The 576,716-nt window shown below is 39.7% G+C and overlaps 1 protein-coding gene and 1 pseudogene across 1 annotated transcript; both read left to right on the top strand.

Annotated features, from left to right (window-relative positions):
- Window positions 1-129,405: 129,405 nt before the first annotated feature.
- Tox (thymocyte selection associated high mobility group box) lies at window positions 129,406-438,315 on the top strand. Its single transcript, XM_051159967.1, has 9 exons — window positions 129,406-129,702; window positions 276,139-276,204; window positions 294,428-294,670; window positions 381,679-381,960; window positions 399,384-399,614; window positions 412,526-412,606; window positions 429,063-429,449; window positions 436,879-437,030; window positions 437,332-438,315. The coding sequence occupies exons 1-9, from the start codon at window positions 129,601-129,603 to the stop codon at window positions 437,366-437,368; spliced, it is 1,581 nt and encodes a 526-aa protein (XP_051015924.1). The 5' UTR covers window positions 129,406-129,600; the 3' UTR covers window positions 437,369-438,315.
- A 52,239-nt stretch (window positions 438,316-490,554) lies between these two features.
- On the top strand, window positions 490,555-490,678 carry LOC127207978 (uncharacterized; annotated as a pseudogene).
- The last annotated feature ends 86,038 nt before the right edge of the window (window positions 490,679-576,716 follow it).

The following is a 576,716-nucleotide window of genomic DNA, read 5'->3' as shown; positions in this document are numbered from 1 at the left end:
GCCACTTGCTTAGCTGGATCCACTTGTGCTAGAAGGGTATGAGTGCAGATTGTATGCTTACAAGTGGGGCCTGCTTTCCTATTGTATAAAGCACCCATTACTGAAGAAGCACAGGAGATACACTCACCAGACATGGCCTTAGCAGCGCAGCAGTCATAAAGCCATCACTGAGACACTGAAACATGATCAACCATAGATATATATTTAGAACATAAGATAGTAGGACGATATGCCAGGCTTTGAACTGTAGAATCAATGAATTGTAGGATTCTCATAAGTCTCAGGAAACTGAACGTATGGGGGTCTATACACTGCAGTTGATTCTTGCTGTGGGGTGTGTGTGTGTGTGTGTGTGTGTGTGTGTGTGTGTAAATTCAGGCAAACATTTGCTATTTGTTAACTCATATAGATCAAAGGACAACCTTTTTACCTTTCTTCATGCTTGATACAGGATCTCTGCTGTTTCTGTGCGATATATGCCAAGCTAGCTGCACCTAAGCTTCTGTCCATCATCTTTTATCCCCTTCCCATATCCAGTAGATGAGCTATGATAACATAACTCATGTTACATACATGTCAGGTTTTTACATGGGCACTGCACATTCAAACTCAGGTCTTTGTGCTTGCACAGCAAGCACTTTTGCCTTTAGAATTATCTCCTCAGTGCTGCCTTTTTAAAAATTCCTTTAAAACTCTTAAGAGAATAAGACAAATGTCAAAGCCTTGCGGATCATACTTTCTCTATTAAAAACAAGGAATTCCCGAAATTTGTGGATAAATGGATTGAGCTAGAAATGATCATAATGAGTGAGTTAACCCAGAAGCAGAAAGAATCAAATGGTATATACTCACTGATATCTGCATACTAGCCCAAGGGGCATGTCCCACGAAAGCCTTCACTTACCAGGAAACTGGGACAGAGGGGAAGGCATCCTATTGGGACTCTAAATGAGAGACGCATGGGAGAATAGCAAAATAAAAGGATACAGATGGTCCTAGAAATCTACAAGTAGAACAATATGATAGGCAGATTTGGGCCCAGGGGTCCCGCTCAAACTAAGGCACCAGCCAAGGACAATACAGGAGGTAAACTTTAAACCCCTTCCCAGATCTAGCCAATGGTCAGAATATTCTCCACAGTTGAGTGGAGAGTGTGATACGACTTTCTCACGTACTCTGGTGCCTCACATTTGACCATGTCCCCTGGAGGGGGAGACCTGGTGGCACTCAGAGGAAGGACAGCAAGTAGCCAAGAAGAGACTTGATACCCTATGAGAATATATAGGGGGAGGTAATCCCTCTCAGGAACAGTCATAGGGGAGGGAAATAATGGGAAAATGGCGGGGGGGGGGAGGAATGGGAGGATACAAGGGATGGGATAAACATTGAGATGTAACAAGAATAAATTAATAATAAATAAATAAATAAATAAACTGTCATCATCACCAAAAAAAAAAAAAAAAAAAAAAAAAGACTTTGGCGGGCAAGAAGGAAGTAGAAGCAGAAAGCCATTGCTTCCCAACACTCAAGGTGGAAAGAGGAAGCCTTTGCCGGGTGTTGTCATCTCTTTCAGTGTACCGAGCTAAGCCATACAATCTATCCTGTGGCTCTACTCTTCTTCTTTGGCCTAATGCTTCTAAGAACTCAGTTGGGAACTCATGATTCACCTTTTCTAACACCCTTGTTCAAGATGCCATATTTGTAGAAGTTACTTGCCTGGTTATTCATGTCAAACAGTTTAGAGCAGGTTGCTGCCCTCCTGTTTCTGTCCTCCATGCCTCTCCCTCTTCTTCGGGAAAGGGGGACCAAGATGATTAGACATGCTTGGACAAAGGGGAAGCAGAAATAAAAATTTCACCGTGTGTAGGATGTGATTCATTCCCTGCCATGCCCAGAGGATTCAGTAAGTTTCTGCCAAAGTTGAACCTCCTTCAAAAGTGAGCTCCAAACTCACCTTTTCCATGAAACCTTTCCAGGATAAAGGAGCCCTGACCTGTTCCAATGGATGTAATGGCTTTCCATAGATATATACCTGGTTTTCACTCTCCAAGAGGTCAGTTCTCAGTTTCTCATGCTAATTCTTAGCCATGTGTCCCAGGATGATGCCACTGCTGGGGTGCTTCTTTCAAAAGGTCTGTCCAATGTGGTGCTCAGGAGCCATCCTTATGGAAAAAAAAAAAAAAAGAACAAAACATCCCCTGGTATGATCTGTTGCAATAAATTCAAATAGGGACACTGTAAAGTATTTCCCCTGCTCGCCTGTTAAAGGCTTAGGAAATCCCCGCTGCTTCTTTAGGTTAAAGCAGCAAGATGCACAGTGTCCTGTACAGAGTCCCAGTCCCATTAAAGGCTTTATTAAATGAACAAAAATAGCTAGGTTTACCCAGGTGTCTCAGGGTATCCCAAGTCCTAACTTTCTCCTTTGCAAAAGGAATAAAGATTAACACATTGAAGATTCCAGCCTTGTTAAAGGGCATTTGGCTGCTTTCATGCTTCCTTCACGACGAAGGTTTTTTTTTTTTCTAACACAAACTAGTTCCTCAGAGCAATGTGATGAGCAGTAGATGAGTCAGGTGTTGCCCACAGTTCAGCTGGCCTGCCTCAGCAGGCTTATGGGAGAAATTATTCAATACTAGATGTGACTTGTCTGCAGCAACTACATGTCAGATTAGTTCCTTAACAACAACAACAACAACAACAACAACAACAAAGACAACTTTGGATTGGAAATGGAGAGGAAACGTAAGGAGTCCTTTCTTAGGAAGAACCAACAGGTAAGGATAATTTGGAAAAGCTTGTGCAGTCAACAGTCTGGAGTCTGTAACCCATTGTCCACATGAGGACATGTCTTGTTCCTTAGTGTTCCTAGACTGCCACCAGGCTCTGCATCACAATGACAGGATGATCTCATATCACATTCTGTGTCTTGGAGTGGGAGTCCAATGGACCTTTATCTCAGGCAGGTTGGCTTGAGATATCCCAACATTCTGGCCTCTTTCCTAAATCTGTCAACTGTCTTGTATGCTCTCTTTTTTTCAGCTATGAAATATGGCTGATACCAATATGTGTTAAAGGTAGAAACTAATAAGGGCTGCAGAGAGGGTTTAGTAATTAAGAGCACACACTACTCTTCCAGAAGACTCCAATTTAGTTTCTGCCTCACTATTTCTTTCCTCCATTCCCAACACCAAGTTGTCTTTGTGTGTGTGTGTGTGTGTGTGTGTGTGTGTGTGTGTGTGTGTGCAAAGAGCTAATTTGATATGGAGTTGAATGCCCCTGGTATACAAGTTTGGCAGCTCACAACTGCCTAGAACTACAGCTCTAGGGGACCTGATGCCCATTTTGTCTCTACATATACCTGCACTCACCTCTCTGTTCCTTCTTCTGTCTCTGTCTCTGCTTCTCTCTCTCTCTCTCTCTCTCTCTCTCTCTCTCTCTCTCTCTCTCTCTCTCTCTCTCTCTCTCTGTGTGTGTGTGTGTGTGTGTGTGTGTGTATGTGTGTGTGTGTATCTGTCTGTATCTCTATCACTCTGTCTCTCTGACACACAAAAATAATAGATAGATAGATAGATAGATGATAGATAGATGTAAAAATAAGTACAAAATGATCTGATTTTCTTTAAGTAACTAATGACAGTAGCAAATAAGCCTGTGTAAATGGACTATATAAAGAACTTAGAAAGTATTTTCCAAACCCAGCCTTAAATTTATGCTATCATCCCTTTTTATATCAGAGTCACATCTTCATTTATGGAAATTTGTTTTTATTATTACTGTTGTTTTTATCATTTGAAATGCAGACATAGAATTTGGAACTTTGTGAATACTACATAAGCATTTTACTACAGAGCTGCACCCCACCCTCATGCAAATTTACATCAAGTATCAGCCTTCCTCAATTTATCTTAAGACATATTTTTCTTGTTACGTCCTATTTTCCTGACAACAGAACAATACTGTCAAATAATTCTTTAGAGTTAATGACAATTTCTGTTGCAATTAAAGAAGACAAACTCTATCCAAACAGTGTGTAGATGAGTACTGATTTATTTTTAACTTCAAAATAATCAATGCACTTCCTCAACACAAAGTGTACAGGTTTGAATAGGAAATCTCCCTGACAGGCCCACATTTGAAGTCTTAGTCTCTGTATTGTGACTTTACTTTGAGAGGCTCTTAAAGACTTATCTGGAGATAAGCCTTGCTGCAGGAAGATGGTCAGTTCAGGAATATATTTGAAGTTATACCCAGTAGTTGAATCCCTCCTAGTTCTGTCCACTATTTGATCCTGCCCCATGATTTTCTGCTCAAATATAAAGAGCCAGGTACTTCTCCACCATTGAGTGGAGAGGGAGGTCTGACTTTCATACAAACTCTGGTGCCCCATTTTTGACCATGTCCCCTTGATGGGGAGGCCTGGTGGCACTCAGAGGAAGGATAACAGGTCACCAAGAAGAGACTTGATACCCTATGAGCATATACAGGGGGAGGAGGTCCCCCTCAGTCACAGACATAATGGAGGAGAGTAGAGGGGCAGCGGGAGGGAGGAAGGAATGGGAGGATACAAGGGATGGGCTAACACTTGAGATGTAATATGAATAAATTAATAAAATATTAAAAAAAAAAATAAAGAGCCAGGAGTCCATGACAAATGCCTCTGGAACTGTCAGCAAAGGGAAATCCTTTCTTCCCTTATGACTTCATGCCAAGCCCTAGGTCACAACACTTTTCCTTTACAGATACCTTCTGTTTACTTTTGTTTTTGTCTTGTGTGCTTATTGCATACAATAAGAGACTTTTAGATTGGAAAATTGTTCTTCTGTTTGTTTGTTTGTTTGTTTGTTTGTTATCAAGTTATTCAGGAAAGAAATTCAGCCAATTTGTGCAAGGAAGGGAGGCCGTGCCTGATGGACAGTCATCAGAACTGTTCAGCGTCCCAAAGCACGCTAAAGAGTCAGCTGTGCTTACACTCTTTAACTCTGATGGTGAAATGTTTTGGCCCAGATAACACAGTATTTGCTACACCAAGGCAAATCAAAATGCATCTACCCATGTAAGTGCCACTAAAAGAAGCAAATCATGTGGAGGTGTTTTGTTCATCTGTCTAACTCTAGGCAGCCTACACTGAAAAGAATCTCATTATCTTAGACTACCATATGTGTATGTGCATATAAGTAGAAGGAAAAGGAAAACAAACTCAAAATACAGCCGTGGCTAGCAGGACTGTAAGAGCCAGTCACTCTGCACCTTAATTGAAATATTACAAACCATCTAGAGTGCTAATAATATGCCTACATAAGACTTGCATGCCACTAAAAGAGCACACCACTTATGTTTTATGTCCACAGTTTATATTTGTTAAAAGTTAAACATGATTAGTGGAATGTACCTATGCTCTTTGCAGGTGGGAACCTAGACTGAGGTGGGATGAAGCTATCTGAGAAAGAATATTCAAAATAAGGGTGCCACAGTTATTATACAGATTAATTATTTCTTGTTACTTTATTGGCTAACTATAGACACATGAGGTAACCACAGATACCAATAATTCAGAGAGTAGGCTTTAAAGCTTGTAAAGATTTTATGGTTTTGTCACAAAGAAATATAAAGAGGCAAATGGTTTAAAAAAAGATAGCTGATTGCCATTCATTTAACATTTCCAGACATGGAAACATTTTGTACTAATACATCCAAGTAAATAAGTATGTAATTTTTGTTTATCAATTTTCAAAATTCAAAGGAAGCTAAAAAATCAATATTGTCGTATCTAAACATAAAAAGCACGCAATATACATGGGCTTCCCCAATGATAGCTGCAAATAGGTTTACTACAAAGAGTGTGGCCCAGCAAGAGGACCCAAGCATGCAATTGTATGACTCACATTTTCTTTGACTTGAGACAGAGCTTCTCTTCCGTCATACTGCAGCATCACTTGTAGACAACACCAAGCAAGGACGTATAAACCTGTGGTGAGTGTGAGAGTCAAGCAAACATCGCGTCATCACATAGTAGCAATGAGTCAGGATTCCTGCTGAACCTTTCTGTATATGTATGAAAAAGGCCTTTAGGCATGCGTAACTCATTTCATAGTTGGAATTTATATTTGATATGATCTATGCAATATTATTTAATGGCACATAAGAAAACCAAGACTTAAATGATGCCACATTTCCCTTAAGGGTGTTAGGTAGGTTTTTGGTTGCTTTCTTGGGCTATAGATGATTATTTTCATTGGGAGTTGGTTATAAGTTATTATTGGTCTTATTTGTAGAGAAAACAAGGATGGACCCAGGGATGTCTCTCTTTTCCTTTACCTTTCTTAGATTTGTAGATAATGGTTGAAAAGAAAAAAGGGAGAATATAGAAATATGTAGGGATGATAGGACAAAAAGTATAGTATTGAATCTACTCCTCAACCTAATGCCTTAATTGTTACTCACAAGGTTATTTTCAATTCATTGGTATAGAATTTTGTATATTGATGCAAAGAAAATTTAACTTTGATACATTGGTAAAGAATTCAAATGTAAGATTTTTATTCACACATATTATATATATATATATATTATATATAATATATATTTCTATTTTAATATTAAATATTGCACCTATACAACTGAACTATAATACAAGGTTTACTTCCAATACTGTGAAAGTGATATTGCAGGCTGCTTAGGACAACTGAGTAATACAAATTAATTGTTAGTTGATCAAATCATTGTCATGTCAATTACTGATCTATTTTTATCACAAGAATATAAATCCTAGGTTTAACAGATAAATCTATAGATAGATAAGGTAAAATAGTTAGATAATGTCTTCAAAAACCTCAGAGACATTCAGAATATGGCATTTAAAGATGGTTTTGTTATTTTAAAGATTCTTTGACAATAAGACAGGTTAACTCCTGGCAGCACCCAGCCTACCCCAAAGAAGATAATGAGCATCAAAGAACCTCCTTATGGAGATGCCTTCAAACATGGCAAACTAGCCACTGGGCAAAATGTCCTCATTTCTGCCATAGACAGAATTCTCATTAAAATCGGCAAGCTTGGATGTAGACAGCATTGATGGCCCAACTCTGCCAAGACAGGATAGGCAAGTCCTCAATAGTTCCTGCCTCACAAATATGTCAGTCAGATATATTGAACCAGAAGGCTGAAGATGATGCTCCAACATTATAGAGAGTTTTGGGTGACTGCTCAGGCAGCACACTGTCTCTGTCATTTTTTCATTTTGGAAGCTGCTAACCTGCACTCTGGTTTACTCAGATAATTAATTTTATTCCTTCTCAAGCCTCTGATGGGGTTGAAGACCAGATAGTTTAGTTTTACCATTAAGCTTAGTTGTTTAGGAGTTAAGATGTTTTTAGGTCTAGATAGATGTTTTAAATTGAGAAAGATGACATATAATAGATACTGATTTGCATTCAGAATTTTAGACACACCAAGATATGAAAGATGTTTTCTCCAAGGTTGCCAAATACAAATAGCCCAAAAGCTATGAATGTACCATTTATATAATTCCTGATGTCTTATAGTTCTCCTTCCTGTAGGCAGTTTTTGTATATATGTATAATAATATAAATATATATGTAAAAATATTTGAAAAACTACCAAGAAGAGACTTGATACCCTATGAGCATATAAAGGGGGAGGAAGTCCCCCTCTGTCACAGTCATAGGGGAGGAGTAAGGGAAAAATGGGAGGGAGGGAGGAATGGGAGGATACCAGGGATGGGCTAACCATTGAGATGTAATATGAATAAATTAATAAAAAAAGATTAATAAAACTGAAAAAAAGAAAAAATTTTTTGAAAAAAAAAAAGAAAACCAATACTCAAAAAGGCTTAACTGACTTGCACATAAATATGTCATTTATTCAGAGTTTAAAAACAAGTTTCACAATGTTTGAACTATTTCTAAAATATCTTAGTACACCTTATTTTAAACATAAACATAAGATTAGACCTATTTTTTTTTTAATCATGGAAACAATGAGAAAAACTTAATTGTGGCTAACAAAAATCCGTGCAGAATTTAGTTGGTGACTAAAATTAAACAGAGAATATGCTACATGTAAGTCCAGATAGTATATCTACCTATAAAGGACTGCTAATGTGTTACTTCAGTCAAAAGAAGCTAGATAAAAATAAATACAGCACAACTGAGAAAAGAGGCATGCAGTTTGAAGCAAATATCTAAGAAACATATGTAAATAAAATAATAATATTTAACTTTGGAAAAGAATTAAAATAATGGAAAAGCACTTTTTTTCCTTACTTCATTGCTAGTTTTTTGTTAGTTCATTTTGTTTTGTTTTTCTGAATTAAAGTTTTTCTGGATTTCACATCACGGAAAAGATAACGATCTCTTTGTTCTTACTAACAAGCCTATAACCACACTGCAGATGAGTGACATGCTTCCTTGTAAGCAGTCACAGGCATTTCGCAGAAATTAAACAGACACTTGCCAGGGCAAGAGGGAAATCTCAAGCCTTATATAAAGTTTAATTCATTAGGATTTTCTCATTCTAACAACAAATAAACTTGTATTCTCCACTGTTCTCCTCTGCCTCTCTGTTGCTGTGATAAAACACTAATGAATGGCAACCTAGGAAGAAAGAGCTTGTTTCACCTTACAGTCTTCATGAAGTTAGCTCAAGGCAGGAATCTAGACATAGGAACCAAAGCAGAGGCCACTGACTTACATACTGTCTTGCCCCCCTGACTTGCTCAATATGCTTTCTTATACAACTCAGGACCACCAGTGCAGGTATGGAACTACCTACAGTGGGCTGCACCCTGCCACTGAAATTTTTAAAATGCCCTCACAGATATGCTCACAGGCCAATCTGATGAAGGAAGTGCCTCTGTTTAGGCTCCCTCCTGTCAAGTGACTCTGTTGTGTCAAGTTGATAATGTAACCAACACAACAGATAGAAAAAAAAAATGGCTTCTGCTCAAATCACGGTTTGGGGGAATGCAGTGAATCCTGTGGTGCAGCACGTTGAAGAAACAGAACTCCAGGTGGCAAATACGGAGCCAGGAGAGACTGGGAAAAAAATGAGGACTGCCTAATGGCTGCCTGCAGTGGGTGTTTTCAGTCAACAGCCCTGGAAAGCAGGGTCCAGATGACAACCTGGGAATCCACAGTAGGAGGAAATAGAACTGAAGCCAGGGAGCACACCACTTGAGTTATCAGAATAAAACCACAGCAAAGGGGAGAGATCCCAAGAGAAATCTCCAGGAGGTCCCCCTGAGCTCACGCTCTGCCATTTCCTCCTGAGTCCTGATCAGAGCATACATGGGATAAAGTACAGGAGGCAGGGGTACAGCGGAAGGAAACTGTACCTACCAACACTCAACTGACACAGAAGAAGAACACGTCTTTACCAACCATACCACTTCAGTCATAAGTCCTGGAGTGCCTACAAAGTAAAAAATGTAGTAAAAACTAATCCTGTAAAAAATCATCTTACTTAGTTTTAGGCCTGCACTGTACCTACCTAGTGCTAAAGGCAAGGCCAAAAGGTCCATGTACCACATTGTGTCTGTCATTCAGTGATGTCAATGAAGGAACAGAGGAATATATAGGTTGGTCCATAAGATCATATTGCTTAGTGATGCATCCTTTTCAGTTTGTGTTCATACAACATTCATATAGTAAGCATCTAAAGATGCACTTTAGGAAAAAAAATCCCAATGGCTAAGTAATTAGCAGTCATATGGCCAAAAGTATAATATTGGCTAAAAACCTAAGTATAGAATGCTTATAAAAGTTTAAAATTTTCAATGCCACAAAATTTAAAGTTCATAATGTATAATATCTCTAATGAAAAGCTGCCACTTGTGTAAACAAAAAGAAAAATAGAGCCTGTAAATAAAGAGAAAAACTAATAGCAAACAATCCAAAGTGGCATACTCGTTAGAATTGGGAAATGAACACACTAAATAATATAACTGAATCCCATCTGTGCAGAACAATAGGCAGAAATGGAAAAGACCTAAAAAGCATGAATTTATTAAGTATAAATTACAAGAAGCAAAGACTATATTTGAAAAGATTGAAGTCAAGCAAATTATTTTCCTTTACCTTAGACACAGTGGAATTAAATTAAAACTAACCAGCAGAAAAGTCTTAGGAAAATCTCAAACTTATTCGGAATCAACATTTATAAATAGATCTTGCAGCAGAAAACAAACAAACATGAAAAAGAAAGTGTTGTAAGCTAAATGAAAATAAAAGTACAGTGTGCATAGATCTAGGAAATACTGTTAAGCAATACTTACAGAAATTTATAATATCAAATACAAAGGTAAAGGATCCATGTCTGAAACTGATCATTTCAATGTACACCTTAAAAAATTGAAGCGGAAGCTTACCAAAGCAAACAAGAAAGGAAAATGAGGTGAAGATAAAAAAAAAAAAAAAAAAAAAAAAAAAATCAATACAATAAAGAAAATTTAAGTAACTACATTATGTCAACAAAACCTAACCCTATGTTTTGAGAGCCATTATCAGCAGGGGCCATGTGGTTAGTGGGGAATGCTAAGGACTGTTTCCTGTTGCCTTGCGCAGCAATATAGATGAAGTGGGCCACCCTAAGAGGAGAGGGTCATCAAGCCTGCCTGGAAGGGAAGGCTTCTCTAACCTTCATTTTCTACTGGAGTAATTACATTTCCTCTCAGAAACCACTGGACACCAAAGACTGTAGGTCCAAATGGAATAACTGGCAAACTCTACTAAAACTTTAAGGAAGAGCTAATACCAATTTTATATAAATCATTCCATAGTGTTGAATAAGGAACATGAGCAAAGAAAACAGGCCCAAATCCTTCACTAGCAGAAATGTAAACATTTTCAAAGTTTTTTTTTTTTTTAACACAATGACACCAAAAGTAAATAAGAAATGCTACATGAATGTAACTAATCCTAAAAGTGCAGGGATTCCTCGCATTCTCTGTTGACGCTTACTGTAAAAGCAGTTTATTGTCAATGTCAGTGCTTGTCTTTAGCAGTCAGCAGCAGTTTCTGCAGTTTTCAAAAAAGATTTATTTATTTATTATGTATACAGTGCTCTGCCTGCATGTACACCTGCAGTCCCGAAGAGGTCATCAGATCTCATTATAGATGGTGTGAGCCACCTGGTGGTTGCTGGGAATTGAACTCAGGACCTCTGGAGGAGCAGTCAGTGCCTCTAACTGCTTTAACCATATCTGTCTGATACATTTTTTTAAAAGAAATGGAACTGATATTTGTACACTTTTTTTACCCTTCAAGCTTGCTTACTCCATTGGTTAGTTTAACAGGTTGCTTTGTTGTTGCTGCTGTTGAGTGTGTATGAGACTGTATAAGAGTGTGTGTGTGTGTGTGCATGTGTGTGCATGTGTGTGTATGTGTGTGTGTACATGAGAATGTGTGTGAGCAAGTGAACATGTATATGAGTATATGTGACAAAGAAAGAGTGTGTGTATGTGTGTGAGACAGAGTATATGTGAGTATGTTCACATGTGTGTGAGAGTGTGTATATGTGTCTACATATGTGTATGAGGTTGTGTGTGCGAGTGTATGTGTACATTTGTGTGAGTGGGTATGTATATGTGTGTGTAGATATGGAGACTGTGTGTGTGTGTGTGTGTGTGTGTGTGTGTGTGTTGTTTTGTTTTGTGGTTCACAATGGATTCCTCATGCAAACCTTCATGTCTTCAGAACAGGCAGTAAAGTTTCTTCCTTTTCAGTCTGGATACATCTCATCTTTCCGCCTTAGTTTACTGTAACCCATGACTCCCACCCCATAATGTGGTCTAATTTCATTCCTGATATGAGGAACTTCTCTCCATCCTCAGCCTCTAGGTGCCCTGCTGGTTTAGAGGTGCCGCCAATATTATTCATTAGGTTGAGAAATGTTTCTCTATCCCTGTGATGCTGAGAACCTTTATAAGGAAGGGGTGGATTTTTTTCAAAGGCTTTTTCTATACCAACTGTCATTACTTTCAATAGACAGAAGAAGACTATGTGATAGTGCATTGAAAGTAGTTCATTTACATGGGCAAAAGATGTGTAAGACCTGTACAGTCAAAGCATTGATGATGAATTAATGAAGACATCAATAAAGGGAAAACTCATTATTTTGCTTGATTAAAACTCCTCTGAGCACCTGGGAATGGTGCTGAATACCAGTAACCCTGGAACCTGGGAATTAAGAACCAAATCACAAACTCAAGGCTAGACTAGGCTGCATCATGAGTCCCTGTCTCAAAAAAAAAAAAAAAAAAAACAAAAAACCTAGACCTGTGATACAGGTCAATGGTAGAGCACTTGCCTAATATACACACAGCCTGGAGCTCCCATCTCAGTACCACAAAAGAAGAAGTGACACAACAAAGTATTCCTTGACACAGATGGAAAGAAAAGGAGAAAAAAACCTGAATGTTCCGATGTCCCAGCAAGAAGAATGATGGGAAAGCAAATGCCAGCAAGAAGAAATAAACTTTGTGTTTAAAGAAAAAAGCAGCTGGACATTTCAGATGAGGTACCAAAAGCAAAGGAAGGAATTATGAAAATGAGACTACAGATTTAGCCAAGGGCCCCAGAAGAAAGGGCTACCGGCAGAGAGGCTGGAGCCTATTGGGGCCATAAATAAGTAAGGTTACAATCTCTTTTTTTTTTTCTTTCTGGTTACTGGATCAATGTCAGGCAAGGCAGAAATGTGAGACTTTCAGAAAGCCATTGCAATAAGACAGAGAAAGAAGGCAGTGAGGACCAGACTGGTAGAAGAAGAAGTTGTGAGAAATGGCTGGAATCAGAGTGAGGCCAATGTGATTTTCTGATAGGTTGGTTGTAACTGATAGACATGAGGAAAATTAGAAAGACAGAATCTACAGTTACTCATCTAGGTCCTGGAAGAATAGATTGCTGTTTACTGAAATCAGAACCATTATGGGAAGAGTAGGATAGGGGAACCTAGCAGTGGTATTGCTGACGTTAATATGCCTAATTAGACATCCAACTGGAGAACAGATGCTGACACTCAGAAAAGCAGCCCTTTGTAGCCGTGAAGAAGAGAACTTGGCCAAAGGAACGAGTGAGCCCTGGGATACCATGATGACTAGATGTGTGAGAGACAAACAACTATAACATGATGTAGATGAGGTGGCCACATAAGTGGGAGAAGCAGAGGGTGGTGGCATCTTGCGAGCCAGAGAATCCTCATTTGAGGACTAGTCAATCGTTTCAGAGTCAGTGTTTATCTCTGACTTGAACCCTAACAGATTCTAGTGTGGGTGACCCTACAAGGAAATGGGACTGTCACACAGAAGAGACAAGTTTTGTTGTTGTTGTTGTTTGTTTGTTTGCTTGCTTGTTTTTGGTTTTTGTTTTGTTTGTTTGTTTGTTTTGTAGAGAAGAGTAGGAAATGGATGAATAACTAAAGAGGTATATCAGTTAAAAAGTAATATAAATCAAAGTTTTTTTTAGATGTTAAAATTATAGGAAAGTGGAGACTATGTATTCACTTTATTTTGTTTTCCTTGTTTGTTATTTGTCTGTATTTTCAAAATTCCTAAAATGATTATATTTATTTTTAACTTCAAAAACAATATAGTAGAAGAAAAATGTGTGATTAAACTCTCCCTTTCAATTATCAATCTCCCCAAAACATATGGATAGTATTTATTAGGGAGATGGTTATTTGAAAACATGTGCCCTCTTGTTTATCTCATAGTTATTGCATTATTTTGCAGGGCTGGGGACTCTAAGCTACAAGAGACTAGCACTAAAGCCTCCACAACGTGGGTGAAAATCCAGGTACCTGGCTCAGACTCCCCATGCCCTAGGCACAGGAGGTGTGCCTGCCATCCATGAGGCAACTTCAAAGTCTGGAAGCCTTTCAGTTCAGTGGCCATCTGCTGTGATGATTCAGATCACCAGCAATTATGTTTGAATGGAAAATGACTTTAATACCTAGTAATTTCAACTTTGTTCTACATATTGAGGAGATATAACCTTGAACTCTTTATTTTCTGATTAACTCTGCAGTTTTTCTTACCCATACAAATTCAAGGAATCTAGGGTCCAAGGGTCCAGGTACCTACTAATAGAAGAATAACACAGAGTGTTTGTGATGGACTCTGAAGGGAGTGAAATCCTTCAGCCATGATAGCATTTCCTGCATCAGGGCAGTTGTGCACACTGTGTTGTCATATTTTATAGTGAAACAAATGAATTTTACAAAAAGCATTTTAAAGGTTGACTCTGTGCTCTTTATGCACATAGAGTTGGCCAAATGGAACATGAGTGAGTGTACTGCTGCCACTGGTTCTAGAGTCTTTTAAAATCGCAAAATGCATGTTTGGTGTTTGCCTCCTTTCCTAGAACACAAGTCCTAAAGCCTTTGGAGTCTCCAATAATGAGTATCTTTTGATATCAGCTGAAAGCCCTGAGAAAGCATCAGATATAGGCTGGTCAACAGAAAGCATTATGAAGGATTTAAGAGTTGGAATTTTTAGCTCATCTTCCACTTCTACAGAGGGTCAAGAAAGTAAAGGTTAAGATTATCTGCAATGACCCATGAATTTAATCAGTGCAGTTAGAATGTCACCACAAAGCGTCAGAGTAATGGGGTTTGGAGAGGTTTTGTATAGACCAACAAATAGAGGTTTCCAGAAGATGATACATACCCTCCTCCAAACTTCATCCTGTATGTTTCTTCATCTTTGTCCCTGAATCAGTGGGTGGCATCTTCAATCACTGTCTACTTTATTCTTTGAGACAAGATGTCTTTGCTGGGCCTAGGGCCCATCATTAATTTCATCAGACTATCTGGTCAATGAGTTACAGGGCTCTGCCGGTCTCCACTTGTCCTCCACCATGCCCACCAGAGCTGGGGTTATGGACATGGATTTATACAAAGGGACTAGGGAATCTGCCCTCAGATAGTCACACTTGCACAGCCAATGCTTCACCAACTGAGCCATCCCTTCTTCCCTAAGTATGTTGTGATAGTGAGAAGTCTGTAAGAAAGATGTCTCATACTGGACTTACATGTTATATATATAGGTTCCTTTAAGAGATATAGACATTAATCTAGGTATTTTATATGAAGTAACTGATACACATGAAGGAAAATAAAACAGAAGTAAATGTGTTTGTCATTGACATGACAGAGCCTTTGATACACAGCCAGTTTGTAAAGGCTGCAGATTTCATTCCACAGTGTAAGCTATTTTGAGTTTCATTTTGTTTCTTGTATTGAAATGAACCATGGCCAGACACTTGTCCCAATGGCAGGCAAATCTAACAGCTCTGGCCAGGCATACTGTATCCAAATTTATGAGGAGAGACTGAGATGATGGTTATCTGTTTGCTACTTAGACTAAATTGGCCAAAAATACCTCAGATTGTTCATGATCTATAAAATTCAGAACATCATGAAGTGTGGTTCCTGGGACATCAACAGAAATAAACCGTTTGAACCAAAACAATAAAATTTAATAAATGAAATGAACTGTAAAGACATGGCTGTGAACGCCTCCCAATCCAGCATGTGCACAGCTTCTATAAGACTCTTGTTTATCTCCCCAGGAGGTGACATTCCCTTTCTCTCTCCTTTCTTTGAATTCAGAATAATATTGTGAATTGTTTTGACCAATATGATGAAAAATGCAAGGGTCTATGACACTCTGAGGTCCTACCTTCAGACTTCATTGCCTCTGATTATTTTCTTTCAGATATTTTCTCAAGAGAAGCCCTTGAAACTGGGCATGGTGGTACCCATTTGGGCAGTCAGGATGAGTTCCAGGTCAACCTGGGCAACAAGCGAAAACTTGATTTAAGAAAACAAAGAAGAGATTAGGGGGAAGGGAGGAGGAAAGAGAAAGGAAGGATGAGGCTGAGAATCTTCTACCCAACTAGATCATGAGAGACTGTGTGAAGGAGAATCAAGATGCCTAGCCAAGGTGAGTACCCACTGCCCCAGATGAACATGAAGTACCCTCACCTCTTCCTGCTCATCCAACCTTACAACTAGATTCTGCCATGTGCAGGGCTCGAGGTTAACCAGAAGAGGATCCACTGGAGAACACCACAGGCTCCTGGTAAATGATGAGGCATTGTTGTATCGGTCTGCAAAATGCTGCTCTGACTTAATCATAGTGAAATATGGCTGATGCAGAGAAGTTTAAAGAAAAATATATTGAGGATCACTTGACGAATTCTCCAGGCTGTCTTACTTCCTGAAATTTTCCATGAGCTGAGAAAGGTTCTGTATTTAGGGGAAAGGTAAAGAAATCTGAGCTTGAAGCAGGAAAGATCCTGTCAGAAAACCCCCAGCAATTGGTAGAACATGAAAACAGACAGAATCTTGCATTATCCACTCAAGGACCTATGCACACATTTTTAAAAATAGGATGGAATATGATGAATTCTGCATGGAATGACAGTTGCATCAGTCTCAGGGATTTCGTTTCCATTTGTTGCATATGTTTGAGGTGCAAATCATGGGCTCATATGTGCTTCCACACAGGGGAATTGGGGCATTAGTCAGAGATAGTAATCTACCATCACATGGTTGCCTGCACTATTTTCCTGGCAAGATGCACTGTCCCAGGAAACTAGGTTCCATAACACAGTATTGTAAACTCCAGCTAACACTGTACCTCAACTCTTTGACTCACTTGTGTGTATATCTTCAGCTCTGCACCCGTTTCATGTACCTCCATTTCTATACATGCCACCAACCCTTGTTCCCATGGTTTCACGTCCTATTTGTCTGTAGTTAACTCTGCTTTTCCCCATCTCCTATGCTAGTCTAATATCATTTTCATGTATTTATTTTTGCTTCTGCAACCCAAGAGTCAGTATGAGTATCTAAAACATCCCTCCTTAAGCCAACAGCAAGGGCTTTCTTCTACTCATGAAGAATGTTGCGATTTGTGTTTTACCCATGAAATCCTTTATCTAGTGTGAGTTGAATGTTTGTGAATGACTTAAGAAAAAGGAGCAATATATTTCTTTTGCCTGGTGTTGTTTTCTCAGAGTTATTTATCAAAGAAAATATTCTTAAGATTAGAAAGATGATTCAGCAGTTAAGAGCACTTGCTGCTCTTGTAGAGGACCCAGGTTTGGCTCTCAGCACCCACATGGTGGTTCACAACCATCTATAACTATAGTTTTAGAAGATCAGACTCCCTCTTCTAGTCTGCATGAACCAGGCACACACATGATATACATACATACATACGTACATACATACATACATGCAGGCAAACACTCATACACATAAAATAAAATTTAAAAAAATGAAATAGTAAAATGAAAATAGTTTTTCCTTGTTAGGTCTTTATAGATCTTGTGTTGAAAATAAGCTACCTATATATGTTTAGGTTTGTTGCTATGGCCTTTGTTTTATTCCATTGTTCTAGATTGTAGGAAGTCATGCTAAATTCAGTAATGTTAGAAATCCCCATGGTTAGGCTGCATGCTGTGACTTTTGAGTTGTTGACCCTTGCCTTGCCAAAAGAGGTCTTGTATACTAGACTATCTTTGGTTATTTACCTTTGAAAGAAATAGTGAAGTCCTTACTGGGAGCTACCCAGAGGATTAAGGAAGTTCTTACAGGGAGATATTCAGGCAATTCTATTCTTGCCTGGGGGCTAGGAAAAGTCATATTGGAATAGATCCTGTTGATCTTGCTATATAAAGTCTTACTCATCCTAATTAAAAGAAGTCTTGATCAGGAATTTCCAGACTTGACTCATTATTTCTCAAGTCTCTGTCTCCCACTTTCAATCCCCACTCCCTCTTTTAGGTGAACCCTGGTTTGATTGGTCCTGCCCTTGGGCAGGGGCACTACATCACTGGTCTTATCTTCCTTTTATTGAAAATAAATATTTTCTCACATAATAGTTCCTGATTACAATTCCCTCTCCCTCTACTTCTGCTCCTTCCTACCCATCCACCTCCCATTGTGATCCATTCCCTTTCTATCCTTCATTAGAAAATAAACAGGCTTCCAAGAAATAATAATATAATATAATTAAAATAATATAATGTAATATAATAATATGACTAAACAAAAACTAATACATAGGAATAGGACATAACAAGCAAGCAGAAGGAAAAGACAGAGACTCACTAGTTTGTAACTCAGGAATCTCATAAAATCACTAAATTATACACAAAGTATAAATACACAGAGAATCTAGCACAGACCTATGCGGGTCCTGAGCATATCGCTTAAGTCTCTGTGAGTTCATATGTGCATCAATTCTGTTTATTTAGAGAGCCTTACTTTGTTGTTGTCCTCCATCTCCTACTGCTCTTACAATCTTTTTTTTTCCTCAGGATTCCCTGAGCACTGAGGGGAGTTTCCTGACTTTAATTTAGTGACATTGTTTTGATCATTGAGGCTTTGAAGCATAATTTGAAATAAAGGTGCATAATGTTAGTTTTTCTTTATCAAAATAAATAAATAAAATGATCTTACTTTATTGGAGATCCATCCCAATGCTTGGTGCATGAGTTATAAACCTCAAGTTCGGATCTTCTTCTTCTTCTTCTTCTTCTTCTTCTTCTTCTTCTTCTTCTTCTTCTTCTTCTTCTTCTTCTTCTTCTTCTTCTTCTTCTTCTTCTTCTTCCTCTGTTCCAACCGGCATTTCATTCAATTTCTGTATTTCTTGGGGTAATAAATACATTTTAAAGGTTTAGAGACTATGTTCATGTAAGCAAAACAAAATACATTTATGTTAAATAGTTACACCATGCAGAAAGATCCACTAGATCAGTAGGAAAAGAAAAACACATTTCTGATGTGAATAAGTTAGCACAGTAAGACCAATCCATTCTCTTCAGCAAATTCTGATAGTTCAGTGGTTCCACACATAAGTAATGTCCAACCTGATAAAAGGTTTCTTCTCAAAGAAATATTGGTGCTTCAGTTTGCAAAGTGGTTAGTTCAGAAGCTGAAAAAGAAAAGCCAATTGGACAAATTCTCTAGCATCAGCATCAAGATGCCTGGGCATGGAATGATGGTGAGAGTAGAAACATAGATTGGTCAGGACATATTTTCTGGATCTCCTGGAAGCAGGAGAAAACACCTGAGACTCTGTTCTGGAAAATGACCAGAGGCTTCTGTTGGCTCAGTGGAGCTGGACTCTCATAAGAACAGTCATTGCAAAAGATGACCCACATGATGAGTAAGACTTTCCTATTTCCATCCACAGTTTGTAGTCAGAATGGCCCACCTGTCTATTGTCTATTTTAACAGAACTGTGAAACATATTCTGTTAGATGATGAAGGATATTAGCCAGCAGCCATGTGAGTAGCTCTGCTCTGAGACATTTGAACCGTAATATCAGAACTCTACAATGCTGATAATGACCAAATCTTGTGAGATATTTTTTTCTCAAAGTCACAGCAACAAATGCATGAAATTTTATTCTATGTGAAATGAGAAGCCACCATCTGATTGTTAGCAAGGGAATTAAAGAACCATGTTTCCATTTTAAAGAAATATTCTGACGTCTGTGGGGAGAATGAAATGTTGGCCATCATGAGTAGGCATAGAGGCTAGGTAGGGGGTTGTGGGAGTTAACTCACTATGACAAAAATGCCTGAAATTATCAACGTATAAGAAGGAAAGATTTCTTCTGGCCCAAGGCTTCAGAGCTTTCAGAAAAGTTTGCATTGTGGCACTGTTTTGGTTTTGGTTTTGGTTTTGGTTTTGGTTTTGGTTTTGGTTTTGGTTTTGCACCCCTACAGATGACCTAATTTCCTTCCTCCAAGCTTCAGCCTTTAAAGGTCTACAACCTCAACAGGGTACATGCCTGGTGATAATGTCTTTGTCACATGAGACATGGAGAGAGACTTCATATATGAACTATAGCAGAGGCTAAGTCAGTGCTCTGTGGTATGAGAAATGTAATGAAGCTCGTGAAAGATCTGCGGAATCATGGACAAGGTATGTGGCCTGCAGCAAATCACTCTATCAGCCTGTATTGTTCTTCCCTTGCTCGTAAGGTGACAATAGTGAGAGTGCTTATTTTGTAGAGTTGCATGGAGGACACGGACATTTAACAGCACTTGAGGCATGTTTGGTTTTACAGTGTTGCAGGCCTCAGGTGGAGATCTACTCCTGATATGAACAGAGAGACAGAATCCACATAGCTGAGGTGAGAAAGCCATTAGGCACGCTATCATGCTATCATTCTGATTAATCTGCTGTAAGTGCCTAACGACACACTTACAACTTGTTGGCATTCTTTTTGGATGAGAGATGAGTCATGGAACAGTAGCATTGATTGGCCATTTGATCACAACTTAAAACTATAACAGTAACTCAAAATGAACCCAGTCCATCATTTTCTGAAAGGGCTTCACAGGCCCTTGTTGGGGGTGTTTGCCACTGGACGTGCCTTCTCATTGCCAACCCATCTGACAATGCCTTGTTCTGATTAGATGGTTCTGGCATTCTTTGAAATATGAAAAAAAAATGTTTAAGAAAGAACATAAACAATACTGTGTCAGCTTGCACATCTTCTGACTAAGCTTTCTCACTTTGAATTGCTCCTTTAGGTCCAATATTTTAAAATAATATTAACAAACATGAAATGAAATGGTAGGTATCTCTGTTATTCATATCTGCTGTCCAGTCCTTGCTGTCACAGAAATTGTTGAATATGCTTTTTGTTAAGTTCCACTCTTCGGCAACGGTCCACAACTATCTTCTCTTAAATTTCTCCCAAAATCTTTACTAAACTCTTCTTATGAAAAAAGAGTGCAGCTCTTTGTTTTCTATTGGCCTTTCTTCTAGACTCTGATCTCTTCCTTTCTATGTCTAAAACTGTACATCAAAAATGTGTAGAGATAGACATTGCTTTTTAAAGAGAAAATGAGGTTACCAACACACACAGAGACACACCCAGAGACACAGAGACACAGATACACACACATACACAGACACACACACAGAGACACACACACACACACACACACACACACATACACTCAAGAAGCATTCACATGTGGAGGCGAGTGGGAAGAATCTGAATCTCTTCTCTATTGGGGAGTGGATGAGAACAAGTCTAACCAGAATCTAGGGTTAGCTTCCCCAATGGAGGACACATAGTGAAGCCACACAATCCATCACGCTGTGATGAGCTCAGGTACTGCCTAAGTGAACATGAAATCTGAAGTTTCTCTGGCAGATCATGCTGACATTTGACTGTGATTGTCAGGCAACAGAGATGGTCCTTGTGTTGGGTGACAAGCAGCAAGACAGGCAGAGTTGAGCTGCATCCTGCTCTTGCTCAAGGAGTTAAGAGAACCATCTGTGAGTCAGCAGAGGGGGTCCATCCCCTGTGCCCTGCCACAGGGATGGAGGGAGAAGGACTGGACTTGTACTCCAACATGGGGATACAGAGCCAGAGGCCTTTGTACTCTAAACAGATTGCCAGACTTTGAGCAGCAAAATTTCTAACTCCAGGCCATGGAGAAACATCTTTGTCAAGAACTATGCCAAGAACTATTCATCTGTAAATATGAATAGAATCGATCTGACATGTTGAGCTTGTCAGTTACTGGCAGAATTGCTGAGCAATTATTTTGCTTTAAAGAATCTATTTACATAGGAAAGGTGAGAAGGCAGATGTTTCATGGCAGCTTTGGAGTTAGCAAAAATACATGAAATGGTCATATGGACTGGCCAGGTTCTTCATGCCCACAAAACATCTGCTATTCCTTAAAATGATCTGCTATGATGCCCTCGTATTTCAGTTTTAAATCCCAATGGATAAATTGTCCACACCTGAAGAAGCTTGCCTAGGCCTCCCCATGTTTGCCACAAGTGCACGGTGTGTTCTGCAGGTGGCCTAGGAAAAGTGCCATGGTGGCAATGCTGTGTCTCATCTTCTGTCTGCCACTGTTATTATGGCTCTTAATATCTAAGAACCTATGAGTTTATGTTTTGAAATTTTCTATTGATATGTATATTAATCCACAGAGGTAAAGAAAACATGTAAACTGTACATCTCTGTTCATAATACAATAATAAAGGAAAGGCACCACAATGTCAGGCTGCAGCCCCTGTAAGCCGAGGCTGTGTTCTGCCTCCATGTGGCAAAATCTTCCCTTAGACCACTCCAGTGGTGAGCATAAAGCTAAAGAACGGCAAACAATAGCCTAGCATTGTAGTGCATAACTGTAATCCCAGCACTTTGGAAGTAGAGTCAAGATCTAAAATTAAATTAAATTTAATTTAATTTAATTTAATTTTAAAATGAGGAAGAGAAATGAACAGAAGTGAAGGGAAGTAGAAGAAAACAAAAAGGGACAGACAGGAAGAAAAATATATGATCAGGTAAGAGAATGGATGTGTAGAGGTCCAGAGAAAGCCTTAATCAGAACACAGTACCACAGACAATGCAGCATTCAGGTAGAGGTGAGTCAATAGACAGTATTTATATAAAATATAGACCAACTTTAATGAACAAAGGAAAAAAACACAAAAGAAACAAAATAATACACCATATTATTTCTAGCCTAATAGTAACGAGAATGAGTAGAGCATGCATGTCTCATTCTTAGTCAGTAATTGAATTATTTCATTTTATTTATATCTATCTAAACTTCTCTCATTCGATTTAATGACAACTATGAGCTGTCCTATTCTTTGCCCAGCAATGGTAAAACCACCTAGCATGATAACATTTTCTGTTTTTCCATTTGGTCGCAGAAATGTATAACTTAGCCTACAAAGGTGTCTCAGAGCATAAAGGCATTTGTCTCCAAGCCTGATGACTTGAGGTGCATGTGCACACACACACACACACACACACACACACACACACACAAATATATATATGGCCCTGTCTGTTTAGGCCAAGCTATCTTCTACTACAGTGGGTGACATGAGCCAAAGTACTTCATGTTGTTCACCTAGAACTGCTCTCAGCCTAGTCTTTCTTTTCGTGGAAGAGGCTTCCCTCACAGTGAAATGTCTAAGGAACTATTGGATTAATTAATATAAAAATTCACTATTGATACAAATGTTTTCCTCACGTACTTGCATACTTCCTGAATTCCCTTTCACTGATATTATTTTATAATGGCTATGATGTGATATGTAGTGATTTTAGCTGAATATTTTCTAAGAAAGGAAACCGACGCTAACACATTATCTCCGTGGGTCTCTTCACGTAGCACACTACTAATTAGCATGTCCTACAAATTGAAGCCAGGGGTGGATAACTTTTGCTGGGGAGGTTCAAGATTCTCTGTGTGCAGCACACAGCCAGCACACATCCTCACCTCCTATGGACATGTCACTTTTGGGCTATTGGGAGAGAGTGATGGAAACAGGGCCAGAGAAAACTAATTGGGTTGGCACTAATAGATATTGGGAAATAAAGGAAACCAACTCCTCTTCTCTTCTAATACGTTTTATGAAAAACTCTTATGAGTAATCCCAGAACATAGGCTCTTCCTGATCTGTTAAGTACTCACCAGAAATTTCCATCAAAATCAATTGTCTAATAATAATACAGGCTCCCTTGTATGCAGAACAATATCTTTCCCACCAAAGCCCTATATTCATTAATGTACAACTTGTATTGATACAATAATATACACTAATGTACCTTGTAGAAAGAACAAAACTCGATGTTATCTACTTGGAAAAAAAAAGAGATGCCATTCCATTGATTGTGCCTGGAAAGAATCAAGTGCTGGATGATCTAAATGGCTTTGAGCTTATATAGTAATTTACAGGAAGCTAATGCTGTGTACTCAGGTTGGAGATGAGAGCTAATCCTGTAACACTAGAGTGTTTTTAAGATATCAGGGAGGTTGACTCATTTGAAGATAAACCACAAGTCAAAAGTAGCCCATGTAGCAAATGTTTCTTAAAAGGAACCATATTCCCAGCATCACATTAGAGCTGCTGCTGCTGCTGAGGCCAATTTAGAAAAAAAAAATGAATAGACAAGTAGTGCTTTCCAGTTCTTCAGCTCACTTTCCTGAGTTTTAAAACCTGACCGAGTACTAGAGAAAAGGGACCCAGAGACTGGAGGTCATGGAGTCTGGGGCTCTAGTGCTACTGAGAATATCTCCCCTCTTTTCCCTTTTTCATCATCTTCTTTGTGATGGCTGATCAAAATCTGCAGCTGGCAGAGGTCACAGAGGACCACCTGCCACTGCATATGAGAAGCTTTTTTTTTTTTTTTTTTTTTTTTTTGGTCTAAAGTCATTCTGATTATAAGCAAAGGAGGGAAGGAAGCAAGAAGCAGGAAAGAAAGGATGCTTTGTGGCAAATAAGGGCATCAAAACAACCAAGCCCTGACCAAATGAGGGAAGCCAAAGCCATTTATACTTATGGATGAAGTTCATGCTTACTCACTTATGGGACTAAGAAAAGGGAGGTATGATTATTAAAAGTATTTTCAAATTATGTGTCAAATCTTCAAGTTTAAAATCTTCTATTCCCTTAAGAGCCTAGCTTTATACCACAAAACACTTTGTAACTGGTTTTCTTTTAACAATTAAATAATTCCTAACAATGAAGTGATAGTGCTAGCCAGGTCCCCTGTTACGATTGGAATTAGGATCACATGTTTACAGACCCAGCCCCTACTATCTACATTCTTGGCCAGCACTCCCTTAGTCATCTGGCACCTAGGTCTGTTACCACATCGTCTCCAGAATAAGTACTTGAGTCTTAATTCTGGCACTGTTTCTGTGTGTGCCGACGTGTATTGCCAGCTATCCCAACATCTCATCAAGGACAAGTGCTTGAATACCCTTCAGATTGCCCATAATCCTTACTACAACTCTAGCATATGACTCAATGTCATAATGAAATAAATGCAAGTTTTATAGACAATTCCAAACTCAGCTATACCTCAAGGAAAGTGGCTTAAATACTGGTATATAACGTTCATCCTACACACTTATTCAACTAGAACTCAGAAAACAGGGTTTCCCCACATCACAACAGACATAGAAAATATTCTTAGATGGCACAGGGGAATCACAGGCTTCCGCTATCTGGAGATAACTGCCTTGGACTAGAGAAATCCATTTCTCAGCACACCTGTGACCAGTGCATGGGAGGAAAGCAAATCATGGAGAGTTTTGGACATGGCACCCAACTATAATCTTATCTCTCAGGAGGCTGAAGCCAGCTTGGCTATACAGGAAAACCAATCTCAAGAAAACAAAAACAACAACTATGGTGAACTTGTGGTTATTTTCTCCTGTAATGACTATGATTATATGAGGTGGTACTGTGACTTGTGTACAGAAGGAGGGACACGAACAAAGAGGCCTGATACTTGCCATGGAAAAGTAAGCACTGGAAAGTATAATGTAATGCATAATTAGTTATATTCTATGGTCAGAAAGGTGCGATAGCCCAACAAGGAACCAGAGAAAATGTATTGAAATGATGCATTAAAGTCTTAGAGTTACTGAGAAAGCCTCACCAGTCGGTGCACTGAGTAACACACAAGGCACTAGGAATATGGTCTCAGTTCTGAAATAATTAACTTGCAGGCCAGGAAAACCCTTCAATAAAGACTCTGTATCAGACAAGGAAGTGGCCACAAGACAAGACAGGAGTGTGTACAAAACTGGTGTGGCATAGTTGAGTTAATCATTAAAGAAAAAAGTTGAATTTTAACCAGTAGAAATCCAGCATATAAGCAAAGACTTTGATCTACAGAAATGCAGTAATCAAGAGGAGGGTGTGTTGTCATTGGATAAAGCCTGAGAGAAACGGGAGAATGACGACAGGAAGCAGAGAGGCAAGCCAGCGCCATCCCTAGCATGAGCATAGCAGAGTCCAGGACTCACTTTCGGGGCAGATGGGAAGAAGGTGTGCATTAACACTGGAGAAGAAGAATCATCAGAATGGTAAAGAAGAACCATAACTGAAGTGAGAGGCTGGGCTCCGAGTTTACAAGCAGAACTATAGGCTGGCCACTACATTTGAATTTCAGAATAAGTATTACTTATTAGTGTAAATCGACCTCTTACAACACTTAGGGCATTTTGGTACTTAAAAAATATTTACTGTTCACATAAAATTCCAGTTTTGTATGGTACCTTATCTTGCATCAACGACTCAGTGGCTGAAATGAGACTCAGAGGCCATGGGAAAGTGAGCCTCGGTCCTTAGATGGCTTCTCATTGAGTCTACAGCAGCAGAACGTGGTGCACTACTCACATGAGTGTGGACCCTTGAGTTCAAACCGGGGTAATCATTGTCCTCAAGGTCAGCACAAGCTCCCTCCATCTGGAAGCTCTTCTCCTTATTCTGTGGCCTGGGAGCTCTAGCAATGAGCCCTTTTTCAAATACAGGAAAGGAAGAAGCAAGCATGAGCCGGTCTTAGAGCAGAATAGCAACAACATTCACAACAGATGAGCCAAAAGAGCCTGAGCAATCCAGCAGACACAGGAAGCAGAGTCAAGCTAGTAACTTGAAAAGAAAAACAGCAGGGAATCACTGCATTTGCTGTCATACTGAGGACAACAGAACTGAAGAAAAAGGCTCTTAGCACTGGGTGATATGCAAGGCACTAGGAATAGGGTCCCAGTTCTGAAATAATTAACTTGCAGACCAGAACAAGCCTTCGATAAAGTCACTATATCAGACAGGGAAGTGGCCACAAGACAAGACAGGATTGTGTACAAAACTGGCAAGAGATTTGCTCATCAATATAACCTTATCCACGCTTAATGGAATAACAAGAGTAGCAGTGGAAATCAGAATATGAAAGTATTTTGTAAATAAATGAATTAGTAGGGAAGAGAAATAACAGGTAGTCAAAGAGATGAAAACACTCAACTAGCCCAGACTAAAGAAAGAGCCCATGTGTCTTAGTCAGCCTTCTTGTTGCCTTGATGATGTACTTCAAATGAGGAAAGGTAAAAGCTGTGTTTAGCTAATAGGCTCAGAGGTTTCACTCCATGGCTATTGACTATGTGGGGTCTCTTATGGCCACTCATGCATGTGACCAGTGGCTTCTCAGAATGTCAGAAAGAAAGCAAAGAGACAGAGGAACAGTGAGAGGCTACAAGAAGATAAAGCCAGCCTCCAATGACCTCAGTGACCGTCCTTCAGCTGGGCTCTACCTCCTAAATTTTCTAGAACTTCCTAAAAGACCAGCATCTTCTAGATATGAAACCCTTAGTGCTTATGCCATTTTAGAAGACATCTCACCTCAGCAGACCACCCAGGAAAAAGACAATGATCATGAAAATTCAGAGACTCCAAGTTAGATGATATAGTGGACATAAACATGAGTTTCTTATCAACCTGTCAAGCATGATGTGCTCATTGACACAACAGTGACATGGCTTTGTGTCATCACCCTCTTTCTGATTAGATCTGAGTCCCATGCTGTATGACTGGCCCTATAAATTTGGTCAAGAACTTATGGTTGATGAGGTCAGAGGCTCTATGGGCAAATTTGCTCCTGATATTTGGCTAAGTGGACGTGCAATCCAAGCACCTTCTAAACATGTATGTTTTTGTCCATAAACCAGTGCTGCTTTCACTCTCAATCAGAGCAGTTTCTTTTTTCAGAAGGTGACAAATAATTCAGAGACTGATAACTGTGCAAAGTGGTGAGAGCAAGTGACTACACAGGGCATCTATAGCAGCCCCTTCCAAGGGCCAGGAAGTGCTCTGGAAGAGGGTAGGGAACAACTGTAGGAGTTTGAGACTTGGGGTGGGATGGGGTGAGAAATGTTGTCTTCTGAATATATGACAGTTGCAATCACAAACACACAGTAGCAATGACTACCTGAATATGAGCTGCACACCAGAAAGACATGAACATGAGAGGAAAAGGAGGAATTCAACAGGAGCGAAAGGTGAGGAACCAAGGTCATGGGAGTGATTATCACTATAACTTCTGTACATGTATGACAGTGACAAAAATAACCTCTTTTATAAGAAGAGTGATTTCTCTAGAAGGAAATAAAATATAATTGCTAGTGGAAAATGTATAAATCCTTATTTGGAGAGTCACAGTAAGTCACAGATGAATACATCATAGGGAAAGCCAGTATTGACTGGGCTATGCAGATAAGGAGTTCCAGAAATGCTGAGGTACCAGCTAGAGTTATTAATGGGCCATCAGGACACACCACGATGAACTTGCCTAGAAGACCTGAAGTCACTGAAATTTTGATATTTTTTAAATGGGAAGTAAATCATAGATTCTAATGAATGAATAATTAGATTCTCACCTTTTGTGTAAAAATATTCTCCAAATGTCCCTGAAGGTTATGACAGCTCAGTCTGCATAATAGCAACCCAATGTTAACCTTCTATTTACAGCTTCCTTATTCCCTTATGATGCAAATGTGCTTGTTTCCTATTGAAGAAAAGCAGTATTTTCTTTCCAGTGATAAAGAGTCCTAGGTTATGGCAGTCTATGAAATACATTAAGTGAAATGAGATTTTTTTTTTTAGCTTTTTCTCATCTTTTATGAAAAATTTCAATAGCTTCACATTATATGTGAACATTTTCTCACAACTTTCCTATTTAGAAGCTATTATAAAATAGTCAAATGGGAAGTAAATTTTCTCTGTATTTCACAAACCACTTACAGAATAGCACAAATATTCTGATAACAAATTCAAGAAAGCATAAGATGAAATTCCATGGATGGGGAGGACCAACATATCAGTAATGAGCTGCCGCATGGAGCTTTATAAGCACAGCACTTAATCTCTTCTCAAATGTGTTCTGCAAATCTACCTGACGGTGGAGATCATTATCTAGAGAGAACAAGCTAGCTCTCATGTCCCTTAAGTTGCCTACTAGACTAATTAAAGAATGTAAGTTCTATGGAGTAGAAGCCTTAAATATCTCTGGAGAAAAAAAATTCCTGATAAAAATCCCATCTAACATGGAATATACCATGCACAGTAACACTGCCAGTGAAAGCACCCAAAATCTGATGCGTATTATATAGTTATTAGTGAGCTATTTGGTGCAAAGTCATACTGCGTTATGAAATGTTACTAATTTTTCCTTTCGTTAGACTGTAAGTTAAATTTAAAATATATACCAATATCTCTTATTTGCCTTGTATGAACATTATAGATAATTAAAGTTTTCAGCTAACAGTATGGAGTTGGCCCACTATAATACATGTACAGAAAACAGTACAATGAGGCTGATGAAAAAAAGCAAGTTCTTGAATTATATTTAATAACACGGACATGGTCACATATTATATTGCTAAGAAAAAGATACTCAAGCCAAAATAATAAAACTGCTAAGATATGTGTGTAAGCATATATAGCAAAGAAATTCAATGAAACCAAATAGAAAAGTAGTGCTGCTTCTATCAACTTATAACACTAAATATAATTTTATTACATATTTCATTGTTTTCTAAGCACTCTTCAGAAAACACCTATTAATTACTCTTAACAATCAAGACAATGTGAAATAAATATCTCATCTAAGTTTTTAAAGATGTACTTGTGAGTCTTAGAAAGACGCATCAATCCCAAGTTCCCCCAAACAAAAAGTAAAAATCCATATTTGTGAAGCTCAAGTCAGTGGCTAAAAGAAGGAAAGACTGTAAAAGCCAGAAGGTCAGGGAGTTTGTTGGGAGAGTGTCTCCTTGGAATGTCAGAAGCTACACCCATAAAGTCTCTGACATGACAGGAGCAGAACAAAGACAACAATAGACATGCTGTGTAAACAGGGGAAAACTAGGAGGCCTCAGTCCTACACAAAGAACTACAGGCAGCTAAGGAATGTTTGGAGGAGGAGATGTCATCTTCCCCAGGGAAAATCACACCAGTTGGTTATTCAGTAATCAATGGTCAGTCCTAGACACATACATACAAATAACATACAGACTGAGTGTGTTGTACTTTGTGTTTAGGAATGTGAGTGTGTTTGTGTGTGTGTGTGTGTGTGTGTGTGAGAGAGAGAGAGACAACAATTAATGAAAAAGAGGCCATGAATTTGAAGGAGAGCAAGAAGAGGGGCATATGGGAGGATTAGGAAGAAAGAGAGTGAAGGGAAAATGATACAATCTCAAAGAAGAAAATATATACATCGTTTTAAATGTTCAGCATATCACAGGCAGGGGAGTTCATGGCTAAAGCAACTAACTGCAATATCAGATTGAATGCCCAGGGGCTACACATTTCTGAAAACCCACTATTATATTACAGCATCCACTTATCCAGCTAAACCCCCATTAAAATTGAATACAGAGAGCAAAGAAATGAATAATACCGTAAACAATTACATACACATCACACCCATGACAGAAACACCATCTCCTGAAAAGACACAATAATTCAGTCAAAGGGCAGTTGGCTTTGGCATCACACATAATTTGAGTTCCAACACCCCCACAGTAAAAATATCTGATATATCATTGACTTTATATATATTTAGGGTAGGTTGAAGCTTTTGTTCTGGGCTATTATAGCATGAGATAAAGATTGAAAACTTTTCCTCTTGCAGGTGTTTACAAATCACTCTTCCCATACCATCCAAGTTTCCAAGCATTACTGAAAATACACAGGAGGCTCAAAAATGAAAAAATGGACTTGATACACCCAAACTGTGATGCTCATTCTTTCAAGATCAAACACAATAAGACGAAGATCTCAGCATGTCATAAAACATAAACTCACAAGCCCATTCCGCGCACCGTAGCACTTACGTCAGATCGTGTTGGGGAATATTGAGAAATTCATACAAGCACATGAGATAAAGGTGGAATACATAATTTCAACATATATGTCTATGGCTACTTACCCCATACTCAAACAAAGCAACCATAATTAAACTTATGGGGACCCAAAACAAAGAGAAGAGGACAGGGAGAGGGAAAGGAAGGGAGGGAATCGAAGGGGAGGGGGATGGAGGGGAGGAGAGGGAAGAGGAGGGGAGGGGGGAAGGGAACGGAGGGGAAGAGAGGAGAGAGGACCAAAGTAAGAAGATGGCTGAGATGGTAAATATGGTAAATGACAAAAATTCATTATATATTCGTGTGATACTCAAAGGGTATTTAAAAACCAGTATTTCAGCATTGTATGTTAGAATCCAGTAACTATTTTTCTAGGGGAAAAAAACTCCAGAGTTGTTGCTTGCACGCTACTTCCTCTTCGGATGTCAGATGTGCCTATGAAGCTGGTACAGGGAGGACTGATTAAAACGGAGAGATTTGAGTTCAGAGGAATGTTTTGCACTTGAGATCCTGATTCTCAGGAGGCAGAAGTAGAAAGATTATTGTATATTCCAGGCTAATCTGGGTCACAGTGAAAACATGCATTTCCTCAAATAAAACAACAGCAACAAGTTTAAAATGTGACTTAAGCACTGACAAGTTTTGAAATAGTTCAACAATGTGAAATGGGTCAAAACTATTATTTCTACAAATGATCCTTATATGAGAATAAAATCATATAGGAGACTGGAAAGAATAGATGAAAGGCAAACCTAAAAGAGGATTTTCCTGGTAAACAAACAAACATATGTAAAATTCTTAACAAAGGTAACAAAAGAAAAAGTCACAAGTCAAACTTAAAGTGTTAAAGAAATTAGACATTTTATATACAAAATATTTTTGGTGTTTTTATTTTCAGGTAGGTGAATTTCAAGAAGAAATTATAAAATGTAAAAGATTATATAAATTTATAAACACACACAGGCCAGTGTAGACATTTTAATACATTATTAATATCAATACCAAACTGTGAGAGATACATTATTTCATTATTTTATTTTTAATATATTTTATTAATTTATTCATATTACATCTCAATTGTTATCCCATCCCTTGTATCCTCCCATTCCTCCCTCGCTCCCATTTTCCCCTAACTCCCTTCCCCTATGACTGTGACTGAGGGGGCCTCCTCCCCCTGCATATGCTCATAGGGTATCAAGTCTCTTCTTGGTAGCCTGCTATCCTTCCTCTGAGTGCCACCAGGCCTTCCCATGCAGGGGACATGGTCAAATATGGGGCACCAGAGCTCGTGTGAAAGTCAGACCCCACTCTCCACTCAACTGTAGAGAATGTCCTGTCCATTGGCTAGATATGGGTAGGGGTTTGAAGTTTACTGCACTTATTGTCCTTGGCTGGTGCCATAGTTTGAACAGGACCCTTGGGCTATTTTAAATATCATAGACTTACATTATGTCAATAATACCTACTTTACTTCAAACCACTGACAAATTATTGCTTAAGCTTTCTTATTTATTCAATGGACAAAATATGGCATGTATCTTAAACATAATGATATCACACTAATATATGTCTATGTAAGTATTCTAAAATTATCAAAACAACAAAAATAACTGAAATATTAAAATCATTCAGTTTTTTCTATTTTTATTTCTTTATTTTTCTTCTTTTAAGTACTAGGGATGAACACCCAGGACCTTAAATGCAAGCACTCTACAGCTGAGCCCATATTCAAGTTTAAAAGGTACAAGTTAATAGTGGGTATAATTACAGTGCTTTTCATATTTACAGCATAAATAATTTAGATCAAATTTGCTTTCTTAGTACATTAATATTTTGTGATAGTGACTGAAGGTTTATCTGATAAAATTCAACGTTGGTCATTTATTCCAATTTAAAACACAGATAACAATATGTGTAATTAATTCACTAATAGAATTCCTCATATACTTTCATTAAATTTCTTTCATTATTTTTCTTTGTCATTTCATGTATTCTAAGAAGAATATAACATAAACAATGTAACAACATCAATGAAAAATATAATTTTTGTAAAATTATTAATGAAAACGTTTTAAGGACCAGCATAAACATCATGTATAGTAGCCCTTTATTCATGCGATGTTACTAAAACCTTACTGTTTTGCAGTTCTCATAGGAATTGTCACAGACTTGGAGTGTCATGGATGAATGTGATGTTAATTTTCTCCATCATGAATAGAACGTCTGGTTTAAGCAGTACTCTACTAAGGACATGCCATCTTAATAAAAGTGGAGTTCATCATGAGGCCTGACCATCTGTGATAGTGAAAGTTAGGAACTGTGATTATATTTTAATGACCTGTGTTCCTTGTTTTTAAGTCACAGAAGGTAAAAACTCATTTACATGATAAACAACAAATTTGATATGTTAAAAATATAACCCAATTCAAATATAACCAACAATTGAAATAATTTCAGTTATAAAAATTAACTCAAACACATGGATACCCAAATGACGTAATCAAAAGAGAAAAAAAGCATGTATTTGCTGTTGCTGAATGCAGACATTGAAGAGGTGGTGTGGATGGTAGGAAGAGAAAATTGGGATGAAGGCCCATTTGTCCAACCAAAGACTTTAACACATGAAACCTATCCATATGATGTCTACACGCCCATGAAGATAGCCATTACCACTGTGCAGACATGGTCACCTGAAGAGAGAAACTAACCCTGAAATAGGATATCTTTTAGGAACAGCTTTGTCAGAAAACATGGAGCACTTGCAAGGAGCTCTAGAATGGGTCAACAGAAAAGGCACACAATTTTTGCTAATTATCTGGGGCATGCTATTTGGTAAGCTCCTTTTTTTAAAGTTTTCAAGAACGGCAGCTTGTCACTCCGGGGTACAAGTGCACTCCTTGCAGGAAAGTGTCTATGCCCTCTTCTATTTTTCTACCCGGAACTGGACATGCCAGAGAGCTTCAAACACTTGTCCAACTCATTTCCTCAGCCTGCTGTTCTTTTCATTAAAGTGATTTGCTCCTGCATTTTGATCTCCTAGAGAGCCTTGTCTTTCTCATCCATTCCCTGTAGGAGAAAATGATCAAGAGAACTTGAATGGGTTTTATGACTCGCCCTTAAAGAGAAAAGCTTAGAGGAAAGTTTGGAACTTTGTCCTCTGCCAGAAATATGTTTGTTTCTGTTCATCTTTCATCACCTGCATATAGGAGAAGTAATGGGAGCAACTTGATTGCCTGCCCTGACCACAGGAAAGCAGGCCTCGCCCAACTGTTTTTTTTTTTTTTTTTTTTTTTGGGTTTTTTTTTTTTTTTTTTTTTCCGGAACAGGAGTGGGCCCTTTATAATCCGGCCTCTGAATGACCCTTAAAGCAAGGACAAGGCTTCACTGCATTTTCTGAGAAGATTAAAAATGAAATCTAATATCAGTAAGAGCAGCCTATGCTACATAGAGTTGATGTCTCATCAAATGCTTAATGGTTGGGATTTAGTGTTGATAGAATTAAGACCACCTGCTTCTCTACCTAGTGCTATTTAGTGCAATAATAGCTTGGGGTATGGAAGTGGGAGTCATTTTAAAGCTCCCCTTGTTGAGAATAAACAGTTTGTCACCTCAAATTTTAAAATCTAGTATTTAAAAAATACTTCGCCTTAAATCCTCCATTACATGACACTGGAAACACCTTTTAAATGTATGTTTCTTCTGTATTCCTGTTGCTACAGTTGACACTGTAAATGCAATGCTGCCAATCCATTTGAGTTTCATCTACCTAAGTATGCAGAGTTTCAATTAATTATATATCTAATAAATATTTACTATTAATCTCAACATGGTCACCATTCTTCAAGGTGGTAGGAGTAGAAATTGGACAATGTAGGCTGGGGTCACCTCATGTCACCTGCATGAGTGAGCAAACAAAGTATATCATGGATATAATATAATGTGATCATTGTTAGGAAAAGATGAATGATGTTAGTACTATTGCTGACCACGGGGCCTGCTGTCAATTAAATGATTCAAAAAGCTCATGATAAAGACTTGAATCTTATGCAGGTCATCCATGAGGAGGCTTCGTGAGAAAGTGCTAGCATTGAAGCTCTGCACCAGGAGTAGACTTGGTTGAATCCATGAATAAAATGGTTGTTCATAAAGGTTGCTGGAGGGTGTGAAGCTAGAACCTAAAGCTCCTGGCATCTTCATGTACTTGCATGTTGTGTGTGCTGGTGAGTTGACCTAACGACATAGCTTGCTTCAGAATGAAGGCTGGCCACAGGAAGGACCAGAAAGGAGTTAGAGTGCTGGACATTCAGTCCCACCCTTGCCTTTAAGCATAGCAAAAGGAACTGAGGATTAAAATGATCACCAATGGGCAACAAGTTGATCAATCATGCTTATGAACTGAAGCTTTCTTAAAGATGTAAAATGACAGTGTTTGGAGAGTGGCCAACTGGTCACCCTACTGCACAATAGAGCAGAACCCATTTTGCCTACTGTCACCTATTGTCTGTTATCCAAGCTCTCCTCCTTCTTTCTCCCTCTTAGTCTCGCCTCACCTTCTGTGACATTAGTCTTTCAAAACTCACCATAATTAATGAATTTGTGTGGTATTGCTCTCTATGGCTTATTTCACTTGACATAATAACCCCTAGTTTCATTCATATTGTTGCAATGAAAGATTTCCAACCTTTTTATGACTGAACGGTGTTTCATCCATCAGTCTGGTTTCTTTGTTGTGTTTTTTTGTTTGTTTTGAGAATGGCTGTTGTTATGTAGCTCAGGATGACCAAGAACTCATACCGGCTCCTGCATTTTGCTACCATGATTTGGATTACAAGTGGATGCCACCAAACCCAGGTTCTATTTCTTGACTATTGTTTATAGTCCTGAAGTCAAAATTGGATTTGTCATTGGTAATACATATAGTAACAGGGTTACTGGTCTACGTGATACTCTTATTTTTGTTTGTTTATTGTTGTCCACAATAGCTGTAAGAATTTACAATCCTAAAAGTTTGCAAAGGTAACTCTTTTTTCTGTATACTTTTCCACAAAATTTACCTCCCATAGTTTTAATAACAGCCATTCCATGAGAATAATGATATCTCATGAGCTTTTGATTTTCACTTCACTGATGTTGAGTAATGGAGAGAATTTTCACATATATCCAAGGACCATTTTTATTCTTTCTTTGTGAGATATGAAACACTCATTTTTCAATCTGATTGCTTGGCATTTTTTCTAACTGTTGAAATGTTTGAACTTTTTGTTGTAGTCTGAAAATTAGAGTCCTTGTTAGCTGTATAGTTTGCAAATATTTTCACCAACTCTGTTATTTGTCTCTTCGATCTGTTTATTGTTTCTCTGGCTGTGCTTGAGGCACTTTTTCTTCTTTTCTCTTTTGTTTCTTGTTTTTTTTTTTTTTTTTCAGATTGTGTACAAAATATTTTTGCCCATTCCAATTTCCTGAAGACTTTTCATGCTTTATTCTAGTAGTCTTATTATAGTTTTGTGTCTTACTTTAAACTTGTTAACTTGGTGTGTGCTGCAGTATTTATGTGTGTATAGATGCAGAAGCGTGTGGGTGTGTGCATAGATGTGGAGGCCAGAGGTTGAACTTGGACAACCTTTCTCAGGAATGCCCCATCTTGTTTCATGAGACAGAGTCTCTCACTAGTACTCTCTAATTATGATAGGCTGGCTGGCTGGCAAGCCCCAGGAATCTTCCTGTCTCACTTCCCCAATACAAGGGATGGGATAAACATTGAGATGTAACAAGAATAAATTAATAATAATAAAAAAAGAAAAAAAATAAAGACAAAAGCCTCCAGGTACAGGTTTGTACACAGGGTCTGGGTACCAACCTCAGAGCCTTATGCACCTGTGTCAAGTACTTTAATGACTGAACTGTTTTTCCTGACCTCTTCAAACTTTTATTTATTTTGTATCTGTGTGTAGTGTATGCCTGTGGACGTTAGAGAACAACTTATGGCATTCAGGTCTCTCCTTTCAACATGTGACTCCCAGAAATGGAACTCATTTCATCTGGCTTGAAGGAAAGTGCCCTTACCCAATAAAGCACCTGTCTAAGTACTCAGTAATTTCTGTGGTAAGCTTTTTAATATGGAGAGAGAGAGAGAGAGAGAGAGAGAGAGAGAGAGAGAGAGAGAGAGAGAGAGAGAGAGAGAGATTACTGCCCTCCTGAATATAGGTGTGCAATTTCCCCAGCAGCATGTGTTGAGAAGATTGTCTTTATACGCCTGAATCATCAGTAACTTGGCAGCAGGTTGCTTAGGTGTAGAGGCCACTCTTTCCTTCTGGGTTATGCATTCCATTAGTTTGTGTATCTATTATGATTGGAATACCATACTGCTTTGATTACTACACCTTTGTAATACCATATCCTGTAGTGCAATCCTTTCCATTTTTCTTTCTAGTAAAGAATCATGAAGTGGTGTGTGTGTGTGTGTGTGTGTGTGTGTGTGCGTGTGTGTGTGTGTATGTGTGTGTGTGTGTGCGCGTGCATGCTTCCATATGCATTTTTATGGTTTTAAGTGATAAGTATCTTAACAACTGTACTATGAGACATAAAGTCGATGCTAGGAAACTTCATCCTCTCTGTTCCTGATGCTGTGGGATAGGCTGAGTATAACAAAGAGTTCAAAGAGAAACAAGCCCTTGGGTAACTGCTGGGTTAGTTAGGCCTGATTAGGGCAGATCTCCGGTAGATGAGGAGCAAGGCCAGAACATCTATTAATTGACCTAAGGAAAAATATCATCTTTTGTCAAACGGTTTTGTTAATTTTAACCTTGGCTGAAATGATTGGTAGATATTTTGGAAGCTGTGCAAGAAAGAAAGTGCTCTAGATTAGAATTCAGCATTCAAGTCCCAGCTCCAAGGAGAAATTGTTGGTATTTTCAAACAGATGAGCCCAAGACTAGACTGGCTTTCTCACAGCAATTATAGCTATCATTACAAGGTAAATAAGTAATTATAGAAATGACTTAGTTGCTTCTTTATGCAATGCTGTTCAAGGTGAAACAAATGATTTGTTTAGAAAGGTTGAAAAAAAAAAAGCACTTGTTTACCATGCTTGGAAGTCCAAGATGCGCTGCATATCTATAAAATAAAATATGCAATGTCTGGAACGAATGTGTCTGAATTGTAGAATGATGGCACAGATATTCCTGACCTGAAGAAATGTGTCATCTCATATTCCTGTGCAGGCCTCTAGAAGCCTCAGTGGAAAATATGCAAAGAATGCCATTTGTCTCATTATCCTAGAAAGTACAAAAGAGTAAAGAAAAAAATGTGTGTCTTGTACATGCAAGTAATTATTTACAGCTGTTCAATTGATGATAGGGTCTAGAGGAGTTCTTCAATGCAGCAAATGAGATGAAAGCCAAACATCAGATGTCTTTCACACTGTACAGGAAGGAGTAAACAATAGGAAGACAGGCTGGAGTGAGGTTGGGAAGCTGCCACTGTGTACAGCTCAGAGATACCTACCAAGTCATTTCCCATGAGTTTGTGTGACAGTGACAGGAAGGGCCATTTGCAGAAACAAACAAGTAAGGGTTACATAAAATGTCTAAGAGAGTTTGTAAAGAGTTCTTGATTATCTCTCAGGTATCATGACATCATTTGCCCGGTCACCTTAGGTACAAGCAGCTAGATGAAAACAATGATGGTCTTTCTTTGTTGAGATGGCTACAGAGAGAGATAGTGAGACAAAGAGGCATGGGTACCATGCACTGGTGAGCCAATTGCATGAGCATCCCTAAAGCACCACAGTATGCACTGGTGCACAAAAATGCCACCTGAAACCTGGTGTGCCAGTGAACATTTTTTGTCACAGTGCTAGGGATACAGAGGCAGGTGGAGACCTCTGTTTAGAGGCAGAAATATAAGTTCTCAGGCCAGCCTAGTCTCTAGAGTGAGTGTCAGGCCAGCCAGCACTACATAATGAGACTATATTTAAAAGGGGGTAGGGCAACAGTACCTGATGACAATGTAAGTAGTCTTCACCAAATGAATTTGGCAGAAATTACCAACACTTTATAGTATAGAAGAAAAATGTAAAAGCACAACAAAATTAACCAGGAAAAAAAATCTTAAATTAGCTAGGTACCATGCTTGAAATATCTATAAAATAAGATATGCTATTGTCTGAAATGAATGTGAAGTATATTGAAGATGTGATGACAGATGTTTCTGACCTGAAGAAATGTGTCAATTTATATTCCTGTGTAGGCTTCTAGAAGCCTCAATGGGAACATATGCAAAGAATATGATTTGCCTTATTATCCTAAAAGTGATGAGAAATAAAGGTGAGTATGAGGAAAAGCAGAGGTAGGCAGGCAGCAGAGAAGGAAAAGAATTGTTGCTGTCAGAGAAAAATATAAGACTCGATGCTGAGTTCTCCATAGACTAGAAGTGGGAAGCAGTGAAGTAAAGTGTGGCTACCAGGTCTAATGTGCTGAGAACAATGATGGTTGATAGCTCAGCAGACTGGAGAGGTGGCTTGGTGGTTAAAGGGACCAGAGGTCAGTCTCCAGTACCCACCTCAAGCAACTAAAACTGTAACTCCAACTCCATGGTATCTAATACCTCACTTCCACTCACATAGACATATCCTCTCGTAATAAATACGTTAAAATTAAACATTTTTAAAAGAACTGGTTAGGATGCTTAAATCTCACTCTGAATGGGAAATAGAATAAACAGAGGTAGTGTTTGAAAAGGGGCAACAAGGTAGGAGAAGGAGCACAGAGGAAAAAAAGGGTGGAGATCAGACTTAGGGAGAGTGGGGTGAGAGGAGAAAAGGCCTGTAGAGAAAAAAGAAACTGTGGGTGGGGCCATCTCTACGACAAGCTGGAGATCTAAGTAAGAATAGGCCTCTAGGAGGATATGAGTGGTACTATAGCCGAGACTCCTAGTAGCAGGAGTGATGGAGACCTCGAAGAGGGCACCCTCTAACTGGACAAGACTCCTCGTGGATGGAGGAGAACACCAACTCATACACACAAAACTTTAATACAAAACTCACCCTGCCTACAAGACACAGGGGTATAAAGATAAAACAGATAGTGGAGAGCAGAGACTGAGGGAATGCCCAACAATGCTGGCCCAACCCAACACCCACCTCTTGGAAGAGAGCCAACCCCTGACAGTATTAAAGATGCTCTGCTGTGCTTGCAGACAGGCACCTAACTGAGTTGTGCTCTGAGAGGCTCTACCTTGCATCAGTTCGAAACAGATGCTGAGAGTCACAACCAAACTTTGGGTGAAGCATAGGAAGTCCAGTGGGAAAGTGGGAGGGAAGGATAAAAGGACCAAGAGGTGACAAGAGTTCCACAAGAAGACCAACAAAGCCAACTAAACCAGGGCCCAGAGGGACTTGTGGAGACTGAAGCACCAACCAAGGACCATGCATGGACTGGACCTAGGTCCTCTGCGTAGAAATAGCCAATGGGCAGCTCAGGCTTCATGTTGGTCCACTGGTAAGGGCAGCAGAGGCTATCTCTGACATGGATGCTGTTGCCTGCTTTTTGATTACTTCCTCCTGAAGGGCCTGCCTCGCCAGCACACTGGGAAAGAAGATAAACACAATCCTGATGCAACTTGATGAGCTGGGGTAAGGGGTAGGGGGGCTCCCCTTTTATGAGAAATAGGGAAGGGAGTGTGGGGGAGGGAGGGTGGGATTGGGAGGAGAGGAGGAAAGGAACTATGACCAGCATGTAAAGTGAATAAATAAATTAATTAATAATGAAAAAGAACTGGTTACCTAGAATGTTATAACCAACAAAGATATTTACCAGAAGTAAAGGTGAAATAAAACATTTTATAGAAAAATAAATGAAAAACATTTTATTTAAGAAAACTAATAAAAATATATTTCATATAAGTATTTAAGCATAATTTAATGCAGAAAATTTAGCAATAAAAATAAGAACCTTATAATGGTAAAAGCATGAATCCCTGTGAAAATTATGACTCTACATAAATATACGCTCAAGAAAAAGTGCTTATACATGAAAAGGAAATGGATAAATTCATAATCTTAGTGACAATCTTTGCCATGCACAGTCAGTAGCTAAAAAAGCAGGAAGAAGAGAATATATAAATTGACCAAAGTTAATTAACATTAATTAATTGACATACAGAGAGCATTTCTTTCACCGCCAGTGAAACACATATTTTTCATGTACTTGTGGAACATTTACCAAAATTAACCATATGCTTCTTTCTACAGAAGCTTAGAATTTCTGAAGAATTGCTTTCCCTCAGAACACACTCTGCCAGAAGTCAAATTAAAGCAAAAAATTAATGAGGGAAAATAGCTAGAAAAATCACCAACTGTTCACAATTAAGCAGCTAATTCCTGAATAACACACTACTCAAAAAGTGCAAGAAAGTAACTTTTAACTGAATCATAATAAATAAATTACATACTAACTTATAGACTATAGCTGGAGTTCCAGAGTTAAGACTCGTCACCTTTAATCAAGAAAAAGTGGAATCTTTTTGGAGATAAAAAAAAAAAAAAAAAAGAAATATCATCTAAAATTCTAAGTTAACAAAAAAGAAAGCCAAAACAAAAAACAAAAACAAACAAACAAAAAACAAAACCTGAAAGAAGAAAATCACTTTTTAAAGATAAAGAAAAATATCAATGCACATAGTAACATATTTATAAAGGCTATAAATTGGTTCTTTGAAAAGGTTGATTAATAATATCAATAAATTGTTAGAAGACAGTCCAAGAATGGATTCTCATGAGAATTCTGAGGGCTTGTAGAAAAACATTCGAGAAAATGTGACAAGAGTCCAGTGATCTTATTTTCTTGTTCTTGGAGAGTTTTTGTGCTCATCCCAGGTATTGTGGACAGGAGTGAGTTTCCTTCAGCTGTTGTTATGTATCTCTACGGCAATGGCCCTCAGCTATCCTAATGCTGCAACACTTCAAGCTGTAGTGCTCACTAAACATAAATTTATTTTTGTTGCTACTTCATGATTGTAATTTGCTACCATTATGAACTGTAATGTAAATATATGTGTTTTCTGATGGTATTAGGTCACCCCTGTGAAAAGGTCATTCGACCCCCAAAGCTATAACAACCCACAAGTTAAGAACTGCTGCTGTGCTAAAGCAGACAACAGAGTCCTTGTCATAGACAGCACCACTTAACTTACTAGGGCACCCATAAGAATGATCAAACTGCCCATCGATTACATATGTATAGGGGGGCTAAGTCCATAAATGTTCTTTGCTGGTGCCTCCATGGATCTAGATTAATTGACTCTGTTGGTCTTCTTGCAGCATTCTTGTCCCCTCTGGGTCCTCCTGTTCTGTCCACACCACCCACTCTTCCATAGGCCTCTCTGAGCTCTACCAATGATTGGCTGTGAGTCTCAGCATCTGATTCAATCAGCTGTTGGGTGGGGCCTCTCATAAATGGTTAAGTTAGGCTCCTGTCTGTAAACATAGCAGTATATCATGAATGTGTCAGGCGTTGGCTCTCTCGCATGTGGCAGCTCTCAGGTTGAGCCAGGCATTGGTCCATCATTCCCTCAGTCCCTATCTTTATTTCTGCATGACTTGTAGACAGGATAAATTTGGGTTCAAAGGTTTTGTAGGTGGATTGGTGTTCCCCCTCTCACCACTATAGGTCCTGCCTGGCTAGAAAGTGACCTCCTCAGTCTCCTGTCCCCAGCTGTTAGGAGGTTCAGATAGAGACACACCCATATCTTCCCTGTAGCCTACCCTGTTGTAGGTCTCCAGCTTGTTTCAGTAATGCTTCTGCCTGTGGTTTCCTTTTCTTTCTCTCCAGGCCCTGAGATCTCCCCTCTCTACTTTTTCAAAGATGGTGCATATTATATTATGTTAATGGTCAGTTCATTTTGCCCTAACCAGACTGCCTTGCCTGGCCTCAATGGAGAAAGAGGAGATCAGTCCTAATATGAGTTGATGTGCTGGGTGGGTTGGGTGGAGGATACCTTTTTCTGAGGATAGACGGAAGGGCATGGCAGTAAGAGAGTAACAGGAGGAGAGGAGAGAATGGGCTATGATCAGGATGTAAAGTGAATATATAAACTTAAAATACATTTTAAAAATTAGGACAGAAAACTTTAAAAAGTTGAAACACTAAAAAAATAAATAAAATACAAGAACCTTGCTGTTCAGCTGGGAGAGGTTTTGTACATGTGAAATCCCAGCACTCAGGGATGCATAGGCAGCTGGATGTCTGAGTTCCAAGCCAGTATGGTCTACAAAACAAATCAATGAAAGCCAAAGCTACACAGAGAAACCCTGTCTATGAGAACAAACAAACAAAAAGCAATACTGCTGCTCTATGGAAAAAACATGTTTTTACCATGTATGGCTTCTTGTGACTGCACACTTTACCCAGATGATTCTTCTTAACCCTCAGAGTACAAATTGTCTGATTCTCTGAATAACGTTAGCTCTTGTGTGAGACGTCAGTCCACCTTATCATTAGGCCCTGCTCTCCCAGGTTCCTGCGCCAACTAGGGAAGTAAACAACAAATAGCAGTTTCTCTCTCTCTCTCTCTCTCTCTCTCTCTCTCTCTCTCTCTCTCTCTCTCTCTCTCCATTTATTATCAAGGTCTGAAGTTAAAAGTATAAATTTTAAAGTATTTTTTCTTATACAAGTAAAGTATACATATTTGTAATATTAAAAATAACATGAAATTTGTATTCTGAATGTTTTTCAGATTAGGGCATCATATTCGTAGTACTAGGGAACTTTATGGAAGCTTCTCTTCTTAGTACTTATTCAAGGAAATAGGTGAGTATTCAAGGAAAATTATGCATTGTACTATTGGATTCTTTGAAAAATGCAGCAACTAGAATTCAGCTGTGTCAAATGTTACTTGATAAATGATAAATGTGCTTCCCATTCACAGTAAGTTGTGTTGAGGCAAACTGAAACCAACCAAGGGTATTATGTCCACATCCATCCACATCCATGAAACCACCTTCATCCTAACCTCACAACCACCTGATACTGGTGTTTGAAGTTTTTGTACTCTCTCTATAAACTGCCATGCAAGGAAAAAATGAAAATGTATTTTAAAAAGCAATAGCCAAGGAGAACCAAGATGATGGTACCAAGAGTCCATGATATCCAAAGAGCAGGACAGCAGTGATAGCATAGTGACTTACCAGCCATGCTGTGGACCCCAAAACCTCAACTTCTGTTTCCCAGGTGAGGCAAGAGCCTATAGTGTGTGAAACTCTCAGGTCCCGCCTCCCTGGCTCCCTCAGACATGACCTCAGTCTCAGGCCACAATTTCAGGTACTGAGGCCTGCACATCTCCAAGGGGGTGCTCACTCTCACTGTCATGCATTGGATACTTTCTAGGTACCAAAGCCCCCAAACTCGGACCTTCATGTGAAGTGAATACCGTCTGATACCAGGGCAGGCAGGTCCAACCTCAGGCTTCCGGACTCAGTGAGCACAGTATCTGAGCATGGTGTGTGGGCAGCAGGACCTCTTAAAACTTGGATCAAGAAAATGGGGCAGCCCACTTCATGACTTCCATTGGCTAGAGGAGGGAAGCCCACTTGTTCCCTAGGATCATACCCTGAGGAGAGCCTCCAGCAAGTCCTGGAAAATCACCTGCCAGTCCAAGACAATGCCCAAAAATCTGAAGGGGACACTTACAGGAATATCCAGCTTCCTGTCCTGCACCCTGAGAACTCCAGCTGAAAACAGAATCTACCAGTCAACACCATACATAAACATATGGCTAAAGACCAGTGTAAAAACACAATCAACGAAACCCAGAGCAATATGACATCTTCAGAACCAAGTTATCCTACAGCAGTCAGGCCTGGATCCCTTAACATGATGGGAAAAAAATTAAGAAAATGACATTAAATCTATGCTTATGGAAAGTGATAGTGGAGGAAACAAAGGACATCCTTACAGAACTACAAGAAGGTACAGGCAAACAGTTTGATGCCTTTAGAGAGGAAATGAATTAATCACTGAAAGAATTTCAGGAAACTACAAACAAGTGAATGAATTGAACAAATCATTTGAAGAAATGGATGAAAACAGAAAAAAGCAAGAGAAGGAAATGGAGGAAAACTGCAAACAAACAATTAAATAAAACTGCTCAATATTTGAAGATAGAAATAGAAACGATAAAGAAAGCATAAACTGAGGAAAGCTTGGAGAGGGTCTCAGAACTTAGAGAAGCATTGTCAGGAGAATACAAGAGATAGAGGAAAGAATACGAGGTATAGAAAACACAAGGGAAGACATCAATGCATCTGTCCAAAAATGTTATAACTAAACAATTCTTGACACAAAACATCCAATAAACCAAAGACACCATGAAAAGATGAAACCTAAGAATATCAGGAGTACAAATGAAGATTCCTAGCTCCAAGGCCGAGAAAAGATTTTCAACAAAAATCATAGAAGGAAAGCTCCCCAATCTTAAGAAAGAGATAGATATAAGCATACAAGAGGCCTACAGAACACCAAATAGAATATACAAGAAAAGAAAATCCTCCTACCACATAATAATCAAAACACTAAATATACAGGAAAAAAAGAAAAATATTAAGAGTTGCAAGGGAAGAAGGCCAAGTAACATATAATGGCAAACCTTTCAGAATTACACCTGACTTCTCAGCAGAGACGATAAAAGGCAGAAGAGCCTGGATATCTTGCAAACCCTAAGAGACCACAGATGTCAAGCCAGACTACTATACCCAACAAAATTCTCATCACCATTGATGGAGAAAACAAGATATTCCACAACAGAAACAGATTTAATCGATATACATGCTCAAACACAGCACTATAGAAGATACCAGAAGGAAAACTCCCACATGAGAAGGGTTATGTATACAAACAACAACAACAGCATAAAAAACAAAAACAAAAAACCCACAGGATATAAAAAGTGTCACTACAGCAAAACCAAAAGCAGAGCATACAAACACACTGCCACAACCATAAACAACACCAAATAAAAGATTCTAAGAGTCACTGATCATTAATATCTCTCAACATCATTGGACACAACACTCCAATAAGAAGATACAGATTAAAATAATGGATGATTATACAGGACCACACCATTATGCTTTGTACAAGAAATACACCTCAGCCACAAAGATAGACATTACCTGAGAATAAAGGACTGGAAAAAAGTTTTCCAAGCAAAGGGATCCAAGAAGCAGGCTGGAATAGCCATTCTAATATCTAATAAAATAGACTTTCAACTCAAAGTAATCAAAAGAGATGAGGAAAGGACACTTCATACTCACCAAAGAAACATTCCAATGAGGTGACTTCTTAACTCTGAACATCTATGCTCCAAACACAAGGGCACCCACATTCATAAAAGAAACATTATTAAAGCTTAAATCACATGTCAAACCCCACGCATTAACCATGGGAAACTTCAACACCCCACTCTCACCAATGGACATATCATCTAGACAGAAACTAAACACAGAAATAATGAAACTAACAGATGTCACGAATCAAATTGACCTAACAGACATCTACACAAAATATTATACATTCTTCTCAGTACCTCATGGAAACTTCTCCAAAATTGACCATAATGTTGGACACAAAGCAATCCTTAACAGATACAAGAAAATTGAAATAATCCCATTGTCTTATTAGGCCACCATAAAGTAAAGCTGAACTTCAACTTGAAATAACAAAAAGCCGACACATACACATACAAACTGGATTATTCTCTACACAATGCCAACTGGGTAAGGGAAGAAATAAAGAAATTAAAAATGTCCTGGAATTCAATCAAAATGAAGGCACAACATACCCAAATCTAATGGGACACAATGAAAACAGCGCTAAAAAGGGAAGTTTATAGCACTACATGCCTTCAGAAAAAAATTGGAGACATCTCATATAAACAACTGAATGAAACATCTGAAAGCCCTAGGGAAAAAAAGAAACAGACACACCAAAGAGACATACTAGGGCAGAAATCAATAAATTAGAAACAAAGAAAACAATTCAAAGAATCAAGGAAATGAAGAGCTGGTTCTTTGAGAAAATCAACAAGCTAGAGAAACCCTTAGCCAAACTAACTAAAAGGCAGAAGGAGAATATCCAAGTCAACAAAATCAGTGATGAAACAGAGACATGATGACAGACACTGAGGAAATCCGAAGAATCATTAGGTCTTACTTCAAAAGTCTATATGCCACAAAACTTGAGAATCTAGATGATATGGACAACTTTTTGATAAATTCTACTTAACAAAGTTGAATCAAGATAAGGTAAACAAATAAAATAGTCCTATATACCTTATGGAAATAGAAGCAGTCAGCAAAATTCTCCCAAATGAAAAAAGCATAGGGCCAGATGGATTCAGTTCAGAATTCTACCAGACCTTCAAAGAAGAGCTAATACAAATACTCCTCAAACTATTACACAAAATAGAAACAGAAGGAATATTACCAAACTCATTCTATGAAGCCAGAGTCACCTTGATACCTAAACCACACAAAGAACCAACAAGAAAGATTTTCACACCAATTTCCCTTATGAAAATTGACATAAAAATACTCAATAATATACTTGCAAACCAAACCAAAGAATACATCAAAAAAATATCATCCACCATGACCAAGTAGCCTTCATCCCAGGCATGCAGGGGTGGTTTGATATATGACAATTCATCAATGTAATCCACCACATAAACAAACTAAAATAAAAAACACATGATCATCTCCTTAGACGCTGAAAAAGCATTTGACAAAATCCAACACCTATTCATGTTAAAAGTCCTGAAGAGGTCAAGAATAAAAGGCATATACCTAAACACAGTAAAGGCAATATACATCAAGCGTATAGCCAAAATCAAACTAAATGGAGATAAACTTAAAAATACCATTGAAATCAGGGACAACACAAAGCTATCTACTCTCTTTTTCTCTCCAATATAGTACTGAAGTCCTAGCTAGAGCATTAACACAACTAAAGGAGATCAAGGGGATATAAATTGGAAAGGAAGAAGTCAAAAAATTACTATCCTTCCAAGATAAACTGTTTCCATTCACGGCAGTGTGATGCACATTTTTCTGTTAGGATATCTGCTGCTTTGCTCACGGTTTGGTAAGCATTCTGATTTTGAAGAGAAATATCGCAAAGATGAAAGACCACTGGTTACCTTCTTATATCTATCACAGGTATTATGAGTGTCAACTTAACAGAAAACATCAGCACCGTTGAGGCTATTAGCCTTCAGAAAGTGCTTCCCAGGCTTTTCTACTGTAAAGTACTTCTTTTTCCACCCATTGTTCCAGCTTCTGAGAAGGAAATGACTGTATAGAACCCAAACTCCTTTTTCTGAGGGTGAAAAACTTAAATTACACGGACTACCTGTGCATAGTGTTTAGCTCTACTCTCTCTTTTTATTTATTTACTTTCTGAATTGTTCTTTGAAAATATAATGTTTTATTTGTTAATAATTTCATATAAGTGTAATATATCTTTATAGTATCCATCCTAATCTCACTCTAATACATTATACATGCTCTGGGGTGTAACCCAGTAGTACTTTATTCCATAAACTATTTCAGATTTAGCAATTGATGCCCCTTCCATTGATTGGTGTTATTGTTTTGACATTTTACTATTAACCGATTATATACACATGTGCATGTGTGCATTGTGCCTTGATTATTTGGAATTCTTCCTTACTTTCTGACACATGATACTCTGAGATTATGTCACATTTTTCTCCATCATCCCTAGAATACTTTATTTTCTACATGGAGTCATTTGGTTAGAAACATGTATAAAAATCCAAGATTTGAGACTTAGATGTGCCTGGTGTCAGTGTGGTACCATTGTGTCTATGGCCTCAAATAACAAAGTAACGGAATATAGAACATACTAATGCATGGGTATATGGTATTCAGAAACCCCATCCGTACACATGTTACCCTAAACATGAATTCATATGTTTTCAACTCTATGTCATTGACATTTGAATATATAGTACCCAATCCCTTTGCTTATCTGTGATTCTCTCTCCAATACCAAAAACACTTGCTTCAACGTATTTACCTAATTGTTTAAATCAAGTACAAAGAAAGTCTTGGCACAAAATTCTGTTATGATGCCTAGAGAGTGATATAACCAATACATATAATACAAGTATAGGTTTTGCTTGTTCTTATAAATGGAGTTTTATTGACATGGCTTACATTGCAGGAGCTAGGTATCTGCACAATAGAAAAGGAGAGACCAATATGTGTTCAGTCCAAGAAGCTAGAGGCCTCATAATGAGGTGGTAGAGGGCAGCAGTACAGAATCAGTTGAAAGATGAAAGCATGAAACTGAAATTGTGAGTTTCCTTTGAAAGGCTGAAGAACCCAGAGCTTCAGGTGATGACAACAGCAATAGACACACTTGTCCAAGGGCGGGACTTGACATCTCTGGCTTGCATCCTATTTCCCCTCCATCTGAGTCCTTCATCCCCACTCTAGTCAAAGATGCTTCCCACATAAAGAGTCTTACACCACAGTTGCACTCCTTAACTTAAATTTCCAAATGGCATATGTTCCTGAGTTTTATTTGATATGCCTTGTATATGAAGGTGTGTCTTCCTTTTTGTCTAATTTAATTGTATTGTTAATTTTCTTCTTGATTTTAAAAGTTCTTTGACTATGTCACATGTAGGTCAATTATCATACATTTGCTTTATAAGTGTTTTTCCCAACTATGAGTTATTTCGGAACGATCATAACCACATCCTCACTTGCACATTTTTAATTTAGTAAGAACAAGTGAGCCAATTTCACATTGATATGTCATGCTTTCCATAGACATCTATGCCTCATCATCAAGCCAAGGGTCACTTCAGGTTTTTCCATTTTCTAGAGGTATTATTGTTTTACACTTTACATTTTTGTTCTGTGATCCACGTGAAGTTGGTGGAGCTGACTTTTGTGACAGGGATAAGATCTGGTTGTAGACTCAATGTTTTCATGGGTTCGCATATAATGCTCCAATGCTACTTGGGAAGAAATTAAATATTTAACACTGTTGAATCTTTTAAGAAATATAATTAAATTCCTAGAAAGAGACAACAGGGTAAGTACAGTAGGAATGTAAGAAAACATTAAAGCAATCATTTTAGAAGTGTAAGATGAGAACTTTCAAAACAGAGACATAAAGCACTAATTAAGACATTATGACAATAAACTTACTTTGACAGAAATGATGACTGAATTAATGGATATGTGTTGGTAGTAGGTGATAGTGGAGAATGTGCCTGACTGTATGGCCATGTGTGTGGTGCTGAGATTTATGTGTCTTTTTGTTTAGTGGTATAAACATTTGCATATATGCATGTATATGTGAACAGGTCTCGGGTGTGTGTGTGTGTGTGTGTGTGTGTGTGTGTGTATAAAAGCAATAGGTCAATCTTGAGTGTCTTCCTTAATTTTTCCACCTTATTTTTGAGACATGCTTTCTTCCTGGCCAGGAGCTCACTCACTTGGCTAATGTGGCTGACCAGAGTGTCCAAGAGATATTCCTATCTCTACCTCCCCAACTCTGAAATTCTAGACACACACACACACACACAAACACACACACACACACACACACACACACACCACAGCCACCCCTGGTTTGCTGTAAGAGTGTGAGGATTACAAACTGGATCCTCACTAATGAAGCCATCTCCCAGACACTTATGCGAAGATTTTATACAGAGCTTGTACATGTTAAGTACACAGTCTAATTTTTCCACATTCTATTTTATCTCTATCCATGATATTGGTAACAGCATCAGAAAACTCCACACATGAATAATCAAATTTTCCATGAAAAAAAAAACAAAAGAATGCTAGACTCAGTAATGCTATTTTCAAGAATAAATGTGAGATAAATATGTCCTTTCATGAAATGCATGAAGTGCTCTATCAGGAAACTTACATATCTTTCCATAGTGACTATCTAGCCCACAGAGTTATTTAGTATCTTCATTTCTCCTGAGGTGAGGGAATATACATCTGAGGTGAGGGGATCCACATCCGAAGTGAGGGAATGCACATTGGAAGAAGCAAGGGGAGGCTTCAGTTCCCTTGTTGTTAAACTTAAGAGTATCCAGCACATTTTCTATACAACTTTTAAATAATAACATCACATATTCTTAGTAAAATTTGCCTAGTCACAAGAATGAAAAATTCTATATTCTGATTATATATGGATATATATTCAGATTATTTATTATATATATCAGCAATTGCTATTTAGCAAACATTTATTAAATACACATTTGTTGTAGACTTTTAAATTATTGTGTTATTTTTTTAAGGGAGGAAGTGTCTATTTTAGCTCACTATGCAGTTACAGGCCATGACAGTGGTGAAGTCACAGTGGTGGATGTCATATCCACATACGGAACAGAGAGAAATGAACTAGTATATGCCTGCTACTTTTCAACTCCTTTACCATCTCAAGTCCAAACCTAGGGAATAGTGCTGCCTATTTCTGGCTGAGTCTCACTCTGTAAACCTACCCACAAGCCAACCTGATCTAGACAATGTCTCACTGAGACTCTAATGGGGGAATTCCAGATTGGGTCACGTTGGCAATTAGAATTAAACACCACTATTTCACCCCTCGTCAACATGACCCACAAACATTAACCTATAGCCCTCCATTCCGTGTCATCACAGTCTCATTTTTAATCTCATGATGTAAAGTGTAATGTAACTTTGAAAGTCACTAAATTATTTTTTAAAATCCCAAAACTTTAATATTTTTAATTCTTTTAACTGTTAGTTTTTGAAAATTAAAATCAAGTTATGTAGATCCAGCATATAATGGCACGGAAGAGGCAATTCTTTGCAGTACCGAAGGATTAAACACAGAGCCTCTTGCAAGCTCCTCACAGCCGCAGCTCCACTTTACACTGTTCACCCCTGAAAGGACTTTATGTCACGTGGAAGTGCTTAAGTGTTACTTCCTCTACAAGCAGAAAACGACGTTAGTCAGAGGATGCAGATTTTGTCACTTACTGAAAGTTCTTCTAAGCATGTAATGACAAAATTTCAACCAGTGCCCATTGCTGTTTTCTATATATAATCTTATGTAGGTGTGTAGTTTATATAATCTTAAATCCCTCCTTGTGACTTTCGTGTTCTCTGTGTATATACATATGTAGTCTTTCATAGAGCTACATTCCCACCCTGCCCTGTGTCTTAACTTCACAGAATCTGTGAGACAGAGCCATTAAACCTATAGTGCAGACCAGTGCCCAAGGTAGACAGGATGTTGACCATCCCCTCCTGGAAGCTAGTTACATAGAGCGCTGCTCACTCTTAAAAGAGGGAAACCATTCCTTTGCGTTCGTGGAAGACCTAAAGCAGAAGCCTCACATTGCTGCTGAGCATCATTTAGCCTGTACCCAACAGCAGACTGAAATTTTAAAGGAGAATTCTGGAAATAAAAAAAAAAACAAAACAAAACAAAAAAAACTCAACTGTTTGTAATAAATAACTTCCAGTAAAGCATATTGTTGAATTGTTCTAATTTATTGTAGCTATTGTAATTAACTTCATGGAATGTCTAAATTTATATATTAAAGTCTGTCATGGGTATGTTAATATAAGATAGAGTCATATATAAGTTGGTGTCATTTTAGACATCTGAAGAAAATTATTGGCCGATCATCTGGGAATGGTCAGGGGTCAAAAGAAAAAAAAAAAAAAAAAAAAAAACAGCCAAGATGGGGAGGAGCTAGGTTTGGATTTGGAGTTTGAGTTTTTCCCCTTATTTAGGGCAATATATATACCACTATGCTATACCATTTATAGGAAAATCTTAAGTATTAGAAACAAAACCTCTTCCTATCCAGTCAATTGCTTTCTAAATTACATGAATTATTACTTAAAATAGACTTAATCTTTTATCATCCGTTTGCGATATTACCATTCATTTGAGACGGCAGGAGTTATCACATATCTAGAGTGACATTTTTATCTTCAATAAATTCTAATTCAGTTCATACATTAACTGGAGAAACACAATTTTAGAGTGGTTAATCAAAATGCTTTATGGATTCTTCATTCCATAGCAGTACTTATATAGTACTGTAAGAAAAATAGTAATTAAGAGGTTCTATTAACACACAGAGGCTGGTCTCTTTCTTCCCTTTAAGGCAAACCTGTGAAAAGGAACAACCTTGTTTGGCAATTCATAATCCCCAAAGGTGCCACCATTTTCAATGTTTTAATTATTTCCCTAATTTCTTCTGTATTTAAGGATTTCTCTATAGGGATGATTTGACAGTTTAACACCAAATAGCTCAGAAATTAACAAATCTTAGAGCTCATAAATATACTCTTGTTGTCAATTCTAAGAAATGATCATTTTTCATAACCCAGCTTTCAGCCAGTTTTAAATTGACTGATAAGCTTAGATAAACTTAGATAAGCTGATAAACTTAGATAAACTTAGATAGCAAATCTGCTATCTAACCATGAACTGTTATGAAGTGCACTTTCCAACAACCATAATGCCGTCCACACAGTGCCATTCTCCATATGAAACAAAATCGTGTTTTCTATATTCATGTAACTTTTCTATGTAACACTGATGCATAAGATTTATTTCTAATCCTCAGTGTATTGGGGACACAAATTCTTTGCAGCTGATATTCCACAATCCAAGATTTATAAATGTCTGAATAGCACTGACTGTGAACTTAATGAACTTTCATTACTGTGTATTGTTTTTAATCTAATCTTCTGCTTAATTTTTTCAATATCTTTAACTCAGTGACCATACACTCATTAACAATGCCCTTCAGATCAAATTTTAAAGAATGATTACTATGGATATTTTTATTTACCAATGCATGCCTACACAGCTCATACAATTCTTTACACACAGAGTTTCTCTATGCTGCCTAAAAAGCCTCTCATTATTTCTAATTTTGTTTTAAATATTTGACTCAGTGAGTGGGACCACTCTTTCATTCTTATTGTACTGACAAACCAAAGATAATCACTACTCATTCTCTTTCCATCAGCAAAGCAAATCCTTTAAGTAATCACTCAGCCATCTGTTGTTGATCTGAGTAAATCATACCAGTAACATGGTAAAGAAAAGGAATTATTCTCAAGGTGAAGTTTTGGACATAAACAAAATAAAGTTACTTTTTATGTTAATACAGGAATGTTTATATACGTATATAAATAATTTATATATGTTTTAATTATAATTACATAGGATAATGATAGTTTTCCAAAAATCTGGTTAATTACATACTTTCATCTTTAACTTTGAATATTATCTTTCAATTAATATCACTTAGGAATACAAATTAAACTTAACAGGAAATAAGTCTTAAATAATTTAGTCGTACCTTAAGGGAATTCTTTCTAGCATTTTCAAAGGGGATTTCAGGTTACATTAATGAAATATTTACATTTAAAACATGTTTTGAATGTCCCTGTCCAGAGCCATAAGCTTGAATTTGGCAAATAATAGTTCCTAAGTAAAGTAGTTTCAGTGTTCATGTCTAGTACTTTTCTTCAATTTATTAATAATCTCATGGCATCTGGGCACAATCACTCCTTAAACTTTAAATACAAATTTTAGCTACTGTCTGCTACATTCATAGCTTATTTGAGGTATCTTTTTAACAAGTAAGGAACTAAGTCAACATAGAGTAAGATAAGCAAAACTCTTGTATAGAAGTAAGAGAAATTTTAATGCAATTTGAGGAAATCTACAGATATTCAAATTTGTTAATTACAAGAGAAACTTGCAACATGCTGAGTCAGGTACATTGGTTAGGGAGTGGAAGGACATTAAAGTAAAACACTGTTCCCATTGCTTTTCATCTTTGTTTTATAACATTTCATAAAGCCCCAGTTAGAAGAAACTATGAGATTCTAACCCAAATAATGCTGTACCTCAACTGCCTCACAATGACCATTAATTCTAAATAGCATATGACATTTACCAATATGGAGTTATAGTGGCAACCCTCTACCTATTCTATCTGAGTTGGATCACAATCACCATGACAACTGCCCTGCCATTGATTCTTCTATCATGCTGTGATTTTGGCAGGGACTAGAAAGAAACTTACGTTCATAAAAACCCTCTTAATACTTTAAATATATTGAATCTACTTTTTTTTTTTCAGAATAAGCAACCTCTTCCTCAGTCCACCGCAATACAATCATAAATGCTACTGGCATTGCATAAACTAAAAAGGTTAAAAGATAAAATTCAGAATTTTGTATTATGGGAAATCATGATAAAATGGGAACTTACTTAACTCTAAATCTGCATCTGATTCGCAGTTCTCGTTTGCAACCTTAATTTCTTCTGTGCACAGGGAAAATAGAATTCTAGCCAATGACAAAATTTGAAATCAGAGAATGAGAAGAAACAAGAAATGCTGTGTTTGATTAGTTACCTACTTGGGGATTCCTGCGAGAACACATTTAAGGAGTTACTGTAATGAGCAAGTCTGCCCCCTCTTCCAAAAGCATCAGCTTGCCTAATTAGGTTTTTGGACAATTTGCCATGAACAAGTTACAGGAAAAGTTTCTGGGTTTTATGAGCAATATATTTTCCTAATCATTCCATTTCACTAAATCTGGCTTGTTCTCAAATCCCTCATTTATTCTGGAGCATTCATAACTGGTGGTTACTCGTTTGTTGATGATAAAATCATCTTTATTTCCAAATAAATTGCCCGTTGACTGCCACTTTCAGAGGAACAAACTCCTCCAAATGGTTCTAGTTCCACATGGATTTTTCCTTTGTGGCTTCCTAGTACCCAGTAAAATTTAATTATGTTGGTCATTTAATGACTCAAACCCAAAGAACCTGTGTTTTCATTAATGGCTAAAAAATTAATCAAAACTGTAGCAGTAAATGAGTGAATGCTGTGTAATTTAACCTTGCACCTTATTTAACTCAGCTTACAATGTTCTTACAGCTTAATTTTACACTCTATAGCTTCAATATGCTTCCCAAATGGCCAAGAAGTTCCAAGCATATGGCGAGCTATAAACCCAAATTTGTCACTTTATTTTGACATTAAAGGTGTAAAATATAAGCTTTGGTGGAAATGAGCACTTGTGCATTCGTGCTGAGTAGCCTTAGTAGAGATCTGATTTTCAAAGCCCTATGTCTTTTCTGCTCCTAGGTCATTTCCTATGCACCCACCTGAGAAAAGGGACCCCACTGAAACTCAGTCTAGGCTCTCTTTTGATGTACTATAGTTTACGCTATATGTCATGTTCTTAGATGCTATCCCTCTCTGATGGAATAGAAATATGTCACTTGAGAGCATTGTAAGTGGCAATCACAACTGGCCACAACCCTTTTGTAGCTGCCAGGACACACAGCATACTGGGTGCAGGGAAGGGATCTTGAAATGCCTACCCGAAAGAAGCCATGAAGAATGCAATCCCGATGGCTCCAGGAGGCTTGGAGCTCCCCAGAAGCTTGTGAAGGAAATTGGGAAGCATGAATTCATATTTTCACGCATTGTTTTAGGAAACAATTTAATGTACAGGCTATGCAGATTATAACCAGTGAAGGGTGCATCCAACTTGACTGCTGGCCATCAGCAGAGCAGAGAGATAGCTCTTACTACACAGGCCCAGCCTGTGACCATCACTTGGCATTCTATTTTTGTGCTTTTTCTGGAACTGTGGAAGACAGGGGTAACATGAGCAAATGTGAATGCCTTTCTCTCCCCCTTCCCCCTCCCTGACTGCCACCTCCCTTCCTCCCCCATCTCTCTTGCTTTCACTGATCTAGGTTTCTTACAATAAATGTAAGTAGACAATGTAATTACTCATGGAGAAAACTGCAGAATAGGGTTGCTTAGCTGAAACTTAAAACCCTGTGTTCTCCATGTCTCTCCTGAAGGCCCTTTTCTTGTGTGCTTCCATTGTCTTCTCTGGGTTGTTAAATGATACAAGTCAATGGTGTGCGTCAATCCCCCCCCCTCCCCGCACACACACACAGGCCTTTGCTTCGCCCCCTTCTTCTACAAGCCTCTGCTTTATTCTCCTGCCACATTAATACTTGCCCTGAAATCCTATCACTTTGCTGGAGGATTGATGTAAGTCTCCAGCAATTAACATAATTACAAGCCTGATTATCTTCTAATTGCGTTATGAGTATTTGGTTATTCACTCCACAAATTAGTGAGAATTAAAGAGGAGCAAGATCCTGGGGTGTGGGCGCTGAGCTTTCTAGCACAGTTGTGAGGCTCTGAAGGCCAAGTCTTAGCCAAGGTGAGGACTGTTGTCGATTTCTATGGGCTAACAGTTGAGGCAATGGAGAGAATGCTTTCCTTTCCCTTTCATTTTCCTTGTTAATGACACAACATCCCCTCTGAATTATTTATACATTTTCTGAAAAATGCCAATGAGCATAAGATAAGCTGCAGCATGTCCATTCTGGTTTATGTTGGGGTTTGTAATGAATTTGTGATCAGAAAACATGAGTAAATAATAAATAATGGGAAATTACTGAACAAATAATAAGTAGAAAATACTCCAAGTCACACAGGGAACTTGCAAATGAGAGCATCAGTAATGTATAAAAACTATGCTAACGAGAACTCCAGGATGGAAATTTACTATTGTAAAGAAAGTGAGTCGTTCAGGTCTCAGATGTACAATCTTTTGATTGCGCTGCAGAATCAGACTCAGATCAAATTTCTTTCTAAGTAGAGGGCAGAACCATCCACACTGCAGAGCTTATGGGACAAACAACTTTGCTTTCCCTTCTCCGTTCCACAGTGCTGCATTCCCTCACTCGAATCTTATGCTTGTAGCTACCAGCTTCCCCAAAATTCAGAAAATGGCTGCATAGATGGGTTTGGGTCACACAGAAATCTCAAATTTTTGGTAATCAAGATAAAGACTGATAGGCTGAGAGACTCTGAAGTAATAGGTCTGAGGACACACACCAAAACAAAACAAAGCTCCCAAGGACACAACCTGCTAGCATTCACCAAGCAAAACAAAACACCACACCTACACCATTTTTCTCAACTCCTCTTCTGACATTTGAAGTCAGTTGACATTTAAAAAGGAAATTTTATTAAATGATCAGGGAGAACAAAATGAAAAAATTTGACCCCAAACAAACAACATATAAATAGCTGAAAGACAGACCCCCAAGTTGACAGGAATTCCCCGAGCATTGTGGAGGCTTCCTCCATCTTGGCTTGCGGCCAACTCTCTGCAAGGTGTAGGCTGTACTTTGGGCCCTAGGAATGTATGACTAAGTATTTCAAACATTTTTTCATATTAAGAATTGGATTTTGGCTTCCAAAACTTGCCAGAACTCTACCGGTGAGAAAGATAAGCTATCTCCATAAAGGAGGCAAGACTCAGGGTTAAAGTAAAAGTACCTACCATTCCTACTGGGAGACACCGTGCTTTCTCTGATCTAAAGGATGTGAACTCATGTGGCACAAACAAGAACCACCCAAAATAGTGTTCCCAAGTAGTTTTTAATTGTTGACACAGCTCTACTTCCTGTATATGTGTTTAAGAAATATTAATTGTATAGGACTTAACTGAGGTGAAGTTGAGGACTACAGAGGAGACAGCAGGAGGTAAATTATAGCCACATGGGAAACTTGAATGTTATATGAAATATAATAAGCTTATTTGAAGATTGTAAACATGAAAAGAGCACGGTACCACTGGAGTTTGAGAACCATTTTTGTATTCATTTAATGAAAATAGTGGTAGAGTTCCAGGCAAAAAAACCAGCATCAGCTTTTATACGACCTAGAATCTACTAGGGGTGCAAATGTACCTGTTAGGACATCAAGAACAGCTCCTCCTCTCAGATCACAGAGCAAAGGAGACTGAGTTAGATTTTTGCATCAAGAATGTTTTCTTTCTTTCCCATACTGAGGATACAGGAGGATGGGACAAAAGAATTGCTTAACCTCAGGATTTCTAGGAAGCCTGGGCAGCTGAGACCTCCACCAATTATGAAACATAAAAGGTTTTCCTGATGAAGAGACAGACAATGGGATTGTAGAATTCTGGAACATATTCATGGACAAAGGAGCTGGAGGACATATGTGGGAAATATTCCAGAATAAAGAGGAAATATGGATGGAAGGAACAGCCAGAGTATGAGGACACTGGGGTATTGACTGTGACAAGACAGGGGAAGTCACATTTGAAGGAAGAAGACAAAATATTTCATGGCCTTGAATCCAGGATTAGGAATACCATTTGTCAGCATATAGCATTGGAATAGTGAGATCAAAACTTCCAAACAGTGGGAGCCACAGTGTACATGACAAGCTTGGAGCAGAGGGCAGGAAGAGATGTGGAGCAGCTGTAAGAGGTTCTTGGAGCTTCCGAGGAAATGGTTGATTGAAACTAGTTAACATTGGTGGCGATGAAGACCAAAACGTGTGGACAAATGCAAAAGACATGAAGCAAGTTGCACCCACAGCACTGAACAGGAGGTGAGGCACAGCACTGAACAGGAGGTGAGGCACAGCACTGAACAGGAGGTGAAGCAAGGCAGTGAACAGGAGGTAAGGCACAGCACTGAACAGGAGGTGAGGCAAGGCAGTGAACAGGAGGTGAGGCAAGGCAGTGAACAGGAGGTGAGGCACAGCACTGAACAGGAGGTGAAGCACAGCACTGAACAGGAGGTGAGGCAAGGCGGTGAACAGGAGGTGAGGCACGGCAGTGAACAGGAGGTGAGGCAAGGCAGTGAACAGGAGGTGAGGCACGGCAGTGAACAGGAGGTGAGGCAAGGCAGTGAACAGGAGGTGAGGCAAGGCAGTGAACAGGAGGTGAGGCACGGCAGTGAACAGGAGGTGAGGCAAGGCAGTGAACAGGAGGTGAGGCACGGCAGTGAACAGGAGGTGAGGCACGGCAGTGAACAGGAGGTGAGGCAAGGCAGTGAACAGGAGGTGAGGCACGGCAGTGAACAGGAGGTGAGGCAAGGCAGTGAACAGGAGGTGAGGCAAGGCAGTGAACAGGAGGTGAGGCACGGCAGTGAACAGGAGGTGAGGCAAGGCAGTGAACAGGAGGTGAGGCACGGCAGTGAACAGGAGGTGAGGCAAGGCAGTGAACAGGAGGTGAGGCACAGCACTGAACAGGAGGTGAGGCAAGGCAGTGAACAGGAGGTGAGGCACAGCACTGAACAGGAGGTGAGGCAAGGCAGTGAACAGGAGGTGAGGCACAGCACTGAACAGGAGGTGAGGCACAGCACTGAACAGGAGGTGAGGCATGGCAGTGAACAGGAGGTGAGGCACGGCAGTGAACAGGAGGTGAGGCAAGGCAGTGAACAGGAGGTGAGGCACGGCAGTGAACAGGAGGTGAGGCACTGAGATATGAGGTAGTACAGTATAACAGGACAAGCCTAAGGCTGCTGGGGTCTAATGTAAAATAAGAACCTGGAAACTCGGGGTTAAGCTTCCTGTTTGTTAACTTTATGAGGCTTTCAGACAGTGAAACTCAGGCAGAAAAAGTCAGGAAGTGCTTGAATAAATAGGTTTGGATTACATGGAAATCTTAGTTATCATTAATTTGAAAAAAATAAGAATGAGAGTTGCAGACCCTGAAGTAAAGAAATGTCTAAGAGCATGCACTACCCAGGGGAGAGAGCAGACAGCAAGGGCAGCATTAAAGAGATCCAGCATCAGACAACTCAATGGGAGGAGATGAGCATAAAAAAGAGAAAGGAGACCCATGGATTAGAGAGCAGGGGCTTCTAAGAACCGACTGGGAGGAAAGAAATAGCAAAGAACAAGTGAGAGCTCAGCTTAGTAGAGCAGGTGAAAGAGATCCAAGGTTGACGTGACCTCAGGTTGTCCATGGAGACAGGAAGAAAAAGGAGAGCTGTATAGAGCTTCACTCTACGGAACTGTCAAGGCACAGAAATGGAGTTAGGTAGAGTGAATAAGACCCGAGTCTGTTCTTTGCTGAATTCATTGAAACAGCAAGAGCAGGGAAAGTGATATTAATTCTACTTTAAATGTTAGTAAAAAAAAAAAAAGAGAGAGAGAGAGACTGAGAATCTGGCTCTGTTGGTAAAGATGGTTGCTGCCAAGCCTGCTGACCTGAGTTTGAGTCCTTGGACTCAAAAGAGAGGAGAAGCACCTAATGCTAGCTGTTCTCTGGCCTCTATAAATTTGTGCCATACACACAGGTACATGCATGTACACACACACACACACACACACAGACACGAGAGAGAGAGAGAGAGAGAGAGAGAGAGAGAGAGAGAGAGAGAGAGAGAGAGAGAGAGGGAGAGAGAGAGAGATTTACAAATGTAGTGATGCAAAAAGAAATTAAAAAAAAAAAAAACTTGCTTTGAAGCCTGTCAAGAGTAGCTTCAGTGAGACGGCAGAAGCGTTCTTCTGACTGAGGAGGGCTGGCGTTCTGACGTGTAGCACAATGGCTTGAATGAGTTCCCTCATTGTTTCTGTCAGGGATTAAGCTCTACAAACAGGAAACATATGGAGCACGATAACAGAATAGAAGGAGGAAGGAAAGTTCATGAGCTAGTAATTCACACCCAAGGGGAAATAATTAATAATAATTAAAATGAAATCTAACAACAGGCATGTAGGTTAAGCCAGTGATTACTTATTCATCGCCGAAATTTTTAAGAAAACAAAGATACACGTCTTTGCGCTCTACTCCACATTAAAGTGCATTTCCAAGTCCCATTCTACTACACAGAATACCTATGTTCACAATGGAGAACCATAAATTGTAAGTATGAAATGTAAGTTGTAAAATATAAATTGTATCTCTCCTAAACACCCAGCAATATTAGTGCACAGCATCTTCTATACTGGGACCCCGTCATTTGAATATTAACATCTAAATCATTCACAATTTTAAGTCTCATTACTATCTGAAGTGGAGCAAAAGAAAAAAAAACAAATGAAGCCTAGGCAGGGCTGGAGAGATGGCTCAATATTTTCTTTTATTAATTTATTCAGGTTTCATCTCAATTTTTATCCCCTTGCTTGTTGCCTCCTATTCCTCCTTCCCTCCCTCTTTCACCCTATTCCCCTCCCCTGCGTCTGTGACATAGGGGACCTCCTCCCCTACCATATTGTCATAGCGTATCAAGGCTCATCTTGGTAGCCTGCTTACTCTTCCTCTGAGTGCCACCAGGCCTCCCCACCATGGGGAAGTGGTCAAATATGGGGCACCAGAGTTCAAGTCTGAGTCAGTCCCTGTTCTCCACATAACTGTGGAGAATGCTCTGTCCATTGGCTAGATTTATGTAGGGGTTCAATATTGACTACATGTATTGTACTTGGTTGGTGCAGTAGTTTAAGCAGACACACCTGGATCCAGATCTTCAAAATCATGATGTTTTCTTGTAGGTTTCTAGGACCCTCTGGGGCCTTCTATTTCCCCATTATCCCATACTTCTCTCACCTAGAGTCCCAATAGGAGGTCCCCAGGCTCAGTATTAAGAACATCTACTGTGCTGCTCCGGGAGAGGGTCTGAGTCTCATTCCCAGCACCCACCTGGGAAGGTTCACAGCCACCTTTAAGTCCAGGAGATCAGAATCCTTGGCATGTGCGTTCTCAAGTGTACATAGTACCAACCCCTGTCTATACACACATGCACATAATTCTAAAAATAAAACAGCCCTTTAAATTACTTGTATTAAGTGGTTTAAAAATTGTACTTCACAAGGTCGAGTGGCCAGTGTGTGAGTTTCTGTTTCAGTCATTCTGGGCCTAACTTCCCCCAGCTGACTTTTAAGGCAAGAAGACTCATTCAATGGATGAGCTTGGCTTTTCCCTCAGACTGCACCCTGGCAGAACTGAGAGTGTATGCAGCTATGCAGTGAAACAGAGGCAGCAGATGCTGGCCTGGGTGAAGAGAGAAACAGCAGCTTTCTGCCTCAAATTGAGATAAATTCTTCAGGCAACAACCCCAGCTGTAGCACCATCCTTGCTCCAAGTCTTTCCTTGCCTTTTCTAAAACATACAACTACCAAGCCTTGCCAACGAGCTTTCCAGGAAGGTCACAGATAGCCGCGACAATCTATTCACTAAGAGAAAAGTGTTGTTTTCATCAGTTAGGGATATTTCAGTCAATGGTAGGTGGACCACATTGTTTTGTATCTGTGCAGGGCAGCGTAGGTGGGCAGTGCTGCTCAAGCCAGAACAAACAGTCCACCCTAGGTACTCCCACAGAGCCGTACTCAGTGCCATTTCTTACTCATCCTATCACCTCCCAGTGGTGCCTAGTTGGGGACTGACAGTTTACAGACAGAGCCTTTGGGGAAGATTCCAGATCTAAACTAATCTGGAAGTTACTCCTCCCCTTAATCTTTTTTTAACTTTTTATTCTTTTTGAATTTCACATCATACACCCCAATCACAGTTATCTACCCATCCCTCCATATCTCCCCTCTGCCCTTGCCAACCCCTCCCCAAAAGAAAACAAAAAATGATAGATAAATAAATAAGTAAGTAACAAAGAAACGGCATCTCACTGGTGGAAGCTATGGTGGGTCACATAGTATATCCTTTTGCCCAGACAGCTTTACTTGCAGATGTTCGTTGCATTTTTTTTTTTTTTTTTTAAAGAAGACATCAGTTCTAATGCAGGCAGGGACTTCTCTGTGAGGTCATTACAACTAAGCATTCAGAGTTGAACTTTTCAAAAGACTTTAACAGTACTTGGTCATTTTAAAAAGCCTGCCCACAATTTCCCTCTTTCTGCTCCTAAAATACATCACCCAGAGCCTCAAGGTCCATGTGAAGTGCTCTCAGTGTTACTTAGAAAGAACTTAATTATCCCTACTTTCTCCTCAATGTATTAATATTATCATTTACTTTGACCACCAAGTTTTAATAACCTGCCTTAATTCTATAAATAATTTCTCTGGATATCCCTTCTGTCTTAATAGGGAAGACTCTTCAGTTGTAAATAATCTAAAAGTTGCATTTTAATTTTAGAATTCTGGGAGTGGGGAGAAAGTTCAAATAAGTGGGAGCACTTGCTGCCCAGGCATGAGAGAATCCAAATTCTGGTCAGCCACACACAGGTGGTGCTCACATGTTCCTGGAATCACAGTGCTGAAGGGGATGGAAACGGAAGATTCACTAGGACTTGAGACTCATCAGTTTAGCTTCTGCCATGAAAAATTCAGGCAGATAGAGAGGGTGCCTAATGCCCTTCTTTGTCCTCACATAAGTACATACACACATATATAGCCCACTCATAGGCTTATACACACATTAAAGAATAAATTAAACTTACTAAACTTACTAAGAAGATATTAGGTAAAAGGCCTTTACATCCTACTTTGCTTTACCTTTATTGTTGTGCAAAATATGAAGTTAAAAATTACTAAAAGATGTCATGAGTGGGAGTATTGAGGCTATCCTTGCTAACTCTCAGAGTTGTGAAGGATAAATGAAATATGTAGATAGAAAGATAGATAGATAGATAGATAGATAGATAGATAGATAGATGGATAGATAGATAGATAGATAGATAGATAGATAGATAGATAGATAGATAGATAGAGACAGAAAATGAAATGTCAAGCTGCACCATAAAACAAATAACAAATTAGAGTTTTTAAATGCTCTGCTTGTGTTAGCACAGGACCTAGATGATCTGGACAGTGAGTCATTGCTTACAGAACAGACCTACTGTTTAGTTAATACCCTCAAAAGCCCCTTGCTGACATATACCTTTTAAAGCCACTTATTATAAAATGAAACATGTAATTTCTGGGAAAATAAAAGTCACATATTTTTCCATTGTATGTAAGATGAGTATGTTCCGATACTAAGGATGTCAAGCAAAAATGCTCATTCATTAATTTTCCAGAGGAAGTGGTTTTATTTTATATTGCTTACAGGAAGGCATATTATAAGATTACCCTGTAGCTTAACTTTCTGTGTATAGAACTGAGGACTGAACTCAGACTCTTGGACATTTGAGACAAGACATCTGTCACTCAGTGATATCCAAGCCCAGTGCAACATTTTAAAAGAGTATGCTTTAGAATTTTTACATCATGATAAAAATTGTCATAAGGGAGGGGAATAATGGGAAAATGGGGGGGGGGAGGAATGGGAGGATACAAGGGATGGGATAAACATTGAGATGTAACAAGAATAAATTAATAATAATAAAAAAAGATAAAAAACAAAAAACAAAAAAACAAACAAAAAAAATTGAATACACAGAGAGAGGATCTCCAATAGTCACAAGTTTCCTACCTTTTTCATCACTGTAACAAAATTAAGAAAACTTTTAAACAAAGTAAAGTTTCTATTAATTTGTGTGTGTGCTTTTTTTTTTTTTTTTAGATTAGTCCATTACCCTGCCTCCATTGCTTTCTGGCCTCTGGTGAAGATGTACATGGATTTAGCAGATTGAAACTGGTCCCTAGTGGTTGCCAGGAGGAGCCCCTGCCCAGAGAGTGGTTCTACCCACAGTTATGATGGGTCTTGCCAAAGCAGTTAGCCTAAGACAATCCCTCACAGACATCTTCAGAAGTGAACCTTATTCTACACAAACCACTCACAGCAGTGTTCAGGAGTTTGTCTAGATGCTTCTAGATTGTCATACTGATAATCAGTAGAAACCATCACATCTATGTCCCTGGGTTTTGTGCCTATCTCTTAAGAAAACAACAAGTCAGAGTAATAATGGAGGGTTTCAAAAGCTAACCTCAAAACAAGTGTCCCAAGGATATTAAGGTTTGTAGGATTTTGGTATTTCTTGGATTATTTATCTATAGGTCATAAGTAGAAATATTAAAGTCAAGTGAGTAGAAAAGCAGGGATGGAGATAATTTTTCCCCAGATGATAAAAAAAATGGCACACATTCAGAGCTCTAATATCTGTCCCATCTAGGAACTACTATAGCACATGAGAGCACAACTCCTGCAGGTCCAAAGCGGCAGGATCTCCATGACACAGGGACACACAGGGTGTCTGAGAAGAGTCCGACAGTTATAGTGTGGCAGAAGCCAGAGGCCTTGTACCAGACTGACAAGCCATTGCAATAAACATTTGTAAGTGAAGCTATTTGGGCAAAATGATATACTGTGACAATCTGAAGCTTTCATAGCAAGATGTTTTTGCTATTCTTGTGTTTTCATTTTCTTTTGGGAGGGAAGTTAAGGGGTAGGGTGATGACTGGGATTGGGATGCATGATGCGAAATTCACAAAGAATCAATAAAAAGTTAAAAATATATGTAACCATATAAATTTACATATTTATGTACTATGTATGTATAATACTGTAAAATATATATTACTACAGCTTCCACTCCACCATGATGCCATGTTCAAAATACATAGTGAGGGTCAATATTGGCCAGAATATTAGAAATATGATAAGATTCTTAAGAAATATCAAAATTATTATTGTTTACAAATATAAAAATGTTAACTATAGTTAAGAGTGGTGATAGTGTCTTTAATCTCAGCACTTGGGAAGAAGAGAGAGGTGAGTTTGAGTCTAGCCTGGTCTACACAGCCAGTTTTAAGACAGCCAGGGCTATATGTTGGCCTATTGTTGTTCATTTTACAGCTATACAGGAACATCCTGTCTTCACAACAAGAGCAATGAAGTTGAACACATTAACAGGGGACAAACACAAGTAGAGGAAAATGTGCTCCTCCCTGTTCTCTCTGCTCTATGCTTCAACCGGAGAATATCAACTGTCAGTCATGTGCCATGCCCACTGCTAGCTTCAAAACATCTCATGCTTAATTAGACAAAACCCTTGTGCCTTCCACGTGTGCAGCTTAGAGCTCAAAGGCAGCAAACAGGCAGATGACTGATGTGAGGCTTACTAGGTGTGATGCTTACTAACTGCGAAGCTATTTATTCCTGTTGGCCAGGAAGAGCATCACATATCCGATAGGCATTTTCTGTGTGATCTCATCCGGTCTCACACAAATTCTGAATCCCACCATGTTTCTTTAAACCCATCATTAGAAATCTTTATGATAATCTGATAGGAACCTTAATTGTTCTGTTAGGCTGGTGGTCTCTAAAGCAAGTCCACATTACCAAAGTGACTCCAAGTCTCAAGATGGAGGACGCCTTAGAGAACATGGGACAGGAGCTGTGGGTGGAGAATGAACTTGAACACTTGCTGCATGTAGTTCGCATTCCCAGGAACTCTGTCAACCTGCTGGGTATTTCCAGGGAAAATATATATCAAATACCTAAGTTTGAAATATATATTGTTTCCATGAATCTCTGGTGCTGTGTGGGAAGCTGCTATGCTCCACCTGCACCTAGGTGACCAAGGTGCTCTCACCAGTGGCACCTGCGTCTGACAGAGAGCACTCCATGCACACACATTTCATCATGCAGGAGATTCGCAGACAGAGATTCAATAAAAAGAGTGATTTACAGGGGGAGGAAGTCCCCCTCTGTCACAGTGATAGGGGAGGAGAGTAAGGGGAAAATAGGAGAGAAGGAGGAATGGGAGGATACAAGGGATGGGATAACCATTGAGATGTAATATGAATAAATTAATAAAATTTTTTACAAAGTTTTAAAAAACATCGATTTGTACTGCTTACTGAGAACATTTGTAAGGGGAACTGGCTTTTTCACTTGAGGGTGCATAGAGGAAAGAACACAATGAACTCTAGACTAACTCAGTGCTACTGCCTGGGTTCAAGCCCCAGCAACACCCACAACTGTGTTCCACTACTGAGGTTCAAACCTCAGCAAATCACAAAGACAGGATGCCTGAGAACCCTCCCCCTACAAGCTCCTGCACATGAGCATCTCACCTAGTTTCTTTTTCTCCTTTGTGTGGTCCCTCAGATTCTCCTCCCTTATCTGTGTCAAAGCCCGACAACATGCAGTATTTCTTGCACATTCTTCTGTAGTGTATAACTAAAGAGGGAAAAGTATCACAAAAATTAGAGACTAGCTTTTTATATATTTTTTATTAATGTATTCATATTACATCTCAATTGTTATCCCATCCCTTGTATCCTCCCATTCCTCCCTCCCTCCCGCTTCCCCCCTTCTCCCTTCCCCTTTCACTGTGACTGAGGGGGACCTTCTCCCCCTGTACATGCTCATAGGGTATCAAGTCTCTTCTTGGTAGCCTGCTATCCTTCCTCTGACTGTCACCAGGCCTCCCCATCCAGGGGACATGGTCAAATATGGAGCACCAGAGTTCATGTGAAAGTCAGACCCGACGCTCCACTCTACTGTGGAGAATGTCCTGCCCATTGGCTAGATCTGGGTAGGGGTTCAAAGTTTACTGCACTGATAGTCCTTGGCTGGTGCCATAGTTTGAGCAGGACCCCTGGGCCCAGATCTACCCATCATAATGTTATTCTTGTAGGTTTCTAGGAAGATGTGGAGAAAGAGGAACACTCCTTCATTGATGGTGGGAATGCAAACTAGTATAGCCACTTTGGAAATCTATCTGGCACTGTATCGGAAAACTGGGAATAAGGCTTCCTCAAGACCCAGCTATTCCACTCCTTGGAATATACCCAGAAAATGCTCCACCACACAACAAGGACATATGCTCAACCATGTTCATAGTGGCCTTATTCATAATAGCCAGAACATGGAAACAGCCTAAGTGTACCCCAGTGGAAGAATGGATAAAGAAACTGTGGAACATTTACACTATGGAATACTACTCAGCTATTAAAAACAAAGAATTCCCAAAAATTGTGGACAAATGGATGGAACTAAAAATGATCATAATGAGTGAGTTAACCCAGAAGCAGAAAGAGTAAAATGGTATACACTCACTTATATATGGATGCTAGCTCAAGGGGCATGTCCCATGAAAGTCATCACTTACCAGGAAAGTGGGACAGAGGGGAGGACATCCTATTGGGACTCTAGGTGAGAGAAGCATGGGAGAAAGGAGGAAATAGAAGAATCCAGAGACTAGCTTTTCAAAGCCAACAGGATGGAGATTCCAGGAGAAGAGGCCTCCAGCACAAAGTATAAATAGATCTAGGAGTTTCCCTCTGGCCTCATTTCGTTCTTTCAGCTAGGCTGCCTCGGGTGCCCAATAGGCACAACACCTAATGCCAACTGTGGAGCTCTGGTTCATTACCTTCATCAAACAAGCAGCAAACGTGATCCTCTGAAGTACCCTGTGTAAAGAAAGGAAGATGAGCTGCAGACTGGGGAGAAGATATTTACAAACTATGGACATATCAAAGGCATAGCATCTACAATATGTAAGGACTTTGCCAAGCTCAACGGTTACAAAAAAATAAAAATACAGAATGAGTCAAAACCACAAATAGTTACTTCCCTGAGACGTATGAAACAGTAAGTTATGAGTAATAAAACACTGTTCAGGTTCTAGACTTAGTGCTTATGGCACAGCTTCCATATGAGAAGATAATAGGGGTCTGTAAAATGATCATTTTGATGGTCACAGTGTGTAAAGGTACCGAATACAACTAAACTGTGCACTTAAAATGATTTATTTTAATCATGTTTCTCCTCCTGCAACTCCTCATGGGTTTTTCCCACCCTCCTACCCGCCCAACTGTATGTTCTTTCTCTTTTTAAAAAATAATAATAAGCTACAAAATGAAAATCAAAACAAACAAAAGACTAAGACAAAAAATGTCAAAATTAAATAACCCCCCCAACACACACATAAACATGGAAGTCATTTTGGGTCAGTTAGCTATTCTTGGGCATGGGGTCTGGAGTGTGGTTGATTTACCAAAGTAACTCTTCATTGAAGAACAGTGATTTTCTTCCTCTTTGTAAGCAGCTATATTACAAATAAATTATTGGTGAAGAACATTTTTTTAATTTAAAAGATAAAGGAAATTTGGTTTAGTTGGAAATTTAACATTTTATCTTAATACAAATTGTATATATTAAATATTTGTTTAATCGTCTTATGGGGAGTATGATGCTGCCACTGTGCCCACATGGAGGTCAGAAAACAACTGTTCTGATCAGGTTCTCTCCTTTTACCATGAGCCCTGGAGACTAAGCTCAGGTGAGTAGGCTTCACCTCAAGTGCCTCAACCTTCTGAGCCTTCTCGTCTGGTGGCTTTAGAACAGATTCCTTTTAGAGGCTTACAGTAGGAGATGAGGTCTAGGAATTTGTCCCTAAAGCATGTTAGCACACAGGATACTGTGGAGGAATTTAAGGAAGTGCGTACTTCAAGAGAAAGCCCAAGCCTCAGGTCAGCTGCCAGTCTAGGTTGAAGCTGACTTCCCTTGAGTCCTGATCCTCCCCTACTACACGTAAACGGCAAATGCAGCATGCTCCTAGCCTCACTGCTTTACTGAAGGAGCTTGGTTCTGTGCTTAGCTGCCAAGAGAAGGAATTTATTTCTCTGTCACTTTCTTTAGTCACCTGAAGCGAGGTGAATATAAAGTGTTACTTGCTATTTATTTAGCTTTTATAAGACAGCACAAGAAACATGTCCTGATAGGACAACATCCCTATTCTTTAGGTACTAGATACATCATGCTTATTTTTAACAAAAGTTTTAATTAATAAATTGTTAATATACATTTTCTAAGAAAACATACTTTCCAAACTTTAAAGAAAGCTATTAAATTTGCAACGGGCCCCCTGTCTCATCCAATGATTACAATAAACTCAAACTGAACATCTTAGTATTTATGATAATATCTAAAGCATATATCCTATTTTCAAATATATACATATGTGTGTGGTGTGAACTCAGTTGTATTTATAAACAAAAGAGAATGACATTTAAAAACCTGCAGTATCTTTTAAACTCATGTGTTCTGTGTAAACTCAGGAAACCTGATCTCCATGTACATAGCCTAAAAGAACCCTGTGAAGAGATTTTCAAGCCTAGTTACCTCTGTCCTCCATAGAAGAGAAGGCTAGGGTGCACACCTTCAGAAATGTGTATTGGTCCTATTTAATTAGAAGAGAAAATGACTTCATAGAACTTTTATCAGGCCTTCGTTGAACATTTTCTGAGAACTTCCCATTGTCTGATTGATTGTTCTCTAAGATACATTGGAAACAAGATCATATTGAACCCTTTAGGGGGATTTATCTCTCCCCATAAATGTGTTCTCTGAGTTGGGTTGGGATTAGTTACAAACAATAAAGGCCAAAATATCAAAGTGTTTGTTTCTTCGTACAAGGATGGAAATATCCATACACTGGACTTCTGGTGGCCTTGGGAAGTGGAGGAATGGTTTTCTCTATGGTGATTATGAACTGAATGACATATGAAATCTTTTTTTTAATGTGTTCACATTAAATACTGATTGTTATCCCCTCGCTTATATATTTCCATTCCCAACCTCCCTCCTTCATCTGCCCTATTCCTCCCCTAGACCTCTGACATGGGTGTGCCTCCTCCCCCACCATCTGGCCACAGCCTATCAGGCTTCATCAGGATAGCCTAGCCTGCATCCCTTTCCTTTGTGTGCCTGCAAGGCTGCCCCTCCAAAGGACATTGATTAAATCATGGATACCAGAGTGCATGTGAGAGGTTCAGAGGCAGTCCCTTTTCTCATCCTCATCATCCTTTGTGTCCCATCCCCCTCCTGCTCCCAACCTCTCATGTGGAGAATTAACTATCATGGGGTACTACTAAGTTCTCTTCATGCACTGTCCTTTGTTGGTGCATCAGTTTGAGCAGGCTCCCCTGTGTCCAGATCCACCAGGCTTGATGTCTTCCTGGGGAGCTCCTGACCCCTTCTGGTCCTTCCATTCCCCTGTTCTGCCATACATCACACTGCCCAGAGTCTGGCTTCTAGTCTCAGTATCTGTCCTGATATCCCGCTGGATGTAGACACTCAGATGACATCTATGTTGTGCTAATAGCCACTTATACATGAGTATATGCCACACATGTCTCTCTCTGTCTGTGTTACCTCACTCAGGGTGATTTCATTTAGTTCCATCCACTCACCTGCAAATTTCAATATTCCCTTGTTTTTAATAGCAGAATAGTAATCCACTGTATAAATGTGCCTCAGTTTCTTTATCCATTCTTGGGTTGAGGGACACCCAGGTTTTTTCCAGATTCTGGCTATCATGAATAAAGCTGCTATGAAGAGAGACGAGTAAATGTCATTGTGGTATGGTGGAGCATCTTTTGGGTATATGGCCAGGAGTGGTACAGCTGGATCTTGAAACAGAACTATTTCCAATTTTCAGAGAAGTTCCACATTGATTTCCAAAGTGGTTGTATTGCACTCCCACCAAAACTGGAGGAGTGTTCCCCCTTTCTCCACATCCTTGCCAGCATGTGCAGTCACTTGAGTTTTTGATATTAGCCATTCTGATAGGTGTAAGATGGAATCTCAGAGTCATTTTTATTTGCATTTCCCTGATAACTAAGGACATTGTGCATTTCTTTAAGTGTTTCTCTGCCATTCAATGTTCCTCTGTTGAGAATTCTGTTTAGCTCTGAACCTCATTTCTTAATTGGATTATTTGTTTCATTGGTGTTTAATTTCTTGAGTTCTTTATATACTTTGGATATTAGCCCTTTGTCAGATATAAGGTTGGTGAAGATCTTTCCCCAATCTATAGGCTGCCACTTTATTCCATTGACAATGTCCTTTGCCTTACAGAAGCTTTTCCTCTTCATGACATCCCACTTATTAATTGCTGATCTTAGAGCCTGAGCTATTGGTGTTCTCTTCAGTTAATTTTCTCCTGTGCCAATTATTTCAAGGCTCTTCCCCACTTTTTTTCTAATGGCTTTACTGTGTCTGGTTATATGTTGAGGTCTTTAATCCACTTGGACTTTAATTTTGTACAGGGTGATAAATTAGGGTCTATTCACATTTTTCTACATTAAGACATCCAGTTAGACCAGCACTATTTGTTGAAGATCATATCTTTTTTTCCATTGCATGCGTTTGGCTTCTTTGTCAAAAATTGAGTGTCCATACGTGTGTGGATTTATTTCTAGGACTTAGATTCCATTCCTTTGATCAACCAGCCTATTTCTGTCACTACCGTGCTGTTTTTATTACTGTTGCTCTATAGTACAGCTTGAGATCAGGGATGGAGATTCCTCTGGAAGATCTTTTATTACACGGGATTGTTTTAGCTATTCTGGGTTTTTTGAAAAGGTTTATTTTTAAAAATAAAAATAAAAATTGTCTCAAAACTATGTAAGACTATATATAGATCTAGAGAAAAGAGAGTGATAAGTAAAGGAGATAAAATCTTGAACTCAGGTGTTCAATTGGTCAAATAAATTAACCATCACTGAAATTTTAATGGCCAAAAGAGCTTGACTGTACTCCAGTTCCTTTGTAACACTCACAGGTTATGTAGGCCTGGGTTCCACACACAAACAGATTCAAACAACTGAGGGTCAGAAACAGTGTTTGTATGGAACATGTACATTTTCCTTGACATTATTCCTTCTGTAATTCAGGGTAGCAACTCTTCCTGAGGTATTTACAGTATTTTAATAAGTAATTGATATAAGTGTATAAGGCGCCATATCAGACTCTGTGTCATTTTAGGAAAAGCACTTGAACATTTATGGATTTTGGAGTTCTTGTACTTAACCTTCCCTATAGAGGACTACATCCGCTTACAATAGGGTAGGTTCAGATCAATGAATGTCAACTGTTAAAGTACTGCTTCCACTTCAAAGGATGTTGGTACAACCTGACAACTCAGACTAGGTGGGACAATGATGACTGTCATATCTCAAGGACAAGTTTAAGCATGTGACGGAGCCATAGCCAAGCAGAGAAGGATGCAATACCAGAGACAAGTGAGGTCAGTAATCGGCAGAAACATCTCAAGAACTGGAGTGAAATGCCAGTCGCAGAGACTGAGCACAGCATATTGCTATATATGATATTCTCCCTCGACAACACACAGCCTCCTGGTCCCAGCACAAGACACAGATTAAATGAATGCTGTTTGCTTCACAGAAATAATTAGCACTTTGCACAGATACAAGCCAAAGCCTAAGGAGCGGGATCCGGACCTACCCTTGAAGAGAGAAAATACAATAGCTCTCAGTTAAATCAATTATCCTTTCATTAAGATGCTTATGTCTGATTTTAATTATGCTTTTTGCACAAGTGGAGTTAATAGTTAAATAATATAGTTTTTTTCCTTAAATCCAGGGGCTACAAATGAGAAAAATCATGATTATATTGTTAGTTGTATAAAAACATGATTAAGTTCCACACATGTTCACTTAATAAAGTATTTTAGCCAGAAAGAGATTGTAACTCTAGCCTGGCAGAGAAAATTTTAAAAACAACAAACTATACCAAGCAGTGTATGAAATGATGAGATCTTTAAAACTTTCTTGTGACTGTGAAATACATAGTGGCCACGATAGCCACTTCAGTTCAACAAATGGCCAGACATGTATTAATGTAACAAGTTAAGAAAAATACCTGAAAACACAGCCACTATTTTAAAAAGATGTAATACGTATGTGCAAACATCTACAGGCGTTATTAGCATTGGTAAGTAAATTTAACAGAATTCCCATATTTAAATTCAATTGAAAAAGAGGATATGACCCCGGGAGTGGTGGCACATGCCTTCAATTCTAGCACTTCTGAGGCAGAGGCAGGTGGAGTTTAAGGCCAGCCTGGATTACAAAAAGCAAGTCCAGGTTACCCAGGACTGCTACACAGAGAAACCCTGTCTCGTGGGGGGTGGGGGGGGAAGAAAAGAGGAAATGGCATCCTGAGACATTGCCATTCATAATGTCATCAATCACTTAGGGGACACACTTAAATAAAGGTGTGTGAGGTGCCCCCATTAACATGTATAAAATATTGCTAATTGGTATTAAAAACCTTTTTTTAAAACTCTACATAATTTTCATAGATTAGAAAATTCAGTGTTACTAAGATGACATTTCAACCCTAAATAATCTGTAGATTCAATGAAATCTCCTTTAAATGTGCATCCTGGGGAACTGTGGCAAAATGATTGAAATTTGCATGGAAACGTGGAGAGTAAAGATATCCAAAGTAATTCTGAAGAGGGTGGATAAACCTTGTAGACTGAACTACAAGGTATTGAGAGGTATTATAAGTCTGTGTTAATGTAGACAGTACAGTATTTGCTCAGGACTAAACAACTGCACAGGCGTGCTGGGCAGAACGGCCTGGAGAGCTCCCTGGTTTACGGCAGGGCAGGGCAGCTTCAGAGCAAGGCCAAGTGTTGGATGGATTAGTTACATATAAGGACACATAACATATGGTGACAGATGGCGGGCAAGTAGATATACAGGTGAGTAGTCAGATAGGATATGAACCTCTGTAGAATTATACAAATAATGCATAGATACAGTAAAGCTATACATAGCCTGCTGACTGAGTCACGCCTCTATTCAAATTCCTCTCCAAACAGATTGAAGACAAATGCTAATGAAACAAAATTAACAACATATAAGCTTCTGAGAAATAAATTGAAATAGAGAATGACCATATCACATTTTGGGTGACTACTATCGTCTTGAAGAGATATGTCCAGGGCTGCCTATGTCCCTAATAGTTGCTCATAGTTCTTCCACTTATTACTCTCTTCTTTATAATAAAAAGACTTAAAGAAAATGCTTTTCTGCTACATAACTATAGCATTTCCACTCTAAGCAAATATGAGGTGTGGTTCCATGGGGCAGATAGTTGTAGCTTTTTTAGTTCATACAGTGTGTCTGAATCTGTCTAGAACTGGAAGAAAGGAGTTGGAACATGCCCACTCCTTACTGCAAGAGACTTTGGTCAAGACACTGAGCTTCTCTTTATCCCAGTCACTATGCTAGCCAGAAGTCAAAACCTTAAACTGGCATGTTTCCTTTTTTTATTTTTAGGACTGCCTATAAAGAAAAGGGAGTAAAGAACTCAAGACAATTATGCATTTCAGAAGGTTAGAGAATACCAACAGGATATAGAAATATTGGAATTCTAGAAATCACAAAGATATATTTTCCATAAATGCTCTCCAAAACATGAATATAGAATACGGGGAATCAGGCACATCTTGTACACGTGTAGCAAGTTATTTGCAATTATACTCAATAAAGAAAAGAAATGCAGCCAGGCGTAGTGGCACATGCCTGTAATCCCAGAACTCTGGGAGGCAGAAGCAGGCAGATCTCTGTGAGTTTGAGGCCATCCTGGTCTATGAAGTGAGTCCAGGACAGCCAAGACTACACAGAGAAACCTTTTCTCATATAATAAAAACAAACAAAACAATCAAAAAAGAAAAAGAAAGAAAGAAAGAAAAAGAAATGTAAAAGTCACATAAATAAGACAAGAATGCCACTTGTCCATGAGAAACATTGGCTTTTGTGTCCCCCACATACTTTGCTTATACAGATTTCTACATCTCAGCATCATGATCAAGAATACAACGTTCTGTGGAATGCCACCATTGCGAGGTACTGTGTTTTTGTCCATTCATGGACCTTCCACATTCTCTAATGAATCCTTTTCATTTTATACTTTGTGTTTCCAGTGTCATGAACCCAACAATAAAGATCCTGCATATGAATCCAGCCACCTTTACAAGGCATGCGTTACCAATTGATTCAAGCAGTCTGGGGATCTTGTTTTTTTTTTTTTTTTTTTTTTTTAAATTCAGACAAACTGAAAAGGTCCTCTTGATTATTTAATTTTCAGAATTCATTAACTTTAATGAGATTTAGAAATGCTGGATGATCACAGGATTGGGCCATTAATTCCTCTGAAACATGAATTGTCAAAATTAACATTTGAGGAAGGCACAATCGATATGACACTGAAACCCGTGTTTTGAGCTCTTAGTTTGCTGAAGCAAAACCTGACTTACTTTCACAATATTATGAAGAGGGACAGAAAGGTTATCCCTAAGATTCATGGCTAATTAAAAAATTTTAAATTGTATAATCTGAAAATTGGTCTTTGAAACAAAATCACCCACTCAACCTTGAGCCTGGCATTCTGTGTGTTCAGCTGTAATGAGCTGTTCTGTGTGGGACGCAATCCTTGACATTTGTCATAATCCTCAGACCACCCAAATATAGCGATCTTCTATTTTGAAAAGACACCCTACAAGCCCTCTCCCTTTCTCTTCTTAAGGCCATATTTTTAAAAGAGCTATCAGTCATCTGCTGAACTCCCTCATCATGCTAATGGCTTCTATAAATTCCCTGACACATCATCCTTCTCCACGTTGCCTAGCAAAAAAGGAGAGGAATGGATCCTCAGAGGCTGTGACCAGGACCATGAGCTTCTCCGACTCAGGTGAGCATGACAAGCAATGCATGGCAGGCCCCAAGCTGAGGGATCTGTACAGCATTGCACATGTCTTGAATGGGGGAAGCATTTTAAGATAGGAGACCATAGCAAGTCTCCAGAAGATCTTTAGATTGTTGCATCATAGTGTTTAATGGTCGCCTGTATTTGATTTATCTTGGGTTCTTTAAGAACACTTTTTTTGGGGGGAAAGATTTCTATTTTAAACTCCTGTCTTAGTTCAGGCTGCTGTAGAAAATACTATGGAGGTTTACAGGCACTTAATTCTCAGCCCCTGCATCCAAAGCACTAGAGAGGCACATGATTGAAGTGCCAACATGGTTAGCTCTTGGTTTCTGACAGTTCTTTTATAACAGTGTTCTCACATGATCTTCCCCCAATCCCTCTCCTCATAAAGGCACTAATTGTGTGATGATAACAACAGTCTCCAGCAATTATTCAAAGCCAATTCCTTCCTAGCCCCATCACCAAATACTATTGGAGATTGTGTTTTACTACATAGTTATGGGTGGGCCACAAACATTCACTCTAACATGTAATTTGAATAACATCAAGTCCCAGAACAAGATCATCAGTTTGTACTCTCTTCACTAGACATATTTCAACGTGTGTGCTTTTCAGATTCACTATAAAATGAGGAGCTACAGTTACCAGTTAAAACCCACATCATCAGACAGAAGTGGCATGACTCTTCAACTTGACGTAATGATAATCTTCCCAACCATCAACAAGAAGTGGGAGGGGGTGAGCCAGCATTTGGTGATGATTATTAAAAGCAACATATAATTTGTCATCCAAATCTCTGACACTGAAGGAAACTACAATTAATAATTACTACAGTCATTAATATAGGTTTAAGTACTAATTAATCTAATTATGGATAATTATTTTGAGCACAAATGGGATTGTGTGCCTGATGTCCATACAGGCAGCATGCAGACACTGTGGCAGACTTCTTATTACTGAAATATTTTATACTCAGAGTAGGCATCATTGGCCCTGTTTGACAGATGAGAAAACTAAGGCCCTGGAAAGTAAGTAATTAAATAAGTCAAGGACCTGATTTGAACAGAGAATCTCATGTGGCCAAAAGCCTATGGTGTTGCTGCCACATTGTTCTATTATAAATAAGAAAGACCAAAGAAAGAGTTTACTTATGCATAGCCACCTCTCCCCTCCCCTGCCCTGCCCAGAATATACATTATAAAAGACAAACTACTGGTCAGAGATCAAAGAAAAGGTTTTTTAAAAAAAATTTGAAATTCCACAAATGCATGGAAACTGTGACACTATTGATTTCTAGCTCAGCATAACTATACTGCATCCTGGTGATAACATTCTTCCTTCTAGAGCCAAGACCCTTAGGCAAAAAAAGTCCTAAGAAAGAGCAACAGGAAGCCAAGCTTCTTTATTAGATACTAAGTGAATGAAGTCACCTCAATTTCTTGATTCTCAAACCCATGAATCTTGTGTGTGGAAGGTATAGATACTGGTTCATAATATTCACAATATTCACACACCCTGGAAAACCTTGCTATAGGCAAAGCATGATTATGTAACAATCTGGGATGCATTTTGATATCACTGGTATATCAAAAGTCAGTGTGGGTATCTGCATATATGTATGTGTGTGTGTGTGTGTGTGTGTGCGTGTGTGTGTGTGTGTGTGTTTGTGTGGAGAGAGAGAGAGAGAAAGAGATGATGATGATGATGATGGTGATGATGATGATGACTGGTCTAAAAAGATATTGTCAATAATGTAATAGTGGCATAGTGGCCTTTGATCATAGAAGTAACTAACAACTTAAGGCCTGTTCAATATGGATGAGCTTCCTCTTAGAATATCCATTGTAGTCAGCCCAAAATTCATGTACATATGAGCAAAACTAAATGGATTCATGAAGTTGGATATGTATATACTCCTATAAATAAAGTTTGAAAAGAAGTTATGAATGTGAAATGGGTTGGGGGTGCACAGAGGAGTTTTTGGGTGAGAGAAAAGAAGCAGAAATACTGCAAATAATGTGATCAATTCTCAAAAAATATTTTAAATGAAAATTGATAGTTTTCCAATGCTATCAAATCATCGATTCAGTATTGTGAGGAACCTAATCAGACCAGTGAATACTAAAAGCACAGAATCATTTATATTTCTTCTTCTGAACATTTATAAGAGATATTCATAGCACAGAACAGACACAGAGGTCAGACAACAAATAGTGGGCATTGATTCTTCCCTTTCACCATGTGGGTCTTGTGATAGAAATCAGATCATCAGCTTGGATGCAAGTGTCTTCATATTATTAACCATCCTGCTGTCCAAAAGGAAAGTTTTTGCTAAGCATTACAGTCATGAAATCAACTCCACATCTAGTAAGACTCTATTCCAGAAAGAACAAAGTACTTCCGGTGGGATCCATCTGCCATTGGATTTTTCGTTGATTACCCCCCATGAAACGATGCTACATCAAGGACTCGATGTTTGCTTCTGCTGCTATCAAGATCAGCTTTGATAAATGGAAGGCCTTGTTGCTGCACCTATGCACAACCTCCATTTCTGGGTCAAAGCCACTTTGTTTATAAGCCAAAAGGATAATGAAGTAACCACAGAAATGGGCTGGTTGATAAAGTCATGTTTCCTACTTCACTGTTAAACTTGTTATGGTAGTCCACTGGTCTGTGGTCACTCTTACGGCACTCTACTATCACATATGTTGACAATTGACAAAATCTATCCATATACCTCTTGCCCAAACCTTCATGTCACCAATTTTCTAATCATATTCCTTCTAAGTCCCTAGCTCTGAGCTAGTGTAAAGGGACCAGGCCCTTGTGCACCACGAATGACCTTTGGTGATGCAACTGTAGTTTTGGAAGACAACAACAACAAGAAAAAAAGAAACCACTGCAGCATCACTTTCCAGCCTTGCTCCAAGAAGCCCAGGGAAAGAACTTATTATAGATAAAGAAGCTCCAGCTAGCGCCTACCTGGACATCCCAGCATCAATTGCATTAGCATCCTCCTCTCTCTATTCTTTCTTTATTCACTAAGTATTGTAATACCAAAATCTGTCTCAAAGTAAAGAATTTTAACACAAACTTTAATATTAGGTCACTTGTAACAGCAAGTGGCTTTTGTTTTCAAATGTTTCATCTGACAAATTGTTCTGCCATTTTTATGCTGTACATGTGTGGTAGTGTGGCTTATAATGTCATTTTTCTCTTGAAGTTATATAACATTTAGAAGGTGCCATATCAATTAAATCCAATCTTAGTATAAAAATGGTCATTTCTGGGCTCCTCTAATAGGTTGGTCATGGTACCCAGAGCCCTAGTCCAATTGCTTCCCTCACTGCTCTCAGCTCATCACTACAAAGGAATAGAAGCTCCCAGTATAGAACACAATGCAGCATCCATCTGTTTGTGTCTGCTTATTTTAAATGTGTATAGGTGTTTTGTTGCGCATGTATGTCTGTGTATTATGTACAACTCTGGAGACGATGGAGACCAGAAAAGTAAGATAAGACATCCCCGTCCCCCACCAGAACTGGAATTACAGAAAACTGTGAGCTCCCATGTATGTCCTAGGAAACTAACCTGGGACAGCAACTGTCATTTCTCATACTGCCAAGCCCCCTCTACAGCCATATGCCTATTTTTTTGATGTTCACTTTTCATGATTTGAGATGCTATCAGTTGAGCCCAATAATGCTAAATTAAATGTATATTAAGAAACAATTTTGGTAATTAATTAGGCTTAAAATGCTTTTTTTTTTTAACAAATGAATGTCCAAAACAGTGTTCAAAACAGAATCAATTATTTACTTAAGTGATCACTATTTATATAATTAACCTTACACAAACCAACTGAAATGTATCACTGTGAAAGTATTTTTCTTACCCTAAATTTATTTATCGATGCTGTACAAATCAACAAAGCACGAATGTCCTCAGTATTTGAGGAATTACACTTGTAATTTATTTGGATATATGTTCTAGTTTGCTTTGTGTTGCTATAATAAAACACTGGCTGAAGTCCTCTTGGGAAAAAAGAGGATTTTACAACTTACATCTTACAAACTGCTGGATCCCACTCAGTAACTGAGGAAGTCGTCAGTGCAGAAACTCAGTCAGGAACCTGAAGGCAGGAACTGAAGCAAAGGTCATGAAGACATGAAGAAATGCTGCATGCTGTCTTGTTTTCCACGGCTACTCAGTCTGCTTGCTTGCAATGACCCAGGAACTTCCACTCCCAAACCTAGGGGTATGGGGGCTTAACCACATGGGCTGGGACTTCCCAAATCAATTATTAAATCAATTGAACGTCCCACAAACATGCTGCCCAGCCAATGTGATGGAGGCAGTTCTTCAACTGAGGTTCCTGCTTCACAGGTGACTCTACTTTGTGTCAAGTTGACAAACACCATTGACTACAGCATGTAAAACATAATTTTCCTTAGTTTTACTTTCTAATCCAGAAAGGAGGTGTGGTTATGTTGAGAAAAGAATACAACTGTTAGGCGGCTGCAAAAACCCAGGTTGCTGTCTTGGTTCCAGCATCTTCTCCATAGAAGTATATTTTCTATAGGGTCACTACGTCTTTACAAACCACGTGCTTTCCACCAAGCAGTGCATGATGTACAGTGAACAGTATCATTTTTTTTCATCCCTTCACACTTAGTAGCATGTTTCTTGCTTCCAACATTAAGGCAGAAGTTAGGAGGCAGACGTAATAAACTAAGATGTTTTTGTTATGTGATGGACCATGCTCTGGTCCTGAAATTCGAGCCGCTAAGAAACAATGGAAACCATCAGGCTAAAAAACAAATACTTTATCACTTTGTGAGTATGAATGCTGCAGAAACATCTACAAAGACTAAAGCCTAAAGATGAAAAGGCACCAATTGACAATAAGCTTCAGCAACAGAGAAAAAAATCCACTCAGTAACACATGTCTTGCTAAGTAAGCATCTGGAAAAGCTATAAACTAACTGCTAGATGATAGAATACAAAATGCCACAGTTCTCATTCAAGATGTATGCCCCACTACTAAATATTCTTTCTGTACAAATTTCAGTCAAGTCTGTTTAAAAGTTATTGCATAAAAAAGATTAAATGTCAACTATATATAATTGTTATATATAATCATATCAATATAACTACTTGCAGGCTGGTAATGGCATATTCAAAGGCAAATGAGCATTTTCTATGCATAGCAATATCTCAGTATGGTATACTTTTATAACTCAAAAATAAACATGTTTAATATTGGGACAAAACCAAACTAATAAAAATCTGTCTACCAATACCCCCACTAAATATAACTGATATTTGTTGAGAATTTGTGTCCATCTCTCTCTGACATCACACTCTTTTTCCTACCACTGCCATTAAGCAACATTTATGATACAGACAGTATGTATTTTCAACAGTGTCACACATACATAATTAATCAGATGGCCTTTGGGATCTGAAACTGACTAGTAATGACAGAGCAACAAAGGCCACAAGTGTCTGATTTTGAGAGGAAAACTTGGTCTTTTGTTAGGAAAATTCATATTGTATGAATCTTGCTAACACTTGAGAAATCTAATACAAACATAGTTTGAAGAAAGGAGGAGGAAGCCCTAGTCTGGATCATCTCCTTTGGGTCATGACTTCCCAAGCTTCTCTACCTCTGCCTGAATCTAGATTTCACCAGTAGAAGCATTCCTCTATCCTTTGTATTAAAACTTCTATTTTCTCCCTGTGTACTATCTTTCTTTCAAAGTCCAGCTGGTGTTCTATCTGGAATCCTCTACCTAAATTTGTGCATCACATCTAGGCAACTGAAAATTCATAGGTCCCGGGCCCAAAAAATACTGTTGCTAAGTAATCATTTGTGAAGATGTGAACTTCACAAACACAAGTGTGATCAGGAATATGACACTGGAGCACGCTTTTAGTTGCACCAACATTTCCCAGAACTCAAGACAGTCTTTGATTATTAGCTTCAAGGATCAAATTTATTTAGGGAATGCTCTACCAAATATCTTTCAAGACAAATTTAAACCCACATGCAGTTGCTTAGTAAGAAATACTGCTCAATGTGTTTCCTTAACGTTCTTGAGCCTGGAGCCCACTTCTTATGAAATGCTTGTTAACATTTCTTTGAATACATCTGAAGGGATATTAGCTAAGACGCTACAAGGATAAGCAATTTTTAGATAATAATTTAAAAGCAATCAATAGTCATATTAATGAAACCATGGGGCTAATAAAGCAAATCAAAATCACATTCCAAGTATTATTTATGATATTAATATGAATGGTGTACTTTAATGAGTGCTGAAAACAGTCTCAGGGACTTGAGTTGTTCATATTCTGCATTGGAGAATCTAATTAGACTGGCGTTCTGGCTTCTGTTTATGCCTCAGCACTAAGGGCCTTCTGTTGTTGGGAAAGTCCCTCCGATTGATTGGAAAAATGATGCTGGCAGTTTACATGTTTATGGTTCATATACATATTTATGTGTTTTTATAACTTTTCCCATCATCTGTTGAATTATTTCTTTTCAAATTAAAAAATAGATGATTCCTAACAATTAAAAATGATTCTTTGTGCTGAGAAATATAAATAGTAGAAGAAAGGCAGAAGGAAGGCCAGAGGATGCAGACAAGAACTGAGGCAGCAGATTCAACAAAAACAAAATATGTTTGAAAATACTTTAATGAGGGGATGAAGAGATGTCTCAGCAGTTAAGAGCACATTCTGCTCTTGCAAGAGGATCCAAGTTCAGTTCCCAATGCATGAAAAGCAAATCATAGTATTCTATAACTCCAGTTCAGGAGAGGTAGAGTACCTCTGTCTTCCTTGAGCTCCTGCAACTACTTACACATATTCTCTGTCTCTTTCTCTGTTTGACTCTGTCTCTCTGTCTCTCTATTTCTGTCTCTCTGTCTCTGTCTGTCTGTCTGTCTGTCTGTCTCTCTCTCTCTTTCTCTCTCACATGCATGCACACACACAGACAGACACACACAAAACCTTTAGATGGCCTAACAAAACATAATACTTTGTGTGCTCATTAAAGAATAAATAGTTTTTAAAAGAAAAATATTCTTTCTGGCACCTTTGCTTGGTTTTCTTATTTAATAATTATATGTTTAGAATGTGTGCTGTGCCAGATATTTCCCTTCTCGAATGCATCAATGAACAAAAAAATCAAGATTCCCTCCATTGTGGAATGTCTGTTCTAGCAGGAAGAAGGAAGAGAAGTGGTAGGTGTTGGTCAATAATAAACACACTAAATAGGTTGATTAAACGTACAAAGCACAGGTACTAGGCAAACAGAGGCACACAAAGGAATCAGTCAAAGAACTAGAGAGAAAGCTGAGCGTTTTCTAGTGGAGTGTTAAGTGAGGTGATCCAACATAGATCTCTTGGCAAGCTAACATTTGACTTAAAACTTGAGATAATGAAAGATGTGTTCTCAAAGGAGCCTTTGGGTGAAAGAAAACCTACTGTGCCACAAGAGACACAAAGAAGAAATGGCTAGAACAGAGAAAGCAGGAAACACGGCAGGATATGTAATCGGAATCTGAAAATGGAAGATGAGCTGGCCCATTTGGCGTAAGGATTTTGGTCTCAACTCATAGGTGACAACTTAAAGGATATTCAGAAAGATAATATCATTACATCATAGGTAATGTGAAGCATAGACCACAGAAACACAAGACTGAGTGAAAAGAGACAGTTAAGTGACACAGCAGGAAGACCTAAAACTCTACCAAAATTAGTTGAAGCTGTATCACAAATCTAGATCAAAGTGAAAAACTGAAGATCCTGGAAAGTAACAAAGAAAATCCGTGAAACAGTCCTGACACCAAAGGTGAGATCCAGGACAGAAATGATATATTGGATGTCAATAAAATAAGTTTTCAACTTTGCTAAAAACATTGCCAAAAGAGAATTAAAACAACAAAACCCCATAGAATCTGACAATATATATGTGAAGGCGTTTCTGAAAAAAGGTTTTCCCCTTCAGAATATGTAGTGAATGAACTGCCAACCAAGAAAAAGCTTGGTAAAAAGAAAGCAAAAACCTGTTCTAGCAATGGAGCTGACCTGAAGGAAACTCACCAGAGAAGATGTACAGAGAAATAATTAGCATAACAACATGCTCTTTGTATCCTGTCAGAGAATGAGATTTTACCACACACTTACTAGAATAGCCCAAATCTAGAATGTGCTGGTGAGGATGAGGAAGGAGGAAATTCTCACCCTTGCTGATAATCAGGCAAAATGTTACAGTCACTTTGGAAGATGGTGTCCTAGTTTCTTCCTGTGGCTTTGATAAGTAGCATGGTTTAAAGCATCGTTAAAGGGAGTTGGGACATACATGCAAGAGAGGACTGTTTGCTATTCCATGGAGCTTTAACTCAGATGAAGCAACTCACTGAGTCAAGAAGTGCATCAAAACTATGAATGAATGCTGCTTGGCAGGTAGCTGGTAGGCTCTTGCTTAGATAGCTACGTTGTACAGGCCAGGGTCAAATGTTTAGGGATGGTGGCCACAACAACAGGTCCTTCTGTACTAATCAAGAAAATTTCCCCATAGGCATGCCCACTGGCCACTCTTGTCTAAGCAAGTTCTCCACTGAGGCTTTGCTTTGAGATGATCTAGACTGTGCCAAGTTGACAATTAGCCAGCACAAGTGGTTTGGCGATTTCTTACAAAATCAAGCATTTAAAAATAAAATTCAGCAAGCATGCATATCGGTATTATTTATTCAAAGTGGTTAAGAATGTATGGTCCCAGCAAAACTTTATATTGTTGTTTATCAGCAACTTCATTCATAATTGCCCAAACAAGAAGCCAACTAAAACATCTTTCAGTGGGTAGATGGGTAAACTGTGATCTATCTAAACAATGGAGTGCTGCACAGCATTAGGCAGAAGTGAGCTAGAATGTTACACAAAAGTGCTGAAAATATACATGGACATCACTAAATGGAAGAAGCTGATATAAGAAGGCTACTATCCATGTAATTACAACTATATGATATTCTGAAAAAGAACAAGACTAAGTGTTTTGGGGGTTTCTGAGCTTGGGGGAGAACAGGCAAAGCACTAAGGGTGCTCAGTGCAAAGAAAATGTTCTCTGTGATGCTATCATGGCAGATATATGTCAATGTGTATTGTCCAAATCCATAGAAGGCACAGCATGAGACCAGAACTCTGGTGTAAACTGTGGCCTTTAGATAAAAAGAAATCACTGTAGACTCTCCAGGCCCATTTGTGCCATTTGGTGCCAACTGGATGAAATTTTGTTAATGGGGAAGTCATCCATCCATGTGACATGCAAGTGGGACATATGGGAAAATGTTGCACCTTCTACTCAATTTTGCTATGAACCTAAAAGTACTAAAGAATGATATCTTAATTAAGAAACAAAAATATGTCTTGGGCACATGTACCACTATTTTCTAAAAGATATGAGAAGCTGTGTGAATATTGGTTTCTAAGCATCTTTTGGCATTTACATAGAGGTCAAGATAAAATTAATGACTATAAATAGATATTAATAACAAATTTTGAGCTATTTTAGAAGCAGGAATACCAGTAGCATTCCCTTTGCCTGGATTTGGTGTATTAATCCTCCATAAAATTATAAATAAATATTTATAAGCTCATCTCATGTAGAACTTATAAAAATTTTGAGGGGACAGAAAGCTAGTGAACACACTTCAAAATTATATATTGTATGTACAGAACGATGACGCCTATGAGAATATTCAGATAAGTAATAAAATGTGTCAGTCATAATTGCTTAAATGCTCATGAAAATTTGTCCCATGAAGATCAGAAGACAGGTGGTGCAGTATGTGCTCATTTGTGACATCTGTTTTTCCAGCATCTTTACTGCAAAGCCAAAAGGTCAGAGGCAGCTGGAAGGATGCTGGTGAGAACACGGTCGGAGGGCATGTGGGATGAGGACATGGCATGGTTTCTTTCTCTGCCTCAGTCTAGACATGACACTTACAGTTATGCTCAAACTACACTGGCCAAAGATATTCACATGCCCCATCTGAATGCTAGAGTGCTAAGAAATACAGTTAAATGGCTTAATCATTTGCTTGAAAAATAGCGCCTGTCATTTTCCACAAAACATACATAATTTCATGTCTTCATATGAATTATTAGACCTAAATTTCTCATTTGGTTCATATACTAGAATACATAGAACTCATCAACATTGACTATTATTCCAATTTTTAAGTCATCTGTAGCCACTCTACAGCCTGTTATGAAAACCCTGCTGTTAGTAAAATTAGAGATTTAGATTCTTTTGGGGGGGCTTATTTAGCCTGATTTATTTTTATTAAATATTTTACATACGCATTTGTATTATTACACATATGTACAATAAACAACTTACAGCAAGAACCATGAAACAATCAGGGATTATATATATATATATATATGTGTGTGTGTGTGTGTGTGTGTGTGTGTGTGTGTGTGTGTGTGTGTGTGTTATATATTACATTCACAGTGTTTTGGCTAGTGTGTGTGTGTGTGTGTGTGTGTTATATATTACATTCACAGTGTTTTGGCTATTTGTATTTGGCAGCCTTAAAGAAAATATCTTTCCTATCTTGGTGAGTCTAAAATTCTGATTGTAAACCAATATCTTTCAAATCTCATCATTATCAGCTTAAAACATCTATCTAGACCTAAAAACATCTTAACCCCTAAACAATTAAGCTTAATTGCAAAACTAAACTATCTACTCTTCAACTCCATCAGAGACTTGAGAAGGAATAAAACTTGATTACCTGAGTATAGAGGGGGTGCAGGTTAGCAGCTTCCCAAATGAGAAGACTACAGAGACCGTTTGCTACCTGAATAAGTAACCCACAGCTCTCTATAACTTTGGAGCATCATCTTCAGCCTTCTGGCCCAATATATCCGATTTTCTTGGATGGGTGAAAAGCTTCAGAAAAGCTACTCCGGAATGTTACAGTCACATTCAGGTTATTGGAAAAATTAAGCATAACAAACAGAAAAGCTGAGATGTTCTTTTCAAAGATGAATAAATGTGTGCAGATAGATAAAGAAATAGGATATAAGGAAACTTTTACCAATTAAGAGTAGAAGTACATATGATGGGGTGGAAACAGTCTGAGATGCAGGCTTGAGCTGCATCACAAAGGGCTTTGTATGAGACCCTAGCCTCTAAATATCTTACCCTGCGTTGGAATGTCATTCCCAAACAAAGCAGCCGACCAATGTAGTACAGAAGGTCTACTTTGAATCAGGACTCATTTGCAGACAACACAAACAAAGACCATATGCAGACTTTCTATGCAGACCATCTCATCTCTTCCTTCTCACACAAAGAATAATCAGCAGCATTATAAGATTCAGCAAGGCAAACAAAGAAGTAAGAGCCTGGCAGAATTTCAGCTAGTGAATTCTGTGCCTGGCCTCCCTTCTTGGAATCAATGGACTGACTGGGGAAGTTGGAGATCCCAGCCACTGTGGCAAGGCTGTCTGAGAAGAGCCACGACAGTTGGCACACCATAACCCTCCCTCTGAAGCACCCATCACTCTTTTCGTTCTCGCTGACCTAACAAAGCAATGATTGATTGCACTTCTCTTTGTAAAAAAAAAAAAAAAAGTAGATGGAATAGAAATGAGAGATGAGCAGCTCCCTGACAGCAGCTCACAGCCCCCTTCATGACCTGAGATAAAGTCCCTTAAACAGAAGGTACCTGGATAGGATGAGCCCCAGTAGATGATACCAAGAAAGCAGAGAGACACACTGAAATTGATGCTACTGAGTGCTTCCAGTCGGGACAAAGTGGCATCAAGCAGTCTGTCACTGTTCTTCCTGCTATGGGCAACTATAGATTCTTGGCGTGGTGACAGGAGACAGAAAACGGAGTCCAAGTAGCAGGAAGAAGCATTGAACTGAGCCCATAGTCACCAGACTGATTTTGCTTTCTTCCGAGAGTTTCCTAGCATCGGGTCCTTAATACGGTTTGTGTAAATGTCAGGCACAATGTCAGGTATCATGTCCAAGTTCACATTTTCACATGTGAATATCTGTTTGTCCCAGCACTAAAAATGCAAATAACAAAGAAGAAATGTATAACTTGGACTTCTTCCAAACAAAACGAGAGCAATGGCAACAACAATTCAGTTACCATTTTGAGGAACACTGTCAAGAAAGGTAAGATAACTCACCAATGGAAACAAACATGAATCTCTAGAGATGATTCTTTATAGACGGCACATCCAATACTTACAGCTTGATTGTAAACAGAAAGATGGTCTATCACTTAAATTAGAAAACAGCTGGCATAAAAAATTCTCCAAAGATATGGAAAAGACCAATAAATACATGGAATACACTCTAAGATATTCATCATTAGGGAAATGAGAGTCAAATCCACAGCAAAATAGTTCTATGTACTCACTAGTTTTTCCCAGAATTTAAAAAGCAGACAACACATGTTGGTGAAAATGAAGACTATCATAGGAGCTAGTGCAACTGTCAATGTTGCTGCTGCAATTACACACAGTGTTCAACATGGCCTGGGCCTTCATCTCAGGCATTTCTGTGTAGAAAGATACCAAAGAGAGACAGAAACATACACTGCACAAATTTTATATGTGAAATGACAGAAATAATTCAAAATCCTACTAGATGAGGAATGGATAAATAAAAATGATAGGTTCATAGAGTGGGAAATTATTTAGCTATAAAAATGACTGAAGTACTGGTAACATTCTACAGCATGGAATAACTTTTAAAACATGTCACTCATTAAAGGAAACCAGCTGCAGAAGACTAAATTTTACATTAGTCCCTTTTCACTAAGTTTCTACAAGGTAAATCTACAGAGACAGTTCAGTTAAACCTCTTGAACCAGAGAAAGGAGTGGAGGGCATGGGGTTTCTTTTGTGAGTTTTGAAATGTACCGTAAGGATGGCTGCCCAACACTGGGAATCTATAAAACCTTCCAGATTAGTGAGTGAACCAGATGGCACATGACTTAAATATCACAAAGTGTCACACACACACACACACACACACACACACACACACACACACACAACACACACACAAAAACAGGAGTAACTCTATCAATGTCCAGAAAAAGTAGATTTCAGAACAAAGAACATTACCAGAGATAGGGATGATATACATTGAAGAAAGATCAACATAAAAACCATAATAGTTCTGAATATACACATGCCTAACCATGTGCTGTTTAACAGGTGAAAAGAAGAAATGCTGGAGTTCCACCTGGAGACTTCTTATTGCTTCTCATAACATAGAGCTGTTAATAAAACTACTAAGACTAAGACAGAGCCCTACAGGAACACTCCGGTAGGACCCATCTCCACTGACATTCTTGAACTGAAAACTCCAATGTCAGAAGACACATTTTTCCCTGCGAGAGTCCAGGAGTATTCACCAAGATAGGTTATAGCTTGAACCTTAGGAAACACAAGCAATTTTGAAGTCACATAGACAATATATATGCTCCAACCACAATTGAAATAAATTAAAAATCAATAGCCAGATAGACAACAGGAAAATGATTAAACATTTGGGACTTAAATACACTTCCAAGTGCTTCATGCCAAATGAAGAAAATGTAAAATAAATTGAAAAATATAATGGAGGTATAGTGCAAAGTGTTCACCAAAACATGGAAGGTACAACATAAATGTGCTGAGAGGCAACTTTAGAGTAATAATGTTCACATTAGGAAACAATAAATGTATCAGATTAATAATTCATCTTTCCACTAAGATCCTAGAAAAAGACTAGAAATTAGCCCAAAACAAATATAGGAAAAACATATAGATAAAAGATATCAGTGGTATTGAAACTAGGGAGAAATTAGGGAACATTAATGAAACAATGGGGGTTCTTTAAAAAGAAAAGTCAATCAAAGTCAAAATCTCTACCAGAAGTGAAGAGGCTAAAAATGGAAAGATGCAAATCCTAGCATCAGGAATGAAATCCGGGATGCTTCTGCGCACTGAGATATGATACATCTGTCCATCATGGCAACCCACACCCTGTGTGCATATCCCAGTAAACATGTCCACAGGATAAGAACTGTAAGAAGGCAGCAGTGTGGCCATGATAGATGTGTCCCTGGGAAATATGGCCATGGCCACATGACCATGTGGTGACTTATGTGGAGACATTAAATGAAACTGTAGCAGCATTGTTCTCAATTTGGGGAGCAAGAAAGGAGCTACCCTGAGAAGATTTGTGTGGGCTAAGGTGGCAGCTAGAGCAAAGTCCCTGTGGCATGGAAGAAACTGGTGTACTTAAGAATTCAGAGACTAGTATGTGAGCAAGAGAGACAGTGGTGGAGGGGAAAGTCAGGAAGAGCCACAGTAGGTAAGAATGCCTAACTGGGGAAGGCATGTCTCTTATGAAGAGAGTGCACATGGGGAGATTTAACAAAGAAAATGACTTTATTCTAGACAGAGTTTTGACAGATTCCTGCAAGTGCTATTCATAAGTGAATGGTAGAGAGCTGGAGAGAGAGTCCAGGGCTTAAGACTAGCTGCTCTTACAGAGGACCTGGATTCTGCTCCCATCATCCACAGAGTAGCTCACAACAGCCAGTAACTCTAGTTCCAAAGGATACAACTCTCTCTTCTGGCCTCCACAAGCACCTGTATGCATGTGTGCACAGACTTAAATGCAAGCGCTCAAACATACACATAAATAAAAAATAATTCTAAAAGAAGGAGTGGCAAAGGTAGAGAGACAAGAATGGAGAAGAGCTGGGCTAGAAGGCAGTTCTGATTAGATTTTACATCAACTTGAAATAAGTTAGAGTCAAGGCCCGGCTGAGAACCTAACTGAGAAAATGCCTCCATCAAGTTGGCCTGTAGGCAAGCCTGTGGGGGAGGGAGGGCAATTGATTAATGCTCGATATGGATGGGGCCATACCACAGAGAGGCAGTGCTGTACTTGGGTGAGTGGTCCTGGGTGGTATAAGAAAGCAGGCTGTGGAGTTCCAAGATGGCAGCGCCTATCACACACTGTATCTGATCTACTGCACAGAGACCAGGGACCAGACTGGGAGCCACAGACTGCAAGAACTGGAGAACACTAGGTCTCAAAATGTGTAGACCACAGACAGGCCTGGCCCCACATCAAACAACAGCTTACGGAGGACCTGAACCCACTCCCCAGACTTTGGAAAGGAACCTATCTGCGGACTGCAGCCGGCCTTAATAGTCCAAAGGCAGTGTGTGGGATGGTGGAACACTGGAGCTCCTGGCTTGGAGAAGTCTCAGGGAAACAGGTGAATCTGTCCTCAGACAGCCCCACCCGCCCCACACCAGTCCACAGAGAGCCCGGAGGCCGCAGGGAAGCACAGGCAGCCGTGAACACGGTGCCCAGCCACAGAGCATGCACTGTCTGAAGGGGTCCAGGCTGGAGCCAGGCAGCTGGCCTCAGCAGACCGCGCCTGCAAGATTGGACTGACAGAACCCAACCCGACAAGTCAACAAGGCCCGGCATGGACTCCCATGCATGTGGGAGAAGCTGGACAGCCCTCAAGGGTCTGGAAGGGGGTTTGAATTGCGGCCACAACTCAGTGGGACTGAACCACCAAAGGTATACTATCTAGACTGGTCTATGCAGGAACCAGACTGCAGGTCACAGCGGTCCGGGCCTGGACAATCTGGCAGATAAAGCCTGGCCCAGCCAGTACCCTAGGCCCAGCGGGGTCCCCCATGCTCTTGGGAGAGGCTGGACAACCCTGAGGGGTCTGGACTGTGGCCACAACTGTGGCGCCTGCACCACCACACACGAGTCAAGTGCGAGGGACTGCGGATTTAACACACAATAAAACAGAGGGTCCTTCATGCTAAGAGAGCAACGGCCTTTCTTCAGCATCCAAAGAGCCTTTTTATAGGCAGCAAAGCAGGAATGCCACTCACAGGTGAAATCCCTCAAGAGGTGATTGCACACATGAGGGAAAGTCCCAAGGAAGGGAGGGGTGTGTTCTCAGAGCAGTAACCATGACTAGCTAACCAACATAAGCACAGACATGGAAGCTGCTAAAAACAGGACATGTAACAGCAAGACAGGCAGGCCGCCCAGTCGGGCCTGGTTCCCACAGGTCCCCCCTTTATATAAAATACAAATGAACTGCTGTCTTAGGTTGCCAGGACATTAGTTTCCTATCTTACCGGTCATTGGAAAGGCTTTGTGCATCAAAATCCTCTTGTCGTAGGTGGATAGGTACCTCCATGGTCTTACCCATCACTGGATACTCATTTATCAAGGCTCAGCCAAGTCAGGACAGTGAGGTTATGCCCTGCCAAAGGCATGAGGACCTGTTTGGTATGGAACTGTTGGAATGCTATTGCTTTCACATGCGGCAGAGGCTGCAGAACAGAAAATCTCCTAAGCCACATAGCAGGGAGCCTAGCGCTACAGCATTGCTTCAGCTTTTCAGCAAGCTTCCCAACATCTGTAGGCCCTTTATAAAGGTATTCCCCATAATGGGTGGAACTCTAGTCTCCTGTAATAAGGCTGTTCACTGATTAAGATTTTGGATAGCCAATTGTGTCATAGAATTTAGGGAAGTCTGAGTAACCAATGCACTGGCCACCTCGCCTGAGTGTTTATCCATCGTGTGTGCAGTAGTAACAGACTGGGAAATGGCAATGCCCACAGCTATGGCAGCAGTAGCTGCCACAACAATGGCAACAATAACAACAGCAGTAATTCCGAAATCTCTCCTTTCAGGATAGATCACCAGGCCTTGCCCACCATCATGCACCACAGGAAAGGGAACCACTCCAGGTGTCCGTGCCACCACAGCAGTCATCTCATCACTCCAGCAACTTCTTAAATGGCAAACGTTCAGGGAACAATTTAAAGTCTCCCCCTCAAGGGAGTCATTAGTAACAACAAAAAGGAAAAGTTGTGGGATAAAATGCACAGGTGGAATCACTTGAAGGGCAGGTGTCTGCAAGGCTCCACACACCTGTCTTGACCACAAGGCCCGTTTCCCTGCAATGGCGTCCCTTGCCTATCTGTCTTAGAGCGGCACTCATTTCTCCAATAATACCCTCGTTGGCAACAAGGACATAAGCCTGACTTGGTATGATCAACTCTGTCTCAAGCTTGTCCAGTCTCCCTTTGAGTACATTCTCCCTTGAAGTGTCCTGTCTGGCCACATCTGAAACATGTTTTCGGCCGGACTCCCCCAGAAGGTGACCGTCGCTGAACAGCAGAAGCTATTACTTTAAACTAGAGGGCTTCATGCTGTCTCTGCATTTGCTCTGGGTTAGTTGGGTGAGGCACTTCAACTACTGGAAAGACTACTCCCTGAGAGGGAGCAGAAGGCTCTGCCAAAGATAATTGCCTTCGATAATCTGGGTTATACGCCAGGAGCCACTCTCCTCTAGTTTCTTTTTCTTTGATCTTAAACTCCCTCAATTTCTTCTTGAGGCCCCATCTTTCAGAGGTTAAAGCTGCCTCTTCCTCCTCAGAATTAGAAAAAGATATATCATTCACCATGACCAGGTAGGCTTCATTCCAGGCATGCAGGGATGGTTTAATATACAGAAATTCATCAATGTAACCCACCATATAAACAAACTGAAAGAAAAAAAAAAGACATGATCATTTCCTTAGATACAGAAAAAGCATTTGAAAAAATCCAACATGTATTCATATTTAAAATTTTGGAGAGATCGGGGATACAAGGCACATACCTAAACATAATAAAGGCTATATATAGAAAGTCAATAGCCAATATCAAATTAAATGGAGAGATACTCAAGGAAATTCCTCTAAAATCAGGAACCAGACAAGGATGCCCACTTTCTCCATATTTCTTCAATACAGTTCTTGAAGTTCTAGCCAGAACAATAAGACAACAAAAGGAGATCAAGGGGATCCAAATGGGAAAGGAGGAAGTCAAATTATCCCTACTTTCAGATGATATGATAGTGTACATAAGTGACTCCCAAAATTCCACCAGAGAACTCTTACAGCTGATAAACACCTTCAGCAAATTGGCTGGATACAAAATAACTGAAAAAAGTAGCCTTCCTATATACAAATGACAATCATGCAGAGGAAGAAATTAGGAAAACTACACCTTTCTCGATTGCCACAAGTAATATAAAATATCTAGGAGTAACTCTAACCAAGCAAGTGAAGGACTTGTTTGAAAAACACTTTAAACCTTTGAAGAAAGATATTGAAGATGACATCAGAAGATGGAAGTATCTCCCTTGTTTGTGGATTGGGAGAATTAACATAGTAAAAACGGCCATTTTACCAAAAGCAATTTACAGATTCAATGCAATCCCTATCAAAACATCTACACAAATTTTGAAAGATATTGAAAGATCAATTCTCAACTTCATGTGGAAAAAAAAAAAAAAGAATAGATAAAACAATTCTAAACAATAAAAGACCCACTGGAGGAATCTCCATACCTATTCTCAAGCTGGACTATAGAGCAACAGTAACTAAATTAGCGTGGTACTGGCACAGCAACAGGCTGGTTGATCAATGGAATCGAATGGAAGACCCAGAAATGAATCCACACACATATGGTCACTTGATTTTTGACAAAGAGGCTAAATCCATTCAATGGAAAAAGGATAGTATCTTCCAAAAATGGTGTTGGTCTAACTGGATGTCTACATGTAGAAAAATGGAATTGGTCCCATATTTGTGACCATGCACATAATTGAAGTCCAAGTGGATTTAGAGACCTCAACATAAAACCAGAGACACTAAATCGGTTAGAAGAAAAAATGAGGAAGAGCCTGGAACACATTGGCACAGAAGACAACACCTGAACAGAACACCAACATCCCAGGCCTTAAGGTCAACAATCAATAAATGGGACCTCATGAGACTGAGAAACTTCTGTAAGGCAGAAGACACTGTCAACAGAACAAAATGACAGCTTATAGACTGGGAAAAGATCTAAACAGCCCTACATATGACAAAGGTGTAATATCCAAAATATACAAAGAACTCAAGAAATTAAATACTACCAAACCCAATAACCCAATTAAGAAATGGGGCTCAGAACTAAACAAATAATTCTCAACAGAGGAATATTGAATGGCTGAGAAACACTTAAAGAAATGCTCAACATCTTTAGTCATCAGAGAAATGAAAATGAAAACAACTCTGAAATTCCATCTTACACCCATCAGAATGGCTAAGATCAAAAATGTAAGTGACACCATATTCTGGCAAGGATGTGGTGAAAGAGGAACACTCCTTCATTACTGGTGGGAATGCAAACTTGTACAACCACTTTGGAACCCTATCTGGCACTTTCTCAGAATAGGGCTTTCTCAAGACTCAACTATTCATTCCAGTCCTTGGAATATACCCATAAAATGCTCCACCACACAACAAGAATATATGCTCAACCATGTTCATAGCAGCCTTATTTACAATAGCCAGAACCTAGAAACAGCCTAAATGTCACTCAGTTGAAGAATGGATAAAGAAGTTGTGGTACATTTACACTATGGAATACTACTCAGCTACTAAAAACAAGAAAATCCCAAAATTTGTGGACATATGGATGGAACTAGAAATGATCATACTGAGTGCATTAACCCAGAAGCAGAAAAGCTCGCATGATGTATACTCACTTATAATTGGGCACTAGCCCAAAAGACATGTCCCATGAAAGTCTTCATTTACCAGGAGGTTGGGATAGATGTGAGGACAGCCTAGTGAGACTCTAGGTAAGAGAAATATAGGAGATGGGGAACTAGAAGGATCCAGATGGTCCTAGAAACCTACAAGAAGAACATTGTGACTGAGGATGGCTTGGGGCCCAAGGGGGTCTGCTCAAACTATTGCACTAACCAAGGACAATACAAGTAGTAAACATTGAACCCATGGTCAGGACATTCTCCACAGTTATGTGGAGAGTAGAGACTGACTCTGACATAAACTCTGGTGCCCCATATTTGACCACCTCCCCTAGGTAGGAGTCCTGGTGACACTCAAAGAACAATAAGCAGGCTACCAAGATGAGACTTGATAGCCTATGACCATATAGTGGGGAAGGAGGTCCCCCTTGGTCAAAGACCTAGGGGAGGGGAATAGAGTGAATGCAGGAGGGAAGGAGGAACGGGAGGATAAAAGTGATGGGATAACAACTGAGTTGTGATCTGAATAAATTAATTAAATAAAAAAATAAAATAGAAAGAAAGCAGGCTGTTCAATAAGCCATTAAGTAGCCATCCTCTGTAGTCTCTGTTTCAACTCCTACCTCTGTGTCCTGCCATAAGTTCCTTCCCTGACTTCCCTCAGTGATAGTTGATAACATGGAATTAATCTTAATTCCCCAAGTTTCTTTTTGTCATGATGCTTATCACAGCAATTGAAAGCAAACTAAAACAGAGCCTTGCATGGTAAGGCTTTAGATTCAAAAGAACACAGATGCACAGTGACAGGTGGAAGTCTCTCATCTCACCACTAAACGTTTGCATGAGCAGTGCCAGCACAGAGACTGATTACTAGCATGGACTGGCCCACAGTGAAGAACAGCTTGCCTTTTGTCCTCAGGGGCACTTACTGTGTATTTTCTTGACTTGCTTGTAATTCACCTTGACAGAGTGCAGAAGAGATGCAAACGCAGCCAGGTGGTGGTGGCACACGCCTCTAATCCCAAGCACTAGGGAGGCAGAGGCAGGCAGATCACTTTAGCCTGGTATAAGAATAAGTTCCAGGATAGCCAAGGCTACACATAGAAACCTTGTGTAGAAAAACAAACAAAACAAAAATAAAAAACAACATGTGATTCTTCAAGTGATCTGGTTAAGAGAGTCAGAATTGGGGGCTAGAAAGAAACTTTGCTGCTTGAGAATACATGCTGCTCTTCCAAGGACTCTTCTAGATCCGGCACCCATGTAGGGGTGGTACGCAACCACCTGCAAATGCTGCTCTAGCTGATTTGGTGCTCTCTTCTGGGTTCATCATGAAAAACACACACATACACATACACACACACCACACACTAAAGTTTTTTTTTTTTTTTAATCTTTAAAATGTGCATGTGATTTCTTAGTGACTGATAATATGATTTAGTTGTAGCTCAGAAACATGACTTTTCTGCCACTACCTGGAGTGGAAATCCTACTTCTGTCTCTGCCTCATTCCCTGTCACATGGAGGTGTCTTCTTAAGTCGGTGGAGTTGAGCACTTGGAGCTAGTGCTTAAAAACATCAGCTTCTACCTTCTTAAAGCCCACAGAATTTGGACAAGGCCACTCATCTTCCACAAGGCATGGCACAGCTTATTCATGCATCATGTATGCTGTCACTTTCTGTCCCTGAACCCATGAAGATAGGGGGTGACTTTTATAACTGTGGATCAGAGCCCAAAATACAACATACCGCCAAATGACATTATTAGTGTGTTTAAGCACTGCCCTTACATCCCCTTATTCAATCAGGACAGAATCAGAAAAAAAAGTTACTTTTCTGTTGCAGGTCTTAATTAATAACTATACTGAAACCAAATGTGGATTTTGATACATTTTATTGCAAAACAGACTTGAGGCTGATTTTTCATTTTTCAGATTTTCACTACTTCTGAAGGAAGGTTCTGTTAAAAAAAAAAATTCTCAACAACAAGGCTTTGTCTTCAACTGACAATGATAAGATATGACTGGGAAGGAAGGAACATTTGGCTGTGTTTTATACACATATTGGCAATCTGGATCCATCTAGTTAAATTAAGGAAAGAATTACATTTCAAAAATCATATTAACTCTTGTATCCCCAGTGTACTTTAGTAATAAGAATAGCTAAGAGATCTTTTCTATTATTCTTTTATTCATTAATTTGGTGTACATTTATCTGTATTTATTTGTCACAATATTGTGTCAGTAGTATTCCAGGCACAGAAGCGTGCAGCTATGTATGAATGTTGTAAAGTGTCACTTTCGAGAGCCTATTCTGTGGTGGAATTTGACACCGACTAGTGATTCATGTTATGTGAGAAAGCTCACATAGGTCTGAGACTCCAGTCTGCTCTGCTAAGATCTCCTGAATGCCTGCCCAGAATTCTTTCCTGGCTGTCATGTACATGGGACGGTAGAAGCTGCAGGATACCTCTCTTCACCATGGCTACCTGCATCCTCGTAACTGCCACCCCTCATCTCAGCTGCCATAGCAGCTCTCCTGTAAAGCTGCTTCAGACTTGTCAGTCTGAGCCACTGGAGGTGCCTGCTCTACTCCCTGTGGCTACAGCTGGGCAAGACCTTTCCTGCTGCTGCACCAGATCTGCTCTTGACCATGGGCTATAGGGTTTGAGAAGTTCAAGGCCTGCCCATTCAAGAAGCTTTCTTGCTTCTGAATGTAGCAGTCCCTATACTTGTTTATTATTATTATCATCATCATCATTAACATTTTTTACATGTACATCTATATTATTACACCTACATAAAACAAACTATATATAGCAAAAGAACCACAGAACATTCAGGAATTACATTCATGTTACATTTATAGCACTTTGGCTGTTTGTATTTGGCAACCCTGAAGAAAACATTTTTCTATCTTGATGAGTCTAAAATTCTGCATGTAACTCAATATCTATCATATCTCATCTCTATCAACTTAAAACATCTATCTAGACCTAAAGACGTCTCAATCCCCAAACAACTAGGCTCAATTGTGACACTCAACTATTTGGTCTTTAACCCCATCAGAGACTTGAGAAGAAGTAAAATGAATTACCTAGCAAACAGGAAGTACGGGTTAGCAGCTTCCTAATTTAATGATAAGAGAAAAAAAGGAAAGAGACAGTTTGCTACCTGAACAGTCACATAGGCATGCTGTGATTTATATATAGTAAAAGAAAGAAAATTTTATAACAACATGTTACATTAAAAGTTCCATGTATATCACCGCTGCCTCAGTCCCACAAAGTGGGTAGCATAGAAAGAGTGGATGCACTATGATGTGGGATGACTCACAATTGCTCCAGACAGAATAGAATGATGCAACATGAAATTTCTTTCTTCTGTAGAGAATTAAGTGAGACAAAAACTATGACTTCTTTATTTTAAAATTTTAAATTTTTTCCATTTTTTTTACACTATATTGACCTTAGGTAACTACTCCATAGAAAAGAAAACTTTAAGTCAGGCTTGCTAGTGTTTGTGTAAATCCTCCCAGGAAGATAAGCAGGACAATTGGAAGTTCACGTCCAATTGGAACTACCATATGAAACAAGTTCAGAAGTATAGAAGGCAGGGAAGGAGGAAGGAAGGAAGGGAGGGAGGGAGGGAGGGAGGGAGGGAGGGAGGGAACTAAGAACAGTTAGAACTATAAGGAATCATATTCTCACAGCCAAACTCATTGCACACAGCTTTTTCATTTGGTTAAGCTTCCTTAGCTTAGGAGAAGCCAGCAGTACTAAGCCCTGACTTCTGCCCAGCTCACCCACAAGATGTTCCACTCCAAAACCTGACCATGGCTGCCGTTTTTTGTGGTCACATATGCATGAAGGAGGTGGATGAACAGCTGCTAAACGTTCAGAAAAAGAGCAGTAACGACTTCATGGAGCGGATCCCCAACAACATGAAGACAAATATCCTGTGTGACATCCATAGAGGAAGCATATAGATTGTTGGTTGTCCTGATGTAGTAAGAAGGAAAATATGAAACTGTTAATAGGTAAATGGTCACACTTTGGAGTAACAGAAACTTCCGGGGACTGGAGGGAGGTGGTAACAGAATGTTTTGAATGACACTGAAGTGTTTGTGTTAAAATAATGCATTAAACGATTTTTAAATGACGCAAGAATTCACATATTCACTGAATATATGATGAGACGAAGGAGAAATTAGGTGACCTAAGTTGGTTGTGTAAGAGATATGCCTTGAAGTCCAAAAGAAAGCATGATTCCCCTGTAGCCAAATCAAATACCAAAACTTACAGTGATTCCTCTTCTTTTTTTTTTTTTTTAAATTATACTAATCCAATTCATCAATAATTCTTTTCTCTTCCTGGTTGAGTGCTACATTTATCAAATGTCACCATGGGAACTGTATAAACAAATATTTATGGCACACACTTAAGCATGTAGTTCCATATACATGCTTGTGGGTGCATATGAGTATGTGCAGGGAAGCATACTGCATGAAGGCAAACTAACTCCCAGCTCCCAAATATTATTTTTTAATTATAATTTATTCATATTACACCGTGACTGTTACTTCCTGACTTATATCTTCCTGTTCCCCGCTCTGTCCCTTTTCAGCCCTATTCCATTCCCCTAGGCCACTCACAGAAGGGGACCTCTTCCCCTACAATATGACCACAGCCTATCAAGTCTCATATGGATAGCCTGCTTCGCCTTGTTCTGTGTTACTCCTTGCCTCTCCACCAAGGCAGTCCATGCTCTCCCCACAACTGTGGAGAATTAGCTGTCCATTGGGTAGATCTGAACAGGGAGGTTTAGGTTAATGCAGTAGTTGTGCAGGACCCCCTGGGCCCAGATGCAGCAGCCTTAATTGTCTTCTCATGGGGTTTCTGGACTCTCTGGGTCCTTCTGTTGCCCCATTCTTCCATACCACACTCACCTGGAGCCAGCAATGATTTCCAGCATCTGTCCTGATCCCCTGCTAAGTGGAGACTCTCAAAGGACATCCATGTTGGGTTAATATCCACTTATAAGTGAGAATATACCATGTGTGTCTCTCTGGCTTGGGGTTAGCTCAATCAGGATGATCATTTCTAGTTCCATCCATTTGCTTGAAAATTCCAAGATTTCTTTGTTTTTAATAGCTGAGTAGTATTCCATTGTGTAAATGTACCATAGTTTCTTTATCCATTCTTCGATTGAGGGACATCTAGGTTGTTGCCAGATTCTGGCAATTATGAACAAGACTGCTATGAACATAGTTGAGAAAATGTCCTTGTGTCATGGAACATCTTTTGGGTATATGTCCAGGAGTGGTATAGCTGGGTCTTGAGGTAGCACTATTCCCAATTTTCTGAGAAAGCTCCAGATTGATTTCCAAAGTTTGCATTCCCACCAACAATAGAGTAGTATTCTTTTTTTCCACATTTTTGCCAACCTGTGCTGTCACTTTATTTTTTTTAAATCTTAGACATTCTAGCACTTTACTTCAAACCCCTACTCAGATCTAACCAATGGACAGGACATTCTCCACAGTTGAGTGGAAAGTGGGGTCTGACTTTCACACGAACTCTGGTGCCCCATATTTGACCAATTCCCCTGGATGGGGAGGCCTGGTGGCACTCAGAGGAAGGATAGCAGGCTACCAAGAAGAGATCTGATACCCTATGAGCATATACAGGGGGAGGAGGTCCCCCTCAGTCACAGTCATAGGGGAGGGGAGTAAGGGGAAAATGGGAGGGAGGGAGGAGTGGGAGGACAAGGGATGGGATAACAATTGAGATGTAATATGAATAAATTAATAAAATATGTTTTTTTAAATAAAAAAGATAGACTCTCAGAGTGGTTTTGATTTGCATTTCCCTGATGACTAAGGATTTTGAGCATTTCTTTGTGTTTCTCTGCCATTTAATTTTCCTCTGTTAAGAATTCTCTGTTTAGCTCTGAACCCTATTTATTAACTGGGTTATTTGGATTGGTGAAATTTAGTTTCTTCAGTTCTTTGTATATTTTGGATATTTGCCTTTTGTCAACTCTTCTTTGGAGGCCTGGTAGAATTCTGCACTGAAATCATCTGGCCCTGGACTTTTTTTAGTTGAGAGAATTTTGATGACGATTTCTATTTCTGTAGGAGAAATAGGACTATCTAATTTGTTTACCTGATCTTGATTCAACTTTGGCAAGTAGAATCTATTAAGAAAATTGTCCATTTCCTTTAGATTTTTCAAATTTTGTAGCATACAAGCTATTGAAGAAAGACTTAATGATACTTTGGATTTCTTCAGTGTCTGTTTTTATGTCTCACTTTTCATTTCTGAATTTGTTGATTTGGGCAGTGTCTCTCTGCCTTTTGACTAAGGTTTTGTCTCTCTTGTTGAGTTTCTCAAAGAACCAACTCTTCATTTCATTGATTCTTTGAATTGTTTTCTTTCTTTAATTTATTTTTAGCCCTTGAGTTGATTATTTCCACCATCTAATCCTCTTGGGTTTTTCTGCTTCTTTTTTTTTTTTTTTTTTTTTTCCTAAGACTTTCAGATGTCCTGTTAAGTTGCCTGTATAAGATGCTCTCAATCTCTTTATGAAGATACTTAATGCTATGAACTTTCCTCTTAGCACTGCTCTCTATGTGTCCTATAAATTTGGGTATGTTGTGCCTTCATTTTCATTAAAATTTAGTAAGTTCCTAATTTCTTTATTTCTTCTCTAATCCAGTTATCATTGAGTTGAGAGTTGTTCACTTTCCAGGTGTGTGTAGGCATTTAGTGATTTCGGTTGTTGTTGAGGTCCAGCTTTAGTCCCTGGTGGTCTGAGAGGATACAAGGTGTTGTATTAAGCTTTTTGTATCTGTTGAGGCCTGCTTTGTGAGTAGCTATAGATTGAGACCCCTCACCTGCGGGGATTAGGGAACACATCAGCTAGGTGACCTTGGTTCAGATCCAGGGTCTTTCCTTGGATTGGCTGGGTGGCCTGACATCAGATCCACTTGTGCTCTACACCAAGGGGGTCTTCTCTAGGCTCTAAGACACAAACACTATCACCTTTTGGCCCCCAGTTCCATCTGAAACACAAAGAACTGGTGTTGCCTCCATCGTGTGCAATTAGCTAGGCTTTAGAGCCTGTGCCAGTGGCTGCTTGGACCTGGGAACTCTGCCTGGACTGGAAGGGTAAGCTGGGGTCATATCCACCTATGCAGCTGCAGACCCTGGTGCTCTGCAGCTCACACTTCAGCCTGAGACAGAGTGTGGGTGCAGCTCGCTGGCAGGTGTGTGGCAAGGCTTTGGTGACCATGCCCATGCCCTCCTGGGCCCTGGCGCCTTCCATGGATTGGCTTGGGGACCAGAGGTCAGATCCACTCGAGCTCCAAACCCTAGGCTTCAGCCCACAGTTCAGTCGGAGACACAGAGTCTGAGAAGTAGGGTTTAAACTCAGGTCGCAGACAGGTATGGATCCAGACTCAGAGGACTGGGCACCCATCTGCAGGGAATCACGGACTCCCCCACGAACTAGCTGGATGTCCAGAAGCCAGATCCACCTCTGCTCTACACAGTGTGGGCCCCTCTCACTAGTACACTCCTTATCTTGTGGTCTGTAGCTCCCAGCCCTCTTCCTTGGCTCAGTCCTGCTAATCAGACACAGTGCCTGGTCAGCGCCACCATCTTGGAACTTCTGCATGCTTCCCCATATCTCCCTATAGTGTGTTCTCCCAGGCTGTTGGGGATGCAGGGTGCTCAGCAGCTAGCTACTGGGATACTCATAAGTGACAGTTTACCACTGAACATCCTCAGAGTATGTTTTCTACCCTCAGCACACAGGACTCATTAAACAAGTTGAGATATTTTCCCAAATGAGAGACTCGTTTTAGTGGTTTCCTCTCTTCTTGCCCTCTCTACCCACCAAGAAATTACTTTCCTTTTTCAGAAACTTCATCACTCATTACAACACTTTTGTAAGTATATTTTAGGAAGTTGCTTTTCAAACATTCTGTGTTCTCACTGGGCATGGTGGCACATATTTGTAATCCTAGCACTCGGGAAGCAGAGGTAGGCAGGTCTCTGGGTTCAAAGCCAGCCTGGTCTACAAAATGGGTTCCAGGAAAAACAGGCCTGTTACACAGAGAAACTTTATCTTAAGTCAAAACACAAAATTTTTGTGTTCTCTTTTTCTGTCCCTTTTCTCTTTGTGTATGTCTGTGTGTGTGTTACTTTCTGCTTTTCTTTGTGAAGCACACACACACATACACACACACACACACACACACCAGTTGAGTATAAAACTTACCTTGAGGATATTTTATCATTACATGTCCTTCAATTATGTGACTATTATTGGCTTTGCAACATTTAACCATAGAAATGATGTATAATTTAGCTAACAATCCTATTGTCAAACTACTTCAAAAATACTAGTATTTTCACTAATAAATTTTCACTATAAAAAGTGTACCAAGACAATTATATAATATATATTTTTCACTGTGAAAAGTGTGGAAAAACATTTACATCTCTGATTATTTCCTTCACATGCTCTTTGTCTCTTGGATGCCAAATGTATAAACTCTTTTGAACTCTCCATACATGTTGCCAAATTGCCTTTTTAGAAAGGTAATAGCAGTTTAGAATCCACTGCAGCCTGTGGTGGGTGAAATGTAATGTACTATCTGGGATTTGACCCACATCTCCTGCCTGCTCGGGAGGATGAACGCTAACACGGTATGTGCTATTTGGCCCATTGCCATGTAAGAGTAGTGAGCAGATTTATTCATCCAGATTTGGACTGTGTTCACCTCTTCATTCATGACATTTTGAATCTTTATCTATGTTTAGTACTGCATTAAAGAGGAAGATTAGCTCAGAGCCCACCATTCTTTTTTTTTTTTTTTTCAATACCTGTGGACTAACTGTATACAAGGGGACCATTATATAAGGATGCTAGGAAATTTAGTGGCAAATGATCACTTCTGATGAGCAAACACAATGCTATACCAAGAAAAAGACCCCATCTTACCATTCTGAAAAATCACAATGAGCGTCAGTGTAATTTCATGTTTTCTATGAAAGATTGTTTTTCCTTTCTTTCTTTTTTTTCCCGTTGTTGATATTGTTCTTCCGCTGCAGGGCTGTTTGGAAACATTCAGCTCTTTTTTCCTGTACCAAGACAGTGCTCGACATATTGTACATTTCCGTTGTCTTTGGAAAAGGATCTGCTAATCATTGTTTGATGAAATGCTGAGCAACTGTGTGTTGATGGCCTCAATTTAATACAACTGACAAGCCTACCAGCTTCCTTTGGTTTCACTCATTCACTGCATTCATATGAATTCAGCCTTTTTTCTTCTGGAAAACATTTTTCCATGTGCTGCACCCATGGCACAGTCATTCATTCATTTCCCTCTCTTCTCATCACTGTCATAACTCTTCATAATACTTCTTCTTGTGTGAGGACTACTCAAGTGGAAATGTGGCTATCCCAATGAAACTGTACACTACTCCAAAAGAGCTGTATGCTTTCCCATTTCTTTATAGCAAGGAAGAGAGGGTCAGTTGAGCACATATGCCATAGGCAAGGATGAAAATACATACACATAACTCATTTGTCTCAGAGAGCAGCAGCAAGGACAAAAGAAAATATATACATATATAAATTATAATGTAAATGCATGAACATATATTTTACATAGAATATATTAATAGCATATTTAACATGTACTATGCATATACCTATACTTCTACTCCAAAATTATATTTATATACATATATACTCTTGAACTTAAAATATGAAAACTTAAGAAATTTAGTTCTAAGCCTACTGCTAAGAACATTTTTATAGAAGTAATCATTTTCGTCTTATCGTGATAATTTTTGCATTACTTTTGCCAATACACTCACTTCATGAAGGGGCCATTCACCCTTTCAATTCATGGTAGATAAGAAATATTTTTCCTACTCTCAACCACTATAGGGCAATATGATGGTTTATTGAATTACTCAATCTCATTTATGAAGACCTTTAAAAAAAACTCGGGTATTTACTGGAAGAGAAGGGGTTGAGCATGAGGGCAGTGGGAGAGAGCTTGCCACACACACAGGTGAAGCCTTGAGATTAAGCATGCTTCATGCAAGTGAAGCCCTGAGCATACTGCTGCAGAGGGAGTGAGAGGGAAGAGAATGAGGACGACAAGGAAAAGATCAGCTAATCATTGCTTGAAGAAATACTAAAAAGAGGAGGATAGCAGGGAGAGGGGGGAGAAGAATGAGGAAAGAAGAGAGGAGGGGAGAGAGGAATGGAGGGAAGAAGGAAGGGGAGAGGGGAGGAGAGGGAAGGAGTATAAATGGAAGAGAGAGGAGGAAGGGGGAAAGAGGGGGAGGGGAGAGGGAGTAGGGAGAGAGGACAGGAGAAGAGAAGAGAAAGGAGTAGAGGGGTAAGTTCTACAGATGGCTGGTTTCGGGTAGGGTTGCCTCAGAGGCTTGTGTGTGTGTTATCAACTTTCTGACCTTGACTGGTCTCACCCACCATGACATCCTAAGCTTGCCCCTACTGCAACTCACATAGCTCAGAAAGAGAATGAGCCTGTGTTAGAACTTGTGCATCATGTTTCTGTTGTTCTGTGGGTTCCGATTCTAATTCAGACATAAGAGAAATAAATTCTACTTCCTGGGGCAAAAAAAACCAAAGTCATAGTGCAAGGTATTTGTGTACGAAAGTGAAGTACAAGTTGGGCTACTTTAAAAATCTACTTGCTTAAAGTAGTTATTTTGAATAAAGATGCATGTTTTTTCTTCTTAATTTTGTCTTAAATTCATTAACGTTTGCACATGTGACCTTAATAAAAAAGAATTAATTGTGCTATAAATGTTTGCCTGCCCTCAGGTCTCCTGAACAAATTACTGTCAATATCTAGGTCAGTGCACAGAGCTTTTCCTGTTTTTTCATAGCTCTGTAGGCGTAATAAACCAATGTGCCATAATTTACTTAAATGGTTTATTATGGTTGAGAATACGCTTCACTTTTCTTCCTACTGCAATTGTCCACTTCCAGCCCAGTTTGAATTAAGTTTGTTTCCTAGAAGAACAGCTTCCATTTGAAAGGATGCACACGTTTTTCATTTTGATGACTCAACTTACTTTCTAGATTGGAGCTAATCGTGGTGATATATTTGTCATAAGAATTAATTATAATTGTTGGAACACTAACCCTAGAGCCTAGTAGCTTAGTGCATAGAAGTCAGATGCAGGCTAGGTAACTGTGGTTAGCCCCTGCTCCACTCAGTGACTCTACAAAGGCAATTTCTGACACCATGTTTTTCCATCATCTTGGGAGTGGCCTTGGGGTCTCTTCACAAATGTCCTGAATTTTGATAAACTGCCGAGAAAAGAGAGATATGTGGAATTAAAATGGAAAGCCATGCATAGTGGTGCACACCTATAATCCCAGCACTCAGGGAGACAGAGGCAGGCAGATCTCTGTGAGTTTGAGGCCACCCTGATCTACAAAGTGAGTTCAAGACAGCCACGGCTACACAGAGAAACCCTGTCTTGAAAAAGCAAAGACAAAACAAACAAAAGATTCTAGTCAACTTCTACTTCTGATGATTCTATGTTTTCTGCATGTAACACTTCAATTATCTTTGTTATGACTTGAAAAATCCTGAATAACACTAAACAGGACAAACTGTAATTCTCAAACTTTCAAGACTACTTAAAGAAATATATGTGCATGCATTTAATCCCAGAACTCCTGGAGGCAGAGACTTGCTTGTCTACAAAGCAAGTACAGGACAGCCAGGGCTACACAGAGAAACCCTGTCATGTAAAAACGATAATAATAACAATAGTAATAATGATGATGATGATGAATGATGGTGATGAAGGAAAATACATGTTCCCTATTTAACCCATATAAAACTTAAAGATTACTAGTAATAATTTTTATTTAATTGGTTTGTTCATAAAACAGGCTGATTTATTTTTATTTGGTTACTTATCTATAGCCATTATGAGTCTGTACTGAACTGTAGTTTCCAAACCTTCACATATTAAAGTCCAAACCTGGTACTCAGAATGGCACATATATCAATGAATAATTCTGATAAATGAGGTTTTTAGTGTGTGTCATCATCCAAAATAAAGAAATATTATGACATGTTCTCACACAAATGGGAGATCTTGTCAGGTTCAACATCAAGACAAGAAGTTTTCAGGAAAACCAAGCTGGCAGGAACATCAGTATTGAACTTGTAATGTCCAAAAGTGTGGAGGGTAATTGTAATCCATCAGGCCAGGGATATTGGGTTATGAAAGCGCTCTCTGGCTCAACAATAACATGCTTATACAAAAAAGATGCTTTCTTAATTGTTCTTAACTATTCATGAGCCCATTGTATATAAATCTTTCCTTTCTGTTTCACTCTTTCTATTTATGGAAGGGGATGTCAGGGAGTAATTTTTTAAAGTTTACCTTATATATTTAAGATAATGTGAGTACTTTTATTTATTTTTTGGTAAATTGACAGTGTTTTTTCTCCTATTATTCATTAGAAATTATTTGTAAATTATGGATCAGAATACATTGCTGTTTAGGGCACACAAAAAAAAGTTTTTCTCTTGCATCTGTTTATTTTGAGTTGGCTCCTGGATTGATTGGCTTTGGAGATGGCTTAGGATTTTCTATTTCATAGTGAGAATCCACAGGAGATGCTCTGAGACGCAAGTCAGAATCACTGTCCTGGAAGTCAGTCTCTGCGTTGGTTGGGAATTGCTCCACGTGTGGCTAACAATTCATGGTATCCTATGGAAGACATCATGACAGGAAAATATTTCTTTCCCAGCTGGGAGAATGTACAGAGAGAAAGCCTTGGCAAATTGAGTAGGGTGTACGGAGAACCTTGAAGTACAAGTCAATGGTAGAGTGCTGGTATGACATGTTACAACCTCTGGGTTAAATCACAGAAAGCAAAAACACTCCCTTACCTTTGCCTGAAATTATCATGATGCACTTGTTTTTAATAGCTGAACAGTATTCCATTGTTTAGATGTACCACAATTTCTTTATCTATTCTTTTGTTGAAGGACATCTGTGTTGTTTGCAGTTTCTATCTATTACAAATAAAACCACCATGAAGAGCAAATGTCTTTTTTGTATGGTAGAATATCTTCTGGTTATATTTCCAGGAGTGGTATAGCTGAGTCTTGAGGTAGCACTACTCCCAATTTTCTGAGAAAGCTCAAGATTGATTTCCAAAGTGGTTATACAAGTTTTCACTCCCACCAGCAATGGAGGAGTGTTCCCCTTTCTCCACATCCTTGCCAGCATGTGCTCAGACATGAACTCTGGTGCCCCATATTTGACCACTTTCCCTTGGTGGGGAAGCCTGGTAGCACTCAGAGAAAGGATAAGTAGGCTACCAGGATGAGACCTGATAGGCTGTGATCATATGGTGGGGGAGGATGTCCCCTGCTGTGCTGTCACAGACCTAGGGGAGGGAAATAGGGTGAAAGAGGGAGGGAGAGAGGAACAGGAGTATACAAGTGAAGGGATAACAATTGAGATATAATCTGAATAAATAATAAAAAGCTTATGAAAGATGTTTTATTAAAGAGTCACCAAGTGTACAATTCAATGTGAAGATGAACACCTTAGCTTGCCTTGGACAGTCCAAGGGAGATTTCCAGGAGACAGTAGCACAGAAGAGGGAGGCCAGTGATGGGATGTAGAAGGGAAAACACGCAAAACATCACAAACAAAATCCAGGCAAAACTCAGAGCATGGGAAGAGAATGGGAATTGTCTTCTTTTGTGAAAACACACAAGTTGAGAGCAATAAAATGGGAAACATAAATCAGAATCTGGATTCCCAAGGAAAGGACCTTTAATTGAACTCCAAACATGGACAGCGTTCCGTCCCTCTGGTGTGTATCAAGAACCTTTGGAAGTTTCCAGAAAGTAATTAAATATTAACTTAAACTCTCATGTAGAGATACTAAGTCAATAGACAGTAGCTTTATAATTTTTCCTATTTGAAAATAGCAAGCTCAACTTTGAATGGAAATTTATAAATTAATTTACAATTTTTAAGAATGCATTTGAACTTTATCACATTTGCCAAGCAGCAGCCTCTGTGAAAGACCTTTGTGCAAGAATTGAAATAATTAAATTGGAGATTCAGTGTACCTTTTCAATCATTTTATTAAAAAAAAAAAAAAACCTCATTCTAGGTTCTCTAAGGAAAAGATAAACCATAGTAAAGGAAATAGCTGAGTCTTTGTAGAGCACTGTTTTCACTATAAAGTTCAATGTTCCCAAATGACACTAACACAAAGCTGGACAAGTCAACACCTGACACTATTTGTCTTTTCAAGATGAGTTTTTTGCACTTTATTTTTATTTCAGATGTTGGATGGGACAAAGACGATAGAGAGGTAATCATGAATGAAGAAGAGTCTATGAAAAAAATCATTACATCAGAAGAAGAAACTCACTGTATGGAGGGCAGTGGACAAGGCTTACTTAAATCTGTCTGAATTGATCTTGAACATGTTTGTTTGGAGTAGTCATGCAAATATGTAATGAAGAAATTCCTTGACAGAGCAGTAGCTGCAAAGTCTTTTGAGCATCCAAGCATTTGCAGGCTGACAAACTACCGAGTGGGGAGTGGGGTCAGTAGGCTGTCCTCTAGAGAGTCTGTTTAGTTTACACTATTGAGGAGATATATCTGAATGCAGGCAAGGATATCCATGAATTCTGGACCATAGCAGTGGCCCAGATAAAACCTGATAAATTTTGAGGGCTGTAATTAGTTCTCAGAGTTGGATACCAAGCACTTACTGTTGAATTAGATGTACATTTTAGATGGAAATAATTCACACATACATTGTGTCTATCAAATTTAGGGCCAGCAGAAATACAACTAAATAGAGCTATAGGTGGTTGGAAGAAGGAGCTTAGGATCCAAAACATAGAAAAGGGACATGGGTTTGAGAAGATTCCTAAAACGAATGGTACTTGAACTTTGGGGAAAGATGGCCACCAAAGGAGTTGTGTAGAGGAATGTTTGTGAACTTGGATCCTAGCACTGTGTCTAGAATAGAGTGAAGGACTGTTGAAAGATAACCAACTGTGTAAAGAACATATGAAGAACTAGTATCCTCTTATTAATGTTATTTTCATAAAACAGTATTTGTTTCTTTCTCTCTTAACCCAGCTATCACACATAAAATTGAGATTATTTTGTATTATTTTAAACAAGATTCATAGCACAAGAACTGAGCAGTTATTACTCTATTATTAACCCTCTAAGCTACTTACACTTTGCAGCTTTTCCTGTTCCAGTTCTCTCTCTCTCTCTCTCTCTCTCTCTCTCTCTCTCTCTCTCTCTCTCTCTCTCTCTCTCTCTCTCTTTCTCTCTCTCTCTCTCTCTCTCTCCTATGCTTCATCACCTGGCTGAATCCTTTTCTACTTCCTTTTCTAACTTCTCCTCCCCTGGCTGAGAGGAAGTCCAGCCCTATTGTCTTCCTGCTCAAAAATTGGCTTTAAGCTGCTTTATTGGCATATTAGGGGACAATCAGAGAAGCAGAGTTTACACAATATTGAGACAGGAGATTCTCAGAACAAGGATTACAACCAGATATGGGGCTACAGAAATCAGCATTTGTATTACACAATAGCCTTGTACCTTGTCCTGGAAAATTCTCATTTGGACTGTTGAGTGCCATGCCCTATCCTCTCTTGATATTCTCTGTGTCTTACTGGGCAAATAGCTTCCGCATCTCCTGGTTCTTTTCATCTGAGTGTTCCCCACTATTTATTTACTCTGAGAAGTAAAGCTGTGTCCATTGCTTAGCAGGCTTCATAATTTCATGCAGAATCTACTTCTAATGCTCTAGGAAAGTCAGATAATGGAATAAATAAGGAAAAATCAAGAATGCCCAAAAGGAACAGTTATAGGTTCACTAGAATGGTTGTGATGGATAATAACTCAGGAGCAGAATACCAGATTGCTTAGCTTTAGAGAATAATTGTGTGGGGTGAAGAAGAAGAAATATGGCATTATTTCAAAAGGTTTAAAAGCAGTGTGGTGGAAAGGTGTAGAGTGATAGTGGAGATGAAGGAATATTAAAATCCCTTTGTAGAGACAGAGGATTTTGGGGCTACTTGGAAAGGTGAGTGTTCTTCAGGTGAAGTGCTCAATACAGCATAGAGCCTTTTTAAAAAACAGATTGTGCATTTATTTATCATCAAAGAATTACAGAAAAATTTTACAATGAGGCTGCCACACTGGGAGTATATCTTGAGCATTTAATTATCCAGTTCCACCCTAGCCTCTGCATCTGTTTTTCTCTCTCATATTTACAGCAGAGAGCTTTGTCCTTGCCTCAGCATGCTGTTTGTCATGGGAAAATAGATGTGCAAAGTGACCTGCTATAAGCCGCCCATATGTGCGAACTGGGAGAGTCCGTAAAGCCTACTGAAGAAAACGATGCCAAGGCTGAGTGGACAAGAGGAATGGCTCTTGGGATAACTGAGATGAAGCAGGAGGACATAGCGAATGGCTTGGAATCTGAGGGTCCACTTGGCTTGGACTATATGCACACTCTTCTCCAAGCAATGCTTTCAGTAACCAGTTAGCAACTAAGACCCTTTCCTGAATAGAGCAACACTATCTTGTTTTAAATTATGGAAATAAGTTATTCTGCTTAGCAATACTCCTTCTTTCTTTCAATTGAATACAACTTGGGGTACAGTCTAGAAACTATTAAGGCAATGAGCTTATCAAGTCAAGGCTAGCTTTAGGCTACTATCCTGTAAAGCAAATGTCTCCTAAAGGAATGTGAGGATGAAACCCCTATTTTCCACCTAAAAAGGCAGTGCATAATTAATTGGGCATGCATATATTTGAAATAATATGCATTATGAAAGGGGGCAGGGGAAGTGAGCAAGGCCATACATAATCCAAGTAAGCTTATCAGTCATGATACAGAACTATCCAAACTGTTTCCTTAGTAACCAAAACACTCTCCTTAATTCCATAGGAGGCACCAAATAGTAATGAGAGCCCTTGAGTACTCTTTTACTCGTGTGACCCCTTATCATTTTTGACAACATAATTTCTGACTTGTATTATTGTTTCAACTTTGAATAAAATTTCATAGCAGCTTTACAATCTATGTGAGCTTTGATTTCATTCTTAAATAACAAGCCAAGAACCTGGAAAATCCCAGCACAGACCTCAACCACTGGTGTCAAAGGGACAGGTCAACCTGGACAGAGCAAACATCGGAATGAATCAGAGACTGTTTAAAATAATGAAAGTTATGGATTGTGTCAGTTTTGTTCTATCACAAACCATCACATGGATTTTCATTTTATGAAGTATCTACTAAAAAGTACATTTTCAATTGTTATAAAATTTCAATGGACTAATTTAAATCTTAAATCCCTTTAAATTTTGTTATCTTCCCATGCTGGGGACTGAATCCAGAGCATCTTGTCATATGTGTTCTATTAATAAGCTAAATTCCTAAGTCCTTAATTTGTTTCATGGAAGTCATCAGGAAGTTTTTTCAAACCCATCACAACGATGCGATCATGTATTTTCTTATTATAATTTTAGTTCATATGTATGTCTATGCTTCTCTAATTTTAGTTTAGTGTAAAGCAGCTTTATTTTTTTTTTTTTTTTACATATGGATATCCAAATTTTGTAGCAGAATCACCTGAAGATACATTAATTTTCTCAACAGCATTACTGAAGTAACTATGTTGATAATTCAATTGTCTATGTGGGTCTATCTGCAAACTTCTCATGCCAATGTGCTGTGTGTATTTATCCACAGGCCAGTGTCATTAGGTTTTCATTATGGTACCTCTAGAAAAGCATTACAAGTCAGATAATTTATTGTTTTCAATTCCTTACAAGTTACCTTAAGTGTTTGTTTCTCATAAATAAATGTAAGATAAACTTATTTCAACAAAATATATAGTACTTTGTTTGCAATTTTATTTACTTTATTAGTTTCATATACTCTATATGTGACAAAATTACATCTTGATTATATTGGCATCCCCAAACTATAAACAGATTTTTTCCATTTTTTCCTGGTCTTCTTTCATTTCTCATAGTGTAGATATCTTCAATACTTGGTGTCACTCACTTCAAAGTTTTTTACTAATGTTATAGACATTTTTGAGATTCACTTGTTACTAATATATACAAATTCAACTGCTTTTGCCAACTCCTTGCATCCTACAGCTTTTCTAGATTACTTCATTAGTTTTAGTGATTTGTTCCTTTGTAGATTTTGATAACAATCTTTCATCCAAAAATATATAAATATCTCTCATAACTAAGTAATAAATAGACTATCTTATTTTTAGTCTTTTAAAATAAGTCTTTTTCCCCTGCCCAGCTATTGAATGTGTAGCTCTTTATTCATCCATCAGAGATGATGGAAAACAATTCTTACATAACATTGAAACAAGAAATTCTTCATAGATATGAAAAATGTCTATGTCCAAACTGTACTCAGATTTCTTTGAGCAGAGAAATCAGCATCTGAATACACATTGCACAAAATCATCCCTGAACATCTCCCTCTTTTAGTCCAATAAAAGAGTCTTTTTTACAATAATAAGCTATATTATTCAATAAGAATAATTATGAAAACAGATAAGAATTACATTCACAATGTATACACCATCTATATTTGGCAATCTTGGAGATTTCCAAATCTCCTCCAAGATAGAATATTATTTATCTTATCTTGGTGAGTTCAAAGTTCTGTACTTAAATCAATTTTTCTTGCATTTATCAACTTAAAAAAATGAGAAAATTGAAATAACACCCTGTATCTTATCAGACCACCAAGGATTAAAGCTGGACATCAGCAACAATAGAAACAGCAGAAAACCTACACACATATGGAAACTGAACAGCTCTCTACTCAATGATCACTAGACCAAGGAAAAAAAGAAAATTAAGGACATTTTAGAATTCAATACAAATGTTAGCACAACATACTCAAACTTATGGGACACAATGAAAGTAATTCTGAGATAGAAGTTCATAGCATTAAGTACGTTCATAAAGAACCTGGAGAAATCTTCTACTAGCAACTTAACAACACACCTGAATGAACTACATCAAAAAGAGGCAAACACACACAAAAGAAGTAGACTGTAAGAAATAAGCTCAGGGCTGAAATCAATAAATTAGAAACAAGGAAAACAATACAAGAAAACCATGAAGCCAAGAGTTGGTTCTTTGAGAGAATCAACAAGGTAGACAAACCCTTAGCCAAACTAAAAGTCAGAGAGACAGTATCCAAATTAATAAAATCAGAAATAAAAAAAAGGGATATAACATCAGACACTGGGGAAATCCAAAGAATCATTAGATCTTACATCAAAAACTTATATGCCAAATTATTGGAAAAATCTAAAGAAAATAGTTTTCTGGATAGATATCACTTATCAAAGTTAAATCAAGACCCCTCAAAAAAATACCAATTTAAGTAGACCTATAAACATCAAGGATGTAAAAGCAGTCATTAAAAGTCTGTCAACCAAAAAAATCCCAGAACCAGATGGTTTTAGCACAGAATCCTATCAGACCTTCAAAGAAGAGCTAATACCAATACTCCTCAAACTATTATACAAAATAGAAATAAAAGGATCATTCCCAAACTCATTCTATGAGACCACAGTCACCCTGATATCTAAACTTCACAAAGGCTCAACAAAGAAATAGAATATCAGACTAATTTTCCTCCTGAACATTGATGTAAAAGTGTTCAATAAAATACTTGGAAATTGAGTCAAAGAACATATCAAAAACATAATCTACCATGATCAAGTAGGCTTCATCCTAGGGATGCAAGGATGGCTCAAAACATGAAAATCTGTCAATGTAATCTACCATATGAACAAACTAAAAGGAAAAAGCATGGGCATCTCATTAGATGCTGAAAAAGCCTTTGACAAAATCCAAAGGCCATTCATGATAAAAGTATTAGAGAAATCAGGGATACAAAGGAGCATGCTTAAACACAATAAAGGAAATATACAGTAAGCCAATAGCCAACATCAAATTAAATGAAGAGAAACTTAAAGCAATTCCACCAAAATCATGGAACAAACAAAGCTGATGACTCTCTCCATAACTATTCAATATAGTACTTGAAGTTTTATCCAGAGCAATAAGACAGCTAAAAGGGATACACATTGGAAAGGAAGAAGTTAAAATATTGTTATTTGCAGATGATATGACAGTATAGATAAGTGACAGCCAAAATTCCACCAGAGAACTCCTACAACTGAAAAACACCTTCAGCAAAGTGGCTCAATACAAGATTAGCTAAAAATAAAAAAATAGAAGCCCTCCTTTATACAACTGATAAATGGGCTGGAAAAGAATTTAATGACACTATATTTTTCACAATAGCCACAAATAATATAAAATATCTTGGTATAAGTCTAACCAAGCAAGTGAAAGACCTTTATTACAATAGCTTCAACCCTGCAGAAAACTCAAGTCCAAGTGGATCAAAGACCTCAACATAAAGCCAGATACCTGAACTCTAGTGCCTTCAATTCAATCACTTCCCCTTGGAGGGCTGGCCTTGGATGCACACAGAGGAAGGGGGTATAGGCAACCCTGATGAGATCCGATGTGATTAAACAGTGGGGAAGAAGCTCCTCCCATCAGAGGTCTAGGGGAAGGGAATAGGATGGAAGAGGGAGGGAGGGTGAGAACTGGAAGATAAGCTTGAGGGGATAACAATTGGGATGTAATATGACTAAGTTACAAAAATGCAAACAAACAAAAACCTGATTTACTGAACCTAATAGAAGAGAAAGTGAGCCACTTTGCTGAAGGTGTTTATCAGTTGTAGGAGTTCTCTGGTAGAATTTTGGCTGTCACTTATCTATACTGTCATATCATCTGCAAAAAAAAAAAAAAAATAGCCTTGGACACATTGACATAAGAACCAACTTCCTAAACAGAAAACTGATAGTACAGGCACTCTGATAAACAACCAATAAATGATGCTTCATGGAACTAAAAAGCTTCTTTAAGTCACAGGACATCATCAAACGGACAAAATGGCACCCTACAGAGTGGGAAAAGATTTTCACCAACACCACATCTGACAGAGGACTAATATCTAAAATATATAAGGAACCCAAGAAACTAGACATTAAAAGCCAAATAGTCCAATTAAAATATGGTGTACAGATCTAAACACAGAATTCTCAGTAGAGGAAACTCAAATGACTGAGAAACACTAAAAGAAATGTTCAGCCTCATTAGTCTTCATGGAAAAGTAAACCAAACCACTTTGAGATTCCATCTTACACCTATCAGAATGGCTAAGATTAAAAACACAAGTGACACCTCATGCTGGTGAGGAGTGGAGCAAGGGGAACAGTCATCCATTGCTGGCAGTTCCTCAGGAAGTTGAGAGCCTATCTATACCAAGACTCAGCTGTACCACTCCTGGGCATGTGCCCAAAGGACACTCCATCCTACCACAAGTACACTTGCACAACTCTGTTCATAGAAGCTTATTTCATAATAGCCAGAATCTGGAAACAACCTTTATGTCCTTCAACAGAAGAATGCATAAAACTTGTGGTATATTTACACAATTGAGTTATTACTCAGCTATTAGAAACAATTACATCATGAAATTTTCAGGCAAATGCATGGAACTAAAAAAGAAACCACCCTGAATGAAGAAATGGAGACCTAGAAAAGCAAACGTGGCGTGTACTCACTTACAATGGGATATTAGCTGTAAACAAAGCATAATCATGCTAAAATCCACTGACCAGAGAGGCAAAGTAACAAGAAGATTCTGGGGATGGAGGCAGGAGAACAGATGTATCACCCTGGGATGGGTAAATAGAATAGATTTTGCAGATTGACTAGAGGCAGGTGAGGATGAGAACAGGAGGGATCAAGCAGAGGACCTAGGGATGGAGGGAGAAAGTAGTGGAAGAGACAACTGGAATTTGGGGCATTTGGGGGCCTGAAGTAGAAATCTAGTGCAGTCAGAAACTCCCTGGAATCTATGAGAGTGGCCCTATTAAAGTCTTCTAGTAGCAGGGAAAATAGAGCATGACTTGGCCTTCTTCTATAACCAGGCAAGGCTCCCAGCAGTGGGATTGCAGCATCAACCTAGGCACAAAAAGAAAAAAAAAATACCTCAGGCCTAAAATCTGTGCTACCTTCCAGATGTGGCAGGGCAATCGTGCCACAGAATTTATCGAGGTGGCTGATATCAAGGCTCACATATGAGAGGGAGCCTGTGCCTGATACTTCCTAGATGCCCATGAACCAGAGGCTAGATAATCCAAGACCTAGGATAGAAGCAAACATGCAAACACTACTGATCAAAGCAAGTCAAAGAAGCGATTTCTAATAATATTCTGTTATATTAATATATCAGTGTGCAGCCCAAATGTCATTAGAGAGGTATCACCCAGCAACTGATAGAAGCAGATGAAGAGACCCACAGCCAAGCACTAGGCAGAGCAAGAGAAACCCCAGAGAAGAAAGAAAGATTATAGGACCCAGAAGGGTTTAGGACACCATGAGAACAGGGCCTTCAGAATCAACTTAGAAGGCTTATGGGAGCTTCCAGGGACTGAAATGGAAAACACAGACCTTGTATGGACATAAGCTAGGTCCTCTGTGTATATCTTACGGTTGTGTAGCTTGGTGCTCTTGTAGGACTCCTAACCTTTTTTTTTTTTTTTACTGTGCTTAGGATATTTTTTTCCTGGATAGGGTTTCTATTGCTGTAGAGAGACACCATGACCACTGCAGCTCTTTTTAAAAATACATTTAGTTGGGGTTGGCTTATAATTTCAGATGTTTAGTCCATTATTGTTATGGTCAGGAAGGATAGTGGGGCACAGACAGACATAGCACTAGAGAATGAACACAAGTTCTACTTCTGGTTCAGTAGGCAGTGGGAAGAAAGACCGAGATGCACTTCCTCCACATCTACTTCAACAAGGTCATGGCTCCTAATAGTGTCACTGCCTATGAGCCTACGGGGGGCCGTTTTCTATTCAAACCACCACATCCTCCTAATGGGTGGCCTCATCCAGCCTTGATATCAGAGTTGTACTCCTCTTATTGCGACTTGCTAATCCGTGTTTGCTTGAAATCCTTGGGAGGCCTGCCTTTTTTCTTAAAGGGAAATGGAGGAGGAGTGGGTCTGGGAGAAAGGGGAGGTGGAGGGAGAAGCTGGGAGGAATAGAGGGAGCAGAAACTGTAGTTGGGGTGTAATATATAGGAGAAAAAAATTTAAGTAATTTTATTATTAGAAGAAATTAACCCTTTTAAAAAGCCAACATTCAAAGGAATAAATGGACATTTTGTAAAAGGAACATTTTTAACAGAATTTTCACCAAAAACACATGAATGACTATTAATAACTAAGTACAAAATGATATCTTAGTTGTTAGGGAAATGTAACAAATGTGAAGACATCGCAGGGGTGTATAGATCTTTTTTTTTTTCTTTTTTTTTTTCTTTTTTTTTTATTAATTTATTCTTGTTACATCTCAATGTTTATCCCATCCCTTGTATCCTCCCATTCCTCCCCCCCACCCCATTTTCCCATTATTCCCCTCCCCTATGACTGTTCCTGAGGGGGATTACGTCCCCCTATATATTCTCATAGGGTATCAAGTCTCTTCTTGGCTACCTGCTGTCCTTCCTCTGAGTGCCACCAGGTCTCCCCCTCCAGGGGACATGGTCAAATGTGAGGCACCAGAGTACGTGAGAAAGTCGTATCACACTCTCCACTCAACTGTGGAGAATATTCTGACCATTGGCTAGATCTGGGAAGGGGTTTAAAGTTTACCTCCTGTATTGTCCTTGGCTGGTGCCTTAGTTTGAGTGGGACCCCTGGGCCAAAATCTGCCTATCATATTGTTCTACTTGTAGATTTCTAGGACCCTCTGGATCCTTTTATTTTGCTGTTCTCCCATGCGTCTCTCATTTAGAGTCCCAATAGGATGCCTTCCCCTCTGTCCCAGTTTCCTGGTAAGTGAAGGCTTTTGTGGGACATGCCCCTTGGGCTAGTATGCAGATATCAGTGAGTATATACCATTTGATTCTTTCTGCTTCTGGGTTAACTCACTCATTATGATCATTTCTAGCTCAATCCATTTATCCACAAATTTAATGAGTCATCACTACAGACACATTAGCATGGCTAACTTAAACACTCCTATAGCACCAAATGTTGGCAAGGATTTCTCATATTTTACTCATTGGAGGGACTCTGGCCAGCTCATGTGAGGCCAGCTCATGGTTGTGGCAGGCTTTACCCTTCTCCCCAATTCCCTCTGCCTAGTTAAAAACAGATTACATCCCTAAAGCTAGCCCACAAGGTCTATTCCCTTACATATCCAATCTCTTCTCCTGAGGCTGACAACCAAGGTCCAGCTATCAAAGTGTTGAAGTCCAGCAACCAAAAGCCCCCTTCAGATCATTTAATTAACATGCCCAATTAAAGTTAAACACATCATCCTAGCACAGTTTCTCCTTGTACATTTATAAGCTGACACTTTCCTGTGTGCCATGTCTGCTTCCCCTCTATTTGGAGGGAGTCCTTTGTTTACTACCGGACAAATGCTCTTCGCTCTTTTCCATTTCCCCTTTTCTCCCTCCTCTTTGTCCCTGTTCCCTCTCCCTCTTTGTCTACTCTCTTTGTTCCTCATTCTGGCCCTCTATCCCTCTGGGGCAAATAAATCACCTTTATGCTGAAAACTTGATCTGAGAACTTGGTCTTGGGGGTCGTGAGCAGACTTGACTTTTTCTTTCACTTGTTAGGGTGAAAAACAGCATGTCCACTTCTGAAATCAGTTTAGTGTTTTCTTGAAATTTTAAAAATGTGTAACCTGTAAATTCTAAAGTAATTTTTAGATATTTTCTCAAAATAAATGAAAATATATATTCATGTATAGAATCTTCATAGGAACTTTATTCATAATAGTTAAAATAGAAATGATCCAAATAGCTATCAACCAGTGAATAGAAAAAAAATCTTGATTTATATTCACAATAGAATACTATTCCATTATAGAAACGAACAAATTGCCAGGCATAGTGGCACAGGCCTTTAATCCCAGCATTTGAGAGGCAGAGGCAGGCAGACCACTGTGAGTTCAAGGCCAGCCTGGTCTATAAAGTGAGTTCAAGATTATACAGAGAAACCTTGTCTCGAAAAAAAAAAAAAAAAAAAAAAAAACCAACCAAACAAACAAAAAACAAAAAAACCAAAGGAACAAATTACTGACCTACATAACAACTCAAGTAAATGGCAATGCATTATGAAAATAGGCATAGAAGTTCCATACTGAATGGTAGAATTATAGGATGCTTTGGAGTGGGGAACTAGAGGGACAAAAATAAGGTGAATAGTTTCTCAGGACTGAGGTCTGGGAGAAAGGATTGACAACAAAGGGGCTTAGGGAACTTGAACGGACGGGACTTCTGGGTTCTTATTATGGCAAGGCTTCCTGAATGCACACATTTATCAAAACTTCAAAGACATACACATACATTTAATTATAGGTAAATTAATCTCAATGGATCTTCTTTCAAAACTCACAGTGAGTTTACTTCAAATATGGATCTTATGGTCTATTATCTAATACCTTGTTCAGCAGTTATATCTTAAAAGGTGTTTTTGAGAAGTTATATGGTATATCATCAGATAAACTTTATTTAATGCAATATTTGAGACAAAATCACACAGGAAGTTCTTGGAGATGTTGCTCCTTACTGCTGCTGATCAACCCCTTGATATTCAGATTAAAGGTCAGGACATTGTCTCTCTGCAGTGGCCTCTCTAGATGGCCCCTTTCATATCCCCTAAAGATTCATCTTAACGGCCTTATTTTGCAATCCTTCAATCATCTTGGTGGAAGAAAACAGCAAGTTCCCACCCCCTTCATCTCCTTCTGAATGTTGACACTGACTTCTTCCCATTCTGGAGCTTCTGTGTCTCTACCCAGGTATCGCCTTTCCTCTTGAAAGTGAAGTATTGCAGTTGACACATACCTTTTTGAAAACCAACAATATCAAAACATAGCTATGAAGACATTTGAAAATATGATATGGAATGAACAAATAAACTAAAATTATGTTGCTTCTGTATTCTCCTTGTTTCACTTGGGGCCCCGTGTCATGGGAAAATATGAGTCTTGATTATCCATTTTCACCAAAATAGCATTTACTCAGGCAGGAGTACTAATTCAGGTAAGCAAAATGATTCTTGCTTTCATCTCAGCAATTCCATAGCTACTCACCTTTCAGTTGACTTTTAACAGAATATTAGTTTGCATTTTTTTTTTAAAAAAAAATCTATTTAATTGCATTGGAAAAACACTTCCCTGGCACACTCTGAGCCCATACTATGTTGCAGCTGCTCCTATTTAAAGCGTAATTGGAGTCGCACTCTTCTACAAGGAACTCAATCTGATTTTGAAAGGATTTGTCCTCACGGTTTATCCTGATGAGAGAGAACTGGATCACTGCAGTGTAAAAGGCCTGAATAGTTCCATTACCGTTATTATGCCTCAAATGTTGTATATTGTTGAAGATCAAAGTACTGTACCACGCTCAATGTTGAGAGGTACATGCATGGCACACTTTCCATGTTATGTAAGAAATACTGCGTTTTATGAGTCATTTAGTGCCATGTGAGGTATCTGTGCACCCAGTAGCATTTCCTTCAAACTTCCCTCATCATTCTGAAATCCTTTATTTTCTGGTTGAAAGACTTACAATCTAGTCATTTCTCACTCGTCTCCCCAGGAAATAAACTTCAGTGCTTTCTGTTCCTCCACTGTAAGGAATTACTTATTGCACATCATTCTAGTTTACATTTAAATTACTTTAGAAAAAAATGTTAAATAACCCTGGACAGCAGTGAGTTCTAACCAGTAAATTGAGAAAATGTAAAGGTTTCTATCAAAACCATTAATGATGTTTTTGAAATCTTTAGAATGAGAAGGACTGAGTGTCAATTATGATTCTAATGAAACAAACACAGGACTGCTCCCATAATGCCTTTGGGAAGGTAAATCTGAGCACACCTGCATTAACACCATGCTTTACAACACAGGGAGTCATACAAGGGGCCAAATACAGAGCCTTTAAAGAGCAAAGGCTGTCGCTGGCATCTACAGAAAGGATGCTGAATCAGCAGGTCCTGAATCTCCATCTTTGTAGCCAGAAGTCAGTAAAGGACTGAGTTCTAATTTAGTTATGCAATCCAGCTCAGTGGAAATTGAGTTTTAATGCCTATCTTTATACAGACAGCCCCTCTACATGACTGATGGCTTATTCTGATAGTTTATCTACAGAAGATGTCTACCCTTGTAGAGAAACTAGCAGCAAACTCTAATAAAAAATGCTAGGCAGGAAGTACCATTTTCCATCGAATGATTTTTATAAAACTTTCATAATTCACAGGTAGGATTGGCTGTCTAGAAGATATTTCCCTTCTTTGTATGTGATTAGGAGAAATTCCTACAAGATTTAGGGTTTGTGTATATGATAGAAAGGATCAGTAAACACAAAACGTGGTCAATGCAAACATCTGTAAATTTGAAGACACAAAAAATTTATGAAACCATAATTAAAATTAGCAGAGGTGACCTTGAGACAGCAAAATAAAATGCTTTCTGTGTTTTGGTTAGGCTCTCCAGTGTAATTTATAAAATTATAAAATTAAATGAGGCTGTAATGGAAGTTTCAGTTCCTCTGTAAACTCAGTTATGTTATGTAAATATGTTTTTCTTTTAATCCAAAGAGTGGGATTTTAGTTTGGGCTTTAGTTTGTTCACAGGTGATAATTGTCTCATGCAGGGCATGGTCTTTGCCACCTGGTAAGGGCCTGCCTCCTGGTACACAAAGAGGGGTGTGGTCTATGACTTTGAGGAAGATAAATAGGAGAGCCTGGAGAAAGCGTGGCATGCTGTGGTGGTGGGTGGCATGTAGCAGTTTGGAGAGACCATAGAAAAGTATGGTGGATGGAGAGAAACATTTCAAAGCAATGCCTCAGAGGAGATTGCGTGCTGTGCTTGCTGTTGACAGAGATTGGTATTGCCCTAAACAGCTGAGGTATGTAAAAGAGTCTGTGCCCACTCTCTCCACTATCATTTTTTTTCTCATATCAAAGGTTAAAGGGTTGTGGAATGGAGGCATCAATACCCCAAATAAAATCGAGTTTAAAAACTAGCATCAATATGAGATTGTGAAACTAAATGTAGAAATACTTAGATGAAGTCTAAGACACAGTAGGTGTGTTACAAGCCAAAGTATTGGTCTTATGATATGAAATTATCAAGGAGAGGTTTGTTCATGGACACCGATATTCTCTTAGAGTATATGAAGTTCCTAGTCTCAGAGGAGGAGTTGTAACCTAAACATGTAGATTACAGTTCATGAGTGTTCACTTAGAGAGCCTGAGTAAACAAGGTGAAACTTCATCTCTGAATGGGCAGGGCAGATGAAGAGGTCTTGTAGGGGTATTCCTTGGTGGCATCCTACACAAGACCACCTTGCGTATCTCATAACAATTTTTTTGCTCTTACAATTTTCTGAGTCCTCATCTTAGCAATATATCCTTGGTTTCCCATCTTTCCTGGAGATTAAAGGCAGGGGAGAACTGTTAACCATTCCTTAGGCTAGGCCCATCCTTAAATAAATGGACCCACAATGCTTGGGGCTGGTGGCCAGGCATGAGCACTTTTCTGTGGTTTCTTTGTTTGATTTTTTTTTTTTTTTAAGACAGGGTTTCTTTGTGTAGCCTTGGCTATCCTGGTCTCACTTTGTAGACCAGGCTGGCCTTGAACTCACTGAGATCTTCCTGCTTCTGCCTCCCTGAGTTCTGGGATTACAGGTGTGTGCCACTCACCCAGGAGGCATGAGCACCTTTGAATGTTGTTAAGATGACTTCACAGACCCAACAAGTTTGAGAAAAGATGATTCTAAAAAACTGTAGCTCATCTAGACAAGGAACCATTTTCAGCAGTGCACTTCATTTTTTATTATAATTTTATTTACTTACTGCATTTTTATTTGACAGGGACTCTTGTATCCCAGACTAGCCTCCAACTTTCTGTATAGCTGAAAATGACCTTGAACTTTCTGATCCCTCTGCCACCATCTTTTTTTTTAACTTATTTTTTTAACTAGCATATATACAGTATTAAGCTTTCTTGTAGCATTTTCAAACTAAATTTGTTTTTGTCAATTCTTCTTTCCGTCTCTCTGACTCTCCCTCCTTGTAACCTTCCACTGTACTCCTCTCCCCTGTTTTCCATTTTCCTGTCTCCCGTGTTCTATTGCCTTCCCAGTTTCCTCAACACTTCCTAAGTTCCATCTCACGTCTTCCTTTCTAGTTTTATAGCCTGTGTACGTACTCACTCCAACTTTTATACATATGACTATTAACCTAGGCTCTACATCTAACCAAAATTATGTGATTTTTCTCTTTTTGAGTTAAGTCAATATAATACTTTCCAATTCCATCCATTTTCCTAAAAAATTTCTTGATTTCATTTTTCCTTTGCAGCTTCATAAAACTTCAGTGTGCATAAGGATCACGTTTTCGTTATCCACCCTCTTTTTGATAGGTGTCTAAGTTTCCATTTCCTCGCTATGCCCAGTTTTAACTATTGCTTTTTGTTCCAAAGCCATGTACAGCTTTGTGTACCTCCCTATCTTTGCTTAGTCCTATATACATAAATGACTGGAGAAATAAATGAATAACCTAACATGCTGCAAGAGAAGTGTTTTATTTTTAAAGCAATATCTACTCTAATGTATAGCAATTTAAATTTCCCTTTCATGGAATGGAATATTACATTCAGTATATTGTAGACCTTGGGCAGGATGATAGGCAGTTGTGGGTATTTTTAACTATATTGAGATGACCATGCTCTAGTGTTAAAATCTCTAGCGATTAAAGTACTTTCTTAGCCAGGCATGGTGGCACACACTAGTAATCCCAGCATTCTTGAGGCAGAATTGGGGAGATCTCTATGAGTTCAAGGCCAGCCTGGTATACAAAGGGAGTCCAGCACAGCCAAGGCTACACAGGAGACACCCTGTCTTGATAAAAGATTAAAAATAAATAAATAAATAAAATAAAAAACTTACTTTCTTCCTAGTAGCTCAAATTCCTCACCATGCAAAACTCAAACACGCCATGTTGACTCCATATACTTCTTGTGAGAGAAATCAGGCTGTGGACTGGTGCCAGATCCCTAGAATTTGGGGTTTTCATAACGGAAATGTGTAGAGGTGGTATGAGACATCCAGTATGTCCAAGGTATCAAGACACTGACAGTAATGCCATTCCTGCTGTAAACCAGTTTAGTTTTCTGGTGTTCACAGAGCCAAACAGAAGTTGATTGTGAATCCTAAGAAACTTTATGAAGCTCAAACTTTATGTAACGTGACTTGCTGGTAATAAATATCTGTTGATGACAGAAACTTAAGCTTGGTTATGTTCCATTTAATACTAAAAACTTTGCTTATCCTGGGAGGATGCACTTAGACATTTTTAACATCTACACATGAATTTTTAAATGATATAATTATGATTGTGTGCATTGGTATTTTGCTGGCATGTTTGTCTATGTGAGGGTGTCAGATCCCTCAGAACAGTTACAGACAGTTGTGAACTGCTATGTTGGTTCTGGGACTTGATCTGGGGTCTTCTGGAAGAGCTGCCAGTGCTCTTAACTGCTGAGCCATCTCCCCAGCCTCTATAAATGAATTTTAAAATCAATGTTTTGAACCACAGAACTTCATGTAAATGTTATTATAAGGACCATTATTAGAGGAAAGATCACACTTTTGCTTATTTTGTAACTCAAAGGGCTTAAATGCAGAGGGCAAATTCTTCCTGACTTTTTTTTTTTTCTCACCCCAACATCCATCATATTAGTCTTGAGGTAAGAAGCTATGTTCTTGTTACCTATAAAAGGAAGACCCGAGGACAAAGGCTTAAGAGAAAGAGGCTGCAAAGAGGTGGAGAGCAATGTCTAAGAAAAAGTTCCCAAAGGCCTTTGCTTAGAGAAGAGGCCCCAGGATGCTAATTTGCCTTCTTTACAGGGCATCTGCAGTTTCTCCAGGTCTTTGTATTTGACTTGTGCTCCTAATTACAGGGGAAGAGAAACCTGGAGAAAGCCGCAGAGAGCAAGAGAGTAGCTGGCTACCACCCAGCACGGACTAAAAGGGTATGGGGAGAGCAAGATGGTTTCTATATATTGTTTGACACCAGTAACTTGTGGAAATCAGTTTTTGACTTCTTTGCAATGCCCTCTCTGGAACCTAAGGGGTGCGGCAGTGAGGAACTTACTCTTGAAAGGTAAACAAGGGCCACTCTCACTTAGACTTCCTTTGAGGCCTTTCTCAGGAGAGTGGAGGGTGTCCTTGGACAGTGACCAAGGTCCCCAAAATTCTCCTAGATGCCAGGGGACACGATATTGCAAGATTGGGGGTGTTGACCACGTAAAGCAAAAGAGTGGTGATATTCTTATCTGACTGACCTAGAGAGAATCCGAGAAGCAGACTGCATGGAGGGTCAGGCAGTCAAAGAATAATTTCATGAGGCAACTAACAAACCCAGATGAATTCTCTGTAGCTTATGGTGTGCTGATAACTTCTTTTCTTATTTACCCTTCCAAGCACTCCTAGGGTCTTTTTGTGAGCCCCCAAAGGCAGGCTCAGCTCTACAAACTCTGCTGTAGGGTACTGAAGCAGGATGCTGAGACTCTCTAAGCACCAATCCCAGGAGCACTGCTCTTCGCTCTGGGATTAACTGGGGTCCCTTGGACAGCTGCCCACTAGCCTCACGCAGAGGTCACGCTCTCTGCAGGCCCCGGAGCTGCACCAAGAGGCACACTCTTCTTCCCCTCTGGGGAGCAGAGGTTGGCTGGTGCAGCCACTCCAGGGCGGGAATAGGTAGTAGGGGGGGCTCAGAGAAAGGGGTGGGGCAGGGGGCGGGGCTGTGGGGTGCTGGGCGGGTGCGCCACAGCGCCCCCTTGCTGTGAGAGCCCCGCGGTGCCCCAGTCAGCCGGTGCTCAGTCTCTACAGCCCCTTTGTGTGATTTTGTATCCACCTCCACCGCATCCACCCGGAGGTGCTGACTCGGGCACAGCAGAGGCTGCCCAGGGTCCCGCCACTGCTGCTCGGGCCGCGCTCTCTTTCACCGCCCCCTACGCTCCTCCTGTTCCCCGGCCCTCAACAGTAGCCTTTGGGCCGTGTCTCGCTGCTGTCCGCACCCCTCCCGCCCCGGGGCGCTAGTCTCCTCGGGTCCTGATCTTCTCCCGGGTCCCATCACTCCCCAACTTCCCCATCCCAGGCCTCTAACGTGGAGAAAAACTAAAAGCAGAGCAAGGCTGACTCTCCAATAAAACGCCCAGTACCGCGAGCCCCGGCGCGAGTGCCGGGCGGCGAGGGGCGCGGGAGGCGGGGATGGGGCGGCGGGCGGGGGGGACAATGAGCGCGTGAAGTTACCTGCCCGGCGGCAGCGGGCCCGAGAGCGCCGAGGCCGAGCGGACCAGGCAGGCTGCGCGCTCGGCGTGTACGGGTGCGCGCCGTGGCTTGAGGGGGGAGAGTTGAGCGCTTTTCCACCCTCTTTTTTTTTTTTTTTTTTTTTTTTTTTTTCTTCTCTCTCTCTCTCTTTTTTTTTCTCCTCTTCTTAAACAAACCACAAACGGATGTGAGGGAAGGAAGGTGTTTCTTTTACTCCTGAGCCCAGACGCCTCTCTCTGTTCCGTCTAAGCTTGTTTTTTGCTGAGCACTTTTTTTTTCAAAAAGGAAAAGAAAAGGAGTTGCTTGATGTGAGAGTGAAATGGACGTAAGATTTTATCCACCTCCAGCCCAGCCCGCTGCTGCGCCCGCCGCTCCCTGTCTGGGACCTTCTCCTTGCCTGGACCCCTACTATTGCAACAAGGTGAACGCTCTGCTTTTGTCTGCACCAATTCTGGCGGCTCGATCCCGGGAGGGGGGCGGCGGTGGATGGATCGTGTTGGGGCCGGCCGGGTGGACTGGGCCGGCTCGCAGAGGCCCGTCCCGGGCGCGCTTGGTCGCAGCCCGCGGCGGCGCTGCGTGCGCTCGGGTAGTAAATATTGTGGAGCAGCTCCAGGGGTTTGCCAAACAACGCGATTGTGCGGAAAGTGACACGATTTGCTCGGATTCTTTCCTTCCTGCTGTTCGCCACTAAGGAGCCCTGCTTAGGTTTGCCGGGAGACGTTTAAAAGAGAGAGAGAGAGAGAGAGAGAGAGAGAGAGAGAGAGAGAGAGAGAGAGAGAGAGAGAGAGAGAGAGAGAGAGAGAGGAGAGAGAGAGAGAGAGAGAGAGAGAGAGAGAGAGAGAGAGAGAGAGAGAGAAAATCCACGGAATACTTTGGGGGTGTGTCTGGGGTCTGGGAACTGAGGCAGAGTAGAATTCACTTTATTTTTCTAGTTTCTTCTCCCTTTCTTGGACAGCGGGGGCTCGTGGCATCACTTCCTTGCTCCGGAACACTTGCCAGAGGGACAGCCAGGAGTTGGGGTACCAGGACCCCAGAGTCTCCGGCGTTCCAGCACCGTGAAAATTATTCTGTAACTCTTTTGTTTTCTGTTCCGGCAGCAGATCCGGAGTTCCGACGCTGGCCCTTGTGACCCAGGGCGCAGTGTACTAGTCCTATTATGATTTTGGAGAACAGATCTGCTTTAGGGTGCGCGGAAATAGCAAGTTTACTGGAAGCCAAGCTAGGGCTTCGCGTTCAAATGTACAGCTCCAATGCTGGTCCCCTGCTGAAGCAGGGTTCCTGGCTGGGCTACACCATAGTTGGCTGACCACTAGTACAAGGGCCACCCGGGACAGGAGAAAGGCACTGCGTGCTGGTGACCCAAAACAAGGACACTGGCGAAGCTGCTCCAGAGCTCGGCTTGGCCCAAAGATAGGACAATCAGAGGTTTCTAGGGAAATCATAACTCTCCTGTCTTCAGGCACGCAGAACCCGAGGGACACAGAGGGATAGGCTCCCAAGAGCAGCCACAGGCCATATCTCTCCTCGCCTGGGGTTTGTTGGACGTGTCTAAGCAATCCTGGCTGATAGAGGTTGGTGTAGAGAGTCCTGTGCAATGCGTAGCATGCTTTTTAGACCCCCCCCCCCCCAGTTCTGCCTTGATGATAAAATCACCAGATTTTCCCAGTCCCTTCAGGCACTTCTCATTGACCTGTAGGTGAATTCCAAGCAAAGAAGTTATTGGGACTCCTAACATTTGGGTCCTAAGGAGCCATCACTTTTAAATGTGAAATAGAGGTGTTTAGAGGGCTGCTCCCCTGGACCCTGGGCTCCCCTACCAAGAGACAGGCTAGTAGTTCTCATTTCTCAATCTAGGACACACACACACACACACACACACACACACACACACAGCTGTGAGTTACAAAAGCTGCAGACATCACGCTGTGGAGAAGCAACTGGGTGCCGTGTCCACTGTAATACCCAAAGAGCTGTGTGCTAAGGAGGTTAGGAGTTAGGCAAGAGAGTAAAATAGAAAGAATCATACACATAGCGAGGTCTTGTGCCAGGGGCTAGTTGATAGGTACTGGGAACTTCAGCAAGCACAGAGGAGTTGGTGAAATGAAGTTTTACTTTTCACTGGTAACACCAGTTTTGCAGCCTAACTTTAAAACCCAGTGTTTCTGCTTGTTATTTGTCATTGTTATAACAAGAATACTATTATGTGTTCTTTTTTTTTCTTTAAAGTGACAGGTCTGTCTTAGATATTAAAGGCTTGTTCTGTAGTTGTTACCAGAATCAAAATATCGACACCACATTTTGGCAATAAAACTATACAAGTCCCATTACATTTATCAGTGAACTTAGGCTCCAAAAAAGAAGGTAATGACTTGAATACACATTTCACTTGTCATTCTTGTGATAGTAGGGTCAGATTTAATTTAAAAGTTAAATGCTTTGGAAAATCAGGAATTACCTCAATATATTAAATCATTTTCCAATTAAGTGCCTTAAATAATTTTAGAGGGTTGTGCTGTGAATTGAATAAATTAATTTTGAAAGTCTTCACCATTTCTTTACTAGCTCATTGAAGTTCCTTTTAAGTCATCCTGTGTGTAAGAAGCAAACTGTTCTTTTTAAATGCAAATGAGCCATCCTTTCTATAGACTAGTTGCAAGTCTTCTATTTAACTTACAGAGGGAATAATGGATTTTTAAAAATGCAAAGTCATAAGACTTGTTTCTTCTAGTAGAAAAAGACCTCATGAAACGGTTTCTCTAGGGACTCTTCCCCTGACCGTCTCTGTGTCACAGTCTATCAAATATATTTGTCACTGATCCTTGATTGTATTACACATACTGAGAACCTTTCAAGGTCCTACAAAGACCAGGCAGTTGCTCCCTACTCCGTGGTGATTTGCATTGGTATAAAATTCCTGCCTAGATCCACTGTTTGAATTGCTTAGGATTCAGTCAATTAGTGCTCATTTTGCAGTGATGTGTAGAGATGTGGGAGGAGGGGAGAAGTTTGGAAAGGTGAAAAAAAGAATTCTGTATCTATATTTAGCAAAATCCAAGTTGGATCAGACTCTCCTATAGAGACGGATTGCAAAGTAAACCCGCTCTCCCTGTGAGATTTAATGACTGTGCAGCTTATTGAAAATAACAGTCACTTTGTTGGGTTATTAGTTTTTAACAGGTTGATAAGATCATAAATTACTAATTATCTTTATTTTATACCTGTCAACAGTGTACAGTTTAACATTGGTGTGCTATGTCCTAGGGGAACCATAACTTTCTGTGCTTTGGTGTCTTACAACTGTAAATATAGTTTTCCGGTGGCTTTTTCTTTTATGACAGAAGAGACCCTAATTGAGAAAATGAATATCCTCTTTCTGTACTTTTCTGAATTGAAATGTGGTTGTTTTACTCCACTGACACTTCCCAGCCCCACTACTCTGTTCATTGCCAAAATGCTGTTTAGTTTTTCAGTTAATAAACTCTGTAGGAGGCACATTTCGGAGCAGTTTAACCCAGAGCTTTTTTGTGAAAGCCCTGTGCATGACGAGCACACCACAGTGCACACTGGCCTTTGCTTCCACGTAGTCCAATAAGGGGACAAGGCAAATCATGTCCGTTACAGCAAGTGCATGAGGCATCCCCTCCCTTAATACAAACTGCCAGAACTGCTGCCGTGGTGCATGCTGTATGTAGGTCAGCTTTTGAAAGAGTGGTGGAGCTCAGAGACTGGCCAGAAACATGTAGGCTGGAAGAAACAGCCTTCAGTTCTTGCAACTGAAAGCATAGTTCTTCTGTTGTAGACCTTGAAAGATGGGTACCAGAGCAGAGTGTCATCCAATTAGACTATTTTAAGTAACAATGTATCCCTTAATTGAACTTAATGTTACCAAAAGAAATTGGATTAAACTAGTTCCCAATTGGAGCTCAGTAGCAAAATATAGTCCTTGTCTTTTGTTGTTCTAGTTGAAGATGTCAAATCATCAGTTTGAAAATATACCTTCAGGAGTAATGACAGCTTTCAGTTTCTTGGTGCAGTGTCATATCTAAAGAAGGTTTTCACTGAATTTATGCTAAAATGGGACAAAGAGCTTTTTCATTTTTGCAATGATGCATTTGGTTATTGCTCAGTATCTGCCCACGTAAGGAGTACTAATACAATCATGTTATGGCTTGGCTAATGACAGAAATACTGACCTGGCCATCAGTGGGAGGGGTATCATAGTGTTTACTGTGCACAGGGGCTTTTCATATGGGCTTATATGCTGGCTGAGTCTTCCATGGGTGGATTTAAAAACTAGGAGCCCTACACATAAACTCAGGCTGAATACTGGCTATGTATGATGTAAAGGATGGCAAGCCTCTGGAAATCTATGCTTTTGTGTTGCAATGAAAATGGAAAGTGATTCAGCTCTCTTTCCATGTGAGGAAGGACCACTTGTGGACAGATGTTACATCTGTGATAACTTTTGAGTAAAACGTTATTAATCATCTTTCGGTTTATTTTCCCTCTTTGATTGTGTTAACAATGTACTTTGATGTGACAGAACACATCATGACTAAAATGCAGGACTTGCAAGCACACTGAGATAGAGCCATCATTCCTATTTTGATGAATAAATGTAAGAAGAAAGAGGAGGATAGAAGGAGGGGGAACAGGAAGACAGAGAATGGAAGAGGGCAAGGAGGAGGATTGTAGGCAATTCAGAACATCATACGTGATTAGTCTTGTCCACAAGTACTAGAACTTGTGCCAATATGTTTCTGTATATATTGATATCCTATACATTATTTGTACAACCAAAGCTTTGTTGGAGTTATATGGGCTAGAACCTTCTACAAGCTGACAAGTTTATAGACAAGAAAGATCATAAACCAAGAAACCATGTAGTTTGAGACTCTAAGTCTTATAGCACACAAAATCTTTAAATGTAGCCATCTTGACTTTGTGAGATACTTCAGTGTCACCAATCCCAGTTTTTAAATGTGCCAAAAAAATGATAGTTATGAGGTCTGCAGAGATCTTATGTTATTTTTAACATAGTATATGTGGGTGGCTTAGTATTCTGAAATTTTATTGTATATTTTAAATTTTACTGGATGATAATGCTAAGCAGATTTGATAGTTTGCTTAGGTATAAAATCTAAAGTAACATTTTATAGCTACTTGAATATGTAGTATAGAGTTGAAATTAATTTTGTGATATGCTTGCTAAGAGATTAAGAACAAGACAGTGATAAAAATAAATCTGAAAGCTGAGGCAGTAGGGGAAGTCGTGCTGGTTTGGGGTGTGGGCTGTTGTTTGTAGTGGTCTTTTCATGCTGCTTTGTATATGGGATGGGCTGAGCTCAGGAGGGGATAACCTAGGACACTGGAAGAAAGAGATATCTGTTCGGGTATCTAGGCTTCTCATATCCTAGCCCACAGCCCCACTCTACTGTCTTACTCCTTGAACAACCCTGGCCTGGGTACTGTCCTGCCCAGCCTTCATATGAGCCCATGGGACCTGGGTTCCCTACTTTCAGGCTCCTTTGCAGGCCCTTGACTTGATGTTTTTGGCTGCTTTGCTCCCCTTGCTGTTAACATCATCATTACCTTCATCATGTTAACCTACCTGTTCTTCCTGAAGATCCTGGTTGTATTTTGTGGTTAATTAGAATTGGCTCTTACTTTTGAAAGCCCCAACACTCTCCCTCATAGTTACCGTCTAGCCTCACACTATAGTCATACTGCAATAGGCCAAGAAACCCAAATATGGTACAGGAGAGGAAGAGTAATTATGGCTACTTTTGCTAGACCATCATCTTCCTCCTACAACCCAATAAGCTTAGAGATATTCTCCATGAAGCTCAGCTTAAGAATGAAAGCTTCTGTTGGACTCCAGAAAAGTACAGAGATGAATCAGACTGTGACCCTTAGTGGGCATGTACATTAGGTCAGGTATGTTACACTTCCGGAGGGAAAATATTTATCTTTTGCATATATTCCTATAAGAACACCCCAAAACATTAAAATGGGAAGAGTTAGCCCTGCTGAATTTATTGAACTAAGTTTAGATGTGGGACCACCCTGAATTTTAACTGTCTGAATGCTAATCTTGAGTTTTTCCAGGAATTCTTATGTAGGAGTTGTGTTCATGTCTCAATAAATATGATCTATGATCATCATGAGTTTGTTAAACCCTTTTAATGATTGTACCCTTAAAAATATCTGTAAGGCCAAGAATGGTGGCACACACCTTTAGTCCCAACACTTGGGAGGCAGAGACAGGCAGATTGCTGTGAGTTAGAGGACTCTGGTCTACAAAGTGAGTCTAGGACAAACAGCCAAAGCTACACAGGGAAACCCTGTCTTGAAAAACAAACATATACGTGTGTGTGTGTGTGTGTGTGTGTGTGTGTGTGTGTGCGCGCGCGCGCGTGCATATGCATATGTGTGTGTGCGCGCGCGCATATGCATATGTGTGTGTGTGTGCGCATATGCATATGTGTGTGTGTGTGCGCATATGTGTATGTGTGTGTGTGTGTGCGCATATGCGTATGTGTGTGTGTGTGTGTGTGTGTGTGTGTGTGTGTATTGCTTAGAACAAACTCATGCAACCAAATCCTAGAGTTTATGCTTGTAGAAAAAGGAAGTAGCCATAGATACCATGACCCCCACTCATATTCCTTGGCTTCAACAAGCTTTCATTTGAAGTGTTTAGTCGTAACATTTATTTAAATTGAATGTTCACTTTTACCAATTTTAAACATACCATGTTTTCCTTGCATTTGCCTTTCTTTGAGTTGTTGACACCTTTTTACTGAGTCCTCTCTGAATGTGTGCTTTCAGAATCAGTGGTTCATGGTCTGCTTTGGTTGATAGTGATTTGCTTTCATGGAACCTGCTATGCCAAGATGATCAGCTTATATCTGCTCTCATGAATTTGAGAATTTCTGTTTTAATCCATCTATACCAAGTTTTATTCTGAAGAGCAATTTCTCATTAAAAACAGGCAAGTTATAGGCTGCTTAGAAATGTGGTTTATAATGGAAGTGCCAACAGATTGCTAATTATAGCAGGACTTCCATCACACTTGGCGATGTGCAGTCAGCATTAACCTCCATGAACTGGTCTTTGTTCTAGCATGCAGCTCCCTAGCACCTCCCTATAGGGAATGGGCCATTACACTACTGTGTGCTTGGGCAATCACAGTAGCAGAATAGGCAGGAGCAAGGTCCTTCAACGAAGAACCCGTATTTTCTCAGCCCTCTTCAGCTTGGACTCTGAAAAGTTGGCCTCGCTTGATCAAAAATTTTGCAGATAATTTTTGAGACCAGTCTTCAGTTTCCATTTTACTCAGGAAAAAAATTACCACTGGTGTGTATTTACCATCCCAAATGTCACAACACCAGTGGAACTATGGGTTATTTTCTCTTGTCCACTTTTTTTTTTTTTTTTTTTTTTACTTAAAAGCCTTAAGAGGTTCTGATTTAGCCAACTATCTATTGCTTTGCATGCTTAAGTTGTGGCCTTTAACAAAATCTATACTGAAATGAGTCCTAATGAAATGAGGAAGAGGTTGGCTAATGAGAGCCTTTGCCAGGGGCCAGGAAAACACGATATGTTTTGAGAAACCACGTGGATTTACAGGTAACACGTGCCTGATCCATAAGCGTGACAACATAAACTTCTTCCAGTGCCCTTCAACTGAGGCTATGGATGCCGCTGTCAGTGTTCTCTGTAGAGAAATCGTGAATGCACAGTATTTGGGTAATAATATATGTCTGGGTTTGTGAGTGTGTGGCTTTGCTTCTTGTGGACTTCTGTCTATTTCTGGCCATCAATGCACAGGAGACTTTATCCTCACTGGCAGACTCCATCAATCAATGTGTACAAGAACAGCAATTAAGGAAATCATCACAGCTACTAGGAATCCCTGGTGATTACTCCCTTTTAAGAAACTTAGCCATATTTCAGAGGGGAGGATGGTTTTGAATGCCAGGGCTTTAATTGGACATATGTTATAACCTAATAGGCGAGAGAACTGGATATTTTTAAGGAAAACTCCAGTCCTCATAAGCCTGTTTTCATTTAGTTCTAGGTGAAACAAACCAAACCATGAAAGGGTGTGATTCTTCCCTGCTTTGCTTATCGTTGTTTGAAAAAGCCTGACTCTCTTCTGGTGCTGCCCAAAAGTTCTAAGACTAAAATCCCATGTCCCAATCTTTCATATACCCAAGGTAGAAAATAACTTACATTGCAATCTACTGAGCCTTGTGAGAATTAAGAAGCCAGTAGAAATAGAATGTTTTTGCAATCTTTTGGTAAAGGAGATTCAGTGGTTCAAAGAATGCCAGGCTGTAGCAAAGCCATGCTCAGCCCGTTTCTGTTTCTCCTACCTTGATGGAAGTGTTCTTAAAAGTTTCAAACCAGTGAATCTTTTGAACGTTAGTGCAGAGATGAAAATCATTGGAGGGCAGAAGAGAAAACCAGAGAGAAGGGATCTGAATAGGTGCAATCTGTGATGGCCCTGTCCTCAAAAATTGCCAAACTTCTCAGGGAAAGTATTTTTCTCTTCTTTTTTCTCAGTCAGAGGCCTTGTATCTAATGAGAAAGATGCTATAGATGGGAACAGTTGCCTGATCTGCATTGTCAGAAGATAGGATAAAAATCTAGAACCAGAGGGACGTTCCTGACTTCAGAGAATCAAGGTTACCTCTCTGCCCTTTCCTTTGATATACGAGTCAGATATGTACAATATTATATGAATAATGAATTAGCAAACGGATCAACTGGGCTTACAGAACTTACAGCTGCATTAGAAGAACATCTGTGTACTGCCTGGTTTCCTTAAGTCTTTAACTCAACGAAATGGTTAATTTAAAGAATAATGGGTATAGTTTTTTGCATTCATTGGTGTCATTTCAGCATGGTAAATACCAGTTCTTTCTGAAGCCAGTACTCCTTAGCCTAAAATGCCAGGAACAGTTGTATAAAGAGAAATGTTAATAATAAAGAGGCAAGATAACCTTTCAACAAAAGTATATTTTATCATTTGGCAGATGCAGTCATGAACATTAATCATAGAAACCTGCAGATAGTAGAAGCTTAATATCAAAGCTAATGATTTATTTTATGTTAATGACTTTCGGCTCGGGCATAAAAGACTGCTCATAATGGACTCTCAGAGCTATGTTCAGTTACTAAGGCTAATGGGATAATCTTTCCTCTCCCAAATTTAAGCTTTTGAAATAAATTATGCTGTTATTTTTCAAGGTAACTCTAAAAAATTTACTGCAAAGCTAATCTTTTAAGAACTGCTTAAAGTAATAAAAAGAAATGTGTGTGGGGGGTGCAGGGGGTCCGGGGGGGGTAGAGATCCCGGTGTAGCTTTTCCAATTTGTGAAGTCTTTCTTAATTGGGGAAAAGAAAGTTCTCATGCATGCTACTATCACTGACCCTGTAGTACTGGAGAATTTTGAAGTCAGACTTGTGTAGCACACTCTATCAATTGTGGAGTGCATCTAATACCACAATAGAACGTGTTGTTCTCGCCCATTACCAGCCAGTAATGAGCCAAATGGTACTACGACATTGGACTATTTCACTGAGACATTTTGAAAATCATGTTTACAATTAGTTATAACCAACATTATATTTCAATAAGAGATAATTTGCCTGTTAAAGTTTACATAATGTGCTAATCATGTCTGGTGGTTAATAAAGGCCTCCTACTCGCTCCCCTGATGGCTATAAAAGGCTATTATATTCGTGGTAGCAGCTCAGGTACAGCTGCTGCGTGTTAATAATGCATCATTGTCCCGCTAATCAACACAGCAAAGGTCATCACCCCTAAGCACCTAAACTACCTACCCTCTTTCCAAAATATTTATTAAGACCTTCACAGCGAATCCGTTCATTTTCCTTAGCCTCTAGTCAGTTAATTCCACTCCAAGCTACTTGTGTGATAAAGGTTTTGTAACCTAAGCTACGTCGTAGAAGAGATTAATATACAGTCATACTAATCTTCTCCCACAAACATGTTTCCATTTCCATAGTCATTGAGTGAATTAGTTTCCAATTGTAGCTGCCACGAGCCTCTTTGTAATTAAGAAGGTGCATACTAAAGTGAGGAGAGTCAAACTTTACATATCATTTAAAGAATTATTTAAGAGTAAAACAGCTTTTCTGTAACCATAAAAGTACTCATGTACTCAGAGTAAATCATGTAAAGGGAAAAGATACATACAAAGAAGAATTAATTAATGTTAGTCTATACCGAGGCAGTAGTGAAATATTGTTTTCTTAATTGTTCTTTTGCCTAGGAAAACAATACTAGTAAAATTTTCATAACCCATATTTTCTGGATGAAAAGATTATATCCCCATGGGATTTTCATTTTGTAGGGAAATTGTATAAATTAGGAAGCCAGCATTTATCTGCATTAAAATTAGGCAGACAACAATCCATAGGCATAGTGATAGCCTAGCTGTCTCCCTGCTCTTTGTACTGATCCTGTAACATAATTCTTGTTTTTGTGTCCTTCGAGAGAAGACAAAGTGTTAAGCGAATAAGACCTCACTTTCTCATGGTGTATTATTGTTTTCTGGCTTTTGTTATTTATTTTGGTAACCTTGAGTGTGAGTGCATATGTGTATGGGAGCAAGAAAGAGAGAGGGGGAGAGAGAGGGGGGGCGGGGGGCGGGCGAGAGACCTTAAATATTTTCAGAGGAGAAAAACAAAACTGTGTTCCCATCATCAGGACTGCTAGTGGGAGGAGCTTCCATGATGCATTTGTCATGCTTTAAATATATAATGCCTACAATCAAATATGTACAGGCACAGTTGTGATCTATGAAGTCCCTGGCTCAGTGCCATTGTTTGTAGTCTCTACGGTTGTCATACATTGTTCTTTGCCCATCATTCCCTTACAGCCGAATTTGACACAATTTCTAGCTTTCAGCCCTGCACCATTTTCTTTGCACAGTATACATGAGTTTGACAGGGTGTGTTGAGGACAACCCTGGCAAGCAATTGATATTTTGAAGTGGCAAGCGTTTCAGCAGCTGCCTGCTTGTGAAAAGGGAATGATAAGATACACTGTATTGTTAGTTTCAGGGAAAGCATTAAGGTTTAAGCTCTGTAAAAATGTACACATTATTGGTCAGCGGCAGAGCAAGTCTTTTATGTTTTCAGAGCTTACCTCTGTGGCTGATGTGAACTACAATGACATTGGTCAGTAAATGAATAGGAGTACTTTGAATTTGAACTGCTGCCAATTTTGCACCAACAAAGGAACTGACAAAGGAAAGATTTTATGTGAAATGCAAAGCACACGCAATGTTGGGGGGGGGAGGCTGGATTGTGGGGGGAAAGAAAGCAAAGCAAGGGAAAAGAAAACCCACACTAAAAATATTCTTTAATATATATTTGCAAAGAGACCAAATAGTTAAGACACATCTATTTTTCATGGCTCATCAGCTCAGACCTAAGCTGTTTAAAAACCTGTTGTGTACACATAGGCTTTCAGAATGCAGTCATATGGAATGGAGAATGCTTTTCTAAACATCTCACGGAGCCCTGGAGGCCTGTTGGCAGAGTATCAGAGTCACCCACTGTTGGAGCCCCCAATTCTCTGTCTCTCTCTAGTAGTGGGAAATTGTAGTGCAATCAGTGATGACACTTTCAGTGTGTAACGTTCATTAGCAAGGCAATTTGTCATGACTGTTAATGGTCAGGGTGCAGGCGCTCTCACTTTACAGAGCCTGATAAATACCGAGAAAAAAACATCTCAGCATCTGATAGTATTAACTTGTTTCAAATTTGTAATCCAAGGTTAGTTGCTCAAAACAGGCACAGCGGCAGACTAACAAGCGTTCTGCATCCATCTATCTCCTTGCCCTGCTTTAAGGGCTTAGGGTTTTAAAACCACACTAAAGCACTCTAAGGAAGGGCACGCGCGGTCCTGAGTTCAATGTTCAACAGAAGTTTATGTGCAGAGTTCCTCTAGGTTCATATGGAAAGAATTTGTCTGCATAACATTTCCTATAGAGCGCCATAAGTTGGGAGTTTTGATGAGCACGGTATTTCTCGCCTGCTGCATGGTTCTTCTACTGATGAAAAAAGACACTTCCCCATTGGCTAATAAGCTGGACGGCCACTCTTCATGTGGCTTTAGAGTACTGATCTATTTTGAAAGTTTTAAAAATCAACTGGAAGCCCTTCATAATGAAGTAGAAATAGGCCAGTATGTGTTTCCTTTAACATTCTGCTCTGTAAGATCATGGCTGTGGTTCTAACCATGAGGAAAGGGTTTTAGAAGTCCCCTCCCCCGTCCCCCGCCCCCACCAGCTGCAAAGGCTAGGATTTTTTTTTAAACACAGTTTCTATTTTCTAGATATGACATCACAGAGCTTTCCAAATGCAGTCTTGTTGACAATTTCATTTTTAATGAAAGAGTCCAGTCTTCAGAGCCTAATGATTTCTTAGAACGGAGCTCGTTCTTGCTAGTAAGAAAAGCTGCTCCTGTTTTAAGTTCCTGTGGAGCAGTGCGCTGGTACGCTTCGCTGAATGTTGTCAAAAAGGTTTTCCTCATGATTGACAGCCGGCAGGAATGTGAATGGAGATTTTAATTGCGTATCATGTGTGCATATCAGCGTGAGTGAATTCATGACCGTGCTTAGCTCCGTATCTCTACAGGTCAGCCATGCCAAAACAGGGATCTTTTATGTGCAATTTCCAAACGAGAAAGGTGTGTGTGTGTGTGTGTGTGTGTGTGTGTGTGTGTGTGTGTGTGTGTGTGTGTGTGTGTGTACTGAAATCATGTGTTATTCATTTCTGAAGTGAAACACTTGTGATCGCTTAGCTTCAGAGTTTGAAGGTAGAACAAAAACTATTTAGAGATGTCTTTCTTTTACTTATAATATGCTTGGATGATGTAAAAATGTCTAAGCTACAAGTTGGGAAAAGTCTGCCAGGACATATTTTTCTTATGGCACTTGCTATACAAAGTGTTTATCTTGCTCCACTCTCACTAGGCCTCCTTAACAGTACTGTGAAAAGGAAAAAAAAAAAATCCTAAGTTAGTAGAAAAATGTACTGAGGTCAGTTACATGCCTAAAGGGAGTAAAGGCATAGACAAGACAATGTATTTCTGAGATATGGAAATTTCATACTCTATCTGAATTTGTAATGACATTAATAAACATATTCATGTTAATTTAGAAAAATTCCTCTTTGGTTGATGACATAAAAGGTAAGGATTTATTTGTGCAATCGCTTCTTTGCCACGATGCCCTTATGGGCATATTCTACTTCCTTGAACTGTGTACAATATGATAAATATGTTTAAAGTGGAGTAAAAGTTTCTTTATAAGGTACCTTTAGCTACAATAACCCCAGGCGACTCAAGGGCTTATTACTATAAAAACAGAAAAGACGTTTTTAAATGTATTTATTGAGACAGGATCTCACTCTGTAGATCAGGCTGGCCTTGAACTCACAGGGATCTACCTGCTTCTTCCTGTCATGTGCTGGCATTCTTAATGAGTCAACAAAGTCTTCAGTTTTTAATTTGGTGAGATGTCGAAGTCCAGTACTGACATAGTATATTTAGAACAAAGCTACATTTCTCTGTCTTTTTGATTAGTCAAGAAAAAGGCCATGTTTCATAGAATGGTAGTAATGAAAAGGAGATGCTGACAGGATGGTGACCTCATAGCCTTAGTATGTCCCACGGGGATTTTCTCTTCTTCTGGGCTCTGAAATCTTATCTCAACATATTCTAGAACATACAAAAATGGCCACCGATTATTCATCCTTACTCTGCTGTGTGTGTGGTGGCTAAATGAAACCACTTCTGTGCTTTTAAAATGTCAAAAGAGAAATTATCTGTTGTGTTTTAGATGTTGCTTTTTTTTTTTTTTTTTTTTTTTTTTTTTTTTTTTTTTCCCTGTATGGGGTGACATTTATCTAGTGCTCTGGAAGACTATTTCATACTTTTTCCTGAGAGATCAGGCAAGGGAGAAAATACATACAATAACAAAACAAAAAGTGTTCAGCCAAATGTGTTTCAGCTGATACTCTGGTGATGAACTCCATCAAGCAGAGACTGCAGCAGTAACAGCATCAGCGTCATTCCCATGTTGGCTGCTGCACTTGCACCCTGGTCGCATTTCCTCTATAAGCTCCAGTGTTCTGGTTGGTCAGGTGCAGAACCCACATAAATACTTACACACCGGTCAAACGGAATGTTTCAGCATAAGTAAACTTCTTATTTGGAGTGTGCCCACTATACAGCTTTGGTCATATTGAGGAGCTATTCTCAGTCATTGTGAAGAATGGAAAAGTATTTACCGATTGCCATTGGAGGTAGAGCCTTGCTTTTAATGTGCAGGGTACAAGACAGAGGCTGAGGGATGAGTAAGTTCGGGCTGAACACGTGTAACCATGACACAGTCACAGCATAACTGGTGTGACAGTAAACCTGAGATTATGAATGCGAGAGGCAAGGAATAAATGCTGGAGGACCCCGTGTGGCTTCCTGGAGGAGGAAGCCTTTCAGCTGGCCTTAAAATTTGCTTGGCAAAGAAGAAAAATTCTACTGTTGACTCTTGGAATTGCGCTTTAGACTTTTATTTTACCAAATGACATTAGGCAACTTAAAAAAGAAAGAGCGGAGACTGACGTGCAGCTCAGTTACTAAATGTGTGCTTAGCCTGCCTGAGGTCACGTGTTTGCAGCTAAACAAAGCCAATCAAACCAAAGAATCAGGAACTCTAAAGAAACCAAACAGAGCAAGCTTTTGGGGATAGATACACATGGCGTCACAGCTAGGGAACAGGAAATCCTACCTCTTGTCTTATGTATTAAATAAACTGTACATAAATACCAAGATCCAGCCTTTGTTCCCTCCTGGTAGGAAGAAAGTGGAAGAACTTAGGGAGTGACAGAAACCTGAGTTTCTGAGGCATGCATCAGTGCTAATTACCCACACAGCAAATGTCTTTCTCTAGTAAAAAGGTGTTAACAACTCTAGCCAGAAGATGCCAAACACTGAAAATGAAGAAAGGCACGGAGGTACAGCCCTTGGCTAAGGAAGGTAGGGCGTATGATGAGGTAGGCTCAACTGCTGGTATGAGGCTATGGATTGAGAGCTCTCAAATGAGACCTGGGTCTAGCTAAGGGGAAGGGCTCCCTGGAACGAGACACACTCACACAAGTGGGAGCAGTTGTAGGCATATTACCCCAAACAGAATGAGTCAGGGGAAGTTAGGGTGAACGGCAGAAAATGCGTACTGTACGTGAGCTGATGTCAGTCCCTGTTGAGAATGCACACACCAAGAAGAGATGTGCATACATGCAATCCCAGCATTGGGGATCTTAAGGCAAGTGCCTTATATGTTCAAGGCCAACATGGGAGGGGGGGAATGGAGGCCCAGGGAGAGACTCAATTCTTACTTCTACAGAGGAGTCACATGCTGGATGAATGATTGTGCCTTGATCTAAGTATTGACTACTTTTCTAGCTATAGAAAGCTAACTTTAGAAGTTCTTAACTTTAGTTATAAAGTAGTTATTTAATGCACACTACACCACTGCCTTCCTTCTGAGAGCACTTTGGATGGAAAAATCCAGATATTGGTGACAATAGGTGTGCCTTATGTAGTCTTAATAGTATTCCCAGTGAATAGATTAATTAATAACCATTCTAATTATAGTGTGATGTTTACTGATATTCTTAGTGCTCCCTCGAAAGCTTTTGCTCTTTGATAACTATTAGTAATATTAGTTAAAGTAGGCAACATATTAAAGCATCCAGGCCTGCTCAGAACTCTCAACATTTTTCTAACTCAGCTTTCTGGTATCTCCTTGCCAGTCTCACACTTTCCTACTGAAATAGATTAACAGTGGGAGAGAATTTATATGTACAGGGGCCGGAGGAGGAAAGACAAAGCTGCTGCCTTTCATCAGGCTAGCTTTGCATTTTGTGAGAAATGCATGGATTTGGTGCAGTGATTGCATACCGCTCTGTGGTAGAGCACTTGCCTAGCATTCCTGAGACACCCCTCTGCGCCCTCCCCCCACCCCACACACACACTGAAGAAAAAGTCAGTGCCGTGTTATACTGTGCAATACACATATGTTTATTTCAGCAAATTTATACTCACTGTCACTCAAAATTTAGCTAACTACTCTATATTCTAGGAAGTTGGCCCATTCCTCAGCATATTGTTTCCTTTGATGAATGAGTTTGAGAAGCATAGAATGGCATGATGATCTTTTGTGGTTGTTATTGAAACAATTGGGTTGAAGACTTCTGCTAGGTTATCTCTCCCCCCCAAAAATGGATGATTTCACTCATCCTAGCTCCTTTCCTTACCACCAGGTACTATGGGAAGAGAAGCAATGCAGAGGAAGGAAGTCAGACAACTTAAATGTAGTTGAGAGAATATAATGCCATTGACATAGAATGAACTGATAATGGTTGGTGATGAAGGAAAGTCTTCAAGTGTGCTTTTGTACAGTTAGGTATCACTATAGGTCCTAGCATGTTGGGACTTAGAAAGTTCAAAGCACGGGGAATGTGAAGAAATTGAAGAGGAAGTAATAGCGGGGGTTTTGGAGACAAAGGACAAAGTGTGGCCTAACAGATGACAGAGCCTTTGAACACACACACACACACACACACACACACACACACACACACACACACACACACACACACACGTGCCCTAAGCCTGGCTTCTTTTCAGGTCTTGTTGGTGTCATTTGTAACAGGACTGTTATTACCTTCAAGAGTCCTTTAAGTCACTGCTTCAGATGCCTTTCCCTAGACTCTGTCCCACCTACTACAGGGGCTCTGCTCTCTCTCCTCCTCTTCATCATAAGGATATACCTACGTAGACCTTGCAGTTTTGGGAAGATGGAGCTTTGGCTAGATGGATAGCATAGTAGATTTTGGGTGTGTGCATGGAGGATTTCCCAGGTGCTATTCCTATGTCTGGAACTTAATGTTAAGTCCAAGTCCTTTCTTTTGGTCTTATAAGTCTCTTTATCTCAATAGGCCTTCATCTATTTCTTTGTAGAGTTTGTCCATAGATAAGCAGACATATACGAGTGTGGAAATTCCCTCCTGGAGTCTTGAATGTTGTGTCTCCAAGAAACTCACAATAGACCAATGATCATTTTAGATTTTTGCCTATATCCAAGTCAAGATAACTGTTCTCAACTTAAAATATTCTAAACTTTCATCTAAAATGGCAAGATGGAAGAGAGCGCATTGTATATAGCTACTGGTTATGGAACTGATTTCCAAGTTCCCATTGAAATAGGACAAAACTGGGTGACAGTGAAAAATCAGATTCCATTTACCTGATTCTAGGATGTATTTGTGGTGCTGGGAGCTTGAGACACAGGTCTGATATGGCCTCACTTCTGGAGAATGGGATGATATTTGTAAACACAACCAAGCATCACCTAGAGATGGGGTGTATTCTGAAAGACATGTCAGATTTCATCTGTAATCACTGAAGAGTGTACTTACCATAGTACCATCACCCAGTGATCATATCTTATGGGGCCATTATGTTTGCGGCCTGTCATTGCAGAAATGTGGCTTTGTGTACATGCCTGTATTAGTTGTTTACTCACTAAATATTGTATAATAAGTTGTGATGTGCCCAAAACTGTGATGAAATTGTGAGAAGAAAAAAACTAGTGTGCACTTGTAGAAATGATAAGCTTAGAATAGGTTCAAGGTAACTCAACTGGACGATGAGAGTGAATCAAAAATGACACTGACAATTTTGATATTCCCTTGAATGCTGTTACCACTGAATATGGTGTCTACCCATGTTCATCCACTGAAATCTTTCTTGGCTCTGTTAGTTCCCGTAGGCTAGATGAGAGGACTGAAGTAGAAGCAACATTTCTTTTGTTTTTTAAATTTATTAATTTTATTAATTTATTCAGATTACAACTCAATTGTTATCCCATCATTTGTATTCTCCCATTCCTCTCTCCCGCTTTTACCCTATTCCCCTCCCCTAGGTCTAAGACCAAGGGGGACCTCCTCCCCCACTATATGGTCATAGGCTGTCAAGTCTCATCTTGGTAGCCTGCTTATTCTTTCTTTGAGTGTCATCAGGCCTCCCCACCAAGGGGAGGTGGTCAAATACCGGGCACCAGAGTTCATGTCAGAGTCACTCCCCACTCGCCACATAACTGTGGAGAATGTCCTGTCCATCTGGTAGATCAGAGTAGGGATTCAATGTTTACTACTTGTATTGTCCTTGGTTAGTGCAATAGTTTGAGCAGAGCCCCCTGGGTACCGATCCACCCATCACGATATTCTTCTTATAGGTTTCTAGGACCCTCTGGGTACTTCTATTTTCCCCATCTCCTATATTTCTCTTACCTAGAGTCTCAGTAGAATGTCCTCACATCTATCCCAATCTCCTGGTAAGTGAAGACTTTCGTGGGCCATGCCTTTTGGGCTAGTGCCCAAGTATAAGTGAGTATATACTATGTGAGTAGAAGCAACATTTCTTGTCCTGTCTAAAGTCCTGCCTGGAAAGAATTGATACCTGTAGGATACTGTGACTTGGTGACATACAGCAATAGTGATTGTTTATGAAGTAGCTGTAGGAAAACATTTTTAAAAATTGAAATTCTAGTCACTCAACTATTTAAGTCTTTGGAAGCTTGAACTAGGTATCCTTTAAAAATAAACAACAGGGTTGGTTTATACTCTGTTTTTCTTTTGATGCTTCCATGGGCTGAACTCAGTTGCTCAACATTTTCCAATGCCATTTTTATATTAGAAGCCATTCATAAATTCAGGATGTGTGTCAAATGGTAACATAATCACTGTTCATTTTGTTCAGGTTTATTATAATAGATTTCAAAAGGTAAACTCCACTGCCCAGTTTAAAATTATTATTTTTTCTTTGATAAAGTCTCTGAATTCTGTGAGACAGGCATTGCAGGCTTATAAAATAATTCTGTGGATCTCATGTTTTCTTACCATCTCATTCCTTACCCTAATATGGTATGGAAGCAGACTGCAATTACACTTTCACAATTACTTTATTATACGGCTGAAATATACTCCCGAAGCTCTTATTACCTTTTCCAAATACCATTTGCACAGACCTGCTGATGGCTGTCAGCGGTGCTTCCTCAGGACAATCAGCCATTCTTAGTGGGTTGTGTTGAAATTCAGAACACCACAAATAGAAAGCACCTCTCTCTCTCTCCTTGCTGATGAATTTTTAATGCTCAAGCATTTATAATAATTCAAAGGACTTCATTACAACAGCATGTGGAATCAGGCCCGTGTGTTTTAGCATGTTGGATCTTTATTTGTGATCTTTGTCAAAGAGGGAAAAAAAGAAAATAACATAATATTAACAGAGCGCTTTTGTGTCTGTAGCAACCTAAGAATCACCATGTCACTAGGTTTGAGCATTTTTTTTCCCCAGAAAAAAGGTTGTTTTAAGATTTCCTACCTCACATAATTTGCTCAAGAGCTCCTCCATTCTTCATAATTGCATTTTACAGGGGGAAAAACAAATTTCCACCCCAGGTCTTTAAATGAAACCTGAAATGCCATAGATTCTAATATGAAATACACTTACAATTAATAGTAAAAGTGCTAACCTTTCTTTTATAATACAAAGTGATGTGTTTGCATGTTTTGTTGTTATTGTTGTTTAAATCTAAATTTAACACCTAACAACTGTAAAGACCCAGTTCTTAAGGTCTTTCAGAATCTTCCAGAAGGAGGTTTGTCTAGCTTTAGAACCAGGTGGCATAATAGGTTTTTTTTTTTCTCTTTAATGAAGTTTTTTCTTCACCATTTTATTTATTTGAAACTCTACTCATATTACAGAGCCTACATGTTAAATCATCCTCCAAAAAGTATGGCACTTAATGTAAATAATGGGAAACTGCATATGGTTTCTCACTATCTAATATCAACATTGAGTTATTGAAAAATGAGAAAACATTGACCCAAATGTGAACACTCTAGTTGTATGTAGTCTTGTAAGTCTAGAATGTCAAATGTCCAGAAATATGCAGACAATTAATTGAGACCATCAGGTTTTTTTCAGAGAGCTTAATTATATGAATTTCATTTTTAAAACAGCATAATTGTGAATTTATTTGATTTCAGGCCATTTGCTGTCTTTCTGGCATATTCCTGTATCTTTCTGACTGGTGTCGACACTACAGCAGATCACCAAACTATCCCATTTGTATCTTCATGTGGTAGAATGATGGTGATGCAATTATAAGACCCGATTACCAATATTGAGCTTTTAAAAATTACAGCAAGTTACTAATTCTCACCTTTCTTTCTAAAACACCAAGCCTGAACACCTCAGGATGATTTTATTTAAAGGGTAAGGGAACCTACTGCTTTGTTAAAGAGTAAATTCCATGGTGCCAAGAGGTCCTGACATAAAAGCATCCAGTGTTGTTATTACAACAGATGCCACATTTAAAGCCATAACTTGGTTATTTAATTTGTATTATAAGGAGATAGCCCATGGCTTCCACTGTCCTCGAGGCAATGACAACAAGCATAGCCAGGCAGGTTTCTAGGACACAGCACTTTCTTTGCTCCTGCTGACAGTGATCTCAACTGGCTTCATCAAAGCGTCACTAGAAGAAACTGCACTTCTTGGGATTGGATGTACCCAAACCATGTGTGGCTAAAGGCAACTTGAGTTTATTGGAGTAGCCAATAAGAAGGCATTTTCTGGATGTATCACTGTAGTGAGAGGCCAAATTATGAGTTGCACGTTGGAAAAGGAGTTTGGGAATCCAAATGCCAGCCATGCTGCTGGAAGTCAGAGAGTTGGGAAGGAGTCGGCTTCTACAAGTCTGGAGAACAAGCCAAGAAATGGATTCCAGCTCCACGGGTCGATTTACAGACATCATTACTAGGGTTCTTATGCTGCGTCCCGAATCCTAGCATTCTGAGTCTATGTTAAGTGGGGTACACACGTTTTTTAACTCAGCCTATCACTTATCAACTCGCACTGGTCCTTTAATAAACAATAGCATTAGGATTCAAAGAGGAAGAGTTCCTGACTTCAACACGTTCTTCACTTGGGAAAAAAATGTTAGGGGAAAAAAAAAAAAACCACAGAAAGAACAACATCAGAGAAAAATAGATTGTACTCTAGATGTCCAGTAAGTTCTTCAGCATTTTGAGCCACACATTCGAGAGACTATCCTAGAACTTGTGATGAAATTAATTTTAGTACATTTTTTCTTAAGTGTCAGTAAATACAGAAAGGAACCTTGCATAGCTTCCTTGGTCTTTACTGTTCATGTTGGTGGGGCCACATTTTTGGATGTTTCAACTCAGCTGTCCATGTCACTCTGGTTCATTGTGACTCTCATACTTTTAACCTTAGCAGCATCGAGGTCCCATCTCTCTCTTCTGACTAGGTAATGCCAACTCTCGTTTATCTGTTAAAGCAAAGATAAGTGATTTATTTCGGTCCACATTTAGAAACATCTTCATGAAAGAGGGTGGATATGCTTTGGCAAACTTGTTCAGCAGCTACTCATTTAGACATTACTGAAAAAAATGTTTGTGTATAATACCCAAGGAAATATGATATTATTGTCACATATTCACAAACTGCCATGCTTGCACAATCTACAACTTTGAAAGTAACTGATTTTCTTCTTTTTAATTAATTTATTCATAGTACACCTCAATTGTTATCCCATCACTTGTATCCTCCAATTCCTCCCTCCCTCCTGCTTTCACTCTATTCCCCTAAGTAACTGATTTTCAATCTCCCAAGAAAACATTAGAGATTTCTTTACCATCCTATATAAACTTTTCGATCCTAAATGCTGGGATTTGTTACATCAACATAAGCATGGCTACAAATTACTTATGTGTCACCTTTTGAGTTGAGATGATACACTGATTTTCTAACAAATCTGTTATAGCCAGTGACATAGATGAAAAATAGCAAGCATAAGGGAGTCTGATGCATCAGGGGGACTTCTGAGCTAACTTATGGAGGACAGCCAGCTTGGATACAAGGATGGAAAGATTGGAGGGATAATGGCTTCACCTGGCATTGGCTATGCTCCTTTAGCAGCAGCTACCCTGAGGTATTCTAAGGTCTGGAAGGTGACAGAAGAGCTTTCCTCCTCTGCACCTCTGTGTCTCTAACAACCTTTCATTTTCTCCAAGATTGCATGAAATGATCTTTTAACCATTGTCTGTAAAGCAGGACTCACATAAGCTTTGCTGTGGATTTCTAGGGTGAGTCTCAAGCTCTTAACTAAATTATAGACTCGTAATTGATGTGTGTCCCAAGGTTCTAAGAGCCGCTCCTAAGATACTACAGTGCAGTTGTTGATAAAGGGAGAGGACCTGCCTTTCACCTTGGAGGTGATGTAGACTCTGTCTGGACAGTCCCTTTCAGCTTTCGTTTGAGGTTTGTCAAAAGTAAACTTCTACAGTCGAGATGAGCAGGTAGCTTCTAGTGTGTCAGAAAGGGTGTCTGTGCTGTTCAAATGGCCACTGATGTTATCAGAAATGCGAAGGGGTGTTTAAAAATAAAGGTATTATAATTATGTCTATATTAGTCTATTTTACTAGATGATAAGAAGAGTGTGAAAGAGGCATCACCGTTAGACTTATAATTTGATATGAATAATATTCTTACAGTATTCAGTGCAAGTATTTGAAATATAATTTCCTGCCATGGAGCAGGGTGTGGAAAGAGATTTCCATTTACAACAGAAGAAACCAAGGCTAGGAGTAGTTCAGTGACTTGTTTAAAATTATGCGGCCAGTCCTTGAGGAACGAGGATGTGTTGAGTGAACTCTTAAGGAACCTTCTCTGCAGCAACCAGCTCTGTGCATTTCTGTAATTGAGGTGAGGGGCCCTCCTGCCAACACATCCAAGACACAGGCCAGCGAAGATTCCAAGAAGAGCCTCAATTATTTCATCTAATAAGATTCCCTGTTCTCAAAGAGTGTGTTTAATTTTTATTATAATCAATACAATTTTTCTTGCCGGATAGGTGTCTTAGTCAGGGAAACTCTGGCTGTGATGAAACACCATTATGGAAAGCAAACCAAGGAAGAAAGGGTTTGTTTGCCTTAATCTTCCATGTCACAGTTCATCATCAAAGGTAGTTAGGAAAGGAACTAAAGCAGGGCAGCAGCTGACACAGATGCTATGGAAGGAATGCTGCTTACTAGCTTGCTCCTAATGACCTGTTCAGCCTGCCTTATTCTAGAACACAGGGCCACCAGCCTAGGGAGGTGCCACAATGGACTGGGACCTCTCGCATCAATCACTAATTAATAAAATGCTCTATAGGCTTGCTTACAGCCCAATCTTATGAAGACATTTTCTCAGTTAAGGATCTCTCTACTCTCATGACTCTCGCGTGTGTCAAGTTGACATAAAATTATTCACCTCATATTCTTGGAAGAATTGAATGCCTATATAATTAACATTGACAATGTTTTATAGGTGATTTCTTTAATGTTCTGGAATGTGATGAAATTATGTTGATCTGAAATTATCTATCTATCTACCTACCTTCTATCAATCTATCTATCTATCCATCCATGGGAAGCAACAACACACAACTTTATAAGAAAGTATGTCCTCATGTGTGAAGTTTGAGGGTCAACTTATACCCTAAAATTATCACCTCTATCTTTTAATTCAACACAAAACAAGCAACCATGGAAGGTGATTCAATGCGGTCCCTGTCCTCAGTTGACAAAAGTAATTTGTATAATGATGCAATGATGGTTAAATTTGGTAGTAGGAGTATCAAAGAAATGCAAATACTAGTAAAATTTGAATAACAGTAGCTAGCCTTCTACTTCATCTGTGTCATTATCTTGCAGTACAGACTAGCTGTGGCCTTTGTGTGCCTCCAGTAAATACTGTGGCATCTGCAACACAAAAGGCTGGTGAGGTGTCTTTTCTGTAGGAACCAGAATGGAAAGTGACTAGAATGAGTGTTTCCTTTATGGAGCTGTCTGTGGAAATGTAAAGCTGCTGGGGGCTTAGATGACTTTAAGGAACTGGGTTTATTCTTCAGAAATCTCAAGTCTGAATACTCAGCTTCTAAAGTCCTTCTGCAGTGACTCAGCCCAATATTGGTTTGCATTTTTTAAATAACTTGAGGCTGGGGATGTCAGTCCCAGGCACAGTGCTTGCTTAACCTGCCTCAAGAACCTGAGTTTGGTTTCCAGCATGGCAAATGATAAATGAATGAATCAATGAATGAATGAATAAACAATAAGCAAACAAATAAATGTTGTTTTTTTCTAAGTTAAATATTAGTAGTCATAACAATATAACAAATGTAATAATAAAACTAGCACTATAAAACTTTCAAAGCCAATGATTAAGAGATATGTGATATTCTACTATAATAGCACATTATTATAATATTAATATGTAATATGTTATATAATATAAACAATATATTACTATTACTATAAACAATTAAAACATCATAAAACTGTCCATCTGTCATCTTTCAGGTTTATAGTATAACTTTCATGTTGGACTATTGTACAATTGTACTAATAAACTATTGGACTATTATACTGTTCTAAAGCTTGTAATACTTAGTACATTTAATAATGTTTAATAACTTTATAAATAACCGAAGTAAAACATTGTAGCATTCCTACTCTTCTCTTTAATTCTACCTAGAGAAAGAACATCTACTAATAATATTGTCCAGTCTACTATTTTTATTTAAACATAAATATGTGTTATTAAGATATGCTTAATACCCATTTAACTTTGCAAAGTATATAAAACGGGCGGTCTTAACAAAATTAGAGCAATGTAGATTATGTTCTTTTCATTTTTTTTTTGAGTAAATAATAATTGAAAATTTAGTTTGTTTGCCGGATTATAGTAATGTTACCATTACTCTTTTGATATTTTGATGCTCTGTTTGTCTTGTTCAATGTGACAAGTCAATAGGTACAGCAAATAATGAGGTGTTGTCTTTTGAAAACCTTTTTATTGGTGTTTACCAGTATGTATATGGAAGTTGATCAATCTATCTTTGACCCTACTAGGTTATTTTGAAAGATTTCAGTTATAGTTGTTCGTGGTTGTACTTTCTTCTAATCTCATCAATTGAATAGAGCTGCTGAGGCAGATGGAATGCTACACGCTCAAACTCAGTTTGGGCTGCTTAGATAAAATGAGTCTTGCCAGAACTTCGAAGCAACATCCTATCTCAAATATAAAGCTGAATTATTCGGGGGAAAGTTAGGACTCATAGCTGCATACTCCATTCACCAATAACTTCAGAATTTGCATGTGGCTATGTACACAGAAGCAAGTCCTTGTATGAAAGGCAACATGTGCTGGTAGCAAACAAATCACAGCAGGAAAGTCTGCACAGGAAACAAAAAGACTTAAGGCCAAATTTCTAAACAGGTTTCTCCATAATAAAACTCGAAATAATTAAATATTCAATTATTTGTTCTGACTTAAGGAAATTGTGTGTTGAACTAAGTATCATCATTATTCACCAGCCTTGGACAAAGGCTTTCCTGGCAACTGAAATAATTCAAGTAAAAGTAACAAACTACCATGTATTCTAGCTTTCCCACTCATCATCCGGTAGTATACTTGTTCTTCCATATTTATATCTTAGCATGAAGAGTACAAAGTAAGTAGGATGCAGTCTACTTAGGTCATTGCTCTGTGTCATGGAGAAATTGGGGCACCAGGCACATGGAAGGAGGCCATGACCCAGCCTAGACTTTAAAGAGCACCTTTTGTGGTAGAGAAGGGATTATATATGCCTGTGTTGGTTGGTTTTCATCAGCCTGACACAGATTAGAGTCACCAGAGAAGAAGTACCCTAGACCAAGGAATTGTCACCATGCCTGGGGGCATTTGTGGGAGAACATTTTCTTAATTGCTAATAGACATAGAAGGGTCTATCCTACTGTGGACTCTGTTGCCATCTGAGGAGTCAGTTGGGACTGGGCCGTGTAAGACAAGAAATTGGCCAGGCCAGAGGCACTGAGCTCAGACCAGCATTCTTCCTTGGTCTCTGTTTCAGTTCCTGCCACCAGTTCCTGCCCTAGCTTTCCTTGATGATGGACTGTTTGACAGAGAATTATGAGCTGAGTCAACTGTCTATCCTCCCCGACTCTGCCCCAAGTTTCTTTTGGTCTACCATAGCAACATACCATAGCAACAGAAACCAAACAAGGACAGCACTGAAGAATCTGAAGTATTAACCAGGTCAAGGCATACTTATAAGTCAGTCTCCCTAAATCCTCTAAAGTCGGATAGGTGGGGCTAGGCTTTTTCCTCATGGGTCTTTTGAAGATTGGCATTTGTTGATGATGCCTATAATTAACTGTTTAAAAGTGTTAGTGAGGAAGTGAGCTATCAGATAACACACTGGGAAGAGTGCTCTGACTCCAGGGCTGTGAGAAGGAAGGAATATCACTCGGGAATTTAACTGTTGATTTACCAGCATCAGTGTTCTTGTACATATATGTGTATGTAGTGGTGCATAGAAACCACAATAATAGAGGCTTTCAGGAAACAGGTCATCACCAATGACTATTAAACTAAGATAAAGATGCAGAAATGGCCATAGACCTTCTCATAGAATTCATTGTCATCTGTATAATATACAAACTTTAACGTTAGATGAAGGAAAGAGAAGAGGCTGTGTAGAGCAGTGACTTGGACACTCTTCTAACATACTTACTTGAAAAGGTAAGGAGAGGAATGGAACAGTTCTTAGAGGATTTGGAGCCTGACGTGCTGATATGTGTCAGATAGGAAAGAATTGCAGTAAAGGGACCAGAACCTCTAGAGAGGGGTGGAAAAGCACTTATGGAGCCAAAGCTGGAGAGACAATCTAAGGCAGTTCAGAACCTCCGGCCTGACTATAGTCCCATTGAAAATATAATTTTTATGACACACTCTCCCTCGTGTTTCTGGGTATCATCTCCTGGGTATATGATAATGCAATTGATTAAGGTATCGAGCTTTCATGGACTTCTGAGAGAGAGAGAGAAAGCTCCTTTAAAAATAATTTCGCATCTCGAACCGACTATTGATGATTGCCAGAACTAAGATAGAGCTGCAGGCTGTGACTGCGTAACATCTTATTCATTTTTGTGACCTTCTGAAAAGTGATAAAACACACACTAAAATAATTTATATTAGATGTCAAGAATGTGTTTTTTTACATATAATAAAGGTTTCCATCCCTTTGATTAAATTTATGTTTATATTTGACACATTCTTGACTACATAAATTCACGTGACAGTGAAAGTCCACACGCTTCCAGTACCCTGGGCCAGGCTGAGCTGAATTTGGACACATGACATAAATAAAAGTGGTTTTATGTTTCACCTTCATCTGGTAGGTGAGTGCTCCACCTTTTCTTGTGAAACATAATCGGTTGTGACATGGCAAAATTAGATCCTGGCTATTTATTATCTTCTGAAATCAAACCCCATAACTGGGGAAACATGTGGTAGGTCTGCTGGGGCAGCTTGCATGCTGAGAGAGAAGGAGGGCCCTTCAGTCATCTAAGCTCAAGGTGATTTTCCTCAACATCTCCAGCATTTTAATTAATTACCCTGAAAGATTTAGTAAATTATTATTTGAATACTTTATGGCATTGCATGTTAACATCTCAAGGACAGAGTGCTGTACTTTGCTCTTCAACAATGCTTCCTCTGTCAGAGTATATCTTGGAAATTTATGTACTTTGCAATAGAGTAAAGGAGGGCCAGAGTTCTGTTCGTGAATTATCAGGAGGCACCAGCATTATACATGGCCTGGCCCACAATTAAAAGAATATTTATCAGTGTCTCATCTTGAGTGAGAAATTAACAAAAATCAAGAATATAATTGATTCGCTGGGATGTCTATGAACTTATCAAGCCTGTCTGGGCCTCTTTGATGATATCTTTCCTTCAGATGAATGTATTTTAAACCTGGACGAAACTAAGGGGCTACACAAAGGCCTTCAAGTCAAAACCAAATGCTATTCACTGAAACAGCCTGGGCACTGTGCTTCCTGTGTGCATGGGAGAAATGTGCTGTTCTCTTTACACTCGTAGGTAAAAGGTGCCCGCTTACCTATCACCGTCCTTAAAAACATGTATTTCATTTTCAAAGCATTCTTCCATCTGTGGGAAGTGTTGCGTGCTGGGTGTGAGGATGCCTACTTAAATGTAAGCATGCCGGATAAGTGGAAGGCTGTTTAGTTGATCTTTGTAACTGCTAACAAGCATCTTACTGCAGGAATAATCTTTCCCTCCCTGTTGGGGCGCTCAACCCTTTACTGACTTCATCCTCGCGTCAGTAGATTAGATTAAATCCTCTTTTACTGCTTCATATTAATATTTTCAATGGCACACTAATCCAAGAAATAAATGTGTCAGTTTCTATGGCTACACTGTAATGGACATGGCCATCAGATAGTGCCTTAAGGCCACATAAAAGACTTAATGTACAGATTGAGTAGAAACACATTATTTATTACGAAGCTATCAGGCCGAGAAATTTAGCAATCTCATTTTTTTTTTTTTTCTAGATTTGCCCATTTGACCCAGGCCAATTTGCCTGACTGATAATATTGAATATTTAGTATCACAATGTTTTTGCAGTCTTAAGGATAGTATTTCAGGCTAATTTGATTCAGTGAGGTTTGATGGATTGAGTACTCTTATGTCCCTGAAGCCATTATCGATAACTTCTTTCTAGGTCTTAGTTAAAAGTTAAGTGAGGCCAAGGAATAGGTTTTCTAATATAGACCTTTATCACGGTGAGGATGGGAGTCTGTTAAAGAAATCTTAGACAGAGAAATAGCAAGTTAGCTCTCTGCCAACTGGCTGTGGACCTTTGGGTAGAGGATGAGAATGAGGGAAGAGCAGGGACTGGGCAAATGTTCCACACCAACACACAGCCCCTACCCCTCAAGAAACAAACAAGGCTTTGTACTCTATGGCTTTTGTAGGATGGTTGGATTAACCTCTGTAGGAGTAGACTTAGAGGAAGAAAAAGCCTCTCTTCTCATTTGTCCCAAGCCTCATAACCCCAACCCGCCTTTCTTCCTTTAATAGTAAGGAAACCAGGGACCATTTAATTGGGTTTGTAAAGAGCTTAACTTTCATCACAAAATTTGCCACTGCCCTTCACTGTGTTTACATTTGCAGCAAGATGAAATTAGAAACAAATCTCAAATTGGCGATTTGGCATCTTACAGCAAACTCCAAATCTACCAAATATGTCTGACTAGATTCCGTGTTTCTTAAGAGTGAATGTGGAGGGAACTGTATATTGAACATTAGTGGCTGGTAGCTGAACATCGTAGTGTTGAGATATGACTAATATTGCAAGTCAAATAAAAATGCTTTCATTAACATTTTCTAACAGACTATTTCTTTTTTTAAATTTTCTTTTATTAATTTATTCATATTACATTTCAATGGTTATCCCATCCCTTGTGTCCTCCCATTCCTCCCTCCCTCCCATTTTCCCCTTACTCCCCTCCCCTATGACTGTGACTGAGGGGGACTTCCTCCCTGTGTATATGCTCATAGGGTATCAGGTCTCTTCTTTTTTTTTCAAGTATTCATTTATTTATTTATTTTGTTTTTTAAATTTTTTATTAATTTATTCTTGTTACATCTCAATGGTTATCCCATCCCTTGTATCCTCCCATTCTTCCCTCCCTCCCATTTTCCCCTTATTCCCCTCCTCTATGACTGTTCCTGAGGGGGATTTCCTCCCCCTGTATATGCTCATGGGTCAAGTCTCTTCTTGGTAGCCTAACAGACTATTTCGTGGGTGAAAGACTTGTTGGCCACGGCTAAGTGTGGTATCTGTGAAAAGAAGACATTTTCAGCCATACACCTGAGGCCTCCTGTATATTTTTTATATTTCATTGCTTGGTTTATTGTCTTCCTTTTTGACATGATTTATTATTTAGTCAGACTTAAGGTCTGGAGTTACAATTACATATTATTTATTGATATACTTGAATCGCTATTTCATTTAGAAAACAGTACTTTAGTTTGAAATTCAGGAAAAGGGATGTTTAGAACCTATCTTTTATTGTTTTCTAGAAGTCTGGTGAAAGGCAATCTTACTTTATAATTTTTCTTTTCATTCCTTGCAAAAGGAATTGTTATTCCTTACGAATAACAACATAAAGTGTACCAATGCCAAGAGCTGACACTTCTAGCATCTTGTCAGTAAAACTGTAGGGAACTGTGGAAGCCAGTGAGAAGGCAGCCAGGACTCAGAAAAGCTTTAGTCACTCTGTGTGAGTTCTCCAAGTCTACATATTAAAGACATGTTAAAATTTATGGCCTGGAAAGGCCATTTCTACTAAGTCAGAATAACCCTCATGATGATATTTCATCAGCACTGATGCTAAGGAGAAGTAAAAGAAATTGATAACATGCAACTTAAAGGTAAAAATTGACAGGACATTATTATCTGAGACTCAGTTTGAAATAATTCATTTGCATGAGCTGGTATATTTTTATTTTATCAGAATGTTGCTTATTCCTTAGTTAAGAAGTGGCTAACACAGACTTTGTGGCTACTTTTCTTCCTAGTGTGAACATTATCACCTCTCCGTTTTTATAAGACATGAGTGAGGGATCTTTGTTTCTTCTCTCTAGAGCAATTTGTTTCTTGTTTGATAATAATAAAAAAACACAACATAAAGTCTGCTTCCATGATTTAAAGACAAATACTTCATACAGTTTCACAAGAAAAATATATAACATTTAAAACTTCTTTTATAGCTCAAGGACAAACACCAAAAGACCTATTTTTAAACTCGTGTGTGTGTGTGTGTGTGTGTGTGTGTGTGTGTGTGTGTTGTATAAACAAACAGAATGAAATAAGCATTTTAGGAAGAACATTCTGTGATGTGGTCCTATTTCCATTTAAGGTCTTAGGACTTATTTAAGCCTTGGGTAAAGAGACAAAATGTTTCTACCATAAATTTTTTAAAGAACTCAACATTAAAAACACTATTTGTGTCGTAGTATCTCAAACTTTCTAGTATGTCACTGTTATAAAAATTAACATCCATCTTGCAACAAGTGTCTTCCATTGTAACAGTGTTCACAGTTGAAGCAGGATTTTGTGAGAGAGTTTCTGTCCTCCTACTGAAGGTTATTTGTCAGTTCAGAAAGAACAAATGAAAATATTCTTCTGCAAAAACAAGTGAAAGGAAATTTCAACAGCATTTTATCCTTTTGGTTTCTAAAGGAGTGAGTTATTGTTTCTCTCTCCCGTGGTCATTAATAATGACAGACGCACACAGTGCAGAGTTCACTGACATTATTGTCAGCAGCAGGACTGGCAAGAGAATATTTATTACAGGAGGAGGCAGGATGTAGACATGATGTTAAAACAGAAGACAAGATCAGAGTTCAATTGTTGTTGTTGTTTTCCCCTTTGGAAATAAAACACAATCATCCTCTAAGCTTTCTTAATAACGTTTATTTCTAAGCCCTCATATTGCCAATATATTTCATCTCCATAAATGTTCCTTGTAGTGTTGATTTAAAAACTGAAATGTCAAGGCGCTCGTTTTGATTTTATTTCCCAGTAAACCTGTCTAATAACCAAATATATTTGAATAACTTTTAAAATATCATTTGAATTGTTGATAGGAAGGACACCCATTTGATTGTTATGATCCCCTTGCCCTCACTATGTGGAGAATTAAGGAGCATTTCAAGCAGGGAAGCTAGCATTTAGATAGGGATTTAAATTTTTACTTAAATCAATATTGCAATGTAGCATGGGTTCCAAGATAAAGAATTACAAGTTTCCTGTTGCTGCTTCTCTGGACTTCACCACCACCAGTCTCCTTTCTTTTGGCCATCTGCCCTACCCCCTCTCTAATTTTAGCCTATTAAGACAACTAGACTGGGAATTCATTTCCCTGGTTAGTCTGTTGATTGTCCATCAAGGTACAAAGGCAAGCCTGTCCTTTCTCGGAGTCAGCTTTCTCTGCCCCCAGCCCCATCCCAGCTCCATCTACTGCAACAGAGGCTCAAAAATAACCTGTTCAGTGGAAAGTGAATTTTCTTAAAAAGAAAGGAAGAAAGCAATGAAGGGGCTGAGTGAGTAGAACTGAAACTGGGTTCTTCTCTAATTACAGAATAAAGGAAAGAAAGAGATGAGGCTCAGGGTTTTATTCAATTATGGGAAAATCACACCATTTCATAAGTGTGGAGACATGCAAGTGAAGATATATTGAGAGAAAAAAGTCACCAGTTAGCTGACAGAAATGCAAAACCTTCACATTGTACCTGAGAATGAGTTTTGCATGGCACATGGTAAAGACAGGAGCTTCTTTTTCAGTCAGGGAAAAATTCCATGCCATGCCCATTTTCCTCAGCAATTTGCATTGTGTGCACATCTGCAAGGTCATTGGTTCATAAATGTGTCATGCTTAAAGCATGCGCAAAGGATAGATATGTGAGGATGTAAGGACATTTGATAGCGGAACTGTGTCCACGAATATTTGTTAGAATAATTATAGATGTGCTACCATATTTTTGGTAGCTCTGAAGACCCCATGTTGATTTCATGGTACAGAGAGAAGCTGTCCCCTCTGTGGTCTTAAAGCCAACACTTATGGAGAGTTTACTCCTCAGCCAGACTGATGCATTAAAGAGTGATCTTTAATTCCCCCAAGTCTTCCTGGGAGAGTGAAATCAAGCCTTGACTTGTTAATGGCTCATCAATCTGGAAAAAAGAAAGGAAGAAAGAAAGAAAGAAAGAAAGAAAGAAAGAAAGAAAGAAAGAAAAGAAAGAAAGAAGAAAGAAGAAAGAAAAGAATTTAAGTGTTTTCTGAATTAAAACCAAATCAAACAAAATTGTTAAATGTTAGGATATAAAACTGAACTAATACCCCAAAAAATCTATAGTTAATGGGCTTATAGCATGACATTAGAAATAACAGAACAGGACTAAAACTTCACTGAAGTATACAAAAATGATGCTTCAATTACCAAAAGATATTCTTGGGATGGATTAAATTACTGTTTCAGTTGACAATATATTCTGCTCAGAAGACCAAATTAAACAGACCTCTGATTGTTGTGGCTTAGGACAATTTTGTCTTTCATCCTCTTTCTAAATATTCAGTGTTCTAATTTAAGTTGTGGTGAAAGAAGAACACTCACACACTAGTGTGGAAGAGTGGTATTTGCGAAGGTGCAGCACTGGAGTAGTTGTGAGAGGCCTGCCACACAGTACTTTTACAATAACTCTTATTATCACTTACAGCTTTTACAAAGAGGACAGAATTATCTGTTACTCCTTTCTATCCATTGCCTTTGAACATGCCACCTGACATCACAGTGATTATTAGACCCTTTGCAAGCGCTGTGATCAATACCTTCAGAAGCGTTTCACTCTGCCTTTCTTAGGCACCACGTAAAAATACGTTTTTTAAAGAACTGCTTTTCAAAGATGCTAAATGATGCTCGGAGCATGTAACCATAGCATGAGACTTGAAGCTGCCCTCAGTACAACATGGAGCCCTTCTCTTTCACTTTGTGACCGGCTCCTTCAGCTCGTGAGGCTTTGGCTTGGGGACTTTGGAGGGGTCATGTGTAGGGGCTGTACTTAGGGTTGCAGCATCTCATGTGGGCTATGATCCTGACTTAACCTGCAAGCCTCCTTTCCACACAGGATTCAGTTGTCCCCATTACTTCACTATCAGATGCTATGTGTGATATTTAGACGACAGTTCAAATTTCTACAAGCCCACTACTGAGGCTGCTGTTGCAAGCTTCTCTGCAGAGCAGCGACTGGCACACACTCCCATTGACCCGCAGGGATGCTCACAGTGCAAACCACTTGCTTGCTGTCTTTGCACTATCAGCACGATCAGATGGGCCCAAAGGATTGTTGTGTCCCAAGACTTCAGGCATTATACAAGTAGAATTAAGCTTAATGACTTTTGGTGACATTGCTAATATTTTTATAATTTATCTGTTGGCAGGGACAATAATGTTGGCTTGTTTTCATTATTTTTAGTTATCTTTTTTTTCCCCCCTTGTAAAAAAATTGATTCATCTTCTCTGTGTTTTGGTGCATGTCTTCCCAAACTTAAGCAGGCCTACATGTTAAATGGCAAATCTGTATTTACTGAGCTTAACATTCGTCTTACCATGATTGGAGAATGAAGAGTGTTCCACATATACAGTGTTTTCTCAATTGCCTCTATTCTTTATAGTCCAATAAATACATTTTCCTTCTTTTAATAGCACATTTTCTACACCACAGCCTTTAGCAAACAAGCACAAATCAATGAGTATCGAACTTCATTCCGTATTAACCATGTAAATAAAATGTCAGTTTTTTCAAGCGCAGCGTGTGGAAAGGGTCTTAGTCTTTCACCAAGTCGTTTTGGAACCTTCCAATGTCACTAGATAGAAACCGGTACAGGATCACATAGGTTACCAAATACTAGCAAGTGTCTTATGCCTGGATATGTACCATGTAACCAGGGCCCCGAGAGTCAAAGCAAAGACATTCCTTGATGACAATGAGTTGAAGAAGCACGCTGCTTTGCTGTGTACTCACGAGGACACGAGAGAATCTATAGGGGTCATGCACATTTGTAATGGCAATACTTGAGGACCTGAGGCAGAAGGGTTATCTCAAGTTTAATGCCAGCCAAGGATACACAGCAAAGACCTGCTTCAGAAAACCAGAACAACAACAACAGTAACAACAACAACAGCAAGAACAAAACCCAGGAGAATTATTTCCTCACATGCTTAGGAAGGAAGAAGCTGGGGTCCCAGCTTAGAGTTGCGGCATCTAAAAGAAAATGAGCAAGCAGAAGGGTCATTGGCAGAGGACTAGAACATGTCCCCCTATAGTCACGGACTCTCAGTTGCACTCGGAACATTATAAGTTAGTGATAAACAGCCATCCAGTGCTGTAGACTCTGTCAGAGACCTTGTGAAGTCAGCAGGGCTCTGACACTGTGGGCCAGATCTCCAACAGCAGTGTAGGGAGTGCAGGAGAACTCTTACAGCCATTCGGTGTCTGGCTGCCTCCCAAATTCTTGATAAAATGGGGAGGTAGTAGTTCAACGGTGTACTTAAAATGTTTGTGAGGACCAGAAATTGACTTTATTTTGTTTTCTTTTTTAGGTGTGTGTGTGTGTGTGTGTGTGTGTGTGTGTGTGTGCGCGCGCGTGCGTGTGCGTGTGCGTGTGTGTGTGTGTGTGTGTGTGTGTGATATTGTTGGCATTATTACCAATTATGTTTTTATTCTAAGTAGTGATGTTCACATTGGCTCCAGTTTCACTAATGTAAAATGCTTGTTCAGCATTTGTAGACAAAGCCCATGTTAAGTGTCCTTGTGGCTGTCACGTCTTGAAGCCCATTTGACATGTATAGGAAGGGGCTCCCTGTATCATTGCGATCAGTGGTTTACCTTGCTTTGCAAGGCTGTACGACTGCTATTTTTCACTTCCTTATTAAACTTCAGTGAGCAGCTCCTTGTAAACCAACTTCCATATAACCCCTCTTATTAGTGTGCATCTAAGAGGCGTCCATTGGACTCTCTCAGCTGTTAAGAAATCCTTTTTGTCCTCAGTGGTTTCTTGTGGGTGTGTGTTATACTGTTGCATGGCTGGCCTCTCTTTGGAAGAATCTTTTCTCTTGGCGTACAGTTTTCCCTGTCTCTTGGTTTTTGTCTCACACTTTCCATGGATCTCCGCGCATCATTCAGGTTTGGCAGGCCCTTGGTTGACCAGTCCTTCCATTGATGCCTTCCTGCCTTTGTCCTGATTACTAAGTAGATATATACATCTTGTCAAAATTGTAGCTCTGACTTCATGCTACCACCTTCTATAGATGTCAAAGGGGAAAAAATAGCTTTTCCTTCAACCTTTCTGGGCTTTCTGCTGGGGCAAGTGTGACAAAGACAGATCATTAGGAGAAAGCATGTGAGTGAATGTAATGAATTTTGTATGACACCATCCATAAGGCAATGACCACCTGAAGCTACAGGAAATTTGGGACCTTCCCTCCTAGTTTGGATGGATCCTGGAGAGAAGGGCGTAAGAGCTTTGTGATGCAGATCAAAGGCATCTTAATTCAGGTTCATTTTCAGTGTCTTTCTGTGTTTAGAAGTAAGGACAATGCCTTCCTCTTCCTGTGGGTAAGATGTCTCTCCCACTAGACTGGCACATCTCCTGTCTCTCAAATCTCCTCCGCTCAGGAGCTCCATATGCCATGGCATCCCATTATGAGAATATTATGCTTAGAACTCCAGCATAGGTGTTTCCAGGCCTATGTATCTGAAACATTTATCAACTGTTTCCTTTAGTAGTTCTAGCATTAGCATCTTTTTCTCCTGGGCCTTCAGGATGAAACTCTGAGCTTTTCTCTGTCCCCCTTTCTTCATCCTATTAATGAGTGGCAGTTTTTCTTATTGGACTATGCTTCATTTCCTGTTTTGGTGACTGCTACCTCCTGGCTGTGTGCCTAACCCATTCTCTGCAGTCCCCATGTTCAGAGTGTGTTACTAACAGACAGGCTTTTCTTCCTGCATTATAATCTAATTTTCTCTTTTCTCTAGTAACTGCATCAACCCCTCTCCCTGATGCAGCTTCACATTCCCCCAGAGTTAGACATTTTTCATGGTTCCATCTGGACATCTTAGAACATGCATAACAGAGAAAGGCTCACTCAATACTTACTGCCTGTCCAGTGATCAGCTTTCTGACATGGAATATGCCTCACTCAGTGTTCTTGTTTCTTTACACCTTGTATGTAATGCAACTGGTTGCTGAAGTGCAAATGTATTGGTCGTATGTAGGAGATGTTTTTACTACTTAGCACTGGTCATGTAACTGGTTGCCCAGCAGTATTGCATTCTAAAAAAAAAATGAACATTTAAATGAGGCTAGATCAGAGAATACACAGACAGCACATTTGCAGGCAGATTTGTTGTTGGGGGGAAATTAACAACTGAGAAATTAAATGGCTGCCCAGAGTTATTTACTCTCTGGCAATAGTTATTCTAATGGATTAGAGAGAAAGTGTGAAATCATCATCTGAACAGTGAAAGCTCTTAAAAGTACAAACTGTACAAATATCAAGGAGAGAGTGAGAATGGGAGCATGGTGAAAAAGGATGCTTTATCTGTGCGTAATAATACCTGTGAGTTTCCTGGACTTACAGCAATGATGGTTTAGATGAAGGGCTTGGTAAGGACTGCCCAGTCACAAACAAGAGTGAATTGTGCATTTGGGGTCCACTGGAGTACAGAAATGAATACTGAGCATATTAGATGACTCCTGGATGGTGCTGTTAATATTGCTTAAGTTGTGTCTTTCTAACCTGTCCAGGGGAAGGCTCGATTTCCCTCCCATAGGTTTATGGAGACCGTTACCATTCTCCCCCAGCTCAGGGATTTGTGTTTACTTTTCTAGGACAGTATCTACTGACAATATCTGAAGCACTGTAATTTTGTGATAAAAAGCCTAAAGGTACAACAATATCCTGATATGTGTGCTATAAAGGGGACTGTGAAGATGGAGATCATGATCAGGGTCTCCCTGAGCCTTACTAGTTGCTTGATTTCAAACAATGTATTTACTGTGGTTTTGCCAAAAATATATATTTTGGATATATGGCATTGCTGTTATGCTCCTTCTGTTCCTTTTCCCTTTTTGACTTCAGGCTATTCTTGAGGTTTTTATGGCAAAGCAAAGGGGCCTGATAAGTTATGTAGGTCGCAATGGTTGTACAGCTTTAGCAAAGTGCACATAATGCCGTCTCCTGAGATGTTTCAAACTTCTTCTAAAATGCTAAAGAACACTGGAAAGCGGTGCGTGTTTCCTGTTGTCACTTGGAAGCCTTTGGGCATTTGAAGCTTTAGTTTAGAATTGGGTTCCAGTTTGTCATTGTGCTGGGATAAGTCCTGTAAAAAGCTATGCATAGAACTGGAGTCTAGTTGAGCAGCCTTCTCTGTTTAAGAAACAATTTTTCTGAGTAGGCTTGCATGTAGGAGGCTCTGGGTTCCATTTCTAGTGTTCCATAAAAATTAAATAAAGTAAAACAACATAAAATAATGTGAAGTAAGAAGATGGACAATGCATATGCTGTCAAGGGTAACTTTTTTTTCTCTTTTTTCTTTCTTTCTTTCTTTCTTTCATTCATTCATTCTTTCTTTCTTTCTTTCTTTCTTTCTTTCTTTCATAATCTTCTTAAGCATTTAAAAGTGAGCATGATAGGTGAGTCAGCTGCCCATAGTAGTTTCAAGTAGCTGCCCACTCAAATTTTTAGTATAAGTTAGCATAATTACATAAATTCCTGGTATTATAAATACATGTATTTGAGTTCAACAATGGAGTTAAATAAATGCCAAGCCGAAAAAAATGCAATAGGAAGTTTAATGAAAATGTGAGAAGAAAATAAAATTAGTACAAGCTCTTAGATGTTTGCAGTAATACTTTTTTTTTTTCTCTTTAAGAAATTATTAAACTTAGGGCACTTGATATAAGTGTGATAGAAAAATGGAAGAATTGCAAACAATATTAAATGGGAGATGAAAAAAATCATTTATCATGTTTTCAAATCTAAGCTAGGAAAGAGTCTCACGGCCCCCACAGATCTTTGTATCCTCACATATCTGTGCTATGTACCTTTGTAGCTCTATGTGCAGAGCAAGAGTGTAAGCACCAAGTCCCCAAGCTGGCTGCAATGATCAGCATAATTTAGGTGTATCACTCTCTCACAGTGTTTTCAGTGCTGAGGACTGAACTCAGGACCTTGTATGCATTGGACACACGCTCCACCACTGAGTTACAGCCCTGGCTCATAAGTGTATCTTCTATGGCCCTTAACATTTAGCTGGATCCTTTCCCATTTGTTTGTTTGTTTGATTGTTTTGACAGTATTGATCTACTATATTCCATCAGATGCTTAGAAAAGAAAAAGAGAATCAGAGGGGCAGTGTATGAAGTGACATCACTGCATCATTTTTTAAAATATCAATGTCACTATACCTTGCCAGTCAGGAAGGCTAAAATCCCAACAGTCATTCTTGCATATACAGATCTATTTGTTCATGCAATTATAGGAAAAGAGAAATGGATTCTCAAATTACAATGGGTTTCAGCTTAGTACACATCTACATGTGCATCTCTCTGGTAATCTGATACTTCTTAGGAAGCTGGGTCAAAGAAAGCATCAGAAAACTCAGAGGAAACGCTAGTTGCTAAATCATTTATAAAAATTAAAGTCCTGTTTCATTTACTTATTCTCTTTTCTAATCACATCACAATATTTTTAGAGTATTGTTCAATACTCCCTAAGTAGGTGTTACATGAGAATTTACGAGAATGGAAGATCCAGTATCACTGGAGTTTTAAATTCCTACGTTGTCCAGATTGTTCTTCGCAAGCCATAGTTCTGTACAGCTGGATCACAGCATGACAGACTGACAATTTGAGTGAGTCCATTTGTACATCCATACCACTATCTAACTGATGCCTGGATGGCAGGCCTCTCCACACTCAGTCACCGCCTGCTCCCTGAATGCTTCTCACAGGTCCATGTCCTTTCACTTCTGTTGCATGGACATTCGGCTCTCTTCTATTGAGAGACCTTAGTCTGTGTCTGTCCAATCTTAATCACTTGCTTTCCTGTAGATGCTAAACAGCTTCTTAATACTCTTTCTTACAACTGCAGCCTCTTTTCAATTAAAGCAAAACTAAAGCCAGCTGCTATTGGAACTTGATCACTGAGCAATTAATTGAGAGAGGAGCAGCTTTTCCTCTGAGGGGGAAAGACACCCGAGCGAAGTGTGTTTCACAGGAAGCTTTGCAAACTGTTTGGTTCATAGGAGACCTAAGCAGCTGACTTGTATCTCACAGCACACTAAAGTGGGGGAGACTGCTTCTACTAAGAAGAAACACTGAGTTCCGGCATTCTGAGACCTACGTGCTCCAAAGTGCTTTGCTCCACTCTTCTTGTTCCTCTCTCTCTCTCTCTCTCTCTCTCTCTCTCTCTCCTTTGATTAGTTACTAATGTGGAAAGACACAGCCCTCTGCAGGGTGATGCCACTCCTGGCCCGATAGTCTTGGGAGGTATAAGAAAGGCAGTTGAACGTGTGCCTGACAAGTACGTATGCAGCGTCCCTTCATGGTCCTGCTGCATTACAGTTCCCGCTCTATGTGCCTACCTAGCCTGCGTTGCTGCCCTGATAGTCCTCTGTGACAGACTGTGATTGGGATTTCCTCCCTAAGTGTTGTTGGTTGTCATCTCTACCACAGCAACAGGAAGCCGCTTTTCTTAGCTGTGGGAACTTTGGTCAGTCGGCCAGTGTTCTCTTGCCTATGTCCCCAACTTTGGTCTCTGTATGTTCTTTTTGCTGAGTGCATGCTGACATGGGCATGTCCCTTTAATCTTGAAAATACAAGGGCAAGAAACAAACTGGCTCTTGAACTCTCTCTTCTGTTTCTTTTTCTTTTCGTTTCCAGTTCCCCCTCCAAGCCCTGGAAAGGTCAGGTGCTGCCGGAACTATGCCTTCACCTGGTAGACCCTTCATTGCACTACAGATTTTTCTTGGTTCCTGTCATTCTCGGAGGTCATCAGTGATCTCCATGCCACCAAATGCACCAATTGTTTTGCCATAGGAACCTTTCTCTGCTGGTATCTATGCACTGTGCCATATGCTGTAGGTGTGGCTTCAACCCTTGTGTAATAGCTAATGCCTCTAAAATTCCATCTGCACACATTCAGCATCTTGCTCTGCACTGCCCATGCACAGCATCCTGTCCTGCACTGCGCATGCTCAGCATCCTGTCCTGCACTGCACATATTCAGCATCTTGCCCTGGACTGCACATGTGCAGCATCCTGTGCTGCACTGCGCATGCTCAGCATCCTGTCCTGCACTGTGCATATTCAGCATCTTGCCCTGGACTGCCCATGCACAGCATCCTGTCCTGCACTGCGCATATTCAGCATCTTGCCCTGCACTGCACATGTGCAGCATCCTGTGCTGCACTGCCCATGCACAGAATCCTATCCTGTACTGCGCATGCTCAGCATCCTGTCCTGCACGGCACACATTCAGCATCTTAGACTGCACTGCACATGCGCAGACTAAGCTCTGTAGTAAATGAGCACATGCAATTGAATGTCCTGTATCTTAAAACACAAAGTTCAAACACAGCACCTCCCCCAGTCCTGCTGGCTTTCTCACTGTGCTCTCCAATGTGATGAATTACATTCATCAACAGTTAACCTAAGCCTTGTCCTAGGAGGGATTCTAGCCATCCAACATTTAACACCTCCTTAAACCAATGGACTAGTGGGGTAGATATGATGTCAGAGACATGCGATTCTAGTACTCAGCCTGAGGCAGGAGGATAAAAGGGTTCTAGGCCGTCTTCAGTTATGTGGTGAGTTTGAGGCAACTCTGTTTCAAATTAATGAAAAAACAAGCAAGCAAACAAAAAACAAAACAAACAAACTCAGTGGATAGCTAACTCCATGTTAGTGATCAATTTTCTATCTTACTTGCCACACGTGATTGCTTTTCACTCCTGACACTTGAACCTACGCTGCTGTTTTTGCACTATGTTCCCCATGCATACAGTCCTCTTGCCATTCCTCCCATTTCCAGGCACACAAGCTCTCCTGGCCTGACCTCAGCTTCTTAGGAGCTCATAAAGTAGGAAGAATGCCCAGGAGCCTTCATGTGTGAACTCACTCTCTGAATTCTCACACACAACTCTCTGTGACCCAGATGCCCTGTCCATGCCTCGTTTGGATCTTTCCCATGACCTTTACTACATCCTTTTTTCCAAGAAGTTTCCTCCCCACGCTTCACAGACCCTACAGTAGCTTCTTCATGTACTCCCACTTGGTTCATACACACTCAGTGTGAATCTTCACTTCGGGGCAGACAGTACTGTAGTGTTGTGCTTGTAAGCCCACATTTCACAGTCTACTTGGGTGGGAGTGCGGCTAAGTGCCAATATTTATATGATGCTAGCAAGTTGCTTCACCTGCCCACACCTCTGTCTCTTCCTCTTTGAAAGGTAGATCTTTTAAGAGGATAGAGTTGTGTAAATGAATAAAAACTGAAGAGACCTAGAATGCCTAGTAAGTCTTAGTGAGAGTTTTGTTCCCTGTGACACTTGTCCTCCTGCTCATCATCATCATCATCATCAACATGTCATCATCATCATCATCATCATCAACATGTCATCAACATCATCATCATGATGATTATCAGCAGCAGGAACAGTAACACCCTTTTTTTCTTTTTCTTTCATTTGCACATCCTTCTTCTCTTCATCGTCCCTTTCTTCCCTTATTTCTCCTTTCCTCTTTTAATCTTGTATCTCTTCTTCTACAAAACTTTCTCTCCCATGAGAAAACTATGAGTCTGAAGCCACTGATGCTTCCCTATGTCAATTCTCCCTAACGTGTAGAAATAGAAAGTTCTTTGTTGTTCATCAGGAGGGGATGAATGACAACAAAGTATAATAAATTGGATTGTCAAAATGATACAACTAAACCAATTGCATTGAATGTCAACTGAAAAAGAAGAAGCAAAAAGTATTAAAATATTTGTGCTGGAGTTAGTATGTTTTCATTATAATGCTTCTGAAAAACACAAAGATATTACAAGGGCTGGGAGGTGGACCTCAACAGGAAAGAGTTTGTCTGACATGCACACTTTTAACTGTCTAGAGATCAGTAATAAACATATAAATAAAAAAAAAACCAAAAGATCTATATAAATGTTAAATGTGTAAGAATGAGGTAATTTTGCAAATATATTATAAATATAATAATGTCACCCATTTGTTACTTACTAGTCAAAAGAGCTTTCGAATCATAAGCACACTCCATGCTTGTCTAATACTCACCAGTGATTGGTTAAATCTTATGGTTCGGTAACTTACTTCTCTAACCATAACTACTATAACCACATATTTTAGTATCAGAACTGAAATGATAGGTAGGGCTTTTATATCATTTTGATCAGAGAAAGAAGCATGAAAAATATAGAGGTATAAATTAATAGGAAAGGAGTCTTGAAAGAAAAAAAATTTTTTTGCCCTGGTTCTAATCATGAATGAAGCTATTGTGGGTAATGGAAGGAAATAGGATCTTGGCATGGTGGCCTATCTCACCCATATTACCTGAGCATCTTAGGGCCAGCCCATTTCTCTGAAACTTTTGGGGTCAGGTTTCTAGGACATGTAAGCAATGATTGAATGGGTTTAAAAATAATCACGTGCTATACTTGTTATTATAGTGGGTCTTAAAACTTTCATCTGTTTTGCCGTGGGCAAAGTCAAGTTCAAGGCTTCTTACATAAGCATGCTAGGCTTTTTTTTTTTTTTTTTTTTTTTTTTTTTTTTTTTTTTTAAACCACTGAGCCACACTGCAGCCTATTTCTGGGTTTTAAATTGGGCTAATTGTTAGGGTCTATCTTTGGGCTTTGGGGGGGGTTGATTTGTTTTTAATATACAGAATGATAGAGTTCTCGAATATTTGTTTTCCATCTATTTCAAAGTTAATCGGTGATGACATTATTCTTCCTTTGCCACGTCCCACTTCTGGGTTTGCAGTAGGATTAAAAGTCACAAAGGCCTGCTAAAAAGGCCTTGCGTATTTTGGTATACACCTCAATATTTTCCTAAGCCCCACTCCATCCCAATATCTATATCAGTAGCCCCAAGCTCATTAGGGTTCTGTGGAACATGCCTGGTATACTATTAATATGTTTACTGGCTTGGCTTGGATCCTATGAAATATTGAGTATTGTTTTTTTTTATTAATGTTGAGTTTTGTTGCATTTTAGTCATAATAAGCTTTTGTTCATAATGAGGTTGACCCTCCAGCTTGTAAGCGTTGAGTAACCGACAGTGAACAAGGAAATTAATTTGCAAATTAGACTCTTGGGGAGAAATTTTGTTTGCTTTTTCTTTTTTTCTTAACAGTAGCCAAGGCCCTCAGAGTTTAAATGGCCTTCATACTGTAGTTCGACTGCACATTACCCAGGGCAGCAAAAGTAAGAAACTGTTACCAAAAGACTCTTGGGAAAGCTTTTCAGTGCAGAGACTCTGTGAAATGCATTGAAAGTGCTGTAAGACATGTAAAGTGGGGAGCAGAGGAGGCAGCAACTCCATAATTATTACAGGATAGAGACTCTTTGTGTCAGTCATTGTTATAAATACTCAGCATTATGGGATTCAACATATAATAGTTATTTGATTGTGTGTGTGTGTGTGTGTGTGTGTGTGTGTGTGTGTGTGTGTGTGTTGCAACCAGTGAAGGTTGCAAGAACATTTAATCTGTTCTTAATCTGTTTTGAACAAGCAACGGTTGTATGGTGGTTTCACCCATTTTACTTTAATATGACCCAATAATGAAGAAGGAAGCTAATGAAAGCTCACCACTGTTCCTTTTGTACAGCTCATCTGGGCTTCACCATGACGTATTTGTTCATTAAGTTCTTAGGCTTCACATGTATAAAACTATTGTAGGTCATTTCTGAATGGTGGAAACTTTATTTGGCACCAGTTGAACACATGATACTTTGCACTCCCCACAAGACGGGCATTCAGCAATATCCAAGAGGGAAGGGGTGGATTTGTTTTCCTTGCGGTTTGGTATACTTTCCCTCCTCGTTTGAATGTCCCTCCTCTTTTCCTGTATACCTTTCCTAACGGCTTGAACACTGGACTGGCTTCACAGTCCTTTGTCTAGCTGGGAGAAGTCAGCATTCGCCACTAGATTTGGTTTTACTCATGGAAAATTTTGTTCTCATTCAAATGTCAGTAGTAAATCGTGGTCATGTTATTCACCTATTGGCTTTATCCATGTGTGAGACTTAACCTGATTTATTGGATAATCTTTGTTCTCATTGGTACATGGATTTTGGCTCACAAATTTAGCTCTCAGGAAGATGCAGGAGGGGAAGAAGTAGAAGCAGAACTGGAAATGGAATGGAATTTCCTGAATAATTCACTTAGTGTAGTCTTCTGTTGATTTTCTTCTGCTTCTGTGGGCTATGACTGCTTCCGTGCTGCCAGAGTTGTAGCATGAAAACCTCTCAGCGCCGGGACTGGGTCTAATCAGCTACATGATTAAGAACAAGGCACTTAATCTTCCTGGGCCTCAGTTTCCTCATTTGTAAAAGGAAGAGGTCAGATAAAGTTGTTCTAATCTCACCTAAGATAATATTCTATGATTGTAATAGACCAGCAATAAAAATACAAGATGCGAAGTTGACTGTTACTTCCTGTAAAAAAGCACTAATAACAAAACTTGGTGCCTATTTGTATTAACTTTACTTAGCAACGGAGAATAATAATGGCTTCTGAGGCACTGAAAACCACTGAACTAATGCACAACCGTAACCCAAATTAGTCACATATATTCTTAACAATTATCTTACCCCTCTGCCCATTTCAAGCTACTGTGATTATTTTTTGCCAGCACTTTGGGAAAAATGTTTTTTTGCATGTTTTTAATTATGAAAATGTTGTTTTAGTAAATGTAATTTAATTAAAATGAGGATTCGTGCCAACTATTTCAAATAAACACAGTATTCTTCTGCTCGTGTGAAAGCCACTGCTCTTTGCTGTCTCATTTCCTCTCTAATACACTGGCCTGTTTAGCTTGAACCTGAGCGTGTGCACGTTATTCTTAACCAAAGCAGTTCCTTTTTCCTGTAAGTAGGTTAAATGTGAACCGGGCAGCCTTGGGTGCTTTTTGTTCATTTTTTAAAAAGCCCCCTCAAGTGGGCCGCTTTAAAAACCCAGAATCATATGTTTGGAAGATTGATCCAAATTAACATCAGAATGGCCCTTTCATTTAAAAAATTATACAGACTATTTAAAATATGTTAAATTGACATTGGTCGAAATAAAATCGAATAAGGGAAGTAGCATTTCTTGTTTCATTCCATTCTGGGGATGAAAGAACTGAAATCACACACACACATACACACACACAAAGAGGCATAGACTGGGCCAAGGTACAATTTCTGCCTCTGAAATAAGGGAGGAAATGTCTTTGTACAGAAGGTATAAATTAGTGTCATTTATTTTCTTGTGACTTTGTGTGCTTTAGGATCATGTGAGCTGGTCAGGAGGCTAACCTGTATTTTGATTTGAGAGACTACTTTATTTGTGTTGAAAAAAGTATAAATTGATTTATAAAATTTGGTTTAAACTATCAGCTCCTCACTGATACATAGATGAAGTACCTTAATATGTTTGTTTTTTGCTCTAGCTGCAATTTTACAGAAATATTGTACAGAATTAAGACAATATAAACACTTTAATTTGTTGCTGAAAACTGAGCCATTAAATATTGGTGAAATTGCTTAAACTGGTTCTTTGAAATAAGCTGGAAAACCGGAGGGCTACAAATTATGCATTGGCTATAATTCAAGACTATACAATAACCCAGGTCCCTAAAGGTCTCCCAAGAATGACAGAGAAGCCCTGATTTCCAGACAAGTGCATTATATATGCTAATAGCTTTGCAGCAAGAAAGGTCTATATCCTTGTAAGAGAGGAAATGTTCATTTCTAGCATCTCATACCATAGGGAACATAGTAATTACAGTGGCACTAATATCTGGCTCCTTTCTTTCCTTGCCCTCACCTCCCCCCATCCTAGCTCTTGAATGACCCCAGTGGAATTAGTCAAAGGGCTTGAAACCTATATCATTTCCAAAGGCTTTTCTTCTCTACCACACTCATCACAACATTGGTCCTCCAGGAATGTGAGGCAACGGCATGCCTCGTCACAGCAGAAAGAATTAGAGCTGTTTGGCTGTACTTAAATATGCCTGTAGTTATCTCCACTTAAGTCCTTCATAGTGGTGGTGTGTAGAAACACAAATTGGAATGCTCTTTTCAGAGTTGAGAGGAAGTCTAAAGCTGCACTGTCGGTATATGATATATCCTTAGTCAAGTAACCTGTCTGTAGTCAGAAATGTCTGGCCAGCACTTGATGTTTTACAGTGGAATTATTTTGCAAATTTTCCTGCTATGTTAGAATCACACACCTACTGGCCATTGATTTGTGGGATTTTAAATTTGGTATTTACGTGCATGGGATCAGTTAACAAGCAAGTCCTCTCCTGTCTTGTGCTTTGTTGTTTGTGTAACTCAAGATCCTTACAGACCTGTATTCAGTAACTAGAGACCCACAATTAGTAACAACTAAAGATGTGCATCTTAATACGAAAGAAAAGCCTTTCTCAAGAATCTGAAAAGTTTATTTATACTCAAAGCCAGAAGACAAAAAAATAGTCTATATTTCTATCTCTCCCACTCTTATTTTGAAAGATGCTTATGGTTTTAATTTTTTTCTTTTAAAGGCTCTACTTCAAACTGTTTAGAAAAGTTAATATATGTTACCAGAAAACAAAAACAAAAACAACCAACCAAACAAGCAAAACCCTTTGACATAAATCTTGCTAGATTAGGTTGTTTTTCTTTGATTCTATGACTTTATACTCGATCTTTCTCTCGCAAACCCTTTCTCTCTTGCAAATTGATCTTGCAACTGTTGGGGAAACATGATTATCTGGATGTGGCCTTGACTTCCCTCATCAAGATTAACAGACTGAAGAGCTTTGTGGTTGTTTTAACCGCTTAGCAAAGATAAAACAACACCCATTCTTGAGTTTTTAAGTGGAGAAGATGACCTGCCCACTCTAACCCTACAAGTTGCCTGGACAGAGCAGCAAACAATTATCCCTCAAGAAAACTAGCCTACAAAGCATCAAGTAGAAGCCATATTTATTCTCATGGAAGCTCTGAACTCAATTCATATTTATTTGCTAAGCCTTTAATTATGAAATCATTTTTCTTCTTTTTCACTCTTTTTCCTTCCTCCTCCTTCTCCTTCTTTTACTTTTTGGACAGAAAAGTTCTCACTATACAACCCTAACTGTCCCAGAACTCACTATGCAGACCAGTTGAACTTAAACTCACAAAAATCTGCCTGCCTCTGCCACCACAAGCATTGGGATTAACAGTGTATGCCCAGCCACATTTTCATGACCTGGCCTAATTATTATGTTTTCCTGGGTAATTTTTTTCTCTCAAGCCACCATCCTGCACCTGATCTTAATATTTACTTCAGAAGCCAGTTTAGTTGTCCTATTATTCCCGTCTCCTTGGCGTGATCATATTTATTCTCACAGTGCCCAAGAAGGAAGGACTCCCTAACCTCTGAGGGATTGAGTCTCTTCCTTTCCACTCCTTGCCATTATCCACTTCCTCTCACCCATTGTATAGCTTTTTAATTGTCCACTAGTACACTGTACCTTCTTGACTTTAGCTTATGGTAAGCACTGAAAATTGAATCCAGAGCCTTACACATTCTGTGCAGGTGTCGGGCCATTGAGACATAGTCCCAGCCCATCTTCTTAACTTTAATTCTCAAGGAAGAGTATCTCTGTCCTATCTGAAATCTCCCAGTTTTCTCAAGGCATTTGTTGAGAATATTTACATTGATGGATGGCCAGAAAAGATTTGTGGTTAAGTGAGGTGAAAGAGATCAATGTTTACTGTACACGACTGAACCAGAAGCAGGAAGAGAAGATGCAGCATGACAGAGGCCAGGAGCTCACGCTGAAATCACTGCTAACACCTTCTCCTTGATTTAGATTGAGGTTTTTCACAAAACCCTTCTTCTCCATTCAAGGAGGATCCATTGGAAGTAGGACAGATGCTTTCTGGGCTTGAAGGCATACTGGAGATACAGAAACACTGCCGCCCTGGGGCTACTGTCTGGACTGGTTTGCTTAGGAAAAGTGTTTGTTCAAACAAGATTTTGAATTAATGAAACAGAGAGCAAATACTGAAGCAAAACTTAAAGGGAGCCTGAAATAAGAAAATTATACAGAGCCCGTGGACTAGAGCAATAGATTAGCTATTATCAAGTGGCTGGTAAGCCAGGCAAAGGGATGTTAAATGGTCATCTTTTTCTCTCTCACTCCACCTTCCTCTTCCTCAGTGATGTTCAAAGGATGAGAATTCCAGACATGGGTTCTGATGGGCTAGATGGGTATGACAAAATATACAGCATGAGATGCCCAAAAGCAAGGCAATGTGTTTCATTCAAAGAGATGTTGTCCTCATCCGGTCATTTGGCCTCTAATTATGAAACTGGTAAAGAACAAAGGCCAGGTGGGTTTCACTAGTGGTGAGGGACTCTGAAGCAGGGGAAGGGAGGGGATTTTTGTGCATAAACATTTTTACATTTTTATTTAAATGTTGGGGTACAGGAAATTTCGGAAAGGGAGACCAGGAAATGCCAAGTAATTACTAAACTATTACTGAACTTAATCTTTCAGAGCTGCAGTGTGAGGCTCTATTCACTGGGGTTAAATGAGCTGGGTGTGGGCACTGCTTCTCATGAGGCCATTTTATCAAACGCCTCCACCACAGCAATCAGTACCAATTGCTTTGGTTGCATTTAGCACTGGTGATCCTCACTGATTATTTAGAAGCAGAGAGCCTCGCCATTGATAAAACCTCGAGCCAGTCATTTCCTAGCATGCTTTTATGCACAGATAGACACATTCACACTCCAACACAGATTTGGTTTGCAATTTTGAAAAAAAAAAAAAAGCTTCTGTTTTCATCTTCTATTTTTGCATTGTTGACAATTTATCGTTTTTACTGTATAATCACTTCGTGATTTCCTGTAATCTTTGCTGACTCATTTCTCGGTAAATCCAAAGAGATACAACTTGATGGGAGATTTTAAGTAGAGTCAACAAAGGAGGAGAACACTCACACAAAGATCCTATTGCAGTTTTTTCAATTAGATTTTTTTCCCTGTCTAATGGAGAGATGATCTCTAGCTAGCCTCGCTGGCTTCTGAGTGTTTAGATTTCTCATAATTAGCCACAAAAATATGAAGAATGGCCAGCAAGATGCGGTTGACAGCTTACTAGTAAGCCAGGAGGATGAGTCTTGCTTTCCTTACTGATAACAAGGGGATAGTGGAATGTTATAATTGATGACATTGCCAAGGAAATTGATTTCGTGGCATGCTGACTGCTTCAGACATGGTACTGGTCCTCAAAAACATTTTCTTTCTATGTTATCATCATCTCAGGAAGTGCTAATACCAGGAGCAGTGACGACTTGTGAGTTGGAGAGAAAGGAGCAGGGGGAAGTTAGGGTAATTAATTTTGTGGAGCCTAACATGAGAAATTCATAGGCAGAGACATAGGCACACAATTTTGATTAGACTTGAGGATGGAACACTGGGTTGCTGATCTCTATAGAAGCCGCAGTCATATCTCGCGAGAGAAACTTTTCAAGATAAGGTAACATGCTAATTAAGTGGGCAAGAGCTACACAGATTTAGAGTTCTGTCAGAGAGTAAATATGTTTTTAAGCTTGTCCGTTTATGGAAAGAAGCAGAAGTGTGGCGGGCCAGGAGAAACCAGGCAGGGCCAGGATATATGCACCCAGGACTCACTTGCTGCAAACATCTGGACGATTCTCCTTAAAAGATGCTTTATAATGTGACACGGAGGGCAGAGACACAAACTCGGCCTTCCCAGCACTGAAGTGAGCTCTCTCTCCTTTATTCACTTCTGGCCAAGTTATCAAAAGTTCTTTGTGAAACAATGCTTGAGAGCAATAGTCAGTGTGCAGTCTCCCACACTGCGTGGAAGGGAAATCAAGGGAGAACAGTTTCACTAACTGTTTGCCAAGGTCAACCTTACTGTTTTTCTAAGAGTAATGTGTTTTCCTTGACAAATAATGCAATCCTTCTGCGCTGACATATGGGCAGCCTGATACGGAATTCTTTCTTGAATAATGATATAAACCCATGTTATCTTATTTGACAGTAGCCCTGGGTGTGGACTTTTAAGAAACAATGTTAGCATTGATGTTGTTCAGGGGAGAAACGTGTGTTGCTAGTTGTTTTCTTCATTTTCCATTCAGCTTCTTTACTAAATATGTAACATATCTCCATACTGTAATTTTTAAGCGGAAAAGGCTTTCTTCTTTTTCCCTACAGGTGAATGTTTGCTTCCCAACCGTGAAGCCGGGAGCTCACATGCTCTTCAGTTGAGCTTTAAAGAGCTCCACTTGCTTGGCTTTTAGAAATGCATTGCATTTATTGCGGAAAAATAGGAATGGAAGGGTGAGATGGTTTCTGGTTGTTGTTGTTTGTTGTTGTTGTTGTTGCTGTTGTTTGGGCAAAATAATTCCTTTGGGGTTTTTTGGATTTGGTGTTTTTTCTTGTTTCCAAACTCAGGGCCCCACCTCGCCAGGCAAGTGCTACAACCAAGCTATTATCTCCTCCCCAGTCACTCAGCTCCTACTTGTAATTTTATTGATGCTAAGTATCAGTTTCAAACACTGCTGCCTCTTCTCTAGGACTAACAGAAGAGCTGCTGTGTACCACATGTACCAAGCTGAATTTGGACACTTTCTGGCCACGTTTGTGTTCCTGCTCCTGATAAGAAAGGCTTATCATTTTGCTTTCCCATGGTCTAGAAAGGTCCAAGAAGTTACTTAGACCTTGGCCATCGAGGCATGCTTGACCAACAAGACAAAAGGACATCACAGGGTATCTTAGAGTTACCCTGAGCTCTGTTAGAATTCTTTATTAAGGGCTGGGGCAGTAGCTCAGCTGCTGAAATGCTTGTCCTGCAAGCATGGGTTACCTGAGGTAAGGAATCAGCATGCCACAGTGTTCATTGCAATCTCAGTGCTAGAGAGGCAGAGAAAAAAACAGATCCCTAGAGTTTGCTGAGCACTTCTCTTAGCCTACTTGATGAAATCTGTCTAGCAGAACAAGGTGAACAGTGACCTCTGGCCTTGACACACATATGCACACACCTCCCCACCTCACCACTCACACACACAAGAAAACTTGGACTCTTTCAATGGACATTTAAAGTTAAAAGTCTAAGCATTATGATGCAGAACTCTAATTACAGGCAGTTAGACGACAAGGGTGATCATAAATTCAACTCCTTCTTGGGCCATAGAGTGGGTTCAAGGCCAGCCCAGATAATATAGTGAAACCCTCAGCACGAGGCTAGGGATATAGCTCAGCATTAGCGTGCTGGCCTGCTTTTTGTTAACTGCCAAAAGTCGCCTGTTATAGGATGCTCCTGTCAGAAAATAGATGTTCAGGCAGATTGCAGTGAGGAGCAGTACCACAGGGCATGCTTACCTCCTTCTGGAAGAATTTCATTAAAAACAGTCACTGAGCGAATTTTGGCTTGGGATTAGGACAGAATTCCCAACAATTTCTGAAGTAGACTTAAATACCCTTCTGCCATTTTGTGATACGTACAATGTAGTGGAACCTCAGCATTGGTGAATATAAAACTAATGTACTGATTGGCTCCAGTACCCACTGAAGATGCTCCATAATCTGTAATACCAAAAATTTGGCCAAGGGTTTTTGTTGTTGTTGATGATGTTGATTTTTTTTCTTTTTCTCTGTATGTTACAGTTATCTGTTTTTGTCAGTATATGCATATGTGCACATGAGCACCTGGGTATGTACATGAATGTAGAGGCCAGAGGTCAACACACACTTTCATCCTTTCTCATTCTCCTCTGTTTTTAAGAAAGGTATCTCATTGAACGTGGAGCTCAACAGTTTGACCAGGCAGGCTTGTCAGTGAGTGCCTGGGATCTACCTGTCTCTGCCCTTCTAACACTAAGGCTAGAGGTGTCCAGTATTGCTTCAATGGCACGCTGGGGACCAGAAATCAAGTCTTCATGCGTGTGCACCAGGCTCTTCATTGACTTAGCCATCTCCTCAGCTCAAAATTTAATAATTAAAAATCAGTACTTATTTTAAGAATTATGTGTTCATATGAGTGTGTGCATGTGTGTGCACATATGTGCACGTACATGTGTGCATGTTTGTGTGCATACATGTACGCATATTCGTGTGTGTGTATGTGTGTGTGTGTGTGTGTGTGTGTGTGTGTGTGTGTGTGTGTGTGTGTCCACAAAGGCAAGAAAAGGGTGTTGGATCCTCTGGAGCTGGAATTACAGAGAATTGTGAGCCTGCCAATGTGAGTGCTAGAAACCAAACTAAGTCCTCTCCAAGAGCAGTTTGAGCTCTTAATTGCTGAGCCATGTCTCCAGCCTCCCAAGACTTAACTCTTTCTATAAAAGAAACCTGGCACTTGCATCTCACTGGATGGCAAGGTAGTTTTTTTTTGTTGTCGTTGATCAGTAGAACGTTGTGCACATCAATCTGTTGTTCTAAAGTAAATGTGTGGCTTCTTGTCAGCCATTGATTGGCTTCTGTTCTTATTTTCTGTACGTTCATGGACTTATGGTCACTTAATGTTTCTTTGGAAAAAGGCTCCAGGACTCAAAAGAAAACGGATCCCATCTGAAAGGTGTTTCTTGCTACAAGAAAAGCTCTCTCCAAGCTTACCTCTCAGAAAGCCATTGTAGACGGGTCTCCAGGAGATAGCTGCCCTGGCTTCCAAATGCCAGTGCCATGTTCAGCATTCCTGGAACATCCTGTCCCTGTCAGTGGGCCTGCTGGGGGTGAACTTTTACTGACATGAGATGATGTGCCCAGCTGCTCAATCACTGTTTTTCTGAGGCCAAAAATGGAATCTATGAACTCTGATATTCTTTCCCATGTAGAAATGAAAATGTATTTTAGAGAGGCCCAAGGATAAAATGTATCCTGGCAGATGTCATTCATTATATGAAAGATAGGCGCATGATACACAAGCCTGTCTGTAACGAGAAAGCTGGCATTCTCACCCGCCCACAGACTAGATTTGTGTCCCCGAAGTGTAGAGCAAGCCGTAGTGCACATCCTAGGGCACCCCGTGGGTCTTCCTCGGTGACAAATTTCTTCTGCTTTTGACTTGCAGAACTGAAAGTGTTAGGAATGTTCTGAGCGTGCTGTGTATCCAGCTGTGTGCCTCACAACACTAAAAAGAATTTCTGTCTCTAATAATGATTATTACTGAAAAAGACAGTGTTCAAAGTGATGGCAAATGACACAGTACACCAAGGCTTCAAGTTCCGTGACTTAAGTCTTACACAGATCTTGGAGAAAGAGCTGACTATTCAAAGAGTACTTCATATTGCTTGCAGAAAAGGTGGAAAATGAAACTATAAAAATAAGTAATTCTACCACTCAACATGCATTTTGTTTAGACATTTATATATGTAATGTATAAGTATATGTCAGTCACATGCATACTGTTATGCACGTGAATACTGGATGGGGAGGGAAAGAGAGCAGTGTTGGGGATAGAGAGATTGAGGTACATACACATGGTGTTGGGGTGGAGTGATAGATTGAGAATTTATTTATTTGTATTCCAACATAGGTTCTAGACTTCCAACAGTTTTCTTTTTGGCAAGCTATTTGACACCTCTTAAACTCAGGTGTGTGTCTTGAGCTTTACGTGAGACTCTAGGCACTAATATTTACCCCTGCTGGTGGGCCAGACACTGCTTTCTATTCCCGCCTCACCTCTTCTCCTTCTCAGAGTCTACATGTGTGCTGTGTGCTATGAAGCTTCACCCCAGTGTGTAGCAGTGCTTGTAGACAGAGCTCAGGGTAGCGTTAGATGCGAGCTCTCTGTGTGAGATTATTTTTTTTACAAGATAGCTCATTAAAAAGATCAAGTTTTACATGGCATTTTCATTTTATGCTTAATAACCTTTTCTGAGTTTTTAAAATATGAAGTCCCTGGTTACCATCTTCACTTACAAGTTCATGGTACATCTTTCCCTCTCTTCCTCCTGGGGTACATAAGGCTAGGTCTAGCAGTGTGAATACGGTGTGTCCTTCCAACCAGCTCATGCTTCTAAAGATGCGCAGCCGTTCGCAGCTCCTCTGGGATGGCTATTGAACTGGGAAGCGTTGATCTGCCACCAGAACAGATGCCCACCTCTCACCTCTTCTTGCTTGCTTCTCACTGAGAGCACACAACAGCATATATCCTTTCTTTCTTGTCCAGACCCTGAGGATCGGTAGGATAGAACATGGCTTTCCTGTTGCTATAGCACAGTAGGAATTTCTGCACTGATACGCAGGCCCTTCATATAATAATAATATATGCCAGTATTCTTTTTTAGCTCTTCATAAAATACCCTTCAATTTTTAAGTCAGGACAATATAATAGCAGTGTTAACAAAGTCTGTTGTTTCACCCCCCTCAGGTTGTTTGTGGTCACTCCGCAGTTACTTTGAACTTTTTAAATAATTCTAAAGGCTGATGTGGATGCTCCTGCTAGGTCACCAATGTCTCCCTGGGGTTTAGAAAGACACTGCCCCTCTACCCTTGGATACTGGTCCCTATGGGCTGCTGAGAGTTGCAGGCTGGTGATCCAGAAGTCCTCATAAAGCCAATGTGTACTGTTGTAAATGCAGGCCCAGCGTTTGAGCTGGGGAAATAACCACAGCTCTGCAGAACTGTCTGTCTCATGCTTGGGAAGGCCTTCTGCACTGTGAAACAAAAGCATTTTCTACTGCGGTAGTTTTATTTTCACTTTAGAATATTTGACTCGCCAACTGATTTGGCTCTGACGATGGTGTAAGGTAGGACTGTTGTATCTCTTCCTTCTCCCATGGCTCTCAGCGGCATAGAGAATAACACTTCCCATCCAGAGGAGGCTTTGCTTCTCTTTCCCTTCCATCGGTTTAGGCTCAAAAACTCACTCATCCACCTTAGCTGAGCACAGATCCTCACCAGCTAGCCAGGGCTGCCACCCTTCTCACTAGCTAGAACTCGGCAATTGCAAAATGCTGACAGGCCAAAGGGAAGGGACAGTAGGCACTTGGGATCTTAGCCTTTGTTCATGAGCCCAGGCATGAGGAAATGTTGCCTTTGAGGAGACAAACAGTAAAAAGCCTTCCTCGGGTCCCTGCAACCTGTTGGGGGATCCAATAGTATGTTCCTGATGGTTTACAAGTGTCTTGCCCACCCTCCTCCTCCTCCTCCTCCTCCTCCTCCTCCTCTCCTCCTGTGGCCTGTCTGCACTGATCTGAGCAGTGCTCTCCTTTGATGGCTTAGCAAGCCTGCTGGGGGGCTCCGCACTAGGGGGTTGTTCAAAGTAAGACAGGCCACTGGGCACATTAGCTCTGAGAAGGGTGGCTGGGAAAATGCAAGGCGTTAAAATGAAGGCAGATACCTCAGCCTCTCTCCCTTCATTTCTCCATTCCTTCCCTCCCCACTTCCTTCTCTTTTTCCTTCCTCTCTTTTTTTTCTCTTTGCTCTCTCTTCATTTTTTTTTTTCATTCTCCACCTGTGCCTCATTCTTCCTTTTTCTGGCTGAGGTGTGGTGGCTAGTGTACACAGCAGAGAACATTTGTGTAATTTATGAGACAGTGTACATTTAGAGGGATGTATTTGGTTTGTGGTGAGGAAACTTCCTTTTTCAAAGTTATAATGGGCCAGCCTTTCAGAGATTCTCAGAACTACCTTTTTTGTTGTTATTGTTCTGGGAAGTGTTGCTAAATATATTTCTGAAACTGTATGCTTGTCTCAGTAAGAGTTTTAATACCAAACCCTAAACTTTTCTCCCTTTTAATTATTGAATCCTGGCGGTTTTAAGTTACAAATCCCAGGAACAGATTGCAGCAGATTGTACAATAGATGATCAGAATAAAAGGGTACAGGCCTATGGTGTGAGAAACTGGAAGAGGCTTTGAACTTGACCTCAAGTAAAAATGGTTTCTTTCTACTAGAGGAAGGAGGGTGAGAAAAGATCAGGATGAGCCTTGTATGCTAATGACTCCAGTCCTCATGTCTATTCATGAATTGTTTGTACTAGAGTTAATTATAGCATAAATTATTTATTGACATTATAATGTAATCATTTGGTTAATAATTAAAGCATCTTCTTATTGTGCATTTGTAACGTTAACATGTGGTAGTTTATTGGATGTTTTAAGCATTTGTCTTCACATACTGAGCCATGAACACTGAGTGGGAGATTTTCAAGTTAGTTCAAATGGTTGCACTTATCACTGTTTCATCATTCTCTGATTTTCCCCCCAAAATGGTTAAAATTAGTCCTACGCTTCGGCTGCAGAGTTAGAAAGCAGTGTTTAATGCGACTGCTCACAGTTTTCTTTCCGAAAACACAAATTACACAAGCTCTTTTTAAACTTTAGAACAGCATTTCAATGTAGTAGAGCAGGCAAGGGAACTACTTGGTTTTTAGATAACTATAATCTTAAGAAAACTGATTTTTTAAAATATCATTAAGGACTCCTTTTATTTTTCCCTTTCAGTGGAATATCTCAAAGCTCACGATCAGGTCCCAAGCCTGGAGCACTGAGCACGTGTTCTCAATATCATTTGCACATTGAGCCACATTCCCCAGATTCCATAAGGAATGCAGTGAGTTCTTGGCAATAACTCTTCCCACAACACTGTTTGAAATACATGACACTTACAGAAAAATGGTATAAAAATGTCAGTATAGAACAGACAGCACTGTAAAGACAGCATTTCTGGATATCAGACAACTGAATTATTGGTCTTATAAAAGGAATGAAACAACAGTCAAGATTATGTTTTATGTTTTTCCCCCTACTTGAAGCAGACCAATATATTTCTCAGAAAAATCTGCTGTGACTCTAGAGGCAGTACTAAGTGTGTGTGCATGTACGTGTGTGTGTGTGTGTGTGTGTGTGTGTGTGTGTGTGTGTGTACAAGAGAGAGACACAAAAACAAAGACAAAGACACACACACACACACACACACACACAGAGAGAGAGAGAGAGAGAGAGAGAGAGAGCGCAGAATGGTCAAATACAGTATGTGTTCTGTTGATCTTTTTGTTAGTTTAATGAGAAATAACAGTTTTTCATTGTAGTACATTAAATGGTTTAAAGGAAGAGGGAAATCTTGAATTTTTAGAGCCAAAACATTATGATATTTTGATTTTAATATTGAACATTTAAGTGATTTGAGAGAAGATATTTGTGCAGTAAGTAAAATACTTAGGAACAGAATTTTTTATCTCTGGCATAAAGAGTCATTGGTTTGGTAGTATAAATGATGTTTCTTTATCCAAGAATTGTCATGGACATTCTATGGAAGTTGTAATCTTCATTAATTTTATTACCATATGGATTTCAAAGAAAAAATTTCAATGCAAGCCCTGAATCATTTAGGAGTACATTTATCATTGTTTGGGCTTGGATTTTGCTCCATAAAAATGACATGAACGTGGAACATGTTTAAGATTCTTTATTATTATTATTTTTTGATGCTGAGAGCAGACCTCGGGGCCTCATGTCTGCCAGGCACTGCTTTAGCACTAAGCTAGACCTACAGTTCATTACATTTTCATCTGAAAACTGCTATATGTTGGGCCTGTTTCTCAGACCTTTGCAGATATTTATTAGTGGACTTCATCTCATATTGATTTTATGAAGTGTATTATTAATATTCTAACCGAGATTAGGTCAGTGCTAAAATGCCCAGGCTAACATGATCAGAAGAAATGAAAGGGTAGCAGAGATGGTGGCTGGCTTGCCCAGCACCTCTCACTTGGTAAATGCAGACCTAGGTTTATTGAGGCAGATTACATTACCTCTTTTAAAAACATGGAAATTGAACTGGAAGATGACAATTGCCCGGGGAACAACTTACAGCCTTTTGGTAAATGATAAAATGGTAATTTTTGTTTGAAGTATAGTCAACTAAAGTCAACATCTGAATTAATTCTGAAAATTACATCTCTAAAATTATTGATATTATGCTGAGTCAGGTGTGGGCTATCTTAAATTTAACAAAGAAGGTATGAATTATAATTAATGTAACTTGTCTCCACTTCATATGCTTAATTTGGATTATAATGATCTATCTCAGAGCCTGGGAGCTGAGTGCATGCCTGGAAAATGTAACAGTACCGAAAAGTGACTTCAGCAAATTACAAGTCAACACAAGAGAAGTCTTCTTGGCATAATTGCCCCATTCACTTGTAGGAAAATATTTATATACATATAAAATAATGTTATAATGATCCTAGGGGATGTTCTTGTTACATAGTTGAAATGTAATATCCTCTTATATCTGGAAGAGATGTTAAAAGTCTAAAAGAAAAACACTTTTGATAAAATAAACAACCACTGGAAAGAAAATGGGTTTAGAACCCTTCAGATGAGCTTATTAGATTGATTCATTGACTAGTACTGATCAAAATCTCCATTTAATTTATAATAAAGGCAAACTAGGACCATATAATGTTGACATTTTACTTCTTAATCTAGTTTCTTCCACCCGTAGCGCCATGTGTTATTTTTATGAGAAATCTGAAGACTTAATGCCATCCAACAAGTATTTTTAAAGTACCAGCTTAAACATTTAAACATTTTTTTAAATTAAAAAAACAAAAACCGCAAAGAAGCCCAGAACACCGTGTTCTTTATTTGTTTGCTAAGACTTGGGTTGAGGAACAAATGATACTTATGAGGCTATGTGGTAAAAGTTTAAATTAAAATGCAACTTGTTTCTATTTTTACTGTTGTCTATTCTGTTTGTATTTCGAGGATGCTTCAATCATTGTAACTATTTCAAATTCACATAGTCCCAAATTTTTACAGATTTCTTTAAAGCTGTCCTTTACTTTTCAGTATTTTCTTCACATCAACTCTGTTTTTAATATATTGACTAAAAGAAACTTTATCCTTATCATATAGTGGGCCATCTTTTCCTCAACAAAGAGAGCAAACACATTTCATTGTTCTCAGTTTAATGACCCAGGGGTTCGTGCAAAGGCTTGTTTCTAAATGTGATTGCCATCTTTACACTGATGTCAAATGTTTTTGGTGTGTTGGCTACAGCCTTCTTCCGCTGCAGATGTGCCATCATCCTGATTCAGCAAATACACTGATGCTGTGAACCAGGGGTGGGGCTTGCAGGCTCAACCTGTTTTCATCAGATCCACTTCTAGTGTAGTGCCTCTTATACAATAGGCTCCCATAAGCATCTGGCAATGTTTGAAGTAGTGGATGCTCTGTTGCCCTTGTGAGGATTATTGTAAAGATGTGTGTCACAGCACTGGAGTACTGTATAAGGCAACCGGGGACTTTTGGTCCTTTTACATTTTTCTTTATTTTCATTTTTCTTTTTGAGGATATTTCACATGCAAAACAAAGTCATTTCAACTCTGTCAAAAGGCTGAAGATATGCTCATCCAAAGGTCAACTTGATCTCTTTTGTTTTGGTTTTGTTTTTTTTCAGAACACAATCACGTTGTATTAATAGAAGCCAAAGTGTGGGCTTTTTCTTTCTTGTTGTTGCTTTAGAACTGATAATACAGATGTAGCAAACTAGTTTTGCCATTATAGTAGGGGGAAATAGCAACTAAACAGCATGCAATTTTGAATTTATTTTACTGATGTGAGGACTTTAAAAGTGGACTAAAACATGAAGGTCTTTTTGTTGTACCTCTGTCAACAGGGCCTCCCATAGAGCTGGCAACTGTTGTCCTATATCCCCAATCCACAGTGTTGTACACTGAGATGGTGAGAGCTGAGGTTCTTTCTTTATAGTATTTATCTTCCATACTTGGGTATCAGTCAACACTTTCACGAACACTACCTACCAGCAATATCTGAAGTGAAAATAAAACTTTGCTTGGGTTTCAATAAGTCTGGTTCCCTTGTCGGTTCCCTGGGTTTGCTATGTTCTTCCGAACCAGTATTCTTAAGATATCACAAACCTTTCAGAATGACAATACAGTGTCAGAAAACATGATTCTCCACTTCTCCTATATTTAGCACAAAGCTGAATGCCATAATAAAGCAGGTGACGCAAAGCAAGCTCACTTGAAAAGTGTCCATGGCTCGATACCAGGCTTCTGAAATCCTCGGTATGTTTTACCAGTTCCATTTGTGACTAGTATAATACAAGAACATACACTTCTCTGCTTTTAATTTTCAAAGCCTGCTTAGTATGGAAACCCCCACCACTCCGCACTTCTCTCCTTTGACTACATTCCAAAAGAGAGGCAACTTTCTAAACACTCATATTTCAAACAGATTCACTTTCTTTTGCAAAACTATAAAGCACTCTGTGATCCAAAGAAGTGGCTTAACTCGGGAGTTCATAGAGGCGTCTATGGCCAGCAGCAGTGCTCTTCTGCCTTAGTGTTTGAAATCCATTGTTTGAAATTCTATTGAAATCTTTCTTCTAACAAGGGATTTAAAATAATTTATAAATTGAAAAAAAAATGGAGCTAGGCAGGCCCACCTCACTGAGTGTTCAGCAGGGTGAATAATTGCTTAGCTATTGGCCTGTTTGGGTATGCTATTCAGTCAAGGGATTTGTTTTCTTTAAATCTAGCATTTAATAATTAACACTGTGATGTATCCAAGATATGATCTCTGGCACACTGGATTTCATCTTTATCAAAAAAGTAGAACACAATGTTGAATTTTCACATTTATTCAGCTTAGTATACTGATAAAAATGTATATTTTCTGCAGCTTATTTGGAAGAACAGTATTAAACATTGGTCATTGCTGCTTGTTCTGAGAAGGAAAGGCTATTGATTGCCTACTTAAGTGCCTTCAATTCCCTGGATGACCACATAATTGCCAAGTGAAGTCTCAGTCACATTTGTTAGTGGCTGAGTGATTAATTAACTGTTCTTATAACTAGAAAATGCACACTGCTTTTATTTTTACATTTATCCTACAGGTTTAAATACAGTTGAGATACTTTCAGCGTGGTATACCTTTCCATAACTCATTGTTTTCTCCCTTTAAAAACATTATCATTACCTGAGCAAATATTAACTTTGATACACTGATTTGCTGATACTATCATTGAAAAATGAGTTCCCAATTTATAGCATTGCTTATGATGTCCTTGAGTAATTAAGAAATAATAAAAACGTTTTAATATTTTTGAAATTTTTTATGTTGTGTGTTTGTTGCTACACAGGCTTAAGTTAACATGAAGAGCAGAGTGCTAAGGGATAGAAATGCAAATAGTTTGTAGTAGGTGATTTTACTTAAATGTTTAAATAATGCCTCTGGGAGGAATTCAGTCATCTCTTTTTCTCTTTTGTGGCTTCCTCCATGTAGTGTAAGAGAGGAAAATCTTCCCAACAAAACTTCTTACTTTGTTCTGTGAAGAGTCCCCTGGGCTTGAAGTCAGATCAGAAAGTTCCCTGTGCAGTTTGGAGTTATGTGCATTTCTTGGGTTTCAGGGTCTCCATGGATGGTGGATCTTTCTGAGTGTGCAGAACTGGGAGGTGAGCCCAGTGCATTCCTAGTCATTACTGCATTCTGGTCAAGATCAGAATTAGGCAGCTTCGTCTTGAGCCTTTCCTGATACGTAAAGATAGTTTCTCCCACCAGGTAGTGTGATCTCTCACTGGATATCTTAGCTTCTGTGAAGGCACTCATGTCTATAAGGAGCTGAGTACCCACCACAGGGCCTCACACAGCCGCCATCTTGCTTCACCGTGTAGCATGCTTTCATTGATCTAAAAGAGAAAGTTTATGATGTGGAATGCTTTGAGGGTTTTTGTTTTCAATTTGAGCTGTTGAAGTCCTCATATCTATCCTTATTTTGTGGACAGGAGATAAATAGCTTTCTCCTTTAGGAAAACAGCAAGTATTTTTGCTAAGAATTGCTTCAGAAAATATTCTGAAGTTATATTACTATAATTAGTGGTTATTAATATCTTTGTGAATATCATTGTAAATTTGGGCTGGACTTAAAAGCCATGTGAAATTCATTTTAAAAATGTTTGTATAGTCACTTGCTATTGACAGAATGCTCTTTTTCTTTTTATGTATAATGCAAAGTGAGAAATGTGACTCAATCACTACAGTTACTTTTCTGATGATGTGAATAACATTATTTAGAATGTCATTCAGTAACAGTCTTGAATAAAGTGGTTCTGGTGGTAACTTTTAGACCCCTTCTAACTTTAAAATTCTCTGAACTAACTCTAAATCTTACTGGAAGTACAGTTCTGGGTTTGATCAGGGGTGAGCTGTGGAATTATTCAGTGAAAATTGACCTGTTTTTCCAAGGGAGCACATGGTTGTATACACAGCAAGTGTTTCAAGATGCAGCTCATAGCAATGGACAGAAACTCCGAAGCTCCTAGAGCTACCACTTCCTTCATGCCAGTGTGTGCCAGCCTGGCCCATAGCACAGTGCAGGGTGTCATGCCTGCAAATAGCCACAGATTGTGCTGTCCTCTATGTGTTTTGGAAAGTATGCCACTAACTATGACCATAGATGCAGCTTATTGAGATCCCAAACTCAGAATGATATTTTTCAACAGGCAGGTACTTTGATTCCTTCCTCAATTGCCTTCTAATTGTAAGTTATGAACCTTCAGCAATTCTGAGGTTCATTAACACCTATGTTATTGTTTACTTCTTTAAAATTGTAGCTTACCCAATAAAATCCTCAGGACCCACAGTGCTCCTATTAATTGCACATCAGCAAGATTTTATTCTTGTGAAATAAATAATAAATAGCACAAGAAAGTTAGTTAATTTATAACACATTTCTCTAATGTTATTACTGATTTTGAGTTAGTTATATCAATATTTTTTCATCTGGCATATTTAATAATTAGAAAATGGTCTGGCATGTGGTAGGCTGTCCATAAATAGAGTATTGTAATGTGTGTTGAATGATTGAATGAGATTGTGTGACAACAGTGAAGGGAAGAAATTATCAGCTAACACAAAGACAGGCCAAAGTCAGGACTGCCAGGAAAGGACCAACAACTTCCAGAACACACAGGGTGACTGTTGGAGAGCTGTTTGAGTTTTAAGTTCCTGCTCAATCCTTTGAGCTCAAAGGAAAATTAATTCCTTTAAGTATTTTGGCCTCATTCCATGATAACCAAAGGTACTCATCCATCAAATATATATATTTCTGTAAAAATCAACTCTAAGCCATCACTAAGTCTTTTTGGTAGAAGTGACCACATGTTTATTCTAGGCAGGGAAATAGAAAGGAATGGCGGACAGGACCCCTGAATGTTGACAATCTTGAAGTATGTTTTTGCACATTTACTATGTTTAGTTTTCCTACTGACTGGCAATCTCCTTGAGTATATTTGTAGTGACCTTGTGGTATTCTGTACTCAATGACAGTGCACATAGTCCCTGCCACTGCTAAAGCAGAATTATACCCATTAAACACCAAGTACAATTCCTTCACATTCCAGCAGCAAAATCATTTTTGTACCAGTTACAAAGCTTGCCTGTGAATTACGCAAAACATAAAATCTTGAGTTCCAAGACATTTTTGAAAACTCTTTTATTACCATATCGTATAAACATAGAAAATAACATATGTGTGCTAGAGAGTTGAAACTCTTAAGTATTTTAAAGAAATATAGCATACTAGCTTCTAAATATAGGTCATTGGAATAACTAAGAAAACACATATCTATGGGTAATTGAAGAAGTAGAAACTAAGAAAGGCAAATCATATAGAAGTAGAAAAAAGGTAAGCAACTGACAAAAGAGTGAAATTATATATGAGAAAATTGAGATGAAGTCTTACCCCCAAAGGCAAGAAAATAGTGAGTCACATCCACTTTATTACCTTAAGATAATTCAGTTCAAAGGTGAATGTATACTATTTTTCCTCAGGAGAATGTTATGTGCAGGCTAAATAGTCCTATGACTTAAACTCTTTTAAAAAGTGTAGAGAAAAAACTACGGCTAGCCAGTTCTTCATGCAGTTGGTATATGCTTTTCCCCTGAAGAAGACATTTGAGAGATGCCAGGAACCCTTATCTTCCAGCTCTAGCCTAGTCTTTATGTGTGTGAAGAAGAAAACAGGTTGGATTTTGTGAGCGTTCTGTTGTAGAATTTTAGAATGCTCTATTACAATACAATAAAAAAAAATAGATTGATTTGTATCATCGGTTCTAGGTGAAAGAAGGAAAGAAATTAATTTAAAGCATAAACTGTTCTTTTAAAGAAAGCTACATGAAATGCTCTGTCTGTCAAATGTTATAAATATACATTTATCTGCCCTGCATCTGCCTCAGAGGACCTCTTTCTTGGCCTCTGCCAACCTGGACAAAATAAAAACGATCAGCTTTCCACCGTCAGCCTAGGGCAAGTGGGAAATGGTGTTCCTGAAGAAACTTGCACTTGTAGGGTCACGTTATGTTGGTCAGCTGTCACCTTTACCAAACGTGGCATTGGCTTTATCTACTTATATCTTCAGGTCTGTTAATTATTCACAGTTTTGGCAGCACTATTGCTTCCCACAGTTGGTGGCTGCCATCCACCACTATGCCCCGCCCCCACGTACCTAACGCCATAAAGAGCAAAATGACCTTCTTTCTTACTCTGAAGCTTTCACAGTACCAGCGTAACCTTTCTGTATATGACACAGCCACACAGTTTCATCGTGGAATGAGTGTTAACCTCTCAACGTAATTCTGTGGTTTCTAAGTGTTCGGCCAACACCAGCTCAGGGAAATAGCTGTGCACAGAGAGGATCTGGTGGGTCCCAAAAGAGAAAAGGGAACAGAAAAAAGGAAGAGTAGATTTTGTGGTTGTACAACTTATGGTTTAGGGCATCCCTTGGGGTTCAGTGCCACGAACAGACAGGAAGTATCCATTCACAAGTTTCAGACCCTCTATACTGTATTTGGTATCAGAATGTAAGTGAATTCAGGCCTGAATGCCAGCATCCATCAGTTTCACATGATTGACCAAGACTCCATCTTACCTCCATGGTCCTCTCCTACCCCCAGTATCATATGCAAATGAGAAAGAAAGAAAAGAACTACCCTACTTGGTTAGAGGAGTAATAGGATTGTTCAGGTGTGTCCTCAGCCTCAAGCTTCTGGCAATTGGACGGAAGTCAGAAGTTACCTGTAGACACTGCAACCAACACCATCGCAGAGACTCGGGACTCCAAATAACACTGCACAGACGCCATGAAAGTATTGCTCTAATTTGAAGCACCTTGAGAAAAGCTCTTCTGTAACTCTCCATAGAGAAAGGGTTTTTAAGTCATAAAGTATTCAAAAATTAGCATTGTAATTTAGTTTACAATATTTTGTGAGATTGGCCTACTGCCCAATAAATGAGATATTCTATTCACTACATTTAGTTTTGAATGTTGTTTTTGGCTGCAGCACAATGATAGGAAAATATTCAAAGATATAACAGAGTTAGAAGGTTTTTAAAATTAAGCTATAGAGTTTACATAACATAGTGCTATATATTAGCATACGTCTAATTGGCTCTGGGGGATTCTGTAAATTTAATACAATCTTTAAAAGTTTACAAACACTCAGGAAGGTAATTCTGAAACAGGATTTGTCAGACAATTAAACTGATAAGAATTCTCTCAAGACACCTTTACTCTGAAAAGTCATGTCTATGGTTAAATTCTAGTGTGCTTGTTTGGAAAATGACTATGTTAGTACAGGGTCACACCTCATTCATGGTTGAAGTTAAGTAATGGCTCTACTATCAAGACTGGAAAAATATATATTTCATATGTATATATATTTCATTTCTTTCAGAGGACTGATATATAAATATATGATATGTATAATATATATTATATATACTCCTCTGAAAGAGCAGTGTCTTATGCTGTAAAGAGACACCATAGTCATGGTAACTCATATATATATATATATATATATACACACACACATATATACATACATACATACATAGTGTATCTTTAAGCACATAGACTTACTTTAGGGCTCTGTCATCATGAACATGTGTATGAGCTTCATGATCTGATGACATCTGATGGTTGGGACTCGCGCTGTTTCATCACAGTACAAATGCACTAGCTGCTGTGGACAAGTCAGTTCTTTCAGTTGTTCCTCACTGGTCCCCATTGTGGGTTCATTAGGGCCTGGCATACAACAACAAATATTCATCTTAAAACGTTTCTCCTGGCTTTAAGAATCCTTTGATCTGGTCGCCTCTGGAACGGCTTTATCAGTTGTGCATCAGTGTTGGAGGACTGCTGAAGTAGATGTGATAGCAAGGGAAGCCTTCAGCCTAGCATCTTGAACTTGCAGGCACCACTTTGTGCTCCTTGGTATTTCACAAGGAAAGTGTCACTGCCAGGGTGTGCCTGGAGAATAGGATGGTGACATTTGCCATGCAAGCACCTTTGACTTCACCTGGTTACCAATAGCATGGTGCTTGCTGCTCACCTGCCTGGTGTTATGCAACCACAAAAGGACAGGGGGAGTGGGCCAGGAAGGGCCCTGAGGGCCAAAGGTATGAGGGAGTTCCAACTGTAGGAGCTTCTCCTCAGGCCTGTGCTTTACAGAGGTGATCTGACTCACTGTCTCTCCCGAAAGACCTTAGAGTTTTGTCAAAACAGACTCTGTCTGCTCCATGCCCAGAGCAGTGTGCCTCGGAGTTTCTTACATTTCAGTAGTTGTATGTGGGGCCTGTGTGTGCAGTCGATCCCTGTGCATGCAGATTATGGTCCTGTTGACAGTTGTATACCCAAATGGTTTGTTTATTTAACTAATGATTAGTGCTTTAGCACTGAATATTAGCACTCAAATTAGTGTTTGTTGAGTGCTTGAGTGCTTGACAAAACACTATCATTGGCCGAGTTGGAGGTTACCGCTCTGCCTCTGGGAGGTAGGAACTGAGGATGTGGGAGGGTCTAAGACCCTCTGAGTTGCGCCAGAGGGAAGGAAATCCACACGGTCCAGAGGCCAGTTTTCCCCCTTCAAATTGCTGAGGGCTTAGAAACACTATTATTCCCGTTGTGAAATGAAGCGCGTGACGGAGTTCTAGCATGGACTGGCTCAGCATCCTGTGAAATGGGGTTTTTTGTTCGTCTCAGCTAGCAAACTTGCTCTTACATCCACCTCAAGCCTGTGTTTTAAAGCCCGCATTCTGTAGTGCTGCTTGGCTCGACACTTGCTATGCAGAGAGAGGCCTGGATGAAGCCTCGACTGCAGAAGATACACAGTGACCTGAGCCTGTCTCCGCTTCTAACGCTCATGAGAGGAGTCAGTTTGCGTTGGGCCACACTTCGCAAGCAACATATTTGATTTAGTTTCTAGTGATTTTTTTTTCAAATAACTGTTTGAAATTCTCTGTGAAGTCCTGTTAAGCAAAAACATCAAAATCATTGCACTTTCATGTCTTGCGTGTTTTCTTTTCTCGCTTTTCATTTTTCATTTTTATTTTTTATCTCCACATTACTGGGGTGAATCTATGCCAGCAAACAGAATAAAACGCTAAGTATAAAGCACCAGTTCAGTAAACAACGGTTGTCTCTTCTTTGAGAACACAATCTCTTAAAGAATTGTATTTAAATTAATTTTGTCTATCTGAAACCCAGTGGAAACACATATGGGCTTTATAAATTTGCTGGATATTTTTGTGAAGAAAACAGAAACTGGACATTAACTATTGGCAAAGGGAAAGAGAAGGCACCTCAAGAGAGAAAAGGGGAGGGTATAAACAAGATTCTAAAACCTCTATTTCTTCATCCTACACATTGGCTTCATTAAGCAGGGAACATTGGCACTCATGGGTAATATGCAGCCCTAAGGCAACCTTGGTGAGGAGTGGGACACGGCGACCGTGGCTCTTCCCACTACATGAACAGTGCTGAGATTCATTAGGGGACGATTTGGAGAATATTTGATAATCATTCCTTTCAGTCATAACAGGCCCAGGAACAATACAATTGCTGAAAATTCATACCCAATCACTCAATTCAGGTTGGCTGAGCTTGACATGGCTTGTTAATCAGGCTTGCTCACACATTTTAGATAAGTCCCCTAATGAATGGCGACATTACAAAGGATTACAAACCGCTGTAGTTCTTAAGTGAGTCCTGCGTATTTGGAGAATATTGCTTTAATTCTGAAACTGGGAAGGGAGGTCAGAGGTCCTCTAGCCCAACTTGTCATTTGATCAATGGAGACAACATGTTACTGGTGAATGTCAGTGTTCTTGCCTAAGACGCCAGGCTGCTCAGGAGCAGTCTAAGGGTCCTGAACAAGGGTCTCTGGCAACAGGCAACCAAGATGCTGTCTTTTATGGATGCTATTTTACCAGCCATCTCAGTTTTAGCTTTTCAGTGGAGTCAATCGAAGGGGAAATATATAAAAATAAAAAAGATACGTCAAAACTGCCCGTCAGAGGAGAAGCTGGTGGTGGGGAAGACGGATAGGAGGCTGGCAGTGCAGGAACCAAGTATCCTGTCTCCAGAGTCCCTGCCAATCTGAGAGTTTAGAAGATAAGAAAGCACTGATCCCTTTGGAGGAACGGTGTCTTCAGTTTCTAACAGGCCAAGGCCAATTCTGCCCAAACCAAGCTTCCTCCCACATTTTGCATTCTAATACAGTGTCATTGTACCATGAAATTCTTAACTTTCAATGATACTATGGCTTCTGACTTATCAAAGGGAGCAAAATTAAGCCCTGTAATCTCTCTGAAATGGCTACTGTTATTTTGCTATGATACGATTACCCACAGGTCTCAGATGGATTGTGGGAAAAGCACTGATAACTCAGTTCCACGCAGGAGAGGAGATAGTTGAAGCAAAAACACGCTAGTTAAACCTATTTTAGTTTTACTTTTTATTAAATTTTATTATCTGTGTGTGCATGTACGGAGAGGTCAGAAGATAACTCAGGGAGTCAGTCAGAACATGATTTTAATGATTAAACTAAACAAAATAAGATCTAACTTTGTTGTTTAATGGCTAACTGCCTTATTAGTTTTACTGACATTTCTTCCATTTACCTAGAAGTGTAGAAAAATCTTCTCTTGCAGATAGAAAGACAAAGGTCATCAAAGGGGATCAAGATCTTCAGCAAAAATGATACGCTCAACATGATGTGCCATGGCAGAGGGTCAAACCTGAAGCCTCCCTGCCTCTATGACGTCCTCAGTGGCTGAGCCTTAATATTTTAAAGACTTCAATGAAAATAAACTTTCAGGACTTTTTATTATTTATTTATTTATTTATTTTTGGTAAGCTAAGGACTGAATGTAAGGCCTCAAACTGCCAGGCAAACACTTTATCATCTGTAATCAGAGCCTGTTTGGTCAACTATGGGCACTTCTTGTCAGGTATTTTAATCATGTAATGAGCTCTCACATGCTTTTTAGAAATCATCTTGAGGGAGTGGGGTTGAACTCATGGCTTCTTTCACTGGGCTATGCCCCATCATAAAGATGATAAGCCTCTTTTTGAGGTGACAGTGGGTGGAGGTTTGGGAAGGGCACCTGGGGTCCATCGTCTCACCTTTTAAGTTGTGAGCCTAGCCTTCCATGCATGCTCCATCTCTTCATACCAAAGGGTCTCTGTCCTTGTACAGGACAGTAGAATAACCCAGGCAAAAGTAAAACAATCTCTTTATTCTTTTCACTTGGCATTTTACAAATCATGGTTGATAATCTTATCTTTACTTTTACTTTTAGTCACTGTGCATGTTGCTGTGGTTCAGTGTGATTTGTCAGCATGCTGTGATCAAAGCTGGCTGCTCTTAAGTCCAGCCCTGTCCTGTGCCTCTTCCCAATGACTAGAAGTCAATATCCATGGGCAGGCCATTGCTTGTAATTTCTTCATTGGAGACTGACATTTGGTTCTGTCTTTCTGTATCTGGTAAAGCTGATGAAGCAAGTGACTCAACTTGGGTCCTATCACTACCAATAATAGTCAATACTTCAGCAGTGACCATTAAGGGCATATACACAAAACAGACCAAAAAAGAATAAATTACAAATAAGACCACTATTAAAAGCAATGATGAGAAAGGTGGCTCTATGCTAAAAGTCCTGTCATCTACCATTTACAAAAGCTGATTGCACTTTAGTGTTGTTGGTTAATGTAATGTTTTCACTGACAGTTTAGGAAAGGACCTCATTGTTTGCCCAGAGATGGACTGCTAGATGAAGGGTTGGATACTCAGTGGTTTTACAGCTTCAAAAGATTGTAGTCTCCAGTGAGAAGAAGAGAGTCCTGAGATGACTAAAACTTGAAACTATTTTCTGCAGAACTCAGGATGAGTGAGACACAGTAGAGGTAGACGTCCCTAACATCACTGAACAGGTTGCTGGCCAGTGCCCCCATTAGACTACCAGCTCTCTGGGCTTCTCCCTACTGCTCACAGTGTAAGCACCAGGCCATCACTGGCACTATGCTTTCCAAGAGGGCTCAGTTGCTTCTGGACTCCATAGCTCAGAACATGCTGTACTGCAGCCCTTTCACTAAATGGTTTATTTCCACTTACAATCTCACCCAAAGAGGACCTGCTCATGGGAACCATCCTAAGTACTCACTTTGCCTGACTCTGACCTGTGTTCTGTTTCTCTAGCTTCCAGAACATTCTGATTATGACTGATATGGGTAAATATAAAGCCAGTGCTTCAAACAGAAGGGCGGCTTGAACTCTTGCCAACTGTGGCCAAGGCAAGTTGCATGACTGAATTTTTACCTCCCTGTGCTAATTGTTCCTCTCTGAAGGAACAATGGCATAATAACAGCCTCCTGCACTAGTCAGGTGTCCCTTATTACAACAAAGTCATGAGAAAGTGGACTGGCAGGGCAAAGGTTATTTGGGCTCTCACAGTCCACAATCCTTTGGCCCTATCCCTTTATGCCTGGGTCAAAGCAGTACCTCACAGTTGAATGAGTGGTAGAATAAAACTAATTCTTTCCTGTGCAGGTAGCAAAAGAGCAAGAGAAAGGGGCCAGGTTCTCATAGCACCTTCTGAAAGCCCATTACCGACCTTTAGAATCCCCACTCTGCCTCACCTTTAAGATTTCCTCTACTCCCCCATGGCGGTAAGCTAGGATCAAACACCTAACATCACTCCCCTATTGAAGTAAGCTGGGACCACGTGTCTAGTCTGGACCTTTTGGAGACACCTAAAAACCAAACTGCACAACAGCCTAAGGGTGTTGTTACAATGCCCAAGAGGATTCCAGCAAACAGCAGGAGCTGTGCCTGATGGAGGGCCGCGCATGGTGTTCCCATGGGCCGGCTGTCCTCAGCTTCCTGTTTGAACAACCATCTTTTCTTCAGTGTTGATGATTTGTTTACTAGTCATACTGCCTTCGTAGCTGATTACAAAAGAAATATTTCCTGTCATATCAGTTTATATTGTCCAACAATAGGACCACACAACCTCTTTAGGCCACATTTTTCAGTCAACATTTTATTGAGTAAATGAATAAGTGAGAAAAAGAAAAAAAAAAACAAGTGACTGTCTATGGGTTCCAATGCATTATATATCAGGTGTACAGCACATGGCTCTTGTTTATTTGGCTAAGCAAATAAAAAAATAGGAATGGACATAACCCAGAAATTACCATTTTACTGAAGTCACCATAATTCACATTAAGTGACTGATTCCAACTGTACGCATGTTTATGCTGTTTAGCAGTAGAAATCTGTTGTTTTATTAGATGGAGTGTAAGGACTCATACTTTTTACGGATCATACTAAACTGTTAGTTCCTACAGCAGTCAAAGCTTGAGAAAGTGTGCCATGAGAGCTACAGGCAGAGAACATTCCATAATTACTCTTTCATTTAACCAAGACATGGGTTTAATGGACATTCAGAAATGTGAGGTAAAGACACCACGGACACGTTCCATACAGGCTGGCCTTCCAGAAGATATAAGTAGGAGTGTGTGTGTGTGTGTGTGTGTGTGTGTGTGTGTGTGTGTTGTATATGTATTTACATGTGTTTCCATGCGTATGTTGAGATGTGCAAATGCCAGAGGTTGATATTCGGTAATTCTCTTCTTTATTTATTGAGGCCATTTCCTTTACTGAACCCAGAGCTCACCAATTGCAGCTAGCTTAGTTACTCACCTTGCCTAGAGATCCATGTTTCTGCTTTCCACATGCTAGCTTTACAGTCAGCCAATCCACTTCCTGGCTTCCATGCTGGTGTTGGGGATTTGAACTTCCATCTTTATACTTCCAGGAAAGTACTTTATTCATTGTGCCATCATCTCTTGAGCCCCAGAATGTGGTTTTAATGTACACTAGTCTCCCATCATCTATAGAAGATATATTTTGAGACCTCAGGTAAATGCCTGAAACCATACACAGTACCAAATTCTATATGCATGATTATTTTCTGTAAACCTTATATTAATACCGAATGTATATATTAGGCACAGTACGATATTTACAATAACAACTAAAAGTAGGACAAGAATAACAATATACTGTGATAAAGGCTCTGTAATACTTGTGGGCTGCTTATTTCTGGAATTTTCTGAAACCATGGGTGACTGTGAATAACTAAATCTATGAGGTGTGACATTGTGATGTATATATCCTTTAGTGCTCTGAAATTTTAAACAGACTTGTCGGTTGAACAAATATTTAAATTCTTTATCAGTAGAGTAGACTAATAGAGTAAGTGGTTGCCCTTGAGCAAACTGCATGGAAAACATGCTACTTCTGTCTGTTGTAATTCCTACTAGGGACATGGAAGGATTATGTCCCTCCCAGGACCTTTGCCACACTCTTGAGGGACTTCACTGACCTTCAGCTTTGTGTCTAGCCTTGCTCATCTACAGAAGGAATATTATAATTGTTCTTACTTTAGAACACAGTAGGGTGGAGGGTGGGATGACAAATGTTCCAAGAGGTGACAAATGCATGAGAGTTACGTGTGTATCAAATTTCTACCATCTTCTCACCTGTCATTTTCTTCTCGTGTGCTGATGGTTCAAATGGAAAATGGGAGGAAAATGTTGCTGGATCCTGGTAATAAAGTCATCTTTAGATTTGCTTCCACTGAACATGCAGAGAGCCTTATGTTTCTCTTACTCATTTCTTGTGCTAAACATCAGACTTGGGCTCTAAGATGCTCACAGGCTGACGAGGCTGTTCTTAAGGGGTAGGATACTGTAGAAAGTACGGGCTCATTGTTAGTAATGAAATTTATCATTCTGTGTTGCTCTGGATTTAGTATGAGAAGGTAGGGTAGGGAAAGGAACAGGGAAGGGTACAGACATCAGCTAAGGACTACAGTTGGATGAGAGTGGACCCACAGCCTCACCTTGCTCTTGAGTCAGTTTGCATTTTGGCAACAGTTAGTATTAGTAATTATATAGTAGAGATTACTTTAAAATAGGATTGGCCTAGATTTCAATCTTATCTGGTAACAGTTAACTTATTAATGATCTCTTTGGCCTGTTGGCAGCCATTCTGTCTTTAAACTGTGAGAAGATACTATCTCTCCTGCTGTGAGGGATAAGTAATTAGATGGGAGAGCTTGAAGAAGTCATGGGCACTACAGGAAGGAAGCTTTTGTAAGATGTCAGCCTCTGTCACTCAGAAATGGGCAGCAGCTGTGGCACATGAACATCCCTACAAAGTCCCTTTACACATTGTCCTTGCGTGACTTACAATCTTGATTGCTTTCAAATCTTTTACATTTTCTGTTTGTTTCTCTACGAAGCCACACAGCTTCCTCTGAGAGGGCAAGAGTTGTTAGCAGGTGACACGAAATCTCTGCTGAGGTGACCTGGTCTGGTAGAGGTTAAGTACAACCCTACCCTGCTCTCCTTAAACCCTGCACAGTAGAGTCCCACCCATGCCTCAGCAGTGATTTTCAACCTCCCTAAAGCTCCAACTCTCTGATACACTTCCTCATGTTGTGGTGACCCCCCCAACCATAAAATTATTTTCGCTGCTACTACAGAACTGTAATTTTGCTACTGTTATGAATCATAATGTAAATATCTGCATTTTATGAAGTTCTTAGGCAACCCATCTGGAGGGTTGGTCAACCACCGAAGGGGTTGTGATACAGAGCTTGGGAACTCTTGCTTCAAAGGCTGCACAGACTGCCAGAACACACATAGTTTGGGCTCGGTCATATAGTTTTCCTCTACTGACATGGTGGAGATGTTGTATATGTAATTATTATTTCCTCCCTTGGCAGACATTTACATCCAAGCCTGGACTAACGCCCAGCTGATTATTTCTATCTTGCACTAGTGCTGTGTGGGCAGTGATCTTTAATAAGAATACATTACGATCACATGCACATAAACTAACACTCACCATCTGTACCATTTTCCATGTCCAGTTGTGTGCCATTACAACTATACATTGTTGTGCAATCATCACTACCATCCACCTGCACAAGGCTGTCATCATCCCAAACTGAAATCTGTATCCTTTAATAAATGCCTCCCATTATTCTTCGTAAGACACTGGTAACACCAGAGTTGATTTCTATTAAGTTCATTTTTACTGGGTGCTTCATGGGGTCTAGGATCAGAGTAGTAAAGGACAAAACAGATATGAGGTCTGCCCTCAAGGGTCTTTTGGAAAAAGATTTTTGGGTTATAGGTCCTCTGGGTGCTTTGTAGTGGAAGACAAGATACCTAGCAAAGTTGGCGTAGAAAGGCTTAGTGAAGCCTTCAGCTATCAGGAGGGGTGGCTGAGGGGCGGTTGCCGAGATGAACTGTTATTGCTCTAAGGCTTATTTTTTTACTTTGTGAAGCTGGGATGGTTGTTACGTCACAGAAGTTTGGTGAACTTTAAATGGATCTTCGCTCGCACTAAGGGGTTTTAAGTGTTAGCTTTTACTATTTACTAATGGAGGTGAAGGTATTGGGATCCAAGGTACAGGAAAACCAAGATAATCAGAAACTAGAGTTCCAACTGCAAGGATTGTCAGTGAAACTTCAGGGAAGTAACCATGGTCAGATCTTAAGAATAGGAATCCCCTTTCTTCAGTCTAGTAATCCCTGCTTTTCTATACTCCACACCTCCATCCATTGGGTTACTTTCTTGTTTGCCCTTTTATCTCATTCAAGGAGTCACTAGTAGTAGTTACTGAGTCACAAATAACTTCTCCATAACATAAATTTGACAGTGAACATGATATATAACACATATTTTTAAGAGATTCGATTTTATTCTCATCTGCACATATCAACTTAAAGGAATCCTAAGAAAACTCTAGACTCTTCCTGTGAATTGCCCCTTGCTCAGAGAACACCCTCGGCTGCTTAAGAATCTTCAGGAGACCTTTGGCTCCTCTCCCAACCTTTCAAGGTCGTATTTGATGCACTTCCTTTTCTTCTGCCCAACTAGTCAAGAGCACAGCCTGCCTGGCTCACTGGAGAAGCCTCCCGACTTGACTTGCTCTTCTCTTTTCCCTTCTCTACTTGGAAGAAAAGATGAAATTGTTGGCAGATTTTCGGGCCTCAGTTTCCTTGCACTTAGCAGGGAAACCAACCTTGTTGTTGTTTGTTGTTGCTGTTGTTTGTTTGTTTTTGGTTTTGTTTTTTTCCTTTAACTCAAGCCTGTGAATTTTGAAGCCCTCAGGGATTTCTCCAATCCCTTGTTTGTATTTTTCTCTGGCCTACTTATGCACTCATTTTTAACGTTACCTACATTCACGAGCTTGTTCCATCCAACCTCAAGCATGCAGTCTCCCCACTCCCAGTGTGGTCTTCCTTGAAGCTGGCTTCTTGATTACATTTTTGGAGAAGGTTACTTCTTCAGAGAGGCCTTCCTTGACTCTCCATTGTTGAACCTTCCCCTATTTAAACCCCACCATTCTTTTTGAATCTGTGTGATCGGAAGATACCACACATATTGCTTACTATTCGAACCAACAGTTTCTCCCCATTAGAATTTAAGCTCCTTGAGATCAGGGAACTGTCTGTTTGAGGCTCACCAATTCCTAAGTGTGCAAACAGTGCCTGTAACAGGCATGTACATCAAGTATGGGATGGGTGACCGTAAGAAGCTCATTAAAATACGTAATGGCAGAGGTGTTTGTTCTAGGTGAGTCATGAAAACTGCTGTGCATACACTGGGCATGATAAGCTTCTAGAACTTGGCATCAAGGTTTCAGATTCAAAGAAACAGAACATTTGGTTTCTTTTAACTGATAAGACTGATGAAATATCATAACTTCAGTTATGGATTTTTTGTTTTTGTTTTTGTTTTTTTCTGCAATGCCCCCATCCTCATCTCCTTTTTCCAATCCAAGTAACCATCAAAGTAGGAGGGTTCCTTTTTTTTTTTTTTTTCTTTTCTCCCCATATCCATCGGCCCTCCTGCTTATTTACACACTTACCTGGGTAGTGTTTTATACCGTAGGGTAGCCCATAAATAGAGAACCCCTAGCAGATCTTGTATAGTGTGAATCTTACACATTAACTGATATTCTTGTTGCAGACATTCTCATTTAAAATATTTCTATATGAGGAGCAAAACAAAACAAACAAAACAAAACAAAAACAATCAAGCAAAACAAAACAAAACAAAACAAAACAAAACATAGAAAGAGTAGGACTACCTTTCCACATGTTAACATAACAGAGGAAATCCTTGTGGCCAGTGTCAACATTGTAAAGAAGCAATCTGTTATAGATCATCTTTTATTACCATTGGGGCACGTTGAGTGCTTTGATAATGGCTTTGGAAGCCAATAGCCTCACAAACCTGGATGTTACCAAGGTGCTCCAGAACAACAGTGCAAAGCCTAAAACATTGACCTTCACCCTGCCTGGAAGCAGATGGAACACCTCGGCAACAACTGGCCATGTGTAAACGTTCACCTGTTTACCTTGTGACGCGAGAAGCAAGGAACAGCATGTGCTGCTCTCTTTCCACTTCATAGAACGCCGGTGGCTTGCACTCAGAAAAGCTCCTCAAATTTTAAGTGAAAAGCTGTGGAATAGGCGAACCATTGGAGACGTGCAGCTCGTGAGCACATACTGCTGTTGCTTTAGCAGTAACTGTGCAGCAGGCTTTTTTTTTTTAAAGTAACATTAACGAACATTACTTATTTCTGTGGTTGTCAACATTTAATTAAATAGGGCCCCTACATCTTAAGATGTCACTGTTTTGTATATATGCAATAAAAGGTTCAAATTAAAATACTGTACAATTAGTTTGCCTAGAAAAATGACTTTTGCAGACCTCTCCAATAGACAGTTTAGAGAAATAAGCATTTTGTGTTTAAATTGTGCTCCTTAGTATTTTAAACAGATGGCAACGGCTTCCCTCTTGATTATAACTTTGAGGCATGCTTTACTAAATGGAATCAGCGGGGTTCATTAAGGTCCCATTTGATGTATCAGTATTATAAAAATACCATGTTAATTATCCTCAAACGTTGCAAGTTACCTCCATTTTCCTGCAATCAGAAGATGAGAGAAACCCTGTGAAGCAAATTAGTCCTAATTGAAAGAGGACTGATTAATATTTAAATAAGGCATTGTGTGAGGGATTCTGCCATGAGAAAAATAGGCTGAACATCTGAATTAATTGCATAGCAGGTTAAATTAAATTTCATATAATGGGTTGGAAGATGAGTTGGCACAGTGCTTTAGCAGTGTGCACAATGGCTGAAATACCAGTCTTTTCTTTCACTCTTGGCTGGATTCCACCGAGGTCCTTGTAGCCATTACCTCTTTGTTGTCTCTCTTTCAATGCAAACAAAGGTACTAACAGAAAATTGCTACCACATTTTTAAAAATGTTAATCCTTTTTGGGAGACAGCACCTGTCTACATTTTCTCTATTTCTCTCCACCTCTTGGCTGTAAAATTGGGAAACATTAGTATCTTTTTTTTTTCCTTGCCAGGTTTAATGAGGATTGATGTCATAAAATGCTAATGGCTGGAATATAGTTAGAATTGTGCTATTAGTGGGTTATCACTGTCTGACATTTTCACTGCTCAGGAGCATGCATGTGGAGCCTGTTTAAAGTGATTGGGTTACTTAAGGGTCCCTGTTAGGGATATTTAATCCAACATAAATTACTTATGCACTTTGTTAGTGTTCAAAGGAAGAGTGTCACGTTGTACATGCTGGCAGTTTTCCAGTCAAGAGCTGTTAATTACTGTACAGCAAGTGAATACGTTTTGCAGCACTGGAAGTCATGGAGGTGAGGGGGAGGGCGGGGACTAGATCTATACTCCATCTAACCAAAAATGAATATATGAGAGTTTGGGGGAAAGAAATAAGCTAAAGTGATTCTTGTCTGCAGGAACTGAGGCTCTATTTGTTTTCATTTTAAAAATGAAAACAAATGACAGCACGGTCCCCTCCAGGGGAAAGTACTTTAGTTAGAAAACATTTCTGCTCCCTCACGAGCAATTATCTACCTTATGCTGATGAAAATGAAGTAAAATTCTTAAAACCTCAATTCACAATTTTACAACTTCATGAATCTCCAGATTTTCCAAGCTGCTAGCTGATCAAGCAGAAAACGATGGCAATGATAAAAAATTAGTTTTAAAAGCCATTTTAGGGTGCGTGTGATATTTCTAAAGTTAACTACTTATAAACTTTGGTGGAGCAGAAACTGCTGTCTTTTCAGGATAGGCAGGCTTTGCTGGCAGGGACGTTGTGAAGCTCGCTGTTGTTGTGGCGAGGTTTAGGCAGGTGTTCTCTTCTGTTGGGCCACTGCAGCCATATGAAGGCTCTGATCTAATCACATTTTTAGATTGATGGGTGCCTTTGACATCATTTCAGAAAGTGCCCATGGATCATGTGTACATATTCCATGCATTTCCTGCTCATTATGTATATATGTTTGGATATATTCAGTCTCCCCAATGTTATTCATTCGCTGAAACAACCTGAACTGTCTTTGATAAATATTTTCTTTCAAACAATCCAATTTTTTTTGTCCCCAAGAAAAAACAAAATATATTTTCCAAGCCTTTCAAAATCCCAACCAAACAACAACAATAACAAAACCCTGAATCATAGCATTAAAAAAGAGCAATTAACTTTCGTGGTCCTCATTGTAGCCATCAGTTTTAAATTAGGAGTTGGAAATATACATCCCACATAGTTAGAAACATATATTAAAGAGTTTTATGGAAAAATGATAAATTAGGCCTAATTGATTTGAAAATAACAGAAACAAAAATATTTTGATTAGCAATCGGAAAAGGAATTACTTACATGGATTGCTCACTGATGTTTATACAAATAAAAGCTAGCAACAAATACAAATCCACACGGTTACTAGTTCTAATGGGAAGTATATTAGCTATTTATGAAGCCTTGCTTTAAGAGATTTCAAATATGTCTCACTTTGAACACAGAGTTGTAAGACGTGAAGTTGGGGAGTTGATGCTTAATAATTCACATGGGATGCAGTGAACTATGAAGCTCCCCTACATCTAGTCGAAGACAACCACACGAACAAAGAGAAGGGAGTTACAGATATGGAACACAGGATCTAAAACATGCAAATGCATAGAAGTCTATATTCATGTCCCGATGAGGATCATATGTGTATGGCTAAGTCCTCAAAAGGCTAGTGGGAGTCCCCAGAAATATCTTTTGTGGACGTCGGAGTAACAGACCAATCTCATAAGTGTATTGTGGGTGATGAGATGATTTTAGTGGATTCCATAAAAATCAGATGGAGCAAAGGTAATAATTCCTTCATAATTGGCTTAACGATGAGAAGGAACATGAAAAGATAAATCTATGCAAGGAATCAAGAATGTTTTAGAAAGAGTGCTTAGGCTCAGCACAGTTAATGCTGTCAAACAGAAAATCTGGTTTTAAACATTCCTGTACTTTAAATCATCTTTAAGTCATTGAAAAATCAAAAAGCCCAACTGGTTGATGTTACATAAAGATACAGATTATGCGCCTGATACAGAAAAAAAAAAAAAAAAAAAAAGACAATAGACTGCAAAAATGTGTGCAGAGCACAAAGATGACAGTTTTTGATTGAAGTGGGATCGAAGGATGATTTCATGGTCTGTAATTCTAAGCTCTCTTGGATAGAAAGATATTTCTCTCTACTGGAGACTGTGTATGTAGATATGACATTTGCTGCCCCTCCCCCATGTAATGTAGTATTTTACTAACGTTGTATCCAGGGGTCTAGGACAAGATGTCTGCACCTCCTTGAACAGTCAATCACAAGCCAGAAGTGTTTCGCTAGAAGCTTGCTTCAGAGCAAGTTTGCTTTCTTGGTGAGACCACAAATAAGAGCTGCAAACAAGAGACTAGTCTCAGAATTTTTTAATCATGAAAGCATTCCGCATTCTTCCTCCTTCTTCCAGGCTGACTCCCAAGAACCCCACCCCCGCTCTTGTTCAAAGTACACACACACATATACACACACATACACACATACCCACACACAACTACCCACACACATAAACACACACACACACACAAACACACACAAACATACACACACGCGCGTTAGTTTTTTTTTTTATATATAGGAATTCTGTAGCTGCCTTAAAATTTTGGATGCTCACATAGAAATTTTGCATCCACATATCTAGTGCTCTCAAGGAAACAGAGACTGAAACCAACAGATTTCATTTGGAACTTGAGGAAAGCATTATTTCTTTTTTGTAGCTTGGAACTTTGAGAAGCGAAATGATACCATCTCTGTCTTAGGCATGGTAGGTACCTGAATGTCACTCAATTGGCAAGCACTGTTAATAGTGTTTCTCACCATCCAAGGGTTATAGGCTTATGGCACTGATAGTAACAGTGGATTCTAGATCTTGTAAGCTTTCTTATCCAACCCCAGATTGGTAAAGAAAAATAGTTCACTTATCAGATTGAAAGCCATCCTGCCGGACTCGCTAGACTGTAACTGTGGAGTGTTCACAGGCAGTTCAGAAGCACTTTAGAGAGTGAGGTGTTTGCATCTATTTCGTGCTAAGTTTTGCTCTTCCATAGATGTGCTTATGTGCTTTTCTCATTAGTCCTGGACTTGCTGATCTATAAAATACATTCTTTAAGATCTGTCAGCTCAGCCTGGTGTGGTGGTGCATGCCTTTAATCCTAGCACTTGGGAGGCAGAGGCAGTTGGATATCTGTGAGTTCAAAGCTAACCTGGGCTACAAAGTGAGTCCAGGACTGCCAGGGCTCTGTTACACAGAGAAACCTTGTCTCAAAAAACCAATTAAAAAAAAAGATTTGTCAGTTCTCAATCTGGAGGTACATCATTACATGACAGAGTCATAGACCATCTTAGTTGGTTATGCTAGCATAATTTTGCAGTCCTAGTGCCTTCAGAAGGATTCCTTGAGCTTGGAAGTATGAAACCAACCTGGAGACCACATAGGGATGTTACCTAAAGAAAAATTAGAGGGAAAAATAACTCATGGTCTGTGTATCAAAGTGCAGTGTGTACATGGACAGTATATATTTCCCTTCTCCTCTTCTTGCTCTGTGTGTGTGTGTGTGTGTGTGTGTGTGTGTGTGTGTGTGTGTGTGTGTGCAAGTTGAGGTGAGTGTGGAGGTCGGAGCACCACTTGAGAAAGTTAGTTTCCATGTGGATGGCAGCAGGGATTGAACCCAGGTCATCAGGCTTGATAACAGGCACCTTTACCTCCTCCCAATCCAAAATGCTTTTACAATGTTGTGGGCAGTATGGAAAAGTGTGCAGTTTCTTGGATGAATGAATAGCAATGCTGTTGAAAGACTGGAATGGATGAGGTTGATATGTAGTCTTTCCTATATTAGTATTTTTCCCCACTCTTGAAACACATCACCACAGCATTGTAGTGGGCACAGTCCTTCTGGTGTGGATGAAGGATGAAGGAGGCAAAGTGAATGAACATCTCTCCCTGGGGAAGGGCCTGTCAGGGAAATTGGGCCTGACAGAGTGAGTCCTCAGTCCTCATTGAGGAGACTAGTAATAACACACCAGGAAGCATATTGGAGTCTCTCTATCAAGAGGGATCTGGGTGGTGTGCTTAACATGTTCTGTTTATAGGGTTACGATGGCCAGAGTGGATTTGTTTAGGGATGTTTAGGAAGGTCTTCTGGGCTGCCCTGCTAGGAATATGACCTCTCTCTCTCTCTCTCTTTCTCTCATACACACACACACACACACACACACACACACACACACACACACTATAATGAATGCTGCTTATAAAAATGGAATAGAATCAGGTCTTTCAATCTTAAAGGACCCTAACTCACTTTTGGGCAGAATGTGAGTCTCATGGATGTACACTGTGACTGATTATGTCCAGACTAAACTACGAAAGGCCATCAAGGCAGAGCCTGGGCCTTCAGAGTCACCGGTATTTTCACTCTATAAGCTTTTAAAATTTTCTGAATTATCACTAAAAATTATACTGCTTAACTTTTCCCTACAAAACAATATTTTTATATAAAAGAATATATTTAAAGACTGAAGAAGTAAAGTTCAGTGGTAGAATACTTTTGTAGTATGTATGAGGCCTAGATTTGAACCCAAGGACTGGCAAAAAAAGGGGTCGTCAGAGAAAGAAGGTAATGTATGGCCCATGTTTTTGTGCTATTTTAGAAGTTAAAGGACTCTGTGGTAAGCTTGGTGACAAGGGATTGCAGTGGCTGATTGCAGTTTTTGCAGAGAACAATATTTAAGACACTTCAATATTATATTGAAGAGCCCCTCTTTGTCAAACTGAACTAGCTTTGGAATTTTTATGGACCTATATTTTTACTTTTAAAACAAAGTAGACAATTAGACACACTGCTCCAAATTGTATGGGACACTAACACTTCTCTTTCTCTAGACTCCAAGCTTGTTTTTCCCCCTTTAAGGGATCAACACACAAGAATTACTTTTTTTTTTTTTTTTTTTTTTTTTTTTTTTTTTTTAAGTAGCATCCAAAATTGAGAGAGCTCAGGTGCCCTGACGCTCATCCGCCTATGCAGTCTGGCTGTGCTGGTTAGGTTTCTCACAGTACTGCATTTAGAAACAGCAGATTACAGAACCCTGCTGGCCACTACTATTGGACCATTCACTAGTAGACCACAGAAATGTGACAGCCTGCCAAGTTTGTGAGTTCCTGAAAACCTGTCTTAAAATGCTTACTTCTCAGAGCTTCTACAACAGCAGAGAGGTGTGGGGCCATTTAATATTAGGTGATCAGTGGCTCCAGAGTCCTCCATCCTATCCCAGGTTAAACTAGCGAGTGCTCCAACCAAAAGAAAGAAAGGAAAAGAAACAAAACAAAACCCAGATTGACCAGAGATAGCAATACACTTTTTAATAAAGTGTTGGGAACACACTGCACTTAGAAATACGTCTTTTCAGCATAGGAGAGATGCTTCGGAATTCCTGTCCTTTTTGAACTCTAAGTGAAAGTCAGCTTTTCAGACTTGGCTCACTAGGCCAGAGAGCGAGCGAGCCAGCGAGCGCTGCATGCTACCTGGGCCCTGTGTTGATCAGTGGGGACACTCTGAGGAAGAGCTGTGCTTCCTGCCTCCAAGCAGTCCAGAGTCAGCTGTGCTGAGGGAGGCAAGGGAAAAGCCTCAAAGCAGCCCCTGGGGAGGCCTTGGCACTGAGGTGTCTTTTCTCCAGCACACAGCTGAGTCTGGGTGGGGATGTTTTGTCTATTATCTATAGTCGGTGCTGGGGATCAGAACATAAAACCGTTTGTATGCTAGACAAGCACTTTGCCCCTGAGCTACTCTCATCCCAAGCATGCAGTTGATGATAGTGAAAAACTAAACCTCCTTAGGCCTAGCTTGAATTCACCTCTCCACTTCTCCTATCTATCGACATGTAGAATTCCTAAGTTTTGTTTGTTCGAGTTTGTTTCTCAAAGCTTCCTCTGTGACCAACAGAACGGTCATCATCACTTTGGGATGAAGAAGGACGGAAATCTATTCCTTTGGTGCAACAGTGCTACATGGTAGGATTAGTGTGGTTACTCCCATCTTACAGATGGAAATATCAAGACCAAAAAGGGAAAAATAATAGACTTTATTTCCCAAAGCTATGAAGTGGGATGAGCAATTAGCAATAACCTCCCAGCCTAGAAATTAAGGTTTTTTTGTTTTGTTTTGTTTGGTGTGCTTGCTTTTGAAACAGTGTCTCACTATGTATCATATCTCAGGGCAGCCTTGAGCTCAAAATGTAACCCAAGCTGACCTTGTACTCAGGATCACCCTGCCTTACTCTCCTGAGTGTTAGGATCACAGGCAACTGTCCTTGTAAACTGATTCTTAACTCATGTGACCTTGTAGCCATTAAACATTTTTCACTATGAAGAAACAATAGCATCCTTAGAAATGGGAAAGAGCCATGCTGAGACCCCTAAGATACGTTTTCTTACTAGAGCAGTGTTGATGCTTGGAACAAAACCCTTTACTTCTCTAACTGGGTTATTCTAACTGTAAGATTGAGAGACTGATGAGACGAAATATATAGTTTATATGTATTACACAATTGTCAAACATTGAAAATAAGCATCAGAAAGGACCTTTAAAATGGTTTGTAATAAAATCAATCTCTCCCCACTATCTTCCCAGTTCGTGAGAGCATGTGTGCGGCACTGCAGCAGGCACAGGTAGGATGCTAACTGCTAAGCCACACTCCTCATGGCTTATCGTGAGTGGTATACAAGACACAGCGGACACACACTAGCTCTGTTATGGACTTCACCAAGGCTTTTGCCGCTTCAACAGGCTTGGATCTCTGAGCAGGTTTGCTGAAGTTACCATGAGCTTACTGAGTGTGAGGCTTGGGCCTGTAGCTCAGCAGTAGAACCCTTGCCTCACCTGTGTGAGGCCTTGACTTCATTCTCCAGCAGGGGAAAGCAATGTGGAACAAAAGTCTTTCACCACTGAGATTTGCATAATGTAAACATCACCCTTTGGCGAGGAGAGTCTTAGCTCATGTTGGTAGTTGCTGTTTAGCTGTCTCCACACAAGTGTGTGCTCCTGCGGTCATTTTGTTTTCATCTTTCTCCTCTGACTCCGTAGTCAGGGCCTCAGTTCCAAGTCTCACAAGCTAGGCTTTGCTGGTACTCTGTGTTCGGGCTTTTTCCTCTATTTCTACTTTATGAATCATTGTGGATGACAAGCTTTAAATCAGCGTTCATGACCTCCTTCCATTTAGACAGATTGTATGATCTCTCTTTTTTCACCACAAGTTTACAACACAGTTTCTGTGGTCTGCGGGCCACAGATTCTTTAAAGAAAGGCCACTCTCCCACCATGCCCGAAGCCCACATATGTCTAGATAGTATGAAGCAGAAGGGAAAGCAACAATTGGGAATTCAGGGTACGTGTTGAATCTTGGCTTTATGATTATTGGCTAGCAGAACATGGCAAGAAATAGCCTTCTTGTGTCTCTATTTGCAGTTGAGGTCCAGAACGGGCCATGCAGAATTGTAGTGAGCAAACAGGCTGAATAAACCATAGGATGATATGTTTCAAAGCTTCAATGTGGACCCTGTCCCCACTCATGACAACGTTCTGGGTGGTGGAAATGAGAATCAGTCCTTTTAAAGACTGGGACGAAACTAAGGAATCTCATCAACTTGCTCGAACACCTTCAGTTTGGCTCTGTTTGTTCTTCATTTGGAGTTTCTAAGTCATATCTATAACATTCCGCCTAATTTTAAAGCTCTAAATTGATACAATGATGGCTTCTGCATATAAGCCTGGGTGCAACTTAAAATCTCCTAATTAAAAATGTGGCAATCTAAGAGGCCAGTAAGTGACAATTGGATTCTGTAGCAATCCTGTCATGAGGAATATGTATTTCTGTAACAGAAGATACGTTGCCTGCAGAATTCCAAAGCCCCTTTACTAGCTATGGGTGGCATGATGGTTTGGGCAATTTTCCCCCTTAGCTTTTATGATGGATCTGCAAGGTAATATTGTATCATTTATCACATCATAAAATTTAATGGAAACTTTTAAGAAAAGTTAATAAAAAGATAATATTAACACAGCTGTGATGGTTGGAATTTTGATCATAACATTGGCCCTTTGCATATAGTTGGAGAGAACTTTAAACAGCATATACCAGTACATGGTGATTATTGGAGGTGTGAGCACACAGAGGGCCTTTGTTTTGGATAGCTGCTTCAGAACATGGATGTGTTTCCAATTGTATTCTCCATGGTGACCCCCCTTCCCCCATCCCAGGATGACCCGCTCAGTTAAGAAAAACTGTCAGACTTTTTTCTTCATTTGTAGAAAACCTGTTGCCTAGCGAAATTTAACAAGTGACCTTTTTTTTCTGACAACAGATGGCAGTGTTTTCAGGGACAATAGCCATGTGTTTATTAGCTACCAAAGAATCTTTTTACTAAATCTCTCTCTTCACCCCTCCCCCTACTGCCTTACCTCTCACAGTAAGAAGCTCATGTTTCCAGAGAATCATAGCACATTTTATGAAATATGTGTCTTAATAGACAAAAGTGGTCAGAATGAATTATCTTTTCGTTAGAAACTTTTAGATACATTTTCTGATGTTCTATTTCCTCAAAATATTATACTTTCCAAATTTTACCCTTTTAAGTAAAAAGAGTGGTTTCCTTTGTGAATGGTTGTAACTGAAATCCTGGCCTTGCATTTTTAAAGTTGATAATGATGAGTTTGATGCATGTGCATAGTGGATTCTGGTTGTATCACTCTCAGGTAAAACAAAGACCTCTTCCCACGTCAGTGGTGAATGCCTTTTCCGGCAGGCACTTGGCATTAAGGGTTTTGACGAGAACTACATCTTAAATCCTCCATTACCTTTATTTAGTGCATTATAGCTGTGGCTCAGGGAAACCCTGACTTCCAGCCAGGTCTAGAAAACAGAATTAAAATTTGAATCCATGGAGAGGAAACAAAGAAGGCGTTCTCAGTGGGAAGGTGTCCAGTAGGGACAAACATCACGGCAATGATAAGTAGTTCAGTTTACCTCAAATGAAATGAAAATGGGTTTGTCCCCATTTGTGAAGGTCCTTGAGTTACCCCACGAAACAGCAGTTCTCACATTACAAACAAAAGCCATGTGTCCTGTTTTAAGAACAACCTCAGAAGGCTGGAGAGAGCTCAGTGCTTACGAGCATTCGTTGTTCTCCCGTAGGACCCGAGGTCAGTTGCTAGCACAAAGCCAGGCAGCTCACAACCACCCAGAACTCCAGGGGACCTCTTGCCTCTGGCCTCTAAGGATGTGTGTGATCGTACACATACACATAATTAAAAATAAAATAAATCATTAAAAAACAGAAAATAAAATCTTTAGTGGAAGGCTAGCTTAATACAGATCCTGAAACAAAGGCAGTAGTTGCTTATGAAGGCTAGTCCTTAAACCACCTGTTTAAAGTTCCTAAGCTGAATTTGAGTATCCATTATCCGAATGCTTTGAGATTAGAAGCCGTTTAGACTCTGGAGTGTCTTCGGAGCTTGCAATATTTCATATACATGAGCTATCTTAGGCTTACGACTCATATTTAAACATGAAATCCACTAATATTTTGTTTATTCCTTACATATAGAGTTAAATTTTTATAATGTTTTTTTTTCATAATTGTATGTGTGAAACAAGGTTTCCTGCTGTAAAATTTCCACCTGTTTAATGTTAGAGCTCAAGACATTGCAGCTTTTAGAATATTTTAAGTTTGTATTTTCCAACTAGGGAAGCCCAGCCTGAAAGACCATCCAAGCCGGGGTGAAAATCACCATCGTAGTAATGCCTCATGATGAAATAAATATTCATGCATTCGTTTGCTTTTTATTTTCACAAACGGTACCTACTATGTACTCTTCAGTTATTTTATGTTTATTTACTTAACACTTGAATTTAAGGAAAGACTCATTACTGAAAAGCAGCCAAGTTTTGTGAGAAGAAAAGCTTTTTCTATAGCAAGTCAATCTCCTAAATGTTACACAGCCTAACTATAAGACGTGTTAAATAAGCCAGCTGTTGGGTAGGGTAATGAATAATATGCAATGAATCTAAAAGAGAAAACCCCATACCTATTAAGCGCATTCTCGTTGCATTGGATGTAGCCACACCTCCGCATGTTCTAAGCAATACTGTACCTGCGGGAAAAGGCACCTATGAAAGGAACGTTTCTTCCGTTGTGCTATGAACACTTTACCAGATGAGACACAAAGCACAATTTCATGTTTGGCTGGGTAGTCCTTCACTGTCTTGGAGTTTCAACAGTAGTTTGTGTCTCCTGTTGAACGCAGAGCGGCTGTCCTATTTCTGTCGGTTTCCATTACGGTGCTCATTCTGTGCCACATTCTCCTTCTCTTTGTGTCCAGTGGGACATTAAGGTTGGTAATTATTTTGATAAGATGAGGGTTGTGGACTTTTGTTGTTGTTGTTCAGCTTACTCATTTGCTAGTAGTTCAGCCTTACAGCTGAAGACTGACAAACTTCTTAAGCAGGCATGTGGGAAACACAGACTTCTGAAAAATACTGTGGCAGCTAGTTTGCAGTCTGGTCATTTCTAGACCCTGTAAAACCCTCTGAAAATGAAGAAGCGTAAGGTCCAAGTTCTGAACTCCGAGAGAAGCCAATGAGTGAACAAAGAAAGGCATCCTGCTGAGAAAGTTCATCAGGATTTACCTACAAAAAAATTATGAAGCGTGAATTATCAAACTATATTAAGGCATGAAAACAACATTATAATAGTGTTTCTTACATTGCAAAGGTTAGTAGCATAAACAGAAGTTGCAAGAGTCATTGGAACTGTTCTGTTAAGTTAAATTATCTAGTTGAATTAACTCTGACCAAACCAAACATGATGATTTGTTTCTTTCAAAAAATAAAAATTAGGTAAAAGGTAATAAAATTACAAATTGCTCTCCGTTCTGAGCAGTTACAGTAGGATTATTGGCTGTACCTTGCAACTCAGTGCCCTTTTTAATAAGAAGAATGTTAGTTATGTGCATGTTATTTAAAAATTTTAAAAAGCCAATAATTTTGTGTCCAGAGCATCAAACCTCAGCCTAGTGAGTCCACCACAGTCAGTGATAGTTCTTCCTGCAATCCAGGGACACCACAGGGGAGGGGAAGAAGAGCAACTGGCATATGTGGACCTGGAGTGCTTGGTGTCACTCGGAACTCCTGGGAAACTTTCCAGCAAAGATGTTCATGCATCGTTTACTTCAGCTTAACCTCACAGGCCCACAGTAGTAAACCTGTTCGAGCATAATTTATCCCACAGTGGAGCCCAGTTCGAGGGTTGCTCTTCTAGAATCTTCTTCATCCTAAAAATGAAGCATGATGGCTTCTCTTTGTCACTGAGCCCAAGGGTTTAGGTCAAGTGTAGGGGCAAACATGAAGATCCTTTCGAAGCCTGCCCTGGCTTCCCTCCCTTCTTACACAGGCGCATCAGACATTTTCTCCTCCCCTTGGCCCTTTTCCACGACGCTCAGTCAGTGGCATCTGACAGAAAATAACCATGCAGGTTTTCTTAAAACATTGCCATGTTAGTGGCTGGAACAATTTTGTTGGACCGTGTGGCTTTATGAGTTCATGTAGTCTCGGCTTGCAAGTTATAGTCTTAGAGAAAAAAAAAAAAAGAAAAAAGAAAGAAAGAAAAGGTTACCTGAAAACTTTTCAAAAGTGAAGCTCTTGTACCGCTAGGGAGTGCAAAAACAGCCGGGCGTGCTTACCCTTCACCCTGTGGTGGCTGGTACCACTGAGAATGCAAACTCTCTCTTTTTCTTTTTGACTGGAACACATCAAGGAAAGCAGTTGAGAGAGACGGAAACCAACTGTTTTCCACTCACCGTATTATTGAGCTGTGGTTCCACAACTTCCGCTTTTGTTATCAGAAGATCTTAAGCAAAGCTTCGGTTATGCAGGCAGAAAGAGTTAACATCTAATCGTGGAGGAAAAGAGCTTTAAACACCTGCTCCAAATTTGTAATATAATATTTAGAATAATATGACCCAGTAAATTACAGTTTAAACCCGGTGTAAGAAGCACGTCTCATTAAAGTGTCTACTGGGCGTTTAATGCCATTGTTCTTGTTTATTTCTTTTACTTTGGTTATAAAGAGTGTGTTTCCCTCTTCTGAAAGATCCAGCACCTAACAGGTGTTTAATAACAGCCCGCCTCTATGAAAATTATCTCCAAGGCACCCTTAGCAAAGGAAAGCAAGTCATTAAATACTAGTTTACAAGCGACCTTGAAGCTTTACAATTAAGCAGCGAGGCTCACTTTTTATGCCCATTTGCCCTAGGGAATGATATGGGGTCCGGGGGAGTGTGGTGGTGTTCTGAGAGACACTGGATTAAGAGAGCGAGGATGAGATGAAGATTTCTCAGAGTAGAATGCAATCTGGAGAGAGAGAGACACACAGAGACAGAGACACAAAGAGAGACAAAGAGAGGGTGAGGAAGGAAGGGGAAGGGAGGAAGGGGGAGACAGATCACAGCATCTGAACACCATGGGAGTATGAGTCTCTAAGCATGTCAGTATGATAAGCAGTTTATTGCAACTACTGTGGAGGGCAGTGGCTCTGTAGTGGAAGGGCCCTGGTCCACAGAAGCCGAATGGCGGTACCACACCTCCCAGAGGTGAAAGGGGGACTGTATAAGGGGAAAAGCCTGCATCCTCATTGAAGTGTTTGTGGCTGTGAACAGTAAAGAAGCAATCTAGACATTCTTGTGGTGCTTATTAGCCTCCATGATAGCGGAGTGATAGGTAATGTCTGGAGTGTGAAAGTGACTCAGATATCTACCAGACTTACATCCTACTAAGCTGTAGACGTCTCTTATTGAAAACGCAGCATCTTAGGCAGGTAAAGTAAACAGAAAGGAATCACAGTAAAAATAATTTATTCATATATACATAGCTTATTTTGTTGCACAAGCTTAAATTGCCTTTTCCTCAGCAGCTAGTTTGGATCCAATTGAATACAATAAATGTCTTGTGACAGTGCTTGCATTTTTTTGCTTTGTGATTTCAAGCAAATGCAGAAAGATTACTGATGCATTCCTAGTCCAGAAATATGGTCTCTATTGATTGCGCTGACATGATAAATAGCAGTTTTACATGTTAATATTTATCCAGAGATGCTATTGCATCTATTATGAGCCTAAGTGCTTATAGAACCGTTTATTGACATTCATTTTTAGTTGAGCCTAAGTTATCATTAGTGGTCTTTCCGTAAATAGGCATTTGACACTTGCATATATTTAATAAAATGCATGTGTTAATTGTATTTGCCTAGATTCACGAGTCATGTTTTAAAATGGGGAAAATTAAATTGATATTTTTTTTAATGGAGCATTTCAGTTTTGAAGAGGAGTTATGTAAATGACAATATTTCATAGGTTAGATGGTTTATTTTTCCCTGGTTATTGAAAACCAAGCCAAACAAAATCGAACCCTGTCATTATTGTCGCTAACTAGCATAATTGAATAATGCTTACTTTTCATTTGTGTGTCTTAGCACCCAAAATAATTCTCTGCATGCAGTAGGTATATAGATATTAATTATGAGAACCAGTATATTTTAAAGAAGAAAAAAACCAATTTAGTGACTAAATTCTGCTAAAAATAAAAGAAAAATAAATCGTATAAATATGGATTTCTTTAAACTAATCTGTTATTTGGGTCATCAATATTAAACAGTCTGAAAATGGCTTTCTGGCGATTAACATTTAAGAGCATAAAACTACAAGCTGGGGGTGGGGAAAAATCAGGAGTACTCAAGTATATTTTGTATTACCTTTAATGCCAATGGAGCAACAGAAACACTTCAGATGGCTGCCCATGAGGGTTCAGTGTCACTGTGACAAACAGGCATGTTTTGTCCTACTCTGAGCCACATGATCCTTGTATGCTGTGCATTAAAAGGGCTGGTTTTATTTCATTGTCTTCTTAGCTTTCGTTTCACATTTTTTCCATCCATCTTTATACTGTTTGTTTTTATTCCAGGGTTAGTCAGCTATTTATTTCATTAGTACTGAGTGAAACAAGCCAATAGATAAAGACCTGTCTTTTTTATCTATGTCTTTTATAATCATTTCTTTTTTAAGTAATAAATTTACATTTTATAATCGTAATCATGAAATTGCAAATGAAATCAGTTCTAGAAAGATTAATTTACTTGTGCTCACAGCTGTGAAGATTGTGGAAATAAATATCATTTTGCAATAATGTATTCTTAACAAAGGGCATAACAAAAGAATGATTTCTATTCAGAGATAGTGGAGTATTTATTTTGCATGTTGGGGGAGGGGCATTCAGAGCCAGCTTTTCAACCCTGACCTAGTTTTGTAGCTGCTTATTATTCAGCTATATGTTTGAGAGATCCCTGTAATTTAATTTGGCATCCACTTCTGCATGTCTGCACCTAGCAGTAGGGGCTCACGATATTAGCAGTGTCCCATGCTGAACTGTATCTATTTTAAAACATCCGAACTCTCTCGGAACTCAGAAAGGAGGTGTTAATGTTACTAGGGAACTGCCTGATTGTAGCCAGTCTGTCCTGTCCCGGGCATTGCCATAATTAGTAACCACTGTTGACATTTAGATCCAAATTGAATTTCCTTCTAATTAAACCCAGAGGGGGTTGATCCTCTCAGATGTACAGGTTAATAAAATTAGTCAGAAACTGTTAAACAGTAAGCTGAATTCTCCAAGAGACCTGTCTCAATGTATTGTTAAGAATTCTGTAATTAATATTAAAGGCATTCATTAAATTTGAATTATCTTTTTCTGCTTTGAGTCGCATTTGGTTTTGGAGTAGCTATTTCTTTGATTGGGCATGTTTCCTTTGGTAACTGTAGTATTACTAATTTCCCTCCATGTTTGTCAATTTTGCATTATAAACATATAAAAACAATTCCTTCATACTATTCCTTTGTACATAATCACGCCCCTGTGATTGGAGAAGTACTTAATAAACAGTAATAAATACTAAATATAAACACAGCGGTAGGATGAAGTTGGGGTCTTCCAGATGATGCCTAACTGTTCTCTATTGATCACGGTCTTCGCCACCAAGATACTGATGCTTTGGAGTGGGCTGTCTGCCTTTCACGGTGGAGTTTTCTATGTAGTTTTCACAAGTTTGGATGTGGACAGTAGTTTGAGTAGGGATGGCATCATCTGCAGATGCAAGTCAGCCTCATTAAACTGTCCTGTTAGTTCATTGTATCAGGATGAGTATTTTTCTTCTCCCTTCCAAGGGAGTAGACAAGCACCACACTGAAGTATGAGAAGCAGAAAGGACAGGAAAATATGAAATAACCACTCAGGAGAGAAAGATGAATTTGGTCATTTCACCACGCGGCATCCCACTTTTAGTTTGCTTTGGATGTGAAGGGACTTTGGGGAAGCTGTAGCATCAACTCCTGCTATCATTGTTTTATTTATGACCTCACTTATTACCATCTTATGTACTCTACAGAGTAAGAGGATATTGTCAACCTCCCGATCCTGCAAAGGTCTTGTTTCAATATGCTAATATTACTTTTAAACATTAATTCTTAATGAATTGTGTTCTTCAAGTTACTTGGTTGAGATTCGTCTATCATTGTGCATTTTGTATTTCTGGACATGGTTTTCTTCTTCCTTTTTTACTCAATTGCAATGAAAACCTTTGGAGGACAGAATTAGTCCCTTGGGACAGTCGATTTAGAAATAGATTCCTGCAGGAATTGTCAAAATAGCTTTGATGTTCCACTCCTCAGGAGAGAGGTAGAATCCTGGAAATGTTCCCCAATCTCTATTCACAAAAGAGGGGAAGACAACAGCTTCCTTTTCCTGCTTAGTCCACTTAACTAAATTGAATTCAATAAAAATGTTTGAGTCACAATTAAATTCAGATGGGGAAAACTGGAGGCAGACTAGGCTAACTGATGGGTTGCTTAGCTACTCATTAGTGCTCAAAGCCTATGGTGTTTTAAACTACGGGATTATTTTATCTTGTCTTGTTTTGAGACAATATGGGTGTGTAGCCCAGGCTGGCCTGGAACTCAAGATCTATGTACTCAGACTCCCAAGTGTGAGAATTGCATTCATGTGAAACCATGCTGGGCTAAAGTGATTTATCTCATACCATTATGAACGGAGGACATTATGCAATTGATGGAAACGCTATGCAAGAAAATCCTAAACACGGTGTCCTTTCACAGTCTCCTCCGACTCAGGCTGGGTGAAAATGGTACTCCAGAGTAGCAGGTGTGAGGTAACAGAAAAGAACAGCAACTCTCACGAGCAGCCTGGAGAAAGTTCTAGCTGAGGCAATGTTGGTCATTGCATGGCTGAATATGAGAAAAAAGTAACTAGTTGAGCCACTAGCACCAAGAGAAGGAAAGATGCGGGTATGTTAAGAGAACTCTTATGCTGATACGATCCACAGGCTGGAGTGACTTGTCACCTGTGTTTCCTGAGCAGTTTATTTTAGGGTGCTTTTATCCTTTGAGACAGATGTGGGTGGGGAAAGGATCCAGTGCCTGGGACCTGGAGGCTTCTGGCACCTTGTTGACCCAGTCATTTCAACCCAGTTTCTATTTCCTTCTCAAAGGATGTGAAAGACAGTGAACTCTTCTGCCTCCCTCAGAGTCTGTCACTATTTAAACCGAAGAGAAAGTGCGGTGTTTCCATGAAGACAATTCTTTGAAAAATGTGTTATGATCATAATCAATATCATGTTAATGAAAGATAATCAGTATAGGATGGACATTAGCTAAATTCCCAGGTAGGGAACCACAAATTGTCCATCTAAAATGTCTTTCCAGAGAGAAACCGATATTCTGATTCTTGCTCTAAGACTGAATATTGTCTTACTTTCCAAAAAATGACAATAATCTCCTATGAGGTCTAGGCTGGTAGCACAGCAAAGACGATGAAAAAAGTCTAATTGTCCCTAAGCATTGGTGGGTGGACAGTGTCAACCACACAGTTTTCTGGATACCCACTGCCATAGGCCTGCTAGGCCCAGGTCTTCTTGACATACACACACACAAACACACACACACACACACACACACACACACACACACACACACACACACACACACAGACACCAACATTCCCAGTATGTTCTAAGAGCTTAGCTGGACCATCGACATCCTCAGCATGCCTTCATCTTTCCTGAGCATGTCCTTTGTATTCCTTTCAACTAAGAATCCCAGTCCCTCCAGTGCCTGCACCAAGTATCAGATAGGTAGCTGGCTCAATGCACCATTACGTTGCTAATCTTTATGTTGGATTCCAAGTTATTTGTATATGTTTATCATGACCACTTTAAAGAGACAAAGTTAGTTGCTTCTGTCTTGAGGGGAAAAGAGGAGGTGACAGGAAGGAGGAGAGGATGCAATGACCCTTAGTGGCCTTGTGTGATTCCAGCATAGAGTCAGCTCCAGCCATGCTGGGCTTGTGTTCCTTTCCTCTTGGAGTTTTTCAAAGCTTCACCTTGGGTTTTTTTGTTTGTTTGTTTTTTGTTTGTTTGTTTTGTTTTGTTTTGTTTTTTACAAATTCCTCTTCATTATGTGCAGAACATATTTTTATAAGGTATGGCATCGGGTCACATCTCGAGTAGTGACTGCAAAAGAGCAAATGGTACAAGAACACCGCCCACAGAATCACCTTCCCAGGCAGGGCTCGTAGGGGATCCCAGAGACTGGATGGACAGTCAGGAAGCCTGTATAGATCTGATCTAGATCCATATGCTATGGTTGTGTACCTTGGGGTTCTTGTGGGACTCCGAACCATGGGAGCAGGGGCTGTCTCTGGCTCTTTTGCTTGTTCTTGGAACCCTTTTCCTTATACTGGGTTGCCATGTCCAGCTTTGATATGAGGGTTTATGCCTAAGCTTTATTGCATTTTGATGTGCCATGTTTGGTTGATATCCTTGAGAGGCCTGTTCTTTTCCCAAGATAAAACAAAGGAGGACTACATCTGGGGGAGAGGGGAGGTGTGGGGGGCAGGGAGGAGACGAGGGAGGGGAAACTGTGATTGAGATGTAACATATGAGAGAAGAATAAAAAAGAAAATAGCAGGTGGTATGAGTAGACTGTCCAGTAGAGGAGGGGGGAGGGAAACTAAGACGTTTGGTAAATGAATGCACTCAACAACTTGATGAGAGCTTTGCATATCAATTCACTGGCAGGTACACCCAGAACATGGTTGAGACCTTATTGTGAATATTTCCCACCAGACATGTTAGGAAACTGAAAGGAAGAAAAAAGAGAGGTTAAATATCTACCTGGTGGAAGTTCCAGACTGAAAGAGATAGAGGTACTTACCTTGCAGCCCAAAGTGAAAACACTGAAAGATCTACTAAACAAGCATAGACATCAGACTTCTGGATACAAGAAAAAGAGTTCACCGAGGTCTGCCAACCCAGCTCAGCTTTTCTTAAGAACCAACCTCACACTGCAATTTTCCTTCTCCTTTTCCTTCCTAAGACTTTCCCTTTAGTGTCATCAAACCCGGCCTAGGGTTCCTGTGAGGTCTGACTGTGCAGCCAACAGGCTTTTCTGTGGGAGCACAGCTTATTTTGGGGTAGATCCTGCACAGGAAAGCTGCTCATTGTGCTTAGAAGATGGAATAGAAATAAATAGTATTTCCCCCCAAGCGAAAAAGTTTCTGATGGATTGAAATCACATTGTTGGCAGACTAATCCTAGGCCTCTATTACCTCGGCTTCCATTACACAATGTGCAGATTTCACCTGTATCTTTAGGTACTTCAGATAAATCATGTGTGGTTGTCAAGCCTAATGTGTTTCATGAGCCAAGTGAAAGGGGATCTAAAAATATAGCATATCTGAAATTAGCTTGATGGTTTTTCCTGAATTTTTCCAGTATCCAGGTAAACTTCTTTCCCCAGAGCTCTGGCTTTGTCTCATTTCCCAAAGCAAGGAGGAGAAACACTGTTTCGTGCTGCCGAACTATTCAGATGGTGAGGCCACTATGCAAATGGGCACATGTACCAGCAACCTGAACCATATCAGAGAGGCTAATGGAGCTGACATGTTCTATGATCCTTTGTCAAAAACCCTGCCAGTCTTTTCAATTAACTCCCATTTGTTTTTAATAGGCGTTCTGATGATAGGACTATACATATGTTTTCACGGTGCGGAAACTGCAGAAAATAGCACTTGACTTATTATAGAGCATTGCCAGACGCCTTATTAGAGTTGATCCTCTTGATAACACTGTGTGGTATGTATTATTATCCCAGTTCCATTGAAGAGGGTTGTGAGGACCTCAACTCAGAAAGGTTAAATGGATTCCGTGATCTCTTGCATTGATCAGGTGATACAGCAGAGATCACAGCCTATCAGAACTCACGGTACTGTGGGAGCTAGCCCAATGATAGTCTTGTGAGACATTTTATATTTCAATCTGAATGGCCTCCTTGTAATACATGTAATAGTTTCATACTATCTTGTCAGTGGCTGCCCAACCTAAAATAATTAAACCATCTCATCTAGTTTTTAAAGTCTTTTGTGATGGTCTTTGTAAAATAGATGAATAGTAACAGTCCCCATAACTGCCAACATTCATGAAATTTACTCTGCATTTTATTCATATTGTTTTTTCTTTATTTTTTTTTTTGCAATAATCTTTTGATTAAGTTTCCCTTGTATATTCATTTTATTTACAAAACTCATCAAGCTTCCAGATTTGCAGTCTCGGAGCCAAGATTCCCCGCTGATGCAATCTGATAAACTACCTACTGGCTGGTGTTCATCAGATTTATTCTAGTTGTATTTGAACATAAACTGAAGGTAATTTTAAAATGAAGAGATAGTTCTGATGGAAACTCTACAATACTTGAATATCCCAAGTCAACAATCTGCAAAATTAGGCAAACCATCACACTCTCCCTCCACATGTATTCTAAAACTAGATTACAAATGACTTAGAGCTAAGTACATTTTTATCCATTTTTTTTTTCTGTAAATTTGTGTCTTGCTTTTCTGGCATCTTGCTACAAGTGAAATTCCAGGTCAACATAAGGAACTAATGATTTCTCTAGCAGTGATGTGACAAGAAGTGTAAGTGGGGCCTCTATATAGACAGTTCTGTTGTACAGCAATTTGAGAAGGACCTGTCACATAACAGTAGTCCTGGATAAATTTGTGCCCCTGACAGTGAAATGAACCAGCCAACAGCTTAGCCACTCCTCTTCAGACAGTCTCCCTGGCTTGTTATAATGGTATGGATATGCTTCATGAGTTTGTGCGTGCATGCATGCATACTTCTGTATGTGTGTGTGCACATGCATGTGTGGGTGTGATTGTGTGTGTACGCACACATGTCTGCATGCATGTGTATATACTATAACAGATGTAGATGTCAGTGGACATTTTCAGGTGTCAGGCCTCACCTTCCTCTATGGCTAAGAACACCAAGCCTGTAAGCTTCAAAGGATCCACGTGTTTGTGCCTTTCATTCAGGCCATAGGAGCTCTGAGTTTGCAGACTTAGGTGCGCTTCGGTGATGAGCTTTATACAGGATCTGGGGACTTGAGTTCAGGTCCTCAGGCTTGTGTAGCAAGTGCTTTAGTCACTGAGCTGTCTCCCCAGCCCACAGTTGCCTTCTTTATTGCTAGGAAACTGCATCCAAAGCAACTGTCTCTGCCTCTTGCTTATCCCCGACCCATTAGTAATCTCACCACACAGAAGTACAAACTTAAACAACTTCTTCAAGATACTTCATTGGCCTCAGAATAAGGACAGCCGAGACAACTTGTACATTCAGATATGGCTTGCCCCCCCCCCCCCCTTTGCCAAACTAAGGCACAGATACTTCAGCCAGTGTTTTATAAGTTAGCCCAAGGAGATGGAAATCATTGCTAATTAAAGCTACTATTTCCATTTTCTGAAAGAAGCTAGTGAGAGCTTTGGGACATCGTGGTAGATTCCTGTAATCTCAGCACTCAAGAGGCTGGGGGAGGCTGAAAGTGAATTCCAGGACAGGCTGAGATGTAATGGCAAGATCCTGTCCAAAAAAGCTAAAAATGTGTCTGACTAGATGGCTCAGTGGTTAAGAATGCTTCCTGCTCTTCCAGAGGACCTGACTTTGGTTCCCTGCCTCCATGTCTGGTGGCTCACAATTATCGAGGATTACACCTCCAGGAGATCTGATGCCTTCTGCATATACACATACAAACACACACACACCAATAAATAAAAACAAATATAAAATCTGTTTCAAATGGATATGAGTTTTAAAAATCTCAGTTCATAAAACAAACCAATGCTGCTTAAATTTAAATTCAACAGGCATAAAATAAGTTAAAGATATGACACGGCAACTTTAGAAGCAGGTAGAATTGTTTTAAAGGAAGAAAACAGCTGGGTGCAGTAGTGAACACCTGTACTCCCAGCACCTAGGGAGGCAAAGACAGGCAAATCTCCATGTGTTTGAGGCCAGCCTGGTCTACAAACTGAGTCCAGGACACCCAGGGCTACACAGAGAAACCCTGTCTCAGAAGAAGAAAAAAAGAAAGAATATACCTCAACTATAGCTAATAGCTGACCTACTTCACAGTCGAGCTTTCTCCAGAGTCCTTGGTCTACACTAGTCTGTATAGAGTCTTTTCACTTTAGTAAATGCTGTACAGCTCCATGTTCTATCCTAAACAGCTACACCTACAGCCTTCCATACAGTGCTTCAAAGTTTAAATCTTGCTCTTCTTAGTGCCATTTATCTCCTTCCCAACCTCCTCCTGATATGGACATATTTCAATAGGCTAAACACATTTTTCAAGGAATTAACTCCATTGAATTAGGACAAATGAGGATATAATTTAAAAAGATTTTTTTTTTTTTGCACAATTGCATTAGTTACTTTTGTATTGCTGTAATAAAACAGCATGGCCTACATAACTTAGAGAGGAAAGGTTGATCTGGGCCGATGGTTCCAGAAAAATAAGACTCCATGATGGTGGAGCACAGTTGGCAGACACGGTGGCTAGAGCAGAAGCTGAAGGCTCACATCTTAACCACAAGCAGGAAGCAGAGAGGGTAGCACGGAATCTTTAAACTCTCGAAGCCCACCTCCAATGGCATACTTCCACCAACAAGGCCACACCTCCAAAGTCTCCTCATCAGTTGCCATCACTTGAGGACCAAGTGCCGTGAAACCATGGAGGCCATTTCTCATTCAGACCATCACAGTAAATGCGAGCAATGATGAGGGCCCTGTCTTTGTAGCCAAGCAGTGGTGATAGTGACAGCCATGAGGACAGAGAGGGAACAGTGTCTCTTCTGTGGGCACTGAGAGAAAGAAACTCACTGTTATTAGGTGCCACCAAATAAACTAAAATCTGCTGGCTTTTCTTAGTACCGGCTGCCCCAGGCTTCACTTCCCAATCCCGTCAACAACTGTGTACACAGTGCACTTCATGGGCAGCGCTATTTTTAGTGGTGTTATGGTTTAAGGGAGGGAGGGAAGGCTGAGCCTGTGCTTCCTAGTTCATGATAAGTATGTTTTTTTCACTGAGCCACACCCAAACCCTCAGCATTAGTCTTCGGGAAACTGAGGCGCAAGAATCTGTCTTTTCCACAGTAAGAAAGCAAGTGGAATGAGAGCACGGGGTGAGCCAGCAGAAATTCTTCAATTTAGACATATTTCCTTTTCTTATAAAAATTTATGTTTTGATGTGGAGATCTAGGCACAAAATATCCAGTTATTGTAAATTTTGTTTCAGTTTTTACAATTAGCTTTAAACATGAGCCTACAAAATTAAACGCTATGATTTTTCTTTCTACTTTTTTTTTGATCCTTCTGTTTTGTTTTGTTTACCTCAGACCAAAGTTAATGTCTGTGTTTAGAAGGAAGGTTGTGGTATTGGTATCTACAGTTAAGTTTATATTTAGTGAGTATTGCCAGAGGACTAGATGCATATTGCTCCTTTGTGGACATAGCAAAAGACAAGAGATGAGACATGTGTACACTTCTAATTTAGCAGTTCTTGACTATGGATAGAATTATGAGACTTACTAGGAACAAAACTGTCCCCATGGTGCTATCTCCTTTCTCAAAGGGAAAGTAATGAAGTCATCAAACACAGAATTACACACAAATGCCAGTCGAGTAACCTAAAGACTTCATGGAACAGCAGCCTAGCTTCTTGTGAATATTTTTCTACTATTCTTTTCTCAGTGGTCACATAATGCATGTTCCTACACATGTGTGCCAACACTAGCGGCCTAGGAGTTCATGTGGAGAAAGTAAGAGAACACCACGCCCGATGGATCTAAAGTACAAACATTTAAGACCCTTTGGTTCCCCAGAGCTGTTTCCTGGCCCACACTGCCATACTGACTCAAACATTAGGCAGGATTCGTGCAAAATGGATCTGTGAACATACTCATGTGACAGGGAGTGTTTTACACAATCAGTGTGTATTCTTTTAGACAGTGGAGACAAGGAAGGTAGCCAAGGGCTGGGCCCGCAATAGTATGACAAGTACGGACACTAGGGTTGGTGGTTTTATGCCTTCGATGGTTTGAAAAGGAAGACACATCAGTGCCACTCAACCGATTGCTCTGAAGCCACCAGGACAGCAGTTCTCAATCTGTCCCAGCCCAGGACACAGGGCTTGAGGCTTCTCTGCAGGTCACTTCCAGAGGGTCCCCTCACCAAGTCTGCCATCCCTGAACCAATCTGATGAACAGATCTTTACTTTGTTTCATGTTCGTTTGATTGAAAGAGGTTGTTAAGATTTGGAAAGTTAGTTGTGGTATTTATATTGACCTCTACTAGAAAGCCTCATTACTCTAACAATTTTCCCCCAAAGGTTATTACTGAACACATTCAGCAATGTGGATCTTAAAAATCATTATTTATTGGCTTAGGATCCCACAGCAGGTACAGGGTTTCATTGCTCATTTAATAGCAACGTGTTTTAAAAGGATGCTGTCTCTCTCACATCAACTGAACATCTAGTATTTTTTATACAAATGATGATTCTAATATGTGCTGTAATTATTTTCATTGCAGAAAATATTTAAGAGCCATTTATGATCATTTTCATAGTAAGGGGACATGAAGTAGTTTTTTTAAAATAGTGAGGTATAAGCATAAATTTTAGAATAAAATCAAACTGTAGTCATGTATTCCAGGCAAAAACTGGTGGCTAAATCTCTTTTGGTGCTGGAAGAAGTGAACAAAGTCTGTTGTTTACCAAAAAGTGTTTTATCCTATTATCTTAACAGTGGTAATAGTAGGAACTAACTCAGCATTGATGATAACAGTGACTGCTGATAGTGCCATCTGTAGTATATGCCAGGTACTGAGCAGCTCTTATGAAGCTGACCCTGCAAGATGGAACCTTTATCCCATTTTTTCAGATGACATCTTGTCTCTTTGAGATAGTAAATAAAAAAAAAAAAAAAAAAAAATATATATATATATATATATATATATATATATATTCTCAAATCTCTATACATAGTTAAGTGGGGAGGCCAAGACTCTTTAAAAAAAAAAGCTTATATTGTTTCTGGTCTCACATTCAGTGAAATAAAGCATTCTGGGTTGCAGATCTTTAATTTTATAATGCGTGCAAGTGGTAAAGCCTGTGTTTTTTGAAATGTAAATGTGACATGGAGATTAGTGCCATAATTTGATACTTAGAATGGGGACTAAGAGCTTGACAAACTGCGACAACCACAGAGATTGAGATAGTATGCTGTGGGTAGTTCTAAAAGTCACCTCAGAGAGGGGGAAGATAAAGCCATAGAAAATCGCACTTGATTGGACTCAAAGTACACTAGTTGTTCACAATTGATTGCGTGCTGTTCAACCACTGAGATAAATTAGAACCCGGTATACCGCAGCAGAAAAGTGGCTTAGATGTCATAGAGACAGTCCTGACTCTTTTTATCTCTGTGTTGTAAACCATAGCTTACAGAGGCTGAGATGACATTGAACTGTTTTTCTCTATGGTGATTTACAGCCTGTAGAGTACATTTGTAAGAGCAGATGTCACATTTTATGTATTTGAAGGTGTCAGCTCTCTGACTTATATCTGAAGATTCTGCCCTTGAATCAATAGAATGTAGTGATTTCCATTTCTTAAAAGTGATTTTTCCAACATCGTAAAAGACATGTAGTGAGTATTGGTGATTATAATGCTACCCCTAAATGTGTCTTACCGGTCTTGTTTTTTATATACATAGTGATGCTGATCATCACTGTGTAGCATCTGACTTGAATGAAAAAGCATCCAATGAGCTGACCACATTTGCGTTTAAACACATTAAAAAATATTTGCCATTAATCCCAAGACCTGGCTGTCCAAAGTTCGGGATGGATTGAGCAAAAGAAAATGCATCAGGGTTTCCATAATAAAATTTACTCTCAGAAAGTCTACATATATGTTATTCATCTCATATTTCAAATTGATTTTCATTTTACCATTTAGGGTGCAGTTACTGGTAGTCTCATCTTTTAAAAAGTCAAATTTGCATTTAAATAGAAACTGTTTCAATCATTTAACATCTCAAAATCTAAACATTTTATTCATTTTTTTCTTTCTTGCCTTTCATTCTTGAAAAAAAAGAACAGCACAATGCTTTTCATAATTGTCATAAATCCTGAACTCTGTGGGTACTTCTCACACCACTGCCTTGTAAGCCATCACGGGCTCTGTGCCAGTGCACCATGCCCAGGTGAGAACAGGGTGTAACCGAGGATGGGGAACTTCGCAGCTGATGGAACTCTGTATTTCCTTCAATCAGACCTGGAGAAAGAATTTCCCATTCTTATTCAGTTATAAAAAAAAATCAGAAAATGGGAAAAAAGGATGCTGAAAACTGTGGCATGCAAGTTGTTAATTTTCAAATATGTTGAAATAATCCAGCTGTGGGATTTTGCAACCTTGTAGCAGAGTAATTATTTTGGAGTTTGCTCTGGCTGTTGTTGGTTTAGAACAAATCAGAAGTCTGTAGTTTTGGAAGATGAACCCAGGGATCAATTTTATCAAAATGTAATTAGAGGCTTCCAGCTAAAATACGCAAACACATTTAAACGTCAGTAGGGCAGCGGGTTCAGCTGAGGAAGTGGAGTTTTCCTCACCTGCATGGTTCCTATCTCTATGCCCCTTTCCGTTCCTTTGAGACACCATTCTCAACCATCAAATGCTGTCAAGGAAGGACACTATCTGCCTTGAACTATGGTGTATTCATTCTGCAACTAAATTGCTTAGGTTATGACTAATTTATTACTGCTGAAAGAGATGAATCCGTTTATCTCATCGACTGGTTGTTGTAGCTTAGGAAGTAAAAATATATAATTTTCATTTACCTGATGCTATCATACACATACTAAATGGTCAGAAGGTGGTTTTAAATGTTGAAATCCCATTTTGTTGCATAGCAACATTTTAAAATAAAATATTTCCACATTGTAAATAGGGTGATTTTAGAACTTCTTGACAATGAAAGCTATTTTCAGGGAGAAAAAGAACTTCATTTATTTATGTATGTATATGTTGCTCCTGTGTGAATTCTTTCCTTTATTTCTCCCAATCTTTTTCAACTTGTTCTAACATAGCATTTTGGATCTTGACTGACATGGCTTTTTATTGCTTATTGAACATAATAATTTCTGACAAAAAAACAGGCCAAAGTTATCCAAAAGGATAATATTTTTAAATCTCATTTTTCTTTATTCCATTAATGGTTCCTTGTGTTTAAAGTTCTTTATTTTAACCTGCAAAATCAGATATGTCCGTAAAACTTACAGCTGCCTCTTATTTCCCTCTGTGAGTTCCTGAGAAACTGTGTAAGGCACATAACACAGCATGCTCAGTCTGCCAGGTGACAACTCATTAAAAGGAACAGTTTCTTTGAACTTGCAGAGAACACTGTGTCTCAGATGGAACTGAAGGAGACAAAAGTTTGAATGTTATATAAATCAGTTAAGACTTATACATTAAGCAGGTGAAGTCCTTAAAAATTTTATTATTTGACATGAGCATAGCCATGCGACGAAGCATTTGAGGCTCAGAGGCATGGACCTGTGGTCCAAGTACCAGTGCTTATGAACAATTGGCCAGGGTGTGCAAAGCTATCAACCTTAGCTACCTTCTGCAGATGTCTATAGTCTGAGACTGTTCCCCCTGCAGATACTTCCTACTGAGATTCACTAAGCCTGCCTCTTTGCTTAGCTGTATACCAAAGCCCCTCCTCCTCAATTCATATGTATACAATAAGAGTGATGGGGTTCCAAGTTGCAGTTGGTACTCCCTATCAGAGTGAGCACCATCTGCCCCTGGATCCCAGCTTTCCTGTTCATGCGGTTGTGTAGGCTGTTTATCCTTCTTTCCCTCCTGGCTCCCGTTATGTTAATCCCTGATGCTACACAGAGCATAGCATTATTAGTATATGGCTAGAAGAAGAAGAAGAAAGACCTGTTAGCTGTTAGGTGATCTCTCTTGCTTCTTTGAGATGTTAACATCATAGTGTACATTGAAAGGCTAATACCTTGATATTTTGCCAAAGTGCCTTAGCCAAGGAAAGATCTTTGATACCACATTGAAAGACAATGAATGAGGCCGGAGAAGAACAACACTATTCTTGTGTTTAGCAGATTCACTGCTCCTTAAGACTGTTCGGGATGGTTTTTCTTGTTGCTGTTTTAGTGCAAAGGATACTATACTCACAAAACCTTGCTGTCATCATCCTAATGTGAACCCACGTTCTATTTCTGGTATAGACACACTAAGTAGGTTAGGGGTAAGGTGGCCAGAAGCACAGACAAGCAGAGTAGATAAGAAAGCACTTTTCTACTTCATAACCAAAGTGCTAGGTTGAGTTTAAGTTGAATTACTTTATATTTTCCTTAGTGACCTGAATTTTTACTCTGAGAGTGGAGATGTGTGACAAAACCAGATTTCTTTGCTGTGTGGTCTGGAGCTCCTTAACGTGTGTGTCTGGTTACTTTCCTGGTATATTGCTCCACAGAAGTAGAATATGACAGGGTCTCACCTTTCACTTTGTAAAGACTGTAACCCTGAAGGATTCATGGAAGTAATGAAACAGGTTATCCACCCAGTGATACAGTGACTTGGCTAAGTTTAATTACAAATTCTAGTAATAATTTTAGAGATTCTTAATTCCAACTTATACTGTTGGGTTGATCTGAAAGCTGTTTTTAAGGGAAAAAAATGGGGTGTCAGTTAGATACCTCCTGGATAGGATGATGGCTAATTGCGGTTGTTGATGGCACCCTGCTCAGTTCTTTTTCAAGAACTTTAAATAATATTCATGTAGCCTCCAGCACCTCCTTTCTATTCCCATGGGGTCGTCACTTTAATTACTTTATTATTTCTAGACTGTATAGCCATAGACACAATTTTCCTTTCTTATCATTTTTCCTTAATATCATTCTCCCTTGCTGCCAATCAATTTGATTTTGCTTTATTTTATAACCCCGCAGCTAGTAGCTGTAAGAACTGAATACATACATCTGTTCTCTTCATTTCTTCCAAATGATTTTCCACTATTTAACTTGTATGCAGTAGATCTCTGTAGATCAAAATTCTCTTCCCTGTGAAGACAAGGCACTTTAAAAGGATACCAAATTGTGTTATAAAAGAAAAAAAAAAAAACTCTACTAGGACTCTGGCTAATGTCAATTTCCATTTTACCTTCATTTTATTGTCTCAAATTCTATACTTACAGAATTCTAAGATATTAATTTGTATGTTGCCTTAAGGGTTTTATTCGAGTTTTAAAATCATTCCAGTGTCACCTGCCTCTATTATAAAAGATTCTATATGGTTAATACAAAAATGGTTTGGCTACGTCTTTTTGCATTCATGGTGTGATAGCAACTCCTTGTAGTGAAAAAGTCTGTTTATTCTCGAGAAATTCTTGAGAGCCCTTTGGGAGCAGGGTGTGAAGACGCGCCCCTTACCCTTTCTTTAAGAGGTATCATTGTGCCACTGCACTGGGGGCATAGTTGCCTCTGCTGCTCTGTTCTCACTACCTCTGCCACACACAGAGAGGGAACCCAGAACAGAAAGGCATGAATCTGTCTCCTATCACACAGTCTGTCCCCAGAACCTTACCTCAAGTCATGAAACATCTTTTTGTTCCATTTGCACCACCTATTCTGGTAAGTCTTATATAGTCACTGACCTTAGCAGTTCCACACCTGTACCCACACCCATTCAGAGTCAACATTTTTTTTCATAATAATCTGGACAATTCTTGTAAAGTCTAGGTTTCAATTTTCAGATTATTTTTCCACATTTCAGTCTTCTTAATTTTTCACTCTTACTAATCAATCCGTAAATGACTGTGAATAATCAATTGAGATAACTCACTACCTTCAGACCAGGTATTAAGGGCCAATCGAGACTCCATGCAGAAATTAATTTCAAGTCAGAGTGCTTTAAGAAAAGTATTTTTTTGAGACAGGACCTCATTGTGTAACTCTGGCTAGGCTGCAACTCACAATCAGAACAGGCTGTTCTCCGCCGACAGAGTTCCTCCTGCCGCTGCCTCCAGAGTGCTGGGATCAAATGTGTGCACCTCTTGTGCCCAGCCTTTGCTTTTATTTTTTTCTCCTCTTTTCATGTGGAGTACATATATATGTATATGTGCACATATGTCCCAAGGTTCAAAGAATTCCCATTTCATTTGTTTTGTATTTCCTTCATCAGTTTCAATTTCAATGAACTAGATATTCAGACTGTTTGAAAATTAGTTATTTTTTCCGTCATGTCTGTAATCTCAAATGCAAAAATACTTTGTTCTTTCTTGTACTAGTGTGGTTTATCAGCAAGAAGGGAAAAGAAAGAACAAAAACCCTCTGTAACAATCGGAACCTGGTTTTGTTCTTCTACTGGGAATCATAGTTGCTTTTGGAAGCTCCTGTCACCAACACAAATGTTTTCATTTTAAAGCAAACATTTTGATTATAAACACGTTGCCAAAGAAAACATTTGGTAGGTCTCAGAAGCAACAGATTAAACTGAATTAATAAGAGAATTAGTAGTGGGTGGTTTTTGAGCACTCTCTCTCAAGAACCCCAACTTTAGCAAGCTTGCATCCTACTCTGCACTTGGGCTGTCCTGCTGCATGGATCCAGTTCAGTCTCTAGACATTCATATTCAAAATAGAAAATCCTATGAGTCGGTTTCCAGCTAGCAGGCACTGTACAGGCTGTGAACTTTTATTACAGGTGCCTAATTTGAGGCAAACATGCCCTTCAGGCTGCTAGTGATTAATAACAGAATATATTGAAAATCTTACCTTATTATTTTACTGAGGTGAGACTAATCCTCACTCTCAGATTCAATTAAATATCTTTGTGTTAAATTAAATGTACATATTTACCCTTGATAATCTCATTAACACAATCGGGGTATTATACATGGCATCATAGTCTCTTATGTAATATTTATACCCTAGGAAGGAGTAATTTTGAAATTTGTGATCTTATTATAAATAATGTGTATATTAGAATGCACACTCTATGCAGGGACCAAAGAAGTCACTTGTGAAATATTAGTTTGATGATTGAGAGCTGTGGTTCTGAAACTTTGTCTAATTTATGTATTCTGTAGTGCTAAAGATTAAACTCAGGGTCTTGTATAAGCCAGTCAAGTGCTTCACCAGTGAGCTACATTACCATCTTGAATCTTTATTTTTAAAATATACTCTGCATGTTCAGCAGGATACATGTCAAGCTGTGATCTGCAAACATGACATGCTAAGTGGGACCAACAAGTAAGTTCCTTGCCTCTCATCTTTAAATGGAGGCTGATGTGCACAGGTGCCCAGCGGAAGGGGATTCTGTGAATCAACACAGATGTAGGGTAGATGTGAAATCTATGGCTTGAGCTCCAGGCCTAGGAGCTTCAGAATTGTTAAAGACCCAAGTCCCAGGGCTACCGACAGAGATTCATGTCAACTGAATCTGATGGTTGAAAACCGGCTGCTGGTCAAGTCTTCCTCCTAAGACTAATTTCTAGCCTGGCTTTGCCCTGCCTTGCTCTGCTCTCTGAGCTGCTTCTGTCACCACAGACACCGTCAGTCCTTCACCGCATGGTACAGTTTTCATCTGGCATCTTTCTGGACACCTGCGGATGCAGCTTCATCCTGTGGTTGTGTGAGGCAAGCACTGTCTTCTGTACTGGAGGTCATCACACCTATGCTTTTAGTAAGGCCTGTCTTCAGTGCTCCATCCATGTGAGCACCGCCCACTGCTGGGAAGACATCAGGCAGAGGAAGGAAAGCTCTAGAAGAGAGACAGGCAGAGTGAAGCTGAGGTGGAGGCAGTAGGGACAGGGCAGGGTGCAGGTTGTAGAGATAGGCAGGGTGGAAGCTGAGGTCGAGGACACAGTAGCAGTCTCGGGCACTGGCTCCTGCTAAATCCAGGAACTGCCATCGCCAGAAAGGATCCAGGTCTTCAAAAATTTGGTGTGACTATTTCAATGTTGCTTTGCTAAAACAAACAAGAGTAGTTTTCTTTTTTCCCCTTATTTTATTATTAATTCATTCATATTACATCTCAGTTGTTATCTCATCCCTTGTATCCTCCCATTCCTCCCTCCCATTTTCCCCTTACTCCTTTCCCCTATGACTATGACTGGGGAAGGGGGACTTCCACTCCCTGTATATGCTGATAGGGTATCAAATCTCTTCTTGGTAGCCCGATATCCTTCCTCTGAGTGTCACCAGGTCTCCCCATCAAGGGGCGTGGTCAAAGAGTAGTTCTCTAAAAGGGAACAATTATGGGTATCATTTGGCCTTAAATTTTATTTCATGCCATGATATTCTTTTCTAAGTAGGGGCCACACTGTTATGATTTACTTTTTAAAAATCTGATTTTTGCTTTGGAGACAGGGTGTTCCTGTGTAGTCTTGGCTTCACTGAACTCCAAATTCTCTCCTCTCAGACTCCCAAGTGCTGGTGTTAGAGTAAGCATCAGCCATAGCTGGCTCATCAGATATGTGTTTAAACTCGTGAAAGTCAAGAAAAAGCTTCTCTTCATTAAAAAGGCACAAGGGAGTCTGGTAAAGTGAGGTGCTATTGTCTTTATTTTTTTTTTTTTTTTGACTCATTGGTAAAATATTTGGTTCTATTTTGCTTGTTTTGTCACATTCCCCATCTTTCCAGCAAAGATTTCAAGGGAGACACATAGGATCTGGGGTGTAGCTTGTTTATACAGCACCTGCCAATCATAAAGAAGCTGAGTCCTACCCTGAGCCCTGGAAGGGGGACAGGTGATGAGTCACAGACAGCAGGCCCTGGGAGGAAGGTCATGCAGTCTGTGTTCAGGATAGAATCTGGGAGAGTTGGGACAGAATGGGTTATGAGCTTGATGTCTTGAAGTGAGACCCTGGGAGAGAGGACGCCTACAATTGGACCTAGAAATTGTATTTGTACCCAGCCACCCCTGCTTCAGTCATTCCACAGCACCCCCAGCCCCACCTCCCACCCTCCCTACCCCCTGCTCAGCCCCTTGGTGTGAGAGGACATGCGCAGGCCTTGTGGGGAAGACTGAGAGGCTACCCAGACGATTTAAGCCTGGAAATGGGTGTAGCATGCACTGTGCATTTTCAGGAAAGAATGCATTCCTTCTTGTTCTTTAGGAATATAAACAAGGAGAAGGGAAATATGCTTGTCAGAAAGAGTAAAACCGCTATAAAAATTACAATGTTCAAACTGGACAAGGAATAGATTTCCATATTTATTGAGTGAGGGGAGAATGGCTCGGAACGAAGGGAATACCAACTAGATGAAATGTGGCATCTGGGACAAGTAAATTAAAACACTCCTCAATCCCAGGAAAACCCCCACTGCAAACAACTGCATTTACTCTATCTCATCACTCAGTGAGTCGCCTCCGTTTTGAAATGGCACAGAGTAATGGAAATGATATTTTACCTGTTGGTGAGGATCCATTCAGGCAAGTACATTCATCGCTGCTATACAAAATGCTAACGTGCATTTTTCGTGTTGGAAAGGATGACCAGCACAGGAATGGGTGGGCCTGTTTTCTGTCCTCCCATTCACCATGTTTCACCATATAAAATGAATGTGTTTATTTTTCTATTTTGGAGATAATCGGTTTGGTGTGTGCCCCTAGCTCTATTTTTCAAATACTGCACTTTGGTCATCTGTGTCAAGCAAAGGCGTGTTCAGATCTTTACAAACAGAACATATATGCTGCTTTTGTTTGGTTGGTTTTTTTAAAAAACTCTATCCACTATAAATAATGGGTGTCACTTGTAGTGCTGTTAAAATGCTGCAAGATGATTGTCACATTTTATCTTTAATCTAGTTTTTAAAGGCACAATTGTATTTCAGTTTGCAGTTTGCTATCTTAAGCATAAGTTTAAGAGAAATTTAGGGTATTAGAACTCAGTTTAAATTTGAGAATTTGAAATAGAAATTTAGTCATTAGCAACTAACCCCCAGACCTGTGTTCTATAAAGGAAGTTCTTGTTTGGGCTTCAATTATGAATATTAAAAAAGAAAGAAAGGGAGGCTGGAGAGACGGCTCAGCGGTTAAGAGCACTGACTGCTCTTCCAGAGGTCGTGAGTGCAATTCCCAGCAACCACATGGTGGCTCATACCCATCTATAATGTGATCTGATGCCCTCCATAGGCCTGCAGGTGTATATGCAGGCAGAACTCTGTATACATAATAATAAATAAATAGGCCTTTAAAAAAAAAAGAAAGAAAGAAAGAATGATTAAATTCACACTTGTAAGAAACGCTAAAATCTTGGACTTATATCTCTAATTATAGCTATGGCAATTATTCTTTAAGTGACAATTAAGTAAAACTAGTGCCAGAGGAGGCTAGACGTGATAAAATACCAAAACAAATGTAAGTAAATGTTGCGCATGACATTAAGAATATAGATATAAAGAAAGATACGTTCACCCGTTGAGTAGCCAGTTGTCTCCCTGAATGGATAGTTTTATGTCTACTTATTGATTAGAAATGTGATGTAAAAAGTGATGCAAGGTGGCACGACACACAGGAACTGTTGCTTTGGAAGATGATAGGGTGAAAAAAAAAGCGGTTGATGGAAATTACCTGAAGGAAGTAGAGAGCTCTTCTACATCATCAGCTCTTCTACACTTCTCACCCAAGGTCAGGGCGTGGAGCCACCTGTGCGCAAATAAGACCCAGATGAAGAGGGAAAGCTGACAGCTTCCTTTAAAGCAAGTAAGTTTCGGGCACCTCTGAATGATTAGGCAGCATCTCAGAAGTTGTGCCTGATTTATGTCTACTTTGAATTTTATCTCCTTACATTCCATGTGTGCTCTTTAAAACGCAATCCTACCGTAGCGTTCTTGTCTCTAGTGCCCTTAGAAGTGAGCTAGAGAGTTAACAGCTGAGTTGGGGCAAAAACATGGAATTCTATACTGCAGAGTCTACCACAGAGGCTTGGTGTTCGAAACAGGTTAACAGGATTGAGTCTTTAACTCAAACAACAAAGCAAAGAGACAAGAATGAAACAAAATGTGTGTATGCGCACACACTGATGTCTGGAAGGTACAGTCTATGAAAAGCGACTTCACTGGCCTTCCTGGAAATGCGCATGCGCCCATGTACTGCCCCTGCCCTCAATATGCAGACTTGAATGGATTCTTTGCATTCTCCCTGGTGGCACACTTAGCTATTCTTCCAGAACTGCAGATTCTCAAGCAGGATCTACACATTCTGAAAAGATGGTCACTTGAATGTGTCTTCCTAGAGGGCTGACCAACAAGAGAGGCCGTTTCCCAATGTATGCGTTTGCGTTTTCTGACTGTTCCTGTCTTAGCTCGGGGCTGTGGAAATCTCTGATAAGTGCTGGCAAGCAAATGTGGATCTAAGTTACTATAGGCTACGTTCTATTTTTGAAAACTTTTTCCATAGGTAGAACATTTCATGCAGTCTATACTTAGAGACGACTTTTCGCTACCATGGCAACTGATCACCCAACCAGGCACAGAAGTCTCATCTCTGTATTAAGAAGGAAGTGTGGTAAGATGGCTTTCCCCTTAGGTCATCATAGACCATAGCAAGCTTGTCGGATGCACTATGATTAATAGCCCGAGGGTACAAAGCATACAGAAGAGCACACTTAGTGTCTCAAGAGGGAAGGTCTGTGACCCTAAGTTTAAAGTGCTCTTCAGATTATCCTTCTGTCATGGCCCTAGCCCTGACAGAGGTGGGAAGTTGAAAGACAAGACTGAAACACAATGGTACTGGCCCCGAATACCATCTTTTCTCTCCTGAGTGATGCTCCTGCTCTCGCTCGCTCTCAGGAGAGACCCGGCCTCCACTCACACACTCCATTTCATGAACGTAAGGCTTTCCCTGTCCTTTACCAGCCAGTGATTTAGACATCCTGTGAGCACATGGTGGGCTCCTTTTACTACTTTGCCTGGTGGAAATTTACAACCACTGCTTATTAGTACCAACAGAAGCCAGGGAGCCGATGAAGTGGGTCTAGCTATTGCTGTCCGTAACCATATGTCTGATGACCCAAATGACATACGAGTGCTTTAATGAACACCGAGTGCTTTTGACAATGGCCATCTCTGGGCAGGGACTCATGTGGATCTCTCACACCCAAGTTCTGAAGTCCTTTACCATCCCATCAACAAACATAGCCCTCTCATGGGTTCCAGTTCCAGCCTATGGGCCTAGTTCCTGCCTTTGGATCTGGTGACACACACACCCCTGCCCCGTTTAAGAACATACAGAGAATAGTGTCCTAGTTCCCTTCTCTACTTGGGCTCCAAGGGCAGGCCGTCATCCTATAGCCAGAATTCTGCAGGGCAAAAACATCTTCAGTACCCAGCAGAGGAATTTGCAGAAGAAAATTTTTCTATCTTAAGACTTTTATGTCTAAGTTTTTAAAAAACAAAAAAATGTCAGGCTATTAGCTGTGGCAAAAGTTCTAGTTCCCTGGCTTAAAAAGCAAAAAAAGGTGAACGCTTACATAAGACAGCCCAGTCAGTGCAGTGCTTGCAAGAAGGACTCAAGTCAATCCCCTGAATTGCTCAAAGGAACAGAAGGAAGGAAGGGAGGGAGACCAGGAAGGATGGAGAGAGGGAAGGAAGGAGAGAGACAGACAGAGAGACAGAGAGAGAGAGAGAGAGAGAGAGAGAGAGAGAGAGAGAGAGAGAGAGAGAGAGAGAGAGAGAGAAACTGGGCTTCATGGTCAACACTTAAAATGCCAGGCATGGAACACAAAGACAAACAGATCCCCAACTCCTCCTAACCATACAGCCTAGACTGGCTGGCAAATTCCAGGTTAATGGGAGACCCTCTTTCAAAAGAAATGTAGCAAAACAAAAAAGTAGATAGCACCTAAGGAAAAATACTCATGATTATCCCATGGACTTCACATACATGAATGTGCAGCACGCACGCGCACGTGCACACACACACACACACACACACACACACACACACACACACACACAAGCATGAACATACACAAAAGATACGTAGTAGTATTTAATTCAAGATGTTTTTTCCCTGAGGAAAACGTCCCTTATATGTCAAGTAAGGACACCTAATTCTTGTTTGTTTCTTCCTGAGGATAAATAATCATGATTCTCTAAAGAGCCTATTGCTGAAGATTCTTAATGTGAGTTCAGAATTTTACAGAGAGTAAGTGACTATGCAGGAGAAGAAAACAGAGCTTGCTACCAAGCTCTCCAAATAATGTTGGCAATTTAAAATAAGCATGGGTTTTATTTTTGCTGTTTTTGAGCAGGGGTGTTGACCCTAGGTCATAGTAAGTCCTGAGACTATGCTGTTTTGATTTGTGGGTTAAAGGAAGGTTACAGTGAGTCCTGAGACATAACCTGAGACCAAGCTGTACCGGAAAGCCTATGCATGTGTGCTTTGGAAGGAAAAAGAATGTTTGCCTGCATCTGAGGTATTCTGCATCACTAAAAAAGAGAAAAATAGGAATAAGCATGAGGTTACAAAACTTCCCAATGGAAATACAGAGATAGCTCCTACCTGTAGCAACCATGTGTGCACACAGACTGACCAAGACATCAGGAGACAATCATATGGCTGCCTTCTGGCTGTCAGGCAATGCTAATCACCTGTCCTCTCAGAATGCCCGTGGGCTTAGGCATCTGTGTCGGAAGGTGGTTTTGCTTTTTGCAGTCTCCAATTGCCACCCTCAGACTCGCTTTCATTACATTTCAGAAAACAACTATTTTTACATAAGCTACAAAGTCACAGCCAGCAGCATGTGTAGCAGAGACAGATAGGCCGAGATTGCTCAGGGACTTTTTCTTTAATCTTTGCTCAGAGCCAGCATGGCCTGCCAGGTACAACTAGTGTAACAGGGCTACAGCCAGCATGAGGCCCTTGCTGCCAGCCCTGCCACGCTCAGATCTGTGCCTGCTGCCGCAGCTGCTCAGCGGTGAAGGCAGCAGAGCAGTGTGGATGACACTGCTTTCGGGCACTACAACTCAAAAGAGCCTTGACCCTCCTTAAGCCCCAAGACGCAACATCTCCACAAGTACGTGCTTTCAATACCAACACAGGACAGAGGAGCTTTTAAAGATGAATTAATTGCTAGGTGTGAAATACCTGAACCAAAAAGGGGAGCGAACCCAGAACATACCGGAGTGTGGGCCTACGATGCTTCTTTGAAACTGTTTCACATCACAGATCTTACTTGTTACATATTGGTAGAACTGAGGTGGCTTGAAAATCGTTGTTGTAGACTGAGTGCTGGTGACCACCCTCTTAAAGCCAGTAGGAAAAGATAGACTCTACCCATTAGCTTTTATGGGATGAGGGTGTTCAGAAAATACTCAATGGAAACAGGTGATGAGGAAAGACCCTAAGCGTGAATTTGCTGCAGGCTTTGTTTTTTGTTAGTGTAGTCAGTGTTCCCAAGGTTAAGCTCCCTTGCTGTCACCAGGATGAAACATTTGGGACAAGTCAACTTAATAGTGGGAGGGTTTTTGAGATCTCAGCCTCCATTGGCCCAGACCCCTCACCTTTGCACCTGTGGCAGCGCAGTTGTTTATGGCCAGGACCATCATCAGTAAATATGCACCGTGTAGTGGCTGGAAGCAGAAAGAGCAAAGAGCTGGCACCCAGTATTGCTTCCAGCAACCTAACTTTCTCCCAGGAGGCCTATGTCCAAAAGGTTCTACCACCCTTAATGACAGCACAAGGGAGTGACCAAGAACTGGGTGGAGGATTCTGGGAGACATTTAAGGCGCTTAATCAGTCAGTGAAGGTAGAGATGTTAGGTGTTCCTGAGAGAGCGCTCCATTGTGGACACGGACAGTGAGATTTCCCCTCATGCTTTGCCTGGGCCTGGGGTCTCTCCTTTCAAGCTGGATCTTTTTACTGATTGGGTCCAGAGTTAGATACTTTCCTTCAAAGTTATCAGGAAATATCTTGGTGGTTAGTAAGGAGAACAGCAGGGTGTTGGTCAGTATACTCCGGGACAACCCACCTGAATTTTGAGCCTAGCAGCACATTCTGCCTCAGTTTCTAGCATGTGAAAATGTTTCTTGTGATCTTTTAGAGGGTTCTTTTAGAATTCAGTCCGTTTTATTTTTAGTCCTGAATACATGCCAGATTAAAAACAAACAAGCCACTGAACAAAGGAAGTATCGTTGAGACTCTGAAAAGACACTGCTGTTCTAAAGGAATAGCCAACCTGCATGTTCAGCTTTGCCACTGTCCCTGATGTGGACAGAGGACATGGGAAGGAAGTTCTGAGTGCGAGGGGCCTGGCCTCTGCTCAGTCACAGACTAAGTTGCTGAATGGCTTAGACATACTTTGGCAAGCTGGGAAGAAGAAGGCTCTGCAGCAATGAGCAGTGGTTGTCCGTGGGATGCTCCTGAGGCCTTCTGCAGCCAGCTAGTCTGCATTGGTGCAAGTCTGCATTGTATCTGCATGGCATTATAGCAGCATTGAAGCTGGTATGGGATGGTCTTCACTATCTCACACACACACAGGTTATAGAAGGGACCTCATTGGGGAAGAGGTGAGTGCTTTCTTTGGTTATTTGGTTGCAAGGCCTAGAAACCAGCTGCAGATAATTCGAACAGGAAGGAAAATGCAGAAGAAGGGTCTTAGAGAAAATCATGGAACCCAGGGAGTAAAAAAAAAAAGAGTCCTGGAAAGACAAGCAAACACTGAGACTATGACTGGGGAGTTAAGGCACTAAGTGTAGACACAAGCCTATCTGAGCTCTCAGCTCTTTATCTGAATAGCATAGGAATTGGGGCTCTCCTTTTTCTTCTCTTCCTTCCTCTTTCCTTTCTTCTCTTCCTCCCTCTTTCCTTCTTGCCCCTTTCTTTTTATTGGCATTAAATATTGACCCTACCAGCCCTCATTTTACATTTATTTTGAGGTAGGGCATCAGTGGGGTTCCAAACCTGCCCTCGAAATCATCTTGTAGCCAAGGCAATCATTAAAAGTTCAATCCTCCTGCCTCAGATGACAAGTGGCTGCAGGTGACTGCAATTAGAAGCTTGTATTACTCGGACTGATCATAGGCCAGGTCTTTGTCTCAGTTTCCCCATTTTGAAAAATGCAGATAAAATGAACACCTAGATTGTAATGGACTTATGAGGGTTTGGAACAGTATAAAGAGCTGAATGTTGCATGGTTAATTTAAATGATGGGCACCTGTAAAAGACAAAGCCATTTCTGGGACTCATTGCCAAGGACTATGTCTCTGAGTGAGGCAAATCTGATTGGGCTAGCTTCCACTTAGCCTTGATTTGGAAGCAAGCTGGTGCAATCGTCTTGAAAGACAGATAATATCCTTAATGCTGACAGAGCTCTTAGGGGGTCTGGTACCTTCTGGAGGTTTTGCTTATGAACCTACTAGCCACAGTGTACTTCCACCCTTCTGACTACAAATAGTTGAATGATTATAGAACATTTCATTTGAAACCGTTTATATTAATAACTAGCATATTGTCAAATACAGCTAATGGGACTACGCGTAATGTTTTTTTCCTGCAGAAACACCAGAGCTCCTGCAGCTCTAATATTAGGGAGGTCTAATGAGATGCCAGTGCAACAGCATATGTTCTTTTGTTAACACTGGAGAAACAATGACTCAAGCTGACATTTAGCTCAGTTAATGGTAAGAAAACATTCAAAGCATAGTGTGCAAAGCTGCAAAGAAAATATACCAAATATGGGCTGCAGCACTGCATGGCGGGCCACTCCTTCTCTCAGTGGCGACTCCACTTCACAGCCCCCACCTGTCCTCTGTGGAGTCGCAGACACTCCACTGCCCCACACAGCGTAACTGAAGAATCATGTTGTCTAAAACTTGAAAATGAGTAATATAGTTGGTCCTCACTTTCTGGTGGTGCAAATAAATGACTTTTCAGTTTATTTATTTATTTATTTTGCTTAAACAACAGCAACAGTAATATAACACACACTCTGTGGGAACTGGACTTTAGCTTTGAAGTTTTGCTCTTTTTGTTGGCTATTTAGTCAAATCATTGATACTGAACAGAAGGGCTTGAGCCCCAACCCATCTCTTGCTGCGCGTTGCTTACGGAGATAAGATGATTCAAGGGCAGTTTTAGCAAGTGCCTTTTTCATCTTAAATGATGTCCTCAGCTTAAGATGAACTCACTGATCTCGGCTGGGTTTTTGGAGGATAACTTGGTTTATTTCATGGGGGAAGTAAAGAATCCAGTGATGAGGCAAAGAAATAAATGCCTGTCAGTCTTGGCGTTGGCTCTGCCTTTCAAATGCCTGTCTTACGAGTAACTTACACAGAGGCAGCTGAATCAGATCTCAGTGTGTGCTGTGTGTACCGTTGCTCACATGAATTATGGGGGTGCTGAAGATGGCCCTCCACTCATCATGAAAACTCCTGGAGCATATTGACAGACTAAAGACTAGGGAATCCTAGAGTAAACTTTTTTTTTTTTTTAAATTGAGATTATTCTCCAGGCCTTTCCCAAATGCATTGACTCATTGTACCTGTCCTTAGAGGATGATTGCTAATATCCAGCAGTGTTGGGTTCAGGAGTCCTATTTTAAGAACTGTGCACCCTCTTGAACTAGTATGATCTGTTAGTCACAACTTTATCCAGGCTTTAGCCTGACCTGGCTGGAAAGTTGATCAGCTTTCTGAAAAGTGCAGGGTGGTAAGAGAGCAAGTTCGACAGCCAGCCACTGTGCTACCTCCTTAGCTCTGTCACTGTGGCCCACAGACAGCCTAGCTATGGTGGCCTAAAATGGAAATCAGACAAGCAAGCAAAACCACAGGTGGTAGGCTGGATTAGGCTAGTGGCAATAGCTCTTTGCTGTCTAATCTAGATGAGTCAATATGCTGTGAATTCAGATTTCTTTTTAGGCTGGGAGTATATAAAGCTCAGTACAGAGTTCATATATAGGAAGGGGCCACGTCAAGTCACCATAGAGTGAAAGCCTCTAGGCTGAAAACAACGCTTACTGCATCTGGCCTTCCAAATGCCATAGCTAAGTAAACAATGCCTTGGTTGTGTCCCTTTGTATGGTTGGGAGTTGAAGTTCTGCTGCAGCATGGTACAAGGAGACACACAAGTCACCTAGTTTTATTGGTAAAACCTGTTTATTTCACATCCTTTGATCTGCCGTACTTCAATCTTTGCAAGGGTGAAATTCTTAAAGTTGTTCGCCATTTGGCAGTCCAGACCACAAGTCATCCAAAGATGCTTATAGAGAGAACACCTGCCCATCATTTGCGTTCACTTGCTGTTATTAATTGTGCATTCAGACTGCACAGTGGAGCTGACTCAGAATATTCCAAAGACTTGACTCACATAGGATTTCTGAATTACTACCAACGATGTGGGAAACCAAACTCTCTTTTGAGTTTTAATTGCCACATATTTATAAGGAAACCCTTCGGAACAGAAGCAGAGGACTATGCTAACATTCAGGAATAGGGAAGCATGCTCTGTATTGTTTGCCTGACTTGAGGAAAGTAGTTCCAACCTTACTCCCACTGACCTGGCTTCTACCACTGAACTTCCTACCTGTCCTTCTAGTCATATGAGCCCAGTGCTGAAGCTGACCAATATCCCAACAGTTAGAGAAATTTGCCAGCCAAGCATAGTGTTATACACCTGTTTTCCTATGATTTGGCAGGTGGAGGCAGAAGGACAAGTTCCAGGCTGTCCTTGAATATATACAGTTTTCCACTTCCTTAGTATTTAAGACAAGCCTGAGCTAAATGAGACCCTGGACACTAGGTGCCTGTACTTAGCTCCCTCTCCTCTGGGCCTTTTCCTTCGTGGTACCCTGCCAGGTCTCCATGGCATTGACTTAAAGCTACAAGGGGCCCACTTCATCAGGCCTTTCCTGGAGAAAGGCACTGTGCCTCACAAAGGTCATTGTCTAAAATTATATGAGTGTTTCCATTTTCTGCCTCAGAGACCCAACTTGAGAAGTTAACCCCAGCAACATCATGATCTACCCATGCTCCTTATAGAAACAATGGCTGAGACTCTATGGGCTTAACCCTGTTTCACGATCTACCCGTGATGCTCCCAGATCCTTACAGGAGCAATAGCTGAGACTATGAGCTTCTGGCAGAGGCCCTGCCCTTCATATTTATGTCTTACTTCTTCACAACAGGATAAGACAGGAAGGACCCCTGAAGGCTGCAGTCTTGGATGCTCCTTGTCTTTCTTTGTCATTCAGCTCTTTTCCTGTCCTAATTCATCTTTTCTCCCAGGACACAGGGCTGCGAGTTAGAGTATCATTTATCGGCTAATAAGTTGTCTGACAAGATAGCCACTTTGTACCTAATTGTTTAGTTTATTTATGTATTATTGATGAGCCTGGCCATGAACTCTGCTTCCCTCAGAGGCGTGTTGATAAATTTCTTGACTGCTGCTAAAATGCTGAATTACCTGCAGGAGCACAATGCATGACATGGCTTTAACTATGAATCCCTGAAAGACCCTTGGATACACAGGTCAATGTCTGTGTTCAACAGGAAGAAACAAAAGAGAGTACATAAGTCAGATTGCTCTTTGAGCTGATTTTTCTTTTTAAGATAAAGCATATATCCCTCAAATCTCTTCCTATTTCCAGAGGTTCTTCTAGGTCCACAATGCTCTGAGTTATTCTGAACTGCATACAGGAAGCAGCAAATTACACTCGCCCTTGCTTCACTGTGGTTTTAGTTGCAAGCGGTGGAACCAAATGCCAGAAACTTAAGCTTGAGAATGCAAGTTGATGATCTCTTTGTAAAGCCTGTATTGGTTCTCGGGCCACACCTTGGTGAAGTCACTAACACTTGGCTGGACTCTGATCCTGATGAGGTCTTCCTCCTCTTGCCGTGATGTCTCTGATTAGCAGAAGTGCTTGGCTGATTAGCAAGTACTTGGCTGGAATGCTGGCCTGACTGTTTCCTTGTCAGCAAATTTACATGATGAACCTTAAGTACTATGTTTATAAAGCCTGGAGAGAACTTGTAAAATGAGCTACTGAAGTGTGCTGAAACTAAAATATGCCATTTATTATTATGACAATTCATATTTGAGCAATACGTAGAGCCCATAAAATGTAGATCAACAGTCAGAATCTGTCCGTTAAAAGATATATTGCCTGGATGGGTCATTACAGACCCTATTATCCTCTCAATGGATGAAGACTTTGAGGAGGAGAGGGCTGCTCTCCAGCATCTGACACTCTAATAGCTGATATTTGGTTAAAAACCCCACTCAAAGCAACCAGCAAGGAAAGAGACTCTGTGGCCATCTTATCTCTACCATAAAAACCACACAACTTACCAAATTGTTTTACATTTTGTGTTTATGGGTACTTTGCATGTATGCGTGCGCACCATATGCATGCAGTGCCTTCAGAGGCCAGCAGAGGGCGACAGATGCACTGGACTGGAGTTCAGATGGGTTCTAGGAATGAAACCTGGGTCCAGTGTAAGAGCAGCTGGTGCTCATAACCCCGAGCCGTTCCTTCATCCTCTTCATTTAACATCTTATTAATTGGTTGATTATATTTTTAGCTATCAAAGTCCTAGTAAAATACACTAACAAAACCTACCATTTTATTAATTTCTTAATATGTTTATGTATCTTTATGTTATTATTGGTGTTTTTCCTGCATGTTTATCTGTGTAAGGGTGCCAGATCTCCTGGAACTGGGCTTAAAGACAGTTGTGAGCTGCTACTGTGGGTGCTGGGAACTGAACCCCAGTCCCTTGGAAGATCGGCCAGAACACTGAACCATTGAGTCATCTCTCTAGCCCCCGTCTTATTCATTTTTAAAAATGCAGCCCAGAAATGCTCAGCGCATTCACATCGCAGGGCAACCAGAATCTAGACCTTGCATAGCTGACACCCCACTCTTTAAACAATAAACCCATTCGCTCCTTTCCGGGCTTCTGGTAACTGTCAAACACATTTGTCTCTATAAATTTGGCTAAAAATGTCATGTAAGTACAACCACATATTGCTGAGCTGATTTAAGTTAGAAGAAGGCTCCCAAGTTTCATTCCTGTTAAGCATGTGTTAAAACTGCCTTCACTTTGTGTCCAAGTAATATGTCCTTGCGTTCCACGTGTCCTGTGTCTCTCAGTCTATGGAGGAACTCCTGGATGTCCTTCCCTTTGGCTTTTGTATTTACTGGTGTTATAACCATGGGTGTTTATATGTATGTATTGTGCGCCATGCTTGCAATTATTTTTCTTCTAATTTTTTTAATTTAAAAAATGTTTCTCTGTGTGTGGTGGTGGTATTTGCTGTGCACATGTGTGTGTGTGTGTGTGTGTGTGTGTGTGTGTGCAAGCCCCTGTGCTTCTTGCAGAAGCAAGAGGAGGATGCCCACTGTTTAGTTTTGGGTGTCACTGTTTGTGCTTTTGTTCACTTCTATTTCTTTGATGATAGAAGTCTCTGGTTCAAAATCACTTGTTTGCTATTTGTTATTGTCAAGTTGTTAGAATTCTTTATACATCCTTGACATGAGCTCATTAATATTTTCTCTCATATTATTGATTATGTCTTTATGTAATACAAGTCTAAGGTATTATGTAATCAATTTTTTTCTTTCATCACCCATAGATTGGGGTAAATCTACAAAATCATCACTAAATTCAGTGTTAATGACACATTCTTCTGTCACAGTGGGTTTTTTGCATTGAATTTGATTTTTATAAATATTTTAAAAATATTATTTATCTTGGCCATTCAATTATTTAGCATTCTCTTGAGTTTGTCTCTTGAGACAAATGTAGTTCATTCTAATACTGGCGATAAATTTTAGGAACATATATAAAACCAACCATGCCATTCATTCGTGGTAGAGGCAGCCTTTCAACTGATGAACCAAACTGTCCTCAAAAGCATTTTGTAAACAGAAAAGGGAATTTATGGAATATATTGCTGGTTCTGATATTAGATATAGCATTGATTTATCAAGCACTTACAAAAAAATAAGATTCAGCAGTACAGGAGAAAAAATAGAAGTCATTATTTCCCTAGAGAATAAACTAAAAAAAAAAATACCCTGGAGCAAGAAGAAAGGCAGAAGCAGAAATGTCACCAACATGGATGTGACATTCCAATGAGGATGGCTTAATTATTGTTCTTCATTTAATATTGGATTATGTGGGTTTCTACAAACTTCCAGCAATTGATTTCAACAGCCATTGCTGTTGTTTGTGAGCTTGGCAGTATCATGGTTTTACTGTTTCATAGAAGGAAATTGGCATTAAAAAAAAAGCATATCCACTTATTCGATGTTCCATGCATCTACAAAATAAAAACTACATTTAACCCAGACACAGAACCCTTTGCATATGTCTCTCAAAAATGTGGCCCCTGGACCAGCAGGAGCCGCACAGCCTGTGAACCTTCAAAGAATGGAAATTATCAGGCCCCATCCCTGTCCTGCTGACTCAGACACAGAGGAGTGGTCTAGCCATCTGTGTTTGACTCGGCTCCCTGGGAGCTCTGCCTTCTGTCATGTGTAGCAACCATCACTTTGCATAATGACACATGAACAGCCACTGAGTTAGTCTTGAGTTCCCACCGACTGGCTTAAAAGCAAATAGCTAGAGTGAGACACACACATGTGTAGGGAGGCAGAAATGTCAATATCATAGAAATATGGATACATGACTTTCTGATTTTAGAAAAGAGTTAAATATCAGTGTGATCTGAGGATCAGAGAAGGATGCAGATGGATGGTAGTCACATATGGGTACATTCGAGTCAGAAAGCCTACATTAGTGAGTGTTGAGCCAGAGCAATGGTGACTTCACAGGGCACACGGAGCAGCTTGGTTTTGCAGTGCTACCTGCTTCACTATGGAGGGAGTCAGTGGGAAGAGACTTCAGAAACCAGAATAAGAAGAATCCATTTTTCTTCACTTGACAATGAGAACCCAGGGCATATTTCTGATCAGGGAACTGTGATCAAGGCTGAAAATTAAGAGAATTATTCTCATGATTATTTTTGATAGATTGCATTAGAGAAGCTGGCAATGGCTAAGGATGCAGATCAATAGTAGTGTGTGCTGTTAGCGTGCATGAGGCCATTGGTTCACTGATTAGCATAGAGGTGCATATGTAGAGAGGGAGGGAAAGACAGAGATTGAGACATAGATGAAGATGCACATAGAGGAAGGAGATCAAGACAGAGATAATAGGGATGGGGAACAGACAGAGATGTGAAAACCAAGTGATGATATTGCTAAGGATGGCAAAAGTCTAGACAAGAGATAATAAAGGGTTGGGGATATTTAGCATCTATCAGCTACAACTTAGTATATACAGAAGAAGGAAAAGCTCACAAGATATTAAGGGAATTAGGAGCACGTGCCATGCTCTAAATACATACAAAACCCAACATATAAGAAAGAAAATTTGGGGGACTGGAGAGATGGCTCAGCGGTTAAGAGCACTGTCTGTTCTTCCAGAGGTCCCGAGTTCAATTCCCAGCAACCAGATGGTGGCTCACGACCACCTATAATGTGATCTAATGTGCACTGTATACGTAATAAATAAATAAATCTTTAAAAAAAAAAAAAGAAAGAAAGAAAATTTGAGCCATGTGCCTAAGTGGGTTGGGAGTCTATCAAGTCCGTTTGCTGACAATATTTTCTGTACAGGGTGACAATGAAAAGAGGAGCTGGCAGAAATACTAGTCCTCCAAAGATATCTCTGAAAGTCATCTCAGTAAAGGGGCACTTACTTCTAAAGAGATGGCATCTTAAGCCCTTGATCTGGGAGAAGTTGTGGGTAAAGTCAAGGTGTGGTGGTATTGCAGAGCCAACAAGAGAAGCCTCAGAAAGATGAGAAATGGAATGTAAGAGATGAGGACACCAAAGAAGGTCCCAGAAGATAAGTGTGGTGGGGAAATGTGTGTGGCGGGATCTTTAGGAAACACTGTGATGTCAGAAAGTGGAGAGATACTTGAGCGGTAGTTCCATTAGGGATGAGCTGATGGTTTGTGGGTATTTGAGACAAAGAAGATCCCAATGCTGTTTTAGGCAGAGGAGGAGAAGAAAGCTAAGCAACAACTGATTTCATAATTCAATAGAAGGAGACATATGAGGGTGGAAAAGGAATATTATTCTTACAAAGAAAGAAGGCATCCCTTGAGCAAGAACTAGAGAGCAAAGAAGAGACTTTGGGTTCAGACAAAATTTTGAGATGTTGTACAGAGTTACTAACTTATTCAAGTTGACCTTTCCGTGCATTGAGAGAGGAAGTCATCCTCAGGTCATCTAGACAGGGTCTTCAAAGATCAGAGAATAGACAAGGTGGAACATGTGGTGGCAACTCAGTGGAAAGCACGAACAATGATGTTTGAGCAAAGATGAGAGCGGAAAACATGACGGTGAGAGGAATTAACCAGCTGAGCTTCGCGATTGCCTCTATACTGTGTCTTTGCAGCAGGGACTAAACATGAGAGTGATATTAGGGACAGGAAAGATGCTAGTGTAAGAAATTAAAGAGAATCGAACCCAGAGGGTCCAGGAAACAAATACAAAATGCCAAAGATATTGAAAACAAACAACCTATGGACAGTTAATGGCTTCTAGAGGAAGGAACATCAGTTTTCTTTAAGGCTGTGGCTACTGGTAGACTGACCATGTTCCAAGGTCTGGCCCCGCACCCAAGGTTATACGGGCAACACAAACTGGACCTGACTTTTAAAACAAACAGAAAAAGAGGACAGGAAGTCAGGGGATGGGGACCTATCTGGGAAGAGTTAGGAGGATGGAAATGATAAAATATATTGTATGAAATGCTCAAAGAATTAACAAAACATTTTGCTGAAGCTCGAAACAAGAGGAACAACAGGATTACAGACGTTTCCTTGCAAAGACCGGCACTGAAATCAAGTTCACATCTTGGGACAAGGGAACAAAGACTAGAGAGCGATGAGATTAAAGATAACTGAAAAGGAAGATTGAGAACTCCTCTGTGGTCACAGGAGAGGGAAATGCAGAAGATAGGGAGTTCTCTTCCAAGGCAGGGAATTTTGTGACAGAGGCCCTTCTCTTCTCACATGACTGCTGGTCTTTTCCCCCACCCGTGCTTTCAGGGAGTCCGTGAACAGGCGTTAATGAACACTGGGACAGCCACAACATGTGAAGCTACTTTTGAAAATACCAGTAACATGAATGTAGCAACTGAGAGCAGACGTGGAAAGAAGAGGTGTTGTAGTAAACACAAAGTGGCGATGTTAAGGCACAGGCTGAGCAGATGTTGACTACAGAAGAGCAGTTGAGAAGAGCGGTGGGGCATTCTTCTGGAAAGAATCACTCTTCCCTTCTCTCTGGAAACTCGCACCTTGAAAGGGTTGGAGAGATTAGCTGTACTGAGAATGTACTAATAGAGAGAAAGCTTCAGAAATTTTCTTTTTAATGGGGGATAGTGAATAAGCTTCACAACGGGCAGAACCAGACGGGCTGAACCAAATAAACAGCAAAGAGACTTAATTATCTTGGCACCTTTTCTCTTTGTGTTCTAAGAATAGAAAATAGGCTGATAATAAATTGCTGAGTTAAGAAGTAAATCATTGTATTGATGTGAAAAAGAGACTATCAATTGGTGGAAAGCAGTGGGGAAGACAACACCCATCCAGTATATTATTGTTTGAACTTGACTTCTTTACTTTTCCTTCTATCTTCCTTTTTTTTTTTTTTTTTTTTTTCATCATTGTTTTTCCTAATACAGTGCTTCATGTCTTACAGGCTGGCTTTGGGCTTCTGATATTCCTGCCTCTGCTTTCAAAATACTAGGATTGCACTCAACTATCACCATAGCCAGTGTTAGGAAGGGCCGGAGTTTACACATATTAGCCAAACACGCAACCAGATTAGAGACATTTCCATGTTGTACTTGATTTTTGGTTTTATTGAAACATAAAAATAGTACACAATCCTTAGCTGTATTGGCTTCATACTTACAGGCACTGTGTAATGTTTAGACAAGGTAACATTTGCATCTACTTGAGTATTTGTTCGTTGTAGTAACAACCCCTAGAATCATTTCTTTTAGTTCATAAAAGGCTACAGTATATTTCATTGTCTTTAGTCACTCTACTGTGGAAGATGCTACCAGAAATTAATTCTGCCTTATAATTGTTGGCCAACCATTCCCTTTTGCTTCCCCTTGCATGTGTGAGAAAGAGAATTTTTCTCTCATCTCTGAGACCCAGATTCTCCTTGTAAGTGAGGCCATATAGTGTTGTCTCTCTGTCTCTGGCCTACTTCAGTCACTCTCATGTCCACCAGCTCCCATAAATGTCAAGGTTTAATTTTTTTATGCCTTCATAGTTTTCTATATGAACCCTCTTTCCCTTTATCCACTCATCAGTTGATGGAAACTTAATTTCATTTATTGGCTACTGTGACTAGTCCTGCAAATGAATAAGAGTAGGATATCTCTCCAGACAGATTTCATTTTATACATTTAGCTGTGTAACCAGCATGTCAATTGCTGGATCCTATGGTGGGCACATTCTCTGTACTTGATTTTAAGGAACAGAAGGAAAGAAAACAAGAGGCCTAAGAGTAGTCTTGAGAAAGCTTAAATGTGGGTACATTAGAGCTACATACTTAGAATTTTTAAGATACACTTGCTTGTGCTGCATCCTCACAGGGTGTAGGATAATAGACTTTGGACCTGCATAGATGATATCTACCTCCTCACAGGGTGTAGGATAATAGACTTTGGACCAGTACAGAGGTAAGATGCTGAACAAATGCTCTTTGGATCTAGAACTAAGAAGAACATCATACAAGGGAAGATGAGACAGGGGAAACACTCCAGTGCTATCAGATGACCTCATTTGCTCTACAGATCTTACAGGCTTTATACTCCAGGAACTTAAGACCATCACGCTGAATCTTCTTTGAAAATAATGGCTTTATTTACCATGATATCACCCTCCTCCCTGCTAAGTAAATAATTAAGAAGTTTCATGTTAAATTTACAGTAATCCACCCATCCTCAAATTTTAGTTGAAGAACAGTTTCATCAGCACAACTTCTCCTTATAGCTCAGTGCTTTGTTTTTTTTTTTTTTTTTCAGTTGAGCGCATGTGCACACACACACGTGCATGCGTGTGTGTGTGTGTGTGTGTGTGCGTGTGTGTGTGTGTGTGTGTGTGTGTGTGTGTGTGTGTGTGTGTGTGTGTGTTATGCGCCACAGTGCACTGCACATGTGGAGGTCAGGAGAGGATTCTTTATTAGTCGGCGCCTTCTACCTTGTTTGTCAGGCTATCTGAACCATAAGCTCTTAGAAATTTTCCTGTTTCCTCCTCTTATCTCTCCTTATGAACACTGGCATCATGGATGGGCACTGCTGCATCAGGCTCTATATCAGTTCTGTCGCTCCGAACTCAGATCCTAATGTCTATTGCCTATGTGGCAAACCCTTTATTCACTGTGCCATCTCCTCAGACCAGCTTTGGTTAATCTTATTAATAAGTTTAATATATGGAAGATGGCTGCATCTCAGAGAGTATATCCGGGTGAGCTCCATTTAAAGCAATGATATATACTGGCTCTTTTGATCCTTATGGTGACCCACAATTCAGCTGTATGGTTTCCTCACCATTGAAAGAAAAAGACTGACCACTGAGCAAATTCTAAAAGGCAGAGCTGTGAGTTTCCACCTTGCTCCAAGGCTGCTAATCTAAGGCCCTCAATCTTTTTTTTTTTTTTTTTACCAATATATTTTATTAACAACTTATTAACCAAGCATACATCACTCATTTTTTACACATATCATTTTTATTTTTTAATATATTTTATTAATTTTTTCTTGTTACATCTCAATTGTTATCCCACTCCTTGTATCCTCCCATTCCTCCCTCCCTCCCATTTTCCCCTTACTCCCCTCCCCTATCTTAACAGTGTTGTTTTCAACTCATGCCAGCCCACTTGAGAACAGAGAGACCTCTGCGGTCATGTCTTATTATTCCATGCTTTTTTTTTTTACATTGTCAGTACAGAATTAGAAACACAGCTCCAATGCAAAAATATTCATATATCTGCATAATGGATATTGAAAAGTTTAAATAATTTTCTATATAACAGTTATTTGCAGTTATTCGCAGTTATTTGGGTATCAAATTAGGTCACAGAGACCAAAAAACTACTATCTGGAGGTTTGATGTCTGTTGTCTATATTCATTAGGTTAACAGGATAATTGTCATGTCTCTACTCTGTTCTGTGTCAACATACCTGAAACACAAATGGAATTTTTATCCAAATGATATAAACGCAGTCATTTATGAACTTTCAGGGACACTAACCTAGAATGATTTTGGAGGACAATTGGAAATATTCCTGGAAATTCCGTGCAAGTGTGAGTAGCCTCAGAAATGTATTTACTGTATTATTGCCTCGGTGGAACCAGCTGCCGGCATCTTAATACGCGTAGCATTTTCCACAGCCTTTTCTTCCTGTTAACCTATGAAAGTTTTGGTGAGTGCTCAGTGTGGCAGAAGCTACAGCATGTATGCAGAGGGTTAGACCCTATTGCTTCATTACCAGCACCTGCATCTGCTGGAGCTAGCGCTGGAAGGACAAGCTGTGAGTCATTCTATTAACATAGGATGCGTAGACCAAAATACTTAAGCTGAAAACCACCATCAGAACTGTTTTCCTATTCAACACCATGATGGCAGACATGTGTTACTCTCCATCTCTCAGAACCCACAGACTATACAGCACCAGCTGAACCTCAGTGGAAACAGTGGCCTTAGAGTGACAATGGTAGGTCTGTGTAGGCTGATGGCCACGTTGGGCTGATAATGGGAATACGATGGGTGTAGGCATAGCGATACACAGGAATCTTTGCTGTATGTGCAAGCAAGTCCGTGGAATTATTAGTATTAGTACTATTGTTGTTACTGCTGTTGAATATTGTTGTGTATTCACATTACATCCCTATTGTAATACCATTGGTTCTTATCTTCCTGTTCCCCCTCCCTCCCTTTTCTGCCCTATTCCCCTCCCCTAGACCTGTGGTGGGGGTGGTGGGGGGAAGGGTCCTCCTCCCCCAAACTCTCTGACCCATTGAAGAGAACCCAGATCAACGTCTCCCAGAACTCTGCTTGGTGCATCCTTTTTCTTTGAGTACTCCCACCTGGCTGACCTTGTCCTGTGCTCAGTCTGAAGTGGCTTTGTGCTCCCTCCCTTACTTCTGATTGTCCATGAAGAGATTTCCCTACTCAAAGGTTTGCCTGAGGCCATCTAACGGCTCCCTCAGTCGCCATGGCCACTTACTCCTGAGGTTCTTCTCTACCCACCCACCCCCCACTTGAATAGAAGACTACACCTACAATGCCACCAGCCAACTTAATCACAGCTGCAGGGACAGAAAATGCAACTGCAGAGACAAATTCAGTGCCTAAAAATTGTGGGATATGTTCTAAAGTCAGTAGTTACTCTTTTTTAATTACCTGCTCTTCTAGGAGATACCTTCATTATAAACTCTTCTTAGAAGAATTGAAGAAGAAACTATTTCTTAAAAATGAATCTGCCTCTTCAGTGCTATAATATTTACACATATATATTTGTATATGCATAGTATATAATGCTTGCCTTATGTATGATAAGACCACTTGAAAACTTGTGGATAATATGAGTTCAATTTAACTTTTTTTGTTCGCCATCAGGATTGATAAACTGATGGCCTGCGTATGACGTTTCCTATACCCAAACATTATGTCATATCTAGACAAACACAGCTGTTTCCTAAATCATTCATCATTTTATGGAGTAAAAATATTCAAGAGTCATTTTTAGCTTTTTAAAACGTGTAGAATGCTATCATCCTAAGTCACAATACAATCACATGTCAGAAACTCATTTCTTCCTACTATACATTACGGCCCATTCACTCCTCTGGACTCTCCCCGGCTTTGATACCCACTATCCCACTCACAAAGTCAATTGTCTTAGAGTTTACATATGAGTGAGACCAAAAGGTACTTATCTTTTGTGTATCTCCATCTATGTTGTCACAAATGATGAGGTTTCATCCTTTTTATGACCAGCTAGTATCCCATAGTGTAGTACATTTCTTTATTCAATCCTTCGTTGGTGGACAGTTTGCCTATTATGAGTACTGCTACAATAAGTGAGGAGTTCAATGGTCTCTTCAATAATATGACACCATTTTCTTTGTCTCTAGACCCAGGAATGGGATTTCTGGAGCATAGGTTAGTTCTATTTTTGATATTTTGAGAAACCTGCTTATTGTTTCCTTAAAAGGCTGATATCCATTCTCTTTTATTACAATATGTGTATATATATACATATATATTGTACACATATATACATACACACAGACATATATATATATACATATATATATCCCTTTTGTCACATCTTAGCACTTGTCTTTTTTACACTTTGATAGTAGCTATTCTACATATAAAGAAGCCCCATCTCACCATGGTCTTGGTTGGCTCTCTGCCAGGATTAGCGATATTGCCTATTTTCCCACATACCTGTTGACAAGATGGCTCATTTTAAACACATTATCTTATGTGGGAATATTTATTTCTAAGAGCTGCTTGAAACACAGTACTGAGATTCCAGTTCCGTTAAGAAAATTAGTACAGACATCTACTTGGAATACTAATGGCTTTAATGAAGATGCAGCATCTTGCAAACAAATGATTATATTTGCACAGGAGAGGATAAATAAAACCCTAATTAACAAATTACTATTTTTATTAGATATTTTACATTTTAACCGTGACAAGTGACAGTTTTGTGTACGGTTTAAAGAACACAGTTTCTTATTCTATATTTAACCAGAGCAACTGTAACTACAATGTGTGTGCAGTACAGTGTGTGTTCACCTTGAATTATTGGACTATATACCTCAAAGTTTCAGAATTCTTTAGAGCACCATACCTGGAACAGCTGGAACAGCTGCAGGCCTGATGAAAGTCCTGAGGTGGTACCACACTGTTAGGAACGTTTGCATGTGAATTTTAAAAATGATGTGTTGTCTGATCTAGAATCTAAGCAGCTACCTTTGTTATTCACATGAAACATTTCAGAGCTCATCTCTTCTTTACTCTAAGTTTGTTATAAAGGTGATAGAATCAACAAGCTGCTCATCATAGACCAGGATTTCTCAGTAGCAACAGCACTGTTGCCATGAGGCTAAACCATCCTTGGAGGTCAGCCTTGTGCACTGTAGAATGTAAAGAACCCTCCATAGCTTCAACCTCCTAGTTGCTAGAATCACCAGTCAATGGGTAATCAAAAATGCCTCCAGACGGTACCAAATGTAAGGTGCCCTGCCTTTCCAGAAGGGAACAAATCATCCTTTTAAAGAAGCACTTGCATGGAAGGTGTGAGTTGCGTTATATGTCCATCACAATATTTTTAAAATAAGAATAGGTAAACCCACAGATAATCAGATAAAAAGGGAAATCAAAATACAACTCTGAGTAAAAATTAAAACAAAGAAAATCTTAATGATTCTTTAAATAATGGCACCCTTTTATACCACATAGTTAGTGAGCCTAACCCTTAAAGAATATTTGACTGGAAATAGTAGCTGTTCAGTAGCTCCTAATGGAGAAAATATAAAGAGAAGTTATGAAGAAAATAGAACACACCTTGAACCGCACAGGCACTTTTGCAAAGGCATATCCACAAAATCTTTCCCATCAATAATCTAACAGTATGAGATACAGTGTTTTTAAAAAGCACAGTTTACAGTGCATATCAAGGTTGGAAAGTATGGGTTTTGAGAGCCATATTAGCTTTTGAAAGCATTAATGCAGTTGGACTTTCACACATAAAGGCTCACTGCCTGAAAATGGAATGCAGCAGGTATTATAAAATACAAACTTTAAATAATCACTGTGGCCCTATTTCCTGCCATGTGTCCAAAGAGCTTTGCTCTTAAGTTATGTGGAATGAGGATTAGAGACAATATGATGACTTTTGGAGAAGATGTGTATTAGTTCTTAAGAAAATGGCAACATTGTTCTGCTTTTAAAAATAAAAATCCACGTTTGATCATTTAATCTGCTCTGGTGTTTGGTTTCCATCCTGTTCTTACTTCAGTGTGTTTAACTTATGTGTTCAAGTTTAATGTCTCAAGTAACACAGAAGGATTTCCTGGAGACAAGACTCATTAGACATATTTAAAATATGTATACTCTGCCCAGAACTACTCAGAAGGCATTTCTATAAAAAAAAAAAAGAGTCTTGGAACCACTTAATCTAACATTAATATTAATTTACTTAATGGCTATAAAAATATATTATGTCAAAATCTTTCACAGCAAATATGAAATGTGCAAGATATATTAATAATGCATCTCTTTTTGCAGAGGTGAATAATAGAACAGAGAAAGTTAGATGGGATGTCGTTTATTCTACGGTGGCAGTAAAGGACTGATCAGAGCGGCTAAACTACCATAGGGTCTAGCTAGGTTATGTAACTGATGAACTAGAAGAAAAAATGGTTCAATGAAACGTAGTGATATTACCTGTGGGTAGTATCATCTATAAACCTCACAAGCTATGAAAAATAACATGTAGGGAAGGCTGTGTCATCCCCATATTGTATGACTGCACAGAATCCAGCACATTGGAAACAATCTGTTTGGTGTCTTAATTTTCCATGACAATAAGTCGGCTTAGTGGGTAAATTCTCCTTGTGGGTGAAGTGTGGTGCATTTTTACTATGAGTGGGTAATAGCTTCTGTTTATTAAGCAGAGAGTTGTACAGGGCTTTGTCCTTCCAGGCAAGTACTAAAGTTTTCTGTGAAAGTTTTTTAACAGTTTTTAACCTCAACAGCTGCTCTCAAGCATAGTTACACATAAGTTAAATATTAGCTGACTTAAAACCTTGTATGAGAAAAACATTTTTTGTGCACACAGGAGATAAGCATGTGCAGGTGTTAATAACATGTTTATGTACACCCTCTTGCCCACACCTGCACGCCTGAGATGGTCTGCAAGTTGTCCTTGATCTGAGGACTGGACTGACATTTTTTCTCTTCCTTTACTTTCCCGCTATCATCTCACGCTGAATGTTTGACTGAATTTATATGGATAGCGATAAAAGTTAGGTCTAAATATAATTTTCTGTCATAAGGTTCTATTACAGTCAACCTTAGGCACACAGCTGATTGTTTCTGCTGCTTTCCTGTTATTAACCTTTCTAATTGCTGATGGAAACCGTTGACCAAACTCGCCTGCGGGGAAGTCCCATGGTTTCCACAACAGAGCACAGAACATGTCGGCATAGAACTTTACAATTCACAAATACATCTGCACGTCTCATTTGAATCTGATGAAACTGCAGAAGGAAAGCATCGTTTGCCCTCTCCATCCCAAAGCCAGATAGGGACTCCAGACCCGGACTCCCGTCTGGGCCTTTGATTTTTGTGCCATCATCTCTTCCTACACCCCTCTATCATGTCATACCTAAGTATGGAAAAGATCCGGAAGTTACCCTCGGATCATGTGGGAAAGGGAAAGAAAAAGCACCCTTCGCCTGCCAATCCTGCCAAATTCTCGTCAGCATGCTGGTCTGGCTTTAGTGAAGTGTTCGCCTTTGGCTACACGCTGGGAATGAAAACACATTCCAGTTTGACCTGGAGCATCTTGTCCATAATCTGATCTCTGACTAATGCTGGGGTCAAGGAACCCAAAGCCCGGACAACTCTGTAGCACAAAGCTTGCAACTGTTGTCTAAGCTTCTGTAAAATGAGCTTCCTTGCAAAATATTCCAACTATAGAGTGTCTGGAGAAAGTTTATCTCTTTGGGTAATAAGGACCAGAAAACAGATCTGTGCACTGGGCGCCTTTGTCACATGCCCCTAGAGGACCAATCTTCATGCACAGATACTGTTTAGAAACCGATGCATAGCAAATAAATGTTACTCGAGAATCTTGGAGACCTGAGATGCCTCCAATGCTTTAGCACCCATAGTGTTGCACTGAATTTTATTTACTCATACATTTAATGGCACTAAGTTAACCACAGCGTGCCTGGGTGAGAAAGCTCCTGACCTCACGGTGCCCAGAGTTCAATGGAAGTGAGGCCCAGGACGATACATTGAGAAACAGGCTGGTATGCGCACAAGATACTGTAGAGAGCTTACACACACAATGAAGGGACATTACCAGTGACATCTTGAAATTTTGCCTATTGGTAGGGAAACTCTCTGGTTAGGAGAACCCGCGCTTATGCTTGGTTCCTAATAGCTGGTAGTAGCACCGCCTCTCATACCCTGATATGTTCCAAGTCAGTTGATAAATTTGTTGATCACCTATTATTATGAGGTAAGGAGAGAAAGACTAGAGAGTTGAAGGTGAGAGGGACACTGGGCGGAGAAGGTCTTGAGAAGACAGAGGAACCCCAGGGTCTGTCCAGGAACATATCAGTAAGCAAGCACAGAGGCCGGAGTTACTGGAGAAAGATGAAGCGAAAGTGCACACAGAAACATTTTAAAACACTCACCACCAATTGTCTAGTACTCATTCTGCTTGTCGGAAAAATTATATGAAAGCTGCCCTACCATGGGGTTTTCTGTGCACCCTGTACACATACAAATGTGCTTTAAAAAAAGCATTTGGTTGAGGAATGGTGTTGTTATCACACTGTTATCTAGAAATACATGATTTTAATGTGTCAGCATAGCCATCTTAGGTCAGACGGCTAGCGTCATGCGGCAGTATTTCCCGGTCTTGATTTTTTTTCACAAAAGTTAAGACAGGAAACTAACTGTCCTGCACCATATTGTGAACAAGTGGAAGTACACACACACACTGCTTCACACAGGAGTCCCAACATCTGCTTTAAGTCCATTCCTGATGTAGTGTCATGTTCTGTGAAGAAAGGATAAAAATATGTAGGCCCTGGCCCCCACAGTGTAAAGTGAGAACAGGAGGATGGAAGAGTGACTGTGCAGAATACGTAGATCTTCTGTAAGGAGAGAGCAGAGGGAGGCTTCGGCATTCCCTGAACCCAGCATTGGCAGAGCATACCCCTGGGAAGAGGGCAATTGATTTCTAAAACTTAAGCAAAAGCACAAACAACTGCTTTGTCCCACCCATGAAAATGTGGATAAATTATCCGAGAGAGTCCTGTCAGATCATCCATGGAAATGGCAAAACAAGTATGTAACCACATAATATTTGAAGACGGGAAAGAAAAACGTACAATTCCACTTCTTTTCAGATCTCCTGTATCTTAAGCAGATCTTGGTCCTTAAGAGATGAACAGAGGCGTTCTCAAACCCAGTGGCTGGGAGCACTTTTCTCCTGCAGCTCTTTAAAATACCACTATATTTTCGTGTAGAATAGAGGAACTCCAGATTCTTAAAAAGAAAAGGGGTGTCCAAAATGTGTCACAGTGGAGCCACTTGCATTTCTCGTTGGTCAGACTCTCCCTTTGTACAGCATTCCACACCTATCTCGCTGTTAGGTATAAATATTTGAGTCTGTTCCTATAAGGTAATTGCCAATTCAGTCCAAATGTGGTTTGTCTGAGTAACTATCTACAAAGAGATGATGTCACCTGTCTCATAGTCCACAACTTCATAGATATTTTTATTATCACTTTTAATCTCAAAAATTCTTCAATCACTGTCTGTCCTCAGTCTTCTTAAGAAGTTGCATCTCTCCTCAGCCCACTCGACTGTCCCTAATCTAGTCTGATTATAACCTCCTTATTATTTATAATATCTGGTCACTCAATGCTCATGATCTTCTCAATGCCCTAATTTTCTTCTGGTCTTACATTGTTTGGAGATTCTCAGAAGTGAGCAAACTCTTCCAGACTGGACACGTGTTGAAAAATATCCTCACCTTGTTCTCTCTGAGTGAGATACTGGAAAGGCCCTGTGACTAGGAGAGGACACTGGCGACGCAGGAGCGAGCTGCCCCCGGGCTAGTTGCCTGCATGCTTCTCATTCGACACTGAAGCAGGACGTAGGTTCCATGGTCCATGTGGTGATGGAGGATGGGATGTGGAGGAAAGAGAGCTTAGGGAAGAGTTGCCAGCAAGTGTGCGGCACGTCTCAAATGTTCTTTTCGTAAATTCAGAAAAATTGGTTCAAAAAAAGATGAGGCCAAGGAATGTTGTAGAGAAAACACTTGGCTCTGTGGTTGCTCAGAACAGCAGATCTTTAGAGCTTCATGCTTCACAGGATATCAGAGTTGTGTAGGTGTCTCCTTATGAGACAAGACCCTTGTATAGGATCAGAAACATCTGTTCCTTATTAGCTGATATTGGAGGTGTTTAGGTGCATATTTTATAAAGATTTGCAAGTATATGAATTTTCATTAAACTCAGAAGAATAGCTTGGTAGTTAAGTTTTCATCCACACATTTTTTTTTTCTTTCCAACATAATGCACAATAAAAATAGATTGCTTTTTGGTGAGGATTTGGGGTGGATGCTGTTTTGTTTTGTTTTGTTTTTTTCTAGAAACTTGAACTTTTTGGCTTTAAATAGAGAAATGTGGTTCATGATAAAGAGAATCTTGTTTCTTCTGCCTATATGCTTCCTAAACTGATTTCAATTTTTGCATTAAAACATAAGAGAGAACTAGTGATTCTTAACCATAATACAATGGAAGCAGAACAAACACTGGGTGAGATGAGTAGCCCTGCGGGTCAGTCACTTAGCACTGGTGCCATCAGAAGGTGACCTATGAGAATATATAGGGGGACGTAATCCCCCTCAAGAACAGTCATAGGGGAGGGGAATAATGGGAAAATGGGGGGGGGGGGAGGAATGGGAGGATACAAGGGATGGGATAAACATTGAGATGTAACAAGAATAAATTAATAAAAAAAAAAAAAAGAAGGTGACCTAGCCCACCTTGTAGTGAATGCAAGCTCGCCCTGGTAATGCAAGCCCTGGGAAACCTAAGTGGGGGAATGGGAGGTAGTCTGGGAGGAGATAAAGAGAAAAAAGTCACACTGCACATGCTTCCAACCAGCCATGTCTTTACAGCAATTCATCATTAGTTGTTGGGTGCGAGGTCCTTTTCCAGGAAGACCAGAGGAAACACAAGGGGTCAGTTTCTCCCTTTCATAATACCCCTTCAACTTAAGCATTCAGAGCTTGCAGATGCTGAGGCAGGCACAACCTTCTCTGGCTCCCATTCAGAGGCAGTTTTTCCATTTAGGTTGGTACCCGGCTTGGGGGACATAGCCACATAGCTACTGTGGCTAGGAATGGGGTCTTTATGACTACAGAATTGGCATCAGCCATTCTTGGAAGCAAAAGTTACTAGATAAAACCTGAGGATCAGAAAGACAGTTGGTAGGAGATTGAGATTCAGCCCATCTCAGAGAAATGTACAAACTCTTTGTCATCTGTATATTAGAGCTGTGGTAGTGACTATATGACAGCTGTGATGGAAGCTATGTATTTGATGAGATTGGAAGTGCTTCCAAAGGACGAAGTTAAAACTGGTTTACATCATAACTGCCATCCGTGTGGTGCCTGCTAGGGCACTACCAATGAGAATTCCATGACCACGTGAATATATGAGCATACTACATTTGTTTGTAAGCAATCAGGATACCAAAGTCATTGCATGCATGACAGCCATGCCCTGAACTTCAGAGGCTTCCTTCCATGAGATTCCTGCTATGGACATTTTGTACCACATGACATGTTCTAGAGAAATGCCTATAACTGATCACAGAAATCTTAGGTTTCAGAAGTATAAAAGGCAAGGCATCCTCGGGTAAGTGTTACGCTGGGGGCAGAAACACAAAGAGAACATTCATTTGGTTTTAAAGTAGAATCCAGGTTGTAAGCCGTGGCCTACTAGTCTTTCTTCTCTACTCAACTCCATGCTATTCAGAGTTACAGTGCATTGTTTATCACTCCATGGAAGTCACAGGAGCCCGAGGGTGGCAGTGGTCCCTCTTTCCAGTCCAGTACTCTGAACCCGTCAGTGGCAACACGCAGACTTAGAAAATGGAAGCAGAATAGCTAGGTTGTTTTTCTTGCCTGTGGCATAGGCTGGCTCTACCTGTACACATCATATTTCCAGTATTCTCACCAGGGTTCAGCTTGCAGAGTGGCTGCTGCGCATTAGCAGGTGCAGCCTTGAAACTGGAAGAAACAAAGGCAAGTGTTGCCCATCCAGTGCCTCCTGACCAAAAGGAAACAAGGGCTGTGGAGGGGCGGGGTCCTCCTGCGTCCCTGGGACCATGTGACTAGCCTTATAGCTACGCACATTGTCCCATCCAGATGTTTATCCTTAGCATTCAAGGTGTTTTGTTCAATATGATTTTTTCCTTCTCGCTCAGGGGAATTGAACGTAAGGTCTTGTATCTGCTATGCAAGCATTCTACCACTGGCCTAAATCCTCAGCTCTGCTGGCATCCAGACAAAACAGCAAAAGGCTGGGACTTGCTGCCCAATGTCATTACCTCTTTCATTACAATAAATAAAGAAATAAATTCAGCTTCTAATGCTGGACCAAACAATACAAAACTGGAAACTTTATTCTGAATTTGATTACTTCTTATGATTTACTATAATAGATTATCTAGAAATGTCATATTAACGCCTGTCACTCTCATAAACATTTCCATTGTTAACATGTTTTTGTAATCAATGGTTCCTACAGAAGACATGTATATTTCCCCCTCAGAGACACAGTGCGCTCTCTCTCTCTCTCTCTCTCTCTCTCTCTCTCTCTCTCTCTCTCTCTCTCTCTCTCTCTCTCTCTGTGTGTGTGTGTGTGTGTGTGTGTGTGTGTGTCTTTCTCTCTCTCTCTCTGTCTGTCTCTCTGTCTCTGTCTTTCTCTCTCTCTGTCTCTCTGTCTTTCTGTGTGTGTGTGTGTGTGTGTGTGTGTGTGTTTGTGTGTCCCTCCTTCTGCCCCCCTCTCCTTTAGCAGCAGGATTCTGGTTTGTTTTTCATAGTTTCCATTAGAAAAGATGCCGTGTTTTGTACCTGAGCCAGCAACTGAGGTGCATTTCATGTTCTCACTCAGCTGTCTCTTGTGTTTCTGTGTTGAGAGCCTCACATTGCCCACTGTTGCTCATCACTATGTTCTCACAGTGCTGCAAGTCTGTTTTCTGTTTTTAAATAGGAGAGATAATGACTACCTAGTTTGAAAGGCTCTTTGGGATTATGGGTTTGGTTAATATCCTCTAAAAACAATTTCAAAAAAAACTGTAGTAGAAGATTATAAATGAGTTTTTATGTGATTGCATCCCCTGGTGCTTTGAAATGAAAACACAATAAAGAATGTAAAAGCGCTTGGTCAGAAAAGCTAATCCTGAGTTGATGCCATTTACATTTAGATTTAAAGAACTTGGTCTATTTATTCTTTCAAACTTTACTGCAGCCTTTAAATTGAGAAAACATGGAAATTAAAAGCCCTAGTGTGGTCATATACATTTTCAAAAGTTATAGTGCCTAAGTTCAGTTGACTTCCGAGAATACTAACCCTGATAAAGATAAGGCACAGGCAAGTGCAGTTAGTTATGTTTAATGAAACAACTTTATTGCTGTAATTACTAATAATCTAATAATGGTTATCTAATATGTGATACATGTAGAGGGAATTGTGGTCATCAGAGTGTAATAATGTCCCTGCTGTGCCTTGAGATCTGTGACTACACAAATATACATTACATACAAGACAGCCCCTGACATGCAATGGTTCAAGTTAACAATTCTTTTCTTTGAGTTATGAAAACAGAAGCAATATGCATTCAGCAGACATCACAGTTGTGGTGTTTATTTATTTAATGATGCCGGGGGTAAAAACCAAGGCTTTGTGTGTGTGCTAAGCAAGATCTTGGTCACTAGAGAGTATTCCCAGGCCGTCTAGTCCCAATTTTGAATTTTGTTCTTTTCTTAGGTTTGCACCATGCAATTCAGTCCACTCTGTGAGCTGGGCAGTGACAGCAATTTACAGCTTCTACTCAGCCATGCAATCATAGGCAGAAGCAAGCAACAGTCTGCAGTGTGCTTTGCTGCTGAGCTGGGATGTTTAGTAGTTTAGGTGCATTCCATGTACTTTTACTCACTTGACAATGATTTTACCAGGACATTTATCAGGACTTGCAACTCCATTGCAGGTTGAGGAACATCTGTAGCGGTACAGTCAATTCCCACCTTTTATGGGAAATAGAAAATAAAGCAGTATATCATAGCGGAAAGCTTTTCTACTCAGAAACCAGACCTTGGTTCTATTCCCAGATGGTCCATGTGACTAACAAAGCATCTATTTCTTCCATCACGACGTGAGAAATTCAGATAAATGTCTTTAGGGAGCTTTCCAAACCCAAAATTCTAGGACTCTGTGAGCTATAATTCTACTTCAAATGACAACTGGCCTTCAGCCCACAACATGGGATGCCTTTTACGATGGTTGGAGTAGTGGGAGGCCTGCTGAGCCCCTGGCAGCAGCTCCTGGCCAGGGTGTGGTGAGCTACGAAAACCCAGCCCGATGGGGGAGGAGCTGGGTCAGGACACATTTGCCCTCTTCCCTACTCATTGCGATGCAATTGCAAGCCTTAAGCCATGAGGAGATAGATGGTGCAGGTCTGTTTGGACATGTGCAAACTGCTGTCTTCCAATGCATACGATTGGAGCCTGCTTACATAGACCTGGGGTTCTTGGTTCCCAGCCAACCTATATTTCTTTTATTAAGTACAATCTAATAAACTGGAAGATTGAGGAATTGGAGACGGCATTTGAATGATGGTGCCCTTACCATTTCTTTACTTTTTCTTCTTTTCTTCCCAAGGACTCTATTTGTAAATTAATCAGTTATGTATGCGTATGTGCACACACACACACATACACACACACACACACATTTTTATATGAGGAGGTACATGTGTGTATGCTCAAAGGCACGTGTACATGTATGCATGTGCCTTTGGAGGCCATAGGTCAACTTCCTGTGTCATTCTTCAGATGCCATCTGCTTTACCGTTTGGACCAAGTCTCTCACGGAGAGTTGGAGTTTACCTGCCTCCATCTCCTTAGATTTTGGGATAAAAGTGACTGCCGCCAACTAAAATTGCACTGCAGGCTGAACTCAGGTTCTCATGCTTGCATGGAAAGCACTTCACTGACTGAGTTATTTCCGCAGTCCCTCAACCCGTTTTAATCTACTGCAAACATTGAGGAAATCACCCTCAAAGCAGTCGTGAGGGCTAGTGATATAGCTCAGTGTAGAGTGTTTGTGTAATGCCCTAAGTTTTAGATTTCACTCAAGGAAAACAAAAGCAAAGCTCCATCAAGACTGAAAATTGAGCCTTCTTTTTCTTCTAAAGCCACTGTCACTTTCTTTCGGAAGATAACTTGTTTAATGGAGCAAGTATGATTTGAGTTTTGCTAATTAGACAGTAAATGTATTTTAATGATCTAACACTCATCCTAAGTTATGGGAACCCAAAGAGTAACTAGAGTATATTCGTGTCACCCACTATCTAGTCTCATCTATCCCTTACTACAACCCCTGCCTAGAAACCCAGACCTACCCAAGAGAGTTCATAGGCTGGGCATGGCTGGCCTTTACTAATAGGAGCAAACGTAGAAGGGAAGAAAGGCCCTGTGAAACTAAGAGAGTGACTGTATGGGGTATGGAAAAGGCCAGAAAGTAGCTTAGTGGAAAAGAGACTCAGAAACTATCCTAGCAAAAACTCTTTTAGCAAACTAGGCCCTGCTCTCTGCAAAGAAACATGCACAAGAATTGTATGTTTCTGTGTTGTGTGCCCTCTAGAAATACTGCACAATTTAATTCATTTCTTCTTCTCCAACTCTACCTCTCCTATTTTTTTTTTTCATAACAAGGTCTTCCTATATAGGCCAGGGTGGCCTCAAACTCAAGACCCTGTTGCTTCTGTCTCCTAAGTGCTGGTACAATAGATGTGTGCCAGGGAACCCATCAAAAATATGATGCTAAAGATTTCTGAATGGTACAGAAGTAATAAAAGAAGCCACTGTGTTACAGTTCTCTGGAAAAATAAGATCAATGGGAGATTAGGTAGATAGATAGATAGATAGACAGATAGATAGATAGATAGATAGATAGATAGGTAGGTAGAGTACATATGTGGATGAGAGAGAGAGAGAGAGAGAGAGAGAGAGAGAGAGAGAGGACCTAAATGTAAGCAAGGCACTTGCATTTTTATTTGCCTGTATATCTATAATCAGAAGGCAATTTCTTGTACTATTTTTAGTGTGCCTGAATTATTTTGACTGCAGAAATATGTGTGGAATTTTGCATTTGTGACATCATGGTGGTGCTTAAAGTGTCTCAAATATTAAAGCGATTTGGCTTTCTAGCTCTCCTATTAGGAACACTTAACCTGAACTGTCACCAGGCTACAGTAACATCATCTCAGAACTGGTAGCCAACTCACCATGATGACTCAGAATGTGTTGATCTGCTCTGGCAATGAGTGCGTGTGCCACTCGGCCTGGGTTGAATCCCAGACATGCCTGGTGGTAGCCTTATAGCTCAGCATCCAGCTTAATTGCTCTGTCCCTTTCTATGCTCATTTATACTTTTCAAGTATTAATAATAATACCAAACTCTTGGTTTGCTACACAAATTAATTTGTTATTGTCCAGCAGCAGGTGTGTGTATCAGTAGAGGGGACATGGATTACACTAAAAACATTTACAGTGGTGATAACTGCATACTTTTTATTGTGAAATGATATTTCTGTCTTGGCTCAAAAAAAATCACTTAACTTTGACACATTTTGAGGAAAAGTGTTCATCCAGAACAGTAATATGAACATATTCAATTAGCCTACACTTTGGATAGACTAAAACCAAAACTTCAAAGCTTTAGCTAGCTTGAGGATGAGGCCAAATTTAGAAAACGAGTTTGAGAAGATGAAATAGAAAGTAACACATTCTAGAATATGCAGAACATCTGATTCACTCCACTACTTCTGTTCTGTTTAGTTTGTTACAGTCAAAAAAAAACCTGTCCATATTTCAAGTGGTTCTTTGGCATCTTAACATTAAAAACATTTGCAAACAAACCAGTGTAGCCCACAGCAGGCCACTCTGGAGAATTCCCTGTGAAGCTCTTTGTTGGGATTTGAGTTGTTGGATATGTTGGGTGTTCAGGGGAAGCTCGCCTGACCCATAAAATGGCGTTCTTGGGTAAGTCACTTGAATTCAAGGCTCCTAGTCAGTTGACAGAGCAGTTAAACCACACAGTTCTCCTCTCTACTTGTGCTAATCTCTGGATTGCGCAACCAACCATGTCAGTCAATAAAGGACCTTGTGAGCACTGAGATAGGTAATGTGCATGATAGGAACTGTGTTTACAGGGTAACACATAAGGAAATCCTTTCAGTATTTATCTATGCATTCTTCAGTGTCATTTGGTAGGGCTTTTTTTTTTTTCCTCACCAAAGTTCACTATTGCTGACTACAGTTGAGGCTCTGATACATCTGTAGAGCTTATATAACCTACTTATAGGGCTGGTAATCCTTAGGTGATAGAATAGAATGCCTCTGACTCATGTCTGTTTGGGTGTATCAGTTTAGTGGTATGTAAAAATATCCACATCACCATCAACTTGTACTTCTAGCAATGATTGTGTTGCTTTGAAAAGTAGGTTCTCACACTTATAGGTTCCTGCGTCTCAACAGCCTATCCCTGAGCACATATCCAGACCTAGTTTCTAAGCTAGTTATGTTGGTCCATTTGATGATTACCTTAGGGGGGATCTTCCTTTAACTAAAGAGGAATCTTTTTCCTTTTCCCATTTCCCATTTACCAAGTGAGGAGGTAGAGGAGGATTAAGAATGAGTGGAGTGACTCAACCCCAACATTTCTGTTTTGTGGCTGTTGATGCTGTGTCTTGTTTGGCAGTTTTGCAATGGGGCTGCCCAGTGACTACCCTCCTTCTCTCGTGTCCCTAACTTGCAAATATACAGGTCAACTTGTATGCATTTGCCTGTTTATTCTATGTGTTTGAAAAATGTTTAGGAAAAGAACTTTGATCATGGTACCTGTATGTTACTGTTGCATTTCTTTGTTATTTTTATATTTCATTCTTAGCCACATTTATAGTGGCACATGTTTTTCTCTAATATTGCTGTGAATTTCAAGTGCTTTTTAATCAGAAGGCCGTTAGAGTGAAGCCAGTTTTAGTCCATTATGAGACTCTGCGCTTTTTCTTTTTTTGAGAGCTAAACTCAGAATGCACAGAGCTGTGCCTCCTTGTATTTTCCATTATTTTTTCCTTTCAGAAAGCGTGCCATTCATTTAATACTTCATTACAGCCCAACTGCAGTATGTATACATGGCACGCAAAATGAGCCATTTTGTTTTAAAACAGATTGCAGATGAAAGGAAACCATTCATTTCTTGCTTGCTTGCTGTAATTACTAGAGCACTAATTACTCCAAATCACTGACATGCAGGGTCAGGAAGGATGACAACAGAAACATCAAAGGAAAGACGTGCCTCACTTTACTATGACAGATTTTTTTCATATTCTCAGCCACGCTATTCTCTTTATGGCTACTGTTTCCCGGGTTGATGGTGAGGGAAAGAAAGGAAAATGTACACCCAGTCAAGATTGCTCAATGTTTACTATTATTTCGTTCGCAGTTTGACGGTGACAACATGTATATGAGCATGACAGAGCCGAGCCAGGACTATGTGCCAGCCAGCCAGGTGGGTTAATTAATCTTCTCTGCCTTGTTTCAAATTGTAATTAAACAAATTCAAAGAGTTGCATTGCAAATGAGTAGCGCTATCAGTAACTGCCGCAATCAGGAATAATCATAATTTATAAACAAAGCATTTAAGCCTTGTTTCCAGTTAATGAGATGGAGCTGATAAAATACCAGCTTTGGCTTTTGCTGAGGGATGCTCCCTCGCTTCCCCTCCAGAATGGCAAGCAGCTGTTTTGCCAGCATGAGCTTTCCTAAACAGTTGTGTTACCTTTAGGAAATAAAGTCTTTCCAGGTGCAACTTATTTGTGTTTCTGACTGTGGATGAGTTGATCACGGTAAGCTACACGTGCCACCAATGGCTTCGATTATCAACTGTTTGGAGCTATATTCAAGCCTGTATTATGTTCTTCAACAAGGAATTATGGACGGTGGCCCTAGAAGGCTGCTTTTAGGACTTTCTGGGGGACAGGGGAGGGAGAAGCTTTTAGGTCCCAGAGCATAAACATGACTGAAATCTTTCAAGGGCACCTTTGTGTCTATTTCCTGGGAAAGGTTGACAAGGTATTTAATCATGACAAGTGACAACAGAAGTGGAATGAGAATGTACATGGTTACATTTATAAAAGTAAATGCTTGCCTATTTATTTTTAGATACTTAAAACCAGGCCCTCTAATCCAGAGAGGGCAGTTAAAGCAAAATTATAACTGCCCTAGGGTGCCAGGGTAACGTAGAATATCAGAACACTATAAGCAAAAATAAATAAGCGAATAAATGAGAGTAGCGAGAGTTCACGGGAGCATTTTGTGGACATGAACCTATTTTTTCCTTCAATACTAAAAAATCACATTTGCCTGGAGTTTCGCATACCAGCCACTGAAAGCAAGCACTCCCAGGTAGTAGTTTTCAGTGCCTATTTATCTGCCCGAGTTGGTTTGATCACTGAGAGGAGAGGGGGTGCAAAGGGGCTATATACAAAAACATTTTCTTTCACGGTGGTTGACAGAAAACCCAATCTAATGCATATAATAAGAGTGCTCTCTGTGAGCAAACGTCTCGGGCTTAACTAAAAACAGGCAGGCACACACCATCATGAGCTCAGCATTTATTTAGAAGTCATTATGACTACTGCCTTGTCTGCCAGACATTCTGGACACTCCACCATATTGTTCAACCATAAAGGTCATGATGGAGTTCAAAGGCCGGAATTCGGCCTGCTTCCATTCTGTTAAGATCAGCGTAGGAACCACGCTGAAAAGGAAGCTTCTTTTTGTATGTGGAATTTTTCCTTTCCTGAATTCATCCTGCTAAGTATTCTCCAGGACCCATAGGTAGTTCTGAATAGGACTGTTTGATTAAAAAATGAAAAATGTTACTATTAATTTGCTTCTAACCATCAATCCCAAAACTGTACTGACAAGTTTAGTATTACTATTAGATTAAAGCAACCCGGTACCATCTCTTTGGGCCTTTAGGGTTTTGAAGTGTGAGGGCTAATTGAATTTGTTTGAAACAGTAGAAACACAAACTCAATAAGTGATTACTGTTATAAGGCAGCTGCTTGCTTGCAGAGATTCATTACGTCCATCTTAAGCAGTTTTGGATAAAGAATGGCAACTTCAGAATATATACATCTTAGCAATTCAGCTCCTTAGATTTCTCAATTCGACTACAGTGTAGAATATTAATCCTCTACTAAAATTGAACATCCAGCATTGTTTTTCTTAATATTTCAGTCAGGAGTTCTTAAGAATGTTTCCAATACAGTGACTGTTTATAATGAAGAAATAAAGAGATCCAATATAATTTTGTGCTTTTGAAAGATATGCATGCTTTGTGAGCCAGGAGCAAGGCATTTTTTGTTGTTGTTGTTGTTTAATTTACTTTTAAGGGTTTATTTTTTAAGAAAATGCAACATGTATGAAAATGTTTTTAGGATTAGCTGTTTTTTAAAAATTAGATGAGTATAAGATAGCACATGCCCTGGGGGTGAATACACTTCACAAATGACCCAAGCCAAATGACCTTTGCTAAACTTTACACTTAACATTCCTTTTGTTTCTTGCAATATACTGTGTTTAAGAATTCATTACCTGGTGTTCTTTTTGGCAATTTTTATCAATGTGTCCTTTAGGCAGCCATAAATAAGATCTCAGTCGCCCTGTAGGAAAGAAAAATAAGTTTTGTTCCATTTCCTACCTAACATCAAGAAGCTGCATAGTTTAGTAATCCAGGACAACTTGCCCATCACATCACTCAACATTAGAATTCAACTCGGTGCCTGCTGTGGGACTTACAGACTACGTTGCTAAGTAGCAACATATGGAACAGTGCTGTTGCTGTGATGCTTCTGCAAGCGTATAGCATAATCCTGAACTCGAGATGATTTTTATAGAAAGCCTATGCTGGAGCTGCTCCAGAAACGAAAGTACACTGTAAAAATTAATGATATTCTTTTAGACAGTCTCAAAGGGCCCCTTGCCCTATCTGCAGAGTGCATTCTCTACCTCTTGAGCTAGTGTATACAAACCCTTAAAATTTTTTGCATATGGCTTGGTAATTGATAGGCAGGTTTTAAATTAAATACACTACCCATAACAAGACTGACAAGTATGCAGTAAAAGCCCATAACATTGCCACTGCACCCTGGCGCCATGCATGGAAAACTGACTATTTTCTGTTCCAACAGCTGTAACTGGTCTGGACACTCAGGACTTCAGCTTGTTTTAAGCCCGAATTTAATCGTCTTACTCTATGCAGTGCAATATTTCTCTTTGCGTGTTTCTAATATCTATCTGAAGGGACCATGTTGCTGGATAGCCCATAATCTTGCAAGATCTGGCTTGTTGAACTTGAGAGAAGTTATGAAGAGAGTAAAACGGAGAGTCAGAGGAGAGGGGGGACAGAAGTCCCTAAGAGACCTCAGCCTTCTTATCATGCTTGAGTGAGATAACAGAGTTAGACTAGGAAACAGAGGTGCACGTACATTGAAATAAATAAGTGAACAAATAATAGTCTGGAGACCCAACATCCAACATGAAGATGCACTTGACATTCTTCGCAAGTGAGTGGATGATGTTCTTGCCACACACAAAGATAGGGCTCCTCTGTGATGACGGGCACATTTATCTGTTTCACTGCAGGAATCATCTTGTTATGTCTATATTATCTAGACTGCTAGGCTGGAAAACATGGCCATGTGGTGGGAAAGAGGGCTTCCTGCCTGAGCTGGATCCCACCAGGACTTTCTTAGTCTTGTCAGAAGAACCACGTTCTGTGGAGTGCTCCTGACTGTTCGTCATGTTAAGCTCTCCTCTCTGGCTCCCAGTAGCACTTTCCACAGTTTCTTAGAGGTGCCTTAACTTAAGATGTCAGTGACCCTCTGAGTGAAGTGCATCACAGGTATGGGTGTTAATTGGTTTCCTTTATCAGTGCCTTCTATGGTCCTTGAGATAGTCTACCCTTGGGTGTGCATCACTGCTTCCCACTCTTTCTTCTTCTTCAGCCATTTCAGAAACATTTCTTTTCAAGTTATCTCTTCATCCTCTGCTCCCTGCTGTCCACTCCCAGGGACAGCATCGTGTTCCTGGTCCCCAGACACAGGCACTCTTCTTCAGTGACAGGTCTGTGTGAAAAGATGCGGAAAGGTGGGTCATATTTCTACAAGAAGTAGTCCCTTGAAGGCAGATTTTCAAAGATAATTCTGATATTCAGTAATAGGGAAGCTCATGTTTCATGATTGAAATGTTTTTTTGTTTGGTTGGTTGGTTGGTGTTCTTTTGTGTCATTTTGTTTGAGAAAATACTTCATCCCTGACCTTGGCAATGAGCACACTACTTTTTTCCCATTTGATTGTCCCACCCTCGTCTCCATCCACCCTACTTCCAATGTCTGAACTGCATTAGGATTCTGTTTCAGCATCCTCCATTCTCCCTCCCTTCCTCCTTCTGCTGCCCTCCTCTATGCAGACAGGTATCCTTCCCCTTGAATAACTTGTTGCATTAACTCAGAGCCTCACATTCCATGCTAAAGGCTAGGCATCCATACTTCAGGTCATTCCCTATAGTCTTCTCAGTTTGTGTTCCATTTTCTCTCTGCCTCCTTCCAACCTCTAAACTGCATTAGAATTCTGTTTCATACCTGCTACTGATGTTTCAGGCTCTCTGACAAGTGGTAAATGTTATGGTTTAGAGGATTGGCCCCAGAATCCAAATGTCACCTCCGTGCTCTTCCACACAGTGCTATTATTTGGAAGAAATGGCACCTTTGGGAAGTAGACCCAAGTGGGAGATCCTTAGGCCACATGGGCCACACCCGTAGTGTGAACTGTGGGACTGTGGTCTCCTTTCTCTCCCTCGCAACCAGTAGCCTAAAGCAAAGGGGCTCTCAGCCATGAATGAAACTTTTGAAATTATGAACCCAAGCAAACCTTTGCCTTTGTAAGTTAATTGCCTCAGATACTTCTTTATTGGGGAAGCTAATCAATATGATAAAGCATAGTAGTCCTGTGGACTCCTGCAGTCTTATCTTTATGGGCACTGACTCAAACCTTTTACAGTTCATTGAAAGTACAAATAAGTATTCAGAAACATCCATACCTGTGGGGAAACTCTCCCCTACGAGCTTCAGGTTTGGTTTCTGACTCCTCTGGGGACCTGTACCTGGTAGCAGTGCAGACTTCAATTTATCAGTTCGCCAAGATGAGGTGAACGGCCTCCAGCTTTCTGACCCTAGTACATCAAACTTCTTTATCTCCTACTAATAAAATCACCACCGAATCAGTGAGCACAGTCCTGTATTGGTGACTTCATCACTCAGGCCATATTTAATCCCAAGGAATGTTGACTCCACTCCACTTCACTTTTTTTTTTTCCTATCATTTGCTCTTTCTTCTTCCAACCATACCGTTCAGCTCTGCTCATCATCTTCGTGAGTTCATCTCACCTGCTCACTCCCTTCACCGTTGTGCGTCTCCTCACTGTGACTGGGAGGTAGACCTCAAAGTCTTGGCAATGTCTCCCATGTTTGATGTGGAGGAGCAAACTTGCCCCTGTATGGCACATGGCCCACAGGGTCTTCCCTGGATGCTGTGACCCGAGAAGGCGGGATCTGCTGCTCTCCTTTCTCTCTGGGTCTCACGTACCTGTTATAATGTTTGAATAATCAGAGTCTGCAGCGCTATTTACTGAAATCTAAGTAAATGAATAAACATATTGTGTGTGTGTGTGTTTGTCACATTGATTAGCTGAGACTTCCATTCCCAAAGATTCTCAATCTTGCCTTGCGGAAACGTAGCACAACTCGTATCATTTGGTTTATTGCAGTGGCACTAGTAGTGCTACTGGATGATAAACCAGGACACATTGAATCTGAGGTACCAGTGTCCCCTCCTCCTGGAGTCATTTCAACAACAGGACATGCAGAGTTAATATGGTAATAAGCTAAAAATTAACTGGAATTATCATCACAGCAACTTGCTGCTGTTTATAGAAAGCAACCCAAGAACAGTGGGACCACTTGGCTCTCCAATTTCATTTTTGTACCAATATTTTTTCAAATCTATTCTTAGAATTAGGTTCTAAATTTTGCAAACATGCCAATGACTCTATTTTGTAATTACATGTTTCCTTAATGAGAAAATGCTGTAGATCAGAGTACAAATGATGTATGGGAGCGGGGGGGGGGGGGGGGAGAGGCCTAGAAAGGGATGTATTTTTAAGAATATTTTTAAAGTAAAAAAAATCTTTATCATGATATAAATTTGAACCATGGATTAGACCAATTACTTTTAGATCGATTCCTTTTGGAAATTTTTGAGGAGTAAAGTTAAGCTGACTTTTTGACCATTGGGCCAATAAAATGAGGAAGCTGGATGCATCGTGTAATCTAGTTAGCCCAACAGAGTCTGGCATCTTAACAAGCACAGACTAGTTACTCAAACCAGTCTTCAGTATAACATTCAAATGATTACTGTGCAGTCCCTGAGGTATTCATTACAGACAAAATTGCTCCTGTTGCCTCGCATACAAGCTGAGTTTTCAATGGGAAATGAAAGGATGCCTGGAAAAAATAGGCCACCTAATTAAGTTAAACTACTCTAGCATTTGGCTTGACATCTTCATTACTCAAAATTTAAAAGATGCTTCACTTGAACACACAAGTTACTATTGTTTATGTTGTTTTCTTCCTAAATTGGCTTCTTACATGGTAGTCTATTTTTCTGCATTATATCTTGAAATGGCTCACATAGTTCTCCCACTTTAATTGTTGTATGGATACTGAACACAGACGCCATACAAATAGATGTCTTTGAGCGCATGCTCATTAAACACACGTCAGTCTTCCTGCATATTTTCTAGATCATTTATGGACCAGTATGGCTAAATTTAAATTTAATATTATTATTATTAATAATAATTATTATTATTATATTTTATTATTATGTGGGCTGTTGACTGTGTTAATTACAAACGACCATCTATGTGTGAAATACCGATTTCTTAGGGGTGTAGATGGACCGTAAAATGCAGACTGAACTCCATTGGTCCCGGGGAAGTGTTGCGTTTCAACCCTGCCAGCAGAGCTATTTCAGGAACATTTTAAAACATAAACACGTGTGAAGCTCGCCATCCCTGATTGCCAGTTTCTACTCATTGACACTAATGAGGCTGCTGACAGGTTAAATGTTGTGTATCATATACATATCCAAGCGCTGGGATTTGTGAATATAAGACTCATTTTTTACTTTCAGAAAATGAATGTTTGTTGCCGGGCATGCTTGAGCATTTCATTATAATTGTCTAATAGTCTGGTTTCTTTTTTTTTTTTTTTTTTTCTGGCATTATGGAAATGCATCTCAGTGATAAAAATTATTTTTAAAAATGCAAAGGAACGGCACTAGTGGTAAAAGGCAGATTCTGGAGTTGCCAAGCTCCAAAGGGAGCTTGGCTTACTCAGTGGTAAGACATCTAGGGACGACCAGCTGTGCAGGCACTGGGATGAAGTGTGTGCAGGGAGAGCAAAGCTGACCGTCTCATGGTAGCATTTGGTACATTTCTCAACGAAGTCTTTGCCTTTTCCACAATTATATTTTGAATATTGTTTTCTTTAACACATGGGGAAATACAACCGTTTGTGACAAAATGTGCCGTTAGAACATGCTATATTTTGGGGGGGCACTTGTAATAAACCTGTCACCAAGGAATGCCTAAAAACATTGGCATTCAGTCTCAGAAGAATGTGTGTTGAGTCATGACGCCTGTCCGTACCAACTCTGTTTCCAAGGCAATTAAAGTTTGCTCTAAATAATCACTAAAATTTTAACATGTCAAGTAGAAATGACTATGCTCATTTTTAATATAGGAACAATGCCAAGGCTTGAGGGTATTTTTCCACTCACCCCACGTCTCTGACACTTGCTGTTGTCCCCTCACCTGCCACCCCAAACACCTTTCAGAAGTGTCAAGTTTCCCTGAGTACTTTCAGTTCCTGGGTTTGGAGACAGAACCATTTATACTTCCTAGAAACTCAAAGAGGTTTCACTTTAATTTTTATTTATTTCTATTATGTCTCCTACACTTCATCTGACCTTTATTATTTATATTTTAGATATTAAATATATTTAGTGACATTAGTTGGAGTGTATTCTCTGTACCGCCCTAGCTGTCCATCAGTTCTGATTACTGAGCCTGTCAGCTACAAAGCCAAGCAGGTGGCCTGGCTTGGTGACTCAGCTGGGATAGGTCACCAGACCTCTGAAGGTCACAGTTTGAGACCAACAATGAAGGCTTTTCTGGATACATCTGAAAAGAGCTCTTCAAGAGCTAGCTAACCCTCCCGTGAGTTCTCATTTCCTGAAATCATGAAGCAGAAAGGCTTTGCCGGACATGAGGGCCAGGGCCTGGCCGCTCTGCACAGCAGCCACCTTCCGGGAAGCTGAAATTGTACTCATCCATACTGAAGAGGGAACCTGCTAAGCCCGGCCTAAGCAGTTTCCCAGCTTCTGTGTTCTTGTGAGGCCAGCTTGGTGGCTGAATAGCTGCTCGTGTTGGCCTCTCTGTGGGGAGACAGTCACACAGTTGCCCTCCGTACTCATAAAAGCCATCTTCATCCATTCACTTGTCATTTATTCCTTTTGCACTAAAGCTGATGATGAGCTGCAGCAGGACGTTTATGTTTGCTAGAAGTTTAAGTTAACATGCCCCTTCCTCATGTCCAGAATGAATTAGATTCACAACAATGAAAGTGACGGCGCACTATCGCTTTCCGCCATTGACCTGAAGAAAAGCTTTACCAGCAACCCTTTCAGTCCTTACAACCACTCAAGGAGACTGAGACAGATTGAGTGTCGTGGGAAACACCAAAAAGTAAATTTCACAGTGAACCCTTTGAGTTTGGGAAGGTCTAAAGCCCATGTTAGCCTCCATCTTTGTTGGATGAGGCTTAATTTGGTTTTAAAACTCCATTGCACATTGGCAAACTGGCCTCAGTCCTTTTCTGGACTGGGAGAGCTCCACAGTGTTCCATGTGTGGTGGTGGCTTGAGAAATATTGGGTTGAACCAAACATACATATTTGAGCTTCTCAAGCTAAAATCACCAACTACATCTTTGGTCACATATTTTTATATACTCATGTCTATAGAAGGTGGCTGTTTGCCACATCTGGATTGGTTTATCAACAGTGGTGAGTTTTTCCTCCTCTTCTCTAGACACGAAGTATGTGCACTACTGTAGCCGTGCACTGCAGATGAGGAGATGGAAGCACAGAAACGCTGAAAGATTTGCTCGTTTTAGACATAATTAGAAACAGGAGAAATCCATATTTTTTACATTTAATAAGTTGACAAGATGCGTTGGTTTTCAACACACTATTTTAAACACGAAATTTTCTTAGCATTCTGTGACTCCATTTAAATATAAACATAGAACTCTAGACTATTCTCCTAAGGAAATAAATGGATATGATTCATCCTAGTGATTCAGGTCAGGAAAACTGGAAACAGTTTAAATATTCAAAACCAGAGCCTGATGAAATAAACTACAGAACAATGAAGTAATATACATACATTTAAACAGTGATTAGAGAGCACTCGTTAGCTTTGAAAATCATTATATGGGAAAAGGTCAAATTACACAGTGTTGACATAAAGGTAACAAGTATTTACCTGCTTCTGCTGGTCCAGGGCATCACCGATAGGCTGCACATTCTTTCATTTTCCTCATCCGCCATGGCAACCTCTTCATGTGTTGAACACTCTCATTCATGCTGCATAGACTTGGAATCTCAAGCATAAAAAACAAAGTCATAATTCCTTTTAAGAGATGATCTGAGACGTGTGCCTGGTGTTTCTGGCTCCTAAATCAGACCCCTGACATAGAATTTAAAAAATGAAAATAAAGGGTTAAAATGAAATGTCAAGGATGCAGTAAAAAGGCTTCAGAAAGACACACATTTCATGATTGTTCTTTTTTTTTCAAAACTTGATTTACTTAGGTTATTTATAAAATAAAGCAATTCATAAAATAACATCTCAGACTGTATCCAGTCATAAGATTTTAAAAAACTAGAAAAAAATATAGGTTGCATTTTACCTGATTATATATTTAGAATTGAAATGAAATATTTCATTTAGACTAGTAAACAGCGAACATGGAATTGTGGCCTGTCACTGAAAATCAGGTGTGACCTTGGCTAGGGTCTTAGAAATAACTCCTTAACTTTGGCCCACTTTCCTTCTTCTCTCACGTGTTGGTGGGAACACATTGTTGTCAAGAAACCAGTTAGCGTCTGCTTTTGGTTTCCCTTATTTATGACAAACACACTCATGCTTGGCTTTTAAATGTCCTCTGACATACTGTGAGGGCACGCATACACAATTCTAAGCCACACTAAGAGGAAGCAGCTCTCTTCCCCATTCCCAAGATCATTAACAAATAATAGGAAAGAAGTCCCCTGCTGCTGGTGACAGCCATGAGAGGAGGGTCAGGAAACCGTGTCCCATGAACATCTGGTATAAGTGCTGGCCTCATGACTCCCAGAATGCTCGACACTCCAGCTTATTAGCCCTGACCTCAGCTGTTCCAGTTCTGGCTCCTGGGTTCTCTGGGTGTGCCCCAGTTGAACCCATTTTTTGATTTCGTGGAGGTTTTGCACTCTGGTTTCTTATAACCATGCTTTCTCTAATACCACAGTGCTAGCAAAGCCCAGCACTGAATCCAAAGCCCAGTTGGTTTTGATTGGTGAGATCCATCTTGCCCTGCGAAGGCCTTGCTTTGAGCCTTGTTTCTGCTGCCTATTCAGGCATGGGTTCGTGTCCTGCTCCTCCCTTGTCACATTTGAGCAGAAATATGTAATCTTCAGGCCCTATGATCTGTATAACCTGATGACAGCAACACTTCAGCATTCCAGCTCTACATGATTCCCCTGCCGTGGCCTTCTGTGATCACCTACTTTGACATCTCAAGCATATGGCCTTTACAGGGGGCTTACATAATCTTTTTTCTAGCTTCCAGTCATTCCTTTCCACAAACTGTTTTCCAATTCTCTGTATCTCAACTTACTGTTTGCAGAATGTATTAAACATAGTAGGCATTCAACAAATGTTTCTATACTGAATGAGCATGAATTTTTTTTTTAAATATAAGGTTCTAAAAATTAATGAGGACAAATAATATAAATGTTGTGCTTTCTGCCCAAAAATTTATTTTGATAACTATTGGCTAAAAATTAGTACATTGCGTGTTTTTAAAGAAGATGATTTATTGCTATTGTCTAACATGTGAAGAAAGACAAAAAAAAATTGTTTTCAGGATCGTTGGCTTGAGCACATCAATGGCACTGTTGGACAATTCTTGCTGAGTGTTAAGATGATTTATGTAACAGTCCAAAGCTTTCCACAGTAATACATTATAGTCTCAAGCTATCAACCCTTGTTCATGCAGAGACAAAAGAATCAGAAAAAGATCTAACTCTGAAGGTCTTCTCAAAAGAAATTAGAGATTGAACAGATGCTGTTCAAAGCCTTTGGGGGGAAAAATCACTTCAGCAATACAAAGTCTTAACTTTGCAAAGTGTATGGAGAACATTTAGGGGTTTTGTTGTTGTTGTTTGTTTAGTTCTGTGGGGTTTTGTGGAGTGTATTTTGACTAGATTTCTCAGCTCACTTTGCTTTCTATGAAGCTACTTGAATTATGCAACAGGAATGCTCACTAATAGGAGATCAAATATGTTTAAACATCGACATTTTCCTGTCGCTGACTTTCAGGACTTACATTACATATTAAAAATTAAGGCATTCTGTATGTGTTTGATGGCAGTAGTGTTTATTTATCTTTCAAATAAAGGCCTGTACAACAACCATATTTTACAGCGTTATAGCTATAGCCGTATTCTTAGTGGTTTGCATGGCTGCATCAGTCTATCACATAATTCAAAGATGTGCACAAGATGCAAGCTGTTGAATTCTTCTGAGTTATGGGACTTCTTGTCACCAAAGATTGAGTGCTGTGCAGAATGCCTGCAATATGTGGTAGACGCCTACCAAACATAGCACCCCACTGATAGAGAATTATATTTTGAAAAGATAAAAAACTGGAGGAAAAGTCTTTATTATTTGTTTCTGGCCCAATATGAATTAACTCTCTAGTTGAGTGATATGAAAACCTGAATTCTCTGCATTAAAAAAAAAAGTCACTGTAATTAACATTCCACTTGCAGACGCAATAATGTGGCATGGAGATACAAAATAAAGACCAGGCGGCGGCAAAGGAAATGTGGGCTGCAGACAGAGGAAATAAAGTAAACAGGATACTCAGGGCATGGAGTATGTAAAGCAGAGAGGCTCAGAGAGTGAGTACCCACGCAGTTAAACAGGAAGTGAGGACCTATGCAATTAAGCAGTCAGGAGAATGAGACCTTCCAGAAGTTAGGTGAGAACTCTCCTCTTGCACTGATATGGGGGCTGGAGAAGGCTGCATGGGTGGGACGGGTGTTGGCTTTAGTCATATGTCTGAAAAGGCATGCAAGCAGACCAAGCCAAAGGTGGTCAGAAGGCTCCCCTGGGTCTTCTCCTAACCCTGGTCTCTTTGGTTGTAGGCTTAGAATTGAACCCTTTCCTTAGCAAGTTGCTTCTCTGCCAAAAATTTCCCTGGGAAGACACACACACACACACACACACACACACACACACATACACACACACACACACACACACACACACACACACACACACACACAATCTAAGAATCTAGGACACGGCATGATGATGGCAATGTATTGTTTGTGCATATTTAGCATGGTCATATGGGCTCACAGATTCCTTCACCCTTTGGCTTGGATGGGAATCCAGCAGCCCCAGGCTGCCTGGCTGCCGGGCTCTTTAAGGAGCCAAGCTGTTGGCCTTTCCCTGGTGACTCAATTCCAGCACTTCGGTGTCCTTAGACCACTCTCTGCTCCCAATTATTTTATCCAGTTATTTTATCCCTTTATGTAAAGCATGCAGCATAGGGACTGAGTAGATGGCTCAGTCGGTAAAGTGTTTGCCAGTGAACCCTGAGGACTTGAATTTAATCCCCTGCATACATAAAGGTCAGGTGCAGTTGCCTATGCCAGTATTCCTAGAGCTTGCAAGGTGAAGCCAGGAGAATCACTGGACCTCAGTGGCTAACTCAATAGGTATGCTATAAGTTTAGCAAGAGACATTATTTCAAAAATAAGGCGGAGAGGCTTAAGAGATGGCTCAGCAGTTAAGAGCACTGCCAGAGGACCCAGGATCCTTTCCTAACACCCACAGGGCAACAATCCTCTGTAACTTCAGTTCCAGGGTATCTGATGCCCTCTTCTGGCTGCTGCTGGCAATGCTGCCACATGTTGCACAGACCTACAGTAGGCAGGCACAGCACCCATATACATAAACTAAAAATAATAAATCCTTCTTTTCTTAAGGTAGAGAAGGATTGAGGAAGGTACCCAACATTGATCTCTAGCACACACACACACACATGCCTATATCATACACACACATATATGCTAGTTGTGTGTGCACACATAACCATGCATGGACATATACAGGAAAAGAAAGAGATGCAATCTAATTTCATTCAACTGAATGTGAAGCTTGTCCTTGAATGTCTGTGCAATGATTAAGCACATTGTTTATAACTGTACAGTTTCCTCCACTATCAGGCCTTACCAATGGCAAACAGATGGAAATTCCTATACAATCTCCTTGTATTAAACAGCTAGTCCCCAAAAGACTGTTTGTTCTTAGACATAGCCCAATCTAAGGCATGTATAAATCTATTTAACAACAACCTTTTATCAGGAGCATTTTATCTGGAGAACATAGACTATTGGATTTTAATGTATATTTTATATGCTCTCAAGAACTCAATGAATTGAGTTTTAGTATGAGCTCCAAAAGAATAGAAAACTTGCTTCAGAAAGCAACCTCCTAAGTGCTCTTGGGCTGGAGAGATGGCTCAGTGGTTAAGAGCACTATCTGCTCTTCCAGAGGTCCTGAGTTCAATTCCCAGCAACCACATGGTGGCTCATAACCATCTATAATGTGATGTGGTGCCCTCTTCTGGTGTGCAGGCATACATGCAGGCAGAGCACTGTATAAATAATAAATAAATAAATCTTTTTTTTTTTTTTTTTTTTTAAGATACTAGATAAGGCATGTCAGTGGGACTCCACGGGTGCCAGTCTTTCCAACATGCTGTGACCACTCCTATTCATCACTGAAGCAATCATTGCCAGGTTTACCACCTGCCTACTTCTCTTCAGAGAACTATGTGGCATTTTCTAAGTGAAATTTGCAAAGACCACATTTTCAGATTTTATGAAAATGAGTTGCAATGGTCACAGACTCTGTTATTTACAACTATAAACTTACTCTCTTGAGGGGGATAATATTTTTAAATTGCTACTTTAACGTTTCAAACAATCCCCTTGCAGCCTGAAAAGTTCATCTGTTTCTCAGAATTAGTCAAAACCCTTATGTTAATACACCCTGCCCCATCCCACACTTGATGGTACTTGGCTTCTGCAGGACCCAGTGAGGCCCAACACTTGCACCACCATGAGAGCTCCCCATGTTGATAAACAGTGAAGAGCCTGCACTCATGGGAGTTTCATATTCTTTTGTGCTCTGGATCACTGTATATGTATGTAGATTAGTTGTGGTTTAGAATAGTGTGTTTGCATGCCTGTTTTCAAGGTACCTTTTATTGAAGTAAAATTTCAACAGTAAAAGAAAAAGAACAGGAATGTATTTGATCCCACTGTCCCTAAGTTCTTTCCTCTGTTCATAAAGGTGGTCACTGGTGACTTCCACGTTTGTTGGAGACAAGGGAGACCAATGGTTTAGATTCTGACCTCTGGTAAGAAAAGATAGATGGACTCTTAGAAAGGATCACACACATGATCTTTGTTCCTGGGAGAATTTGAGAATGGTTGATTGCTTAAAATCCAGGCCAAACTGGAGGGAAGAAAATAAGTACTTTATCAGTGAGCGAGTGCTCTATCTGGTCCTAGCTGATGACTCTAAAGCAGGATGGCTTTGCCTTAGTCTTCTCGGGCTGGTCCTTCTGGAGTGTTCTGTTGCTATGATCAGAGTCCTCACTCCTTTCATCAGGACCTGTCTGCGGATGGAGCATCAGGGACTAGCCATGGCCTCCGGCTACCAAGCTGTCACCCTACGTGCCCTCCTGAGACACGGAGAGTTGCCTGCCCACAGCTCTGAGACAGTGGGTCATAACTCTGCATTGTGAGCCATTTGTGTGACCATGTGAATGGTTAGAAAGCCACTTCAGGGCCAGGTCAGCAGTCACAGGACAATGCAGACTCCTCTGCCTGGCCTTGGTGGGTATGTTGCTCCAACCCTTCTTCTTACAGGACACTGTAGCTGCTTGACACTGTAGGAGATGACTGTTATCCTTTGTGTTATCAACTAGCTCTGGCAGTCTTGAGAATGCAAGATAATTATTTAGCCTGTGAAATAATTGCAGTCTGCTCTCAAGCTTCATGCTTTTGAAAGCTCAATTTAGCATTCATTATTTCATTCATTCATTCATTTCATTCATTCATGAATGCATGAATTTGGCAATTCTTTTTATTATTCGGCAAACATTTAATGATGACTCTAGCAAGCGCTTTCATGAGAATAAGTATTGAATCACACACACACACACACACACACACCCTGTCGTGCTATGCCCCTCCAAACTGCAAACTGGACGTAATATAAACCTCACTTATTAAGCACATCATGAGTAAGATCTGGAAAACCAGAGTGTACCTGCCATGTCATAAAAGCCAGTGTTGGAGATTAATTCATTTCCACATTAGAAAAAAATGAAATTAGTCTACTATTGAACATTTTAAAAGTTCTGGGACATTTTGACATTTAAACAATTGCCATGGCACTTTTATAAGGCATCAATTACTCTCTAATAGGCTCATGGCAAATAACCACATCATGACTTCTAATGTAAGGAGCAGAAACAGCTAAGTAACCTTATGTTGTTAAAATTCTTGACCCACATAACTATGTATTACCAGTTAAGTTGTGGAGTCTGTGGTTTGGGCACATAATTGTACGGATTAAGTAACCTTAATGTGTAATTACATGAAAATAAACCACATAGCTTAGCTAAATTGCAGTCCAATTGTTATCACCAAATGTAAAGTGATACCAATTAAACCTTCCTTTAAAACACCACAAATTAAGATTTAACTACCGAAGAAACTCTAGAATGTAAAGCCATGGTCCATGCTGGGTGAAATATCCCTTAGTATTTTTAGGGGGTTAATGGCACGTCTGAAATTAAAACCAGCTTTCTCTCTTTTACCTCCATATTAGTTATGATTATTGAGGAAAGTTTCAAATGGTCACTGATGGACGTCTTAAAAGCTCTGTAACAAAAACTCAAGATCTGCAGTGCCAGCCGAGAAATAGATTGTGGATTCTTGCGCTCATGTGAAGTAAATATTTAACCAGTGGGCAGACATTGAGGCAGAATTTAGGACAAGGAAAAACCTGTTGTTGATGGTCATAATTCTTGAACTATGAAGTTTTGTGAAACAAAGGCATTTTGTACCATTCAGCCTGATAAAATGATAACGATTAGTCATGGGCCTCAGGTACACTAGTGTCACTTCTACAAGGCCCTGGATTGTGTCACAAGAAAGAGGGAAAGGAGGGAGGGAAGACATAAAAATGGCTTCTTTTTTCATCTTCTATGCATCCCTTACACATGGACTAAGTCAGTCACTGAGTAACGTCTGGACTCCAGTTTTCTCATCAGAAAAAGAAGAAATAACAGCCACACACACACAGAAAGCAGCTGCAAGGTTTGAATAAAGACAAGATAGTAAAAGTGCCTTCACTGTACTTCAGATGGAGTAGGAGTGGCTAAGCCCACACTCGTTTCTACTTCTCCTTCAGGCCCCTTTCTAGCTCATACTGAACACTCATACAAGAAACTGCAAGCTGGGGTCCGTATGCACAGGGTAGTCAAACTTAGAATTTTGACTCAGGACACTAACATGATTTTCAGACAAAAAAAAAAATTTACACTATTAATAAAAGACTTTGGTAAATGATGACTAAACGTTTAAAGCTGTTGGCTTTTTTTTTTAAACAAAATGTTATATAGTTAAGAAAAAATCAGCTGTGAGGAGGATGCAAATCTTCCCTTCACAGACGTCAGATGATACCTCGACATTCTTCTCCATGACCACCACCACACTCCAGATGTCCCAAGTAGCTCCCCACGAAAACTGTCCTTCGGACGGCACCTAAACAAATATCTCAGAACTTGTTCAACATTTTAGCAAGTGCAAGTTGAAGATTTTCTTTCTGTTAGACAAATAGACGCCATCTGGAAAAAATAAGCGCAGGCATTTGGGCAGGGAAGCATACAGCTTACTGGCTGAGCACTCAATGAACAGCGAACACTACTTTCTTTGGCTCGTCCACTTGGCCTGCTCATTTGCTTCAAATCTTGCACACTGTAACAGGCTCTGTACATTTAGACAAGAGAACCTTTGTTAGCCATGCGCACAAACACTGAAGGCTCCTGGAATCCAGGCCAAAATGTTTCTTTTTATATTATGACACCTGTTTAAGAAAATAAGTTCTTTCTAATCCTGCATCTTGGAGTTAATTGCTACAATGTTTACTCAGTTCTTTCGAACATTTTCAACTTTTACCATATTCCCTTCTTAGCCAGGCTTGTCTTCATATAATCTTTCTTCTTCTTCTTCTTCTTCTTCTTCTTCTTCTTCTTCTTCTTCTTCTTCTTCTTCTTCTTCTTCTTCTTCTTCTTCTTCTTCTTCTTCTTCTTCTTCTTCTTCTTCTTCTTCTTCTTCTTCTTCTTTTCTTCTGTACCTTCCTATTTTCAAGCTAGTTTATAAACGAAAAGCCTTTGATATATGAATGCTATTTACCTTGCTGATTACCTTTTATTTCACAGTTAGTATTATAAAATTTAACGTTGTTTGTATCTTTCACCATGGAAGGGAGTGAATTTAAATTGTTTGCAATGTTATCAGTCTGCTGGGGAAATGAAAATACATTTTCACAGAAGTCATGAAAGCGATCTTCACTTTTATTTTGATGATAAAATGTTAATGGTAAAATTAGCATCTAATGGCATTTTAGAACTATACCAAACTTTCAGTGAGCATGTCCTTAGGCACAGGCTTAAGTTACTTCTTAACTAATAACTCTTTTTTTTTTTTTTTTTTTAATTACAAGCAGATAGGTTTTCAAACCGAAAAGTAACTGCCCCAGACTTCTGGAATTCATTTTTACTACATCCCATAATCTTAACAGTAGGGAGTCCTATGAGGCATGTTTGATCAAACAATTTTATAAGTTGCCTTCCTTCCCTACAATTCTCAGGAAGAAAAAAGGTATTCAGCTAGATTAATACTCTAGAAAATGTTAATGGGATCTTTGAAATCTGTTTGAGTTCAACTTCCTAGGAAAACAAAGCCACATAACAGAGGCATGCTTGATACTGAAAGCAGATGTCTCACAAGCATTTTTCCCCATACGTAGAAGAGACAGAACACCAGGGTCATGCCAATGTTTGAATGTCCTAGCCAACTCTGTAATGCTGCTGGTAGATCTTTCCACTGGGCCACTGGGCCCCTGTGTTTGAATGGCAAACAAGTGGATGCTAATTACCATCTGTGTCACTCTCTCTTTTCAGTCCTACCCTGGCCCAAGTCTGGAAAGCGAAGACTTTAACATTCCACCCATCACACCTCCCTCCCTTCCTGACCACTCTCTGGTGCACCTGAATGAGGTGGAATCTGGCTACCACTCCCTGTGTCATCCTATGAACCACAATGGCCTGCTCCCGTTCCATCCACAAAACATGGACCTGCCGGAGATCACCGTGTCCAACATGCTGGGCCAAGATGGCACTCTGCTCTCCAACTCCATCTCTGTGGTAAGGATGGGTTTACTTGATTGTGGTGGACGTGAAAGTCACAGGAGCAATAAGGGAGAGCTCCATGCAGGGATCTTTAAATTGTGTTAATGGCCTTCTAAACCCAGAAAGAGGTTTTAGCTATAGCAATGACTTCTGTGGATCTTGTAAAGTCCTGCGGTTGTTTTTAGTTTTATATTTAAATCAGGAAATTACTTGTTTGATCACTTATATTTGCCAAAGTACTAACTACTGTTGATGATGCTGATAGAAAAAGACTGCTTGCCAGATTTCAGCTAAGCAGTACCAGTATTGCTTCTGGGGCTGTGTTGTTTTCTTAGCCAAGTAGGATGCCGGTATCTTCTGGGAAGTGCCTGCTGTTCATATCAATTTTGTCATTTGTTCTCTGAAATCTTACGAAGTTCTTTTGTGGGGTATCAAGAAAACAGGCTTTGTTTGTTTGTTTGTGTTAGGGAAGTAGAATTCTGTTGATTGAAAGGCTCTCTATTAAGATGTCTCAGTCTGTGGGACATTCTGCTGCTTGGAAGTGTTTAAAGACAAGAAAGTTACGCCCTGGAAAAGTAACAAGGAGCTACGTTCGCAGACCTTCCCGACAGAGTCTGAGCACCTACGTTTCTAAGGTGAAGCTCATAACTGAGAAACGCTGGCTTATCAAAAAGAGTATTCTGATTTTTAATGTCATCTACAAAGTTAATTTTGGTCTGTATGCCAGGAAGTGGAAACAAAAGAAGGTTGTGGTATATAGCCTAGGGAGAACTTTGGACATAGCACCAAGCTTACCTCACAGTCTAACAGTGACTTTCCGTTCCCTGCTCCTTGGCTTTCGTTATTCGACCAGTTAATGGCCCCACCATTGTCATTTTCCTATCACTGAACACCACTACCACAGATTCACAAGGAATAAACCGATACACTAGTTTCTGAGTTTAGAAAGTGTTCCGTATTACCTTTGAGCCTGGTGTTCGGAGAAATGTCCCTATGTTGTGCAGCTTTGCAAGAGTTTTGTTTTGTTTTGGTTTTTGGTAAACATGAGTATAAGGGGTTTAGGATGAAGGAAATAAGAGTCAAAACAAAGCCCAACATGGCTTTTTGGGAAGACAAAACACATAGTGGGTGAAATAGAACTTGATCTTTATATGCATCCCAAGAGGGGAAAACTCATTTGTAGTACTGACAGAGGTGCAAAGCAGCGGCACCACTGAACTGTCTATATTCCTCCTAAAAATTGAAATTGAATATTTAAAGATATATGCAAATATGCAAATCTTAAAAAACTGCGTGTGTGCCAATATCATCATGTTTTAAGTTTTTTTATTTATGTATGTAAGCAAGTGTTTATTTTTATAAATATGGGTGTTTTCCTGTGTAAATGCCTGTGCATAAGTGTGAGGAACCCGAGGAGGCCAGAAGAGGGCATCAGTCCTCTGGGCCCAGAGTTACAAGACCATTTTTGTTTTCTTTGATTTACGATCTTGACATAAGCCACATATACCCGGCTACCATTATCTTCAGAGTATAGATGTAGTGAGTGATATGATTAAATCTATGTGAAATCTGCATTTATTTTTCAAGCTAGCATTGCCATAGGGAAAGTAAATGTTGAGATGAAATTAGCTGCTCCTGTGTGAGTCTTTCTGGATGTATTCTACGACCTGTGGTTTCCTAGACTCTAATGTAATGACACAAGTTTTATAAAGTTGGAAGTACCAGGGGCTGTCTTCTGTCTACCAACTGAAACAAAGAGCCTTTTTAGTTACCGATTTCCCCTATCATGTGGTGTTTATCACAGCTCACCTGTTTGAAAGACTCAAATGATAGCTTACTAAGAACTACAGTGTCTTAGCTGCTCACAGACCTCAGAGAAAACTAATGATTATGAAAATAAGGGAGAAATGCAAAGCAGTTAAGGTCCAGGAGAAGAGCAAGGTCCACTTGTATTGGCCATGTGCTCAGTAGCCATGTGTATTGGCCATGCACTCAGTAGCCACATGTATTGGCCATGTACTCAGTAGCCACATGTATTGGCCATGCACTCAGTAGCAATTCCTAGCTGTGTAGAGAGCAGTAACCAGCTTTATATAGGTATAAAGTTTAGTAGAGGATGCAAGAGGGATGATTTTGAATTAGATAAACATAAAAAAAAGGAAAGTCATGTTGAGATCATGTGGGTGAGATATTTAAATAGGAGAATCGGGACAAAGGCTTCCACAACCAAGATGAGGACATTGAGCTTAATAGGATGGATGGTAAGAAGCCACCATGCAAGGGCTGAGAGACTTGAAGTGAGGACTTAGGAAATGAAAATTTGACTGCAGGGTACCCCTGCTGCCAATATGGCCCTGAATGAAAGGCCATACTAAGAAACTGTTCTTAAACATAAAGGTTTATAATCCCTAAACACATGGGAATTTTGAAGAACTCTACCAGCATAGCAGTGAGGAAAGAGGAGCTGGGTGAAAACCTATTATCATATCATCCTCAAGTGGATATGTATCTCAAGATGAACAGCTCTTTATATCTCCTCGTCTTCATTAAAACACACAGACATACACACATACACACACACACACACACACACACACACACACACACACACATGTTCGCATGCATGCATGCATGCACACACAAGATCATGTTCTTTGGAACAGACTGTACATAGGGCTACCTCTCCATACCTCATCATACTTTCTGGTAAAAACTAAGGCTTCATCCTAAGAACTTAGCTCCAGCTCATTGGTTCACAAACCAACAAACTATTCCACATTACCCAGGTGAATATGGGCAGCAAAGCATCACAGAGAACCCCATATGGTCTACAAACATATGCCAACTAGAAGATTCATTTTAAAATTAAGTAAAGAAACAAAAGAAGTTTCATGGGCTTGCCATGCTTGGAAATACATTTACAAGTAAAGGCAGCGTGTGTTAAGGACACTAACAGCTACAGAAATCAGATACAGTGGGCTTCACACGCCTGTTCCTGTTGACTCCTTTGGGGAGCTTAAAATATGTGTGAGAGAAATTTTTTCAGAGCTAAAATCCTAGAAACTGTAGTGTTCATTTGGAGATCTCTCAAGATCTCCTGCAACATGGGCACAACAAATAAGAGGCAACATTTGCAGATTCTAAATGAGGAATTTGCTATGAGTTGTGAAAATCCTATGGCTGGGAGCCAGAAAAGCAGTTTAGATATGGATAGAATCAACTAACCCCAACTGTATTTTCCAGAAACTTCTCAATGTAATACATGGAACCTGTTGCTTTTAGAATTGTGATCCCATCTTTGCATCAGTGTTTTCCGGTTCTAGAATTTTAGTGAAGGAAGAAATGTGATGAGATGAAAACATTGTAACTCTTAGTTAGAAATTGTATAAATCGTAGATATTGTGATGCTTACTATGAATACATTATTATATGTTATGCATATTACTCCTTGATATAATACATAAATTTCAATGAGATTGTATCTTAAAATTAAATTTTCTTGTACATATTTTATTTCTTATTCTTTGTGGCAACAATAGGTCCAATCCTGCTGTTAATAAAAGTTTCCTACAAGCATCCTACATGGTAAACACAAAACACTTAGACCATAGCTAAAAATCTGTATATGTATGAAATCTCAAATCTCAGCTTTACAAATGGAAAATGGAGGCTCAGAACACTTCAGTTATTGCTCAGTGGCTCAGCCAGTAAACATTCTAGTGTCATTTTCTGGGGAAATGGGGACAGTGATAGTCCTTACCTTGTGGGGCTAAAGGTGTTTGACAAATTGCTAGGACTACTGGCTGGCACATAGGATGCATTGTGTAAGTGCTAGTGAGATAAAATCGCTTTCCCAAGCCTGTGCCTATGTGACTCTTTTGAGGAAGTTAAAATGCATGAGAGTGAAGACTTTCCAAAGAGTTATTTATACTTTTATCCTTATCTTCTTCACATCAGTCAAAAAGACAGCAGTAAGCTATTAACTAAAGAAGTCTTTTCCATGCTTAGTGCCCTTGTGTATCACTGAAACTAACATTGTTATCTTTCAACTGGATTGCTTCAGTTCAAATCCTGGGATGACCACATGTCTGCTGTGTGACCTTGAGCCACTTAAATAACCCTTCTGTGTGTCCCTGTCCTCACCTATCACATGGCTGTAGTGGAATATGGTGGGCCAGGCTGTAGTCCTGGGTCCTTCTGAGGCTGAGTACTGCAGTTGCACCTCATCTTTTAAGATAACAAATGTAAAATTAGAAAGACATAATACAATATTGAATCGTACAAGGTGGTAAGGGTTAAGGTAGATTGTAATTATTAAATGGTACCTGGTTCACAGTAGGTTAAGTTTGTTATACGAGAATACCCTTCAGTTTAATTTTTTTCACCAGAGTAGAAAGTGTATTGCCTCCAAAAATTTCCAAAATCCTCTACAGGATACAGTGCACATAAGGTGAAGGTTCAGCCTTCCCAGATTTTCCTCCATTTACTTATTTATTGAAAATTCTTGCCCGTGCCATTTTATGGTCCATTGGGACTCCTAACCCAGTAGCTTTCCAGAGCTCCAGAAACAACTGTGATTTTGGCACTCCTAAAAACATTGCATATTCTTAAAGTCTCTCTGTTCCAAGATCGGGCTATAAAGCAGGTAGAATTTCTGTAGTACACACTGGTGGGTGGGTGCCATTTAGTTCTTATTCTCCAGGTTCAAATTCAACAGCTATTCATGACCCAGTACGCAAGAGCTCCAATTTCTCAAAACTCCCCTGAGTTGTTTTGATAGTGGGGAACTGATTTGTCTGCACTTCCTGAGAAGTAGGGTCTGGTTAGAAATGCAGCGGAGCAGGAGTGTCAGATAGGCATGTTAACTACCAGCAAGCCTTTCGTGTTCTGTACACCAGCAGAGGCTGGATTTGCTCAGCAGCACAAGCTCAGCTCCTTAGAGCCTAGAAGAGCAAGAGTAAAACAATATGGCAGACTTGTCCCAGCATTTCTCTTAGGAATGTTTCTTATGAAAGCATCCTCACTCTGAGGCAGAAACCCACAAATGCTGATTGGCGCCTCTGATCTCTTTCAGGCTGGCAGTTCCCTCATTCCTCCTTAGTTAGCTACTAAATTGGTTATTTTTCATGTTGATGTGACAAGACACCTGGCAACCACAATTTATGTGGAGGAACAGTTTATTTTGACTCAGAGTTTGAGGTCATGATGAGGAAGGCACAGCTCTGGGAACATGCAGCTCCAGTCACATGTTTTCAGTCAGGAAACAGAGAAATGCGAGCACTTACTCAACTGTGTTCTCCTTTTTATTCAGGACCCAAGCCAATGGAAAGACGCCAAGCCTAGAGCAGTGTTTCTCAACCTGTAGGCTGCTACCCCCTTTGGGGGGAAGGGGAAGCTAGGTTCACATATCAGATATCCTGAATATCAGACATTTATATTACCATTCAAATCAGTAGCAAAAGTACAGTTATAAAGTAGCAATGTAATAATTTTATAGTTGGGGGTCACCACAACATGAGGAACTGTACTAAAGGGGTCACATCTTCAAGAAGGTTGAGAACCACTGACTTAGAGGTTTTTCTTGTTAGGTCTTCTAGACTCTGTGGAAGTTTAACACTAAGGATTAAACATCATAATTACTTAGTGGCTTTTCTTTATTGGTGCTTCTTACTTCTTGTTGGCCTGCTAACAGGGCCCTAATCTGTATCCCAGACTAGCCTTGAACTTGAAGTCTTCCTTTCCAGGCAGCGAGACAGCAGGTGTGCACCATTGTACTAGGCCATTTGTTCTTGTATCTTTGGCCATTTCGGTTTCTTATTGTTTCCCTCAAAGACCAATCAGATGTAAAAATATTTCAACAGTGGCTAATATCATTCCACTGTTACAAACGAAGTGGTGGGCGTGGAGAGATGGCTCAGTGGTTAAGAGCACTGGTTGCTCTTCCAGAGGTCCCAGGTTTTATCCTCTGCACCCACATGGTATATCGTAACTGAATATTCGGGCGTGGTGGTGCACGCCTTTAATCCCTGCACATGGGAGGCAGAGGCAAGCAGATCTCTGAGTTCGAGGCCAGCCTGGTCTACAAAGCGAGTCCAGGACAGCCAGAGCAGTCACACAGAGTAACCCTGTCTCCTCTGCATCCCAAAACAAAAACAAAACTCTAACTACAGTTTTTAGGGAATCCAGGGCCCTCTTCTGCATTCCGTGGGCACTGTGTGCAGCATGGTACACAGATATACATTCAGGCAAAACACCAGTACACACAAACTAAATACAATCTTTTTTTTTTTTTAAGAAACTGATGTTGACTTGTGTAGACAGATGAGGTTTTCATGTTATTAAAAAAGAAACTAGCATACTATTTTGGAAGAAAGATAAATTCATGGCTTAAGAAAAATCCTTTGGTTTCTACCAATTAAAACCTTCGCCGTTTGCTCCTCACCGCGATAATGGTCACTGCTAATATTAATCACGAACTGGTGGAGGAAAAAAAATGCAACCTTGTATAGAGTTATCCATGCTGCTCAGCCTGGCCTATATGTGGCGATTACTTGTTCTTTGTGCAGTCAACAGAAGCTCTTTCATACAAAGAAAAACCGTGCAAAGTTTTCAAATGGCCTCACAGAAAGGATTCATTTAGAAGCCCGGCTTTGTGGAGTGTAGTTTCTAATGGCACATTATAGAAAATTTACAATGAAAAAAAAAAAAAACCAACAAAAGGAGATTTCAGTTTCTTTGAATGTTTCAGATTTCCAGTTCTGGGGTTTAAAATGGAAAAAGATGTTAAAAGGCAATAAAAATTGGGGGGTTTATTTCCCAAATGCCTTCTTTTTTTTTCCAGGCAACAAAAGCGAGCATAATGTATATACTCAGATTTCTTGTCATTTGTAGCAGGCAGACATGGCATGCTTTGCATTCAAAGGCCACTGTACAACTGTTTTGACAACCATCACTTCAGTAGGTACCATACAGGACTCGTGAAACGGAAGCAAGCGCTCCTCTGGGCCCGTGGGGCGTGCCGTACATCACGGGGTTCAGATGTATGAGAGCAGCGTGAGTTTCTAATATGTAGCCATCATGGGAAGGGCCACTGACATATTGAATAATGCTGCTTTCAAGGCCAGGCAGAAAATGTGATTATAGACAATTTGATTGCTGTTTTTTTTTTTTTTTTCAAAAATAAATATTTTTTAAAATCTTGAGGTATTTTCTTTCATGTAATGCATAAAGTATGTAACAGTGAACAAGCAAAGTTGAGTACCTCTCAGGATACAATGGAGCTGATGGTGTCACCCCCACATCCTTATGCATTGTTTAAACTGGAGGGGGTGTCATAGAGGCTTGTTTCTCTTCCTAAAGCATACAAAAAGGGCAATAAAAAGAAATGATGTTGCCTACCATGATGGGAGGAAACACATACAGATAATTACTTACAATTATGCTATATCTGTCAAAATTACTAATTACAATATTCCCACACACATAAATTATTCATTTTGAGTGTTGCAGAACAGAGGACAGTCTTCTAAACTGCTTTAAAGACTGGGAGATATCGCTGCCATTTTTGTTCCTATAGTTGACCACACTTAAGGAATAAGTGGGGTTCTGTTTTTTTACTTTTCTTTTTGTTTGTTTTTATGCTCGACAAATTTCTAAGAAGACCAAAACTAGATGTGTTTGTTGTTCAGTGTTAGGCTCTATACAAACCCTTCTTTGAATGCGGGGTTGAAAAGCACTTCTATGGCCTCAGAATGGTAATGATTTGGGCTATCTTTTAGAGTAATGAAAAACATTCCAAACTATAGCTGTCACCAATCGTGTCTGGAAAGGAGCCCACTTAGGAACAACACTTCCCTTTGCATACCAAGCAAAAGGCCAAAGGTCACAAAACTCACATTAGTCTGCACTTCACTCCTATGTGGTAGAAATCAAAAATGCAGTTACCTGATCTGCAGTGAGCAAACGTGGGAACTCCTCAGTTCTGCCTGTACAGCCCAGGCAGGCGTAAACCTAAACCGATTGAGATCTGTGGTTTCCCAGCCAAGAGCCAAGATTCTGTAGCTTTCCTTGGTAGCCTGTTTGTGTTTGATTAACCTTATAACACTGAGTTAAATTGCAGTAAAAGATTTAGAGTCCTTCCAGGAAGGACCTATTAAAGCTAACCCCAAATCTCTTACTGCAGTTTCTGCTTGCTCTGTGGGCTGCCCTTATCAGGAAGGCTTGGAGATCAGGTGAATCCAAGTATTTGACATTTATTAAGTCCCCCTAGCAAGTGATTTTTACCTAGGCCAAGTAAGCCCAATCTCTTGAACTTTTCCTCCAACATCACCATTTTTCAACCTCTAAATCAAATTAGCTTCTTTTTATTATTATTTATTTTTAATATTTATAATCCCAGAGAATGTTGACCACCAAGGAAGGCAGAACTACGGGGATTACAGGATAACTCCTGAGTATTAAAAATTGTTCCTTGCCTCCTCATGGATTTTCTGCAGCATTTTTAAGAGCATCATTGATTAATCATTGATCATTAACTTTTGATTCATCCATCACTCTTATTTTCAGGATCTTTTGCAGCCTTGGTATCTGGCTAGCAATTTTCCTTCTTGTGATTGTATAACCATTTTGCATCTTAAAGGCAAACATCTGGGGAAGGCCATCATGTGATTGCTCTTCAAGGAATTCCCCCTTATACCCCATCTCCATTGGGCATCCATTAGTTAAATAGCCCTTAGCAAATAAAGAAGAAAGAAAATAGAGTTACAGAATTACTGTGGACAAACAATTCCAAGTAGACTCCTAAAAAGGAATTGCTAGGCTTGCACCAAGCTTCACTTCCTTCTTTGAAGCCTGAAGCTGTTAGTAGAATGCTTTCTGAGGTGCTGTTGTTGTTGTGGGTATGTGGGAAAGGCATCAGAGAAATGGGGTCACAAATAGGTACAGAAACAGAGAACAGAACCATGAAGTCAGAGTGTAGCTTGGTAATAGAATTTATAGTTAGCTTCTTTTTTTGTTTGTTTGTTTGTTTGTTGGTTTTTTTTTAGGTTGTTTTTCCCCCCTCTTTTTTTAATTAATTTATTCTTGTTACATCTCAATGTTTATCCCATCCCTTGTATCCTCCCATTCTTCCCTCCTTCCCACTTTCCCCTTGTTCCCCTCCCCTATGACTGTGACTGAGGGGGACTTCCTCCCCCTTTATATGCTCATAGGGTATCAAGTCTCTTCTTGGTAGCCTGCTATCCTTCCTTTGAGTGCCACCAGGGAACATGGTCAAATATGAGGCACCAGAGTACGTGTGAAAGTCATACCCCACTCTCCAATCAACTGTGGAGAATGTCCTGTCCATTGGCTAGATCTGGGTAGGGGTTTGAAGTTTATGGCCTGTACTGTCCTTGGCGGGTGCCATAGTTTGAGCGGGACCCATGGGCCCAAATCTGCCTATCATAATGTTCTTCTTATAGGTTTCTAGGACCCTCTGGATCCTTCTACTTTGCTATTCTCCCATGCTTCTCTCATCTAGAGTCCCAATAGGATTTCCTCCCCTCTGTCCCAGTTTCCTGGTAACTGAAGACTTCTTAAGACCCTAGAGACGAAGAAAATGTCCAACCAATGTCTGGCTGAGCCTGAGTCCTGCCGCATGGGAGAAAAGCAACCCCTGACACCATTAGCCATACTATGCTGTTCACAGTTAAGAGCCTAGCAGGAACCATCCTCTGAGATCACCCCCTCCTCCTAGCAGCTGATTGAATCAGATGCTGAGACTCACAGCCAGACTTTAGGCAGAGCTCTGGAAGTCCTGTGGAAGGAGGGTTGGGAGAAGAGGGAAGGATTTGGAGGGGGCAGGCACGCCACGAGAGGACCAAGAGAGTGAACTAACCTAGACCATGGGGGCTTAAGGAGATGGAAGCACCAAGCAAGGAGGGTGGATGGACTGGACCTAGGGGCCTGCACATGCGCAGTTTGATTTTCATATGGGTCCCCTACTGAGTTGAGTCCTTTCGATCACTTCCCATTGGCATGCCTTGTCTGGCCTCAGTGGATGAGTTCAGTCCTGATAGGACTTGATTGCTGGGGCGGGGTTGGGGGGGTTGGGGGGGGTCTCCTTTTCTGAGGAGAAGCGAAGTGGGGAATATGGGAAAGAAAGAGAGAGGACGGGTCCTGCTGAAGAGAAAGGAGTGGCCTAAATTTGGGATGTAAATTTAATATGTAAATTAAAAATTAATGAAAAAAAAAAAAAAAAAAAAAGACCCTTGGTTAAAACCACAGCATATACACGCACATTCACACGCGCAAATGAATTAAGACCAATTTTTAAAATTTATTTATTTACTTTACATCCTGGTCATAGCCCCAACCCTCCTCACTACCCAGTCCCACCCTCCCTCCCTCGTCCCTCTCCCCACTTCCCCTAACTCTGTGTCTCAAAAGATGAAAAACCCACTTCCAATCAGCTCCAGCTCATCAGGCCACATCAGGACTGAGCATGTCCTTTTTCTCTGTGGCCTGGAAAGGCCACCAGTAGGAAGGAATCCAAAAGCTAGCAACAGAGTCCATGTCAAAGATAGCCTCCACTCCCCTTAGTAGAGGACCCACATGAAGCCTGAGCTGGATCTTTGTACCGAGGCCTAGAATCAACTTCTGAGAACTCTGCTGGAGCCCACGGTGGTTTATGTGGAGGCCTTGTATGAATATGTAGTTCTGTCTGTAGTGGCTGCTTCTAGAACTGGGCTCTTGACCTGTTGATTACTCACTGTTTCTGATCCAAGAAATGGTCCCTTCTCTAGCCCTCTTCAGTAATAACAGTGCAAGCCAGCAATTGTAGTCCCCCTGTGTTACAGATTGCTTCCCTGGGCCCATTGCTTTGCTGAGTATATCCCAGGACACACCCCTGCCCATGGTCCACTAAGGTGCCCACAGGGTTGTATACAGTCCAATTTAGTGGAGGCCTTTTCTCAATTGAGAACTTCTCTTTTCAGATGACTCTAGCGTGTATCAAGTTGACAACAATAAGAACTTAGGGAGCACTGAGCACAATTATTTCAGGCCAAGTGTGTGAATGAACCCAATAATTACCATTGGGAAACTATTTCTCCCAGGTACCTACGGGGCTATTGCTGCTTTTTGTGAGGTCCCACATGTGGTCTTTTCCTCAGCACTCATTTGGGACCTGTCTCTAAGAGGTAATTCAGAGTTTTAAAACCAAACAAATATTATTTTGTTTATTTGTTTCATTCTGTAGGCAAGGCTGGCCTCAAACTCAGATTCTCCTACCTCAGCATTCAGAGCAATGAGACTAGGGGTATGTACCATCACGCTCAACTCAAATAGTCCAGGTCTGCTTCTTTGGTTGATTGGTTGGTTTGGCTTTCTAAGACTGGGTTTTCTCTGGCTAGCTCTGGCATTCCTGGACTCTTTGTAAACCAGGCTGGCCTCAAATTCATAGAGATCTGCCTATCTCTGCCTCCTGAGTGCTAGGATTAAAGGCGTGCACCATCATGCCTGGGAAATAGCCCAGTTTTAAAAAACAGATTATAGCAGGAACCATGGCGTCTAAATGCATTTAATAAAAACCAGTTTCAGCCCTAAACATAAACTCAGCTTTGTAGTCTTAATCAGCTACTGCTAGTTATTCTAACTCCTATACAGCTAAACCGACACTTTCATCCATTAATTACCATGTATAATATTGATCTTCCCTTTTAGCAGAATACTTTTATTTCCTGAGGATTGATAGTCCTATGAAGAAATATATCTACAAAATTACGACTTCAAAAGGAACTCATTTCTGCCAGGCTCCTCCAAAGTCTCAGGGCAGGGGCAGGGGTAGGAATTGTCAAGAATGAGTAAGCCTCTATGACTGATATTGATGGCCATTTTACTTAAAGATGATTCTGCCTTTGACTTACCATTCTCCTGGTTTGCGCAAGTGGATTATTAGCATTTAAATGTTGCATTATAAACCTATTTTGTCATGGAGTCATAGAAGCATTATTCTAAATCGTGTTTCAGGAGAACAATGAAAAAGTCTCATTTCAAAACACTACTTCCTTCCTTATTCATTGACTATTCTTATCCAGGGCACATGGGAGAATTTTAAAAGTGGGTTTGGTTTTCTATTACATTTTTCATTTTTTTTCTTTCAACTTTAATTTTTTTCTCTTCTAGTTTGAAAGTTATAAGTTCTCTGATGTGGGCAAGTGTTACCTGCAGAAACATAATAATCTTTGTCTTTGAGTATTAACCATTTATATTCTAACTCTGCCTACAGCAGGACATGCTGCATATGAGGGAACCACAAAGGGCTGCAGGGTTTGGACATGTGTATGAATCTCTATGATATTAGGCTTGACTCTTATGGTTTTTGATCCTTTAAAATATTACAGATACTGTAGTCATCCAGAGAAAAGAATTTTTTCCTTTATCTAATAAGTGTAATTTTGATAACCATATAATCATAAAATTGATAGTCGAACATCCCTGAGTTTAGTCATTGTACAAATTCCCTAGGGAAATAGAATTACTGCTTAAACAGAAAATACTAAACACCTTTTTATAATTCAAGTTTGCATTCTAGTTTGAATAAGCAAGATACTTTATCGAAACAGGTAACATTTGAAAAGCACTATTCTTCAACATTTCAGAGTTTTGTCTTCTATAATAACAACCCTCATTATCTTTAATAAAAAAATTTTTTACCCAACCCTGAAAACATACTACGCTGTGAAAATTTCCTCTCTTGTATTTCAGTTGTCTATGTAATCACATTCTCTACTAAACACCAGGCATGATGAATGGCTTCCAAATAGAGTTAAGACCATCCTTCATCCACCACAACTTGAAACTTCTGTGAATAAGTCTGCAGTTCTCTCGATGGTGGTTTCTTAAAAGTCCTTGAAAAAAAAAAAAAAAGCCACTATACCGGTAAGGCTACCAAAAGTTAAAACAAGTAGGCCTAGAGGTACAGACACCAGGAAGTCCAGGCACAATTCAGAAGACTAAGGCAGAACTACAAATCCAAGGGAGACAGTTCACACACAGTGGAAAACTTAGTTAAAAGTGAAAAAAGGAGTGATAGATACACAGCTCAGTGATAAAACATCCACCAAGAACATGAGAGGAGCTAGGGTTAGTTCTAATGTCTATCCTTACACACCTCAATAAGACTCTCAGCAATAACTCCATCAAGTTCCTCCCCTCATGGCACGAGGACCCTTGAGGAAGTCAAGGCAGAAAAAAGTATAAAAAGCCAGAAAGGATGGAGGACACCAAAAAAGAAAGGCCCTCTAAACCAACAGGATCAACACACATGAACTCACAGAGGGAGACTGAGGCGGCACGCACAGGGCCACGCGGATCTGAACCAGATGGTGTCCTAGAGCTAAAAGGAGAAGTGGACACACCCGCCAATCCCTAACCTAGAACTTTGCTATTATTTCAATTGATAATCACTTGCCAAAGAAAATTTACTTTTCTTCAAGGGCCTCTCACCGAGAACACAAACTCCTAGGGTTGGGCCACATGCCCAGCAGTACATGGTGGACAGAGAACAGTGCAGCCATTTCTTTGGAGGCTCCTTGTCTCATAATGTTGTGTCAGCACTTTTTATTTGCCTTTTTCTTTTTAATTATTACCCTTTTAAAATTGTTGTGTTTTATTTTTCCCCTTTTTGTTTTACCCTACAGGTTGTTTGCATATATATTATGGCTTCCAGTTTTGTGGGTTTTATGGGATTTCCGAATGTGCAAGTTTCTGTTTCTATGTCTGTTTTGTGTGCCTTTCTTGGACTCCTTTTCTTCTGTTTGCTTGTTTTGTCCTATTCCAATGTGGTTTTGTTTGTTTGTTTGTTTGGGTTTTTTGCTTTATCTTATTTTTTTTGTTTCATTTTATTTTCTTTCATTAATATCCCCTAGAAGCCTGTTTGTTTTTGAGTGAGAGACAGAAAGAGACCGATCCAGTTAGGAGAGTAGGTGGTAAGGAACTGGGAGGAGTAGAGGGGAAGCCATACTCAGGATATATTATATGAATAGAATCTATTTTACTAAAATATAAAAGAGGGACCATCACTGGGGTTGGGAGTGGAGAATAGAAGGGTACATATGTGTGACCTGGGAAAATGGGAAAAATGAGGAGTTAGTTATGGAGGCAGGAGGTAAATACAGAAAACAAGATGAGAGTAAAACAACTGGAAGGATGCCTCTAAAAAGTCATAGGCTTCATAGTGCTAATGATTTTCAAAAAACGAAACTATAAAAATTAAAATAAGGCTCCCAGTAAAGCGCTTAGCATTTTAATTTTTATATATACTGCACATATATATGGTATATAATACACCCATATAATTAAGAACTGACACCAAAGAAGGAGCACTGTGGGTCTAATAAGGCTACTGTGGTCACCAGTTGCCATGTTGCTTTTAACACCTCCTTGTTCTGTGCGCTATTTTCTTAGCATCTGGCTGGTTTTGTTTTCCACCAAAGCAACCTCTTTTCTGACTACAGCAACCCTTGAAGCTGGACCAGCAAATGGCCACAGTTCGTTGCAACATGTCTTCCTTTCATTGAATGTTTGAGGGTGTTTAAGTTTTGCCACAGATCTGCAAGGTGTTACTACACGTAGCCTATGTTAAAATCCAGGAGATGACAATTCACTCTGTAAGATGAGGGTTACATACATAAAACATGGAGGGAAAAGTGGGAGCATGGAAGATCTAATCCTCAAGTATGGCTGAACACACTTTAAAGAAGGAGTGGCGTCTTGCCAGCATCTACTGAGTGCTGCCTATCACAGCAGAGTCATGAGAAACAGTTTGAGTTCATAGGTAAGGACAATGACCTACAGACCTATGTTGGAGCCCTGTCTAGCCTCTCATTATAGGTGTCTTAGCCTGGGCAGGTTAAGTTCACCAGCTCCTGCCTCAGTTTCCCATTCTGTAGCTAGGCTTGAGTGAGTGGATCAGACAAACTGCAAAGTTCATGCCGATGCCTTTGCTACCCTCCCCTGTGCATCTCCATCTGTGGTGGCCGAGGTTTTCCTTACATTTCCTCTCGTTTGTCTTCTAGTTACTGGTCTCCATGTTCCATGGAACCTTCTGTAAATGATTCTGTTCCCTCTTTTGAGACATGTCCTCTTGCCAGATGTTATCGCTTGGGTCCTGAATGCCCTACAAATACTCCCATGTTAAAGGCTTGATTAGCAGTCTAAGGAGATCTTGGGAGGCCATGGAGTCTCTAAGAGGTGGGAATTTGGGAAAGAATATTAAGTCCTGGGGACACAGCCTGAAGGTGGATGTTGAGATCCTAGCCCTTGCTTTCTGTCACAGGCAGTACTAGAAGAACTGCTTCCTTTGCCACATAGTCTCCACAGTTCTTTGCCACAGGCCTAAAGGCAGCATGACCAACTGACCAGGAGCCCAGATAAGCTTTCCACAGGTATAGGTTGATAGTTCTGCTATTTGTTACCGTGACTGGCTAACACAGCAAGTCTGGCCAGATGCGAGTCTACAGGTTCCTCATTAATCCCCCACTGTCACACCAGGCAGTAGGTGGTGTGAAACTTACCCGTAGTATATGCTAGACAGGGCAGATGGACAGGTGTTTATGTCCTAAGCATTTACACATGTCAAAGCCTGGGTATTACCTGTGGTAGCACTGTGGTGAGACTGCACTGAATCATGAGGAAGGAGTCCTGATGTTGGTTGTTGGTCTGCTCAAGCTAACCACGGCAACCCTCATGCCACACATGGTTCTACCCTCATGTGTTATTTCTTTAAATACACACCTATTCTTCTTACATTGCTGAAGTAATAAATGCATAGGAAGAGTGATCCAGTACTCCAGTGAGACAAAGGGATGCCCTTGGAGTTCTGCCTGGGGACTTGGATAAATCACATGATTTCTCTGAATCTTAATTCCTCAGTGGGGGGAGGTGTGATGACAATACTATTTAGGCTGCTTTGTGGCTATAGGAACACCAATATAAGAATGGGTTTCTGATATTTCAGGGCTGAGGTGTCCTCTCTATAGCATGTAAAATGTGTTTATTCTGCAGCTGAGGACCACTGAGTACACACCCACTGACTGATTTTATCACCATATTCTCCAAGGAAGACAATGTAATCTTCAATGTCAGCAGACTCTGCTCACAGGCAAGGTCTCCTGTAGCTATGCCTTAGGCCCAGGAATTGGGTTGGTGCCCATTGCTACACAGCTATAATTGACAAACCATGAGGAAGTCCTTCCCCTATACCATAGTTTAAGAAATTTAATAAAGTACAAAAGGCATCTAATTTTTTTTTAAATAAAAAAGGATGAAGCAGTTTGCCTGTAATTTGGCTACTTTTTTTCTGATATGGTCCCACCAATTAGCATTTCTCAAAAACTTGAATACTATGTGCATCAGGAAATTGATAGAAAGCTAAAAAATGAAATAAAAAAATAAATAAAATAAATAAAAACCAATGTTCTGTGAGTGACCTTCAACAAAATAGTCTTCATTTCTGTCAAATAATGACACACATTGTGACTGGAATCTGAAAATCAAGTATTTCAAAGTGCTTAGGACATCTCTGATCTTCTTTAAAGTTTAGTTGAGAATGAGCCAGTTCTTATAAGATGAGCAGACAAATAGCCTCCTCCATCCTAACATATGTCCCCATGCCAGCCCAGTTCCATTGAGAGCTTCTCACAAAACAGAAGCCAGCTGCCTCCCAAGCCCGTGCTCAGTTATTTTGGAAGAGGAACTCTAGGGTCTGGACATGTCAGATTTAGTGAGGGTTTTACACAATAATTGAAATCCAGGTCAACCTAGACACTTAGTAGCTTGTGGGAGTTTCCTTGGGGATCTGGTCTTTGATGGACCTACCACGTGATGAAATGGACCAAGATGCTTCCAAGCCTAGCACAACTGGTGTGTTGGACACGAGTAGACTTTGTGGACTCAGAACAGCTTGTACAGTCAGGCACAGTGACGATGCACTTGGGAAGGTGAGGGTTCCATCTAGGACATGGTGAAAATGGGAGACCATGGGAGACCAAATTGTCAAATGTGGAGAAACACACTTTACATTATGAATGGAGTCTCATCAGCACCTGCTGAATGCTGCTGGTGGCATGTGCCAATTACAGTGGCATCTGCCTGGAACCCCAGCCTATAGAAGGTAGATACAGAGGATTGCTGTGAGATTGAAGCCATTGTGAGCTGCAGAGTGAGACCCTGTTCCATAAACAATAAATTAAAGTTATGAGATGGAATAATGCACAACAAAAATGACAGCATGGTGTCCATTGCTATTAACTTTGGGAAATCTACTCCTCAAAGTAGCTTGAAAGACACAGTTCAATGGGGATGCGAAGATTTCTCCATGGTTAAAGACATTGGAAACTTAAGTGGGGACACAGAGGGGCTGCCCAGGTACAGGGGGTGCATCTTTGAAATTTAATTGCCCTAGCCAAGAAGAGGTCTTGGGCATTGTATTGTCTTGCATCTTGGAACACTCTTAGAAAAATACAAAATGGTAAAAGGTAACAGTAATTCAAAAATACAGAGAAAATAAACAGAAAGAAAAGAGAGCCTTCCTAAATAGTTCGAGGGATGGGGGGGGGGCAGTGTCAGGCATTAAATGTCCCTGGGCAATCTATCAAAATGTTGAGAAAAAATATGTTGGTAATGAGAAAATATCAAACACCCATCGGGAGACAAATGCATGTAACTAAATCATGGATCACAAAAGGGTTCCCTCAGGCAGCTCAGTGACAACTTCATGATGCATAAAATAGTGGATTCCCCCTATTACAAGTTATTGGATAAGCACCTCCATGAGCACAGGGGTGCATCATACAGGGGAGAGAGGACGTTAGCCAGAGGGTTCTCGGGGAGAGACCACTGAGGAATAAAATGAACAAAAAGAGAAAGTGATTAGGGTTATACCCACAAGAAAGCGATTGAATGTTTGAACTTGGAATAGACTTGATTACAGGTGCTTTCTTCTTAACAGTCACTGAGTTAATTCTTGCGACAATGGTCCTGCTGAGACCAGTCAGGGAGCTCCATTTTGAACCCTCTCTACTTGTGCTAAGTATAAACACATGGAGGTGAAGCCAATTCATATTTACTGCACATCTTGGAAGTCTCATCTTCTGCAGGCTCCAACTTTGCTATCACTGACCACAAACACAAACATGTTTGAAACAAAAGACCCATCAACTGTCTGTAATTCATTACCCAGCACCCCGTCCCCAGCTACAGAGTGTGAATATTGGAGAGCCGGTCTTGCCTTATGCACTGGCTTCTTTGTTCAGAGTCCTCCCTTAGTACTTTCAAGAGTCTGAAAGTTTCCAAAATTGACTTTGAAACTGAACCTCAGTTTCTCTTTTTGGCCTACAACTCACAATAATTAGACATTTGGGCACATACTATATATAATATTGCTGTCCAAGCCAACAATGTAGGAGAGAGAAGTGGATACATTCTCATTATCAGGCCTGCAACTAGGGCTTTCCTGGGGAAATGGAGTCATGCTTCCTACCTCCGTAGGAGACACTGTGCTACTGTGGTGGGGTACCAACCTAACTCAGGAATGGTGCCCACCCTCAAGTGCCTGTAAGCCAGGTAGAACTTCATTAGGGAACAGGTGCCACAGAGTTGCCTCAACGGTTCAGAGTAACTACTACTCTTGATGAGGACCTGAGTTTGATTTTCAGCACCCATATTAGATGGCCTAAAACTGCCTATAACTCCAGTGCCTGGGGGTCTGACAACCTCCTCTAGACTCCATGGGCATCTTCATTCATGTGTACATGTGTCTCAACACACACACACACACACACACACACACACACACACACACTTTTAAAAAATAATAAAATATAAATTAAAAAATTATGAAACAGTTCAAACTGTGATTCAATAAGAATTTAAATATGGTTTGGGTAGTCCATAGGAGTCTTAATGAAAGTAGACTTTGAACAGGGTCTGCAAGACATACTTGAATGCTGACAGGAAGAAATGAAAAATCTATTTTATTTCTTTCTTTTTTTTTTTTTTTTTTTTTTTTTTTTTTTTTTTTTTGAGACAGGGTTTCTCTGTAGTCCTGGGTGTCCTGGACTCGCTTTGTAGACTAGGCTGGCCTCAAACTCACAGCTCTCTGCCTGCCTCTGCCTCCCTAGTATTGGGATTAAAGGCGTGCACCACCACACCAGGCAAGGGAAATCTATTCTTAAATGAGAATCATTATCTACCCTGAATCCTCCGCCTGAAACACCCCTTATTCATTCTTGTATCTCATTCCAGACAAGTGGTTTATGAAGGCCTTGGCTCATCTACCTCCACACTGCGTGTGGAATCTGCCCTCCTTGTTGCCTTCTCCGTCCCTGCCACAGTCCAGCTCACGCTCTTCCTTGTGGATTATGTCATGGTACCCAAACTGATCCACGCCTCTCACATTCATCCCCCTCCACAAACCATCTTCAGTTTAAGCTTAGCATCAATTACAAATGGGTTTCCTCTCTTGCACCAAGAACAAAAGAAAATTTTTTTCTGAGCAGGATCTCCAGCCTCACCTGAGCCCTGTAACCTGCTTTCACACCACTGTGTCCCGATGAGAGAGCACAGCCACCCTGGCTTTCATTCTCTCACCTTCCACCTAATAATATTTGTGCTTGCTCATCCCCGTTGGGAACCATGTTGCCTAAGATTTTCCCGTTTAGTTCTCACTCAGATGTCAGCCCTTGAAGACAGGCGTCGACGAGCAACTCTGCCAAGCAGCTCACTCCTCATCACATGGCTGCTTTTTATGGTATTGGTTAACACTGTAAAGCATGAGGTAAGGTAGAAATGGGTACATGTCTGTCCATCACTTCAAACTCTGGCTCTTGAGGTGATGGGATTTATTTAAGAATGGCATCTGCTTCTCACTGCTGCATGGGAAGCCTCATGACAGGTAAGAACTTGACCATGTATCTCTGAAGAGACCCCAAAGCTAGGAGAAAGACTGCAGAGGCTGATTCATAGTACATGTTCAATGACATATATATGACATATATACTGTATGCATAATCCGCAATGGATTAAAAAGAGTCGTTGAAAAATGGTAAGTATAAGAAAACTCATACTTTATATTTTAATGAAACAGATACCACAGAAGCAGATGTAGCAGTCATATCTCTCTCTCTCTCTCTCTCTCTCTCTCTCTCTCTCTCTCTCTCTCTCTCTCTCTCTCTCTCTCTGTGTGTGTGTGTGTGTGTGTGTGTGTGCAATACACTAACTTATAATTGTTTGTGTATGTTTCTGTCCTTCATTTCTCTCTCGTCCCTTACTGTTAAACTTCGATCCTAGGGGCACAAAAGTAATAAAACACTTAGGATCCCCCAAAATATACAGACATGATTGCAACACCAGGAGGCTTTTCAATAAACAACAGGGATTATCCCACTGTGAACTTATTATACCTGAGTTTAGGAAGAACCTAAATGAAACATGTTATTATTTCTACTTTCATTCTTTAGGTGACAACAGGTCACAGCACTCTATATCTTTGCACAGAGGGGAAGCTCAGGGACCAAGTCACTGGCACACAGCCCCTTTACACACCCCAGGGCATTGGTGACAGTCCTGACAATGATTTAAAAAATCTAGGTCTATGTAATCATTGTAAGAAAAGTAGTGCAGTTGATTAGGCTTGCAATGTACTTTTAAAGTATAAATGTTAAGATAGCGATATCTGACAAAATGGCTTTGAAAATTGAAATAATAATTTTTAAGATTCTAAAAAGGAAGTTAAGAGGTACTTTAGTTACCTATGTGTTATATATATATATATATATCAAAAGAATCATAAGTGTTGATGAGACCTGGTAGACTGGCAAATTGTTTTCATGAGTATCTGCAAATATATAGAAAAGTCAGAAACATATTTGGAATCTTTTCCTTGCTTTTCTGACCTTGACCCCTGGGAATTGCTTTGGAGAACAATGCTGATTGAATAGTGAAATTCATTTTGGAGTTATAAAGAATGTTGAAAGCATAGGTCAAAGCCTATGTAAGTAACCTGATTTTCTGACCCAAGTGCAGTTCAATAGATAGCCTTTCTGCTTACAGAACCAAAAGATAGCCTTTTTGGTTACAGCACCAAGAGATAGCCTTTCTGGTTACAGGACCAATAGATACCCTTTCTCGCTATAGCATCAATAGATGGCCTTTCTGGTTACAGCACCGAGAGATAGCTTTTCTGGTTACGGGACCAAGAGATAGCCTTTCTGGTTACAGCATCAAGAGATAACCTTTCTGGTTATAGCATCACTAGATAACCTTTCTGGTTACAGCACTCTATTTTTGTTGAAAACAACTTGGTCTTTGGAAATTTATCATATAAATGCACAAAAGAAGTGTTTTGACATTTGGGTCCTATCCATTCACATCTGGGTTTCTAAGTCACTGTTGTATTTCCTTGTAGTTATTTGTGGACTTTTATGTGACTTTATTTTTATTTCATGCTTAATATCAATAGATCAGTAGTGGAATTTCAAAACTTGGCCATTTTAAATCAAGTAAATGAAAAATAAGTTTTTATTTTTGTTTAAACACTAAACATAGCTAATGTCACTTGCTAAGAAGGCAGAATCCCAGGCTGCATTTTTGTTGGCAATTCTGTGTGCTGAGGCTTCTCAGTGAGCACCACCTCATGGCACTGTTTCCTTTCTGGGCACTTTGTTTCTATACACAGCAGGATGTGTGCTCAGCAATGATTAGACACTTAACTTAATCAATCAGCTTCTGCATCACCCATCCATGAGTCACAGACGAGTCTCTGGAAGGATCTGTACAATCTTATCTCAAAGGGATGACTAAGGAGCTGAGAATATCTCATGCTTTTCATACTCGGCAATGGCTTTAGATTTAATAAACTTACATCAAATTCTTTTTCATGTTCCCAGAACTATTACAGAAACTAAAAAGTAGGGTCTGGAACAGTTGCTCAGTAAGTAAAGGGCTTATCACACAGGTATGGGGACCTGAATCTAAATCCTTCACACCCATGTTACAACCAGCCAAGGTGGCCTGCACCTGTAGTCCCAGTGCTAGGGGGGATTCCTGCCTCACTAACCTGTCCAGCTGGATCAGTAAGCTCTAGGAAGAAACTCTGTCTCAAAAAATAATGTAGCAAATAATAAAGGAAGACATAAGGAAGACACCCATCATCATCCTGCGGCCTACCGCACAGGGCACACATCCTCAAAGCAACTCTCATGGAGGCATTACACAACTTAATATCCAGGCTGGAAATTCTTGACTTTGGCACAACTGACATTTTGGCTTGAAAAATTCATTTACCATGGATCATCTCATTCATGGAGCACATAGTGTCTATGCCTTGTAGGATCTTAGCTACAGTGCTGGCCTGAACCCATCAAACTTTACTCCATAGCAATAAAAACAATGGACTTTTTAGAAAGCCTGAAAGGGCATTTTGGGGCAAAAAATGGCTGTGAGTGGAAACTACTCTTCTGGGTCAAACATTCCAGTCCATGTGGGGTAGAGAGTGGTCACAGGTATGCACAGGATGTCTTTCCAAAGAGTTTGCAGGGACGCATGGGAATTCTTATTTATGTTCCAAGTCTATTCAGGAACAAGCATAGGATCAAATTATGAGGCTCATATCTTAGTCACTGTTCTACTGCTGTGAAGAGACAGTGTGACCAAGACAACTCTTACAAGAGAAAGCAATTAATCAGGGTCTTGCTTACAGTTTCAGAGGGTTAGTCCACTATCACCTTTGCAGGAAGCCTGGCAGCAGGCATGGTGCTGGAAAAATCATTGAGAGCAATATCTTGATCTACAAGCAGAAAGAAAGAGGGAGGGGGAGAGAGAGAGAGAGAGAGAGAGAGAGAGAGAGAGAGAGACAGACAGACAGACAGACAGACAGACAGACAGACAGACAGACAGAGACAGAGACAGAGAGACCCTGAGGGATAAAGAGAAAATCGGGGAGAATGGGCCTGGCATGGGCTTTTGAAAGCTCAAAACCTACCCCTTAGTAACTTACTTCTTCCAACAAGGCAACACCTTTCTAATCCTTTTTAAATAGTGCCACTCCCTGGTGACTAAGCATTCAAATATATGAGCCTATGGGGGCCATTTTTATTCAAATCAGCACAGCTCATGAAGAAAAACTTTCACACCACAGCCCAATGCAATACATCCTGAGTATAGTCAAGATTGCCTAAGGAGAGGGGTCTAGTCCCACACCTCCTAACACTCTGGGGAGGTCTTTCCATCATATCTCATTGCTTCTAGATAAGAGAGGAATAGCTATTGACAGCACAATGTGTAGGACATGACCTTCACCATTTTCTGTAGGTAACCATTCTGACAAACAGCACTTACACCGGCTTACGTGGTTTAGTCAACAGCAGAGTGAAGTCAGGTGGGCCTCCTGCCACTACAATTCTTTCCTCTCCATTGAGCACACTTTCAACTCACTGCTCTATTCCTATCATTCTAATAACTAGGATATGATTTATATTCTTCTTGAAAAGTGGCTAAGTGAAAACTGACTTGGAGGCAGTGGTTCCTAATTTCTCAATTAAATAAACCCAATATGTGCTTTTATTACAAGCATGTAAGGGTCAAGCAATGAACATTTTTTTTTTTCATTTTGATTGGAGTTTTGTAAAAGGCCTTTGTAAGTTTAAGTATTGGTAATGAAAATACTTAGCACTTTACATTTGTAATAAGAACAACAAAGCCATGATGCTCTTGTGACTTCTTTGAATGAACAGTCTGCGAATTATACATGGGAGAAGTGACACATAAATAGGCCACCTAAAGCAGTAAGTAAGCAGTTAGAAGATGGCTTTACAGTGACACTGTGACAAAGACGAGAAGTGCTCACTAAGAGCACCCTGTGCAATCTTCCATGCTTGGCTTTGTCAACACCATCCTATAGCTCTGTGGTCTGAAATGGATATAACTTACTGCATTTACAGAAAATAAAATACAGTCTTGTAAGCAATGCCAGTGAGAGCACATAGAAAAGATGGAGAAGCCAATCAACAAAGGATTCCATTTCACTGCACCATAGAGTGAATGGCAACGGAGAATTGTATCTCACCAAACACAAAGTCTATGAACATGAGTGATAAAGTAAAATTAGATTAGGGCCAGTTGACTGAGACCTTTGAATGTAAACTTAAGGTATTTGAACTTCATTTGCTAGTCAATGGTGGCCATGGGCAGTTTGTGATGAGGGAGATGTGATTAGAGTGATACAATCAACCATTGTCTGCTGTGGATTCACATACGAATATTAGAATATGTGAATATTGACATGCAAATATTAGAATATGTGGATATTCATGTGAATATCTCTGACATAAAACTGAAATGTGATTGAAGCAGGAAGCTCTACCTTGAGTCACAACCTCGAGGGCCAAAGGTGATCATCACCACCACACCGCTGGAATGAAAGAAAGAAACTGTGTTCATTTGCTATGAAAATGATGGTAGTGTAGAGAGCAGAGGCCCAAAATCTCTACCATCTTCATTATTGGGTCCAGGAGCACTCATTTCCCCAGGAGCCTTGGAAAGTCAGCATCAGCATCATCCGGAACCATATTCCAGGTACACTTGTGAGCCTTGCCCAGATTTCTGATCAGAAACTGTAGGAATTAGGGCATTCAGTCAATTGGCTACTCACCCAAATTTGAGGATCATTGTTCAAGAGTAAGTTAAGATGGAAATAAAAGCTAAAGATACTGTAGTCCCAGATAGAACTCAATCCAGATGTAATCAAACTGCCCTTTAAAAGAGAAAGAAGGGCTGGAGAGGTGGCTCAGAGTGTAAGAGCACTGGCTGTTCTTCCAAAAGTCCTGAGTTCAATTCCTAGCAACAACATGGTGTCTCATAACCATCTATAATGAGAGCTGGTGCCCTCTTCTGGCCTCCTGGTTCACATGCAGGCAGAATACTGTATAAATAATAAATAAATAAATCTTTTTCAAAAAAGGGAGCCAGAAAGGTAAATTTGTTATCATTCTTTGCAAAGCAAAGACTCATAGGCAGTGTATGGTCTAGTCTTGTTTTAAGATATAACCCAGTTATGACAGGTGCAGAGAATTTGATCCTGTTATCACCTAAGCATATTTCTATATGCGTATAAAAAAAGACCCATCAGTCTGTGTAAAAGCTAATTTAAAGCCATTACAGGAATTAAAATATTATGTGCCTATTATTTCAATATACAAATTCATTAAATTAACAAAATAAAATAGAATATATAGGAAACAAGCACCATAAAATTCTATAACCAGGAAAAAGTGAAGAAAGCATTTAACTGCATTTCAATATTACTTTCTAGAGCATGAACACTCCATTTTCATTTTAAATAGAAGCCTGGAGTCATGGCAGCACAGGATGTTGCAATGAACAGTAATTGAGTATTATGCGTATTTTTCCATATTCTGTTAGAGATGAGTCTGTCATCCAACACTAAAGTCCAAAAATGAACTGTCTTAGCTTCCGTGTATCATCTAATCACCTTTGAACAATACAGAATTCTCAGGAGAGGCTCATCTACAATTAAATACTTAATTAAATGATTCATTTCCTAAACTTAAACCTGGAACTATTAAAAAATAAATTTAATCAGAAAATACAGATTATATATGTATACATATATTTATGCATACATGTATTTATAGAAAGTGAATTTATAACATTGAGCCAATGTTTAAGGGAAACCAGATGTGCTGTTGCTTGGCTTCTCATTCTACTTCAAGTGTGGTCTTTGAAGTGTCTGGATATATTCAATGCCCTCTGCAGCTAAAGTTAAAGTCAATAACTGTTCTTGTCCCAAACTAAGTGTTGGTCACCTAAAGCAGCCTCATTCAAAAATTTTAATAGAGCTGTTGAAAATAGTTCATCCCATTGTAAACCAATAAATATTCTTCCCCAAAGAATTTGGAAGATGTCAGGAATTTTGCAACATGAAGGAATATTTCTCTCAATTAAAAAAAAAAAAGTTTCAGGAGGTAAATTAGGAAATGTTTAGCAAGATCCCATGTATAAAATGCTTTTAGGAAGAGTGGTACCTTTGACTGCTCTTGATTCATGTTCTGGTGGTCCTAACCAAAATCGTGCAACTTTTATTGATCTCCTAGTAAACAATAGCAATACCTTCAGATGAGAAGGAAGGCCTCGTGTAGAGGATAGAGGCAACTGAGGACAAATAATACAATAAGTATTCTGCGAGGCTTATTTTCTGTACTTAGAATCTTTAGGGCTTGGCTGATAAGGAAGTAATGGTCTCTTGAAGGGGTTGTAACATACATTTTGGATAATCAAACTATTCTTTTTAATTAATTTTCTTGAAGATTTCAGGATTTCAGAAAAAGAGGAACCCAGTTCCTGAGTAAGTTATATGTCACAATATGCTGCAGCAAGCTGAGCCTCCTGCTAGATTGAGAGTAGCTTTGCTGCAGACCATGCCAACCAGACATATCTCTTTACACAAGATCCCAGTCCACTCACTCTTCTTCATGTTTTCCTTGAACTTGTCTACAAAGGTTTCCAGACTATGTACTAATATCTAAAGTTTATTTAATTTCTCTAACTTAACTGTTGAAATTTTAAGATTTATCAATTTTAAAACCTCAAGTCCAAGGGTTTTGGTAATGCTGCTTCTGAATGCATTTGTATTTTGTGAGTCTTGGTAACATTTGCATAGATTTAAAAGGCATTTGTCAAGAATGTCTTACATTTATATGGTTTGTATGAGGGTTTTTAGACCAGTCGAGTAACCCCTAACACTCTCAATTCAAGCAGGGACCACTACTTACTTTTCCCATTACTTCGACCAATTGGCTAATATGCCTTAAAGCAGAAATGATTTATTTTTGACTCACAGTTTCAGAAGGCTCTCTCTGCTTTGTAGCCCAAGATGTGAGCCCTCAGCTTCCTGCTCTTGTGCCATGTCTTCGTTTTTCTGCCATTCTCCCCTGCTATTATGGACTCTAACCCTCTGAACTGTAAACCCACATCAACGCTTCCTTTCATAAGTTGTCTAGGTTATGGTATTTTATTATAGCAGAAGAAAAGTAACTAATACATCTATACTCAGTTACTCTAGCTTGGAATAATATAATGGTATATTAAAGGACATCATAGATGCTGGATTTGGTGGACAGATAGGAGAAGGGTAGTCTTGTTTTGAAACACCATATGTGGCACCTTCATGCCCACAAACAACATGCCTGGCATTCCCTTAAACCAATGTAACCACTTTTTAACCTAGAAGCCTATAGTTGCAATTCCCGACTGAGTTGCGTATTTACCATCATCACTCCTGTATGTCTGGATACAGATATCAAGGGCTAGAAAGGCTAGTCTTTCATCTAAGTGAATGTCCAAGTGATAGAAGGCAGACTGTGTATGATCTCATGTGCACTGAGTGTTTGAGACATGTCTGTGGTTCATTTGTTTGTTTGTTGTTTGTTTAAGACAAGGTATTATTATGTTGCCCAGGCTTACCTTGGACTTGTAATAATCCTCCTGCCTCTACCTCCTAAATACTGGGTAATTTATAAGCATATGTCACTATATCCACTATTTCATTAGTTCTGTGGCAAGGTGGATAATCACTAGAAGAATGAAGGCACGGGGTACTTTGGGAGTCAGTGGGCAGGGAAAGATAGAAGCCTAGAGGTGGGAAGACCTCAAATGTCCCATTTTAACTGTCTTTTCCCGTCTGATTTCAAGCTCCTCAATTCTGCTGGTCTCTGTAGAAGATTTCTAAGCTTTGCATCTCAGTTATATTTATGAAAAGAGGCTTATATTTTCATTGCTACAGACTGAAGAAATTTCATGGTACCCTAGACAATTAAAAAAAAAAAACATGTTGTCAGGAAACCCCAAACTGTTGGATTTATTCATAATCTCATGCCAGAAGAAGGAGGGACATAAGCAAATATTTTTGTATTTTGAAAAGGACGTTTTATTTTATAACATCTTGAAGGCAAGAAAGCAAACAAGCCTAGCTAATGCCTTTTTAAAAGAGAGAATATGTTTCTCTAGTTAATGACAAAGATTTCACTGAGATGGAGGAAAAATGTTGCATTTATAAAAATGTTGATGTAGATATAATTAGATCCATTTTAGGACCAAAAGTTTTATGCAGAAACTGACAGAAGGGTACACAATAATTATAGTTTCCTGACAAGCTGAATAGAGTTTTCTTTTTTTATCTCGTGGTTTTAGAAAACCAAACTGTAAATAAATATGCAGTTTGACAGATTGTAATTGCGATCAGCAAGGCGTCTTTTCATTTAATCAGATGTTGTTATTAAAATGGGGTTACAATTAAACATTTTATAATGTGACGTAGTACTCCATTAAAATTCTCCAGCAGAAGGCAATTTACATCCGATGCAATGCCCCAGCTTCTTTCTCTGTTTTCTGGATTGTTATTGACTGTGACCTTCACTGGATGGGTCTCTGTTTTTGTTTTTTCATTTTTTCTTCCTACTTTGACAAATGATATTGGACAACCAGTATTTTTTTCATTGCACAACTAAGATCTGACTTTTTGCATGTTTTTCTTTGGTTATTATGACCTTCTCTGTGGGCATACTGAAATAGACAGAGGGCTTCAGGAAGCATTTTTGTTTAACATGAAATTCATTTTCTTTGTTTAGGTAATAATCATCAATTTCAAATTAATATTGAGATTACAATTAAATTTGTTTCAGAGAAAGATTAATAGGAAACTTTTGCAGAATGTAAATATCAGTTAATATTTTTACATTTCTAAGAAAGTGCATCCTTAAACACAGAATGAAAAGGTGTGAAATTGAATTTGACAATAATTAAAAGAAGAATGGTCTCAAAATGCTGGCTGTACAAACAAGTATAGTATTTCCCTGTACTGGCTTCCAATCTCCATCTAGGCTGTGACAAGGTAGCACCTGATCTTCCTAAAGACCGTGTGACTAAGCGTTGTCACAGTGCCAACACTGATGACTGGTTAATGGAAGAAAGACTCTAAATGGTAACCCACACACTTCTGACAACACAAGAATCAGTGTGAGCACAGTGCTCACAGTGTATGCCTATGCACTGGGGAACCACCGCCACATGCAGGAAAGAGAAAGCAGGAGCAACTTCTAGAATAAGACGGAAGTACAGCAGAGCCAATGGCAGACTTCTCAATCAAGAGTAGATGAAAGCCGCCCTGAACCATCTTGTAGTCACAAGGATAAACCTCACTGGAAATGACCAATGGTCACCCTTCCATGGCATGAGTGAGGCCTGTTGGCACATGCCTTTAATTTTAGCACTCAGGAGACAGAGGCAGGTGGATCCCTGTGAGTTCAAGGCCAGCCTGCTCTAAGCCACACAACAGAACCTAGTCTCAAAAAAAAATTAGTAACTTTCCATTTTTCAAAGCAGTGCAAGCTGTATCTAAGAAGGCTATTATTGCCTGTCCATCAGCGATATTTCAATAAGAATGCTGCTTAGAAAAGTAGTGATTTGATTAATAAATGTGATTGTCCCTGAGGAGGCTCTGTGTTGATAGGACATAGATTCTTTTCTGTCCACTCCACTGCCACACGGCCACCACGCCACTGTCTCATGGCTTGTGTAACTTCTGCCCTTCCATCATCTTACCCCTTCTCACTTAGCACTGTTTGTGTAAAGATGAGAAGGATTTAAAAGTTGAACCTTCTATTGATCCAGGTCTTGGAAGTGCCTCGTTGGTCATTTCTTCAACCCTTTCCTTTGCCTACTTTAGAGCTGGGAAGAAGTCCCAACATTGGGCATGAGATGCTTATGTACTGTCTTAGCTGCTTTTTTTTTTTTTTTTTACTGCAAAGACACAATGAGCAAGGCAATTATAGAAGAAAGAGTTTGTTGGAAACTTACAATTCCACAAGATTAGAGTTCATGGCCATTGTGGCAGGAAATGTGGCCATAAGTAGGTGGGTCTGGTGATGGAGCAGTAGCTTTCCTAAGTAGGAGGCAGAGAAAGAACTACCATATTTTTTCAGACCGTAAGATGCACCTGCCCATAAGACTCACCCAGTTTTTAGAGCAGTAAAACAAGAAAAACAGTGAAAACAACAATCAGACTGTAAGACGTACCCTAATTCCCCACATACACTTTTGGGGGGAAGTGTATCTCATAGTACGAAAAAATACATTAACTGGAAATGGAGTGGGTTTCTGAAACCTCCCCTGTGGCATCCCCTCCACCAAAGCCACACCTCATACTGCTTCCCAAACCTTTGCACCAATTCGGGATCACACATTCAAATAGATGAGACTGTGGGACCTGTTCAAGCCACCACATGTGCTGCATCTAAGTTCCAGATGAAGAAGTGATCATCTGTGAGGACAGGTGCTAAGTCTGACCTTGTTCTGGTAGGTCTACAAAATGATCGCCTTGCTTCATCCACCCAGCTGTAGATACTTCACTTTCGTTCATTCATTCAGTAAATACCTAAAGGCTTCCCACCCTGTAACAGGCATGGTGAGCTTGCAGAAACATTGAATAGAACTCTTTATTAGCCCATGCCATGTGGGTACAGGAAGTGTAGACAATAAGGTCATTAACTCAATTAGACCCCTGCTGCCACTGCCTGAGAGTGAAAAATAAAAGTGGCCATTGGCAGGTAGCTAGTGTTCCTAGGCCAGCCAGGAATTCACTGGGAGGGCTTGCGATTTTGTGTGAACAGAACACAGGTGAACGATGCATTTCAAAGGCCAGGGGTAGAAGCAGTGTTGTAGACCCCAGTAGACTGAGGACATAGAGGGAAGTGGTTGAGAAGGAAGTGCTTTTCTTTGTAATGTGATAAACCTGCCAGTGATCTAACAGGAAGTCTGTATTGCCTCCTCCTGGGAACTATGGCTTATGTCTCAGCAGTGTATTAAGCAGTAAACAAAACAAGTATACATGTACATGCACAAGTGCATGTGTGTGTGTGTGTGTGTGTGTGTGTGTGTGTGTGATTACTGTTGTTAGTCCCCTCCAATCATGACATGTATACCTGTGCATGAAAGAAAGATATTTAACTAACACACAAAAATAAATCACACATTTAATTACACAAACACTTTTTTTGCATTTTATTATGTCAAGTGTAATAAATCTACTGTTGTAGCATTTTGGTATCTTCATTAGTAAAGCCATTCAAGTCATTACTTTTTAATGCTTTTCTCACTGGAATATACCATGCTTTTCCTAAAATGTGATTTGTACCCAGTTTTCTAAACAAAGAAGAATGAGGAGGAGAGTGATGATGATGGTTAGCATTATTATATGTGTTTGGTACATCTCCACACCATTTGCATTCAGGGCTGGTAGAAGCCAGAAAAGGGGGTTGGACCCCTTGTGACTGGAGTCACAGACCCTTGTGAGCCACCCTGTGGGTTGGGAATAAAAACTGAAGAGCAGCAGGTGCTCTTAACCATCAACCACCCAGCAATCTCTCCAGCAGCCGCCTCCCCCTGCCCCCCCGCCCCAATCTTTCCTGTACTTGAGTATGATTATAGAATTAGCTATGTGGCTATTTTTATACTACTTGGTCACCTAGGCATTGTTATAACCAAACATAAACCAGTCCATTTTATCAGAAATATTCAGAGATTGTACCAACACCGTGACAAGTGTTGGGTGAGCAGGCTGGAATCCGGGTTAAGAGTTCTGTATCTGAGCTTTCTTGTTTGGTGAGCTTTGTGCAGCTCATTATTGAAGAGTTGAAGTCCACATAATAGGCCCTGGTGTGAGCTCATTAGCAATTCAGTTATCTCCCTGAAAGGAAGGACACAAGAGTATATGATACCATGATTGTCCTCTGTTTAAAACTTCCCTATTTACCTTGTGCCCTTAATTCAGGAAGGCTTTCAGTTATGCAAATATTAGCCAGCATTCAACAGATCCCTTACTAAGACTAGGAAACCAAGATGAATATTCCTGAAGCAAAAATGAATATTCCCAGAGTCAGCAGAAAAACGGCCCATCTGAGTCCACTTCCAGCACCACCAGGGACATAAGCACAACAGCTGGTTAGCAGGGCAGAGCTCGTGAATTTTGGATTAGTAGTAAAAACAATACTTTATCCAGGTAAAGCTACAGGGGGAATTTAGATGCAATATAATTACACAGTTGACATTTGTCCAAAAGCTTTTGAGTAACCACCTCCTCCTAACAAGAAATACATTTATCATGGGGCGCTAATGGCACATGAGTGAGACCTGCAATTTTAACACCAAATGCAAGGGTAGCAAGTCTACTAGGCTGGTATAACATTGTCAACTCCCTCAGCACCCATTTTAGAACCAGTTTTTAAAGCTGTGTTTTGGTAGTCCCCATTCTTACAGAACTGCCTTCTGTCCTGACATTGGAGTCTCTCTGGCTCTGTCTTTATTCTGCAGTGATGTATTTCTATGACCACTGCTTAAAGTGGTCTATATGAATCCTGTCCACGCAGTTGGTGGGTTTTCCCCCTACAAAAGATTAAGCTCCATCCAAAGACACTTTTCAGTGGTAAACAGTATTATTGTTATTTAGGACAGCTATTTCCATTTTCAGAATTCAGTCTGGGCTACCAGCCAGCATTTAATGAGATGGCAGAACATAGTTAAAGTCATTTTAAGGCCCTGTGACAGAGATGACACTCACTCACAACTAGTATAGCTGACATTACTCTAAGCAAGTAGAGGTGCATGAAGTTCACTGAATTTCAATCATAAAGAACTTTCACATTAAAAAAAAAAAAAGTCTCTAGCCTTAAGTACAGCGACATGCATAAAAATAGGGGGCACATTACCCTGTGAAGAGTTGCCTATAATGCAATCAGCTGTTAAAGAAAAATGAATTTAAATAATCCAAGTGTCCAGAAAACAGGGATATTTCTATCTTACCATCTCCTCTTTCAACAAAATAGCATTAGTGGGCTCATCGCTCCAGAAAATGCATCTTTACAAGGAAGTTCTCTGCTGCAAAGACAAGAGCAGAGTCAGTGCCTGGGTTCTGTGTGGGAGAAGCATACAGATTGGAAACTGTTTTCTAAGCTTGCATTTATGTTTCGAAGCAGCAGTCGCCCCCATCCATATTCACTCCCAGAGACTCCACAGGTCTGGATGAGGCAAAAAACTGCCCTATAGCTCTCCTCTCGCTGCACCATTTAAGACCTGGGTCAACATGTAGATGGTGACTGATGTGTTCATTTCTCACTCGTGCATAAAGACGATGGGACAGTTCTTGTGTTTCAGTTCATAGATTAATGGTGGCCAATAAATAAATGTGGAAAGAAAGAGTTAAATGTGGGAATCTGTTAGATAAAGGCTGTGGAATTTTCACACTACAAGGAATCTATACAGCAAGTATAAAGAAAAGTTGTGGGGTAGAAAGCAGATGAAACACATAGATTCTAAGGAAGATTGATATGTGTTATAAACCCAGATTTATTTTTAATTTGAGATGCACCTGTGAATAAAAACATACAGATAAGGCATTAGTATCAGAAAAATGGACTAAACCACAATAGTGTATTTTAAAAATAATAAAATATTATATTAACATATGTTACATTTCTCAATGTGTTATAGAAATGACTTGTACCAAGCATATTGGGTACGTACTAGCCCTCATCTATAAGATTTGGATGCAGAAAAAAAATTTTTAAATAAAAAATAAAAAAGGAACATGGACCCAGAAAGTCTCTTGCATACCTACACCTGCTTGTGAACCTTGTGTTGGCTATGCATGGCTTGCAGGCTACTCTTTGCCTATTGTTGTATTTTTACATTTCAACTTGTATGTACCATATATTTATAAACCAGCCTGATCAAGCTTGAACCGGGCTTGATTACTTCTGATTTGTGCTGTAAGATTTCTTTATTCTTTGTGGAAATTTCCAGACATTTTACTCTTAAACCCATTCTTTTTTCTTTAGATTTATTTACTACCTTTAGAAGTAGAAAAGTCCAATTTCAATCATGTTTGAAATAACTCATTTCAGACAAGTATGTGCTGCTCTGCTTACAAAACACATATGAGTGGAATATGCAATTACTACAACTGCGCTTCCTGCCACAGAAACATTGCAGCATTATAGCATTACAGGAATAGAATGACATGCATAATGAAAGATTTCAAGATTCACCCAAGGCATTTATTCTCTTCACCTTAATGTTCTCAGCAGTAGCAGAGTATCCATTAAAAGGTACTATGAATTATGGTTGCCTAGCAACTGGAAGGAGCTTGTAACAGCACCAAAGAATGAAATGGCTGGTTGATAAAATGAATTTTCTCTGAGCATTAGCCTGTTGAAACTGCCTTTCTTGTGGAACATAAAGTGCATTTATTTGTCTCATGCATTTTTTATTAGAAAATTATTTGAGTTCCAGGGACTTGAATCGTTTTGCTACAGGAGATATTTGATTTTAATGTGTTGTACTAAAATAAGTAATAAAAGACACTTTCTTCAAAGCAAAGTCACCAAACAATCCTGTGTGGATTTTTGAAGGAAGAAATAAAATATTTGATAAGCTATTCTACATTGGTTTCTAATTAAGAACAGTCTCTGATAGAATTCATAATCCTGCTGAAGCTTTCCAAGGTATAAGGTTGAAATAATGGATTCTTAGGTATATGAGCCACAGAAACACCCTGTAGTCTATGAAACACAGAAGAAGAATAGATTTTTAAAAATCTTTCCCTTTGGTGTGTGTAAAAAATCATTTCAACAACAATTTAAATATTTATCAGAAACATGACTAGCTATATATTATCTTATTTTACCTTACTTGCATTTATTCTTTATTTATTATTGTAGGCATTATCTGGTATACTATAAACATTGGCAATGTATTATATAATATACACATATTATATATAACCTCACTGTCTTTCTTGGGCATTTTTGTTGCAGTGATAAGATTATGCGGTATGTAATATTGCCCTATAAATCTCTTGTCCTGAGAAATGCACCCAGGTAGCATGAATAGATGTTGTCCGTACACATTCAAAACATAAGGTATGAGTGTCTCTGCAGTTTAAAGTGCTCCATAGAAAGTATAAAAACCCAAATCTGGCAAAGCCGTTAAAAATGCCTTAAAGCAGAAACAGTTAAATAAGTTAATACACATTCAATTTTACACACATCACACATAGAATACACAATTTTCTTTTGGCTCCCCATTTCATCCATTTCACTATCTTCACATATACACCTAGGATGTTTCATAATGTATTTTTATTTGCTTGGGCCAAACAGCACATTTATTCATCTACTCTTGTGTGCCTGGAAATTGCATTTCTTAAATGACAACCATTACATGTCCAGTGGCTGCTTTATGTAATGCCTTTCTTATGAATGTTGAGTACATGATTCATTTTATGATAACCTAACCTTTGTTTGGAAAAGGGAGTTGAGTTATTCTAGTGTTTACTCCACTGATGCATCATTTTCCACAAGGAAATGTATTATTCAAACCAGGTCTAGAGCAAGTGAATTCTAAGAGAAAGAAACCTGGGAATACTATTGATCACTGTAAATGGAAAGAATTTATACAGAGTAACTCCTTAGATAGATTAGTAATGGAAGAACCATCTTCTGAAATAATGGTCTTGTAGTCAACCTTAGAATCCAACTGGGTTTTGGCCTATATTCACTGAAATATAACCACATAAGTAAGCGCGTTTGTGGTTTCAGGCAGTAACATTGATTGTTACTAAGAGAGAAGACAGATTGTCCCCCTACAACCTCCTGGCTTCACTTGGTAAAGAGTATTCAGCTATTCTTAACTTAACTGAAAGGAGATAGTAGAATTTCTCCCTTCAGAACCAAACAACTGATCCATCTTTCTTCTTTAAAGGTGAAGTTCTCGTCTGAGAACATCGCCTCAGTTGTGTGTGAGATCCAGACACCATGCTCTACTTAAAAGGCCTCAAAATACTTAGAAGAAACAGAGAGCAGTATTATCAATAACAACAACCAAAAGCCTTGTTTCTAGTACCTAGATTCTGATAAGAATTGAAAATGAGGATACTTATCTCATCAATGATGGCTGTTCTTCCTAATATGACGGTCTGCTGGGGCCTACTCTCTGTTCAAGAAGAAACTTGGATTATTACTAAGCAGATAGTGCAAAGCAAAGACCTAAAGATGAGAACAAATCAGGTTGGCCAATGCCTTGTATCTCATCACAGCTTACCAAGAAATCCATGTACATAATTGCATTCAACACCTCTCCTCTGATAGAAAGGGACCAGGACCTGACACCAAAAAATTAGTTTCCTGCAAAACCAAATCAGGGATGCATCTTACTCTGTATCTTCAACCAGATTGTTGGACCTTTATGACATCATTAGCCTCTAAAGGAAATGATATTGCCCACTTTATAGTGTGTCAGCCTCAAGATCAGATGTGCCACGTGTGTTGTGCATGCGACAAATGCTCCATAAACAAAGACAGAACCTGACTTGGAGTTGTTGACTGCAGCATTGAGTCTGGGAGTAGACAGTGGGGTTCCTGTGGACAAACAGTTGTGAACCATAGATGGAGTATTCAAAAGCTATTCTGAGAGGTAGCAGATTTTTCATTCCTGTGGTTGGCATTGCAAAGGAATCATGGGACTCCTTTTGAGCAAGAACAGAACTGGAAAGTAGAGCAACTTGGACTCATGCTAAGTTGAGCACAGATGGTTGTGGCGCCCACTGGTGTGCCCCAATGCCCTCTGCATCCTCAGTGTGAGAAACTGTTCTCATGGGCTCCCTGCTCACACCAATTCAAACTTGCGACCTGCTGTTTTCCTACAACATCACAACCATTTGAAACACAGAAGCCAATAGGAGTCACTTCCCCAAAACCAATATTTAAGTGCATTTTGTTTAGATCATGAATATGTTAGCAGTCATGTTACTAAAATTGATTGTAACCCGTGAGGACTGCATGTATTTCTTTCCAGCGTAACTAAAGATAAATGTAGACAGCTTGGGGAAGGGAGAGCTGTGTTTTCAAGCTAAAATGAGTAACCAAACATGAATAAATCAAACATTAATCACTACTAATATTTTTCAAAGGTGTAAATTGAAATTCCAGAGGGAGCATGATTGATTTGATTAACAATGAGTTTAATAAAGCAGAATCCCATTTGATCATAAAACTATTGTACTCATAACAATCCTATGTAGTTATTGAGGAAGCCAAATTGAAAACTCTTTCTGATATTTGCATAGAATTATGAGACACTGCCTGCATGTGTTTACCATGGGCTTATAAGCAGAAGGCTTTTCAATTGAGAAAGGTGCCTGAAAATATGTTTATGTTTTTATTTATTCTCAAATGATTTACTATTACTATAGTTTAGGGCCCTATTATTAGATCACATGTGATTATGGAAAATTATTATTCAATTTAGTCTGAATTCTTTAATTATTTTTTCTCTACAGGAACAATCAAGAGCTTGCCTGTCTCTTGATAAATTGCCAAATCACCAAAATTAAAAACAAAAACTAAGGTAGCAATATCCAAGGTAGGCAGGCAGGCTAACAGGATTTATCATTCATGGAAATTGCATTCATAGTTCATCCACGGTTCTTACTGACTCATGTGTGTAGGATGTGTTTTTTAAAAAGACTTCTATTTAAATGAAATCCCACTTCTGCAGCCGTCTATGAAAACGTGGCAGAATCTAACATTTTAGTCTTGGAATGACTATAGCCTCATGAATATTCCATCACTGACAGTTGCCAGGATCCTCAAATAAGCAACAACAGAAGGTCAAAGAGAAGCAGAGACACATTACTGAGTTTTCCTTGGTGTTGCAGTTTGATCTTGAGTGATGCATTTCTCCATACGATGGGCTTCTGTCACCCCTGTGGTTGACATGTTCTTGTGATATATGGCTTGTGCCCTCCAGAATGTGCTGTAAAGACACTGTCTTCCCAGCATATTGTTTTACTGACATGTTAATATATTCTATGGTATCCAGGAGTACAGCATCCAAATTCTAGAATGCTGCCATGTAGAGAGAAAGGGGGTAATACAATTTACCAAATCCTAATTGAAAATAAAATAAATGTGTATCTAGTAAGAAATCAACCATTATTAGAGAAAATGGTCATCATAAGTTAAGGAAAATGTAACTTCATGTAAGCGAACTTGATTCTAGAATATTCTAGCACTAAGAAGTCATTGTATAATCCAGTGTTTAATTGACCTGATTTTTCACACTGTCAGTAGTAATATTAGAAGGTGGATGCAATTATTAGAAATATATATTTTATTACATCTGGAGGTAATAATCTGAGAGTTCAAACATTCAGAGATGTGCCTTAAGAAAAGAAGTGGCCTCTCACATAAAGAAACGCAAACCTGAGAACATATCTCACTAGCCATTGTGTCTCTTGAGGCAGAATACATGTCTCATCCATGATTCAGGACTAGGCGCTAAAATAAGTCTCAGCATGTCTCTGTGTATGATGCAAGTGAGCAAGTAGCTGTGAGTGCCTTGGCTGGTCCATGTAGGCTATCATCTTACCCATTCTGAGCAGCTGTGCTAAGCCAGCACGTGGGACAGAGGGACTTAGTGCACTGGCCTCTCCCCTCATGAGTAAACACGAATGTAAAACCTAGTTGGAGTAGTATGAATATTTAATGACCAGTTCAGAATGTTTCCCCTATGACCTATTATGTGAGGCACAGCAGCCGAGCTAGCTTCCCACAAGTTGGGAGTGACCATCCTCTCTACGTTACCAACATCCTCATGTAGCCAGGAGTCCACTGCTCAAGCCTCTATATAGCCACAGCCCAGCTAGTCATCCAGATCAGAACAAAAAGATTTATACTCAAGGTTTTGACATAGCCAAATGGAATAAAAATGAAATGGAGGGACCTAGAGTTATATGGAATCTAATTAACACTAGGGCTAGGGAAAATCAGAGGGAACAAAATGTCTGAATCAGATTTGCTGGATATTCTTCAAATCCTTTTCGTGAAATAATTTATACATTTAAATAGTGAACTCGGGCTCATGCTGGGATTTCCATGGCTACCTTAAGGTGTTTAGTCTTCATAGCATCTCTCTAAGATAGGCACAGGAGTACCATGTTGTTGTTGACAGAGAAACTGTTGCTCAAGCGAATTAAAGCAAGCATTAAAACCTAGCCTAGAGCTAGGCATGATAGGCATGCTTGTAACTCAATACTCAAAGTGGATGATGGAAGATCTTGGGTACATGACATCCTGGGTGACAAACATAGTGAGATCCTGCCTTGCTAAGAAAAATTCAAGAGCTAGCTGAGAATGTGGTTCAATAGTAGAGTAGATTGCTGGCCTACCATGGGTATTGCACTGGGTACATCCCCACAAAATAGTCTGATTACTGGTAATCTTTCCAGAACCTTTCCAACTGAAACAATTTTCTGTGTTATACAATGGCAAAAGAGAATCACTGTTAGAGAGCAGCAGGTTACTTTAGCACCAGAGGAGCCAGGGTCGCAGGATCTTCAATTCAGAAAAGTTAAAGGAGACCAGGGTGAGCCTGCCTAAGCTCCTGGGCTTCATGTCCAGTGTAAACAGGATCTGAGTGGTGAGAACCATTCCACTGAGTCATGAGTACCCCACACAGCTGCTCACACCTCTCCATGCAGCATGCTTTGATTTCAGTGTTTATATTTTGTTTTATATAATAAGCACGTAAAACAGATGGCTTCAAACCATGTAAGTTTACCTATATATATAATATCCTTATACATAAAGAATTATTCTTTTGTTTATAAATATAGAATTCAAAGTCATATTTTTGTTTTTCTAAATACTAACTATACTTTAAAGATAAGAAGGTCACATTCCAAAAAAATCACAGGAATTGCTAATAATGCACATAATTACCAAGCAAATTGTATTCAACAATGGTCTTAAAGAGAAATCATTACATCAAAAGCAACATTAAACAGAGCACTTCCTCTTATTCCTTGTACATTGTGATTGATTTTTTAAAGGAGGGTGTGATTCCCAAGAATTAAGAAAACTCCTGTGCTATTAAGACTACATTATCGACATCAAGTGACAGTAAGTCCAAAGAGTCCTTACTCACTCATCCGAGAAGTGGGGTAACAGATGTTCTCTTCTGAGCTTTGGTGGAGTGTAAGGAACTAAATGCTACAGCATTGGTATAGCCCCTGCTTGTAGCAGCATATATCATCACTGAGGGATCTCCAAGTCCCAATCTGACCCATGGTCTCATAGCATGACAATGTTTTCAGCTTTTATCAAACATTAGCAGTGGCCTTAGCTCACTATTATTTTGAAGCTTATGAGTGTAATTTAAGAAGATTTTCAGTATAATTAAAAACAAAGGATGCCTTCTCTCATATCTAACTTCCAGTGAGCCAAAGAGCATCCCATAGCAATGCTGCCAAATGGGCTTTTGTGTTCAAAAACTGATCCTCAGTCTTGACTTTCATAAAGCTAGTTCATTTAGCTTGTAGAGGAAGGAGGGGTGCCTTCCCAGCCACTACCCAGAGAAGACCCCTCCATCAGCAGCTCACTTGGAAAAGAGCACATGCTGAAATCAATGCTGTGTGTATTTACAATTCTTTCCTTTCTTTTGATAGCCTTCTCATATCCACCATAAACAGTTTTGAAGTTGAGACCAGTGTTCAGCTCCATCTTCTAGTGAAGTGTTTGAAGGCTTTGGACATTTCATTCTGTGGAAAAAGCCAACGTAGCCTTAGGAGGCACTTTGTTGAGGTTTATCAAGCAAGATAAGGAACCCACTTTAAGGTCAATGTAATTCAGCAAACTAAAATAAGGGCTGATTTATTTTATTAGAGAGTTAAAAGTTAGCCTCCACCCCAAAATTATAATTGCGTCCATTTATGGTGAATTAAAATGTTTTATCCACATACACTAAAAAACATTTGTGCTATACATTTAAATTATATTTTCAGTTTTGAAAATTCTATCAGTAGGCATTTGGGCATGTGTCTTAGATACCAACCACTGAAACAATGGGTAACCTCTGAACTAGGTAATACTTGGGATGGGCAGTATTTTTCTAGAGATGGAGTAAGTAATTTCTTTAAAAGAAGAGAATAAATATTTTCTTCTAGACAGCCAAGAATAGACATGAAATTATGGAAAACTCAGTTTTTCCCCAGGGTTGTAGCTATGCTTATGTGTAGATCGTCACACACACACACACACACACACACACACACACACACACACACACACACGTGTGCATAAGTGTTTGACTTAAGGCAATTTGAAGGGTAAGTCATAATTCCCATACAAAATTAAACTTTACATATTTACTATAAACATGAAGTAGTTATACTCTTGGATTACATGACAACAAAAACAAAATAAGCCAGTGTGACAAAGTTGCAGAAAGACAATGTTTTTGAACATGTACAATATTTGACCTCGAGCTCAGGGCTTCATCCAAGAAATTCATCTGCCTCTGGGTATTTCTAGAAACAGATAATCCACACAGTTCTGCTGCATTTCTATTATTGCTGCTGACATCATTGTAATGCTGATGTTTAGCCCTGACACTTGCTTCTGGAACTCTCTTGGGCTTCCATGAGCTGTGTTATGGATGGTAAATGGAAGAGCTGGAAGGGTAAATGACTAGCCAAGGTCATGGAGAATACGTGGAATTAAAAGGCTAAAGACAAACACTGATCAGCAACATGATCCTTCTCCTAAGATCTTCTGGGAACCATACGATCCACACATTCAGCCAAGAAATTGACACACACACACAACCTGCATCTAAATCGGGTTTAATTGGTGTGATTTTATCTATCTGAGAGTACCTCACCAAAGACCATGTGGAGGCACAGTTCTCTAGTAGTGTGATACTTTTAAGGGAGCCCCAAATCAGATCGCATTCTTCTTTCCCTGTTTTAGACACAACATACTTAGCACCCATCAAGCAACTATAAACCAATGCATTTTAGTCCAGAATGGGGGCATTTACAGCCTATTTTTTTCATGTTATCCAGTTAGCCTGAAAGGCACCAGAATAGTAGGACTATCCTGTGTGGAGAAAAAAAGAACACCCCTTATTGATTTATTGATTGGAGATCTATCCTTACCTCCCTGTTTTTTCTCTCCCTACCTATGTCACCCCTCATAGCTTCCTCCCTTACACCTTTGTACTTTCTAAAACTGAAACAATAATCATTCTTTCAGACATTCTTGCAATAAAAGAAAGAAACACTGAGAACCAAAACATTGGTTGTTACAATTAATGAATGAAGATATAAGCTAATCGTTTCTCTTTTTCTAACTCTGGCATGTAGTTCTGGCATGTAGGCTGGGGTAGTGGATCAGTACATAAAAACATAATAACAGAGTGAAAACATAAAATCCAGCATGCGTCACAGCAATTATGATGATGATAAATTGCTGAAATGGCTAAAAAGCTTGATGATTAACGTCCTTAGAGAGAGGTCTCCACCCACAACTGTAGCATTCCTGTTTGTTCACTTACAGTGTGCTCTGGATGCAAACATACACAGCCTGGAACATGAGCAGCAGAGCTCAGTAACATGGACAGCAGAGTCACGTGTACATGGGAACTGCCATGCTTCTCTGTGACCTGCCCCTGAGCAGTCCCTGAGGAAATTCTGCAGATAGGACCTAAGTGCCATATCAAACAACACTTCTTCCTGCATTAGACATCATGTTCAAATCAGGCTTTCCAGACACTCAGCTTCCAGCTCAACAGTGGAGCTGACCTTCCATCTCACGAGGAAGTCATAGTAACCGAGAACATGTCTGTCGGTTTTGTCCTTCCCATCCCAATGGGCTCAGATTTCCACCAATCTCCCATTTTACATAATAAGCAATATGTGGAAGCAATAGGGACTTGGAGGAATAGGAGTGAAGTGTGACTCCTCCCACCACCACTCATGACCATGCAGTTCCTGGATGTCCTTTGCCTCCATTTCTCTCAAATCACAGACAATGCAGGGCACACAGCTGACTTAGTCCTCTTACGTTCTTTACCTTCAGCATCTGACAAAGAAGCCATTTTATTTATTTTATTTTGGGGATTTTGTTGTTGTTGTCCCTGATTTTTGTGTATTTTTCTTTCTCTAGATCAGCAGCTAGAAATATTGGGACTCTTACTTTGGATTGGCTTCCTTCTGCTTATAATTGCATGTAGGACTCTTATTTTCTTAAAAGTAAACTAGTAACTCACTGAAGATTATGATTTTTCTTAACTGTTTGTCCCATCTCTCTCTCTACTTTCAAAATCTCAAATATGGCCTTATTCTCCTTCTATGAATTAATGGAGATCATTCATCTTGCTTTGGGCCATGAACGCCAATCTCTAAGATGTCTTCCTGCCTGGGTGTGATTCCAAACCTCTAACTCCATCACAAGCTTCATCTGCCCTGGCAGTCCTGAGGGGAAACACCTCAGATAGCTTCCTAGTTTTGCCATCACTTTGTTTAAGCATGCCTTTTTCGTTGCTCTGCTTTGCGGATTCACATCCTATGACCTAACAAGCCTAGAAAGCTTCCCTTTTGGGGTTTTCTGCTAGTATTCAAGATTAACTTCCTTGCAATGTGGACTGCATTTATTTACTGGTCTCCTAGATACTAACTCCTGAAATTTCAGTGTCATCATTTCTACTCACATATCTCTGTCTTTAAAATTGTTCTGCTTTACCCATCACATTTTTTACTTTCCGTATATAAGAAGCACCTCAACGCAGAAGCTCTTCTAACAATTCTAAACAAGAGAAAATGAGGTACTATTTGGACTAACCCTGTAGTGTCCTACACAGGCTCATATTTTGAATGCTTGTTCCTAGCTTGGGGCTCTATTTTGTAGTGATCTGGAAAGTTTAGCCTGGCTGAGAAAGAAGTGAGTCCTTGAGGTTGTCCTCATTTTCTCTGCCCACTTCCTCTCGTCCTCTGCTTCCTTTCTGCTTTGATGTGGCCAGGTACCCTCTCTGCCACGTGTTCCTGCCACTGTTATATCTTGTTCTAGCCAAGTAAACATGGATATAACCCTCTGAAGTTGTGAGTAAAAATAATCCCTCCTACCTTTAAGTTGTTCTGTCCAGTATTTTTCCTCACAGTGACAGAATGGACCGTCTTCTGTGTATTTTGATTCAAACATATTTTTCTCCTATTCCTCCATGTAGTTGTTATTATTTATTACTCAAATAACTTTAAATTTTTTGTTTTATTTCATCATTCCAGTCTTCAGCAAATTTTGTCAAGTTATCATTTTCCATTCACTAGGACAGGCACTTTGTAGGCAACCCTGTAGGTGAGATGAGACCCTTGTAATTACATGATCTCGTGGCACGTGCTCCCTACTGCTCTGTTGTTTAACCTACAACTCACCTCCAGTTATAGGTTTGTTCCTCCAATTTGTTCTCTATGCATCCATGTGTTAAGAAAATTAAGCACCTTATCACGCAAAAACCTTCTCTGTGTTTTTGTGCCACCTATAATTACGTTGCTTGGATAGTTCTAGTTCTCTTTCCCCTGCTTCCTACAGTTCTCAGTTATCAAAACTTGGTTCATGATACTCTCGGGTGAGCCTTCGACTCCTAGCTGTGCACCTCTGTCCACGGTGTACATTCTGTCTTCTTTGTTGAAGCATGCCTTGCATTCACTACCAGGCGGCAAGCACTCTGGATAGAACAGCTACATTGAGATCCTTGTTTGAATTCTTGCCAATGTGAATGACTCTTGTGCATGACACCTTTTATTAGCTTAATGAGTTGACATACGTCCTTATCAATTTATCTTCTTAATAATGCCAAAGAGACGTCTATCAAAAGTATAGACATTAAATATTTTGTGAAAATTGCAGAATGATTAAACCTTACTTGTCTGATTTTTCCACCAGCATAACTTTTTAAACCTTATTTGCCCATGTTCACACCCATCCTTTCTGAATAATACATAACCATCTGGAAAACTGTGAGTCATATGTCACAACATATATAGCCTCTAGGGCTTTCTTCATCAGAAGCCTCATTTTTATTATGTTAAAAGATCATTTTAGTCATAGTTTTTGAAACTTGAACTCTTAATAGCCAATTATGAACTTTTTGTTCATGTTAAAAATACAAATTTAGCAGTATAACAGGAATTTCCAAGCATCCAAACACTGCGGTTGTGATGGGCCAAGGGTTCTGGGTGTAGTGATGGGCTAAGGGTTCTGGGTGTAGTGATGGGCTAAGGGTTCTGGGTGTAGTGATGGGCTAAGGGTTCTGGGTGTAGTGATTCAGCTCTTGCGCCCCAGTTTCCATTTATAAACTCCTTGAGACATGACCTCTTCTAAGGAAGCTGTGGAAGAGTGATCTATTGCTCACAGTTTTGTTTTTTCCATATTACATAGGTGTTACTGTTAAATTCTTTTGAAATTATATACACATTACACGTGGATGTTGTTAATTGTAGGAATTGTCATCACATAATACGAACCCAGAAAACATCCTCTTATTCTCCATCTCCCATGTCTATACCTCTTCCATGCAAACTAAGTAATCAGGTCTCCTTCCAGCACGTGCACCCTCCTTCCCACATGTGAGGTCTCCTTCCACTCTCACATTTTTTTAAATAAAAATTATGTGCTCGGGCTGGCAAGATGCTCCGTGGGTACATGTATTTGCTACTCTTGAAGAGAACCTAAGCTCAGTTCCCATCACCCATGTGTAACAGTTCATTCTGCCTGTCACTACAGTTTCAGGGGATCTGACACCCTTGCCTGACCTCTGACAGCAACTGCACTCAAGTGCCTAGATATACACAGACAAAAATAAGTTTATAATTTTTCTTCTTTATCTTACTCACCTAAAAATTAACTGTTTAAATGTGTGTGTCCAAAGATTAATCTCAGATGTCTTCCTAATTTAGATTTTTACAGTGTTTTCTCTATACTGAACCACTGACTTCAAGTTTCTGGTAGAGTGGCTAGCCAGCATGCCTCAGGAGCCGTTTGTCTTTGCCCCTCCTGAGGCAGGAGATATGGGTTTTTCCACTGTACCCGCTTTTTATTTTCCATGAGTACTGGGAGTTTGAACTCAGATCCTTGTGCTTGCACACCAACCATAGCATAGTGCTATCTCACCATCCTTTACCTTCTTTCTTTTATTTGGTCATCTTTGAAATGATAGATATTGCTTATCTTTTGTTTTAATTGTTGTGTGGCTTCTCGTATAAATTCTTCACAATTCAATTAGCTAATATTTTACTAAACATACTTTGTTTTCCATGTTTTCCATTGTACACAAAGCTGCAATGGAAAGCCTATGTAAACTTTTTTGTGTTGGGGGGAGGAAATACAGTGGTGAGATTCCCGGATTTAAAAATGTCTGTCTGTGGCTGTAATGGATTTACCTAATTGCATCTTCTCCTAGTTGTACTAACTTACATTGACACTGTCTGCATATGGACTGTTTGCTTTCCTTCACTTCATTCAATTTTGGACTTTGGACAATATGATTGGTCCCACAAACTTGGCTTCATAATTATACATACTTGTTTCATATAATTAAGAACCCTTTGGGGGCAAACTCATTGAAAGTTATCCTGGTGTTAAGAAGGAAGGAAGGATACCATTCAACTTTTTTCTGTAGGCACACCATCCAACTCTATGGCACTCCTTGAGCAGGCAGCCTTGGTTCTGCATTCGGCACCACTGGGTTGTCTAGATGCATTTGTAGCGTAGTTGAGTCTACTTCGGGTCTCCATTCCATGTTATATTTATCCTGCACTAACTCTACCCTTGTGGTTTCCTTCAAGCCTTTCCATGCTTTTAGTATCTGTTAGTTCTAACCCTCTTTCATCGGTCTTCTTGGCTATGTCTTTAAATTATGATGTGCTTTCTCACCAACGGTCTAAACCCCTACATCAAAACAGTGATATGGCTCCCACCTTGGTACCACACTGTGGACCGCCCTGTGCTTTTAAACTGATATGTAGAAAACAGCATTGGTTGTTATCCAGGCTTCTCTTCAAGATCAGGAAACAGAAGTCCAGTTTTCAGTTTTCTTTTGTATCCTTCAACAGTGTTTTATCAAGTTTTCTTTTTATATGCCTTACAAGTACTGTGAAACTTATTGCTAGATACTTATTAATGGTTATGTGTTATGTTGCTGTTATGAATGAATTTTCTACGTGATTGGAGGCTTTCTCAAAAATAAGAAAATGTAATGAGACAGAGAAGAATGTAGAAAATACAGCTAACGTTCTATTTATAGGAGGATTTGTGGCCTTGAATGCTTATTCGATAAGGACATAAAGTGCACAAAATGAAATTATAAAGTTAACTTCAAATGCTAGGAAGATTAGGAAAGGAACAAAATAAACTCAAGAAAAATAAATCATATTAAAAGTAAAAGAAAATACACATTAGGAAGCACAAAAGAACTGAGGGAGATAAATTCTAGTTCTTAAAAATATAGCAAAATAGATTAGTTTTTAAAAGATAAATCAAAATATATATAATAAACAGAGATTTGGAGAAAATTGAGAGACCCATAAGAGATTAGTTTGCTTAATCTTTTTGTAAATAGATTTGAATATCTGAATTTAAAAATTCATCTCCCCTGGGGAAAACCAAAAGCTGATGACAAGAAATTAGTAACTTGTCAAAATTGTTTCCCTACTAATAAAAATAGCATCACTACCAAGAGACTTAAAGAGGAGGCATAACAAATATTTAAAGTTGTCAATGGTGCTTGAAAGCATCGGGGCAAAGAGAAACTGCAACTTTTTGTTTGACTGTTGTTTGTTTATTTGTTTGTTTGTAAGAAGCGTAGTATTTATTTTAAAATGAATACAGTGGAACAAAAGATATCAAGTGAGAGGCCAACCTACACGAACATAAAAGCCTAAATGAAACTTTCATTTGCTTTTTATTTTTGGCAGGACTGGAAATTGAATCCATGGCCCCATGCAGACCAGGCATGTGCTCTGCTGCAGAGCTCCATCCTGGCCCTGTTTTCTGCTTTTATTATGAGACCAGGTCTTAGTTTCTCAGGTGGCCTTGAACTTGCTCTGTAGTCCAGGCTAGCCTTGAAGTTGTAGTCCTCCTGACTAATTTCTAAGTAGCTTGGATTAGAGGCCTTGCCACCAAGCTTGCTAAGTACAATGTTAGTAAGCAGAAATTAATAGTAAGAATACTTTCTTACTAAGGAATGACTAAATATTAGAGAAAGCATTAACATCATAGGCATCACATGCTAAATACTTAGCTGTGTTAGAAAATATGAATACCCTTTCATACAATATATTTTGATGTTTTCCCTTTTTCTAACCCCTCCACACGTCCTTCCCCACCCAACTTCTCTCTCTCTCTCCTCTCTCCTCTCTCTCTCTCTCTCTCTCTCTCTCTCTCTCTGTCTTTATCTCTGTCTCTCTCTGTTTCTTTCTTGCTCTCACTCTCTCTTGCTCTCTCTTGCACTCTCCTTCTCTCTCTCTTTCTCCACCTCTCTCAAGGAAAAGAAAAAAGAAGAAAATCAAAACAAACAAACAAAAAAACCAGTAAGATACAAAATGCCAAAACAAAGAGTAAACTAAACATCCCCCCTTAGCCAAACAACCAGTGGAATTTATGTTATGTTAGTCAGCTACCACCAGGTACCAGGCTTGCCCTGGAGTATGGTTGATAAACCTAATGACAGTCTGTTGGAGAACACTTGTCTTCCTTGCCAGCAGGTAGTAACTATAGATGGCTTCCTGGTTAGGGGTGGGATGTTGTTTCCACTTCCCCTTTTCAGTGCTATGCCCTTGTTTGGCTTGAACCTGTACAAGTCTTGTGCACACTGCCACAGACTCTGAGTTTCTATGTAAATCAGTCCTGTTGTATTTGGAAGACAGTGCCTGTTTATTTGGAGTCCTCTATTACCTCTGTCCCCTAAACTCTTCTGTGCCCTCATCCACATAGATCCTCGAGCCTTGAGAGTAGGGCTTTGATTAAGACTTTAGAACTGAGTGCCCCAAAGTCTCTCACTCTCTGTAAATCATCCAGTTCTTTATTTCTAAAATTTCATAAAACTGGACCCACTGGTTACTTCTTTAATTAAGGGAATACATTTACCTGAGCATAGCCTCAGCTCAAGGGAGCCATATAGAATCATTTCATGTGATAAAAATCAGCCAGACCAGGATGCCCCTTGTAACAACTGCCTTTAACACACTAGTCCATAAAACAACATGAGAGAAATCACTTAATGAGAGAAAAATTGGCAAGGACGGGTAAACCCCTTGATAATGAATGTGTTAGATGCTTGGAAAATCTGCAAACAACTGTTGCAATTCTTTTCACAAATAATAGGTAGTTTTAATACAAATTTAGTACAAAAATATTCTTCATATATAATTGTTTCTCAGCAATTGCTTGATGATTACTTTTCATTGTCTTGCCACTTGGGTACCACTTGAATACCACGTGCGATTATTTTTAGTTGTTCAGTATATAGAGATCTCTTACCACAAGTGGAATACTAAAAAGCTGACAAGAATTGGACAAAAAAAATTAAAATGAGAGGCAATTCCAATAAAGAATATCAACATAAGAACTCTAGTGAAGTGCTTCTTCTTTTCCCCACTGGTCTTTCTGCTTTAGAAACCCTTTTCTGACACATACCTGTGGAGTATGTGGAGTATACAAGTTGGGTCTCCACAGGGAAGGACTCGAGAGTGCCCTGATGTAAATGTGGGGTCAGCCATTTCATCTGTTTTATAAAATAAAATTTTAAAAAAGCAGTACACTGCGCAAACTAATTTGCTAATGTAACTGAGTTGGCTGTACTTTGGAATTAAAACTTTTTTACCCCAGATCTGTTATGGTCTTTCTTACATCTGGTGCTTTGATCAGAGTCTAGACATTTAGGATGTATCAGGGTGGCAGTAACAAGCTGGTGAGGCTGTGGGAGTCAGCTTGAGATGTTCCGTCTCAAGGCTGGTTTCAGCTGTCACCTCCAAGTCAGCTTGCTTGCTCCTATTTAGATGCTGCAGTAGCAAGCAATTGGTAGAATGCATGTTGGGATGGTTGTCAGGGATAAATGGTGACAGGTGTGCAAAACCGTGACAACACTGACCTCTCAGCATGCGGTTATCTTCAGGGCTAACATCTCCAGAAGAGGCTGTAGATGAAGGCAGGGTGGACTCAGTAACATGACCAAAGTGGCTCCAATTCCCGATCTTAGGAAGCACTTTAAATAACAGAGCCGGATACATTGCATGTACACTAAGGAAGTTCTAGGCAGGTTTTATAGGATCGACATGACAAGTCATCACTAAAGAACAAACATGAGGAACTCATGCAAGGTAAAGAACCCATCAGACACTCTTCATTAATGGGAGCCCTGCGGTGAAGGGTGGCTCCCACTCGCCACTGTCGACCATAGGTTCATGCAGCCTTTGTCTTGATACAAGCTGTTGATGCAGTGGGCAAGACTAAGCAACAGGTTGTTCTGAATTCAGAGTTGGTTTGGAGGGATGTGGGCTTACTTTTCCCCTAACACAGAGAGCTCTAAACACTAAAATGTGTTGCTCTGCCATTAGAACAGGCTCACTTGGGGGAAAGTTCAGCAGCCTACATGACCAAGGTGGCATGGTGAGAGGCAGCTTTGCCTCACAGCTAACTAGCCAGAAAACGACTGGAAATAAGCAAATCTGTGTCAGCTTTTCAACCAGAGCTAGCAACTGATAAGATCTCATTTGACTATCAAGATAGTGCTTAGCAACTGGTGTCTTTAAAATGGAATATAAACTTCTTCTATTACCGCATTGCTCACAAATGATGCAGAACACTTTTGTTTTGTCTTACTTGTTTTGGGTCTATACCTAAGTTATATATACATCATTTATTGGAATAGTTACCTGTTTTTGTGTTGAGAAATCCTTCCTATTTTCAGTAAAAAATTAATGTAGTTTCAATTTCAGCTTATTTCTCTTTTCTTTGAAGGGTAAATAGTACCTGAAAATGTCATGTAATGCTGTTGAAATTATAATAGAAGTGTTTTATGGTTAAAATATTTATTTCTCAATAAAAATATTTATAGATGTATTAGAAAAAAATTATGAAATTAAAATTTAACTTATAATTAAATTATATAATATTTTAATTTCTAAACAAAATGGTTATTTTTTATTATACTTCTTTAATGTGCATGTGCAAGTCAAAAGACAGCCTGAGGGAGTTGGGTCTCTCCTTCCATTGTGGGCCCAAGGTATCAAACTCAAGTGGTCAGTCTTGGTAGCATTTTCGTCAATAGATAAAAGTGCTCTTAACACCTTTATCACTGTGCCAGCACATTATAGGGATGTTAGAAACATTTTTATACAAACTTATAAGTAAGTGTTTCAGCCCATGCTGCACTTGAGTCACTTGATTACAGTCTTACCTCAGACTGTGAATGCTTTGGAATGCATTGATTCTGCATATCATCACGCATGCAAATAACCTTATGGAATCAATTCTTACTAGAGAACAAATTCAAACTTAAGGAAAGGTTGCAATGCACCTTTATGGAATAAATAAGGGAAAGGGAATTTTAAAGTGTTTTTAAGACAGTGGTAGTTCAAGGCAAGACTAAGAATATGCCAAATTAAAATTTGATTTTTTTTTTTTTAGCAAACAAGAGGCAGCTGTGGTTACCACAAACTTGGCTGTGTCGATGGTGGCTGCTCCTAGCTATCCTAGCATGGGCAGAGCTTTGAAGAAGGCTTTCTTGTGTCTGCAAAGTGTTTTGGCAGCCTATTATAATGCACTTCAAGAGACTTATAAATCACCTTGTGGAGACTAGTGATTTATTACTGTTGTAATGAACTTCACAGGCATCAATACATTAGTATCCACTTTGAAAAGAAACTTGTCAGGTCCCATCGCAATGATGATCAGTTTACTATTGTTACTAATGACCCTGATCAGCTCTTTGGATCTGTGAATAACCTTTCTAGATGACAGAGGTCGTCCATTTGGGGGGAAAAAAATCAATGCATATGCAAAATAAAAGTATATGCTGTGCCTCCTCCCTTTATCAGCCCAAGGAACTGTTGTCAGTTTTCAAAGCCTAAAGCCTCAAAATTATTTTCAAATCTACCTAATCCAGTCCTATTAAAGTGCTAGTGAATACACCCTAAGGAGGCCCTGTCATCCCAACTGCTTGTCTCTGTGTTCCTAAATTACGGTGTTTTCTCTCTCCCTAGCAGAAGCCTCAGCTGGACCCCTGAGGTTTGACTAAAATAGAAATTACTATGTTGGGGCTTTTCAAAACAATGTTCATTGATGTCAGACATTTGGCCTGTGAGGCTTTTAAACCCGACCTTGTTACTTCTTTCCATTCATTAAACCGCGACCTTTGTTCTCTTGTCATAAAAGATAAATGAAGATTCACACGATCTTTGTTTAAGAGGAGATTTATTGTTTACATTAATGTAGATTAAGTAGAAAGATACCAATTATTTTTTTAAGTCAATCAGATGTCTTCTTGGAGGTTCCAGTTTCTGGTGTGGACTATTTCTCATGATTGCAGTTTATGTATACTCAGTGGTACCTTTTTCCTTTAAAATGTGACACAAATGAATGATTTTCTCAGAAATCATACATCTTGTACTAGGTTCACATTTACAGATGTTTTCAAAGTGGTCTCGAATATAACAGGTTTTGATAAGTGACTAAAATACTGGGTTTTAAATGTAGTTTTGATTCTCCAAGGCTGTCACAGTGATGAATTTCAATATAAGACTAAATCTCAGGAGGAATATTCTGTGAACAGGAGAGGTAAGTGGACAATGTTACTGTCACCACTTGTAAACACAGAAAGTGCGTTTAAAGGAACAGAGGCCCTTTGAACTTTAGTTACACAATCAAACTCTCCAGCAGTTTTATTATTGGCCATATAGAAAGTAAAATAGTGCAAGAACTAATTGTGAATGCAGTGTCTTAAGCTCTTGATGACCTATATCATAGACTAATAAATTGATGCTAAGTATATTTGATCTATAACTAAACGAATCCCTAAGTTCAAATCCTATATATGGCTGAAAAGTGAGGACAAAGTCTTTATGTTCACAAGTCATGGGTGACAGTGACCTTGAGTGCTGGATAGTTATGTTGTGAGCATGCTGTAGGAACTTTTAAACTGTAATTGTAACCGCAGGGAGTCTAATACCATTCTTGGCCTTGCAAACTTCCTTAGGGACTTTGAGGAAGAAGCGATAAGGGGGCTGGAGAAATGGCTCTGTGGTTAAGAGAGCACCCAGCTCTTGTGGAGGACATCTGTTCAGTTCCCAGCACCCCTGTTGGTCAGCTCAAAATGACATGTAACTCCAGCTAGATAGATGTTTGTGATCTCTGTGGGCATCTGCTGTCATGTGACATGCATCCACACATACACATAATTAATATAATAAGAGCAATAAGTACAAAGTAGGTTGGTTCTCATTATGCCCTTTCAGGCAGCCTTACTGTCTGCCTCTTTGTTTCTTATTTAGGTTGAGCACTTGCCACCTAGTTCTGATGATTTGTGTTCAATCCTTGGAACCCACAACGAAGAGGAAAGAGGGAAACCACCCCCACAAAGTTGTGTGGATCTGGGCATGTATGTCCTCCTCCCACCCACCCACCACACATATACACACATTGTACACACACAATCATATTTTTAAAAATTAGTCTTTGAAAAAAAAACCCTTTCACCTCAGTCTAAGAGTTTATCTTTATTGGTTTTATTTGAAAGTGGACTTTATGGTTTCTCAGCATCTTAAAGTATGGCCCCTTCAGTCTGGGAGGATATGTTATCTCGTGTGTGTAGATCTTATCACCCAATAAAACTTGCCTGAAAACTCCTGGAGTTGACTGTATGGCTTTCAGTTAACTCTGTCCACTGAGGCAATACAGATGATCATATTGTCCTCGGGCATCTGTGGCATCAGTACTCACAGTAATGGTAGTTAACCTCTCTGCATGGCACACCATTCTAATTTCTTATCGTCCATGGCTAAATGGTCTTCTTTATGGTGAATTTGACTCTGCCTTTTTAACGGTGTGCGTGTGTGTGTGTGTGTGTGTGTGTGTGTGTGTGTGTGTGTGTGTGTAATTGATGATCATTCAGTGTTCTGAGAAAATTACTCTGATTGTATGGACTGAGGTACCTTCAGGTTTAGGTTACATACAAAGCAGATCTGGTCCACCAGGAGCACATTTTCTTATGGTCTCATAAGTAAGATTCCACTCTTATTAAATCCCACAGACAGCTAAGGTAGTTTAGAGCAAATCTGGACCACAAAAAAATGCTTCATAAATATCAATAAAAAAGTATTTTTTTATTGTTTTCTTCTATGACGGCAGTTGCCTGTCCAGTGAAAGATGAAATAAAAAGCAAGAACATCCTGGAAGATGTCAGCAAGTTGTTAGGTCAATTCTCTCCTCCTCTGCTTGTGCCACCCTAATAGCATCAGGGCCCTTGTGGATGGGAAAAGGGTTAGTGTTCCAGCTATCATGACCTGTGAAGTGTGTACTGCGTGATGCAGGAGTGGGGCAGCCACAGACTGTTACCCAATTATGTGACCTTTAGGCAAGCTACAGCATAGGCCTGTACTCCCTGTACACAGGATGTAGAGACAAAAGGATCTGGAAGTCATCCTTGAGCTAAAATCCCTGTGTGAAACCCTTTCTCTCATGAAATAACCTCAGTGAGCTAGTAACTGTATTGGTAATATATTCATTTAGGAGCAAGAGAAGTTGGAAAATCTTTTGCGACTTCCATCACAAAACATTTTGTTTCTGGAGATAGTTTAAAGTGTGTGTGCCTATTCTGAATCATTGTAGCTTATTGTCGCTTCCACCCTGCACCCACTGCCCCCCCCCGTGCTCCACTAACACTTGACTTTTACCACATAAAACGACTGACCTACACCATCAACCAGTACTCTGCAGTATCCATGTGATGACAGAAATGCCTGACACCACAGTTCTCAGAGCCTCAAGCACAGTTGTACTTCATCTCCACGGCTAAGTCAGAGTTCTGGGGCTTATTAACCCAAGCTCACGATTTTAGGAGCTGTGGTATTGGCTCAGTGGTTGAGGGTGCATACTGTCTCGCAGAGGACCTGTGTTTCGTTCCCAGCACACATGGGATACCGAAGCACCTGATCATGCATTCCTCGTGGCCATTGCCGGGGACTCGCACTGCTATTAGCTAGATCAGCTTGCACTCTGCTGCACAGCCTTATGTGAGTCCTGTCCACGGCTTCTGTACTTGCCTTACAGGGGTTCCTGGAGATGGAGTTCGTAAAAGAGCAGTCTTTATGTCTGAACGTTGTAGAACAGAGCCAGATAGTTTTAAGGACACTGAGGATAACAAAATGTAATAAACATTTATTCAGAGCCATTTCTTACAGTGAGAGAAAGAGAGGGATAGGAAGAAGAGGAAGACGGACTGTATGATGCCCAGAACATGCAATAAATGGGTGTCATTATAGAGAACATTTGCTTCCAATTCATAGGCCTAAATAATTAAATTCTGTGTCCTGAGGTTAGTCACAGAATACCATTCAGGAGAGAGACAGACAGAGAGAGAGAGAGAGAGAGAGAGAGAGAGAGAGAGCTGTGTTTGCTTTGCAGTCTGGTCAGCTACAAACCCAAGATTTACTTTTGTTTCATTTGATTTAGTTTGTAAGGACCACCGCTCTTGACACTGACACCGCGCAGTTCCTTGATTTATTTTTTATTAATTTATTCTTGTTACATCTCAATGGTTATCCCATCCCTTGTATCCTCCCATTCTTCCCTCCCTCCCATTTTCCCCTTATTCCCCTCCCCTATGACTGTTCCTGAGGAGGATTACCTCTCTCTGTATATGCTCATAGGGTATCAAGTCTCTTTTTGGTTACCTGCTCTCCTTCCTCTGAGTGCCACCAGGTCCCCCGCTCCAGAGGACATGGTCAAATGTGAGGCACCAGAGTACGTGAGAAAGTCATATCCCTTCCTTGATTTTTGCAGGGAACATAACGGAGTGCTTATCAAAGGACTAGTAAGCTGCAGTAAGGGACTTCTTAGATGACCGGGTTGCATGGTTGAGCACTATGGGGCTGGTATTTTTTTTTTTTATTACTTGTAATAAAACGGTTTTGCTTGATATACTAGCAGTACTGAAACTTTGTTTCTTTACATGATCTCTAAATGACAAAACGAGGTAATTCCTTTTGATCTGTACATAGAAATTATAAATGTATTCTTGATTTATGGCAATGCCTCTTTGGAGAAAATTAATTTGTATTCTATTGGAAGGAATTTTTTGTTAAGAATTTTGGAAGGCTTGAGTATAGTTTCTAAATTACGTGCACTAATTAATATTTCAGTTTAACTGTCATGGCAAAACTATCTAAAATAAATTACCATAGAAACACAAAAAATTCTTACCTACCATACTAGAAGTCTAATATAATTTATGTCCCAAATATCATATTATCTTTGGTTCTATAGAATTCTAATTGGAAGGCTATGTGCATGAGTGTAGCTTTTAATGGAAATGATATTTTATTCACTTTTTTCTTTCTAAATATACCCAAATACAATTCTTATGGTGGTATATCTACTAGCAATATATACTATTTTTTTAAAAAGGAAGAGAAAAAGATCTCTTGACAATGCTTTAGTTTATTTTTATCTGTTTGAGAGCTGGAAACTGCACACAGGCCCTGGGAATGTATGGGGCTCAGGAACAGTCCAGAAAGATAAAATTCCTATCAGACGAGATCGGGCACGTTCAGGGTGGTATGGCCGTAGACTAAAATTCCTATCAAAGACAAACCAAGCTGATTGTAGAGAGCCAAGAATACGGGGCTTTATAGGGCCGTTGTGAGGCAGAACTTGACTGATGATTTCTCTGCTCTCACATGGCACATTTTATCCCCACATTAATCTCTCAATTCAGAGGTACTTCCAGTCAACTAAAAAGAACTGAATAAACCTTAGTGACCTTAAGGAAGACTGAGAAGGATGAAAGATGGACGATTCTAAAGGGGTTTTGACAAGTGACGGGGGGGGGGGTTGACAAGTCAGGGGGGTAGGACTTTAGAATTTTAAGAGACAGTGTTACTGAGGCCTCCACCAACCGGTGCTCTCTCACCTCAACATCTCATGCATTCTTCCCCCACTAGTCCATCGATGTTGCGGTGGACTTAAGAGACAACATGAGATTCTCGCTTCTCTTCTTCTCACCAACCACTTAAGTTTGAATCACTGCCTCTTCCCACCTTTTATAAAGAAACAGAGAGGGACTGTTCATCAAGGTGTGATGATCTGAGCTGGGTGTGGTTGGTGCACACCTATCATCCTGGCGCTTCAGAGGCAGGATCAAGAAGATCACTCCAAGTCTGAGGCCAGTCTGCGTGGTGAGTTCTGAGGCTGTCTTTTTAAGAAAGAGAGCAAGGGAGGAAGAGGAGGAGAGGGGAGAATAAGGGGAAGAATAGATATGGAGAAAAAAGAAGAGAGGAAAAAAGATATAAAGAAAGGGGAAAAAGAAAGAAAGAGAGAAAGGATGAAAGAAGGAAAATATCAAAAGTAATTAACTAAAACCTGCAAAGATGACTGTTCTGCCAGTGATAAGCCTCCAAGCTGACTTCAGGCACTCAAGAGAGTCTGTGGACCCTGGTTTCTGGGAACATTTGATAAGTAGCATTGGAATTTGATTGTTGTTCTGTCGCCCACTCAAGGTGACCTAAGATAGCCCTGCTAGCATCCTCACTACCCTGAGCAATCAGAACATATAGTGAGAATGGGGAAAATCAAAGGCTGGGTTTTCTGAGCTTTTTGTTTCTGATGTGCAGGCATTCCCCCACACATCCGCAAGCTTCCGCAGTGGCCCAGGTCTGTCAGCAATCAGAATACAATTGTTATGCCTGCACTTTTTCATACATCACACTTCATGTTTGCTTTGGGTAATAGACATATACTTTACTTCTGCTTGAAGAATCTGTTTTGTGGAGTACTAATTAAAAGATACTGGCTATCTGCCTGAAGTATGATTTTTCAGGTCCTTGATTGCACAGGCTTTGGTTGGTATGAGCTTTATTGGATTGTGCACAAGCTGCGATTCAAATGTGTGTGCACAGCAGGCAGTGTTGAGAGTTATTTTAAAAGCCTGTTGATTCTCATTTTATGAATTTGGGGGAAGAGAATACATTTGTAATCAACAGAGAGCCCACACGGAATGAAGGCAGTTTAATGAGGTGTGTGCTACTAACATTCGTGCATTTTTTTGTCTTGTCCTTCTTGAGGCCGTAGTAGGCCATCAGTCTCCCAAGTGCTGGGATTACAAGCATGAGCCACTACACCCAGCGTTTCCTTTCCTTTTTAGTCAGTATATAACACGCTGCATACTATTATGACATTTTTTAACAAAGTGTGTTATTGCATTTCTCCTGCCCTAATCTCCCAATTCCCCATGTCCCTGTTCCTCCTTTTAGTTCACCATTTCTTTTCTTCTTCTATGTCCTATGTGTCCTTTTGCCCATGCTACCTTCATTATTTTCCTCTCAGACAACACAAGAGTTCTAGAACTGGGTCACTTGGCCCTTTCTCCTCTTGTCGCCTCCCAGTTCAAAATGCTTGCATCTCTTAATGGCCAGCATCCTCTTGGATCTGCAGTTGGACTCAACACACTCAAGCCTGAGCACAGTCTTCTTTGTGGTTTTGGCCTTCTTTCTGGAAATTGGCTTTGTCTGCCCACCATAGCCACTCTGCTTGCCATGGTAGCTCCACTTTCCTTGGGCATACAGGAAATGCTTGCCCTTCTTATACTGGGTCACTCTGCGAGGCTGGTACTTGCCACATTTCTTGTCGATAGTCCCTCAGATTTTATATACATTGGCCATCTTTGCACCGGAAGTGTCTATGCAAGGAAAATAAGACATGCAGCGCCAGGGGCCGCCACATCAACAGCACAAGCGAAACAAGAAAGGGGCTGTTTTAGTTTCTTAATGGCTGTTTTCTACCTTTCCTTTTTTCTTTTTCATTATTTACTTGTTTGGTCAATTGAAGGTGTTGTTGTTGATGATGATGATGATGATAATTGGTTGATTGACAGATTGACTGATTGATACAGGGTCTCAGAATATAGCCTAAGTGGCCTGAAATTCACAATGGAGCACAAATTGACCTTGAATTCATGAGGCTCCTCCTGCCTCAGCCTCGCTACTAATGAAATTGCAGACAGGTGCTGCCGTGCCTGGCTCACCTGTGTTTTCTCATTAACAGCATTTATTGCAGTAAAGATTATGACTGTTTCTGGTTCCTAAATGCAATCTGCGGTTTTTTTATACAAAGACAAAATGAAGATGTGTATATCAGAGGAATTATTTGAAAATCAAACATAAAACACATAGTTGTACCACTATATTACTAATCAAAACGCTGATGCTCACCCAGTCTGTCCGTATGGAAAGCACAGTTGTGAAGTTAGGTCCCAGCCTCGGCTCCTTTTGTAAGTCGGGATCTCAGGAATTAGGGCGTAAATCACTCTGTAAATGCAGTCCTTTAGTCAAAATGCAGTCTCCATAAATATTTTAGCAGCATTTGTGATGCTTTTAATTCTACATCATTTCACTTGAGTTCACTTCAAAGCTAAATTATTAATGTACCTCAACCTAAAAGTTCAGAGTACAATATACTGAAGAGACCACACTAGCTGTAATTCAGAGTGTCCTCAGAAGGTCTAAAAGAACATTGCTCCTATTATCTGCATCTTGAAGAGAAAAAAACAGCACTCCCTAGACAAGGCTGCCTGTCCATTGCCATCCATGAAGCAGAGTGGCTGGCATGTTGTGTGCGCTCAGAATGTCGTACAGCCCCAAAGCATGAGGTCTAACTTGAAGCTCTGAAGGGTCCTTCTTTGTAGCTCCTCACACACTCAGACTCTCCCAGTTACCCACTGGATGCACACAGGTGGGACCCAGCTGCCTCTGCCTCCCTAGGAAACGCCATGTCCCTTCAGACTCTCTTCACACCACATTTTGAAATAGATCACATTAACACAGGAAAGTGATGAGACCACCATCATTCCGTGAGTGGCCGTGACTGGCTCCACACATTCACTATCGTCTTTTTCACTTATTTTCAGAAAGTTGTGTGAACCCGAATTAATGAGTACCTAATGGTAGCCTTTACTCAGGAGACCTGCAGGTGCCAGAGCTGATATAGATGGCTTCTAGTCAGAACACACCATGGTCTGCACTGGCAACCAAAGAGGCCCGCTTAACCTTACTGTCCTGGTAAAACAAACTATGCACAGATTTTAATATCATAAATTACAAAAGGTAAACATGTTACAGCCATTTGAAAACACATGTAGAGCAAGGCACTTTAAAGCATTCATTATGTCCCTCAATCTTACCTACTAAAAAATCCAGATCTGGGAATATGCTACATATACAATACTACCTGCACACACTGAATATATGCAATCACAAATTTAAAATATATGTAGGCATTTACATATTTGAAATCTGATGTGAGGAAATTGCTACTGATTAGATCTGTTGTGTGGTCCTTCATAAATACAGAGGGGTAAGAGAACACCGAGCTTTATTCACATTGCATTGCGTGCACATGTGTGTGTGTCTGTGTGTGTGTGTGTGTGTGTGAGAGAGAGAGAGAGACAGAGAGAGAGACAGAGAGAGAGAGAGAGAGAGAGAGAGAGAGAGAGAGAGAGAGAGAGAGAATAACGCCTCAATAAAGCTGAAAAGCATGTGACCAGCAAAAACTAGCTATATTTTATGTCACTGAGTATTTTGTGGAAATGCTTCTGTTGCTAAAATGTCTATATCTAAAATTATCTTGTTGATAAAATAGCCACAATTTACAGATAAATCATCCTGAAAGCTTTTTGATATTTTGTTTTGAATATACAAAGTAAAGAAACAATCCTCAACAGGGATCCAGATCTGTCCTTTTGTGTGGTGGTGCGCATGGTGCTGAGCGTGGGATGCCATACCTCAAGCCTCACACAGGCCGTGCAAGCGCTCAACCACTGAGTTACATGCCCGGCCCCAGTCTGCCCTTCAGTGGGAATCTTAGCCTGATTGTGTTCACATTCTGTGGTTTGCACATCCTTGTGTAATCAGTGCTATTCCATGTATGGAGCCACAACGAGGCCCTGACAAAGCTCCTGAAATCATCAAATTTCACCTGTATCTTAAGAAAGATTATTAAGTTTATTGCTTGTGTGTGTATGCATGTGTATCTATGTGTGTGTGTAATTACTAATATGTGTATATATATATATGTGTGTGTGTGTATGTGGGTGTATGAGTGAATGTTTATAGTGTGTATATGTACATGTGCATATGTATATTTGCATATGTTTTATATGTGCATAAATGTACATGTGTATATGTACATGTATATGTATATGTGGGTGTATATGTGTGTAGTGTATGGATGTGGGTGCATGTATAGGTGTATGGTGTGTGGGTGTGGGTGTAGAGAGCATGTGCGTAGATCCATATGTGCCTCGGAGTGCCTATGGACCTCAGAGAACAGTTTTCAGCATAGCTTCTCTCCTCTCACCATCTGGGCTTTGGGAATTGAACTAACATTGTCAAGCTTGGCAGCAAGTACCTTTCTTTACTTATTCATCTTGCTGGCCCTTGGCCAATATTTTAAGGCACAAAACAAGGCATAAGATATATTGGGGGTCCATTGGGGCTGACCTTGAGTAACCTGTGTTAGATTTCTGACTCAGAAATTTTTCTAGTGCTCCTGCTCACTCCTTTTCTTTCACTTTGTACAGAACAAATTGTCAGAAGATGACACCAAAAGTATCACATGTATTTAAACACAATTATATTTTACTTAAGCGATTCTGGTGTGGAGCTAGAGTATCATAAATCACCATCCTTTAGTGTATTGGGATCCTCTTTTCAGAGTGACTTGCTATTCTAGCAAGTTCTGCAGCCTATCCGGAACAAAGAGATCCCTGAACTCAGAAAATCATAGGAGGAAAGTAAGAAGACTGAGGACCCAGAGTGCTGGTCATTCCTGCACGCTGGTGCGTTCTCCTGGGTGACTCGGGGTCTCTATGTGACTTAAGATAAGTTCCTACAAAGATTCATTCATTGACTAACTGAGCCAACAGGATACAGGTATGCTCTCCAAATCCTAAAGCCTTGCTTCTGTCTTTACAGAAGATGAAAAAGAAAAGTCTGGAAAACAGTTGCTTTCCCCTGTGTGGTGTGGAAAGAGTAACGATGGAGGAAACCCCAGAAATGCTTTGCACTTGGTCCCGACACTTTCAGGGACGATTGAAGGACAGTGCAAACCCTGGGTGCACTCAGACTCCTTCTGTGCGTGTCCTCACTCTTACAACAAGTTCCTCTGTGTGTTACAGGGAGCACAGGGCTTTTCTGCAAGCCCTTGAGCTTAGCGATGGGTCATTCTTCTGAGGAACAAATGCTACACTGCATTTGTGTCAACTGTTGGACTCCCAGAAGTCACACACTACACAAAATGTATTACAGCTCTTCGTTGTGAAATGGGACAGTTGCATTCACTAAGTGCAACGAAGGGATTTTGTTTTTGATACTTTTGATATTTTCCAGAAACACCCAGTGATTACTGCTTGTCTTTAGTAGTTTGAAAATGAAACAGGCCATACTTGGGCCCCAGCACAGGTGTTCCCTGAGAGACTTGACAGGAAGAGGAGAGCCACTGAGGATGGACCTTCCTGTTTCTTAACCATGCCCTGCTTCGTATGAATTCTCTGAATCCTGATTGCAGATGCAATCAGGTTGACCTCCTCATACTCACATCACCATGCCTTCTAGACCTTGACAGCCTAAAAATTAAGCAAAACGTCTTCCCTTAAGTTGCTTTGTGTCAGGTATTTCGTCACAGCAACAACAACAACAAGAACAACAACGGAACTCAGATGTTTTAGAATGTCCTCTTCTGCAGCACTGATCCACCCACAGGGGGCGCTGTCTGCACTAACAAAGATCCCAACCTTTTATAGCAGCCACTCTTGTGTTTTTATATCCTTAGCAACTCAGCTTTCTACCCTAAAAGGTTCTCATAGCATAGTATAGTGTTTTAAAATAAAGTAGATTAAAACTAAATTTGCCTTCATTTTGCATTTTGCAATACCTATTGAGATTTTTAGACATCCTTCTTTGGAAACGGAGTCCACTACAAATAGACTCTGCTCTCCCAGGAATACATAGTGAATGATACCCGTACTTGGCTCTGGTTTTTCTAATCTTGGCTCAGAAATGCCTTAAGTGGGTGAATCTACAACCAGCATTACTTCCATGTTCACAAAGTCTTAGGAAGCCAAAATTTTCTTAGGAAAATATATATTCCTACCGCTGTCTACCCACAAGTATGCAAAAGTGCCCTTACATTTATCTTGCCCCAAAACAAAATAAAAAGCCCATCATTCTGAAAAGCCCATCATGCTTATAAAAAAAACAAAAAGCATCAGTAAAACTCACTAGAAAGTTAATACCATTTTTTAAAACATCAACGAATGGAGAGTGGAAAGAGAAAAATGTGGCTTAGCCAGGTAACGCAGTGCCAGTATCTAGAGATCTGGTAGACTGGATGTGAGGTACAAATGCATGAATCCCGGAACAGGAGACCTCTCAGGTAGAAGAAACACCCTAAAAAGTTGTGTTGTGTCGTTGTTTTTGCTTTCCTTTTCTGTGATTAATTATAAGACCTAGTTTTCTACCATGCCTGGCTAATGACAACAGACCCTCATCCATCATCAAGGGGAAACTATATTGGCATTCAGGTCTTGTATATTTTTTTTTGATAAATCAGCATCACTCAGGAAATCTCTACTCTCTACTCTTTTTTTATATAAAGGAGAAATACGCAGGATTTACAGGTCTGCTGTTATCCACATAGTCTCCCTCTTGTGCAAATACCAAAGGTTGTCAGATGTTCAATTAAGCATCACCTACTGACATGTAGTTGAAGTCCAATGCTTTCATTTTCAAAGGTTGTACCCAGTGCCATTCAGTGGCGGGCAGCCAGCACTAACACCTCAAATACAAGCCCTGTTCACACATATATATGAGATTGAAGTATGTGGAAAACATCTTTCTACATCAAATTAATTTTTTTTTAATATAAGAATCTGGAGAGATGTCTCAGAGGTTAAGAACACTTGCTGCTGTTTCAGAGAACAAAATGTGGTCCCCAGCACCTACATGGGAGCTCACAACTAGCTGTGACTCCAGTATGAGGGGATCCAATGCCCTCCACTGGCCTGTATGGTTTCCTCCATGCACACACAACACATGCAAGCAAACACTCATACATAAACTGCAAGCAAATGAATCTAAAAAGAATCGAATATAGTAGTAAGATCAGGGGACAGCAGTTCCTTACTTAACAGGATCATTTTGCAGAAGAATGTGCACTCATTAGTGTTTCCCTTGTGCATTCCCAGTGTGAAGAACATCCCTAAAACTAGATCTTTGAGATAGTTTTTCAGTTAGATTTACTTGCAATGGTACAAAACAAAAGCAATAACAAGGGACTCCTTGCTAGTCTACCTTTATCACAAGAATATTCATCTTAAGTATAATAGATAGATATGATTCTATAGAAAGATAAGGTAGGATAGTTAGATAAGGTCTTCAAAAACCTCAGAGACATGCAGAACATTTTAAAATGTTTTTAATATTTTAAAGATTTACTGATATTGCGACAGGTTAGCTCCTGGAAACACCCTGCCTACCACTGGGAAAAATGTCCTCATTTTTACCACAGATAGAATTCTGCCTAAAAAAGGGCAAGCTTGGAAGCAGGCAGAGTCGACGGCCAAGCTCTCTGTATAAAATTCTATACCAGTGAATTAAAAATAACTTTGTGAGTGCCAATTAAGGCATTAAGTTGAAGAGTAGATTCACTAATTTACTTTTTGTTCTACCTTCCCTATGTATTTCTGTATTCCCCCTTTTTTCTTTTCATTCTCTATAGCTGAACCTAAGAATGGAAGATAAAGGAAACGAGAGACATCTCTGAACCCATCCTTGTTTTCTCTCTAAATAAGTCCATCGAAGTTATTGAAGTTACTTCATTTCCTTTTTGATTAGTATATAACCCAAGCACTTCCCCTTCCCTTCCTTCCTCCCTCCTAGCCCTTTCATGCACCCGCTTTCAAATTTACAGCCTCTTTTTTTCATGACTTGTTGTTACATACGTGACTTTTGTTGTTTGAATGACTTGGCAGTTTTGGGTTCTTGTATTTTCTACATGTTACCACTGCTGGGATTTATCTGATATTTTTCTCATAGTTAGAAGGAGATGGCGCATATCTGACAAGAAAACCGTAGAGAACTGCCATTCCCATCACAACACATTAGAGTTAGTTCACAGTATCAGTGTGTTTCCTTGTTGATACCCAACTGCATCCCTATTGATAACCGCCTGCATCTTTATTGATACCCACCTGCATCCCTGTTGATACCCACCTGCTCATCTCCACAGAAAGGCTTGCTGAGCTTCTCCACTGTGTCGTTGATTGATTTTCATGTGTCCCTATCCTCTTGAAAGAAAGCCATTTTGTACAACCCACTCACAAGGTATGGAGAGTTCTGCTCTCCTTCTTAAAGATGAATGTCTGCATACATTATCTAAATTCTTCTGCACTTAAGACTTACTCCTCTCTCCCTCCCCACCACACATATACATTTATTTTTTTTTTCATTCATTTACTTTGGTCATTTGGAATGTATAAATCATTCTAATAGCAATAAATAGCAAGTAAATAATTGCTATTTAAATGGTTCCCGCTTCACCTAATGGGCAATCTTTTTTTTTTTTTAATTTATTCTTGTTACATCTCAATGTTTATCCCATCCCTTGTATCCTCCCATTCCTCCCCCCCCCCCATTTTCCCATTATTCTCCTCCCCTATGACTGTTCCTGAGGGGGATTACCTCCCCCTGTATATTCTCATAGGGTATCAAGTCTCTTCTAGGCTACCAGCTGTCCTTCCTCTGAGCGCCAGGTCTCCCCCTCCAGGGGACATGGTCAAATGTGAGGCACCAGAGTACGTGAGAAAGTCATATCACACTCTCCACTCAACTGTGGAGAATATTCTGACCATTGGCTAGATCTGGGAAGGGGTTTAAAGCTTACCTCCTGTATTGTCCTTGACTGGTGCCTTAGTTTGAGCGGGACCCCTGGGCCCAAATCTGCCTATCATATTATTCTACTTGTAGATTTCTAGGACCCTCTGGATCCTTTTATTTTGCTATTCTCCAATGCATCTCTCATTTAGAATCCCAATAGGATGCCCTCCCCTCTGTCCCAGTTTCCTGGTAAGTGAAGGCTTTCGTGGGACATGTCCCTTAAGCTAGTATGCAGATATAAGTGAGTATATACCATTTGATTCTTTCTGCTTCTGGGTTAACTCACTCATTATGATCATTTCTAGCTCGATCCATTTATCCACAAATTTCGGGAATTCCTTGTTTTTAATAGCTGAGTAGTATTCCATAGTGTATATGTACCACAGTTTCTTTATCCATTCTTCTACTGAGGGACACTTAGGCTGTTTCCATGTTCTGGCTATTATGAATAAGGCTGCTATGAACATGGTTGAGCAAATTTTCTTGTTGTGTGCTGGAGCATCTTCTGGGTATATTCCAAGGAGTGGAATAGCTGGGTCTTGAGGAAGCCCTATTCCCATTTTTCTGAGATAGCACCAGATAGATTTCCAAAGTGGCTGTACTAGTTTGCATTCCCACCAGCAATGAAGGAGTGTTCCTCTCTCCCCACATCCTCGCCAGCATGTGGTGTCACTTGAGTTTTTGATCTTAGCCATTCTGATGGGTGTAAGATGGAATCTCAGAGTTGTTTTGATTTGCATTTCCCTGATGACTAAGGAGGTTGAGCATTTCTTTAAGTGTTTCTCAGCCATTTGATACTCCTCTGTTGAGAATTCTCTGTTTAGTTCCAAGCCCCATTTCTCAATTGGGTTATTCGGTTTGGTGGTGTTTCTAATGGGCAATCTTTTGCTTGGCCCTTATGTCCCTCTAGCAATGCATATCTCTGCATGTGGTTTTGTATTTTGAGAACTTTGAGCCTGATGGTACAAATGACTCCAGGATTATCATGTCTCTCCTTCTCTTAGCCTAGAAGCAGACTTTTTTTTTTTTTTTGAAACCTTGGTTCCTATTATTAAAGAAGGACATCCAAAAGTTGATAGCTCTGGAAAAGAGAAAGTCAGTGTATTTAAGGTGTGGCTTGATGGAGCTCAACCACACTCTAGTGGATGGTTCCACACCCAGGAATTTATGGGCAGCAAAAATTGGAGTCTATGGCTTATTAAAATAAAAAATGATGTGAATCTGAGAGACTTTGGAGGTAGGGAGACCTGGAAGGAGTTAAGTGAGTACTTGCGGTGAATCTGATCAAAATACATTGCATGAAAGTCTCAAAGAATTAACAAAGTTAATTTACCCTATGAACATATATAGAGGGAGGAGATCTCCCTCAGTCACAGTCATAGGGGAGGGGAGTAGGGGGAAAATGGAAAGGATGGAAGATTGGGAGGATACCAGGGATAGGATAACAATTTAGATGTAATATGAATAAATTAATACAATATATATATAATAAAATTAAAAAAGAATCAGACTGTATATAACCATCTCATTAAGCTAAACAGTCCTTTCCAGACAGCCTCCTTCCCTTTCTTTCTTTGTCAAAATTTCTCCAAATGTTAATGGGAATTTTGGCCCACCTCATCCCCTGGCTGTTTATTTCACGGTTCGCCTATGGGACGTGTATAGTGATATCAGATTATAATCCAGCATCTCCCGCCCTGGAGAAACTTTATTGAAGATGGCTCAGTGCTTTTGGACAGTTCTGTTCTCTGTCGTCTTTAGCCAAGCATTTCCTGAGTGACCTAGCTCAGCTGCCTTCCAACTCATTCTCTCATTTGCAACACCTGAAGTCTCTTTTACTCCATTACACAGCCCATTCTGGTACCCTGCTAATCCCTAAGTAGTTTTTTAATTAATTTATTTATCTTACATTCTGATAGCTGCTTCCCCTCCTTCCTCCTCCAGGTCCATGCCTCTCACCTCACCTCCCGCCACCCTCTCTTTCTACTCTGAAGAGGCTCAGAAAAAGGAAGGCCTTCCATGGATATTGACACATCTTGGCATATCTAATTGTAATAGCTCTAATCTCATGTTCTCCTATTGTGGCTAAACAAAGCAGCCCAGTTAGGGGAAAGGCATCCAAAGCAGGCAACAGAATCAGATGAAGCTGCTCATGCTCGTTAAGAGTCACACATGAAGACCAAGCTGTACAACTGTTACATATGTGCCAAGGGCCGAGGACCATACCATATCTGCTCTTTGTTTGGTGGTTCAGTCTCTGTGGGCCCCTATGAACTCAGGTCAGTTGGTTCTGTATGTTTTTTTCCTTGTCCTTGACCTTTCTTTCTCCTTCTCAATGAGATTCAAGAACCCGTCCCTGTTTGTCCCTGCTTGTTACTTAGTTTCTGTGGGTCTGTGGATTGTAGTATAATTATCCTGTACTTTCTGGCTACTATCTCTTTATAAGCAAGTGCATACCATGTTTTTTCTTTCTGTGTCTGGGACAAATCACTCAGGATTATCTTTTCAAGTTCCATCCAGTTGTCCGCAAATTTCATAACATCACTGTTTTTAATAGCTGAGTGATATTGCATTGTATAAATGTGCCATATTTTCTTTATCCATTCTTTTGTTGAGGGACATCTAGGTTGATTTCAGTTTCTGGCTATTACAAATAAAGTTACTATGAACATAGCTGAGCAAATGTCCTCCTGGTGTGATGAAACATATTTTGGGTATGTGCCCAGGAGTAGTATAGCTGGTTCTTGAGGTAGAACTATTCCCAATTTGCTTAGAAACTGCCAAATTGATTACCAAAGTGGTTGTACAAGTTTGTACTCTCACCAGAAATGGAGGAGTGTTCCCCTTGCTCTATAGCCTCTCCAGCATGTGCTGTCACTTGACCTTTTGATCTTGGCCATTCTGTTGGGTATAAGATGGAATCTCAGAGACATTTTTATTTCTGTTTCCCTGGTGACTAAGGATTTGGTGGTAGGTTGCTATTTTGTCATTTTGATGGTGTGCTTTCCCTTGCAGAGCCTCTTCAGTTTCATGAGGTTCCACTAATTAATTGTTGATCTTAGTGCCTGAGCTGTTGATGTTCTGTTCAGGAAGTTGTCTCCTGTGCCAGTGCATTCAAGGTTATTCCTCACTTTCTCTCCTACCAGATTTAGTGTATCCAGTTTTATGCTGAGGTCTTTGATCCACCCGGACTTGAGTTTTGTGCAGGGTGATAGCTATGGATCTATTTGCATTCTTCTACATGCAGACAACCACTTAGTCCATCACCACTTATTGAAGATCTTTTCTCTTTTTCACTGTAAAATTTTGGATCCTTTGTCAAAAATCAAGTAAATTTGTACATTAAGAATTCCTTTTCATGAACCTGAGTTCTATGCATTCCAACCAATATTCAAAGCTTTATTTTCATCATTGCAGTATCATATGGAATAGCTGTGCCGTAACAACCATGTTCTTGGCTTTACCTACTTAATTGCTTCTCTGTCCCCAGATGCTTATCAACTGACGCTCTCCGGCCATCTTTGCTTTCTCTGGAATGCCGCACACTTAGGATAAAATATTATCTTTTTTCAGAGTGACTTTTTTCATCTTGGCATATACATCAAAATTTCCTTTGTGTTTTGATAGCTCATTTATGTTTGTCATTGAATAATTTCTATTGTGACACTCATTATGGCTTATATATGTATTTACCAATTATAGAATTTGGGAGTGCTTATAGCTAAGTCTACTACTGTAAATATTTCTGTGGAGGTTTTGATATGGGTATGTACTCAAGTAAGTTGAATAAATCACCAAGAGCATAGTTATTGTAAAAATTTGCCTGTCACCCAGGATAGTTGGACCACTTTGCAATCTACCACTGTTGAATGGAAGATTCTTCTTCTTCTTCTTCTTCTTCTTCTTCTTCTTCTTCTTCTTCTTCTTCTTCTTCTTCCTCTTCTTCTTCTTTCTTCCTCCTCCTCCTCCTATTCCTTGTTCTTCTTCCCTCAGATCCTCTAAAACTAGAATTGTAGCTGTTTGTGAGCTCCATGTGATTGCTTGGTTATCTACAAGAGCAACAAGTGCTCCTCACCGCTGAGCCATTTCTCAAGCCCCAGAATCATTAGTTATTGACAACAGAGACTCAAGCACATAGTCATTTTGTGCAACCTCTATGTTCTTCACACAGAAAAAAATTTAAAATCTCCCAGTGTCACATATTTGTTTTAGTTTAACAGCAGGACTAACCAAGACCGCTCTCATGGAATGTCCACTATTTTTTTTTCTACTGTGACAATATCTCTCATGAAGTGCTTTTAGCTGGGGATAAGTGGAATGGTGACTTACACTATAGAATTTCTAATAAATCTCCAGTATTTTTTTTTTAAATCACTAGTATTTTTAAGGTATCATTCTACCAAAATTACCTGATTCTCAACTGGACAAGGGGATGGTCAAATAAAAATGTCACAGATGGTGAGTGTGTGCTATCCTGATATCTGTAAACATATCATTTGATAATACCAGAGAGCCAAGTTGTAGGTGTTGGGTAGACCTACACAATACCATCGCCATTTTTTAAAATTGCCGTTTGCTTTGAATTACCTTTCCATCACCATTTTTATTTAGTTATCATTTGCTTTGAAAGGCCTTTGTTCATTTTCCAAAGATCAGGACTTTGTCTGCTGGGATCCATTTCTGGCCTTCATCCTGTTCCATTGATCTGGGTTTGCCCCTTACCTACAGCTTCAGTCTTCATTAGTTTACCTTTTCCACGAATTTTTGTCTGTCAGTGTGAATTCAACTTTCTCTTCTTCAGATTACATTGTCTGTCCTAGGTCCTTTGTTCAACCATCTCATTTCAGAGTCAGTTTGTCAGGATCTATAAAATCACTCACTGGGATTTGATTGGGATTTTGCTGGGTCCAGATATGGAGTTGAAAAGCACTTGGCAATACCCAATCTGTGAACATGGAGTACTTGCTGTTTATTTACATGTTTCGTCTTTATCAGTGATTTGTATTTTTCTGTAGCACATAAGCATGTTTCCTTATATTCAGGCCTAGGTATTGTAGTTTTTGAAGGCTCTTACAAATGGTGTGCAGTTTCTTGTGAGTAGCATATAAAGAGGCATCACACTCTGCATATCTGCTGTGTTTGCTCATTGTTTTCAGGTCAGTTTTGTTGCTGAGGATAATTCTTTGTGATTTTCTATGTTCAAAAGTAGGCCATCTGTGAGCAGAAAGGGGTTTTCATTCATGCTTTTCCATCTATGTCACCACTTTCTTCCTTTATGACATTATGCGAGACATTCGATGCGGTGCTCATCAGGAGTAGTAAGGGCACGTCCTTGTCCAGTTTCTTCTCTTAAAGGCAGGTTCCCATCACCAGTGTAATTTTAACTGTAGAGTTTTATCAACGTTGCTTTTAATGCATTATGTTTTTAATCAAGCTGAGAAAATTCCTTCCTATTAGAGGTTTTTCTGATATCATGAATAAATGTTAGGCTTTGCCATGTACTTTTTCTCCTGTACAAATGTGATCGTATGATTTTTGTCTTAGCAATACAATAGGCTTCATGGGGAGATGTGTGAATGTCCATTATCTTTACACATCTAAATTCCCACGTGGTTGAGGAGTATAAGTGTTTCATGGATTATAAGATTAAATATGTGGATATTTTATTGAGTTTACATTCATGTTCATAAGAGACACATGTCTATTTTTTTTTCTTCTCTTTGTTCTCAAAGAATGAATTATAAAGTCTTTTACTTGTTTCTAATCTGGGAGAGTACTGTGAGAACTCTGGGCCATTTCTTGCATAAATGTTTAGTGAAAACCACCATGAGCGGTGATGTCATTCTGGGAGATGGTTACTAACCAATTTGTTTGCTTTGATGGGTATTGCATACTCCATATTATCTGTTTCTCTCAGTGGGAGTGTTGTCTTGTTTTGTTTTTAAAGTTCGGTGAATTTTTGTATAGCCTACAAAATGTTAAATTTTAAGCATGGTCATTCATATTTCCCCTTTAATTAGCTTTTCTTGTGAATCAGTTGTGAGCACCTCTCTTTGCTTCTGGTATTTGCAGTTTGTCTTCTCACCACGTTGTTGTTAGCCTATTTGAGATACTAACAATTTTACTGATTTCTCACGTCATATATTCCTGCTTTGTTGACTCTCCTCCCACACGTGTTCTGAGGTAAACTCCTAGCTTCTTGCTCTGGTTTTTACTGTTTTCTTCTGCTTGCTCATGTTAACCTGCTCTTCTTTCTACAGCCTCTTGAGGCAAAAGCTTAGGTCATGAATTGTATGTTTTACTTATTTCTTGGTATGTTTAATGACTTTTTCCTTAAATATTTCTTTGGTTGTATCCTTCAAATTGTGCCATGTTTTTATTTTTGATAGGTTATTTCTGGAGTTATTGAAGCATTGAGAAATTCAAAACAAATTTTATTACCTTTAGAAAGGTATACTCACATACCTTTGAAATAGCTTAAAGAGCAAGAATTTCTGGCAATAGCCAACGTACTGTCATGCCAGATGAAGAAAACACCCTATATTCTTTATTTTTGATAATCAATTAATAATTCAGGACCAAAAAGAGATAACTTCCTTATTGATGCTTCCAACCAAAAATTTCAGTTGTCAGCTACATTGTCAGCCCACAATTCTGTATGACTTAGACTAACAAGAAATTGGCAAGCAATGGACAACTTTAGGGTTTCATGAACCTTAAACTGATGATGCTGTCATTCCATCACCCAAGCTTTCTCTCTGAGACCTGTTCTTTATTGGTCCTGAAATCTATATTGAGGACTAAGCATGGGCAAGGAGCTTTAGACTACTGATAGAGGAAGTCAAGAATGACACTGGTCTGTGCTTTACTATTCAGACTTTAGCTCACCCAGTATGCGCAGGGCTCTCTACCTTGTCGTCTGTTAGCAATGTACACTCCAGAACACTCACTGAAGATTCTCAGTAGAATCCCTGAAAAGTCTTTGTGTATCTTAAAAGGTACAGAGTCCTCTCTTAAATTAGTTTAGATTGTGTTTATGCCACAAAAACATGCAAGGATGGGAAGAATGAAGTTGGCCAGAAGATTGCCATTCAGTAAGACCAAAAGAGAGGGACCACATCTGTTCTTGGACCTGTGCATCACCCATAGAAAGCAGCCAAGGAAGCTCAGCAAGATATATATATAGCTTAAAACAGATCTCCTGGTTTCTTTGCAAGAGATATGCATATATACGCTTCAACTAAAATACCCTGGCCTATGAAAAAGGGAATAGGATACAATGTACTATTGCAAAAAGTTCTGTGTTCATCTTTTCCAAAAGCCTTTATTTTCAATAAAAAAATAAATAGATCCCGGAAATTCTATTAGCTTTTGTATATGTAATGTAGATAAATGATAGGACAGCTTTAATTTTAAAAACTGCTGGGTGGATATTCTTTCTCCTTGCTTATAATAAGTTTCAAAATTACTATATTTTTGGAATATGAATGTCTCCCCATTCCTTCAGTTGAGATTTTTCCTATTTATTGGAGCTGTCATCAAGTCGTCATATAATTAAGCTAGAAATATTTAATATGTTTTAGAACAAAAAATGTAAATAAAATACAGAGGAATAATGAACTTATTTCCATGTCATTAAACCACATTGCACCACAAGCAAAGTGCATTTTTTTATAACTTGAAAGAAATGTCTTGCCTTGCAGGAATACACAGTTGACGTTCTTTTAAAAGCCACTCAATTTGGCATTGGCATTTTGATTATTTTATTATAAGAGAATAAAGGCGCAGAAGAACTGGCAAGTATATATGCTATATAAAATGATTATTTATTAAGTATTTATTAAGTATCTATATATATTAAGACTCTAATTCTATTCTAAATGGTCACTCTGCCAATTGGCTTCTTTTTCGGGAGGCAAGTTTTCATTAGGAAAAACTAAGTTGAGATTGCCTCATAGCACTGCTTATGAAAATGCCAGAGAGCATAAAGTTGTGTTCAAAAGCACACACAATAGAACATTCTCTCCTGCTTGTTCATTTGTTGAAATTAAGTTTTCATAATAAATATTGCTGCTGTCTTCATACTCATGGCTTTGAATTGATTTGGTATATTATTGCAACCATTATCTAGATCCTAGACTAATATTGTGTTCAATGGCCAAGACTCTGCCCCTGAAGGACTGAGCTAGCACTTGATGGCTTTCCCCTCTCTGAAGTCCTTTGAAAGGCTGAGTCCAATAGTCCTTAACTGCTCAAGGTCTCACTGTTTAAAAATTTCTGTTGGCCCAATGTGGATTTAAACTCAAATAGACAGACCTCCTCTAAGGTGATACTAGCTCTTTATAGTATTAAAACATGTGTCTTCTATTATTAAAATTTGTAAAAAAAAAAAAAATAGTAATTATTACTAAATTGTGCTTCCGATTAAAAATATTTCTCTTGGTAAGTTAAAATAACCATTAAGAGTCCAGACATGCAACTCCTCCCTGACAGTTGCCCCACTTCCTCTCTTGTCACCCCTTATACACGTTCACTTTCTTGCTACAGAATGCTTTAAACCCAGAATAAATTTACCAGGAGAGATGTGTCCACATATCCCCATGTAATTAGTATGCTCTATAGTCACAGAACTGCAGGGAAGCTGAGGTGAGAAAGTATGCTTTAAACTCATCCAAGATACAGAAAAAGAACACAGCTCCATCGTTTTATCAGAAATCAGATGATTTGCTGGGTCAGAAAAGTGAGAAGAGGTATTTAAGAACAATTTTATACAAAACAAAAGCTGATTAGAATATTCAATTTAATTCAAATCCCATTGACTAAGATGCCCATTTCCTGGGAAGGTTTGAGTATCTTACTAGTTGTGTTTTCAGATGATATTGGGATGATACAACATGGACTTTTAGGGGAATTTACTTCAACCACATTCATATTCTGAGTTAGCTCCAGCTGTGTCAGGAACCTAGTCAGAACCCTTGTAACCCACACTTGTATTTTTCCTTCCTCTAGTGTAGCTGTTACATGCAGTTCTGCAAGGTACAGAAATGCTTTTTGTAGGCTTCCCCACTTCTGAGGTCAAAGGCTCTTTACTTTAACCCCTCCATGGCTAGCACCCTTCTCATCAAGAACAGCTGGGGAGATGATGCCCCAGTGAGTAAATCTGGAGATAGACTGGCTCATGAGGCATTGAGTATAAAAGGTTCAGAGTCTTCTCCAAGAAAAGTCCCTGATTCCAGCTGAGTTGCTTGATTTTGTAATTCTGTGACCAAAATAAACTTGAGAAAATGAGTTAAAGAGGGATAAATTTCCTTTGCCATGCAGTTGCAGACCACCACAATGGGTGGCAGGGCTGGTGTGGCAAAGAAAGCAGATCACATCATGGTGGCTAGGAAAGCATGGTCAAAGGATTGTGGGAAGTACCCAAGGCAAGCTAGTACCATACAGATTATCCCCTATAGTGATATACCTTCTCCAACTAACATCACATCTAACCAGCTCCCAATAATGCCATAATATTATGAATCCAAGAAGTGATCCATGGGCTAGGTCTCAACTCTCCAGATCCAATCACTTTGCAAAACTTTCTTCAGCAGCCGGGCGTAGTGGCGCACACCTTTAATCCCAGCACTCGGGAGGCAGAGGCAGGCGGATCGCTGTGAGTTCGAGGCCAGCCTGGTCTACAAAGTGAGTCCAGGATGGCCAAGACTACACAGAGAAACCCTGTCTTGAAAAACCAAAAAAACAAACAAAACCAAAAAACAAACAAAAAAAAACTTTCTTCAGCTGTCAAACAAACCCTAATATATGAGGCAGTTGGAGACCTATACTTTTCAAACATTAACCTCATCTGCCATAAGCCTATGGAGCATCTATTTAGTTGTTACTACTAAGGAGAAATAAATCTATTCTAAGCAAGCAGTACACACAGTGACGATTCCTGGTAAGACATTTGGTTCAAATTCTTCTTTTTCGGTGTCCCAGCGTGCCCAAAAACTTCACTTAAGGAATCTGGGAGACAGATGGGGCTAAGTGAAGGCTGGAACATTCCACTTTTTTCTTCTGCATAATGCTTTGCTTGAAGTTTACCTTGGCAATATACTCCCCCCCAGCGAATTACAAGGTGATACAAGGAAAACAAAAGCACAAAGAGTTTGGGGGATAAAATGATGGCTCCGTAGTTAGGAGCACTGGCTGTTTTCCCAAAGGACATGGGTTCAGTTCTCAGGATCCACACGTCCACTCTCAACTGTCTGTTACTCCAGTCCTGGGGAATTTGATGCCTTCTTCTGGCCTCCTTGAGCACTAGGCAGGCATGTGATAAACAGGTACACACGCCGGCCAAACATCCATACACATAAAAATAGATTTTAAAAAACCAAAATAAAAGGTAAATAAAAATATTTGTATTGAAAGAGTTGAGTCAGCTTATCTGTAAAAGCATAATTTTTGTGGTGACAGTTTTAGCTGATAGAACTTGTGTTGTATAGACATGAGACATACACAATCATGGTTGCTTTTCCCACAACTGTTTTTCTGTTGCTGTTGTTGTTGCCGTTGTTGTGGTGGTTGTGGTTGGTTGGATGGTTTGGGGCTTCTTTTGAGATCCAATTTTTAAAAGCCTGCATTTAAAGCTGGAACTCCTCCTTCCATTAAAAGCCATATTTCACCTTTTCATCAATGAGCATTGCCTTTCTGAAGATTCAGTCATCATGTGTATAGGTTGAACTCTCTCTTTTCCATTCTCATGTATCCTACAATAAACATAGCTCTTAACTCCAGAGGATGCACACTGGGGACTTCTGCAGTGCAGTTTCCCCATCGGAGCAGAGGTCTCTGCACTTCTACTGTGGCACACTTTTGATTACTACAGTGAACCGCTCTGATGTACATTTGGATGCTTCTTATATGCCTTTATTTTCCCAGGATCCTCTTTAGTACCAGCCAGAGAGCAAGTGTTTAGAAACGGAAATTAAAATAGGATTTCTTACCCAAGGAATCAGTGCATCCAATTCAGTAGCCCTGAGTTCCAGCTGTATCCACATCGGCAAGGCTTTTCAGCCATCTTTTGTTACATGGGTATGTTAACATGAGATAATACAGTAGGTGACTATTTTAGGTGTCATGGTTTTGATCAAGCTTGGGGTTCAGGCAAGTTGTAACTAATCTTGCTGACTACAAGGCTGCAGAATTGCCTCTTTGGATTTTCATGGTTCTGTATCATGGGGGTAGTCTCCCCGGTTGGAACAGGATTCAATAGTGTGGTGCACCTCAGCATTGAGCACCACGCTTGGCATACGATGAGTATCTGTGCATGTTCTGTATTACTTATACAAGGCCTTAGAACAATGACTACTTACGGCTGGGAATGAGCCAACAGGGAGACTGGTAATAGATAGGAAACTGCTTGTTGGGTCCACATCAGTTTAAATCATACGTGCTAAGTACTGTTTGCTGGGAATCATGAAAAGATATATTTGTTGTGTTATTTGTAACCGCTATTGGGACAGGGCACCGTGGTGCACACATTTAATCCCAGCACTCTGGAGGAAGAGACAGGTGAATCTGTGAGTTAGAGGCCAGCCTAATGTATGCAACAAGTTCCAGGCTAGCCAAGGCTATGTTGTGAAAACTGTCTCAAAAGAAAGAAAGGAAGGAAGGAAGGAAGGAAGGAAGGAAGGAAGGAAGGAAAGAAGGAAGGAAGAAGAAAAAAAGGAAGGAAGAAAGGAGAGATAAAGAGGGAGAGGGAGGGAGGGAGGGAGGGAGAGAGAGAGAAAGAGAGAGAGAGAGAGAAGAAATAACTGCTTCCCATTTTATTTTTTAACCTGCCATAGAGGATTAATAGCATTATTATTTTTAACTCTTTTTATCCTATGTTTCTGATTTGAGTGTGTATTTCATAAGGATAACTCCATAAATGATAGTTAATTCAAACTAACACCAGTTTAAAATTAGCCACTATTAATTAAAATTAGAGCCATTTTCATTGATTGAGAGTTTTTTTTTTTTTTTTTTTACTGGACATAGGCAAAAAATTTAAAAATAGATAATATTTGTCCAAATTAAAATTAAAGCATGTATCTCCCATATTCTAAGTGAACATGTGAGCTTCTACAGTCATAATTTTATTATCACCATTTTACAGGATAGAGTTTTAATTATGACCTTTCTATCAGGAGAAGCTGTATATTTAGGATTAGGAACTTGCTGCTCTGACTGGTCTTGTTAAAGACTATGGCTTGATACATTCTGTGCTCCAACTTTTATAAAAACCAGCGAACATTTCTAATAACACTTTTCTAATTTCATGGTTCAATGCACAGTCAGTAAAGATTTAAATAATTCAGAAAGAAAGCCTATTCTCTTTCTTTATTAGAAGTTTGAGTCAAGCAAATTCTTGGACATCTAATAGCTTTTTAACCCTTTTAATAACGTCTTATAAAGAAATTTATTGGCAGTTGTTTTAAAGAAAGGGCTATTACGTTAGCATGAGGGGCAGTCAGTGGCCTTTATGATTAGTTTTGAGATCTTGACTTTAGAGGACTCAAAGTAGGCAAAAGCATAAATGGATGAGGACTGTTAATAGTAACTAAATTAGGTATACCAAGAAACATAGAGGCTGTACATAACCACATTCATGCAATTACCTAACAGGCTACAAAATTCTGGCAGGCAAATATTTGGGTCATAATTGTTTTAAAGGAGCTTAAGGTCACTTACAGAGTCAGACACTTTAAAGGTGCTGAATGAATTATACTTTTCCTGGATTGATTTTCCCAAGTTATTAATACCATGCTCGACAGGACAGGATTTCTAGCCTTTGCCTATCTGAGTTTCATGCTATTTTAATGTTTTATAATATATTATTAAAAGGATTATTGGATGAGTTCCATAATAAAAGGGTAATTTAAAAACCACATTTTTCTCAAATTTTTAATAAGCTGGAAACATACAAAGACTGCCCAGGAAGTTCTTTTATTCAAGCAGAGTGTTAATTCTGCTTCCTGGGATGTGCTTTAGAGCTGGGTGCTCTGTGCTTCCAATGATTGAAGAGCCTCCTGATGAACTCCAGTGTCCCCGTTCTGAACTGATGTGAAGAGGTCAACATGCCACTCATAGCTCCATTTCTACCCACATCCCATCAACATTCCAGTGGAAAAGATGAGAACAGAAGCTAATAGAGTCTAAATATAGTGTGGAGTGCTGTCTTGGCTTGCACAGCTGCCATGAACATGCAGACTCAGTTCTGATCAGTAAACCACCACTCACAGAGCAGAGCTGCGGAGCGGAGGATTTCCCAATTCCTCATCGCTTGCACTTCCAGGCTATTCTTCATGTTTCAATGCCCACAGTCCTCGAAAGTACCCTGGAAAAAAAAGAACACCATTATTCTACCCTGTCTCCGTGCACATTAACGTTAGGGAGATGTGATCAGACATGAGCATTGTAGAGTATGCTTGACGCAAGGTGACACTTTTCTTGAACAAAGCCCCATCCACACTTTGTGATACACACACCATAAACATGAAATACACAAAAGAACAGACTCCTGAGTACTCACAGGAGCACCTAAACAGGATCTGTAGGCTTCTTATTGTCAAAGTGATATGATTATGTAGAAGCTGCTAATTCACGAGTCTTGGAAAACAGAAGGCAGATCACATGGGTCCCAAAATTCTTTAGACAAGACAGAGCATTTCACCCATGTGCCATTATATCTTGCCATGTCTTGGAATTACAAGCAACACTCATTATTGGTGTAAACCTTTGCTGCTGTTATTTGCATCTTTCCTTTATTTGCACTAAGCATGGGAGCCCTGAAACCTACAATGGTTCATCAACTTTGGCAATATTGTTAATAGTCTAAAAAATCACATTGGGAGACAATTAGTATTCACATGATATACTCAGAAATGGCTTTTCTCAACCCAAGTCAAAAATATTTGCTAACTAGGTGGTTAAAAGGTGCATCCCAAAACCTCCTAGCCACTATGCTATTGGGGATGTGGCCAGGATATGGGAATGAGAAAGATGTACTGTAAATCATAATGCTTTATAATCCATTACAATTTTGTTGAATCCTCTATCATGCAGGTATCCCTTTGCCTTTTCAGGAACCAGTTAAAACCAAGTTATAAACTCAGCCTTTATTGAGGTTGTTTAAAAGAATAGCAGAACATGTTTGGTTATTCTTTCTTTAAATTTTTATTTATTTATTTGGCATATACATTTATATTATTACACATAAGTAGAAAAATTACATACAGCAAGAACCACAAAACAATCCTGGATTATATGAATGCTACAATCAAGGTATTTTGGTTAATTGCATTTAGCAACCTTGTAGAAAACATCCTTCCTATCTTGGTGAGTCTAAAATTCTGAATGAGAATCAATATCTATCCTCTCTTATCTCTGCCAACTCAAAGCCTCTATCTATACCTAAAAACATCTTAACCCCTGAACAGCTTAGGTTAATGGTAAGACTAAACTATCATGACTTCAACCCCATCAGAGACTTGAGAAGGAATGAAAGTTAATTATTTGAGTGAACCGGAAGTGTAGGTTAGCAGCTTCCAGAATGAAAAGGAGAAAAAAAATGAGAAAAAAGAAAAAAATGACAGAGACAGTTTACTGCCTGAACAGTCACCCAAAACCTTCTATCCTGTTGAAGCATCATCTTCAGCCTTCTGGCCCTATATAGCTGACAGACATATTTGTGAGGCAAGAACTATTGAGGACTTGGTTACCCTGTCTTGGCAGAGTTTGACCATAGATCTGCCTGCATCCAAGCTTGCCCATTTTTAGGCAGAATTTTGTCATGGCAGGAATGAGGACATTTTGTCCAGTGGTTGGTTTGCCATATGCTTGAGGTTGGTTGGGTGTTGCCAGGAGTTAGCCTATCTTGTTGTCAAAGAATCTTGGAAACTGGAAGCTGGAAACAAATGCTATTACTAGCTTGATTAACCATGTTCCCCAGTTTTATTTGGGCCCTACAAAGTTACTATTTGCCCCAAATCAGCCACAAAAACCCTAAGAAAACAATGCTTCATTTTCCCTAAGAGGAGGGTTGGGTAGGTTTATGTTTGCTTTCTTGGGCTACAGTTGCTTGTTTTCATTGGGAGTTGCTTATAAGTTATTATTGGTCTTATTCAGAGAGAAATCCAGGTTGGACTCAGGGATGGAGATAGAGGTTGAAAAGAAAGAAGGTGGGGTATAGAAATATATAGGGATGATAAGAAAAAAAGTAGATTATTAAACCTACTCCTCAACCTAAGGCCTTATGCGTTACTAACAAAAAAGTTATCTTTAATTTATTGGTATAAAACTTTGTATATTGGTACAAAATTAGATTAACTTTGATACATTGATATAGAATTCAAATGCAAGACTATTATTTGTGCACACACATACTATATATATACATATACTTATATATTTCTACTCTAATATGAGGCACTGAACCCCTACAACTCAAGTATAATATAAAGCTTACTTCCAATATCTGGAAAGTGCTATTGCAGGCTGATTAGGATAATTAAGTAATACAAGCCATTTGTTAGTTGATCAAATTATTATCATGTCAACTACCAGCCTATTTCTAACCACAAGAATATACAGATAGATATTATCCTTTATATAGATAATGTAAACTAGTTAGATTAAAGTCTTCAAGCCTCGGAGACCTACAGAATATGGCATTCAGTTATTCCTGTAGTACTCTTCAGTAATGTCTACCTCTTACTGACAAAATCTCTTGAGTGGCGAGGGTCCTTTCCATGAATCAATCTGACCTGGGGCAGAAGAAGTGGGAGGGTGAGCATTTGGGAGGCTTGTGTCATCATGGAGCTGTGTTTTTTGAGCTGGTTTTGGTCTCGTGCCAGGGTTCTGGTTCTAGAGAGAGCTGTGTGTCAGTGATGTAACAGTTAATGAATTGCGTCTCTCACAGAATCTACTTGTCCTAACTACAGATACTTGACATTAGGATACTGAAAAGAAATCCAAATCCTAGTAGTTCCTACTTTTTTTTTTTTTTTTTTTTTTTTAAGAAAAGCAACAATTCAAACTATGAAATTCCAACCTGGTCCAGGACAGTCAAGGCTAACACAGAGAGACCCTGTCTCAAAAAAAAAAAAAAACAAAACAAAACAAAAAGCAAAAACAAAATACAAAACTCAAAAGCAAACTTGAGCTTTAGAACTTTAGAGTTGAAAACAAGTGAATCTAAACTTGAAGCTTTATAGATAAAAATGTTTTCATTAAAATGTTCTACCCTTCCTTTAAAACTCATTTTTTCTTTCTATTTAAAAATGCAGTTTGTGTATTGTTTAGGTATTTTTGCCTCTTTTGATAATATCAGTGTCTAGTGTTAAACACTTAATAGCAAAATGTTTATATTATGTATTTCCAAACAATAAATAAGATACACAAGGAGATCACATTAGGATAATTTATTCAAATTGTTAGACAACAAATAATTAAGCTCTCTCAGAAATGTATTTATAAAAATAATAAATAAATTTTATTATTAAATTTACCCACACCTTTGTTCTGGTGTATACATTTACATATTAATTGAATCCTTGATAAAATATGTAATCAAATTGGGCACTTAAATAATGCCAACATTTACATTCTTTTCATAGACTCTTAAAGCATGTCATTCCTTAGAAAAAAAAACTAAAACTGCTTGGCCTTCCAGCCCTAATTAATCATGCAGGGCTGCATAGAAAACCCAGAGCAAGACTCAGACAGTTTTCTTTAGAATCTACAAATGGTGTGTGTTTGGTGATGTAGATAAAAAGAGTTGAGAGCAAGCACTTGTCACAGCCAATGCCAGTAGGGTCTCTTCATGCCCCTTGGGAAAGCACTCCACAGTGAAGGGTGTCAAATATTGGCAGACAGGGCTGAGCACGAGCGCTTCGGAGATTCTTCATGTTCTCTTACTCCTGCCTGGACCTGGCACAAATCCAGGAGATGCCTGCATTGCCCACAGAATGCAACAGCTGGTAAGCCATATTAGCAGAGAGGGCCTCGGGGCTAGGCCTGCTCCTGAGCTCTGCTCACCAACTGCTGTTCACTTAAACAGCTGGATCTGAGCAGAGAGAGAGGGAGAGAGAGAGAGACGAGGTGTCATTAGAGTTTTATGTGTACAACTGTTTCGATATAGATTGTCTGCTAGAGGCAGGGATAATGGTAGGTTTCCAGGCTCTCACATTGGACCGTGAAAGATGCTGATGTTCAAAGAAACAGCCGACACAAGAATTGTGATGTGCACACACACACACACACACACAGCTTTGAACACCGATAGCAAGCCTCCAGTGTTCTGTGTCATTCTAGGGTGCAATTTTAGCACCATTAGTCACTATCCAACTAACACTATTACAATGATGTTCCTGGGGGAGACATATTCCAGTCACACCAAAATCATGTTTGAAAATTGTCACTAATAATTGTGACTGTACTAAATTCTTCACTATAAATTTAAAATATGAGAGATTAAAAAAAAATATCCTCTATAGCTGGCTAGTTCAAATTTTGTATTTGGCATCAAAAAGTACCATGCAACCAAGGCCCTTCAGGAAGATACTGGTGAGGAAAGCATGTGCTTACTTTCAGGAGTTCACTAGGTGTTATGTTTGAGAACTACACTTCACTTTAATTCTTCTCCCACAGTAAGCAATGGTAATTAATACTTAACTGGCTACCAGGAAAGCAAGGTAACACTCATTTACTTCTTCTAGACCAGGAATGTCAAGGCGGTGCGGGATTTGTGTGTCTGAGCATGTGGGGCTTGAAGAGTTGAAGAGTTGCTATATGCTTGCCACCCTCCACTCAGAAAGCTGTATCCCGGCTCTGTGTCAAAACTGCTCTCTGCCTAACCTAATGTGACTGACAAAAATGATTAGTCTGCCGGAAAGAAGTCATTTCTTGACCATCTCACCTTCCTTACCCAAAGGACCCTTTCTTCCACTATGGCTAAGGCTACTTCCTCTTTAAAACAGGGGCGAGAATATAGGCCTAGAATAATACAAATTAACATGAGAAAACAATGGAATATTTTGCCAAGCAGTGACAGAAATTGGTGTGGTACTGTGAAGGGAGACTAACCCTCTGTAAGGAACACTCCATTGCCACAAATCTGGAAGCTCTGTGTGAAAATCAACTTAGAAATCATAATCCTGTAACACCAAGTTAAAACTACCAGCTTCCTATACAGATGGGGTATTCTAACCTGGGCTTAAAACAGGCGATAGACGGTGCATGCTTTCAAACCAGAGATGCAAGGGAAGAAGAAATCCAGGTATCAATTTGTTCCATATCATTAGAAAGATGATTTAGTTAAAGACTTACTCTCCGGCCAAGGACTTCTAACTCACAGAGATATGGATCATGTTCTCTATGTAGCCAAGTCCACATGTGCACGTGATTGCTTTATTTCATGCAGTTTGGGGGGGGGCAGGGGAACTATAGCGCAGTGTTCATTCAGAGGTGGCCGTTTTTCTATGCCAATAGTTAAAGCTGTTCTAAATTCTAGGGAGCATAGACGTTCAATGACTTGAGAGGAAGCCTTTCAAAAAATATTTTGTGTTCCCTCTTCTTTTAAAAGTTGGTTCTGATTTTTTGTGACACCCTCTGAAAACAGGAGATTGTCTATGAAAGCTGTGTCTCCCCGATAACTTTGTGAGGGGAGGGCTTTATGAATAATGGAAATTACCTTCAAAGGATTAGAGTAATACAGTTTGTGTTTTGGGGGGAAATGTTAGTTTAGACCAGGAACATGGAAAACTTGTGGAACCAACCTAAACCTCACCAGCAAGAAAGCAAAGTACAGTAATGCAAGCCTGAGGGTGGGGTCTGCCTGGGAGCCGGAGAAGAGCCAGAGGGTGAAAATGGACCGATAAGAGGCCCGTGAGGAAGTGAAAATACGAATTCCAGACCTAGAGAGCTACATGCTAGGTTCAGCTCGACTTAACCAATGTTGTCAAATGGCTTGTGCACACTGGTGGAAAATAATAGTGCTGCTGTACAAAAGAAACCAAAACAAGGCCCAGGGCCCTCATGATTTTTTTTTTTTTTTTCATGCCATAATAACATGTCAGCTGGGTAATTTCTAACCATCTCAGTCTATGTGAAACCTTTTTGTTATGCAACGGCAGAGAGCATTAATCAGATTCTGTTCAGTTCCATGTGTATTTTCAACTCCCAAGTCCTTCACTGCACCTTTGTCCAGAGTCTTCTCTCTCGTGGTGCCCCTTCTTGAGCATGTTTTAGCAAGTCTTCACACGGGGAACTAAACAGGCTGCTCCAAATAGCACCAGGACCCTTTCCTACTGTCTGCGGTTTGGAACTGCTAGAGAAGTGCTAAGTGAAATCCACCATATTCGTCTTGCACAACGCCTTTGACCTACAGATAATGTTAAGCGCTTCATCCGCCAATGCATTTAATTTTAATCCTGCGGAGACAAAAGTCATCACTTGAATTACAAGAGAGAGTCTTGTTAAGGCTGAAAGGCAGTGACCCAGATCACATAATGGATTAATATGGAGACCTCGCCATTTTAGAGCCTTACTTTCAAATCTGTCTGTGCAGTGAAGCCACTGCAACAGTCAGTCAGTCAATTGGTTAATTCTTCTTATCCATTAACATTCTGAGAACAGTAGGTAAGATAGAATTCTGGCCATTCAATAAAGGGTTAAAGTGAACCAGGGAACCTGCAGGGAGAGACATGGCAGGGGTACTGCAACCCTGAAATCTCAGCAACATGATTGCCTAAGCAAGACATGAACATGGTCACAGCAGGTGACATGCCAACAAAGATGGAGGAAACCTACAAAGTCCCAACCCTAGATGAAGAGCTGCAGGTAGTCAATGGTGGCTGAAGCAAGGACAATTAGTTCTCTAGGGACAATCTCCCTGATAGTTTATCCAATTCCCACTGGTCAGTGCTAGACACATAAAAGCAACACTACATGGACTCGGCAGGTTTGATAAACATATACATTTATATACATATATATGTATATGTGTGTGTATATAATACAGAATAAATACAGAATAGCAAGATGTAAAGAGTTCGGAGGCGAGTTAGCCATAGTGTAAGTGCAACGTACTCATGTATGAAACTCAAAAAAAGCTAAACTGAGGACACTCATTCCCTTTTCATCTTCTAAAACCTTCTTAAAATGATTAGAATTTAAAAAGCAGCATTTAATGGATGGCTGTGATGCTAAAATTCACTAGTGCTTTTGTCACTTGGATAGCATTCTAACAAGCACAAGCATGTTGACATCTTCCTCACATAAATATACACAATGTTAAACATAAACTAATATATTTATTAATATATATTTGTACAATGTGTAAATATAAATTAATAAGATGTCTACTTATCAGAACAAAAATGTAAGGATTAGTGACTTGGTCTTTGGCGATAAAATGTATCGTTGACCAAATTACCAAATTCTGGTTTGGGTTGGTTGGCTGTGGTAATGACATTAAATCCCTGGGCCTCGTTCATGCCAGTCAAGCTGCCTACATCTGCGTGATATCTAAGCTCCGTCTTTTGATACTCTTTAAGCTAATGTACATTTTAGAATTTTTATACTACAGAGAAAATTCATGGATACAGTGTAGAAGGCCATCTTATCATTTGTAGAGTCAAGAAACCTTTAGCTGATCATGATAGCATGGACCTCTTACCTCACACCCAAGAGGCTGAAGCAGAAAGCTCAGGAATTCCATGGTAGCCGGGACTTGCGCCGTCAGAGATCTTTGTCCAAAGGCCCAAACTGAAAAAAAAAAAAAAATACAAGTAAAAGAAACCTTTCAAGAAGCATGTTTCTGAAAGTGTGTCTGTCTGTTCACTTGTTTTAGATGCAAGATATCGGGACTGCAGAAGGAGCTCAGTACAGTTCTCACCCCCAGATGGCAGCCATGAGGCCGAGGGGCCAGCCTCCAGATATCAGACAGCAGGCAAGCATGATGCAGCACAGCCAGCTGACCACCATCAACCAATCCCAGCTGAGCGCACAGCTGGGCTTGAACATGGGAGGAAGTGCTGTTCCCCACAACTCCCCTTCTCCACCTGGGAGCAAGTCCGCAACCCCTTCACCTTCCAGTTCTGTGCACGAAGATGACGGCGATGATACCTCTAAGGTATGATCTGCGCTTGCGCTGTGAGGAGGGCGTGTTTATGTCTTTCCCATGAGAAACATTAGTGGGAAGCATATACTCGGTTAATGAAGCAGGGGGTTACAAAGTAACCGGATTCAACCGCCGCGCCCTTACCTATTGCACTCTTAAGTTCTTTATTCATCCTTTCAGTGTATGTTTGTGTGTAACACAAAGGTTGGGTTTGCTCTTAAAATGTCTGGTACGCATGAACTCTGGTGCTCCATATTTGACCACCTCCCCTTGGTGGAGAGGCCTGGTGGCACTCAAAGAAAGAATAAGCAGGCTACCAAGATGAGACTTGACAGCCTATGACCATACAGTGGAGAAGGAGGTCTCCCTTGGTCTTAGACCTAGGGGAGGGGAATAGGGTAAAAGCGGGAGGGAATGAGGAATGGGAGGATACAAGTGATGGGATAACAATTTAGTTATAATCTGAATAAATTAATAAAATTTTAAAAAGCAAATACCAAAAAAAAAAAAAGAAAAAAAGAAAACAAAGAAAAGAAAGAAAGAAAAAAAGAAAAGAAAAAGCTCAGTGGCTAGCGCCAGAGTGGCAGCTGGAAGAAAAAAAAAAAAAAATATATATATATATATATATATCTGGTCCGCACAGTGAATAAGGCTAGATAAACTTTCTTGCACTTCTCGTCTGCAATGGAGCCCAACTTCCTTCCTTCTAAGAACAATTCTTTCTGTGGAACCATTTTTTTCCCCCTTGAGAGGATCTCATTTGCATGGGCTAGCCTCAAATGCCTGATGTGCTGTGTAGCTGAGGAGGACCGTGAACTTCTGATGGCCCTGAGTACTGAGATTAAAAGTGTGCCCCACAATGCCAGGTCTGTGGAATGCTGGTGATCAAACCCGTGCTACTAAAGCACTCTGCGAAACTGTGCTGTGTTTCCACCCCATGATGCTAAGACAGCAGAAGTCATGGCGTGTGGGTGCAGGGAGGGAGGATAGGGGCCAGAATGCATGCTGTAATGTTGCAGTCTGGCGAGTGGCAGGACAGAAGATGACTAAGCAGAACAGAGGCCTGGGGGCTAATGGTTTGCGTTTCCCTATGGCTCTATCACCAGATGTCTTTCTTTAAGTCATTTGAATGGGGAATTGCTTTTTAAAGTGCCCTTACTGGGGAAAATAAGCTGAAGTTTCCTTTAGATACCTTTAAAGTTGTTTAAGGGAATTGTTACTTTAGAGAAAAGGTAAAGAAATTGCTGCACCAAAACCCTGTAGGCTTTTGCCTGAAAACACTAAATGTTTCCCCTCCCTTCCCTTCCCTAATTCCCAATGAAGCACTGCCCAGACTTATTCTAGTGAAAAGGATGTGTTGTGTACCTACTGTGAAAATGCCCACCAGTACATAAATACTGTCTTCCTCTTCTCATTTTGTTAAAGACTTATTCATTTTTTATTCTGTATAGACAGTGTGTGGACAACCTGCAGGTGAATGCACATTCCCTCGGAGATCAGAGGCTCTGGCTCCCACAAAGGTGGTAGTTGCAGGATTTGTGAAGTGCCTGATGCAGATGCTGGAAACCAAATTCTCATGCTCTGCAAGAGCAGTATATAGGCTCTTAACTGCTGAGCCACCTCTCAAGACCTCTCTTTTATTTCCTTAAAAAACAAATCTTCCTAATAAATAGATTGTCAGCCATTCTGTTTCCTTCTCACCTATATAAGAATTTTGTTTGGGGAAAGGTAAACTGCCAACATACTGTTAAAAGCAATGCTATGGGATCTGACGTATTTGATCACTTCTATGTGACTGTCTTAGTAGCTCAGTTGAATTGTAATTCACAGGTGATTCAATTTACTGATAGCATTAACAGTGCACTGATAGTATTTCCTTTTTCTGGACTCTTGATGCCCTAGTATTTGGGAATTCATAATCTTTTTGGCTGCCATAAGTGACTCTGCTCTGAGGTCCCCTGTCATATACACCAGCTAACCCAGAGCTCTCACATGCCAATTCAGTATTACCCAGCCATGCGTCATCGCAGGGCCAGGTACAGCCAACCAACATCTAACCATAAAGGCCAGAGTCTGCTGGCACTGGGCTAAGTAGGCACCTCCTCTGCCCTCAGCATGCCCACACTGCCCAGTCCTACATGCAAAACTGCCAACACATGTTCTGTGTCCTGTGTTGCCCTGGTGCTTTCTGTCCCTCATTGGGTTAGGTCCCTCCCTGGGTGGACATGTGCTCAGCTGTGCCTCCTGGTCTGAGGATCTGTGAGTGTGAACTTCCCCCTTCTTGGCAGTCACTTCTATGTTTTGCCAACTTCCCAAGCCAAATAAAAACAAATCCCAGGTATAAATCTCACTGTGTGTGCACATACATCTGATTGTCCTCACCCTCACAGTCAGTCCTGAGGTAAGTGAGGTCATATCCATAGTCAGAGAGAGATAAAACTAGAAGGTTAATTAATAATAAGTGAGTCACTGGGATAGTGAAAACCTGGACGTCAGCTGAATATTTCGATGGCAAAGACAGTTTTCCTAAGGAAATATGGATTATTCTGATAGTACCTAACAGGCAGTGGACACAAATATGAACACCAACTATATTCTTGTAGTCAAATATCTAAGGCTTGTTGGCAATAACCTAGACAGAAATGGTATAGGTTTTATTATACTCGTGTGTGTGTGTGTGTGTGTGTGTGTGTGTGTGTGTGTGTGTGTGTATGTTGTGTTAATGTTCAGCTCACAGTAACAATCAACTTGGGCATCAAGATTATGTCTTTATCAGTACTTCTTTCTAACATCACAAAAAATTAATGCACAATCTTCTAACAATTGATTTTGTACAGGACATGTGTTAATAACAGTAACATTCTATATGCTCTTCCACTCACATGAGTAACTGAGTGGGTAGGAGCCCGAGACTCTTTATAGATCTTGGATATTAGCCTTTTATAGGATGAAGGATTAGTGAAAATCTTTTCCCAGTCCGTAGACTGTCATTTTGTTCTGTTGACAGCGCCCTGTACCTTACTGATGCTTTTCAGTGTCATGAGGTCCCATTTATTAATCGTTGATCTTAGAGCCGAGCTATTGGTGTTCTCTTCAGGAAGTTGTCTCCTGAGCCAATGACTTCAAGGCTCTTCCCCACTTTTTCTACTAACAGATTTAGTGTGTCTGGTTTTATGTTGAGGTCTTTAATCCACTTGGATATCAGTGTTGTGCAGGGTGATAAATATGGATCTATTTGCATTTTTCCTCATGTAGACATCCAGTTGGACCAGCACCATTTGTTGAAGATGCTGTCTTTTTTCCATTGTATGGATTTGGCTTCTTTGTCAAAAATAAAGTGTTCATAGGTTGTGGGTTTATTTCTGGGTCTCAAAAGCACGTGTAAGTCTCCACCAGAGGCTATCAGCCTATGTGGAAGAACTCAGGTTCTGCAGCAGCAGCAGACTCAAGCTGTGTGGGGATCAAGAGATGGGTTTCTCAACAGTATCCCTGTTTTTAGCCACATTTTTCTCTTACACAAACATCCCAGAGGTTCCATTTAAGTGTGTTTTCCATCTTGGGAAAATTCAGCACCTATTCCAATTCTGAATGCTGTTGATCGCCATGGCTTCAGAATTCCTCTGCTGTTTATTCAACTTATGTGTGTTAAACTGCTAGAAAAAAAATCCTCTGCTGCTAGTGCCTAAGCATTTTTATGACAGTTGTGAATTAAACAGTATTTTTCCCTTTATGTATGTGTAGGATTTGTGTGGAATGTTGTATTACAACAAGTCTAGTTAAATACAAAACAGCATTGAGAGTCAAAAGACCATTGAAATCATTTCTAACAACTGAACCAAACATGAATATTGAGTTCCATCCCAGAGAAAGGAGCTTCTAAAGCACCCCTCTTAACACGGCATGCTGTCTTAAAGCAATTACATATTGATTCCACGTTATCTAATTGAACAATTAAATGGACTAACTCTGTTTTGACAGAAACAAACTATTGTAAATACACCAGTAGAATTAATTATCATCTTACAAACACCACCCATGGCTCTGACTGCCATGGAGCTGTGTTGACAGCTTTAAGTCATAAATGAGACCTACAGAGAAGTGGCAACGAAATGCAAGCTCAGACAGCTTGCAGCTCTACTTTTGTAATCCAGTTCCTGTAATTTAACAGACACTCCAGAACGCTTAGAGTACCTGGCATTACAAGTGTATTTTGCGCGTAGTTAGTTGTTCCTTTAATTAAATTATAGGCTATGAATTGTAGGAGATATATTTTTCTTCTTTTACTTTCACTTTTTCTTTGAAAACGCCCTTATGTTTACATGTCTCTCGTAAATGACACATGGGTAGGTGATGTTTTTCTCTGAAATAGAACAGTTACACCACTTACATAAACATCTGGGCCTTTCTCTCCTTCTCAGTGTGGTTTCTTTTTTTTTTTTTTTTTTTTTTCTATCTGCCTCACAGATTTTTTTTTTTTTAAATATTATATGTTCTATCTTGTTTGACATTTTTAAATTTTTTTCTCATCCTACTGTTTCTGGTTTTAAGACTAGAAATTGTATGTTCCCTTTCTTCCTTTTGTTTTATTAGTTGGAGAGTTTTGAGTTGCCTGTGACATGTTTTGGTGACTGTCATTCCCAAAGCCATCCCAACTCCACTGCCCCTTCCAGATTCTCCAGCTTTGTGTCTTTTATACTAGACCCTTCAGGAGCAATGTGTGCTCTCAAATTATCCCTGGATGTGTTGCCAACCAGTAGCTACACTTGTAAAGAAAATGGATTCTTCCATTCCCAGCAAGTAGGCTTGTATGCCGAACTCCTCTTCCTACGCGAAGATTTCATCTGGTTTGGGCTTGCATGCACAGGTTTTGTGCATGAAAAGTGCAAGTTAGTTGCTATTGTTGCATTGCTATTTAGATTACTTTTAAGTCTACACACTTTCCTTCTGGCTTATATGTTTCTATTTTTCTAATGCCCGTCTTGATACTTTTTAACTTCTTTAATGTAATAAAATTCATTAAACACCATGTTTATTGTTTTCTGTAGTTCATTTCCTCTAGTTTATTTATAGGTACCACTCTCATCTGACATTACTTTTGTCTTACTGTCAAAGTGTGTCTTTGGAATAGGTCAGCTTGGACCGTGCTTTACCTTAAAGACGATTTCTACTGGGTATATTTCTAGACTGACGGTTTCCACCTTTCAGCATCTTGAGGCTGTCATGTTATTCTCTGGAGCACTGGTTTGCACTGTTGCTTTTGAAATCTACTGTGTCCGTCTTTCTTGGAGAGCATCCGGACGGTCCTCTCTGGATGGTTTGCAAGGCTCTTGCCTTTGGTGTTCTTCGGCTTCACGGTGATGTGTTTGGGCTTCTTCACATGTATCCTGAGTTGGATTATCCCTGGACTTCATCATTTCTGGAATATTTCAACCACTTTATCTTCAGACATTGCTTCTTTCTCCCTTGTCACTCTGTAATTCTGAGAAGATTTATGCTAGACTTCTCATCCTGTCCTCCGCAGCTCTTCATATGACATGCTGTTTGCAACTTTCTTACCTGCTATACTATGATTCTAATTAATTTATTTACATTTATATCTTAGTTGGTAATTATTTTTCACCTATATCTAATATGAAATTTGAATGATCATTAGTGATTATAATTCAAGTATATTTTGAGCTCTATTTCCTCACATCTAAACATTTTCTTCATTTACTAAATATTTTTCTCATCTATTTAATCTGTTTTATTTATATTTTGTACACCTTCTGTCTTAGTTATTTTTTCAATTTCTGTAACAAAACAACACGAACAAGGCAATTTATAAAGAAAGAGTTTATTAAGGGCTTGTGGTTCTAAAGCCTTAGAGTCCATAACTGTTAAAGCAGGGAGCATGGAACCAGGCATGCAGGCATGGAGTTGTAGCCGAGAGCTTTACCTCCTTATCTGCAAGTAGGAGGAAAAGAGAGAGAGAGAGCTAACCAGGAATTGTGTGAGCTTTGGAACCTAAAAGCCTGACCACAGTGAACCTCCTCCTCCAACAAGCTAATCTTAGTCTTTCCCAAACAGTTCCACCGAGAACGGAGTGTTCAAATATATGAGCCTATAAGGACCATTCTCCTTCAACCACCAGCCTCTCCCTTGTCTCATTCTTACCCATGAAATCTGCAGTCTATAGATTTTAATATCTTACGTTATTTTGGTTGTTGCCTTTGGAACATGAGTTTATATTTATTAGAACTTTGTAAAAAGTGTTTTAGTCATGGTTTTAAAACATATTCCTCCAGAGAGGGTTTCAGTTGGCTTTTGCTGGATCTCCTGGGGTTTTAACAATATAGTACCACACTTAGCTTGAAGTGTTTAGACCTCGCCAAGCACTCAACCAAATAATACTCAAATCCCTTGCAAATGCTGGCTTCTGTTTAGAGACTATTATATATATATATATATTCTCTCTCTCTCTCTCTCTCTCTCTCTCTCTCTCTCTCTCTCTCTCTCTCTGTTTCTCTCTCTCTCTTTCTCTCCCTCCCTCTCCCACTCTCTTTTTCAGAGTCAAGTTTTCAGAACCTTTATCCTTGAGGTTTGAAAGGGCACCTGAAAGGAGAATTATTTTACTCTAGCAATGAAATGGATAATTCTCTTTCTTTTACATCGTCTCTTTAACAGATCCTTGCCATAAACACCTGGCTTGTGGGGCCCTAAGATTTATCTTCTGTAGACTGTACCCCTTTGCCCAGGCAAAGCTTTTTTAGCAATACCATTGAATGAAAACTAATTTAATGCTCCCTCTGTTTCTCTGTTTTCATTTAGAACTTTTGCTTTAAACCATTCTTACTAAGTTGTCTGTTCCTCAGTGCCAGTACTCTGCCATACTAGGTAGAATCAGGAAAGTGGGGACTTGCTTAGTCCCCTTTGCTTGCTTTATCCCTGCACTAAGTCACTACTATAGCAAACAAGCACTCAGATTAGTTTATTTCTAGCAGCGATTTACAACCTAGAGGCTCCTAGATTACAGTAAAACTTCTAGACAGTCTTCTATACTCAGTTAAGTAAAACTGAATAATGCTAGAACAAAATGTCAGATCACTTTATCAAGGAGGGGGACACAATATTTAAAATTGGGATTTGAAGGTCAGATATTTTCCATATTGAAATGTTTCTATTGGGCAATTACGCATCAACAGTTCACATGGTTTAGTATGTATGTATATCTCCAAAGTTTTTACACTCATGCCAATTAAATTACTAAATGTTCTTCATTTATTTGTATATGTATATACTATTATATTAACTTTACATTGAGAGAGGCAAATATCTACTTACTCCACATAAGGTACTAACAGACCAAAGTAAGATTCCAACAAAGTCCAACTTAATGAACCAATAAATTAACTCTGTTTACTTAAAGAAAATGGGTAAAGGATTACTTACAATAGCCTGGAAGACCTCTCATTGCTACCTTACCACATATTACATTCCACCATGTATGACAACCTCAGTGAAGCTGCACCATTCAGCTTCCCACTTTCCATATTCTGTGATAGCCCAAGATCACTTGCCGGAGGGCAGGAGAGAGTAATTGCTGGAATTTTGAGTCTTCTGACCTTCTCCTCTTCCATATGCCAAATATGACCTTCTCCTCTCCATTGCTAAATAATGCTATTAGGTCCATTACCACATCTATATGCACACACACACACACACACACACACACACACACACACACACACACTAATGGCGATCATAACAAACTAGCACAAGGAAGATGACAAAATTCAGCCTGTCAAGTGATTGTTCTTAAAAATCAATTCAAACGAATTATGCTAAGATGTAATGTTTTCAAAGGCCATATGTTGTTGGACACATTCTAGACGACTGAGCACATTTGATAATGAAGGAAATAAAAATAGCACGAGGCTCAGCCTAGCCACCTGGTATTTACCTCCTTGGGCCCTTACCTCAACAGCTTGTGTTATTTATAAGGCAAAGCCCCAGTACAGAGGAATAAGAAGTAAGCGTATTGTGCTACTCAGGCAGATTTAGCAAAGATCCAGTAGATCCCAGAGACTGAAGTAAAAAGCCAGTAGGTATGTGTAATTATAACCAACCATTTTGTTGCTTCAGAATAGTTTTTCTGGACAGTAGCCCAGAGTTTATATTTCACATAAGGCTACCAAGTATCTTTACTAAACGCAGCTAAAAAAAATATGCTGGGTTTTATTTTTCATTTTATTTTATAATCAAGGATCCTTAAAAATAAATTTGCTTTAGAAGCTGGTACTGCTACAATAATCCCCCACCATTGTGAATCATTTCAAAACTAAAGCCCTTTATATGTGCTTTCCTAGAATTGATGAGTTGAGTCATTGAATGTGCTGGTATTATTAATGGTGATAATAAACCCAACTGTAAAATGAAAGAAGTGCTACAGGCTTGCTGATTTCGCAGTAACTAGATGGCTCTCTTTCCATGCTTACTTGAATTTATTCTCATAAGGGGATTAGATGGCCCTGCTTAGAAAGAAAAAAGGATGGACAGAAACAGCAGAATTTTTACTTTTAGAAACAAGACATCACAAAAAGTGCTGTGGTGTGCCTCAGTCCTGTGGTGAAGATTTTACACTATTTACTTTCTATGATAAGAGCCATAAGTGGATTTCTATGCGTTTGTTCAGCCTATTATGCAGGTGGTGCTTGATTAAAATCTATTTTAAACTACAGCAATTACTGCAAGATAGTGTGCGTTAAAGGGCTCTCCTGGCTCCATAAAAGGCTTTGGGGCTATGGCAGCTTATTTTAAATATGCTTATAGACATTTCTAACTTCTCCAGAGATGCTTCAATATCAACGATTTTGATAATCATGTGTGTGTGTGTGTGTGTGTGTGTGTGTGAGAGAGAGAGAGAGAGAGAGAGAGAGAGAGAGAGAGAGAGAGAGAGAGAGAGAGAGAGAGAGAGATGCTAAAAAATAAGCCTTGAGCTTTTTGCATACTAGGCAAGGGCTCCAGCAGTAAGCCCCACCCCTGGCTCTCTCACCCTGATAGTGCTAAGTCTTGTACTCTAGATTCCAAAGTATTCTCCAAGCAATATTCTGAGCACATGTTTCTTTCTTTAATTAAAAGATTATTATTTTCTTGTGATAAGTTAATGCACCATTATAACTAAGCAATAATACGTGACAGGAGGTGAATTGCCAGGAGTCTAAAGATATTATAAAACTATGTGCAATCTAAAACAGCTTTTGTGCAATATTTCTTTAATGAATAACATATATATGTATATATATTGAATATGTTTATTCAATAGTTATTCAATAGTGCTTTAGTTAAATGTGAGATAACTCTGGAGGTAGTCAGGGCTGCGCTTAGTGCTTCAGTTCAGCCATGTTGTTAGTTTTTTCTACCATTTGCATAGAATTCTTAGATACATTTAAAATCTTTGCTTTGCAGTGATGAACTTTTGCCCAGTGCTGTAGAATATAAGAGCAGAACTATGTGGTGAGCCACCGACTGGTCTCACATAGTGGAAAGAAGGGTACAAAGATTCATAGTGCTTCTGATGTTCAAGGGATCTGTCTTTGTTGGAAGAATATTTTGTGCATAATAAGGTTTCTCCTGTGTTCTAAATGGAACACAATGGAATTAAGTCTTACACTGTGGTTACAGCACACCAATAAGTCGATAAATACTCTAGAATAGTGTCCAGTGCACACGTCTGTGCCATTTAGTATAACAGCCACTAATCATCAATGGTTGCTGCAATTTATGTTTAATGAGTTTTTTAAGATTAAATTTAAATCCTTTCAACTCTCAGTTGTACCAGCTTTATACAAACAATCTATACATATATGTGGCTAGTGGCCACCCTTTCGGCTAGGGCAGAGACCATACCTATCATTCTAGAAAGCTCTGTGAGACAGCAGTACTGTAGACTGCAGGAACCAGAGCTTCTTAGAAAGTTGAAGTATAAAATTACAAGCTTTTATCCATAAATGTATGAAGCTGGAAATCCAGACAATGCCCAGGGACATATTATAAATCCATTTAGCTAATTTTTTCACCTCAACAATATTCATCATCTCTATGTTCGTTCTAAATAGTTTGTGGTCAAAAGAGTCAGGTACTTTGCAAAATACAATCCATTACTGGCATGTAAGTGGTTCCAAATTGAAACAATGCTCCCTTCCAAGAAGGCTTTGCATATGGACAATGACCACTTGCTTTTCACGTGAGTAACAAAGCTACCACTGCAAAGTAGGGCCTTACAAAACCCAGCTCATTAAACAGACTCTAAAAGGCATCTCATTTCTGCATGTTTTGTATGTTTGAAAAAGAGTGACAAATACAAAGCACATATCAGAGGACTGTGTCTTGCATTCCTGAGGCAAATATCTTTATGAATCACCACCACCCAAGTACTAGAATGCAGAAGACAAGAGTGAATTTTCATTCCATTTTATTGCATGCTAAAAAGCAAAACCGTCATACCTATGAAGTAATCTTTTATGCAGAAACACCGAGGAACATAATAAGCAATGCTCTCTAAAATGCATTTTAGTTTCATAATAGTGAAAATATTTAGTGCATACCTCTTTTCTCCTTCATGTCCATCTGTAGTGGAAAATGGGGCATTATCTTGAAGCATAGTTGGGTTACATGCAGGCAATTTTATAAATAGTCAGAACAACCCAAGATAGCTTTGATGAGCTAGGCTAATTATTAAAAGAAGGACAGTGAATCCTGGGTAATGAATGGTAAATGGATGTCTTTTAGATTGGTGCTCTGAGATGCCAGTAAATTCTCATTGTTCCAAGCAATAGAGATTTGAGCATGTTTTTAAAGAGAAGGAAGGCTTTGCATGCTGCTGACTGAAAGTAGATGCGTATGCTCTTGGATCCACTAGAGCAAAAGCAGAGATGATGTATTATTATGAGTGATCTGTTTTTGGAGGCGAGGCTGTGCTACCCCAGCTTCATAGCTTGCTGTTTCTCAAGGATGTCAGACACTTCATCAAAGATCCAGAAAATAACCCCATGGCACATAGGTTATGTGTCCTGTGCCTGCAGATCATAGAGACAGATAACATGAAGTGTTTTCTCCTATGAAACAAAACTCTAATAGTGAGACAAAATGTACCATACCTAACCCTACAAACCAAGCCAGGAAGGCCTGAAAACCTCAAGAGAGCTGACTGGAAAGGTCGGTTGCATGGATGGTTTAGGATTTCCTAGAGCATGCTATGCACTTCTTCAAAATGATCATCTGTGTGTCGAGCCACATCACTGAGCCACGTCTGCTACAGAATCTTCTCCTTGTTCAGTCATCCTAAGAGAAGGAGTATTATTATGAAACAAAGAGGGTATTATTATAAAACTAGTTCAAAAACAAAGCAAGCCTCAATTCTTGTGGTTCAGGAACAATACTAGGCAGCTAAGAAAGGAAATTGTTTAAATAATTTTGGAGAACTCCTTTAATTAAAAAATTTGTGTTACACAAATCTTCTAGAAAGAGTGACATAATTTTCAGTTGCAACTATTTCAATTTGTCCCATCATTAGTATTTTAACTAAATTTTACAGTGAATATTATATGTAAGTATTTACTTATTGGTGCTTTGTTTCATTTCCAAGTATCCTCATCTTTAATGAAATGTGCACTTAATTGTCACAGTAACCTCTTTTATTTCTAGCTTTGTTAATATGTGATTGACAAATAAAATAATATGTGAGGTGTGCAACATAATGATCTGATGTATATGTACATTATGAAATCATTACTACAGCCAAGGTAATTAACACGCCCACTACTTTATCTTACTTGGTTACCAATTTTTGTTTACTTGTTATTCTTTTTTTTCCAATTTGTTTTGTTTCATTGTTAGTGAGGATATTTACAATATACTCTCAGCAAATTTTTAACTCATCATCTGGTCCTTTAATCTAAGCGTTGCAAACTGCAACTTTAATAATGAACCTTGTACTTATTCAAGGAATTCTATGAATTACTAATGTTCATAAAGTACAGTGTAGAAATTTTTTGGTGTTTCAAGGGTTTCTTTGTGTAGGCTTGGCTGTCCTGGACTCACTCTGTAGACCAGGCTAGGCTCCAACTCACAGTGATCCACCACCTCTACTCCCTGAGTGCTGGGATTAAAGGTACGCACCACCACTCCTGGATACAATGTAGAATCCTAATTTATTGTTATACAATCAATCCCTCAAGTAAATCTACCTACTGTTTATACTTTCAATAAAGAAATTAAATGAATTTAATGTCAACACCTTTACATCATCTTTTTCTCACCATAGGCTTATCCCCATATAGACCAACATCATTAATAATAAGTAGAAATACATTTAAGACAGACTCTTCATTTAGCATATATTTATTTTTAAAAATTATTAACCTTTTCCCTTCACTCTTTACAAACATTACATCCTAACCGCAGTTTCCTTTGCCTTGACTCCTCCTACTTCCCCCTACCCCTATGTGGCCTAAGTGTACAATGGCTACATTGCATGTCACATTCTCAGAAGTCACCACAGCTGAATACTTGTCTCCTTTGACTATTCCACCTTTAATACTACTTTTGTTAATATGGTTTTAATTGTAATAGAATTACAGCACTTTACCCCTCCCTTTCTCCAGCGCTCCCAGCTACATTCCCTCAAAGCCTTATGTCCTCTCAGCTCTCAAGCTTGCAGCCTTTTTCTTTTATTATTATTACACACATACATTTTTATATATACATATGTGTACGCACAAATATATAACTACAACCTGCTGAGTTTTAGAGCTGACCACTCTGCATTTGGATACATAGTAAAGGGACACTTCCCTAGGAGAGGCTAATTCTTCTCCTGGCAGTCCTTGTTTGCCTATGGTTCTTCGTCTAGGGGTGGGGCCCTGAGAATTTTTCTCCTCCCACACTAACATGTCCATTGACACAGCCTGTTTATGCAGCTATTTCTAGGAGAGACTGTTCCACAATAGACTTCCTGGTGTTACGAATCTTACAAGCTCTCCACCGCCTTGTCCTTCATGCTCCCTAAACCATAGATGTAGGGGATGTGAGGCAGATGCTTCTGTTGGTGCTGGGCTCCCCATGATTCCTTGATCATACAATACAATACAATACATACAATACAGTGTCCAGTTGTGGTTTTCTGTTATTGTCTCCATTTGCTGTAAAGAGAGACTTCTGTGATGATGGGGTGGCAACGACTACACTTATCCAGGAAAGGGCCTTTAACATTCTCCGTTGTCAACCTCATTGGCTCATTATTCTTGTTAAAAGTACTTCATGGCTATTAATGTAAATGGCAGTTTATAAAATTAGATATTATTTTTTTAGTATCTTTTTTTATTATTATTAATTTATTCTTGTTACATCTCAATGTTTATCCCATCCCTTGTATCCTCCCATTCCTCCCCTCCCCCATTTTCCCATTATTCCCCTCCCCTATGACTGTTCCTGGGGGGGATTACCTCCCCCTGTATATTCTCATAGGGTATCAAGTCTCTTCTTGGCTACCTGTTGTCCTTCCTCTCACATTTGACCATGTCCCCTGGAGGGGGAGACCTGGTGGCACTCAGAGGTAGATATTATTTTTAAAACTATAAAAAATTCACAAAGATACATCCTATAGAGCAAAGAAATTGCTAGTAATATGTCAAACACTTTTAAAATAAAGCCTATCCATGTTTTTCCTTTTGGTGCATATTTGATTATTATCCTAAAGTGCTCAAGCAAATCTATGGGTAATTTCCTGTAACAGAAAGCATTTGTACTTACATTCATTTGTTTTTCCTGTCAAAGTACTATTTCATATTATTTTATTTACTACTACTATAGCAACTGTTAAGGGCTTTCTGTGTCTTTCAGAAACTGCTTAAGTGCTAGTAAGCAAAACTAGACCTGGCCCTACCTTAGTAGCACTACCACTTGGGCTGGAAAAAAAAGCAGAGAAACCATGTCCACATTGTTGAATACTTAGAGGTTCATTTTATGCTATGGATAGAAATCTATATAACTCAACAAATGCATTACAGGAGCCTGACTTGAGTTTGAGATATGATTGAGATTTTCAGATAACAGCATCAAATAACAGTTGCTTATATACATGTCAAACCAGGAAAGCAGAGACCCAACAATCACCCAACCACTAATGGTAATAGAAACCCTATGTGCTTCTAAGATGCTTACGGGAAGAGAGTCTACAACACAAAACTCTGCAAAACATGCTACCGTATAATGGCCCTATAGAGAAAGATGAGCCAAAGAAAATGACTCTAAAACCAGCAAGGTCCACAGAATGAGAGAAGATCCCAGGGACTGCTGCTTTGGGACTAGAAGAGAAGAGCCTTCCCAGGAAGGTGGATTGTTCAGTGAAGGCATTGGTGACTTTATGAAGAGCTACAAGAATAGACAGTACCAGGAAGTGATGACAAGAAAAAACACACCGCCAGCACTGAAGCACTTGGAGGAGTTGGTTATAAAGTGGAGAAAACCATGAGCATGTGTAGTCTTAGCAAAGAGGGGGAAAGTAGCTTATTTCTCTTTCAGTATATTGCATGTAAGGCAGTAGAATGGAATTGAGATGGTTTGACTGAGATCAGCTTCCTATGTCTAGAGTATCAGGGCACTTGTTAAAAGCTTTTTCAAATGGCAATCCCAATAGGCAGCCATATTTAATCACCATCACTTCTGACCGAACTGTATGGTGCCCAGCAGTTTTACAGGATCACCTCTATGATTCAAACTGGAGAAGTTATAGACCGGTGTTAATCTACATTAGCTTTGCAACTTGGTTCAGAGCATCATGTCATCATGGGGTTCTTTGATCCCCAGGAGTAAACAATTTCAGAGTAGCCAGCCTCTTTTTTTTTTTTTCTAGAAGAACATTTTTATTGTTATTGTTGTTGTTGAAGAATGTCATACAGGCATGTAATGTATAGAGATTAACTTCCGCAGTCTCTGCCCTCTAGTTCCTCTTCCGTCCTCTCCCTCTCTTTCCTTTTTGTCTTAATCACTGTTCTAGTGCTGGGAAGAGACACCAAGACCAAGACAACTCTTACATAATAGAGCATTTAACTGGGGCTGGCTTACCATTTCAGAGGCTAGTCTATTTTTATCAAGGCAAGAAGCATGGCAGCATGCAGGCAGACATATTGCTGGAGAAGAAACTGAGAGTTCTACATCTAGGTCTGCAGGCAACAGGAAGAGAGAGACTCTCAGCTTAAAATGGGTTTTTGAACCCCAAAGGCCATCCCCAATGACACATTTCTTTCAACAAAACCACACCCCCTAACTTTACCGTTCTTCCATACAGTTATACTTTCTGGTGACTAAACATTCAAGTACATGAGCTAATTGGTGCTATTCTTATTCAGATCACCTCACCATCCAAATGTATGTGCTCTTTTGAAAGCCACTACATCCACTAAGTGCTACCTGTATGAACAAGGGTGTAGGACTTTGTAGTGAGACATGGATAGCCACTCAGGAGACAAATCCCTATAGAAAAGCAGGGATTCCATCACCCATCAATTGTCAATAGCTAATTATCATATTAATTGTCATTCTCAGTTCGTTATCCTTCTCAATGAAAACAAAGCCAAACAATTCACTTTACCTTTTTCTTGTTTCTTATGGGTTATTAGGCAAACCTTTTAAACTGATTTTACATTATCAGATACAAGATGATGCTTTTGCCATTCTTTGACGAGTTAATTTTTAAAGGTTCTAATGTGTAATGTTTTGTATTTGAATATGCTTTCAAATTTAAGATACGTAAATACATACATTTCAGTAATTACAAAAATTTATCTGAAACTAACTTATGGTAGAAAAATAGGAACTCTGGAAAAATCATTTAAGAAAGACAACACAGATGATCGCTAAAAGAGAGGGTATAAATTTAGATCATCGATATAGATATTGAACGCTTGAATGAACATGCTTTGTCTGCACAGTAGGGGGCTATTTTGCATACACATCTCATAAAGCATGCTATGTGAATAAGTCATACATAAGCCAAGGTAGGAAACATAGATTGCAGCCATAGAAGGTAAGGGTCAGAACAGCCTTGAGAATGCCCACTGTTGAGAGAGAGTGTAAATAGGATTTAGGTCAGTGGGACAGGCACTTGTAACAGGGGTCTTCACAGGTAGCACCACTGTGTATCACTATTAATTCATATGACTGTAGAGCTGAAAAGACATCCTCACCAGCATCTTCATCTTATAGACATGGATTAAATGGCATCACCCTTACTTAATCACAAATACATTATTCACATGTAGGTACCTTAAGCACACTAGTACTAGTCTACCTTTCCTAATTGTGTCAGTATAACCATCCAAATCACCTCAGAACAGTGGAGAAAGATGTAATCTATTTTTATATGGAATAAAAAGGTTGTTCTAAATTGTTGTAGAAATATCTAGAATCCAGATTTTGAGGCATACTCTTTAATATGGTAGCCATTAGTTACTAGTTGCTAGTTGAGTTTGAAAAAGGCTGTAAGTCATCTTATTCATTTATGTACTCATTACCATCATGTGTCTCATGAAACCCAAATAATACAGTGCAGATTACAGAATTTTTTCTTCATTGCAGAAAGTTCCTTTGGATAGTAGTGAATCACTCAAAACCACAGGCATTGATGGATTCTCACTGCCATGCTCCAACCATATCCATAGCCCTAAGTGTAAAATCAAGAATCATTTGACTTTATTTCTTAGACATGTTGACTCAATGTTTAAAGTCATAATTAGGAAGCTAGTCAGAACTCATCAGAAAGCCAACTCAGTAAGGTCACAACAAGAGAAGTGGGAAAGGGAAAAGGGAGGTATCAGTAGCATTTAAGTATGTAGCATCAAACAGTAGTAAAGTGCTTGCTGACAAGTTTTAGGATCTGAGTTCAAATCCCCAGAACGCATGTAAAGCCAGATGTATTATAACATACTTGTAGACCCAGAACTTCTACAAAAAGAAGAGAAACAGAATTTGGCAAATACATGGAGGCTCCAGTTAGGCCTGTCAAACACAGCAAAATTCATAAAAAGAAACAAACAAATTAAAAGAGAGCTACACAAATTGCATTGGGAAAAAGGTGAATATGGAGATTATATGAAATGTGAAGATATGCAGTCTTTTTGTTGGTACGTTTTTGTTCTGTTGTGTTGTGGTACTAGTGATCAAATCCAAGACCTTGAGCATGATGGGCAAGCATTCTACCACTAAGCTACACTCCAGAATAAATATGAAAATTCATGTGTAAAACGACAGCAGAAATACCTACTATTCTTAGAAATATCTCTAGGTGGGGGGTTGTCTGGGTGGCATTTTGAGTCCATGTCAAGGGAAAATAGCAATATGATTCAGTCACTGATTTTCTCCCTTCCTCCATAATTCCATCTTGATTTTTATTTCAGATCAATGGAGGAGAGAAGCGGCCTGCCTCTGATTTGGGAAAAAAACCAAAAACTCCCAAAAAAAAGAAGAAGAAGGACCCTAATGAGCCCCAGAAGCCTGTGTCCGCCTATGCTCTGTTCTTTCGTGATACCCAGGCTGCCATCAAGGGCCAAAATCCAAATGCTACTTTTGGTGAAGTCTCTAAGATTGTGGCATCAATGTGGGATGGCCTAGGAGAAGAACAGAAACAGGTAAGAAGGATTTAAATGAATGGAATCAACTTGATCATGGACTATGTGTGGGGGCTTCAAAGACAGCTTCTATAGACCTCAGGGAAATTGGTCAGATACCATATATAGCTATGACTTCAAAAGTATCCAGTCTGAACCATAATTTGAGGGCCAACTAATCTTGCACTCCCTTTATACTCTTCCATAAGTAGCATGTTAACTCCCTTGTTTGAAAGTTTATACAGTGTAGCTACTTTTGGAAGGACTTCCATATACCCCTGCCAGGATTACATCACTTCTTAATGTTGCCCATATGAGCAAAGAGACTAAAAGTTCCCCTTTGAAAACTATCCACACCTCTCTCCAGCACTTTCTATTTACTCTATTGTCATCAAACTCTTTTTGCTCTTTGCAAAATGACCCTTAAGTTTGTTTCTATCCTTGGCCCTTCCCTAAAGACCACCAGAGTATGTTAATCAATCTGCCGCATATATTTAGCTCATGTTTCTGGGCTGTGTTAAATGGGACCAGATGGCTGTTTTCCCTTTCTTTCTTGTGGACGGCTAGGGTGTAGATGAGGGCCATGCTTAGGGAAGGCCACGTAAGACATGCCAGCAGTGCCACAAGTCATCTAGGAGATCTTGAAGAGGGTTAGAAGTCACACTGAGAGAGTAAAGCTTCAGAAAATAGAAGGAGCTTACACATACAAAAAAGAAATACCAATCCTATGACTAAACTAGAGGATAGATGGTCATTGTCACAATGCAGTCTTATTGACATAAACATTAGATGATATGATAATTAAAATAAATTAGCAACAGGACAACATAAATACAGCTATTGCAAAAAAAAAAATGGATGCCCTAATACTGTATTAGGATCACAGTTGATTCCTGATAGAAATATGCAGGGCTCTTCACCATACCCCAGGAAGTGCATTTAAAAACAGAAGTAAAACGACTTGCCATGAAAATGTGAAGACCTGAGTTCAAAACACATAAAGAACACAACTTCTATAAAGCCAGATGTGCTATCATAAGTTTGCAATCATAGCCCTTCTACAGTAAGATGGGAGGCAGACAGGAAGATCCTCAGAAGCTCATGGACCAGCTAGCCTGGCATGCACAACGGAGAACAGCAAAGAGACCCTACCACAAACAACATGGAAGATAATGTGCCCTCTGACCTCCACACATGCACCTTGGCATGCACAGAAACACACATAAGTGTGTGTGTGCACACACACACATACACACACATACACACACACACACACACACACACACACACAAGGCAGGAGGCAGCAGAGATTGGGACTTTTAAATAAAAAGAAAAATGTCTAGGTTCTAGAGACCTCTTTGTTTATGTCAATATCTATGCTATAAGCAGGACTTTATAAGGTTGAAAGACATTTGGATGATCTCCTTTCTTCTACTCAATATCCATAGGCATATAATGATTTGTCCAAAATTAAGCTCATTCATTCATTTGGCAAATATTTTTGAGCATATATTTGCAAAGCACTGTCCAGACATAGTAGATTTGGCAACAAGCAGGACAAGTAGGTCTCTTCTATGCTGAGTGATCTCTCTGTTCTTATTTAGCTGGGACTAGAGTAACTATGAGGAAAACTCACAAAGCAACACTCGGTTCTCTTCCTCAAAAACTCTCAGAAGCAGCAATGGTTGCAATGATAGAACCAGATGCCAAGAAACAAAACTTACTTCTCCCATCCCCCCACACCTCCAACTCCTGTAAGTCACTTGTCCTTTATGGCCTGAAATTGATACACATTTTCTTACATCTCCAAGGCCACTAGGCAACAGGAATACCAACAAGATCTGCCCTGCAGAGTAGTGGATGCTAAGAGTCACCATTAACAGTGGTAAACATACTGTGTGAACTCTCTGTGCACTCAATTAACATGGCCATGTGACTGCTAATAGAGCAGGTACTGTTGTGTTGCATAATTCTAATTGAAACCTAATATGATTATTTCAGGATTTTGGAGCCTGTTTCTAGCTGGTCCCTAAGTCAGATCAGTCATCTTCCATATACCCGGATCATAGATGAGGTTTACAATTGAGGGTGGAATTACCAACATATCTTCCTTCCCGTTAGTAAGGAGTTATTGAACGATGGTCAGAGTATGCATGGATGAGAAAGTGAGCCCTTGTCCCTATTCTTTGAACAATGTCCTATTCTGCTGTTGTGCTAACCCTCCATGTGTTCTGAGCATCAAGCCCTGTCCTCTTCCACTCTGAGATTCAGTTTCTTAGAGGAAGTTTCAGAAAATGCCCTCTCCTCAGGGATTGGGCACAACAGCTCTCGTTCATCAGAAGATACACATACTTGCCCTTTGTTCTGCCTTGCCTTTGGCTTTTTCAAAAACATCACTTTCTCCAAATAACAATCATCTTTCTTTTTTCTTTTTTCAAAATATATTTTATTAATTTATTCATATTACATCTCACTTGTTATCCCATCCCTTCTATCCTCCCACTCCTCCCTCCCTCCCATTTTTCCCTTACTCCCCTCCCCTATGACTGTGACTGAGGGGGACCTCCTCCCCCTGTATATGCTCATAGGGTATCAGATCTCTTCTTGGTAGCCTGCTATCCTTCCTCTGAGTGCCACCAGGCCTCCCGATCTGGGGGATGTGGTCAAATATGGGGCACCAGAGTTCATGTGAAAGTCAGACCCTACTCTCTACTCAACTGTGGAGAATGTCCTGTCCATTGGCTAGAGCTGGGTAGGGGTTCCAAGTTTACTGCCTATATTGTCCTTGGCTGCTGCCATACTTTGAGCAGGACCCCTGGGCCCAGATCTGCCCATCATAATGTTCTTCTTGTAGGTTTTTAGGAGCCTCTGGATCCTTCTATTTCCCCATTCTCCCATGCTTCTCTCACCTAGAGTCCCAATAGGATGTCCTCCCCTCTGTCCCACTTTCCTGGTACGTGAAGACTTTCATGGGACACGCCCCTTGGGCTAGTGGCAAGCACCTTTCTTTACATGTTCCTGTGATCCCAGTTGTCCTAAGACTCTCCTGTATTCAAAACTGGGTTTTTTAAGAGAGAGAACTAGAAAGACTTTTCACAACCCAGGATCTGTCCTTTGTATTACCAATGTAAAAATAGATTTCTATACTCTTATTTCTGGTGGAAAAAAATGTTAATGCTCATACATTCAAAACCAGGTAATTCCAAGTGTAGAGAGCCAAGTTTTGTCTTTTAATTCCATTACAGTGATGATTTGCAGTTTTAGTATACCAACTTAATACCAATATTAAAATAGCTTTCAAACTCTTTTTGCCTAGCTGTATAAAAAAATTGTGTGTATGTGTGCGTGGGTGGGTGGGTGGGTGGGTGGGTGATTACATAAATATGCATATGAGAGAAAGAGAGGTGCTATTTTCAACTGTCATCTTAAAAGGGGACATTCCTCCCATTCCCCACTCTAGACATCTTAATCAAACACCTATTCATCAAGACATCTTAATCAAACACCTATAGCATCAAGACATCTTAATCAAACACCTATTCATCAAGACAACTTAATCAAACACCTATGGCATCAAGACATCTTTCCCTTTTCTCTTTTGCATTTTTCTTCCCATTTAATAAGTGACTCAAAGCCAGGCAGTGGTGGCACAGGCCTTTAATATCAGCTCTTGGAAGGCAGAGGCAGGCAGACATCTGTGAGTTCTAGGCAGGCCTGTTCTATAGAGTGAATTTCAGGACAGCCAGGGCTACACAGAGAAACCCTATGTTGGAAAAAAAAAATGTGTCTACTCCTGGGTTCTCTCATTTTTTAAAGTAGTTGAGGTGTTGGGATGAAAATGCATTTCATAAATAAAAGATAGAATTATATAATAGTTGGACTCAATATGATTCATATCCCAGAATCAAAATCTACTGACTAAAAAGATTTATGCCAAGATTGTATAAGAAAATACTTCTATATCATGTTTCTTGAAAGAAGTAAGCAGTTTAAATTTTGAGTACTTGTTTGAGAGTTACCCAAACAAGATATTGTGAGCAACTTAGGTCACCCCAAGATAGTCTATGCCTGTGCCTCTGCCTCTGCCTGTGCCTGTGCCTCTGCCTGTGCCTGATATTCCCTGTCAATGCAGTGGGAATCCAGGAGAGCTGATTTTTTCCATCTAAAGATGCTGCTGCTTAATAAAGACAGAGAGTATACATTACTCTCAAGTGCTTGGATTACAACACTACACATAGCGCACGTAGGGCCCAGACCCATCCCTGCATCAAAGAAAGGAATTTGTGGCCTCCTATGATGCAGCTACCACCCTGATACACTGTGGAAGCCCGTCCCTGAATGTGTGCTGGAGGTGCCAATGAAGCCGCCTAAAACGCACTCTGGAGCCTCCAAGAACTGTCATGAAATTATTCCAAAGCATTCTATCTGCTGCATTGCCACCTGTTCGCTCCCTTTATGTTGACTCATCGTGCCAACACACTGTAATATCTGCTTCAAACTTAAAGTAATTGGACTTAACTCTCACTTAATATTCAAACTTGGGGAGACTGCCTACTGCTCGGTGTTTTGGCCGGAGCACTGCTAAGTTAGTTTAGACAAGCACACAGGATGGTTTTTGCATTGTGTAGGCAGTTTGGGTAGGAAGTGACGATTTCATGTGCTATAAAATCATGTTGTCATAATAGCCCACAATTGTGAACAGCTACAACTATAAACACAAACACGGGGGAAATAAAGTTATCAATGACTTGTCGGGGACTCAGAAAATTACAATATTTACGGGAAAACATCATTAGTTTCCAATTGAATAGTTTTCTGCCAACCAGAAGGAACATGCCTAATAGAACACTGTGTTTTCATCACATGCCTTCTCAGTGTGAGGGCGAGGCAGGAATGGAAAGCCAGTACAGAGGGCAGCTCTTTATTTTTTTAGACTCCATGGTGAATGAGAGACTCTATGTAGTTCAGTTCTGCAAATACTATGTCAAAGAAGAGAAATCAAAAGGAAGAGGAAAAGAAGTGATAACAATCCCGAAGGAGTTTTAAAAAAAAAAAAAACTTCCTTTGAGAATCCTTCCCTCCAAAGATGCTGAACACACCCCACATCTCAGACATTCCTCCATTTTAATACTTGGGAAGACAGTGCTGAATCTGGAGTGCAAAGAAAATTGTGCTTGGGATTCCAACGGGGAGAGCGGGTGGCTTTAAATGCTAATGACTCGTAAGACAATGAAGAACCCATTTCGGAAACATCTCAAGTTGTTTAAAAGGCACCAGATGGAGAAAGGGGATAAAACACAAGCATTGCTGTGATGTTGGGCTTTGCTGCTTCTCTTCCTTTTGAACTGTGGCTCCTTGGAGTTTCCGCAACCCTCAGCAGCTTTTGTACCAGGTTCCATCTAAATTTCTCGTCTACCTTCATGACTTTGGAACGGTCTGATTCTGACCACTATGTCGTAGGACCTGAGCACATGATGGCAATATAAGACACTTCAAACTCTATAAAGATAAAAGGGCCGGTCAGCTTTCAACAGAACAGGTTGACCCACAGAGCTTTCAAGGGGTCTTGAGTCCCTTTTAGTCATGGAAAGTCACCTCAAATCAGAACCAAATGTAAATTACTAAATGAACCTTAAGTTCCTAATTGGAGACACAGTCGGGCTGTAAGACATTTAGCAAATTACAAACAAAATGTTCTTGTTTACATTACGTTAAATGGCTTTAAAGCTGTAGCCAAGAGCTAAATAAACATGCTGTTATGCTAAAAATGGAGTGGAAAACCTATTTGGATTTGGTGTATTCAGGGGAAACCGCAGCCCACGGGTGCCTAGAGAGTGTATTTTTGTAAATGCTAGTCCTGTTCTGGAAGAAGAGAGTGGATTTACCTCAAGATGCACAGCCTAATGAGCAGATATCACTTGCCGGGAACGCGTTTGAATACTGTAGCATATGCCTTCTTTCGGGATGCATAATTCATACCCAAGGATATTAGCCCCAGCAGTTCAGCTCAATAGCAGCACCTCATTATTTTATCTCTCAGTATTTATTCCTATGTTTGACGCCTCATGAAATTACTGTTAATGTGTTTATATAAGGGCAGATCTGACACAAGTGGGAAGAATGTAATTTCCTCCTTCTTCTTCCTGCTGCTGCCTCTTCTTCCCTGGTAGAAGGGGCAAGTGTAAATAGTTAATTTGCTTCAATTATGAGCCTGTCCTGCTAAATTAGAAGCAGCAGGGTTATGAAGAGCCAGAATTATACTTAGGAAGCAGCTGACAAATCCTCTGAGCTTGTGGAATAAAATCATTTACTCCTCATTGGTGCTCAGACACCCACTGCATAAGTGCTGCTGGCCTTTATCTTATGACAAAATTTGGATTTTATGTCAACTATACTTGAGGTTAACGAAAGCCCTGCCACACTACAGTATTTGAATAGGTGTAAGTGTATCTCAGCAATTTACTTTTAAACATGTTGTGTTTCCCACTTTCTAAATGATGAAGCATAAAGCATAAGTAAAAGAATTGTTCATTCAGAAGCCTAACCCTACACCCCAAGTACACAGGGCAGCACTTACTATACAGACATACACACAGACATACATGCACACATATACGCACATGCATACACACGCACAAACATGCGTGCACACGCACATGCACACATGCACACACATACACACATGCACACACATACACATATGTACATACACACATGTATACACATGCACATACACAAACACACATGGACATACACACAAGCACATATACATAAGCACGCACATGCACATGCGCATACACACATGCGCGCACACATACATACACTCACAGAGGAAGGGGACATGAATTTGAGAGGGAGATACCAGGAAGGACAATGGAGGAGTTGGAGAGAGTATAGAGGGGTACATATGATGAAAATGCATTGTGCTCATATATGATGCTCCCGTAAACAAAGAACAAAAACATAAAAAGTAATGAGTCTGGGAAAATCACTTACAATATTCAGTAAATATATAAAGGAAATTTTAATTGGCAAAACATAATAAAGACCATAGCATGTAAGCAAAGTTTATATTCACAGAAACTTGCAAGTGAGCAGTAAGATTATAACTTGAAGTATTAGGTATATTTTACTTCTGAAGCCATGTATTTATACATACACATATATGCTGATACATGAATGAGTGTTTCACATCACCGGGGCTGTAAACATGTGTAATACACATGTGTGAGTATTTACATTCTATACACAGTGGGAGCTAATAATTCACTTGAAAGCTTCCATAGCTTCAGTGAGGAGATAATGCTAATATATTTATTCATTCAAGTCTGTTACAACTTAGCATTTGTACATATGTGTAGAATAGGTTGCATGTCTATCTATCAAATTCTCTGCTTCTGTTGACATGTGTTTTAATTTAGATGATGCTATTTAGTAATTTATTCTTAACATCCATGCGAATGCTAATGTTGACTCATAAACTGTGAATTTTTATTCAATAAATGCTGCCATGGGGTGCATGACACTGCTTCTACCAATTTGGGCTAAGTGGACAACAGCGCTCTCATGTAATTAAGCAGCCAAATGCCATTGCAGCTTCTGTGGTTTTGTAAATGCACCCTGTTATGCCGGCACCATAACCATGCCACCTGCCAACACGTTCCTAGGAATACTGTCCTAGCATTTGGTAATATCTGACTGTGTTTCCTGAGCACCTACTATGTTCCAGACTCTGCCGTGCATGCTGGACTTCTAGCCTGAGGAAGAGACCAGACCTTGTCATTTCAAGAGGCATCTGAGGTCTCTTTCATTTCTAAGGGGAAACCAGTGAGCAGACACCGATGTACCTTTAATAGCAAAGTACTTTGATTCGCTCCTAATTCTGCTATGTACAATTGCTTATTGTGTCTGGGTTTTCTGTTCTGTGAAATGATGATAATGATACTAAGACAGCATTCTTTTGGGGGAACTAACGAAGATGTATAAAGGAATGTCTGATGGTGGCAGCAACAACATGAAGTATGTCACCAAAGAGTTATTTTAGTGCTATTTTGTTTCTGTACCCCTCATGTGTCACACAGTAGTAGACACATTGGGGGTCAGTCTATTGGTTAAGAGTAGTTAACGAACTAACAACATGATATTTAGCCCTCCTCATTTAATAAGTCAGAAGATATGTCTTACAGCCATTTCTAAAGCCAAGCTGCCTGTTTCTGGTCTCTACTCACCAGGAACAGGTGGCGGCAACATGGCAGAAACCCTTCAGGTTTATCAGACAGCCTGCAAAAAGATATCAATAGGAAGACTTTTGTCACATCACGTAATGTTTTCAGTCCTGCAAACACTACCTTATGAAATCCTTCCAGTTAGGATATCCTTAAGAAAGTGCTGAGGAATGTACACAAAGTGGATAGGGAACCATACTTAAGGACCAAGCTGCACAGAAAACACTGCTGCGTTTTCTCTGACCCACCTATACCATGTCAGCTGTGAAAAGGGGTACACACATGAAATTTCTGAATAGATATCTCTGGGATTGTGGTGAGGTTCTTCTTCAGACATAACTCTGTTGCTACGCGTTTTCTATAAATAAGAAATGGTAGTGGAAAAAAATACATTTGCACTGAACCAAAAAGGAAAACACCTTGTCAGTTTTTAAATGCGGTTTGAATATAATTCAAAGTAGGGAGGATTTTGCGCCCTTACTTCTTCCGATGGTAACAACTGGTGAAGTGAAATGACTAGAGATTACCAACGCGTGCCAGAAAGAAGGAAGGAAGAAGGAATTAGCGAGTATTTTTAGGATTTTTGCTTTTCTCTATTAGCTGGGTGGATTGTTTGTAGAGGAAGAATGCAAGACTGAACTGACAGATTGCATAAGCTTTTTTTTTTTTTTCTGCTTAAGTGTGTCATATCCACTGACATTGAACTGCTGATTTTAATTAGGGATTATCAGCCTATAAAAGTGCATGGACTCAGTGGTAGTTAGAGTATTCACTGAATCACAGGATCACGTGAGCAGGATCTGGGTTCTCCAGAACTGCTGCTGCCTCATGTCTGTCTGTGTGTGTTTTGGGTTAGCTGTTATATATGTTTTGGTTTAACCAATGAGATGCAATCCTTAGATAGGAAATGGTGGCTTTCTTGGAATAACAAACCACAGTGCACAACTGCGTTAAGGAAGGATGGATTCAAAAGTGTTTAGATGAGCTGGGGAAATGATAAATGATATATTATGATTTTTAAATCCTCTTCTGGCCAACTTTGTACTTTATTTCAAACAGCTGTGGCCCATTTGGAAGCCATTTTGTAGCTCAGCAGAACACTAATATTTACTGTATGAATCACATACCTTTAAAATATTTGTCTTTCCTGAGAGAAACTATGTCTTTCCCAAACTTAACTTTGACATAAATCAGACCCATCCACACAGGTCAGGTACGTGCATTTGATCACTGAAGTGACTGTTCACCGCCAAGCACAGTCCCACAACCCCTTTGCTTTCTGCAAATAAAGGGATTTATCTGCCCAGAACTTGAAGTATTGAAACATCTTTCGGGGACTTTTTACCAGTTATCTTCAAATTTCTGCTCTAAAGTAAGAATTTCCCCTACATCCTTTACATGTGGATTTGCATGATGAATGTCACTGTCTCCGGTTGGAGGTCTTTGGGCATTTCCATTAATACAGGATCCATACAGCATCCTAGCCCAGTGCTAGAGGGCGTCAGCAGGGAGGCATACCCAGTGTGGAGCATTGGATCCATTAGGTAGTTCTCAAAGGTGGAGAGTCTAATCGTTGCTGGATAGACAGCCTCAGATTTTCATTCTGATCTGGGTTGCCCCCCTTTAAACACAATTACAGAAATACACCTCTTGAAATGACCCCCCTTTGAATTCTCCCTCTGAACATCTGCAGCTATTTGGGCGCATGTGGACCCATCAATCCACATAATGCGAACTGATGCGTTTACTCTTCCCTAAAGTGGTGTTTAGGCACTTACACAATGATCCCAACATAGTCAATCGTCAATAGCCAATGGGGAGCCATTTGTGAAACAGGCATGTCTGAGTGCTAGTCAGGTATCCCGTAACAGCATTGATCTTGGGGTGGGACCAGGCCTTATGTTCAGCATGAAGGGCAGGGAGTTACCCGCCTCCCTCTCCTAGTTGTTAACATTGCACGAATGTTAACACTTTGTGTGGTGTTAACTGCCAGCAGCAGTCCAACAAAGGGTAACATCATATTTACACTGCTGCTGTTTCAACAGAAACCAAATAAAATTTGGAAATTCTAGAATCAGGCCATCTTACCTTGGCTACTTAAGAAACAATATTTTGGGCAAGGCTAGAGGCCAATATGTATTATAAGTCCCTCCGAAAGCTAAATGAACCCTAATTAGTTAATAGGAGGTGCAACGTAGCGTATTAATTAAAAATCATGATATAATTATTTAGGACACTTAGAACTGTCAAAGACTTTATTTACTAAAATAAAAATATTTACTATTCTCTTCAAAATTTTCTATGATATCCTAAAATATCTCTCAAAACTATGTGTGTGTGCGTGCATGCCTCTGTGTGTGTGTGTGTGTGTGTGTGTGTGTGTGTGTGTGTGTGTGCATTTGATTCATGCACACACAGGAATGGTTAGGCACATACACCCCTGTGCACGCATGCAGAAATCAGAAGAGGACTTTGGGTCTCTTCCTCTATCGCTCCCTGTCTTGTTGCCTTCACAAGGTCTCTCTAAACCGGAAGCTTGCCATTTCTGCTAGGCGGGCTGGCCAACAAGCTCAGCGCGCAGGGTCCCCTTGTCACTACCCCTCAGGGTCACAGGTATGCACAACCATGCTGAGCCGTTCACCTGGGTCCCTGGGTCCGGAGGACTCACAAGCAAGCCTTCCTCGTAGCACTCTTACCACTGAGGTTTCACTTTAATGCAGTAAGAGTAAAGGGTGTGTTTAAAGCCATTATTTACAGATCATGCCACAGAGAAATGAGCTTAAGGAAAAGCTAGCAAGAGAAATCTTTCTCAGTGGGGGAAAAAAGGAATAAATCAAAAAAGATCCGAAGTACTCTGTTTCTAAATGTGGTTGAACCAAGTTCGGGTCATAATGTTTAAAGGAAAAGCAGCAGAAACTCAATGGAAATGCCATTTGTACTCACGTGGGAATTTCCACAGAATATTCTGGATTTGAATTCTGCAATAGTCCTGTAAATCTGTGACACACACACACACACACAGATAGATAGATAGATAGATAGATAGATAGATAGATAGACAGACAGATAGTAGATATACATATAGATATATCAACTTTTTTACTAAGAACAATAACAAAACTCCTAAAAAAAAAGATTTCTACTTTCCTTTAGCTTTATATTTAATAAAGAAGGGAGGATGATCAAATGACAATATTTAATTGCTTAATGAGTCTTTGCTTTAATTAGTTTTTACTATATAAATTTATAGATATGAAAATCAAAGCTGAGGGCTGGGTCCAGTGGTGCACGCCTTTAATCCCAGAACTCGAGAGGCAGAGGCTGGAGGGTCTGTGAGTTCGAGGCCAGCCTGGTCTAGAAAGTGAGTTCAGGACAGCCAAGACTACACAGAGAGGCCCTGTCTCAAAGGAAAACAAAACAAAAGAAAGAAAAAAAGAAAAAAGAAAGGAAGGAAGGAAGGAAGGAAGGAAGGAGAGTGAACGCTGCACACCTCCCTAAAGGGGAGTTAGCACGTTCATTTCATAGGCCCCGTTACAATTCTGCTGCAAGAATAGTTGTTTGTATTGTTTGTTGGAGTTCTGCTAGAGTTAAGATATTCATGAGTAAATAATATTTCTCACATCTCAAATTTCACAGTTGTATTCTGAACTCAGCAAATCACTGTCAGTAGAAAGTAAAGATTGCCCTCTGGGCAGCGGCCAGCTGCCTGGCCTCCCACACAATCCCATGTAACTGCTCAAAGAGATTCCGCACCACTTCTCAATATTAACCTGACTCTGGTTAATAGTCACAGCAGGCCAAACACATTTCCATTTCCACAGTAAAAAGCTAAAGAGAATTTTATTCATTTGGGCTGATTTTAAAAGATTGGAACCATGAAAACACAGCCTCGGGGCAGAAGATGAAACTGTGCCCGAGCTCTGCTCTGCCCCTCTCCTATTAAGGAGCCCACGGTGAGTACAGACTGGCACACAGGAGCTGGACACTTCTCAGATTCGGCTGAATTTCCGCTGTTTTTGCTTTACTTTTGTTTTTAAGCCTCTGTGATTGTCTGGTCCGTTGTAGAGCACTCTTATGAGGGCCTGATGGCTGTCATCCATGTTTCTGTTGGAAAGGACATGGCGCACAGGCCGTGCCGTATGGTAGGTTGTGTCCCTAAGCCACTCTCCATCCCCGTTCCAATCCCAAGTGTACCCTTGCCTGCCGCTTCTGACTCCCAAATCCTTGGAAATATACCTTGGAGGCTCTTAAAAGTGTGACAAACACACAGATGCCAATACCTGCCCGTTGATTTTCATACTGAATGTGCTGTGTCACCCTTGAATCCCATCTCAGTTTTGTGTTTGCCATGGGCCACAAATGTTAGACTATTGCGGTATTGCTGAAGGACTGCCTTCTGTGTAAGTATGAACATCTTCTTCCTGGGCGAGGCTTTTCAGAAAGCCATCATCAAAGCTGCCATTTATTCCCAGGCTTGCAGACCCTTTTCGCACACATTCTGAGAAATGAAAAACTTTGTAATTTTCCGTTCTTTTCCAGCAGTCTATTTTCAGTCTTCTTTCAAACCAGTTTTAGAAAGAAAATATACTGTTGGAGAGCTATATATTATTATGTCTTTGTCTGCATGTGTGTACAATTACCGTTCTGCACTGCCCATCCTTTGAAACAAAGCATGGTTTAATTTAAGACTTTCTGTCGCTGTCACAGGTCTATAAGAAGAAAACCGAGGCTGCAAAGAAGGAATACCTGAAGCAGCTAGCAGCATACAGAGCCAGCCTTGTATCCAAGGTAACATGCAATTGTTTGATACTGGGATGGACTGTGGCCATATCATGCAGACTCTAACAGTCATTTAAAAGCATAAACGATCATGTTAACATTTCTACACCATTTTCCCTATTGGGGGAAAAAATAGTACATTCTAACAAAGCTGTATACTGTGGAAATATGCATTCGTCACTGGAAGACCAGAACTGGGTCTGGTGGCCTTTTGTAAGAAAACAATCTACCTGTGGACTGTTGCTGCCTTTGTAGTTAACGCAGTACATTCTTAGTCAGGAGCTGACTCCAGTCTGACCCTGAACCCTCCTTCCGCTGCATGGGCCTTTCCCGAGGAGGTGCCACCCACTTGAAGCTCTAGTCTCATTATATTGGTATCAGGATATAAAATCCCTTCATTCTGTTTTTAAATGAGTATATTGAAAAATGTTTCGCGCTTCAGAACATCTTCTCTGTGTGCCCCTGCTTATTGTATGTACTACAGGCTTGACTCTGTTCGGTTTCATGTTACTAAAAGCACATTTCTGCTCATAGAACTCTGAGGAGGGTGACTACCAAGCAACAGGGCTACATCTAGAAGGACCTGACCTGACATAGTGGCATGTCAAACTCAGATTGCTATCGCTTTGTTCATTGTGGCCATAGGCTCAGGATTACATTGCGGTCATCCACCAAAAAAAAAAAAAAAAAAAAAAAAAAAAAAAAAGTGCTTTCTTTTTACAGCCACACAAAATCCATCTCTGTTTTAACAACCCTTTAAAGAGTACATTAGCTCTTTGTCTCAGCAGACGTACATACCAAACACGTTGATGCAGGGAGGAAAGAAAAGAAGGTGAACTACAAATCCGCAAAGATGTCAGCACAGCATTGCTCTACTCCAACCTCTGCACATCGAAGCAATGGAAACTTGCTTACTGTTTATGATTTAGAATTAAATTTCTCTTTCTTGCTATCTCATACCAGGTCCCCACTTTCTGATTGTTCTAACTCCCTTTTAACTTATTTGCATTTTTCACCTGAGCTCACATTTCAGTACACAGGCAGAGTTCAGAGAACACCCAGGAAATTCTAACGAAGCCCCCAGCACATGTAGGATCCATCTCACCATTAGCTGGACTGATGTTACCAAACTCGTGGCTCCCGGATATGACAGAATTTAGCTGGAGTGCTTTTCCATGACAGAACACCAACATGGGACGTGTCAGTCCTGACACAAAGCCCCCTGGCTAATGGCATGCAGTCTGCCACCATGATGACCACGATGCCACGGTACTGACTGAGCCTTCATGTCCAAAGCAGGCATCGCCAGATTTGCTATTAGCTGCAGCTCTACTCCCTGTTCAGTCTCTACGATACAACCCTCACTACATGGCAATTTGTATAAATGCTGCAAATTGCCATTTTTACATTTAAGAAGCTGCACACTTTTTTTTTTTTTTTTTTTTTTTTACAGCATATGCTGACGTTTTTCTTCTCTTTAGCAGTGGGCTTGGCTGGAGCTGTTGAATCTCTCCTTATGTATGGTTCTCTATGGTGCATTTAACAGACTGAAGGAAGGTTTCAGTCTCCATGGGTCAGAGGGATGCCCCTGCTGCCCTGCATGTGAGCAAGGACTTGCTACACAGCCTTCTCCACAGCCACAGGAAATTCACAGCCTCCCTTCCAGAGCGTGTGGCCACAGATATAAAAGTCTAGTGCTTTTCCAGTTTAGTTATAGAAGGCAAAGGAGGAGTTCTCAAATGTAAACATCTGCATTTCCATGTTTTAATCTTGTACTGTATTATAAATTAAAGCAACAAACAAGGAATTATTTTTTATTATTTTTTTAATTTCATTGATTTATTCATATTGCATCTCAATGGTTATCCCATTCCTTGTATCCTCCCATTCCTCCCTCCCTCTCAATTTCCCCTTACTCCCCTCCCCTATGACTACGACTGAAGGGGACTTTAATTCCAAGAATCCACCATGGGAGAGACAGGATCCATCCTTTTGTTATTGCTTACTGATTCACAGGCTTGTTGATAAATTTCCCTGAGCACGTGGATATATCCCCATGCCAGGCAGAGAGAAGGTAGTAGACAACACACCACCTGGACCTTCCTATAAAAGATGTTTTATTCATAGGATATTACTGGTAAAAGCATAGGCTAATAAGGGATTGAAGTTTGCCGAACCTAAGGCGTGCCTAAGACTGATGTTCAGAGGCCTCTTGGAAAACATGGCATTGGAGTTCAGGGCAAGAGAGGAGTTGACTGGTGCCTCATATTTGACCACATCCCCTAGACGGGGAGACCTGGTGGCACTCAGAGGAAGGATAGCAGGCTACCAAAAAGAGACTTGATACCCTATGAGCATATACAGGGGGAGGAAGTCCCCCTCAGGCACAGTCATAGGGGAGGGGAATAAGAGGAAAATGGGAGGGAGGAAGGAATGGGAGGATACAAGGAATGGGATAACCATTGAGATGTAATATGAATAAATTAATAAAATAAAATTTTAAAAAAAGAAAAAAGAGAGAAGTGTTGACCTTACAGAACCAAATTGCCTGAAGGGAAGTGAGGACATCAGCTCCAAGGAGGCCACTGTGGCCAAACCTGAGTGATTAGGGGGGCCATCCCATGGATGCCATATGGGACAATGAAAGGAGCTGGGATTTGTTCTCAGAGCCTTTGCTCTGAGAATGAATGAGCATCAGTAGAGAATGGAGATTTGAAAACTCACTTTATGGAAAAATCTCTCTTAATCTATGTGCTTTATTCCTTGAAATAGGCTTAACTACCAGCCTTCCATTGAAGAGGAAAATAGCAAGGAGACAACCAGGGTCGTGGCAGCATTGCTTTTTGTTTGGTCCTTGACTTTCTCTGGGCTGTGTCACTCAGGGACCTAAACACAGTACTCTCCTGCATCTTCCAAGTTCCCATGGTCCAGAAGTTATTAATTATGGCATGACACAACATTCTCTCTCTCTCTCCCTCCCTCTCTCCTTCCCTCTCTCCCTCCCTTCCTCCTTCTCTTTCCCAAGGTCATTCCACCCATGAATCACTGTGTTGGCCTCACATCTGCTTTCTTGGGTCCTAGCCAGTCTCCTCACTTCACATCTCCAGAAGTCCACACTTAGCCGGGTTCTTTTCTATTGGCTGCATGCATTCCTCGTGCATTCCTGGCCTGAGAGATCTCTCTCACTGTGGTCATGCCATGGTCTGCTACTGCATACAGTTTCCACTCCCAGCCACACTATGTGCCAACCCAAGCTATCAGGGTACTGCTGCATGTCAGGCTCACTGGCAGGTGCTGAGAGACAAACACAGACAGGCAGGTCCCTGTGTTAGGAGATTTGAAGCCATTCTCTAAAATTAGCTGCTTCTAACAGAACATAACCGAAAATAGAAATACCAGTGAACCTGAGTCATGGCAATGGTGAGTCTTAGTCTTCAGGTTATTTGTGTGACATGGAATGTAATCCATATGTCTCTTAATATGACCCCAGGCTTGGGTGAAATTAATATCTACCCCAAGGGAAAAAGCCCAAGGATAATAAGTGACTATCCTCACCTCTTAACTTCAAAATGGATGTCCAAATACATCCTTCGGATTTTCCCCCAATAAAAGCATAAGGAGAAATGGCTCCTTGCTGCTGCATGGCCCCTCATGAGCCATTCCACACGTTAGGCATTTTTCTGTGGAATCCTGCTGAACATCATAAGCACCTGGCTTTGGAGGGCTGAGTCTCATTCCCACACAGAGACTTGAGGACAGGGTGATATTGACATCAAGGACTGAAATGCAATATCATCTTCTAGAGCTTCTAGGCTTTCTTCCACCCTCTGTGCTGTCAAATATCTATCTTTAGAACCAATACCTCTTACTTTTTTCTAAGAAAATCTATGCCTGTCATTACATAATAACAGCTCAGCATGGAGCTGTTTTGGCTCAAACAAGGCTGGCACCTGGAAAACTGTCCCTTCTCAACACCATGCTGCCCCTGACGTCTGTGGAATGGAGACCTGCACAATGTTGGGATCCCCAGCCCAGTATCACAGTGCTCAAAGTGGATGGTGTGTTACCTAGTCATGCAAGACAATGACAGAACCACAACACCAGCCTCTTCCTACTGTCCAGCCATGCCAGAATTGCTAGGTGCTTCAACGGGAATACTATGTACACACAGTACTGGGAAATCCCCAGACTTACTGATTTGATTTTAAGCACTATTATTTAAAAGAGGTTAGAGAGAAAGAATACTGGAAGGCCTGAGGCTAAAAAATTGTAGTAGACAAAAGAGGATTTATACTGATTACACACACTCAATGAACAAAGACTTGAGGATGTTCAAGGCCACACAAACAGCAGGGCTCACCCACATTGTACATGCTGTGCGTGTAGAACAAATGAGGGGGTATTTTAAAGGAGAGGCATCGGGTCAGGGAGTTAAAGTTTGCTAACATCCCAAGGCGTTAGATATAGCAATCTTTTTTCCTTGGAATTTTTAAAAAGCAAAAGCAAAGTTTGAAATTAAGTAGCTAGCGTTTGTGCTTCCATGTGTCATTAAAGGAACCATGTTAGAGGACTTTGTAGAAGGCACCATTGTCAACCTGGGGAAACTCTGGAGGAATGTGGCAGAAAAGTATCAGCCTCTGATAGATAGAAGAGGAACCTGAGTTCAAATTCAAGCCCGACCATTCCCCGTCTGCTTGTCTTCAGGCAGGTCTTGGACATTCTAAGGTTTAGCTCACTCCAGTATTAAGCAAAGATGATCACAGGACCTTTTGAATAAGCTTTCTAGAATAAAATAAGGAAATCTATATAATTAATGTTACAATTGAGGTCATTATGCTAAATGAAATAAGTCGGTGACATAAGGATTGAGTCCCAAACGATTCCACTTATAGTGGTAAAATAGTCATGCGCACAAACTTGAAAAGTACAATGGTGGTTCCTAGTTGCTGAGAGTGAAAGGGGGATTGCTAACCCTCAGGCATAAAGGTCCAGTTAACAAGATGAATCTAGCTACACCTGTAATACACAGTAACTTTTTTATCCTCTTTTAAAAAGTGTATGAAAGGGGTAAATGTTAGTGTTCTTACCACAATAAAGTAATTTTTAATTTAAAAATCATCTGCATGGTTTAGAATGTTGTGAAAAGGAAAATCTAAATAAATACAAATAACTATTAATTACATTTTAACTACATTTTAATATTATTGATAAGTATGCACAGAGTAGAAAAATACCTGTGTGTCATTGAAAAGCTAGCTGAGTCATAGTTTCTATTTGGCTGCAAAGTTATCTCTTTATAAAGATATTCTAAAGGTGACAAAGTTTCATTTCTATTAATTTTTCATTTAATTATTTAAATTTTTAAAAATTTAATATATAATTAAATCTTTTCCCTGTAGCTTCATGACATCACAAAGATTAAAATGTTCTTTAAAAATAAAAATACATTTATCTGTGTAGGCTCCTTTACTAAAGTAGGCTTCTTGAGCCCTGTGAAGAAGGCCATGAAGAGTGGAGTCATTCTAGCTTGGCCAGTGTTGTTCACGATAGAAGGTCATATTGAGTTGGGCTATTAAATACAGCTTAAGGAAATATAGTTTTTCCATAGACTAAGAAATTCCTAGACATCAGTCTAAATCATTATGTTGAAAGCAATATAGAACTTTAAAGCAATGGAAGTGGTTTTCTTTCACCACATAGACCAGGATTTATATTCCCCAAATGAGTGTTGCATTCAAAGAAGTCACCTTGGGAGGCCAGAAACTCATTTTTTTATTGCTCCCAGGGTTCAGGAGATAGTTTTTTGAAACTCCCGTTTAGAACTGCAGTCAGGAAAAGGTTTATGAGCCACTCTAGAAAATCAATCTTATTACATTATCTTCACACCTCATTCTTTTCTCCAAACGTCACAGAGATAGAACCCACAGCTTTGGCTTCAGCACACTATTAGCTAGTTCCAAAAAATTGGATTCTCCATCAAAAGGCAAAAGAGTTGTGTGAGGATATGCAAAATGTTGTCGCCCAGACTCTGAAAAGAATTTCAACAGAGAAGTCCCAAGTAGGCCTTGTGACAGTAGCCAGCTCAGACGCCAGCTCAGGAGAAAGCATCTGGGTGCCTGTGTCATGGCGAGTAAAAATAATTAGCTGCTTTAAGCCACCCTGCATATGTGTGATATTCTTTTCTGTAAGGGGAGTTTGAGGGATACTATTACTGTAAGGAAACACCATGACCGGAAACAACTTGGAGAGGAAAAGATATGTTTGGCTTACATATCCAGAATCCTGGAGGCAGGAGCTGATGCAGAGGCCATGAAGGGGTGCTTCCCACCGGCTTGCTCCACCTGGCCTGCTCAGCCTGCTTTCTCATAGAACCCAGGACCACCAACCCATGGATAGCACCATGCACAATGAGCTGAGCCCTCTCACATACATCACTAACTAAAAAAATGCTTTCACAGGCTTATAGCAACCCTGTCTTACAGACAGATTGCCTTAACTAAGGCTACCTCTTTTTCAATGACTCTAGCTTGTGTCAGGTTGACAAAAAACTAGGCAGCACACAAGGGGGGGGGGACGTGTGTATGTGTGATGTTTGAGGGTGCATGCCACAGTGAGCCATGTGATGGGAACAATCTCAATGGGGATCCCCACTTCCCACCTAGTTGGAATAATGCTGCCCTGTTCCCTGCTGGGTATGCTGGGGTATCTAGGCCTGTGAGCCTCTCGGATTCTCCTATCTCTGTTCATCTGACTGTAGTGGTACTGGGATTACGAATGGTTATTACATCTGCATCCAAAGACCTTTCCTTTCTACCTTAAGAAGTGGGATGTTAGAGCTTAGAAAGGGCTGGGAAAAATAGCTTCTTTTTGAAACATATATATATAGGACAGGATGGTATTCAAGTAAATTAAGTTCTCTGATGTGATTGCCAATAATAAAGAAGCCCAAGTCCTGGTTCCAACTAAAGGAAAATGAATTAGAAACAAAGAAATGTTTTCTTTTTGGAAAATGAGATAAACTCCAAGAATTCATGCTGTGGAGAGCTATTGAGACAAATAGTGAGTGTGAATTTGCAAATAGGATGGATCATTTTATGACTGTTAACATAAAATTTGAAGCTCTGAGCCAAGATTGTGATTTAAAGATAATAAAATCTCATGCTTCAGGGTGTAAGTTAATCACCTGCAAGGGCCAAGAAGGATTTGCCTTCCCAGAAGTAACAATGTACAATAGAGGAGGTGCATAAATTTTGTTTAATTTTCAATGCATCAAGTATTGGTCAGTACTGAAAACAAGAATCAAATTAGATGGACTATTAATTTGATTTGGTCCAGCAACTCTTATATTATTGCTTCCACTGAGTTTTATGTCTTATGTTTATACTTTGCTATTTTAAATAACAATTATTTTTGCAATCATTCATTTTTTATAGCACACGCCATGCCAGAATGGAGTCATTTACACACTCTGCAGCAGCATCTTCATTACACAAAGTAAATGAGAATGCAGTCCTCTTGGATGGTCATCAACGTGCTTAATTAAGAACTCTCTTAAGGCACTTAGTCCTATACCCTTTGTAAATGTTGTATATATCAAAGGAAGTCTCCATTGTAAGGCCTACAAGTTCTCTGCTGCTACTAGCTTTCTTTTTCCCCTACAGAATATGTCGTCTGGATCCCATGGTTGAAATGCAAGGGAAAGAGAGCATAGTTAGAAACCAACAGTAAACACCATCTCTCTGAACCTTAAAACATTTTCTTAAATCCTAAACAACTTAATCCTAAATATAACCATCTAGTCTTCAACTTCATCAGAGACTTGAGAAGGAATAAAATTATTACTTAAGTAGGAAGTGCAGGCAAGCAGCCTCCACCACTAAGAGATGACAGAGACAGTTCACTGCCTGGTCGGCCAGCCATTCTCTCTCTATGACATTGGAGTGTCATCTGCAGCCTTCTGGCCCAGTATAAGATACAAGACATGACAGAGAATGATTTAGGTACAAAACTTTAGACTCACCCAGATAGGATATATAGTATTTTCTTCTTCAAGATTGCCAAATACTAATAAGCTAAACATTTTGAATGTAACCTTTACATATGGCTTTTGTGATTATTTCATAACTGTTGTAACTATATGATGTTTATTATAAATAAATAAAGTCCATACACAAAATTAAAGAAAAAAGAAACCAACAGTAAATAACAAGCCAGACGAGACTTGTGGTACAGCCATTACCCTACATGCATGAGTCTTGCATCCAGTCTCCAGAACTGAATGGAAAAACAATAGTTTAAAGAGCACATATCTCCTCTAAAAGTCTCAAAACCTTCTATTGATTCTCCATTCACAGTAGTAACACCATGTTTGTCAGATATCAACACGAGACCCTGAAGAATTAAAAGGTTGAAAGTAGAAACAAACTTAAGTTGCTTGACACATTTGAGAGTAACTCTGATTTCTAATTGGCGGGTATGAAGGCCTCATATGTGGTGCAGCTGATTGGCAGAACTGTTGCATGACCTTTGCATTTTCATTGGAAGAGCAATGAAGGAATACTAAATTTATGCTTTCTTCGTATTCCATTTAGTGAGATTATAAATTCATGACTATTTGCTATCTTAAATTAATGTATTCTACCTATGTCCAAAACAAGTCACTATCATTAATGGGTGGTAGTTGTGTTGGTCTAATTATTAGTTGGTCAAAAGGAGAGCTACAAGCTACCCTTTCCCCCATCTGATGACTGAACATTGCACAAATTCGCCACATCTGGGTGGGACATTGCAAGCATCCTTGTCAAGACCGATAACTGTCCAAGTATTACCTGAACAAGGATGACTCCAATAGACATGCTGCTGTGGAAGGGGAACACTCACAAGCCTAAGCCCCAGACAAAGAACTACAAACAACTAAGGAATACTGAGAGCAGGACAGTCTTCCCCAGGGAACAGCACACTGATTGTTTATCCAATACCCAATCATCAGCCTCGAAAACAAACAAACAAGTAACATTATGTGGACTGAGCAGGTTGTATTTATTTGCTTAGGAATCAACAATTAAAGAAAAGGAGGAAATGGTTATGAAAGAGAGCAAGGAGGGGTACATGGAAGGGCTTGAAGGGAGGAAGGGGATCAGGGGTAATACAATCTCAAAAAGTTTAAAAATTATTTCCTCAAATGATGAGGCTGAAGGGTAGTGTCTCTAAGCAAAGAGCAGCATAAAGGGTTGCCATACTTTCTCTTTCAGGCGGTATATAGCTCATGCTAAAAATAGAAAAGCAAGCAAGCAAGCAAACAAACCAAAACAATCTGACATAGTCTTCAGGCCTTGAGATCCTTCTGTGTCCCTGAGAAGCAGGAGGATTATGTCTAGGTAAAAGTTGTCAACAAGCACACCAGTGCCTCAGTCGAGCATTCCCCAAGAACAGCCAGTCATGCATTCATTGTGTGTTCTTTCAGTTGTTCTAGCTGCATGGAACATGGAAAACTATGTCTGTCCCAACAAACTGAAAAGATCTCTTTATTTACCCAGGTCATCTTAGCTAAAAGACAATTTAGTAAGAGAACTTATACTTGAGGGTCTACTGTGGACACAGAAGTGGCTCAACATAATTTAGTAAGAGAATGTATGCATGGGTGTCTGTGGTGGATGCAGAAATGGCACAGTGGGTTGTTTAGCATGTGGGTATTCAACTGTTTACAAAATAAAGATGAGGAGAAAAACAACTACATGTAGCTTCCTGAAATTCTTCCTCTGTGTCAAAAATTGTATTTCAAGTGCTCTCTGAATTGCTTTTAGATATCTAAAAATAATAGTCTGAAAAACCAATAGCCCAGAGGAAGGATAGCAGGCTACCAAAAAGAGACTTGATACCCTATGAGCATATACAGGGGGAGGAGGTCCCCCTCAGTCACAGTTATAGAAGAGGGGAGTAAGGTGAAAATGGGAGGGAGGGAGAAATGGGAAGATACAAGGGATGAGATAACAATTGAGATATAATATGAATAAATTAATAAAATATATTATTTAAAAAGAAAATAAAATACTAATATCCCCATAAAAATTAAAAATAAATTTAAAAAAAAGAAAAACCAATAACCTTGGTGAATAAACATTTCTGATTTTCCAAAGGAGCTTTAGGTGCGGCTGGTCTTTATATTCTTTGTTGTGAAGTAGATAAGTGACAAATGGCTGACAGAGACTATTTTGTACTTAATTACCCTTGAGGAAAAATGTCCCCCCATACTATGGAAACACTTCCATTGGAAGGGAACTCTAGTCAGTTCCAGATCATTTCCTCGAAGTCCTGTGTCCCAGGCGTGTATTATCTTCAGCAATGGAGTCCTAACTTCAAATTGTTGGAGGAAATGGAGGGCAACTGCAGTAGCCTTTGTTGTTTGGGGAATTTCTTGGGATCCTCTGACCAACAACTCACTTGTCAGGAAGTTTCCATGCCTGGTATTGGGGATTTTGATGGATAGTCTATGGTTCAGAAGGGAAGTATAATGTCCCTTTGTTTAATATCTCCATTTAATACCCCCCCACACATATACATACATATTCTATATGTATTTTTAAGTAAGCTTATAAAATAGTATTTCTCTTGTAGAGGAATTTTAATCCATCAACATGGCTGCTATGGAAAGGGATCACATCCATAGACTTTCTCGGTCTATATGATCTGGCTGTAATGCAGACACACTCTGGATTACCATATATAATCTGGCTGGAATACAGATATGCCCTTAGTATACATATTTAATTCCAAACAGTGAAGGTAAGGCTAACTTATAGAAGGACGCAGTTAGGTTTGAAAGTGACATCTAATTGAGGGGCAGACAAAGTGACAAATCAAAGAAAGATTTGACAGAATGAGCCAAAGATAGGACAGACCCAACTCTCACAAGAACAGGACAGGAAAGAGAGGCTACTTAAGAGCAGCACAGGGAGAGAGAAGAAAGTTTTTTACCTGCAGAGTTTTACAGGGACAAGTTGCAGAGAAAACAAGCTGGACGCAGATGAAGACAGAATGAGTCAGAGAATGAGAAGGAGCTAGAATATTAAAACATATTGCCAGACTTAGTTTGAGTCTAGGCAGAGCAATTCAGTCAGAAGCCAAGAGAAGCCAGTTTGAATCAGACAGATTGGAGAGGAGTTTTGGGTCAGAACAGTTGAGATGAACCAGCCATTGAAAGCTCAGAAACATCTCAAAAAGCTTGGGTGTGGCTCTCATCTCATCCTCTCATATAAGGAAATAAAAACATTTCCTACTTTTTATAAAGTACATTTAGTGTTATTTCTTTCTCTCTCTTCTTCCTCCCGCTCCCTCTATTACTATTCCTCTATTCCCTCTGCTGTTTAATTCCTCCTCCATATTTCTTTATTTCCTTTCATAATACCTATGTCCTACTATCCCCCTCTTTAGAGCTTCCCTCCCCAATCCCTATGGTACTTCTGCTTCCCTTGCCTCTGTGGTCACATCTAGTCATGTACCAAAAACACAAGACTCAGAGCTGAGGAGCTACGAATAATAGAAAACGTGCATGCAGTGTTTATCTTTCTAGGTATGGGTTACCTCATTCCATTTCATATTTTCCAGTTCCATCCATTTACCTGAAATTTTCATGATTTCATTTTCTTTAATAGCTGAATAGTATTCAATAGTGCATATGCACCACATTTGTATTATTTATTCATCAACTGAAGGACATTCGAGCTCTTTCCATTTCCTAGATATCGTGAAGAGAATGGGAATGAACATGGCTGAGCAAGTATCTATGCAATAGGATGTCAAGTCCTTTGTGCATGTGACAAAGATTAGTATAGCTGGGTCATTTAGTGGATCTGTGTTTAGCTTTTTGAGAATTCTCCACATGAATTTACATAATGGCTGCACCAGTTTGAAATCCCACCAACAACTAATAAGGCTTTTCCTTTCCCCACATCCTCACTAGCATTGTTGTCTGTCAGCTATTTTTCTTGACATTAGCTATTCTGACTGGCATAAGAGGAAATCTCAAAGTAATTTTAATTTGCATTTCCTTGATTGTGAAGGATGCTGAACACTTTTTAAAGATATCTCTGCCATTTTTATTTCTCCTTTTGTGAACTCCCTGTTCAGATCCATACCTACAAACCACAACAACCACCTGACAAGATATCCTTAGTGCTACAATAGTGGTCCTTAAATTTCAGAAGTAACCAACAACTACTAATTGAATTTAAGGGTTGATAAGTAAGTGCTGACTCACCCCTGGTACTGCAAATGTCGGCAACTACCTGTATCTAAAAAGGATTCCAGAAGAGAATCTACTACTGCCATTTTCCTACACCACTACATTTCTAACTGCATTTTAAATACTTATACACAGATGAATGTAGCATGCAACCCTCATTAAAGAAACTTCTTTTGAAGCAGACAGGGTAATTAAAGAAAATCACAACAGGTCAAATGCAGATAACATCATAGTGGGATACCCAGCCCTGATTGCTACATCTGCTACACAGCTCCTATACTTAAGTGAAGAGGGAGTGGAAAAATTGTAAGAGAAGAGGACCAAGACCAGAGAAAGACCAGACATGGTGTGTGTGTGTATGCCTTTAAGTCTAGCACTGAGGAGGCAGAAACAGGAAGAACTCTGCATTAGAGGCCAGCCTGGTCTACAGAGTGAGTTCAAGAAGAAGAAGAAGAAGAAGAAGAAGAAGAAGAAGAAGAAGAAGAAGAAGAAGAAGAAGAAGAAGAAGAAGAAGAAGAAGAAAGAAGAGAAGAAGAAGAAGAAGAAGAAGAAGAGAAGAAGAGGAGAGGAGGAGGAGGAGGAGGAGGAGGAGGAGGGAGAAGGAGGAGGAGGAGAAGAAGGAGAAGAAAGAGGAGAAGGAGAAGAAGGAGAAGAAAGAGGAGGAGGAGAAGAAGAAAGAGGAGGAGGAGGAAAGACAAAGGACAACAACAACAGGGACATCTGGTTCAGGATAGTACCTTCTCCATAGACACAACACAGAGGCTGAAACCATAGAAGCTAAACAGTATGGCTGCCTATAGAAGACCTGCACAAGTACCTTACTTCACTTGCCAGTGTAGATGGGGAGGTTTTACAAAGCTAGATGTAGAGCTAAAGGCATTAGTGGTTGCTAAGAGAGCTGAGAAAGGGAGAGTCCCGTTTCTCTAGGGAGAAGCCACCCAATCCATTATCCAATCCCAAGTGGCCATCCCTAACCAATAAAAGGGCTCAATAGGTTTGTGCATGTGAGTATATGCATATATGTATATATGTGCGTATATATGCATATACACATATAAATATATCTATATATACATGATGAATTATAGCTTTCTAAAATTCTCCTTGTTAAAAGTTCAGTTAACTCTTTTAACTTTGCCTTGAATTATTAACCATCTTATACAAGAATTTAAAACCAGAACTAAAACAGTCCAATTAGAGATTTTATTTCATTGAAAGTACCCTTGGGAATTACATTTCCATAAATGCTTTCCATCTGCAGTTTCTTTTATAAATTCTTGCTGAACAATTTTTGGCATTCTGAGGTTACTATAGAATACAGGGAATAAAAACTTGTATTCCAATTCTACTACTGAAAATGTTTTTGCACTCCTTCATTGCTGGTGGGAATGCAAACTAGTACAGCCACTTTGGAAATCTATCTGGTACTATCTGAGAAAAATGGGAATAGGGCTTCCTCAAGACCCAGCTATTCCACTCCTTGGAATATACCCAGAAGATGCTCCAGCACACAACAAGAAAATTTGCTCAACCATGTTCATAGCAGCTTTATTCATAATAGCCAGAACATGGAAACAGCCTAAGTGTCCATCAGTAGAAGAATGGATAAAGAAACTCTGGTACATATACACAGTGGAATACTATTCAGCTATTAAAAACAAGGAATTCCCGATATTTGTGGATAAATGGATTGAGCTAGAAATGATCATAATGAGTGAGTTAACCCAGAAGCAGAAAGACTCAAATGGTATATACTCACTTATATCTGCATACTAGCCCAAGGGGCATGTCCCACGAAAGCCTTCACTCACCAGGAAACTGGGACAGAGGGGAGGACATCCTATTGGGACTCTAATTGAGAGAAGCATGGGAGAATAGGAAAGTAGAAGGATCCAGAGGGTCCTAGAAACCTACAAGTAGAACATTATGATAGGCAGATTTGGGCCCAGGGGTCCCGCTCAAACTAAGGCACCAGCCAAGGACAATACAGGCAGTAAACTTTAAACCCCTACCCAGATCTAGCCAGTGGTCAGAACATTCTCCACAGTTGAGTGGAGAGTGTGATATGACTTTCTCACATACTCTGGTGCCTCACATTTGACCATGTCCCCTGGAGGGGGAGACCTGGTAGCACTCAGAGGAAGGACAACAGGTTCCCAAGAAGAGACTTGATACCCTATGAGCATATACAGGGGGAGGTAATCCCCCTCAGGAACAATCATAGGGGAGGGGAATAATGGGAAAATGGGAGGGAGAGAAGAATGGGAGGATACAAGGGATGGGATTAACCATTGAAATGTAACAAGCATAAATTAATTTAAAAAAAAATGTTTTTGGGTGTTGCGGGCGATTAGGACACATTTGGTATGCCTTTATATAAGCTCTGTATAGAAAATTTAACCTCCTTGAGCCCAGATTCTCATGGTTTGTTGGGAAGAAGGTGTTTGTGCACACACACACACACACACACGCAGTTCACAGTGCTTCAGACTGGCCTGTGATAATGAAGCTCTATGGTTTGAATTCCTCCAAGTGACATTCTCTGCGTCCTGACCTGTTGTAGGTTGCTATAATAGCTTTTGTCCTTATCTCCTCATGACACTTTCACATATCCATTCATATTAGCATAGTAATTAATGTTGTAGTTATGCTGGTCTTGTTTAGGCAGCCACACTTGCTGAACTTTAGTCTATGTTGTGTCTAGAAGGCACTCTTTGGATCAGGTGCCCTGGTCCCCTTCTCTTACAATCTTTCTGTTCCCTCTTCAGTGAGGTCTCCTGAGCCTTGTGTATATGGGTTGTATTATAGATACAGCAATCAGGGCTGGGCACCCCACAGTGGCATTCTCCGCATTTTGACCAGTTATGGATCTCTGTAATAATCTATTTCCTTATTTCATCATGACATTTTTACACATGCACATATTTGGCATAATTTTAAGGGTCATTACATATGTTTCCTATAAGACATTAATATAAGTTGAGAGTCACCAACCACAATAGGCAAAGACAAAGAATTCAACACACACACACATGAGAATCACTGTGTTGTCTACTTTCCCTGCATCCCCGGGAGTACCTGCACTGTGTTGTTTATGGTACTTCAGACTGGCTTGTGATAATGAAACTAGCTAGCTTATGTGGACTTCCATCCATAGTGCAGGCTATGGATAGAGGGTAGCATTACCCAAACAGAAGGGACATCAAGGCCTTCATAAACACAGCCTCTGCATTGCTGAAAGAAGATTCATTGCTGACTGTTGGGAATGTGAGAGATTAAGCACAGAGGTGACTTGTGAACCAGAGGTACATCAAGGTCATGATGTACAAGCATATGTGACTCCCCAAGGCAGGCTTGGCAAAAGTGGCTCTCTTCTTCAGAAGCACAGGCCTTCTTCCCCTCCTCTTGCGTTCACACCCTGCCCTTGCTCCATCAGTCTTTTCTCTCAGAAAATGAAGAGCTAGGTTCTTCCGCAGGAGGTAATGCCACGGGGCTCATCTTTGATTCCTTTCAGCTTCCACTGAGATGCCTGGTTTTTAAGTCAATTAAAAGGTTATTAGGTGTGGAAAAATTAGGGCAAGATTATATTAATTTATGATGGAGTCTGAAATATCAAAGAGAGATTATTTTTATCCACTTCATTAATGGGGACAATTTATCACCAGCTCCTTTCTTTAAAAAAAAAAATCAAGATGAGTCCTGCAGTTTCTTTGAAGACATTAATATGATTTTCTATGGCTTTGGGAAGGTATTTCAGACCTCTCCCACAGCCACCACTGCCAACCGGCTTTGCTTTCTTTGTGGAAATATGTAGGGCCAAGGTTCTGTGAGAACACGGGGAGAAGAAGCTAAACGTGGAACCAGTAGGAGAGCTCAGCTGAATTTCTCTGCAAGTGAGATAACTTACCATGAGGATGGTGGCCTCCTGCATGTTTTTATCTTTCCTCAGATGACCAAAATAGTCAGTCAGAGAGAGCATTTAAGCAAAGGAAAAAGAATGAAATGTAATTACAGCTTGCTCTAGATTTCATAAGAAGTTAAGAACTCAATGTTGTATAAGTTGTGTTTAAAAAAAAAAAGATGGAATAATCCTTACATAAGAGACCCAAGAATAGTAATGGGTGTTGATTCTCATGAAAGTCCATGTGAAAATGCACAAACATCCTGGAATTGCACCATGCAAGACCTGTCTCCTAACGCTGCTCTCCTTTCTTCCGTCCACAGAGCTACAGTGATCCTGTTGATGTTAAGACATCTCAACCACCCCAGCTGGTCAACTCAAAGCAGTCAGTGTTCCATGGGCCCAGCCAGGCCCACTCAGCTCTGTACCTAAGTTCTCACTATCACCAACAACCAGGAATGAATCCGCACCTCACCGCCATGCACCCAAGCCTCCCCAGAAACATAGCACCCAAGCCGAATAACCAAATGCCAGTGACTGTCTCCATAGCCAACATGGCTGTGTCTCCACCACCCCCGCTCCAGATCAGCCCACCTCTCCACCAGCATCTCAGCATGCAACAGCATCAGCCGCTTGCCATGCAGCAGCCCCTTGGGAGCCAGATCCCCATGCAGGTCCAGACTGCCTTACACTCTCCCACCATGCAGCAAGTAAGTGTCTACACCAGTTCTGTGCACTTCTGGAGAGCTGTGGGGGTGGGGCTCAGGGGACTGTCTAGCAAGCAAAGAATAGAAGGGGTGGTTATTCTATTGAAACAGAGAGAGAGAACCGTGGGTATTTGACAGACTTACGTCTAGAAAATATAATTTACAAGTGGTAAATTGTCAGAATCAGGCATTCATTGATAGCAATTCCTTTTGAGTCATTGATTTCTTTCACAAGGTATCAACTTGATGGTCCCTTGCTGTTGGCCCCTTTTTTTCCGATTTGTTTCTTTGGTGCTAACACGTGCTAAGGTGCCATGTGTGCTATGGATTTTGTTGGAACTGGGTCTGTAATTTCCTTGTAATGTCATTAGGAAATGAAGCTGTCTTGACTGGGATGACTCTTGAGTTCAGTAATTGCTATAAAACAAAATCAGATTTAATATGAAAATTTAGTAGAGACTTAAACACACTGAGAACCAAACAATAACTTGTGCTTCACTTAAAAATATACATAAAGAGCCTGGAGTGAGTATTTTGCCAATATATAACAGACCCTAGGTTTAACCTCTACCACTGAAAATGCAAGAGTGTGGTAGTGGAGACAGAGGATATCTTCAGCATAAATTAAGAAAACAAGAGAGGTTTCTGGGTAGTTTCACTTATAAAATCAATTTTTTCCTTTTTTTTAAGATTTTGAAGTTTTTTCATAATTTGAAAATTAGGAGGCTACTCTATAAATTTATTGGAATATAAAATATTGAAAAACCCTCAACTCTCACTTTAGAAAATAGGCAAGGATAAAACTACAAATCATGGTAAATGCAAACACCACCTTTGCCATTGAGTCATGATTTTCCTAGAGAAAATCCTGCAAGAAAACACAGAAGCACAGCTTCCTGAAAGTCATACCTAGTTGTCTGTACATAGAATGCATGCCTGCCCTAGAAAAAAGTAGGGAAATGGGAGGCAGAAGGATGAACCATGTCTCAGCAGTGTAAAACATATTTTATTATGACTATTATAGACAAACCCAGTACTCAATACTTAAATTTTCAGAAGGCTTTCAGGTCTATGGCTAGCCCTGTGTTCATTTTATGTACAAAGAAACTGAAGCTTCACAAGCTGCCGTAATAAACTCACAAGGTGGGAGCTGGAATCCAAATCCAGACCCGATCAGAACTCAGAAGCAGCACCTTAACATTGGGTGGCAGCTTCTCAGCCTCAGGCTCTCTTGGAGATTGTTAACAGATTTGTCTCTGAAAGTCTGTGTCCTCTAAGACATTTAAATCTCAGTTACTTCTAAAATCAAACTGTGTATGAAGAAAACAGAAGAATTCATTGTCTCAGTGTTCCTGGGTTCGTAAACCAAGTGCATCAATGGATAACTTTCTCACCTACACATCATATCCACTCACATCACAACCAGTTGCTAAAGGTGACTCACTAGAGAGCAGATAGAGGTAGTAATAGTTTCCAACCTCCAGCCTGGTCTCCTAATGCATGTGTGAGCAGGAGATGTTTCCGGGGTAGAATCTTCACCCTCTGCACTGGACCTTACTCCCAGGGAAGGGCCATTGTGGAATGCCTCTGTGCCATAGTGAGTCGGTGGTGTTTGCATGAAGAAGAAGCAATCTGAGAGTTGTCACCGTCACTAGTAGGGTGAGCTGACTCTTGTCACTAGGGTAATCTGACTCCTGCCTGCAGGTGGGCTTCCAGGCTCCTGTGTTGATCCCTATGCTGCAGTCCAGCTGCTGCTTCCCAAGAAACCACTTTGGAAAGCTATCTGGCGCTTTCTCAGAAAAATGGGAATAGGGCTTCCTCAAGACCCAGCTATCCCACTCCTTGGAATATACCCAGAAAATGCCCTACCACACAACAGGGACATAGCTCAACCATGTTCATAGCTGCTTTATACGTAATAGCCAGAACATAGAAACAGCCTAAGTGTCCCTCAGTAGAAGAATGGACTAAGAAACTGTGGTATATTTACATGATGGAATACTACTCAGCTATTAAAAATGAGGAATTCCCAAAATTTGTGGACAATGGATTGATCTAGAAATTATCATAATGAGTGAGTTCACCCAGAAGCAAAAAGAGACAAATGGTATATACTCACTTATATCAAAACACTAGTCCAAGGGATACGTATCATGAAAATCTTTACTTACCAAGAAAGTGAGTCAGAGGAGAGGATATCCGATTGAGACTTTAGGCAAGAGTAGCATGGAAGAAAGAGGAAATAGTAGGACCCACAGGGTCCTGGAAACCTACGAGAAGAACTTTATGACAGGCAGATCTGGATCCTGGGGTCCTCCTCAAACTAAGGCACCAGCCAAGGAGAATATAGGCAGTAAGCTTCGAACCCCTACCAAGACCTAGCCGACGAACATGATACTCTCCACCGTTGAGTGGAGAGTGAGATCTGACTCTCACACAAACTCTGGTGCCCCTTTTCTGACCATGTCCCCCAGATGGGGAGACCTGGTGGCACTCAGAGGAAGGATAGCTAGTTACCAAGAAGAGACTTGATATTCTGGAGCATAGATAGGGGGAGGAGGTTCTCCCTCCGGTCATGGACATAGGGGAGGAGAGAAGGGGAGAAATGGGAAGGGAGGGAAGAATGGGAGGAAACAGGGGAAGGGCTAACAATCGAGATGTAATATGAATAAATTAATAAAAAAAAAAGATTTAAAAAAAGAGTAAAAGGACACAGTCCTGTCCCCCATGCAGAGGGACACAGCTGTCCAGGAAGGAGACCCTTTCCTAATTTATCCACCAAGAAATAGCTCCCTCTTTTCCTTACATTAACCCCTTGGATAAAGTAAAGATCACCATGAATAGTCTTCCACTATCTCAGAATTATAAAGGGCTACTTGTAAGACCTCAAGAGATTTATTCCAACATACAAAACCTTAACATGGCAGAAAAAGAAATAACATGTTTTGTTTTGAACAAAATATTATCTGTCTATAAGTCAACTTTGTCACTGTATCTCAAAAAGCATCTGGAGTTAGAGGTCATAAAAAAAAAGATAGTGGCAGGCACTCACAATGAAAAAATGTCTACAAAATTGGCATTGACTAAAATCACTTTCAACATTATAGGCTGTTAGTTAGAACTATGGAATAATAAACCTCTAAGAAATTAAATGAATGGTATGTTATAGCATTTGGAGCAATTGTAGCTTTGACTGTAGAGTCTTTTTTTTTTTTAATTTATTTTTTTTATTAATTTATTCTTGTTACATCTCAATGTTTATCCCATCCCTTGTATCCTCCCATTCCTCCCCCCCCCCCCATTTTCCCATTATTCCCCTCCCCTATGACTGTTCCTGAGGGGGATTACGTCCCACAAAAGCCTTCACTTACCAGGAAACGGGGACAGAGGGGAAGGCATCCTATTGGGACTCTAAATGAGAGACGCATGGGAGAATAGCAAAATAAAAGGATACAGAGGGTCCTAGAAATCTACAAGTAGAACAATATGATAGGCAGATTTGGGCCCAGGGGTCCCGCTCAAACTAAGGCACCAGCCAAGGACAATACAGGAGGTAAACTTTAAACCCCTTCCCAGATCTAGCCAATGGTCAGAATATTCTCCACAGTTGAGTGGAGAGCGTGATACGACTTTCTCACGTACTCTGGTGCCTCACATTTGACTGTAGAGTCTTAATCCTTTGGGTGTTTAAAAAAATTGATATGACAAAAATAATTCAGACAGGTCCTAATATGTACCAGACACTGCATGGATTCTTAAGCTTAAGTGATCTAGGAGTCCAGGGAAAGTGACCAACCCCGTGCTCCCTGGAGTTGGAGCATGGGAAGTGATGATAAGACAACAAATGGAAATCTCCTGGCAAAGATACAGGAAGACACCAACAGAGAGCACTTTCATAGGCCTCCTCAATGGCAGGAGAGCCCCAGCATGCTGAGAAAAGGCAACATGTAAACCCTGGGAGGCAGGAGAGGTATAAGGTCATCCCAGCAAAGAACCGGATTAACAAAAGAGGTTCACAACAGATGAAAGTCATAGGAACAGTGTCTGAGTCATGATGGTCAACAGGGCAAGGAGCCTGCAGATTAGAGAGGCTGGAAGCTTTTGTCAGCTGGCCATCCTCAAGTCAAGATGGAAGCTGGCACTGCTGATGGGGTGTAGCAGACTGTCAACAGTTTGTGGGGTCCACTGTTCACATCATAGATGAGATATTAACCTGTAGATTCAAGTTGACCGGCCTGATTCATCACCCAGCCTATCTTCATCCTGAAGTGATTTGTGTCCTAATATGTTGACCACATCCCAACTAAGTACCAAAAAGGAGAAAGAGAGAAAATAAAGAAAATGGCTACTGTACCTTTTACAGGTGGTCTCACATTTCCATATTACTTTAGATACTTTATTATCCCTCTGAAAATGGATGTTTCCAACAACAAAAAAAAATACTGTTAATGTACCAGGAATGATAGTGTCGTTATTTTCTTGAAGAATATCTTATACATTGAGTCCATGGACCTGCTTTTTTGTTTTAGTTTTCTTTCTGTTTCTCAGTGCACTTTTATTGTCGAATGAGGTCAGGAGGAAAAAAATCATTAATATCTGTCAACTTCCTTTATAACCTTAAGAAAAAAATCTTTGTATGATATCACAGACAGATTTTCAATTTCCTTGTGTAATAAACAGCTGCTTTAGGATTTGGGTGTAATTTAAAGGTTTTTTTTTTTAAAAAAATCACATTGAGATTGATGAATAAATCAGTCATAAAGACAAAACATTGATGCCTGTTGAAAATGCCTCTCCAGACAAGCAGGAAATGAAATTAGTTTGCAGTAAAGTGTGGCTCCGAGGATCACTGTTTCGTGGTGCTACAAGCCTTTTCAGACTTGCTATGTAGCAAAACAGAACAGTGAGGGCTACAGGAATCTAATTAAAGAGCAAATGTCCCTTCTGACATCAAATTAATCTTTATCATGCTTCCTATTTTTATTTCAATCTGGCACCAGAAAATAAAATTTAAAATTCCAGGCATGCTACAAAACAGTTGGTGATTTTTCTCCAGAGCATTAAAATGCAAAATATTCAGTCTCGTTTAATTAGACTGCTAAGCAAACATTTTTCAAAACATTTATATCATCATTGTTGTTTCCCATTTACACTCATAATACAAGTGTACTCGGCCCAAGAGTCAGCCTCAGCATCTCTTTGTACAGTGTTCTGAGGAACGTTTCCATTTCTATCTTGAAAAGAAAATAGTGGTAACTACTGTTTAGTCTATACTTGTCTTCTCCTTGGTCCTTAGTTATTTGGAAGAAGTGATTTATTTAGATTTTGAAGGCAGCAAAATTTTCCATCTTGGAACTTTGTAGAATGTATGTAATTTTGTTTTAAGTTAGTAATTTAAAAATGTTTTTCTGATATTCTGATTCAACCTATGGAACTATTTCCACTGAATGTATTATTTTTCCATTTGTCTGTACCTTCGACTAACTCAGGATATTTCCAGTTACTTTGTTTTGATCCTTGTTGCTTTTTGGCTACATTTTGCCAATTCTGTAAAAAAAAAAAAATCCAACAAAGAACTTTACTCTAAACAGATGAATAATCCTTGGTATTTACATATTCATCTTTGCCTTTTTTGCAGTAGCATCAAAATGTCTTTATTCTTGAAATGCGTGATTTATTGAACCACTGTTATGGGCTAGGCCCTGAGACTGTACAGTAAACACTGCAAACAGTGATCACAGTGTCCTCAGAAAGCCTGGAGATGGACCCAATGGTGGAAGAAACCAATACAGGGTCTCTCAAATCTTCTTCCTGGTCTCCAGCAACCATCGTACTGGACCCTAGGGACAGACACCGAGAAGGTTGGCAGTATGTCAGGACCGTAAGAAATGAAGTTATATAACTAAGGCCAGTGGGGCTCCTTCTATGGTGAGAATCCAGGAAGACTGAGAGAATGGTACAATCTGCCAGAAAGGCCAGTGGCACCTGCCTTCCCTTGGGAAGATGCTTGCAGCCTGGGATACAGGGCCCTCTATTGAGGAAGGCTTCCTAGATTGCAGCTGCTATTTAGGAAATCTATTGCTTTAAGTCTGCACTGGGTCAACAACTAGTATTACTGGAATCTGGACTTTTGGGGGACTTGTTACCCATCATGCTGAATTTTGTCTCTCTCCAAAGTCTCAGTGGGAGTAGACATTAGCATGAGTCTGCAGTCTTTATCATTGGAATGGCAAATCAGCAGATCCCTAGAAGCCAAGCAAAGACTTAAGGACGTTTGAGAGGAGATCCCATCCTCAAATCACTTTGTGAGGGACTACCCACACATGAGTAAAAGTCTAAGAAAATATCTTTAGTTAAAAAATCAACCCTCCCACCATCCTGCTGAGTTTAAGAAAAATTATCAACCATAGTTCACCTTCCAAAGCTGCTTGAGAGTAAATAGATCATGGTGTATTTTAAATCTTGATTTTGGGAGTTGGGGAGGCCGGGGAGTTAAAAACCATGCCTAGAATGTGCTGCAGAAACAACCATGAGATTAATTAATTTTCTTTCTGTGCTCACTTCCAGCAAAGACTGCTTGGGCTCCTCTTGAATTCACCAGATAAGCTCAAAATAAGTGGTATATAGCGCATTTTGTTTACCAGGTATAGCTATATACTTCAGAGGTTCTGTCCTTGAATTTTTTAATAGCTTCACTGGAATGAAAAGTCAACTGTTGACCATGCTAGTGAATTAAAAGAATATTCCTGAAGTCTGAGTTCTGTTTGCCAGCTAAGAGACCCTTCAATTAAAAACGTTTGCCATCTCTGCGTGGTTTAGTCCCTGTGTTTCCCGGTGGCAGGTTGTCTTCCCTCTCTTCCCCTGTATTATTAGTCCAACAACTGATTTAAAAAAAAAAAAAAAAAAAAAAAAGCTTTGGTTGAAATCTCTAGCTGATAGGGAAACACAAATAAAGAAGAAGAGGCAGATGGCCCCATTGTGACTGAAAGAAGAAAGGAGTTTGAGAACATATGTGAATAGGTGTGGCCTAATAAACCACTCAGCCACCTGCTGCCTGGACCCTTCAAGGAAGCTCTGTTGCTTGTTCTGGGGATTAGTCATTAATGTATCTTTATGCTGACAGAAAACATCAACTGTGAGGGGCTTAAGGTCATTCTCCCGTTGATTCGGTTGGCTTGTCTATATTTTAGGTTGTTTCCCAACTCAATTTATCTGCCCGAGGGTGTAGTGGTTAGCCTGTGGTTAAACGAAGGAAAGGTGAGAGTAATGAGGTGGCGGCGGCTTTTTTTCTACTTGAAGTCAGGGAGCCCATTCCACTGGTGCATGCAGAAGTGAGTTGGCCTACCGTGTTTGCAGGCGTGGATAGCAGTGCCCCTCTTTTCTTCTTTAGAAGGCACCGCCTTTCTCAAATGTCGATTTGCTTTTCCCTCAGGGATTTACTCTTCAACCCGACTATCAGACTATTATCAACCCTACATCTACAGCCGCACAAGTTGTCACCCAAGCGATGGAGTATGTGCGTTCTGGGTGCAGGAATCCTCCCCCGCAGCCAGTGGACTGGAATAACGACTACTGCAGTAGTGGGTAAGCAGCCTGCCATCGCCCCCTGGCGGTAGAGGGTCTAATAGCATGCGCCTCTGCTTGGGAGAGAGTTCCATGTCCAGGAAGGCTTCAGAAAAGTAAGGTCCCCAAAAATGTGAAGATGTCCTCCAGCCTTTCCGAGAGCAAATGCCTTCGTGTTTCTCTTTGCTATGGACTTAGGTCAACCACCTGTGCACTTTCCCTCGAACTAGAACAAATAACACGACCTTCACTCCTCCACCTCCCCCCACCCCCACCCACTGTGATTCTGATTTTCTTTAACAAGGTTTTTCTCTCCACACAGGGGTATGCAGAGGGACAAAGCACTGTACCTCACCTGAAAATCAACACCTCTCCTTTCCACTGAGGAGTTCAGGGAAATCTTTTCACCACGGATTGCTTTGTGCACTCAAGGCAGTTCTTCATTTTGTTAGAAAAATACAAGTTGCTAAGCACTTAGGACCGTGTGAGCTTGTGGGTCACCCACGCTGGAAGAAATAGTCATGCTTCTTTATTATTTTTTTAATCTCTTATGGACATTGTTCCTCTTCCCTGAAGGAAGTATGAACCATTCTGATTTCTGTTGGTTTTGCTGTGAAGTGCTACGCTCTAGTAACTGCCTTAGCAACGGTAGATGTCTGGGGTAATGGTCCTGGGTTTTCCATTGGTTTTCATAATGGGTGTTTATATGAAACTACTAAAGACTTTTTAAATGGCTTGATGTAGCAGTCATAGCAAGTTTGTAAATAGCATCTATGTTACACTCTCCTAGAGTATAAAATGTGAATGTTTTTGTAGCTAAATTGTAATTTGAAACTGGCTCACCCCAGTTTGTTGATTTCACAGAGGGGTTAAATTGGCAAACATTCATATTTTTACTTCATTTTTAAAAACAACTGACTAATAGTTCTATATTTTCAAAATACTTGAAAAATATTCCCAAATGATTTTAATTTAAAAACAAATTGGCTTTGTCTTATTGATCAGACAAAAGGAAAATAGTGTGGAGGAATGCGCAAGCACATTTATTTTGTATTGCAGAAAAAAATCCTTTTTTGTATCACTTTTGTGTAATGGTTAGTAAATATCATCTAAGTCCTTTTATGTATAAAGCTGCCAAATGCTCACCTGGTGTCGTAGCTGCAGGAACAGGTTGAAAAGCGCTAAATGATCATCTTTACCTATGGCTCTGTATTATTGTTCCCTCATACTCTGTCTGTATTTAATCGTTTTGGTTTTTTTTTATGGAACTTGTTGCGCCTATTTATGAAATAATAAATATAGGTGTTTGTAAGTAAATTTGCTAGTATTTGAAAGAGCTTCATTGATGTCTTAATTTTTGCTGGCAAAAAAAAAAAAAAAAGAAAGAAAGAATCCATGCTTGGTGTGAATACTTATTATTTAATTTTTACAGTGACATGAGTAAAACCAAATCTTCTTTTCATTTAGTAGCAAATTAGAGTAATGAATTCATATTTTTGCATATCTTTTGTTGACATAAATGAAAAGCAATTCTACCTGGCAACCTTCTCTCCTTGCACAATACAACAGAAAATTGCCCCAGAGGTCTCACATGCTCCAACCCTAAGCATACACCAGTGCCCCCTGTGCCCAAAAAGATAAAAAGAGCTGTGTCTCACTTCTCAATTCTAAAACACACACTCCCCTACTAAAAACCAAATTCAAATTGAGTCATCTAAAATTCCTCAAGTCACGTGCATCCAGAAAACATTTAATAATTGGCCAAGGGTTCACGAAGGAATGGAAGGAAGGCAGAGTATCTAGAATCAATCTAGAAATGAGAGATCAGTAGGCAGACAGCCAACAAAATAATGAAAGCATGGAAACTGAAGGTAGTTGCTAAGAAATTGATAGACTTGCTGTCTCCCACCCCTCCACACCCCTGCTCCCCTTCCAAACATTGTGGGTCCCTACTAGAGATTTGCTAAGATTGCATAGTTTTTACAGCAAAAGGGAATAGTGAATAAAGATTCCACAGGATTTTTATCACATAAATTAATCTGGCTGGACATCAAGAGAATGGCTGTTTCATGGAATGTATGAAACAACTTCAGCAATTTAAATACAAATAGTTATGTAATCTAGCCAGAATTAGAAAGGCAAAAGGCTTGCTCACTTTGGAATGATTTTCAGGCACTGCCCACCATCGAATCACTCAGCATGTACTAACTAATAAAAAAAAAAAAATGCAGATCAAGTGTTATGAAAATGACTGGGGCTGAGAGCTCAAATTTTTCTGTCTTAATACTGTATAAAGACTCATGTGAGTAAGTTCACAGTTTATTGTTTGGCTGTTGAGTATCTTAGAAATATATCAGCGCTACTAATTAACTAATGTCTTTTATCTATTATATTATGATAAAGTGTAGCTTTCTCTTGCACTGAGTGTAAGCTGAGAAAGTAGTCCTACCAGCTAGGACAAGAGGTCTGTCCGGGAGACTGTCTGCACCTTTCCCCCGCAGGCACATAATCAGGACAAAAAGAACAAATACATCAAATAAAAGTATATATACTGTCAACAAAACTCTTACAGTACACGACTGTATCCTCCTTGGAGATTTCTAAGATTTGAAAGGACAAGCTCAGTCAGATGAGGACCGTCACGTAAATTTCAGGCCACGTTAGAGAGCAAAGTCATTCTAAGATTCAACAGCAGTCCTGAACATAAAGTACCCTCACTAGCGTGTCCAAGATCAGAACTCTGGCCAAGAAGAAAAAGAAAACAGGATGCCAGTGTGGAGAGTGGGTTACATCTCCAACATTACATTCTTAAAAAGAATGATGCCTTACAGCCCTGGGTCACATCTAAATGACAAACAGCTAACAATGGGAAAACGAATCACATAATGACTTGCAGGGCATCTAATTCAGGGACACAGCTAAAGGTGAGGCTGTCTCCTAGGATAATTATTATCTGTTTCCTTAAAGGCAAGAAGCTCCTCTAGATGAAGCATGAGCTGTCCACAAAACACCAGGACTAACAAAAGCAATGTGTACTGTCCTAGCTAAGATTCATGGTTATGAAATTTTTAAAAGCAAGAATCCAAACTTAGAATTCATGCCACCATCTTCCTTCCATGCAAAAGAATTGCCCCCTTCCTCAGGAAGTCATTAGCTTGACCCGTGTCATATGGACAGTTTTCATCCTTTTAATATGCATGAGAAGCCATTTCTTATGGCCCGACAAAAGAGGGACGCAGGAATTGGAGGCAGCTAGCCTTTCAACTACACCTTTAAATATAGTATCTAAGGCAGTTTGAAGTACTTTACAAAGCATTAAGTGAAAAACACTCAAAAAGTAACTGATCATTTACATGTTTCTCCACTTAGAACCCATCTTAGAGAACTCTGACCTGTTTTTAAAAATGTAGTAAATGGAAAGATTCCAGTGGATCACATGTCTTTGTTAGTGAGGACTTGTATGTAGAAATTCATAATAAACAAGTTGTCTACTAAAACACAAAAGCCTATTACATGTAGTTGTTCTCAGGTTATTGTTTATAGAATGGAGCATTGGCCTATGTTCTTATTCTCCTGTTAATTCTCACCTTAAAGTGAAGATAGAAGTGCAGACAACTCCCTAACTTTGTTGCTGGTGATTGGACACTGAATAACAGTGGCGAAGCAAGGGACAAGTGCAGAGTAAGTTCAGTTCCTGAGTCTGTAAATACATGTAAGCCACTCATCGTCTGAATCTCCCCTCTCTCTCTCTCTCTCTCTCTCTCTCTCTCTCTCTCTCTCTCTCTCTCTCTCTCTCCCTCCCTCCCTCCCTCCCTCTCTTTCCTTCTTTGAAATTGAGGAGTGATTTTCATATCTCTAATTGGAATACTATAGCCCACAGTAGGTTCACAGTAAATGTAATGTTATAACAAGGAAGAAAGCATCACAAATTATCTTCAGCGTAAATTGTATTATGTTTCCTTTTAAATACAGAAAGTAATTAAATATTTGCTTGGAGGGAAGTATTGTGGAGGAAAGGGGTGGAAATATTGCACCAAGATAACTAAGGATACAAAAGTCAGAAAAGGCAGGGCATGCTGGCATACACTTTTAATTCCAGCACTTGGCAGGCTGAGGCAAGAGGATCAATTTAAGCTCAATGCCAGCAGGGTCTACATAGCAAGTTCCAGATCCGCCAGAACTACTGAGTAAAACTTCTCTTAAGAAAGAAAGAAATAGAAAGGAGGAGAGAGGAAAGGAGCAGGGGAAAGAAAGAGGAAAGGAATGACACCAAATCCTTTCTAGTCGTGACGGGCAAAAGATATAATATACACCCTCAGCACCTCAAGAAAGTACAAGAGAGGAGAAGGTGCCAGACATGTAGGAGTGCTGGGAACAAGAGTGAGTTCTCAGGAGTGTACAGATGCTAAATTCAAACACGAGTGGAAGAGCAGGATACTGTGGGTAGACTTGGTACAGAAGAAAAGGACTTGTTTTCTGGATCCCACCTAACTGACACCAGGGGGAGAAGAAATAACACTACTCTTAAAAGATAATCAAAAGCAATTTTCATTCTTTCATCTGACACCATTTCTCTGTAGGAAAGCCTTTCCTAGCTAATATATGTCCAGGTATTTGGGGAAGAGGAATAAAAGGGAGGCTGGGACCCCAAGAGAAGACATACCTTCAGTACTGAGTTAGAGGCAGTGGTATCTAGTGTGTACAGAGAGTGGCAGCTCCACTCTCATGCTCCATTTTAACCAAACCTTTGTATCCATCCTTAGAGCTGAAGTCCTTGTTCCGTGGTGGACACCCAAGAGCAGTGATGGGTTGTATTTCAACATCATCAGAGCCTGGGCTAATTACAGAAGTCCACAAGCATGAGTGATTCACATTTATCAGCAGCTTGCTAGCGAAGACTTCCAAAAGTAAAATTTCATTCACTCTGACATGAGGCCAGAAGGGGTTTTAAAAAATGACCAGACAATAAAATGGAATGACAACTCTACAGGGGAAATAAAAATACCATTCTAAACATTCTATGAACAAAACTACAGTATTTTTACAGTCTGGCATGTCCCAGCTTGACAATTGTGTGTTTACAATAAGCCCAAACATAATTGCTGTGATGGGCTGTCAGGGAAAAGATTAATTTGGCAAAGATTAGTATTGACTTGCTGTTTATTAAGGCTTTTAAACAGCTGTATCTGGCAGCATTCCTGTAAGTGGCTGTCATCACTGAAAAGCAGCCTCACACCCCGGTGCTCGCCAGCTGTTACTGCACAGTCTTCCACCACTCCAAACGTCTTTCTCCAGGCCAAACGGCAAGAGCAGCTATTGCCAAACGAGCCTTTTCTTCCTTCTGCCTCATTCTTTCTTTGGTGGAGATGGGGAGCCGCTCAGAGCTGAAATGTCAGCTCAGGCCTGATGGGTTAGCTGATAAAGGGGGGCCCGGAAACCAGTAGGTGGTTTGGGTGTTAGGTGAACACCATCTCCACAGAGAGTGTTGCACTGTTAGTCACCTCACACAGAGAGACAAAAAAAAAAAAAAAAAAACACCACAGCCTGCAACTGTTGCTGGCAAAAGGTTTTAAAGACAAAGATGAGCTGTCAAAGGGTTTAGAAACATTGCAGTCCAAAACTCACCATCTCGTTTCCCCCAGCTTGAAAAAGACCAGCCAACGGGAAGCAGTGGAAAAGGTGGATAATATTCATAAGTCTACAGAACAGGCATTGAGGGTTCCCTCTGGGACTCCAAAAGAAAAATACCAACAAGTCCTTTGGCAATCACAGTTCTTGCTCTGATTTGGTGGAAAAGTGCAGGATGAGACCCACTTCGCTTGGCATCTCTAAAAGGAGGAGGCAGACTGAGAATTGCACTGGGCTTCCACCCAAGGTCTTACACAAGAAAGGAAAGAATAACACTGCAGTGCTCTAGGCTGCAAAGGCCCAATGCAGTCACATCGGCCTTCCCGGTGTGCTGGATTCATCTCAAGCTCTCCATGTTGCCTTGGGCTGGGATGAGCTGTCTTTCTCAGCTGGCACTGACGTGAAGAAGACATGGTGGGACCTAACACTCCTCTGCTGGCACTTCTTGGTGCAGTGTGGCACAGGGAAGAATCGACCTAAGCTTCCTAGAAGGACTTTAAAGCAGACGCTGAAATTTCATTTAATCGCTTGTAACTGTATTTCGAGGTCAGCTTTTGGTGCAGTCGGGTTCTTAATGTTTAAATGAAGACGAAATCCAGATAGAGCGTAATGTGCAGACAGACGAGCCATACTGTTGTGCTCCCAAATATGAGCCTCTCTTCCCTCACACCATGATGAAAGCACATGAGAAACATAGAGCAAGTAGACACAAAAGGCTCCAGGTGCGTTTACCTGGCCAGAGTGAGCCTGGTACTGTAGCAAATGTTCAACCTAGGGGCAAATGAGAAAGCTATTTAGTAATAATCATGCTATGGAGGAGGAGTGTGGAGTCAACATGGCTGTAAGTCACATAGTGTCTTAAAGTCCGAAAAGAACTCCCAAAGTGTGGATGTTTGTGATCACTTCGTAAGGCAAGAGATATCTCCAGGGGGTTGCACCAATCGGAGAAATCTGGGTGAATGATGGGCTGGGCAGAAATGCACCCAGGAACTTGGTCCAAGGATTCTTTGGAGCTCACACCAAAGCAGGAGTTGATCCCTTTAATCACTTTCTGGCTTCCAGGAGGAGCTACTGCCCCTATTGCTGTTTCAGCAGAGGCCTAACATTCCTGGCATGATGTGCTCCTTGTAGAAAGTGCCCCAGGATGGCTGCGCCCTGCACTTTCATCCTATTCCATTTACCTGAGAGTATTGTGCAATTTCCTCAGCTTGAGGGGAGCCTCAGAATTCACTCCCACACACTGTACCACTTCTATGGTATATTTTCTGGTTTGCTTCTTGTTTTACAAAATCAAAGTAGCCTCTCAGAAACCCAAATCTGAACAGAACTTTTATACAAAAAGAAAGGACAGTGTCTCTAAATTGAACAGCAATTCTGGATAGCATCTAAACTATGTGCCTGCAAAGTCATTTTAGTTGCTAACTCGAGTTTCAAGAGAGTGTGCGTATGTGAGAGACTGTGTGTGTGAAGTTGTATGTGCGTGTGTGTGTCTAGGTGAGTGTGTTTGTGAGTGTGACTGTCTGAGTGTGTGTGCGTCTGAGTGTGTGTGACTGTGTGTGTGTGTGTGTGTTCATGTGGAAGCCAGAAACCACCTCAGATGTCCTTCATAGTGCTGTCCACTTTATGTGCTTTTGGACAAATCTTTTGCTGGCCTAGAGCTAGCCACACAGAGTAGGGCCCCAGGCTAGCGGGCTGATAAGCCCAGTCATCTCCATTTCTTCATGTCCTCAGTGTTGGGATTATAAAGTGCAGGCCACCGAACAAAGTTTGCTGTTGGTTTTGGTTTTGTACTTGGGTTCTGGGGATCCAAAATTCAGATACTCTTGTTTTCAAGGCAAGTGCTACACAGACGGGGCTACCTACCAAGCCTGAGTAGGACCATTTCCAACATTTGGTGTCATGACATGGCTTTAGCAAACCAAAATAAAAGGGGCTACAGTCCTCTCAACTTTAAATCCCTGATTATTTTTAAAGAGTCTTTTAGTAGTTGTTTCCCATCTTTGTTTCTCCAGCTCCATTTTCTTCCTCGCTCCTTCTCTCTTCTACTTCTCTTCTTCTCTCCCTTCCTTTCTTTTCCTTTCCTGTTTATCTATTTTCCTTGCAGAAGACGGACTCTGCAACTTTCCATAAACCTGTCAGTTTCCTGACAGAATTCTGCTTTTCCATCTGAGGACATTCACCTTCAAGGCATCCACAGTTGGAGGAGCCAGACTGCCTGCAGGCTGCTCCTGCCGGCCTCCAGCTTCCCTCTGCTCATCACTTTGTTAATTCCCAGATAAATGGAGAGCGAGCCGTTCTCTCTCGTCATGCAGTGCAGTGCGATCAGAGTCTCTGAGGACTTTGCTATATGACTTCCCATTTCACACCACAGATGGTTTAGATAAAGACTATTAGCTTCATTTATTCAAACAGCGTCATTGCACCAACATGAGCCTATTTTTAGCATTTTGCCTAAAGGGTTGTTTTTCTTTTTCCTTTTTATTTTTCGTAGATGTAAAGAAATTCGCTGATGTCTCTGGCTTTAATCATGACTCCTGCTGTCCAACAAGCTCTTGGACAGCCTGGAGCTGATGATTTCTCTAAGGGGAATTTACTTTTAAGAATGGCACTAGAGCGCTGGACAGACTTGATTTATGCATACTTTCATGAGAGCTTGCATTTCTCCATGGCGCTGGCTTTGATCGTTTCAGTGAAGCCCTACACGGGCTCTGTCAAATATAGCTCCTTATCTCACTTTATTTTGATGTCATTGCTTGGAGAGTGTTTCCATTCGGACAACATACCATCCTTGAGAGAGAAGAGAAAAATGTACTTCAGAGAATTTACGTTGAAAGAAAAAGAGCCAGACAAGCAACTCAAGTCTTTACCCTTTGGGATGTTATGGAGAGCTGCAAACGGTTTGCTCGCTGTCACCTTGGGCTCGGTTCCTGCAGTAGCACAAGAAGAAGGAAAAAAAAATGTTTGGCTAGGCTAAGAAGCAAAAGGCTTTGTTGAACTATGTGTTGATGGACTCTAGTCAACTACATGGTAAGAACTATAGGGTATCATGGAAACATGACAGATTTCTCAAAGCATAAAAGATAAGCGTTCCCCAAGTCGATGTCCAGCTCTCTTCCCAGCCTTCCTTTGGTGGAACCTCTAACCTATTGTCCAGAGAGGTATTTCCAGTCCATTTGTGCACTTGGTGCAAAGGAGAATGAAGTGCTCCATTGATCATTCCCCCTTCAGTTAGCAGGAGCCCATACAATTGCCATCTTATCAGACATTTGGGGGATGTGTGGGGAGTAAGACAAGACCTTAATATAGACCACCTGCTCCAGGCTGGCCTCAAATTTACAATCCTCCTGTCTCAGCCTCTTGACTTCTGGGCTTGCAAGCATGCTCCAAATTCTGCAGAAAACCTAAAGGCACTAAAAACTGAGTGGTGTTATCCGGAATCAGCCTACAGTATGTTCACATCCACTCTTTTTTTTTTTCTTTTTTTTCCTTCTTTTTATTATTAATTTATTCATATTATATCTCAATTGTTAGCCCATCCCTTGTATCCTCCCATTCCTCCCTCCCTCCCGCTTCCCCCCCCATTCCCCTCCCCTATGTCTGTGACTGAGTGGGACCTCTTCCCCCTGTATATGCTCATAGGGTATCACTGACCACTGGGTTTAAAACTAGCTCTTCTGTAAGTTCCTTAAAGTCCTCCAGCTGTGCACACAGCCATGCACCCTCACTGTAATGGACAGGAGATTATTTATTTGTAGCTGCTGTTCCCAGTTGTAAGCTATATGTCTACGTGCATGACTCTAAAAGCACCATAGGGGAATCTCACACGAAAATTTCATTTCTCAAGCTGGTGGAGTCTCGGGCTCCTTTTCCCACTAAAATGATACATCCAATCTGTAAATACATGCACGTGCCTGCCATTCCATAGCTACTCCAGGGCATTCCTATGGAAGCATCCACACACAGTTAGATAAGGGGAGATCAAGTTAAGCTTACCATCGACTGACTCTGAAGACTCAGAAACACTCAGATGCTAATGTGCTGGGCTAGAATCAACATGAGGAATTATAAGATGTCAGTGAAAACATTTTCGGCTATTGCTTTGCTAGCTTGTCCGTTAAAATACTTTAACTTACATGACAAGACCTACAGAGCTAAGCAGTTGAGAACCGTAGGGTACTCAACAACCCATCATTGTCACTGGTAACGTGCAGATGACGTTCCTTTCATCCTTGTTGCTTCCTAAAAAGTCTAGCAAGGAAGAAGAAAGGAATGCAGAGAGGGGGAGATGAAAAATAATTCTGCCTGTCAGGAAACCACAAAGTTTCTAGAAATCCCCAGCAGCCTTACACTTGTGTCTCATGAGTTCCACATGGACAGCACTCACTGCTCATTGTTCCATCAATGAAACCAGTGTCTTATAGGCAAGGAAGACAGAGAGAAACAGTATTTCCAGTAAGATCAACAGCATCCAACATCCCAAACTCTGTGTACCCCTACTAACTGTTCTTAAAAATACTTACAGCATCCCTAACCGTGATTTCTGTGTACCTATCTACCTTTAGTTCCAGACTGCTCTGGACAGTACTGAAACCCTCCTACATGGTCTCTGTCTTACTTGTTCTAACACTAAGGCACCACTCAACTGGCCACAAATGGACAACACTACTCTAGGGCCCCATGAAGACCGACCTAAACCAAACTCATCACCCTTCAGTTATCGGTACCTTCCTCTTCGCAAACACTGTTCCTTGAATGAAGGCTCCATGGTAGCTCTAGCCTCCCTAAGCCAAGAATCTTCTTCTCATTTCTCCTGGGGGTGCAATGCTGCTTAAATGCTGAACCTGGTTAGCATTTAAATCTCCTGAACTTCTGTCTGCCCAGCTCTACCCAGGACCTTCCTGTTTGTCTCTTTGCATTATCCTCTGAACCCTCACTCAGTGACGTGTGGGCCTCTGTTGCAGAAATTGGTTATTCATTTTACTATTAACCCATAGATTAGTCTGTTGGTTAACTATTTAACTCACTATCATATCTATAAAAGATGTAGACACCTGTTAGATGTTTAATATACCTATACACTGGAACTGGGCAGAAACTAAGCCCCTAAGCTATCTGTCTCCCAGCTCCACACCCCATGCCACTTGCTTTAATTATTTCTATCTGAGCTACTTCCCATCCAAATATCCCATAAATATTTGCATAGGCTTTTCAGCTAGGCATCTTCTCCCCATCACCAGTCCTCAGAATAAACTCCTCCCAGCCACATGGTTCTTTCGCTAACCACTCTCCTGTCTCTCTCCTTTTCTTCTCCTTCTTGTGATCCCCAATCGTCCAAGCCTACAAAACTCAGCTCAGCCTACCTCACTTATGCCCAACCCAGGTATGTAGGCAACTTTATTTAGCCAGTCAGGGGTAATTTGGAAGGCAAAGTTACACAGCATCACTTTGGTATATGTGAACGTTGTCTTGTAAAAAATCTTGGGGACGAACAATTAATTAAATACAAAGTACCAGACCATGCCATAATGGGTCTCTGTTTACAGACAGCTTTTGGTGTCTTCTTAATACAAAGAATCATTTTTCAAACTCCCCCTGCCCCTCCCTTGTTTATAGGATGCAGGTGTATATACAAACACACAAGATCTGGCAACAGTACCTACTGCTTGCATCTGTTCTTCAACTGTACACCCCCAAATTCTAGAATTTGATGATCAAACGCCTTGTCAGTCCTGAATACACAACACTCTAAGGCACTATACCTTGTAATTATTCTCCTCTTTCACCCCCTTTTTGAATTGTCCCCTCTCGTTGAATTGCAAGTTCTCCTTTTAATATTTCTACAACACTGTTCTTGTCTTGGAAAAAAAATTTCAGACACAAATATTTGCTTCCGGAGTGTTTCCTCCACTAGAATGATAGTTGCTTATTTAGGCACAAAGCAGCTTTGTGGCTATTCCAGCATACGGAAGTCTAGCACCAGGCAAACCTGCGTATCAAGTATCAAATGAATGCTACATTTGATCCTTCCAGGCTTCTTTTCAGCAAAGCTGCAGAAAGACACCAACACACTGAGTCCTTATGTGAAAGTAATGGAGGAAGCAAATGCTGAGGATCTAAGTAGGTCCTGTTAACAGACGTGATTTGGTTTTCCTCTGCTTTTGGTTCTGCGGTCACAATGGAATTGTATTTGCAAAGATAAACCAAGAACTAAGTGAGCACTGAACTATTTGGCCAGAAGGTAAAAATAATGGATATTGATAATTCTCATTAGAGGAAGATATTTCACACTAAACAGAGTGATGAAGAGGGTTAAAAAGGGAACGGCTAGTAGGAGTAGCAAGCAGTATGAGTGAATGCTGGCTGGCTCTGGGTGAGATGGAGTAGCCAGTGTGGCTTTCAAATATATTCTTTAAGGATACAATGACACATGTCCTTGGAGATATAAAAAGAATGCTCATTACAATGTTGTGTGTAATTGCTAAAAGCAAAAACCAACCCAAAATTTTATTAATAGGAAAGAGGACAAAATACAGACTTTTCCTACAATTCATTATAACTGATTAGTCATGACCTAGAGACTCGGCATGGAGATGCATATCTGGAATCTAAGCCAGGAGTCCAAGACAGGAGGGTTACAGGTGTGAAGCCAGCCTGAGTTTTGTAACATGACCCTATGTCAACAAAAACAGAAACAAAAATGGAGAAGGGGCCGGGGACTAATCCAGTACTGTATGTGTTAATGCTGAATTTAAAAAGACAGCTAGTGATGCCACATGCCCATCAGTTTCGTACAGTTGAAAGCATGTCATACAATAGTATATACTGACTGTAGCAACATGCCTGTGCAAAATAAGTATCACAATATATGCAGGAACGGTGAGAGAGTCTCTGAGGGCAGCTTCAAGGCCAGCCTGGTCTACAAAGCGAGTCCAGGACAGCCAAGGCTACATAGAAAAACCCTGTCTCAAGCCTCCCCCCAGAAGAGTATACATGTGTAATTTTTGTAGATAACATGGAAAAAGCTCAACTACACATTTGTGTGAGCACAATAGGAGTGACAACGTAATAAGAGTGACAAGATGCTAATAATAACAATAATAATAATAATCACAATAACAACAAAGTTGGTTCTGATTCAGATGTTTGGTGCTGAAATTCAAGGTATCTGGGATGTAAGGAGCATCTCTCCCTTATTTCCTGCGAATGCAGAGGAAGCCATAATGAGCTTGGGTATCCACAGCATATAAAAGCAGACTTTGAGCAGAATTTACTGGGTCCTCAGGAACAAGTAAGATCTCCTGTGCTGCAGCCATTTTATTATTGTGATTCCCGATACATATTTTTAAAGATTTATTTATTATTATGTATACAGTGCTCTGCTTGCATGTTCACCTGCATGCCAGAAGAGGGCATCATATCACACTATAGAAGGTTGTGAGCCACCATGTAGTTGCTGGGAATTGAACTCAGGACCTCTGGAAGAGCAGTCAGTTCTCTTGACCTCTGAGCCATCTCTATAGCCCCCCTGATAGAGATTTCTAAAACCATTAAGCAAGCATGAAAGTATGCCTTTGATAATCCAGATGTTGGGAGTGCTAGAGATGGCTCTGTGGTTAAGAGTTCTCCTTCTGTTCAATTCTTTCTATAACTCACAACTGCCTACAACTCCAGTTGCAAGGAATCAGACACTCTTTGTACTATGTGTGGGCACCAGACACACATATAGTACACAGATGTCCATGCAGGCAAAACATACATACAGATAAAATAGAAATAAATAAATCTTAAAAGTAGAATTCAAGGTGGGAAGGTCTCAAACAACTTGCTTAGCAATTTTACAAAATTATTTCTTAGGTGTGTGTGTGTGTGTGTGTGTGTGTGTGTGTGTGTGTGTGTGCGCGCGCGCGCGCGCGTGTGTGTGTGCATTTTTCTCTAAGCTGATTTGTTCAAGCTAGGCATTTTTGGGAAAGATAATTAATATCACAACAGGTGGCAGAAAATATATAATAAAATCTTGGTCACCATTGCTAACATTTAAATGTGGCTTGACCTTAAACATCCTTGTGTTGGGGAAGGGAGGTTGAGATCTTGAGAAAGATTTTCATTGAAGTGTGACATCAGAAAAAAATTAAACAGTTATGAGACCCCAGTCAGTTTGCAACTATCTCTTTATAATTGCTCGACTTCCTATCTGTAGATGTGGTTGCTTCCTGTCCCACGTAGTCCTACCATGAGACACAAGGCCCTTGCCGGTGCCATTCTCTCCTGAACATTCAAAGTAAATAAGTATTTTTAAATTTAATACAAGTACCAGGCTTGGGTATTATGATATAATAATTCCCGAGTCTTTCCAAGGCTGGATCCAGGCAACAAAGTGGGTAGAGCATGAAGTAAATTCTGACACAAATGAAAGGAGGACTTCATGGTTATCTGTTCATCTTAAGATAACTGTTTTGTGGGGCTGTGTTTCCATTTTATAATGTTCTGAAAGCGACTCAACTCTCACGTATCATGGCCTAGATCTTGGAAAGTAGTCTAGAATGACCTTGAACTTCCGACCCTCCTTCCTCTAACTCCCATGCACAGGCTTACACCTACAGCACCACCCCTAGTTTATGGAGTGATGGGCACCAAACCCAGAGCTTCGAGCATGGTAGGCAAGCACTCCACCAACTGAGCTACAAAAATGTCTACCTCCAACACGGTCTGTTCACACTAAATGTATCCCATGGTGCCATAAAGATACAAATAGGAAAAGATATCCTGAACATGCCTCTGAAGACAGACATTCCAAAGCTGGGGTGCAGAATAATGCTGGCTGCAATATCTTCACTTCCTCAGTCCTGGAGGATAAGCCATATCTCCCTGTGACCCTGCCAAATGGGTTCCATGTTCAACTTGAAGCTCCAAGTATCATCTAAATCTCCAAGGGGAGTAACTCAGGAGAAGAGTAACAGCCGCTCAACTTGTCTTGGTTTGTTTGCAATTTTCCTTTACCTTTTCCAAGGCCTTCACCCCTTCATGGAGGCATCTTTTTAACTGAGCTATCTCCTGCTGCAACACAAGAAAATGTTACTTGAAGACTCCTCTATCTGTTCAGTGCTAAGCCTCAGCCAGGCCCAAGCAGGCTTTCTGTGCGGCCAAGAGGGCTTTCTGACTCCACCTTTGCACCATAGTTATGTGTCAGTTTTTCTGTGCAAACACGGTTACTTTCTAATTCGTCTGTGTGTTTTAATGAGAAGTGAAAGCTCTAAGGGATTTGTTGTTCTCTCACTAATTATAAATGCTAGTTTTTCCCAAGCTCACTTCTCTTTCTCCTCTCTCTTTCTCTTCATCTTTCTCTTCCCCCTCCTCTCCTTCCTCTCACTTATGCTCCTCTTCTTCCTCTTTCTCCCTCTCTATCGAGCACCCAGTGCTTAAGCCCAAAGCCAAAGGCTACTTTCAACCTTAATCAGAGAAGCCTCTCTTTGTATTGAACAGAAGTAAATACAGAGACCGATGGCTGCACAAGACCCTGAAAATAAAGGACAGTTGTAGGCTCAACCCTAGATACCACTCCCTTTCGGCTCAGTAGACATTGTAGAAGAGGAAGCAGAAATACTGAGGGGTTATGAGATAAGGTGAAGAGTTGCAAAATGCTTCTTCTAAGTATGACAACACCATGGCACCCAAAATCTCACAGCAATGGAGCCTACCAGAACTTAGCCCACACAAGCAGGAACCCCCTAACGGTCAGCGATGGAAGCAGAAAAAGCTTACAGGCACCTAAAAAGTTCTGGTGATCTATTGGAACTAAGAGATTCTAAGACAGGCTTCATATTTACTGGTAAACACTACAAACTTGATGTAACCAACCAATTAACATTCCAAATTCTGGGTCACATAGATGGCCCTACTCTATGGGACACTAAGCAAAACAAAAATTAGCAAATATGGGGGAAACATTTTTAAGGAGGAATGGGAGCTGGCAAGAGTAAAGGAGGTAAGAAAGGGTAGAGACTACCCAGAATGTGTATGTGTATATATATCCAAGAACAAAATTTATTAAAAGAGACCTGAGCTCAAACATGAGGTTGTAAATAATATAAAATAGATGCCTTTGTGAAGAAGAGGGCATTACTAACACACACACACAAAACAAACAAACAAACAAACAAACAGAAGTAAGATTATCTTGAACCACCCAGATGTGTGCACACCCTACCTTTGAGTTACACAGACCATTCATGACTGCTGCTCATAGAGCCTCTATTTCCTCATCCTAGAGTCAAATTATCCAAAATTCAAATAAAATCCAGAATCACCTGGGAAGGGAGTCAATGAAGGACAGTTTAAATTAGATGGTCCGGTGGGAATGTCTGTGAGGGATTATCTTGATTGTGTCCCTTAAGATGGAAAGACCTGCTCATTGTCAGTGGCACCATTCCCTGGATAAGAGATTCTGGCTTGCAAAAGAATGGAGCCAAGCACAAGCATGTGTGAGTGTGGATGTTGCTTCAAATTCCTGCTACTTGGATTCCCCCAATGGTACATTGTGACATGGAATTATGAGCCAAATAAATCATTTCTTCTTTCTGTTGTTTGTGCCATCATATTTCATCACTGCAATGGGAAAGGAGACTAAGATGTACCTCTTTTCTCTGGCCTTTTGTATGCTTCTGTTCATCCTTAAAGACCCATATATTTTTAAGCATTCCAGAAGAATATGCCTGGATAGATACAGATCATATAGATACTAATATTTATGTATGTATGTATATATGTATGTATGTATGTATAATGCATACAAGCACACATACTCAAACATACTTTACATATGAGAATCTTAATTCATAAACCAACCAGTCAAATAGCTCAGTAGTTATATCAGTCAATTTTCACCACTATATGGAACTATCTAAGAGAGTTAACTTATTAAGAAGTCTCATAGGTCTAAAGTCTCTAGTCCACGATCAAGTAATTCCATTGCTCAAAGCCCCTGACAAGGTAGGAAGTGGGCTAGAGCATGTGATAAAACAAAGAGACTCATATCATAATATAGTGAATTAAGAGGAATTCAGAAGAGTTGGGGCTCTACAAGTCCTTTGGAAGACACACCCCTATAATCTAAGTACCTTCCATGAAGCCCCATAGCCTATGTGTTCCACACCTCATAACAGAACTACCTCTATGCATAGAATACTCCCTGGGATTGTGCTCCCTTCTCAGGGGCCACATATATCCATTCATCTTAGCTGGAGGTGGCCATTTGGGATCATCTGGTGTTCCTTTGATCCTTCCTTCACTTTCCATTGGGAATGATGCCCAATGCAATCTCCAATCATATTCTCACAAGCATATCTCCATCCTAGACCATCCTAGAGTGTTTCCTGGATATCTAATCTAAAACAATTTTCTATTCCTCTATTTGCCTTCTTGGAGAAAAAAGCAATTAATAATAATAAAATATATATTAAACACTCCCAACTATAGGAAAGCTTATCTCTCCCGAGAGTGTCATAATGAGATACTCAGTGCCACCCTCCAGCCATGATGACTCAGAAAAGACACAGCCATGCAAGTCTGGGGGAAAGGGCTTTTTCTCAGTGAGAAGAGAATCATTAAGTTGTTACTTTAATAATTACTTTTCTTAAAACTTCCTCTCTATATAACCATATTATGAATTGCCTATTTTTCCAAACATCTGATGAAACATTACTTATCTCAGGAATGGAAGGCATTTGTTTGGTACCATCCACTTGCTCATTAGGAGAAACCTACTGAATTATCTTTGGTTCCAAGGATCAAAGACCCTCTATGGAGATTTGGAAGGAGCAAAAAAAAAAAAAAAATCATGGGAGTTAGGGAGTAGTTCAGTTGATAAAGTGCTTTCAATCACAAGTGTCTGAGATAGACCTCTATAATCTACCTTAAAAATAAAATTAAAATAAATTAGGTCCAGGACACCTGTAATTTCAGAGCTGACGAAGCAGAGACAGACAGGTGCCTGGAGTTTTCTATCCTACTTACCAAGTTCCAGGCAAGTAAGATACCATATCTAAGACAAAATCCCACACACAAAGACATAGGAGGAAGAAAGAGGGAAAGAAGAAAGTACAGAAAGAGGGAGGGAATAAATTCCACTGGCCCCCGGTGACTCAAACATCAAAGACCTGTTCTGTGTTGTCTCCGAGTGCCAGTTCCATTGCATCTCTGTACTGGAGATTTTGCTTTTAGCTCAGTTCTTTGGCTCAGTATGCAGGGAAGGGAAATACCTCTCCTATCTCACCCTTCCTCTTTCTGTATAGAGCTCTATCGGGCTTGCTGAAGGGTTTCCCTCCAGCATCTAGTTACACAAAGGTTTCTTGGTTTAATGACAAGAATTTTCTAAATTGGGTCAGTGTGAAAGAAAATTCTTTGGACAAGTTCAAAATTAATACCCTTAAAGATGTAGTTTCTTATCATATGGAAAGACCACAAGCTGATGGGCAGAAAGACACTATAGTGTAGTAGATACTGAGTTCCCTTTTGAAAATGCTATATGGGCACAAATCCTTCCTTTTAAATTATGAACCATAGTACATTAGTGGTGAAATTGAAAGTGAGTGAAAAAATTCACAGAATCAGAAATTATTTAGATTAGCTTTACAGGATACTAGTCTATCTTGAATACCTGGAGAAATATGATTAATAGCTAGAAAAGAGATCCAGGAGTTTGTGTTCATGGAATCCTGTCTCTGCTGATGTAAAACCCTCATTTGCATTCACAAAGTACCATGGACCTCCATGCTGAGCTGCAAAACTGTGGAAGACACCAGCCCTTCCTTGTGAGTACTCAGGAAACCACAGGTTTCTAGTCTTCTAATAAGAACGACATAAGCAAGAAACACACTTCTACTTTTGTATGCAATCCTTGTGTTTGCTTAATGGCGTGAAGGCAAACTAGCCATTAGGAGAGCCAAGCTGCAGCATGTGCCAGAGCACATGGATCTCAGGCCTTGATGGAATCTACAGGGATGTATTCAGAAAGAGATCTTAGAAATTACACGCAGAAGAAGCCTGAAATTGTACAAATGGGAAGGACAACCTACTTACCTGCAATAAGGCTTCACCCCTGTGTCTAACCTTTCCTGTCTGTGGACATGTGCTGCTTCTTAAATGCCTCCACCCTACACATAAGGACCCTGAATCCCAAACTGCCAAAAAGGCTGTGCAAGGGATGGGTACCTTTTGAGAAACAGATTCAACCAAATATCCCAAAAGCTGATAAGTGGCTTCAGTCAAGATGAGGGTTGTAGAAGTGAGGCAAAGGGATAGTGTGTTTTATGGTCAGAAATCAGGCAAATTTCTGGGTGCATAACAGAAATTGAAGACTATGCTTGGGATCCATCCACCATGCCAAGCCGTGGGAAGTAAGAAGAGCATCCTCTAGAGATGGTCAATGCAACAGAAGTCAGTACAGCACTCAACACAGGACAATTTCTACAACTCTAACCTGTGGTTACTTTCTTTCCACTATTTTCTAGTATAAAACTTCCCGGAGTTGGACTGTAGCTTAATTGCTGAGTGCTTGGCTAGTGTGCACAAAGACAACATATAAGCAAACTGAAAGACAAAAAACAAAAATCATAGATTTTGAGACTCACAACCAAACATGGGGCAGAGTGCTGGAAGCCTTGTGGAAAAGTGGGGAGAAGGATAGGACCTGGAGGGGACAGGAACTCCACAAGAAGACCAACAGAACAAAGGCTTATTGCAGGTAAGAAGGTGACCAGTACCCAGAGGGGCTTGCGAACACTGAAGCACCCACCAAGGACCATCTATGGACTGGACCTAGGTTCTCTACACATATGTACCCTAGAGGCAGTGGAGGCTGTCTATAACATGGATTCTGCTGGATGCTTTTTAATAACATTCCTCCTGGTGGGGCTACCTTGCCAGGCCACCAGTGAAGGTGAGCTCAGTCCTGATGAGACTTAATGTGCTGAGGTCGGGGGATCCCCCTTTTCTGAGGGGTAGGAGATGGGGGATAGGGGAAGAGGAAGAAAGGGTGGGGCTGGGAGATGAGAGAGGGGGTATAATTAGTATGTAAAGTGAATTAATTAACAAATTAACTAATTAGTTAAATCACATTATTGACTCGTTAGACATAGAAAAGGCCTTTGACAAAATCTAGTACCCCAAATACTGGAGAGACTAGAGATATAATGGAAATGTCTCAATGTAATGAAGACAGTATACAGCAAACTCACAGCTAATATCAACCTAAATGTATCTTTATTTCCAGGTGACGTGATAGTATAAGTGACCTTACAATTCTACCAGGAAACCCTTACAGCTGATAAACACTTTCAGCAAAATAGCAGAATACAAAAAAAATTTTTTTAAATCAGTAGTCCTCCTATATGCAAAGGACAGATGAAGTGAAAAATAAAACAAACAAACAAGATCTTTCCCAATAGTCTCAAAAATATAAAATATATTGGAGTAACTCTAAACAAGCAAGTGAAAAAAATGTGTAATGAAAACATTAAGATAATGAAAAAGAAATTGAAGAAGATATCAGAAGTTGAAAAGCTCTCCCATGCTCATGGATCAGTAGGATTAATATAAGTAAAAATAGCCTACGAAAAGCAATTTATGGATTCAGTGGCGTCCCCATCAAAATCCCCACAGAATTCTTCACAGATCTTGACAGAAATTTTTTCAGCTTCATATGGAAGTAAAAACAAAAATCTTTTTAAAAGTTTTTTTAAAGATTCATTTATTATTAAGTATGCAGTGTTCTACCCACAGGCCAGAAGAGGACATCAGATCACATTATAGATGGTTGTGAGCCACCATGTGGTTGTTGAGAATTGAACTCAGGACCTCTGGAAGAGCAGCCAGTGCTCTTAACCGTTGAGCCATCTCTCCATCCCCAAAAACAAAAATTTTAATATCTAAAATACTCTTCAATGATAAATGAACTGCTGCCACCTCCCATCCCAAATTGTACTACAGAGCTATAGTAATAAAAACAACGTGGTGTTGATCCAACTGGATGGCTGATGTAGAAGAATGTAAAGAGATCTATACATGTCCTACACAAAACTCAACTCCAAATGGATCAAAGATTTCACTATAAATCCATTGAACCTGATAGAAGTTAGAGTGAGAAATAGCCTTAAATTCATTATCACAGGAAAAGACTCTCTGAACAGAGCACTGATAGCACAGGCACTAGGAACAATGGGACCTCATGAAACTGAAATGCTTCTTCATAGCAAAGGACGCCATCATTCATAAAAAGCAGTAGCCTATGAAATGGGAAATATTTTTATCAACTTCACATCTAATATGGGGTTAATATACAAAAAAATATAAAGAACTAAATAACAACATCAAGAAAAAATAGCCAATTTAAAAACGGGGTGGGTACAGATCTAAACAGAGAATTCTCAGAAGAGAAAACACAGATGGCTGAGAAGTAGTAAGTAAGTAGCTGTCTCCAGTTGATAGCCACCTGCAAATGAAAATTTTGTTTTCCTTCTCGGAGACCCTAGATGGTGGTGCTGATCACACACTGCTTCTGATCAGCAGGACAACCAGGACAGACTTCTACCAGCCCTTCAGAGGAGAGCTAATACCAATTCCTTTCAAACTATTCTGCAAAATAGAATCAGAAAGAATATTACCAAGATCATTCTATGAGGCCACAGTCACCTTGATACTTAAACCACAGAAAGACTCAACAAAGAAAGAATTTCACACCAATTTCCCTTATGAACATTGATGCAAAAATACACAATAAAATACTCGCAAACTGAATTCAAGAACACATCAAAACTATTATTCACCTTGACCAGGTAGGCTTCATTCTAGGTATGCAGGGGTAGTTCAATATATGGAAATCCATCAATGTAATTCATTATATAAACAAACTGAAAGAAAAAAAAAACATATTGTCATCTTCTTAGATGCCAAAAAAGCATTCGACAAAATCCCATACCCTTTCATGTTAAAAGTCCTGGAGAGAGCAGGGATACAAGGCACATACCTAAACATAATGAAGGCAACATACAGCAATACCCACACAATTATTTACCAACCTTGAAAAGTCAATCTCAACTTCATATGGAGAAACAAAAACCCCAGAATAGCTAAAATAATCCTGTACAATAAAAGATATTCTGACGGAATTTCCATCCCACATCTCAAGCTATACTATAAAGCAATGGTAATAAAAATTAAAAAAACAGCATAGTACTGGCATAGAAATAAGCTGGTGGTTCAATGGAATTAAATTGAAGACCCAGAAATAAACCCACATACCTATGGTTCATCTTAGGGCCTGAGCTGTTGATGTTCTGTTCAGAAAGTTGCTCCTGTGCCAACGAGCTCAAAGCTCCTGCCCAATTTTTCTTCTAATAGATTTAGTATGTCTTGTTTTATGTTGAGGTCCTTAATCCATTTGGACCTCAGTTTTGTGCAGGGTGTTAGATACAGATCTATTTGCCTTTCTCCATATGTAGCCATCCAGTTAGACCAGCTTTTTTCCATTGTATGGATTTGGCTTCTTTGTCAAAAATATATAAAGAACTCAAGAAATTCAACACCACAAAATTAAATTAAAAATGGAGTGCAGTACTAAACAGAGAATTCTAAACATAGGAATCTTGAATGGCCAAGAATAATTTAAGGAAATGCTCAACATGACTAGTTATCAAGGAAATGAAAATCAAAATGACTCTGAGATTCCATCTTATATCTATCTGAATGGCAAAGATCAAAAACTCAAGTGACAGAACATGCTGGTGAGGATGTGGAGAAAGCAACTCCGTTGCTGGTGTTAGTGCAAACTTGTACAGCCATTTTGGAAATCAATCTGGAGGTTTATCAGGAAATTGGGAATAATTCTACCTCAAGACCCAGTCATACCACTCCTGGGAATATACCCGAAAGATGCTCCACCATACAACAAGGACATTTGCTCAACTATGTTCATAGCAGCTTTATTCATAATAGCCAGAATCTGGAAACAACCTAGATGTTCCTCAACTGAATAATAGATAAAGAAATTGTGGGACATCTATACAATGGGATAGTATTCAGCTATTAAAAACAAGGAAATCTTGACATTTTCAGACAAATGGATGGAATTAGAAATGATCATCCTGAGTGAGGTAAACCAGACCCATAAAGACATGCATGGCATATACTCACTCAGAAGCAGATATTAGCCACATAATACTGGATAACTACACTACAATATGGAGACTGATCAACCAAGGACCATGTATGATGTGGACCTAGACCCCCTGCTCAGACGTAGTAGCACAGTCTCCTTGTGGGTCCCACAATGTGGAAAGTAGGGACTACTTTGGACATGGACTCTGGCCACTGAACTTTGATCACTTCCCCCTTGCAGGGAGGCCTTGCCAGGCTACAGAGAAAGAGGTTACAGGTAGTATAGATGAGACTTGATGGGCTGAGATCAAATGTTAGGGTAGGAGGGCTCCCCTTTCAGAGGGCTAGAAGAGACAGGGAGAGGGGATGAATGAGGGAGGGGGGTTGGGAGGGGATAAGGGAGGGGGATACAATCGGGATGTGAAGAGCTTAAACTGCAGAACAAGCAGGTCACTTATATTGCTAATCCCACCATATGGGAATAGCTCTGAGACTGGCTGAGACATGAATGTCTAGGCATAGACAATGCTTCTTTTTGGCTACAGAATCCCTATGAATTATTATTAGATGCCATTCTTCGTAAGGCATGAATGAAGATTTACATATTTTTTTTTTCTGCTCAAACCAAGAGTAGAGAACCAGCCTTAATTTTCTGTGCATCATGCAGATCTTATAAATTTATAATTTTAGGACTATAAAATGCTTGTGAGAAATGTTTTCAGAACAAAACAACCAGACATTGACATTGGATCAGACCTGACAGGATTCATTCCTCTCAGGATGCTGGGCATCCTGCATCCTTCCGTTCTAGCACCAAGGGCTTCAGTTGCTGTTCCAGCATTTCAGACTATCCCACCACAGGGCTCTAATTAAGCCTGGAATTTCTCAACATTTAGAAACTGGATGACAAATGCTATTCCTGGCTTGTTTGACCATTTCCTGAATTTTATTTGGGCCCCTAAAAAGGAATTATTCATCCCAAATCATCCAAAAGAAACGTTAAAAGATCAATGCCCTATTTCCTTTAAGGGGGTTGGGTAGGTTTTTGGTTGCTTTATTTGGTTATAGATGGTTATTTTCAATGGGAATTGGTTATAAGTTATTATTATGTCTTATTTAGAGAGAAAACAAGGTTGGACACAAGGATGTCTTCCATTCTTAGGTTTGGAGATAGGGGTTGAAAAGAAAGAAGGGAGAATATAGAAATATATAGGGGAGATAGAACAAAAAGTAGATTAGTTGAATCTACTGCTCAACTTAATGCTTTAATTGTCACTCACAAGGTTATATTTAATTCATTGGTGTAGAATTTTGTATATAGATGCAAAATAAGTTTAATTTTAGATACAGTGGTATAGAATTCAAATGTAAGATTATTCTTCACACACATTATATATATACATATATATTATATATATATATATATATATATTCTACTCTAATACGAGGTATTGTACCCATATAACTGAATTATAATAAATGGTTTACTTCCAATACTTTGAAAGTGCTATTGCAAGCTGTTTAGGATAAATAAGTTATACAAGTTAATAATTAGTTGATGAAATCATGGTCATATTAATTACTAGTCTATTTTTATCACAAGACTATACATCTTACGTGCAGCAGGTAGATATGATTCTATAGAAAGATAAGGTAAGATAGTTAGATAAGATCTTCAAATACCTTATAGACAAACAGAATATGTCATATAAAAATGTTTCTACTATTTTAAAGATTTATTGGCAATGAGACAAGGTAACTCCTGGCAACACTCAGCATACCTCAAAGAGGATGATGAGCATCAAAGAACCTCCTTATGGAGATGGATTCAAAGGTGGCAAGGCAGCCACTGGGAAAAAATTTCCTCACTTCTACCATAGACAGAATTCTGTCTAAAAAGAGGGAAGCTTGGAAGCAGGCAGTCAATGGCCAAACTCTGCCAAAACAGGGTAAGCAAGTCCTCAATAGTTTCTGCCTCACAAATATGTCTGTCAGATATATTGGATCAGAAGGCTGAAAGTGATGCTCCAACATTATAGAGAGTTTGGGGTTCAGGTAGCAAACTGTCTCTGTCATCTTTTTGTTTGGGAAGCTGCTAACCTGCACCCCCTGTATATTCAGCTAATTAATTTTATTCCTTCTCAATTCTCTAATAGAGCTGAAGACTAGATAGTTTAGTTTTACAATTAAGCTTAGTTGTTTAGGGATTAAGATGTTTTTAGGTCTAGATAGATATTTTAAGTTAATAATGACAAGATATGATAGATATTTATTTAAATTCAGAATTTTAGGCACACCAAGATAGGAAAGATGTTTTCTTCATGGCTACCAAGTACAAATAGCAAAAACACTAAGAATTTAACAGTTATATGATTCCTCGTTGTTTCATCATTCTTCTTGCTGTAAGTAGTTTATTTTATATATGTGTAATAATATAAATGTATATGTAAATAATTTTTTAAATATTTAATAATAAAAAACTGAGAACGAAGAAAAATTAGTTTTCACCAAGGGAGTTTAATTTAGAAAAGAAACCACTCTTAGGAGTAGGTCTCATACCCAGCATAGATAGGAAACCCAAAACAAAGTCAACAGCATCTTTGGTGAGTACTTGTCTTATAATGTTTCAGGTACAACGAAGGAGGCGGCAAAGGATGAAGAGGAGGAAGAGGAAGAAGGAGAAGGAGAAGAACGAGAAGGAGAAGAAGAATTACAGGTCTTCTTCATTTATATTGTGGCTTCCTGATTTCTGTTTTATAGGGATTCCTTTCTCATTCTCTCTCCCTCTCTCTCTCTCTCTCTCTCTCTCTCTCTCTCTCTCTCTCTCTCGGTTCTTTTTCTTCTTTGGTTGTTTTGTTCTATTCTGATCTGTTTGTTTATCTTATTATGCTTTATTTTCTGATTATTACTTAGGTGCCTATTTGCTTCCTTACAAGGGACACAAAGGGTGCGGATCCAAACGGGAATAGAGGTTGGGGAAAATGGGAAAAATAGGGAACTGTACTCAATATGCTGAAATTATCGAGGATGAAATCCATTTTCAATAAATGAAAACAAGCCCTAACTAGAAAAGGTAGAATTGCCACCTAAAACAGTTAAAGTCATCCTGTGAGCTTTGTCTTGCTCATTCTCAGGGCATTCTTCTGACTGGTAGCCTCCCACTGCAAGCAGAATTTTTTAGAGCTGTTTTTTGTTTTTATTTCTTTCCCTTCTTTTTATTTGTCCAATTGTCACCATTTACAAACTGCAGCAAGGAAATGCCTCTCATTCAAGACAGAGTTTCACAACACATGGTGCTTTCCTATCAAGCTGGTAGCTCATAAAAGATCACTGTGACTAAATAACATCTTCCTCACAAATCCTGTAGATGGATAAAGTGAGACTGTCCATGCCATTGAAAGAGAATGAGCAAGAGGGGAGGGGCTTGAGAGCAGAGAAGTGATCAGGGAGAGTGGTCTCTGCCCATTGAGTCTTATCACAGCTGTACAACCTTCACTGAGCTGCTCTAGACTCACATTACTCTTCCACTCCACATTCCAAAAAGGACTGGTTTTCAATCTCTATTCAGCATAAAGTATGTGGCACATAAGTAATTTTTCATTAATGTCTTACTTTGTCCTTTGGCAGATTTATAGTGATAGCTTCATGATATGCAAGGGGCAACGGCTTGTGAATAAGAGGAGACGGTTTCTCTACAAGTAGAAAAAGTGTTATGCCAGACAGGAGTTCTGGATCTGTCTCATGAGTTGTGGTGAATACTAAGGTTTAGAAAGGCTCCTCATGAAAAAGTAGGGAAGAATCTGGAACACATTGGCACAAGAGACAACTTCCTGAACAGAACACCAACAGCTCAGGGCTTAAGGTCAACAATTAATAAATGGAACCTCATGAGGCTGAGAAGCTTCTGTAAAGCAGGAGACACTGTCAACAGAACACAGTGACAGCCTACAGACTAGGAAAAGATCTTCACCAACCCTACATCTGACAAAGTTCTAATATCCAAAATATATAAAGAACTCAAGAAATTAAATATCAGCAAACCAAATAACCCAATTGAGAAATGGGGCTCAAAACTAAACAGAGGAATATCAAATGGCTGAGAAATACTTAAGAAATGCTCAACCTCCTTAGTCATCAAAGAAATGCAAATCAAAATGACACTGAGATTCCATCTTACACACATAAGAATGACTAAGATCAAAAATTCAAGTGACACCACATGCTGGCAAGGATATGGAGAAAGAGGAACGCTCCTTCATTCCTGGTGGGAATGCAAACTAGTATAACCACTTTGGAAATCTATCTGGTGCTTTCTCAGAAAACTGGGAATAGGGCTTCCTCAAGACCCAGCTATTCCACTCCTTGGAATATACCCAGAAAATGTTCCACCACCCAACAGGGACATATGCTCAACCATGTTCATATCAGCCTTACTCATAATAGCCAGAACATGGAAACAGCCTAAGTGTCCCTCAGTAGAAGAACGGATAAAGAAACTATTGTACATTTACACTAAGGAATACTACTCAGCTATTAAAAACAAGAAATTCCCAAAATTTGTGGACAAATGGATTGAACTAGAAATTATCATAATGAGTGAGTTTACCCAGAAGCAAAAAGAGTCAAATATACTCACTTATATAGAGACACTAGCCCAAGGGGCATGTCCCATGAAAGTTTTCATGTACCAGGAAAGCAGGTCAGAGGGGAGGACATCCTATTGGGCCTTTAGGTGAGAGAAGCATGAGAGAATGGGGAAATAGAAGGATCCAGAGGGTCCTAGAAACCTACAAGAAGAACATTATGATGTGCGGATCTGGGTGCAAGGGTCCTGCTCAAACTATGAGACCAGCCAAGGACAATATAGGCAGTAAACTTGGAACCCCTACCCAGATCTAGCCAATGAACAGGACATTCTCCATTGTTGAGTGGAGAGTGGGATCTGACTTTCATGCGAACTCTGGAGCCCCATTTTTGACCATGTTACCTGGATGGGGAGGCCTGGTGGCACTCAGAGGAAGGATAGCAGGTTACCAAAAGAGACTTGATACCCTATGAGCATATACAGGAGGAGGAGGTCCCCCCTCAGGCACAGACATAGGGGAGGGGAATAGGGGGAAAGCAGGAGGGAGGGAGGAGTGGGAGGGTACAAGGGATGGGCTAACAATTGAGATGTAATATGAAGAAATTAATAAAATATTTTTTAAAAAAAGAAAGGCTCCTCATGAGGTCATATCCTAACTTCAGGAAGAGAGTCACAGAGGAAGCAAAGTGCTTGTGCATCTCAGATCATGTGGGTATAGCATCTTAGAACAAGAAAACTCCAACTCTCGTGTGTGTGTGTGTGTGTGTGTGTGTGTGTGTGTGTGTGTGTGTGTGTGATCTTTCATAAATCAGGGGAAATAGTAGGTTTCTGTCTAATACAGAATTACTCCTAGTTTTGAAATAGCATCAAAAAATCACTGAGATGAGCCGGGCGTGGTGACACATGCCTTTACTCCCAGTGCTCGGGAGGCAAAGGCAGGAGAATGACTGAGTTCAAGGTCAGTCTGGTCTACAAAGCGAGTCCAGGACAGCTAAGGCACCCTGTCTTGATAATAAAATTGATCATTGAAAGTCAAAAAGAAATCACTGAGATAAACTAACTTCTTAAATTTCTTCTTGGTTTTGGTAAATAGCCAATAAGTTAAACACATAAGTTAGTTACAGAAGTACCAGGGACATTCTCATGTTTATGATAATAAGAATTCGTGGATTTTTGTTGTAAGGTTTGAGAAATATTGTAGAGGAAGACAGCTGAGTAAAGAAGCATCAATGAACTAAAATGAAGGCATCTAAATTGTTTAACTAAATCAAGACCAAGATGGCTTGAAGTTGTTGACTATTCTGTTTGGTTGCATTGGTTTTTCTGGATCATTCACAAGGCTGTCTGCACACTAGAGATGCAGAGAACCCAAGAGTGGCTCAGTTAAAGAATGTAAGATCCTTAAAACAATTGGGACCAATAATGTAATTCTAGTCCAAGGTGGAATGGAGTACTGGAAGGTGTTCAGAGAGGCTTCATTGTTAGTCTGCCCTGAAATGATGAAGAAGCGGGAGTCTGGAGTCCACAGGTGACGATGACAGTAGCCATTCTTCTTGCACTCATTCAAGAGTAGAGCTGCTGTACATGCCAGTTTTTGCAACCTTCTACCCCACTTTTTCACTCTCAGTTCTCCCTGTATACCTGACTAAAAATAATCAGCAAAATCCATGGCATAGCCTGAATGCTGAGATTCTTGGAGATTTCTGAGCTGGTTGATTAGTTTGTCACATTTAAACTCAGCTTTATTCAAGGCCTCATGGCATGGGCAAAATATAGCCAAGCTCTTTGCCAGAATGAAGCAGTGATGTCTGAATCCCAGTTCCTGTTAGAGTCCCCATTCAATCTAAACCCCCAAGGACACAGTCTCATTGCACATATTTCTATCAGCACTCTAGTCTTCTGTGTGCCCATTATCACTCCCACTATATACTCTTTATAATAGTCTAGATTTTGTATCCTGCATCTCTGGGTTTTGTTGTTTCGTTTTGTTTTGCTTTTGTAGAGACAGGGTCTTTCTGTGTTAGCCTTGGCTGTCCTGGACTCGCTTTGTAGACCAGGCTAGCCTCGAACTCACAGCAATCCACCTGCCTCTGCCTCACCAGTGCTGAGATTAAAGGCATGAGCCACCATGCCTTGCTGTATCCTGCATCTCTAAACTGTTTTTAAATTCCTCCTGCAGGCCAAGCCAGGGCCTCTCATGCACACTGTCACATAGTTGCTGCAATTACCCTATTCAGGCAACACTGTTTCTCTTGGACTGACACTGTGACAAATACTTGAGAAAATGGTTAAAGAATTGTTTAACTTGGCTCATGATCCACAAGGTTTCATTCTAAAGCCTGCTGGTTCCACGATCTGAAATTGAAATGAGACACAACATCATGACATGGGATCATGTGCAGAAAGAGATTACAAACCTCAGGCAACCAGAAAACCAAAAGAAAGTGCTAATGACAAAGTGGAGCCCCCAAAGAACAACACCCCTGTGCTCTACTTCATCTAATTATGTCTTATCTCCTAAAACATGGACCAATTTCCAAATGATCACTCCAGCAAGAGACCAAGCCTTTCATACATATCCTACATGAAACATTTCATAATCAAATCATAATCAAACAGCAATAAGTGTAAAAAGAGTCCCCAACATATGATAACTCAAATAAACCCTTTTCAATCTTATCATAGTGTAAGGACCATATGCATCTCATAGGATGTGATCTATCAATTTTGAATTTGGATCTTCTCTCAGCCTAGCAATATGTGGGAGAACCCTCTCTCATGATTCTGGGCAGTAGCAGAAAGCCACTGCTCCCAGCTAGTAATTTCATCAAAGAAGAAACCATAGACATTCTCAGTGGATATGATACATGATCTGATGTACTGTAGTTCTGCACAGTCAACACACTTTCAGCATCTGATAGTCTCAATTTGCAGAGGACTTATAAGGATGTAGCCCCATATTAACTCCAGAGGCTACACAGCAGAAACAAGATTTTGTAGGAGAAGGATAATGGAAATTTTTCTTCTCTCTTAAGATTTATTTTAGCAATAGTATTCATAGAAATTATTGGAAAGGGAAGAAGTCAGTTTCATTGGTTCCATCTTTGAACACTGTCCTAATTTCTCCATGATGCTGCAGATTTTTCAGAACTGAAACACCAGCTGATTGTGAACCTAAAAGCTGAATCTATCCCAATGTCTCTGTGTTTATTTGGGATTGATTACTGAATCAAAGGATGGATTATATTGTATCTCCAAGGTGACACCCATAGACATCTTTCAACCACTGACACTGGATCTTCCCTGGAATAGAAAGCTGTACTCACTTCTCTTTGGAGTATAGTATTATGTTTGTAACTGTGGACCTGATTCAACTGTTCTGCATAGATACCACATAGGAAACTGCCTCCCATGATATGAGTTAATATTTTGAGAAATCACTTGAAAGCTGTAGGTGGCATCTATCAGGTCCTCCTGATGGAGAGGGCCCATGGCACTCAGAGGAAGGATAGCAGGCTATCAAGAAGAGACTTGATATCCTATGATCATATAGAGGGGGAGGAGGTCTCCCTCAGGCACAGACATAGGGGAGGGGAATAGGGGGAAAGTGGGAGGGAGGGAGGGAGGACCGGGAGGATATAAAGGATGGGATAACAATGTAAATGTAATATGACTACATTAATATAAAAAAAGATTTTAAAAACAAAGTTGAAGTTAATATCAATGGAATTCAGATCTTGTATTTCTGTCCTATGCCCTCAGAATTCCGAGATTAGGGTAGTAAATGAGGTCCATAGTGAAACACGAGGAATAGCGCCTGAGAGAAGACCATAGTCGATTGATTGTGCCACCAGCCTGGAGTCAGAACACTGATCATATCCGAGGGAGCTTTAAATGCTACTATCGTAAGAGTCTTTGCTTTATGAACATAGTGGATCAAGTATCCTTGTTGCATGATGCTTGGTATACATGCCCAGGAGTGGTATCAGCAGGTCTTGAGGTAGAGCTGTTCCCAATTTTCTGAAAAAGTGCCAGGATGATTTCCAAAGTGGTTGGACAAGTTTACACTCCCACCAGCAATGGAGGAGTATTCCCTTTCCCCCACATCCTCACCAGCATGTGCTGGCACTTGAGTTTTTTTATCTTTGCCATTCGGATAGGTGTGAGATGGAATCTCAGAGTCACTTTGATTTTCATTTCCCTGAGGACTAAGGATGATAAGCATTTCTTTAACTGCCGTTCTAGGCCATTCAAGATTCCTCTGTTGAGAATTCTGTTTATCTCTATACCTCATTTTTAAATTGTACTATTTGGTTTGCTTGTGTTTAATTTCTTGAGTTCTTTATGTATTCTGGATATTATCCCTCTGTTGGATAAAGACTTGGTGAAGATATTTTGGCAATCTGTAGGCTGTTGTTTTGTTCTGTTGACAGTATCCTTTGCTTTACAGAAACTTTTCATTTTCATGAGGTCCCATTTATTAATTGTTGATCTTAGAGCCTGAGCTGTTGGTGTTCTTTCTGTTCATGAACTTGTCTCTTGTGCCAATTAGTTCCAGGCTCTTCACCACTTTTTCTTCTAGCAGATTTAGGGTGTATGCTTTATGTTGAGGTCTTTGATCCATTTGGACTTTAGTTTAGTGCAGGGTAATAAATATGAATCTATTTGTACTCTTCTTCATGTAGACATCTGGTTAGACCTGGACCAATTGTTGGAGATGCTGTCTTTTTTTTTTTTTTCATTGAATTGTTTGGCTCCTTTGTCAAGAATCAAGTGTCCATAGGTGTGTGAGTTTATTTCTGTGTCTTCAATTTTATTCCATTTATCAACTAGTCTATTTCTATGCCAGTACCATGAAGTTTTTATTACCATTGCTCTGTAGTATAGCTTAAAGCCAAAGATGGAGTTATCTCCAGAAGTTCTATTATTGTATAGGATTGGTTTGGCTATTCTGTGTTTTTTGGTTTTCCATATGAAGTTTAGAGCTCTTCTTTCAAGGTCTGTGAAAAATTGTGTTGGTATTTTGATGGTGATTGCATTAAATGTGCAGATTCCTTTTGGTAAGATGGCCATTTTTACTATGTTAATCCTACCAATCCATGAACATGGGAGATCTTTCCATCTTCTGATATTTTTTTTAATTTCTTTATTCAAAGACTTGAAGTTCTTGTCATACACGTCTTTGACTTGCTTGGTTAGAGTTGCACCAAGATACTTTATATTATTTGTGGCTATTGTTAAGGGTGTACTTTCCCTAATTTCTTTCTAAGCCAGTTTGTCATTTGTATACAAGAGGGATACTTATTTTTTAATGAATTTTGTACCCCGCCACTTTGCTGAACATGTTTATCAGCTGTAGGAGTTCTCTAGTAGATATTTTGGGTCACTTATGTATACTATCATATCATCTAAAAATAGCTTTAGTTTGACTTCTTCCTTTCTGATTTGTATCCATTTGATCTCTTTTAGTTGTCTTATTGATCTGGCTTGAACTTCTAGAATTATATTGGATAAATATGGAGAGAGTAATAGCCAGAATCTGGAAACAACCCATATGTCACTACAGAAGAATGGAAAAGAAATGATGGTACATCTGCACAACGGAATATTATTCAGATACTTAAAACAAGGACATCATAAATTTTTCAGGCAAATGGATAGATCTTGAAAAGATTATTCTGAGTAAGGTAACCCAGACCTAGAAAAACACACATGGTATATACTCATTTACAAGTAGATATTAGCCATACAATACAAGATAACCATACTATAATCTACAGACCTAAAGAAGCTAAGTAACAAGAAGGACCCCAGGAAGGATGATTAATTCTCATTCAGAAGGGCAAATATAATAGACACTGGAAGCTGTTGATGAGATAAAACAGGACAGGAGCCTTCCATAGATATCCTCTGAAAAACTCCACCAAGTAGGGGATTGAAGCAGATGCCGAGATTCACAGCCAAATTTTTGGCAGAGTTCAGAAAGTCTTTTGGAAGAGTAGAGGTATAGAAGGACCTGAAGGGAACAGGGCCGGCACAAGAAGACCAACAGACCCAACAAATCTGGGCACAGGGGTCTGCAGAGACTGATGTGCCAAGCAAGGACCAGGCATGGAGAGGATCCAGGCCCCTTGCTCAGAGGTAGCAAAAAGGCAGCTCAGTCTCCATGAAGGTCACCTTGTAAGGAAACCAGGGGCTGTCTCTGCTATGGATTCTGTTGCCTGCTCTTCAATCACTTCCCCTGGCAAGGTGGAGGATGCAGGCAGTCCTGAAGATACTTAATAGTTTGGGATCACTTGGTAAAGGAGGAGGACTCCTCTTTTCTGAGGACTAGGGATAGGGATGGGGTAAGATGCAGGGAAGATGGTACTACAGGAGATGATAAAGGGAGCTATGTTTGGGATGTAAAGTGAACAAGTTTTTTTTTTTTTAACATTCTTACCTTTAAATTCTCTTAAATATTCTTACTTTACTTCAAATTTTCTGAATAAGATGCATACATTCTACCTGAAATTAAGTGTTCCTTACTGTCATTTATGGTCAAAACCTTGCCACCTTTGTGGTAGGTATTTCACCCAAGTGTTTTGAGGCTGGATATGAAGAGACTATTTTTCAAGTTTCAGATACACAAGTCACCTCTTATTCATGTTTTCACATATCTGTTTTAGATACCCAAGTCAACTGTGATATGAAGAGTTTAAGAGGAAGTTCCAAGATCGATTGCTTTTCCTAACTTTGAATTGTACAGTTCTTTGAAGTGGGACAAAATCTGAGACCTTTCTTCTTTGTTCTGTCATTGGTCAGGCAAAGCAACACTGCCTTCTATATGGCAAGAAAAGGGACATTGCAATCACAGAAATTTTATGATGATGCATTTCTGTAGTTGCTCTATCTTGTTATTAGGCATTTCTTACTGTGAAAACTGTATACATTAAAATTTATTATATGTAGTATAGGCATGATTCAGGACTATCTGTGGTTTGTGGCACCTACTGGATCCGTTTCTTGTGGATAAGTGATTGCTACTCTCTCTTGGTATTCTGAGGTTCAATGAATCAAGCACTATTTACCCTGTCCATGTTCTGGGGTTGTTTAAGATCGTCATTTTTATCCTACTGGCACTAGGGGAAGATATAGAAGGGAATAAAGTCCTTCCGTCACAGGAGTTAACTTCTCTTTGGAGATTATAGGTAATCAATAAATATATATCATGGAAGCACTAAGGGCTGAGGTCAGTCACAAAGAAGCAGGTGGTACCAGCTTCATAATGTTTCAAGTGCTCTTTGCAATTCTAAAAAAAATAAATCAAGCTTAGAAGGGTATATCATTAGGGTTGCATGACCTGACATTGTCTCAAATTTTATTATTTTTTTAATACAAGCTTTGTAAGTGAAGCTCAGTGGGACATTGAGCCCAAGAGGAACAGGGAGCCTCAGCATTTTCTGCTCCTGCATACCCTTCATATAACCTTATCCAGAATCTCCCAGGCACCCTTTCTTGCCTCCCTTGTCTCTGTGTATCATCATGTAAAACTATCAATAAAATTATCATGTAATTTTTTCCTAGGAATACATGAACAAGCAGCTACAAACCCAAACTAGGGTGACAATGAGATATTAAACAAAACTGAAGTCTAGATTGAATCAGAAAGTTTATTAGAATTACTTAAAGTATTGAGCACAGGTAAAGGTTACTTTAAAAGGTATGGTGACATGGAGACAACTATGTCATCAAAAATCCCATACCAGAAAAGGTAGGAAATCAACAGAAGCTGCATCCCTGTAGTTCCCTAAACAACTTTTAAGCATCTTGCCTAATAAGAAGAGACCCTTATCCTCAGCAATTGTTTGCTGATTATAAAATCTTGAGGAGGGATCCTATGGATCTTGTAAGTTCCAGGAGCTTTCTGAGGCTTCTAAATTTCATCTCTTTCTTACATCCTAATGGCATTCACCTGGGAAAGAATGGTTTAATTTAAAAGAAATGATCACAGTACAAGAGCTACTGCAGTGATAGAAGTACACTGTCAGTAAACTGGCTCTTCTAGTACATTTAGTTATTTCTCATCACTGTAAAAAGTTATGCAAAAAAAGTGACTTAATGAATTAGAAAGGTTTTACTTTGGCTCACAGTTTAAGAGAATACTGGCCATGATGGTATAGAAGGTTTGGCCAAGGTCATAGCCTCTCACAACTATGGCCATTGAAAGCATGAAGCTGTTTGCCCACACCTCCCCAGCTCAAGAAGCAGAAGAAAAGCATGAGCCAGAGCTGAAGGCTGGTAACCCTTAAGACTTCCCCCACCAACAAACTTCCTTCAGTGAAGCCCCATGACCTCACAGAAGGGAACCTGTAGGTGGGCACCAATTTTTAAGCTGCATGAACCTATGGAGAACTTTTAAATATAGACCATAATGTCCAGACACAGACCTAATCCAACTGCTTCCTCTCCATCCACTGTCTTCATGATGTCTTTTTTAATCATTATATTTTTTCTCTTTCAAAATGTTTCATCTATATATCCACATATCATTTTGATTTAAGAGAATATCTGCAAAGACCATGGAACCATTTCTCTAGAACATGGCTTTAAAGCTGCTATAAGTTTAGTTCAGTCACCAGTCTAGTATACCTCTAAAAAGGCATAACACTTAAATGATTGGTTGTTAGCCTAACATTTAATGTGAAAGCAGATACAAGGAGAGACAGAAAAAATCAAGGGCCATTTGAGGGGTAATATAGAAACCTGATACAGAAGGAGCTTCTTAAAATATACACATTTATGCAGGACTTCTAAATAAAATCACTAAACAATGGGAGAGACATTTCTTGTCATCTAATAAAGGTTCTGGTATTGAATCACGTTACATCTCATTGAGATGTTGGCCAAAGTGGTCCCATGGGGCCTCCCAAATAGGGAAAGCTGATGTCAAAACTATAGGTTGTTCTTCACAAATTGACAGCAAGGCTCCGTTGCTGAAGATGCACAACTCATTTAACATGGAGAAGTTGAGCTGGTGCCTCAGATTCATATATGTCATAAAGTCTTCATCTCCACATGTTAGTGTTTTGGGTACAGGAGAGTAGTCTGCATACTACCAAAGACAAAACATAAATACCAAAGCAGTCACAAACCCCTTGATATACAACATTGTCCTGCCTGAGAGATATGCTAGTGCAATGGTAGCACAAAGCTTGTGGGAGTACCCAACCAAAATTTTATTTGTCTAAGGGCCATTCCACAAGATGGAAGCCATACCTGACACTGTTTGGGTGACCAAGAACCTGAGACTAGATAGCCTAGGGACCTAGGGTAAAATCAAATACTTCTGTTTTTAAAAGCAAAAACAAAGCAAAACAAACAAAAGCATAGTAATAAAATAAAATTCCTAATGCCAATTGACTATACTCATAAATCAGTCCCTTGCTTTGTCATCATCAGAGATGCTTCCTCCTGCAGCAGATAGGAATGAATATAGAGACCCAGAGCCAGACATTATACAGTGAGAGACCTTGGTACACTGAGCCCTAAAGGATGTCTCCATCATATCCTTCCTCTCAAGGCTCACTAAACACCACCGAAAAGATGTTAGAGACAGAAAGAATGGAGGACATCAAGAAAATAAAGCCTTTTAATCAACAGGATCAACACAAATACAAACTCATAGAGACTGAGCAGAAAACACTGGACCAGCACCAGTCTACATTACATGGGATCTTAGAGCTAAAAAAAGAAGTGGTCACAGGCTCTTATCCCTAACCCAGAAGCAATCTCCAATTGATAACCACATGGGGAAACAAACCACTCTTAAGGGTAGGCATTATTCCTTAGAAGCCTGCTTGTTTTTCTAATGAGAGACAGAAACAGGGTGAATCCAATGGGAGGGCAGGTGGGGAGGAATTTGAAAAAGAAACTACAATCAAGACATTTTATGTTAAAGAAAAAAATATTTTCAGTAAAAGAGGTTGGAGGAGAAGGAAAAGCCATTATTCTATCTGAACCGCAAAGTCCCCAGCAATCATATTCAAACAAGCCCATCTCTCAGTAGAATACCTGAAGGAGTATGAAAATTAACTTTTATGAAGTGATTGACACAGTGCCTCATGGCATTGTATGCAATTCAAATACAACAGATTTTTAATTAAATTAAAAAATTATTATATAATTCTACCACACCGATACAACTGAAGATGTTTAATGACTTCCCTTGTATTTCACGAAAAACTCTTCATTACTTCTACTACGTCAACTTCATAGCTCTCAGTTAACTCTCTCAGCATCCCAGCTTCCTTGGATGATACAACACAGAATAATAACTATAAGCAACCTTTCTGTTACTGGACAAATATCTGACATAAAACAACTTACAATGGGGAAACACTGTTTTAGCTTTTAGCTTTTATATTTCAGGCCATGGTCAACTGGCAGGAAAGCTGTTCCTGCCCATCACGAGCTGCAGCACTTGGGAGAGCACCCCACACCTTGCCCAGGAAGTATAGTAGAATTGGCCCTGGTTTCTTAGGACAGGAGGGGGTTGTGGATAAGCCAACCAGAGGGTATGCTCCACCAAAAGATCTGGCCTTGCCATTTGTTGGCTGTTTTGTGGTATGAATGAGGGACAAATGCCTTCTCCCTAGCCCCTTGCCAACTACAGGAAGTGGGAGAGCTGGCCCTATCCCCTCATTGTCTGCAGCACTTGGAAGAGCAGGCCCTGTACTTCACCTGGACAGCACAGTAGAGTTGGATCTGGTTGTGGGGTTTGCAGTTGATCCAGCCCTGAGGGAATAAGAGCTGGAGTTGGCCTATCCCATCACCTGCTGCAATACTCAGGTACGTGGGTTCTGCACTTCACCTGGGAAGCTCAATAGAGCTGGCCCTTCTGGAGTTGTAGTGGGTGAGCCACCCCAAGGGCTTGGGAGGGGAAGAACTGGTTCTGCCCCTTACCAGCAGTAGTATTGGGTGAACTAGCCAGGCCAATCCTGGAGAGCTAGCCTTAGTGATGTGGGTGTGTGAGAGCTAGAGGGCTGGCTAGCACACTCGGGCCCAGATCCAGGGCTCTGAGTTAGCCTGCCCCAATGTTTACCCTATATATGAACTTCTGGAGCATATAAAGGGGCCCGTCCTGAAGATCCAAAGCTGCAAGATTTTACTAACACAGGGAAACATGATTTGCAAGAGGGTCCCATTGAGGTTCTAGTTTCAATAATGTAGCAAAGCCAGAGGCCTCAAACCAGACTAATGACTCACTGCAATGAACATTTGCAAGTCGAGAGGTGTGGACAAAACGGTATGCTGTGGGACATACTGCAGTTTCCACAATTCAATGTTTTTTCCTTGTGGTCAGGGCTTGCAAGGGCATAGGGCAGGTACAAAGGAATGGGGATATAATTCTGATTAGGGTGCATGATTATAAATTCACAAATTCAATAAAATGTTTAAAAATTTTTTATACTCTATATTTACCATTTTTGTGTCATTTTTGTACATGTTTCTAAAACTTTTGCTAAGCAATGGCTTTTATGTTCTTTTCCGTAGTATCAATATTATGTATTCCAGTTCATAGCATCAAGAAGACATCTGAGTTTCTTCTTAAATATTCAGATTTCAGCCATGTCTTATGCTCTAGCATTCATTATGTCAACACTATTTCCCAGCGGTCACTCTAGATAAATTCGCAATCACTCAGTAATTTCCTTCTGTAGCCTGTGACCTGCCAAAAGTACATTTAAGCCAAAAATTTTTCATATTTCACCTGTGACCCATTGTGGAATTTTGTAATTCTAGCACAGAGACTGGGCTATGTCAGGTACCCAGTGATATTTACCCAAATCAATCTGAACTTGGTGAAGAATGAACATTTCATAGAATGGTTGAAAGTCTGAACTAAAAATTCAAGTAGATGTACCTCATAAACTATAAAATGTTTTATAGAAATTCTTAAATTTGATGACATAGAATGCCTAGAAAAAATAGAGGCAGATAACACTCTTGGAGGATATAGGTAACATGGAAAGTGAACCATCCCATGTTAAAGAGTTTATAATCTTTGTTACAGGGCATATTAGATAGGGACAGATAAACGTTCTATCATATGAACCCCAGCATATATAATGGCTCACATACAACTAGTTCGCTTATTGCCCACACAAGACTGTCCCAAGATAAGATGAGCAAGGGGAAGGGCAGCAAAGATGCCTTTCACATCACCATGCAGAGACACTGAAGCAGAAAGTGCTTGAGGTGATGCACATAGTAGGTTATCATGGATCAGACCTAGACAAGATGTACGTGATATCTGTTCACATGTATTTCATGAGTTAAACCTCATTTTTTGAACATGCACTCTATAACAGAGGCTGAGAAATGCCATCTTGCCATATGTCCAGGGACAAGCAGATGTGGTTTGGTGAACAGCCAGCCTGTCTCCAATTATAAATTTTGCTAACTACTAGGGAAAAAAGAACATGTATCTGAAGGCTGAATAGAGCTCACAGTCGTACAATTTGAAGCTTTTTGCTGTAAAATCTAATTGTCATAAAATTTGTACCTAGGATGCCAGTCTTTGGAGCATCAAAATATGAACTCATTCAATATGTCACATGATTTCTTCAGAACACAATGTTTTTTTGTTTGTTTGTTTTTCTTTTTCAGTACCCTTATGTGGAAAACTCCCTAGTTCTTTTGTTATTTTTATACCATTTTCTTAATTCATATAACATAAAACAAGCATGTACATAAATACAGTTGGCCTTTGGTCATCCATGGGGCAAAACTCTAAAATCCCTCACAGGTACCAAACTCAGGAGATGTTCAACTGTTTTACATAAAACAGCACAATATTTCCATATAACCTATGCACATCCTCCTGTGTACTTTAAATCATCTCTAGATTAACTATAATATCCAGTGCAATGGAAATGCTATGTAAATAGTTGTTTGTATTGTTTGCTTAGTGGGAGTAATGAAAAATTGTATGCAAGTGGTCTATACTAATCCTTCAATTTGCAAATATTGTCAGTCTTCGGTTTGTTGACTCAGTGTATGCAGATCTGCAGATAAGGAGGGTCAACTGTATTGAAACTTCTTTTCTCCCAGGTGACCATATAAGTCATTCAATAGTAGCCATGCCTTATTCTTTCCCCATAATGATTTTCTTGGAACAGTCTAAGGTTACCTTATACTCCTTTCCGACTGCTGGGAGACAGTGGGATAGAATCATAAGAAGCAGAGTTCACAGCCAGGATGCTCCTGTCTCGTGGTCTCTAGGATCCTCCTCTTCATCTGTTTCTTCCTCTTCAGTTGTGAAGTAGAAGTTACACTCTCTGAATTCATCATATTTGAAAAATACCAAGAGGTGAAAAAAGGCTGTTCTGGATCAAAAGTAATTGCTAAAAGCAAACTTTAGTCTCTAGTCACTTGAAACCATCTCCTTCCTAGATACTCTTTAACAATGAAAATGGCAACTTTGCTGGACGCCTTATTCATCTTTAAAGTTGAAGAGCATTACTGAGGAGGGAAATGCTTTTCTGTCAAGTCCACAGAAGCAACTCATCAAACAGTGTACACTACCAGAAGTGTTGGATGTTCTTTGCTCAAGGAGCCAGACTGCTGGTGGGAATGTAAGTTAGCCTAGACACTAATCAAGAATGTTCCTCAAAAGAAGCTAAAGCAAAACCACTGTGTTATCCAGATACACCAATCCATGGTATGTAAGCAAGGAAATAAAAGTCTGTACCACAAATATGCATGCATAGTCACCTTCATTGCAGCACTATTAAAAATGCCAAGATATGGAATCAGCCTTCACACTAGATATGAATAGATAAGTGTTGTAAGCATACACTGTAGGATTTTATCCAGTGACAAAGAAGAATGGCATCATGTCATTAGCAGGAGACTAGGTGAAACTGAAGATAATCATATGAAGTGTAAATGCCAGATTTAGTAAAAACAAATATTCATGGTTTCTTTTATGAAAATCTGGACGGAGTTTAAAAATACAGAATCGGGACCAGTAGAAAGACAGAGGAGCAGGAGCAGGGAGTAGGGGAGAATAAAGAAAATATTAATAAAAGGGCATATAGAATCAAAAATGTTATGTGTACATACTAAACTATCTCAATGAAACCCATCATTTTGTATTATTTTGGCAATTGATGCATGTTAGTTCTTAAACAAAGGGGCCTCATACCATCAGGCATATCCTACCTATGTCAGGTTGTCCATGTGCAACCAAAGATAGTTAAGAATGTGACCCAACACAAAATTGTAAACTGACTTAAAATGTTGTAAGACTTGTTAGTATAACTTGTTCGTGAGTTTGTTTGTTTGTTTGTTTTGTAGATAGCAGAGTTCTTGATCATGAACCAGAAAGATGTCAATGGTATATTACAATATCATGATTGTTAGAATTCCTGGAAGAAATAGATAAAAAGGTCATGGTACTACAAATCTATCTACTAAATTTTCTCGGGTAGAAGAAGAAAATAATCCTTGACAAAGATGTAAATAATTATGTATAGTGTAGTTCCAGTAATGCTGTCTAAAACAGATAATTCCCACTGGTGTCTTAGTTCATTAGAGTAGCTACAACAAAATGTCATAAGCTCTCGGTCAGGGACACGTACAACCAACAGAAATATACTTCTTACCATTCTGGAGGCTAAAACCAGCAGACCCATGGCTGATAATGAACCATTTATTGATTAATTGGATACACCTTCTCATGGGCCTACACAGCAGACAGAGCTGAGAATCCTCTTGGACCAATACTGTAAGAGCACTAATCCCATTTACAAAGGTCCTGCCCTCATGATTTGACCAGCTCCAAAGGCCTCATTCCTAACTCGGGCACAATGGTGACTGTTACCAACATACAAATTTAGGGGACACAAACACTGACAATGTGCCAGTAAAAGGAATGAAGGGAGTAACAAGCTAGGCATGCATGCATAAAATATCTGAGTAATTCATTTGTACAAGCAGTTTATCTTATGGAAATAATACAATAAGCACGGAAAGGCATCATATTAGCCCATTTGCTTAATGCCATGATACATAATAGGAAATTTTGGAAACCCTTGATTATACTTCTAGAAAATACTAGTGAAATGAACTGTGGTGAACATGTATGAAGAAGCATCTTAATCATTTCAAAAATTAAACAAATTCATACAGTCTGGAATTTAAAGACATTGGTCATTTACAGTAAGTTATAAAAGGGAGATTAATTAAACACAATGCACTACCAATTAGGGAAACTATGCTTATAATGGTACTAAAATATGTGAGAGGACACTTACAAAATTGTGTAGTAGAGTAACTAGACGGGATTCTAATGATCGTCAGCGTTATCATTTCAGCATCATCATTACACTCCTCTGCATCATTATCATCATCATTTGGGCAATCGCACCATGCATCAGATAGTTAACTAGGCAATTTACAAATCAGACCTCATTAGGCCCCTATGACAACTGTGTTAGATGTCATTATGCAGACTTCAAACATTGAAGAAATAAAGCACAGAGATGGAAGTTGGCCAGAGGCTCCACTAATGGGCTGTTGAGCTGGACTCAGGCTACTCCACCTGACCCGGAAGCTCCTACACCTCCCAAACAACTTCCCAACACAGGGGACATTGCTTAGCCTCGGTATAGCAAGGCCATAGCCTAAGAGGGTAGAATATACAGTGAGGGTTCTAAAGAAGAATTCAAAAGTAATGACAATAGTTGCTAACACTTTCTTACTGCCTACTAGTCACTGAGCTTTGCATTGAGTGTCTTATAATTAATAACATTTGACTATCATAGGACTAGGTGAGAGACACCATTACTAACCCACTTTTTTCAGAAAGGGGAAATAATCCAGATGCCTGAAGCAGAACTGTCTCAAGGCTACACAGCTACAGGGCCCTAAGAGTTTAGCTACTCACAAAAGCTCTATGGTACCATAAGACAGGAAGCAATGAAATATAGAAAAGATCAGTGTCAGACAGAAATTTGTCCGCTTTCTGAGACTAAGGAATATTTCTTCCCCTTCGTCTATTGGTTTCCACAGCTACTCAAAGAGCACAAGAACCCAGTCCTCCAGTGAATGGCTGTTGAATGAACAAATGAACATCTTGGAAGAGTGCTGTGTTTTTTCCTAGGGACGAACAAACATCTATTCATCCTCACACGAGGAACCAAAAACGGACAAAAGTAACAACTCCACCAGAGTCCAACCTGGCAAGCCAACCAGTTTCCTGGCTAAGAGTAACTTACAGGAGTGAGGCCTTACCCAGAGCAGCATGAATAACATGTCAGGCGTTACTTCAATGAGGACTCACAAAAGCTGTGTTCTTGGAGCCCTCTACAAAGTTTTCAGGCATCTGGAAATACAGGATATCTCTTTTCTCCTGATCTTTTTTCCTTTTATCCTTTCTTTTCTTTTCTTTTCTTTTCTTTTCTTTTTCCCTCTGCTGCTCTGTGACCTTGGGAGGGGCCTTTGAATCTCATTTTATTAAGTTTTAATTTTTCCAGACTTGAATGGTTTACTTACTGTGTCTCATAGACTCATGACTGAAGATTCTATGGGAAATATGTTAGGAAAGTTAAGGTGGAGTGAGTCAGGGGGTAAACACCTTTAAATGGCAAGCAAAGAAGTTTGTGCTTTATTAACAAAAAGAGAAATATTCTCTAGGATGCTTTTAACAAAAGGATGACAAGCATATAGCCAATAGTCAACAGCTGGTAAGACAAAATGAACACAGGAAAAAAAGTTAAGAATTGGTTGAAAGTGCGGAGGAGTGAGAAAAGGAGACATAATATCTCAAGAGTATAATAGGATGCTCATCGTCCTCTTTGAGGTAGCCTGGGTGTTGCCAGAAGTTAACCTGTCTCATTGTCAATGAATCTTTAAAATAACAAAAACATTTTAAATGCCATATTCTGTATGTCTCTGAGGTTTTTGAAGACCTTATCTAACTATTTTACCTTATATTTCTGTAGAATTATATCTATCTGTTGCACCTAAGATGTATATTCTTGTGATAAAAATAGACTAGTAATTGATACGACCATCATTTGAACAACTAATAATTAACTTATATAACTTATTTTTCCTAAACATCATGCAATAGCACTTTCAAAATATTGGAAGTAAACCTTGTATTATAATTTAGTTATATGGGTACAATAACTTATATTGGAGTAGAAATATATATAATGTGTGTGAAGAATAATCTTACATTTGAACTCTATACCACTGTATCTAAAATTAAACTTATTTTGCATCTATAAACAAAATTCTATACCAATGAATTAAAAATAATCTTGTGAGTGACAGTTAAGGCATTAAGCTAAGAAGTAGATTCACCAATCTACTTTTTGTTTCTATATTCCCCCTTCTTTCTTTTAAGTTGATAATGATGAGATATGATAAATATTGATTTACATTCAGAATTTTAGATACACCAAGATAGGAAAGATGTTTTCCTCAAGGCTGCCAAATACAAATAGCCAAAACACTAAGAATGTAACATTTATATAATTTGTGATTTTTTTCATGGTTCTTCTTATTGTAGGTAGTTCGCTATATATGTGCGTAATAATATAATGTATATGTAAAAACTTTAAATTTTTAATAATTTAAAAAAGAGTGTAATGGGAACATGTTCAAGATATGATCACCCTAAAGTCTTGTTGTTAAAATTCCTTTCCTAAGGCAGATGTAAAGCAACATCCACCCCTTCTCCCAAGGTACCAATGACAAACTGAGGTGTGATTCTACCAAAGTTCACTCTGTAAAATCAATAAATGTACTGGGCTTCCTAACATAGCTTATAAGACAAATTACTTACAAGGATGAGGGCACCCTTCCCTACTAGCCACACCTGAAAAGCCTTACCCAGCTGGAATGAGGGCTTCCCTGTAGTGACACAGATGGATCCCATGCCCCTAGTCTTCTTCTGCAGACTCTACATACACACACACACACACACACACACACACACACACACACACACAAGTAACGCATGCACGCACACAGTCACGCAGGCACGCACGTGCACACACACAGCCATGCCAGAAACTAAGTAGTGGCTTGATACCCAGGAAAGAACCTCATGCCCATGCTATGGCTCCATACCATATGCAAACCATTAACCAATCTAGCTGAGAAGATCTTTGAAAGGGAAACACAGCTGAACTCAAAATGGTGGTTGCTTGGCTCAAGGTACAACCATTCCCAAGGGACCCCTTTTGCCAAGAGAGCTCCTGTATGAGCCCCGGGGCACTGTCATGGCTGGACCCAACTGTTTGCATGTCCACCAAAACACCAGAACTCATGAGGTGAACGTACCTCAGCCCTCCAAACCAGCCCTTTGCTGACTCCATCCTTCAAAACCAATACAAATAGAAACTTTTCCTAGTTGAGCTTTGCATGAGTTCCTGATGAAAAATATCATGAGCTGTGTCTGAAATGTTTCCGTGAAGCTTTAAGAGTAATTGATTACATACATAGCTTTCAGAGAACAGTGCAATTTTGAGAATTCAAGAGAGCATTAATTATGAAAAAAAAAAGAAGCCTGATGAGACATGGTTCTCCTGCCTGTATGGTGTTTGAGATCCTGTTCATTATTGCAATGCCAACATCCAACTCAGCACCAACAAACCTTTGTTGACTTGGTAACTTTCATCTGTTTCCTTTTCTTTTTCTAAAGAGGTTTTATTCTCTTATTCAGTGTGTGTGTGTGTGTGTGTGTGTGTGTGTGTGTGTGTGTGTGTAGAGTCTTCAGAAGAAGACAAGGGGCATGGGATCCATCTGTGTAGAAAGAGAGAGAGAGAGAGGGAGAGAGAGAAAGGTGGCATGCATGCACCTGCCACAGACCAATTCTGTGCAGTTGGCTCTCTCCTCTTACCTTTAAAAGGTGAAGAAACATTGCAGGTCCTGCAGGTGTCCAGACAGGGAGGCAAACCATGAAGAGATGAGAATGAAAACTCAGTTCAGATTGACTTCAACAACCTGGATAAAAACTTCTAGAGATCCAAGATGGCGGCGAGCAGTGTGGACCGCGTTTGGAGGCTCCAGTGAACAATTCAGGGAATTGCACAGATTTCTGAGCCAGGAACACCGAGGTCCGAACATCACGGCAGCGGGAGTGCTCCACGGTTCGGAGGGACCAGGGTGCGGAGGACCTGTGTGCCCCTGCACACGGGAGGAGCGTGGTTTTTCTCTGATCGGAGCGGCAGCGGCAGAGGCAGCAGCACCAGCGGCACCAGCAGCGGCGGCTGAGGTTTGCAGCTCATAGCCTTCCGGTGGAGGCGATTGGTGTGGTGGCTGGTGGGAATTGCTGCGGGAGAGGGGACTCGGGCAGGATTTGGGTCGCGTGGAGCCTTTGGACCCAGACTGGACTCGGCGGACAGTTCGGCCCCAGAGTCCCGGGTACTGGCCCGGCCCAGCAAGCAATTCTGCCTGAGGCACTAACTCAGCATGGCCACAGCTCCCCTGCTGTGGCGCAGGCTTAGTTGAGCTCACAGCTCCACACTAGGCACCACCTCAGCTCAGTGGCAGCTCCCCTGCGGTGACACAGGCTGGGCGGAGCACTTGGTTTCACCACAGGCGCTAACTCAGAGCAGCTGCAGTTCTCCTGCTGTGTTGCAGGCTTGGTGATGTGCTCAGTTCCATCCTAGGCACCACCTCAGCTCAGCGGCAGCTCCCCTGCGGTGACACAGTCTGGGCAGAGCACTTGTTCCACCACTGGCGCTAACTCAGAGTAGCCGCAGTTCTCCTGCTGTGGCGCAGGCTGGACAGAGCTCTCGGTTCCACCAGCTCTAAGATTCTGGTTGGACACAGTGTGCAGTTTGAATCCAGAATTCCTGGCTGAGATTGGTGGTCAGTTCGGGCCCTGAGTCAATAACTCACCACAGCACGCACTTTGGGCCAAAAGGCCCTAGCGGAGCTTGGTGCGTAGTCCCAGCCCAAAAATTCTGGCTGGACCCTGTGTGCATTTTGGGCCCAAAATCCCTAGCTGAGCTTGGCAGATGGTTCAGGCCCTAAGAATCTAGCTGAGTTCTGCCCGTGGTTCGGTCCCAGTGCTCCTGGCTGGACTTGGCAGGGAACACAGAAGGCTATGGATACCTTGGCCTGACCCAACGCTCATTCAGAGACCCAGAACAATTGCAGGATCCACAGCAGAGGGGGGCTGAGGATCACTGGCTGTGAGAGACCAGAACAATAGGGCTAACCTCCTAACATCCACACCAGTGAAGCTTTGAGCTTGCAGCTTAGGGAAATCGTGAGAAAACAAGTGAATCTATCATCAGGCACCCTCCATTCAACTCTGGAAGCTACCCAACAAAAACAAAGACGGCAAGATGTCTAAAGGACAATGAAAAAGCATACGCAAAAAAAACCAAAACAACATGGCGTCTCCAGTTTCCAGCTATCCCAAAGAAAACAACCCAGAGAACTCAAATACAACGGAAATACAAGAAAATAACCTCAAATCCTTAGTAATGAGGATGATAATGGAGGAAACAAATAAAATTCGTAATCAAATGCAGGAAGACGCAGACAAACAGGTGAGAGACATAAAAGAAGCACATAGAGTGGAACTGGAAAAATTGCAGGAAAATGCAAACAACCAGATGAAAGAAATAAATAAAATGGTTCAAGCTCTGAAGACCTATAAAGAGGCAATGGAAGAAACTCAGGAATATACAAAAAATCAGATGAAAGAAATCAAAAAATCAGTTCAAGATCTGAAAATGAAAATGGATTCAATGATAAACACACAGACAGAAGAAAAACAAGAACGTGAGACCTCAGAGAAGAAGGCGAGCAACACAGAGTTGAGCTTTTCTAACAGAATCCAAGAGATGGAAGAACGAATCTCAGGGCTAGAAGATACAATAGCAGATATTGAATCAACCATTAAAGAAAATGCCAAATCTGGAAAACTCCTGACACAAAACATCCAAGAAATTAAGGACACCATGAAAAGAAGAAATCTGAGGATAATAGGCATTGAAGAAAGAGAAGACATCAGACTCCAGGGCCCAGAAACTATTCTCAACAAAATCATAGAAGAAAATTTCCGCAATCTAAAGAAAGAGATGCCTATAAACATACAAGAGGCCTACAGAACACCAAATAGAATTGACCAGAAAAGAAAAACTGCCCGCCACATAATAATCAAAACACAAAACATGCAGAACAAAGAAAAAATATTAAAAGCTGCAAGGGAAAAGGGCCAAATAACATTTAATGGTAAACCTATCAGAATTACACCCGACTTCTCAGCAGAGACCATAAAAGCCAGAAGGGCCTGGACAGAGATCCTGCAACCCCTAAGAGAACACAGATGCCAGGCCAGACTACTTTACCCAGCAAAATTATCAATAACCATTGATGGAGAAAACAAAATATTCCATGACAAAAACAAATTCAAACAGTACCTATCCACAAACCCAGCTTTACAGAAGGTACTAGAAGAAAAACTCCATCCCAAAGGGTCAAGCTACAACCAAAACTACCCAGGAAATAGATAACTATCCCATGGCTAAAACACAACTACACAAACGCTCGACTGGAAACAACATCAAAATTAAGACTCTTAACAGTCACTGGTCATTAATATCTCTCAACATCAATGGCCTCAATTCTCCAATAAAAAGACACAGACTAACTGAATGGGTACATAAACAAGATCCAACATTCTTCTGCATCCAAGAAACACATCTCACCCATAATGAAAGGCATTACCTCAAGGTAAAAGGTTGGAAAAAAGCTTAAGCCACACATCGATCCCCACACAATAATAGTGGGAGACTTCAACACCCCACTCTCACTGAAGGATAAGTCATTGAAACAGAAACTAAGCCGAGAAATAACATCATTAACCAATGCCATGGGTCAAATGGATCTAACAGATATCTATAGAACCTTTCACCCAAACAAGAAAGAATACACCTTCTTCTCTGCACCCCATGGAACCTTCTCCAAAATTGATCACATCGTAGGTCACAAAGCAAGCCTCAACAGATACAAGAGGATTGAAATAATACCTTGTATCCTATCAGATCACCATGCTCTTAGGCTGCAATTCAACAACAACAGAAATAACAAAAAGCCTACACGTTTGTGGAAACCAAACAACTCTCTGCTAAATGACACCTGGGTCAGGGAAGAAATAAAGAAAGAAATCAAGGAGTTTCTGAAATTCAATGAAAATGAAGAAACAACATACCCAAATTTGTGGGATACATTGAAAGCAGTGCTAAGAGGAAAATTAATAGCACTAAGTGCCTTTAAAAAGAAATTGGAAACATCGCACATAAGCATCTTAACAACACAACTGGAAGCCCTAGAAAAAAAGAAGCAGAAACACCCAAGAGGAGTAGACGCCTGGAAATAATCAAACTCAGGGCTGAAATTAACAAATTAGAAACTAAGAAAACAGTCCAAAGAATCAACAAAACCAAAAGCTGGTTCTTTGAGAAAATCAACAAGATAGACAGACCATTAGCCAAACTAACTAAAAGGCAGAGAGACAGTATTGAAATCAACAAAATCAGAAATGAAAAGGGAGACATAACAACAGACACTGAAGAAATTCAAAGAATCATAAGATCCTACTTTGAAGGCATATACGCCACAAAATTTGAAAATCTAAGGGAAATGGACGATTTTCTTGATCAAGTTCACTTGCCAAAGTTGAATGAAGAACAGATAAACAAGCTAAATAGTCCCATTTCCCCTACAGAAATAGAAGCAATCATCGATGGTCTCCCAACCAAAAAAAGCCCAGGGCCAGATGATTTCAGTGCAGAATTCTACCAGACCTTTAAGGGCGAGCTAATACCGATACTCTTCAAGCTACTCCAAAAGATAGAAATGGATGGAAAATTACCAAATTCATTCTATGAGGCCATAGTCTCATTGATACCTAAACCTCACAAAGACTCAACAAAGAAAGAGAATTTCAGACCAATTTCTCTTATGAACATAGATGCAAAAATACTAAATAAAATACTTGCAAAACGAATACAGGAGCACATCAAAGATATCATTCATCATGACCAAGTAGGCTTCATTCCAGGCATGCAGGGATGGTTTAATATACGGAAATCCATCAATGTAATCCACCATATAAACAAACTGAAAATAAAAAACCACATGATCATCTCCTTGGATGCAGAGAAAGCATTTGATAAAATTCAACACCCATTCATGTTTAAAGTTTTAGAGAGATCGGGGATACAAGGCACTTTCCTCAACATAATAAAGGCTATATACAGCAAGCCAATAGCCAAAATCAAAGTAAATGGTGAGATACTCAAGGAAATTCCTCTCAAATCGGGAACAAGGCAAGGCTGCCCACTCTCTCCATATCTCTTCAATATAGTACTCGAAGTTCTAGCCAGAGCAATAAGACAACAAAAGGAGATCAAGGGTATCCAAATGGGAAAGAAGGAAGTCAAATTATCCCTCTTTGCAGATGATATGATAGTGTACATAAGTGACCCTCAAAACTCCACCAGAGAACTCCTAAAGCTGATAAACACCTTCAGCAAATTGGCTGGATACAAAATTAACTCAAAAAAGTCTGTAGCCTTCCTATACACAAATGACAAGCTTGCAGAGGAAGAAATTAGGAAAACCACACCCTTCACATTAGCCACAAGCAATATAAAATATCTAGGAGTTACCCTAACTAAGCAAGTGAAGGACTTGTATGAAAAAAATTTCAAAACTCTGAAGAAAGAGATTGAAGATGACCTGAGAAGATGGCGTGATCTTCCTTGCTCATGGATCGGGAGAATTAACATAGTAAAAATGGCCATCCTACCAAAAGCAATCTACAGATTCAATGCAATCCCTATCAAAATAACTACACAATTTTTTAAAGACATTGAAAGTTCAATTCTGAACTTCATATGGAAAAACAAAAAACCCAGAATAGCTAAAACAATCTTGTACAATAAAAGGTGCTCCGGAGGAATCTCCATACCTGATCTCAAACTGTACTATAAAGCAATAGTACTTAAAACAGCATGGTACTGGCACAGCAACAGGCTGGTTGATCAGTGGAATCGAATCGAAGACCCAGATATGAATCCACACACATATTGTCACTTGATTTTTGACAAAGAAGCCAAATCCATTCAATGGAAAAAGGATAGCATCTTCAACAAATGGTGCTGGTCTAACTGGAGGTCTATGTGTAAAAAAATGAAACTGGACCCATATTTGTCACCTTGCACAAAACTCAAATCCAAGTGGATTAAAGACCTCAACATAAAACCAGAGACACTAAGCCACTTAGAAGAAAAAGTGGGAAAGAGCCTGGAACATATTGGCACAGGAGACAACTTCCTGAACAGAACACCAACGGCCCAGGCCTTAATGTCAACCATTAATAAATGGGACCTCATGAGGCTGAGAAGCTTCTGTAAGGCAGGAGACACTGTCAAGAGAACAAAGCGGCAGCCTACAGACTGGGAAAAGATCTTCACCAACCCTACATTTGACAAAGGTCTAATATCCAAAACATATAAAGAACTCAAGAAATTAAACACCACCAAACCGAATAACCCAATTGAGAAATGGGGCTTGGAACTAAACAGAGAATTCTCAACAGAGGAGTATCAAATGGCTGAGAAACACTTAAAGAAATGCTCAACCTCCTTAGTCATCAGGGAAATGCAAATCAAAACAACTCTGAGATTCCATCTTACACCCATCAGAATGGCTAAGATCAAAAACTCAAGCGACACCACATGCTGGCGAGGATGTGGGGAGAGAGGAACACTCCTTCATTGCTGGTGGGAATGCAAACTAGTACAGCCACTTTGGAAATCTATCTGGTGCTATCTCAGAAAAATGGGAATAGGGCTTCCTCAAGACCCAGCTATTCCACTCCTTGGAATATACCCAGAAGATGCTCCAGCACACAACAAGAAAATTTGCTCAACCATGTTCATAGCAGCCTTATTCATAATAGCCAGAACATGGAAACAGCCTAAGTGTCCCTCAGTAGAAGAGTAGATAAAGAAACTGTGGTACATATACACTATGGAATACTATTCAGCTATTAAAAACAAGGAATTCCAGAAATTTGTGGATAAATGGATTGAGCTAGAAATGATCATAATGAGTGAGTTAACCCAGAAGCAGAAAGAATCAAATGGTATATACTCACTTATATCTGCATACTAGCCCAAGGGGCATGTCCCACGAAAGCCTTCACTTACCAGGAAAATGGGACAGAAGGGAAGGCATCCTATTGGGACTCTAAATGAGAGACGCATGGGAGAACAGCAAAATAAAAGGATCCAGAGGGTCCTAGAAATCTACAAGTAGAACAATATGATAGGCAGATTTGGGCCCAGGGGTCCCGCTCAAACTAAGGCACCAGCCAAGGACAATACAGGAGGTAAACTTTAAACCCCTTCCCAGATCTAGCCAATGGTCAGAATATTCTCCACAGTTGAGTGGAGAGTGTGATACGACTTTCTCACGTACTCTGGTGCCTCACATTTGACCATGTCCCCTGGAGGGGGAGACCTGGTGGCACTCAGAGGAAGGACAGCAAGTAGCCAAGAAGAGACTTGATACCCTATGAGAATATATAGGGGGACGTAATCCCCCTCAGGAACAGTCATAGGGGAGGGGAATAATGGGAAAATGGGGGGGGGGAGGAATGGGAGGATACAAGGGATGGGATAAACATTGAGATGTAACAAGAATAAATTAATAAAAAAAAGATCATCAAAAAAAATGTAAAAATTGACTTGTTAAACATAGCAGGGAGTGCTTTGATAAATTTATATGTTGTGTAATGTTTTAATTAATTTAAATATATTCTGTGATGTTTAAATCGAGTTAGTATATCTCTTCAAACATTTATATATTTGTCATTTCTTAGGATAAAAGCTTCCAAAACATTAAAAAAAAAAAAAAAAAAAAAAAAAACTTCTAAATAGTCTGATGGCAGACAGTTTATTCCTAACAAAATTAAACACAGTATAGATTGAGGGTAACAGTTTCTTGGTGTAATACAATCCCTGGTGCACAAGGAAACATAATTACAACCAAACCTGACCCAAGGGATATGCCATTTCTTCCAAGAAGATGGGTTCTAGAGACCTTTAGCTCTTTAGAAATACTCACCTAACCACATCTGTAAAGCTGCGTTTACCTGGCCTTAGAGGCATTGCAGGAGCAGCTGCTGTGTCCCATGCACATCAGTAGGCAGCAGAAAGGAGAGAGGCTATGTCTGTGCTCAGCGTTTTGTGCATGTATGAAGCTGTAGTATGTCACAGTGTGTTCCACAGTATACATTTTGTCAATATTTGTTTCAAGAAAATGTTCCTTGCAATGAATAGAAGACTCTGGCTTCTGCTGCTCTATCGGTCCTGGAACCTCACTGGGGCTCCTCTCAGATATCCTGCTGTTGCCCTGTGTCATGGAGATCCTGTAGTTTTGGATCTGTAGAACTGGCCCCTTCATGCTTTCCAGCAGTTCATAGATAGGGTAGATGTTAGGCTGGGCCAATTCAAAGATTGCTTTTTCTCTGTTGGGGTGATTTTGCACATGTGGAAGGCAGGTATGAGCAGAGGGGGAGATGAGTAGGATTGGGGTTCGTGACGTAAAATTCACAAAGAACCAATAAAATGTTAAAATAGTAATAATAATTTTTTAAGAATGCTTTTAAGCTGGGAGCAGGGGCACACACATGTAATCCCAGCACTAGGGAGGCAGAGACAGGCAGGTCTCTGTGAGTTTGAGATCATCCTGGTCTACAAAGTAAGTCCAGGCAGCCAAGGTCACACAAAGAAACCTGTCTTGAAAAAATAAAAAAATGAACAAAAAATACCAATATATTTTTCAATTTCCTGATGACCAATTGCTTAGCATCATATGTTTTTGAAGCTGGTAAAATCAGAAAGCATCTGTAACAATGCCATCTCTGGATCACCTTGTCTATATTATACTGTCCTAAGCTGGTTATTTCACTCTCAAGAATGCCCCTATGTGGATGGTGGAATTGATTGTCACCTGGGTGTGTATGCTCCAGGCAATGTGACAATCAGCATTCAGAGGGAGAAGCTTCTTTTGTAAAGAGCAAGAAATGTGTTGCCTGTGGAGAGGCTTAACTGTGTGAGCTCAGGCAAGTAAGCTTTAACAGTGAATACATGGGAAACATGTGAGCACTGGCTCCTTTCAGTGGTTTGTCCACAGACCTTGAAGCATCTTGGTTTGTTCTCAGAAGTGCCAAAACTCCAGAATAAAGTGAGCTGGCTTATCTGACCTAAAGGCAATATCTCATGTAGATCAAATGAAGTCACTGAATTATTTTTTAAACAACTCTGTCTAGGCATTGAAACAAACTAATAATGAGAGAAGTCCTGACCCAAAAGCAATATTTTCCCAACTTAAGCATGTTCGTTTATTCAATGAGTATTTCCTGAGCTACAAATATAGACTGGGAATGCTCCTCAACACTGAAAAGCCAGCAGTGCCCACACAGGCTACAGGTTTATGGCTAATAGAAAATAAGAGTACCTGGACACAGCCAGCAGAAAGGTAAGCTGTATAGAGAACACAGAACTCATTGTCTGCCATCCCAAGGAAGTCTGTGGGGGAATCCCATCCCCCACCCTGACCCCTGCCGGCAACATTCAGCTTAGAGCTCTCTACACTCCTGACTCCTGATCTGCCTGACCTACCTGAGATGAGGCCAGAAGAGATGAGCTGAACTTGAGCTCTGATGCACGATGTTCAACTACCATCCTGAGGAGGTTTGTGTGGCCTAAGAAATATTCAGCATAGAGCTTTCTCTGCCTACTCCAGAACTGCTTGACCATCAGGGACCACCAGGCCTGCTAATACCAGAGACAACCAGATGGCTACAGATCAACAGAAGCACACAAGCAACAAAACCCAGAGCCATATGACACCACCATAAAAACAGCTATTCTACCATAACAAGGATGGAGATACTATCACCCCTGAAATGCAGGAAAACAATCTTAGATTTAAGGCTATGAAAATAATAGAGGCCTTAAAATAGAAAAGGAAATCCCTTAAAAAAAAAATAGGAAAATACAATCAAACAGAAGAAGGAAATGAATAAAACTGTTCCAAGACCTAAAAATGGAAATAAAAGCAATAAGTAAAACACAATCTGAGTCAGTACTGGAGATGGAAAACCTTGGGAAGAGAACAGGAACTGCAGACACAAGTACCACTAACAGAATACAAGATATGGATGAGAGAATCTCAGGTGTAGAAGATACAGTTGAAGAAATAGATATATCAATTAAAGAAAATGTTAAATCTAAAGAGTTCCTGACACAGAACATTCAAGAAATCTGGAGCACTATGAAAAGAACAAACTTAAGAGTAATAGAAATAGAAGACTCCCAGCTCCAAGGCCCAGAAAATATTTTCAACAAAATCATACAAGAAAATTTCCTCAACCTAAAAAAGTGATGCCTATAAACTTACAAGAAGCTTACAGGATACCAAATAGACTAGACCAAAAAAAGAAAATCCTTCCACCACATAATAATGAAAACACTAAATGTACAGAACAAAAAAAAGAATATTAAAAGCTGTAAGGGAAAAATACAAATACATATAAAGGCAAACCTATCAGAATTATACCTGACATCTCAAAAGAAACTCTAAAAGCCAGAAGGGCCTAGGCATATATCTTTCAGACATTAAGAGACTACAGATGTTAGCCCCAACGACTATACCCAGCCTAATTTTTAATTTTAATTATCCCATAAAGGGATAAACCTAGATATTCCTCATCCAAAACAAATTTAAACGGTACCTATCCACAAGTCCATCCTTACAGAAGACACTAGAAGAAAAACTCCAACTTAAGGAGGCTAACTACATACAGTAAAACACAGGAAATAAATAAACCCAGATCATCAAAACCAAAAAAGGGGAAACACACACACACACTACCACTACCACAACAAAATAACAGGAATTAACAACCACTGGTCATTAATATCTTTCAACATCAATGGCCTCAACTCCCCAATAAAAAGAGACAGGCTAACAGGACTACATGCAAAAACAGGACTCATTCTGCTGCATAGAAACACACCTCATAGGGTGAAAGCAGGAGGGAGGGAGGAATGAGAGGATACAAGTGAGGGGATAACAACTGAGTTGTAATCTGAATAAATTAATAAAATTAAAACACCTGCCTGTGGGGGGGGGGGGGGAAGAAAAGAAAAGAAAAGAAAAAGAAACACACCTCAGCAATATATTTCAACAAAGGGCTGAAAAAAGTTTTTCCAAGAAAACAGACCAAAGAAGCAAGCTGGAGTAGACATTCTAATATCTACTAAAATAGAGTTTCATCCTAAATAAAGCAAAAGAGATGGGAAAGACACTTCATATTCATCAAAGGAAAAATACACCAAAACAATATTTCAATTCTGCCCCCCAACACTAGGGCAGACAAATTTGTGAAAGAAACATTACTAAAGCTTAAATCACACATCTAACCCCACACAGTAATAGTGGGAGACTTCAACGATGCACTATAATCAATGGACAGACATTAAAAAAAAAAAAAACTAAATAGAGAAATAATGACATAAACAGACATCATGAATCAAGTGTCCCTAACATATATCTACAGAAGATTTCACCCAAACACAAAAGAATATGCCTTCTCAGCACCTCATGGAACCTTCTCCAAAATTAATCATATACTTGATCACAAAGCAAGCTTCAATAGCTACAAGCAGATTGAAATAACTCCTTGTATCTTACCAGACTACCATGAATTAGTGCTGGAGCTCAACAGCAACAGAAACAACAAAAAGCCTACAATCTCATAGAAACTGAACAACTCCATATTCAATGACCATTGGGTCAGGATGAAATAAAGAAAGAAATTAAAGACTTTCTGAGATTCAATGAAACTGAAGGCACAACATACCCAAACTTCTGGGACACAATGAAAGCAGTGCTAAGAGGAAAGTTCATAACACTAAGTACCTTCATAAAGAAAGTGGAGAGGTCCCATGCTAACAACTTAACAGCACACCTAAAAGCTCTAGAACAAAAAGAAGCAAAAATACCCACGAGGAGTGACAACAGAAATGATCAAACTTGGGACTGAAATCAATAAATTAGAGACAAAGAGAACCATAAAATTAATCAATGAAACCAAGACCTGATTCTTTGAGAAAATAATCCAAAGAATCATTAGGTCTTACTTCAAAACCCTGTATTCCACAAAATTGTATAATCTAAAGAAAATGAAAAAAAAGAAAAAGGAAAACAGTTCTTGATAGATTTCACTTACCAAAATTAAATCAAAATTGAATAAATAGCTTAAACAGTCCTATGGCCCCTAAGGAAATAGAAGTAGTCATCAAAAGTCTCCCAACCAAAACAAGGCCCAGGACCAGGCAGTTTTAGCATAGAAATCTGCCAGACATTCAAAGAAGAGCTAATTCTGATACTCCTCAAAAACTATTTCACAACATAGAAACAGAAGGAACATTGTGAAACTCATTCTATGAAGCAACAGTCACCCTGACATCTAAACCACACAAATACTCAACAAAGAAAGAGAATTTCAGACAAATTTCCCTTATGAGAATTGATGCAAAAATACTGAATAAAATATTTGCAAACAGAATCTAAGAAAACATCAAATACTTCATTGACCATGATCAAGTATGCTTCATTTCATGGATGGAGGGATGGTTCAATATATGAAAATCCATCTATATAGCCCACAATATAAACAAAATGAAAGAAAAATGTCACATGATCACCTTGTGCAATGTTGAAAAAAATCTTTGGCAAAATCCAACACCCCTTCATAATAAAAGTCTCGGAGACATAAGGGATACAAGGTACATACCTAAACATAATAAAGGATATATGCAGCAAGCTGATATACAACATCAAATTAAATAGATAAACACAAAGCAATCCCACTAAAATCAGGTACAAGAAAAGGCTTTCCACTATCTTCATATATCTTCAATAAAGTATTTGAAGTTCTAGTTAGAGCAATAAGACAACTAAAAGAGATCAAGAGAATACAAATTGGAAAGAAAGAAGTCAAAGTATCACTAGTCTCAGATATTATGTTAGTATGCATAAGTGAGCACAAAAATTCCACTAGAGAATTCTTACAGCTGATAAACAATTTCAGCAAAGTGGCTGGATACAAGATCAATTCTTAAAAATCAGTTGTCCTCCTGTATCCAAAAACAAATGGGCAAAGAACGAAATTATGGAAACTATGCCCTTTACAATAGCCACAAATAATATAAAGTATCTTGGTGTATCACTAACCAAGCAATTCAAAGACCTGTATGACAAGAACTTCAAGTCTCTAAAGAAAGAAAATGAAGAAGATGTAAGAAGATGGAAAGCTTTCCCATGCTCATGTATCAGGAGATTCAACATAGGAAAATGGTCATCTTACAAAAAGCTATCTAGAGATTCAAGGTAATCACTATCAAAATACCAAAACAATTCTTTACAGACCTTGAAATAACACCTCTAAACTTCATATGGTTTAAAAAAAAAACAGCATAATTAAAGCAATCCTATAAAAGAAAAGAACTTCTGCAGGTATCTACATCTCTGACTTCAAGCTATACTACAGAGCAATTGTAGTAAGAACTGCATGGTACTGGCATAGAAATAGACTGTCTGATTAATGGAATTGAATTGAAGACCCTGAAATAAACACTTAAACCTATGGACACTTGATGTTTGACAAAGGACCCAAAATCATACAATGGAAAAAATAATCTTCAGCAAATTATGCAGGTCCAACTGCATAGATCCCTATTTGTCATCCTACACAAAACTAAACTCCAAATGGACTGAAGAACTCAACATAAAAAGAGAAACACTAAAACAATTAGAAGCAAAAATGGGGAAAAGCCTTGAACTCATTGGCACAAGAGACAACTTCCTGAACAGAACACCAATAGTTCAGGCTCTAAAATCAATAATTGATAAATGGGACCTCATGAAACTGAAAAGCATCTGTAAGGCAAAGGACACTGGCAATAGAATGAAACAGCAGCCTAAATATTGAGAAAAGATCTTCATCAATCCTATGTCCAACAAAGGGTTAATATCCAAAATACATAAGGAAATCAAAAAACTAAGCCTCAACAAACAAAATAACCCAGTTAAAAAATGGGGCACAGAGCTAAACAGAATTCTCAACAGAGGAATGTTAAATGACCAAGAAGCACTTAAAGAAATGCTCAATGTCCTTAGTCATCAGGGAAATGCAAATCAAAACGACTCTGAAATTCCATCTTACACCTAACAGCATGGCAAAGATCAAAATCTCAAGTGACAGCACATGCCGGCAAACATGTGGAGGAAGGGGAATACTCCTCTATTGCTGGTGGGAGTGCAAACTGTACAAAACTTTGGAAATCAATCTAGAATTTTCTCAGAAAATTGGCAAGACCCATCTATACCACTCCTGGATATATACCCAAAAGATGCCTCACCGTACAACAAGGATATTTGTTCAACTATGTTCATGACAGCTTTACTCGTAATAGCCAGAATCTGGAAACGACCTATTTGTCCTTCAACCATAGAATGAATAAAGAAACTGTGGTACATTTACACCTTAGAATACTACTCAGATAATAAAAACAAGGAAATCTTGAAATTTGCAGGCAAATGGATGGAACTGGAAAAGATCATCCTGAGTGAGGTAACCCAGACCCAGAAAGACAGACATGTTATGTACTCACTTATAACTAAACTTTAGCTATATAGTACATGATAAACATACTACAATGCACAGACCCAAAGAAGATAAATAACAAGGAGGACAAAAGGGAGGATGTTTAAATATCACTCAGAAGGAGAAATAGAATAGACAGTGGTAGTGGTTGAAGAGAGGGAATAAGGTGGACGAGGAAGCGCAGAGAGATGTAAGAGTAGAGATCAGACTTGGGTATGGGGGAGGGAGGACAGAAGGCCTGCAGAGAAAAGAGAAATTGTGGGAGGAAGCATCTCTATGAGAAGCTGGAGGCCTAAGTCAGAGTAGGCTCCTAAGAAGGTATGAGGGGGATCCTAACATAGACTACTGGTGTCAGGGGTCATAGAGACTGAAGAGGACACCTTCTAATTAGACAAGGCTCCTAGTATAGGGAGAGGAACACCAACCCACCCACAAAAACTTCAACCCAAAATTTATCATGCCTACAAGATATGTAGGGACAGAGATTGAGGGAATGTTCAGTCAATGTCTTGCCCAACCCAAGACCAACCTCATGTGAAAGAGCCAACCCCTGACACTATTAATGATATTCTGATATGCTTTATTCTGCGGCGGGGGATGGAGGGTCAAGCAGAGTTGTCCTTTGAGAGGCTCCTCGTAACAGATGCTGAGACTGACAGATAAACATTGGGCAAAGTGTAGGGAGTCTTGTGGGAAAGTGGTGGGAAGGAGAAAATGACCTAGAGGTGACAAGGGCTCCACAAGAAGACCAACAAATCCAACTAATCAGGGCCCAGATGTGCTTGCTGAGACTGAAGCACCAAGCAAGAACCATGCATGGATTGGAACTAGGCCCCCTACACAGATGAAGCCAATGGGCAGCTCAGGCTTTATGTGGGTCCTCAAATAAGGGGAGTGGGGATGCTTCTGACATGGACTCTGTTGCCAGCTTTTCAATTGCTTCCCCCTGGTGGGACTGCCTTGCCAGGCCACAGGGAAGAGGGAAAATTCAGTCCTGATGCCACTTGATGAGCTAGGGTGGATAAGAATGGGGCTCCCCTTTTCTGAGGAATAGCAGAGGTGGAGAGAGGAGAGGTAGGGAGGATGGGACTAGGAGGAGAGAAGGGATGGGGCTATGACCTGGATGTAAAATAAATAAACATATAAATAATAAAAATACAAAAGTAAAAAAAATAAAGAAAAGAAAAGAAGAGTAACATAGACAAGAAAGATTTCTTTAAAAAAAGAAAGGAAGGAAGGAAATAAGGCAAGAAAGAAGGAAGGAAGGAAGGATGAGAGAAAGGAAATTAGGAAAATTTAGAAAAATAAAGAAAGCAGATGTCCTCTGAAAAAATCCACCAGCAAGGGATCAAAACAGATACTGAGATTCCTAGCCAAACTTTTGGGCAGAGCACAGGGAGTCTTTTGGAAGAGTGTGGGAATAAAAGGACCCAAGAGGGGACAGGAGCTCCACAAGAAGACCAAAAGAGCCAACGGATCTGGGCGCAGGAGAGTCTACAGAAACTGATGCACCAACCAAGAACCAGGCATGAGGAAGACCCAGGCCCCCTCCTCAGAGGTAGACAATAGAAAACTCAGTCTTCATGTAAGCCACCTAGTAAGGGGCCCACCGGCTGTCTCCCATATGGACTCTTTTGCCTGCACTTCAATCACTTTCCCCAGTAGAGGCAGCCTTGCCAGGCCACAAAGGAAGAGGATGCTGGCAGTCCTGAAGAAACTGGATAGTCTGGGATCCATTGGTAAAGGCTCCCCCTTTCTGAGTAGTAGGGGATGGGGATGGGGAAAGAGAGAGGGAGGAAGTGTGGGACTGAGAAGAGACAAGGGAGGGAGCTACAATCAGGATATAAAGTGAATAAATTAATATAAAAAAGAAAATGCATATATCATTCAGTTGTATATATGAACACATAGTTCAATATTCTTTCTAATTAAAGCCATCCCTCACTTCGCCAACTGAACATAAGTGACCACCGTCTACCCCAGATCCTTGCAATGTTATTCAGAGTCTTGCTCATATTCCTATTGGGGCCTCTAGTTGTGCATTGCCCATCAGTGAACTTGATAAACACGTTCAATTGTACTCACCTTACATTTCAAATTAAGAGCAGAATAAATCAGTATTTCACGTCTGAATGCTTAAAGCCAAAGCCACAGTGTTTTATTTAAATTTACATGTTCCGATCAGTCACAGCACTGTAAACAGACCACCAGTGCCTTCCATTGTAATGACTCTTCCCTGCTGAGAGCATTGGTTTCTATTTAATGCTAATCCACAGGTTCATTTCTACTCATAAGCAAGGGAACCTCAGCGGAGTTTGTTATCTGAGCTTTGCCAAAAGCTTTGTCTCAAGATGCCTGCCCTCTTTAGCCCATGGAGGTCTGTGAAGGAGCCAAGGCTGTAATTAGTGTGGCCCAAGACAATGACCCAGAGATCATGTCTGTCACCAAAAAATGATGTGTTGTATGGAGGGGGGGAGAGATCCTTAATACAAGCAGCCTAATAATAAGAAACCAAGATACTTCTCCTAGCAGTCTAAATGAACTTGTTTGAGCATTGTCATTAAGCGATCCATTTTCCTAGCAGGGACCCATGAGAAGGTGAGACAGTAACTCCCTCCCTAAAACCTTCTCTCCTTAAGGCCACAGCCCAACACTGAACAGTACAGAGAAAATTCAAAACCTGACTGTTTAGGGAAGTCCAAAACAATGACCATGATAGACTCTCCTCAGACACGGGAGTGTGCCTCAGACTCCCCAGTACAGCTCCTCAAGTGTTATAAACACAGTTTTCCTTATACTGAGCTTGCCTTTAGCCCCCAGGGAAGGCTCCTCCATCCTGCACTGGGGTGTGGTGGGTTTCAAACCACATCTGATCTCTGTAGCTGCTCTAATCTACTAGTACTGTCTGCCAGAGAGTAGGCAATACAGATGCATTGGCCATGTTTGGGTATTACAATAAAACTTCAAATTAGGTGAGCATCAAGGCTAAGGAGGCTGGAAACTTCATCTCCTTAGTAAATGAAGTTAGATAAGCAAGACAGAACATTTGCTATCCCACTGCTTTGCCCTCCAGCCAAGTCCAGAAATAAGCTGCTCACTCTTATGGAACTGGGCATTTTTTTCCTTAAGTAAGATTTTCAATGGCTCAGTTGGTGAACTGATAGCCTAATAAGTACCTGCATACAGATCCCTACAACCAAAAAAGAAAAAAAGAAAAGAAAAGCTAGTATGGCAATGCATGACTATGTCCGCACTGCAGGTAGGGAAGGGATGGGCAGCTCTTTAGTGCTTGTTAGCCCAGAACTACACTTCCAGCCCCCCAAATATTTTCAATAGGAGAACAACCTTAAAAGTTGATTTAAGTCTTTTATCATTTTTCTAATTAAATATCTGTCAGTCCAAAATAATAAAATCCTATGATTCAGAGCATTTAATTAAGCCACCAATTTATACAATGTAAATATAAATCAAGCAAATGATTGGCTGAGCTTGCTGGATGCATCCAGGGCAGCAGGCTCGCTGGTTAGGAGGTCCCTGTTCTGTGGACAGATACTTAACTCTCTCTGGCTCTTTCCACATCTATCCTCTTGTAACTGTGAGCAGGATGATTAGTTCCTCTAAGCAATCTTTTCTTGTTGTAAAGTGGGTTTTATAATTCTTTCTTGAACGATTGTGTCAAAGAAAATATCATTATCCTAATGAGCATCCCTATGTGTTCCTTAAATATTAGCTGCATTGTCACAGAATGTGGGAAAAAACCCTTACTTCTTACCTTATCCATTAGTCAGACTTCTCTGGAGAAACAGAATTTATAGAATGAGTATATATGTAATGGGGATTTATAAGAACGGCTTAGAGGCTGTGGTCCAGCTAGTCCAACAATGGCTGCATATGCACAGAAGGTCCAGGAATCCAACAGTTGTTCAGCCTACCAGTAGTGACTTCTCGGCTGGTGTATGTATGTATGTATGTATGTATGTATGTATGTATGTATAACCAGAATCATGAAGAAGTAGGCTCTAATGCCAGTGAAGGTATGAACTTGCTTAGCAAGAGCAAGAACAAACAGGAAATGAGAGCGAGAAAGGGCTTCCTTCTTTTATGTCCTTTATATAGACTGCCAGCAGAAGGTACGGCCCAGATTAAAGAAGGATATTCCCACCTCAAAAGATCTAGATTAAAGATGTGTCTTCCCACCTCACAGATCCAGATAAAACGTGGGCCATCTCACTTCAAGTGATTTAATTTAAAACAAAAACCAGAGACAAAAATCCCTCACAGGTGTTTCTATCATTTGGATTTTAGCTGATTCCAGATATAATCAAGTTGACAACCAGAAACAGCCAGCATACCTCATTTGAAAGCCAAAAGAAAGATAACCAGCTTAATTTTATAAAATATTTCATGTTTCCACATCACTTCTTTTTTTTTTTTTAATATTTGGTTTTTGAAAACAGAGTTTTTCTGTGTAGCTTTGGCTATCCTAGACTCACTTTGTAGACCAGGCTGGCCTTGAACACACAGGGGCACCTGCCTCTGCCTCCCGAGTGCTGGGATTAAAGGTGTGCACCACCATTCCTGGCTCACAAAGATTTCTTTTCTGACCATGTGGGGAAGATCTTTAATACATTAATGTTTAAGCATGTTCCACATATAAAAGTAAGTATATATTTCAGATGGTTAAGGCCAGAATTAGGTAACAATTAACTTTATTGTAATTTCCTTAATCCTTTTCATGTATAAACACAGCTTTACAATTCATGGACTTCCTGTTTTATGTTTGCATGTTAGTTAGTATTAAATTAATTTTGGCATCTACAGAAACAAAGTTCAGAAAGATTCTTGCTTTGTCTGAAATGTCTCAAAAATTTTATAGTTTCAGCAGCATTCATGGGGTGCCCAGCAAGGGCACAGAGGGCAGAGTTTCCTAGGGGCATTCCCAGAGGTACTCAGTGATGTCAGAGACAGCGATGGTTGAGGCTTCAAAACATTATGACCATGCTCACAGGTAACTAACTTTTTAGTTTCCCAGTAGCTTCTACTTTGGCGTTTTGAAGCCATTTGACCATTTTACTTTCCCTACTCATAAGTGGGGTTGATACTGGGTTAGATAAGCTATCCATTGCCTTTTTAAGGCCCATGAGTCACTATTTGTAGTAATAATGTAGCAGGAATCTCTAAGGGAGTATGTTGATGTCTGACCTTAGCTGCTTTAAACAAGTAAGTAAGTGTGTCTGAGTTACAAGCACTGCAACTTCCACAGAGCACAAGTTTCATTTCATTTGGTGTCATTTTTTTTCTTTTTTAACAAGGTCTCATTGTGTGGTTCCACTGAACTAGAACTTGATATGTAGACCATGCTAGTTTTGAACTTACAAAGATCTGCCTGCCACTGTCTTCCCATTCCCAGTACTGAGGTTGAAGTGTGTGCCACCAGCTCTCTTGCCCTCACTCTGTGAGTGTGTGTGTGTGTGTGTGTGTGTGTGTGTGTGTGTGTGTGTGTTAGGAACTGAACTCAAAGCTTCACACATGCCACAAAAGCACTCTACCGATGAGCTATATTCCCAGAACTAGTGGCCTGATTTTTAGCATCCACTTGTTTCATATGTAGGAATCTGTGCATTGTTTAACCAGAGTTAAAGCCTTAACTTACCTATTCAGATCTATAACTAACTCTTCAAGTGCAGTGGCCTTTATTCTCTCACTGAGTAACATTGAGTCTAGCTCATATCTGTCTAGAATTTAAGGAATCCAGTTTCATTGATCTAGATGCTGAACATTTGGGTTTTCTAAACTCAGCTGCTGAAATGTCATTTGAGCATAATTTTAAGTTTTAACATTTTGTTATTTTTTTTCAATTTTCAAACAATATATTTTGATCATATTTTTTCCTTTCCTACAACTCCCTCCTCACCTATCTACCCATACAAAGTCATGCTCATTCTTCTCTTTCAATAATAATAACAACAACAAAAGATCTGAAAATGGAAATAAGATCAATAAAGGACACTCAAACATAAGGAACTATGGAAATAATAAGCTTAAGAATTCTAACAGGAACTACAGAGGCAATCTTCACCAGCAGAATACAAGAGATAGAAGAGAAAATCTCAGACAGTGACGTTATGATAGAAGAAATGGATACATAAGTCAATAAAAATGCTACATCTAAAAATGTCTGACATAAAACATCCAGGAAATCTGGGACACTATGAAAATACTAAATCTAAAATAATAGGAATAGAGGAAGAAGAAGGAGGAGGAGGAGGGGGAGGAGGAAGAGGAGGAGGAGAGGGGGAGGAGGAGGAGGAGGAGGAGGAGGAGAAGAAGAAGAAGAAGAAGAAGAAGAAGAAGAAGAAGAAGAAGAAGAAGAAGAAGACACCCAGCTCAAAGACCCAGCAACTATTTTCAACAAAATTATAGAAAAATTTTTTCTTAACATAAAGGATATGGCTATCAAAGTAAAGAAAGCATGCAGAACGCAAAATATGTTGGACTAGACACATTAAAAATTACAACACTAAATTTACAGAACAAAAAAATAATAATAAAACCCACAAGAGAAAAAGGCTAAGTAACATGAAGATAGACCTTCTAGAATTACACTTGTCCTTTCAGTAGAGACCCTAAGAGCCATAAGGCAATGGACAGATTTTCTGAAGACTTTAAGAGACCATAGATTTGAGCCCAGCCTATGATATTCAGCAACACTTTCAATCATCATACATATAGAAAATAAGATATTACATGATAAAACCAAATTTAAGCAATATCAATCTACAAATCTAGCCCTATAGAAGGTACAAGAAGAAAAACCTCTAACCTAAATAGGTTATCTAAATCCATGAAAGGAATAATCTCAAGATCATCAAAAACCAAAGGACACACACACACACACATAATCAAAAAATGGTCATTGATATCTCTTAATATCAATTATGCCAATTCCCCAGATTAAAAAAATGCAGACTAACACAATAATGGATTTTAACAGTATCCCTCCTTTAGCTGCATCCAAGAAACACACCTTAGCATCAAGGATAGAGAGCACGTCAGGGTAATAGGTGAAAAGAAGATATTTCAAGCAAATTGACCAAAGAAGGAAGTGGGTATTGTCATTTTAATATCAAGGGAAAAATACTTTTAATTAACATCAATCAGAAGAGATAGGGATGAACATTACATACTTATCAAAGGAAAAAAAATCTACCAAAAGGACATTACAGTTTTTAACATCTATGCACCAAACACAAAGGCACCAAAGTTTGTAAAAGAAACACTACTACAGCTTAAATCACATACTGACCCAACACACTGATAGTGGGAGACATCAATATCCTGCTCTTACCAACAGACAAGACATCTAGACAAATATTAAACAGAGACATGCTGGAGTAAACACATATTATAAACAAAAGGACCTAACAGAACACTACATCCAAACAACAAAGGATATGCCTTCTTCTCTATATCTCATGGAACTTTCTCCAAAATTGCCCACATTCTCAGACACAAAGCAAATCTCAACGGATACAAGAAAATTGAAATAACACCCTGAATCCTATCTGAGCGTCATGGATTAAAACTGGATTTCAACAACATTCGAAACAATAGAAACCTTAAAAATGTATGGAAATTGAGCAACTCTACTGAATGGAAAAATGGGCTAAGACAGAAATTAAAAAAGAAATCAAACACTGTCTAGAATTGAATGAAAATGAATACATAACATACTCAAACTTATGGGACACAATGAGGGCAGTAATAAAAGGCAAGTTCATAGCGTTAAGTATCTATGTAAAAATTAGGAGAAATCTCCTACAAATAACTTGACAGCACACCTAAGAGCTCTAGAAAAAAATAATACCCAAAAGGAGTAGGCAACAAAAATAATCAAACTCAGGCCTGAAATCAAGAAAATTGAAACAAACAACAAAACACAAAACAAGACAAAAATTCAATAAAAAGAATCAACCAAACAAAGAGTGGCTGGAAAGTCAGTAAAACTGATAAACTCTTACATAAATTAACTAAAAAGCAGAAATAGAGAAAGCATCCAAATTAACAAAACCATAAATTAAAAGGAGGGCATAACAACAGATACTGAGGAAATCCAGATTGTCATGAGGACATACTTCTAAATCCTGTACTCCACTGAATTGGAAAATCTTTTAAAAATGGATAATTTTCTCAATAAGTACCACTTACAGACCTTACATCTAGACCTTATGAGAAATTTAAACAGACTTCTAACACCCAGTGAAATAGATACAGTCACTAGAAGGTACTCAACCAAAACCAAAAACAAACAAACAAGCAAACAAAACAACAACAGCAAGAGGTTCCAGGTAGTTTTAGCACAGAATTCTATAAGAGTTTCAAAAAAAATTAATGTCAATATTCTTCAAATTATCCCACAAAACAGGAACATAAAAAAATTACTCAGTTCATTCTGTAAGGCCTCAGTTACCCATATGCCTAACCCCCATAAAGATCTAACAAAGAAATAGAATTACAGACCAGTTTTTTTTTATGAACATAGATGGAAAATACTTAATAAAATACTTGCAAGCCTAATTCAAAGAGGCAATCCACTATTGTCTAGTAGGCTTCATCCCAGAGATGCAGGGATAGGTCAATATACAAAAATCAATGAATGTAATTCACCATATAAACAAATTAAAACACAAAACCACAAGATCATCCCCTTAGATGCAGAAAAAGCCTTTGACAAAATCCAACAGCTCATCATAATAAAAGTTCTGGGTAGATTAGGAGTACAAGGAACATACTGAAACATAATAAAGGTAGTTTGCAGCAAACCCATAGCTAACGTAAATTTGAATGAGGAGAAACTCAAAGCAATTCTATTAAAATCTGAAACACAAAAGGGTTGTCCACTCTCTGAATAGCTATTCACTTTCCTACTTGATGGCTTAGCTAGAGCAATGACACAAGTAAAAGAGATCAAGGAAATACAAATTGGAAAGGGAGAAATCAAAGTATTTTTATTTTCAGATGATATAATGATATACAACAGAAGCCTTAGAATTTCACCAGAAAATGTTTTCAGCTAATAAACACTTTCAGGAAAGTAGCTGTATACAAAATTAACTCACAAAAATCAGGAGCCTTCTTATATTCAAATGAAAAGAGACTGGAAACAACACTCTTCAAAATAGCCTCAAAATGGGCTGGAGAGATAGCTCAGTGGTTAAGATCACTGCTTAATCTTCTAGAGGTTCTGAGTTCAATTCCCAGCAACCACATGGTGGCTCACAACCATCTATAATAGGATCTGGTGTCCTTTTCTGCAGAGAAAGCACTCATATACAATAAGTAAATTAATAAATAAATAAATCTAAAAGCAAAAAACAAACACACAAAAAAAAGCCAGGCATGGTGGTGGACACCTGTAATCCTAGCACTCAGGGAGACAAAGGCAGAAAATTTTCTGTTAGTTTGAGGATAGCCTGGTATACGAAGTGAGTCTAGAACAGCAAAGGCTAGACAGAGAAACTCTGTCTCAAAAATAAATAAATACTATAAATATCTTGGAATAACTTTAAACAAGCAAATAGAAGACTTGTATAAATAAAAACTTCAAATTCTTGAAGAAAAAAATTGAAGATAATATCATAAGATGGAAAGATTTCTTAAACGCAAGGATTAGTCGCATAAACACAGTACAAATGGTCATCCTACCAAAATCAATCTATAGATTCAATGCAATCCTCATCAAAATTTCAACACAATTCTTTTTTTTAATGGGAGGATACTAATATCTGATTCCAGTTCTCTTAGGTCTTCACCTGGAAGTAAATAATGAGAGCTTATGGTAATCCTAGGGTTAATTTTTAAGGAATCCACATACTGTTTTTCAGGGTTGTTATAGCATTTTATAATCCACTAACAGTGCACCCAGGTTCTACTTTCTCCACATTTGTGATAACTCCTATTATCATTTTTTGTGTGTGTGATAGCCATCCTAATGCATATGAAGTGCTGCCCCACTGAGGTTACTCCATCTCTCTGTTTGCCTGTGATAGGCAATACAAGTGACAACAGTGATGAACACATGGTGAGAGGAGAAGTCAGAGTGCATTCTACATGTGGGCACTAGAAAGGCCTTTTCAATGTCCCTAGCCTATGTGGTAAATGTCAGATCATACAATTACAGGTGGGTGGAGTTAGTATATGTTATGACTACTGTTGCCAGGTCTAAATACCATTAGACAATTATCTAAAAGGGAGAAAGGTGGTATTTCAGAAAACAGGATCTAGAACCTTTAATATCTGCCTCCTGGACTTCTCAGCCAACTATTCTTTAAAAGTTGCTATTATTGTGTGAATAGACCAAAACCCCTGCTAGAACAAACCCAAATCCTGCCATATTTTCATACAAAAGAGATTCCCTTTAGCCTGGCTGAAATCTTACACACTTATGACTCATTGCACCAAATAACACAGCACCTGACCATCTAATACCCCTTTCTGCTCTTTATAGACCCATATTTTATTAACAGTTCCTATCCTAAGAAACCAGTATTATAACTGCTATTATCTCCAGTAAGCAGTTAGGCAAAGTGCAGTCACCTCTCCCCTAGTACTTGGGGAACCAGTCTAGAGTTTGCCTACTCAGGACCTCAGCTTCACAGATCCCTAGACACTTTATACTTGCTAGCATAGCTTTGAACTCCCATGCCACATTCCTTCCCTCTGTACATGATGATCCACTCTCACCCTCCTCCACAATCCTCCCAGGGCCTAGATTAAAGAGGGACTCCTCCCCAACACAACAACTACTTGGTCTATCCAATATCATATGCCTTCATCCAGTTCCCAGCCCCAGTATGGGGGCAGTGTGAGCTCAAGACTATCCAGGGTGATGTCTGTGTGCCATGTTGTGTTCTCAGTGGCAAAGGCGATCACTGTAATTCCCTGAAGGCATTTTCTCTTGACCCCTTTGAAATGCTACATCTGGCCAAAGAGTGCTTGGCCCTGGCCAAGTGAAGCCCCCACTGCCTCTCCTGGTCCACTGAGCTGCCAAACCCTACGTGCCTCAACTGTGCTCTTGCCATTTCCATGAGTGACACTGTGCTCTCCTCCGCTGGGGCCAGGGTGCAGAGGACCTGCGTGCCCCTGCACATGGGAGGAGCTCGGATTTTTTTGGATTAGAGCAGGAGCAGCAGAAGCAGCAGCGGTGGCAGCAGCACCAGTGGCACCAGCGGCACCAGCGGCACCAGCGGCACTGGCTGAGGTTTGCAGCTCAGAGCCTTCCGGAGGAGGCGATTGGTGTGGTGGCCAGTGGGAGTTGCTGTGGGACAGGGGACTCTGGGCAAGATTTGGGTCGCGGGGTGCCTTGAGACCCAAACTGGACTCGGCGAACAGTTCAGCCTCAGAGTCCCGGGTTCAGTTCAGTGCACAGTGCCGTGGAGATCCTGGCTCAGCTCAGCAAGCAATTATGCCTGAGGCGCTAGCTCAGCTCAGCCACAGCTCCCCTGCTGTGACACAGGCGGGCAGAGCGCTCAGTTCCACGCAAGGCGCTAGCTCAGCTCAGCGAGCAGTTCTGCCCAAGACACTAGCTCAGCTCAGAGTGCAGTTCTGCTGCTCTGACTCAGGCAGAGATCAGCACGCAGATTCTGCCCAGAGTCCCTAGCTGGACTTGCCAGTCAGATTGGGCCCAGAGACTCTAGCTGAGCTTTGCGCACAGACTCAGCAGCCCTAAGACTCTGGCTGGACTCTCCTCGCAGTTTAGGCGGGGAGTCCCGAGCTGAACTCAGCGTGCAGTGTGGGTCCAGAGTCCCTGGCTGAGCTCGGTGCACAATTCCACCCCAGAGACTCAGGTCCCTAACTGTGCTTGGCAGACAGAGACTCTAGCTGAGCTTTTGGCACAGTCCCGGCTCTAAGACTCTGGTAAAACACAGTGCACAGTCTGAATCCAGAATTCCTGGCTGAGCTTGGTGGACGGTTCGGGCCCTGAGTCTATGACTGACCACAGCACACGCTTTGGGCTAAAAGCCTCTAGCTGAGCTTGGTGCACAGTCCCAGCCCAAAAATTCTGGCTGGACTCTGCATGCATTTTAAGGCCAGAATCCCTAGGGGAGCTCAGTGCGCGGGTTGAGACCAGAGTCCTTAGCTGAGCTCAGCAGACAGTTCGGGCCCTGAGAATCTAGCTGAGCTCGGCGCGTGGTTCGGGCCCAGTGTCCCTGGCTAGACTTGGCAGGGGACTCAGAAGGCTGAGGATACCTTGGCCTGACCCAACGCTCATTCAGAGACCCAGAATGATTGCAGGACCCACAGTACAGAGGAGCTGAGGATCACTGGCTGTGAGAGTCCAAAACGACAGGGCTAGCCTCCTGCCATCCACACCAGTGAAGCATCAGAGCTTTCAGCCTAGGGAAATCATGAGTAAACAAGTGAATCTTTCATCGGACTCCCTCCACCCAACTCTAGAAGCTACCCAACAAGAACAGAGACGGCAAGATATCTAAAGGACAGCGTAAAAGCATACGAAAAAAAACCCCAAAACATCATGTCGGCTCCAGTTTCCAGCTATCCCCAAAAAAATAACCCAGAGAACCCAAATACAATGGAAATACAAGAAAATGACCTCATATCCTTAGTAATGAGGATGATAATGGAGGAAACAAATAAAATTCATAATCAAATGCAGGAAGACGCAGCCAAACAGGTAAGAGACATAAAAGAAGCACACAGAGTGGAACTGGAAATTTTTTAGGAAAATGCAAATAACCAGATGAAAGAAATAAATAAAACGGTTCACTCTCTGAAGATCTATAAAGAGGCAATGAAAGAAACTCAGGAATATCCAAACAATCAGATGAAAGAAATCAAAAAATCAGTTCAAGATCTGAAAATGAAAATGGAGTCAATGATAAACACACAGACAGAAGAAAAACAAGAACGTGAGACCTCAGAGAAAAAGACGAGCAACACAGTGGTGAGCTTTTCTAAAAGAATCCAAGAGATGGAAGAACGAACTCAGGACTAGAAGACACAATCACAGATCTTGAAGCAACCATTAAAGAAAATGCCAAATCTGGAAAACTACTGACACAAAACATCCAAGAAATCAGGGACACATGAAAAGAAGAACTCTGAGGATAATAGGCATTGAAGAAAGAGAAGATATCAGCCTCCAAGGCCCAGAAACTATTCTCAACAAAATCAGAGAAAAAATTTTCCCCAATCTAAAGAAAGAGATGCCTATAAACATACAAGAGGCCTACAGAACACCAAATAGAATTGACCAGAAAAGAAAAACATAATAATCAAAACACAAAACATACAGAACAAAGAAAAATATTAAAAGCTGCAAGGGAAAAGGGCCAAATAACATTTAATGGCAAACCTATCAGAATTACACCCGACTTTCAGCAGAGACCATCAAAGCCAGAAGGGCCTGGACAGAGATCCTGCAAACCCTAAGAGACCACAGATGCCAAGCCAGACTACTTTACCCAGCGAAACTATCAATAACTGTTGAGGGAGAAAACAAAATATTCCATACAAAAACAAATTCAAACAGTACCTATTCACAAATCCAGCTTTACGGAAGGTACTAGAAGGAAAACTCCACCCCAAAGGGTCAAGCTGCAACCAAAACTACTCAGGAAATCGATAACTATCCCATAGCAAAAACACAACTACACAAATGCTCAACTGGAAACAACATCAAAATTAAGACTCTCCACAGTCACTGGTCATTAATATCTTTCAACACCAATGGTCTCAATTCTGCAATAAAAAGACACAGACTAACTGAATGGGTGTATAAACAAGATCCAACATTCTTCTGCATTCAAGAAACACATCTCACCCATAATGGTAGGCATTACCTCAGGGTAAAAGGTTGGAAAAAAATATTCCAAGCAAGTGGTCACAAGAAGCAAGCAGGCATAGCCATTTTAATATTGAACAAAATAGACTTTCAACCATAATTAATCAAAAGGGATGAGGACAGACACTTCATACTCATCAATGGTAAAATCAACCAAGATGACATCCCAATTCTGAACATCTATGCTCCCAATACAAGGGCACCCACATTTGTAAAAGATCTGCTAAAAAGGCTTAAACCACACATTGATCCCCACACAATAATAGTGGGAGACTTCAACACCCCACTCTCACTGAAGAATGTCATTGAAACAGAAACTAAGCCAAGAAATAACATCATTAACCAATGCCATGGGACAAATAGATCTAACAGATATATATAGAACCTTTCACCCAAACAAGAAGAATATACCTTCTTCTCTGCACCCCATGGAACCTTCTCCAAAATTGATGACATCGTAGGTCACAAAGCAAGCCTCAACAGATACAAGAGGATTGAAATAATGCCTTGTATCCTATCAGATCACCATGCTCTTAGGCTGCAATTCAACAACAACAGAAATAACAAAAAGCCTACACGTACGTGGAAACTAAACAACTCTCTGCTAAGTGACACCTCGGTCAGGGAAGAAATAAAGAAAGAAATGAAGGAGTTTCTGAAATTCAATAAAAATGAGGGAACAACATACCCAAATGTGTGGGATACATTGAAAGAAGTGCTAAGAGAATAATTCATAGCACTAAGTGCCTTTAAAAGAAATTGGAAACATCACACATAAGCACCTTAAAGCCCTAAGAAAAAAAGAAGCAGAAACACCCAAGAGGAGTAGACCTCTGAAAATAATCAAACTCAGGGATGAAATTAACAAATTAGAAACTAAGAAAACAGCCCAAAGAATCAACAAAACCAAGAGCTGGTTCTTTGAGAAAATAAACAAGATAGACAGACCGTTAGCCAAACTAACTAAAAGGCAGAGAAACAGTATTGAAATCAACAAAATCAGAAATGAAAAGGGAGATATAACAAACACTGAAGAAATACAAAGAATCATAAGATCCTACTTTGAAGTCATATATGCCACAAAATTTGAAAAACTAAGGTAAATGGACGATTTTCTTGATCAATTTCACTTGCCAAAGTTGAGTGAAGAACAGATAAACAAGCTAAATAGTCCCATTTCCCCTACAGAAATAGAAGCAATCATTGATAGTCTCTCAACCAAAAAAAGCCGAGGGCTTTTTAGAATTCAGTGCAGAATTCTACCAGACCTTCAAGGGCAAGCTAATACCAATACTCTTCAAGTTACTCCAAAAGTTAGAAATAGATGTAAAATTACCAAATTCATTCTATGAGGCCATAGTCACATTGATACCTAAACCTAACAAAGACTCAACAAAGAAAGAGAATTTCAGACCAATTTCTCTTTTGAACATCGATGCAAAAATACTAAATAAAATACTTGGAAAACGAATACAAGAACACATCAAAGATATCATTCATCATGGCCAAGTAGGCTTCATTCCAGGCATGCAGGGATGGTTTAATATACAGAAATCCATTAATGTAATCCATCATATAAACAAACTGAAGATAAAAAACCACATGGTCATCTTTTTAGATGCAGAGACAGCATTTGATAAAATTCAACACCCATTCATGTTTAAAATTTTAGAAAGATCGGGATACAAGGCACTTTTCTCAACATAATAAAGGCTATATACAGCAAGCCAATAGCCAAAATCAAAGTAAATGGTGAGATACTCAAGGAAATTCTTCTAAAATCGGGAACAAGGCAAGGCTGCCCATTCTCTCCATATCTCTACAAAATAGTACTCGAAGTTCTAGCCAGAGCAATAAAACAAAAGGAGATCAAGGGCATCCAAATGGGAAAGGAGGAAATCAAATTATCCCTATTTGCAGATGATATGATAGTGTACATAAGTGACCCTCAAAATTCCACCAGAGAGCTCCTGAAGCTGATAAACACCTTCAGCAAATTGGCTGGATACAAAATTAACTCAAAAAAGTCTGTAGCCTTCCTATACACAAATGACAAGCTTGCAGAGGAAGAAATTAGGAAAACCACACCCTTCACATTAGCCACAAGCAATATAAAATATTTAGGAGTTACTCTAACTAAGCAAGTGAAGGACTTGTTTGAAAAAAAATTCAAAACTCTGAAGAAAGAAATTGAAGATGACATGAGAAGATGGAATGATCTTCCTTGCTCATGGATCGGGAGAATTAACATAGTAAAAATGGCCATCCTACCAAAAGCAATCTACAGATTCAATGCAATCCCTATAAAAATACCTACACAATTTTTTAAAGACATTGAAAGTTCAATTCTGAACTTCATATGGAAAAACAAAAAACCCAGAATAGCTAAAACAATCTTGTACAATAAAAGGTGCTCTGGAGGAATCTCCATACCTGATCTCAAACTGTACTATAAAGCAATAGTAATTAAAACAGCATGGTACTGGCACAGCAACAGGCTGGTTGATCAGTGGAATCAAATCGAAGACCCAGATACGAATCCACACACATATGGTCACTTGATTTTTGACAAAGAAGCCAAATCCATTCAGTGAAAAAAGGATAGCATCTTCAAGAAATAGTGCTGGTCTAACTGGAGGTCTATGTGTAAAAAAAGGCAACTGGATCCATATTTGTCACCTTGCACAAAAATCAAATCCAAGTGGATTAAAGACCTCAACATAAAACCAGAGACACTAAGGCAATTAGAAGAAAAAGTGGGGAAGAGCCTGGAACATATTGGCACAGGAGACAACTTCCTGAACAGAACACCAACAGCCCAGGCCTTAACGTCAACAATAAATAAATGGGACCTCATGAGGCTGAGAAACTTCTGTAAGGCAGGAGACACTGTCAAGAGAACAAAGCGACAGCCTACAGACTGGGAAAAGATCTTCACCAACCCTACATCTGACAAAGGTCTAATATCCAAAATATATAAAGAACTCAAGAAATTAAACACCACCAAACCAAATAACCCAACTGAGATATGGGGCTTGGAACTAAACAGAGAATTCTCAACAGAGGAATATCAAATGGCTGAGAAACACTTAAAGAAATGCTCAACCTCCTTAGTCATCAGGGAAATGCAAATCAAAACAACTCTGAGATTCCATCTTACACCCATCAGATTGTCTAAGACCAAAAATTCAAGCGACACCACATGTTGACGAGGATGTGGGGAGAGAGGAACACTCCTTCATTGCTGGTGGGAATGCAAACTAGTACAGCCACTTTGGAAATCTATCTGGTGCTATCTCAGAAAAATGGGAATAGGGCTTCCTCAAGACCCAGCTATTCCACTCCTTGGAATATACCCAGAAGATGCTCCAGCACACAACAAGAAAATTTGCTCAACCATGTTCATAGCAGCCTTATTCATAGTAGCCAGAACATGGAAACAGCCTAAGTGTCCATCAGTAGAAGAATGGATAAAGAAACTCTGGTACATATACATTACGGAATACTATTGAGCTATTAAAAACAAGGAATTCCAGAAATTTGTGGATAAATGGATTGATCTAGAAATTATCATAATGAGTGAGTTAACCCAGAAGTAGAAAGACTCAAACGGTATATACTCACTTATATCTGCATATTAGCCCAAGGGGCATGTCCCACGAAAGCCTTCACTTACCAGGAAACTGGGACAGATGGGAGGACATCCTATTGGGACTCTAGATGAGAGAAGCATGGGAGAATAGGAAAGTAGAAGGATCCAGAGTATCCTAGAAACCTACAAGTAGAACATTATGATAGGCAGATTCGGGCCCAGGGGTCCCGCTCAAACTAAGGCACCAGCCAAGGACAATACAGGCAGTAAACTTTAAACCCCTACCCAGATCTAGCCAGTGGTCAGAACATTCTCCACAGTAGAGTGGAGAGTAGGATATGACTTTCTCAAGTACTCTGGTGCCTCACATTTGACCATGTCCCCTGGAGGGGGAGACCTGGAGGCACTCAGAGGAAGGACAGCAGGTTACCAAGAAGAGACTTGATACCCTATGAGCATATACAGGGGGAGGTAATCTCCCACAGGAACAGTCATAGGGAAGGGGAATAAGGGGGAAATGGGACGGAGGGAAGAATGGGAGGATACAAGGGATGAGATAACCATTGAGATGTAACAAGAATAAATTAATTAAAAAAATAACTTTGGAGCTGTAGAGTTTAAGAGCATTTGTTGCTCTTGCATAGAACCGAGGTTGAGTTTTTATCATCCACATAGTGGCTCTCAACCAACTTACCTATAGTCCCAAAGGTCCTGAAACCCTTTCCTGACCTCCTTAGGTACCAGGTACAAATGTGGTACACATAAGACATTGTGGCAAAACACTTATACACAGAAAATAATGAAATAAAATTTAACAAAATAACTATTTTCTCTGCATTTCTCCTCTGTAGTAAATATCATAGCAATGTGCAAAGCACCTTTACATGTGTACTGCTGTTTAATTCTAAATTTGTCTTACATTTTTCTCTACTTTGTATGTGTGTGTTTGTGTGTGCATGTATGATTGAACACACAGACATGTCAAAGTACATATGTAGAGGTCAGGAGATAATTTGTGGCAGTCAGTTCTTTCCTTCTACCATGTGTTTCCTGGGGAATTGACGTCACGTTTATGGGCTTTACTACAACCTCTTTACTCATTGTGCTATCTTATGGCCCAGTTTTACTTAATTCTAGAACAATAAGATGAGATGCAATTATATTCACCATTTCCACTTTGCAAGTAAATAAAAACTCATACCAAGAAAGAAGAGTAACTCAGGGGTAGAATTTATTGTTAGCTATGGTCCTCCCTTCCACAGAGGGTTGTTGGCAAAAGACCCATGAGGACAAAGGGAACTGAAGTGATGAATGGGATTTGGACAGTCTTTGAGTAGACAGAAAAGACTTCTGAGATCAGCTTCCTAGAGATATTTAATTTTATTGTTTCAGGGGTAAGGTATATAATGGTTATTAGGGTTGCAGTTAGGAATGACTGATTGGTCATAACACAGTATCTAATTATCGTATGGGCAGGAAAGTCTGATTGGTCAGAACATAGTGTCTAATTGTCATATGGGCAGGCAACGGATCAGGATTTGTGCATTGGGTTACATAGCTCTTATGCAGCTCCAAATATGGTCAGGCATCTGTACCGAGAGATGCTCTCCAGTTAAGGTCATGCAGAGAAAAGAAAGCCCCACTGATAAAAAAGAGTCCTCTATTTAGCTCCGAACTAGGGGAGCTATCTAGACATGGTGCACTTCTTGATAGCAGGGTCCTCAAACAGTTAGGTTTTTTTTAATGTTTTTCTGTTTGCGCTATAAAAGAGACACTGTGGGGTCTAAACTCTGGGAACTGACCACAAGTACTCAAATACTCAAAATGTTCCTCAGAGAAATGTGGATATTTTTGAACAACAACAAATACACAAAGTCTTACTGCAAGTGAACCATTTCTTCTAGAAAAGACTGTAAGAATACCTGACATTCGTTTGTGTGACCTTGAACTCTGAAGTTCTAATAACAGTCCCAGTTTATTCTTTCTGTCACCGATTTCCAATTTCTCACATCTCTGATATACCAAACACCTAATCTAATTTACCAAAATACAACTGAGTTGAATGCCATTGCATAGTTAGGGTATGTCCTGAGAAATGTGCCATCAAGTGGGTTCCTGTGAACAACAGAGAGGCCACTTTCTCAAGCCTTCATTGCATAGGTCGCCCATCAGACACAGTCTCTTGATGCAATCATGAAATTGTAGTAAAGAGAATAACACTATCAGCTACCACTTGGTACTGCCTTAGAGCAAACCTTTTTATGAGTAAGAATATGCCATAGCAAAGAAATAAAAATAATAGTATTTATAATATATAATTATGTATTTATAAGTATATGAATTTATAAATACATAAATCTATAAATTTATAATCTAGTGACTTAGTCATTTATTATCAAGAGTTATTTATGCAATTGTGAGTTTTTTCTTTGTAATGTGGAAATACAAATACTCTTTCTATAAAATGAGGAAGAAAGTAGGAAATATACATCACAAGAACTTTAAAAACGCATTGTCTCCTTTTTCCTTTTGTTAGTGTGTCTGTGTATGTTTTGATGCAATCACACTATTTCTTTTTTTCTCACTGAGTCTGACTGGGCAAATGTATTGGCCTTGTGTGGACACAGACTTTTTCTTCCTTCCACACAACTTTTAAGAATCTCTAATTTATTCTTAAAATAAAGGAGAGATCAAGTTTGAATGTGCTTTAATAATTTATAATCCCAGGTGTAGTAATTACCTTGGTCTTTGAATAATTTCTTACAGATCAAGGAAGGGGGAAACTAGCAGTCGTACTGGAAAGCAATCACTATTTTTTTTTTTTTTTACAAAAACAAATATTTAAAAGTGTGAATAGTCCCATCAGCTTCCAAAAAAAAGTCTGCAGAAAAGATTTGTCTTTTTAAAATTGATAAGGCCCTGAAGGTTACTTTTAGCTTTTCAGAAATAGTACTGCATGAATAAAAGATGTCAGTCTGAATCCTTTGCCTCATGGAGGATGAGACCACACTGCCTGCACAGTTTTCCAGGACCATTTGCCAGCAGAGAGACAGCAGGGGGAGGATGGTCAGAAGACACTTCTTCTGATGGACATCCTTGCTTTCCTACATCCCAATCCTATTCCCATTCTAATATGCCCTCTCCAGCAAGCCCTCCCTTCCTGCTAACATCACTGCCTTTGCAGCATCACGTACTTAGCCTTCCACTGTGGGTCTCTGCAGCTTTCTCTTCCAGCACTGATTATTATTTTCCCCCATTCACAAGACTGGTCGGCTTTTACTTGGCAGCAATAGATTGGAAAAATGCCTATAGCCCAATGTACGGCCCAACCTTCTGGCGCTTTCAGATCATCTGTTTTGTGGATGGACAGGCCTGAGCTCAGAAACCAGATGTGTTTTTCAATGAAGTTTCTATTCTTACAGAGGACAGAATGTCTGACATGTGACAAAAGGCAGGAGTCTGCTTGTTTATATTACTTGTTCAATGTGGGACAAATCAACAATGTGTCTCTTCTTCAAAACACTTTGGAGGGATGAAGCTTTCTCTACTTAAAATCCTTGGCTAAGGTAATTACAAGATTGCTTTCCTTAGATCTCTCTCTGGTGGTAGAAAGCCTTCAGCTTCCAGGACAAAGCCAGAGTCTTATATTCTCCAGTGAAACTTCTCACAAACACGGACAGAAGAGCAAACAAATGCAGCTTCTCATTTCTGCTTTCAAATCACAAGCTTGAGGACAGAAAGACTGACTGAGGCTACAAGTCTAAGGTATTCACACTTTTTTTCTTTTTTAATTGTATTGGGGCACGGAACTAGACCATGGCATAGGTTACGTGGATACAATACCAATGCACTACACCCACCCCCGCTCTTATAAATTTTTGTTATTTTGAATCAAGGTCTTGATAAATTATCAAGATGGCCTTGAACCCACTCTACAGCCCAGACAGCTGTCAACTTGCAATCCTCTTGCCTCCACCTTCCAAATAGCTGGGACTGGAGGTTTGTGATACCAGACCTAGCTCATACAACCATTTTGAAATATCAAGTATTAAAGGAACTATAAGCAGATTCAGTCATTGCAGACATAAATTAAATGTTTATTTGATCCTTACCGCAAGACAAAACTATACCATACTTCCACTTTCCAGGTTTTGAACAGTTGAAGAAATAGAATATATTCTACAGATAGACTCGGGGCAGGTGTGAATGGGAGAGGGAGGGATCAGGTGTGGGGGAGGATAAAAAGAGGGGGTAGAGAGAGACAGCAAGAATGACGGGAGGTGTGGAAACCTAGTGCAGTGGAAACTTCCTGGAATCTGTGAGCATGACCTTAAGGAGAACTCCTAGTAATCGAGGACATGGAGTCCAAACTGGCTTTTTTTTTTTTTTTTTTTTTTTTTTTTTTTTTTTTTTTTTTGTAACCAAGCAAGGCTTCTAATAGTAAGACTGGTTTACATTAGGTTGAGCTCTTAGCCAAGGGGATTCCATGAAGATCTCTAAACAATCCAAGCTGATGCTAAGACAGAAGGTTACTCTCTGAAAGCTGACAGCAGGGCCTCATTGCTGACGACAAGACAACTCCCTCACAGCTCGTTGAACACAGAGAGGTCCAGGCTTGGATGCTTTAGCCCTGTTTTAGTCTCATTGGCATGAGAAGATACTCTGCTGCCTATGGAAACCTGGACACCAACCCACCTACAAAACCTTCCATCTGTCCTGCCTGCAAGATGTGCTGAGACAAACGGTGGCACAGAACTTGTGGGAGTGGCCAACCAATGTGTGGTTTAACTTGAGGACCATGCCTTGAGAGAACCTGTGCCCTTCACGGCCTAGACAGACAGGACCCAGAGACTCAGTATCCTAGAGACATAGGGTAGAATCAAACGCACCTAGCAAAAAAACAATCAGTGAAATGATTCCTAATGATATTCTGCTATACTCATAGATGAGTGCCAATAGACAGACATTATGCAGAGAATCTAATTTGGCTATTAGCGTACTGTTTTTGTGGGACTCCTTACAGTGGGAGCAGATGTTTCTCTGACTCTTTTGAATGTTCTTGAGACTCTTTCCCTCCCATTGGGTTACCTTGTCCAGCCCCTATAGGAGGGGTTTGTCTTATCTTATATTGTCTTATAGTACCTTGTATTGTTCTCTTCTGTTCTAAAGAGGAAATGGAGGGGAGTGGCTCTGGGGAAAAGATAAGGTGAGAGTGAGCTAGGAGGAGTGGAGTGAGGCGAAACTGTGTTCAGCATGTATTGTATGTGGGGGAAAATCTTAAAAATAAGAAGAAAAAAAAAAAACAGAACTAAACCATACAACAAACCACAGGGCAAAGGTAAGAAAAATAAACATAACCAAAATTTTCACTAGCAAACTTTTCTTGTTTGGAGATTTTCAATTGCTTTGTTCATATTTAGTCTATAAAAAGGCTTTATTGATTTAACTTTGCCTCCTTATACTACAAAATGCAAGGTCTTTAAACATGAACGCCCTTGCTGAGGTCTTCAGTAGACTCCTGAAGCCTAAGGACCTGATGGTATCATGCATGTCCTAGTTTTTCAGAAGGATCATACACGGAGATTTTAAAGTCACCTTCAGGAGCTGGGGTATAAAGCAGAATATGTGTCTGACATGCCAAGGGCACAGCTTCAATTTTTTGGTACTGGAAACAGTACCAGGAACCAAACGTGTGTGAACATCAGTCCTGTTCCCTCAAATTCACTTCAATGAGATCAGCAGGGTCTCACTCATCGATGTTGCACTTCGTTTGAATAAAATCCCGTGGGGCTAAGAAAAAATATTTGGTGTATAACAATTTGACTAGTTATCCACAGAACAAAGTCTCAAATTCCAAAATACATTCAGTAGATCTTGACCAGCTCATACTTTTCGGAGTCCTAGAAATTCCTTTAATAGTTCTATCTTTGTCATATATGCGCGTGTATAACTTTTGTAATATATATATATATATAAATCATATGTTTATATAATGTAACTATAAAGCAATATATACTACATAGCTATTTACATAAAATTATAATGCATAATAATATATTATTGTACATAATGTATAATATCACTTCTTTTTGTTTATCACTGTAGTAAACTGCTTGGTTCAATGCAGTGTCTCCTTAAAGCTCGCTGTTACTGTGCTTATCCACAAACATCCTGCTGTCTCAGGATTAAGTAGAGTCATGTGCTTGGTAACAAAGCTTGAGCCAGTGACTACTGTCCCCAAGACTTTCCAAAAGGATAAAATGTCGTGGAGTATAAGAGGGTATGGTAGAGTGGGGAATATGGAGAGGAATAGCTAACACTAAAGTTACGGAAACCTACCACCATATAATCTTCCTAAAATATGTGCATATGCATATATAAAAAGAGTTTAACCGGAGTTATCATATAACTGGGAGGGGGGAGGATACGCCAGCCAGACACCACGTTAACAAATTAAAAATCCCAGACTGCTGTTTCTCACCCTTCAGAACTTGACAGCAAGACATTATTCCTGAAGCCATCATATCCTTGGGTCATAGAACATGGAGAAGCGAAGCTGCCACTGACCTAGAGCATTCACACTTACTAGCTGGATTTCATAGTGCTGGAAGGTGCCGTGCACACTGCTACATGAGAAAAATAATCAGAGCTGGAGATCTAGCTCACGTGCTAGTCAGACCTTTGACCGCTATTATTCCTATACAAATCTCAGCAGTCGCTATGACAGCAAGTTTGTGGCCTACAAGCAAGAGGCTGGGCCAAATAACCTAGGCTCTAGCTTCTGAGCTTGTACGAGAACATTTGGATGACTGTTCAATTCAGGAAGACCACCACAGACACATGCTTCTCAAGACGTTGCCCAAGTTTCTGTGATACATGATGTGTGATCAGGCCAACTGTTCTTCGTCTGATATTCAGAACATTCCTTTGGAAATATTTTTTTAAACATACTGAACTTCTTTCCTGGCTAAAACAACCCATACAAAACTAACTCACAGGAGGTCAGATTCTAGATCTAAAGGTTTTGAGGAGGCAACTAATGACCCTCTTTTCTCACTTTCAGCCAATCTTGCCTGAAAATCCTAAAAACTTAAGAGTTACTTTTAGTGTTTTATTTCTGTTACTATCTTCTGGAGAGTTATAAAAGACACTGAGTCCCTTTCACCGTGATTGTCCATTTATTCTCTTGTTCTTTTTTTCATTCATTCATCAAATATTTAGAGACAAGAGTCTTACATGCCAGCCCTTATACCTCCTTTGTAGAATTCAGAGTAATTTACCAATGGAAGTGTCCATACCCGTGTGCTACTGAACATGCACACGGGCTCAAGCTATCAACAGAGACATCAGAGTGAGAGGTCCCATGTAGCATCTAATTCTAATCATTCCAGTCAAAAGGCACTGGGAGCCATAGAAGCAGGGCAGTGTCTGGGACCTTTGCCTCTCTGGTTAATGTGGACATACTGTGGCCATGTTATCATGTGCAATCTCAGGCCTGTAGATGAGGTTTGCATGATTTCTGCAGAAGACAGCTGCCTCTGGCATACATTATACATCCTAGACACAAAAGTCACCTGTCATATATGTGTGCTCTCAGAGGCAAAGCTCTCTATAGCTGGAAATTCTTGGTTTCTTCACTACAAACAACCCTGAATATATACAGCCTTAAAAAAGCTTAGCTCTCTGCCAGTATTAACTTTCAGATGTTCACCAGAAGAGTACAAGGGGCGGGAGAGGAAGAGAATGGTAACTTCCCATTTGACAGTATAAGTCTGGCTCTAGGATGGAAACAGAAGGCCACTGGAGAGCTTTAGGGTAGACTTCTATGTGCCACTGTCCTTGGCAATAATAGAATCCATGGTGTATTTGCAGAGATGTTAAGGGGGTGACAGTGTGCTCTCACTCTTCATGACTAATTTACTAAGCATTTTCCAATTTCAAACTGTCTGGGTGTCAAGTGTCCTTCCATAAAGTAAGAATAGACCTTGATGCCACTGATCTTTCTGCTGCTACCAGCTGCCATTATTCACTGAGCATATACTCTATGCCCGGTCCTGTGCTGAATATCTGCACATAAAATCTCACTGAATTCTCAGCCCTGCGAGGTGGTTCCTAAGGTTCTTATAGCATTTATGAGAGTCAGAGGAGTTACGGTTTTAAAAAAGGAACCACAGTTTTACCCAACCAACAAAAGTCTGGAAACACCAGCAACACCCCCTCTGCATCAGGGCGCAAAGACTACAGAATGATGAGGTTCAGAAGTGTAGGGGTCCTCTCTGGGAACCCAGAGGCTGCAGGACAGAGCAGTTCCCTGTTGAGCTTCCGTTCTAGACCTTTCTCTCATGGAAGTCTTACGCAGATAATGTCTACATAGGCCCAAGGGTGCTAAATGGAGGACTCAGAGTACCTATGTTCCACGATGACAGAAACTTTTTATTAACATCCAAAAGGTTCCCAGAAACCTCTCATGACTTCCTTTTGTGTGTGTCATCCAAACCATAAATTTTCAAGGTCATTACAATTCCTGAACAGTTGAGGGAACACCTTGCAGGGGCCAGGGCAACGTGGTAAGCATCCCCTGATAAATATTCAGTGTCTGGTTTTGTTCTACAGTAGATACAGAACATTGTAAGAGCCTCGCAGCACAGTGAGCAAAGTGGTTCTTCTACATGTTCTCCTGAGCAGGGGAATTTTCTTGTTGCTTTTTCAATTTATAGACTCAGAATGAAACCAATTCACATAGTGAAAGGCCCTTCTAGGTCAGGCGTTGGTAGCGAATGCCTTTAATCCCAGCACTTGGAATGCAGAGGCTGGTGGATTGCTGTGAGTTTGAGGCCAGCCTGATCTACAAAGCCAGTCCAGGACAGCCAAGGCTACACAGCAAAACCCTGTTTCAGGGAGAAAAAAAAAAGACCTTTCTAGAACTGTTCCTAAGTTTGAAAGAACCATATAACAAAGAACTTTGTTGTTAAATGAGTGAAAATACTTTTCTGGGGTTAATAAGAAAAAAACTTAATTGTACAAATTTATAATTGAATTTGTGCATACTTTCTTCTGTGGTAACAGAGGTAATTTTTACAATCATCTTCAGAAAGAAATTGGATGTATGCAACCAAGACAAAGACCATTTTGATACAACACACATCTGTGGCTACTGAATGTCTGTTTTGAATTACATTTAAATTGCCTGGAGAACATTTGGCAAATGGAAAATTTTAACTTGGTTTAAGCTTTTCCATGGACAATTTAGGTTTTGTATTGTTATTGTTATATCTGTGCTTCTGCATTCAAATCTTTTCAAGCAGCATGGAGAGAGAAAACCATTGTGCTAAAAGCTTTTTAATGACATAGTGGCTCCTCTTGACAAGTCATGGATCTGTTCCATTATCTCATCTGCCAAAAAAGAAATATCTTCCAGGAGGATAATATGTGCTTAATCATGAAAGCCTTCAGCTTTGAAAGCTTGGAATGACAGAATCAGCAAGAGAGACGAAGACTCACCACCGGAGTCAGATGTGTGCTTTTGATAATCTTGCGGTAACATCTGTGGTAATAATACTTTCTGGATGCCACTGTTGGTACTATCAAAGAGCTTTACCAAGTTTGCCTGGTTTATTATATTTTTTTTTTAATCTGTGATTTAACTAAGTATGGCACGGCATTTTCACTCCCCGTGCCATTTTGCACTTTATCTGTACTGCCCACCGAAAGCTCAGGGTCACTTCTCTGAGTTATGAAGTTAGAATTCAATGGTTCTCTAATTATTGTAAATAAATTACTGCATGTCTGGGATTCTGTACCTGTCTTTTGAGCCAACTGTTGATTGAAAGTATTCATTAAAAACATTTTTGGAATGAAAATCCATTAACTGTTTCTTGTCATCCTTCCCTATAGAATGCAGTAGAGCTGTTAGAAGGTATCTGTATTATTGTAGGTATTATAAGTCATGAAGATGCTTTAAAGTATATGGGAGGACATGAGTGTGTCATATACACAGGCTGTAGCATTTTACAGCAGGGAGCTGAGCAGTTGAATATGCTGCAGGTACCAAGGAGCAACTACGCTGTCTTTGCAAGTGTCCTTCCAGTCAGCCTAGTAATAGCATCATTGTATAATTACAATCAGTAGACAACTTAAGGATTTAGGAAACTTATCCAGTTAGAATAAATGTACTATCCCACCTTGAGAGAAGGCTTTGCAACAACATTTCTATTGCCAGTGTTAGGATGCTTTGCAAGTGAGAACTCGGGTTGCACAGTTCTAATCATTTGGGTCCAGAGCAGAGGTAGCACAAGTACATATTAGTCTGGCAACTGCTCCTGGTAGGAAAGGCTCTGGCTTGAGCTCATTCTGAAGCACTCCTTCCTCTTCCACGGGGCAGATTTTTGTCCTCTGCAGTTGGCATTTGTTCAAACATTGTCCGTGACATCATGACAGATGTCTGGCGTCACAGCTGCCATACTTGCAAAGGTGGCTACTCATTGGCTGCTCATGGATGATGTGAGTCAAGGCTCTGATGCACAGTTTGAAATCACAGGTTTGAAATGTGATGGTTGTTGCCGAAATAGCATCAGGTATTCATTTTCTGACATGGTGAGTTAGGGAGATAGAAAGAAAAAGTGCTGAGAACGGTCCATGTTGTTGCTTTAACAATTTTCATTCTTATTCCATCCCACCCTCCAAATGACCCTGTGTTTGTGACAGAGCAGGAAAGGTGCATATATCTTTGTTGAACCACTAAGTAGTTTATTATTGGTAGTCTACATTGTCCCAAAGAGACCAAAAAAAAAAAAAAAAAAAAAGGCTATTATATAACTTAAATGAAGCTTTAGTACTGGAACAGAATCAGGGTATTTGGTTTTCATGGAGGTATACTTCATATGTAAACTGCAGAAACAGAAATTAAAACCTTTCAGAAGGAGAGACCCTAGGTAATAATGTGCTGCACCAACGCGTGTGCGCGTGTGCGTGCGCGCACACACACACACACACACACACATCTATTCATCTGTTGATGGACAGATCAGTTACTCTATACCTTCACTGATGTGAAGAGTGCACACAAAGATGAGAGAGTGAATTCCTTTGATACACTGAGGTCATTTGCATTGGATATACACCCAGTCATATAGTACTTAGAAATCCTGTATGTTCAAGTTCTAAAAATAACATTTTATGTAATATCACATATGGAAAAACTATAGTATTCCAGTACCTGTTCACCAGAGAGATCAGCTATGGCCATCTGCTCACTTGCAAAATATAAAATTGTGGCTTTAATAGGTTCTTACACTGGCCCCATACCAGATGTTTTAAGTGAAATTCAAATTTTTGTTTTAGAATACTCATACATGGCAAAAGCTCATTGTCTTTCCTGGGGAGTTACCACTTGAGTCATCCATGGTAAACAATGTGGTGAAAGAGAGAGTGGCAGTGAGGTATGGACAATCGTGACAGTGCACTTACTAATTCTATGTGACAATCCATAGGTAGAAGGGTTCTCCTCAAATTTTTGTAGGGTGAATGTATGGTCATTCAAAATAAATCAGACACATGATACAAGATTAGTGCTACAAAAATATCTTCTATCTGAACTTGGAGAAGCACAATAAAATGAAATTCATTAGATAATATTTTGGGGGGAATGTGTATGTTAAAAACATGACTTTATTAAAAGATAAAGAAAGACAGATGGCTTGAGTCATGCTTTACATCATAAGAAAAAATAGCAGTCCTGTGGATTTGAATGAAACTATCCAATTCTCAGCACTTGAGCACACAGATGTTGATAACCTACAAAAATTCTCCTCTTTCTACAAATGAGCATGTTAGCTGCATATTTGTGTTAGCTTTCTGTCACTGTGAGAAAACACCTGAGATAATCCGCTTATCAGAAGGGAAGTTTTATTCTCTGGCTTATGTTTTTAGGGATGAATAAGTGCTAATTTGGTGTGAAGGATGAAATTATCTAGGTGAGCCATATTTCTATCTGATTAATGTTGGCAATTAGAACTGAACAAATTACGTGTTGGCATAAACAACTGTGCAATACTTCAGACAATGGCTGGCCTCAGAGGCGGTATGGGCATGGATAGTGTCATCTGGAATATATACTGAGGAGCCAGGAGCATAGATATGCTGACCCTTGTCAAAGTCGGGGCTATGACCAATGATACTTATCTATTACACAGGGTTTTCCACTGTCAGGAGTAAAATCCATTAAACACATTTCCTAAGTAATCCTTCCGAGGAAAAATGGCTATTCTCAACAAACTTTCTACTGGTGGGGGACTAACATCACAGGTATACAAGGGTGATTTTAATGCTTCTCCAAAACCAAACCATTAGATTTCTTTAAGATTATATGGTACCCCACACATATTTACCACCATCACTGAATGTGTGGCAGAGAATACAAGAACTTACTGTGTAGGCAGCCCGCTGTGTTCATAGGCAAAGTCAGAATCTTCTGGAGAAGACCATGCAAAAATGTGAATGGAAACCATCAGTCCCTTTTTAGGCCCAAAAGGATTTTAAATGACAACTCAGTGGATACTCTCCCTCTGACAATCAACTGTGCTATCTACAGTCTACCCAGTGGCCACCGGTGGACCTGAGGTGAGATTCGAGTGCAGCATGGCACTCACTCAAAGACACCATCAGGGTGGACAGTGACATTCCACAACGGCCCTAGGAGTCAGGAGAAAAGTGGGCTGTGAAGCGGGACACAGAAGCAATACCTTTTTAGACAAGTGAAATCAAATGAGGCTACACACACACACATACACACACACACACACCAGGTAGTCAGTGAAACAATGCATTATAAAGAAATCATAAGGAGGCCGGCGGTGGTGGTGCACGCCTTTAATCCCAGCACTTGGGAGGTAGAGGCAGGCAGATCTCTGTGAGTTCAAGACCAACCTGGTCTATAAAGTGAGTCCAGGACAGCCAAGGCTACACTGAGAAACCCTGTCTGGAAAAATGAAAGAAAGAAAGAAAGAAAGAAAGAAAGAAAGAAAGAAAGAAAGAAAAGAAAGAAAGAAAAGAAAAGAAAGAAAGAAATCACAAGGAGATTTCATCCAAGCATACTCAACTCAGCTCAAGGTCCATCCTGTTTTATAAGGTAGGCGTTTTTTTAAGTTCTTTGAGAATTGTGCAGTGTTCGATCATACTCATCTCCCTTTCTTAAAAGGAAAGGTGATCAGAATAATGTAAGACATCTCATAAGAAGCTGAGGCAGGAAATGATTGAATAATATGATTTTGAGAGTAGATAACTGCTCACCATATTTATTATGTCCATGGAGGTGGTTGCACTGATTAGTTTTTGTCAGTTTGATACAAACTAAAGTCACTTTGGGGGAGGAACCCCTGGCTGAGGAACCGCCTCCATCAGACTGGTCTGTGAGCATGTCTGTGGGTCATTGATTTTAACTAATGATTGGTGGGCCAGGTTCACCTTAGATGATGACAGCACTGAGCGGGTGGTCCTGTTCTGTGTAAGAAAGCAGGCTGAGCAAGTCCCGGGAGCAAGCCAGTGAGAAGCATGCCTCCATGGTCTCTGCTTGAGTGCCTGCCTCCACATTCCTACCCAAAGTTCTCTTGGCGATAGGTTGTTCCGTGGCAGTGTCAGATGAAATAAGCCCTTTCCACCCCAAACTGCTGTTAGTCATTGTTTTATCAAAGCAACTGACAGTTAACTTTTAAAGAAAGCCGAGTTTCTCAAGATGAGCACAAACTATGACAACCCATGACCTCTGAGCTATAATTGCAAAAAGTATTTAAAAGATTTCTATACATAGAAGAGAAATAAAGACAGCATCCATCATGAGGACAAGAAAAGGGTGACTTTCCATGAGCACAATAGATAAAAGGTAGTGAGAAGAGAATCAATCATATCGAGTTCAGTAAGCCAGAAACCCTCTTACATAAATAGGAAGGATGAGTAAAACATAATTGGACCATGGAGGAAGCAAACATCCACATTGCAGGAATCAGCAAATACTTCTGCGTATTAACTTTAATGTAGAGGTATTAATGATTTAAAGACAGACTAGCTAATTAGAGATTAAGAAAACAAGATCCAACTATTTGTTATCTGAAAAAAAATATCACATCTCACACAGAAAAACACACAGAGAAGGATAAGGAGGCATGGAAGTCAAAGCCTTGAGCAGACGTGAACCAAAGCCAAGCAAGAGAAACTATAGTAGAGAGAACAGAGCAGACTTCAAACCAAAAGTAGTCAGAAAAGATGTTACCGAAGGAAGAAGCCATCCCTAAAACGTAAGTGTAACTGTGTGGACTGAAAGTCAGTTCACCCAGTTTCTTAAAAACAAGTAAGTGTTCCTTGACATAAAGTGACAAGTATGTCCAGGTACAGGAACTGTGACTTTACTACACCACTCTCACCAGTGGATACATCATCCAAACAAGAAACCTCAGTGAAGAGACAAGATTTAAAGGGCACCATAGCTCATCAAGTGGGAAAAGGGGCCCGTCTTTTCCAAGGAATAGGGGAAGGAGAATAGGAGAGGAAGAGTAGGATTGGGAGGAGAAGAGGAAGGGATCACGACCAGGATGTAAAGTGAATAAATTAATTAATTAAAATAAAAAATAAAATGCACCATAGATGGATTAGGCTTAGCAGATATCTGCAGAATGCTACAATGAAAAACTTCAAAGTACAGATTCTTCTCAGCAGCCTAGGAGTTTGTTCCAAATGGGTCATATTTTAGGACATAAAGTCTTAACATAACTGAAATAATTCCTTTATTTTATCATATCTTAGTAGAATGAAACTAGAAATAAATAGAACAACTCTCCATGAGCTTAAAAGACACATTCCTGAATGACTGGTGAGTCACTGAAGATATAGAACAAGTTTTTCAAATTCCTGGAATGAAGTGAAAATGAAAGCACAAACAACAAGATTCTCTGAAATTCAGGCTGAGAAAGTTCTGCAGGAAGGGTTTTTAGCTATAGATGTTTCAGAGCAACTTCAAATAAACAACTTAATGGTGTACCTCAAGGTCTTAAAAAAAAGACCAAGCCAAACTCAAATTTTAAATATGTAATTATTTAATAAGAATCAGGGAAGGAGTTAATGAAGTAGAAACTAGAAGAACAGCACAAAGAAACAATAAAACAAACACTTGTTTCTTCAAAATATAAACAATATGTACAAACTGTTATCCAAACTAACTTGTGAGTGGAAATGGACATTAAACAGAGTCCAGTTAAACCTAGGAACTCATTGGAGAATTCTTTGAAACCCTATATTATAAAAACAAAAGCCTAGAGAATGGATAAATTCCTATATACATATGACTTACCAAAATTAAATCCACAAGATGTAAATAAAACCTTAAGAAACAACTGTATTGAACCAGTAATAAAAAAAGTGCCCATTAAAGAAATATACAGGACCAGATGCATCCATTCCTAAGTTCTGTAAGATTTTAAAGAACTAATAAACCAGGGATCCTTAAACTATCCAATAAAAATGAAAGAAAGACCACAGAACTTGTTCTGTGAAGTCAGTATCACCAACATAAGGATACAAATAAATAAATAATAAAAATTTAAAAACCAACAACAACAACAAAACCTGCAGGTGCAGGTCTACAAAAATAAAATAATTAATAAAAAAAAACTGCAGGTCAGTTTCTCTAACAAATATAGATGCAAATATTCACACACTGTGTTAGTTAGCTTTTGGTGTACTTGACAAAGGTTATAATCATCAAGGAATAAAGGCTGTTAGTTGAGGAATTGAACCCATAAAATTGATCTGCACAAAAGTCAATGAGACAGTTTATTGATGGCATCAATGTGGGAAGGCCCATCCATGGGCAGGTGGTCCTTGGTGTATAAAAAAGCAAAATGAGCACGCTATGAGAGGCAAATCTGTAGGTAGCGTTTCTTCATGGTTTCTCTTTCAGTCTCTGCCTCTAGGCTCCTGCCTTGACATCTTCCAGTGGATTGTGAATCAGGATACGTAAGCCAAATAAACCTTTTCCCCTCAAGTGGCTTTTGGTCAGAGCAAGAAAAACCTAACTAAAATATATACCATAATGAATTTATTATTAACACACAAGGGTGGTTCAACATACATAAAAAATGTAATACAGCATATAAATAAGCTGAGAGTAGGAATCGCATAACCACATCAACTGATACAGAAGAATTGGTGAAAAAGTTTAACATCCTTGAATTTTGAAGAATGGCTAGAGATTACCGGCATATAGCATTGTATCTGCAAGAATGTAAATGGTTTGTCTTTGTTTTGCTTTGTTCTGTCTTTTACTAAATCAGCTTTTAAAAAACTGAAGAAACTAGAAATAGAAAAAACATAATAAATCACAAAATTAATTCTTTATGAAAAACAGTATAGCCAATATTATAATAAATTTGGAAAACTTGAAAACATTTTTTCTATAATCAGGAATGAGGCAAGTTTGTCCATTCTCTCAGGCTTATTTAACATGGTGCTTAATTTTATTACAACAGGAGAAAGCCAAGGAGATGGAAAGAATTACAAATAACAATTGAAGAAATAAAGTAATCTACTTGTCTGTACTTAAAATACTATAAAGAGTCCATTCATAACACTCTTAGATCTGATAAACTAATTCAATGAAGTAGCAGGATGCAAAATAAACATTCAAAATTTTGTAGACACCAATAGTGAACTTGCTGAAATAGAAATGGGGGTAGCTATTTCCACTCATAAAAGCATCAAAAATAAAACACCCTTTAAAGAAACAGCCTTTACAGGGAGATGAGAGATCTCTACTATGAAAACTTTAAGACACTGAAGAAAGATTTTTTAATTAAAGATGGAAAAATTGCCCATGTTCACGGATCAATGTAATTAATATCAAGAAAATAGATCATTACCATGTGATATAAATGTTCAATAAATCCCTAAATGAAATTCCATCACAGAGTTGTAAAAAATTTCCTAATATTCATATGGAAACATGAAGTATTCTGAAAAGACAAAGCAATCCTAGGCAGAAATAATAATACTGAAATATCACAATAGCATAGCCATGGCAACAAAAAGAAACCATGATGCCAGTGCACAGAAAATAGCACTGGAGAAAATATGGCTTCTTCAACAAATGCTGCTTATAAAGCCGGCTGCCCACATGTATAGCTATGAAACCAGATCCACTTCTGACCCTGTACAGAAATCAAATTGAAATAGATAGGCAACCTAGTGGAAGACCTGAAACATTGAAATTGCTAGAAGAAAACATAGAGAAGCACTTCCCAGTATAGGCACAGCCAAGAGCTTTGTAAAATTTCTTCAATAGCTCAAGAAACAATAGAAAAATTGATAAATGGGATTATATGAAATTTTTTAAAAAACTTCTGCACAGCAAAGGAATAAATGGGAATACTGAATAAATGGAATACAGAATGAGATTTTTTTTTCTTAACTATACATTTGACAGGGGATTAATCTCTAAAATATATAAATAACTCAAAAATAAACACCATAAAAACATCATTCAACCTATCAGGAAGCAAATGAGTGAAGTAGACAGTTCTCAAAAGAAGAAATAGAGCCACCCAATAATTATGTGGCAATGTGTTCCATATGCTTAACCATCAAAGTAAATGCAAATTAAAACTACACTGAGATTCTATTTCATTCAGTCAAAATGGTTATCAGTAAGAAAAGAAAGCAATGAATGAAAGGACACAAAGCTGGGCATGTAGGGAAGACGCTGTGGATCCTGGAGGGATGGGGGTGTAAATATGATAAAAAAAAAATATTGTAGGAAATCATCAAAGAGCTCACAGAAACAAATTCTGATGATGTGATGTAAAAAGGAAACCTTGTACTCTGCTGGAAGAATGTGCATTAGCATAGCATTTAGAAATTAGTATGGATATGACTCAAAGAACTAAAATAGAACTGCCTTATGACACAACTGTACTGCTCCTGAGTAAATGCAATAATTTAAGTCATCATGCCTTAGCTATGCTCAACGCCCATGTTTGCTGTTGACTATTCACGATAGCCAAGATATGGAATCAGGCTAGAAGAGTAACAACAGAATAAAAGAAAGACCATATGCAGCTTAGCACCACAGAGTCCATATTCAGCCATAAAGAGATTTGGCATGACATCATCTGCAAGAAAATAATGGTACTGGTGGGTAGCACATTATATAACATTAGACACACTCAGGAAGACAAATGTCATGTGTTCTTTCTCATATGCAGAATGTAAATTGTAAAATTATATACACAGGACATGAGAATGAAAGAATGACTAGGTGTGAGGAGGCCAAAGAGATAGGGACAGGTAGAACAAGAGCAGGTAATAAGGAAAAGAAAGAAAATATCTCATGTTCTTCCTCATATGTGGAATCTACATTTAACTATATATTATATAAAATTATATGTGCATATGTGTCACATGTATAAGATGAGTACACACAAATATACATATTAAATGTCATCATAGAATCCATTATTTTGTATGCCTACTAAAAATATATACTTATTAGTGATTTACCTCCATTCCAGTTGGCAGTAAGGCTTAGTCCATAAAGTATAACTTTGGGATAAAGAATATAGATTGAGAAAGTTTCGGGAGGATCCAAGATGGCGGCGAGCAGTGTGGACCGCGTTTGGAGGCTCCAGTGAACAATTCAGGGAATTGCACAGATTTCTGAGCCAGGAACACCGAGGTCCGAACATCACGGCAGCGGGAGTGCTCCACGGTTCGGAGGGACCAGGGTGCGAAGGACCTGCGTGCCCCTGCACACGGAAGGAGCGTGGTTTTTCTCTGATCGGAGCGGCAGCGGTAGAGGCAGCAGCACCAGCGGCACCAGCAGCGGCGGCTGAGGTTTGCAGCTCATAGCCTTCCGGTGGAGGCGATTGGTGTGGTGGCTGGTGGGAATTGCTGCGGGAGAGGGGACTCGGGGCAGGATTTGGGTCGCGTGGAGCCTTTGGACCCAGATTGGACTCGGCGGACAGTTCGGCCCCAGAGTCCCGGGTATTGGCCCGGCCCAGCAAACAATTCTGCCTGAGGCACTAACTCAGCGTGGCCATAGCTCCCCTGCTGTGGCGCAGGCGTAGTTGAGCACGCTGCTCCACACTAGGCACTACCTCAGCTCAGCGGCAGCTCCCCTGCGGTGACACAGTCTGGGCGGAGCACTTGGTTTCACCACAGGCGCTAACTCAGAGCAGCCGCAGTTCTCCTGCTGTGGCGCAGGCTTGGTGACGTGCTCGGTTCCATCCTAGGCACCACCTCAGCTCAGCGGCAGCTCCCCTGCGGGGACACAGTCTGGGCGGAGCACTTGTCCCACCACTGGCGCTAACTCAGAGCAGCCACAGTTCTCCTGCTGTGGCGCAGGCTTGGTGACGTGCTCGGTTCCATCCTAGGCACCACCTCAGCTCAGCGGCGGCTCCCCTGCGGTGACACAGTCCGGGTGGAGCACTTGTTCCACTACTGGCGCTAACTCAGAGCAGCCGCAGTTCTCCTGCTGTGGCACAGGCTTGGTGACGTGCTCGGTTCCATCCTAGGCACCACCTCAGCTCAGCGGCAGCTCCCCTGCGGGGACACAGTCCGGGCGGAGCACTTGTTCCAACACTGGCGCTAACTCAGAGCAGCCACAGTTCTCCTGCTGTGGCGCAGGCTTGGTGACGTGCTCGGTTCCATCCTAGGCACCACCTCAGCTCAGCGGCAGCTCCCCTGCGGGGACACAGTCTGGGCGGAGCACTTGTCCCACCACTGGCGCTAACTCAGAGCAGCCGCAGTTCTCCTGCTGTGGCGCAGGCTTGGTGACGTGCTCGGTTCCATCCTAGGCACCACCTCAGCTCAGCGGCAGCTCCCCTGCGGGGACACAGTCTGGGCGGAGCACTTGTTCCACCACTGGCGCTAACTCAGAGCAGCCGCAGTTCTCCTGCTGTGGCGCAGGCTGGGTGACGTGCTCGGTTCCATCCTAGGCACCACCTCAGCTCAGCGGCAGCTCCCCTGCGGTGACACAGTCCGGGTGGAGCACTTGTTCCACTACTGGCGCTAACTCAGAGCAGCCGCAGTTCTCCTGCTGTGGCACAGGCTGGACAGAGCTCTCGGTTCCACCAGCTCTAAGACTCTGGTTGGACACAGTGTACAGTTTGAATCCAGAATTCCTGGCTGAGATTGGTGGTCAGTTCGGGCCCTGAGTCAATAACTGACCACAGCACACACTTTGGGCCAAAAGGCCCTAGTGGAGCTTGGTGCGTAGTCCCAGCCCAAAAATTCTGGCTGGGCCCTGTGTGCATTTTGGGCCCAAAATCCCTAGCTGAGCTTGGCAGACGGTTCTGGCCCTGAGAATCTAGCTGAGTTCTGCCCGTGGTTCGGTCCCAGTGCTCCTGGCTGGACTTGGCAGGGAACACAGAAGGCTGTGGATACCTTGGCCTGACCCAACGCTCATTCAGAGACCCAGAACAATTGCAGGATCCACAGCAGAGAGGGACTGAGGATCACTGGCTGTGAGAGACCAGAACAACAGGGCTAACCTCCTAACATCCACACCAGTGAAGCTTTGAGCTCGCAGCCTAGGGAAATCGTAAGAAAACAAGTGAATCTATCATCAGACACCCTCCATTCAACTCTGGAAGCTACCCAACAAAAACAAAGACGGCAAGATGTCTAAAGGACAACGAAAAAGCATACGCAAAAAACCCCAAAACAACATGGCGTCTCCAGTTTCCAGCTATCCCAAAGAAAACCACCCAGAGAACTCAAATACAACGGAAATACAAGAAAATGACCTCAAATCCTTAGTAATGAGGATGATAATGGAGGAAACAAATAAAATTCGTAATCAAATGCAGGAAGACGCAGACAAACAGGTGAGAGACATAAAAGAAGCACATAGAGTGGAACTGGAAAAATTGCAGGAAAATGCAAACAACCAGATGAAAGAAATAGCTAAAACGGTTCAAGCTCTGAAGACCTATAAAGAGGCAATGGAAGAAACTCAGGAATATACAAAAAATCAGATGAAAGAAATCAAAAAATCAGTTCAAGATCTGAAAATGAAAATGGATTCAATGATAAACACACAGACAGAAGAAAAACGAGAACGTGAGACCTCAGAGAAGAAGGCGAGCAACACAGAGGTGAGCTTTTCTAACAGAATCCAAGAGATGGAAGAACGAATCTCAGGGCTAGAAGATACAATCACAGATATTGAATCAACCATTAAAGAAAATGCCAAATCTGGAAAACTCCTGACACAAAACATCCAAGAAATTAAGGACACCATGAAAAGAAGAAATTTGCGGATAATAGGCATCGAAGAAAGAGAAGACATCAGACTCCAGGGCCCAGAAACTATTCTCAACAAAATCATAGAAGAAAATTACCCCAATCTAAAGAAAGAGCTGCCTATAAACATACAAGAGGCCTACAGAACACCAAATAGAATTGACCAGAAAAGAAAAACTGCCCGCCACATAATAATCAAAACACAAAACATGCAGAACAAAGAAAAAATATTAAAAGCTGCAAGGAAAAAGGGCCAAATAACATTTAATGGTAAACCTATCAGAATTACACCTGACTTCTCAGCAGAGACCATAAAAGCCAGAAGGTCCTGGACAGAGATCCTGCAAACCCTAAGAGAACACAGATGCCAGGCCAGACTACTTTACCCAGCAAAATTATCAATAACCATTGATGGAGAAAACAAAATATTCCATGACAAAAACAAATTCAAACAGTACCTATCCACAAACCCAGCTTTACAGAAGGTACTAGAAGGAAAACTCCATCCCAAAGGGTCAAGCTACAACCAAAACTACCCAGGAAATAGATAACTATCCCATGGCAAAAACACAACTACACAAACGCTCGACTGGAAACAACATCAAAATTAAGACTCTTAACAGTCACTGGTCATTAATATCTCTCAACATCAATGGCCTCAATTCTCCAATAAAAAGACACAGACTAACCGAATGGGTACATAAACAAGACCCAACATTCTTCTGCATCCAAGAAACACATCTCACCCATAATGAAAGGCATTACCTCAGGGTAAAAGGTTGGAAAAAAATATTCCAAGCAAATGGTCACAAGAAGCAAGCAGGTGTAGCTATTTTAGTATCGAACAAAATAGACTTTCAACCAAAATTAATCAAAAGGGATGAGGAAGGACACTTCATACTTATCAAAGGTAAAGTCAACCAAGATGACATCACAATTCTGAACATCTATGCTCCCAATACAAGGGCACCCACATATGTAAAAGATCTCCTAAAAAAGCTTAAACCACACATCGATCCCCACACAATAATAGTGGGAGACTTCAACACCCCACTCTCACTGAAGGATAAGTCATTGAAACAGAAACTAAGCCGAGAAATAACATCATTAACCAATGCCATGGGTCAAATGGATCTAACAGATATCTATAGAACCTTTCACCCAAACAAGAAAGAATACACCTTCTTCTCTGCACCCCATGGAACCTTCTCCAAAATTGATCACATCGTAGGTCACAAAGCAAGCCTCAACAGATACAAGAGGATTGAAATAATACCTTGTATCCTATCAGATCACCATGCTCTTAGGCTGCAATTCAACAACAACAGAAATAACAAAAAGCCTACACGTTTGTGGAAACTAAACAACTCTCTGCTAAATGACACCTGGGTCAGGGAAGAAATAAAAAAAGAAATCAAGGAGTTTCTGAAATTCAATGAAAATGAAGAAACAACATACCCAAATTTGTGGGATACATTGAAAGCAGTGCTAAGAGGAAAATTCATAGAACTAAGTGCCTTTAAAAAGAAATTGGAAACATCGCACATAAGCATCTTAACAACACAACTGGAAGCCCTAGAAAAAAAAGAAGCAGAAACACCCAAGAGGAGTAGACGCCTGGAAATTATCAAACTCAGGGCTGAAATTAACAAATTAGAAACTAAGAAAACAGTCCAAAGAATCAACAAAACCAAAAGCTGGTTCTTTGAGAAAATCAACAAGATAGACAGACCATTAGCCAAACTAACTAAAAGGCAGAGAGACAGTATTGAAATCAACAAAATCAGAAATGAAAAGGGAGACATAACAACAGACACTGAAGAAATTCAAAGAATCATAAGATCCTACTTTGAAGGCATATACGCCACAAAATTTGAAAATCTAAGGGAAATGGACGATTTTCTTGATCAAGTTCACTTGCCAAAGTTGAGTGAAGAACAGATAAACAAGCTAAATAGTCCCATTTCCCCGACAGAAATAGAAGCAATCATCGATGGTCTCCCAACCAAAAAAAGCCCAGGGCCAGATGGTTTCAGTGCAGAATTCTACCAGACCTTTAAGGGCGAGCTAATACCGATACTCTTCAAGCTACTCCAAAAGATAGAAATGGATGGAAAATTACCAAATTCATTCTATGAGGCCATAGTCTCATTGATACCTAAACCTCACAAAGACTCAACAAAGAAAGAGAATTTCAGACCAATTTCTCTTATGAACATAGATGCAAAAATACTAAATAAAATACTTGCAAAACGAATACAGGAGCACATCAAAGATATCATTCATCATGACCAAGTAGGCTTCATTCCAGGCATGCAGGGATGGTTTAATATACGGAAATCCATCAATGTAATCCATCATATAAACAAACTGAAAATAAAAAACCACATGATTATCTCCTTGGATGCAGAGAAAGCATTTGATAAAATTCAACACCCATTCATGTTTAAAGTTTTAGAGAGATCGGGGATACAAGGCACTTTCCTCAACATAATAAAGGCTATATACAGCAAGCCAATAGCCAAAATCAAAGTAAATGGTGAGATACTCAAGGAAATTCCTCTCAAATCGGGAACAAGGCAAGGCTGCCCACTCTCTCCATATCTCTTCAATATAGTACTCGAAGTTCTAGCCAGAGCAATAAGACAACAAAAGGAGATCAAGGGGATCCAAATGGGAAAGGAGGAAGTCAAATTATCCCTCTTTGCAGATGATATGATAGTGTACATAAGTGACCCTCAAAACTCCACCAGAGAACTCCTAAAGCTGATAAACACCTTCAGCAAATTGGCTGGATACAAAATTAACTCAAAAAAGTCTGTAGCCTTCCTATACACAAATGACAAGCTTGCAGAGGAAGAAATTAGGAAAACCACACCCTTCACATTAGCCACAAGCAATATAAAATATCTAGGAGTTACCCTAACTAAGCAAGTGAAGGACTTGTATGAAAAAAATTTCAAAACTCTGAAGAAAGAGATTGAAGATGACCTGAGAAGATGGCGTGATCTTCCTTGCTCATGGATCGGGAGAATTAACATAGTAAAAATGGCCATCCTACCAAAAGCAATCTATAGATTCAATGCAATCCCTATCAAAATAACTACACAATTTTTTAAAGACATTGAAAGTTCAATTCTGAACTTCATATGGAAAAACAAAAAACCCAGAATAGCTAAAACAATCTTGTACAATAAAAGATGCTCCGGAGGAATCTCCATACCTGATCTCAAACTGTACTATAAAGCAATAGTACTTAAAACAGCATGGTACTGGCACAGCAACAGGCTGGTTGATCAGTGGAATCGAATCGAAGACCCAGATATGAATCCACACACATATGGTCACTTGATTTTTGACAAAGAAGCCAAATCCATTCAATGGAAAAAGGATAGCATCTTCAACAAATGGTGCTGGTCTAACTGGAGGTCTATGTGTAAAAAAATGAAACTGGACCCATATTTGTCACCTTGCACAAAACTCAAATCCAAGTGGATTAAAGACCTCAACATAAAACCAGAGACACTAACTCACTTAGAAGAAAAAGTGGGAAAGAGCCTGGAACATATTGGCACAGGAGACAACTTCCTGAACAGAACACCAACGGCCCAGGCCTTAATGTCAACCATTAATAAATGGGACCTCATGAGGCTGAGAAGCTTCTGTAAGGCAGGAGACACTGTCAAGAGAACAAAGCGACAGCCTACAGACTGGGAAAAAATCTTCACCAACCCTACATCTGACAAAGGTCTAATATCCAAAATATATAAAGAACTCAAGAAATTAAACACCACCAAACCGAATAACCCAATTGAGAAATGGGGCTTGGAACTAAACAGAGAATTCTCAACAGAGGAGTATCAAATGGCTGAGAAACACTTAAAGAAATGCTCAACCTCCTTAGTCATCAGGGAAATGCAAATCAAAACAACTCTGAGATTCCATCTTACACCCATCAGAATGGCTAAGATCAAAAATTCAAGCGACACCACATGCTGGCGAGGATGTGGGGAGAGAGGAACACTCCTTCATTGCTGGTGGGAATGCAAACTAGTACAGCCACTTTGGAAATCTATCTGGTGCTATCTCAGAAAAATGGGAATAGGGCTTCCTCAAGACCCAGCTATTCCACTCCTTGGAATATACCCAGAAGATGCTCCAGCACACAACAAGAAAATTTGCTCAACCATGTTCATAGCAGCCTTATTCATAATAGCCAGAACATGGAAACAGCCTAAGTGTCCCTCAGTAGAAGAGTGGATAAAGAAACTGTGGTACATATACACTATGGAATACTACTCAGCTATTAAAAACAAGGAATTCCCGAAATTTGTGGATAAATGGATTGAGCTAGAAATGATCATAATGAGTGAGTTAACCCAGAAGCAGAAAGAATCAAATGGTATATACTCACTTATATCTGCATACTAGCCCAAGGGGCATGTCCCACGAAAGCCTTCACTTACCAGGAAACTGGGACAGAGGGGAAGGCATCCTATTGGGACTCTAAATGAGAGACGCATGGGAGAACAGCAAAATAAAAGGATCCAGAGGGTCCTAGAAATCTACAAGTAGAACAATATGATAGGCAGATTTGGGCCCAGGGGTCCCGCTCAAACTAAGGCACCAGCCAAGGACAATACAGGAGGTAAACTTTAAACCCCTTCCCAGATCTAGCCAATGGTCAGAATATTCTCCACAGTTGAGTGGAGAGTGTGATACGACTTTCTCACATACTCTGGTGCCTCACATTTGACCATGTCCCCTGGAGGGGGAGACCTGGTGGCACTCAGAGGAAGGACAGCAAGTAGCCAAGAAGAGACTTGATACCCTATGAGAATATATAGGGGGACGTAATCCCCATCAGGAACAGTCATAGGGGAGGGGAATAATGGGAAAATGGGGGGGGGAGGAATGGGAGGATACAAGGGATGGGATAAACATTGAGATGTAACAAGAATAAATTAATAAAAAAAAAAAAAAAAAAAAAATATAGATTGAAGATGACCCTTCTTTTTTTTTTTTTTTTTTTTTGGCCTATTTGTTGTTGTTGTTGTTGTTAATCAAACATTTTTAGATATACATTTATATTATTACACATATATACAATAAACTACCTATAGCGAGAAGAACCATGACATAATCAGGAATTAAATGTTACATTTTTAGTGTTTTGACTATTTGTATTTGACAGCCTTGAAGAAAACATCTTTCCTATCTTGGTGCATCTAAAATTCTGAATGTAAATCACTCTCCATTACCTCTTGTCATTATCAACTTAAAACATCTATCTAGACCTAAAAACATCTTAGCCCCTAAACAACTAAGCTTCATTGTAAAGCTAAGCCACCTGGTCTTCAACTCCATCAGAGACTGGAGAAGCAATAAACTTGATTACCTGAGTATGCTGAGAGTGTGGGTTAGTAGCTTTCCAAATGAGAAGATGACAGAGACAGTTTGCTACCTGAGCAGTCACCCAAAGCTCTCTATAATGTTGGAGCATTTTCTTCAGCCTTATGGGCCAATATATCTGACTGACATATTTGCGAGGTAGGAACTATTGAGGACTTGCTTACCCTGTCTTTGCAGAATTTGGCCATCAACTCTGCCTGCATCCAAGCTTGCCCTTTTTTAAGCAGATTTCTGTCTGAGGTAGAAACAAGGACATTTTCCCCAGTGGCTGTTTTGCCACATTTGAAGCCATCTCCAGAAGGAGGTTCTTTGATGCTCATCATCCTCTTTGAGGTAGGCTGAGTGTTGTCAGGAATTAACCTGTCTCATTTTCAGGTCATTCTTTAAAATAATAAAAACATTTTTAAATGCCATAGTCTGTAGAACTCTGAGGTTTTTGAAGACTTTATCTAACTATCCTATCTTATCATTCTATAGAATCACATCTATCTGCCACACCTACATGTGTATTTTTGTGATAAAAGTAGACTAGTAATTGACATGACCATAATTTGGTCAACTAACAATTAACTTGTATAACTTGTTTATCTTAAACAGACTGCAATAGCACTTTCAAAGCATTGGAAGTGAACCCTGTATTATAATTGAGTTATATGGATACAATACCTCACATTACAATATATATATAGTGTGTGTGTGTGAAGATGACTCTTGTTAGACTACGAGCAAATTACTAAACATCCTTGAATCCTACATGCTTACAAGAAAATAATATTAGCTAAAACCATCTCAATTAATACTGTGAAAATTGCCACAACACATTACGCCTGGGACTCCCAAGGCCTGTTACTGTTGCTACTCATGCATTCCCTTCGCCATGGTTAATACATCCCTGCAGCAGCCACCTGAATGCAAGGAGGCCAACGGCCAGGCACGTCCAATATGAACCCCAGTCTATTCCTTTGATTCCTCACTTTTCAAATACAAACTGAATATCACTGGTCGGAAAAGTGGTTTTTTTTGTTTGTTTGTTTGTTTGTTTGTTTGTTTTGGACTTTAGAATATTTTCATTATACATAATGATATATATCCAAATATTAAGGACAAAATTCAAAATTCACTTATCTCTATATATATCTTATATATGTATATTTGTGTAAAAAAAAAAAAAAAACTTTTTCTGGAGAAAAACAACACACACATCTATACCCCCAGACAGAGATCCCACAACACACAACAGATCAAAGTACAAATACCACCAAAGTCACACTTGTTGAACCAGTGAGTTTTGTCTGGGGTTACTTACAGAAGCAGATATTACTCAAAGTGCACCCCAACATGTGTGGCTGCTCACAAAGCTGAGTGTGGAGAACACTGCACAGCCTACAAACCACTCAGCAAGATCAAGGGTATCCTTTCCAGGTGCTCTTCCAAACAGCTTGGCTGGTTTCTGCTGCTTCCTGGTAGCTGTTTGGGTCTTCGAAACTTAGCTTCCCTTGGTCTGAGAGAGACTCTCAGTGTCTGTTGCTTACTCTGGCAGAGAAGGACCTAGTAAATCATCTCAGTTTCAGGTACTTCCTAAAGCTATTCTGATTGCTTACCTTTCTGCTTAAAGAGCATTCCAGCAGGATGGAATGTTTCGATCTTGGAGAAGGCTGTTCCACAACAATATTAAAATTGTATGTAATAACTTTCAAAAATTTATGTGTAAGACAAAATTTTTGTGGCCTGGAATTTTCCTCTTCAGCTGCCATGTTAGTGCTCAAAAATTTCAGGTTTCAGGTTATTTGCAATTTCAGATTTTCTGATTGGAACTGTCCTTCCTATATCTGTTAGACTGGCAACATTATTTTCCATTCCTTTTAAATTTTCACATATGTCTACTGTATTTACAACATCTCCATCCTCCCTCTTTTCCCTAGAGTTTAGTCTGCATCCCCAAACTTCCTCTCAAATTCATGGCCTATTTTTTATTATTCTTTTTTTATTATTTATTACTATTATTATTGCTACATTAACATATGTAGACGTGTACATTGTACAAGTACATAAATACAACCTGATGAGTCTGGGGTTTTTTTAGTGTTGTTCACATACAAATGCTTTATATTAACTTCCCAGAGCAAGGATCTGCATTCATGTGGCATACATCTACTACATGAAAGGGGAAGGAGGAAAGAAGACAGTGGAAAAGCAAATGGCCTAAAAGAGAAGAGGGAAATCAGTTGCCAGTCCTCTAATCCGCCTTTTAACTAGAAAAGGCTCAGTCAAGTGCACAGCATGCTTTCTTGACAGCTTATAGGCATCATTATAAATCCTGCTGTCAGAATGGAATGCGTGAACACAGTTAGTTTGTGAAGCACCAGGTTGGCCCACTGCATTCAGATTACGTAACCCTGTGGGATCATCTTTCATGCTTCTCCTGTTGTTTTCTTGTTTGGTTTTGGGTTTTTGGTTTTTTGGTTTTTTGGGGTTTTTTTTTATTTTCAACAACATGTATTATATCTGTGTTCAGAACTTCTAATAATTATAGGGAAAGTATTCAATGTCTTTATGAAAGAATCGAAGCACAGCATGAAAATGGAAAACTCTTTTCCTGAAAATTTGCATAAAGATATGAGCCTTGCCACCACAGCCTGTGTATACGTCATCAGACACACAATCTAAATGGGTTTGAACTCTTGTAGCAGCTTTCCCTTTTTCTTATCAGTATTTTATTCTACAGAAGGAAACACAGATGTTCTTTGCTGTTCATGGAGGAGTATTGAGAAAGTTCCAGCAATGGTTGAAACACGTCTCATTTGGCTTTGGGTTTTCATTAAGTGGTTTTGATGAGAGAGGGGGAGCTATGGCTTTATGCCTTCCACCTGAGTGCCCTTGCTCCACCCCTCACTTAGGAAGGTATACCCAGATGACTGCTTCTTAGAAATATAAAGGCAAAAATACGAGAAAATTTCCTCCAAGGAACAAACAGTCCACTTTCCAAATGACCACTTAAAGGTTCAGAAGTTTAAAAACAAAACCAAAACTAAATTCTAGTCTCAATGATCAGTAACATTTTTTGTTTTTGTTTGTTTGTTTCTTTGTTTGGGAGGGTTGTTTGCTTGTTTGTTTTTTGGGACAGGGTTTCTCTGTGTAGCCTTGGCAGTCCTGGAACTCACTCTGTAGACCAGGCTGACCTTGAACTTGAAGATCTGGCTACCTCTGCCTCCCAAATGTGAGAATTAAAGGAGTGTACCACCACCATCTGGCATAATGATCAATAACTTTATGCTCCACTTCTTGGTACCTAAGTTTTCTTACTCGTCAGAACAAAGCACAATAAAAACATTTGCATACTTTAATAGTCTATATGTACATTTCTATTTGGCATACTCATTTTGTTATGCTAAAGGATTTCTCTTGACATTATCAGATACTGTGCAGACTTATATACATCAAAATGCTTTGAATGTACTAATAGCAAAATAAAGGAGAGTCCTGTGATCTCAGAAGAAAACGATGCTGTTGGGCTCTGTCAGCCCTTAAAGGGCCTGAGTACTTGAGTTGGGTCTCCTTGCTTATATTGACAAGGTTCCCAACAACGTACATTTTAGCTACCTTATGCAAAGAGGATTGAGGGAGCATGTGTGGTTCAAAAATTATCAGGGTAAATGAAAGAATAGACCTGAGGCTCAGCTTGCAGGAAAAGCCTCAGCATGGTGTTGCCTGCCTGGGCCATCACCTTGACTGCTGCTTCTCTCCAACAAAGGGCAGAACAGCCGGCCTGGTCATCTATCATCTCTGAGACATTCACACCCTAAACAGAAATATTTCACATTCTCACAGTCTACTTCTCACTGGGACTTCCCTTTCTTTCTTTCTTTCTTTTTTAATTCTGACTTGACAAGTATTTATTGTATTTATTTAAGGATTCAATATTGTAATTTATATGTATGATTGATTAAAGATTTTTAACTAACATGTCTGTCACTACGCACTTGCACATTTTGGTGAGAGCATTTGAACTCTATTGGTTATTTTGCTATGTGCAATGCTTCATTAGCAACTGTGATTATCTTGAAGTACTATAGATCTTCTCTTCTTTTCTTTCAGTTTGACTTTATTTAGTGAAATAGTGTGCTATTATTTATTTGTCTTCCTGTGCCTAGATTATTTTACTTAGCATAAAGTTCTCCACATTTGTTTATGTTTTTAAAGATGACATGTATTTCTTTTTAATGACCAATTAGCCTTCTGTTGTCTATGAATATTGCATTTTCTTGATCCATTCATCTGTTGTTTGTATATTTTCTTTTTGTGATTAACACTTCTGTCTTAGTTATGGTTTTATTCCAGTGAGGAGACACCATGACCACAGCAACTCTTATAAAGGAAAGCATTTAATTGGGGATGGCTTAAAGTTTCAGAGGCTTAGTCCATTATCATCATGTTGGGAAACATGACAGCCTGCAAGTAGACATGGTGCGAGGTAAGCCAAGAGTTCTACATCTGGATCCAAAGGCAGCTGGGAGGAAATCCAATTTGTTTTACAGTGGGTGTAGCTTGAGCATTTAAGATATCAAAGCCCCACCTCCACAGTGACACACTTCCTCTAACAAGACCACACCTCCTCCAATAAGGCACTTCTTATGGCCAAGCATTCAAACACATGCATTCAAACACATGCCATTGCTATTCAAACCACCACAGCTGTAATGAGCATGAGGAAGCAGATATCTTTTTCCTGTAGTGATTTCATTTCTTTGGAAAGGTATCCACAAAGAAAATTACTACATCATGATTTTGTTTGTTTGTTTGTTTTGTTTTTGAGGAACCTTTATTATGTCAAAAGAGAATCTACTAATTTCTATTCCACCAATAGTATACACAAATTCTGTTCCTTCACATACCACCAACACTTGCTATGATTCATCTTTTTAATAATAGGCATCCTAAAGATTGTGAGATGAGGCCTCATCATGGCTTTAATTTGCATTTCCTTGATTAGAGATGTTCCATGTCTTTTCATGTATGTCTTGCTCATTTATATATCATCTGTTGATAAATATCTATTTAAATACATACTTCATCTATGCCATATATCCTCTTTATTAATATCCAATGTCTAGCTTTAAAAAATTCAAAGATTTCTATGGAACTTGAAGAAACCCCAAATAAGACTTCACCATAAAAAGTAAGCTAGGATCACATATCTCTGATCTCAAAACATACTGAAAACTTTGTCTATTTAATTTTTTTTCTTCCTGTTGAGTCTGTTCCTACATATTTTGAAAAGTATCCCTTTATGAACATTTTCTTTTTTTCCCACATTTTATTTTATTTTATTTTATTTTATTTTTGGCTCTGAAGCACAGTAATTTATTGTTTTTATTATTATTATTAATTTATTCTTGTTACATCTCAGTGTTTATCCTTGATCCAGAGGATTCTAGAAACCTACAAGTAGAACATTATAATAGGCAGATTTGGGCTCAGGAGTCCCGCTTAAACTAAGGCACCAGCCAAGGATAATACAGGCAGTAAACTTTAAACCCCTACCCAGATCTAGCCAATGGTCAGAACATTTTCTATTCATCTCCTTGTGGCTTCTTCTCTCTGTTGTTTCCTTCTTATATAGGATTTTTTTTTTTTTAAGATGGTAAAGGCCAATGGTGTGGAACTTTTCCCCAGTTTTCTCTGGTTGTTTTTATACCTGAAGTTCTTGAATAAATAAATAAATGTGATTAACGACACTAAGGACAAAAAGGGAAAGTGAATATGATTAAATTCAACATTTATTATTCAAATTCAATGAACAGGTGTAAATAAAATGTCCATCTAAATCATAAAGCTCATGTTGACAAGAAGCCAAATGCCTTCCCAGACCAGAGGCAAGACAAGGGTGCTCACTTTCACCCAAACAAGTGCTGGCAAACCTGGCCAGAGAAATTAGGCAGGAAAAAGAAGTAAACAGCATCCAAACTGGGCAACTGTAATAGAAACTTTCTTGTCAGTTAATCCTAAAATCACAAATAAATATATGTATTCCTAAAACCATTTATATATTTAAATTTTTACCACCAAAGTGTTATAAATTTTATTAATATACAACAGTCATAAGAATTTCTACATATAACAACATAGGAGTACAAATAATGATATATTTCTTAATAGTAGATTAAGAAAACAATCTTATAATTGTATCAGGAATTAACTACTTAGGAGTAACTTTAACTAAAGATGTAAAAGTCATGATACAGAGAATTAGGAAACATCAGTGATAGTAAGTGAAGCAATACAAATAAATGTAGAGGTGTCTTGTTTCATTAATTGGAAACTTAATACTGAGCCCAAAACAATGTGTAGATTCTGCATCATGCTTCCTGATCCCAATGCTATCTTTCACAGAAGTACAATGACATGCTCTTGCACGTCTCTTCATACAAAAGCATTAACTATCTCATAAGGAAGTCATGAGAGTGACCTCATTAGCTTGCCAAGGCCTCACCTTCAGATTCTGGCATATTTGAAATTAAGGTTTCAATATATATTTTTTTGAGGAGTATAAACATTCAGTTTATGGCAACTCATTTTTAATAATATTTTTATTTTTATACTTATATATGTATAAAATAAACTAAATAAAGCAAGAAGTAGCATGGAACAATTAGGAATAATATTAATGCTACCTGCACAGTGTTTTGGCTATTTGTATTTGGCAACCTTGAAGAAAACATTTTCCTATCTAGGTGAGTCTAAAATTCTGAAAATAAATCAATATCTGCCATATCTCATCTCTATCAACTTAAAGCATCTATTTAGACCTAAAAGCATCTTAACAACACCTAAACAACTAAGCTTAATTGTGAAACTAAACTATTTGGTCTTCAACCACATCATAGGCTTGAGAAGGAACAAAATTAATTACCTGAGGAAACAAGAAGTGCAGGTTAGTAGCCTCCAAAATGAAAAAAAAAATGACAGGAGAGTTTGTTGCCTGAACAGTCACCCATAACTCTCTAATACGTTGGAGCATCATCTTCAGCCTTCTGGTCCAATATATCTGACAGACATATTTGTGAGGCAGGAACTATTGATAGCTTACCCTGTCTTGAAAGAGTTTGGCCTGCACCTAAGCTTACCTATCTTTAGGCAGAATTCTGTCAGTGGTCAAAATGAGGACGTTTTTCCCAGTGGCTGGTTTGCCACATTTGAAGCCATCTCCATAAGGAGGTTCTTCGATGGTCATCATCTTCTTTGAGATAGGTTGGGTGTTGCCAGGAGTTAACCTGTATTATTGTCAAAGAATCTTTAAAACAATAAAAACATATTTAAATGCCATATTCTGTAGAACTCTGAGGTTTTTGAAGACTTTATCTAACTATTTTACCTTATCTTTCTATGGAATCATATCTATCTGTTACACCTAAGATGTATATTCTTGTGATATAAGTAGACTAGTAATTGACATGACCATGATTTGATCAATTGACAAATAACTTGTCCAACTTACTTATTCTAAACAATCTGCAATAGCACTTCTAAGGCATTGAAGGTAAAGCTTGTATTCCACTTGAGTGCTATGGGTACAAACCTTCATATAAGAGTAGAAATAGGGGAGGGGAATAATGGGAAAATGGGGGGGGAGGGAGGAATGGGAGGATACAAGGGATGGGATAAACATTGAGATGTAACAAGAATAAATTAATAAAAAAAAGAATGAAAAAAAAGAAAAAAAGAGTAGAAATATATATTATGTGCATGAAGAATAATCTTAAATTTGAATTCTATACCAATGTATCAAAATTAAACTTATTTTGCATCAATATATAAAATTCTATACCAATGAATTAAAAATAACCTTGGGAGCACAACTAAGGCCTTGAGTTGAAGAGTTGACTCAATAATCTACTTTTTGTCCTATCATCCCTATATATTTCTATATTCTCCCTTCTTTCTTTTCCGCCCCTATCTCCAAACCTAAGAAAGAATGATAAAGGAAAAGAAAGACATTAAGACAATATGGGAAACATTCTTCATTTTCTTCACTTTAGTGGGGGACAGGCTGTAACAAGCATCACATAGACCTACCACATGTGCTTGTGAAGTTTATGGCAGGTGCATATTATATACACTCTGTATTTCATTCATGTACTGAATTTAATATAATTAAATAAAACCTAAAAGCAATCAGGCAACAAATAGCAATTGATAGCAATTATGTGCAAAGGACATTTTTTTTCCGTATGAGGTCTGGATCCAGTACAAAGATGGATTCTCACACTCTGTTCCACCATGTTTCAGAGTTGTTACCTAAACTCTTTCCTTTGCCTAGGGTGACCCTGTCCCACTCTTCCCCATGTATCCATCTCCCTAAGATGAATGAGCTGTGAGTATTCTCAGTCCTCTGAGGCATGAAGCAAACTTCACATCTTTGGGGAACTTTCCTTATCAGTTAGGGCATGAGATCTGCCTTGAACCATAAAGGCTTATCTACCATAGAAACAGTAACAACAGAAATGAAGGTAGAAAATTCCAGACCTCATTATGAGGTCAATAGGACAAGCAGCTTCTCTTTCCTGCTCCTCCATCCTTGAGCTGTTAGGAGTCATCTTTAGACCTAACCTTTGAGAACCAAGAGGAGGATGTCATAGCCATGCCTTCCCATGAAGATGTGATCAACACCATCAGAAGATGCATCTCCATCTAGCAGAGCAAAGTCCATCCTGAGACCACATGCAAAATACTTTTAACATCTCCTTTATCAGCCAGGGCTCATATCTAAAGCAATCATTGACCACAATTATGGAAGCACAGTAACTGATTAGACTCTTAAATATTCATATGGGAAAAGAGTGACTCTCATCACAAAGTCACATCACTTGAGCAAAAGGAAGACAAAGGTGGGCATCACTTATACCCTCTCATACAGAGCTTCTCATGCCCTGAGATGGGGGCAGGAGTGTCACACCTCAGTGAACACAGCAACTCATAATGAGGTTAGTTGCTTCTGTCACACTGTCAACTTACCTGAGTTCCTGACTTTCTCTGAGGCACTCTCAAGCATGATTCTTTGTTATTTGTTTTATTATTTTAATAGTTTATTTTTATACTGGGCAAGGCTCAGTGCTTACCACATTGAATATAACCAGCAAATGTCTTCGTGTTTTCATAAATATAAACATAAGTGCAGTAACAAGCTAAATTGGGAAAAATTGAATTACGTTTAGAAAGATGTACACTGAATTTGTGTGCTAATATGAGATGTGACAGAAAGGTAAACAAATGTTTCATTATCATTTAGTCAGTGTATTTTGGACTTGGTACCAAAAGAAAACTGGGACAGAATTTACCCTTCACCTGAAATAGCCAAAACTGAGCAAGAAAATGAAATGCACGTGAGCCAGGCAACAAAGAACAACAATCCAAGAGAAACTATGTCAGCTATGATTGCACTATTTAGGGGACTTGATAGAGTGGCAGATGGTAGGAAAGGTAAGAGGAAAAGTTAAGAGGCCCAGAGGACTTTCTAGTCATGAGATGGGGTTGGAAGTCCAGAAGGACAAAGACAACTGGTGTTCACAAAGTCCTGCAGGAGAGAGATCCAAGGGGTGTGCTCTAAAACATTCACCAGACTGCAAATCCAGATGTGCATATATAGGGAGTGCAAAGTTACAAAGCACCAGAAATAGTTGTTTCAAGTACATTCAACGGGGACCAGGAATGGCACCCATTCCTACCAGTACAATAGGAAACCATGGCCATGAGACACTAAGTAGAGTACCCAAGGCATCTATGCTGGAATTGTGGAAATTATCACTGAATGGGCACAGCATTTGCTTCTCCAACAAATATTAAAATCAAGACCTTAGAGGATCATGTCTCTAGCTTCAATGTGAAAAAAAAAGTATCAAGAATATTTATAGGAGTAGAAAAATAACAGCCCCCAGCAATACAGAACTTGCAGTGTCATGGTTCTAGTAAAAAATTGCCAGGGATACAAAAGTACAGAAACTAACAATGGAATGAAATAATAAAAACAATTTACTACATGAAAGTAGACTTTAACCAAGCATAACATCACCAAAGAAAACCCAAACTGAAATAAAGCTAGAAATGAAAAACTCATGATGCCGAACATCAGAGCTAAGCCTCACGCACAGAATAAAACACATGGAAGAGAGAATTCCAAGCTGAGAAGATAGCATAGAAAAAAATGAATAGCCCATTCTAAGAAAATGTTTAATCTTTTAAGATCCAGGCACAAATATCCAGGAAATCTTAGACAATATAAAAAGGCCAAACTATGAACAATAGGTATAGAGGAAGGGAAACAAACCTAAGTAAAAGGCATAAAAACTATTTATTAACAAATCATAGAGGAAAATTTCCTCATCCTAAAGAAAGCAACATTTATCAACGTACAAGAGGAACACCGAATAGAACCACAAAAGAAACTCCCCCAACACATAATACACAGTGCACTAAATGTACAGGACAAAAATAAAGGAATATTAAACCCTGCAAGGTAAAAATACCAAATCACATATAAAGGTAGACCCATTATATTAATATCTGACTTTTCAATGAAAGTCAGAAGAGCTTGGGCTGATGGTTTACAAGCTCTGAGAGACCACAGATACCAGCTCAGACTATAGTACTCGGCAAAGCTATCCATCACCATTGAAAAAGAAATAAAACATTTTAAAACACTTTCTCTCCACCAATCCAGTTCTACATAGGGCACTAGAAGATTAATGGCATACAAGAAGACATGAGGAATAAATAATCCCAAAACATTTAGGTGAAAGAGGAGGAAAAATGCCCAACACTGCAATAATAAAATAATTGAAAGTAATATAAACTGCTCATTAAAAACTTTAATGCTTTCAGTTCTCTAATAAAAAGACAAAGACTGAAAGATTGCATTAGAAAATAGGATCCATCTTTCTGCTGCATCCAGAAATACACCTCATCACCAAGGATAGACATCACCTCAGAGTAAAAGAATGGGAAAATGGTATTCCAAGCAAATAGACCTAAGAAGCAAGTTGTATAGCCATTTTAATACCTAACAAAATGAACTTCAAGCCATAACAAATCATGGGGAAAAAACACTACGTACTCATTAAAGGAAAAAAAATCCACCAACAGGATGTTGGATTTCTAAACATTCATGCTCCAAACAAAAATCACCCATGTTCATAAAAGAAACACTCCTACAGGTTAAATAACATTTAATGATCACACATTGATAGTGGGTGACTTCAAAACCCCACTCTTGCCAGTAGATAGGTCACCCAGACAATAACTAAAACAATAGCATCATAAAGCAAATGGGCTTAACAAACACTGACAGAATATTCCACACAAACATTGAAAAATATACTCCCTTCTGAGCACCTCATGGCACTTTCTCCAAAATCAACTATGTATCAGGACACAAAGATATTTTTAAAAATTGAAATAATACCTGTATCCAATCTGTTTCCCATAGATGAAAGCTAAATATAAACAACAGGAATGGAAAAAAACATACAAATTCATGAAAGGCAAACAGCTCACTACTAAATAAAAATTGGCTCAAGACAGAAATCAAGAAAAATTTAAAACAACTGAATGAAAATAAAAACACAACATACTCAAACCTATAGGGTACAATGAAGGCAGCACTAAGCACCTATGTGGAAAAATGAATGGAGATAGAGTTATCTGTCACTTAATTATGGTTCTGAGAAATGTGCCATTATTTCTTTCCATTACAGTATGAGCATTATGTACTGACACACACTGTGATGTTTATAATGTCGCTAGGAAATATTTTATAAAACACCATTGTATGTGTGGTTATTCATTGATCAAAACAATGTCTAGTGCATGGTTCTATATTATTTTTAAATTCCTCCCAGTAAAGGCGGGATGACAACTGTTCCAGTTTACTGGCAACTGAAGGTTTGTCTTTGACACCAGAATTTCAATGCTAAGCTAAGACCATCCATGGAGAACTGAGACCATCAGTCTTTCTAACAGATCACCTCAAGTAGTGGTTTGAATAAGGGTGGCCCCTGTAGGCTGACATGTTTAAGTGCTCAGTGACCAGGGAGTGGAACTGTTTGAGAAGTATTAGGAGGCGTGGTCTTGATGGAGGAAGTGTGTCACTGGGCCTAAGCTCTGAGGTTTCAAAAGCCCAGGCCAGGACGCCAGTGTCCCCTCATCGCCCCTCCCCTGCATTTCTTGCCTCCCTCCCTGCAGTCTGCTGCCTGTGACTCAGGATGTAAAGCTCTCAGCGACTGCTCCAGCAACATGCCTATCTGCTTCCTGCTTCAATGACCATGGACTAACCCTCTGAAACTATAGTCAGTCCCTCAATTAAGTGATTGTTTTTTATAAGTGTTACCTTGGTCATGGGGCCTCTTCAGAGCAATAGAAACTAACTAAGATAGAAGTTGATACCACAGATTAGAGTGCCTCTGTGACAGGCATGACAATGCTGTTTGTTAGAAAAATATGAAAGACTATAGGACTTTGAACTAGAAAAGTGGTTAAAGGGCTTCAGTGTTGCTTAATGGGCCATTCTAATAGCATGAAAACCAGTAGTGCTGAGGGCAGTGTGGACTGTGGGGGGCAAGCTCAAGAGATTTATTGGCTCGCCACAAGAAAACCATTCTTAAGATATGACTGCTCTTTGCCTTTGCCCTAAGAATTTTCCTGAGACTAAATAGAAGAGCTTTTCATTAACATCATCGGCAAAAGAGATTTCGGTACAGCCTACTCTTGATTGTACCATGTGGTTATTACTGCTCATACTTAACCATATCTACAATGAATAAGAGCAAGCAACATACAGAGAAATACAAGCGTACAGTTTGAGGAGAAAAAAGACCGCCAGTAAATGTAACGTTGTGTCCAAGTAGCATGCTCAAGGAGATAAAAACTGTACAGAAAGGCCCAATTCAAAATGGAATAAGTGGAGTGTTGCCCTCAGGGCAAGACCTCACCCAGCTAAGCTTCCAATTTAGGAAAAGGAATTAAAGGAAAACTTAATAAGCAAAAGAAAGCATCAACAACAGAGATGCCATTGCACAAAACTTTAAAGGTGAAACATGAATTCCATTGGAAGCCCCAATATATTAGAGATGCCAATAAGATACATACCATGGAGAGCTATACCCAGGGTATTGAACCAGCCAAGAGAGAGAAGCGTGTGACAGTCAGCAAAGCTGGAAGGGAAGACTTATCTAAATCCATAGACATCAGGCACACAACTGCAAACTTTGGCTTTTTCTTTGCTGGGTTTCATTCTTGCTTTTGTCCAGTATTTTCTCACTATGCTCCCATGTTTTTCTCTTTTTGGACTCAATAATGTATATCCTCTGCCACTGTATGCTGGAAGTATGTGATCTGCTTTTTGAATTTGACTTTAGAGAGGTTATAGTTAAAATCTTGCCTTGAGTCTCAGATGATACTTTGGACTTTAGACTTTTAAAGGGGGTTGATACTGTTATAGATTATGGGGACTTTTGAACTTTGCACTAAATACACTTTTTCATTATAATGTGGCCACAAACCTATGGGAGCTATGGAGTAGAATGTGGTGGCCTAAGTGGGAATTTCTCCGTCAGCTCATATGTGTGAATGCGTGGTCCGCAGTTGGCAGGAGAAAATGGAGACAAACACTAAGGAAGTGGCCGCAGAAAGAAGGTGGGGGTCAGGCTCCAGAGGAAGCCATGCCCAGTGGCCACTGCACACCGTAGAGCTTCTCCAAGCACCCACCATCTCCAGGCACTGAGCTAGGCATGTACATCCAAACCGAGACACTGCTTTGTACACCGCATTCGTCTTAATGTATTTCATCATTTCATTTTGGCACAGAAATTCAAACTTCAGGTATTAGATTCAGTGACTGACTTTTCTGCTCCAGTCATTATTTAGAAGAAAAATATGTAGAGAGGGAAAATTTTGGGGGTTAAATATAAAAATATTGTCCTCTTTAGATCTGGTCAAAAAGACCCTTTTGAAATACAAGGTCTCTGTAGATCTTCTCTTTTCTAGTCTAATATAATTGCCTTGGTTTTCAGATTTTAGGTGTGTAAAAGAAACATATTGTAAAGACAATCTTCCATTTTGTCGTTAGGGACGTGTTTCTACATCAGGAGAGTATCCTTAAAGACAGAAGGTCTTTAATTCATTAGATTTCCAATTGCATTTTGATGAATTTTTTTAAAACACACACTGTGGTGATTTCCTATATTCTATTTTATAAAATTGACATGAAATTCAAATTTAGCTCACAGACCTCTTTCTGGGTGAGTTTAGGTTAGATTTAATATTGATTTCAGTATTCAGTGATGCCTGTTCAAGAAACACAAGTATGTTTTATGTGAGGGTTTGTCTATATCTACTTATTTTTAAATTCTCATAATCACAGTATTTGTTTGTTTGTTTGTTTCTTACAAGTAACATTTAAAAACTGACAGACAACTAAAACTGCTTAAGATGGTTCAGCACTGCTTAAGAAATTTTATTTCCCTCCTTCTTGAGGGAAGTAACCACTATCTGAAATAAGTCGCAGGGCAGAGCCTTTGGGACTTCTTAGAAGGAGTGGGTAGCACAGGCTAGCCTGGCATGAAAGTCACAGCATCAGGATGCAAAAGCATGTACACTGCCTATTTCATTTCCCATCAAATTTTATTTTATGTTACTTTTTGAAGCGAGGTGTTTATTGCTGTGAAGAGACAACGTGACCACAGCAACTCTTATAGAAACAAACATTTTATTGGGGTTGGCTTATATGTCAGGGGTTTACTCTGTTGTCTCCACGGCGAGAAGCATGGCGGCACGCAGGCAGACATGGTGCTGGAGAAGGCGCTGAGAGTTCAACGCCCAGCTCCTTAGGCAGCAGGAAGAGGAAGAGACCGGACTTGAGCTTTTGAAACCCTAAAGCCCACCCCCAACCCCCCAGTGACACACTTCCTCCAGGAAGACCACACCTACTCAACAAGGCCGCTCCCTACAAGTCTACGGGATCCCGTTTTTTCAATCAAACCACACACAAGGTCTTTCTCAGTGTAGTCCTGCCGGTCCTAGAGCTTTCTATCTAGTCAAGCTGGCCTCGAACTCACAGAGATCTTCCTCCTTAAGTGCTGGCGTTAAAGGCATGTGCCCCCACACCCTGCTCAATGATGTCTACTTTAAGATGTGTTCATCTTAGGACTGGAAAGATGGCTCGGTGACGAAAAGCACAAGTGCTCCTGAAGAGGACTGAGCTCAGTTCCCAGCACCCATATGAGGAGGCTCTCAACCGTCTCCAACTCCAGCTCTATGGCGGGTGACACCTTCTGGCCTCCAGAGGAACTACAGAGACATGCTAGTGTCCCATACAGACATATGTATGCACACAAAATTGGAAGGCAAATGTTTAAAAGAAAAGAATGAAATGATCTTGATTAATGTATGGGTGGACTGTATACCACAATCCTCATCAATGGAAGAAACAGGTCGTGTGTTGTGAAGTGGGAAGACTTTGATGCCTCCCACTATCAGCAAAAGAACCCTAAGGGCTCCTCTGCACCCACTCTTCCTCTTCCCATTCTGGGAGCTCTTGCCTTTGCTCACAGCTGAAAAGCCTTAGGGAAAAGCCTCATCCTACTGTGAGAATTACGCAATGACGGGTTCATCCCAGCCTTGAGAGCCTGGACCAGAAATATATCGAGTTCGAGACCGGCCTGGGCATAGTGTGCAAAGGGGCTTCTCCAAGATGGAAAACAACATCTATGCTACCCTCATCCTTAGTCCTGGGCAGTTTATCTGCTTCCTGGTTAGATGAGGGGCAGCAAAGGCCCCGCCCCTTACACACACACACACACACACACACACACACACACACACACACACGTGTTGAAAGACGTTCCTCATCTCATCCCTCACACAATGCAATTCCACTGAAAATTTGTGACTCGCGTTTCCTTTAAGCCTCCAATACCTTACAGACAAAATGATTTATCTCCCTAGGGTTTATAATCTAGAGTCGTCAAAGTAACATGAAGCAAGAAAACATGAGAGTGCTTGTCCTAAAGATTGAGCACGTTCTTTGTAATTTTTCACAAGTAGCTATAATTTTTTGAAGAGTTTTGAATCCTTTTCCCTACTGAATTCTTCTAAAGACCTAAACCTTAGCAGACCTTAAGAACACACAAGGCCTACCGCTGCAGAAACTGAAAGCACAGTACTTCATCCAGGAGGAAGGACCTGCATTCTACGATAGCTTAGCGCCACCACGTGGACTCGGAGGGAAATTGCTCTTGGGAATGTGCTGCTTTTTTTTTTTAACTTGGAGACATTTTTGGCCCCCCTTTAACTGCCTGGAGGTATATACTGAAAATGGAGTAATTTCAGAAAAATCTTGACTTTTACTTTCACATTCCATATGTTAATAATAAAAGAAATTGGATCACGTTTTCTGAAAAATTTGATGAAGCAGATTGTCATTGTCAACAAACTTCATTAAAAATCGTTCTGTCTCCAATACTTGTGATGAAAACATGACTGTGGAAGTTCAGCAGGGCCCGAGTCTGTGCTATCATGAATACTAAGCACCTAAGTGCACTGTGGACTTCATTAAATATTTCTTGAGGTTATAAAATTATTATTTGTCCCAAAAAGACTGACTGAATGTCATGTTACCTTTTTGGATAACTAGATATGTTATTATAAAGTACTGGCAATGCTAGTGCCTCCAGCTTCCTTTCCAGATTAAAACAGACTATATGTAAGCATTTTCCTTCACCTATTTTAAACACTTTATTATTAATGACGTTTCATTTTCATTTTCACTCGCATTTCAGGTTATCAACTATGGCGGTTTGGATAGGAATGGCCCCCATAAGCTAAAATGAATGCTTCATCATTAGGGAGTGCCACTACTTGAAAGAGATTAGGAGGTGTGCCTAGGAGGAGAAAGTGTGCCACTGGAGGTAGGATTTTTGGTTTCAGAAGCCCAGCCGGGCACAGTGATTCTCTTTATCGGTTTGCCCTCGCCTCGCTAGCACATCCATCTCGTCACTGGCATTAAAACCTACTTCTTCAGGATTCCAGCGTGTACTGAGTACCAGCTGAGTCCGCTAAACTACTGGATTTTGGGGCGGTTTTGTTTTTTTGTTTTGTGTTTTTTTTTTGTTGTTTGTTTTTTGTTTTTTTGTTTTTTTAGTTTTTTGGAGATAAAGTTTCTCTGTCTAGCCTTGACTAACCTAGAACTCACTCTGTAGACCAGGCTGGCCTTGAACTCAGAAATCCGCCTCCCTCTGCCTCCAGAGTGCTGAGATTAAGGACATGCACCACCACTGCCTGACTATAATTTTTGTTTCTGTTTCTGTTTTTAACTACTTTCAGATGCTGCGTGTCTCATATAGTTCTCAGGAGGTATTTCTATAAGCTGGAACCGAGGTTCCTCATCTGCATGTGGCTGCCACAGCTATGTCCCGTGCCTTACCTTTCTACTCTCTAGCTTTTTGATTATTGCAGCTTCCTAATTCCACTGAAGCTAACTCTGTAATTCTGCTTTAGGATTGGTGACTCATGGTTCGTTTTTTAAAAACCCACCACCTTGTCTCTTACCCTTTCATTCAAGCTTTACAATCTTATAATCACTGATTCTGTCTTCTGTCTCTATAACTGTACCCACCTGCAGTTCATGTTACTGAGGTCATGAGATAGCAATCCTGTGTCCATGATCAGTGTGAAATCGAGGATCCTCATCTCCAGCCATCCAGTATCTTCCCTTTTATACAGAACCTTAGACGCAGAGGGCATTTGTTTCCAAAATCTCTATCTCGCCCCACTAATCTGTGCCTATACCCTGTCTTTATCGTGGGGATCTGAGAAGAGTCTTGACACGGCCATCCCTTTGATCTCTACTGAGGATCTCAGCCCAGCTAGTGTTTCACACTTTCAAACCAAGATTATAATCAGTATGTGTAATTTCCTTTAAAAAGAAAGAGATTACATTGGTGTGGGTTACACTGAAACTGCAGACCATCTTGGACAGAATTTCAGCCTTTACAGTAGCACAATCCCTTCCTTGCTCCAGCTTTTCTCTCCACTTAATTAGATTAAATGTCCCCTGCGATAATTTTATGGCTTTCCCTGTTATGGTTCAGCATATCTTTTATGTCCTGGATTTAAGATCTTGGCTTTTTTTTTTTTCATCTTATGATAAATGGAAACTTCTATTTTTTCATTTTCTGAGTGGTTGTAGAGGGTATATAGACATATGTATAATTGATTTCTGTGTGTTAGTAGTATAGCTAAATATATTTATTAATTCTAATAATTTTCCTAGGAATGCTTAACTTAGTCATTTATCTTTATTCTATCTTTATGCTTTCATGTTATTGCCAGATGATGACTGATTGACTTGTACTTTTCTGTTCATCGTTGTTTTTTTATACAGTTTTGTCTATTGTGATGCTCTATCTTGACTCTAGAATATTCCACAAAGTTCTATGTGTTAAGGTTAGTTCCCTACCTGATCATTATTAGAAGGCATAAAATTTGGAAGACAGAGCACAGTGGGAAGTAATCAAGTCCTGTAGGGCTTGTCCTACCAACGTGGTGAAAATCTGCTCTCAGGAAAGCTGACCCTGCCTCCTGCCAATGGCAGCACTGAGCGGCCTGGCCAGAGCAGCACTGGAGAGCTCATCCTGGTGGTGTGGATAAGGGAGAGCCTGGAGCAGACCAGCCCAGCTACCACCCAGGCCCAGATCCAGAGCTCTGAGAAGACTCATCCCAAATCTATATCATCTACAATTGGTTGGGATTCCTGAAAGGGCCAGTTGTGCTGATCCACATCTGCAGTGACACAGGGCAACAAGGCAACAAGGAGGAGGAGTCCCAGTAAGGAACCAGTACTGATGGTGTCACCGAAGCAGAGACCTCGAACCAGACCAATGACTCTTTGCAATAAACATTTGCAAGATATGTGGGATATACTGTGCGACATAGTGGGACATACTACAGTGTCCACAATGAGATGATTTTCTATGTTTGTGTGTGTGTGTGTGTGTGTGAGAGAGAGAGAGAGAGAGAGAGAGAGAGAGAGAGAGAGAGAGAGAGAGAGAGAGCGCACAGCGCTCTCCTGTGCCCTTCCCAGGTGCCTTTGTTCTGATGTGTAACCTTATAAACCTCTCCAAAGTAACAGGCCAATTAGTCATTGACTGAAATTTACAAAACTCTGAGCCAGAGGAAATCTTTTAACTGACTCTCCCAGCATTCGTACCAGTAACAGAAAGCTGACATGAACATGTGAAACAAACCAGCTGGACCCTCCAATGTGCCGTCCACTATGTGTCACACGGACAGAAGCCAAGTTCCCTTACCGTTAAACTTATTGGCAAATTTTCTAAATGTTGTTTAGTAGAGACGGTTCCTGTTTGGCTTAATTTTGAGACATGCTCATCAGATTAAGGAAGTTCCTTCCAAAGTGTTTCTGAGGAGTGTTTTTTAAATTATTATGAGATGATGAATAATATTAGCTCTCTCTTCAACATCTTCAGCTCTATTTACGTATCATTTGTCTTTCTTATGCTAATATAGTTTTCAAAATGATTGACATTCTAATGTGAAGCCAACTTCACATTCCTAAAAGAAACTTCAGCCTGATAGGATATATTGTGGTTATTATAAATGGCTATGTGTGGATCAAATTTTATTTCTTCAAACTTTTGCAGATATATTCAGTGATGTGGATACACTCTATGATACTGTTCTGAGTTTAGACAGCAAAGCGAAATGAGTGCCCTGGTAAGGCTTCTATGCCTAGAAGCTTGTTAACCTCCCAATTTGTACATTTTAGCTGATGTAACCATGATCTGAGAAGAATGCAAGACGCAAAATTTTTCAGAAGAAAAGAGAGAAAACAGTCTTAAAAATACTTTACAACTTGAATTAAATTTATTCTGAAAGATAAAAACTACAGACTGGCATCACTTCAGTGGTGAATTCCAGCAAACATTGATGTGACAAATTATTCTAACCAGATGCAAAAGAAAACGGAGAAGCCATGATTTTTGCCTAATAATATTTTTCCATTTCTCCCTTTACTTTAAAATGTATTCATTGGGATTCTATTGGAAAACCTGTCTTCTCCATGACTTATGGTTTTATTCAACTATCAAATTCGTATAAAATACCAACCTGAAAAAAATAAAATAGAATAACAAAATAAAATGTCAATCTGCTCTCCTCTGATGTTTAGAAGTGAATCAGTAGGTCTAAGACTATACATCAGTTGAGGGGGGTTGCAGAATGCCATGAATACTACAAGACAGGGCTAGTGGGGACCATCTTAAAGGTACCCGGTATGATATTCCTAAGTACTTATCCTATTTTACTTTTTGTTTTGAGATTATAATATATTTAAAACACTTGTCCCTTGTCTCTCTTCTCTCCAAACTCTCCCATATACACCTCCCCATTTTCCTTCAAATTCATGGCCTCTTCTTTCACTAGTTGTTATTATATGCATGTGTGTTTGTCTGTATACATATATGTTCCTATGTATACCTGCTCAGCCTGTGTAGTTTTATTTGTCTGTACATCTTCAGAGTTCACCATTTAGCATTGGACAGCAGTTGGTGTGCTTTTCTCTGGGGAAGACCACCTCTCCTGCTTTCCTCGGTTGCCTAGGTATTTGGAAGGTTGAGGCCTCATGGGCTTTCCTCCATCCACTTCGGCATGCTCATTGCTGTGAGAAAAATATACCCAAGGGAACAGCAGATGGAAGAAAAGATTTATTTTGGCTCAAGGGTTCATGAGGACTAGTCTGTGGTCATGTAGTCACATGGTCCTGTGCATGTGGGCAGAACATGACTAGGAACATAAGTGGCAGAAAAGCATCTTTAATTCTCGGGGGACAGGACAGAATGAGAAAGACAGTCAGGTGACAAAGACAAGACAGCTTCCAAATACCTACCTGGTGACTTTACTTCCTCTGACCAACCTCTACCTCTTAAAGTTTCTAGAATCTTCAAAAATGGCAGCACCATCTACAGATGAAGCGTGTGACACACATGCCATGTGTACAAAGGAAAATTTCAACCTGAAATAGTGACAAAGACCTGTTTATTGAATGAAAGGATGACCAGGATGAAGTAAAACTCAGAGATGCATTTGAGAACTATCTGTGCATTGTAAACAATATTTGAGTAGAAAACTACCATTGCCAAGTGAGCCTTTAGCAACCAGATTCAAAACATCTCAAATATGTAAAATAAATAAATAAATTATTCATTATAATTGTACCAGGTAAGCAACTCTACCAATTTATTGATATATTTTCGAGAATAAAATGTATATTTCTAATAGGTATTTAAATGAAGAAAGAGCATTTCTTAATATATTATTATACATATATAATAAACTAACTATAGCAAGAAGAACCATGACACAATCAGAAATTATATAAATGTTACATTCTTAGTGTTTTGGCTATTTGTATTTGACAGCCTTGAAGAAAACATCTTTCCTATCTTCGTACGTCTAAATTCTGAATGGAAATCAATATCTACCATATCGCATCATTATCAATTTGAAACATCTATCTAGACTTAAAAACATCTTAACCCCTAAACAACCAAGCTTCATTGTAAAACTAAACTATCTGGTCTTCAATCCCATCAGAGACTTGAGAAAGGATAAAATTAATTACCTGAGTATACAGGAGGTACAGTTTAGCAGCTTCCCAAATGAGAAGATGGCAGAGACTGTTGTCTGAGCAGTCACCCAAAATTCTCTATAACATTGGAGCATCATCTTCAGCCTTCTAGCCTAATATATCTGACAGACCTATTTGTGAGGCAAGAACTATTGAGGACTTGCTTACCCTGTCTTGGCAGAGTTTGGCCATTGACTCTGCCTGCATCCAAGCTTGCTCTTTTTTAGGCAAAATTCTGTCCGTGGTAGAAATGAGAACTTTTTTCCCGGTGGCTTTTTTGCCACGTTTGAAGCCATCTCCATAAGGAGGTTCTTTGATGCTCATCATCCTCTTTGAGGTAGGCTGGGTGTTCCTAGGAGTTAACCTGTCTTGTTGTCAGTGAATCTTTAAAATAATAAAAACACTTTTAAATGCCATATTCTGTGTGTCTCTCAAAGTTTCCAATCTCAATTGGTCCAGCATTTCAGACTGTCCTACACAAGATTCTAATTAAGCCTAGAATTTCTCAACATTTAGAAATTGGACCACAAATGCTATTCTTAGCTTGTTTAACCATTTCCCCAATTTTATTTTGGCCACTACAAAGGTATTATTCATCCCAAATCAGCCAGAAGAAGCCTCAAGAGAATGATGTCCCATTTCCTTTAAGGGGTGTCAGCCCTTTGGTTGTTTTCTTGGGCTGTAGAGGATTATTTTAATGGGAGTTGGTTGTAAGTTATTATTGGTCTTACTTAGAAAGAAAAAAAGGTTGGACTCAGGGATGTCTTTCCTTTCCTTTATCTCCCATTCTTAGGTTTGGAGATAGGGGTTGAAAAGAAAAAAAGGGAATATAGAAATACATAGGGAAGATAGAACAAAAAGTAGATTAGTGAATCTACACCTCTACTTAATGCCTTAATGTCACTCTCAGGGTTATTTATAATTCACTGGTATAGAATTTTGTATATAGATGCAAAATAGTAAAAATACGTTTAATTTTAGATACAGTGGTATAGAATTCAAATGGAAGATTATTCTTCACAATATATATATATATATATATATATATATATATATATATATATATATATATATATATATATATACACGCGCTCTAACATGAGGGATTGTACTCGTATAATTCAATTACAATACAAGGTTTACTTCCAATACTTTAAAAGTGCTATTGCAGGCTGTTTAGGATAAATAAGTTATACCGTTAATTGTTACTTGATTAAATCATGGTCATATCAATTACTAGTCTATTTTTATCACAAGAATATTCATCGTAGGTGCAACAGATAGATATGAAAAGATATTTTTTACAAATCTTGCCATATTCACTAATCTTCATGCAACTGTGTCTGCAGATTTTGGCTTTTAAAAGTCAAAGAACCACAAAGTTTCATGGTGCTTGTGTGTGAGGAAAATTATGAATGTCTCTAAGGCTGAAAGAATGGGGTCTCTAATTGTGAGGGCTTAGACATGTCCCCACTGATAATTTAAAACTCATTACTGCTTTGGTCCTTATCATCCCTTTCCACCAACCTCCCTGCTCTCATCTGTTCCCACTCTGGCCTCATGACTCCATACACTATCCTTGATCTCTCATAATAGAGATGAAACGAGGTGGAAACATTTGATGAGTTTGAATTTTGTATTATGAAGTGACCATGAGCGTTTAGGTCCCAGGGACAAAATGCCATAATTAGAATTAGAAATGTCTATATTCAGTATATTTACCGAAACACATTTAAATTAATTTAAGGTCCATTAATATTTCTGTATTTTCAACTACTGGTGGTAAGCAATACCCTACAGGTAGGTTGATTTAGCTTATACAGGGTAGTATAACAAAATGACACAAAGAGTATATCTTATAAATAATAGAAATCCATTTCTCAAAGCTCTGGAGTCTAACAAATCCAAGGCTGAATGTGCCACTATGTCGTGAGGGCTGCTTCTTGGGCTTGATGCTTTCTGCATATGTTGGATGGGAAGGACAGCTCACTGGGACCTCTTTTGAAGAGGAATTAATCCCATGAAGGCTCCACTTCCACAAATTAATCGTCTCCTAAATATCTGTCTACTCCCATGTACCATCACATCAAATTTTGGAAAAAACACAAATATTCAGTGAAGTGAATATATAAGCTGAGGTCTTGCACTTACATGATTAAGTTATAGACTCGAAATGTTTTCCTGTGCTTGTAACACGCAGTCTAACAACCCCACAACATGAAACCATAGTAACAAAAGGGTATATCTGTGCTTGAAGGAGCCAAAGTTCACTTTAGAAGTTGTAGATAAATCTGTCCTATAAACGTCTATATTCTACCACGTGTTCCCCATAGATATAATTTATTTTCCTTGATAGTGCAACAGTGAACAGTATTTTTTTTTCCCCAGTTTGAAGACTTAATGGCATTTTGGCTGAACTCCTCACATTTTGTCCTCTGCCACTCTGGCCCAACATTGTCAATTAGAAAAGAGAGGAGTGAGTGCTAACACTCCACAAAAATAACGACATTCCACCAGCTCAGTCCGGGAGAGTCTGTCTTAAGAAGAGAAGTGTGAGATAAACTATTACAATCCAACGTTATGCTTTTCAGAAATGTTTGTTAGAGTTTAGTGAGGATTGAGATTACAGACTTCTTTACTCAACTCCCCACCCACTTTCTGAGGTGTACTTTTCCCAACCAGTTAGATATAAAGAGTGTGTTAAATTATACTGTTGAAAGGCTGTCTTAGTGAGGATTTTGTTGCTGGGCAGAGACACCATGCCCACGGTAACACTTACAAAGGAAGACATTTAATCAGAAGTTTAGTCCAGTATTGTCATGGCAAGAAGCATGGCGGCATGCAGGCAGACATGGTGCTGGAGGAGCTGAGAGTTCTGCATCTTGATCAGCAGGCAGCAGAAGGAGACTGTGTGCCACACTGAGCATAGTTTAAGCACAGGAGACCTTGAAGGCTGGCTCCACACTAACACACTTCTTCTGACAAGGCCATATCTGTTCCAACAGGGTCAAACCTCCTGATAGTGCCACTCCGTATGGGCCAAGCATTCCAACATAAGAGTCTATTCAAACCAACACATAGACACTGGGAGTCTCTAATTGAAACTATTATTTATGAAATTATTATATAAAACTTCTTTGAAAAAATTCAAAGCAGTTTTACAGGCACATTATTCAAGATATTTTTATAGATGGTGAAAATAATTTTAAGATATTTTTGTGATATGAATATACCAGTAAGTGATTTCATTATAAATAGTATAGAAATGCAGAATAGATGTCCTTACTGCCATAAACAAGGTAAACTATTTATGTGTTTGTTGGCTTTGTTTATAGGAAAGTATCTCACTATATAGCTCAGGCTGGCTCATCTGTGGAACCCTCCACACTCAGCCTCCCAGTGTTTAGACTACAGGCACCACCAGGCCCAGCCAAAACCAGCCACTTTCAGTTATCCCTTTAAATGCTCTTTATATTTGTGCCTTTTAAATACCACACATATTATCATAAACATCCAATATAAATAAATATTAATTTGTAAAAAAAAAAAAAACCAACTAACACAGTATATCACACACAATTACTAATCTGTTTCATCTCCTATAAACTTCTCTGTTCTGGACACTCCATATGAATAGGATCATAAAATATGTGTGATTTGGTGAGGGTCTTTTTTCTACTTGCAGGGTTAATTCATACCATAGTACATACATACTGTAATGCCTGTAAGAACTTCATTCCATTCTACAGAAAATAATATTCCAGAGTAAGAATATGCCACGCTTTGTTATTTACCCACCAAAAATATATCCTGCCCTGGTCTTCCTCAAGCCCCTCCCCTCAGGCCTCAGGGAGCTAGGTGAAAACTGAAGTAGAAAGATTATAAGAGCCACAGGGGACAGATAAATTCAAGGAACCGTGTCTTCCAGACACAACAGAACTGATGCACGGATGAAGTCACAGAGACTGTGGCAGCACGCATAGGACCTGTGGACGTTCAAGCCACAGGGGTCCCAGCACTGTGACAGGGAAATGGACATGGACCCCCACCACTAACCAAGAAACTGTTCCCATTTGTTTCTTGGGTTGGGTTGTGTTTTTTGAGATGGGTTTCTTTGTGTAACTGCCCTTCCTGGATGTCCTGGAACTTGCTTTGCAGACCAGGCTTGCCTTGAACTCACAGAGATCAGCCTGCTTCTGCCCCCCAAGTGCTGGGATTAAAGGCGTGTGCCTGAAACTATCTCCAATTGACATCTGCTTCCAAAGGAAAAATCAACTTTCTAAATGAAGCCTCACTGGGAATATAATCCACACTTAAAGGTAGATCCTATACGCAGCCTAGATGGCCAACACAAGAAGTACTCGTTGGTATTTCTTAGACTTTTGTCTCATATTCTTTCATTTGTGTGTGTGTGTGTGTGTGTGTGTGTGTTTGTTTGTTTGTTTGTTTGTTTTCTCATACTGCTCTTCTGCTTGAATATTACTGTTACTGATTTTGTGTTTTTATGGATTTTGTATTTGTGTGTGTTTCCTGTGTATTTCTGTTGTTGTTGGCTATTTTTCAATTCCAGTTTGTTTGTTTGTTTGTTTGTTTGTTGCTTTCCTGTTTGCTTTCTAGAGATGAGGGACATGGACTTGGAAGGAGTGGTCTTGGAGGAGTTGGGAGAGGGAAACTATGATCAAAATATATTTTGTGAAATGTTTCAATTAAAAAAGAAACTATGCCCTGAGAAGATCTAGTAGGAATTTATTTTCACCATATTTATTTAGATGATATTTTCTTAAATTACATGAAACATACACACACACACGTGTGCGTGCACACAAGAATGGCTTTGAAGAAAATAGAAACATATTTAAATTTAAAGAGCAAGCTGGTAGAATGGAATACACTTTTAATCACAACACTGGGGCGACTGAGGCAGGAGGTCTACAGTCAGGCTGAGGTAGGCAAAAAGACCCTGACTTACAAGAAATAAATATATTTGTATAATGCAAAATAACTGAGCCTGGTCTCTTTGGTGCTGTGGCTCCAGGACTGTATAACAGCTACAGTTAATTTAGTAAACCAAATCCTTTTGTCACAACATTATTTGTGTTCTATCTCTCTTGCAGCCACTTTTCATATAATTGTCTGACAATAATGCAAATTATACTGGTAGCTATCAGTTTTATCATGATAAAACACTATGATTGCACTTTTTAGTTCAATCCAACACCAGTTTTCTGTGTGTATTTGTTCCCTGGTTGTCAGGATATAATTTTTTTTAATGCCTGTACTTGAAGTACTTCTCCCATTTTTTTCTTTTCTAGTGATTTTGCAATTTAAGGTCTTGCTTTTTATGTCTTTGATCATTTTCCGGTTGATTTTAATATAGACTGAGAGAACTGTGCCAACATCTCATCTTTTCCACATGGAGACCAAGTTCTCCAGCTCCATTTGTTGAAAAACAGATTCTTTCCCAAATGTATATTTTGATGCTTTTGTGTCAATTATCTGAGATATGGTAGATGTGACTGTGGATCTCTGTTGTGTTTGATGGTCTATGCACCTATTTTTATGCCAGTATTTAAGAGCAGAGTAAAAAGACAACCTATAAAAATTTGGAGAAATACTTGTAATATATTCACCTGGCAAAGAATTAGTATACACTATATATTAAATATTTTTAAAACTTTAAAAGCTTAATAGCAACCAAAACAAATTATCCAATTAAAAATTGCTAACTTACATACATACCAATTGATCAAGAGAATAAATGCAACCAGCAAAAAATTATAAGAAAATATTCAATATTTGTCAAATAGTAGATTTTGACAGCTACTTGAATTAAGAAGTGCTGAGATTATAGGATGAGGCACACATGAAGGCACACCTGTAATGACATTTTTAGAGAGGATTATCAGAAAGTATAAGATACTCCCTGAATGTGGTAGCACCATTCCATGAATTGGGCTCTTAAACTGAATAATGATTTAAAAACAAAACTTAAAAACCTGTTAAGTGCCAGCATGCTATCAGACATCTCTTTCTGCTTCCCAAGTAAAGGCGCTCCTGCCCCTGTGCCCTTTCAGGCTTTGACAGACTGTATCCCTCTAACAATAGGCACAAATAGACTCTTCTTTAGAAGTTACTTCTGTCTGATGTTTTAGCACAGCAATTATTTACTAACTAATATAGGAAATTGGTACCAAGAGTGGGGTTGTGCCTGTGAAAAACCTGACCATGTGTCTTACAAGGCCTTTGAAATGGTTCACAGGATAAATATGGAAGATGCAATCACAAGTTCTTCTTTTCCATTACCAAGAGCTTATGCCACCCAAAGACATAACTCAAGGTGATCTGAAACTAGATCATCCATCATTTCCATTTGAAACTCACCCTGGACTTCTGGATTTCCAGGGTGAGGTGAATGAAAGTTGTACGTATCATGGTATACATACCTTCTAATGATCTAGAAGTGAGAGATAGGGAGGACCAGAATTCCCTTGAGTTGTCTTTCAGTGCAATGTAAATATAAACATCATCATGTGTTCTCTTTGCCTTCTAAACCTATTTAGCTAAAAGAAATGAAAGCCCATGTTAGAGAGATGGCTCAGCAGTTAAGAATACTTGCTGGTCTTTAAGAGGATCTAAGTTTCTTTCCCAGAATCCACTGCAAAAATCTCACAACTAAAATAAATAAATAAATAAATAATATTTTAAAAATCTCACAACTACCATTAATTCCAACCCCAAGGAAAGAAATGCTCACTTCCAGTCTCCACAAGCACTCACATGCACATAGTGCAAATGTGCAAACACACACACACATACATACACAAACATACACATATACACATACACAAAAAATTTTTAAAAACCAAAGAAATTAAAAAGGAAGAAATTAAGGTACATAAAATGTTCTAGTAATATAAATGACAGTATCTGGTGAATTATGATTTTAAAGGTACCAAATAAGGAAGCTGGAGCTGTGACCTACCTCCTACTTAACAAATAAGAAGCTGGTTTTGTTTTCTGATCTATGATTTATGACTTTATTCAGGTAGCACAGCTAGTTTATTGCTTTAACATTAGAATGGATAGTCTGTTACACACTATGGTTTCATATATGCAGCAATTCGTTCAGTGACTTATTGTTAAGCAGAACAAATATGTTTTTCTATGTAGCTCTTTGTAATCATAAATATATGACACGGATTTAATTAAACTTTTATTTTGTTTCTTTTCAAACTACAAAGTCAAAGATGAACATTTCTTGGAGTTTGTATTTTGTATACTCAAGGTAAAAATAAGTTTTAATCATACATAATATTTTGTCTGAAAAAGAAACTATAAAAGAAAATGTCAACTTACAAGAAAAGGCTACATGACAAAATTACAAGTACAAAAATTTATGTAATCCCTTATATTTTATCATACGTTGTGAAATAAAATTATAAATCAATAAGAAGACAAACTTTACAAACATATACTGAACGATATACTTTTGTATGAGCAGTGAGTCATTGGAGAAATCAGGAAGGAAACTAAAAAGTTTCTAGGACCAAATAAAAATGACAACACAAACAATGACACAGGTTAACTCCTGGCAACACCCAGCCTACTTCAAAGAGGATGATGAGCATCAAAAAACCTTCTTATGGAGATAAATTCAAATGTGGCAAACAAGCCATTTGGAAAAATGTCCTCATTTCTACCACAGACAGAATTCTGCCTAAAAAAGGGCAAGCTTGGATGCAGGCAGAGTCGACAGCCAAAAATCTGACTAGACAGGGTAAGCAAGTCCTCAATAGTTCCTGCCTTACAACTATGTCTGTCATATATTTTGGACCAGAACGCTGAAGATGATGCTCCAATGTTATAGAGTTTTGGGTGACTATTCAGGTAGAAAACTGTCTCTGCCACCTTCTCATTTGGAAAGCTACTGACTTGCACTCCCGACATACTGAAATATTCATTTTTATTCCTTCTCAAGTCTCTGATGGGATTGAAGAACAGGTAGTTTAGTTTTACAATGAAGCTTAGTTGTTCAGAGCTTAAGATGTTTTTAGGTCTCGATAGATGTTTTAAGTTGATAATGACAAGATGTGATGGAGATTGAGTTACGTTCAGAATTTAGACACACCAAGACAGGAAAGATGTTTTTTATAAAGGCTGTCGAATACAAAAGCCAAAAAAGTAAGAATCTAACATTAATATAATTCCCAATTATGTCATGGTTCTTCTTGCTATAGGTAGTTTATTGTATATAGTGTAATAATATAAATGTACATTTAAAAATAAAAAGTATTTTTAAAAAAGAAAAAAGAAAATGACAACGCAATTTACCAGAACTTCTGGAATAAAGCTAAGGAAGTTCTAAGAGGAATTTTATAAGTGCTTGTATTAAAAAAAAAAAAAAATAGAGACAGGCCAGAGAGATAGCTCTGCAGTTAAGAGCACTTGCTCTTGCAGAGGACACAGGTTCAGTTCCCAGCACAAGTCCAAACCCAGTATATAGTGCATCAGTAATGAAAATGAGAACAAAACCTAATTTTAAAAAAGAATGATGCCTAAAACCAAGTGAACAACGCTTTGTCTCCTTGGAAAGATAAGACTTATAAGCCCCAAGTCAAATCAAGTAAAGAAGATAGAAGACTCAAGACAATAAAATTAGAGTTGAAAATGGTAATATTAAAACAGACTGCAATGAAACTTATATAAAATCACTAGTGAACACTTCAAAAGCATGTAGTCCAAACAGCTAGAGAAATAGGACAAGGTCAATAATTTCTAAATGTATATGATCTGCCAAAATCCAACCAAGAGTATATAAACAAACAGACCCAACATAAGCAAGAAGACTGGGCAATTACAAATTCTTTTCACAAAGAAAACCCCAGGGCTAGGCAGGTTTGCTGCTTAATTCTGAATCTGTTGTGGAACAGCTAATGCCAACGCTCCTCAACCCTCCATAAAACAGAAAGAAATCTACCACATGTACTCTATTACCATACACCCAGACCAGATAAGGACAAAACAACAACAACAAAAGGAAAACTACAAATTCCTTAATGAACATGGATGCCAAACTTCTCAATAGGATTTTGGTAAACTAAATTCAAGAGCACATTATAAAAATTGCACATCATGGCCCAGTTAGTTTCATTTCATGGATACAAGTCTGGCCCAAGCTTTACATTCATTGAAGGAACAATGAATCACTGGAGAAATCAGAAGGCAAAGGTCCTAGATACAAATAAAAATGACAGGACAATTTAGCAGAAATGGTGGAAGAATATTATGCCAATAATAAGTATTGCTTAAATTTGGTTTTATCATGGAGTTTCTTGTTTTCTCTATCTATTGTGCTTGAAATTTTTGCTGGGTATAGTAGTTTGGGCTGGCATCTGTGGTCTCTTGGAGTTTGTCAAACACGTATCTCTCTTCCTTATGTTTGAGGTCAAATCTATGGCCTTGTGTGTGTTTGGCAAGAGCTCTAGCGTAGAGCTACATCCCAGCCCCAGATGCGTGTTATCTATTTTCAGAATGACAAAATATCAATTCTCTTATTACTATTATTCTGATAAACCAACTGTAATTTTATAAGACAGAGAACAACCAGGGCTATCGACTCACATTTGCTGGGGCCATTATTGTGAGAAGAATTGGTCCCCTTTAAGATATCAGATCCTAACTTCTTACACCTTCAAATAGCTCCATTTGTGGCAATGTCTGCACATGTGATTTGGACGGACAAATTTGGTGCTGTTCCTAACTGCATCACTGCATCAGCATCCCAGACGTATACTTCAGACAAGGAGCATAAGGTGATACGACTCAAGAGAAGAAAGCATGTGGGAACAGAACTAGAAAACAATAGAATCTAGCAAGCAACAGATGTGGGAAGTAACAACACAGAGATACTCCCTCCTTGAACATCCAAATGGGTGTGTCAGGTCAGCTCCCTGACTTTTGACAAGTAATTCTGATTTCAAGCAGAGTTCTGGCCTCCACAACCACGAGTGAGTGTGTTTCTGGTGTGTAAGCTACTGGGATTGTGGTATTTTATTATAACAGCTGCAGGCAACTGATACAAGCATCCTAGAAGTTGGTTATGTCCCCTTCTTAGAGAAACTTGAATCAGCTACTGTCCAAAAATGTCATGTACTCCAGAATCATGCTCTGACTGTGTCATCAGTCTAATGCTATAATTTGCCTATGCTTTTCAGCTGTAAGAAGTAAAAAAAAAAAACCTGCTTCTCAGACATGAAATGAATACTATAGATGCCAAGCAATACATAACAGCCAGATGAATGTATTTAATTTGGCCTAGCCCTCACTAATGTAGATAAAAACGTATCAGGTCTAAGCTTATGAATGACAGATCGCAGTCCATTCTGGGTCTAGCTTCCCTTAATAGTGGTGTGTCATAGGCTGTGGTTGTTTGATAGATACAAAATAGCTGGCTAGGAATAAATGCAAGATGAGCAGTGTTCTCTAAGCTAGCTGTACTTTTTCATCTGAAGCACTTTCACACACTTGGAGTTCTTCCTTTGATATCTACCTTTTATCTTTTCAAGTTTTCTATTACATTCACCTTTCTCATATTTTTAAAAGTCTAGTAACAATCGACTATTAAGCCTACGTATTTATACTGTATTGCGCATATATCCTCCTAGTCCTTTATTTATGCTGTAAGACTGTTTATATCAGTTTCCTCTCTGTGTAAAATTTTTACCTATCTGCAGTAATTTATAGCAATTGTTTTCTGTATTGTGAATTTAATCTGCACTATAATCTCTAAAAACATTTTGACATTGCTAACACACACACAGACACACACACACACACACACACACACACACACACACACACACTTCCTAAGGAATGTCTGATACCTGTCTCCAGCCTCGGGAATTCACTAATTCACCTCCAGGTACAATAGTGGCTGTCTTCTATAGAGCAGACTTCTTGTCTTAGTGTGGATTTTATTGCTGTGGAGAGACACCATGCCCACTTACAAAGGCAAACATTTAATTGGAGATGGCTTCTAGTTTCAAAAGCTCAGTCCATTATCATCAGCGTGGTGAGAAGCGTGGTGGCCTGCAGAAGAGACGTGGTGCTGGAGAAGGAGCCCAAAGTTCTGCGTCTGGATTGGCAGGGAGCCGGAAGGGAATGAGCCCCAAACCCTGGCTTGAGTTTCTGAAACCTCAATGCCTACCCACCCAATGACACACTTCCTCCAACAAGGCCACACCTACTCTAATAAGACCATGCCTCCTAATAGTGCCATTCTCATGGGCCTATCGGGACTATTTTTATTCAAACCACCACACCTGTTTAAAACAAAACCCTTACCTTTATACAAGTGTATCAGCTAAAATAGCAAGCCTAGTGGTACAACATTTACCTGGTAATATAGACAGCCTATATCATGAAAGCATTTAATGAAGCACATCAATTTACTTTTTATATAACAAAATAAAATATAATAAGATAAAAATGAAAGTCATGATATCAAAGTTGGAGAAGCCAAGCCAACAGAAAAATAAAAGAACCTGAAGAGAAAATACAAGAATCAGAGACCCATTCATTCACACATGCAGGAGTCCCATAAAAGTACTAATTGAAAGCTGTAGTATATATGCAGAGGACCTGATGCAGACTGGTGTGGGCCCTGGGCTTGCTATTTCAGTCTCTTCAAGTTCAGGATATTTGCTCAGTTGTTTTAAAGAACCTTCTTCTCCTGGTGCCCTCTCTCCTTTCTGTCTCCCCACCTCCTTCTGCATCCTCCTCTGCAGGATTCCCTGAACTCTGAGGAGAGAGATTTGACAAAGACATCCCGTTTAAAGCTCTCTCTCTCTCTCTCTCTCTCTCTCTCTCTCTCTCTCTCTCTCTCTCTTGCTCTCTCTCTCTCTCTCTCTCTCTCTCTCTCTCTCTCTCTCTCTCTCTCTCTCTCTCTCTCTCTGTGTGTGTGTGTGTGTGTTTGTGTGTGTGTGTCTCTCCCTCTGTGTCTCTCTGGTGTCTCTCTGTATCTCTCTGGTGTCTCTCTGTGTCTCTGTCTCTCTCTGTGTCTCTCTGTCTCTCTGTGTCTCCCTCTGTCTCTGTCTCTGTCTCTATCTGTGTGTGTGTGTGTGTGTGTGTGTGTGCGCACGCGCATGCGCACGTGTGCCTTGATGAGGGTTTCTATATTTGTTCATTTGTTCCCATCTGCTGCAGGAGAAAGCCTCTCTGATGATGGCTGAATTAAGATGCCAATCTATGGACATAGCAAAATATAATTTTATTGGTCTTTTTTAAAAGACCAGTAGTATTTGGTTTTTCCCTAGATCTCTGGATGATCTAGACTGGTTCGTGGTCACCCAAGAAGTATCAGGTATGTATTCAATCTCATGGAGTGGGTCTTAAGTCAAATTTGATGCTGGTTGGTTACTCCCACAAGCACTGTGCCACCATTGCCCTAGCATATTTTGCAGGCAGAACAAATGATAGATTAAAGGTTTCATAGTTGGGTCGGTACTTACATTTCTCTTTGGTACCCTGCAGAGTACCTTTCCATGTCAAAGACACTAGAACATGTGCTTAAGTTTCGACAGAGGCATCAACTTGACCTCTCCATGGTCAATGAGTTGTGAAGGTGTTGTTTTCAGTAATGAGCCTTGCTGTCAGTTTGTGGAGAGTCTTAGCAATGGCTTGGGTTGACTGTGGATTTACATGGGACCCTTTTGACTGAGAAGCAGTTGGATGAAAACCAGTCCTGGTGTTCGGAAGCTTCATTTGGTGACAAGAGATGGCCAGTCGGGGTTCTATTTCTCACATTATTTGGAGACATCATTAAGGTCTAGTTTATATATTATAGGAAGTTTCCATTGCACTAGGCTTCCATACCACCCCTCAAATGCTCCTCAAGTCTATCCATCTCTCCCCCTTGTTTCCTTCCTCAATCCATCTCTACTCCCCTTTCCCACTTGATTCTCCCTTTCTCATATTTTTCAAAATTCTATTACTTTTTTCAAAACTTAGCTCCAGCTGCCATAACAAAATGACACAGACCAGGAAACCTTGAAACACAGAAATGAATTTCCCTTTCTGAAGTCTAGCATTCCAATATTAAGACATTGGCTGGTTTTGTGTCAATTTGACACAATCTAGAGTCATCAGAGAGGAAGGAGCCTCAGCTAAGGAAATGCCTCCATGAATGAGAGCCAGCTGTAAGGCATTTTCTCAATCAATGATCAATGTGGGAGGGTCCAGCCCATTGTGGGTGGTGTCTTCCCTGGGCTAGTGGTCCTGGGTTCTATAAGAAAGCTGGCTGAGCAAACCATTGGAAAGCAAGCCAGTAAGAAGCACCCCTCCATGGCCTCTGCATCAGCTCCTGAGTCCAGGTCCTGCCCTGTTTGAGTTCCTGTCCTGACTTCTTTCATGATGACCAGCAATGTGGAAGAGTATAAGCCAAATAAACCCTTTTCCTCCTCAACTTGCTTTTTGATCCTAGTGTTCATCACAGCAATAGAAACCATAACTAAGACACATTATCAAGGCAGAGTGCTCCTTCCTTGGCCTGAACTGTGCCTGGGTGTGTTTCTGTGTGCACACTCTCAGCCTCTTATAGGAATGTCAGTCCTGTTGGATGAGAACCTTATACTGTGTCTTCATTCCTTTTTAGAACATCAGCCTACATTTGTTTAGAGGTACTTAAGGGTTATCCATAACACAGCATAGTCTGGTGTTGTGATGCAATAATCTG

The sequence above is a fragment of the Acomys russatus genome, chromosome 2, assembly GCF_903995435.1.
Source record: "Acomys russatus chromosome 2, mAcoRus1.1, whole genome shotgun sequence".
NCBI classification, from domain to species: domain Eukaryota; kingdom Metazoa; phylum Chordata; class Mammalia; order Rodentia; family Muridae; genus Acomys; species Acomys russatus.
Note: the sequence above shows the minus strand (reverse complement) of the source record. Positions and strands in the feature narration are given on the sequence as shown.

Bases quoted from the DNA above. Each gene is read 5' to 3' on its own strand.
- Tox (XM_051159967.1), top strand. From the start codon at position 129,601: ATGGACGTAAGATTTTATCCACCTCCAGCCCAGCCCGCTGCTGCGCCC. The intron at 276,205-294,427 runs GTGGGTTAATTA...CTCTCTTTTCAG, and splicing joins ACTATGTGCCAGCCAGCCAG to TCCTACCCTGGCCCAAGTCT. The intron at 381,961-399,383 runs GTATGATCTGCG...TTTTTATTTCAG, and splicing joins ACGGCGATGATACCTCTAAG to ATCAATGGAGGAGAGAAGCG.